Raw genomic sequence first — 576716 nt, 5'->3', positions numbered from 1 at the left:
GGTGAGGACAAAAGTCAGGAGAAACAGAGGGCCCTGCTAACCCTACATTTCCAAAACCCTACATTTATATAAACATATAGGCGCGCACACAAGATTTAGTATCCTTTTTCTATCATTTGTAGCAGGCTCATCGTTATACTGTAAATAACTTTGCTAGATAGTCTGGGACCAAATGGAGACAATGGGGTGGCTGCAGAATAAGGGCATGGAGCAGGTGGGAAGTGAGGTGGAAGTTAACTTCAGATGGGGAAGAGCAGCCAAGCATGAAGCATAACAGTTTTAAGGGAGCCTTGAAAGATTGGAGGTTAGGGGAAAATCAGGTCAAACAGGGTACAGAGCAGTGGGGGCAGCGTGGGCGAAGTCCTGTAGGCAGCACTGAGAGGTGATGATAAGAGTGGAGAAGAGGCGGATTGTGTAGGTCGGTATTTTTGACAAAGTGGGAGTTACAGAATGGGGAGGCATTGTGGAGGGCTTTGAAGGTGAGTAAGTAGTTTGAATTGTATTCTGAAGGTAATAGGCAGACAGATTAGATGTTAATTTATACCTCCAAATGGCAAGTGTAATAGGGGACTGAGATCTCCGGGTCAGCAGTATCCACCGATTGTGGAAATGGATGACCCACACAGATGATTTTGATAATGGAAAGTGGCAAATATACTAAATATATAATTTGTTTAGATGTTTCCATTACTGTTGATAAATGCATATTCATTCTAGTAGGGCTGTTTATGAATATTGATTTCTTTTTACTGTAAATATTAAATGTGAAATATATATATATATATATATATATATATATATATATATTACATGCTGCAGACATACCAGTTCATCAAACGAGGATATCTTGGCCCGCTAAGATAAAAAAGTTTGATTAATGCAGTATTTTGTGTGGGCTAATCGCAAGCAAGAAAAATTCACCTAATTTATCAAGAATTACATTGCTTCAAACTAAACGTAACAGTGTGGTGTTGAAAAGATTTATACTTTGCTGAGGTGAGGTGTTGAAAAAGCTTAAGTCAATAAGCTGGTTCTGTGTTCTGTGCACTTGAATTCAGATTTAAGGATCCCCTGCAGCGAGAAAATTTAGCTTGCCGGGTTTTGGCAGATATCTGGGCAAGACTCCTAAGAACACAGATCATTTTTGAGTGCTGTTTATTTTTCATTCATGCAGTGTCACTGTGCTCTATAACAACATGTGATGTGCGGTTTATAGATATTTTTAAGATGATACAAAGTGACAGAGGAGACAATTCTGTGATGCATAATCAATATGTGCTAATATTTCTATTTAATGGCTATCAACTGTGTTTACTGCAGCCAGTTCAGGTGTTCTTCAGTTCAGCACCCTTCCAGTTGTAGACAGGCTGACGTGATTACCTGTATATGTTGTCAGTTTTTTGTATATTTATTGCTACATTGAAAGAGAGAAAACAGTTGTGCCAGATCAAGACCACATTGGGCAGGAAACTGACCCATCACAGGAGTTACAAATGTATATAAAGAAAGAAACACATTCATGAATCAGAGTTTTAATTTAATCCCTACCTTTAAAGAGTATTGTATGTGCTCTTTGCTGGCACACAAACAAATTGTAAAACAGTCATGGACGCTGTAGTATTTTCACCTGTCAGATAAAAAAGCTTCTTAAATCCAACCCCATTAAAATTTTTGTAGAATGCTATAGTCTATAACACACAAGCTGAAGAGTAAAGAAGTGTAATTTTCCCGCCCACATACAATAATGTTCAGAAATGTTCTTGAATTCTACAATATTTGTGAGCTTTTGTAAGCAGCAAAAACATGCTCGTGTGACAGTAATGTTAGACTAGTTATACACAAGTGTTTTATCAACAAAGTAGAATTACTGATAGAAAATATTTATGCAAGAAAATACAATTTTGCAAATCAGTGCCCTAATATTTTGCATCAGAAATTATTTATCTTGTGTGGTGCAACTTTCTGCTTTATTTGCATGCATACAATTGAATGGCAAGAGAAAACATTCATTTTTCCCTAGTGATACCATGGCCTGGATTCCTGCTGCTACACTGTAAGGCTGGAGTTTCCAATACTAGATATTGGTAGTTGGGGCCAACTGTTATTCAGGGAGTAGGATTTTCAGTAACCACAATTTCACGCAATTACAAAGTTGATACATTTAGAGCATAGCACCTAACTGTCTTAATTTAGGTGTGACCGTGCTGCTTTTAGGGGACTGTCCTGCCTTCCCGACAGCCAGTCTTTTGTCCCGACTGAAGGACTGTCTGGAGGTATGAGTGGAGGCCTTGCACACTTAAATCTGGTGCATGGAACTGTAGGGGTACTTTTGGGGGGGTAAGCCCTCATGACGGATGTAGCAAGCCACCATGTGACATGGCCACTCCAACAGTATGACGAGTCCATACCTCTGTGTCATTGCTATGCGAAAACATTGTCAAGACTTCAACATTTTAAATGTTTGGAGCTATGCTTATAAGTTAATAGGCTCATTATGAAGAATTATTATCTCTCTGTTTTTATGCTTTGTCTACCAGTTTTCAAGTTTGTTCATGTATGATAGGGATCCATTAGATTCTGGTACAATCCTTATGAACACATACAGCTTATCAAGGAAAAGCACGACCACATTATCAAGGAAACCTAGTTCTACTATAAAGTTTGAATACAAATACAGTGGGATGCTCTGGGGCGTCTGGAAGTCATCCCTGGAGCACAAATAAGATTATATATTTTGTTTATTATTTACTTATTATTGTTTGCTACACAAAAGGTATGTGTATATTTTGCATATGGTCACCAATACATTCAACAGCAGTACATTTTTTGTGGATTAATTTCACATATTCAACAGTTTGCATAGCGTATCTTGCATGACTACGCATGGGAATGCAATTGCATGAAATTCATATCCGTATGTTTCTGACACTAACGGCCCCTTAACTCTACAAAGGCAGAACAGGGTAGGCAAGGGGCAACTAATCTAGGCCATGTGCAATAAGGGTTTGTTAACACAGATGCGTTCAATTTAAGTCCTGTGTTCATTGTAAGTATGCTTGTTTTCAGCTGTATCTTTTATCCCTGCTATAGTATAGGTGTAAATGCCAGATGATAGGGATGACCGATGCGGTACTGTCTGTGATTAAAGAATTACACATATGTGTCTCAGTGGCTATCACAGAACTACTGTATTCATTTAAGATTCATTTTCAAAAAGCATTGTATGCACTGTACGCATTGAAGAGTTAATTATTGAGTTAATGTAATATAATTAAAAAGCTAAAAAGAAATTATTTGGATTATATCTGAAATAAAAAAAATTACATATATATTGTTGCCTATTGTTATTTTAATTTATGATCAAACAAAAGTTATTTGCGTTGTGATATGAAATTATTGTAACTACGCATGTGTGTATATTTCATTCTGTATATGTGTCTACATACGGAAAGTATTATGTATAATTTCCACTCATATTCAAATAGTAACATATCTTAAGAAACGCTTCGATTTGAATACGGGGCGGAATTATGCAAAAGTTGCATGCTCTTTTTAGCATGTAAACTACAGCCAAGTTGTGTTCGGACTTGAATCAGGCCCACAGTGTATAAATATTATATTTCAAAATAAGGTTGAAGCCATATGCAATGGATCTCTAGACCAATGAAGGGATATACAGTATCTATACATATAAAATATATAAAATACATATACAATACATAATACCACAAATACCACTTTTTAAAAATATTTTATTTTTCTTATTTAAACTGTTTTTATTGAAAGTATATACCGTATATACTCGAGTATAAGTCGACCCGAATATAAGCCGAGGCACCTAATTTTACCAGAAAAAAATGGGAAAACTTATTGACTCGAGTATAAGCCTAGGGTGGGAAATGCAGCAGCTACTGGTAAATTTTTTTGCCTACTTTTCCTAGCTCACATAGATGCCAGAGGCAAGATGAGAGACAATGAGATCGGTTGGGCTTCACGAAGTGACATGAGCATACCGGGTTTATGCTTAACTCTTTTACTGCCCAGAGGCAGCCTCATCTATCAGCCTGACGAAATCACCTAGGAAAAAATCTTGATAAAATCAACTGTGCTTTTTTGTGAAACACACTCAGCACTGATAGGATTACAAAGCTTTAAATTAAGTACCAAATAATCACAACCTTATCACAGGGTGAATTTATAGTCACCAGTCCCGGATTGCTGTCTACTGATGCAGTCCTTGGGTCCTTCACTTCTCTGCCAGCGTTGGTATATCCCAGTTAAGTCACAATACATTACCATATGTCACCTAACAGCACTTGGGGCATAGCGATTATTACGTATTGTAAAACCATGATTTCACATATTTTGGATAATATTTAGAAATTACGGATCACTGATTCCTTACCTAACTACTGCTAGCAGTGATATGAAAAGATAAAAAGAGTACAATTTGCAATTCCGTTTTTAAGTATTTGCATTTCTCTCAGAACAAAATGGACAACCCCTATAGTTTAATACATTTTAGAGAAAAGCAAAACTGTTGCATCAATGTGTTGTAATAATATAAACATAGTCCCGGGAAAATATCTTTACAGAAGTTGACAGAAGTTCAGACGTTTTTGGAATAATAGACATGCCAACAGCATGATGCTACCTATCACAGATGATGCCAAAGAGAGCGCATCAAACGTACATAGGACAACATAGCATAATAAGTTAAACCTCTATGGTGTATATTTCTGCTGCCTTCTTGTACATGAGAGTTACTTACTTTACTTACCTTGTAGATGTGAGGATCTGCAATCGGCACACAAGGCACACAAACGTAGTAGATTCAGTTTTTTACTTACCCCCGCAGTGGAACGCATGCTGACAGGAAGTTCGGCTTTTGCATTCTAAATACACAACTTCCTGTCAGTGGAACGCACATGCGTTCCACTGCGGAAGTTAACAGCTCAGGAACAGGAGACCAGGTAACTTCACCCGTGTATAAGCCGAGAGGCCCTTTTCAGCATACAAAAATGTGCTGAAAAACTCGGCTTATACACGAGTATATACGGTATATTGAATATTGAAACAATTGTATTAATAATTCAATACTTTTCATTTTCTGATATAATTTATGACAAATTTTAGAAGGCTAGAGATGCTCACTGACCCCGTGTTTTGGTTTTGGATCTGGATTAAGTTTGTGTTTTGGTTTTGATTTTGGATTTGGCAAAACCGCCCTTCGGTGTTTTGTTTTTTTTTTAGAAAAATAGCTAAAATATGATGAAATCACATAATTTTGCTTTTTTTTTTTGTTCCGATATTTTATTAACCTCAATAACGCTAATTTCCAGTCAATTTTGACCACCTCACAGGTCACAATATTATTTTCATCCATTTTCGGACAAAGACTGGCTGGATGTTAAGCGACACAGCAACAACAAAAACACATGGCAGTTCATAGCACATCTAGGAAACATTTCCACAAAGCAGTGGCAGAAAAGAAAAGTGGTGTAAGATGGAATTGACCTTGCGAAGTAAGATGGTATTGTCCTTGGGCCCTCCCATCCACCCTTATGTAAGTTATTGAAAAGGACATGTACATTTTAACAAAGCAAGCACTCCAGTGACAAGGAGTGCCACCTTTGATGCTGAAGTCCTTGGTTTATTTGGGCCCCCCACAAAACAAGCTACCAATAACTTTTCTGCCTTAAGCCCAACAGTGCTGTCAGTGAACTCTACATATTAAACCATGTCTGCTCGCGCTGCATCTTTAATCTCCTTCTCCTCTGTGGATCCCTCCCTCTCATCCCTGAAGAACTGCCAAGCTTATGTAGACACAGGAATGGAAATTACAACTGGAGTGGCATTACATCTGCTTCGGGCAGACTGTGAAACGGAACTTGTGGGCAGCGTGAAATCCTCATCTTGGAATACGGTGCACTGAACAGAGATTTAAACCAATATATAGATGCAGTTAAGGAGACCGTACTTAAATTAAACTGTGACCCACCGGATGATCCCAGATTTAAGAGAGCTTGTGCACAAGAGATACACTGCACTTCAGAAGAATAATACAGAGGAGGCCCTGAGGCAGGATGATAAATATATCCAGTTTAAAGAACAGCTAAGAGACCTGAGAAAACAAATGAGTATGTCACTGGCCCCTGCATATGAAGAATTGGAAGATGAAGATGAGGAGAACACCGACACCCAGAGCACTCTTATAAAACAGATGGAGATTGTAAACTCAGTGAAAAAAAAGTATGTGGTCACATGTACAAGAGAGAAGCAATTGAAAGAATGATTGAAAACAAATTTCAGCACTTATAGCACATGTAGGTAACATTGGCACACAGCGGTAGCTGAAAGGAAAAGTGATGCAACATGGAATTGTCCTTGGGACTCACCCACCCTTATAATATATCTTAAAAGGACATGCACACTTTAACAAACTCAGCACTTTAGCGACAAGGAGTGACATTTTTGAGGCTGAAGTGCTAGGTTTGTTTGAGCCCCCCACATAACAAGGTAACAATGGGCTTAAGGCAGCTAAGGTAACAGTGCTGTCAATCAATTCTACAGTGGCAAGATGTTGTTGTTATCACTTTCAGCCTCATCCTTACCCTCATCAGTGTGTACATCATCCAAACACAATATTAATTCAACCCTTCAGGAAACCACCATTACAGAAGTATTTGTAACATGAATGTCAAAAACAAAAATGTTCATAAAATCTTGCACCTTTTTAAATAAAAAAAACCCACATCTTTAATAAAGGTGAAAGTTTACTGTAGAGAAACATAAAATTGACAAACATGTCTTTTTACCCAAATATTAACAAGCATTCCAGCATCAGCTAGCTTCCTTCTCTCAGCTAGATCCCAACACCTGCAGTCTACACTGTCATCATCCTCACCCTCATCAGTGTGTACATCATCATCACTCAATACTATTTAATCCCGGCTGGAATCCACCATTATAGAAGTCTCTGTACTTTGATCTAAATGCCAGTAAAAGCCTTCCTCATTGAATTTGTAGTTCATTTTATGACAGAGCTGTCACGATTTTTGGACAATTCTTTTAGATCGGACCAAATGTCAAAATGTTCTGTTGAATCATCTGCATCATCCTTGGGTCTCTTTGAAAAGCTTCATTTTTTTCCTAGCAGCAGTAGCTTGAGAAAATGAAGGAGGGGATTCTGTCGTGTCAGGTACTATTTCAACTTCAACTTGTTCACCAGAAACTCATTGCATCTCTTGTGATCTGGTATAGTGGGAAATAAAAAGAAGACATAGCTCTTAAACCTAGGATCAAGCATAGTCACCAATATGTAGTGATATAGTTTCCAGAAGTTGATAACTCTTTGATCCTGGCGAAGCAATTAAAGTATTTCATCTGCAAGTCCGACTAGCATAATTTTTTTGTTTCATCTCCTCCTTCAATTTTTCAAGGTGCTTTTCCAAAAGTCTAATTAAGGGAATCACTTTCCTCAAGCTATCAGTGTCTGAACTCAGCTCACAGGTGACTTCTTTGAATTGTTTCAGCACCTTGCACAACACAGTAAGTATTCTCCTCTGCGCTGGACTAAAATACATTCCCCTACTTTCCCAATATCATGGCTTGTGGAGTAAGCATGGATGGCTTTTCGGTGTTTCTCCATCCTCACAAGTATATAAAGTGTGAAATTCCACCTTGCTACCACCTCTTGCTTCAGTTGGTGGGAGGGCAAAATACATTGTTCTTGCAGCTGCTGCCATTTCCTACATGCTGTTGCAGAATGCCGAAAATGTCCCAAAGTTTTTGAGGCCACAGACAGCATCTCCTGCACGTCCCTGTCATTTTTCAAAAAGCTCTGTACCACCAGGTAGACTGTATAGGTTGTGTGAACAAAAGAGGGAATGTTATGAATTTCACCCAGCTGTAATGCTCTCACAATATTGGTGGCGTTATCATAAATCACATATCCACAGGAGAGTCAAAACGGGATCAGTCATCTTGCAATGACATCCTTTAGTTTTAGTTTTTCAAACAGGTTGTCTTTGGTATGGTGCTGATACACAGAGTAGCCTGCATCGGAATAATCTGGCGTTGTTGGGTACATGCTGCTGCTGTTCCTGCTGCTGAAGGCAATTCACCAACCCAGTGGGCTGTCACAGTCATATAATCTTTAGTTTGCCCAGTTTCATTTGTCCACATATCTGTGGGTAGAATGGCATTTTGAAGTCCAATAATTACATTTTATTTTTATGCAAGATTCTGGTAGAGGTGAGGAAATGCTTTTATAGTAAAATGGTGTTGTGATGGAATTTGGTAACGGTGTCACAGGACCCCAATTAACTGTCTAAAACCAGCTGCATTAATTATGGATATTGGATGCAGATCTAGCATAGTTCCCATGGCGTCTGTGTAACTGGGTGACAGCTTTCATACTTCCTCTTGCAATGGATTGTTCAACAGTCAATTGTTGTAAACTAGTAATAGTCTTCTTCTTGGTCTACTTCTGGGTTGAAGATCCACCCCCAGCATCAGCAGCTGGACTAACACACAAGAATTTTTCAGAGTAATCCTGGATAGGGGAGAAGTCATCTAGCCTTAGCAACTTGGATACAGGACTAACTCTGATCACTTGTGAGGATATTAATGAGGAAGATGTTGTCGGTGTGGCTTTATAAATGCTACAAATGTCTAGACAACTTTTGTCAGGATTGGGTAAAAATAATTGTACACATTAGAGATGGATTTTTTGGTCTTTTGCCCATGCATGACAATGGTCTTCTTCTTATCACTGGCAAGAACTGCTTCCACTGGTGCAGAACATACACAAACAACATCATCCTCATCATCATCCTCATCAACATCCTAATTAGCACCGTCGTCAGCTACACAAATATCCCCCTCATCCTGTTAAAAATACAAAGTGGCATCCTACATTTGTGTATCACTGGCTACACTAAGAGACATACCGCTGACAACCTATTTGAAAAACTAAGGGATGTCATTGCAACGTGGCTTATCCTGCTTGAACTCCCCTGGGGATATGTCATTTGCGATAACACCATCAATATTGTGAGAGCATAACAGTGGGGAGAATTCTATCACATTCCCTGTTTTGCTCACACAATCAACTTGGTGGTACCAAGCTTTTTAAAAAATGACAGTGACATGCAGGAGATGCTGTCTGTGTCCAGAAATAATTTGGATCATTTTTATCATTCCGCAACAGCATGTAGGAGTTTGCAACTGCTGCAAGAAGAATCGAATTTGAGGTGGAATGTACTTTAGTCCAGCGCAGTGGAGAATACTTTCCATGTTGTGCATGCTGCTCAACCCACTCTAAGTAGTCACCTGCGAAGTGAGTTCCAACACTGTTAGCTTGAGTCAAGTGATTCTCCTAATTAAACTTTTGGAAAAGCAGCTAGAGAGATTGAAGGAGGAGATGAAACTAAGCTACTCCGTTAACTATGTAGGACTTGTAGATCAAGTACTATATTCTCTTTGCCAGGGTCCAAGAGTTATCCAACACCTTAATATTAGATCACTATATTTGGGCAACTGTGCATGATCCTAGGTTTAAGAGCTATGTCTTCTCTTTCTTTCCAGCTGACCCAGATCTCAAGAGATGCAATGAGCTCTTGTACAGCAAGCTGACAGCTCAAGTGGTACATAACTCGATGACTCATCCTCCCTCAGTTTATTTGACAACTGCTGCTAGGAAAAAAACTTAGCATTCTTAAGACATCCAGTGGTGATGCAGATGAGTCAGCACAACATTTTGAAAGTTGGTCTGGTGTAAAAGAATTGGCCAAAAATTGTGACAGTTCTGTCGTAATATGAACTACAAATTCCAGGCGGAATGCCATTACCGGCAATTACATCAAAGTACAGAGACTTCTGTGATGGTGGATTCCAGCGGGGATAAATTAGTATTATGTGAGGATGATGTACACACTGATGAGGGTGAGGATGATGACAATGTAGACTGCAGGTACTGGGATCTAGCTGAGAGAAGGGAGCTACCTGACGCTGGTGTGCTTGTTAATATTTTGGGTAGAAAAGCATGTTGGCAATTTTATGTTTTTTTTCTACAGTAAACTTTCACCTTTATTAGAGTGGTGTTTTTTCTTTAAAAAAGTTTTTTTTTAATATTTTTGTTTTCCTGACTTAAAACCACTATGCACTTGAACATAGGCTTTAGCACATGACGTGGAGGGATTAGTATCATCATGACGGACTTGAGAGTGACAAGAACAATGTGACTGGAGACTGGAGAGTGACAAAGACACCACCACCCCTCCTGTTTCTGTATGAGCTATGGCACAGTAGAATGTAACTGGGGACTGGAGACTTTTAAAAACACTGCCAGCCCTAATATTTGAATTTCTGTTTCAGCAATAAACACCGCCACCTCTCCTATTTTTGGGAGAACTATGACACAGTAGAATGTGACTGAAGACTTAAAAAACACTGCCAGAGCTATTATTTGAATTTCTGTTTCAGCAATAAACACTGCCCCCTCTCCTATTTCTGGGTGAGATATAGCAGAGTACAATGTGACTGCAGATTTTGAAGAACACTGACAGTCCTATTATTTCAACAATGACAATTAGCAATGGAGCAATGGCACGTAGACTGTAGACTGGCAACAACACTGGGACCTCTCCTGTTTCTGTGTGAGCTATAATAACACAGTACAATGTGACTGCAAATTTCGAAGAACACTGGCTGCCCTATTATTTCTATTTCAGAAATGACAATTAGAAATGGAGCAATGTCACCTAGACTGTAGACTGGCAACAACACTGGGACCTCTCCTGTTTCTTTCTGTGTGAGCTATAATAACACAGTACAATGGGACTGCAGATTTTGAAAAACACTGGCTGCCCTATTATTTCTATTTCAGCAATGGCAATTAGCAATGGAGCAATGGACCTCTCCTGTTTCTGTATGAACTATAATTCACTTAAATGTCACTGTAGACTTTTAAGAAAACTGCCACCCCTCCTCTTTCTGTTTTAGATATGACGCTGCCCATCTGCACTAGAGACTGCCAAAAACCGTGGTACCCCTTTTGTGTTTCTCTGTGAAATGGCGCTGGAACGCCGTGAAGGGCGGTACTTATAAAATCCAGGACTCATGAGATCCGATGACGCAATTATGACATTTTCCCTCATTTTGACTACCATGGGCTGGCTCGACTTGGTACTCAGATAGGTGAAGATTGGGTGGGTTCGGTTCTCAAAGAACCAAGCTCGAGCATTTCTAGTTAATACATAAAAGGAGGTGATGGGGAAAGGGAAAGTGAAAAGTGCCAAAGAGGGAGGAAAGTTAGGGTAAAAGAGGGCCTCTTTTAATCATTAGAAAGCTAATTATCATGGAAATTAAACTCAGTTTACGTCTGTAGATAGGAAAATATAAACTATTGAGAAAGCATATAAATGTTTGATAGTTTTAATATTTATTTGTCTCTATCTGCTAAAAACATGTAGTCTTTGTAACAAAAAAAATATTTTATCTTATTAATAATAGGCCAAATTTCTAGAATAATATCCAATCACTGTATGGATAACATTTATGAATACAGTTTGTTTATAATAAAATAATAAAAATCCAACAGAAATAGAATAACAAAACAACAGGGTTTTTTTCAGTCCCTGTTTGTTGGTATTCAGAGTATCAGACCTTTCCTCTCCACCAATGCCACCAAAACTCTCATCCAGTATCTGACCATCTCCCATCTGGATTACTGTAACCTCCTCCATACTGGCCTCCTCCTGCTCCCGACTTCAGTCTATACTCAATGCTGTTGCCTGTCTAATCTTCCTCTCTCGCAGGTCTACATCTGCCTCCCCTCTCTGTAGATCTCTACACTGGCTCCACCTCCACTATAGAATCCTCTTTAAACTCCTCTTCCTCACCTACAAAGCCCTCTCTAACTCTACTCCTCCATTCATACTACCTCTCGCACTCTATAATCTGCAAACAACCACTGTCTCACCTCCCATCTGGTTACCACTTCTCATTACCGCATACAAGATTTCTCCCATGCTGCCCCCTTCTCTGGAACGATCTTACACATTCTATCAGGCTGTCCCCTAGTCAGCTAATCTTCAAATGTTACCTCCAGTCAAAACCCACCTGTTCAAGAAAGCATAACCTTCATATGTCTAACTCCTCTGTTCCCTCCTCATCCCACCTCTTGTAGATCCTCTTTCACTCATCTCTCTCTTTCCTCCTCTGCTTCTCTTACAACCCTCTTGCTCATCTCTGCTTCCTAAGTACTATCCTCTCACCTTGACACCCCTCTTTGTTTCCTGTCAGTCTGCCCCTTACCCTTAGATTGTAAGCTTCCACAAGCAGGGCCTTCTTGTCTCGTGTCCTCCTCCTGTTACCTCTGCCTTCGTCTCCCCAGCTTCATTTTAGCACCTCAACAATAAGTCATGCCCTTGTTTTTCCTCTTCTCCATTTCCTTTCCATCCCTGTTAGCCACGCCCTACCACTGGACTCAAATAAGCCTGTTTTGCTCCCCACCTCTCCTACTCCCCTTTCCTTGCTTCTATGCTTTCTGGTACCACTTTGTCTTAGCTGAGTTTTTTCATTTTTTTTTTTACACTCTGTTTTTGTAATGCCTTGTATGCCATGTGTTGTCCATGCTCTATGTATGGTGCCGCAGACCCTTTGTGATGCCATAAAGATAAAGGTTGATAATAATAATATCAATAAGATGTGTGTGAATTAATATTTATTAAAAATAGGACATGTGTAAGGATAAGCTTTACTTCCATATATTGTGAATGTTTGTGTGATTGGATCAGCACCTGAGATGCAGAATGGCACACTACTAATGCACTCACTGGTTCTCTGGGTTGGGTACGCTTGATCCATGAGGAAAAATCTGACATCGACAAGCCCTCCAACTAAAATCCGAATTTCTGGCAAACCGATGTGAAAAAAACCAGACTTAACTTGAAGCCAACGATGGAGATCTCCGATTGGATCACCATGCTAACAGCAAGTTATCCCAATTGGAGAAATGTTCGCCACTGCAGTTTGACGTCTTCACAACATCTGTCAATATAAATTTAAAGCAGCAATGTGGGGACCCCTAAGGTTAAGTGTTTAAACACTTAACCCGACATTACCGCTTTAAATTTCTATTGACAGACGTCGCAATGACATCAAGCTGCAGTGCTGAACACTTCTTCAATCGGAATAACTTGGTGTCAGCATAGTGATCCAATCGGAGATCTCCAGCATCGGCTTCAAGGTAAGTCTGTTTATTTTCACATCGGTTTGGCAGAAATTCTGATTTTAGATGGAGGGATTGTCGATGTCGGATTGGTGGTAATCGTTTTCACGATTACTACCAATCCGGGTTCTCTGATGTGTAAGGTCAAAAGAATTATACTCCATAGCAAGCAAATAGCGCTAACTTAAAAACATAATAAGTTAAAGGAATGTGCCACATTTCTTAACAGACATTTAGAAACATCCATTAAAGTAGCAGCCATGCAAACATGGTTATGCTTGGTGCTTATAATGCAGGAGAGCATGGTATTTCCACATTCAACATTGTGACATAATTGCCAGGTTCAGACAGAAGCAAAGAAGTCCTAAATCAGGCCTCTTCTGTCACACTCTGCTAAAAGATCCATGTGATCTGGATGTCATAGTAACTAGTTTGCAGGTACATTAGATCCAAATTACATTAAATCCAATAAATTATTCAGTTATAATACGTGCATAATACTTCCAGGAATTAATAGGAAAGTAAATTTACAATTATAATATATACTGTGTATGTGCATACCTCTAGCATTTATACATGCTAAATCAGGACAAAATAAGCTTCACCCCCAGTAAACCAAATCTGTCTAAAACTTTGCAGTTCCAAAAGACTCATCCTAAAATCAAGGGTTCTTATTGGTATAATTGTTCAAATTTGTAGGCACCTTTCAAATACAAATTTGATACAGTTCTCCATCATCTTTGGGGACAAACTACTTATTTTTGAATCACCTTTATATTTTGTTATCATTGTAGAGTTTGCAGTGAGCAGTATAATCCCATTTGTAACGACTGCCACATGTAAGACACACAGACAGTTAACAGTGGATGCTTAGATCTAATGGACAAAGTATCTGCATTTGCTAACAGATAATGAAAACAGAAAATTATTAATAGAACATCATTACCAAGTTAATAATATTCTTTTGCCCAGTTTAGGGGTTGATTTTCTGACTGATTTTGCAGGATTGACAACTTGATACTAGTTTGCAAAAATGCTGAAAGGGCCAAGTCAAGTTTTATAAGTACTTATTTAGGAAGAGCCAGATTACATTTCACATCAAAAAAACACTCTTGGTCGAGTCGTGTTGCAGAATAAGTGTGGGCACAGCTACAAAGGGTTAAAGTCACAAGGACAAGAAATTATTAAAATGGCTTCTAACTAAAGTATAGAAATTACACATGCAATGTCTTGTTTGCCGAAATAACTAATAAGCGCATTGTACATCACTATTTCGGAATGTATCAAAGGTGTGATTCATTAATAATTAAGCTGCGGAAATTAAAGGCCTTAGTACAATGACCTAGTATTCTTTGGAAGGCCTTCCTTTGTTATGCAGATGTGAGTGCTCTCAGAACAGGAGACAGCTCTCAGTTGCCTAAGCTTTGAAGTAGTAGTGCTCTTTAGTTAAGCATTCAGCTGGTTACCTTAGGATACCGTTAAACAGCAGCTCTCCATTTTCCTGATGCTCCCTTTATCAGGGAGTGAATCACATGTGATCAGTTTACTAGGTGTATTTCTATGACCAGAAAATACACTCATTTCAGACTCTACTGTAGAAGTTGGACTACATACTTGAGTTTGTGGATGTGCCTTCTCTGCTGACGTGGTTGGAACTACTTATGATTGATTATCCCAGCAAAATTTAGAAGCATTGCAGGTATTTTGGAAATTCCTATCCATTGTGTAAATGCTGCCTTTTTATAGTTTTACATGGAAGTTAATTTTGCTTGTTTGCTTGTTTTCTCTTTATTTTGTGTTCTATTTGACATTTTGGCAGTTTGTCAGCTACTGTAATCTATTTACATAAAATAATATATTTAGGAAGTCCATAATGTTCAGGTTAAAATGTTAACATCATAGAAATTCCACAATATATTACACTAACTCAGGCCTGTATATTTGCAGTTTCCTACATATTGTTTGAACATCAGTGAAAGCAAGTTAAAGTATGAAGTATTTGGACATTTTTGCATTCAGCTCATTACTGTGGAACAGAAAATCTGTTTAATTTATATGCAGAATTTGCCATTTTGGTGTTTGTATTTACCAACATTACAAGTAACATACTGTTTTTGTAGGTTACATTTGCTAAAACAACAAAACTTTATTTGATGTGTAGTAATGTATTAGATTTTCATGATTTTGACCAACTAAAAGGCAATAATATCTTATTTAGCAAGAAATTCAAATATCAGTTAAAACATGTACCATAATCAATATACAAAAACTATGACCATACTGTACATTTTGCTATCGGTATAAATTCAAATACAGCAAAGATTAGTGGATTATAACTAGGGATGAGCGCGCTCGGATTTCTGAAATCCGAGCCCACCCGAACGTTGCGGATCCGAGTCGGATCCGAGACAGATCCGGGTATTGGCGCCAAATTCAAAAGTGAAACTGAGGCTCTGACTCATAATCCCGTTGTCGGATCTCGCGATACTCGGATCCTATAAATTCCCCGCTAGTCGCCGCCATCTTCACTCGGGCATTGATCAGGGTAGAGGGAGGGTGTGTTAGGTGGTCCTCTGTGCTGTTTAGTTCTGTGCTGTTTAGTTCTGTGCTGTTTAGTTCTGTGCTGTTTAGTTCTGTGCTGTTTAGTGCTGTGCTGTGCTGTGCTGTGCTGTGCTGTGCTGTGCTGTGCTGTGCTGTGCTGTGTTCTGCAGTATCAGTCCAGTGGTGCTGTGTGCTGTGCTCTGTCCTTCTGAGGTCAGTGGTGCTGCTGGGTCCTGTGCTGTGTCCTGTTCAGTCCAGTGGTGCTGTGTCCTGTGCTCTGTGCTTCTAAGGGCATAGTTATTTCCCCAATATTCCCCTGTGTTTAAAAAAATAAAACAATTTTTTTTTTATAAAATACCAAAAACTACTTTAATATTTTTTAATTACCACAAAATTTTCACAACCAATCCTGCAGTATAAGCCCATTGGTACTGCAATATTACCAAGTTCACACATTCAGCAGTAAAAGTCCAGTGGTACTGCAATATTACAAAGTTTACACATTCTGCAGTATCAGTCCAGTGGTGCTGTGTCCTGTGCTCTGTCCTGCTGAGTTCCGTAGTGCTGCTGGGTCCTGTGCCGTGTCCTGTTCAGTCCAGTGGTGCTGTGTCCTGTGCTCTGTGCTTCTAAGGGCATAGTTATTTCCCCATTATTCCCAAGTTTGTAAAAAATAAAAAAAAAGTAAAAAAAAATAAAAAATTAAAAAAAAAAAAATATATATAATAATTATAACCAAATTTGCAAAACCAATCCAGCATTATAAGTCCATTGGTACTGCAATATTACCAAGTTCACACATTCTGCAGTATCTTGTGCTACATATAATGGAGAGCAAAAATTTGGAGGATAAAGTAGGGAAAGATCAAGACCCACTTCCTCCTAATGCTGAAGCTGCTGCCACTAGTCATGACATAGACGATGAAATGCCATCAACGTCGTCTGGCAAGCACGATGCCCAATCTCCTAGTACAGGGCATGTAAAATCCAAAAAGCCCAAGTTCTCAAAAAACAGCAAAAAAAGAAACTTAAAATCATCTGAGGAGAAACGTAAAGTTGGCAATATGCCAATTACGACAAGTAGTGGCAAGGAACGGCTTAGGCCCTGTCCCGTGTTCATGACTAGTGGTCCAACTTCACCCAAGGATCAAAGCCCTCCCCCCCCCCCCTACAAAAAATTTAAGAGAGTTATGCTGTCAGCAACAACAACAAAACAGCAAAGAACTCTGCCTTCTAAACAGATGACATCACAAATCCCCAAGGCGAGTCCAAGGGTGTTGTTGGTTGTGAACCCTGACCTTCCCATCACTGTACGGGAAGAGGTGACTCCATCCAGCATTTGCAGCACGCCCTCTGCATATGCTGGAAGGATCACCCACAGTCCAGTTACAGATTTGGCTAATGAAGGTGTGAATGTTGTGCACTGGGAGGAGGATATTGATGTAGCTGGCGCTGAGGAGGATGTTGATGATTATGATGCAGACAGATACCAAATTGCATTTCTCAATTTCTATTTATATTCTAGATTATATAACGGCTGAAAAGTTTTCTGTTTTACTCCTAGTGGAGAGGGGATCTGATGCAGACAGATACCAAACTGCCTTTGTCCATTTCTTTGTATATTTGAATTGCTAGTTCTACAGTCTATGCAGGCTGCTTTATTTATATTCAACTACAAGTGTAGGGCGGGGGGGGGGGGGCATAGATAGCCACCAAAGTAACGTGGTCCATTTAATTTCACTTTCTAGCTCCACAGTCTGTGCAGCCTGCTTTTTTTTATCTTCAAAGTATTTATATTTACAAGCCTTGCAATCTAAATTAACTAGAGGTAGTGACGTGGTAGAACTCCAAAAGGCAGTTTGGAAGCCCCTGTACAAACTGGCTCTATTTTTTAACTGAGTTGTCCCCCCTCCAGTGTGTACTCGGAAAGAGTTTTTAGTGCAGCGGGGAACCTGGTCAGTGAGCGGCGAAGGAGGTTGCTTCCTCACAACGTTGAAAAAATGATGTTTATAAAAATGAATAATCAATTCCTCAATGAAGTACAGCACTGCCCTCCAGATACTACAGAGGGACCTGTGGTTGTGGAGTCCAGCGGGGACGAATTGATAATGTGTGATGAGGAGGAAGTAGACACTGTAGGGGGAGAGGAATCAGAGGTTGAGGATGAGGACGACATCTTGCCTCAGTAGAGCCTGTTTAGTCTGTACAGGGAGAGATGAATAGCTTTTTTGGTGTGGGGGCCCAAACAAACCAATCATTTCAGTCAAAGTTGTTTGGTAGGCCCTGTCGCTGAAATGATTGGTTTGTTAAAGTGTGCATGTCCTATTTCAACAGCAGACCTCTCAACTGCAGCTCATCCCTCCTCTGCGGGGATAATGTCTCCTGTGCTCTGACACGTCACTCTGTGTACTCTCAGCCTCAGGATCTGACACTACAGCTACCATGCCTCTTGTAGCAGCCCTCACTCCAGGGCCTCTTCCATGTGCAGTGTCCCCCTCTCTCTTGGGTTCACTATAGTGGCATGGAGTTCTCCCCCTCATCCAGGGCACACATTCCTTGCCCTGGCTCAGTCACCACGCTCAGACTTCCAGGCAATGCTGGGGGAGCCTGGGAGCTTCCACCCCAGGTCCCCAGCTACAACTCTCCTCTCCTGTGTCTTCTCTCTCTTTCTGACACTTGAAAGATCGTGCCTTTAAATGAAAAAGTCAGTCTTGATTGCACGACTATGTGCAAGTGCAACAGGGACATTTTTTTGGGTTTACAAAGTCAAACAGTAACACTACGACCCTGTCTGTCTGGGGTCTGTCAATGACGAATTGTCTGGAGCATGTTTTGAGGAGGTATTGTGGCCCCGGTATCAAATTGGGTACCGGGGCCACCCCACTATGCAGTCCAGATACTTGTTTGGTGGAATTCCGACACGTGGAGGGTTTTTTAATTATATTGTGGCCTCGGTACCAAATTGTGTACCGGGGCCACCACACTACGCAGTCAAGATACTTGTTTGGTGGAATTCAGACCAGTTGAGGGTTTTATTATTATATTGTGTGGACCACTCTATCTATACGACACTACAACTCTATACCACTCTATTTCCTACTTTAATTCTATTTAATTCTATTTCCTACTTTAATTCTATTACTAATTAATTACCATAAAGAGGAACCAAAAAAACCAATTTTACCAAAAGTATAATATGACTTAGACTTACAAACACTACACTTGAAAGATCGTGCCTTTAAATGAAAAAGTCAGTCTTGATTGCACGACTATGTGCAAGTGCAACAGGGACATTTTTTTGGGTTTACAAAGTCAAACAATAACACTACGACCCTGTCTGTCTGGGGTCTGTCAATGACGAATTGTCTGGAGCATGTTTTGAGGAGGTATTGTGGCCCCGGTATCAAATTGGGTACCGGGGCCACCCCACTATGCAGTCCAGATACTTGTTTGGTGGAATTCCGACACGTGGAGGGTTTTTTAATTATATTGTGGCCTCGGTACCAAATTGTGTACCGGGGCCACCACACTACGCAGTCAAGATACTTGTTTGGTGGAATTCAGACCAGTTGAGGGTTTTATTATTATATTGTGTGGACCACTCTATCTATACGACACTACAACTCTATACCACTCTATTTCCTACTTTAATTCTATTTAATTCTATTTCCTACTTTAATTCTATTACTAATTAATTAACATAAAGAGGAACCAAAAAAACCAATTTTACCAAAAGTATAATATGACTTAGACTTACAAACACTACACTTGAAAGATCGTGCCTTTAAATGAAAAAGTAAGTCTTCATTGCACGACTATGTGCAACAGGGACAGTTTTTTTCTTTACAAAGTCAACTAATAACACTTGGACCCTGTCTGTCTTTAACATACTTAATGGGATCTCAATGACGAATTGTCTGTAGCATGTTTGGAGGAGGTATTGTGGCCCCGGTATCAAGTTGGGTACCGGGGCCACCCCACTACGCAGTCCAGATACTTGTTTGGTGGAATTCTGACACGTGGAGGGTGTATTTATTTTATTGTGGCCCCGGTATCAAGTTGGGTACCGGGGCCACCCCACTACGCAGTCCAGATACTTGTTTGGTGGAATTCTGACACGTGGAGGGTGTATTTATTTTATTGTGGCCCCGGTATCAAGTTGGGTACCGGGGCCACCCCACTACGCAGTCCAGATACTTGTTTGGTGGAATTCTGACACGTGGAGGGTGTATTTATTTTATTGTGGCCCCGGTATCAAGTTGGGTACCGGGGCCACCCCACTACGCAGTCCAGATACTTGTTTGGTGGAATTCTGACACGTGGAGGGTGTATTTATTTTATTGTGGCCCCGGTACCAAATTGTGTACCGGGGCCACCACACTACGCAGTCAAGATAGATAGATGCGTATCATAGATAAAGTACATTCAGTGGTGTGGGGCAAATTGAAAAATATTCAAAATGCACTGACATTATCAAAAACAAGAGGTTGTCACACGCTAAAACTCCAACATGTATATGATGGAGAGGATGGAGGAGCAGCCGTATGTGTAGTGTAATGCAGACCTGTTGAAGGTTTTTTATATATTTTATTATGGTGCCCAGTGCCCACTCCTCTACGCAGTCCAGGTACATTTATTGGTGCGAATCAAACAAGTTGATGGTTTTCTTATTATATATATTGTGGTGACCCACTCCTCTACGCAGTCCAGGTACATTTATTGGTGCGAATCAAACAAGTTGATGGTTTTCTTATTATATATATTGTGGTGACCCACTCCTCTACGCAGTCCAGGTACATTTATTGGTGCGATTCATAAAAGTTCAGGGTTTTTAAGATATTGTGGTGACCCACTCCTCTACGCAGTCCAGGTACATTTATTGGTGCGATTCATAAAAGTTCAGGGTTTTTAATATATTGTGGTGACCCACTCCTCTACGCAGTCCAGGTACATTTATTGGTGCGAATCAAACAAGTTGATGGTTTTCTTATTATATATATTGTGGTGACCCACTCATCTACGCAGTCCAGGTACATTTATTGGTGCGAATCAAACAAGTTGATGGTTTTCTTATTATATATATTGTGGTGACCCACTCCTCTACGCAGTCCAGGTACATTTATTGGTGCGATTCATAAAAGTTCAGGGTTTTTAAGATATTGTGGTGACCCACTCCTCTACGCAGTCCAGGTACATTTATTGGTGCGATTCATAAAAGTTCAGGGTTTTTAATATATTGTGGTGACCCACTCCTCTACGCAGTCCAGGTACATTTATTGGTGCGAATCAAACAAGTTGATGGTTTTCTTATTATATATATTGTGGTGACCCACTCCTCTACGCAGTCCAGGTACATTTATTGGTGCGATTCATAAAAGTTCAGGGTTTTTAATATATTGTGGTGACCCACTCCTCTACGCAGTCCAGGTACATTTATTGGTGCGAATCAAACAAGTTGATGGTTTTCTTATTATATATATTGTGGTGACCCACTCCTCTACGCAGTCCAGGTACATTTATTGGTGTGATTCATAAAAGTTCAGGGTTTTTAAGATATTGTGGTGACCCACTCCTCTACGCAGTCCAGGTACATTTATTGGTGCGAATCAAACAAGTTGATGGTTTTCTTATTATATATATTGTGGTGACCCACTCCTCTACGCAGTCCAGGTACATTTATTGGTGCGATTCATAAAAGTTCAGGGTTTTTAATATATTGTGGTGACCCACTCCTCTACGCAGTCCAGGTACATTTATTGGTGCGAATCAAACAAGTTGATGGTTTTCTTATTATATATATTGTGGTGACCCACTCCTCTACGCAGTCCAGGTACATTTATTGGTGCGATTCATAAAAGTTCAGGGTTTTTAATATATTGTGGTGACCCACTCCTCTACGCAGTCCAGGTACATTTATTGGTGCGAATCAAACCAGTTGATGGTTTTCTTATTATATATATTGTGGTGACCCACTCCTCTACGCAGTCCAGGTACATTTATTGGTGCGATTCATAAAAGTTCAGGGTTTTTAATATATTGTGGTGACCCACTCCTCTACGCAGTCCAGGTACAATTATTGGTGCGAATCATAAAAGTTCAGGGTTTTTAATATATATTGTGGTGACCCACTCCTCTACGCAGTCCAGAAAGGTACCTTGTTGCAACGTTTTGGACTAATAACTATATTGTGAGGTGTTCAGAATACACTGTAAATTAGTGGAAATGCTTGTTATTGAATGTTATTGAGGTTAATAATAGCCTAGGAGTGAAAATAAGCCCAAAAACTTGATTTTTAAACTTTTTATGTTTTTTTCAAAAAAAATCCGAATCCAATACCTTAAATCCGAACCGAGACCTTTCGTCAAGTGTTTTGCGAGACAAATCCGAACCTCAAAAATAACGAAAATCCGGATCCAAAACACAAAACACGAGACCTCAAAAGTCGCCGGTGCACATCCCTAATTATAACTAAATAGTAGAGATAAGCAAAATCACTGTAAAATTTAGCACAAGGTCGAGTTTTGCAGAGGTGTGAAATTTTGGCGATATAATGTTCAATTTCTTTTTGTTTCAACCTCTCAGGTTTATATGTAAAAATATCTGTATTTGTAAGATCACCTTTAGTAGAACTTATAGTCTATAAATAGAACAATAGTCAAGATAAGGGTTTAAAAAATGTAGCTACATTGAGCGTGACAAATTAGTTTTTGGATTTTGGCAAGATACAATTATTAAAATGACTTATGGTAGACTTGGGCAATATGTTACAATCCAGCTGTTGTGCAATTCTCCATAAGGATCGATGAGCCCAGCCTCTGTCAACTAGTCAAAAAGGGCAGCAGAATACAGATCAAAACTGCCCACATGCAGAAAACCCTATAATTTGTTTGTCAAGGATGCTTAACACTTGCAAGGACATCAGCAACGCTCTTACATGCAGGGCATTTATTCCTATAATGAAACAGGAAGCTCTGTGCTTAGGGCAGCAGCCAGCAGGTGGCAGCATGCAGGCATTTTTATATAATAATATTTTCCCTAGGTGTGGGGGTTTGAGAGTTGGTAATGCAGGTATGTATGGCATTAAAAGTATTCTGCAATTTTGCAGCGCCAATGAGCTGTACATCATTCAGAACATAAGCAAGTTCAGTCACCTATGGTGTATTCTTTTTAGTTCTGATGGATCCAATCTGCATACAATCAAAATATAAATGTTTGGTTAATAGAGGGATGAGGAGGAGAAGCAGTTCTATACAGTGTCACTGCTACTTACCTCACTTTTTTTTAAAAATGTGTTGTACAGTGACAGTTATTTCACGTTTATACCTTATACATGTTTACCATATTAGCCTTGCAAATTCTGACCCATATGAAATACACATCATCATTATCAGCTATTTATATAGCTCCACTAATTCCACACGCTGCACAAAGAACTCACTCACATCAGCCCCTGCCCCATTGGAGCTTACAGTCTAAATTCCCTAACGTACACACACACAGACCGAGAAAGACTAAGGTCAATTTAATAGCAGTCAATTAACCTACCAGTATGTTTTTGAAGTGTGGGAGGAAACCGGAGCACCTGCAGAAAACTCACGCAAACACGGGGAGAATATACAAACTCCACACAGATAAAGCCATGGTCGGGAATTGAACTCACGATTCCCCAGCGCTGTAAAATCGCTATCCACTAAGCTACTGTGCTGCCCACAAGCTGTTTGTTTGCATAGTATAGACTGAAGGTGGGCAACATGCATGTAAACTAGTGGCAGAGCAGTATGTGTATTTCATATATCTTTTTACATGGTTGATCTGGCCCTTTTATGTATTTCTCCCAGTTTGTACAGGAAATAATGCATTAGTTAGATGTGGGAATAGTGATGGTATGTCACAGAGACTGGAGTAGGTGACAGATCATAGTAGCCAATAAAACACTAGAGTAGAAGCAATAGTCTTTACACTTTCTAAATGAAACTGAACTTAGTTTTTGATTGGTTTCTTGGGTTAACATCATCTGTACAAAGTCTATTTTTAAGAAATGGTTGTGTGAGGTATGGCAGAAACAAATGAGCTATATTGATATTGTTTGTCACTGATCTACAGTACTAGAAGCTAATATCTTGTTATGATTGGTTTTAATGGGTGAATATTACTTATTTTATAGACACATGTTATTTTATACTTCACAATTAAGTTTTGATGAAAAAATGTTTTATAATTACTGCAATATCAAAGTAATTTGACATAACTGATGCAAAATATATATATATATATATATATATATATATACATAATGCTGTATAATTTTGTATCACACTATGTTTGCAAAACTGTGGTTTAAAATAAAAGATTGTAGTTACTAAATTGATTTTGTAGACACTTTTTAAAAATATTGTATCACATTTGTAGGAATTGTAAAAAGTGTTTCATATTCTTATTACATTCGTTGTTCTTAGTATATGTATGCATGTATGGACACACCTTGATCTGTATGCAAATTGCAGTGTTATTATTTTGATTATTATTATTATTATTATTATTATTAATAACATTTATTTATATAGAGACAGCATAGTCCATAGCACTTTACAATTGGGGACAAACACAGTAATAAAACATAGTAACATAGTAACATAGTTGATGAGGTTGAAAAAAGACACCAGTCCATCAAGTTCAACCTATTTTGGATCTCCTGCGATCCTGCACTTACATTTGAAATTAATCGAGAGTAGGCAACCGCCCATCTGTTTCAATTTTGAAAATCCCCCCAGACTCAATATTGCAATCCAATTTTTACCCTATATCCACTACTATCCTTTATTTTAAATTAACGGTCGTATCCCTGGATACACCTTTCCGCTAAAAATTTGTCTAACCCTTTCTTAAACATATCTATTGAATCTGCCATCACAACCTTCCCTGGCAATGAATTCCATATCTTGACTGCCCTTACTGTAAAGAACCCCTTCCTTTGCTGGTTGTGAAATTTCCTCTCCTCTAACCATAGGGGATGACCACGTGTCCTGTGTATGGTCCTTGGGGTAAAAAGTTCCCATGAAAGCTCTCTGTATTGACCCCTAATGTATTTGTACATAGTAATCATATCTCCCCTTAGACGCCTCTTTTCTAAAGTAAACATGCCTAAACTGGCTAACCTTTCCTCATAACCTAATGACTCCATACCCTTTATCAATTTTGTCACCCTTCTCTGAACCCTTTCTAGTTCCAAATTATCTTTTTTATAGAGTGGTGCCCAGAACTGTACTGCATATTCAAGATGAGGTCTTACCAACGATTTATACAGTGGCAAAATTACACTGTCTTCCCTTGCATCTATGCTCCTTTTTATGCATGCCAATACTTTGTTTGCCCTTGCAGCTGCTGCTTGACATTGAGCACTATTGCTAAGTCTACTGTCTACGAGCACTCCCAAATCCTTTTCCATTATAGATTCTCCCAAATTAATTCCATTTAATTTATAGATTGTGTTCTTGTTTTTGATCCCTGAATGCATAACCTTACATTTATCTGTGTTAAACCTCATATTCCATTTAGCCGCCCAATCCTCCAGTTTATTTAAGTCCCTCTGTAGAGAAGCTACATCTTGCTCTGATTTTATTACCTTACAGAGTTTAGTGTCATCTGCAAAAATAGAAACTTTACTCTCTAAACCATCACCAAGGTCATTAATAAATATATTAAAAAGGAGTGGTCCCAGCACGGAACCTTGAGGTACTCCACTTAAGACTTTTGACCAATTAGAAAATGTTCCATTTATCACAACTCTCTGTTCCCTATTCTCTAACCAGTTTTCGGTCCAAGTACAAATTTTGATTTCTAGACCCAGTTCCCTTATTTTGTAAACCAACCTCTTGTGTGGCACTGTATCAAAGGCCTTTGCAAAATCTAAGTAGACCCCATCTACTGTCCTGCCCTGGTCTAAGTTCCCACTAACTTCCTCGTAGAAACTAATTAGATTAGTTTGACATGACCTATCCCTAACAAATCCATGTTGATTCCCACTAATAATTTTATTGCGTACCAAGTAATCCTGAATACTGTCCCTTAAAATACCTTCCAGTAGTTTCCCCACTATTGATGTAATCCTTACAGGTCTATAATTCTCTGGTTGTGAACTCGTCCCCTTTTTAAACAACGGCACCACATCTGCTATTCGCCAATCCCTTGGTACTGAGCCTGATGAGATTGAATCTCTGAAAATTAAGAATAGCGGTCTAGCTATTTCCGAGTTTAACTCCATAAGGACCCTTGGGTGTATGCCATCTGGACCTGGAGCTTTATTTATCTTAATATTCTTCAGTCGCCTTTGGACTTCTTCCTCTGACAACCAAGTATTAATTAATGGCATGGTTTCATTTCCATTTTTATGTATTACTCCTGCCATTTGTTCCTCTCTGGTAAATACTGAAGAAAAGAACGTGTTTAATATCTCTGCTTTTTCCTTAGTATCATTTATCAATTCACCCATCTCACTTCTTAGGGGTCCTATATTATCTTTTTTAATTCTTTTGCCTTTTATATACTTAAAAAACTTTTTGGGGTTTGTCTTACTTTCTTTTGCAACGTGCCTTTCATTTTCTAATTTAGCCAATCTAATTTCCTTTTTGCATGTTTTATTACATTCCTTGTACCTATGGAAGGACTCCTCTGACCCTTCAGACTTAAACAATTTAAATGCACGCTTCTTCCTTTGCATTTCTTCCCTTACCTTTTTATTTAGATACATTGGTTTAGACTTAATTCTTTTACATTTATTTCCCATAGGAATGAACTTATACGTGTATGTTTCCAACAACATTTTAAAGACAGCCCACATTTCTTCCGTATTTTTTCCTTCAAAAGCTTTATCCCAGTCTCTGCTCTTTATAGACTCCTTTAGCATATTAAAATTTGCCTTTTTAAAGTTTAAAGTCCTAGTTGATCCCTTATACTGTTGTTTCTGGAAACTAATTTCAAATGAGACCATATTATGATCACTGTTTCCCAAGTGCTCCTTTACTTGAATATTTGATATTACGTCTACATTGTTTGTTATTACTAGGTCTAGTATAGTCCGGTTCCTAGTTGGTTCCTCAACTAATTGGGACATGTAATGGTCTTTTAGCGTGCTCAGAAACCTATTTCCCCTAGCTGTACCGCAGGTCTCAGTACTCCAATCAATGTCCGGATAATTAAAATCCCCCATAATTAAAATTTGACCTAGTTGTGTAGCCTTTTCAATTTGCTGTAGAAGTTGGGCTTCCTCAATCGTACTAATATCTGGCGGTTTATAGCATATCCCTATCAGAAACTTCTCTGAACTTTTTCCTCCACTGGATATTTCCACCCACAATGCCTCTATATTATCACCAATATTCTCGTATATAACTTCCTGAATACTTGGTTTTAATTCTGGCTTAATATAAAGACATACTCCTCCTCCCCTTTTATTTACCCTATCCCTCCTGAAGAGAGAATAGCCTTCCAAGTTGACTGCCCAGTCATGTGTATCATCCCACCAGGTCTCAGTAATACCTATAATATCATACTGCTCATTCATTGCTACTAGTTCTAACTCCCTCATTTTACCTGTCAGGCTTCTTGCATTTGCAAGCATACACATAAGTCTATTGCCTCCCTTAGGTATTTCTTTTTGCTTTAAAAAGGGCCGCTCCTTATCGGCTATGCTTCCCTTTCCCCCCTCTCCACCCCCTTTACTCTTGTTAAATTCCTCCTTACTACTCTCAATGTCTATCCCATAAATACTTGCTTGCCCCTCCCACCCGGAGCCTAGTTTAAAATCCCCTCCAACCTTCTAACCATCCTCTCCCCTAGCACTGCAGCCCCCTCCTCATTCAGGTGCAATCCATCACGACAATAAAGATGGCAACTGACCGAGAAATCAGCCCAGTGCTCTAAGAATCCAAAACCCTCCTTCTTACACCAATCTTTTAGCCATGCATTAACCTCCCTAATCTCCCGCTGCCTCCCTGGACAAGCGCGTGGCACAGGTAGTATTTCCGAAAATACTACATTGGATGTCCTTGCCTTAAGTTTGCGACCTATGTCCCTGAAATCATTCTTTAGGACACCCCTTCTTCCTCTAACTCGGTCATTGGTGCCAACATGCACCAAAACCGCTGGGTCATTCCCAGCCCCTCCCAACAATCTGTCCACCCGATCCGCAATATGCCGAGTCCGAGCACCCGGGAGACAACACACTGTTCGGCATGCTTGGTCCCGGTAACAGATTACCCTATCTACCTTCCTAATAATTGAATCCCCTACCACCACAATCTGCCTGGGTCCCTGAGTAACTTTGGTCCCCTCTGTGCTGGAGAGACCATTCCCCTGGTTGCTAGAGGAAGCAGTGTCATCTAACTCTACCAATTCTGAACTGCCTTCCACAGTATCTTCATCCAATCTGGCAAATCTGCTGGGATTGCCTAGCTCAGAACTGGCCTGCCTCTTCCTCCCTCTGCTACCCCAAATAACTGTTACCCAGCTGCCTACCTGTGCATCCTCCTCTGTCTCTGCTCCACCCTGCTCAGATAACGCATCAACGGTGAGCTGTAAACTCTGCTCCAGGTTGGCAATGTCTCTCAATGTTGCAATGGTCTGCTTTAGATCAGTTACCTGGGCTTCCAAAGAGACAAATTGCTCACATTTCTCACAGAGGTATAAACCTTGGAACACTTGCTCCAAGTGTGCATACATATGACAAGATATGCATTAAGTGAGATCATCAAGCCTGCTACTACTCATCTTATTATGGCTAACCTAACTTCTTATAGCCTACAGTGAACTTTAGTACTAGCCTTTCCTAGCCACTTACCAGATTAAACCCCTTCCTGGATTCAACTCCTTACTGGAACCAACTCCACACTTTAAACAAAAACAGCACTTGAAATCAAAAAAGCAGTGAAATCACAAGCTCAATAAAATCGCTTGCTACCTCCTGTTAAATAGAGCTTGCACTAACCACCTGTATCAACTATGCAATTAAACCACACCCACTAGCTCTAACAGAGAGAAGGAAAAAAAAAAAAGAGAAAAGAAAGGGAAAAAAAAAGAAAAAGGGACACTTAATAAACACACAGAAAAACGAATCCCGTTCTATAAACACACAGAATAATTCCCCAAACTATATCACTCTCTCAGCACAGCACAGCAATCCTTACTGGAACCAACTCTACACTTTAAACAAAAACAGCACTTGAAATCAAAAAAGCAGTGAAATCACAAGCTCAATGAAATTGCTTGCTACCTCCTGTTAAATAGAGCTTGCACTAACCAGCTGTATCAACAAGACAAGGTTTATTTATGTGTTGTCCACAGATATAAAGATATCAGGTAGGCGGCTTCTGTTGACTGGTGCAGGGCCATCTTTTCCATTGGGCATGATGGGCAGCTGCCCGGGGGCCCCATAGGCACAGTTCTTAATGAGAATGAATAATCCTGCAAAAGAAAAAAACCTGCAAAAAAAACCACAAAGGGTCACTGAGCAAGTACATCTATCTCTATATATCTATATCTATATCTGTACCTGTATACATCTATATATCTATATCTATATCTATATCTATATCTAGGGGCCCTGGTGCACTGCTTTGCCCGGGGGCCCATAATGTTGTTAAGATGGCCCTGGACTGGTGGGAACATTATTAACTGGGTTTTAGAAGGATTGAATTTGAGGTGGCGAGAGAACATCCAATGTATTAGTTTTCCAAAGAAGTGTATTAGTTTTTCAAAAGTAGTGGAATAGATAGAACATAGTAGATGGCCTAGTACCAAGCCTTGTCCTTCTCCAACTGATAGACAAAGAGAATCTGGATATACAGAAGTGAACATGGAAGGAGCAGTTTGATACGTAGGATGAGAACGAGGATAGGACAGTGTCTTTATGAGAGGAGTGGTCAACAGTGTCAAAAGCAGCAGAGAGTTCCAGGAAAGTTAGAAGCAAGTAATGGCCTTTAGATTTATCAGTGATCAAATCATTAACTACCATTGTCAATGCAGTTTCTGCTGAGTTTTGGGAATGAAGCCAGACTGAATAGGGTCCAATAGGTTGTGTGAGGAAAGGAAGCGTGTGAGGCAAGTATAGGCTAGCATCTTAAGATGGTTCCAGAGGCATAAGAGTCTCTCAGAATAGGTGTAATTACTGCATGCTTGAATAATGAGGGAAATATACAAGTAGAGGTAGAGAGAGAATTGGAGAGATTGCAGATGTTCGTTAGGGCTTGGATGAGCACAGGAGACAACAAACAACTTGATTTGTGAAAAAGGGGCAAGTGGACAGGTAGTAGAGTGGAGCAGAAGAAGAGAGTAGATATTTCTTCATTTGCAGGATGACTAGATGACTAAAAAGAGACATATGATTCAGGAAAGGAATTGAGCAGGTTGTTGCTCGGGGAAGTGGATACCATTTCATGATGAATCTTGTCAATCTTGTCCTTGTAGGGTGGTTGAGGAGAGATTTAAATGTATTTAAAAGGTGATCAAAGATTGGAAAATATTTTTACTTATCAGTATCCAGATCTTTCGTTAGAACTGGTAGACAGCAGTATATTTGAAGACCTCATGAGATCATCATCATCATCATCACCATTTATTTATGATGTAAGAGATTTAGAGCAGTGATGTCCAACTTTGTGGGAGTTTTTAAAGGCTGCACATTTCCTTAGTGTGCCATGGTTGGAATTGTGGTCGAAGAGTAGCTGGAGCCACTTCAGCAAGAGCAGTTTCTAGGGTTTAATTAAGATGTGGGACTGCCAGATCAGGACAGGAGATTGTAGAAATTGGGAAGAGATGTTGCAGAGAGTTGGAGAGTTGTTGAAAATTAATTGAGATGAGATTTCTGTGGGAATGTGGATGCTTGGTGCAGTTAGAGTGCAAAGATATTGAGGTGGTAGAGGACAGTTTGCAGGCGATAAGGTGATAGTCAGAGAGAGGGAAATGAGTTTTAAAGAGATCAGAGACAAAGTCTGGAGAAAACAAGATCAAGGCAGTGGCCATTACGATGAGTAGAAAAGTTAGTCCATTGATAGAGGCCAAGAGAGGAGTTTGGAGAGATTAGTTTGGTCGGTCAGTGAAATGTTCATGGAATTGTTAATGCTTTCTATGGGGACCAAAGATCACAGCAACCCGCAAGAGAAGGGGTTGAGATTCTGGCTAATATGTACTTAAAAAGTTGGGAAAATAAGTAATGGAACAGTTTGAAGCATTGTAAATGTGCTTTACGGGAAACAGAATATCTGGGGGTTTTTTTTTTGAAGATTAGTTTTTTAAATGTACAATTGTATAATAATCATGCTTAGGGTGTATACATATAAAAACACCCTGTCCAGCCTGTTCTTTGAAATGTAATTCAAATATTTAGCAAGGAAAATTCATACATTTAAAATGATAGTCTTTATTTGTGATACATTTTATTTGAAGTGTATGAAATATTTAGGCTGCAAGAGGTAGATTCAAATTTATAAAAATCTATTAACATATTTATTTATTCTTTTATATACCTATGCACAACTGTTATGTTACTTGCATTATACTTATTGTTGCATTTGTAGTAATTATCCTGTATTGTAATTATAGCATGCCCCACCATGTAGATAGTTCATCAATAATCATATTGCATTCTAATAGTTGTCTCTAAATGTATTTTAGATTTTATTGTACATACCAGATTGCAAGTACTTTCTTTCCTTTTTAGTGTTCTCAACATACAGAAATATAAGTACATGCCACTTAAGTCAAAAAATCTGCTAGATTGGTACTTACTATTACTTAAAAAAAAACTAATGATGATACATCAGATGGGATCTTTACAAACAGCATTCAGTGCCCTACTGCAGCAAAAAAAGATAGAACTGGCAAAATGACACTCACTGGTTTTCTTAAAGTAGACCCAGCAGCAACCATCAGTAATGTTGCATGATGTGCAGCAACTTTTCGAAGATCTAATCAAGCTCCTTTCTCAAGCCACATCATTGTACCATAATACACCACTTTATATACTCAATAAAAACTCACTCATATGATAGGTAAGCACCAATTAACAAAGAGCAATTAGGCAAAACACAACTGGTCCAGTACTAGACAATTGATAGCACATTGATACTAATAGACAACTCAAAGTATCATATCAAATATTTCACTGTAGGCAACTAATCGTATAGAAAATATTATCAATGGTACAAAAATCTTGATCGTTACCCTACACGTCTAATGGCTAAAGATACCTGACCCACATAAAGCCGAACCTGAAAAAAACATTAGAATTTACTATACAAAATTGAGGCAAAATATATCATAGAAAATGATAAAGACTTACAATGCAGTCCAAATCGTCAGAAGCATTCGAAATTTGCAAAGAAACAGCTCACTACAGTTCTTAGCCGAACAAAACCAGTCAAAGCAAAAAACTAACTGGTTGCATAGCAACCAAACCTTTCGTCCAATCCTATCCTAATTCCACCTGGTTGCATAGCAATCACACCTTGCATCACAATAAAAATAAAGATTCTAGAGTCGTTGCTTGCTAAATTTTCAATCTTAATCATAGATGGTAACAATTGTTTGTGAAGCAGCCACAGAATACGTCACCCATGTTTGAAAAAATAATCACCAATATTGTATGTGTATAACAATACTAAACATTAAAACATTTTAATATTGTTTCTGGCAGCCTTAGGCAAACACCAATGTAGGCTGAATCTGAGAAATGTGACATGTTCTGCTTCTCAGGTCTTAAACAAAGATATATACCTTGTAATGTCATAAAATCTCTGAGTGCTAAAGCTACCTTAAAAACCAATTTATAAATGACACATTTTTTTTTAAATAAAACCAACTAAAAAACACTTATGTGTAAAAAGAATAAGGGAGGTGCATATAGCATATAAAACACAGCAAAAATAGATATCCAGACTTACTGTTTTTCAATGTCACTTACTGAACACTTGGGGGTATATTTACTAAACTACCGGTTTGAAAAAGGGGAGATGTTGCCTATAGCAACCAATCAGATTCTACCTATCATTTTGTAGAATGTACTAAATAAATGATAACTAGAATCTGATTGGTTGCTATAGGCAACATTCCCACTTTTCGAATCCGCAGTTTAGTAAATATACCCCTTGGTGTATAATAACTAGCCAGAAACTGTATCTGGGAAAAGTATCGGAATAAGCCCATTCCAATATACACATTACTAAACAACTTGAGAACAGTTATATATTAGCCAGTCTAAAAATAATTGACACTTACAAGTGAAAAAGTGAATAAAACTAAATCACAAAAAACAATGCAGTAGCAACTGTTCATTGAGGCCCGCTGAGGCTAAACAGGTCATAGTATCGATCCATCTAGTTTCACAATGTAACAAACATTTTTATCTATCACCACCTATTGGATGTTGCGGAACATGGTCTATAATCATCATCATCATCATCAACATTTATTTATATAGCACCAGCAAATTCCGTAGCGCTTTACAATTGGAACAAACATTGATAAGACAATACTGGGTAATACATACAGACAGAGAGGTAAGAGAACCCTGCTTGCAAGCTTACAATCTATAGGAATGTATTTGATAGATTCAAAACAGTGTGTCCCATTTGCAAAGTAGCCAAATCCTTGAATACAAGTCTTTTTAATGGCCAATCGATTTAGTGTCATGAGTTCTCGAAAAAAAATCTTTCTGTCTTCCCAACATGAATTTTTTTATCAAGGGCTAATAATAATGAACAATATGAAGTTTGAAGTGCGTGAGATAAAATGATTGATACAATATTGGATGCAAGAAATTATCACCCATCTGCAGGTTGTACAATTAGTGCATTTATAGCAACACTTGTGAAATAATTTAAGGCCTTTCAATGTAAACATGCTCTCTGGGGCATCAAATAGGGGTTGAACAAACCAGTGTTTCAAATTTCTCCCTCTCCTATAGCACTACATAGACCTTGAGTGATTTTAAGCAAAGATCCATGGCTATCAAGGGCAATTGTTAATAGCTGCAGCCACCTTCTAGACCTTTTGGAATACACACTATAATAAGGAAAGTGCCCTGTTGTTCTTGGGAGTCAACAAGGAGGCTCTTGGAATTTTGTTTACCTTCTCTATCCATTTACAAATGAAATCAGAAGAATAGACCCTCGCTATAAAATTAGAGCCCCTCTCAAGTGCTTCATTGCATCTTACATAGTCATTTATTATCCTAAGTGCTCGGGTATCTTGTAATTTGGGTAACCCATTCTTTAAATGATTGGATGGAAGCCGGAAGCATGTACAAAGTTGTCAACGTCCTTATGTATAGAGTACAGATTGGTACTGATTTTACTATTGTCTGCTGAGAACAACATGTCTAAGAAACAGATTTGTTAGTCACTATAGTACATAGTCAATTTCACAGATGAAGATGAGAGGTTATTTTTATGCACAGAACATGAGTACATTTTCGTTTTCAAAAACAAAACAAATATGCCAATAAAAGCTATTTTTAAAATTGATTTCCTTTTATAGTTGTGTACTACAGTGTTTATGGTGGAACGGTATTTATTTGTAAACACTGTTTCTTTCTGAAGCATGTTCAAAAACATGTGGCAGTTTTCCCCAGACTTGTTCTTTTAAAGTTGTGAAATGTTTGTTTTACACGGACAATTTTCCATTGCTGCAATATCTAATTAAATAGTGTTTGATTGCATTACATGTACCACACCTTTTTGCCTGTGACTGTCACTTTGGAACAAAAACTAAATGAGCAATGCTGGTACTAGTGACAACATTACATGTAGTTGTAACTTGCAACAAACAACCTCTTTGGAACTTCAGATACATCTCTAGGGTACATATCTATATTCATGTTGACTCATGATATTGTTACTACTCACTACACAACACAGAATAGAGCCTCTACACACACTCTTATGTACCCACCTACAACTAGCAGAAGTATGTTTATTTAAAGATGTTACATTTCGCTGCAGGTTGTAACATGCAATTTAAGGGACCTGTAACAAAATTAGGCCAGCAAAATGTGTCCACCCGCTCTGGACGCACAGCTCTAATCTTCAGAACATGCCCACGAGCCGGCTTATGGGCACTGAATCCCCAGGATGAATGGACCAGTATCGCTGAGACCCCCCTACAGCTGGTCCCCATAGCGGTCAATGTTGTCTTGGCCGCTGCACTTTGCACAGATGCAGCTTCATTCCCCTTCAATAAATTCATGTCACCTCTTGGTCCAATTTGCTTTAATTAATGAACATTATGAGAGTTAAGAGCCAGAGTGGATGATGGTGAATTTGTTGCACTAATGCTACTAGTTAGTCATCAGTGATAAAAGCTGGGGTAGTTTACTAAATAGCAGTTCAAAGGTGATTTCCAGTGATGCAGAAATTTTAAGTGGCCTTGTTCAGGAATTACAAGCAGTGTTCAACAGTTAACAGTTATGTTCAGCAATAAGCGGCCATTGCTCTGGAAATAGTTCAGTAATGTCACACTTGCTAAGCTGCAATATATGTTGTCCAGCAGCTGAAGCTGGTTTAAAATAACAGTTTAACAAAAGGATAAAAAAAAGTTAACTAACCTCATGGCTCTAGTCAACTAGAGCTAAATGTAACTATAATGGTGAATCCAGCAACATGGTGTTCCCAGTTTATAGTGATAACCAGCTTCCAGACTGGTCAGTACATGGCTACATTACTCTGTCAGTGAGAGGGGGCCTAACAGAACATGCGCCTCCTAGAAGCAACGAGGCCTGAAAGGTAAAGATCACCCTAACTAAATAATGGAATGTTAAACTATCAATTTTGGTTCCTGTAAAATCAACAAGGTGAATGTACAGTATTATGTAATAAATTGCTACTTTACATTAACATAATAATAATAATAATAATAATAATAATAATAATAATAATAAAATGAATATAAATTATGATTATTTAAAGGGATGAGTATGCTGATCTTGTGAAAGTCAGTGATTGGTCCACTAGTGTGATTGTGTGACGCAGGGCATCACATGACAGAGACAGTGTCATGAAGTGGGGAATGGAAGCCACATACGTAGAAAGTAGAAAGAACAGAGACCCCAAACAAAATCAGTAGTCATGTGATGCACCTGTTAAAGTCATCCAGCTTGTTTTACTTTTTGTTTTTTCTGTTCCTCATGTGTAATTCCAGACACTTGTAATCTCCCTACAGAAGCCTACTGAATTTACACTGCTTGTTTCATATACTTACTTTCAATTTTTAAGATACCTGTTTGTCTAGGTAGCAATAAATAGCTTCTTGTGTCACACACCTGCCATGTGATCATACAAAAAACAATTGTTTTTTAATAGGAAAAATATTATCCATTCTGTGTTATAGACAAATGGTGGCAGTGTACACAGCAAATGCGCAAAATGTTGCCCCTAATAATAATAATTTTATTTATAGCTCTTTTCACCAAGTAGGGCTCAAAGTGCTTAACAGTTGTGGATTTAAAAAAAAGCATAATGCAAAATGAATATATAAAGTGATAAAAGACTACAGAAGTGAGGCATTAATGAAAAGCTTCAGTAAACAAGTAAGTCTTTAGTCTGTTTTTTGAAGATTTCTACAGTGGAGGCAGTGAGCTGCAGAGAGTAGGAGCTGCAAACCTAAAAGCTCTACCCCCAATTTAATTATTGGAGATTCTAGGAACTGTTAGTAGTCCATCATCTGTGGATTGAATTGAGCTAGTGGGAATGTAGGGAATCAGAAGCTCTTTCAAGGACCCAGGATCCAGGTTGTGTAGGGATTTGAATGTCAATAAGTGATTCTTGAAACATATTTGCCATCTAACAGGCAGTCAGTGTAGGGAGAACAGGTGATATGGTAAAATACAGAAAAATGTTCTGTAATTCCCCTTCCTAAAATATAGTTTCTTTCAGTTTATCTCTGACAGCTCATCTCACTTTCCTATCCTCACATCGTTGTTAAATTCCAACATTTTTTCCAAAATATTCAAAAACTTCTCTTCATTTGTCATGACTGAATTTCCCAGCTACCTGTCTGCTGTTTCTGACTACATTTCCTCTCTTATTTCTAAATACTCTCCAAACTGCCCAATTCTTGTTCCCAATGAACTCAGACTGCCCTACACTCCGGTAGTCTTGTCACAATCACACCAAGAAACACCTCACCTATGGATTTCACTACCTCAAATTATCAATAAATCTTTCAAACCTGTTCAGACAAGTATACTCTCAACAGTTTTATTCTTGTTCACATCCGACAATCCTCCAACTTTAACGTTAATGTTCCTTCTGGAGTGCTCCCTTTCTTGTGTCTCCTTAGCCTCATCTTTACTAAACCTTTATGGGCACCACTTAATATCTCTGCATGCTTATTTCGGTGTAATATTTAGCTCTTATGTACAGTGCTATGGACTATGATGGCACTTCATAAATAGGATATAATAATAATAATAATAATAATAATAATAATAATAATAATAATTATGAACCACATTCAAATTTGTGTATATCCCCAAAATGATACATATGAGTAGTCTGTTTGTGTTTCTAAAAAGCTATTTCTGCTGCCAATTGTACACTGTAACAGCAGCAGCTGTACCATTAAATGATTTAATGAATTATACAAGACTGCATAAGTGCACATTCATTTAAACACATGTAATTTCTTCCCAAAACAATAAAATTAGTAGGCTCTGCCAGAGCACCTGAAGCCACTTATTTGAGTCACATTGTCATTTTATGCTTATCTCATTTCATTTATACTGTAATTTCATAGATAAAACTAAATTGGCAAATGCTTGTTGTGATAATAATGCTTGGGTATTTGCTTAAATTATGCAAATAATATTAGCTAATCAGAAAGTGAACAGATATTGTCTTGTAATGTCATTTTTTTAAGTGTTTTGATATTCAGACTCAAATAGGAGTAAGACTGTAAGCTCAAATGAGCAGGGTCCTCTCTACCCTCTCTATCACATCTGCAACTTCTCCATCAACCTTGAATGCACTTGTCCTGTTTATATGTATGTTATGCTTTTGTGTATGATTTGTTACACTAAACATCTGGCATGATGGAGTTTTATGGCGCCTCACAAATAAAATATATTGATGATGCTAAAGCGCCTACCAGGAAATCACTGCATTGGTGGGAGCATTAATGTTATATACGCAGCCCTCTGGTAGATGAGCTCAGGTAACAATTTAGAACCAGAGTTTTCCCCATACAAAGTGCTACACGGGCGTGAGACCTAACTAAAAATGACAGTCCATTTTAGTTTCTGAGAACACACCCTAATGTAATCACAATCTAGCACATTGCCTCTTGCTATATTTGTGAAACCGGCAACAATTTCACATTTGATTTGCTTGCATTTGTATTTGAATTTGTTGTATAGTGTTCCCTACTAAAGCTGAGATTTACAGTTGGATATAAAACAATGTGACTTTTGCAAAAATGTGTGTTTTCTTACGTTTCTACAGTTGTATGCTAAGCAGTACTTATCTTAAAATAGTACTACTATAAATCTAGCCTAGAGATACACCTGACCTATGGGAAGTGTAAAAATCCACATTCTAAGAGGTGTATCTTAAGGATATGTGTAAGTCAAAATCAGATGCATCTCTAAGGTTGTGATTGACTTGCGTCTCCACGCTCTTACTGTACGTAACTTACACATATACATGCTTGCAATAAAATATGATACCTATTACCCTTGGCGCTGCAAATAATACTCAAATCATACACATTACGGTAATATGAGTCCCAAAAGAGTCCACATTAAAAAGTAAAATTGTCTTGCAAATGTCCTTTTTTCACTTTCCACGCAGATAGAAATATATCCAATATGTTAGTTCGCTATCATATAATATTCAAAGGCCAATGCCAAAAGAGAAAGAGAAAAAAATTCCATAGTGTATTACCATTCATAACAGGATTTCTTACACCAAATCAAAAAAGTAAAAACATAAATACATTATAATATAAAATCTGCAAACATTATAATAAAAAATCCTCCATTGAGAAGGTAATGGCCACCTACCAGAGAAAACTATTGTTCTGAGTGTGTCAAGGTGATGTGCTGTGGATTTCTCCAGATCACTGCAGGCTCCCAGCGTTAGTATCACACATCAAATCACAGTGGGGTGCAGCAAACCTACTGACGTGTTTCGACCCTCCTGGGGTCTTTATCGAGGCATATAGTAAGCATAACACTTATCCCTTTCTTATAGTGTTACTAATACACTTCCAGCCAATCAGCATATAGTTCTACATATATAGTTACCGTACATTTTGTCAAATTTAACATACACATCCGTGACCTGCCTCTCTAAGAACAAGATACACTCAATTCAAGTGCAACTGTGATGGAACTAAAAGCACAAACATGGTCCTATGGCTGTACTGGCCTCTGCATTCTCAGAAGAAGAGAGTGGTGGCCTCCATGGCTATGAGTAGATATGCTCCCCCCAAAACCAATTTTGCTATATGAACCAGTGACTGCTAATTTTTCCACTGGCCACAAAGGTCTCCCACTCTGAGGCTTCAGAGAGTATAGTTCTACACTTACCAATCCTATTGTTAAAATAAGTTTCTGCCTATTTTTGTATTCCATTCCTCTGAAATTACACTGCAAGCAATTCAACATAATATAGAACAATACATTTTTTTCTTTGTGACATAGCACAATACTTGCAAACCACTTCTGTTGTATTCTAACATTACCTAAATCACTATCATTTAAGACTGGAATGTGCAGAGGAGAATTATTGTTTGAATTGATCAGCAGACTACACTAAACCAAATCATGTTATAGTTGCCATTGCTGTGTTATGCACACTTTAAATCATTTGAAAGAGGCAGATTGAGCTTGAAACAGGCATTATGTGAGACAGCGGCATGATTTTTATGCATTGTTTAAAAAATCTATACATATTTTGCTAGAGATTGTTATACAAAAACAGCTCTCCTTTAAATGAACCTACAATTCATTTTTCACGGTTAATGTAGTATAACATGATGTAATATTGACCAGTTTTACAACAATATCAAGCTTAAATACGTGCCGGGGGCGTAGAGAAAATGAGAATTGCAAGCTAACATGCAGCAGTAGAATTATTAAGAGTGTATGTTAGATAGGAGTTGTAGTTCTGATGATTACCCATTAACTGCTGAATATTTTCCTTTTCACAATACTGAGACACACAGATTATCAAAGATCATTTATGATGCTAGGGAGAATATTATTTAGGACACTTTAATTATAATTTGTTTTTGTAAAAAGATGTTTAAATATATCAAACCAGTTAGAAAACCCTGAACATGTTTGCATTACAATCATCTATAAATCCTGATTCGATCTTCCAACTCGCATTCGCAGTTTGCCATTAGGTATCAAGATTCGTTATTTGGGGTTTGACATTCACGGTCGAAATTCACAGTTTGAGTTTTACATTCAAATTAAAATCTGTGTTTTTAAACATTTTTATTTTAAAACACTATTTAAATCATATTTTTAAATAATCAAAAAGTATTTCAACATTTTTATTTAAAGCAAACTGTGAATACTACTGTGTATCAATTTGACATGTATCAATTTAGCAGTTCCCATAGGCCTGTACCAGCTTGATTGTATGTGAACAGGCTTGATCATGCGTGAACTTACCTGAATATGGTCAAACATGGTTGAACAGGCTCGAGCATGGTTAAACCAATTTAATTCTAATCACACTCCCTTACAGTCACTGCTGGCGGGGCGACTTGGTATGCGGGCTCCTCCGCTCCTGATTCAGGCTGTTAAGATTTGGACAATCTGTAATAAAATAATGAAACAAACTGACATTGATCCATGTACTCCTATCTGGGGGCAAAGAAATTTGAGAAGTTGAATACAGTGAAGAGGGCCAGGGAGTGGTCTCGGTTGGGTGTGGTGTCGGTAGGTCAACTTTATGACACAAATGTACTTAAATCCTTCGAACAGTTGGTTGGGGAATTCTCTGTACCCAGAACAATGTTTTCTTCAGACCTTCAATTACGACACGCCCTAAACACACAATTTAAAGGGAAGACACTGGTGATTGGGGTGGCTCCACTGAGGAAACAACTACAGGCCTTGGTTTATAGAGGTCTGATCTCTCGAATGTATTCATGTCTTCTGTATGAATCCACTGCAGATGATTTGGATGGTTTGAGGAATAAGTGGGAAGTAGATATTGGTCCTTTATCAGACAAGGAGTGGGGAATGGTTACAGACAGTACTAAAGGTTATACTTCATCATTAAAATTTCAACAAATACAGGTGTTTATCTTACACAGGGCCTACTTTACCCCTATTAGATTGGCAAAATTTCGTCCGGATGTTACCCCTAACTGTCCGAAATGCAATTCGATCAATGCTAACTTTTGGCACCTTCTATGGGAGTGTTCATGTATACGAGTCTTCTGGCGAAGGATCAGGAGATGTATTCAGGCTACTGGAATAGAAGTGTCTCTTAGTTCACCGGCCACTTGTCTCTTTGGGCTCTGTTTGAAGGGGAAAGTTAATAAACTGACAAAAATGTACATTTCACAGTTATTGATGTTGGCTAAGGTCTGTATAGTGAGGCTGTGGTTGGCCCCGACGAGTCCCATGGTTAAAAATTGGAAGGCACTGGTTAATACCACCATAAGGCACGAGAGATTTGTCTATACTAGCAGACAGGCTCTGAAGGAATTTGAGAATATATGGTACAGATGGTTAGAGTCTCCATTCTATCCTGTGTCATCTAGTACAGATGCTCTATTTACTTAAATGTATGGCTCCCGCAGTTCTTATAATAAGTATCTGAGTCCATGTAATAAACCCTGCATGTGTAACATACTTATGTATGAGCATTTACGATGTATGATCCTGAGTGAATATAGCAAATTTATTATTATTATGCTTTATTGTAATCTTGTAAATTCCGTCATTTAATTCTGATATGTATGCGATTGTTTTTCTTTTCTTTTTGTTGTTTGGTATGTTTATATCTTAAAATTTTTTAATAAAAATACTGGATTTAAAAAAAAAAAAAACCTGTTCGACTTTCTCAAATTTTTTAATCGATCGAAAATTTGAGAAATTCTGCACAATTTTTTTAATCCATTTCTTGAACCTGTTTGGGTATTGATCTGTGGCCCGTTCAGATATCTCTACGGATGAAATATTTGAAAATTCCAGCAGCGGTCTGAAACAAGATTATAGGAACAGTGATAGGGTAAGATGTTTACTTCTTATCAGTGTTTATTGAGGCTAAATGCCTCTCAATGCCACTATCATCTTTTCCCAGCAAAGCTATAATCATTTACACAATATCAGTGTGATGAACGTGCTGGATGTTATATATACATTTTGGTTTTATTACTATCAGCTGCTTTTTATTGCACTTCTATTTGTTATTGTTGTTGTTGTTGTTGTTAAATTTAAAGCGCAATATGGCAAAGCTTGATCAAAATTTAAGTATGAATGGTTTCTTTACCTTCACATGGATGATCTGGGGCCTTCAGAAATCTAACACAACTGCTTCTCACACTTTATTTAACGTGGCATAATAGCCCTTTGTTCCCACATTAATACAAAATTCCATTTGAGGCCATCTCATGAACATCTATACATCTTAGTCGAAATTTTCAAGCATAAAACCAAGGTATCTTTACTGCCATTTACGACATTCAGTTCTGTAAAATGGAAATAGGGAAAACTTGGCATGGGGTCCAGATCATGATTACATTTTTATTCTAAGATCCAAGTTTTAAATTTTATTATCAAATGACACTTAGCCTAGAGAGAGATTGCACAGGAAAAACTAAGGTGTAACCTTGCAAATTGAATGAACATTATATAATGTTCTCACGACATGAAAATCATATGTCATACATTCACCAGTTTTCTGAGAATCCACAGCTGGTGTGATTGGTATAAAGCACTATGTAACCTTGGAGAACTATGTATAGAATCTTTGGTAGAGAAGGACAGGAGAAGAAAGAGATGACAAAAATTCCTCTGGTTATTTATGCATCTATTTTGTACATTCAGAGATATTCTTCTTACATTTTTCTTACAAGAAAATTCTAACAGTTGAGAAAGTATAACTTTGTTAATTCCAGGGGTGAGAGTTGATCACACTATTCTGCAATAAAAAAAACCCCCAAAAAATACAGATAAAACTTGAAATAAATGGGAAATAACCCTCAGAATATAGTTGTTGTTACTATATTTCTAGACCTGGAATATTAGCAGAGCAGATATTGAACCTTTTTTTGTATTATTTTATATATGTATGTTATGCTCTACACACACTCACTCTACTGGGCAAAAGATCGATTCATAACAGGAGCTAACACTTTGGGGGGGTTTGTAAAGAAGACTTGAATGGTAACAGTTTCCCCTTAACAGAAAGTGACTTGTGTTTGACCATGGGGAATTATGATGAGCTTCATTGACTACAGTCAACAGTATACTTCTTACTGCATTTCAAGCAGAAGACCTAGCTGGTAGTGTCAAAGCACAACTTAATAGTTTTAATAATGAGTTTTTACAATTTGTAATGCTTTTTTAATGTTTTCTTTTCAGGCACATATTTTAATATGTTTCTTTTTGAAACAGAATTAACCGTGCCCAGACAAAAGTTATGGAGCCAAAAATTGATGTTTCTATATCTACTTGAAGACACATGGACACTGCCAGATATCTAACATTGCTTATTTTTCCCACAAGGGTCTTAACTCAGAGAAATATTTATTGACCTTGATGAGTTACAAGATCTGCCTCATTTCTCAGCATCTCTCCAAGCTTGAAAGCATTACCTTACAGAGAAAGGGCTGAAGGGCCAAGAAGCCCACTTAACCTCCTCAGTTTGCTCAATTATAGTAAACATAATAAGATTAGAGCTTTATATTTCGGTTTATGGTTAAACTAAGCTATATTGCACCACTTTGTTCACAGATTTGCACATACCAGGAAGAAACATATTTCAGCTCTAATACCGTCACCAAAATCATGTCCTCACAGGTTAGATGCATGTTGGAAATGAGAGTTAAACCAGTAAAAAGCTACAAGTTGCTCAAGCATGTAATAGACAGTTAAATTGTATTTTTTATAACTGTGTTCTAAGGAATTTCTGAAATGAGGTGAAATGAGCACCTCACTTCATGTTGTAGAATTAATGTTATACTGGAGGAGGGGGGCTGTTTATTAACCCTTTAAAACCTATAATTTTATTTCACTTCTTGCGCATAGGTGACCTGCCCTTTAATTATGCATTGGGAGCATATCATTATCCCTTTCCTATCTTGCCTCTTACATCTATGTTTATCCATGCACTGTGTTAGAGTAGTTAGGAGTGTGACAGTGACAGCAGGAGGCTCTGCGGAGGAAGTAGAGCTTCATGAGTGGCAGTCCCTGATATAACATCCCCTATCTCCATTCATATCTTCCTTTGTCACTGTCACCATATGCCCAGGGCCAGTGGAAGGGTAATAGATACCCAAGGGCATCTTCCCTTCAGGACCCCCAACTCCTCAGAACTGCCTCATTTGTGGGTTATGCACACCTTCCCTACCACATCTTACCTTGTGCGGAGCAAGCAGGGGGAAGGCAGCCGGCAGAAGATGAAGATGTCAGTGGTACTGCTGGTTATTGCTTTCCCGTGTAAGTTATAGGCGGGCGTGTGATGCTGGGTTGTGACATCACAGAACGCCATCACAAACCCAGGTAATCAATGAAGACTATAAGTAAGAAGTATTCAGTGTATCTTCAATTTAATTTAAATTATTAAAAATGCCCCTCTATCCTATTATCAGCTAGCAGCTAATGAGGAAGGGGACGTGTTTAACTTAAGTTCATAGGGTGGCTGACACTCAGTGTGGGTTTGCCAGAATTAGCAAAAACACAAAGTGATGTCATTCATTCAAGGACTAATGCTAAGTTGGGCCCATTTGATTTGAGTAAAATATGCTAATTTGCACTGTGCATATCACACAATAGCATACACATACATCCGTATGAAGAATTGGTAGCATCTGACACTTACGATTCTTTGCAGCTAGTGAGAAGGACAGAGGAATGAAAGGCATGCAAACGTAGGAGTACAGTAAAGATTTGTTCTAGTAATTGCCAATGATGCTGACCTGCACAAACATCAGATAAACTGGTCAGTAGCCTTATCTTGATAATCATCCACAGCACAGACCTTTGTATTGTATTGTATAGAAAAAACCTCTGTATTGTATTAAAAAAATAAATACAAAAATTAAAAAAAATTACATGCTCCCCCTCACTCCAAAAATGTTTCCTGCACCAGTGATCATAGCCTGGGTTTGTAGTGGCAAAATCTTTGATCTGAATTGCAAGCAGGAAGAAAGAAGATCTGCCCCATGGCTCCATCCTTCAGAGCTTACCAGGCTTAACGTGTTCTGTTAGCCCTTGCTGTAAGCCATTCACTTCAAGGATCGACATGCTGTGAGCTCAGAGATGCTCGTCTGCATACCACTGTTGCAATGCATGGTTATTTAAGTTACTTTCGCCTTCCTGTTAGCTTGAACCAGTCTGTCCAGTCTTCTCTCACCTCTCTTATTAACAAGGCATTTTCACCGACAGAACTGCAGCTCACTGGATTTTTTTTTTTTTTAGCGCACCATTTTCTGTAAATTCCACAGGCTCTTGTGCATTTAAATCCCAGGGTACCAGCAGATTATGAGACACTCAAACCGTCAGTCCTTGTGAAACATCGTCATTTTGTCAAGTAAAACATTTTGTTAAGTAAAACTTGACAAAAAAATGTTAAACTGGTGTCGGTTTGAAATCACTAAAAATGTACCTGAATATACCTCTTCCACAAAGTTTTTATTTATTAATATTGCTAACTTTCTTAATGTTGCTGTCTAGGGTTTAAGTTGTGTTGCCCTTGGATATGTCATTAACTAGAATGAAAAAACAGCAAGAATGGCATTGTAACAAAACATCACTAGTAACACATGCCCTTGTGCATTACTTACTGTCCTGTTAATCTCACTGGTGCAACTGAGCTCTAAAGCAGTACTGGGACAGTCTGAAAGTGAATCAGATTGAATCAGATTGAAATTTACAGCCACTATGAGGCCCAGTACAATGAAGAGCACATACAGGGATACCTGGGACACGGGTACAGAAGGACAACATGTTGTTTACCAGTGTGCTATATGAATAAATACAAGTAATGACATAATGCAATGGTTTAACCACTCACTTATCTCATAAAGTTGCTTGCTTGGAATCAGAATATCTGCCAATAAACACTTACTTGTAACATTCAATGTTATAAGATTGAATGTCATAAACTCTTAACTGCCAAAGTTACTTTTGACTGTTGTCTTTGTGTCTGCTCAATACAAGCAATATTCAAATGCTGAATGAATGAGTGATTTAATCATTATTAGTGATACAAGACTATCTGTGCAATAACATATACCACTATATAGGTGTTGTATTTTAGGATGAATGTTGAGGTATAGCTCAATGCTGTTATACTTTAGGATGACAGGTCATTTATGATTTTTTTTATTTTTTCTTAAGGTAGTTTATATATGGTGTTAACACTTGTTCACAATTGAGAAGTGAAACCAGTTATGTTATACTCTTGTAAGAACATTACTATGTGCTGATACTTGGAGACACGTATTTGTGTTCACAGATGCAAATCGCAACCTTAATACCGCTACCTCTGGAAATAGAAAATCGGTGTCTCTTTATACATTTCATTACAGTATGGTACGTGTCCATCCAGATTTTCTTTTTGCAAGCTTCCTTCAAACCTACCCCACCGTAAGGAGAAGCAGCCAGGAAGCCACTATTCAATTCTCTTTTATACATTTTGCACATACTTCCCAAATGTCCTGATTTAGCGGGGCAGTCCAAATCTGAGGAGATTGCCCTGATGTCCCACGAACCAGGACCTTTGTCCAAATTTCAGTATAGTTGGTATGTCCCAATAATGGGTGTCCTTCAATGACGCACGAACTATGGTGTTTTTAGGGGAGGGGAAACAGCCTGGGAGGGAAGCACTGGACATGCTCCAAAGGGAACGTGGTAAGTCCTAACCTGACACAGCTATCACCCCATGAAGCACATGCACTCTCCCAAGTCCTATAATCAAATGGGAGACTTGTTTTGGGTGGTTTATATAAAAGTGTTTCACTTAGCAGCAAAGCATCTAGGGAAATAAGCTCTTAAAGATTTCCTGATGGCAGAAAATCCAGTAGCTAAGTAGCTTTTCAGTAGCTGTTTAATCCCTAGGGTGATTTCTAGCAAGAAATGATTTCCTTTAACTGATCTCCTACTGGCCCTAAATATTGGTTGTTGTTTTTCTCCTCAACTGTCAGAACAGTAAATCTGCTTGTGTGACACCCTCTAGGCAAAGCCAGTCATCTCAATAGGGCAACATATGTAAGAAAATGCTGTAAGAATAAGCACAAAAGCTATCAAGTAACACCACCCTGAATAGGGAGAACTATACCATATCATATCCTCTATTCACTGTTTATAGTTAACCATTTTTTTAAATTAGATGTTTCATGATCCAATATACTGGAATAGTCAAATGTAGACGATGTATAATGACAATGATTGTATTATCTTTATTGATAGAAATACCTATCATTATGGATTGCTAAACGTTCAAAAATTATCTAAAGTATTAAAATATGATTACAAGTGTTGCAGTACTCAGTTTTGACAGTAGTTGCCAATCCACAGGCTGTATTTTCTTTCCCTGCCTAAGCACATATATAGAGATAATAACTGTACCCTAATACTAATTAACTTAAATGCTCATATACTTAAGGGTAGTGCTACACCACCTTTATTACCATGCCATTATGTCTGATAGTCATAGATTTGTGACTGATAGATACAAACATAAGTTAACAAAGCTCTAGGCATCAAGTAGCCAAGCCCTAATATGCTATGCGATTTACCATTACCATTCCACCTTGTGTACACACTTTGAGCCTGATTCACTAGGCATGTATCTGCTGATTTTGAGCGTATAGCACACAGAATCAGAGGCGGAACTATTGAGTTGTGGGCCCTGGTGCAGAGAGGTAGGGAGAAAGGAACCAGGGCCCTTGATCCTCTGCATCTGCCATGTAGGGGGTCCCATTATCTCAATGAGCCCTGGAGCAATGCACCTGTCGCTCTAATGGTAGTTCTGCCACTGAACAGAATAACTTTGCACATGCCCGGAACAGATAGATTCGATTGAGAAACTGAGAGATACGGACGTGTATGCAAGCAATGTTTGTGCAATAGTGAGTGCATGGAGCACTTACTACAGCTTCCAACTTTGGGGAGTAAAGAAGGCGGGGAAGGGGTGTTTTGCCGTCGAAAGGGGTATGCCAAACTCGAGCACATGCAGCCACGGCCATATCAAGGTATACGGCCATGATTGTTACTTGATTTTCTGCTGTTTATGTTGCTCTGGAGCTAGTCTAAGTCCCGATCAGTAATGATGACAGTCTTGTATACATCCTGTAACATGATTTTGCAATCATGAGCAACTGTAAAATGTGTTTGCATGTTCAGTAGACATTAACAACCTTCTAATAAATGTATTCCATGGAAAAAAAAATACACTTTTATTCAAGGTGTTATCATTAATGCCTTTATTATTACCAGATGACATTATTATATAATTGTTTTAATATCCTGTTCTTTTGAGTGTCTTGTGTAGTAGAGCGCAACAGACCTACACCCGAATCCAACAGTGCATGTATCTGAGATACATTTCTTGATGAATTCAGGAGTCCGGAACTCTTGGATACCTGCGCAGAATAGGGAGCGAAAGTTTTGCTCAGAATGCATGCCCTAAGGCAGGCCTGTCCAACCTGTGGCCCTCCAGGTGTTGTGAAACTACAAGCCCCAGCATGCTTTGCCAGTAGACAACCTGTTGATAGCTGGAAGGGCATGCTGGGACTTGTAGTTTCACAACACCTGGAGGGCTGCAGGTTGGACATGCCTGCCCTAAGGCATCTGGCCCTTTGAATCAGAGAAGACTGAGCAGTGCTTTTTATTTCTCAAGTTTCCTACTGTACTTTAAGTAAAATAAAAATAAATAGTTTTCAAACATTTTAGATGACACAAAACACTGAATTCCCTAATAAGGAGCTTTTACTAAATCACTTGTGGACCGTGATTAATTTATCTTTCCACAATCACAGCTCAGAAAAATCAGAATTGAGTTTACCCCTAGCTAATTAAAAAGAAATTTCAATTAGTTAGGATGTAACAGTGAGTATAAGGGAAGAGAGCTCATTAGAATTCCTCTAAAAATAAATTGCTGACATATTGAAATTCTGCCAAAATAGTGCAGAGGATTTAAATATAATTTAGCATAAAATACAGCTGCTTGTCAAAACATTGGGGCTAAATGACAATACTTCAATACTACACTCAGTGGCAGAAAGTGAACAAATCATTATAGCAGGTAGATACTAATGAGGTCACCTATTCTGCCAAGTCACAAAATTGGGCCTCCTAAAATTCTGTGCCCTGGACTATTGCTCCAACTTTCCACCTTGCTACCTGTCACTGAGAAATCAGTTATTCTGAAATGTATACCTCCCAATAGTTCCAATTTTTAAGTTGCTAGACCACTGCTTTTACCCAATAAAACCTATTATCTCTTTAAAGCAGAACACATCACAATTAACAATGGACCAATATGGAAAGAATTGCTCCTCTCTCTCTCTTAAGATTGGACGTGTTTTTACTTGTAGCTTTGCAATCTGCCTCTCAATAGGGATCTGGTATAAATAATAATTTAGCCACTAAAATATATTGCCTAAAAACCTTTCTAAGATATCTATGGCATTTCCTTCTCAAGCTTGTGCTTCAGCTTTTCCTCCTCCAGCAGGGGCACTCCTGTCCAGCTCGTCCTGCCAACGCTTTGCTGATATTATTATCTTCTATTTTCCCCAAAAGTTACAAAGTTAGTTTTTAATGCACTGAACCGAGCACAACATTACATTTATATATATCATGTTAAGTACGTCTAGTTGCTATCCAATAATGATAGTCCACTTCCAGTGATGTGGTTCCAAACCACAATGCGATTTAATAGCCAAAAGTAGCAGAGTAACAAGTCAGAATAAAATAAGTACAGCCTTTACTATTAGCAGGCACCCTGGATCCAGTGTACAGTCATTCAGGTCTGAAGGCTGTGGTCAATGTGACTGACTACTGGTCCGAAAGCTCCTGCTTATATACAGTCAGTGATACAGTGAAAACAATACTGATGATTTGGCATGTTTCCATAGGTTCAGGCTTCAGGAAGGTCCATTGTAATGCAGTTCATTGGCCAGTTCAAACGATGCCATCCTGGGGTGGGGTCAGCTCTCCAGAAGAAGCATACTTAATCTTCCCATAAAAAACAAGTTCAAACTGGTCTATTAGCATTAGACAGGCAATATCATTCTAATAATTTATTCCCTATCATCCATAACTAGCATATGCAAGGTGCGATCCTTTCGGCGATTGAACCGGACGTCTGTGGATAAATAGGGGATTAGAATGATACCAGACATGATATGTTTCCTGTGGCCTGAACCTTAGATCTCACTAACGTGTATATAAAATTATAATATTTCACCGTAAACTCTGCTATATATCAGTACAAATAACTATGTGTTGCAACTATTTTTAATATGAGCTAATTACAAGTGTGTATGTTCGTGTAAATGTGTGTAGAAGTGAATGCCATGTGTTGCGATAGATTAAGCTCCACCACGCCATAGCATGCTATTCCCATAATTTCAGACAAAGACAATCAAGTTGTTAGATATTAATTGAAATTACCATATCCAATTATCTGACTTCGACAGCTCCACCCTTTGATAGTGTAAGAAACTATCACCTAATTATGTTCTCAATGTCAGGACATAGCAGTTCTTCACTGAGCATGTTACCTGTATCCCTCACCACCATTATAGTTTCATTTTCAGTGTTTACCTCATTAGAACGTTTTCCACACTTCAACACAGTAGGAACACAATGGGACACATTAGCCAATTACTAAGATGACACCAAGTATTAGGATAAGGAGCTTACCTATGCTAGCAGTTATCTGACTTCAACAATCACCTTTTAGGTGCTTGCTTAAGAATGTAAAAGAAGATATAACTGACTGTACCTCTTTTCATTTATCTATATTGAACATGGTGAACGATTAATGTTGTAAGCTAAATCAGAGGGGATCAGGACAAATGTTATTGTTTTATGTTTAAATCTTTTAATTCATAGTTCAAAGTGAGTCTAGAAATTGTATTTCTCACAGAAGTGCAATTGGGAAGTATAAAATCCACCCCATGCATAAGGCAAGACCCAATCTGGTGCCAGGAAACTAAAATAATTTTGCAGAGTGAAAATAATTTTCTTGGACAGTCTCTCTAAATGTACCCTCTCCCAGCGCCCGTGGTAGGGTTTATGGCGCCCTAGGCAAAATTTCGCTGGAAGGGGAGGGGGCGCAGACAGTGTTATACTTCACTGATGCGCCGCGGAAACTGAAAAACAGCGGCGGCACCCCGCCGCCGCTGCAACCCTCTCCTGAAAATCTAGTCAGCGGCGCCCTGCAGGTCCCGGCGCCCTAGGCAACTGCCTAAGGTTGCCTAACGGGAGTGCCGGGCCTGCCCTCTCCACCACCTTTTATTCTAATTCAATAATCTCTGCCTGTATAACAAGGTCTTAATTTTACTTGTTGATACAAAAGTAAACACAATGCTGTTAGCACACTCATCAAACAGCACCATGGATCCAACTGCAAACTTTTGCATGTCCGCAGATGCCGCTATTGCTCAAAAGTAGATGCATGATGTCACAAAAAGCTTCCATCTTTTGTGACACTGTGGTAAACTGCCCATAATGTAGGATGTGTCTGCCCATAATGTAGGATGTGTTATAGGAACACTGAGCACATACAAGGCAGGGTAAGTGTCAAATAAATGAGTAGTTAAGTCAAAGAGACACTTTGGATGCAGTGAAATCTGCTCTTATTAATTGCTGTTGAATGGTGGACGGCTGCCTTTGAATGGAAGCTGTGGGTGCTTACCCAACTTGTCCCAATTTAGGATTAATTTGCTGGGGCTTTTGTGCAACTGTCTCCAGTGATTGTGATACAATTTTACATGTTTTTCTGTTAAAGTGCTAAATCTGGGCATTATAATAAAGCTCCAGCAATGTACAGTATATTTTTTTTGAGCAGCGATATCACAGAACGTCAAACTGAAAATATAACTTACTATAATGACATTATTTGACACTTCAATACTTTACACCCGTGTAATATACAAAATAAATTTCTCAGTTTGTGACCTGTTTTTAATTACAGATACAAGGTTTATTTTAAAGCCAAAAGTTTTGGAAAATATGAACTAATCCAGAAATTGAGACAATGCTTTGATGATCCAAAGTGGATTCATTTTCAGGCTTTTGGATCATTACATAACACAAACATGTTTAATCTCAAGCAGCTCATCTGACAGATTGCTGGTGGCAGGTAGGCGTGGCGTCATAGACTGTATTGTCACCGGCAATTTTATGTATGTTTGATCTCTGTTGCTGCCTGGAAAAGGTTTTAAGGACAAGCCCCTGCAGTCTCAGTTTGCACAATCACTTCCTTTTATCACTTGCATCAATGGATACAGATGGGAATTTAGCATGTATGGTGCTACATTGCAGATTATCTCCTGCTGAACTTGGGAGAGAAGAGCAAGGAATGGCAAATTATAACACATAAAAGTGTAGAAGTTTCTTGCTCAATCCCCTAATGCTGAGAATCAATGTAAACCAGCCTTGACTTTCAATTTTCTTTATTCATAGACTGTCCTTGACATTTTTACTGACCCATATAAGTATAATTCTTCAAGATGCACCATTCCTAATGTTGATATGATTATTAATACTACTATTATTATTATTATTATTATTATTATTATTATTAATAATAAAAAAAACATATAATACATATAAAAAGAGCAATATAGACAAGAAGTATAACCTATATAAAATAATTTTCTATAAAAAAAATAAAATACTTCCAGCAGCTATTATACTATATGTGTTTTTTAAGGCAACTAGAATAATTTTTAAGTAGCAATTCTATATTTTTTACAGCAGTGGGGCAACAAAAATATATTGTTTAAATTATTATTATTTGTGTCACAGGTTGTGGTTTAGTTTGCCATTACAGATTATTTTTATCTTTCCTCATTACTTATTTACATAAGTGTCCATTCAAGCTTCATAGCATTTATTTTGCAAAAGTGTTTACTGGTGCAAAACATGCCATAACTAGAAATGCTAAAAATATTTCGATATAATGATTTATTACAAGGGATCTTAGAGATGTCCTTCCTCTTTGCCTTGGAATACTGTACCTACCAAACAGCAGTTTTTCTTGACGGAGGAAATTAATGCAATAGGGATTCAAGCCTCAGACAACAACAAATGACTTGCTCCGATCCTGCTGCTATTGCCTTCTATATGTCTGTGCACTTGTCATATTTTTAATTGTTAGAGCCAGCAATGCATATAAACATTTTCCAGAAATAATTCACAAGTAAGGGGGCACTAGAAATGCACACAAAGCATACAGTTACATAGATAAATCATATCGCAAGCCTCTTCCGACAGTTTAATATGAGTATAATCATTTCAAGAACATTTATTTCTCCGAGAGTCGTATAATAACTGGCTTCTAAGTCTTTTCCCTGCTCTACGACATACTCAATAGCTTTTATTGTATGGCATGATTTTAACAAAGGTTTCAAACTAAGAGCATGCATACCCTCTATTGTGCTTTTCCACTGAAAACCTGGGCAGCATCAATTTAAAAAATGAAATAGTTTTTGTGTATGTACCTGTAAGGCTTTCAATGCACTGGTGTTTTATTGCTTTAAAAGATGCTAGTAGAAATGTGATTGAAAAAGCATGTCAAGTGCAAAAGCACACGTGTCATGTGCCATGTCTTGGTAACTAGCATTTTTATAAGCATTGGGAGGTCACTGTGGGCACCCCCAATGCATTCACCGGTCACTATAAACTTACCTAGTTAGTTTGGAAATAGGCAGACAATCCTAACTTGGACTGTGAGATGTCATATCAGCAAACTCATTGACAGAAATTAACAATCTATATGCGTTATATATTACCCTGTATAATATACAGCTCACTCTCTGACTTTTCTATACCAAACAGTGACTTTTATACCAAAGTTGAGTGACATCACAAGCCTTTTTATGATGTAAATGAGTCACATGATTAGCCTAGTAAGCTGTTACATCTCAACCCAGGGGCTCACGGAGCATTTTTAAGGGGGGGTTTCCTCTCCACTAGAAAAAACAAAAACAAAAGCAAAACCGAGAGAGCTGCGGCTCAGTTTAGGCAGCACTGTACTATACAGCAGATGCAGCGCTGTCAAAGAAGCATCCTTGGCGGTGCTGTATACAATACAGCACCGCCGCGGACGCTTCTTTGACAGCACCGCAGCTGCTGTATAGTACAGTGCTGCCATATAGGGCACTTATTTAGCGGAGGGGAGGGGTTTCTGGAGACTGCGTGTGCCACTGCAACCTGCCTGCATTTCACTATTAAATGTACGGTTTCACAGGCTTTCTTAGATTGGAAAAAATAATTCTCAATAGACTCTAACCTTAGCTCCAATAAAGGTGTTTTGAATTTTTCATGTCGACTGTGACCTAAAACCACCCATGTGCAGTTCATGGACGTGGGTTAAACATTTTCAGACATACATATATCCACTCAATTATGCTGCAATGCCTGCTGTCACAAGAAAAATTTCAATAACAAACAATCCTTGGTAAGAATAAAGCACAGTTCTTTCACAACTGACATAGAACGTTTCTAGTAACTAGAAGTGTGTCTTTTAATAATATTAGTATCTTATTTGAGCCTGTAATTAAGTTGTTTATTCTTGGAGATGTGAAGATTTTAAGACTAGTGCAGTGACAGGCTTTCTCTGTACTTAGTTTTATGTGTCATTTCTCTTGAGTGCGGGAGCAGTTGTAAGACTCCTAAGTGTTCTTTCCTAGTTCGTAAACATACAATTGTGCTGGTCGTACTGTGAGAATGTCATGTATGTATTGATGCGTGGTCAGGGACATTTTTTCCTCTTTATTGATTTCCTTGATAATCATGGGTAATGAATAACTACTATTTGTATATGAGGTTTTTTCTTAGAAACATTTTTCATCAATAAGCATTCTAGTTTGCTAGGTTTTCTACTCTGTGTGCTCAAAGAGCTACGTGTTCTTCATACATTTCCAATGATTATTTTTTCCATTCTTACATCTCTAAAAATAACTATATTTGTTCCTTATTTATAGCAAGCAATAGTTTTATTTACCTCCCTTTTGCTGAATAAGTAAGCTAATATTGTGTTTGAATACACAGCATTATAGCTAGGTGGACCAAATAAATTATTTCACAGAATTGTTAAAGGGAAAATAGCTAATATACAATTATTCGCAAAGGTAGGTTTCTAAGTCAGCGCTACTAATATGTAAAAGTCCAAATTTTGTCTTTGAGAAATACAATGGAGGGCAATAATTAACATTTTCATCCTTTCATGGAGTAACATATCAGCCTCTGATATCTGAGCCCATCATTTTCTCACCTTGAACGTAATGTGCCTGAAAAAAACAAAAAAGACACACATGCCCATATTCAGCAACGAGCGGATGTGAAGATACATCTGGTGATGAATACAGATCTAGGTCCGCTCTTCTCTAATAGATAGGACATTACATCAAAGGTCCAATACATATGTTGAATATCATGAAGCAAATTAATAAAATTTCAATTAATGTCACCTGTTAATAATATAGTCATTAATGACAAAACATTAAAAAAAAACATTGCAATCTCAAAGGAGTGCCCCGTTTTAAAGAACTAAATGGGGGCTTGGACACTTCATATCTCTGGCAAGCTCTACACACCTCCTGAGTGATCTCCATCATACCTGGCATCAAATACTGTTTTTGTAGCCAATGAAGAGTCTTGACCACTCCCAGATGTGATCCCCGTTCTGAGGGTCTCTTGATTACTTTCCAGTGAGAGAAGGGCAGTTCAGCAAGAACCTCCTTCCAGGGCATTTAGCACTAGCTCCACCTTCATCGATCCTATCACCTGGAGAAGATGCTATGCAACCATTCGTGTTAGTCAGCCAACATGGGCTTCCTTCCATCAAACTTGGGCAGATGTGTCACTGCTGCTTCCACAGCTACTCTGGCAGGGCGGACGGCCAACAAGCTTATGGTGCTGCTGACGTTGTCCATGATCTCCTTAAGGTAACCTGTTGACTATGTCAAAAATGTAATTAGACTTACCTAATACCAATCTGATCACCCACCAGTCCTTCAGCAACAAACTCTCCCACACTGCTTCAGTCTAGGGGAGAGAACACAACAATTAATTAGGTGCAATAATGCAGAGTGAAAGTAAGGGGGTGGCTGTCCGATGTGATGATCAAAAGGTAGAGACACTCTCCATTCTACTCCGATTGCCAACACATCAATTTGGTCTGAGCCTGAAGATCGGGCTTCAGATATTGCCCCAAAGTTTACAGACATGGTGGGCCTAGGAGATGGTTGCCAGATGGCTTTACCTGCCTCCAGCTGTCTCCAACAGTTTCCCCGAAATCTTTAGTCTTGTTCTCCTGGCTGCCGCTGTTCACACGGGCCTGCTGCTGCATTTTCTTGTGGATTCGATGTCTTCCTGCTTGATCCCGACGCCTTCTTGCTTGACACATAAATGTTGTCTCCCAGGAGCTCCTTCCTGGTCTGTGTCTATCTGAATTCACTTTCAAGTGCTAAATATCAGCCTTCACCAGGGTGCTGGGTGATAACGCGGCATGCACTGATTTGCTCACCGTCCTAGGCAACGATTGGCTGACAGAGAGTCATTTCCAATGCGCTGTCATGCGTTGCTGAAAGGGGAGAAGGCTTGCCTGAATCCTAATTTCATCACGTAATTAAATCCTCCAGTATTACCGCAGCAGCAGTGGGACCAAGGTATCCCTCCTTGAACAACTAAATCAACAAACAAAGGTGTCCCAATTGCGCTCGCAGCAATATGGATATAATATATCAAATATGACAGAACAAAATGTACAAATTGTTGCTACTAATCCAAAAAATGATATTGCACCAGTGTGGAGGAAAAACCAGAAGATTAATCTAACTAAAAACTGCATATGTTATTGCTCTTAAGTAAGGGAATGCTGCATGGGGGCAGGTAGCACAAATACACTGTACACAACAAGTAAGTCAATATGACAAAAAGTTGATGTAACCAAAAAGCTGTTTTCTACATTTTGTATTATATCCATATTACTGCGAGCGCAATTGGGACACCTTTGTTTATAGATAATAAGTATGTGTCTGATATCGATATAACTAGAATGTATTATAAATTAATATATCCATAAATTCACCACATAGAGAATCCATTTGCACATTTGTCAGTATAAGACATATTGCAAACTTTTTATGCCACTGTAGTTTTGAGAGATCATTTAACTTGTATATTGAAATTGAAAATAAAACGAGTGTAAGGAAGTGTCTTTAATCATTACCACTGGGTTGCAACTCCAAAACCTCTGCATCCTACAGAAACATAGCATCATAGGATCTCATATAGAGTTGGATTAATGGCTGTTTAATTTGCATATAATATGCATTTCCGTGCTGCGTAAGCACACAAAAAATACTTACTCATGCCTCTGTATGCAGATATAATCTTATACACCTTAAGACTGGAAAGGCATAATGGCAGAGGGAAGAGACAGGTGAGTTTGGGCTGACTACAGTAAGGAAGTATTCACATAATTGCAACTGAAGTAGACTCCTATATATACCTGCCAGAACTCGTATCTGTTGTGGGTGCTGGTGGGCCTGTACAACAAGATGATGATGATGATGACCAGCAGCAATAACAGGATGCTGCTGATTGGATACTAAATAAAATTACAGATTCCACAGGCGCACTATTCAAAGATGCAGCTACTTCTCCTCAAAGCATTTATACCCATAAATGCTAAAATAACGCAATAACACAAGAAATAAAGAGGATAAGATATAACACTTTCTCTAAACATCAAGGTGTTGATGTTTAGAGGAAGCTCTATATCTTATCCTCTTTATTTCTTGTGCTGCTGATTAGATATTTGCTGATTCAGTTCCCCAGCTGATACTACTTAATTAATTGGTGTGACTACTATTATATATGTAGTCATACCCGTATATAAACATTACTTAATTGATACTTCTATTTGGACTGTAGTAAGAAAGGATTTTAAAGCGGAAAATTAACAGATGTTTATTTTTTATTTCTTTTCACTCAATTTATTTGGATTTAATTTGTGTTTGTGTTTAATTATATTTTTTATGGTAAATGTGACTTTTGCATTTATTATTAACATTGTTGTGACACTATTTTCCATTGGGTATATGACACTTTATTACTTTATTATATTGTGTACAAATAGGGTAATATGACTTGCACGTTTACTACTAGCCATGTGAAGCCACATATCTACTCTTTCTCTAGGCTACATTTGTTGCTCCTGACATAAACCTGCATCACATGATTTTTTTTTCATTTTTATGCATCCCAAGATTATCTATGTTAATTTTTTGGAGAGTACATATACAGTATACATTTCCATAATGTGCTTACGTACCAGAATTATTCCATAACTTGATTTAAATGTATCTTATACTATTGGCCCCTTATGCTTAGAAAGGCTGAATGGGGGGGTGGGCAAATGTAAGTTGAGTACAGAAAGGGCATGTACACGTAAGTGTTGCAGAGCCCCTGGAGATCTACCTAATGAGACACATGACAATCAACACCCTTCCCAGGCTGGCTATACACCCTATCTGTCAATCTAAGCATCCTACTCCCTGGCCAAACCAGTCATCCCGCTCCTCAGTCAGACTATGGTCCCTGGTCAACACTCCCTCGTGCACTAGTTAAAAGAAATGTATAAAATGAATGTGACATAAAGCTGTAAAAAAACAGAAGACATGGAGGGCTCACAATCTGCGAGTGGCTTACTGTATACTGCGCCTCGCAGACTGTTATGTGGAACATTATAGAACACCATACTTGCCTACGTGGAGGCGGGTGGGAGTTTGCAATGGAGCGGGGCATGTCAAGTTGCATCATTTTGACTCCACCCTGCGACAAAATCAGCATTTTGCTGCGGGGCGGGGACAAAATTACAGGATTTGATATGAATCGTGCCATTGAGGCCCATCGGAGACAGGATGCGGGAAACTTACCTGCTCTTCCGGGAGTCTAGGAGACATACCCGGAATTCGGGAGTCTTGCAGACATTCTGGGATAATAGGCAAGTATGTAGAAAACTTTAGCATGATCAACAAATTTAAAGATTGCAGTACAAAAATCCAATTTGAAGTTTACCTCAAGTTTATAATTGCCTGGTTCTGGGTACCTTTTTAAAGTCCACCAGCATAAGACACAGTGGTCTATTAAATTAAAAACTAAGTTCATTTAGCACATTCCTTGTATTTCTATAATGAATGTTCAGTCCTTTCTTGTTTTAACAATCTAAATGCTCCCTTGTAACCTCCATTTTTTTCTTATTTAACCACATCAGTTATTCCTAGAAATATTATTGCCATGTAGCATATACATCCAACAGTATTTATGTAAGGTATTTCTCATTTGATCGTTGTGTTTTTATTTAAGAGGACACTTTCCCAATCTGCAAGCTTTATGCTTCTCTGAGCTGATTAAAATGTTAAAATTTAGTTTTGTAGTTACCATACAATATATTTTATTGACATTTATGTCAAATATTACCATATTGTGGTACTTATTCTCTTAATGCCCCTAACCAGTACATTAGATATAATGGGACTTATGCAGAGTTGTATGCATTTACATTTGGAATGTAAGCAGGTAAATATGCATGCATGAAAAAGCGCATTTATGTGCATATACTCAGTAAAATGCATTTCAGGATGCATCTATCTAGTATATGCACCAGGTTTACACCAGAAACAACAAGCATGTATACTTAAGTACCACGATAGCAAAACGAAAGTGTAGAGAAAGGGTAGGGGTAGCATAGAGATAAGACATGTTGGTGTAAGTAGTAAGTGCAAAATCATTAAATAATGTGAATAGACTGCTGTGACTTCATATAGTATAGCAGCCATACTCATGAATTATGTACTATCAGTTTTCAGTGGGAGGGGTGATAGCGTAATGGGCTAATCACAACCGGGTAGCTAAACTGCTAATTGTCATGTTCAGCACATATGTTTGCATTGGCCCTCAAGCACACACAAGTGATACAACTCCTATGTGTTTCTTTATTCTGGTCTATCTTAGTTGCATTTCTGAAACCATGCACCTACTGTACTCAGTTAAAGCTTGCTTGCCCCTTCCTCCCCCCATTTCCTCTGCAAGTGTAGGGAGTCGTAAGCATTAGATGCAAATGAATCTGCATATGGACATATGCATAATCACTTTTGATGCATATAAGCAGTATGGAAATGCATATTTTATGCAAAAAAACCACCCCCAGATGTACGCCCAACTCTGCATGAGCCCCAATATTGAGTAATTTTAACTGGATTTTGGAGGATTTGGGAAGCCGTTGGAGGGAAGTGGTACAGTAGATGTGGAGTGGTGAGAGAGAAAGATCAGTCTTGCCCCAGCATTTAAGATAGAGTTAAATAGGTATAGATGTGCACGGGGAATGTCAGGTAGGAGGATGTTGCAGTATTTAAGGCAGAAGATAATGTGAGACTGGATAATAATTTTGGTGGCATCTTGGGTATGAAAAGGACATATTCTGCAAATATATTTAAGGTATATTAAAGATTAAAGTCCATAGGACTTGGAGAGAGACTGTATGTGAGGAATAAAGCATAGGGTGGAGTTAAGTGTAACCAATGTAGCAGCCTTTGTGGTGTTTGAGGGGAGCTGGGTGAGGGAGATTTGATGAGAGATGGTGACTAGGGGAGGAAGGAAGATGACAATCTCTCTTTAGGACATGTTGAGTTTTAGGTAGCATTGGGACATCCATGTGAAGATGGCAGAAAAACAGTTAGTTACATGAGATAGTACAGAAAGGGAAAGGTCTGGGGAGGACAGCAGGATTTAGGTGTCGTATGCATAGTGGTAATACTGGAGACCAAATATGTGAGTTAGTTCCCCAAGAAAAGATGGGTACAGTGAGAAAAGCAGAGAGCCAAGAACAAAGTTTTGTGGGACCCCATCAGATAGTCATAGTGGAGGGGAGTATATGCCAGAGGTAGAGACACTAAAGGAGCTGTTTAATAGGCATGAAGTAAGCCAGGAAAGAACTGTGTCATGAGGACCAATGGAGTGAAGGTTGTGCAGAAGAAGAGGGTGATCAACTGTGTTGAAAGCAACAGAGAGTTGCAAGAGGATAAATATGGAGAAATGACCCTTAGACTTTGCTGAAAGTAGATCATTGAACACTTTTGTGAATGCAGGCTCATTGGAGTGTTGGGGAAGAAGTCTGATTGCAGTGGGTAGATAATGGAGTGAGAGGAAACTGAGGTAGGCAGTTTTACACAAGTCGCTCTAGCAATTAGGAAGCAAAGGTGAGGACTGAAAAAGGGCAGTAGTTGGAGAAAGAGGCTGGGATGAGAGATGGTTTCTTTTGGATGGTTCATTTTGGATTGGTTAGATGAATGCGTGTTTAAATGTGGATGAAAATGTGCTACTGGAGAGAGACAGATTGAACCTAGAGATGGACTTACTGTCAGAGTTTGAGCAAAGAAGTTGGGAGGAAATAAGGAAGAGGGAGCTTGTTTTTGCGGCAGAAAACTAGAGGCTTTTAGGATAAGAAATAAGTGAGCCAGAGAGAAAGGTTGTCAAGGAATTGGGAAACTGGACCTTGAGGAGGTGATAATGACAGCAGCATGAAGGCAGAGAGGAGACAATAAACAGATAGCGTGGACGTCAAAGGATGAGAAAGAGAGGGAGGTTTCTGGGGTATGACTTGGAAGGTGTACTAAGAAGTCTGTAAAATGCCTACTCCACCACATTGTCTGTTTCTAGATCTGGGTGTGTAGCTGGGGGAAAATCCCCTGTTGGAGAGATCCACAGGGGATGTAGTGTCAGAGAAGTTAAGCCAGGTTTCTATAATGGAAAGGAAGTTGAATGATTTTGAAATGACTAGAATGTGAATGGATGTGAGATTTGTTCCAAAGTGACCAGGAAAAAGGAGAGACTGTATTTGAGATATGTGAATAAGCTTGAAGGGATTGTAAGTATGAGGTGGATGGAACACTTCAGGGTATAATGAGGAGTGTGAGCAGATAGTGGTAATTGCACGGTGCTCAGGTTTAGATGAGATGTCACCAACATATTGCCTTACACATGCCCACATCTGATTTTGGGAACTGCAACCAAAGAATAAATGTGTGTTTACTTTTACAGGATTGTAGACCGGACTGAAAAAGTATATACTGGAAAAAAGAAAAAACATCACTGCAAAGTCCAATCTTCCACAAGGGTGAGTAGGATTTGAGCTGGTTTGTGGGGGAAAACAAAATTACAAAACAAAATTACATTTTCGCATGTCAGCACATATCTAGGGGCATTTAATAGCTTCAGTCATGAATACACCTGGTTCTTCCTCTCAGAGAATGCAAAATGTTGCATCCCTTAGCTCTACCCCTATGTGTAGACATGTTTGAAGTAGGAGGGGCTCATCCAACATGTAGCCAATATGAGCATCTAAACATTAAAACAGCACAGACTAGTGATGTGAAACTTCTGTCAAACTAATGAAAGAAGAAGAGGCCTATATGCAAAACAATGTTCATACATTCAACTTGAAATGCTTATATGCAAATTAAAACAGCCTGTAGCAAAATGAATAACCCCATCAATCTATGTGCCGTAAGTAGAAATCATAAGTAATATCTATATTGTTGAATGCAGGATACAGTATAATAATACCAAGTAATAGGCTCATTCAAAAGATAATACATAGTTTAATAAGGGAGATAATAGCTTATTGTTAGTCAGCAATAAATTGTTAGGTCCATTATATCTAATTGTAGTTCTCCCATCAGTGGATCTGTATCTATTGTCTACTGTAATGTCTCCTCTGCATGAACGTGGAAACTGTATAACACCTGATGGCTCAATTCTCATGTAATAAGTAACAAATAACATTATTATAATGGAATATTTTTACATTAGTTAGTGCACATGACACATGATATTAAGAGCATAAAATAACAGTTTCATTGTAGTTTAATATCTGTGTTTTTGTTCTCTCTTAGTGTCTACTTTGATTTCAGTTAAATGTTATTTGATTTTGTTTAACTGAGATGTAAAGTTAAAAAATGCTACGGACTGCACTATGCATTGTGCTTGTTAGGAAAAATACTCACTTGCACAATGTTTGAGGGTTTACTAAAACTTTCTTTTACAAAATTTTCCCAGAATGCTTATGACATTTTTTTTTCCAGCCAAGATCAAATAGTTACAGCTGGCAGTGACTTAGCAAAGTCCAGGGACACTGTGCTGCTGCGGAGGTGAATCCAGTAAATGCAAATAAAATTTGGTGCTTACTGGAGGTATTTAGACATGAACAGTCCCCCACTCCCAAAGGGGCATCAACAGTGAATATATCCACAGTACAATTCTATGGGTAGAATGTTATGCAGCTGTAACATATTGTCATAAGTTGTAAATCATCTAAACGGATATACTCCTTATTTTAAACTCACAAAAAGCGTAGCTGTTTTTCCTCCCCATGATTTTTGAGTTTCTCCTGTATTTACTGTTCAGCGTCTTCAGTAAAATAAAATATTGCAAAAGAAACAGCAATGTTCCAAGAAAGGTTTGCAGAGCACCTACAAAGAAAAGCGATGGTGGTAATTATTGTTTATTTGTATACCACCACCATATTATGCAGTGCTGTCCAGAGAATATTGAATCATTCACATAAGTATTATCCCACATGGAGCTTGCAGTCTAAATTCTTTAACACATATTAGGAACCATGTTTTGTCAATAGCCATTTAACCCACCAATATGTTGTTGGACTACCCTCGCAAAATTGAGGAGAACATACAAACTCCACAAAGATAGGGATCAAAATTGAACCCATGGCTACAGTGATGTGAGGCAGGAGTGCTAACCACTGTGCCACCCAAAAGTGTGTGAAACAGCTATAACAGCAGAACAATGGTGACACAAGTGGGGAAATGTATCAATCAGCCATATTTTAAATAATTTTGACAAACCGGTTTTAAGCAAATGCTGATTGATACATTTACCCCATAGGGTTAATTGGTACTTGTTGAAGAGTTTGCATTAGAAATTTTTCATTAATACGCACTGAGGACCTCATTTAGAGTCGGACGCAAAGTCTGTTTAAGAAGTGAAGGAGTGGAAGTGTGCCGCAGCTTGATAGGGTTTTACGAGTGGTAAGCAACCCCAGTTGCATCCCACTCTTAATACCCTATCGAGCTGCCAGCAGTTCCTGCAGCTAGCTAACGCTTGTACCACCTAATTTCTGCCACACAGCTTTAGCCCTGTTTTGACGTGTGTTGCGTCTGCACCTCACTGCGACTAGGATGTATTTACATGGTCACGTCTTCACAATTCCGCTATACTCCCATTCTCTCGTAGTGAGTCGCAAGCTGTCGCAAGTGTTAATTGCGTCCAAGATACAGGCGGATTTGGTGCTTTCTGCACATGCGTGATAGTGTTTTTTTGTTGGATGCGCCTAAAACGGACTTTGCGTCTGACTCTAAACGAGGTCCTGAATGTTATGAGCATTTTAGAAACTTTTAATAAAATATTTAGGCTGCTGTTTATCTATTAGACTACTAATTATCAATTGGAGCAAATTGGGGCTACTCACCATGGACTCTATCCCTAAACCAACAGTCGGAAAGGTAAATCAGCTAATCATTGCAGATTTATTTATGTATTTAGTGATAGCAATATCCACTAATGTGCAAGTTTAACTTTCGCAATTTAAATCCTCTGTTAGAAACATCAAAATCAAATATTCATAGCTAATGCAAGCTCCCTCTCTCGCACAGTGATGGCCAGAGGAAATCTAACCAAAATTATATCAATGTCACAACTTTTATATGTGATTTATTATTCTCCGATATGGCTGCCAATAAAAGAATTTGTCACAGTGAATATGCTGTTTTGGCATTTGTGACATATTACTTGCAGATTTAGATCCTAATAGAGTTTGTAGAGGTGGGATACTTTGTACAGCAAAGGGTTATCAGAATATATTTCTACTTGTTTATAAAACGTTTTAGGTATATGGGATTTTTGGGTTTGTAAAATTTAGAATTTGAAAAAACGAAAGGTATCCTGAATTGCACAGTTTAGAGGGAAGGTATTTATGGGAGAGGTACAGGACATAAAGATGTGTCAGTTGTATAAATATTATGTTGTATGTAATGTTAAGTTGCTTTTTAAATTTTTGTAACCCTGTGAGTTCCCTTCCCCACCTAGCCCAAGAATGTCTGTTAGTGTATACGGCATTCTGGGGCTTCAAATCCCTTGCAGTGTCGGCTATCAGTTAGCTGGTAGCTCTCAGCTGACCACAGAGGGGAGTAGGAGTAGCATGGGTGGCAGCAATATGGAGCCTGGCAGTTGCCAGGCCTGCGGCATCCGCTACCCCCTGTAGTTATGCCAATGATAAAAACTTTACATATGAAGAAGGTTATTAATACTTTAAAGTAACATTAAAAAAGGCCTTTTTGAATACATTAGCTAAAATATATTATATACAAACATCACCTACTGCATTATGTGCCTGTGTAAAATGTAAAGCCATTCAGCATTCAATCATTTCATTAACATTGTGTGAAATTGGTTCATTTTACCCTGTAAAACACCTCATAAGTCTCTTAGCAGAGACCATTAATCATGCTAAATGGTACAGAGGTTTATGTGATGTCTGGGTGCGACCACCAGTCTTTGACTCTGGAGAAAATTATTTCCTCTGGGTGAAAAGCTGAATTTTCCTAATTAAGCCACTTAGTTATCAAACCACGCTTATTCAGTAGCAACTATTGATTTTCAAAAACTGTATATAGTGAGAAAGGACTGGCCGTTAATCCTTGGCAATAAATGAAAATCCATAAATAAATTACTAAGAGCAATTGGAATTCAGGGCTTACTCAATAATGGAAGGATATTTCCTATACATCATTGGAGTCTTTAGCAATGCATAATGCCTTCCATTCTATTATTTGTGCAGTATTGTTTTTATTAAGTTAGTTTCAGAAAAAAAGGATGGGTGTTAACGATTCATGCCAATCATGCAGTCCTTTCACGAACAGTTAAAAATCACACAAATAGAAATAGAAATGTTTAATAATTTTTTCCATAAAATATTTAAGCTTTAGTAATTACAATTTACTCAGTGTTTAATTTCGTCATTCAGATATTTCTTTATTATTATTTATTGTTATGAAAGAAGCATTATAGGCTTATTTTAAAGTGTAACTCTAGCTTAGACACAGTAAGACTGAAATTTTTCTAAACCCAATCAATATCCATGTGAAGGCTGTGGCAGATTCTGGAGGGGGGGGGGGGGCGATTGTCCGATTGATCCCCTCCTTTCCCCCCAGCAGCACAAGCATACCTTTAAATTGTCAATATGTCGATCAAAGGGGGCAGGTCCAATTGGGACCAGTCAATCAGAATGAAGGTGGGGCGTGACTATGCTAAATCGCCCCCCCTAAAATAAAGTCTAGGCCCGCCCCTATGTGAAAGCAGCTTATCAATTTACTAGATGACATATTTGATGCATAAAGCAACAGGTGGAGCACATTTCTTTCACACATGCGGTATGATCATGGCCGCCTAGAGGAATCTCAGACCCCGGTACAGCAACTTCTTTTGACCTCTTCATAGATACTTAGGGCAATCGCTGAAGGGGGTATAAACATATTGTGTTGAGGACTTGGCCACACCACCCACCACTTTGGGGCATGACTGTACCTCTTTAGGAGCAGTAGAGTGGCTTAGTGGTTAGAACTTCTGCCTCACAGCACTGAGGTTCCTGACCAGGGCCTTATCTGTGTAGAGTTTGTATTGTCTCACCGTGTTTGCATGGATTTCCTCCCACACTGCAAAAACACACTAGTAGGTTAATTGGCTGCTATTAAATCGACTTTAGTCTCTCTCTCAGTCTGTGTGTGTATGTTAGGAAAATTAAACTATAAGCTCCAATAGGGCAGGAAATGATGTGAGTGAGTTCTCCGTAAAGTGCTGCGGAATTAGTGGCGCTATATAAATATATAATGATGCCTAGTGCATAAGGGAAGCACTAGGCTACCCCCTATAGTCCTACAACAAATCCCTGCATTGCCACTCTTCACATAAAAATGTTAGTAATACACAGCAGGCCAGGGCATTTGTACTACCCTTCACCCCTCTAGTCACCCCTGGGTGTAATCAAGCAACTCACCAAGTTTTGTCAATTCAAATGCATTTGTTCCATTTGTATTGTTAACTGCTTGCCCTCTTTTATCTAACAAGAGTACGGGACCTTCAGACGACAAGGCCAGAGTATACTGTCACAGGTTTGTTTGAGCTGAAGGCTACTTTCTGGTATTGGTGCTGCTAAACTAAGATGCGCGGAGTATAACAAGCCTCTATTCTTCAACAGGGACCCCCGCAAGGAAGTTCTAGGTTCACTGCAAGAGACATGCAGGTCGCAGCCCCCCAAGTTAGCCACCAGGGAAGTAGTAGGTGAACGGACGTAGTTGTGCAATACAAAGTCAAACCGGACAGGCAAAAGAATTACCGAAGGAGCAGGCAAAAGTGGAGTCAGGAAGCCAGGGGTCAAACCAGGAGATATAGACAGACCAAAGAGGAATCCAAAAGCAGAGTCAGGTAAAGCCAGGTCAAAATACAGAAGAGCATATAGAATGCTGGAGACCAAACAGGAGTGCTGGAGCATAGGTACAATTAGATACTCTGGTACCATCTGCTTTAAAAAGTGTTTGCTAAATCCTGATTGGTGGCAGTGGGGTCAGTGATTAGGAACAGCTGACTGCCAACAAAGAGAGAAAATGAGCGTTCCATTGCCTAGCAACGGAAATGCGGAGGAACTGCACATATGCCTGCAATGCCGGGTCCAGAAGAGGGGAAGAAGAAGCGTCCTATTGCCTAGCAATGGGACGTGATAGCAGAGAAGGAAGGCAACCGTCCCTGGCACCTATCGTTCATATGGGGATGGTACCTGACAGTACCCCCACCCTTTCTTCCTGAAAAAGCGTCCTTCACGAAGTATCTCTTATGCAAACCAGCCACAATATGAGGAGCATGCACCCACGACCTTTCTTCGGAGCCAAAGCATTTCCAATAAAGAATTGAGAATGCCCACGTAGGTTGTGAACATCCAGCATGTGACTAATCTCGTATTCACTGCCAGTTGCAGTCTCAATGGGATGTGGATGGGAGTAAAATGTATTGAACATCAGAGGTTAGAGCAGGAAAATATGAAAAGTGTTGTGGATCTTGAGAGGGAGGAAGACGAAGCCTGTAATTTATGGGATTGATGATTTGAATCACTGGTCCAATAAAACGCGTGGCCAAATTTATAGAAGGCACCTGAAGCCTGAGATTCAGTGTGGAGAGCCACACCTTATCCCCAAGATGGAGGATGGGGACCAGCTTTCGACGACAGTCTGCAGAATGTTTATACTGCTGCGAAAATGTTTACATTTTTCTTGGTTAAAGCCCAAACATGAGCAAAATCACGTACCAGGGTGTGAGCAGAAACTGGAGGAGCTGGAGGAAGAGAGAATTCGGGTAGTATGGGGTGGGCACCATAGACTGTGAAGAAGGGAGAAAAAAACAGAGGAATCATGAATATGGTTGTTGTGGGCAAACTCAGCTCACGGGAGTAAATTGTTCCAATGACTTTGATTACCAGAAGAAAAACAACAGAGAAATAATTCAAGATCTTGGTTTACACGTTCTGTCTAGAGGAGAATTTCAGACCCACCCCGAAGTCTCTACAGAAATCTCTCCAAAACTGGTATATGAACTGTAACCCGCAATCAGATTTGATCTCCTGCGGACATGGAGAGGATAAATTTTGTTAATGAAGACTTATGCAACATCTTCGAAAATCTGCCCACAATTACCCAAATGGTGTAAAATCCACTGCTAGGAGGTAGATCTGTGATAAAAGCCATGGAAATCACTCTGACAGAATAGACATCCACCTCCAAAAAAAATGGTTTCCCTTTGTTGGGTTAAACAATAACTAGTGCCGATGTAAATGGTTCCTTAAGAGAGGCAAGTGGCGGGAAAGCCTCGTCGTTCAATTTTTAGAATTGGCCAACCTCCAGGTGAGAGCCGTGATGGGGCAATAAAAGTGGAGAATTGCTTGGTGAACTGCCTGTAATAATTAGCAAACCCAATAAAACGTTGCACAGCCTTCAGGCCCAGATGTTGAGGCCAATTAACGATTGCAGAAACATTTTCTATATCCATCTGCAGGCCAGAGCTGGAGACTAGGTATCCCAAGAATGGAATCTGAGGAACCTAAAATATGCATTTCTCAAGCTTACAGAAAAGTTGGTTCTGACGAAGTCGAGTAAGGACTTCCTTCACATGAGAACAGTGAGAGGTGAGATCAGAAGAGAAGATCAAAATATCATCCCAATATACCACCACCAAACTGCAAAGAAGATCCTGGTAGATTTAATTAATAAAACATTGGAATACTGCTGGAGTATAACAAAGCCCAAAGGGCATGACTAGGTACTCATAGTGTCCATCACGGGTGCTAATGGTGGTCTTCCATTCGTTTCCCTACCGGATATGGATTCGATTATAAGCTTCACTTAGGTCCAGATTGGAGAAAATTTTGGAAACACTAATCCGATCAAGCAGTTTGGTAATGAGAGGGAGAGAATACTTGCTCTTAATGGTAATGGCATTCAACTGTCGAAAATCAATGCAGGGGCGTAATATTCCATCTTTCTTTTTAGCAAGAAAGAAGTTAGTGCCAGCAGGAGGTGAGAACTCTTTGATGAAACCACGTTGGAAGTTCTCTGTGATGTACTGGGACATTGCCTGATTATCAGGGAGCGAAAGGGGATAAATCTTTCCCCTGGGGATGGGGTTGCCCGGTCTCAAGTCAATAGGACAATCCCATGGGTGATGCGGAGGAAGAATCATGGATGCTGCTTTGCAGAAGACATCCTGAAAGGAGGCATAAGGTGCTGTGAGCACAGGATGAGAAGAGAGAACATAGCAAGGAATGGTGGGTATACCAGGCTTCACAGTAGAGACATATTTCTTGAACACTGAGGGCCCCAAGAAGTAACTTGAGCAATAATCCAGTCAAACTGAGGTGCATGAATCCTGAGCCGTAGGAGACCCAGAATAACGGAATTTATGGATTGCCAGAAACTCGATCCATTCCTTATGAAGAACTCCTACCATCAGCCAAATGGAGCATGAGACCCTGGAGATGGAAACATTGGTGATATGATTCCAATCCACAACAGTGATGAACAGTGCCTGAGGCAAAATTCGGGTAGGTATATGGAGTTGCGAAGTCCACAAAGGCAGAAGTTATAAAGGGGCGACAGGAGTGTAGAGAAATAGACATCAAGAAATCTGGTTCAGCTGAGTTATAGGGAGTGGTAAATTTGCCTACTAGATCGGCCTTCCTATTACCGACTAGGAAAAGGCATTCCTTTGTCTTTTTGGGCAATATGGTAAGAGATTACTAGATTTCCTGCAGTACAAGCAGAGATTTTACTTGAAGAGTCTCTCCCTTCTTGCGGGGGAGAGACAAGATCGCCTAATCTGAAAGGGTTCATCAGGAGGAATTGGATTCTGAAAGCGTGGAGCCAGATGTGGAATGAAACGTCTAGCAGTGTTACAAGCCGCGGCGGCTCCGGGCACCGCCGTGACTTGCTTCCTGTCTCCAAGTCTCGGCCATCGTCATGACGACCGGGACGTCATTTCCTCCCGGCCGTTGCCTAGGCAACAGCCGGACGCCAGCAGTTGTCAGCGCCACGTCCCGGCATCTAAGACAGCCGGGCCCGTGCGCATGCACTAGATAATCATAGCCCAGCTGGGCTAAGTGTTCCCTGCTGTGCAGGGCACTGTTCATTGGCCCCTGCATGTTTTTAAGGCAGGAAGGGACAAGCCCTTCCTGCCGGTTATAGTTCCAGTGTACTGCTACTAGCCTGCTTTTGTTCTTGATCTTGCTACTATTGGATTTGACTTATTGCTGCCGACCTTTGCCTGTTCCCTGACTTCGTTTGATTGCCTGTGCCCCTAGACCCTTTTGCCTGAACTCCTACATTGCTGATTTGCCTGTGACCTCTGACCTCGGATCTGTTCTCTGGATATTCTGTCTGCTGCCGGCCCTCGACCCTTGCCTGGATTTCACTCTGCTATTTACTCCTTACGCTATCGCTGGGATCTCCCCAGTCAGTGCACAATTCACGACCCTCAGCTGTCTGCGGCCAAATCTGTCCCCACCACTAGTGGCTCCAGCGAAAACCAGACTTCTGAGTAGACTCCGGGTATTGTGTTGCTGGCTGTTGGGGTTCCTAACAAGCAGAGGATCTCTCTTGTGTTCTCTACCTAAAGTGCAGATCAATCCTATAGTATAGAGATGAATGCATCAAGGTCAGCAGGATGTTTTGGGACAGCATCTCTTCCTTAATACGGTTTTCAAAGCCTGCCAGAAGATTGCCATGAGTACCTCGTTATTCAACTTCAGCTCTGATGCTAAAGTACAAAAATGAACTGCGTATTGTTCTACAGTCCCAAAATCAGGAGGCTGGAAGCTGCTGATGAGACCCAGACAGACTTATCAAATATCTTATGAAAATGCTTCAATAAACGACGAGGCATTTTGCAGGAGGAGGTCGTTTCCTTACCAGAGGGGAGAAGCCCAGGCCAGAGCTTGCCTGGAGAGCAGATAAATGATAAATTCAAACTGAATTGAACATTGGTTCAAAGAACCCCGGCTCTTCTTAGGGTCTCCGTCACATTTTCCGGTGGAGGGGGATGTAACAAAGAATTTGAGACTAGGGGTCAAACCAGGAGATATAGACAGACCAAAGGTGAATCCAAAAGCAGAGTCAAGTAAAGCCGGGTCAGAATCCAGAAGGGCAGACAGGATGCTGGAAAGCAAACAGGAGCGCTGACCGCCAACAGAGGGAGGAAATGTTCATCCCGTTGCCTAGCAATGGAGACGAGGAGGAACTACGCATGGATCCACAATGCCGGGCCCAGAAGTGGGGAAGAAGAAATGCCCCATTGCCTAGCAATGGGACGCAATAGCAGAGAAGGAAGGTGACCATCCCTGGCACCTACCGTGAGTGCGGGGACAGCACCTGACAGGTACCATCGTGTGATTAAGTTTGAACTGCACTGCCTGGGTGATTAAAAGTGATAGATTCTCGAGAAATAACTGTGCTTCATCTGTACACAGTGATGTCACCAGTTCCTTTTGAATTGATAGTTTGCATTCAATGGTGTACTCATTTGGTGCATGGGGTGCATCTGCTATGGGGACCTCAACTGTAAGCCTGATATGCATGTGAGTTTTTCATCATTGAGCGGTACATGGGGGTCGTTACTAAATGTTTGCTATGGTGCCTACAAATGTTTAGTTATGCCCCTGGTGCATTCTCAAGAACAATGGCCTCTGCATCTTGCAAAGTAGGGGATGCTTTCAAATCCCTTAGATTGTAAGCTTGAGGGCAGGGCCTTCTTACCTTTTTGTCTGTATTACCCAGAGTTGTATATTATTATGTTTGTTCCCAATTGTAAAGTGCTATGAAATTTTCTGGCGCTATATAAATAAATGTTGATGATCTTGATGATTTGCTCCGGAAACACCCTTTGTCTATCTAATGCATAACAAAACTTGTCACATGATATAACAACAGGGAGTAAACTGCTTTTGCAGTTGCAACTGCATTGCTTAGTCCTAATTACATTTGAAGATATGGCAGTCTATTTGTCATTTAACGCCACATTTTGCCCGTTAAGTATCATTCTTATCGCCTCTTATCGCAGTATTAAGAATTTAATTTTGGACCTATTTATCTATATTTTATACAAGGGACAGAGACGTGTCCCCTCAGTGATGTATTTCACAGCTTCTTAATAAAAGGGGAGACTTCTTAATAAAAGGGAGACTTCACTTCCTGTAGATACTGAACATGCACAGCGAAAATTTCCTATGTGACCTAAGGTCACATATGCACAAAGCCACTTTGGCAACAGTAAGCAGAGGGTAGAGCAGAAAGGCTGCAGTGAGGGATCTCAAGATCCCTCTATCGCAATGCTCTCCCCATAGAGGAGAATGGCTAATGCCATCTCCAGATGGGTTAGCTACGCTTTTTAGAGCTTGTTAAATAGCCCCAGACAGCAGTCCCCATTGAAAATTATGAGGACTTTGGTGTAATGTGAAACTTAGCCTAATGCATAAGATATCTGAGATATCTCCTGCATTTGGCTTTTGTTAGCTAGCTAGGTTACTTAGAAATGCCTACACCATGCGGAAAAAGAAGTTTATACATGATTTATGGCTTAATAAATAGGCCCCTTTGTGAAGGCTTAGAGCTCCAAGTAGCACTTTCCTCTGAATGGTGGCCAGGCGGGGTGCACGGTAACCCAGCCATGGGTGAGCAAGTAGCTTTACCAGGTTCCCAGGCTTAACAGCAGTAAAGGTAGCAGGCAAGCAAGCAGATCCCTTCCCATGATTGATGGAAGATTCCCTGGCTTCTCCTGAGCCATGGAGGTAGCGGGGAGGAGGTTGGTAATGCCATGCTGAGATTGCGTTATCTTTTCAAGACAAGTAGCAAACAGTCACAGTTTTCATTACTTGATAAATTGACAAATCTATGGTGATGACAATAATTGGCGAAAACTGTATTAATGTCAGAGAAATTTGTGGTTTCACTGGTCTTAAACTTTTGATTAATTTGTCGACAGCTGTTCTACTGCAAAAACAGGTTATCTGAATGTCAGCCCTATCACAACATTATCTGCCCCTTATCCCTGGGATTTAATTCCAGGCACATTAGCAAACGTGTTGATATCAGTAATGAGGGTAGTCATGTATATGAAGTACATATATGTCCATCTCTAAAGAGAAAAAGTTCACCTTCTAAGTACTGTTAGAAAGGCAAACAATCATGAGAGTATAGGTTGTAGTGTTTGGTTGGTTATGATCAATTATAATCGTTTTTATTATATTTCCTTAAATAGCCCCTTTAGATAAGTACAAAAACAGCATGAATTTTAATAATCAATTTTCAGAACATTTGAGGGTGATATAAAAATGCCAATTTTTTTTCTCAAAAGAAATGAATATTCAAAGATGTGCTGACTACTCTGTGAAGGACGTTAACAGAATAATTATTAGGATTAATCGCTTTCAATTTTCCAGTTGTCCTCTTTGCTCTGTATGATTGTGCTGAGATGTACTGTACAGAATACATCACACACTGTCTAATTACACAATTGCTAAGATTAGCTGTCTTAATACCGCACAGTGAGGTGTTAGATGAAATGATTTCCCATCTTGCTGTTGAGGTTTATGCACTGAGGTTAGGTCAGCCTCTCACATATCTGTCTCTGTATTATATTAGATGTATGGTATATTACTAAACTATAATCGGTTATTCAAACAGGATTATAAGGACAGAGCCGTAACTGCTCAACACTTCAGTTTATGTACAAAATGTAATACACCTTTGTATTGAAAACTATACTGATAAATTGTGAATTAAAAAATAAAGTTTTAGTGCATAGAGAATAATTATACCACTCATACACAGGTGAACGACACCATTCCACTTTTTGGAGATATGTCCATACAGAAAATTTCCACAGCAATTTGCATAATCTTTGTCTGTGATAGAACTGCATATGGCAGCAAAGTATTATTGTTTTTGTTATTATTGTTATCCCAACATTGTGCTATTCTTGCATTTTGATTACTCTCTCAGTTTAGTGCAATATTATTTTTTTTCTATGAAATAGTGTTCTTTCAAGCCCCACTAGGTTATAAGACAAAAGAAACATCAGTGTTGTCTTTATTTCATGAGTCACATTTGAACACATGAATCTTAATTACATTGGCAATTACACATTACCATACAAGGCAATGAATCTGATGCCACAAAAGAAAAGTAATAGCGGGCGGACGATCTCTGAGGTAAGGTGAGGCTGAAGGAAAGGACGCTGTGGTTGGAGAGTGGGAGGGCTAAATTAGAGAAAGAGCAGTAGCGGGAGAAGACAAGGTCAAGGGAGTGTCACAGTGGGTGGGAGATGAGGTCCATTTGGAGAGACCAAAGGAGGAAGTAAGTGAAAGAAGTTTATTGGCAGAAACAGTGGGATTATCAATGTGAATGTTGAAATCTGCTGAGCCAGGCAACAAAGTTGTCAAGGAATTGGAAAACTGGACATGGGGGGTGATCAATGCCAGCAACACAATGGTGGAGAGGATAAAATAGACGGATAGTGTTGACTTCAAAGGAAGACAATAAGAGGCAGGGTTCAGAGGGTATGACTTGGAAGGTTCAACTTAGAGAAAGTAGAATGTTTACTCCACCACCATGTCTATTTTCGGGTAAGGGAGTATTGCTGAGGGAGAGTCCCCCATAGGAGAGGGCTGCAGGGGATGTGGTGTCAGAGGAGGTGAGACAAGTTTTTATAATGACAAGGAAGTTGAAGGATTTAGAAATTAATAGATAATGGATGGATGCAAATTTGTTATAAACAGATTTGGCATTCCACAGTGCAAAAGAGAATGGAAGAAAGGGTAGTGGAGGCATGGGGATAAGGTTGGTGGGATTGGAAGTATGGGATGGATGGAAAGTTTTGGAGTGGAGCAAGGACCGTAGGCAGATAATGAGGAGATTGTACGGGGCCGAGGCTTAGGTGAGACATCACCAGCAGCCACGAGAAGAAGCAGGGTAAGAAAGAGGACATGTGAGGAGGATTTGTGAGAGTTAGGTTTATTTCTGTTTATCTAGGCTACTGAATGTGGTGGTTGCTCCTGTATTAAGATAAGTGTCTCACTGGTTAATTGTATAGCAGATCCTTCAAATTTTCAAAGAACTCCAGTGTTTGTTGGTGCACAGACTTCACTGTTCATATGGTTACATGTATGTTAAGATGTGTGTGATTCAAAATACATACCTGGGAACAAAAGTGTGCTGATGTATATTTGTGCATTTGCAATCAATTATTTTTTACATTCTTCTCTAAGTCACCGTTTATGCGTGTATGAAAAGTATTACATCAGTGCTGGCATTACAATTATGCCTCATTCTTTGTGATTTTCCCACAAATGTCTCCGCTAGAGATTCTGGACCATGTTGACATGATAGCATCACGCAGTTACTGCAGCTAAACATTCTTGCTGCAAATTTCCTGTTACACCATATCCAAAGATGCTCTTTTGGATTGAGATCTGGTGACTGTGGAAGCCACTGAACTCCTTGTCATGTTCTTGGAACCAGATTGAAATGACGTGCTTTGTGACATGGAGCGTTATCCTGCTAGGAGTAGCCATTACAAGATGGATAGACTGTGGCCATAAAAGGATGCACATGGTCAGCAACAATATTGAGATTGGTTGTGGCATTTAAATGATGGTCAATGTGTATTAAGGGGCCTAATCTGTGCCAAGAAAATATTCCTCACACCATTAAAACACCAGTCTACACCACTGATACAAGGCAGGATGAATCCATGAATTCTTGTTGTTTACAAGAAATTCTCACCCTACCATCTGCATGTCACTGCAGAAATTGAGAATTTTCAGACACACAAAGTTTTTCCAATCTTCAAATATAAAGTTTGGGTCAGTCTGTGCCCATTGCAGCCTCAGTTTTATGTTTTTAGGTGACAAGAAAGGAACCTGGTGTGATTTTCTGTTGCTGTCGCCCATCCACTTCAAGGTTCAACGTGCTGTGCATTCAGAGATGCTCTTCTGCATACCAATAGCGTAACAAATGGTAAATTGAGTTACGGTTGCCTTCCTGTCAGCTTGAACCACTTTGACCATTCTCCTCTGACCTTTTCAATTAAGAAGGCATTGTTGTCGTTCAGTGGAAGTTTTTTCGTTTTGCGCACCATTGTCTGTAATCTCTAGAGACTGTTATGCTTGAAACCTAGGAGATCATCAGTTTCTGAAAATGTCAAACATCTGACACCAACAATTATTCCACATTCAAATTCACTTATATCACATTTCTTCCCCATTCTGGTGTTTGGTCTGAACAGGACTGAACCTCTTGACCATGTGTGCGTGCTTTTATGCATTGAGTTGCTGCCACATGATTGGCTGATTAGATACTTGCATTAGCGAGCTGGTGTTCAGGTGTACCTAATTATGTGGCCACTAAATATATGTTGGTTTACAAATGTGACTGTATATTGCAGGCCTAATTAATTTTTGGCCATAAGTCCCGTTGCGTGATTTTTCCTGCGTGAAATTGCTTTGTGCATGCTCAGAAATGGACTTTCCGGCAGTGAACACATTTGCATGCAATGCAAGTCCAAATGCATATGACACTTCCAACTGCCTACGATTTGAGGGGCGGAACAGTGGAGGGAAAGGGCAGATACACGTAGGCAAAGTATAGTAATGTGTGCCAAGGTCGAGCACATGCACATTCGTCCAATTCAAGCACTGGTCATCTCTTTGGTAGGTGTTTTATTTTTAAGAGTTGTCAATTTTTTTTGTCATGCTTTCTGATTGGACTTTATATTGTACATATGCATGTGCATATCCTGCAGTCTGTTCTGTCTGTCTGCATACAGCAAGCAATGTACTGCCAGAACGTACTGCTTATACCCATATTCAAATGGAAACATTACTTGAGATCCTCTTGTACTTGGATACGGGCATACATGCATACAGCTTTTATACGATTTTAAAGACGCAAATTGCGCTCATATTGTGTTCCAAGATGAATTAGGTCCTGTATATATATTGGTCATCAAAATGGATCTCTGTGATTTATATATATATTGGTCACCAGAACTGTACTTTGTGCATTATATATTGCTTACCAGAATGGAACTTGCGCTCATATTCTAACCAACAAAATGGTAATCTGTATATTACGTATTGCTTACCAGAATGGGATTTTGAATTGTGTACTACATATAGCTTTGAGCATAATGAGTCTAGTCTCCTGCCAGACTAGATGTCTCACATTCTGCACTGCATTTCCTGTGAAATAATGCAGACAAATTATGAGCTTGTAAATAACTGCTGCAATCCTGCATCGTGACCAGCTCAGAACGGTCACCAGGCAACAGACAGCCATCTGAAGGCAGAGCAAGCAGAGAAGCTGAAAGATGTCATGGGAAGAGAAACTTATCAGAAAGCAATGTTCGGTCTCCTGTGACAGTGAAAATAATTGATGTATTGCTTCCTATATAACCCCTGTACAGAGTGACCCTAAAGAAATTTTCTATAAAAAAAACAAAAAACTAACATTATGCAAAGCAACGAAATGTAGAAATTTCTATTAATAACAGTAATATTATATAAATGTAATGTGAAAAAGTTTCCCAGTTCAAGTGAATTGCATGTTGTGGTGAGATTTTGAATTCAGTGATGACAGGTCAGTGATACAGCAAGGGATGATATAGGGCAAGTCACAGCAATTAGAAAAGGGTAAATCTATTTGACTAATTCTGAATTAATTAGTGAATCTGTCCAAATTCGTCCAAAATATGCAGAACAATTTACACCCATTGGAAAATAAAGTCAAGTACAGTTTATGGCCCACAAAGAAGCAATGATTAACATATATCACATTACTATTGATATAGATATAAGGAGTTTTCAGATCCTCTGACAATTGTTCTTCTTGGACAATTCTAGCATTTTTAACTGTACTATAAGGTATATTTAGTAAACCGTGGGTTTGAAAAAGTGGAGATATTGTCTATAGTTGTCTATAGCAACCAATCAGATTCTAATTAGCATTTATTTACTATATTCTACAAAATGACAGCTAGAATCTGATTGGTTGCTATAGGCAACATCTCCACTTCTCCAAACCCGTAGTTTAGTAAATATACCTCTATAAGTCTATTCACCCTCTCTTATTAAAGCCACTTTATCTATGTTTACATTTCAGTTTAGACATCTTTTACATAGGCAATACATTGTGATATCAACTGGTGTTAAAAAATTAACTGACTGTCCCAAAACCCATTTTTCCTTTTTTTTTTACTGTATTTTTTTTATCAGTCTATCCAACCTCTCTTATTACAGCCACTTTACCTTATGAAGTCACAATATCCATTTTTCTTGTATAGACTGTCAGTTAAAGTGGTGTACGACAGGCGCTTTTAATGCTAGCACTTTACCGGCTGGTAAAGCACTGGTATTAATAGAGCTCAATTGCTCCCTTGCTGACATACTGAAGTGAAAAGGGAACACTCCTCCCCTGCCACAAGGGAGCGATTATGCTCTGAAGACACTGGGCCCCCCTTTAACTGCAATATATCAGAACAGAAGTGATTTGAGCTCTAATAACTCTAGCTAGCGTCAAAACCGTCCATCTGACACCACCATTACTCTCAATTTCTTAGTGCCTGCTGCTTCACACAATGATAAAATGATTGACAGGATCTCCTGGAATTAAAACTAAGCAGTGAGAATTATGAATCACTGATTCTCAGCCTTGAATTTGTGTGAATCACCGATTTGCTGGTAGAGTTTTAAAACACAAATTTTATTTTGATTTAGGTGCCGTATGTTGCGTAAAATCTCACTGCACATGCTCAGAGCGGCACCATATGCCAGTGAGGTCCCTTACTACAGTCTACATTGTGACTGGGCGTATGCACATAGTTAATGTACAGAAAGGGCATGTCAAGGTCGAGCTCACAGCTCACACAGCAACGTCTGAGATATGGGCATGTGAAAGGTATGTGTTTTTCTGATTCATCACTTGCACCAGCTACAGATCTGGTGTAAGTGCCGATTTGTAATGATGCCCTTCGTGTAAGCACGCTAGAACATGTGTTTGCAATCAAGAGCAACTGTAAAAATGCATTTTAAGTACAGTAGACATTTATAACATCCTAAATAAACTATTTTAGGGGGGGTTATAAAAAAAACCTTTGCTTTATTTTTTAATGTTTTGGCATTATTGATTATACTATTAACAGGTGACATTAATTTTTTTTTTCTCTGTGCATTCTTTAGGGAATTTATACTCTATATATGTATTAGACGTATTCCGCAGTCTATTGTCTATTAGAGCACAGCGGACCTAGACCCGTATTCATCAACTGATATATCATTACATCCGCTCCTTGTTGCTTACGGATGTGCGCATGCCAATTTATTAGAATTTTTTTTAAAAACGCGATTATTTTACATGCCTTAATGAATCAGGCTCTTTGCGACAAAATTCTTCTAAATCGGAGCAGGAGCAGCCATATGCAGGAGTAGCTATCTTCTCCAGGCAACAAACTGGGAGCTATCTCTAACCAGCAGGTGCAACAACACACGATAAAGCAGATAGGTGGTTTTCTATTATCAAAATAATATTTAAGCCATGGCAAGTTTATAAATAAAAATGTTAAAAATTGAGTTGTTTTTAAGAACCTATTTTACTATTCCCAAATGCCTTGTTGGAATAGGAGGGATTTGGGGACATCTCCTCTAAACAGCGCCTAATTATCCAATAGGCTGACAAATCCAGGGTTCAACTTTTTGGGGAGCCCAAGATTCTTGGGGGTTGCAAAATTGTAACAGGGAGAGACATAAGCTGAAATTAATTTGAAAATGCAAGAGAATAGTTGCCTCATTAAGATTCCTGGTACCAACATGCCCCATGACTGTGCCACCTGCACCTTAGCGACAGCTAGCCCCTTTCAGCCTGTAGAACAACAACCACCTGCAAGTAGGCGTCCCCTACTGTTGCCTAACTCCTGATCACCTGCTGAGAGAACAGCGAGAACTGAGGGCTGCCTCATTCAAGCTCCTTAAACTTAGTGCTGTTACTAACCCCGGTTCCTCTACAAGACCTAGCACCTCCTGTTGCCTGGTTCCATCAGTGTCAAAAGAAAACCAAACTAGCTACCAAGCACATCACTGTCACAGACACAGGAAAGGAAAACATTCCACTCAGCTCCTGAGCACTCTCAGTCATCATGGTGAGGGAGAACAGAGGGGTGCCAAAGTCCAAAATACATATTAAATTTAGACACAGCTGATTCAGAGTGAGACGTACACCCATTTCGTAGCGTATGTTTGTATTTTTCCACACTTTGCATGCTCAAAATCTGAATGTACAACAGCGACAATTCAGACCTTCGACTTTTTGGCAATTTCGACTCCTTAAGCCTAAAGAGGGGTGACAGGGTGTGGAAGGGGTGTTCTAACACAGACACTTATGGAGAATTTAGTAGTCGTTTGTCCATAGATTTTTTATTTGGCACTTGCAACTCCTTAAGACTGAAGAGATGTGACAGAGGAAGGAAGCGGTGTTCTAACAAACGTGTTCCTGCTGAATTAGCAAGGGTATTCAAGTTTAAGTGATGCTTCATAGCAATTACATTTGTTATGTGGGAACAGGGGCAGTTTTCCACACACTAGTAAATAAAAGACTAGTAGTTTCATGTTTTATTCATTATCTGCGGGCTAAGGATACAGACAGAGTTCAGTCTGTTCACTCTTTCACACACACACACACACACACACACACACACACACACACACAGCACAGGAACACAGGCGGAGCACCCGGGTGTAATCAATTAAGGAAACAGCTAGTGGAGTGGTTTGAAGGAAGCATAATTAACTGGGCTTGTGCTGTGGGTGGTGCGACTGATACCAGCAAGTGTCCAGTTGGGGCTGTGCTTACCTGGCCCCATCCCCTCCCCCCTCTTCCGTGCAGACACCGTTGAGGGGAATGGAGACTCTCCCGAGGACTACCCGAGACCAGTGTGGTGTGTAGGGTAAGAGTGAGTTCCTTTCCGTCCCAGGCCCCATTCATAACCCCACCTTACAGCATCAAAGCATATCTCAAGCAGTGATGTTTGATTAGCTCAAGTAGCCTGTATGAGGACAGTTACACACCAGTATGAGGTACAAGCAATCTTTCTAGACATTACAGATGGAATGATACATTACATGGGAAAACAGTGCTCTATTTATACAGATTCTGACACATGTTGGCAGGGGGTAGCCCAGCCCACTGATACTAGCTGACACCAAAACGTCTGAGATATTACTTCAGATAATTTAACATCAGGATGTGATCTAGGATTTCTCTAGAGTTGGAGTTAATGCAATTTTAAGCTTTAACAAAATTTACATCAATTTCCTAAATTAACTCTTGGTTGCATTATTTATGTAGCTCGTCTATCTTTTTAACAAGACAGGATGATAGGTAACGACCTCCTGCTGGGCATTTAGGCTAAAGCATGTGTCACTTTTGAGATGAAAAGACTTACTTTAACATATCCTGCCTTGAACAAAACAGATTTCGTCTAACCTGGTATAATAAATTAGAAATCAGTATATTCCTAATACAGATACATAACACAGTATCAATAAATGAGTACATTTGCAATTCTATAAATTGGCACCTGCGCCACCAATTGAAATACATTTCTACAATAAGTTATTTCTACGTGAACCAGCCACAGTACATGTTAGCAGTTGGACATAAGTGTCTGAGGGGTGTGTCTGCTGTCAAGTGGACACATATGCTACTCAATAAGACCTGAATGTATCTTCAATTCTGAATATGGTTTACATACACTTGTGTGGAACTTTTTCAATGACAAGTTACGCTTACACTTGCCTTCCACTCATTGATGAAGAAAGGGGGGGAGCAGGTACAAAAAATTGGGGCCCGGAAATTCTTGGGGGCCTGTCTGTGCAATGGGAGGAGCCACCAACATAGTGTGACCACGCCCTCTTCATCAGAGATGGAAGGGAACCAAGAAGTTGCTGTACTGGGGGCCTGAAATTTCTCTTGGTGGCCCTGAAGTTTTCCATTGATTTGTTGTTAAATAAAAACATAAACATTAGTGTGGGAGGGGTGAATTAAGGATAAAGCTAATTTTTGTCTACCAAACTTAGCCTGACATAAAAGATGAGAGGGGCGCTACGAGCATATTAGACAAGGGGTGGCAGGAACCCTTAATCAAGCCCTGCCTCTAAACTCTGAAAGTAACATGTCAAAATTCTAAACAATCAGTTTTAATATTCTACCAAGTTTTGCCATCACCCTCAAGAGTCGGGGTTACTATAATGTGATTTCACCAAACAGCAGGTTTTTAACCATTTGATGTTGGTTTGTAAGCCATGCTAAATGTACAAACAAAATGAGACTGTGGGCCAGATTTGCTTAGCTGCGGGTTTGAAAAAGTGGGGATGTTGCCTATAGCAACCAATCAGATTCTAGCTATCATTTTGTAGAAGGTACTAAATAAATGAAAGCTAGAATCTAATTGGTTGCTATAGGCAACATCCCCACTTTTTCAAACCCGCAACTTAGTAAATCTAGCCCTGTGTCTCTAATAGCATGAAACAAAAAAACTGCATTTGAAGTTTGACAAACTGCCACTGATTAGGTACAAAAAAATGTTGATGTTGAGAAAGAATTCCTGAAGCTGCATGCTGTTTGAGCTATCTCACCTGTCAGAAAAGGCTAATAAAAAGCAAAAAAAACCCACACAATAACTGCCGTAGCGTTATGTAACTTGTGCTGTTTGCCACTAAGTGGGCCAAACAATGAGGATACTACAGTGGAGAACAGCACTATATTACAAGGAGACAGCAAGCGTGTGTCTCCCAGTCATGACATTAAATAACTCAGTCTGTTCATTATCAAGCTCAGTCTACTAGAGGGACCCAATAACTCTCCTGGTAACACTAGTTGTTTGGCGCCATAGTAATCATATAAAAATAGAGTGATAAGCTATTGTAGCACTACAAGTGTCAGGATGCACTGCTGTCCATGACTATTATTGCATGCTGGGGCTTGTAGAGCTACAACTTTGCCACCTCAGTCGTCTCAGTATAATGGTAAGGGGTCCAAAAGACTGCACCTGTTAGTAATCCAACTCATTAATGCTGTTTTACATACCTCAAAAACTTTTACTTTTTACATACTGTTCCTTTCAAAGTGCACCTAGAAATACGCTTTTCCGCAAAGGTGCAACTGGAAGATGAAAAACGCATTCCTATTAAAAGTAAAGAGACTAGGTTGAATATTTCCACTTATGACCAGCCAGAGAATCCAAGTCTTTTTGTGGAGTAAAATGTGGAATGCCTCTGTAAATGCACTTTCCAAACCCCTATCAGCACAATTAAATCATGCTTGCCTACGTTTTATACCAAGATGCTATCAGGATTCCCAATATAAGATCACAGAGAGAGCGAAGTGAACAAAGTGGTTTTTCTTAAACACCGGATACCCAGGTTTCAGGATGCAGTATGGTAGGGTATGGCAGAAAAAGCAAGAGAACTCAGTAGGACTCTACCATGAAGTAGTGGAGATGACACACAAGGTGCCTGGTCTGCAAGATGTTACCACGAGGTAGTGGAGACTGCTGGTAACAATCTGCAACAGGTTAGTCCTCTGTAACACTGGAGAGCTAAAAGCAGATATTGTTGGTAATAATCTGTAGCAGGATAATACAGAAACACTGGAGAGCTGAAAGCAGGTATTGGTGGTAATACTCTGCAGCAGGATAAAGCAGAAACACTGGGGAGCAGAAAACAGGTGCAGAGTGACAGACTCGCCGAGTCAAGAATTACAGGCAGAGGTGCAAAAACAGAGGGACGAGCAGAGGTCAATACCAGGAAATAAATCAGGATCGGACACAGGAACAACAACACAGGTAATGGCAATAGAGGATCTTGCCAAGACTGCTCAGACAAGCAGGATTTTATAGGCCAGAGACAGGTGTTAAGCATCCCGGATTAACGAGGCAGCTCTGGCAGGTAAGAGAGCAGTCTGAGTACAACAGTGCCCCCTTTGGTGAAACAGTGGTACTACAGGCAGGATGCACACATATATATATATATATATATATATATATATATATATATATATATATATATATATTTTATATATATATATATATATATATATATATATATATATATATATATATATATACAGAGGTCCAACATAGTTCCTGGCAGACAGGAGCTGCAGTATGCAGATCATGACAGGTGCTAGTGCAGGGAACGTGGCAATACTATTTGTGTCATCATGGCCTGTCCCCGCTGAGCAATGCCGCAGCTTGGTTCATCGCTTAGCGGGGTCATGATTATGTTATTCCTAACCACTCCTCTATTTAATTACTATTTCCTCGGTGTAGCTCCCTCCCTTAAGAGTTACCTGAGAAGCCATCCTGGATCATGCTGATTTAGGGCAGGGAAAGAAATCAACTGTCAGCACTGGTAGCACAGAGAGAAATAATGAACGATAACCAGGATTTTATTAAACTCTGCTGCTTTATTTTTTCTATTAAGCTACACAGTCCATGTTATGGGATTAAATATGATGTCATTAGCCACTTAAGTAAAACAGTGCACTAAATTAAATTTCATGAGATTAATAAAAAAAGAGACTAATCGACTGAAATATAAAAAAAACACTTTCTGCAGCCATAAAGCAGGTGTAATTCATAAGTGTCTGGATTAACATGTCCAAAACAGTCCTAACATTAACAAATTCCTCAAATAATTTGCATAGAATAATTCAATACCTGTCATGATAAAATAATCTCTGCACCACAACGTGTAATGTTAATTGCTTTGATGCTTGCGTCTGTTCGGGAAATGTAAGACACTGACAAATTCTCTGGCAGTTACTCATAATAACAAATATGCAATTAGCTTTGATCAGTTTAATGAAACTTAGCTCACCCTCCAACATGTCCCCTTACACCCAGTACAAATCGCTTGCTCCAAACCTGCCACTTATTTTCATATACCAGGAACGTGGGCTGAATTATATACCTGGTGCAAAATGAATAAAGCTGCAATTTGCCTTTTTCATTGATTTTCTGTGGCAAGATTGAACCCACTAATGTATGAAAGTGCAAATTCATGGCAAATCGCCAGTAAAGTCATATAGCCAAAATCGCTGTTCCTACTTTTGGCCATTTTAAGAATACAAGTCGCCATATGTATGAAGCTGCGATTTTGCGAACTCACCTGAGATTGCTGTGAAAATTGCCAGAATCAACACATTCCTTTGGATAGACGAGATTAGCATTCACATCAGCTTTTCACTGCTGGCCAATGTTAACATAACAGAAGACACATTAATCGTGAATGATATTTGGCCCACTAAGTTATTCATAAAATAATTTGGGCCCCATAAGATAGTAATAATTTTTGCCCCTCTAAACAAGAAATTATGATTACTCTCATAATTAAAAAACATGTATAGTGCCTCCTGTTCAGTTAACATTGGGCAGATAGCCCTAACAGCATGCTTCTTTTTTTTCTGTTTAATCTCGGGCAAGTTTCTGTTGAGCTTCTGGCGAGTTTCTGTTGAATTTCCAAAGAGTTTGACACACATCGCCGGAGATTGGATTTTAGAATGTCAAAATTGTAGGTTAATACATATGGCGCCTTTGTGCATAAAATCGCCAGTGATCTTGAGCGTTTTGCAGCGATTAGAAATCGATGAAAAAAAACGCAGCTTGATACATTTACCCCCTGATGTTTAAAAACTCAGGATATTTAGAGGGGAACTCAATTAGCCGCAAAACGTCTTGCGGCCACTCTAGAGACTCTTTGTGGTGGAGATTTCGACAGGCGGTATTTTGTATGGAGATTAGGGGGTTGAGAACGTGCGGACGAGTATGAAATCGCAAACAGTGTGCTTACATCTTTCTATTGATCTGTGAGGTCACCCATAATCTGGCAGAAATATTCATATGAGTTCTGGGAAAAACTGCTTTAGTATGCTGTTTTCATGGCTCCCCTAAGGAGAACGCAGGGGCGCACGGAGGATTGTCGAGGGGGGGTGGGTTTCCCCCCCCGACCCAAAGAAGAAAAAAAAAAGACAACCCGAGAGAGAGCTGCTGCGCATGCGCGGGCAGCTCAGTTTAGTCAGATCTGTCCTATACAGCAGCCGCGGCGCTGTACAAGAAGCGTCCGCGGCGGTGCTGTATACACTACAGCACCGCCGCGGTCGCTTCTTTGACAGCGCCGCGGACGCTTCTTTGACAGCGCCGCGGACGCTTCTTTGACAGCGGCCACTTAGATAGCGCAGGGGGGGTTTCTAGAGACTCAGAAACCCCCCCTGCGTGCGCCACTGGAACGGATGTGTGCATCATCTAAAGTAAGCGCAGTGGAGGGTTTACAGAGCTCTAGCCACACCTTCTATGCCAATAAAGATGACTCTATCTGGGAGAATGGAGGGGCCCACAATTGATTTGGCTGATCTTGGTAATTGCAGCCACAGTTCACAGGTGGAAATGCATATATGCAAAATTATGAGAGAATCAGTCAGTATGGGTTAAAGGGTGTTATAACTTAATTTGACTAGTAACCTAATTTTTTTGCCTTATTCTCATTTTGGCAATAATTGAGCTTTTAATACAAAAAAAATCATACTTTCCATCATGAAAAGGATGAAAAGAATTTTGAAAGGAATGGTAAATGTAAATGTAAATAACAACAATATATTTAATTAATTTGAATGCACAAGAATAAGCCAGGGGAATCACACATAGTCAGCTTGATAATGAAATCATTTGCGAAAGCTTTGTAAAGAAATTTTATTTCATAATATTAAAAAATTTTGTTTATTAGGGAGTAGGGAAAATAAACATCATAATATTTCTCATGTTTGTGCCACAAAATGCCTGTCTCACGGCTAGGGTCTGCATTATCATGTTCTATAAGGATTTAATTAAAGTGAATATAAAATTTAAATTGAAAAATCTTATTTTAAGCTCCATAGACCTAAAATCTAAATGATAAACAAATCATTTGTACTAATTGACATCAGTTTTACAGTCTCAACTTTTGCTGACAGTTGAGTGCACTTGAGATGATCTCTAATCAGACATGTAGAAGTTGGCTTTACCAAGAGTAAAGAAAATGATAGGATGATAGAAAGTACTTCAACAATTATTTTTTGCAGTTTTAAAGTTTAATATGTAAACGGGAAGGTAAAGCAGCAACCCAATGAAAAATAAGGTGTATTTTAAACATAAATCACTGTGGGAGGCTATAAAAAAAAAAGCTTTCTAATTTCCTAGTTTGTTCCTTCAAGTAGATATTAATGATTAATCACACTGCAGTTTCCACAGTGTCCTGTGACTACCACAGCAACCACAGTCACATGGCACATAATGTAGTGAACAGAGAAGCTTTGGTACTGCCCTCTGAGCTCTGTCTCAACTGTTCACTGTAAAATCCTCCCCCTCTTTTTCATGACATGGTGAGAGCTGTGAGTCAGTTTGTGTGACTACCAGCAATAATGGTCTCCCTACAGAGAGATTTTTAAAAGGAGACAATGATTAGGAGGACAGCTAAGAAAAATGACAGATGCTTAAAAGGTACTTAGCTTGCTACTTTAATGAAAGATAACCTTCTATGTGGGACTGCTGTTGTAAAGGCAAGTTTGCTGTATTTCTCAAAAAAAGGGCCTTTATTAATTGATAGACTGATTAGTGACTTTGGTCTTTGCGTTGTGCACTCTCATTCGTGGTTAACAGAGAGCAGGCCCAAAATTGGGGGGTAGCCAGGACCAGCACCTCTGGGGTCCTGCCAGGCACAAGCTAGTCAGAAAATAATTGTTAATGTATTATTATTATTTATTATTTATTGTTTTGGGGATTTTTAAAACACATGTAAGAGTTTTTTAAAATGATAAATAATAAAACAATCTTATTTCAAAATGAATAAAGAAAACAAATTAACAGGAATAAGCTACATGCAGGTGCTGCTTGGTTGGTGCTGTCCCATCCTGAAATGATGTCACTGTATGTTGGAAAGTCCTCTAGACTGGGTCTATGTTTGTTTTCGACTGCCCTGGCAAAGCAATACCCCACTGCACTGTCATATCTACAGAGAAATTTGAACCTGTCCTAACATTTATTTTTATCTACAAAAGGATTTCACCTCTATTCACTAATTTGTAGATACAAAGTCAGGTAACCTTGCCTTCTTCTATCCTTCAGTGTACCTCCTATGACTAAATTATTGTTCTAACATGCACTCATATTACTTTGCAACTAGCCTGCACTCATTGCTTTACAACCACTGTGTGTCCTGTCATTCTTTATCCTTCACTGATAAGCATAGATAATATTTTTGTAAGGAGCAGGGGTTGATGTAGTGGCCTTAGCAATGCCAGGATCAGTGGTAGGATAGGTGGCAGGCAGAGTGGCAAAGAAAAGTGGTAGTGGAGGCGGTGGCAGGGAAGAATGGCAGGTGATGTGTGGGTGATGACTCACTTGTGTCTGCTGGACAAAGACAATATTAGTGAATGCATCACCAGGAAAAGATGTGGTCATGACCAATATTTGACTGGTCTGATTGGTAAAAAGAGAACTTCATGCCAATATCATAAATAGAGCAGAAACATAAAAGGTGGCAACATTGGTAAAAGTAACAATAAACCTTCACTGTTCTGCTGTAAGTTGCACAAGTAAATAAATAGATAAATACAGTGTATTTTAGATATATATGTAAATTCGCTGAATAAGTATTTTGTCCAGAATTGATTTTAAGTGGCATAATGTGCTTGTGACATCTCCACCCTTCTTGATCAAGACTTTTTATGGGGGATTAAATCTATCTTTCTTGCAGAAGGTGGGTATTACATTATATTTTTGTCCTTTTTCCCATGCTGCTCTGTTTTGGAGATTCAGGCTTGAGAAGATAAAACACCCTCAGATTTAAAGAGCTTTTCAGTTCTCACTGCTTTTTGTTTTGTTGTATTCTTATTCCAATTCTACTCTGACATCATTATCTAAAAGCTAAATGTGGACATGCTGCTCACTGTTACTTCATAACTGTGAACATGTGCAAGAATTCTGTTTAGGTATTTTTATTATTTAGCTGTCTATCAACAAAAGTTTCTGGTATGCATATAACTCCAACATATTGTTATAACAACATATCATTATTATTATTATTATTATTATTATTATTATTATTATTATTATTTTACTTTTTAGCATCATTATTATTATTATTATTATTATTATTATTATTATTATTATTAAGACCTTTGTCATTGATTTGGAAGGAGCTGCATAACTACACAGTAATTATTATAAATATTATTATTGTTGATTTTTAAGGGGCCACATTGCTCTACAGTGCCAGACATTAAGAAAATAGAGCATACATAAAAAGGTACATAGTAGGTAGACAAAATAAATGTAGATGTGAAAAGAAGGGCTACAAAGGGCACACTCATGTGAGAGCTCACAATCTAGTGGGTATGTAATAGGTGGGTGTAGAGTTAATTCTAGGAAAGAGGTCGGTTTTCAGATAGTGTCTAAAGATTTGAGGGCTGGGTGGAGAGTCTCGTCAGGCCTGGCAGGGAATTCCATAAATGAGTGTGGAGAAGTGATCCTGAGATTTTGCTGAGTGGAATGTTGAGGGCGGAAGCCAGTTTGCTGAGGGTTAAAAAGGTAGAGAGAGGAGCGAATGTGAGATGGGTGGTGGAACACAAACTACTCAAGTAATATAAATATACTACACATGCAAAAAAAAGGCCAAGAAATAAGCAGTATGCTCATTGTGTCCACCATACAATAACTTAACAGGTCCAGTGTGATAAGCATACAGCAAATATGTAATTACCCATGTGGCTGGGGTTTACCCAATGGCTGGAGGTTAACTATGTGGTTATCCTAGCAACAACATTTAGAAACCTGGTTGACAACTGTTGCTTATTTACCCAGGTTCATTAGACAATAGAATTAATTTGGCCGGTACTGTGTTATGTAGATTATGTCATATACTAATACATGATTACATCCTTTCCCAATTGTAGCACACCCTTACTTGAACCTGTGCCCCATTGCCCAGTGTCAACAGTAACAAAGATATCACATCTCTAAATATTATTTGAACTATAAGGTGATTCTAAAGACCTCATGATGCTCTTCAACCATGGATCTAAAACTTTAAGCTCAATCTCTGACCTTCTTCTTTATTCAAGTTGACCTATAAGTAAGTTGAAATACAAATCTAATTTTGAAATTTTACTTTACTAAAGTAACATGCTGTGACAGTAAATCAGTAAAACATTAAATGTGTGAACATATCTAGACAGATATAAATAGTTCACCGTGTATGCCCTTCACCTTCACCATACCTTAAATAAGATAACCAACTTATATAAAATAAAGGCACAGAGACCTGAGTAAAGTGGCAAACTAAAGTATTTTATTATAACCTAAATATCTTGGTGGCGGAGAAAGAGCATTGCGTTTCAGCTCCAGCGATACCCGTAACCAAGCGTGGACATGGTAATACCGCCTTAAGTCCACCCACTCCTCTCATGACCTTAACTGCTTGGCCCGCCCTAACCTGGCATCAGAGTAAACTGCACTCACCTCACTACTCACTCACCCTCCCTCACTGAGCCGGGGGAGGCCCCTCCCGACTGAAGGGACAAGAGTTACCGTTGCCTCGAAAGGGGACAGATACCTGTGACCAATCACGATAGAGCCGTATATATCAGTCGCTGATCGCAGTGCCTTCCTCCCCACTACCTGCATCTAAGTCCTATAATTGGTTTTAACCAACAAACCACTAGCCTTGATAACTTACTTAAATTGGCGTGGGTGGGCGGGATTTTGCCAGCAGAGTGACTTAGACCAGGAAGTGCAGCATACTATACAAAGGCACAAGACCCTCCCGTCCACATTATTGGTCGGGTCTACATCCCATGTAAACCCCTACAGGTAAGTGCAAGCTCGAGTGCTACACTGTCACTATTTAATTGCGTTCGTCCATAGGGGACTCTCTTGTAATAATCATCAGGTTCTAAATAAAAGTACAGGAATTATTATGATCAATCAACAGTAATTATATTGCAGGGTACATAGCTTAACTCCCAAGGGCAGAATTTTTAAGAAAGAATTATGTAGCTACGAAGTGATATGCCAGCTTACTCGGATAATGCCTAATAAATTAATTTATTAAAATAAATTGTACTGTCCCTTTTCAATAATGTGGAGTCCCCCAATAGTTCATTTAAGTGTTTTCCACTATTATTTTGTAAAGGATTACACAAACAGTGTACTACATATAGGGAGTAAGCAAAGTATTAACAAGAGTTTACAATCTGAAATGTGATCTGTGTTTCAGGTCATTTCAGTTTAGATTATCATTGTGTTTCTACTTTTCAAAAAAGGTGTCTTTACACTTTCCAGAAGTATTAGAGTAACACAAAAGATCATACAAATTTTGAAAAGGTCCAACTTAAAGATGCCATAGGTGGATGTTTGCCAGGGGCTGGCCAATCACAAGAGGATATGGGGGACGTTCTGGGACAGTAAAAGGTTGAATAAACTAAAGCCTATGTGGATTCTCTGTCTTGTCACTGGAAATTGTCCCGCCCACCCATTCTTTATTATTGTGTGTAGTCATTGAGTTGTTTTTTAAAATGCTTTTTTCGCACAGAAGGGTCTTGGCGTGGAGGGGAAGCATGCCAATCAGCAGCCATAGATGACGCATTGTGCTTCTTAGTTTTAAGGATATCTCTGTTTGTATAATTACTTAGTGCCTCAGATATTTTGATTCAACCACCTTTGCGCAAATTTGGATATCCTTAATACCTGGACAGGGCCTGAATATCCAATTGACTAGGCTGCAGCCTAGGGCACAAGGCTTTTTTTGGGGGTGGGGACAAAATTGTGACAGTGAGAGGTTTAAACTGAAATTAATTTTAAAATATATGAGAACAGTTGTTTTCCAAAGTAGACGGAGACAACATGAAAGAAGTACATAACAAGTTTTTAATCTTAACGTATTCCCTTGGTAAAGGCTGAAGACAATGAGTCCTCTGACAAGGACGGTGAAAGGTGCAGGTCCGACAAAACACCTCCTCCATCTTCACGTTTTTATCCTTGGTAGCGTTCGTTCATGCCTCCGTTCTGCTACACAGTTCTAATTTTAATGAAAATTAAATAAGTGACAATGATTGCTGTGACCATTTAAAAAGCCAAGTCGAGCTAAGTTTCGAAAGCACAAAAATGTAAACATTGGTGGGGTGGTGTGAAGAAAGCCAGATTTTTAAATGAACAAGTTTATTTTTACCTTTAGACTATCATGGAACGCAAAGGGATGCAACAAGCATATTAACCTAGGGCAGCCTGATCACTTAATCAGGCCCTGAATCTGGACCTTTGGGGCTTTGAAGATGCTTGAAAACTTGAGTTGGGAACCACTGCTCTGTTAGTTAACAGGCAACAGAAATGAGCAAACACGCAGCTATTCCATCTTAAAATAGAAAATGTTTCTGTGATTTAATTTAATAACCCAATATACTCAAATACATATTAACAAACTCTACAAACCAGCTAATTTATTATTGCATCCCAATAATTACGTTATTGTGCAGATTAATCTTTTTTAATCATTGTAACCCACACAGCAACCAACCATTCATTACTATGAAACACACAAAACGTCATTTACTTAATTCACTTAAAGTAAACCACAGAACACTCTGCAGTCACTGAGCTGTCTGTTTATTTGATTTTTATTTACGTTTATTTGATTTGATATATCGTTGGCAACTCCACTTAAATGTTTTTCTAAAACATTTCTACATCAAATTTTTTATTGTTGTAACTTGCTGCAGTGTATTGTGTCCAAAGGCAATCTGGTGGGTGGATTAGCTAAGTGTAACAAGGTCTTAAAGGAAAAACAAGCAACTTTGATGTACAGAATAGGACTCAATGCCAAATTTAATTTGGGGGCAGGGACAGCAAAGCCACATTGATGCGACTTAAGTGATTTGGAGACTTCTCAAAGCCAGAATTCATAGAGAGAACAGTGGTATTATGCATGCTTAGTTGCTTCACATGGTGCTAGGGGGTCACAAATTATGGAGACAGCGTGTGGCAATGCACACCCTGCACCCATGCAGCTATAGTAGATATACAAGTGAGTTAAGTAATGGTGTAGTTTATCACATTGCTTAACATGGAGATTACGCCCTAAACTTCATGATTACCTACCACCACATTTCTACTGAAGCAATTCCCTCTTCCCATCACACCCACAACCTCATGTCACCCACAACCTCATGTTCTGACCACATAAACTATCACACTTTAAGTTCCCCATCTTCTCCTCTTGTCCCAATACTGCTGTTGTTGCCTGTATGTTGTCGCCTTCCACCTGTTTCAGATTTCTTTAACTGTCCATGCTATATCATGTAGATTGTCCACCAACAACCACTGCTCTGTCTCCTGTCATATGCCCCCTGATATGGTAACAGTTTTCTATAGAAGATGGAGCCTCTGGACAGAAGAAGGGTGCTCAGTGCAGAGATGCTCAAACTGGACTCATACTGTCTTTCCAAGTGGTTCATGGAATCAGTACAAACATTTTAAAAAAATTCCACAGAATTTTGTGAACTATAGATCGATTAAAAGATTTGGCATAAATTTGAAAAAAGTTAACCAGACCAGGGTTGACCATGTTTGAGCTGGTTAGACCATGTTGAAGCCTGTTTGCACATGTTCAAGTCGGTTTGTGTGTGTTCAAGTGAATGCAAACATTATTGACCCATTTCATACATGTGCAAACTAGCTCAAACACTTTCTATTTTAAATTGAAGAATTTTCAAGTTCTTTTTAATTGTGAAGAGGTAAGCTTTGAGCACAAAAATGTACACAGTCTGAATAAAACATGTTAAAATACTTTTTATTGTTTAAAGATATTATTTAAATGGTGTTCCAATCAAAAAATGTAAAAGCACAAATTGTAACGTGAACCATGAACCTCAAAGGCTAACCTTACACATGAACTGTGAACGGCGAATTCTGCCACAAATTTCAAACCATAAATTCAGTTCAAGCTCTATTGCGATTGTACTGTACTTCTGCCTTACAGCACTGGGGTCATGAGTTCAATTCCCGACCATGGTCTTATCTGTGAGGAGTTTGTATGTTCTCCCCGTGTTTGCGTGGGTTTCCTCCGGGTGCTCCGGTTTCCTCCCACACTCCAAAAACATACTGGTAGGTTAATTGGCTGCTAACAAATTAATCCTAGTCTGTGTGTGTGTATGTTAGGGAATTTAAACTGTAAGCCCCAATGGGACAGGGACTGATGTGAGTGAGTTCTCTGTACAGCGCTGCGGAATTAGTGCCAATATATAAATAAATGGTGATGATGATGATTGTACTGTGAACATATCAGTGGCCATAGAATCAGTGAAATTTGAAGCACTCAGAGGAAACCCAGGCAAACACGGGGAGAACATAAAAACTCCACACAGATAAGGCCATAGTCGGAAATTGAACTCATGACTCCAGCACTGTGAGGTAGAAGTGTTAATGTCATGTAATATTATTATCATTTTTTTATATAGCATTAAAAACATTGCACAGCGTTGTACAGGGAAAATGTAATTATTCATATCAGTCCCTGCCAGTCCCTGCTTACAATCTAAATTCTAACACATTTTAAATTCAAACACATAGACTTGAGTTCATTTTTTTGGGGGAAAAGTCAAATTACCAACTAGTATGTTCTTTGGACTAGAAAACCAGGACTTGGGTTAGGTTGCAGCAATTCCTTGCCATCACAACTGAAAGCAATATATGTTCTGTGTCTTTTAACATTTAAAGTATATCAAAACTGTAAAAATAAAAAAAAATGATCATATTGTCCATTTACCCTAGATATAGACATATATTCAATGGTACCCCATGGGCCAGTCATACCCTGAGCACAGGCCTCACACTATGAAATCATCCTTTGGCTAGTGATCACATTTGGCATTTCAACGATTCATTAAATTAGTTAATTTACATAAACTTTATTACTAAGAATATAGCACATACAAATAATCCCTCAGTCAGTCAGCATTATAATGTAGAAAATAAAAGACTGTCTGAAATTGCCAATTATGTCTCAAAAAACGTGCCTTGTGCCATGCATTGCTGTAGGCAGCTTTTAAGCTCATCCCATTAGCCAATGTAAGACCGGTTTTAAACACTTAATAAATTAAAATTGTGACATTCACCTGTAATTTGTGTTTTCCACTAATACTTTCCTTTTATGAATGTCTGTAGCTTTGGGACTAATTTTCTCTTTGCATATGTTTGTACCTGCAACGTTAGCGTTATTTACATCCTTTTTATATCTTTAATATTTGTTAATGTCAGACTGGAAAAAAAACCTGATATATTGAAAAACATTGACAAGTAGGGGAAAAGAACAACCCCTGGTGATTTTGCTTGGAAGATTGCTTTCCATGGAAGAGCTGTCAGGGAGGCAACTTGTTTTTACAGGTGAGGGACAGCACAGAGAGGCAGATGGAGCTTCTATCAGTGCTGCACATATTTACAGGTGTTATCCACTTTTGCACAGTCCCTCAATATATCATGTCAACCTGTACAGCCATTTTCCTCCATAGGAACCCCACCTGTTACTTGAAGCCTGGAGCTGCGATCGAGCAGTGGACAGATTGAAAAGCAGTGGACAGATCTATTGAAAAGCAGTGGACAGATTGAATCCTCCTGGTCTATAAGCCACAGCAAGAGCCAGCTTCTGGCTTCAGGTAAAGGGGTTGCCAGGCTTATATGCTGTATGGGTGGATATGTTATGTTAAGGACTGTTTATCCTGGACAACCCTGTAACTCAGCATGCATGGATGCTATATATTATCTAGGTGAATGTAACTAAATATTGCTAGGCCATAAGGCCCATCATGTATCAGATTTACATCAATTCTTCAGGAAATAAACTATCATTACTATATAGCAGTTACAACGGAGGACTTACTTTAGCTTGCTCCTCTTCCACAGATTAAAAGTTGCTAGCCTTTCTTCCATTAAAATAGGCACAAAATAGTTGCTAAAATAGAATGTAGCTGTTTTGTGTCCTTATGTTTACAGAGTATTATTATTATTATTATTATTATTCTTTATTTATATGGCGCCACAAGGTTTCTGCAGCGCCGTACAAAATACAAAATATAACACAAACAGTAGACCATACAGGATAAACTGTACAGAACAAAAGGAGTAAAATCAAGACTACAAAAGCTCCAAGCAAAGCAAGTACAGTGACGTTGAGAAGAACACATGGTATTGAGACAGAAGGGAAGAGGGCCCTGTTCGTAAGAGCTTCCATACTAAAGGGAGGGGAAACAGACATCAGCGGAGGGGAACAAGCGCATGAGGAGCAAGAACATGGAAGTTGCAGGTATGGCGAACAAGGAAGATATAGGTCAGATGGATGGCTGATAGGCTTTAAGGAACAGATGGTTTTTGATAGCCCGTTTCAAGGTACACGGATTAGAGGACAGACAGATGTAGCGAGGCAGCACAAGAGAAATCTTGAATTCTAGCGTGGCATGAGGTGACCAGTGGGGAGGAGAGCGACAGTCAATGACCAAGCGCAGGGAAGGGGCGGGAGTGTGAAAGGAGAGGAGGTTAGAGATATACGGCACAGTGAAATGGGAGAGGGCCTTGTAGGTGACGGTGAGGAGTTTAAAGAGGATAGGTCTTTTTTGTTATATGGAAACTATAACACAGGGGAGATTATCACAGGGACACAACTTTGTTTAATACGGGACAAGTTAAACAAAAATCCAAATTAAATGTGGCACACTGATAGCTTTTAGGTCACAATTGACAAGAAAAATTAGATACACATTGATTGGAACCTAGTTTCAAATATAGGGAACATTTCAATGTTTCCCTGCAAAGAAGCATGGGAATCCTTATATTCAGTGGTGAAGTGTGGACAAGTTGAGATTTAGCAGCTGACTAGGCTGATCATGTGACTGACTTACATCATAGAAGCCTTTGTGATGTCACTCAGTTTTGATATAAAAGTCACTGCTTGGTATAGAACAGTCAGTCATCAGCTGAGTGTGAGCTGTATATTATACATATACACATGTACATAGTTTATTGCTGTGACTGTCTCCGCTGAACATCTAAGGTAAGTTTATTTTAACTTAAATGTAGGTTAACACATTCATCCTAAAGGGAAAGCTCCCAATGTTTAAGCTTAAATAGTTTCTTTTAATATTTAGAAATTTGTAACATCATTGATTGACCACTGTATACAGTGTATATATATATATATATATATATATATATATATATATATTGTGGCAAGAGCCCGCTACTGCAGAAGCACACGCGAACAATAACTTCCTTTTTATGGTGCTTTATTGTCAGGATGGTAAATGTTTGACACCGTATACTTGTACAGCAATCATGGAGACCCTAAACACTAGCTATACATAGTCCAGCTCTCTCTCAGGACCAGCCAGCTCACCCAGCATTGGTCTCTCTGAGCAAATGAAACAAACAAGCTTTTATACATAATTCTCCTCCCCCAGCCTTAGCTTGATGGACAGGTGACACACCCACCTTCTCTTTAAAAGAAAACACCCAACACTGCCTCTGTTTGCACAACCAGACACACCCTGTCTGTTCGCTGAGAGGAAGGATTTCAGATCATGTAAGTTTAACCAAATTTAAACTATTGCTTTTCATACATAAGTCTTCACTCTAGGTGCATTACTGCACAAATGTTTTACTCTACTTCCCTGCTTTCTCTGTATATTGCCAGCTAAATGCCTCCTTTTGTTACAATATATATATATATATACAGTGGTCGAAGTGGGGGTGTATACGGCTGTATACCATAGCACCACATCTCCTACTGCCTTCATTGTAACCGTATCCACCATACTCTATTTCCCCTCTTAAGCAGCAGTTTGCCACATTAAGAAGGAATGGGTTCCCTAACAGACACAGTTTGAGTGGCAGCTTATATAATTTTCTTATTCATGAACATTTATTTAGATAGCACCAGCATAATCTGCAGCACTTCATAATTGGGAACAAATACTGTAAAAAAAAAATGTATGTGCACTAGCAAACATACGAAGAGGTAAGAGGCCACTGCCCACAAGATTACAGTCGGTAAATTAAGAGTTTGATACAGGATAAGTGCCACATATTGTAAATTGTGCCAGCAAGATTAATTGAGAGGTGGTAATCAGGGCAGTTTATTATTTAATTTTTCGGAAATGCTCAATGGTTTGTTAAGGAAAAATCTTGCTGTTTGAGTGAGTGAAAAGTGGGTACCGCCTAAAAAAGTAGACAAGCAATGAGAGGAGCAGAACCATTCCTGCTATTGTGGACAAGTGCAATGTTAGAATACACCTCCAATTTTGGGACTCTACTCCGCAGTTTTCAGTCTGCCCTATAAAATTTTTATTGTTTACCATGGTCAAGAGGCATGTAACAGCCATACTTTACTCTGAACTTAATTCTGAATTTGCTCCTAATGGACTGCTCTCACTTAAATCTGGATGGAAGACAGACCTGAATCTGCTCCCTGATGAGGACTGGACTCAGGTGTTTAAGAGCCTCTGAGATGCCAATTCCTGCATTAGATTCCAACAAATACATTTATTTGTGTTTCACAGAGTGTATCTAACACCGGTCTCTCATTCAGAATGGGTGGTAGAATGTACACTAAATGCCTGAATTGTGTCTCTTCTGACAGTGGTTTTTGGCACATGTTATGGGACTGTCCGCAATTTAGCGATTTTGATTACAGGTAGGGGCATGTGTGTATGCAACTGTCCGTGGAGCTTCCCCTTTTACCACTATGCTCTGTCTTTTTGGAACTTCCTTAGAGGATGCCCTTACCAAAACAAAGGTAATACAAAGGTCACCACTGCTCTATTGTGGCTTGTCGCGGACCCACCTAACTTTCAAAAGTGGCAAGTTCTGGTGAACAATACCATGCACCATGAGCACTATATGTACACCAATAAATGTAGTAATAAATATCATCAGATATGGTCTCGCTGATATACTTCCAGATATAGAATACGTTCTAGTGCTGCAGAACATTACCAACTTCCTGACTAGTAGCTCCATCTAAATCTAGCTTTAGGTCCCTGTATGACCTGAGCCTGCACATCCAATTGTTACCATGTTAGCCAGAGCCAGGACATTTTGGATATGTGACATCTCTTCTGAATAGCAGTTATTAAGTAATGTTTTACTCAACTGAATGCTTATACATGTCTGCTTATTGCATAATTGTCCTGTTATATCACTACTTTATAGGAACTTGGATACCTAGGGTTTGCTTGGCAATGGTCATAGTAGTAGTTTGTTAACTCATTAGTTTTGTCTTGTGTTTGTTTTGTTTTATGTACTGTATAAAAAAATAAAATAAAAACAACTTTTCAAAAAAAATTACGTGAATTTAAAAAAAAAAAAAAAAGCAAGCAACGAGAGGATGAGAAGCGCGGATCCTGGACAAAGCTAAGGGGTTGATTTGGGAGTCTGAGACCAGTGTAGAGACATATGTTGGTGCAGTTTTGCTAATAGCTTTGTATCTTAGTAGAAGTATTTTATATTGCTACTGCATTCATGAGAGATTGTAGGGGTGAACGTTTGGTTAGGGCTTGGCAGCTACTTTTTTTTAAGTCAGAGATGCACTATGAGTACTGGTTAATTTATACACAGGGGCGGGGCTTGTGATGTCACAGCAAAATAAATGACTGAACTCTTAGCTTTTTTCCTGCATCATATTCCATCAGGTTCTGACCTAAATATATGGAAAAAGCTTCAGCTATCTCTAATGGGATTATATAAATGGGAGATAATATCTAACCAAATAGTTAACAGACCTGCAGTCTGGGGCTGGCTGCCAAATTTTAGCCCAGGGGATGAGACTCGGCTCAGCAGCCTATTTGGAACATTTAAAAGGAAAAATATGCAGGTAGCCCAGTAAACCAGGCAAGGTAGCCCATTATGGGACCATTCCGATGGGCAGATGCCCCCCTGCCCTGCTTGCCCCTGTCTGCAGTAGAATGTGAGATTAGCACTGAAAAATGTATTTTATCTTTATGGTTCACATTAGAAAACGTCAATGTTTTATAGTCCTTTAATAACAGAAACTTATAATTTCACTTAGTTTAACGCAGTCCTTTGCTCCCACAGTGTCATATATCAGAACTATAATATGTAGGGCACATTGCTGCCTCAAAGCGCTGAGGTCATTGGTTAAAGTCCAACCAGTGCAATATCCAAAAACATATTGACAATCAATAGTAAAAGCAGTGAGCTGTTGCAGCCACTATGTAATGTGAGTGGTAAATGTCCAATACAGAGAATAATTTTTCTAGAAATAAAAAAATGTCATTAGCAATATATTTAAACTACTGTACCCAGGGACGGATTGCAAGAACATTTTAGTGATTCATATAATACAGCTCTCTTGTGTGCTGTGGGTACAAAAGGAGCTGGTATAAAAGAACTGACATGGAGGCAGGAAACTACTATTAATGTCACATTTAGCTAATTCATTACAGCCAGTTAGTTTTAGAGAAGATTAAATTCCTTGACTTGATAATCTTTTCAATAATGATTATGTTTCTTCATGTTCCTCCCACTTCTTCTGACAAGAGAAGGTCACATTTTCAATCATATTAATTTGTACATAAATCAAATGTAATTAAAAATTATATTATTATTTGTAGTAATAGTAATTTTATAATTATTATATGATATATGGATAAAAAAAACTCCCACTAATTGGATTGAGAATCGGTTGTTGTTAACGGCTCATGACTGAGGTGTGATATTCTTTCCCATAGGCAAGTTGGAGTAGACCACGGGGTGTATTTATTAAACTACGGGTTTGAAAAAGTGTAGATGTTGCCTATAGCAACCAATCAGATTCTAGCTGTCATTTTTTAGAATGCACTGAATAAATGAAAGCTAGAAACCGATTGGTTGCTATAGGCAACATCTTCACTCTTTCAAACCCACAGTTTAGTAAATATACCCCAATACATTTTATAGTAGGACAACTACAACAATGGTTAGCTGTAGCTTCCATACTGTACACTCAGTAGTAAACACAAGTATCTGTCCCATATGAAAATGACAAGCCAAGAGACTTATAAGCTACTCATAGCCCCCCCCCCCCCCCTCCCCATGCAATGATTTTATTCCTAATATTATTTAAATTGGCATAGCAGGTCTCTTACATGACAGGATAATGCTTTATTAACATCTGTGTTTTAGGAAAAAAAACGCAGAGAAAAATATGTTACGCTTTAGACTCATTCATGAAATTGATCCGACTCTTTTAACTGTAACTGGACCAACTAATGATAAGCCATGGAAAGTGCCTCCCATAAAAAATTCAGCAGAACTGTCATATCCTTCTGCGATGCTCAATGTAGCTTCACATAAAATAATGTTTTAATTTTTAAAAAAAGATCAATGTATTTGTTTGTTTTATTATGTTTATGTGTGGGTTTGTCATAGGTCATTATTACATTTATTCACCATTCATGAATGCTTGTCTCTGTTTAATAATATTTGCTGCACTGACAAGGAGTGCAACCCTCATTCAAGGTCAATGTCAAGGTTAAGTTCATTCATAATTGACACAAAGCTGCAGGAGAACGATACTGTTAAACTTTTAGTTTGTCATTGCTTTAAATATAAGGTTATTACATAAAAGATTTGTCACAGCTTCGACAGCTGCTGGGGTGATGCTGAAAAGGGCAGGTTGAGCTGAGTTTAGTTTCCTCTTGCTCATCCGCACCATAGGGAAACTGCATTTATCACAGCAATGAAAGAAAATAGTATACAGAGCAGTAATGGTAGCACTATTACTAATAATTAGTGGAAAAATACATGAGGATGAAAGCTACAACAATGAGATGCTGTACACTGTTATGCTTGTTAACACTTTACCAGTCACACAATACAACAAGATGCATGGTATATATTTATTCTATATAAAATGACGGTGGGGATAATATTGTTTGACCATCTAAGCCAGAGATGCCCAAACTCAGTCCTCAAAAGCTACCAACAGGTCATGTTTCAGGATTTCTGTCTGTAGAAACAGGTGGGAAAGTTACTGACCCTGAAAAATAGAGGAACTGACCTGCGCATGATTAAAGAAATCCTGAAAACATGAACTGTTGGTAGCTCTTGAGGACTGAGTTTGGGCACCTCTATTCAAGCCAATTAAGATGGACATTGATGTAATGATTGCTATACACAGGGGGTCATTCATGAAGTCTCCCCAGAGCCCAACAGACCCAAAATGGCATTAAAACATCACAAAACAGCATTTATGGGCTGTGATATATATATAAATGGATATATATGTGATACACATAAATGGTGCATGGATTTGAGCATCAAAATGACATCAGTTACATAGTGTGAAATTATTTTGCTCACCTAGGCATGTGATACACCTTTCTTGCTGTCAAAAGCTAGGATCAAGATGTGCATTAAGATACTCAAGATCTGAAAAAATGGAGATATAATTCTCTGAAATAAGAAAATGAAATGAGCAGGAAATGGTAGGGACTGAGCAATTTCAAGGTGTGCCTAACTTTCCAAGATGCTGTAGAGCTTTTTGGGCCAGCAAGTGAGACTGTAACAGTTACTAAAAAGGTCATACAAGTCCTGAATTTGTCCAAAATAAAAATAAACAAGTCCCACCAAGGCAGAAATTGTATGAAATCTACAAGAAGTGGGTGCAAATTTCACAATCTTTAAATATATTGTGACATAAATAATAGAAGCCCCAATGTTTCTTTACTTTTATGAGTTACACTATTGTAAATGTAAAGTAACATGAGTATGTTAGGAGAAAAGTGGGGAAATTAAGGAAGATGGGAAAGTCCAATGTGACAGTAATCAGTATTATGTAATAACATTGGTGGATGATGCGTACAGAAATGTGCAAGAAAATAAAAAAAGAATCATTCTCACCAATAATAAACACAAAAGCAATATTCAAACAACAAAATAAAACCTTGACTGTCAAGTGATTGCACACTTAAGAAGTGTTATATATCATCCTGCATTCTGGCACTAAAATATTTTCATATCTTTACCATTTTTATATTCTGGTGGAATGTCCAGAATTGGCAAACTAAATTTTCAAAAAAACGATAGCTATATTTGTTTTCTCACCAAAGGAGATCTAGAGGAAACATAAAAGTTTGAGTACAGATCAAAATGAAGATGCAGCACCAATGATGTTTATTCTCCATTTGTGATGAAATGAGCCTATATTTGTGCATTGAGGCCGATATTATATGTATGCAAGTGGGTTAGAAAGTCGAGATGCCACTTCTTTCAGGGATGCAAAAATTTACTTTTTTTGATCTAAATACTGTAGCTGGGTGGATCCAGTCATTCCACACCAGAGGCAAAAATGCAGGATTTCTAGAGGGGAGTTTCCAAATGTTTGAATGTTGAGGGGGTTTGGTCTGCCCATCCTGCTCCATCCATGATTGCACCTGTTTTCTGCAATGGGCTCAGCCTTTTTACTATCCTGCTTTGCGGAGCAGCACAATGGGGGATATTCCACCAAACTATCCCTGCTGTCAGGACAAAGTCCTGCCTGCGCAGTACAGTGGCACAGAGTAAAATAATCTCCCCTTCCCCTGTAGTTCATTTCCTACCCTTCTTCTCTCTGGTAATTCACTTACCACTCGCCCTCACTCCCACTCACCTGTGGTTCAGCGCACCTCCCTATATAGGTGATATATAGCAGGCCAGGCAACAATAAACTAGCCCTTACATGTGGGTCTGTCCCTAGTGGCTGTTTAAAACAACAATTTACTATGTGTGTTTTGCTACATTTTGCAGCAGTTTAAGATTACAAATGGGAATGTGACATTTTTTTGAATCCGGGCATGTATCATTCATAATAAATTTTCAGCTCTCATTTCCTGCAATTAAATGGACCTTACAAATGTTTTTTATTTGCTTTGGTTTATTTGGTGCTGTGCAGTTGGAAAGGATTAAATAGTTTCTAATAATACAGACTGGATGTTTACAATACTATTAACATCATAGTTGCCTACTCTCCCGGAATGTCCGGGAGACTCCAGAATTTTTAGGAGTTCTCCCAGACTCCCGAGAAAGCAGACAAAAATCCCGGATCCAGATTTCGGCGTTGTTGAAGATGGCGGGGGGTGGGGCTAAATGTGCCATTGTGGCCTCGCCCCCTGCTGCGATTGGCTAAAATTGCCTGAGATTGACAGGGGCGGGGCCTAACAGTGCCCCGCACGTGGCCACACCCCCATGGACGGACCCCCTCCCGGAAAGCTGCCTGCAAAAGTAGGCAAGTATGATTAACATACCTCTGTACTGCTGAGCGATCTGAGCTGAGTTAGATCCATGACGACAGAAGACTGGAGGAAGGAGGAGCTGCTGCCATCACTACTGAGAATGTGCAGCAACTCACTTCTGACCATTATATTGTAGATTGCACTTCTTTCATACACTGTCCTTAGACATACACTGGGAAGTTCTTTTATGGAATAATTACTTTATATTAAACTGTGCAGTTATATCAGCATACAGACAGAACAAGTCCTGCATGTAGCTCCAACATGAGAAGAAACTAGAAGATTAGTACATTACAATAATACAGAGTGACAACAAAATACCACATTTAGGAACAGCTCCACCTGTAGTCCCTCAAGTGTAATCACTCATGCTACATTACATCTGAATTTGATGCAATATCTCACATTTTACACATTTTAAATATGCTATGTCTGCAGCTCCATACATGTTCATTACATGTTCATTGTCAAAGTATTACACAAGAAAGCTCTGGTGTGGGGTCTTCAGGTAACTGGAAATGCCCCTCAGTGTGTGTCTGCATACTAAATGCTAGCCATAGTATTGCAACTAGGTGTGCAGCTAATGCAATAAATTGCATACTGTTGATGCCTCTCTTCATGACACAAAGTATTCTACCTAACTTCACCTCTTATCAATAAATAAACACACCGACACAATGCTTTGGAGTAAGGTCAGAGTTTATTGATCTTATGAAGCTTATGGTTGTGGTGAAACAGGGGCGGATCAAGAAAATACTTCTACCCGGGGCGATGTAGGGGGGGGGCGATTTAGGCCCTGCCCCCTTTTTGACATCTGAGTCTGCCAGCGGCTGCATACTATGTGCAGGTCCGTTCAGCAGTGACAGGTAGGGACAGTGTGCTGCCCAGATGCTCTGATTGTGTTTAAAACACAATCAGAGCGGCCGGGCAGCACACTGGCCCTGCCTGTCACTGCTGAATGGACCTGCACATAATGTGCAGCCGCCGGCAGCAAGCCCCTGCTAGGGGGGGCGATCGCCCCGATCGCCCCCCCTGGATCCGCCACTGTGGTGAAAGCCTTTGCAGGTCAGCTATCAACTAATACCCGAACCAAAATCAGTGTATGGCCGCACGCACTCCACACTGTAACCAGAGCTCCTCCCTTACAATTTGGCCGGTGCTAAATCTGGTGTCAGCATGACTTCTCCCCATCTGGACTCACGATGACATACCCACACAAAGCATGTCAAAGGATCTCCCACACAAAAAGACCAAGAGTCACGTTGCTTCAAAAGGGGCAGTGACCTGCGGCCAATCAGTGATAACACTGTATGTATTAGTCGCTGACTGCAAAAGCTTTCTTGTCAAACTGTGCTTGTTCTGTAAAGGAAACAAAATTGTTAGTGACGCAGAAAAACATGGTGACATAGCTAAATATTACCAGCAAAGAAAGGGAGGGTGGGATATAATTTGTGAAGTTAAGAGAGAGAAGCAGCCACTGTGTTACACATTGCACCAGCTAAACCTGCAATATGGTCTATTCTCACCTGTTTCCCTCTTTCTGCATTCACTTGTTGGGCTGAACTGAGCATGCACACACCTGGGGGTAAATGTATCAATATGCGGGTTCTTCAACACCCGCGTGTTCAGCCTCTTCCGAGATTAAATTTCAAGCGGCTCTGCATTGTAAAGAGTTAACTTCCCTTTACAATGCAGCGCCGCTTGAAATTTAATCGCGGAAGAGGCTGAACACGCGGGTGTTGAAGAACCCGCATATTGATACATTTACCCCCTGGTCTGCTCAATACTTCCTGCATTCTCTTGATTGGCTAATAGCCTGTCAGCTCTGTATATTTAAAGCACTTGCTTCTCTACCAAGTTGCCAGATCTTCGGGTCTCTCCTCTTGGTTAGACGTGTCCCGGTGCTGGCTCCTGTATACCTGCTTATTTACTTGTGTTCCTGATTCAACAGTGCTACCCAGCTCCACAGGATTTCACCAGCAACAGCTGCTGCAGACCATATTATCTATTTGTGCTCCTGATTCTAGGTTGCTAACCCAGCTACACAGGATTTCATCAGCAACAGCCGCTGCAGATAATCTTATCTATCTGTATTCCTGATTCTAGGTGCTACCTAGCCTCAAGATTTCATCAGTAGTCTTTGCTTCTGCACTTCTCTTCCTGCTCCCCAGTTTCTCTGTTCTCCAGGCTCTCCCTCTGGTTTTGCCCATTACCTTCTGAGAGGACCGTGACCTCTGGTGATAACCTCCCTCTCCGTTAGACTCCGCACCTTAACAGGGGTAGTGTCAAACCAGGCGAACACTTCGGGCTTCCCAAGACCTTCGGATTGTGACAGGGGAGAATATATAGAGCAGCTACAACCTAGTAATTGTAGTTATCCAACCTAGTAACCCCCCTAGTAATCAGTGGCCTTAACCTCCGGTAGGTAAGTCCATGACTTGTCACTAACGAGGTGCATTTATCATTGTTGGCCTTATTTGTCAAAATGAGATTTCATTTAACAAGGCGAAATGTTGTAATGAACCTCAAAAGTTGGAGACTACACATTTATGGAGCAGTTCTCAGTCTGACATATGTATGCAGAGACTGTCTGGACGCTTAAAATTAACTGACTTCATCCTGGCAGGGGGCAGCACTTTGGCATAACAATTTTAAATGATCGGCATATAAGCAACAAGCATGAAGCAATATATATAGATAGATAGATAGATAGATAGATAGACACGTGTATATGTATATATATATATATATATATATATATATATATATATATATATATATGTATATATATATATATATGTATATATATATATATGTATATATATATATATATATATATATATATATATATATATATATAGTTAGATACGTGTATATGTATATATATATATATATATATATATATATATATATATATACAAATATATATAAATATATATAGTACATTGTGAATTACAGTACATTTTGTAGGACTCTGTGATAATGACATGCCGCAGACATCAGACACCAGCAGCTTCTTGCTTGAAATCAAACAGTTCGTTATTGTTCACATCACAATCACAGCATACGTTGTTGTCAGGATGACAACACAGTAGACAATACCCAGTTGCCTACACCTCTTGGTGACCCTAATACCAGCAGTGCATCTCTCTAGTCACTGGTCAACTTGTTCAGCATCATTCACCACATATGACTGAAGAGACAGGCTTAAATACACAAGTCTCTTCCCTTTGGTCTAATTGCCTCATTAGGCCACCTGTGTGTATGCAGGATAGGAGTTTGACTGTGTAAGGATTGAAGGATTAAACCCTCCTGCAGACTTCCCGGGACCTGATCTGTCCCTATACAGGAGAGGTGTGGCAAATAGGCCTCTCTGGCAAATATTTATTTATATATATATATATATATATATATATATATATATATATATATATATATATATATATATATCTATCCGTGTAGCATGAAACAAAAATTGGAAACTGACTAAAATTGTCTAACCTGCTTGAACACACTGCAGCATTTTTTAAAACCGAACAGGATCCATGTACTCTGTTTCAGAGCTTAAACGGTCTCTCAGCAGGAACAAAAACTAAACCGGCTGTAAGAAGTCTTTGGAGCTGAGAGATTAAGATGAATTCTGAAAAAGAAACTGCGGCAAAATCAAAGTGAATTGTTTTCATGCAGCTGATACTCAAGGGTCTCCCAAGCCATTTAATTGCACTTGGCAAAACTCAGATACAGAATAAAATGCAGGTGTTGAGCTTAATGCTTTAGTTTAGTTGTAATTTACTTTGCTGATCAAAACTGTACATGTCTCTCGAGAAGCAGTGGAAGTGTGGATTACATTGATCGTGATTGAGCTTCTATGAAGTATAATGTTTATCTATATTCAAACACTTTAGAGACCCTGCCCCTGACACAGTATCAGTTGGCTCCGATCTCCATGAAATAGGCCATTGTAAAAAGAGACACATCATTTTCCTTTATGTCCTTTACGGATGGTGACTGTGCATTATAAACTACTGATGTAACTTGTTCTACTGCGCACTAGAATAGTTGGAAAAAATAACAAAATATTTTGCAAGATTATTTTAATTGATATAGAAATTTTATTTTAAATATGATTTATTTATTTATTTATAAAATTTCCACAGAGTATAATGGACAATACATGTAACTTCTGTTTGTTTGTGATGGGAGGTGATAGTGTGTTAGGCTAGGTACACACTGAAGCGTTTTTGTCCAATAATCGGACAAATCAGCCAACATACGACCGATCAGTCGGAAGTCGGGTTAGTGTGTATAGTGACACAATGGTCGAAAGTCATTCCAAAGTGTCGATTGTCGCCTCATTTGGTAGGTCGTACGGTTTAAAGTTTTCCGCCTAATCATGAACCAATCATGTAGTGTGTATGCACGTATGCTGACGATCTCCATAGAGTTTGCAGAGTAGTGTTCTTTTCAGCAGATGCTAGCAATGAATGTCCTGGTGAATAAATGTAGAGTGCTGTAGAAGAAACAAATAATTTGTTCCTTCTGAGACAGAATGCTTCGTTTCAGAGTCACAGAAGCTAACGAAATTCGTTAGGACATGTGGGGTTTTAATCAATGTGACAATGTGACAATAATGAATGAATGAATATTGTGCTGTCATTCTCTGAAGACTAGAGGACTAGATGAAGGACCAGATGAAGAGCACATATCTGAAGGCAAATTGTGCCATTGTGTATGTATGAATCTTCAGACTGATCGGACTTTCAGTCATAGGTACAATCATTTGAAATAACACGTTGGTCGGAAAATTCTTCAATGTGTACCTAGCCTTAGCCTTAACTCCTACCTTGTGATTCTCCTGGGTAAACCATATGGATGCAGGTAAATTTCTCTCTCCTCCCCATGTTAGTCAAACATAAATAGGTGTAACCATATGGCCTGAGTCATTAAGGCACGCAAAACAAACGTAAATCGGGTATACGCACGCCAGCATTCAACAAGGAGCGGATGTAAAGATATGGATGTTGATGATTACGGGTCCAGGTCCACTCTGCTCTAACAGACAATACACTACAGGAAATGTCTAATACATATGTTGAATATAAGGTCCCAAAAGAATGAACAGAAAATAAAAAAAATATTCAATTAATGTCACCTGTTAATAATATAGTCATTAATGAAAAAACATTAAATATTGAAAATAAATTTGTTTCCATGTTTTTAATAAAATACATTTAATAGTTAACATGATGTTATTAATGTCTACTGTTGCTCCTGATTGCAAACACATGCTCTAGCTTGTATATGCCACTGTCATTACTAGTAATCAGCACTTACACCTGACCTGTAGCTGGTGCAAGTGTTACGACTGAAAAACATGTACCAGATGAGATGAGATGAGTACCAGATGAGATGCCCAAAGCTTCAATTGGACGCAGCTCAAAATTGGCGTGCCCTGACTGTACATTGATTCGTGCATACGCCCATTCCCCTCCCTGTTCCTCCCATGAAATCGTAGGCTGTAGTAAGGGTCCTTCGCACTCGATGATTAATTGGATGTTGCTGCATTCTTTGGCATATGATTTGTTTCTGTGTATACGCAGAGCGATTTTATGCAAAATACGACACGTATCAGTATTTACATCTGTTAATAAATCACGTCCATAGAGTTTTAGAAACAATGAACCAGATTCTGCAGGTATTGTTATCTGTGATTAAATGAATAGGCTCCAGACAATCTCATTTTAAATACAGTTATTAACAGTCATTTATATAAATCTTGCAACTTTACTTTCCAGCACATTTCAAATAGTTACACATAGCAGTAATATTACTTGAAATACCAGCTGAAAATTTCCTGTTTTGGCAATATCAATTTCTCCATCTCCGCACAGTATGCTCACACATGTCTCCAGATACCGTCTTCCTCTCATTTTAACTGGAATCATTCTGTACAAAACTCTCTCTTGAAACACCTGAATACCCTTTCTCCTTTCAGGTTTCGTGCTCTACTCTTTGTCCCTTTAAGGTGGTACACATATCACAAAAGTCATGATATTTATTCACTTGACATTTGGGACATTACATATGCAAAAAAGGGAAAATGAAAGACATGGTAAACAAAATTATTTAAATGTAGAAACAATAGGACTCCCCGAAATTCGGGACCCTCCCAGAAATTCCAAGAGAGTAGGCAAGTATGACATATGTCCATAATCTCTGCAGATTGAAGAAGTTGCAGAGGACCTCAGATATATGGTTATTGCAGCACTCAATGTTGTAATCAGATGTCCTGCTGGTCCCCTATTGTAAGCTATTTGTTACCTATGTGCCATAGATAATAGAGCTAAGGCAAGAATTTAAGGCAAGGAGTGTGCAGTTTACTGGTGGTAACTTAAAATACTTTTTTCCAAAAAGGTAAACTTTCTTGATGAATGGACCTCTGTGCTTTGAAAGCTAACAAATAAAAAAGTTTATTTTGGTTAGCCAATAAAGGTATCACTTCTATTATACTATTGTCTTTTTTTGACACGAAAGTATTCAACATTCCAAAAAGGTTGCTAGTTATGACTAGGGATGTGCACCGGCGACTTTTGGTGTCTCGTGTTTTATGTTTTGGATTCGGATTTGCTTGAGGTTTTGGGTTCGGATTTGTTTCGCAAAACACCTGCCGAAAGGTCTCGGTTCGGATTTAAGGTTTTGGATTCGGATTTTTTTTTAAAAAAGCATAAAAAGTTCAAAAATCAAGTTTTTGGGCTTATTTTCACTCCTACGCTATTATTAACCTCAATAACATTCAATAACAATCATTTCCACTAATTTACAGTGTATTCTGAACACCTAACAATATTGTTATTAGTCCAAAACATTGCAACGAGGTATCTTTCTGGACTGCGTAGTGGAGTGGTCCCTACAATATAATAAGAAAACCATCAACTGGTCTTAATTACACCAAAAATTGTACCTGGACTGCGTAGAGGAGTGGTCCCCACAATATAATAATAAAACCATCAACTGGTCTTAATTACACCAAAAATTGTACCTGGACTGCGCAGAGGAGTGGTCCCCACAATATAATAAGAAAACCGGCATCAACTGGTCTCAATTACACCACAAATTGTATCTGGACTGCGTAGAGGAGTGGTCCCCACAATATAATAAGAAAACCGGCATCAACTGGTCTTAATTACGCCAAAAATTGTACCTGGACTGTGTAGAGGAGTGGTCACCACAATATAATAAGAAAACCATCAACTGGTCTTAATTACACCAAGAATTGTACCTGGACTGCGTAGAGGAGTGGTCACCACAATATAATTTAAAAACCCTCAAATGATCTGAATCCCACCAAAAATTGTACCTGGACTGCGTAGAGGAGTGGTCCCTACAATATGATTTAAAAACCCTCCACGGGTCTGAATTCCAAAAAAAAAGTTTCCTGACTGCGTAGTGGGGTGGCCCCGGTACACAACTTTTTACCGGGGCCACAATATAATTAAAAAACCCTCCACGGGTCTGAATTCTACCAAAAAAGTTTATGGACTGCATAGTGTAGTGTTCCCCACAATATTATTTAAAAATTTTGCAGCAACAGTCAACGTTGTTTAATATCTGATACACCTCTATCTGGACTGCATAGTGGAGTGGCCCCGGTACTAAATTTGGTACCGGGGCCACAATACCTCCTCCAACTTCCAAGTGTAGTGTTTATAACATATAAACACTACAGTAGTTCTAGCACATCAATACCTCTTGTTTTAAATTATGACAGGGCATTTTACTTTTGGTTTAATTTTTTGAATTTGTTGATATTTTGTTTTACTTTTTGAACATGTCAAACAACTGTTGAATGGTCACATAATGCCAAAAAAAGAGTTGCAAGATGGAATTGTCCTTGGGCACTCCCACCCACCCTTATGTTGTTGAAATAGGACATGCACACTTTAACAAACCAATCATTTCAGCGACAGGGCCTACCAAACAACTGTGGCTGAAATGATTGGTTTGTTTGGGCCCCCACACCAAAAAAACAATTCATCTCTCCCTGTACAAACTGAACAGGCTCTACTGAGGAAAGATGTCGTCCTCATCCTCAACCTCTTATTCCTCTCCCCCTACAGTGTGTACTTCCTCCTCCTCACACATTATCAATTTGTCCCCGCTGGACTCCACAACCACAGGTCCCTCTGTACTATCTGGAGGGCAGTGCTGTACTTCATTGAGGAATTGATTATTCATTTTTATAAACATCATTTTTTCAACGTTGTGAGGAAGCAACCTCCTTCGCCGCTCACTGACCAGGTTCCCCGCTGCACTAAAAACTCTTTCCGAGTACACACTGGAGGGGGGACAACTCAGGTAAAATAGAGCCAGTTTGTACAGGGGCTTCCAAACTGCCTTTTTTTCCTGCCAGTAACAATATGGACTGACATGTCTATTTGGATGGTGTCAGCAAAATAATCCTCCACCATTTTTTCTATTGTGACAGCATCCAATGCAGCAACAGTAGACATGTCTGCAATGATTGGCAGGTCCTTCAGTCCGGACCAGATGTTATCAGCATCCCAGCCAGCGGGTCTTTTAGGAAAACTGAGCTTTTTCCTCGCAGCTTTATCCTCCAAATTTTTGTTTTCCATTATATGTAGCACAAGACAGCGTACCCCTAATCCACACACACTCCGCAAAGCCTTTAAAAATTATATGCGGCACAGGAGAGTACCACTGGACTTATACTGCAGAATCAGTGAACTTTGTAATATTGCAGTACCACTGGACTTATACTGCAGAATCAGTGAACTTTGTAATACTGCAGTACCACTGGTGGACTTATACTGCAGAATCAGTGAACTTTGTAATATTGCAGTACCAATGGACTTATACTGCAGGATTGTTTTTGGATATTTTTTTTTAATTTCTTTTTTTTATAATTATTTTTATTTTTATTTTTTTTTATAACTTTTTTTAAAAAATTTTATAACTTGGGAAAAATGGGGAAATAACAATGCCCTTAGAAGGACAGAGCACAGGTCACAGCACCACTGGACTGAACAGGACACAGAACAGGACCCAGCAGCACCACTGAACTCAGAAGGACAGAGCACAGGACACAGCACCACTGGACTGAACAGGACACAGAACAGGACCCAGCAGCACCACTGAACTCAGAAGGACAGAGCACAGGACACAGCACCACTGGACTGAGCACAGCACAGCACAGCACAGTACAAGATATAGCAGGGCAGAGGACCACCTAACACAACCTCCCTCTACCCTGATCAATGCCCGAGTAAAGATGGCGGCGGCCAGCGGGGAATTTATAGAATCCGAGTATCGCGAGATCCGACAACGGGATTATGACTCAGAGCCTCGCTTTCAATTTTGCAATTGGCGGGAATACCCGGATCTGTCTCGGATCCGGCTCGGATCGGCAAGGTTCGGTTGGGCTCGGATTTCAGATATCCGAGCCCGCTCATCCCTAGTTATGACATCCCTGCCAGACACTGTATATGTGCAATATTTCTCAACGATCAGTTATCAGGCCAGCAACAGATCAGACAACAGAAACAAATTACATAAGAACAATGTCTTATGTAAGGTAAAGGAGATTTTCATGCTACACATGTTTACTGCTTTCACAATTGCTTGCCGTAATTGTGATCCTCGCTCCTCACTAAATTTATTTAGACATAGTTGTAGGACCTCTTGATGGGGCCTATTTATCAACCAGTGTACTCATATTAAAGGACAGCTACCGTGATTCTGGCGCACTTTGGAGTTTCCTTAAAATTTATGATGGTTGCATCGCAGCAGATATCTGCTGCTTTGCATTCTGTATCGTTTTTCTAAGCAGTCACCATCAAATAGTATGGTGACTGCTCCCTACCGCAGTCTAACAAGTTTAGAAAAAGAGATTTTTTCAGAAACTTGTTATGTTAATATACGCCAGGGCGTACATAATCAGAAATGAAGTCTTGCGGAGGGATCATGTGATCCCTCCCTGTCACATGATATAATTTCTACTAGAGGATTCCTGTGCGCAGGCTCCAGATCTTCGTTCTGCACATGTGCACATGCATTGTGAAGAGGAACGAAGAAGACATGTAACATAGTAACATAGTAACATAGTTGATGAGGTTGAAAAAAGATACCAGTCCATCAAGTTCAACCTATTTTGGATCTCCTGCGATCCTGCACTTATATTTGAAATTGATCCAGAGTAAGCAACTGCCAATCTGGTTCAGTTGTGAAAATCCCCTCAGACTCAATATTGCAGTCCTATTTTTACCCTTTATCCACCTCTATCCTTCATTTTAATTAACAGTCGTATCCCTGGATACACTCTTCCGCTAAAAATTTGTCTAACCCTTTTTTTAAACATATCTATTGAATCTGCCATCACAACCTTCCCTGGCAATGAATTCCATATCTTGACTGCCCTTACTGTAAAGAACCCCTTCCTTTGCTGGTTGTGAAATTTCCTCTCCTCTAACCTTAGGGGGTGACCGCGTGTCCTGTGTATAGTCCTTGGGGTAAAAAGTTCCCATGAAAGTTCTCTGTATTGACCCCTAATGTATTTGTACATAGTAATCATATCTCCTCTTAGACGCCTCTTTTCTAAAGTAAACATGCCTAAACTGGCTAACCTTTCCCCGTAACTTAATGACTCCATACCCTTTATCAATTTTGTCGCCCTTCTCTGAACCCTTTCTAGTTCCAAATTATCTTTTTTATAGAGTGGTGCCCAGAACTGTACTGCACATTCAAGATGAGGTATTACCAACGATTTATACAGTGGCAAAATTACACTGTCTTCCCTTGCATCTATGCTCCTTTTTATGCATGTCAATACTTTATTTGCCCTTGCATCTGCTGCTTGACATTGAGCACTATTGCTAAGTCTACTGTCTACGAGCACTCCCAAATCCTTTTCCATTATAGATTCTCCTAAAATATGTGGAAATCCGTAGACGAGCGCATTACGAAGAAGGTGTGGCAAGTATTTTTTTTTTTTAGCACAGAAACAGTAGTTTATTGAAACTGTTGTTCCTGCGTTGGGTTTTTTAATAAATCTGAGAAACAGTTCAATTCTTATCAATGCGATAAGTATTTAAAATTATGTTTCATTTTTTGCAGATATTGATAAATGTGCCCCTTTATCACTATTAGATCTCATGATTTGATTTTTTTTATCTTCCTTTTTGTGATTACAATTGTTGGATGGCTCCACCAAGCTAAAAGAATGTTAATCCCCCATCCCCTCAGGTGCTGTACCCCCTCATCACCCTGCTTCTTACCTTTTCAGACAGGTGGTGGTAGGAAGAATCTTTTTCTTCTCAGACTGAAAGTGTGGAGTGTGAGCTGGCTTATGACATGATAGCCCAGAACCACACTCCCAGTTCATTACCAACATGGAGAAGCAGGAGATCGGAGCTTCACCGCTAAGAAGCTGCTGGTAGCTGCCCCTGCATATCAGCGGCCGACACTCTTTGTGGGAACGTCACAATTACAGTGAATGATGAAATTGTAGCACCGGTCCAGCTCCTCTTGTGTTTCACAAATTAGTTTGTGAAAACTGATTGGGTTAAAGTATTTAGATTCAGCGCCTAAACTCACTACAAAAGATGTTTCAAGGCCTCTGGAAATTATTTTGGTTGCTAGTCACCAAAAGCATTTGTGTCTCTTTTTTCTGATTTCAAGGGAGAACATTGTGGACTAATATGATGCACTTTAACATAAAGTACTTTTGCCAAGTGAATCAGGTGTTTTGAGAAAATAAATAGATTTTAAGGGGTCTCTGGTTTTCACATAAAATTAACATCCTATGCTGCATACAATTCAGTTGCATGTTAATCTTGGTTCTGATTTTAATGAAAACAAAACAAGTGACAAAGAAGTCAGTGACCCTTTTGAAGAACCAACTGGAGCTGAATTTCGAAAAACACAGGAACATAAACATTGGGATTTTATTTTAAGGGTGAGTGAGGTTTTACCTACTGCGTATTAGCCTGGCGTTGAAGACGCAAAGACGCTATGAGCGTATTAGCCAAGGTGGCCTGAACCCTGAATCATTCCCTGAATGCCTTGTTGCATGGTCAGTAGATCATGTCTGCAGCTTATTGTACTGATCTAGTGACAAAGCAGTAAAAGATACATTCCTTCTTTACACATAACAACAAGGTAATAAAATGTTCTATATATTTTTTCTATGTAGAATTTATACAGTTTTCGCACATCGACCAATTTTCATTGTCCACCTTGCACTAGGCAGAAAAGTGCTAATTGCTGATATTTGGTGCAACCTTTGCACCTGAATACAATGTTAGTAATTTAGTTCCAGTGTCTTCGTGTCTTATTAAGCTCATTGTTCATTTTTGGTGCCAGAGACACAAGGCTACAAAGGTATTATAACTTGAAGCATGGTCTCTAGCTTTTCTGCATCGTTGTTAGTCAGGGCATTTAACCACTGTGTTATAGTTTGATATATTTACAGTATATCTGGGTATGTTTTGCATTTAGTCAGTGGCAGAATTACTGCCATTGCATGGGGTGTGACTACTATAGATCTGGATGGGAAGGGGACTCAGCAATGCCAGCCCACCCTCCCAAGGCCCCCGCTCTGCTCTTCTCAGCATGTGCAGTAACGGGCTTCTTCAGGAAAGTGAACAGTGAACCCGCAAATGGTCTTTATACGCATGCGCCAGCTTCCTTCTCGAGTCAACAGCTTCCTTCTAGAGCATACTTGCCAACTTGCTGAAGTTGGCTTCCGGGAGCGGTGGGCGTGATGGGGGTGAGGCTCCAAAATTTGCGTCATTTTGGCCCTGACCCGTGACGTAATGATGCAAATGCGTCATTTGACCGCAGTGGGTGGGGCCAAACACTGCCATCACCGGTGACTCGTAGCGTTTAGGACCTAATTCTGCCCACTTCACTAGTAAGTGGGCAGAATTCTGCCAGATGCCGGAGATTGCCACACTCTCCCGGGAGTCTGTGAGACTCTCGTGATAGGCGGCAGTCTCCCGGACATTCCTGGAGAGGTGGCAAGTATGTTCTAGAGTCTGCAAAGACACACACAAAAAGTGGTAAACAGTCATATTTATAAGTGCCGGGATCTATGCTAAACAAGTAGGATATTTGCACTGGGTTCACAAATTCAGAGGGACATAGGGAACTGATATTTACCAAATGTAAGTTCTATTCTATTCAAATTGAGTCTTATTGTTAATGGAAATGTCCCAACGTCTGCACAAAGCAGTTTCTTTTACAGTATCTCTGATACGCTAGATGAAAATTGCAAGCATTGTTAATAGTAACAGCACTGTTGTGACATAGTCTACACTTATACTATTTCTTTATATATGTTCAGTCCTGGTCCTCCTTGAGGTGATATGTTTCTCTCAGGAAGCACTATGCTAGACGCGGCAGACAAAAGATTCTCATCTTGCCGTCTGGTCACAAACATATTGAGCAAAGCTGTGCCAAAATATTAAACAAATCAAACTTCAAGGCAGACTACTTGCAAAGTTCCGGCAATACAATATTTGAGTTTGAAGTATAATTGTGGCTTTGACTATTTTGCTTCAGTTGTTAGCAGTGTGTGGGTGTTTTGTGTTTTATGGGGATTTTTTGGGTTTGTTTTTTCCCATTTTGGCCTAGACAGATCAAGAAAGAAATTTAATTTCCATTCAGACTACAGTGGATCAACAAAGAAGAGAATAAAACTGTAATTTATATTTAATAATGTGGTTAACAAGGGTTTTGAGGTGTCATTTAGTAAAGTTAATTTGAAGAGTATATACTGTATGGGCCTGATTCACTAAGGAACTTAAGTTTATCTCAGGGCATATCTAAGGTATGTGTTTTTCCGTCAAATCATTTGCACCAGCTACAGGGCAGGTGTAAGTGCCGATTACTAGTGATGACAGCCGTGTATGCATGCCATGACATCTGTTTGTAGTTAGAAACAGTACACATTCAGAATATCCCGATAAATGTATTTGATGCAAAAAAAGAAAAACAAATGTTTTCCAATGTTATATTATTAACAGGTGACAATCATTGAATACTTTCCTTTTCTCTGCTGGAATTTTATATTTCATGTATGTATTGTTTGTATCCTGCAGTGTGTTGTGTATGTATCAATCCGGTAAGTGCCGTATATGCAGAGCGTACTAACATCCGTATTGAACAAGAGATGTTTCTGTCGCTTGTAGTTGTATACAGATGTGCGTATGACCGAATTATATGTGTTTTCTTAAAAGCATCATTTTTAATTATTTTGTTATGATAGACAGGGGTCTTAGGGTCCCCTATTCATTTTGCTGGGATCACTGTGGTAGCAAACTCGACACTCCAATCTTTTTAATTATCCTGGCCGACACAGCGCAGGAGGTCAGGAAGGGCTACAAAACATTTTCAGCCACTAGCTGGTATTAGAGATGAGTGAAATTGTGACAAAATTTCACATGCATTTACTTTACCATGGAACAGGCCATTTTACGGAGCTTCACAGTTTTGCTTTACTATTCCATGAGAACCCATTCTGTGCTACTCATTTTGTAAATTATTTATTTATATTGTGACATAGGGAATGGTGTCCCACAGGCTTCTAAGAGAAGAATCAGCTATACAGCTGAGGGTCTGCAGGTAAAGGCTGCAGACAGAATTACACACATAGCAGTGCACCTAGGTTCATAGGCATACAGGTGTAAGACATTTGTAAGAAAGAGGCATATTTGACCACACCTCCTGCATAGGGACAAGAGAGATCCCACGAGTCTGCAGGTACAGGCTGCAGATAGGGTTAATTCCCACACAGTCTTTCCCATAGTACACAAACACAGAGGTGCACCATATGGGTGTCTGTGATCGGTTGTCTGTGATTGGTTTGCAGTGTTTGAGTTGAGGATAAAAGACTATATTGTGCACTTATGCTTTGTGACCAATGCCAAACAGTGGCCGGATTCTAGACAGGTGGTTTATGTCTCGTCAGTGATAGGTGCCCTGGTGCCCTGACGGAGAGAATATGCTGTGTAATTGTGATGGAACAATAAAGCACTGTTTTCAGCAATAAGTTGTCCATGAGTGTGCCCGTGTCACAATGTATTTAAACATTTATTTATGTTGATGAGCACTGTGTAAGGGAAGTGTTTTGTCTCATAAAAGTATTGGGTGAGACCTGTTCTGGTGCATTTAAGTGCTTTTGTGAAAGCTGTGAATGGCAAGAGAAGCCCCTGAAATTGTGCCCACTGCAACTTTATCTCTGTGTGGAACACTTTCTTTCAGTAGACCAATCAAAGCTAAATGCAGAATGAGGCAAATATTCTGCAAGGCCATTCTGAAAACTTTGCTTATTTCTAGCAGGGACGGGAGAAGAATTGTTCCTCCATTCATGCCCTTACTACTCTTTCTCAAGCTCTGGCTAGCTGATGGGCATGGGTGTAAATGACCAGGCAGTCCCTGCACATGCAGGTGTTTCTTTGTAAGTAGTGGGACACAGATGATGTCACTTTGTGGTGCAGTGCAATAAAAGTCACAATAATTTGGAAGCCAGACCATCTCTATGACAAACTGAACTCTTAACTTACACTCCTCTTTCTCCAGCACGATAATAATAATGGTTGTTGTTAATACAGAAATATATACAACTCATTACTTCTCCACCACAGGTCTTAACAAGCAATATGAATATGGTTATAAGTATCTCTCCTTACTCCTCCTGCACAGTTCTTACACTGCTGGTGTTGCACAGTATATACCAGGTTCTCCTGGTCACAGTAGTTTCCCAGCTACTCACAGCACAGCCTCTGTCTGTTTCCAGTATACACATGCAGGATTCACAGTGTAGTGCTCAGCTTTGCAAGCATGGGTAATATCCCTTGGGCTATAACACTCTTCTCTAGTGTTCTCTCTGCTCCTCTCTTGGTTTCCCACATCTCCACAACTGCTTCTCTTTGCTACAACCCACTCTCCAGGGGTCTCTGCTCTGACTAGAGATGTTCACTGACCCCCGTGTTCTGGTTTTGGTTTTGGTTTTGGTTTTGGATCTGGATCTGGATTAACTTTATGTTTTGGTTTTGGTTTTGGCAAAACCGTCCTTGCATGTTTTGGTTTTGAATCCCGATTGTTTTCTAAAATCCCTTTTTTTTTTTTTATAAAATAACATATCTTTGCTTTTTTCCCCCCTATATTATTATTAACCTCAATAACACTAATTTCAAGTGATTTGCAGTCAATTTTGACCACCTCACAGGTCACAATATTATTTTCATACACTTTCAAACAAAGTCTGCAGATTTAGAAGACCAAGCCTGCCAGACCTATTATTTGTATTTCAGCAATGGAGCTCTTCTCTTTGTGTGTTACCCATATAACACAGTACAATTTGACTCCAAAAATCACGTGATCCGACGATGTAGCGATGACGTTTTGCCATGTTTTCAATTCCGAGGGCACGCTCGGCTCAGTACTCGGATCTGCTAAGTTCAGGTGTGTTCTGTTCTCGGGGAAACCAAGCCTGAGCATCTCTAGCTCTAACATCCCTTAGTGTATACAGAAGTGGAAGTTGTTCAATCAATGTATAGGCTTATAGCAGTTATTTGAAAAGGTGGGGTTATCCTAAAAGGAACAAACACAGAGAAAAATCCCCCAGCACATTGCTATAGCCAGCAAAGTAGCTGCCATTTCTACTTCTACAAGAAGAATGCAAAAGTCTCAGTTGCACACATTTGCAAATGTACATTTAAGTAACCCGAAACTCCACAATGCTTTTGCTAATAGGGTGATCCTAACTCTAAACAGTGAGAGTCCCATATATTTGGGCCATACATATATTTATTTTTAAATTGAGAGCTAATTTATCAAGAGGTACCCCAGAAGCCTCCAAATAGCAATACAGCGCCAGCACTCCCCCTCAGCTACTGACACCAACATGCCTCACACAACTACAGAGGTGGAAGTTGCTCAATCAATTTATAGGCTCATAGCAGGTGCTTGAAAGGGTAAAGTAATCCCTTTGTGTATGCATGCTGCCACTTGCAGCAATCCCCCTCTTCTCTCCAGGGTCTGTGCTCCGGGAACTCTCTCCCTATTCAGGGCGCACATTCCTTGACTTTGTGCAGTCACCACTCTCGTACTCCTAGGCTATGTTGGGGGAGCCTGAGAGGTCCCCAGCTTTTTACATTACCTCTGTTCTCTCTCTGCCTCCTATATATCTCTCCCCCCCCCTTTTTCAAGCCTCTTTTTCTTCTCAGTCACTAGCAGACTGGGCTGGGTTGTCACCATAGCAACTAGAATACCTAACTCGCCCACAAGGTAACCCTTCCTGTATTCACTGGGGCACATGGTTTACTAGAGTGCATTACACTAGTATACTTGCTTAACTGGCAATAATCTAACATGCTTTGGGCATTGCCATGTCAATTTTTATTTTAGATGGACTGCAGTAAGTGTTAAGTTTAGCCATGTCTGACCATGATGAACAATATACAAGAATGTTATTAAGATTTTAGGGGTTCTGGTCATTCCGTGTATGGGATGGAACTTCGTCATAGCCTTGTGTACTGTAATATACCTGTGTTAATGAGTTTGTTTATCAATGTGGCCTTGTTGTACGACATGATAAATATTGGGTGATGTTTTTTTCCATCTAAGTAACTACGGGGGAAGCTCTTACCGCCTATTGTAATGCACTTGAGTTACTTATATTGCAATAAACTTTAATGAAATTGTTCAATATGAATACATGAATAGTCTTAATTTAATTTACTATAGATTTGTTGTTGAGTTGGTTAAAGGTGTGGTTAGTTTTGGGTGCAGTTGGGGTACGGTATTGTTGAAGCTACCCATACATACATATTGATGTGGCAATGGGTAGGCCATGTTTATTCAGAATACCCTGCAAACGTATTCTGCAGATTATTTGGGTAAAGTAAAAATTTCCATAGCTTTCCCTTGCTCATTAGACAGCGTAACTGACAATTAAACGTATGCTCTCATCGATAACTTGGCTTTAATCTGCTATTTTTATTAGCAATTTTCAGAATATTGATCTACGTGTTCTTAAGCCTAATAAATATTTACTGCTTTCAATGAAACAAAAGTGAGCTTCTGAAAATAATAAACCAAAATTCGCACAAATATGTACATTATAGCAAAGCACCAGTTTTAAGTTAAGTGTAGTGTCTGTTAAGTGCATTGCAGTGCCTCCAGGTAAGAAGTGTTTTTGTACCAATACATCATAAGCTGTAGTGCATCAGTAAAGCATTTCTCAAACTCCCTCCTTTTGTGTTGCTATCGTGAATTCACCGTCGATGCTTTCAAATGATCTTGCAGATGTCCCATAGCAATAGATATGGTTGCTGTCTGTGTTGCTATGATCACAAAGAGCAGTTGTAGAAGCAGCTTGGCATTGGAAACATGGAGAGAGCTTAAGCCTGCACAATGCATAGCCGTACACTGTTACAGGGATTAGTTTCCTCCTACCATTCATTCTCTGTACAACTAATTACCTGGAAATGGCTGCAACAATATTGAAGAAGCATGACAGTGTGACATTAAGCTACCATCACTATTTTTCTTTTCTTGCTCTGTTGCAGTTAATGTTTTATCTTGAGTGAGCTGGCCAATTGTCTCAGCAGAGGTTGCCAGCACTACTCTCCGCTGCTAACAGGTTGCCTCTCTACTGAGATGCAGCAAGGTTTAGTATATTTTGATAACTGTTGATTTTTTTTTTCAGGCTGCACACAGCACAGCAGTCCTCAAAATTTGGGAACTAAGCTGTTTTTTTTTCTCTTGAATATTCACACAACACAGAAGCAAGGTAATTCTCTCTGGAGTGGAAGAAGCTGAAGCTAAACCGGTGTGACTTATTGAATGAAGTCTTTGAAGCATCACCTGCAGCCTCTACTCATCTCATACTGCCCAGTTTAAACTGGTAAGTACAAAAATTATATCTTGTCTAGTTACACAGAAATCATAGTATAATTACTTTGCTAAATAAAACTTTAATATTTTATATTTAATATATGTTTGCCGAAAAACAAAAGCCTTCACGTTTTTTTTAAAAAAAAGCAATGCCCAAGTTACAGATTTTTTTCTAAACAAAGTTGTTTATTAAGCAAATAAAATGTATTACTCTACAAATTAAAATTTTAAGAAATATTCTGAATATATTTCACATGATACATTATTGTAGTCTATATGCAACTGTAAACACTGGATCCTCATAAAACATCAGTTCAGCTTGAATTTTACACAGTGCAGAGTCTCTGCTCTTTTGGGCACTGAAGTGGTAAACCTGTTTAAATGAAGGCTATAGAGATCTTCTGTACACTCCTCCTGAAACACTGTTATACAAATAATGTATTTGCAGTATCACTTAGCAGATAGCATACTGTAATAATGCAATAATTAAGTCTACATTTTCCATGTAAAACAAATGAATGATGATTTGCAAACCACTGAAATGGAACTGGTTATAACAGCTGGAAGTAGTGGAGATCATATTGTGTGCATTGCCAGAAATACACACTGCAGATCACATTAGTACATACATTAATAATGAACCTATTAATTATTTACAAGATTTTTGCCTTTGTTTTATTTTCTTCTTTATGTGCGGTAGTTTACTGTACTCGTGTTGTTGACTATGCTTGTATATTGCATATATGTTTGTGGTTTTATTCGGAGGTTTGAAAAAGAGCTAAAATCTGCTTTTTTGATGTGAAGTGGCTGTATTTATCTTCTTGTTTTTATTGTTCTTGCATATTGAACTATTCAATAACATTAAGTGTATTTGCAGACTATCAATTGTTCATAGTGTAAATACAGTTTTTATTTAATTGTCAAATGGGATGAATATTGTTTTAGATTTTGCGCAAATCTGAAGACGACAGATCTCTCGTGATTGTCTTCCAGTTTTTGAATTTTTAAGCACAAATACCTACTTTACTGATTTTCTCATACTAGTCCCAGACAATATCAGATGTTTATTTCTTGCATTTCTCAGCATGATATAGATGTTGACATGGGACCAGCACACTTTGGGTAAAGGTCTGATATACATGTTTTCGATCACCATCAATGCTTGCACTAGAAAGGCATATTGTGGTCCAATGTGAACTTCTGAGTGAATCATCATGTACCCTGCATGTACCAGGGCAGCAGCAGCTTCCTACAAAGTGAAACATTTTGGTAGAATACACTAGCAACTTGGCTAACAATTGCGAGCCACCCATGAGGTTCGTCCTTAAACATTCTCTTCTTTGTCCTTAAAAGAACCTTCTGATGACAAAAAGTTATGGAAGGCCAGTGCAAACTACTGTTAATTTTAACAGAAATGTAGATTTACACAACAGCTCTCAGGGTTACTAATGCATAGGCACTTAGCCCTAACTAGCAGATTTATAAAGTGGCACACCCCTACACTCTAAAACTAGATAGTATGCACTAAAAGTAGGCAAGCAGAGGCCAATCCTGACTCTTGACCAGAGAATCCAGCAATAGGACAATTGTTCAAGTTGTCCACACATAGGTACACTTCTAGATCTGCTGCATTGTCTTAAGCTGGGTACACACTACGGGGTTTTCGTACAATAATTGGCTCAACCAACTGACATACGAGCGTTTGTTCGAAAGTCGGGTCAGTGTGTGTAGTGACACGATGGTCGAAAGTCTGCCCAAATGGAATTTTGTTGCCTCATTTGGTTGGTCGTACCGTTCAGTATTTTCGTTACAATCTCCTTTCCATTGTGTAGTGTGTAGAAATTTCCGAACGATCCACGACAATCCTCCGATACTTCCTCGACCTGGTGCTCTGTTGGGGGCATGTGTATCTAAATTTGTGATGCCTGTACCAGTCCCATGTGGTGTGCTATCCGCACATCACTGACTTGTGATTTGTTAAAATGTGTCACCTGACTGGTTGCAGACCATTACACTTGTGCAAAGCACGTGTGTTGTGTAACCCTTTGCATCTACATTGGGAACCTATTCATATTTACCATTTATAAACTTATACCTTTATAAACTAATAAACTTATAAAGTCATATTAACCTTTATTAACTAATATTTGTAAAATACTCAGAATAAACCACACAGTGTTAATGCAACAGTTTTATTCCAGGAAAAAGTACAACAAATTTTATTGCAGAATATGACAAGTGAAACAAATAGTATTACACTTTAAAGGTGCTAGTGGTTTGTGGCAGAACAGTTCCAAACAGCACACACATTTCAATAAATTTTTTCTCAAGGTTTTTAATTTTTTTCTTGATGTCACTTGGGTTTATATTCCCTTTGATTTCTTTACCTGCGAAACAATGAAATAAAAAATGTTTACCATTAAACTTCTATATCTGTAATCTATATCCAATACCAAAAATACTCTCATTTGCTCACCTTGCACACTGCTCGAGATCAGTTTATGTTGTGGTCCCTCTTGCACAATCGCAATAATAGCGGGCCAACCTCCATAAATTCTGGAAAACAGGCGCCATTTTGATTATTATAACGGTACAGGTATGTACCCAAAGCATTTAGTTGTCTACACATGTTCACTGAAATACCTTTGTGTATAACTTCTTTCATATCTTGGTATTCAACATCAATTTTTTCTTGTTTGATAACAAGTGTTACATTAGTGGTATCAGTAGTATCTAAACTGGCCTTCTCACCGTTAATTATTCGTTCTGACGAAAAAAAAATGATGTTACAAATCAGGTGTTTGCATTGCTTTGTGTGAAACTAGAATGAAATACATAAAGTCCTTCAAACAGGTACACTACACGTGCTACTCACTTTTTTAATGTCGTAGTTGTACTGGTCCAGTACTTTTACCATCATCTCCACCTCTCTTGGGCTCATTGGCTTTGCTCTTTGCTCTTCTTGAGCATCTCCATCCACCACATTAACTTTTTTAAAATTTTTTGGCCCTTCCAACTTTCCACCAAAAAGTTGGTGGAAAATTCTGTAGTGTGTACCCAGCTTTAGTATGTTCAGAAGATGCCTATACAAACAGCCAGGTAGTAGTCTTCTTCTGGCAGAATTTTCCGTAATGTCTGACTATGTTTGTATTTACTTAGAACGTTATCAAGCATCATGTTGTTTTGATGCCACACATGCTATAATATGGTACCCTCTAAATACAATAGCTATACTTGCTGTTCCATCTACTCCGCCACTCACTTGTGCTGTTTTTTGTTAGTTCTCCCTTTTTACTATTTAAAATGACCTTAACTTGGCAGAGGTGGCAGGAATCCCCTCAGTTCTTTCAGAAAAACAGAGAGCATTCTTAAGTAGGGCATATAAAGTCAACCGGGGTTGGCATAGGGCAGTGTTAAAAGTTGAATGTAAGAACCTTGTTTTATACAGAGGCATGTTTACTACATATGTACTTTCCATCAATTATAAAGATCCATTCATTTAATGGTATATAAACTGGTTAAACATGGTACAGTTAGTTGAATGCCTGCCATGGGGTAAAAACACTCCTCAGGTGGCAGAATTTAGGGGTTGGTAGAGTTAACTTCTTATTTTTAACTAGGTCAAGTTTATGTTACCCAGTCTTAAACCTACTCTACGGTGGTCTTCAGTACTTGTTATCGGCATTTCTCAATCTAATAGAAGGTGAGGTGCCTTGTGATTGGACAGTGAATGATGCCATCACCACGTGCCTCACCCTGTGTCAAGAACACAGATGCGGATGAAAGCAGTGGAAACAGAAAGGAACTGTCTCAACAGTACCTATATTACTGCCACCACCGCCACACTCTTCTTGTACTATTATAGTAGGATGTATACGGTGACCTCCTCATTCCTGAGCCGTCCAATCACAGGACACATTCTCCGATATCAGAGGTAGAAGTGACAGACACTGTAAGAGGACAGGCAAGTGCTGGTTAAAGACTGGATCAAAGAATAAAACTCAGTTTCTTTTTCATTTAAGTAATTGTTAATACTGCCCACAGCTGAGCCACGGTACGGTAGGGAATCAGATTACATGGACCGACTGTGAAAAAAAGCCCTGGGTACTTGCAGCTTCAAAAGGATTTTCTCTACAATTGGGCAGGGTAAATTGTTTAATTATTTAACATGGCATAGGGAGGGTATTTGAAAATGGGACTGTAAAGGCTCGACTACAAGTACCCCTTACAGAATATGTCCACAATTCTGTTTGCTGCTCTTTCAGACATTTTACAGTTGATTGCTAACTGACAGTTTTAGTACTCTAAATGCCTTTACGTGCCAATTTTGTGAACATTATAATTCTTTGGCTACAGGTTGCTCTGCCTCATCTATGTCAAGCTAGCTTACATTTGGACAAGTAATAGAAAAGAAAAATGAAAACAATGGGTGATCCCCATACAGAAATGTGTCTAAAAATGGATTGTTCAGTGTACTCACTCCTATGATGTCCCTAAAGTTAGTATATATAACATGTAGTTTCTTATTCAATTTACATTACATAATGTGCAGCTTCCAACCTAGAGATATATTTATTAGCAGAACCTAATTATTGCCAGTATTTAGGAATTACATATAATGTGTTGTAGGAGGATGCCAGGCTGTTTGTGTTTAATTGCGTTTTATTTGAAAATGCCACTTTCACATTTATTTATAACACTGTCAATACAGTCCTTTTGTGAATATGACACTTCATTACATTATATTGTGCATGGATAGGTTAAGGCGTCCTTTAAATTTATAATAAACACTGTCAAGCTGCATCTGTGCGCTATTATATATATATATATATATATATATATATATATATATATATATATATAATGTATTGTATAGACATTTGTATGCCCTACATATGACGTAGCAATATTGCTGTGTTTTGAGTTGAATGTAATTTTTGCAACAGTATTTTTAGTCGTATGTTAAGGTTGCAAAACAAATCAAACTCTAAATGACGCTCAAATTGTAAAATTGAAAACGTAATATTCATAGTATCTTCAGGTATTTTTTATAAAATTGGTGAAATGCATATTCAGAGTTTATAACCTTAATTCTAAGCAGTGGCCATTTGTTCGTGACAATATATGAAATGAGCATTATATGTGTACCACAGGGAATGACATTTAATACCCATGGGTATTAGAGGTTTGTTCAAAACCATTGTCTTTCTTTCATTCTTTCTTTCTTTCTGTGAGCTAATGTTATTGCAGTTTGTGAATCAGATGCTGAAGTGATATGCCATTCTCCAGAGACTGGAACAATTGCTGTCAGTGTCAGAGAGTTCCTAATAAAGTTGTAATTCTGCAGTCTATATGGCAGCATTTTACTGCAGAAGCCTCACAAACTACACTGCATGGTTTCTTGTTTGTGTCTAGAGAACATTGATGAACGAACCCCATAAATTCTTATACCAAGTACCTAGTGTATAGTAATGAGCGTTTCCACAATGCACCTCTGCAGTGAATTGCTTGTTATGAGAATGTACATAGATATAACAATAGGATTTTGAAAAGGGTATTTTAAAGTATAATATTTATGGCAATGGTAATTAATTAAATAATGTTGTACAAATAGGTGCTATACAATAATTATGCCATTAAACAAAACACGGAGGCAGAATAATCCAGCAATAGGGCTTATTTTCACTTTGCCCTATATATCGAAGTCATTCATTCATTCATTCATGCTTTTTACGTGGCACATAGGTTTATAGAACAAGCTATCCACAGTTTGCACATGCAGAAGGGGATGGTATGAAGGTGTTTCTAGTGAAGTACAGAGTAAGTGCACTGGTATACCTGGTTTTACAGAGCAGCACAGAACAAGATTTTGCTTTGTCGAGTGAGATTATTGGAATCAAATGAAGAGATGGATAAGGCACAGTTTTAGATATGCTGCTTGTTGTGCGGCTATTTTCACCCTGCAAAAGGACTTTATATTACACCAGCTCAGAGCTGATGCTGGGTCTCATCCTATACTTTTGGTGGGACCTTTTTTGAGTCTTACAGTGTGCACCAAATATGCTTTGCAAATTGTCCTCTCAGTCACCAATGCCACAGTGGGGCATTGACTATTTGCCTACTTAAAACTTGGTCTCTGTACTTAAGAACTTGGCAATGGAGTAAAAAAGTTTGCAGGGGCAGCACGGTGGCTAAGTGTGGCTAACTTCTGCCTTACAGAACTGGGGTCATGAGTTCAATTCCCGGCCATGGCCTTATCTGTGAGGAGTTTGTATGTTCTCCCCGTGTTTGCATGGGTTTCCTCCGGGTGCTCCGGTTTTCTCCCACACTCCAAAAACATACTGGTAGGTTAATTGGCTGCTAACAAATTGACCCTAGTCTGTGTGTCCTTCTGTATCTGTGTATGTTAGAGAATTTAGACTGTAAGCCCCAATGGAGCAGAGACTGATGTAAGTGAGTTCTCTGTACAGCGCTGCGGAATTAGTGGCGCTATATAAATAAATGGTGATGATGATGAAGATGATGATGCGGGTGGGTTATTTTTCCATTGTGCACTCATTAGCTGCGATTGGCAGTCCGACAAATCCCAGATAACGGTGCATTTTTTCCCAAATTCAGATGTAGCTTTCTGTGTTTGCAACTTTTATGTCTCTCATTTTTTAGCTTTTGAATGCTCATTGTGGCGTATCACAATTGTTCCTTAGTTATAGAGGTGTGGAATAGCTGTGTCACTGTCCAAAGCATTCACACTGATCATGTAATGTAAAAAATACATACAGACAACAACTATACACATTAACATTAACAAGCCCATCTCTGAACCTCAGGTAAGGCATACTGTGTGCTTTAACCCCTTACTACCCAGAGCTTCAGGAGAATGGATGTCTGAGAAATGATGCACTTCAGCATTCATTTCGATTCAGAAGGTCATACAGGTTAACCCCTAAGTACGCACAGTTTTACCACATTGGATGCCACCTCAGCAATGACTGCTGTTTTAATGCCCTTATTAAAAAGAGTGATATTGTAAAACGTAACTGTGCTAAGCTAAAGCACTATAATGTGACTTGCCTCTTTCCATTTAAATGCTATTTGGGTGCTAGATGAGGAATAAGTCTTTGTAGCAAAGAGAAAATATCTATATTTATGGCTGGAAAATTCAGTTATAGAAAGCAACAACACATAATTTAAATCCATTTAACCCTCTCATTGACTATCAGACTCGCTTTAATGTGATTGTTAGTACACCTACGCCCAGGAAAAATCACTACCATTATCTCAATAGGCTCCTATGCTGGGGCTACGCCTGTCTAGATTGTCTTTTATACTGCTGTCAAGATCTGCACCTTCTCTAATGGTTTCTTTCCTATGTCTTTCTGATTTCTGTGGTGTATGGTGTAGTGTTGCTAAGCAACACAATTTAATGAATGGTGCTATACCCTCAAAAGGCTACATTCAGAGATATGCAGTGTTTACTACCGTGTGTTCCTACAGCTACTATGTCACACATATTGAATTCTCATTATTGTCACAGTCTTATAATGTGGATTCACAGGGGGTATGGTCAGAAGCATTCAGGCAAGGTTAAAAATGTATACAATGGTGATCTATGTTTGCAAGTGAATTTGTGCACACTTGGTCTTTTATTAAAATGGAAGAATGGGAATAGAACAACCTGAATACAAACCCCAATTAATAATTTTATTTGCATGCAGAGATGAGTGACATTATGAGAAATTGCAGGCAAATCAGGATTTGGATTGGCACAGGCTCTTTTCAATGCAATCTTGGAGGTTTTTTTTTTGCACTGTATTTGGAAATTTGCATATAATTATAAAATATGTATCCAAGAATTTGCAATATATATTATACAAAACCAATTATGAAATTAATTAACCTATATGTGGTTTAGGGACCAGTTTTTGTACATTTCTACCTAACTCATAGTCAATATAAAAGTAGTAAATGACCAATTCTCGCATCATGGCCAATTCTCTTTGTACATTTCCACCACCTTGACAGTTTTGCAGTCCTAGGCTTTTAAGTAACTTAAAAAAATAATCTTACAAATAAACAATCACACCAGGACGTACTTTGCCAAGCAAAATATATTCTTACTAGACAGGGCTGCACAAGTCCTGGGGGTGTCCTAGGTGGTTACCCCCCATTAGTGGCAGCGCCCACACTTTCATGTTGCGCCCCCACTCCCGCTGCTTAACTCAGCAAGTGGGAGGTGGGGGCAGCATCCTCTCCTCCTGGGGCTGTGGCAATTGGATGAGACATCATAGCCAAGTGCAACATTTCCATCATAACAATGACATGGAAGCCAATACAGCCAGCAGCATCACATGTAAGGAGCTCTCTCATGTCAGTAGCTGGCGTTCTATGTTAGGGCACCAAAAAAGCTGGATGAGTGAAATTATGTCACTCATTCAATGTCTTAGATGCCCCCTAACCCTAGGCAATCATCTAGGTTTACCTAATGGTACTGCCAGCCCTGTTACTAGCCCAGCCCTTCTGCTGACATGAATATCAGGAGTATCAGCTAAGAATATCATCTGATTTTGGAATAATGCTTGATGCAAATAATTGAAAGGATAATTTCACCAAAAACAAAACAAAAAACTATTTAAAATAACTAAAATAAATAATTAATTAATATATTCTTTTCAAGTGATATCCCTGCACAAGAGCAGTAACCAGCACCAGTACTTATAGCCTAGGCTGGTTACCACTAATATGGGCAGATAAAGTGCATAGGGCGCCCTCAAAAAAGCAACAGGCTTGCTTCTGATTGGCTAGAAAGAAAGAAAACTGCTCTGGTTGGCTATGCATGTAGGTTATGAATGAACTTTATTCATACAATAAAGGTTATACTTAGACCTTTATGGATCTTATATGCCAATCAGAGCAGTTTTCTCACGTTCCAGAGTACTTAAAAACCAGCTTATCTGTAAATTCCAAGCTGTTCTCTTTCTTCCTGGGATGGACGCTTACAATTCAAAGCAGTATAGCAGATATGCAGTAGCACAAATCCCTCCAGGGTAGTCCAAATGCACCATATGTGCTTCGTTCTATTTCAGGACTTCATCTGGAAAAAATAGCTTTATAGACAGGGAGAGAGGATTTTTGTCATATTATGCAATATGTTCCCCTGATATAGGATGAAACCAGCATATGCTACAGGTATAGAACTGACCACAATTTGCGATGCATCCGACTCATTATATTGGGGTCAATTTTTATTGGAGACATTTTTGGATTGTAATACCCAACATTCGTCCAACTCAGCATTGGGCCCAAAGTTTTAAAGGCTGATATTTACTTAGCTGCAGGTTTATATGTGATTTCAGATGCTGTTTGAAAGCTCAAACTATAGTATGTATGAAACTGTGGCATGTGTGGCAGTTGAAAACAACCCAAACCACAGGTTGTTAATCCAAGCCCACATTCTAAAACTGTAGGTGAGTAAAACATCCGGTTTTATTGTGTTTGCAAATTGGCACCAACCTGCCTCTGATGTAAGGATCAGGACCAGTAACAAAAATCAGGCATCTAACAGACCCCACTGTGGCAGATTTACAGCTACTACGGGCAGAGAACATGCACTAAAAAGGGAGACAAGGAAACAACTCCCCAGGAACCAAGCCCCCTACAGCCAATTTGCTACAGTGTGTTTATGTGACCACACGTTAAACAACCCACTTGACCACTCTGAAGTGTCCACAGTAACCAAATGCCCAGCAATGGAAGATGCAGAGAGCTTTGTCTACTGCTCCTGGCATTGGGCCTGTGTATTAAAGTCAGTATAGGTCTAGGGTCCATATAATAATATCATTCATGCTAGGTCTGAGGTTTGATAGTAAGGCCACAACAAATTTGTGGTGGTCTGCATAATAAAGCTACCAGAGATTTGGGGGCTTGCTTTTTAGAGTGACCTCTGGAACAGGTTTAGCATTTAATTATAGTCACTTTTATGCATTATATATAATGGTCATGAGAATTCTCTCTGTTTTGTATAGAGGTCACTAGACTATTCACTGTATTGTATATTGCTTATTAAGCTGCTCTCTGTACTGTATATTGGCCAATATGTTGCTCACTGTATTGTATATCAGACACTAGGATACACTTGATATTGTATATCAGTCACTAGGATATCCTTGGTAATGTATATCCATCACTAGAATGTTCTCTGTATTGTATATCGGTCACTAGAATGCTCATTGGATTGTAAATCCATCACAAGAATACCAGCTCTGCTCCACTTAGAGCTTTCAGATTGCACTTAGCTCACTAGTGGGTTTTCTTTATACCTCAGTGAATCTACTGCTATGTGAGTTGGAGGAATTCTGTCCGGGAAGAAGCATAACACAATGAATAAAATGTTCTCTCATAGGCAGAGTCTCTTGAGCTTTTTTGCTAACTGCACAAGAAACATTGCAGTGCATAGTAACTGGTCCGCTTTCAAATAAAATAACAAGTACATTAGATTCGTTTGAACATGCTTTGGAAACATATTAGAAACAAATTGTTTTCCAACATAATAAATAAGTAAACCATACAATGTTCTTATTACTTTTAAAATCTGTCAATGATTAGACTATTAGGCACTGTGCTACCACAATAAATAACTTTCACCCGCTTTTTCATATTTTTATAGCAATTCTTTTATTTATTATATTGGAATATGAAGCAACCACAAAGAGGATGCTTCAAATTTTTGGAATTTTCTGCATTAGCTTCAGGAAAACAGCTCATCAACTTCCTTTCTGATGTAACAAGGAAGCTGACACGTCAATCTCCTCAATTATCCCCAGTCTCTGACCATGTGTTTGTAAGTTCAGCCTGTGCCTGTTTTCAGTGGATCATTACCCCTGGGGATTATTTGTAATAAAATACCCTTGTGTTTGGGACATGAGTATTACCCTTTTTATAAACAACTGCAGCAGATGGGAGACATGAGGAGACTTGCACAATCACTGTTTCTGTGACACTGGGCTTTAGAAGAATGCAAAACGGAAGCTTGTCCAGAGATTCATGTTGAAATAATTAGGTTGAAAAATGTTCAAAATGTTCTACATTTTAAGATCATTAACGAAAAGGACAGCTGAGTCCTGCCTTCTTATATCTCTGTCGAGGAATTTTGGCATTTTTCTCACTGATTGTTATCTCAGGTCCCCCAGGAAAATCATGTATTTTTAATTTTATAATACTGTTATTTTTAATATGCCTTTTTTTACATGTTCTTGAGAGATATAAGTTTGATGATTTTTCCTCTAGCTGAAAATTAATTTAGCGACATAGAATCTTGCAAGATATTTCTCAATACAATACTTTGTTATTTTTTTCTAATAATTTTATCTTGCAATTTTTAAAAATAGGACTAAAATCTCAAGAGACAAATATTGTGTGTGGTAGGGTGAGGATATAAGAATAGGGTGGTTGGGATGTAGGAGAAGAGCCTCCTGCTCACCTGCAGTAGGGTGTAATTGCACTCCCCTTGCTACCTATTTCTGGATCAGTTTCTCTCAGGCTGGCGCAGTACTCCTCATCTCAGGTGGGGTTAAAGAGAACAGGTGTGCCTGCAATTTATTTCTCATGCTTTGACCAATCAGAACGATGTTGTTCTATATTAGTTAGTACATGACAGGCCTTTTGCTTGTCAAATGCATTGCGGCTCAGCAAGGAGTAAGTCTCTATTGTCAATGTGTTGTTGTTTTTATTCCTATTGGATTATTAGCTTGATGAAAAAAGAGGATCTTCATGGATTTAGATTTTGAATAATACATTGAACAATACACAGTTAAATTTTCACATTGTTGGTGTTTTTCTTAACAGTCTTTCTCTGTGGCACTACAGGTCCCAGCAGGCCCTGAACACCAGGAAATGTTAGCGCTTGTAGTTCTAGAAGTGCCTGCATGCGCTGCCAGCCAGGGGTTTGCTGACTCTTGTTCTGCAACCAGCACAGGCTGTGAGTACTGATGCTTGGATCACTTTTTGGGAGGTGGAGCCCGCTGTTTTCAAATACTTATTTTAAACCTATTTTTAACAGAAAACGATAGTCATAGTCATCAAGATGATGACGATGAATAGTGTCTTGCATATGCTGCCGCATCATGATACGCTGAAAGCATATCTTGATATTCCTTAAACCCTCATGAGGAAGCATTTACATGTTTATTTTGAATTGCACAATGCATCCCACTCTCATTGAACCTATGTTTATAGTCTTGTTCAGTATAAAACCAATTTGACAGATTATATATATTATCTTTAAAATGCTTAACAGATGATGTTCTCACATAGTAATAAGTACCCTCTTGTTACTAATCTACTAATAAATAAAGGACACAAAATTAGGTCTTGGCAAGTAAAGAAGAGTATTCAAATACAAACATTGTTTGGTGGAAGAGAAAATGATCAGCAGTGGGAACGTGCCTGTACCGAAACCAAAGCCTGACTTTTTGAATGAAAGGGGTTCTACAATTACATAAATTAAGCTAAAGTGTACCCACCATGCATTGGCTGCTGACTGCTCAATGTTTGCTGGCCATGGTTTTCTTCCTCAAGAACTAAGGCCTGCCACCATTCCTACCAAATGCTCTAAACTCACATAAATCTGCCCAATGAACAAACCCATACCCTCCTCCGTCAAGTGAACTTCATCCATCCTATAAAGGCAAGCACAATGTAATTTAGTTAAAGGATGCTCAATCTGCAAACTACCAATGGAGTGCACAAACCAGGCTATCACAGAATTTAATTTCCTATGCATCAATTCAACAACACTCCCATTGGGGAAATTCCTCCCCTTCCCCCGGGAAATTATATTGGACCACCATAGTACCAAGTCAGACCACAAGGAATGTAACCAAGCCAGGTTATATTGTATATGCAAAATTAGATATATGGACTTATCATGGCCAACATCATTGCCTCCGAGATGGATTAACAAAATATTCAGCAGCCCCAACCTAACAATCTCTCTCAACAACCGTGTTCTAAAACCTGCTGACCGCAAACTCCTACTGACCATATCAGGAAACCACCACATGCCTTTGAAAGGCGAAAGTATCTGCCACTGCTCTCTGTGAAGCAGCCCAGTGAACAAAGGAGGGGCGAACTACCCAGATCCACATTGGCCTCCGATGAGCTGTAAATGACAAGAAAAACCCTAAAGTTAATCACAATGAAACGTACTGTTGTAGAAAACAAAACAGTCTGACAAAGGAGATAGCAAAAAAAAAAAAACATGGCAGCCAAACAAGTGTGGCAGAGTAGAAAAATAGAATATGGCATACAATGGCAAAGTTATAAGACCCCAAATAAAAGACGCAGAATAGGAGGAGTAGGAGTCAACAGCCAACTTTAAAGGAAAAATTGGGTAAAATCCCTTCATGCGCCTTTACTTCCAAAAGCAAAAAGCAATCAAAGCACTGTGTCGCCCAAAGGCAGAAAGTGAAAAAAACAGAACAGAAAATTCAGGAAGCAGAGAAGGCTGCACATACCTCTTAAAAGCATTCGCTTCCACTTTCCCAACTACTAGATGCATTGTATTGAAGCGGCAGCCCGTATCCCAAATTAATGTGTGCCAAACAACCTGCTCTCCAAACACACTCAGTCTAAAGTCAATGTGTGCATCTTGCTCATCACAGAAGAAGTAGCAGAAGTGATTTGGGGTCCAGTGGAAGGAGATGAAAAGCATATTGGATATCTACCTTCGCTAGTAAGGACCCCCCTTCCAAAACCTTTAACCATCTCCAAAGCAGACACAAATTATTGATAAGACACACTGCAGAACCACTCCGCGATAGTATTGTTAACCGACCCACCAGGCGGAAAAAACATGTACTGTATCAACCGGAACTTTCCCGTCACCAACTATAAAGTTCTAAAAGGGCAGATCCAGGAAAGGGCCACGCATATACCAAAATACCTCCCTGCTGAACCTTTTCTGCCCTCACCTCTGGAAAAGCAAATGCTGATTTAAAATTTTTAACTAACAAGGCTGAGCGGACCCCATAATCGTGAAGTGGAAACCGGAATCAAAACTGGAATGCAAAATTTCAGCTTCCACCTTATTCGGGTAGCAGCCTACCGATGCTCTCCAAGGGGGCATCACGATTGTACAGTGGTTAGCAATTCTGCCTCACAGCACTGGGGTCTCTCTGTGTGTGTGTGTATGTGGGAATTTAGACAGTAAGCGCCAATGGGGCAGGAACTGATGTGAGTGAGTTCTGTGTACAGCACTGCGGAATTAGTGACGCTATATAAATAGATGATGATGATGAAATAAATCCAGAAATCTGCCTTACTAAGCAACAACTAACAGAGGGCTTTTGGCACACGCACTCCGTGCGGCTTTATCACAGGTCTTGGTGGCATGAGCTCCACCACATTGCAGACTTGTGTGCAAGAACTTGCACGCCATACCTCTGAAGCAGCGGGTGTTGTTGAAGACATAGCATTTACTGCCATGTGGAAATGGCATGCCATGCCTCACATGCAGAGACAGTTTACAAGCAGGAACGCCCGTGGCCCCAACCCTACCCTCCTGAGAAACCCTTAACCAGATCTCAACATCTTTAAAACCAAGATGAAGACTTGGTTGCCCATCAGACTCCTCATCATAATCCAGCCCCGTCCTGAGCTTAGACGTTATGTGAATTTATTTAAACACATCCATGTATTCATGAGGACTGATTTTCATGTAGCAGGTCGCAAAAACTTCCACGAAACTCAACCAGCTATGATAAGTCTTTTAACTGTTTTGTGGACACTAGCTTTTTATGCTTCTCAGGCGAACATGTCAATGTAATGACCCTTATAGATCTTATCATCCACTGACAGGCATACCCTGCTAAAATGGCTGTACTTGCATAGCACACCATTTTGTGTCCAGTAATCCTGTGACCCCCATGACCGGCCAAGTCCCACCACCGCTCCCCCAAGCCATCCTTCACAAAAAAATGTTGGCGCAAAGTTTTGATGACCTTGTTGGAGCACACACCGGACCCCGATGAATCCTCGCTAGAACTGCAGCAATCAGAGAAGTCAGGCACAACTTCATCAACAGAAACCTAATCATCCTCACCCATCAGGATGAAGCCCTCTTTGGAGCCCTTGCCCACCAACAACGTCCAACGCCCACCTCCCTGTTAGTATATATATTAAATTGACTATAAATCATTGTCTGCTGCCTTGGGCACATTTCCATGAGCCAGTACATATTTGTTATAGTTCAGAATATTAATTGACAATGTTAAGTAACTAGAAATTGTAAGACATTAAATTAAAATTGTACAACATGCGTGTTTATCCTTCTTGACCTCTCTATGGCTTTTGACACTGTGAACTGTGGACCACCCTCTTCAACTGCGCTACATTCACTTGATCTTCGTGACACTGTCCTCTCTTGGCTCTCTTCTTATCTCTCCAGTCAATCCTTTTCTGTCTCTACCTCTATCTCCTATCCATCTCCCACTTCCCATGGGGGTCCCACAAGACTCCATCCCCGGTCCCTTGCCATTCTTACTCTATAACTCTTGTTGAGCTAATCAAATTCTTCAGTCTATAGTACCACCTCTATATTGATGATACCCAGATCTTTCTGACGTGTATTATGTTAACCTTTTTGTATTAATATTTGTATTTGTTACCCTCTCTTTTCAGTGCTTGCACCATGTAAATTCATATAAATTTTTAGGTGTTTATGTGACCTATGTCTACATTGTTACTATCACCCTGTACAGTGTGCACAATTTTGTGGCACCCTATAAGTAATCACTAATAATAATAACCATAGTTTATATATTGGGTTAGGGGTGTTTTATAAATTTAGTAGACATGTATGTAAGAAGTGTTTGTTGTCCCAACCACTCATATGTGACAAGGGAAGATTGGGGAAGGCATATGTGAAATACCAAGCCTTCTCCACAGGATTTTAACTACTGTGGAGTAGGGATCTGCTCTTCATGCTGCTCCATGTGGAAAGGAAATCTTTGTAGAGCATCAGTGACTCCCACTAAAGTCACTGGCACTCTGCACAGATAACCCACATAATTGAGATGCATTTTATAGTGCTGTACTGTGACCCTTTCTCCGCCAAACACAGCAGCAATATAAGACCTGGGAGAGCAGCATGAACCGTAACATTCCTCTTGACTGACCCTGCAGTCAGAACAAAGCCCTGACTGTGTGGGACAGTTCAGCAAAATTGTCCTGCCAGAATCAGAGCAGTTATCAGACTTTGCTGTTCTCTCTTTATCTGTTCTTACAGCACTGACAAACTACCCCACCTGGTGTCTTGAGCTCTATTGGGGCTTGGTCAGATCCTGGAATGTTGGGGTCTGTTTGGTAAAGTGAAAGATACTATTCCTCTTCTGGAAAGCCGAACAATAAGTGAGCACTTCCCATTAAATCATTAGTAGTATAGGTACCCCCACATTCAATAAAAATATCCCCCATATTAAATTAATAGCCCCACCTGCTGATATATTGCATACATAGCATTCACATTACATTAATAGCCCCCACCAGGCTTTACATTACATTAATAGCCCCCACCAGCAGCCATATTACATTAATACTCCCTCATTACATTAATTTCATTAATAAAATCCACCAATACATCAATACATTAATAACTCCCATTTTACATTGATAGTCACCGTATTGTGTTAAAACCCCTCTACATAACCATAATCCGCTCACACATACTTTACATTAATACCCTCACATACACATCTCACATTAATAGACCCACTACATAATCCTAATGCCCTCCCCAAAAATGTTAATACAATCCCCACACACACATTACATGAATACCCTCCCCACACACATTACATTAATACCCCACCACCACTAAACTTACATGATCTGCAGAGCTAGAATACTGTGTTTTATAAACTCCTTTGTTTGTCTCACTGATGTATATGCACACTGGGAAGCCAGCACCTGTTCCATGTGTAAAGGGGAGGAATGAAGGGGAAGATTAGTGGTGAGTTATCTTGGAGGAAAAGTAATCAGACCCTGCCCTGACTATGCATCCGGCTCTAGGCAGACAAATAGGAAGGATAAGGTTCTGAGCCGTGTCCACTGCACACCCTACAACTATGGTGGACACAGCACTGGATTGGCCTAGTCGCTTCAGATATCTGTTAGCAGACACAAATGTTTATTCTGGACCCTTCTTTCCCTTTTATTTACATATCACTTTGTTTTAGTGAAAGGGGTGCAATTTTGTTTACTACAAGCACATGGTCTATTTGGACCCAGTGAAGGTGCTTTAGGCTCAATGAAACTCACAAATGGAAAGCTGTTATTTTTGTCATATTTAGAAAAAGTAGTGATATAGCCACAATGGTCATGTAAGTTGTAATGACAATAAGGTTGCACTTTGCAAACAAGTTCCCCTAATAACTACTGAGGGCTTCACCAGTCAATCATGCTAAAGTAGGCCTGTAAAAATATGACAATATTGTGTTTGACAAAATATCAGAAACTTTACAACAGTATGCAGAATGTAACATATTGAACTTTGTTGCAAACATAAAACTAATGCAAACGATAATTGAAGAGGCTTTTTCGGGGACTTTGGATTCCATGGTTGCAGACAGCACCACTACTGTCCAAACTTGTCATTCTTTCTATTGCTGGGTGAGACAGCCCAAGTGTCACCCCATTCTCAGTGGGTTCAAACCAGTGCAAAAACCTGCATTCTGCCACTAATTTTCCTTTATCTTGGATTGGCTCTGTCCTGCTTCTGCTCCTGTGTGTCCCAGCCCTGCATGAACCATAATTCCCAGTCAGTACTGTCTCCAACAACTCCTTTTCTTCCCGTGACTAGAATTATTATACACTATCTTAGGCTGGTGCAAATAATATTGCTGTACTAGGTGTATATGCATCTGCGTCATATTGTAATTCAGTGAACACGCCTTTGCTATACTTGGCCAACATTATGACACCCATTCCCTCCCTCATTCAGCTTCTCCAGGCGTAGGCTAGCGTAAATACCAGAATAACACATGTCACAGACTCATAACTGTGCTCTCACTTTCTGGGTATATGCAAAGCGATTTCAGTCAAGATACACTACTTAAACTGTGAAAATAAATAGAAATATTAGAAATATTTCTGTAAAATAACTATACTCCTGGATTCTGTGGTCCCACACATGATATACTTGACAGTATATGTTTTCCTTTTCTAAGGAGCTCACTCTTCTCCTGCCATCTGGCTCAGGCAGACCTCAGTTTTGTTCGAGGAAGCAGGCTCAGTTAGATGATGTAGACCAGTGATGGGCAAACTACGGCCCGCAGGCCAGATCCGGCCCACTTAGAGGTTCTATCCGGCCCACCAATATTTTAAAAAATTTCATTAAAATATACATAAAATTATTAGGGCCTACCCTGTGTGTCAGAACCTTCATTTTTATGCCTTCCAAGCTATTTCCTCCATTACACTTCATCCTCCATCCTAAAAGGACACTTCGTATGTCAATCACTCAAACACCTGCCCACCCCCTAATGGCTGAAAGTCTTGTGAGAAGAGATGGGCTTGGCCATATGCTAAGGCGGATTTCGATTGGCTGCTGTGTTGTCAGTTACTGGCTCACCAGAAAGACGGATCTGCAACAACCTGCTGAAATAAGTGCTGTGTCTGTACGATCGCTGCACTTATAGAGGTAAAACTGCTATATAACACCCTCCTGTCCCATTCAAAAAATTTGTATTATATATTTCGATATTTTAGTTTTTTAATAAATTATATTGGCCCGCCTAAAGTTTTTCTTTTTTATTTGGCCCGCTCCTGAAAAAGTTTGCCCATCACTGATGTAGACAATGCTGCTGCTATGATGTCATGGAAGTCTAGTCACTGGGCATGCACTACCCTGGTCCACGGCCCTTTATGACTACCTTCTCCTTTCTATAGCACACCAGCATCATACTTAGTAAAGCCGCAAGCATGGAAGGTTTATCTGAAAGCTTGGTCGGTAACATTCTAAAGTACTGATTGGTTGTAGATTGGTCTAGTCCTGTGAGCATTCTAATGTACGGCTACAGAGCTCTAGTCCTGTCTATATCAAAGGTGCTTATACATGGAATTTGCTGAGTTAAAAGTGAGTGAAATAAATGCACATATCCCAAAAGCATACCTAAAAAGTAAAAGTTTAATATAAAGGTGAAAGGAAAAATATAACATATCTATTCACAATGTTTACAAGTTATCATTTCATTTTCTGCATGTCATTGAGAGTACAATTTGCATTTCATTTGTACTTTCATGTGAAGAATTTGTCATATCTGGCTTTTAGTGCAACATGAAAAACATAATAAAATAGATTATTATTATTATTAGTATTATTATTAATATACGGTGCAACTGCTCTTCACTGTGCACATAAATTGAGAATAATGGCTTTCTGCTCAAGTGTTCTACTTTAAGGACCACTAAACCCCAAAATGTAAATTTTCAAATAGGAACCATGAAAGCTTGATGCTGTCCATTGTTTTAACCTGATATTCCACTACAGCTCTGTACATGTATATTATTCAGCTCAGTAATACACAGCCTTTATATATATTATTAGTGGCTTTTCTTATTACCTTCTATTTTAAGTAGGGTTTGCAGACATCTGCCACATCAGCTTTAACAAAAACACTTATATAGACACAGGAATGGATATAACAACTGGAGTGGCATTACATCTGCTTCAGACAGACTGTGACACGGAAAATGTGGGCAGCATGGAATTCGTCATGTTGGAATACACTGCATCGAAAAAGAAAAAAACACATCTTTAATAAAGTTGGAACTTTACTGTAGAAAAACATAAAATTGCCAGTATGTAATTTTACCCAAGTATTAATAAGCATTCCAGCATCAGCTAGCTTCCATCTCTCAGCTAGATCCCAGCACCTGCAATTTACACTGTCATCATCCTCACCCTCATCAGTGTGTACATCATCATCACTCAAAACTAATTAGTCCCGTCTGGAATCCACCATTACAGAAAATCTCTGCACTTTGATCTAAATGCCAGTAAAGGCCTTCTTCGTGGAATTTGTAGTTCATTTTACGACAGAGCTGTCATGATTTTTGGGCAATTCTTTTAGACCAGACCAAATGTCAAAATGTTCTGCTGAATCATATGCATCATCCTTGGGTCTCTTAGAAAAGCTAGTTTTTTCCTAGCAGCAGTAGCCTGAGAAGCTGAAGAAGGGGACGCTATTGTGTCAGGTACCACTTGAGCTGTCAACTTGCTCACCAGGAGCTCATTGCATCTCTTGGGATCTGGGACAGTTGGAAATAAAGAGAAGACATAGCTCTTAAACCTAGGATCAAGCATAGTTGCCAAAATATAGTTATACGATTTCCAGAAGTTTATAACTCTTAGTTTCTGGCGTAGCGATTAAAGTACTTCGTCTACAAGTCCGACATACTTAGCGTAATTTTTTTGTTTCATCTCCTCCTTCAATTTTTTAAGGTGCTTTACCAAGAGTCTAATTAAGGGAATCACTTTGCTCAAGCTACCAGTGTCTGAACTCAGTTCACAGGTGACTACTTTGAATCGTTTCAGCACCTTGCAGAACACGGAAAGTATACCCATTGCACTGGATTAAAATACATTCCCCCTCCTTTCCCAACATTAGGGCATGTGGAGTAAGCGTGGATGGCTTTTCGCTTGTCTTCCATCTTTACAAGGACATAAATTGTGGAATTCCACCTTGTTACCACCTCTTGCATCAGTTGGTAGGGAAAAATAAATTATACTTGCAGCTGCTGCAATTTGCTACGTGCTGTTGCAGAATGGCGAAAACATCCCAAAATTATTCGGGCCACAGACAGCATCTCCTGTACGTTCCTGTCATTTTTCAAAAAGCTCTGCACCACCAAGTAGATTGTGTGAACAAAACAGGGAATGTGATGGATTTCCCCCAACTGAAATGCTCTCACAAAATTGGTAGCATTCTTATAAATGACATATCCTCAGGAGAGTCCAAACGGGATAAGCCATGTTGCAATGACATCCCTTCGTTTTTCAAACAGGTTGTCATCGGTATGACCCTTAGTGAAGCCGCTGATACCCAGAGTAGCCTCGGAATAATCTGGCATTGTTGGGTATATGTTGCTGCTGTTCTGCTGCTGAAGGCAATTCACCAACCCAGTGGGCTGTCACAGTCATATAATCTTTAGTTTGCCAAGTTCCGCTTGTCCACGTATCTGTGGCTAAGTGTACAGTGGGTTGAATGGCATTTTGTAGCCCAATAATTACATTTCATGGAACCTTCTGGTAGAGGTGAGGAATTGCTTTTCTAGTAAATGGTGTCATGATTGAATCTGGTAGCGGGAACACAGGACCTCAATTAACTGTCTATAACCAGCTGCATTAATTGTAGATATTGGGCACAGATCTAACAGTAGCATAGTCGCCATGGCGTCTGTGATCCACTTTGCAACTGGGTGAGAGCTTTCATACTTGCTTCCTCTTGCAAAGGATTGTTTGACAGTCAATTGTTGTAAACTACTAGTAGTCTTAATCTTGGTCTAGTTCTGGATTGAAGATCCACCCCCAGCAGCAGCAGCAGCAGTAGGACTAACATACAAGAAGTCTTCAGAGTAATTCTGGATAGGGAAGAAGTCATCTCGCCTTAGCAACTTGGATGCAGGACTAACTCCGATCACTAGAGAGGATATTGATGAGGAAGGTGTTGTCGATGTGGCTTTACAAACAGTACAAATGGCTAACAACTGTTGTCAGGATTTGGTGTAAATAATTGCACACATAAGAGGTGGATTTTTTGGTCTTATGCCCAGGTATGACAATGACCTTCTGTCACACGCCGGTCCCATAGCTAGGTGCTGGCGTTGTGACTTGCCCTTTAAGAACTATGTTGGTGCTTGCTCTTGCTTCAGAATCACTACCTTTCCATAGGTGTTCCTTGTTATGTTGATTGGGACCTCCTTCCGAAGCCTATTGGTCTCAGAGGACTATTTCAATCTCCCGTGATCAGGGACTCATTGCCTGATCTTCGTGTTACTCACACTGCTGTGGGTTCTGGCTGCATATCTGACTTTCTGTTTATCTCCTGGATACTATCGGTTGCCAAAGTTGACTGTCATCATTGCTCTCCATCGGCTCCGCTGTATGCCAGTTCGTGGTTCATCTACAAGCTGAAGTTACTTGTCGTTGTTCATCTGCACACAGAACTATTCGTGAGTTGTCTGCTATACCTGCGCTCATATTGATTGGCTCAAGTACTACTCTACTTGGCTGTCTATGTTGCGGTATTCTATATTGAACTACAATCAAGTTTTCTTCTCATCTGTGGTTCTATGTCTGGCACGGCTATTATTACTCTGCTGATTATTATTGCTGGACTGTTAATATGAATATATTGCCAAGCCGGGAGCCATTTCCTCAACTCAAGTTGTGTGAATTATCAGCTGTTGTCTATTGGTGATGAACTCACGCTTACCTGTTAACCGGATCATCTGTGACCTGTAGTTCCACGCTCAGTTTGGATTTCGTTTATCACGCTGCTACTTCTAGGCAACACCTTATTGCATGTTACCAGTTATATCCAAGTTCTTGGACAGCATATAACATTTTCTGTTCCGCTAATATGAACTGTTGTGATACCTATAACCACCTGCTAAAGTGAATCATATTATCTGTTTGGATCAGCCAAGTCTGCATACTACTCTCATTGGACTTTTAGCTGTATCAGTGGTTCACCTTCATTTGCTGTGTGTTTCGTGTAGGATCCAAGTGTTCTAATTACCATCTCAGCGTTGAACTGTTATATTGCTTTTTTTCTCATGCTGTTGCCATCGGTTACCAACTGAAGTAACTTCTGTGATTATTACTGTATTCTATGAACTGCCGTGTGCTCAGCTTTGCTGAGTTGTGCATACCTTTTATTACTACTGCTGTTGTACCATCTATTAATATACTAAGTTGCAACACTACCATCATCGTTTGTGTTATTGCTCCCTGTGATGCTCTCAAGTTAAGAACTTCAAATTCCATCGCATTCTGTCTCCACCACCATCTACTATCACCATCTAAGTATTCATAGCCGTGACACCTTCTTCTTATCACTGGCAAGAACTGCTTCCACTGGTGCATGACTTACACAAACAACATAATCCTCATCAACATCCTCATTAGCGCCATCGTCAGCTACACAAATATCCCCCTCATACTGTTTCAAATACAAAGTGGCTACACTAAGAGGCATACCGTTGACAACCTGTTTGAAAGACAAAGGGATGTCATGGCAACATGGCTTATCCTGCTTGGACTCTCCTGAGGATGTCATTTGTGATAACGTCACCAATATTGTAAGAGCATTACAGCGGGGACAATTCCATCACATTTCTTGTTTTGCTCACACAATCAACTTGGTGGTACCAAGCTTTTTAGAAAATGACAGTGACATACAGGAGATGCTGTCTGTGTCCAGAAATAATTCAGGTCATTTTCAGAATTCTGCAACAACATGTAGGAGATTGCAGCTGCTGCAAGAAGAATAGAATTTTAGGGGGAATTTACTTTAGTCCAGCGCAGTGGAGAATACTTTCCGTGTTGTGCACAGTGCTGAACCCACTCCCACCTGTGAAGTGAGTTCCGACACAGTTAGCTTGAGTCAAGTGATTCTCCAAATTAGACTTTTGGAAAAGCAGCTAGAGAAATTGAAGAAGGAGACGAAACTAAGCAATTCCGCTAACTATGGTGGACTAGTAGATCAAGTACTTTATTCGCTTCACCAGGATCCAAGAGTTAGCAACATCTTGAAATTGGATCAATACATTTTGGCAATTGTGCTTGATCCTAGGCTTAAGAGCTATGTCTTCTCCTTCTTTCCAGATCTCAAGGCTGACAGCTCAAGTGGTACATGACACGACGACTCATCCTCCCTCAGTTTCTTTGGCAACTGCTAGTAGAAAAAATTTAGCTTTCCCAAGACACCCAATGGTGATGCAGATGAGTCAGCACAACATTTTGACATTTGGTCTGGTGCAAAAGAATTGCCCAATAATCGCGACAGCTCTGTCGTAAAATGAACTACAAATTCCACAGGGAAGACCATTACCGGCAATTACATCTGTAATGGTGGATTCCAGTGGGGATGAATTAGTATTGTGTGAGGATGATGTACACACTGATGAGGGTGAGGATGATGACAGTGTAGATTGCAGGTGCTGTGATCTAGCTGAGAGAAGGGAGCTAGCTGATGTTGGTATTCTTGTTAATATTTTGGGTGGAATGGCATGTTGGCAATTTTATGTTTCTCTACAGTAAACTTTCACCTTTATTAAAGATGTGTTTTTTTTCTTTAAAAGGTACAAGTTTTTTTTTATATTTTTGTTTCTCTGACTTTAAACCACTATGCACTTGAACATAGGCTTTAGCACATGACATAGAGGAAATTATATCACCATGACTGAGACTAGAGAGTGACAAGAACAATGTGACTGAAGAGTGACAAGAACACTGCTATCCCTGTTTCTGTGTGACAAACAGCACTGAGACTGGAGAGTGACAAGAACAATGTTACTGAAGACTGGAGACTTTTAAAAACACTGCCAGCCCTATTTTGTGAATTTCTGTTTTAGCACTAAACACTGACATCTCTCCTATTTCTGGGTGAGCTATGGCACAGTAGAATGTGACTGCAGACTTTTAAAAATACTGCCAAACCTATTATTTCTATTTCAGCAATGACAATTAGCAATGGAGCAATGGCACGTAGACTGTAGACTGGCAATAACACTGGAACCTCTCCTGTTTCTGTGTGAGCTACAATAACACAGTACAATGCGACTGCATATGTTGAAGAACACTGACAGCCCTATTAATTATATTTCAGCAATGACAATTAGCAATGGAGCAATGGCACGTAGGCTGTAGACTGGCAACAACACTGGGACCTCTATTGTTTATGTGTGAGCTATAATAACACAGTACAATGTATCTGCAGATTCTTTAAAACACTGACAGCCCTATTATCTGAATTTCTGATTCAGCACTAAAGACTGACATGGCTCGATACTCGGATCGGCAAAGTTCGAGTGGGCTCGTTTCTCGGAGAACCGAGCCCGAGCATCTCTACAATTAACTGACCCTGTATGTATTTGCAGTGTGGGAGGAAACTGGAGTACTCAAAGGAAACCTACTCAAACACAGGGACAACATGCAAACTACACACTGATAGAGCCATTGTCATTAAATTGAACTCCTGACATCAGCACTGTGAGGCAGCAATGCTAATGATTGTCCCGCAAGAATTCTTCTGAATATAAAATATATATCCAGAAGAATTCTACATTGAAGTCCTCATCTATCTTGTGGTGGAACTGAATTAGAAATATGTTTAGTTTGCTAGTAGTTTTAATGGCCAGAACATTAAACCTAAAACCTGAACCATTTATTTGTTGTGGCATTTGCTGTCCTGGTACTTCCCACTGTTCACATTAACTAGCCTGGGCTCTGTTATTGAATTAATGTAAAATGATTGTTATGCATGAATTATTTCATTAAGTCCAGGTTAACTCAATGAAGAAGTAAGTGGGGAACAATAGTAATAACAACTGTGTCCCAGTTCAAAAATATGGCTTTATCCCTATTAGTAGAGTGTATAACTAGAGTGTTAAAGCTTACTGCTACTAACCAACATACAGAGAGAGAATTATGACTGTTTTTGCATATTTCTGAGAACCGTATGCTGTGGGTGTATCTGAAATAATGCTAGTCAGTCCAGTCCAGCTAGAGCAAGCGATATTTATTATCAGTGTAGAGGTTCAGTCTTCCCTCTATTAAACCATTGTTGGGGTCACCCTACAAAAAGGGGAATATTTTTTCATTACATAAGTAAAGAATATTCATAGTTGGTACTTGTCTGTTCTCTGTTTTCCTAGTCACATATATATACTGTTTTTAATGTAACTATCTTTTTTATTACCAATGGATTTAAACTTTTATGAATAATCTCCTAAAGGGCTTTTAAGTATTGCAATCAAATTTATAGTGTATATAAACTCATATTGTATTCAAGATGTTCTTTTTTTTTTAAAATGTTATGGATTTTTGGGGAACCCAGAATTATGTAATGTACAGCATACTGTATATGGGTTACAAAATTTAGTTTTTTTGTGTAGGAATTAATAAAGTAGACAGTTGTTCGTTGTTAAGACCTCATTGATTATATATGTTATTGTATGCTTTTTTTTAACATTAATAGTTTTTATTAACGGTTTTAAGGTATGAGGAAGGGGGATACAGGAAAAAAAGGGGGAAGAAGAAAGTGGGGGGCTATACATAGTGGGGATCAGACAGAACAGTAAGCACCAAGCTGTAAACATAATTTCTCAAATACAGAGCTGTGCAAACATACCAAGGGCGCCGGACTTGACCCGGGTGTGGAGCCATCAAGGAGGTGGTAAGGGTAAGATAGCCAGGGCAGGGTTCAGAGAGTTGATTTTCCCTGGAGCATGTAAGATCCCAGCCCCTTCTTCATCAGTTGTGAACTTGTACCAGGGCAACCATTTAACAATAAGGACAGATGGTGCCATGGAATATGGGGTGTCCAATGTCTCCATGTGAAGCTAAAATTAGTTTTGGCAACAATTACATGCATGGTAGGGGGAGATGGTTGTTTCCACAGTTATGCTATCGCTTCCCTAGTAGCCACCAGAATGTATCCCCAGATGTATCAATAGTGTTTGGGCAGTTGGTCTGGGTATAAGTGGAGAAGAGTTATAAGTGGGGTAAAGGAAATTGATGTAACTTTATGGGCGAAGTTATAGCAAAGTTTTTATTTAATTGGAAAAGTTATTTTTACTAAATCATGAACTATGTTTGACATAGTCTTTTCTGAGGCTGATACTTGCATTAATTTGGGAAATAAAAGTTAATTCCACCAAGACTTGTAAACATAACTTCAACGCCTTGGCTACCATTGTAGTATACAAGAGAGACCTTAGCCCCACCTAAACATTACACAGATTCACATCTTCAGATAGAAAGTAACACTTTGCTGTCCTACAGACAAAATAGTTGACAATGGAATTAGCCAAATCTTTAGTAACAATGTGGTACCTTTAGAATTATATAATACTTAGGAATACCTTTTAGGATACTAGTTTCAACATAAAAAGCAAGATAGATACAGATTAGGTATTAATTACATGAGACCTCAATTTGGAGGGAAAAATATAGTATTTTTCAGTTTGACATGAAGCCCAGATAATATCTATCATTCACTGGAAAACCCATATATATATATACACATAACTTTAGGAGGATGCCGATGAGTTTCCTCTCCACACAGCATGAGCAAAGTAACAGCCCTCCTTACAATAGTACCACTCTCTTTCTGTCTCAAAGTAGATGATAAGGCAGTATTATATTCTGAATATTGAGAGTAATCTCAGTTAGTACACTCACTAGGCAACACCACGAAAATCCTTCTGGCTTTTGTTTATGTAGCGCTGTCAATACTCTTCTTACCACATATGACATGAGGAAAGGACTTGATCTGGCAAATTGGAGTATATGAAACGTAAAAGGTAGATCAGAACTGAATAGGGGTAACTCAAACCACTGCTGTCAGATTTGGAAGGATCTTTGCATCTCTGAGCTTTGCTTAGTAAACACGTCTGTGACTATATGACCTTAATTTCATTAAAGCTGAAACAAGATTGTTAAGTTACATTAAAAGCTTCAAGATAAAAAAACAAATAACATTTTATTTTTCCAGGCAAAGATGACCCAACAGATGCAAAATCTACAGCTTACTCAGCCCAAAAAAATAAGTGCTCCTTCTTCACCAAATGCAGCCAAGCGCCTATATCGAAACCTCTCCGAAAAACTAAAGGGTAGCCACTCGTCGTTTGATGAAGCCTACTTTAGAGCAAGAGCTGACCGTTTTCGGAAACCCTCTGTTGTAAGTAATATTTCCTATTAGCTAATATAAAAAGCTAAAGTGAGTAACAAGCATGTTTTGTTTTTTTATACTATGAAATCATTATTTGTTAAATATCAGATTGACTTTATGATTATTATTATTATTATTATTATTATTATTATTATTATTGTTATTATTTTCTCTTTACAAGGCAACACAAAAGCCTGCAGTACTGTATAGTGGGGATAAGGAACAAATAATATATAACACAATAATATATAACACATGTACAGTGTAGATGAGGTGGGGACACTGGCAAAAGAACAGGGGGTGTGAGGGCCTATAATTCAGTGTACTTTTGTTCTAAACAATTATTATTATCATTCATTATTTATGGCACCACAAGGTTTCTACAGCGCCATAAAAAATACAAAGTACGGTTTGAACAGTGGACCATATAGGGTACAACAGTACAGAACAAGACAAGCTAAACCAATATTCCAATAGCTTCAATCATAGCAAGTACAGTGACGTTGGAGAAGAAGAAATGGAATTGAGACAGAGAAAGGAAGGGCTGGGTGCGTGTGATATTCCATCAATTATTCAAAAATCAATTATTCCAGAGGTGAAACTAGCGAGCTGTGGGCCCCGTTGCAGGGAGGGGGGAGGAGGGATCTGGGGCCCCCGACCCCTTTGCATATGCCATGCAGTGGGCCCCATTATCTCCACTGGCCCGGTGCACTGCACCTGCAGCACCTATGGTAGTTCCACCACTGAATTAATCTGTGTCCATGTGTTTGCATAGGTGGGTATACATCAAAGCTGTCTGTCATGATCTGATTTAGCACTGACTGTTCACTGAGCAGACAGCATTCACCACTCACTCAGAACCTCACCCTTTACTGAATCCTAGGAAGTTCTTCACAAATAATGAGCAAGCTCTCTTATTCCTAAGCTTGCTACACTAGCATGAATTATAGGAAGGTGAGCACATACTTGTGATTGGTGAAGGGATTCCTTTTGATGTAAGGGAGGGGGAGTTACTGTATCACCAGAGCATGGCTAAGGTCTCTCACACTGACCTCCCTCTAAGCACTACTATGGAGGTTCAGCTAATTAATAAATTTAAAGAGACTAAGCATTAAAAATGAAATAAACAACATATTAGTTAAGAACACAGGAGAATCATATTTACTGATACACATTATGGGGCTGTTTTAGAGTTTGGAACAAATGCAACTACAGGGTTGAAAATTTGCATAAACTATTTTGGGGCTTATTTAGAGATGGACGCTTTTGAACACTGAAAGTACATAACAAAAGATGCACAAAGAAAAATTTATTTCTGTTCATATGTTGAGTCTTCACCTCAAGATGTGTCCAGCTCAAAAACAGTTGTATTGGCGCCAGAGGTACATCAGACGTACAAGTGTATCTGCGTCTCACATAGTAGCACAGAGATGTGGCTTGACCGTGTTAGTAGTTAATACTAAAGCCATATTACCCTATTTGTACACAATATAATAATATAATAAAGTGTCATATACATCAGATAATTGTGTCTTGACAGTTATTAATAATTGTGAAAGTTTCTACATACAATTTTATATTTATTACATACAAACACCTTCACATCTATTCTTTTCATCTTTAAAAATCAAATGGCAAATTTCTTTCCTGGAGTAGTATTAATGGAAATGTCAATTAAGTAATGCAAATAGATGGCTGTGACTTGCTATAATAAAGCCGCAATGCTAATTATGTAAGTACTATCAGCTGCAGAGGTCAATATGCCAGCAGCCACAAAAACAGCATATCTTTCAATGCAGCCATGACTAATTAAGTCACAAATATGTGTACTTAGCCTACGCTTGTCCATCCTTGCCTTCCCCCATTCTGATTTCCCAGCCATAAGGCAATGCAAATTAATGACATGCAAAAATCTTAATATGGCTGAATACATACACATTAAATGAACATCTTTGTGCTACAAGAGAGAAAATGTAATATGTACAACCTTATCTATAGTTTTGAAGTGGTCTTCAACTTTAAAATGCAGTATGGAAATAGAGCTGTATGCAGTGCTGCATGGTTTGCTCTGCACTCGGCTCTTAATTATACTCTATGGGCCCAAGTCATTAAAGAGAACAAAGCATAAAAAAGGCGTAGCTTTGCACCTGGGTAAAACTATGTTGTATTGGAGGGGAAGGTCAATTTAAAATGTGTAGAGAAATTTATAGATGGGGTAGGGCATGTCCTAGATCAACTTTAATTTTCAGTGTAATAATAAAGCTATCAAGTATTTGTGTGCTAGATGAAAAAACAGACAGTAGTTAACTTGTGTGCAAAATAATAAACTAATTTGCATCCCTAGGACTGTAACATGTTTTGTCCAGGATAAAACGTACTCCTTTTTTTGCCTTACACTCCTTGATGACTCAGGCCCTATATGTAAAGACAATTACATGGTGTTGTAGGGACACAATGAAAATCAATTAATTGGCCAAAGATTACAATAAGGTATTTTCCTTTTTTTGTAATAGAACGTATTTAGCGTGTACTGGTCAAAATGTTAAACTAGTAATGCATACATTTGAATTACTTTGTGATTTCTTAAAAGAACTACCTCCAGTCCTATTCAGGGTCGGACTAGCCCACCAGTATACCGGTTTAATCCCTGCTGCCAGATATTCCCACACCCTTCACATCGTTGATTAGCAGACTGGTCCCGGAAGTGGGACCAGCCAGCTGGATTTTAGTATTGCAGTGACTATGATCAAAACCATTTTTTTGCTGATCAACATTACAGTTTAGTACTAAAAATGAGATTATTAGGACTAGGGGGACAGTATGTATCTAGGTAGATAACTGATTTGAGCATAGTGTGTACTTGTAGATGGTTTTAAACAAAATGGATACTTAAGCAGCAGATGGAGTTTAATGTAGATAAATGTAAGGTTTTGCACATTGACTTTGGTAACAGTTATGTTACATATACATTAAAGGGTTCAGAACTGGGTAACTTTATTAATTAAGGCAATGTATAGTTTATACTATAAAGAAAGATTAGATAAATTGGGCTTGTTTGCATTGAGAAAGGTGGGTTAGGAGATATCTTTTAAGTGTGTTTAACTATATCCAAGGTCAATAAAAAGATTTGACTAATGAGCTTTTCATACCTATTAACTCACTCATCATCATCATTTATCATCATCATTTATTTATATAGCGCCACTAATTCCGCAGCGCTGTACAGAAAATTCATTCACATCAGTCCCTGCCCCATTGGAGCTTACAGTCTAAATTCCCTAATTTAGACACACACTCACACACAGACACAGACAGACGGAGAGGGAGACTAGGGTCAATTTTGATAGCAGTCAATTAACCTACCTGTATGTTTTTGGAGTGTGGGAGGAAACCGGAGCACCCAGAGGAAACCCACGCAAACACAGGAAGAACATAGGGAGAACATACAAACTCCACACAAATAAGGCCATGGTCGGGAATCGAACTTATGACCCCAGTGCTGTGAGGCAGAAGTGCTAATCACTGAGCCACCGTGCTGCCCCTAATTAAAAATTTAATTAAAAATGGTATTGTTTGCAGGTCAAATGTACCAATTGTTGGGGAAGAAAGTAGAAATAGATAGAAATATCATAAGAAACTAGACTGACATAAAATATCATTAAAAAAAATTAGAATGTAAATAGGGTCCATGCGATTTGTTTTATTAGGCTGGGTACACACTGCAGGGTTTTCAGCCAATTATCGGACCAATCACACAATAAACGACCATTCGGCCCGACATAAAATTAGTTTGTACACTCCAACTGTGAACAATTCTCCTTCCAAAGCACATTGTATCATTTGATTTGAATTTTTAATCAAACTAAAATCTCATTCAAAGATGGAATGATGTTGGCCCAATTCTGCAGTGTGTATGCACTCAGGACCAGCAGTGTCCATAGATCTCTATGGAGTATGCAGAGTCTTTTCGCCCGATGGTTGTGACTGATGAAGAGCACAGATCTGAAGGTAAATCTTGTAATATGCGTTTAATGTGTTCACCTGAATTGACATGCTGATCAGGACTTTTTTTTTCAGTCGTGGGTAAAATTGTTAACTATATCGCATCGGGGGAAATTTTCTGTAGTATGTACTCAGCCCCAGCCTTAATTGCATACATTCATTTTTTATTCTGCTTATCTGTGCTCACTGTTATCTGTTTGTACTTGTATCATTTTGTTGTATGTTCTAACCCCTATATACAGTGCTGCGGAAGCCCTGTAGCATCTTATAAATAAAAGTTAATTATAATAAAATATCTTTATAAGTTTCCAGTAAATGATTAGCTGATTGTGAACATTTAAAAAAACAAACAATAAACATGTAATTATGTTAAATTTTACTATCACTTTTGATATTCGAGTGCTAACTCTGAGTATTAGGCTGGGTACACATTACAGAAATTTTCTCCCGATGTGTTATTGTTAACAATTTTACTAACGACTGATACAAAAAAGAGTCACGATCAGCATGCCGATTCATGTGTACACACTATACATGTTTTACAAGAATTACTTTAAGATCTTTGCTCTTCATCTATCGTAACCATCAGCTGATAAGTTTATGACTCTGTAAACTCTATGGAGATCCAGATCCTGGTGAGTGCATAAACACTGCAGAATTGGAACGACATGAGAATATTTCTTTTAGATTTTAACTTTAAAGTAGTTGGGAAGGTCATGAACTGTGAGAGAGAAAAAAAGAATTAGTGCAGGTTGGCACATAGGTGAGTTGAAGGTGGCAATGAGGTATCAGGTTAAAAGACTGGGTGGATAAAAGAAAAGTGATATTGTTTTGTATAGCAAATAAAAAAGCAATGTTATAAGATGAAAGGATGAATTCATAGAGGAGTAATTTGATATTGGAGCAAGATTTGTCACAGTGATGTTTGGCAGTGCAGGAGCATTATTGCAGATAGTGAGTTTGTTCAGTGTGCAATACTTGAGGCTTGGATCACCTAGGCGGTGTGCTGGTTGGAGCTGCATTGCCTAGGGCAGAAGGATGTCTGTTATTATAGAAAGAGGCAACCAGATCAGGGTAGGACGGATGATGAGAAATGGATCGAGAGTATTTAGGACATTGTATGAGAGTGGATTTAGCAGCAGGGATGAAACACGAGGTAAGGTGAAGTTAAAGGAAAGAAGGTTGTGGTCAGTGAATGGGAAGACTAGTCTGGAGAGAAGTGTGGTGAAAGTAAGTAAAGGAAAGGAGAAGGTAAATTGAGTAGGTGCATGGTGGAGTGATGTGAATGAATGTGTATTAGTTGCGGTAGGTATTGAGAGATTTGGAATGAGCAGCTGATCATTGTAGTGCAGGATAGTGGAGTAGTTGGATGCTCCTTAACCACCAGTGTCCTCAAAATGTAGATGATTTATGTCTGTGAGAATAAGATAATGTGGTGGTAGGGCATACAGCTGAACGAATGTGTAGCTATCGCTAACTGCCATTTGCATCTCACTAAGGCAAAACCAATAGAGAAAATTCTCTTACTTAGTGGTACTCCTGGGCTTGGTCAAATGTACTAATTTTTCCCTGTATCAGCTGTTATTCATCACACTTATGACAAAAAGTAATTGTCATGGAAAATGAAAGCACAGCCACTCAAAATGTTGAATGATCAGATATTACTTTATAAGAAACAAAGTATAGATGCATTCATCATTGAACAAAAGTGATCCAATGCTTATATAGGTGCTCTAGCCAATTATATCTTGCCAAGATTTTCTTACTCATACTTTACATGTAATGGAAAAAAAAGACAACATGCTTATTAGTACATCATAAAATTAGATAATACATAAATTTAGTTTCTTGACTATCAGAAGAAGCATAACTTTCATGTGCGTTTCCATTTTCAAATATCTTATTATTTCACCTTCATAAGAGAAAATAAATTCTAAGTTAAATTCAACTTTGTTCAATTGAACTCTAACCATGTAATTGACCCTCACAACACATAATGACTTCCATCTGTACAGCTTATAGGATAACTGTACAGTTATCCTTTAAGAATTCACTATTACTCAGGTACAGTATACTGAAATAACATTGATTTACAGCAAATATTTTAAAAAAAGCTGCAAGAACTAAGAATAATTGACATACTTATTTAATCTATATTTTATTTTGCTCTCAAAGTTGCTTCCCATTACATCCCTTTCTGCAATATAACTTTTTCTACATATCCTTCCTGTGAATTGCTGACCATTTAAAAAAACAAACTATAGTTTAGCTTGCTGTATAGTCTGAATATAGAATTGGGGATTGCTAATATGTTGACGTAGTGCTCTAGTAGTATACCCTATATAGAAAGTGACACAGGTACATGTAACTAGTGTACATCAGGAGTAGAACTATAATTAATGAAATTATGTATTTTAATACCTCATGTCAGGATTTCCCAGGTATGACCACGGAGAGAGCGTAAGTGGTTAAAGTGGCTTTATTAAGAATACAATTAACAATCCACCACGGATTGTGGCACAGATATACCAAAATGGAAAGACAGAGCAACAGTTCAATGGGATCAACAATATAGAAGACTTAACAGAACTTGGTAATGCAGACTGGAGATGACAACTTGGTAATGCAGACTGGAGAGGACAACTTGGTAATGCAGACTGTAGAGGACAACTTGGTAATGCAGACTGGAGAGGACAACTTGGTAATGCAGACTGGAACAAACAACTTGGTAATGCACTAGTAGATTTCAACAGGCAGCGTGGAACTATAAGTACCAGGTATAATGGTTGAAGATGCAGGAGTCCAGTAGCAGGTAACAGCAGTAGCGAATACAATGGAGAAACATGCAGGAGTCCAGATAGCAGATAACAGCAGTAGTGAATTCAATGAAGAAATATGCAGGAGTCCGGATAGCAGACAGAAGCTGAGCACATGGAATACTCCTAGGAATGACCTGATGATCTGGCCCAGACCGTATGAAGCAGGCAGGCTTATATAGGCCTCATGTAGGTGACACAACTCTCAGTAATGAAGGAAAATGATCAAAGTAGCACAATGGCCCCTTTGGTGGGCAGTGGTACTACAAGTAGAATACATAATGAATCCAATAAAGTCACTGCAGACAGCAGCTGCAGAGTGCAAGTCGTGACAGTACACCCTCCTTAAAGGGTGGATTCCAGACTCCCAAATACTAGGAATGGTTGGAAAAGTCAGAGTCATAATCCAGAATTTTGCATGTAGTTGAGAAGGCTTCATGCAAGGACGGGAAGGGTATAGAAACCACACCACAGGGGAGTTGAGATCCAGGAGAATCTTTCTTCTTCTTCTTCTTCTTTACTTTCTTTTTGTGGTTTTTAGAAGGTTGCTGGAAATGGAGCGAAGAAAACCATAATATCAAGGTTGGAGTAGCCGGAGATAGAACACGTGGCATAAATGAAGCACTGGGAGTGGGATTGGCAAGTGCTGGTGTAAATTCTTTGATCACGGCCTCAGTAATAAAGTTGTAAATCAGACAGGACGGGATCTTGGGTTTCAATTAAGGGTTCTGCCCATTCCAGAGCTTCCCCTGAAAAGTTGGCCAACATGTAAAACACTTGCTTTCGTTGAGTATCAAGGAGGTCAGATACAGAGGGAAAAGAGGATATACAAAATTTAATGAGAGCATGAAATTGCTGAATATCCCCATTGAAGGTAGGTGGTAGCTCAGACTTGGCAGCAGGCCTGGACTGGGCGGCAGGCTTGGCAGGGACAGCCCCCTCTGAAGAAGTCTGGAAGGCCAGCGCCCCCTCTGGAGCAGACTGGAAGGCCAGCGCCCCCTCTGGAGCAGACTGGAAGGCCAGCGCCCCCTCTGGAGCAGACTGGAAGGCCAGCGCCCCCTCTGGAGAGGACTGGAAGGCCAGCGCCCCCTCTGGAGAGGACTGGAAGGCCAGCGACCCCTCTGGAGAGGACTGGAAGGCCAGCGACCCCTCTGGAGAGGACTGGAAGGGCAGCGACCCCTCTGGAGAGGACTGGAAGGGCAGCGACCCCTCTGGAGAGGACTGGAAGGGCAGCGACCCCTCTGGAGAGGACTGGAAGGGCAGCGACCCCTCTGGAGAGGACTGTAACAAAGAAGACTGTAAGGGCAACGCCCCCTCCGAAGAAGACTGTAAGGGCAGCGCCCCCTCCGAAGAAGACTGTAAGGGCAGCGCCCCCTCCGAAGAAGACTGTAAGGGCAGCGCCCCCTCCAAAGAAGACTGTAAGGGCAGCGCCCCCTCCGGAGAGGACTGTAAGGGCAGCGCCCCCTCTGGAGAGGACTGTAAGGGCAGCGCCCCCTCTGGAGAGGACTGTAAGGGCAGCGCCCCCTCTGGAGAGGACTGTAAGGGCAGCGCCCCCTCTGGAGAGGGCTGTAGAACCCGGGTTCTCATGGGAGCAGATAACGTGTCTGGAATGGAGACAGAAGCTTGTAACTCAGAGCTGGAGATAGAGGTTGAAGATGGTCGGAGTCTACAGAGCGGGCAATCCTGTAAAAAATGTAAATCACTGGCACAGTAAAGACAGTTTGTAGGTCCTCCTGCGCCATCGCTCCTCTTCGGTCAGGTGGGGGCGTGGTACCTGAAAACCTGGAATTTGTTACAGGACTATTGGAAGGTGCTGCTTGCAGAAAGTGAAAGGCAGACAAAATTGATAATGAAATGTTAGCAGCACAGTTAGACTCCTTACTGCAGCATGTATCAGGGGTGGAAACTGGAAGTTGCTTGAGCACTTGATTCAACAAAGAAGATACTTGCACTATTTGAGTGCGAAGTTGCAGAATGTCCACTTGGAGCAATTGAAACAGGGAATTTTCGGAGGAAATAGTAGCCATGGTCTTAATGTTGAATACAGAGTAGGTCACTCCCCTGGAAATCCTTTTCTAAAAGGGATGAAAGCCGTGCAGCAGCAGGCTCGGTATTAGGGCCAGATCATACTGTTAGGATTTCCCAGGTATGACCACGGCGAGAGCGTAAGTGGTTAAAGTAGCTTTATTAAGAACACAATTAACAATCCACCACGGATTGTGGCACAGATATACCAAAATGGAAAGACAGAGCAACAGTTCAATGGGATCAACAATTTAACACAACTTGGTAATGCAGACTGGAGAGGACAACTTGGTAATGCAGACTGGAGAGGACAACTTGGTAATGCAGACTGGAGAGGACAACTTGGTAATGCAGACTGGAGAGGACAACTTGGTAATGCAGACTGGAACAGACAACTTGGTAATGCAGACTGGAACAGACAACTTGGTAATGCAGACTGGAACAGACAACTTGGTAATGCAGACTGGAACAGACAACTTGGTAATGCAGACTGGAACAGACAACTTGGTAATGCAGACTGGAACAGACAACTTGGTAATGCAGACTGGAACAGACAACTTGGTAATGCAGACTAGAACAGACAACTTGGTAATGCAGATTAGAACAGACAACTTGCTAATGCAGACTGGAACAGACAACTTGCTAATGCAGACTGGAACAGACAACTTGCTAATGCAGACTGGAACAAACAACTTGGTAATGCATTAGTAGATTTCAACAGCCAGCGTGGAACTATAAGTACCAGGTATAATGGTTGAAGATGCAGGAGTCCAGTAGCAGGTAACAGCAGTAGCGAATACAATGAAGTAATTTGCAGGAGTCCGGATAGCAGACAGAAGCTGAGCACAGGGAATGCTCCTAGGAATGACCTGATGATCTGGCCCAGACCGTATGAAGCAGGCAGGCTTATATAGGCCTCATGCAGATGACACAACTCTCAGTAATCAAGGAAAATGATCAAAGTAGCACAGTGGCCCCTTTGGTGGGCAGTGGTACTACAAGTAGAATACATAATGAATCCAATAAAGTCACTGCAGACAGCAGCTGCAGAGTGCAAGTCGTGACACCTCAACTGTAAGTGGATGATTTAAAAAGTTGTAGGTTATATATACTGTGACAGAAGCACTGGAAAACTAGTAAACAGCAGGTATATAAGTCCTGAATTTCTGTCATTTGTGTTTTAAAAACCCCAGGTAGATTGCGCGTGGGAAAAAGCTTCCCAAATAGTGTGACCGGCTATAGGAATAGCCGATGTAAGGGTCCCTACGGTATGAATGGAGTTAAAAGGACAGACTCTATTAATAAAGCCCATTTCGGGTTTTCCAATCAGCTAGCAAGTTGTGAGTAATCAGGAGTTGCACCTGATGAGGAGCAGTTAAAAGGCTGCTAGGCAGTTAATTCAGTCTCTTAATGCCTGAGGAGAAGATCAGATGGCTCCTGAGAGATGCATTTTGTGATCTGTAAGTTCTGTTATTTTGCATGTGTGTGGGACACTAGCTCCTTCACTTTAGAGAAGGAGCTCCCATGTATTGGTTAGAAGCCAAGCAGGCAAGGTTTATGAGGCTATTTAAACCAAACCATCTGCACTGGTGTGACATATTTGGCTGATTGCGTGTAAAGTGCAGCTGTCTACCCCAAGGGACAGTACCCATAACCTGATCTTATGAAAATATATACATTGTACATAATGTCCTTACATTTCAGAATTAATCAGTGAGTCATGTAAATTGCTTGCTCGACCATAAGGTATAGAAGAATCAATACTAACATATTGCTGTAAAGATGCTTCAAGATATAGTATATACCAGTTATTTTTAAATATTTAAAATATTTAGATATTGATGAATATAGCTTGATATATTTAACTTTTTAGCAAACCATTTGTTTGTTTGTTTTTAATAATCCATTATAATCTTGTGCATTAACCTCCCTACAATTTTTATTCAGCAGTTTACCAGATAACAATTAGCTATAAATCTTTTTAATAGTTCATCTAAACCCTTGGTACATGTTTGTAGATAACCTACATGTCAGTAAATGCCTTTATTTCACATAGCATTTAAACCTTGGATGTTTTCATGTGTTCTTTTTGGAACGACTTAAATGATGATGTATGACAACATATTGCAAGTATTTTTGCAGAACAGACCAGTAAATAAGCAACAGCATTTTTTCTTTTTATTAACATATCTAAAAAATATATTCTTGTTGTATCATATGTAAGAGTAAGGATTAGACCTTCAGAATTACTATACAAATATTGATGTTATTTAAGCTGTTCCAAAGATCCAGTCCTTAGCAAATAAATCTTCAACATACCAGAGCCACTGCAGTATGTGTCGGCTAAAAATTCCTCTCAGGAACCTATTATCAAACGCCCTGAAGTAGAGACTATTTACTGAAGTGGCCACAGGAGATTCCATTGATTTTTTTCTTTTTTATATAATAATTATGATGATCAAATTTGAAACAATTATTAAAAATAAAAATATAAGGTATTTTTTTCAAGGTCTATGAATCTGGATAGTAATTTCTATCATAGCATAGCAGCTAGCATAGCAGAAACCTGATCCCAATGAACATTTGTAAAGAATTACTCTATATCCTAAGATGCAAATTGTTTTGCCTTGCATTTGTAGCTTTAATCAGGTTAATATAATGAATGCCATAACATATTATCTCTTTGCCAATACTCTAGAGATAAGATGTTGGCCAATGTTTATAGCTAACAATTCTTTTACAGAACCTATTGCAGACACTGTATAGTGTGCTGTAGCTGAATATGATGAACAATATGTTATCCTTCTATATGTAAAAGTGAGATGTTTGGGGGTTAGGGTCTTTATAAAAAACATCCTAGGAATCTCTGGGAATCAGTGTCACTCGGCATTGTGTGCCAAGTGACACCGATGAAAGTACAAATAAACAAAAACACAGAAGATTAAATACAAATTCAATGAAAGATAAAAATGAAGATTTAAAAAAAATAATGAAAGGGAATGGAGTTTACTGACAATTTAAATGTCCTTGTAACACTGTCCTCTCCTGGTTTTCCTCTTACCTCACCAACTGCTTTTTTTTACTTTTCAGTCTCTAATCTTTACTCCACATCCCTCCTCTTCCCTTACCTGTTGGAGTCCCCCAAGGATACGTTCTTGGCCCCCTGCTCTTCTACCTCTTCCGCCCTTGGTGACCTTATCTGCTGCTATGGCCTCCATTCTGCATTCTAATGACACCCAAATCTTTCTTTCATCCCCTGACATCTCCCCTTCCTTTATGTCTTGTGTCTCCTGCTGACTCTCAACCATCCCATCTTGGATGTCCCAGCACTTTCTTAAAATCAATATTTCCAAGACTGAACTAATCGCCCCCCCTCCCATCCAGTGCTCTCTTATCTCAGCTTTCACCCCCTCTTCCCAACCAATACCATACTTTTTGTGCCTTCCCCTTTCCTTTGGGATGTAAGTGCTCAAACGCAGGGCCCTTTTTTTTTGTTGTCTTTTCCTTCTACTATTCCATCACCCTCTGTACCTCTTGGCCTGCTTCCCTAGCCTTGTTTTCTTGAGCTCAGGACTACTTCACGTTGGTTAATACCATCACTCTCATTCACTGTCCTGTAAATGATTTGATCTGCATTAACACATTATCCATATATTTGTTTATTCTGTATGTTTGGTTTTTGTATTTTGTTTTTCATGCATGATGTAATGTGTTGTGTTCTGTACATGTCATCTACGGCGCTGCAGAACTTTTGTGGCACCTTATATATAACAGATTAGAGTAATAATAATAATCATTCATGTTTACTGTCTACCTGATGCCTTTATGGAAGAAGTCAGATGTGGATATTTATGCTACTTTTTGACTTATACAAAGTTAGATCTAACATGATTAGAAAAGTGAGAGCTCCATGGTTCTTGGTAGGGGTACATTTCTAATGTAAATTATACCAAATAATGCCACTTACTTTACAAGAACGTACACTGATGTGGTTGTGTGTTAGGATCCCTTTAGTTCATTGACATATTACAACATGTGTTCAGACAGATAGTTACAGTGTGTGTTTGTCTCCATTTACAAGACTACAGTTTCTTCATGAAAAATATATTTATCACTCAATGTTCTTTTCTTCTTCTGCCCGGCTCCATGTTTTAAATGATAAATTGAATATATTTCAATATTTATTAGTTTCCTTAATATTTTCTTTTCTTAGTGGACCTGCTGCTGTTTTGGAATATATTTAACATATTTCTCCTGCTAATGTTTCAATATATCACCATTAAATGCTTTCCTAATGCAGCTGCAAGTCATAAGTAGTCAGTAGTTGGTAACAGAAATATGGAGGATTTATTTCCAAGCGCACCAATGATAACATCATTGAATCACTGAGTGTTGTACTTATTGATTGTGGCTAGGGCAGAGAAGTACTTGATTTAGCGTTTTGGATAATTAATTCTCCAACTCAACAGACCAATATTAATTACCAGATCCTCGCAGTGAAGTGAAGCTTCCTAATGTACAATGCACAAGAGATTACTGTCAGTATTAATGCACTTATTTTGAAACCAGTTCTACTTTGTCTAGTCTGCTTTGAATGTCAGTAATAGTTTTAGGGTTCCTCACATAATGGAATCAAACAGCAAAACTGAATTTCTCAGAAAAGTTCAGTCAGTCTTTTATAGGCTACATAAAATAATACTCTGCAAGTAACAAAGTTACGTTGGTTGAGATTTTAAGTCAAACAAAATAACTGTACCCTTCAATCTATTCAATTGATTTTGCATATTCCAGAAAATGTTAAATGCATCAAAACAGAAGATGACAAATTTCACTGTAACCTAAAATTGGATTTTTTTATATACAGGGCCACAATGTCATTGATAATGAGTTTATATAGAGCAAAGCTCAATATTGATCCCTGTGATTTCCACACTAACAACTTTAGCACTGTCTGAATATGTTCCATTTAAAACAATTCATCTATAACAATCAAGTTGTGCTGATTAGGTATATTGGCTGCATATAACTCAGTTGGACTGATTTGTTGGTGCAATAGAGATCACACCTGAGATCAGTAGGTGTTGAAGTGTTGGCTGTTTACTTTACAATTGATATTTGTCACTACTGAAGCTCACCTGGAGTGACGATTGGATTGAATACATTACATCATCCAAAAGTGTTGGCCTAATGTTAATATATGTCCATATACATGGCATATACAGCTGTCATGTAGGGCATATATGGAACTAAACCCCAAAAAAACAAAACAAAAACATTTTGCATTTAACCATTTTTTTTTATGTTTCCTGTAAAAGTAATCATCTCTAATAAATCATCAGTCATTTAAAACACACGCATATGTAGCCACTGGTAACCTTTGGTATTTGTGAATCTGGTAAACCTAGGATGTTTTTTGTTTGTAGGGGTTTTATTTGTTAAATTCCCTTTTGGGTACATTTGGGGTTCTTTGGATATTGTGGTTGCTAGCAATGAATGATTTAAATATATTGAAGATTTTTTCTCTTTAATTCCACAATTGTAAACCCTGTCTCTGTAGGCTCACACTCTACAGGGAAATAGGCCCATTAGGTTTACACAACTGATAGCAATTTTCTTATGTAGGCTTGTAATACCTTTTCCCTAACATTAATTCTGGGTGTAATGTGAATTAAAAACATCATGAAGACATGTTTCCCATTTCTGCACAAAAATCTAACAACTTCAGTACATGCATAAAGGATGTATCCCAGATCACATTGAGACTAATGGGTTTATTCATAAAGGCAAATAGAAGAAAGAGTGGCACATTCCTACATTTTCTCCATATTTTACATTTAGGAAGCCCTTTTTAAAGATTGTTACCACATCTGTGTGAGGATACCTGGGTGTTAGTGCAGGAGCCCAATTAGGTAACCTTGGTAACTAGGGGTTCTAGAACACACAGGCAAAGAGAGAGAGATGGTGCAATATCATCTTTATTACAGTAGGCAAACACACTGTAACCAATAGCAAAATAATAAGTATTGAAACAAAAACACCCAAAATTTCACCAAATTTCAATAACAACCCAATGCCATTCCAGAGTCAGTTTTAAAGGCAACCAGTATAGTTTCAAATTGGAATAAGTTCTGGTCAATTCAAATGGTAGTGAATAGTTCTCAGTCCAAGTTGCAGTGTCCAAGTGGTTGTGAGACATTTACCTTGACAATGCACACCAGGTGGACAGACCCACGGACTGTTCCCAATGAAACAGTTTCTTCCAGGTAACAGGTTTGCATTCTGGTCACCTTTTTATATCTGATTGAATACAGAACTCCAAACCCAGGCTCAGAAAAATCACCAACAACCACTGTCTCCATGCAGAGCCTTCTTAAACAGTGCATCTTTCCCATAATTGAAAGCCCACCCCACATGGTTAAATCAAGTTCATACAAAAAGTTATTGGCTCATACATCCTTAGAGGTTGGAAATGGGAGGGGGAAGATATCATCCCCATGTGGGTTTACCCCTGTTGGTCTGGTGCCTAGGAGTTTGACACAGCTGCCAATTGACTTAAACTCGGCCTCCCTGATTTAACTCTGTCCATGCTTTGTGATGTGGAAGGAGGTTTAGAATGTGCAGACTTCTGTTTGTAAGAGGGGAGTGGTGCCTTGGTTAGGAAACATTACATCCACCAAATTGTATTATTATTATTTTATTAGTATCATATATTTGTTAGGCGCCACAAGGTATCCGCAGCGCCGCACACAGTACTAACAGTAGACTATACAAGGTGAAACCATACAGAACAATGAACAAAAAGTACCAATACTTCAGAGACTCCGGCTAGTCATATGCAGTAAAGACGGAGCGGAAGAACAGGTATGGAGACAGGAGGGGCGGAGGCCCTGCTCATACGAGCTTACATCCTAAGGGAGGTTAAACAGACCAGGCACAAGAGGAGCCAGTTGAGGCAAGAGGAGAGAAGGTAGGACGAGCAAAGGGAGGAGATGGGGGTTAAGTAGATGGTAGTAGGCTTTGAGGAAGAGCTGAGTTTTGAGTGCACGTTTGAAGGAGCACAGAGTAGCAGAGAGACGGCTGGAACGAGGGAGGTCGTTCCAGAGAAGGGGGGCTGCACAGGAAAAGTCTTGGATTCTGGAGTGAGAAGAGGTGATAAGGGTGGAGGAGAGGCGGTGGTCGTTGGCCGAGCGCAGGGAGCGGGCAGGAGTGTGAATGGAGAGGAGGTTAGAGATATAAGGGGCAGTAGAGTTGGAGAGAGCCTTGTAAGTGGTGGTGAGGAGTTTGAAAAGGACTCTGTAGGGGAAGGGGAGCCAGTGTAATGGGAGGCAGAGAGGGGAGGCAGAGGAGGAGCGGCGTGAAAGGAAGATGAGTCTTGCGGCCGCATTGAGTATAGAGCGGAGGGGGGAGAGACGGGAGTGGGGGAGGCCAGTGAGGAGGAGGTTACAATAATCAAGGCGGGAGATAATGAGTGCGTGGATGATAGTTTTGGTGGCATCCTGATAGAGAAAAGGACGGATGCGGGCGATGTTGCGTAGTTGGAACCCAATATGATGTTCAGATGAATATGTGTAACCCACCTGGCTTTATTTAAGAATAACGTGGGTAAACTTAAGTCCATGTTGATAGCCAGTTTTTATCCAGTCAGTGGATAAATATTAGAAATAGTTATCTATGACATATTGGACTTAGTTCCTTTAGCCAATGGTGGAGTATACCCTCTGGGTCACATTTATCTGTCTTTATCTTGTGTAGGCTTAAGCTCATTATATTTCTAAATGCAAAATAGCTTAAAAAACTACATAAATTTTGACCCATTTTTAACGCCAAATTATTATTTCAAAGGTATTTGCTAAATAGCCCATAGAAATGAATGCATAGTCTATAACTGATGGTGGAAAACATATTCCTATACAACCGCATTTCACTCACTGACTCAAAAAAATCAATGCCTTTGCCCTGAAATAAAAGTCATATATACTGTTGTATAGGATTGATTTCAAACCTGAGCTATGGACTGCTGTCTCTTGGTAAAAAAGGACCACTTTGTTTTTCACTTGATCAATCTTTTTTTCTGGTATAGTACTGGGAAGACACATTTAGTGCAGGCTTTTAGCATCCATTTTTGGTTGAAACAAAAAATCCATTTATGTGCATTCCTCTTGGTGTCCGATTTCTTAGTTATTATTACATTGTGGGCCTGATTCATTAAACAAAAAAATGCGTAACTTTGAACCCTGACAAAACCATGCTGAATTGGAGGGGGAAGCAAATTTAAAAATGTGATGGCAGATTTATAATTGGGTCATGTTCTAAATCAACTTTAAATTTCAGAGTAAAAATAAAGCTATCAAGTATTTGTGTGCTACATGAAAAAACAGCCAGTAGTTATCTTATGTGCAAAATAATAAACTAATTTGCAACCCTTGCATTGTAACATCGTTTTGTCCAGGAGAAAACTTACTCATTTTTTTTGCCTTACTTTCCTTAATGAATCTATGTGTCTGTGAACAGCACAAATTAGACTTTAGTCGCCATTTTTAAAACAGTCTACTGGTGTGAACTCTGCAAAACTTATAAATCCTTATTATACATATAGTAATAACGTATATATTGTTAGCCCCCCCTCCCCCCAAGTACAAACATGTTACATTTTTGCAGCCTCCATAATAAATAAAAAAAAATATTTAATATTGTTTGGAATAAGCCTGGATCTAAAACTTTTGATATTGGTGTGAGTGTGTGTGTGTTGTTTTTGTTGTTTGGGGAAGGGTTAAACAAGGCAAATTTGAGCCCATTGGGTTCCTGTTATTCTTTCAAAACTTAATAGACTTCCACTTCCACTGGAAAATGTTGCAATGTTTCCATACATGTGGGGCAATATAAAATGACTTAATAAATAGTTCCATAGGTTAAAATGACAAATCAATAGAATAGTTTGTTCAGTTGCTTGTTTTTTTTGCCATCTGGCTTCTCAACATTGACTGAAACAAGAGAAAGTTTGTGCGGTCCTCTATATCAGATAAGGTTTCTCTTGTTGCTGTTTTAATGTTTTAACATGGAATAGTTAGGTTGCATATTTGCTCCCTAGTTGTTTTCCCCAAAACATCCACTCCCATTCGCTCCAGCATATAGCACATCTAATGTGCAGCTGGAAATGTGTTGCATGCACTTAAGATTAGGTACACATTGCCAGTGCACAAGTTAAAATTCCACTAGATTCATTCACACTTTTAATATGTTTGTGCATCTTCATAAGCAATGAAAACCCATCGACAGCTATGTCATGGAACCTATCATATAGCTGCCTGGGGCCTACTCTAATCTTAGGCAATGATAAATCATGGGAAACTTATAGTGGTTTCTTGTACCCTTTGAGAAGATGAATAAAGTATGTGTTGTAGCGTGTATACATCAGGTCCCTGATGACCAAAGAAACAGGGATCTCTAGGCTTGAGCAATCTACTTAATGCAAATACACAGTATTTCTTAAAATATTGGCTCTTTTGTCTGTTTGTATTATTTCTCCCTACCTTTGTTTCTCATCTCTTTACATTTGGTTTTCCTTCTATCCTTTTCTCTTTCTCTCTTTTGCTCTTCTTTTCTCTCTATTTTTCACTTTGTCCCTATATCTTTCTCTCTCTGTATCTCTCTCACTTTCTACTTTTTACTCTTTCACTCTCTTTTCTCTCCCGTTTTTCTTTCTTTGTTTTATATATTTCTTTCTGGCTTATTGCAGGAATAGAATGCATCCCATCACCATGATTTAACAAGAATATATTCATGTGGCAGCTGAGTTATACTGAAATGGCTAGATGGCAGCGGTAAGAGTAGATTTACCGCTTTGCCGGACCAGGTTTGGTGGATCTGCACATGCATGACCCGGCCACGCGTGAATGCTCCTGACCCATCTCTCCAAGCACAAGTCAACACAAGTTTACGATACAGTCAACTCAAAATAAGATCACAAATTGTGCTTAAGACGCATTTTACATGGTGTAAATGTAAATTAGGATTGTGGGGTTACTTTAGTTATTAGTACATAATCCAGGTTAAATATAAAAACAGATGTTTCTGACTAATGTTTTCACTAATCTGTTGTTTATAGTTATAAAAAATAATTATAATCCTTTTTGACTTATGTCCTTGGAGAGGATACACAAAAAGGTAATGTTATTGTTACAGTGTGACTGCTGTACAATAGCTGAAGGTAAAAAGTCAATGCAATAGAATAAAACATTTTTAATTGATTAAAAAAAAAGAAAAGGGTTCTAAACGGCAAAAGTGTTTTTATGTTATAAAGTACTCAAAAAAAAGCTAAATAAATAATGCTGTGGTAAATAATAGCGTTATCTTGTGTAATTAAAAGGCTTTTTTCTAAAGTCAGTGTATGAAAGGAAAGTAAGTGCACACTTATCTGTTACACTAAAGTCAAGATTTGTGCTGAGATTTAAAGACTTACTTAGTATGCATTTTTAGCAAGCAGAAATTGTTTTGACAAATGCTTTATTTAAGTTGCTTAGCTTGGGTGAAATATTTGTTTTTCATATCAGAACTTCCAGTGCAATGAAGCTATATTCGAGGCAGTTGAGCAGCAGGACCTGGATGCTGTTCAGATTCTTCTGTACCAGTACACAGCCGATGAACTTGACCTTAATACACCAAACAGCGAAGGATTGACGCCCTTGGATATTGCCATCATGACAAATAATGTGCCTATTGCCCGGACTCTTCTGAAAGCTGGTGCCAAGGAGAGCCCACACTGTAAGTAATTTGAATCTCTTTGTGCCCCAGTGGTACTGTCAATGAATTGTTCTGACCGATGGCCAATATTCTGCACCAATGTGATCTGGTGGAACTAAGATCATCATGTTGACAAATAGTTGTTAATAATTACATTACAATACAAGACAAGTCTTAGTAATAAATTAGATAAATGATATCATGCCCCACCTAGAATCATGCTGGCAGAATTAAAATAGTGTGCTCTTCCCTAGCATAAAGATAGACACAAGTCCCTTTTTGTGTCAAATATGTATTTTTGTACTTTGTATGCACACCAAAAATGTGTAGGCAAATGTCTGTATTATTATTATTATTATTATTATTATTATTATTATTATCCTAAATAGTAATTTAAATTTGCTCCTCCTTACTTTATTATTGTCCCAGTCCCACAACCCAACCCCCCATAATAATGAGCCAGGTGACCCAGCAAACAATAAGGAGCAAGCTAATGGTAATAATTCTATACCTCTAAATGTTTTAGATCAGGCCTGTCCAACCTGCGGCCCTCCAGATGTTGTGAAACTACACGCCCCAGCATGCTTTGCCAGTAGACAGCCTGTTGATAGCTGGTAGGGCATGCTGGGACTTGTAGTTTCACAACATCTGGAGGGCCGCAGGTTGGACAGGCCTGTTTTAGATCCTTTAATTATATTGCAGAAGACAGTCAATTCACAGATAGAACAGAAAAGTATTCCTGGCTGACCCCTGGTCCCCTCATCATCTTGCTAGAGGTCTACACTTATCAACCTCTTATCATGTTCCAGCAATTGTGGAACTAAAAGCCAAAACATATCAAGAATGCTTGGACCCCAACAACTGGAGGCAAACAGGTTTTATAATACTGGTCTGCTTAATTTGACTACACTAAATTGCTCCCCCATCAAGTGTAATAAAAAAATGTTCTACCAACCTCAACTCACTGGTAACTTTCTATGATGATTCTCCAGTGTTATGGTGAAATTGCAGTCAGATCCCAATGCTGATGCCTACTCAAGAGCTTGCTGTGAGGCACTTAGCCTTAGTCATGTGAAGCTGCACATCAGAAGATTGTAAGTGGAGCATGTGTTGAGTTCTGATTGGAGGAGCTCAGCACATAGTAACAGTAGTGCAGAGATGTAGAGATGGAATATGCGATATGTGTTGAACTGGTGGATTGAGATCACTCTGATTCCCCCAACACGAGCAGGCCTGTAACACTGTATATTACGAAAATCATAATAAAAAAGAATAACATAAAATAACAGGAAATATAAAAAATATAAAAACGGCCCTACTCAAATAAGCTTACGACATAAGATCATTAAATAATTAGTAATTGATAGCATTCACATTTAATAAATAGGCCTATATCCCCCCAACCTCCAACCATTGCTGTCTGTTTGGCCTGGATCTCTATGTGATGGTCATGCTGATTATGGGGAGTTTATTTCTGGAGTCATTCAATGCCATGAGAGGAGACTCTGATAGCTCTTGACAGCAAAACCTTCACATAATCAGAGATTTTCCTTCATGTGAAGTATCCAAGTGACACACAAATATCATTTGGACATTGTGCCCTCCTTCACTCCCTGCAAGCAACAGAGGAGGGAGGAGAAATTCCATATAATGTGGATATGACTAGGTCTCCAAACCTTTCATGGTAATTTTTATTGTGTTGATGGTAATGAATAGGGGTATACTAACCAGTAGAAATAAGGTTATTTTTGTAGTACAGTATCTTGACATTTTACACCCACACACAGTCACTCTGTGGAGACTTGTAGGGAAAAAAACTATGGATACTTTATCTACTCCTCTTTAAACGTTTAACGCATTGAATATCAACCAGCTATAGACATGTATATGTTAGATTTTCTGCAAAATGAATTAGCCTGGAAATATTTTTATATGAAAGATGCCCTTGAAAATGGTAAGTGGGCGAATGTAGTATTTTTTTCTTTAGAAAGTACGGGACATTCAGTATCTAATATTTCTTAGTCAATTGTAAACCTCATTACAGACAACTTATTTATGACTCTTGAAACATTCTTTTATGTTACATAAAATGACATTCAGAACAAAACCTTTGCCTAGTATTATATTGTACTCTTAACTGTGTGCTGTAATTTTCCTCCTTTCTACATTCTGTACAGAGTTCTCAGTAGCTGTGCTTTCTTTATTGACATCCTCAGCTGGAAAAGGAAAATCTAACTTATACGTTCTCTAAATAAGTGCAAAATTGCTATCGCATTCTGTGTTTAAAGGTACACTCATATTATTATTCACAAACAACATGTGATAAAACATAATAGGGTCAATTGCAAAATGCCAACCCACCACGCTTCTTCATGTGTATAAGTGCACCTGCTTGTCTCAGGATCAAGTTGCTGCCATTCCCCAGTACTTGGAACTGCACGGAATGATGAATCCGAGTGTAGCTTTGTGTGGTTGCTGATCCACCTGAAAATGTGCATGGTTGAAATAATAAGGTGTAGTTTCACAACCAACATCAAAACTACAAACACTTTTGGACTACAACTTCATTCATTTAAACTTCAATTTTTCTAAAATACTACTCAATTTAGCTTCATTTATGGCTTACATTATTAATAAGGGTGAAGGGACAAAAAAACACTTCTGCCCTCTTCTCTCTTTTTTTTTTTTTTTTTCTTCTGCTCTCTGCTTTTTATATTTTCTTTTCTGCTTCAATTAACACAATTACAAGAACCTAGGTAGGGGCTCTTGCGTCCATCCTACCCCAAGTTCTGTTTGATTGATATTACCAACTGGAAAGATTGGAATCGTTGACCAATAACACTTCAGGGCATAGTTGATATCAGGTCAGTATATCTCTAATTACTGACAGGGATGGGTAAGGAATATTTTCCTTCAGATGGCTTTTATGTTGTGGATCTTGTGGATGTCTTTGAATGGACATATGAGTACAGTTCTTTGTTCTTTGTGAAAATCATTGGACAGTGAGTGAGTTCATATCATAAGAAGACTGAACTGTGTGCGCAGAAGAACTCTGTTTTACCATTGTCTGGGTCACACAGGGGGAGACAACATATAGGAGGCAGAATTAGTGGCACTATATAAATAAGTAGATGATGATGATAGTGACAATTGTAATGAGTAAATCAGAGTTAGTAACAATGATATTTGTTGTCTAGCTCTGACCCTTCTCTTCATACCAGTTTTACAGAACCAATCACTGGGTGGTCTTGATGAGTATTACTGTAAAGCACACATAAAAAGAATGGAGACACACAAGGAATAGGAATTGTAGCCAATGGGCTTATCACAACTGAAGGGAAACCATACATCAGAGGCCATCAGTAAGTTTTCTGAGTGAGGTCCATGTTACTAGCCTATTCATCATCATCATCATTTATTTATATAGCGCCACTAATTCCGCAGCGCTGTACAGAGAACTCGCTCACATCAGTCCCTGCCCCATTGGGGCTTATAGTCTAAATTCCCTAACATGCACACACACACACAGACAGACAGAGATCGACTAGGATCAATTTTGTTAGCAGCCAATTAACCTACCAGTATGTTTTTTTTTGGAGTGGGGGAGGAAACCGGAGGAAACCCAGGCAAACACGGGGAGAACATACAAACTCCTCACAGATAAGGCCATGGTTGGGAATTGAACTCATGACCCCAGTGCTGTAAGGCATAAGTGCTAACCCCCACGCCACCGTGCTGCCTATTGCAATCCTTTTCTAAGTTCATGAAGAACTTGACTCACTGTCACTCAGCATATGTTAGTTTTACCTAATTCATTTGTCCTGTAACCCTTTTTAACTGCTTGTAATATCAAATCAATCTCTCATGGGCCTGGAATTGGCCCACAGCCACCCATTACAGTACTAGTTCAAAGCATGACCAGACCAGGAGCAGAATCCTAGCGGCACCTGGGTGTAGGAATGGCAGCCAATTTGTTGCAGCGCATATGTGTAAGAAAAAGTAATGATCCGTGTGCTGGAGAATGCCAGACATTTTCTTGTAGTACAGTTCCTTTTCCTTCTAGATAAATATCTTAATGAATCTAATTGTTTTCTGTATGCAGGACAATTTGAGAGTAAAGGTCTCTAGAGTAAACACGGGGGGGGATAACTCATCATTAAATGGCTTGTAATTAATTTCGAACAACATACTGTGTGCGCAACAAGTTTTGTGCACAATAAAGGGTCTATTTACTATTTTATATAATATATTAAAAGCTCCATCTGTGGCTTGTACATCCATGTATCACCTGTCTTACTGGGTCTTGCCAGCATTAACTTGCCCATACAAAGCATGGCATGTTTGCTGATCCACCTGAAAATGTGCATTTATCAAAGATCACAGTAGTATGTGTACCACTGCAATCCTTGTTCTGTTATTACCATAACTGAACAAAATCAATGAAAAAATGATTTATTTGTTGAATAAAGGATATATTCACTGGTCAGTATATTTTAAATGGTCAATATTTTGGACATTTTGTTTATTTTTTTATATATTTGTATCTATTTCTTTTCAATTTTCAAGCGAATCAGCGCATGCGTGAACAAGCTAGGCGGGTCACGCATGCACATATCCCCTCAGACTGGCTCACCGAAGCAGTAAGTTAATCATTACTGCTCCGGGCCAATATTGTTGTGGCAGCTGAATATTGCTTAGCTACCTTGGCAAGATTTTAATGGTAAATTGTGATGATAGATATTTTTAGCATTGATAGATAATTAGACTTAACCCCAAATATAATAACTAGGGGCCTGATTCAAATACTTGATAGCTCATTTGTACACTAAAGTTGATATTTGTGTGCTACATGAAAAAACAATCAGTATTTAACTTATGTGCAAAACAGAAAACTAGTTTGCACCCCTTGCATTGTAACATGGTTTTGTCCAGGAGACTGAAATACGATACCTCTTCATTTAAGATCCTTAATGAATCAGGCCCTAGAACCCTATGCTATTTAAATACTCCAGACTTCGTCAGAGTAGTTAATCCCATTATTACATATGGAGAATAGTACACAATATTACATCTCTTGTTTTATATTCTCTGTGTAATTCCCAGTATATTTCCATATGTGTATAGGCAGCTGCACATTTCTTGTTCTGTATACTCTATGTAGTTTTAAGGTTCAAGTCTTATTTTTATAGTATGAATAATGGCACAGTACACCTTCTCTTGACCAATAATACATATAATTATAAGGATGCATGTAATTATCAGTATCTCTTCTTACTTTGTATTTATTTGCAACGACACAGTACCGCATTCCTTGTTCTGTGTGTTGCATGTAATACTCTCTCACTGTTTGTTATTATTATGTATGCATTGTGAGCTTGTATAGCACCAATTCTGTCATTCTGGATTGAGGACTAGGATAGGCCTGATTCATGTCTGAGCACAACTTGCATGTAAGTTGTATTTTTTAAAAAGAACATGCAATTTGAGGATAGTTCCTGCAAAATTTAAAGCCAAGTGTATCAAGATATGTTTTAGATTTGAATCTGAGTGTAAGCATGCTCTGCCTAAGCAGTACCTCACGTCATTGTCAGATTGGGGCATTAAGGGCCCACCGGTGGAATACAGTGGTAGGGGCCCACCAGAGGGGGTGTGGTTAGCCACCATTCACTAGAAGGTGCGTTGTCAGACCACAAAAGCCATGTATATAAAGCAGTGCAGTATATGAAGAGTGCACAGTCTGGGACAATGTCCTGATTGACTGGAACAGTCACCCAATTTGGGGATTGCCCCACCATAATCAGGACACTTCGCAGACTCTCCTGCTCTCTGCTACCTGTCCTTAAAGCTTTCACAACCTGTAACTGTTGCTGATGTGTTAAGCTCAGTAGATTTGTCTGGATCCTGGAATGTTGGGACCCTAAATAAAAAGTTGCCCAAAGCTCCCCAATCTCGTCCTGTGATCAGTAATTAACCCAAAAACCACCCCAGCATTAAATTATCCAATACCCCACTTTAAATTATTAGGCACCATGAATAAATAGCCCCCATCATCACACCACAAACAAAATAATATCTTCCACACAATATTCAATTATTACCCCCCATCATCATTAATTTTATATCCCAAACCTCAACCTGCATTACATTAATACTCCTCTCCCCACACTTCTTTAGAATTATGTATAAATGGATTTGCCACATCTCTAAAATTGAGCCTTTGAAAGAGTTAATGCACATTAATACATAGTAATAATAAACAGTAACACAGGATTGTCTTGCAAAAAGTGTTCCTAGCTGACTTCTGTAAGTGAAACTGGAAGAAGCAAAGAACAGCAGGGCTGCGTGGGTAAGTGCAACTGAAGCGGGAAAGCAATTGCCACAATCTGGGCGCTGGCTTTTCTTGGCTCCTGTGTAGTTGCAGCATCGCAACATCATTGGTTGACATGCGTGAGGCTTAAAGGCAGAGGTTAAAGATGCCACTAAATATAATTATGCTGGATTACACAGTTTGAGCCCGTGTGGATGGTGATAATTGTGCAATCTGCATCCGGGTGGGTCCACTGGACTGCACAGACTGTGTGGGTCCCATGGATTTCAATTTCTGCCCCCTAGAATAGTAAATAGGACCCCCAGACAGTGGGGCCCAACAGGTATCCGATGGGCTAGTCCGACACTGCCTGCTCTGCGTAAATACACAGAACACATCACAGTATACGTACATGTGTAAGTACAAATTTCACATCAAAATGCAGAAACTTTTATTTTATCATATATATAAAGCAACTCTTAAAAGTATAATCATTTAAATATTTATATATATATTTACACACACAATTTCCATAAATAAAGATTATTTCAATGTGTACAGTACACAATTTTTATAGTATGTATTAGTTGCATACATTTTTCATACAGGTAGTAGCTAACATACATGTTATTTTTAATTCAAAGACTAAGACGTGTAAGTCATCGCTATCAGTTGTCATTTACACATGACCTGTAGTGGGTGCAAAAGATACGGATGAAAATAAGCATACTTATAACAATCACAGTACTTGAATCAGCTGCATCTGCATCAGAATGCAGCTGATTCACGTACTGTGTTTGTCATAAGTATGCCTTTTTTCATCCGTATCTACAGCTGAAGATTAATGACCAGCATGATGACATAGTTGTAATTTGTAGCCTCTATGGGCTGTACCTAAATTGCACAACACATGCCTCCCTTTGGTATTTCACCATCAGCCTTATCTTTTCTCAAGCAATGGTAATATGTAAATCAGTGAACTATAAATATGCCTCTCACCAAAGGGATAACTGAATTAATGAGATGACCAGAAAAGCTAAGAAAGGCTAAGGGGTTAATGGGTTCAGATTTACTCTTCCCGCTCTTTTAACATTGCAGTTTGAAGAGTGACTGTATGTCTTTCTCTCTTTTTCTCATATTGCTAATGATTGCAAACAGCACAAAGCTTCTTTAATAGAAAATAAGTGTGTAGCTTTGCCTTATGGGTAGAAATCAGGAAATGCTGTTAGTCAGTGGACAGGCTGGAGCCAGCTGTCAGAGGCTACAGAATCCTCAGTGGGCTGTGCCACTAACAGAGCCTGGGGCCTGAGTGTTACCCCCAAAGACTGCGAAAAACAAGAGCTCTGCTGAGATCATAACTAGCAGAGGCAGCGCAGGAGTCTGGAGCAGGGTGCAGTTGAGAAAACTCAGCCTACGACTTTCCTCTGCTGTCAGGGATCTGTCATGCTCCACAGCTCAATGTGCCACAGAAGCAATGCAGCCATTGGAGGAATCAGTCACCAACTTGATAATATAATCAGATGTAAATGGACGCACTGTTGTGCCGTTTTTGGGACATAGCAGAAGGCTCCAGGAAATATTTGCTATATGCACAGTGATTATGTTTGTTTTTCCTTTCTTTCAGACAAGTGTTAATAGATCTATTACGATGCAGTCTGTGCATATTTTTTTTTTATTGTATGTTTTGTTGATTTGTAATGTCTTTCACTAAGCAGTGTCATGGAGTTTTCTAAAACTGACTTTAAAAAAAAAGGGATTTTTGTGGGATTGCAAATTGTATTATCCTTTTTGAATCAGCAATACATGTTTATGAGCTTCACTGAAATAATTTCCAATGTTATGGCAAGAAAACAAAAACGTTTCAGATGCAAGAATTATTTATCACTAATTAGCTGCCTGAAAATGGGCTACAGTTAAATAAATAATTGTTTCATTATATTCATGTATCGGATAGTTGCACAACACCAGGGGCGGGCTGGGCCGGGGGACAGGGGGGCATCAGTCCTCCGGACCGCTCAATCTGTTTGGGCTGCCCCCCCCACCCCCACTATCCGCGGCCGCATCGCAAAACATGCGTCAGCGCACAGGCGGCCGCATCACATGACACGTGATGCGGCCGCGTCATCAATGACATGGCCGCATCGCGTGTCATGTGATGCGGCCGCCTGTGCGCCTCCCGGGCTGAGATTTGCCCGCACCTGCACAACACCATGTTTAAAAACAATTTTAAGTTTCTCTTTTATGCCAACATACATAAGTTTGTACATACAGGGCCTGATACATTAAGGAAAGTAAGGCAAAAAAAGAGAATGTTTTCTCCTGGACAAAACCATGTTACACACCAAGGGGTGCAAATTAGTTTATTATTTTCCACAAAGGTAAACTGGCTGTTTTTTTCATGTACCACACAAATACTTGATAGCTTTATACTTACATTGAAATTTAAAGTTGATCTAGGATATGCCCTATCCCAACTATAAATCTCTTTGAATACACTTCAGGTGACACAGCAAATAGTTAATTAAAGGCTATGAAGAAAGCCCCAACCGTTTGAAAATTTTAGAGTTAACGTTAGCTGCAAGACAATAGGACATCCATTGCCCTAGATGTACTAGCAATGTGTTCAGTATAAAGCAATTAGTACATGTCAGCATAGAAAAACTGCACGTATGTACATTTCTGATCTAATATCTGCATTTGGAGTGAAACTTTACTGTCTACCAGAGCAGGGGCTGGCTGGCAGACTTTAGCCCAGGGGCAAGCACATAGCACTGGTCCATAAGTAGCGACTCATCATTAAAGGGCGGTTTTCGGTACAATATATATTTATAAATATAGAAAATAGGCTATTTTTGTGTTGCTTAACTATTTTATTATAAATTATAAATTTTAAATAAGGAAAATAAATAAAGCAACAAAAAAAACAAACCTCACTTTATATTACATTTTATTTTTTATATCTACTCCTTACAGTGCCTTTTTTTTTCTACATACCTGGCTGATTATAATGGGATATATATATATATATATATATATATATATATATATATATATATATATATATATATATCACAACAATAAAAGCAACAAATAGCAGACATGTCTGTCCCATCATCACACTGTTCCCCCTTCCTCACACGGTTCCTCTCCTTCATCGCATTGTTTCTCCTAGATCACACTACTGCCCACATCTTCACACTGTCCACCCTCATTACTGTGCTCCTCATTACTGTGTATCTCTCTACATTGCCCCCTCATTCCTCTGTCGCTCTCTATTTTGTCATCCTCATTGATGTGCTCTCTACAGTGCCCCCTTCATTGCTGTGCTCCTCTCTACATTGTCCCCCTCATTGCTGTGCTCCTCTCTACATTGTCCCCCTCATTGCTGTGCTCCTCTCTACATTGTCCCCCTCATTGCTGTGTCCTCCTCTACATTGTCCCCCTCATTGCTGTGTCCCCCTCTGCATTGTCCTCCTCATTGCTGTGTCCCCCTCTGCATTGTCCTCCTCATTGCTGTGTCCCCCTCTGCATTGTCCCCCTCATTGCTGTGTCCCCCTCATTACACAGTTCTAATTTACTTACCTTCTTATGTTCTTTTCTACTTCTGCCATCTTCGCAGCAGTTCCTCCCAATGCAGCTCCTCACTGACAGCGTGTCCAGATGTGATGTTGACATCACACCCGGCAGTCAGTAAGGAGGAAGGTAATTTGCAGCGACAGGGCTCCCTTAGTCTAGGGGTGGAGCCCTGTAGCACTATCATTGAAGCAATGCAAGCAGTCTATGCACAGACAGCCGCATCACATACTGTTCAGTACGGCCGCATCATTCATTAATAGAATATTGTACTACAAGCTGTAGTACAAAATTTTTTGAATGAATGATGCAGCCGTACTGAATAGTATGTGATGCGGCCGTCTGTGCATAGACTGCCTGCACCGCATTCCCACTGGACCACCAGGCGCCCCAAAATGGACTTTGGGCGTCCGGCCCAGCCCGCCCCTGTACCAGAGGTTGTATTTTCAACTACCGACTTTGAATTATCTTTTTTTTTTAATCTCTTGGTTTCTTTTACCAAACATGAGTGAAGTACAGGAAAATAATGTTTCACATATGTTGGATAGAGAGGAAACAGTGAGACTGATTCATTAAGGCCATAGTTTCCTACTCTCCCAGAATGTCCTGGAGACTCCCAAATTTTTAGGAGCTCTCCCACCCTTCTAGGGAGAGCAGGGCAACCTTCGGAATCCTGCCCACTTAATTGGTGAAGTTGGTGGGGGCGGGGTTAATCGCAGAATCATGGCCCCACCCCCTGCTATAAAGGGAAGCAGTATAGCAGGGGCGGAGCCTAATGACGCAATTAGCGTGGTCATGTCCCCAAGACACGGCCAAGTTTGAAGCTCTCCTGGAGGGGTTATCTCCAAAGTTGGCAAATATGATTAAGGCACATAAATACCGATACATGCTGTATTTTGTGTAAAATTGATCTGTGTATTCTGAGAACCAGGAATATACGCCAGTGAACACAAGGACATCCAATTAATCCTTGAATGCAAAGAACCCTTACGGCAACTTACAATTTCAGGATTGGAACAGGGAGGGGACATACCACGCTCAAACGCACACAGCAGTGTCTGATTCAAGCTTCGCCACCTTTAAGGTATGTTTTTTTTACACCAGCTACAGGTCAGGTGCAAGTACTAACTGAGAATAATGATGGCCGCATATGCATGCAAGAACATGTATTTTTTTAATCAGTAGCAACTGTAAAAATACATTTTATGTAGAGTACACTTTAATAACATCCTAATAAATTTTATGTAAAAAAAAAAAATAGGGAAAAAAATCTTTTTTGTCTTATATTTTTCATTCATGACTATATTATTGACAGGTGACATTAATTGAATACCTTTTCTTTCTGTGCGTAATGCTGGAATTTTATATTCCACATATGTATTGGACCATATTCACCAGGAGACGTTTCTTCAGACCTGCTCCTTTATGAATATGGGCGCGCGTATGTCCGATTTTTGTAAAGAAATGCCATTTACGTTTGTTTTGTGTGCCTGGATGAATCCGTCCCAGTGTATTCACTGATTGAAGAAAACTGTAAACCTAACTATAAATTATATGGTGAACTCATATTCCCCATAAACAGCAGAGTGGGAGGTCTGATCTCCAAACCTTTTTGGACTTACAAACAAAAAAACTTGAAATATTCATCCATGTCGGAATATACTATAAGTGACAAAAATATTGCTTTTCATGTTTTGGCTAAATAAAAACAACAAGAACAAATTTAAATCATAGCACTGGTGCACTGATGGCTCCACTCTGGTCTCCTGAACATGCATGTGGGCCAGCAAGCTGAACTGAAAGCCAAAATGGAGCACCACTGTGAATGTGCCAAACTCCACACATACTCAGAAGAGCAGAGTGGCACTCGGCAATTGTGAGCTATACAGGTTTAAATAAAACACATTTGCACACTTGTATGTCTGGGGCTGGAAAACAGGAAAACATAATTAAAATCAGGGCTATCCCAGACACTCCCATTGCTGTAGAATAGTAGCTGTTGCTATTAATCATGAGACTGGATACAACAGGTTTCCACTGTATGCAATGAGCTCATAACTGATACAGGCAATGTTTGAGTTTCTCATTTAGAGATGAGTGTAGTTTTGAAATTTCACTAAAAAAGGAGTTTTGTGATAGAACAGTCTGTTTCACAGAGGTGCCAAGTGATACAATCTTTTGCTCAGTTCTAATCCCATTGTCTCCTAAACTGTCACAGTATTTCTCTGATGGCCCTGGGGAATGTGCGATACTTGCAGGCTGCCAGATTCGTTCAGTTGGGAATTACTAGGAACGGACGCGGCACTCAGTTACTGCAAGTTCATATGATCAATTGAAATCATTCTGCACTATGGAGAGTAGCAGATGAAGGACAGTTAAATTATTATTAAAACTATTATTAATGAATTCTGACAAAACATCCATTTAAACTAGAGATGAGCGCACTCGGATTTCTGAAATCCGAGCCCACCCGAACGTTGCCGATCCGAGTCGGATCCGAGACAGATCCGGGTATTGGCGCCAAATTCAAATCTGAAACTGAGGCTCTGACTCATAATCCCGTTGTCGGATCTCGCGATACTCGGATCCTATAAATTCCCCGCTAGTCGCCGCCATCTTCACTCGGGCATTGATCAGGGTAGAGGGAGGGTGTGTTAGGTGGTCCTCTGTCCTGGTAGATCTCGTGCTGTGCTGTTTAGTTCTGTGCTGTGCTGTTTAGTTCTGTCCTGTGCTGTGCTGTGCTGTGTTCTGCAGTATCAGTCCAGTGGTGCTGTGTGCTGTGCTCTGTCCTTCTGAGGTCAGTGGTGCTGCTGGGTCCTGTGCTGTGTCCTGTTCAGTCCAGTGGTGCTGTGTCCTGTGCTCTGTGCTTCTAAGGGCATAGTTATTTCCCCAATATTCCCCTGTGTTTAAAAAAATAAAAAAAAGTTATTTAAAAAAATACCAAAAACTAATTTAATTTTTTTTAATTACCACAAAATTTGCACAACCAATCCTGCAGTATAAGCCCATTGGTACTGCAATATTACCAAGTTCACACATTCAGCAGTAAAAGTCCAGTGGTACTGCAATATTACAAAGTTCACACATTCTGCAGTATCAGACCAGTGGTGCTGTGTCCTGTGCTCTGTCCTGCTGAGTTCCGTAGTGCTGCTGGGTCCTGTGCCGTGTCCTGTTCAGTCCAGTGGTGCTGTGTCCTGTGCTCTGTGCTCTGTGCTTCTAAGGGCATAGTTATTTCCCCATTATTCCCAAGTTTTTAAAAAAAAAAAAAAAGTAAAAAAAAAATTAAAAATTAAAAATTAAAAAAAAAATATATAATTATAACCAAATTTGCAAAACCAATCCAGCAGTATAAGTCCATTGGTACTGCAATATTACCAAGTTCACACATTCTGCAGTATCTTGTGCTACATATAATGGAGACCAAAAATTTGGAGGATAAAGTAGGGAAAGATCAAGACCCACTTCCTCCTAATGCTGAAGCTGCTGCCACTAGTCATGACATAGACGATGAAATGCCATCAACGTCGTCTTCCAAGCCCGATGCCCAATCTCGTAGTACCGGGCATGTAAAATCCAAAAAGCCCAAGTTAAGAAAAAGTAGCAAAAAGAGAAACTTAAAATCATCTGAGGAGAAACGTAAAGTTGCCAATATGCCATTTACGACACGGAGTGGCAAGGAACGGCTAAGGCCCTGGCCCGTGTTCATGACTAGTGGTTCAGCTTCACCCACGGATCTTAGCCCTCCTCCTCCTCCCCCCCCTACAAAAAATTGAAGAGAGTTATGCTGTCAGCAACAAAACAGCAAACAACTCTGCCTTCTAAAGAGAAATTATCACAAATCCACAAGGCGAGTCCAAGGATGTTGGTGGTTGTCAAGCCTGACCTTCCCATCACTGTACGGGAAGAGGTGGCTCGGGAGGTGGCTATTGATGATGTAGCTGGCGCTGTGGAGGAACTTGATGATGAGGATGGTGATGTGGTTATTGTAAATGAGGCACCAGGGGGGGAAACAGCTGATGTCCATGGGATGAAAAAGCCCATCGTCATGCCTGGTCAGAAGACCAAAAAATGCACCTCTTAGGTCTGGAGTTATTTTTATCCAAATCCAGACAACCAATGTATGGCCATATGTAGCTTATGTAAAGCTCAAATAAGCAGGGGTAAGGATCTTGCCCACCTAGGAACATCCTCCCTTATACGTCACCTGAATAACCTTCATAGTTCAGTGGTTAGTTCAGGAACTGGGGCTAGGACCCTCATCGGTACAGGGACACCTAAATCCCGTGGTCCAGTTGTATACACACCAGCAACACCCTCCTCGTCAACTTCCTCCACAATCTCCATCAGATTCAGTCCTGCAGCCCAAGTCAGCAGCCGGACTGAGTCCTCCTCAATACGGGATTCATCCGAGGAATCCTGCAGCGGTACGCCTTCTACTGCCACTGCTGCTGTTGCTGCTGTTAGTCGGTCATCTTCCCAGAGGGGAAGTCGTAAGACCGCTAAGTCTTTCACAAAACAATTGACCGTCCAACAGTCGTTTGCCATGACCACAAAATACGATAGTAGTCACCCTATTGCAAAGCGTATAACTGCGGCTGTAACTGCAATGTTGGTGTTAGACGTGCGCCCGGTGTCCGCCATCAGTGGAGTGGGATTTAGAGGGTTGATGGAGGTATTGTGTCCCCGGTACCAAATCCCCTCGAGATTCCACTTCACTAGGCAGGCGATACAAAAAATGTACAGAGAAGTACGATCAAGTGTCCTCAGTGCTCTAAAAAATGCGGTTGTACCCACTGTCCACTTAACCACGGACATGTGGACAAGTGGTTCTGGGCAAACGAAGGACTATATGACTGTGACAGCCCACTGGGTAGATGCATCCCCTTTCGCAGCAACAGCAACAGCTGCATCAGTAGCAGCAACTACAAAATGGCTGCTCGTGCAAAGGCAGGCAACATTGTGTATTACAGACTTTAATAAGAGGCACAACGCTGACAACATATTAGAGAAAATGAGGGAAATTATCTCCCAGTGGCTTACCCCACTTAGACTCTCATGGGGATTTGTGGTGTCAGACAATGCCAGTAACATTGTGCGGGCATTAAATATGGGCAATTTCCAGCACGTCCCATGTTTTGCCCACACCATTAATTTGGTGGTGCAGCATTACCTCAAGAGTGACAGGGGTGTGCAGGAGATGCTTGCGGTGGCGCGCAAAATTGCTGGACACTTTCGGCATTCAGCCAGTGCCTACCGCAGACTAGAGGCACATCAAAAAAGCATGAACCTGCCATCACCTCAAACAAGAGGTTGTGACGCGCTGGAACTCCACCCTCTATATGCTGCAGAGGATGGAGGAGCAGCAAAAGGCCATTCAGGCCTACACAGCCACCTACGACATAGGCAAAGGAGTGGGGATGCGCCTCAGTCAAGCGCAGTGGAGACTGATTTCCGTGTTGTGCAAGGTTCTGCAGCCATTTGAACTTGCCACACGAGAAGTCAGTTCCGACACTGCCAGCTTGAGTCAGGTCATTCCCCTGATCAGGCTGTTGCAGAAGCAGCTGGAGAAAGTGAGGGAGGAGCTGGTAAGCCATTGCGATTACACCAAGCATGTAGCTCTTGTGGATGTAGCCCTTCGTACGCTTTGCCAGGATCCGAGGGTGGTCACTCTTTTAAAGTCAGAGGAATACATTCTGGCCACCGTGCTCGATCCTCGGTTTAAAGCGTATGTTGTGTCTCTGTTTCCGGCGGACACAAGTCTACAGCGGTGCAAAGACCTGCTGGTCAGGAGATTGTCCTCTGAAGAGGACCATGACATGCCAACAGCTCCACCCTCATTTTCTTCCACATCTATGGCTGCGAGGAAAAAGCTCAGTTTTCCCAAAAGAGGCACTGGCGGGGATGCTGATAACATCTGGTCCGGACTGAAGGACCTGCCAACCATTGCAGACATGTCTACTCTCGCTGCATTGGATGCTGTCACAATAGAAAAAATTGTGGATGATTACTTTGCTGACACCATCCAAGTAGACATGTCAGACAGTCCATATTGTTACTGGCAGGAAAAAAAGGCAGTTTGGAAGCCCCTGTACAAACTGGCTCTATTTTACCTGAGTTGTCCCCCCTCCAGTGTGTACTCGGAAAGAGTTTTTAGTGCAGCGGGGAACCTGGTCAGTGAGCGGCGAAGGAGGTTGCTTCCTCATAACGTTGAAAAAATGATGTTTATAAAAATGAATAATCAATTCCTCAATGAAGTACAGCACTGCCCTCCAGATACTACAGAGGGACCTGTGGTTGTGGAGTCCAGCGGGGACGAATTGATAATGTGTGATGAGGAGGAAGTACACACTGTAGGGGGAGAGGAATCAGAGGTTGAGGATGAGGACGACATCTTGCCTCAGTAGAGCCTGTTTAGTCTGTACAGGGAGAGATGAATAGCTTTTTTGGTGTGGGGGCCCAAACAAACCAATCATTTCAGCCAAAGTTGTTTGGTAGGCCCTGTCGCTGAAATGATTGGTTTGTTAAAGTGTGCATGTCCTATTTCAACAACATAAGGGTGGGTGTGAGGGCCCAAGGACAATTCCATCTTGGAACTTTTTTTTTTTGCATTATATGACCAATCAACAGTCGTTTGCCATGTTCAAAAAGTAAAACCAAATTTAAACAAATTCAAGAAATTAAACCAAAAGTAAAATGCCCTGTCATAATTTAAAACAAGCGGTATTGACGTGCTCTAAAACTACTGTATTGTTGTTTATATTTTATAAACACTACACTTGAAAACTTGAGTCTTTCAATAAAAAAGTAACTGTCCATTGCACGAATATTTGCAACAGGGACAATTTTAGGGTTAAGAAAGTCAACTAATAACACTTCGACGCTGTCTGTCTTTATAAACACTACACTTGGAAGTTGGAGGAGGTATTGTGGCCCCGGCACCAAATTTACTACCGGGGCCACTCCACTGTGCAGTCCATATTTAGGTGTATCAGATATTAAACAACGGTGACAGTTGATGCCCAATTTTTTAATTATATTGTGGCCTCTGTACCAAATTGTGTACCGGGGCCACCCCACTACGCAGTCCATACCCTTTTTTGGTGGAATTCTGACCCGTGGAGGGTTTTTTAATTATATTGTGGCCTCGGTACCAAATTGTGTACCGGGGCCACCACACTACGCAGTCAAGATAGATAGATGCGTATCATAGATAAAGTACATTCAGTGGTGTGGAGCAAATTGAAAAATATTCAAAATGCACTGACATTATCAAAAACAAGAGGTTGTCACACGCTAAAACTCCAACATGTATATGATGGAGAGGATGGAGGAGCAGCCGTATGTGCAGTGTAATGCAGACCTGTTGAAGGTTTTTTATATATTTTATTGTGGTGCCCAGTGCCCACTCCTCTACGCAGTCCAGATACATTTATTGGTGCGAATCATAAAAGTTCAGGGTTTTTAATATATATTGTGGTGACCCACTCCTCTACGCAGTCCAGGTACATTTATTGGTGCGAATCATACAAGTTCAGGGTTTTTAATATATATTGTGGTGACCCACTCCTCTACGCAGTCCAGATACATTTATTGGTGCGAATCATAAAAGTTCAGGGTTTTTAATATATATTGTGGTGACCCACTCCTCTACGCAGTCCAGGTACATTTATTGGTGCGAATCATACAAGTTCAGGGTTTTTAATTTATATTGTGGTGACCCACTCCTCTACGCAGTCCAGGTACATTATTGGTGCGAATCATACAAGTTCAGGGTTTTTAATTTATATTGTGGTGACCCACTCCTCTACGCAGTCCAGGTACATTATTGGTGCGAATCATACAAGTTGATGGTTTTCTTATTATATATATTGTGGTGACCCACTCCTCTACGCAGTCCAGGTACATTATTGGTGCGAATCATACAAGTTCAGGGTTTTTAATTTATATTGTGGTGACCCACTCCTCTACGCAGTCCAGGTACATTATTGGTGCGAATCATACAAGTTAATGGTTTTCTTATTATATATATTGTGGTGACCCACTCCTCTACGCAGTCCAGAAAGATACCTCGTTGCAACGTTTTGGACTAATAACTATATTGTGAGGTGTTCAGAATACACTGTAAATTAGTGGAAATGCTTGTTATTGAATGTTATTGAGGTTACTAATAGCATAGGAGTGAAAATAAGCCCAAAAACTTGATTTTTAAACTTTTTATGTTTTTTCCAAAAAAAATCCGAATCCAAAACCTTAAATCCGAACCGAGACCTTTCGTCAAGTGTTTTGCGAGACAAATCCGAACCCCAAAAATAATGAAAATCCGGATCCAAAACACAAAACACGAGACCTCAAAAGTCGCCGGTGCACATCCCTAATTTAAACTAGAGAAGTTCACTGACCCCCGTGTTCTGGTTTTGGTTTTAGTTTTGAATCTGGATAAACTTCGTGTTTTGGTTTTGGCAAAACCGCCCTTGCGTGTTTTGTTTTTGTTTTTGGATCCCGTTCGTTTTTTTCTAAAATCCCTATTTTTTTCTTTTACTAAAATCACATATTTTTGCTTTTGTTTCCCCCCCTACATTATTCTTAACCTCAATAACACTAATTTCAAGTCATTTGCGTCAATTTTGACCAGCTCACAGGTCTCAATATTATTTTCATACACTTTCAAAGAAAAGATTGCAGCAACCTGGCTGGATGATAAGCGACAGAGCAATGACTCAAACACACGGCAGTTCCTAGCACATCTAGGACACATTTCCACACAGCAGTGTCAGTAAAGAAAAGTGGTACAATTAGCAATGGAGCAATGGAGCTCTCCTCTTTGTGTTTTACCTATATAACACAGTACAATGTGACTGCTAATTCAGAAAACCAAGCCTGCCAGCCCTAGTATTTGTATTTCAACAATGACAATTAGCAATGGAGGTCTCCTCTTTGTGTTTTACCTATATAACACAGTACAATGTGACTGCAGATTTGCACCAAGCCTGCTAGTCCTAGTATTTGGATTTCAGCAATGACAATTAGCAATGGAGAAATGGAGCTCTTCTGAATGTCACTGTAGACTTTGAAGAACACTTCTACTCCCTCCTCTTTCTATTCTACATATGACGCTGCCCAACTGCTCTACAGACTACCAGTGCTACTCCTTCTGTGTCCCTATGTGAAATGGCGCTGGATCGCCATGGAGGGCGGTACTTATAGAATCCAAAAAAGCGAAATCCAGCGACGTACTAATGATGTTTTGCCTCATTTTCAATTCCGAGGGCACGCAAAAGTATCGAATTGGCTCGGTACTCGGTTCTGCTAAGTTCTGGTGTGTTCGGTTCTCGGGGAACCGAGCCTGAGCATCTCTAATTAAAAACATTCCACCAACATGCCAAGGGGAAAAATGTGGTTATACCCCCAATCTGCTTTGTCATGCCCTCTATCTTTCCAGCCATTTCACATTTTTCCAAGACTACATTCCCCAAATCAGTAAGGGGCTATGATTTGTACAAATGTCATTCACAATTGATGGACTAATGACTGGGCAAAGAATCTAAAAATGTAATTGCATGGAGCCACAGAGAGAGCAAAATGGGTGATTACAATTACAAACAGACTGTATTTATCTGTATAACAAGTATACATACATGCAAAATATTTTGATTTCTGTCAGGGTGTGGGAAACTGATTTGTCTAATAATTCATATTAGTTTGTGAACGTTACAAGTTGCTCTTTCATTTTTGTAGCTCACCTTAATCTCACCTTATATATAGTGTTTCATTATAGTGTATATTAAAGATGAGCAATATTGTAGAATAATTTTGTGGAAATTGAATTCTGCAGAAGAAAATGCCACTTTAAAGAATTTCCGGCGGTACAACTTTTTCTTTGTCATTCCGCGGAATGCCATTCCACATTGTATATGTCAATTACACATTTTCACAATTTAAGGTCTTTCAATAGAGCAAGGACAACAGTGGCCATACATGGTCCTCTAATGTACGGTTGGGGTAGGAGTAAGGAATTACACGTGAAAAAACAAGGCTAAATTCCTTTGGAGAAATTTGCTAAATTCAAGCGTCTATATGCGGAAGGAAGTTAATATTCTTTCAAACAGTTTAAAACATTTCCCTTTTCCCTAGCGTAAATGTAGATCACTCTTAACTAATGTTACCATCCCTTAATCAAAATAAAACAATTGAGATTAATTTTTAAACTCCATAAAGTTTACGTGCACAAAAAACATTCATAATATTATTTTGTTTACATTTGATATTTGATTTTCACTAAACAAAAACTTTCTCCACAAAAGATTTACTGTGCTCCTTGATCCAGAAAACATAATAAAAATAAGGAAAACATATCATACATACTTGCCAACTCTCCCAGAATGTCCAGGAGACTCCCGAAATTTGGGTAGGGCTCCCGGGAGAGCAGGCAAATATCCCGCATATGGCATCTTGCTCCTCAAAATGATGCGATTCGCGGTAAATTGCGTAATTTTGGCCCCGCCTGACAGGGGCAAAGCCAAAATGATGCGAATTACGGCGTGCCGCCCCTCCCGCCCACCAACCACGTCCCCCTGCCTGGGAATTAACTTACTAAAGGTTGGTAAGTATGATATCATATTGAATAGTAAATGGAGAAGTATAGGGAGAGGTTCGCATCTAGTACACTGTTTTTAAATTAATTATGATTTTGGAGTATTTTAAGCAGAACAATTTGCGCTATAGCTGTGTTTTTACTAATGAGGATGTAGTTGGCAGGCTGTCAAATGTTGCACAAAACAACAGTAGTATAAATATAAAGAAAATAAATATAAAAGAAAACCTTCTGATTCAATGCAAGGATCAGTTTGTTGAATAGCTTGCCATAATGTTTTATGTATTTCGAAGAAATGCTGTTCCTATTGTTTATAAAATATATGGATATAGATTCTGAAGGTATACAATTATGCACACGATCAGAACTTGACATTGTGCCTTAGTTCACAAATTTTTAGTGATATTTTCATAAGAAGTCTGTTCCTGTACACAAAGCATATGCTGTTGAGTGTTACAGGAATGTTAGCCCTTTGTGCTGTTCTAAATGAAGACTACTTGAGGAGCTCATAGGCCCAGGTTTGTATTGATATTATATATAACTCCCAGCAGTAGCCTTATAAGCTAGAAATGTAGCCTTGGTACTTAACCACTGTAATAAACACACAAATAGGTTTGTACATAATTTTAACGTGGTGAGCAACATTTAAGGTATAAAACAAGAGTAAGAGATGACATAACTATTTTGGGAGTGATTAACCCCTAACTCAGGAAGGATTCTAGTCTGTCTGCTTCCATTTTACAAAACAGGCAATTTGTATGGTGCACCTGTGACTCCTTAGCACTCTGCATCTGCCACCACTCTTTACAATAGAATGCAATCAAATTTGGAATCAATATGACGTTTTAAGAATCTCTACTAGCAATGTCTGCTGAATGGTGTAGCTTGGTCCCTCTTAACTCTAAATTTCTTTTAGCACTCTGGATAGTGAAGAAGGGCTGGGGGCTTTCTGTTTTTGTGGGTGTTGAATGGCAGTAAACAATTGTGTGAATACATTTCTCTGTAGGCCAGTGCCTGACAGCCATTCTCACTGGAAAGGATTAGACCTGAATGAGAGTCTGGAACTGGAAGATGGCCCTGGTTCCTCTGGCTCACATCTCTGGAAGGAGGGAGCTCAAGATGCTACTGGAATAAGAGTATACAAAACAAAAACAAAAAGACAATTGTTGTCAGCGCTTATCCTTAACACTGCATATCTATGTGTATCTAGCAAAATGAAAACATGAGGTATTAGTTTAATAAAGCATATAGGTTAGTGTAGGACCTGCACACCAGGGAGTGACCTTGACGCTGGGATGCAGGCTTAAATGTTTTGATCAAAATATGAACTAATACCTCATGTTTTAATTTTGCATACAGATGTGCAGTGTTAAGGATAAGCCCTGACAACATTTGACTTCTTTTTTAGAGTCCGCCCCAAGACACAGCATAAGTCCCCACAAGACACAACATAAGTCCCCACAAGACACAAAATAAGACCCCCTGACACAGCATACTTACCTAAGCTGTGCTGTGTTAGAGATGGAGCTCCTCCTCCATGCTCTGCCGGCTGCTGGGACAGAGTGTGATGATGTCACACACTGTCCGAGGACTGACATCTGTCAGCTCGCTTGTTCATTATGCCTTAGTTCAGCACTACTTAGTCTGCTCTTAGTAAGCAGCTTCTATAGTTAACATGTACTGGACTTTAGTCTTTTGCTAAACTGTTCTGATCATTCTCACTATAATAGTATTACAAGCCACCCTCATAGTGAAATCACTGTCCTGTCGGTCTCTATGGAATCTTCCTGACCTGCTGTACCTGTAACATCTTTTCTTGTGAATGTCCATCCTGACATTCTATTCCCTGGCTTATTTATATTCCTCTTTTGCTACTTGATCATCTGCTGCCTCTACAATGGTGCCACATGAGACAAGGTTTTCACCTCACCTCATGGGTGAAATGACCAAGTATATTGGTCATTGGGATATTTGATTGAACAGTATGGAAGCAACAGATTGATTAAGCAACACTAAAATAGCCTCTTTTTATATAGATAAATATATATTGTACCAAAATCCACCCTTTAAGGATGGGCCGCTACTTATGGGCCAGTGCTGTGTGCTTGCCCCCCGGGCTAAAGTTTGCCAGTCCTCCACTGGGTCCAATGACAAATGGACAAGCTGTATCAGCCTTAGGCCTTATACAGATGGATGTTAGTTTATGCATTTATTGGGCTTTCCTAAAGCCTATTAAATTCACATTATTGCTGAAAATATAAACAAATTGACTACACGCATACTTTCTTTAAAGATTTTGAGGTATATTTACTAAGAATCGTGTTTGGTGGCAGTTTGAAATTGTCACACAACACCGATGGTTTGGTGCTCCAAACCGCTGCATTTACTATAGGGCGATTTGAGGCTACGATGTAAAATGCTTGCCAATGGGTGGCGAATTGCAAACATCTAAACCACCAGCGGTCTGGTTAAAAACCGCCATAAAAATACAGGTTTTTAATATCTGCTACTGATTGGCTTGACAGCTCGAACATGAAGTTTGAGCTATCTTGCCATTCAGATCATAAGAGGAAGCACCATTGACATATACATTTTTGGAGTAATCATTATTTATTGATTAAGGGGCAAAATGAATTTATATTTAAGTTAGGGGTGCAAATTTAAATTTTCATTATATTATGCTAACAAAATTATTGTATTATTGCATTACAGGGGCACTATGTAATGCCACATTGTGCATCATAAATAATTATATCCACCATTAACAATCAAATTGTCTTGCCCAGTTAATATAATTATATATTCATATTTCCCCCATAATATAATACAACAATATTATCCCCATAATAGAATAAAAAATACAATTTGCCAACATAAGTTAATTATAAATTAATGTTGCCCCTTAATCAATAAATACTGATTGCCCCCAAAATTTAAATGTCAATGGTGGTTCCTCTTATGTTTTTAATGGCAGGAAAGCTAAAACATCATGTAATTTGAGCAATCATGCCTATCACAAACACCTCTATTGTTTTGGCCGTTTGGATGGTGGTATTGCAATTCCCAGCTTTCCGGCTGTTTTTTATGTTCATTGCTGTTAAAATCGGGATGGCGATTTGTAAAGTGGTGGTTTTCAAAATGTCAATTCTGGACATTTTAATGGCGGTTTGGCCTGTTTAAAACCGCCAGAAAAATGGCCGAAAAGTGACGATTTCATCATACCACCCTTTCGTAAATCTAACCCTTTGTCTCTTAACTAGTGCTGCTTTTCAACAATCGTGTGTACTAGCCCTTAGGCTATGGGCAGTAAGTGTTCCTGGAATCTGAAATATGTGAGCATTAAAGGTGAAGATAAACAGTTTATTCACTCAAATTTTCCCCCAGGTGTCTGCTACTGCCCCAGCAAGGGTGAATATTCCAGAAACTAAGAGGATTCTAAGGGAAACTAATAGTTGATGACAGGAGAGGGAGGTCATGGAATGGGTGGACATCTTCTGTAATAGGTAGATATGAAATATCCCGAGGTTTACCCCATAAAATAGTTAACTTACTTGGGTTCTGGCTTTCACAAGGTTCAGGCAGGTCCCTCTGCTTTCCACAAACACCCACCACCAATCTCACGGATACAACTTGCTCCCTCACGGATAACTGCCTGCCTGAAAAAAGACTGTGTTGGAAGGAATGAGGGGAGTGCAGCAAACATTTTGTGACTATCCTTTCTCCTTTCATGCATGTCTTTTTTCAGACAGACATTGAGTTATGTGCCAACATCCCAATGCCTGCATGCAGGATACAAGTGAACGCCAGACCCCATGTAAGTAATACTGAAAGTATCCTGCACTAGGATGTCCTGCTAGTATTCAACTAGTTAACATAAATACATGAGAACATAGAAAAACACAGAACAGGACAGTGGGCAAGGCTAGAGGTGCACCCCCTTGCTTCTAATTTAAGGACTTAAAGTTATTATAATTAATGATCCATTTGCCTCTAATACTGCTTGCCAATAGTAACAATTTGTCTTACAAACATTATTGACTTTGGCTGATCCCATTGGAGGCGAACTTACTTGTAAAGATACATTTCTATAGTGCAAACTCAATTTATGTGTTTAGCAGCTAAAAACAAGTGTAACCTCTAGGCATTGGGTTAGATTTCCCCACCTGTTTTTAATTGTTAGACATCAATTAATATGTTTTAGGCTAAATAAATCATACCAATTTGTGAATCAATGTAAACATCATTGGCCTGATTCATTAGGGCACGCATTATGAGCGCAACGTGCGTTTCTTTAAAAATGCACATAAATCGGCTCTACGTTCTCTCGAATTCAACAAGGAACGGTTCTGAAGATGCACAGATGAAATCGGGAGTAGGTCTGCTGTGCTCTACTACACAGGATGTTGCAGGATAATACATATGTGGAATATAAATTTGCAAAAGGATGCACAGGAAAAAAAAACATTGAATGAATATTAGTTAATAATATAGGTATTAATGATAATACAGTTAATAAAAAAAAGGTGTTTTTTTTACATTTTCCTCCATGAAATACAATATGTTCTTAATGTCTACTGAATATTTTTATGGTTGCTCCTGTTTGCAAATTCATGTTATAGCCTGCATACGAGACTGTCTTCACTAATACTCAGGGCTTGCCCTGTAGCTGGAGCAAGAGATGTGGCAGAAAAACAAGTAATTTTGCAATGCCCAGTACTTGATTCGGATGTAGCAGTGTGCGCTTGATTTTGACACGTCCTTACTGTAAATTGACTATGGCCACATGCCCCTTCCCCGCCTCCCCCCGTTCACTCTGCGAAGTTGTGGAAAGGGACTTTTGCGTTTCAAAACAGAACGGATATGGCTGCATTTACTGGCGTATGGTCAAGTCTGGGTACACAAAGAGTGATTTTGCGTACGATACGCTCAAAATTGGCAGAACTTGTCTTGATAAATCAGACTCCATATCTTTACAATAAACATCAAAGTTTGAATGAAAATACCAGTATCTATGATACGTTATCTAATGACATTAACTATTTTCCATACAAAGGTCATAAGCATAAAAATGATAGTAGACTCAAGAGACCAGGATTACCAAAACAGAAGTATAATAGAGACGTGTGTGTCCCCGCAAGTGTGTATTTAATTAATTAAAATATAGAGATTATTATGTAGTGCACTTCACATAATGTTTTAGATACTATTAATTAATAAATAATGCAATAACCAAATAAAACAAATTTGTGATACACATTAAAATGATGCCTTAATAACACAGGTCTGCAAAATTTAAGGTATTGAAAGCTTTTTTAATAATGCTTTTATTTTCTTAATTATACTCCTGTGTACATCAAGAAATAGTATATAAAAAAAATACCACATCACATTTACCTATATGGGGGTTACATAAATTTTTAAGAAAAAACAAGAAGTTTAATTGTTCTTGACATATTTATTGTGAAATACAAAAAAGTGTAAATGATATCACTGTGTTTTTGTCTTAATTACATAATAAAATAACAATAAAATCAAACAATAATAGAAACGTTAAACTTCGTTTTGACGCTTTTTCGCTTATAAGATTTTTCTGTGTCGTCTCTGTGTATCATCCAGCAGTAGTCAGCCATCATGCGGACATCCCAACGGCCCTGGTATTTTCTTTCTACATCTTTAACGTCTTGATGGAACCATTCACCCTGTTCTTCACTGTAGTCTCCAAGATTATTCGGGAAAAGCTCAATATGGGAATTCAAAAAATGTACCTTTAAACTCATATTGCAGCAAATGTTTCTGTAACTATTAAGCATTTCCTTGACAGTTTTTTTGTAGTTTGGATCCTTGACATTGCCTAAAACTTTTGAAATCACTTGTTTGAACAAAGTCCACGCCGAAAGTTCCACCATATTCATTACACGCCCGAAATGTTCATCTTTTATAAACTTTCTAATGTCAGGGCCTGTAAAAATGCCTTCCTTCAGTTTAGCATCAGATATGTTAGGGAATATGGTGCAAAGATATTTTAAAGTTTCTCAATCTTTAGGCAGTGCTTTTACATATTGTCTCATCAGTCCTAATTTTATATGTAGAGGTGGAAGTAAAACTTTATTTGGAACTACTAAACTGAATTTGGTGACATTATTTTTTCCAATTTTAAACTTTTTTGAGCTGGCCAATTGCTTTTTTGCCAAAATAAATTTTTAGCTCTGCTATCCTATGCACAGAGAAAACATGGGAATTTGGTGTAACCTTGTTGCTGATTAAGTACCATGCATAAAATTTTAAGATCTCCACATATTAATAGAGATGTTCACTGAATCACGTGTTCTGATTTTGGTTTTGGCAAAACTGTCCTTGTGTGTTTTGGTTTTGTTTTTGGATCCCAATAAAAAAATTTTTCTAAAATCACGATTTTTTTTTTGCCAAAATCCCATATATTTGCTTTTCTTTTCTCCCTACATTAATATTAACCTCAAAAACACTACTTTCAAGTAATTTGCAGTCAATTTTGACCACCTCACAGCAGAGGTGTGACTAATTCTGGTCTTTTACAGTAGAAAAGACTAGTTGTCAAAATGTTGTGCTGAGTCATCTGCATCATCAATGGGTGTCTAAGATTTTTGCGAAGTACACAGTATATAGCACATGTAGGTAACATTGGCACACAGTGGTAGCTGAAAGGAAAAGTGGTACAAGATGGAATTGTCCTTGGGCCCTCCCACCCACCCTTATGTTGGATCTTAAAAAGGACATGCACACTTTAACAAGCCAAGCACTTCAGTGACAAGGACTGCTACTTTTGTGGCTGATGTGCTTGGTTTGTTTGGGCCCCCACAAAACAAGCTAACAATAGGCTTAAGACACCTAAAGTAACAGTGCTGTTAATGAACTGCACTGTGGGAAGATGTTGTTGTAATCATCCTCAGCCTCATCCTCACCCTCACCAGTTTGTACATCATCCTCACACATTATTAATTCATCACCGCTGGAATGCACCATTACAGAAGTCCCGGTATTTTGATGTAATTGGCGGGAATGGCCTTCCTCGTGGAAATTAAAGTTCATTTTCTTGAACATCATCTTTTCCACATATTGAGGAAGTAGCCTCTTACGCCGATCGCTGACAAGGCTCCTGGCTGTGCTGAAAACTCTCTCCGAGTACATACTGGAGGGTTGGCAGCTTAGGTAGTGCAAAGCGAGTTGGTACATGGGTCTCCAAATTGCATTTTTTCTTCCCGGTATGAAAAGGGACTGTGTGATGTGTCTATTTCTATGCTGTTGTTAAAATAATCCTCCATCATCCTTTGGATGTTGATAGTATGATCAGGTGGTATTATGGCAGAGGTGTCACGTTTTTTTGGTCAATTCTTTTAGACCAGACCAGATGTCAAAATGTTGTGCTGAGTCATCTACATCATCCCTGGGTCTCTTGGGAAAGCTAAGTTTTTTCTTAGCAGCAGTTGACTGAGAAACTGAAGGAGGAGATGCCGTCCTGTCACGTAACACTTCAGCTGTCATCTTGCTCAATAGCAGCTCCTTGCATCTCTTCAGATCTGGGTCAGTTGGAAACAAAGCTTTTAAATCTAGGATCAAGCACAATCGCCAAAATGTAGTGATCCGATTTCAAGATTTTGATTACTCTTGGATCCTGGTGAAGTGAATAAAGTACTTGATCTACAAGTCCTACATACTTAGAGCAATTGCTTTGTTTAATCTCCTTCAGTTTCTCAAGCTGTTTTTCCAAATGTCTAATTAAGGGAATCACTTGGCTGAAGCTAGCAGTGTCTGAACTTACTTCACAGATGACTACTTCAAATGGTTTCAGCACCTTGCACAACGTGGAAAGTGTTCTCCACTGCGCTTGAGTAAAATACATCCCCCTCCTTTCCCAATGGCATGGCTTGTGGAGTAAGCGTGGATGGCTTTTCTCTATTCCTCCATCCACAGAAGCGTATACAGGGTGGAATTCTATTGTGTCACCACCTCTTGCTTCAGTTTGTGGCAGGGCAAATTAAATTGCTCTTGCAGCTGCTGCAATCTCCTACATGCTTTTGCAGAATACCAGAAATGTCCAGATATTTTTCAGGCCACAGACAGCATCTCCTGAATATCCCTGTCATTTTTTTAAAAAGCTCTGCACCACCAAGTTTATTGTGTGAGTAAAACAGGGAATGTGATGGAATTCACCCAGCTGTAATGCTCTCACAATATTGGTGGCGTTATCAGAAATGACATATCCTGAGGAGAGTCCAGGCAGGATAAGCCATGTTGCAATGACATCCCTTAGTTTTTGTAACAGATTGTCAGCTGTATGCCTCTTAGTGAAGCTGGTGATACACAGAGTAGCCTGCATCTGACAAATGTGACGTACTTGGGTACATGCTGCTGCTGCTCCTGCTGGTGAAGGCGATCACCAAGTGTACAGTGGGTAGAATGGCATTTTGTAGCCCAATATTTACATTTTTACCAACCTTCTGGTAGAGGTGAGGGATAGCTTTTCTACTAAAATGTTTTTTTGATGAAATTTTATAATGGGGACACAAGACCTCACGTAATTGTCTAAAACCTGTTGCATTAATAGTGGATATTGGATGCAGATCTAATGCTACCATAGTCGCCATGGCGTCTGTGATGCTATTTACGACTGGGTAACAGCTTTCATACTTGCTTTCTCTTGTAAAAGATTGTTTACCAGTCAATTGTTTTAAACTGCTAGTAGTCTTCCTCTTGGTTTGCTTCTGGGATAAAGATTCACGCCTAGCAGTAGCAGCAGCAGCAGCAGTGGGATTAATGCTCAAGAATTCTTCTGAGGCATCCAGGATAGTGGAGGAGTCATCTAGCCTTAGCAACTTGGATGCAGGACTAACTCCGATCACTACTGAGGATGTTGATGAGGACGGTGTTGTGGGTGTAAATTGCAGGCGTCGGGATCTAGCTGAGAGAAGGGACCTGGATGATGATGGGCTCCTTGTTGGGTTTTTTTTAGCATAAGTTTCTGATTTTACCAACAGCTTGCCATGAACTCGCTTCAAATGGCGTAATATGGATGAGGTTCCTAGATGGTTCAGGTGCCTACCTCGACTGACTGTGGCATATGCTACAAATGGCTAGACAACTGTTGTCAGGATTTGGGTAAAATTAATTCCACACGTAAGAGGTGGAATTTTTGGTCCTATGCCCAGGCATGACAATGACCTTCTTCTTATAATGTGCAAGAATTGCTTCCACTGGTGCAGGACTTACACAAACAACATCATCCTCATCAACATCCCCATTAGCACCCTCGTCAGCTACACAAATATCCCCCTCATCCTGTTGCAATTGCAAAGTGGCATCCTCAATTGGTGTATCACCGGCTACACTTGGGCTCCTCATGCACACATCTGCAGAAATGCTGAAAGTGGCCTTCTTTATGGGTACACTATCAGACTTGTCAGGATTACACATAGCACTTGTGGATAGACTCTCCTCAGGGATTTGTGTCATTTCTGAATATGAAAATACATTTTCCTCTAATGCCTTACTGAATTCTTCCAGCTCGGCTTATACACGTAAAAATATTTGGACACCACTTTTGGAGTCCGAATTTCTATTTCAGCAATGGCAATTAGCAATGAAGCTCTCCTCTTTGTGTTTTACCTATATAACACAGTACAATGTAACTGCAGATTTAGAAGGCCAAGCCTGCCAGCCCTATTATTTCTATTTCAGCAATGGAGCAATGGAGCTCTCCTCTTTGTATGTTACCAAGATAAAAGGTGTTTTTTTTACATATTTGTTTCCCTGACTTAAAAACACTATGCACTTTAACATAGACTTTAGCAGATAACGTAGAGGGATTACTATCATCATGACTGTTGCCAGCAGCTACATGGTGCTCCTGGTCTTCTGTGTACTGCTGTGAATCCATTTTGATAACACAGTACAATGTGACTGCAGATTAAGAACAACACTGTCAGCCCTAATATTCCTATTTCAGCAATGACAATTAGCAATGGATCAATGGAGCTCTCCTCTTTGTGTTTTACCTATATAACACAGTACAATGTGACTGCAGATTTAGAAGACCAAGCCTGCCAGACCTATTATTTGTATTTCAGCAATGACAATTAGCAATGAAGCAATGGAGCTCTCCTGAATGTCAATGGAGACATTGAAGAACACTGCTAACGCTCCTCTTTCTTTTCTACCTATGACGCTGCCCAACTGCTCTAGAGACTGCCAAGAACTGTGCCACCCCTTCTGTGCCCCTCTGTGAAATGGCGCTGGATCACCGTGGAGGGCGGTACTTACAAAATCCAAAGCTAGCGAGATCCAAGATCCTATGACGTAACATTGACGTTTTGCCTCATTTTCAATTCCGAGGGCACGCGACAGTACTGAGCCGGCTCGGCTCGGTTCTTGGATCTGCTAAGTTCGGGTGTGTTCGGTTATTGGGGAACCAAGCCTGAGCATCTCTACATATTAACCAGTTGTGGAGGAAGATTTACCAAGCAGTGATTATTCTGTAGTTTTAAAGTTTTAAAGCCACCACACATGGCCAGTGGATTTCAGCACCACACTGCAGGATTTTCTATGAAGCAGTTTGAAGATTGAAAACCGAAACCGCCGTCATGTGTGGCGGTTTGAAATGTCCTACCCTGCATGTGGTTTAGTCAACCACCAGACAACCACCAGAGCAACCTGCAGAACATTTTTGACTAGTTTTTCTTTCATGTATCCATGTACCACTGTATCTCCTCATTCCAACCCTACCAGACCACCAATGGCCACACAGAAATGCCAATTGTCAATGGCTGCTTTAATATTAGTGGCTGATAATGCTTCTGTCTTACAGTAGCCACACATACCACCAGCTACAATTGTCATTCCACTAAATTATGTTTCACCGCTTAGATTGTAATCTCATTTGGGCAGGGCCATATTTATGATTATTTGTATCATGTATCACTAATGTAAAGCACTGCGTAATATGTTTGCACTTTATAAGTAAAGGATAATAATAATAATAATAATGTTGGAATTGGTAATGCTCCATTTCCCTATAAATGCCTATAAGTGTATGCCTAATGATCATTAGTGCTATTAAAAAGCAGCCATTGTTATTGTACTTTGGGCAGAAAATTTGACCATGCCCCCCACAACATTGCAAAAACTACCTTTAAAATATTGGAAATATATATCCACTTGCACGCTGTAATCCTCCAAAATTGTACGGGCGAACATTAAGAAAAAATACAGGGATTCTACTTTTTTTCAACTTCTGTTAAACAAGTAGAAAGTCTCCTGATATGTATACAGAAATAAATCTGCACTCAGTAAATAATTGCTATGAATTTAGCGACGCCAACATTCTTTCCTTAGACGCATAAACAGTCTTCTGTATTAGAGCATCCATCATCGACGCGGATGGCCCTGCATTACTAAGCTAATGTTAGAGACTATACCCTCTTATTTTTAACCCTTCAGCACCAAACTATCTGGTAACACGTTAACGTTTGTTTGTACAATCAGAGGAGATCTGTTATTGCTACATGGAACCTATTTATTGTGGTAAAGCTAGGCTACGATCTTTCATTCCACGCCACAAACAAAGGCTCAGACGAGCTGATATCATCATATTTGGAGGCATGAATACTAACACAGAGAGCAGAACATTTAGAGATGCTGATTAATCAGAAGTATTTATTTGAAGTAGTCTTGTGATCACACAGTTCTGAATGTGAGCTGATGTCTCCATTCGTGCTTGTCATCTCCTGCCTCATTTATACTAAATGCGGCTGTCAGACAGGCACACTCTGTGTGTTTTAAATAATGTTCAGCATGGAAATTTAATGACAAATAATATTTACTGAATGCAAGGCCAGTGGACACATATCCAGTACTTTTCTAATCTAAACTGGCCTTTATGTTCCTGTATCACCAAACTTATTGTAAGTGTTGTTTAATGGCTTTGTTTCCTTTTATCTCATACATCGAAAAGGTTATATAATGTATATTAACGTCCATCTTGGTTTTATTTCTCTTTACAACAATGACATAAATTCACAGTAAAACAATGTGTGTATGTATATATGTATATGTATATATGTATATGTATATATGTATATGTATATATGTGTGTGTATATATATATATATATATATATATATATATATATATATATATATATATATATATATATTGTGACACTGGAATGAGGCTAAATGGCAGTGGTATGTGCTTCCTGCATTGTGCACGTTAAAACACCAGGGAGAATGTGGGGGAAAAGCTTCCCACAGAGTGTTTCCACTTGAATACAAAGCATGGTAAGGGTCCCTGGTGTTATGTATGGAGAAAGAAAAAGGTGGGCTCCATACATAAGGCCCAGTCCGGGTCTTCTGATCTGTCAGTCTCTTAACAGACTGATCAAGAGATGCACCTGTGAGGTGCCTGTGAAAAAAACAGCTAGCATAAGCAATCATGGTCTCAGACCTGGCAAAGAGGTTAATTGCCTTCTGAGACACTCTGCTGTGGTGAGCAATAGTATATTGACTGTGTGTTTGGACACAAGGTCCAACATCAGAGAGAGAGGGTCTTGCTAAAATCTATTAGCTAGTAGCCAGAAGGCTAGGATATTATTTATGATTTGTTTTGTTTGCAAGCTGGTGAAAAAACTAGCTGTGGCTGTTATCCTGAAACCTCTGGACTTGTGTGGGTTTGCTGCTTCTGTTCATCGCATCTTTCCCTGGAGATAGTACCTATTCCCCTAATTATACTACAATATATATATAGACACACACAAACACACACACACACACTGATCTCTACTTGTGCCATACATGCCAACCTGACCAACTTAGTAGTTTATCCACAACATTATGAGTCCATTTTAAATTGAAGGATACTTGACAGAGTAATAAGAGGCAACAGGAAGGGGGGGGGGGCAAGTACAAAGTACCCTGGCCTTGGCCTCCCTAGGGAGCCTAGTGGTGGAAATTATGGTGGGGTGGATGAGACTCGGGCCCCATCTGCCCATCCATGGCCCAATTCTTATTGCCAGATTGTGGGTGGGGAAAATAACTGAAAGACCCAATTGATTACTCTTCATCTGTATAGTCACATTCCACGTAGGCTGCGTGCCTAGAGGGGTCCACTCCATCACTTACTCTAGGATAAGTGTCCAGCCTGAGGGGACCCAAGAAGTGGCCAAAGCAGGGCCCAAGATTACTTTCACTGGTCTCAAAGGGACCCTACTGTACTGAGCTTGCATATGAGCACACATGATATGTCTTTCAAAGCACAAGTGTTGCAACTGTCAGATACAAGCAGCTCACAATACTGGTGCAAGACGTGTACATGTGTACCGCAACCAAAAATGCACACACTGATATTTAAACAAAATGAAATAAAAACACCCCAACACAATCCTCATTCCCCTTTTTTATTTTATCACCTAATCTTAAGATTGGCATCTTCATCTGTAAACAATCCTGCACTTCAGAAAATAAAAAAAAACATAGATGCCGCTAGATTGTCTCCTTTAAAGGCTTCCGTTGAAAACTAGCTCTTTGTAAAATAAAGAGTTAATAGTCCTCAGGCATGGGACATGTTACTGCATAGCCCACCCACCACATCACGTGTGATAGCCCTAGTGCTATCAATATGGCCCTTGTTATTCTTGGGTGAGGGGGGCATATTTTGTTACAGCCCCTATCCCCCTGGGGAATCCAGCCCTGTGCTGATTGCTCTAAGGCTAGTTTAGTACTATGGCAGAGGGACCCCGTACTGCAAGTTTCCCAGCTATAGTGCAAGCAGTCCAGGCATGCATAACCTAGTGCTGGTGATGCCAGTTTTAGGGGGACCTCCTGCTATTCATCCCCCGACTTTGCAAATACCAGTCGGGCAGCAATAGGGCTGGTTTGTCTTTTTGTTCGGGGAGTGCTCAGCTTTATTTTTCTAATTATTAAGGCCCATACCATATGATATGTTTTAAGCTTATCATACACGTTTTGCGAAAGATACGCTTTAAACGTATCTTCCTTAAATGGAAGTAATGTGCATAGTATGCAAAGCTGCACGTATCTCTTTATAGCAAGTAAATGGATGCAATTTACTCTTGCTTCTGCAGTGTAAATTAAGACCAATTCTACATAAGGCCCTGAAAGAGCTTTACAGCCTGAGCCTATAGAGTAGCCAAATTACACAAAAGTCAGCCAACTTTAATTATGTTTATTTGTAAATTGCCATAATGTTCTGCAATACTGAGCAAGGATTGTATTACTCATTATTATTATTATTAGTAATACATGGCAAAATGACAACAAAACCGGAAATACGGAAATTGGTCTATTATGCAGTATTAACCAAAATGTAAAACAGAATTGATTGCAAAACATTTATATAGTTTGTTGCCATGTTTACAGCATCAATTGAACATTGAAAATCACTTCTGGGTAATCTTTGCTTCCCACAAAATGTGTCATGAGAATAGATGAAGTTGCTTCACCCAGTTGATTAGAAACAAAAACACACAATTTACTTACTTACAAGTACTAGGGATTTAATCTACACATGGAAAATGAAATCTGTGTTTATTCAATATGTTATCTTCGCTAAAATTGTCTATGAATTATGTTTTACCTTAAATAAATCTAAAAAAATGACAAAGCCAATCTAATATATGTACTTAATGCAACTACATGCACATACTAATTAATAAAGAGGGCAATTTATTTTTGTTAAGGGAAGTAAATCAGCAATCACTGAAAGAGACAAGGAACCCATGCTTCTTTACAAATGACCAGTAGAGAGTTGTTTTATTAATGCCTTATGTGAAAATGCTGCTCTCTCATAGTCAGATATTTGATACTATGTGATACTCTTTGCTTTTCATAGTTACTGCATCACACGCATAATGTTATTGTAGCACTCAGTTTACCGTAAATTATCATCACCTTTGACAGCCATGCAGACTACTTTCTGTTCCCAGTCAGGAAAAAGGAGACAGAGCCACAAGGTACGTTTTTTTTTCGAGAGCACTAATGGCATACATTCAACATTTTGTGGATGTTTTATATCCTGGGCCACTGCCGTTTGCGTATCACTGCAATGTCTAGGACAGGCCTGGACAACCTGTGGCTCTCCAGGTGTTTTGAAACTACAAGCCCCAGCATGCTTTACCAGCTGTTAGCAAGTTGATAGCTGGCAGGGTATGCTGGAACTTGTAGTTTCTCAACACCTGGAGAATCAGAGGTTGTCCCAGCCTGATCTATGATGTGAAAATTGCAGAATTTGACACTATCACACTGCAAAATTGTAAATACAATTTTTTTTTTCTTGATGTATAAAATTGGCCAGCTGAAGAAGCTGGCCTAGCAGACTCAGTGTGCTACTGGACAAAATGTGTTCAATTTTTATACAAAATCTCTTGAAAGCAAAAGTTGCTGGCCCACATATCAGGAACAACCTCACTTTCAAAACACTCAAGACCAGGGTCTTCTAATGCCAGTCCTCATGGCCCCATAACAGTGCAGGTTTTCCAGGTCACATAGTGTATTAATGACATGTGGAAAAAACAATCAATATAATCAATGCACATATAAAGGAACATCTTGTTCCATCCTATTCAATACAAGATGTCCCTGTGTAAGTGCATTGATTACTTGGGGTTGTTAATATGGATACCAGATTTGGAAACCAACCTTATCACCCTAAGTGTTCTTGAGAGAAAAGGTTTCAAAGTCAAATTTGCAGAAGGTAAATGTGTGGTGCAAAACCAGAGGTTCTGTACTTACAAAAGAAACCCGGTGCAACCAACTATATGTCCGGAGAGTGTTGTGTGATGGCGGCTTCAGATAACATCTAATCCATGGAACTGTGGCATAAGAGACTAGGTCATCTGGGATATAATAATATACAGAAACTAGCTGATGGGATGGTGACAGGGATCACTGTGAATAATGCTGAGAAACTAGCATGTGAGAGTTGTGTAAAGGGTAAGCAAACCCATTGTCCCTTTCCACAATCAGCAAATAGGGCTGAAGTACCACTAGCCCTAGTACATACAGATGTGTATGGTCCAATGGAAGTAAAATCTGTTAGTGGCTATAGGTATTTCATGAAATTTATCAATGATGCCATAAGGATGACATGTGTACTTCATTAAAGCTAAAAGTGAAGTTGCATATGAAATAGAGGAATATAAGAACCTAGTAGAGACTGAGATAGGTCTAAAATTAAAAGTCCAACAATGGCGGTGAATATGGCAACAAGACCTAACTGAATGCTTTAAAAAAACATTGCATACAACACTAATTAACAATTGCCTACACGTCAAAACAAAATGGTGTGTGTGAGTTTGAAAACCTCACGATTGTTGAAAAAGCACGGACTATGCTAAGTGATGCAGGCTTAGATAAAAGTTTTTGGGTAGAAGCAGTGTCCCCTGCAGTTTACTTAAAATAAATTGTTCACCCACAATAGCTGTAAAAGGCAAAATGCAAATAGAGGCGTGTTCGGGGAGAAAGCCAAGTATCAAACATCTCCGTGTCTACGGCTGTAAATTGTATGCACAAGTCAGTAGAATGTATAATGCTTTGATACAGTCAAAAGAGCAAAGGATATAGAATTTGGGACATTACAAACACAAGGCTCATAAAGTCAAGAGGTTTGTTTCATGAAAAGCTAGATGGTGGAAAATCAACAACCACGACAAAAATATGTAACACTGGATATACAGGCAACGGAAAGTGTGATTACAGGTACCCAATCAGTAAGCAGAGGTTCTGTGAGAAGTAACAGAGGTATTCCCCCTAGAAGATATTGAAATGAATTTGCCAACCTAGCCTTTTGTGAACCACAGAATATCCAGGAAGCAAAGTCAAGTAATGACTTGAAAGAGTGGAAATTGGCGATAAATACATAGCTGACAGCTCTAAATGACAACTATACATGGACAGTAGTTGACAGGCTGAGTGACTGTAGAACGATCAAAAACAAATGGGTCTTTTGCAAAAAGCTAAATGTGCTGTTATATGTGATAGGTGGGTAACCTCTTATTTGCAATATTACACTATGGGTGTTCTTTCTATATATCTTTATTTCTATTTATCATGGGTATGAAACACAAGGAGAGATTTTGTCGAACATACAAGACCATCTAGATGAGTAAAAGTCTGTGAAGAACTGTCAGTTGGGGATTTGGGGCTCACAGGGCTGGACATATTACAGACTACTTCCCACTGCTTTCCCCATTTATTTCTTCAGGACAATCATAGAATTTTTTGGAAAACATTGTACACCATTGATAATGAAATAGTGATTTTTAACCAATTGTTCTTAGATAGAATGATACTAACTAAACAATTTGGTTAAAGAGAGTATTCACTTTCCTATACTGCTAACATTGAACTTGCCACTTAGGTCCTAGACCAATATGTATCATTAAGTGATTTCACTGATGCTCACTGACCCCCGTGTTTTGGTTTTGGTTTTGGATCTGAATTACCTTAGTGTTTTGGTTTTGGTATTGGCAAAACTGCCCTTGTGTGTTTTGGTTTTGGTTTTGTTTGGTTTTGTTTTGCAATTTGTTTAAGAATTCAATTTTTTTGGGCTAAAATAACAAAATTTAATGCTCCACCTGTTTCTTGGATAAGTGAGGTAATTCTACAGCTAATAAATGTCATCGAGCACTGGCTTCCCTGGGATGTGTGCTTTTATCAGATAAACACCAATCCAGGGTGCCAGACAAGGCACTAAAAAGAGCTATTGAAATCCATAGCAAAAAAGGCAGTTGGGTGTCTATCTGTATATTACACCCTACACTTATAGTTAAATAGAAAAAAAAACCACCCTGCAAAGACTGTACGATAAATCAAAATGAAGCTTTTGTGTTTGGTAGTATATTATACCCAAACCTTATTACTGCAAATTAGGATAAATACAGTTTAATCCCTGCTAGGCCCTCCTTAATTCTACAGCTAATAAATGTCAATGAGCGCTGCCCCCGACCCCCCAGAATGTGTGCTGTTATCAGACACACACCAATCCAGCGTGCCAGACAACGCACTAAAAAAAAGAGTGATCGAAATTCATAGCAAAAAAGGCAGTTTGATGTCTATCTGTATATTACACCCTACACTTATAGTTAAATATTAAAAAAAAGCAGCCTGCAAAGACTGTATGATCAATAGAAATGCCCAAAGCAGTTTTTCTGTCTGGGTCTTATTCCAATACATTAAAATTGAAATAGAAAAAGAAGCAGCCTGCAAAGACTGTAATATAAATGGCCAAAGCAGATTTTGTGTTTGGGTCTAGATTATTCCCATATATTAAAATTTAAATAGAAAAAGTAGCAGCCTGCAAAGACTGTACGATCAATAGAAATGCCCAAAGCAGATTTTCTGTTTGGGTGTATATTATTCCCAAACCTTATTAGTGCAAATTAGGAAAAATACTGTTTAATCCCTGCTAGGCCCTCCTTAATTCTACAGCTACACACACCAATCCAGGGTGGCAGGCATCGGTCTAAAAAGAGCTATTGAAATTCACAGCAAAAAAGGCAGTTGGGTGTCTATCTGTATTTTACACCCTACACTTATAGTTAAATAGAAAAAGAAGCAGCCTGCAAAGACTGTACCATAAATAGAAATGCTCAAAGCAGCTTATCTGTTTGGGTCTAGATTACACCCTACACTTATAGTGAAATTGACAAAACAGCAGCCTGCAAAGACTGTATGTTAAATAGAAATGCCCCAAGTCCCTTTTCTCTTTGGAGGTAAATTAAACCCTACACTTATAGTGAAATTTTTAAAAAGATGTTGTCATCATCATCCTCGCCCTCATCAGTGTGTACATCATCATCACAGACTATTAATTCATCTCCGCTGGAATCCGCCATTAGAGAAGTGTCAGTACTTGGATGTATTTGCCAGTAAAGGCCTTCCTCGTAGAAGATGTAGTTCATTTTGATGAACATCATCTTTTCCACATTTTTCGGAAGTAACCTCCTACGTCAATCACTGACAAGGTTCCTGGCTGTGCTGAATACTCTTTCTGAGTACACACTGGAGGGTGGGCAGCTTAGGTATTGCAAAGAAAGTTTGTACATGGATTTCCAAATGGCTTGTTTTTCTTCCCAGTATGGAAAGGGACTGCGTGACATTTCCATATCAATTAATTCTTGAACATAATCCTCCACCATCCTTTGAATGTTAATAGTAGGATTGGATGGAGTTATGGACAAGGTCACAAACTTTTTGGTAAAATCTTTCAAACCAGCCCAGATGTCAAACTGTTGTGATCTGCTACCTGCATCATCCCTGCTTCTCTTTGGAAAGTGCAATTTTTTCCGAGCTGCAGCTGCCTGAGAAACTGAAGGAGGAGACGTTGTCAACCAAGGCCCAGTTCAGCGGACAACTTGCTGACCAATAGCTCCTTGCAAACGTTCACATCTCGGTCATTTTGAAGCAATGAATCAATGTAGGTCTTAAACCTAGGATCAAGCACAGTCGCCAAAATGTAGTGATCCGCGTTCAAGATTTTAATAACTCTTGGATCATTGTGAAGCGAATTAAGTACTTGATCTACAAGGCCAACATACTTTGCGGAATTGCTTTCTTTCATCTCCTCCTTCAGTTTGTCAAGCTGCTTTTCCAATAGTCGAGGGAATGACTTGGCTCAAGCTAGCAGAGTCTGAACTCACTTCACACGTCACAACTTCAAATGGTTTCAGCACCTTGCACAGCACAGAAAGGATTCCCCACTGTGCAAGAGTGAAATACATACCCCCTCCTTTCCAAATGTCATGGCTTGTGCAATAAGCTTGTATGGCTTTGCGTTGTTCCTCCATCCTCTGAAGCATGTACAGAGTGGAATTCCATCTAGTTAACACCTCTTGCTTAATTTGGGGGCAGGGCAAGTTAAATTATTCTTGGAGCTGCTGCAATCTCCTACATGCTGTGGCAGAATGTCGGAAGTGTCTCAAAATTTAACGGGCCACCGAAAGCATCTCCTGCACCTCATGGTTATTTTTCAAGAAGCTCTGCACCACCAAGTTTATTGTGTGAGCAAAACAGGGAATGTGATGGAATTCACCCAGCTGTAATGCTCGCACAATATTGTCGGGGTTATCAGAAATAACATATCCTGGGGAGAGTCCAAGTGATATAAGCCATGCATCAATGACATCCCTTAGTTTTTGTAACAAATTATCAGCTGTATGCCTGTTAGTGAAGCCGGTGATATAAAGAGTGGCCTGCCTGTGACAAATGTTACGTAGTGGTGTACATGCTGCTGCTGTTCCTGCTTGTGAAGGCGAATGACCAACCCAGTGGGCTGTCACAGTCATATAGTCTTTGGTTTGCCCACTTCCACTTGTCCACATATCTGTGGTTAAGTGTACAGTGGGTAGAATGGCATTTTTGAGCCCAATTAGTACATTTTTACGAACGTTTTGGTACCGTAGCGGAATAGCTTTACGTGAAAAATGGTGTTGTGATGGAATTTTGTAACAGGGACACAAAACATCAATTAACTGAGAATTCCAGATGCGTTTATTGTGGATATTGGATGCAGATCTAAAACTAGCATAGTCGCCATGGCGTCTGTGATCCACTTTGCAACTGGGTGAGAACTTTCATACTTGCTTCCTCTAGCAAAAGATTGTTTCACAGTTAATTGTTGTAAAGTAGTAGTGCTCTTCTTCATGGGCTTCTTATAGGAGGAATATTTACCCCCAGCAACAGCAGCAGCAGCAGCAACAGCAGCAGCAGTGGGACTAACGCTCAAACATTCCTCAGATGAATTAATTATAGTGCAGGAGTTATCCAGCCTTACTAAGTGGGATGCAGGGCTAACTCTGATCGCTACTGAGGATATTGATGAGGACGATGTTGTGGGCGTAGACTGCAGCCGTCGGGATTTAGATGAGAGAAGGGTTCTAGCAGATGGAGTGCTTGTTATTTTTTTGCTATAACTTTCAGCTTTTCCCAACACCGTGCTATGAACTCTTGTCAAATGGCGTAACATGGATGAGGTTTCAAAATGGTTAAGGTCCCTCCCTCGACTGACTATGGCTTGACATACACTACAAATGGCTATACAACTGTTGTCAGGATTTGGGTAAAAATCATTCCACACATAAGAAGTGGCTTTTTTGGTCTTATGCCCAGGCATGACAATGAGCTTCTTCTTGTCACGTGCCAGAACTGCTACCACTGGTGCAGGACTTACACAAATAATCTCATCCTCATCAACATCCTCATTAGCGCCCTCATCGGTTACACAAATCTCCCCCTCAACCTCTTCTAATTCCAAAGTGGCATCCTCAATTGGTGTATCACTGGCTACACTCAGGCTATTCAGGCACACATCAGCAGAAATGCAGAAGGGGTCTTCCTTATGGATACACTATCAGAATGGTAACAATTACACGTACCACTCGTGGATGGACTCTCCTCAGGGATTGTTGACATTTTTGATTCTGAGCATACATTTTCCTCTAATGCCTTACTATTTTCTTGCAGCTCAGCTTTCACATGTGACAGTAGTTGTGCACTACTTTTGGACTCCAAATTACTTGGTCTTGGATTTGGAAGAAGACTCAGTAACATTTTTAGATCTCGCACTAATGGAGAAAGGCGAAGGTCTCATTCATTCTTTGCCACTGCGTGTGTAGAATGGTATGTTAGCAATCAGAAATGTATAGTGCTGGTATATTAGAATTTCAGCACCAGAAAATAGCTTTTTTCAAAGAGGGGAATATCTGAAAACCCCAAACACTTGTAGTGTAAATGCCTCCTACTACTCCCTTCCTGCTCTATTGCTGCCACTTAAGCCTACTCTCTCCCTCTCTCAAATGGCGCCAGATCGCCGTGGAGGCGGATATTTATTCAGTCTAAAAATCGCGGGATCCAAGATCCGTGGGACGTCACGATAACTTTTTGCCTCATTTTAGAATCCGAATAGGCGGGAAAGTACCAAGCCAACTCAGCTCAGGACTCGGATTCCAGAAGTTCGGGCAGCTTCGGTTCTCGGGGAACCGCCCATTTCTAGTCATGACTGAACTTACAAGAAGATGCTTCAGTGACAGTTGCAGAACTAGCACTCATAGAGAAAGGCGTAGGCCTCCATCTTTCCTTGCCACTGTGTGTGTAAAATGGCATATTGGTAATTTAATTTTTTTCTGCAGATAACTTTGCCTGGATTACAGGTATTTTTTTCTTGACCAAGGTAAAAGGTGTTTTTTTTATTTTTGTTTCCCTGATTTAAAAACACTATCACTTTAACATAGGCTTTAGCAGATGACGTAGAGGGATTACTATCATCATGACTGGTGCCAGAAGCTCCTTACTGCTCCTGGTCTTCTGTGCACTGCTGTGAATCCATTTTGATAACACAGTACGATGTGACTGCAGACTAAGAACAACACTGTCAGCCCTATTATTTCTATTTCAGCAATGACAATTAGCAATGGAGCTTTCCTTTTTGCGTTTCACCTATATAATACAGTACAATGTGACTGCAGATTTAGAAGACCAAGCCTGCCAGCCCTATTATTTTTTATTACAGCAATGGCAATTAGCAATGGAGCAATGGAGCTCTCCTGAATGTCACTGGAGACTTTGAAAAACACTGCTACCCCTCCGCTTTCTTTCCTACCTATGACGCTGCCCAACTGCACTAGAGACTGCCAAGTGCTACCCCTTCTGTGTCCCTCTGTGAAATGGCGCTGGATCGCCGAGGAGGGCGGTACTTATAGAATGCAAAACTCACAAGATCCAAGATCCGGCGACATAACTATGATGTTTTGCCTCGTTTTCAATTCCGAGGGCTGGCTCTGCTCGGTACTCGGATCTGCTAAGTTTGGGAGTGTTCGGTTCTCGGGGATCCGAGCCTGGGCATCTCTAACATATTAAATGTGCGAAATAGGTGCTCTGCAAACTTTGACGCGTCACCGTACGGAAAGAAGTTGGCGTAGATCTTCTTAAACTTTTCTTTTCACAGAATGTTTTTTTTAACTTATTTTAAAGTATTATAGCGTTTACTGTCTTGCATCCACATCATTGCAGTGTGACCTTTATAATGGTCAAATCTTACCATGTGCTGGAAAGAGGTTCCCACTTTTATTGCAATGAGTGAGGATTCTGGTAGTGGTTCACTAGGTATAGAAAACATCTCAATAGAGCCGTATTTTGGAACTGAATACTGGATAGCACCAGTATTTTCTACTTTTGTCCCATATTCCTCTCATCTTCTTCCATAAATCTTGTGCCAATCCTATATAAAGTAATCTTCTAACACAGTTATTTTGGGGTATTTGCACTGGGTGGGCATAAACTCATTGCAGCTATTCTATTTACATTAGTGTGGGTAAGACGTGCGTAAGGTTGGAACGTAGCTATAGGCTGACAGTCACAAACCATTAAGTTGACATAAAATATTCTTTAGCACACCCACCTTTTTGTACTGGGCATAATTAAGCAATTACATTCTGCCACCCTTGTGGACTGGTGGTCTATGTAGACCTTCCATAAATGTGGCCCTTCAGTATTATTATTGTGTTTACACACACACAATCTAATTGGTAGTGGTGAGGCTGAGACAAGAGAGGTGGGGACAAATTAATAAATGAAGGTCGAAATGATAAATATTTAAAATATTGTTTGCATTGGTATACAAGTTTAGTCTTAATGTATATGCCATTGTAATTAATTATTTAGTCAGCATTTTATCTTATTAATTTATTTACTATTTAACACTGCTCCTTCTTCTGATCATTTCAGATATAAATTATAAGTATGACTATCAATTTAGTTAGTATAAATTAATATTCAGAGCTAGGACCAGTCACACAGTGACAGCCTAGTACAGACTTCTAGTAATTACAGGCAGTGGCTCACCTGTGGATGACAGCTTGATAGTGTAAGGAAATCTCAGTGTGGCTAACCTATTTCCACTGCTGCTGTGCCATAGGATTGTGGGCTTTGGTGGCAGCCCTGTTTTGGCTGATCCCAGTCTCCCTCCAACTTCACGTAACTGTGCGTGTATGTGCAGCTTTCGTAAAGAGCTGGAAGGGAGGAGGTGTGCTGCAATCTCTGTTTCATTAGCTTGAAATAAGGGATTAGGGGGTATATTTACTAAACTGCAGGTTTGAAAAAGTGAAGATGTTGCCGATAGCAACCAATCAGATTCTAGTTATGATTTATTTAGTACATTCTACAAAATGACAGCGAGAATTTAATTGGTTGCTATAGGCAACATCTCCACTTTTTCCACACCCGCAGTTTAGTAAATATGCCCCTGGGTGGCAAAATAGGTGATTGGAGAAAGTTGGAAATGTTCATGTTTTCCAAAAGTAAGAATATAGTTTCAAAAAATAGCTATATTTATGTCCCTGTTATATTACAGAATGTATATCATATGTCTCTCTGTTTAAGTGTGAATTTCTGAAGAACTACTAATAGTAAATGCACGGTTGGTCGACAGTTTTATTGACTTTTTTATTTTATCCTTTTATTTTTGCCTTTTTCAGCATGCAGTTTACACAGAAACACTCTAATTGGATCTTTGCAAAGAAAAATATGTGTATAATTTTATATGCCTATACACAGTACAATATAATCTTTTTATCTTTGTTATATACAATGCAGATAAAAGAGTTGCTCAATTAAAATACTTTAATATGGTACAGACTCCTCTGAGACTGAAACTTCATCCACACAATATTCTCATGATGAATTTACTTAGAACTTGCAAACACGAACTTGGCTCTGCCTGCCCAGTTCACTTTCAAAACTAATACATTAGCTCATCCCTTTGTTCTCAGCAGAAAGCTCACAGATTAGTTATTTTGGAATAAGAAAACACAGTCTTGCAGTGCATATTTTATACAACCTTTTGATGGCGTTGCAGCTCTTTCTGTAATGTCACAGCAACTAAAAGGTGATTATTCTGCAAACATTGGATTAGTTGTCTATGAAGAGGAAGAGGGTGATATCAAAGGGTATTTGCTATATTCCTATCTAATCCCAGAATACTATACGTGAGTAATCACTAACTTTTTGTCACTACTTTATATACATTGAGCTAATACTTTGTATTAAATCTATGCATTTTGATAGTAGATTTGAAAATTAAGATACTGGATAGAATAGCTTACTGACCTCTGCACACTTCTGGATGTGGATATAAGTAGGGATGTGCACCGGCGACTTTTGAGGTCTCGTGTTTTGTGTTTTGGATCCGGATTTTCGTTATTTTTGAGGTTCGGATTTGTCTCGCAAAACACTTGACGAAAGGTCTCGGTTCGGATTTAAGGTATTGGATTCGGATTTTTTTTGAAAAAAACATAAAAAGTTTAAAAATCAAGTTTTTGGGCTTATTTTCACTCCTAGGCTATTATTAACCTCAATAACATTCAATAACAAGCATTTCCACTAATTTACAGTGTATTCTGAACACCTCACAATATAGTTATTAGTCCAAAACGTTGCAACAAGGTATCTTTCTGGACTGCGTAGAGGAGTGGGTCACCACAATATATATTAAAAACCCTGAACTTTTATGATTCGCACCAATAATTGTACCTGGACTGCGTAGAGGAGTGGGTCACCACAATATATTAAAAACCCTGAACTTTTATGAATCGCACCAATAAATGTACCTGGACTGCGTAGAGGAGTGGGTCACCACAATATATATAATAAGAAAACCATCAACTGGTTTGATTCGCACCAATAAATGTACCTGGACTGCGTAGAGGAGTGGGTCACCACAATATATTAAAAACCCTGAACTTTTATGAATCGCACCAATAAATGTACCTGGACTGCGTAGAGGAGTGGGTCACCACAATATATATAATAAGAAAACCATCAACTTGTTTGATTCGCACCAATAAATGTACCTGGACTGCGTAGAGGAGTGGGTCACCACAATATCTTAAAAACCCTGAACTTTTATGAATCGCACCAATAAATGTACCTGGACTGCGTAGAGGAGTGGGTCACCACAATATATATAATAAGAAAACCATCAACTTGTTTGATTCGCACCAATAAATGTACCTGGACTGCGTAGAGGAGTGGGTCACCACAATATATTAAAAACCCTGAACTTTTATGAATCGCACCAATAAATGTACCTGGACTGCGTAGAGGAGTGGGTCACCACAATATATATAATAAGAAAACCATCAACTGGTTTGATTCGCACCAATAAATGTACCTGGACTGCGTAGAGGAGTGGGTCACCACAATATATTAAAAACCCTGAACTTTTATGAATCGCACCAATAAATGTACCTGGACTGCGTAGAGGAGTGGGTCACCACAATATATATAATAAGAAAACCATCAACTTGTTTGATTCGCACCAATAAATGTACCTGGACTGCGTAGAGGAGTGGGTCACCACAATATCTTAAAAACCCTGAACTTTTATGAATCGCACCAATAAATGTACCTGGACTGCGTAGAGGAGTGGGTCACCACAATATATATAATAAGAAAACCATCAACTTGTTTGATTCGCACCAATAAATGTACCTGGACTGCGTAGAGGAGTGGGTCACCACAATATATTAAAAACCCTGAACTTTTATGAATCGCACCAATAAATGTACCTGGACTGCGTAGAGGAGTGGGTCACCACAATATCTTAAAAACCCTGAACTTTTATGAATCGCACCAATAAATGTACCTGGACTGCGTAGAGGAGTGGGTCACCACAATATATATAATAAGAAAACCATCAACTTGTTTGATTCGCACCAATAAATGTACCTGGACTGCGTAGAGGAGTGGGTCACCACAATATATATAATAAGAAAACCATCAACTTGTTTGATTCGCACCAATAAATGTACCTGGACTGCGTAGAGGAGTGGGCACTGGGCACCACAATAAAATATATAAAAAACCTTCAACAGGTCTGCATTACACTACACATACGGCTGCTCCTCCATCCTCTCCATCATATACATGTTGGAGTTTTAGCATGTGACAACCTCTTGTTTTTGATAATGTCAGTGCATTTTGAATATTTTTCAATTTGCCCCACACCACTGAATGTACTTTATCTATGATACGCATCTATCTATCTTGACTGCGTAGTGTGGTGGCCCCGGTACACAATTTGGTACCGGGGCCACAATAAAATAAATACACCCTCCACGTGTCAGAATTCCACCAAACAAGTATCTGGACTGCGTAGTGGGGTGGCCCCGGTACCCAACTTGATACCGGGGCCACAATAAAATAAATACACCCTCCACGTGTCAGAATTCCACCAAACAAGTATCTGGACTGCATAGTGGGGTGGCCCCGGTACCCAATTTGATACCGGGGCCACAATACCTCCTCAAAACATGCTCCAGACAATTCGTCATTGACAGACCCCAGACAGACAGGGTCGTAGTGTTACTGTTTGACTTTGTAAACCCAAAAAAATGTCCCTGTTGCACTTGCACATAGTCGTGCAATCAAGACTGACTTTTTCATTTAAAGGCACGATCTTTCAAGTGTCAGAAAGAGAGAGAAGACACAGGAGAGGAGAGTTGTAGCTGGGGACCTGGGGTGGAAGCTCCCAGGCTCCCCCAGCATTGCCTGGAAGTCTGAGCGTGGTGACTGAGCCAGGGCAAGGAATGTGTGCCCTGGATGAGGGGGAGAACTCCATGCCACTATAGTGAACCCAAGAGAGAGGGGGACACTGCACATGGAAGAGGCCCTGGAGTGAGGGCTGCTACAAGAGGCATGGTAGCTGTAGTGTCAGATCCTGAGGCTGAGAGTACACAGAGTGACGTGTCAGAGCACAGGAGACATTATCCCCGCAGAGGAGGGATGAGCTGCAGTTGAGAGGTCTGCTGTTGAAATAGGACATGCACACTTTAACAAACCAATCATTTCAGCGACAGGGCCTACCAAACAACTTTGACTGAAATGATTGGTTTGTTTGGGCCCCCACACCAAAAAAGCTATTCATCTCTCCCTGTACAGACTAAACAGGCTCTACTGAGGCAAGATGTCGTCCTCATCCTCAACCTCTGATTCCTCTCCCCCTACAGTGTCTACTTCCTCCTCATCACACATTATCAATTCGTCCCCGCTGGACTCCACAACCACAGGTCCCTCTGTAGTATCTGGAGGGCAGTGCTGTACTTCATTGAGGAATTGATTATTCATTTTTATAAACATCATTTTTTCAACGTTGTGAGGAAGCAACCTCCTTCGCCGCTCACTGACCAGGTTCCCCGCTGCACTAAAAACTCTTTCCGAGTACACACTGGAGGGGGGACAACTCAGGTAAAATAGAGCCAGTTTGTACAGGGGCTTCCAAACTGCCTTTTTTTCCTGCCAGTAACAATATGGACTGTCTGACATGTCTACTTGGATGGTGTCAGCAAAGTAATCATCCACAATTTTTTCTATTGTGACAGCATCCAATGCAGCGAGAGTAGACATGTCTGCAATGGTTGGCAGGTCCTTCAGTCCGGACCAGATGTTATCAGCATCCCCGCCAGTGCCTCTTTTGGGAAAACTGAGCTTTTTCCTCGCAGCCATAGATGTGGAAGAAAATGAGGGTGGAGCTGTTGGCATGTCACGGTCCTCTTCAGAGGACAATCTCCTGACCAGCAGGTCTTTGCACCGCTGTAGATTTGTGTCCGCCGGAAACAGAGACACAACATACGCTTTAAACCGAGGATCGAGCACGGTGGCCAGAATGTATTCCTCTGACTTTAAAAGAGTGACCACCCTCGGATCCTGGCAAAGCGTACGAAGGGCTACATCCACAAGAGCTACATGCTTGGTGTAATCGCAATGGCTTACCAGCTCCTCCCTCACTTTCTCCAGCTGCTTCTGCAACAGCCTGATCAGGGGAATGACCTGACTCAAGCTGGCAGTGTCGGAACTGACTTCTCGTGTGGCAAGTTCAAATGGCTGCAGAACCTTGCACAACACGGAAATCAGTCTCCACTGCGCTTGACTCAGGCGCATCCCCACTCCTTTGCCTATGTCGTAGGTGGCTGTGTAGGCCTGAATGGCCTTTTGCTGCTCCTCCATCCTCTGCAGCATATAGAGGGTGGAGTTCCAGCGCGTCACAACCTCTTGTTTGAGGTGATGGCAGGGCAGGTTCAAGCTTTTCTGATGTGCCTCTAGTCTGCGGTAGGCACTGGCTGAATGCCGAAAGTGTCCAGCAATTTTGCGGGCCACCGCAAGCATCTCCTGCACACCCCTGTCACTCTTGAGGTAATGCTGCACCACCAAATTAATGGTGTGGGCAAAACATGGGACGTGCTGGAAATTGCCCATATTTAATGCCCGCACAATGTTACTGGCATTGTCTGACACCACAAATCCCCATGAGAGTCTAAGTGGGGTAAGCCACTGGGAGATAATTTCCCTCATTTTCTCTAATATGTTGGCAGCGTTGTGCCTCTTATTAAAGCCTGTAATGCACAATGTTGCCTGCCTTTGCATGAGCAGCCATTTTGTAGATGCTGCTACTGATGCAGCTGTTGCTGTTGCTGCGGAAGGGGATGCATCTACCCAGTGGGCTGTCACAGTCATATAGTCCTTCGTTTGCCCAGAACCACTTGTCCACATGTCCGTGGTTAAGTGGACAGTGGGTACAACCGCATTTTTAAGAGCACTGAGGACACTTGATCGTACTTCTCTGTACATTTTTGGTATCGCCTGCCTAGTGAAGTGGAATCTCGAGGGGATTTGGTACCGGGGACACAATACCTCCATCAACCCTCTAAATCCCACTCCACTGATGGCGGACACCGGGCGCACGTCTAACACCAACATTGCAGTTACAGCCGCAGTTATACGCTTTGCAATAGGGTGACTACTATCGTATTTGGTGGTCATGGCAAACGACTGTTGGACGGTCAATTGTTTGGTGAAAGACTTAGCGGTCTTACGACTTCCCCTCTGGGAAGATGACCGACTAACAGCAGCAACAGCAGCAGTGGCAGTAGTAGGCGTACCGCTGCAGGATTCCTCGGATGAATCCCGTATTGAGGAGGACTCAGTCTGGCTGGTGACTTGGGCTGCAGGACTGAATCTGATGGAGATTGTGGAGGAAGTTGACGAGGAGGGTGTTGCTGGTGTGTATCCAACTGGACCACGGGATTTAGGTGTCCCTGTACCGATGAGGGTCCTAGCCCCAGTTCCTGAACTAACCACTGAACTATGAAGGTTATTCAGGTGACGTATAAGGGAGGATGTTCCTAGGTGGGCAAGATCCTTACCCCTGCTTATTTGAGCTTTACATAAGCTACATATTGCCATACATTGGTTGTCTGGATTTGGATAAAAATAACTCCAGACCGAAGAGGTGCATTTTTTGGTCTTCTGACCAGGCATGACGATGGGCTTTTTCATCCCATGGACATCAGCTGTTTCCCCCCCTGGTGCCTCATTTACAATAACCACATCACCATCCTCATCATCAAGTTCCTCCACAGCGCCAGCTACATCATCAATAGCCTCCTCCCGAGCCACCTCTTCCCGTACAGTGATGGGAAGGTCAGGCTTGACAACCACCAACACGCTTGGACTCGCCTTGGGGATTTGTGATAATTTCTCTTTAGAAGGCAGAGTTGTTTGCTGTTTTGTTGCTGACAGCATAACTCTCTTCAATTTTTTGTAGGGGGGGGGAGGAGGAGGAGGGCTAAGATCCGTGGGTGAAGCTGAACCACTAGTCATGAACACGGGCCAGGGCCTAAGCCGTTCCTTGCCACTCCGTGTCGTAAATGGCATATTGGCAACTTTACGTTTCTCCTCAGATGATTTTAAGTTTCTCTTTTTGCTACTTTTTCTTAACTTGGGCTTTTTGGATTTTACATGCCCGGTACTACGAGATTGGGCATCGGGCTTGGAAGACGACGTTGATGGCATTTCATCGTCTATGTCATGACTAGTGGCAGCAGCTTCAGCATTAGGAGGAAGTGGGTCTTGATCTTTCCCTACTTTATCCTCCAAATTTTTGGTCTCCATTATATGTAGCACAAGATACTGCAGAATGTGTGAACTTGGTAATATTGCAGTACCAATGGACTTATAATGCTGGATTGGTTTTGCAAATTTGGTTATAATTATTATATATATTTTTTTTTTTTTAAATTTTTTATTTTTTTTTACTTTTTTTTTATTTTTTACAAACTTGGGAATAATGGGGAAATAACTATGCCCTTAGAAGCACAGAGCACAGGACACAGCACCACTGGACTGAACAGGACACGGCACAGGACCCAGCAGCACTACGGAACTCAGCAGGACAGAGCACAGGACACAGCACCACTGGACTGATACTGCAGAATGTGTAAACTTTGTAATATTGCAGTACCACTGGACTTTTACTGCTGAATGTGTGAACTTGGTAATATTGCAGTACCAATGGACTTATAATGCTGGATTGGTTTTGCAAATTTGGTTATAATTATTATATATATTTTTTTTTTTTTTAATTTTTTATTTTTTTTTACTTTTTTTTTATTTTTTACAAACTTGGGAATAATGGGGAAATAACTATGCCCTTAGAAGCACAGAGCACAGGACACAGCACCACTGGACTGAACAGGACACGGCACAGGACCCAGCAGCACTACGGAACTCAGCAGGACAGAGCACAGGACACAGCACCACTGGACTGATACTGCAGAATGTGTAAACTTTGTAATATTGCAGTACCACTGGACTTTTACTGCTGAATGTGTGAACTTGGTAATATTGCAGTACCAATGGGCTTATACTGCAGGATTGGTTGTGAAAATTTTGTGGTAATTAAAAAATATTAAAGTAGTTTTTGGTATTTTATAAAAAAAACTTTTTTTTATTTTTTTAAACACAGGGGAATATTGGGGAAATAACTATGCCCTTAGAAGCACAGAGCACAGGACACAGCACCACTGGACTGAACAGGACACAGCACAGGACCCAGCAGCACCACTGACCTCAGAAGGACAGAGCACAGCACACAGCACCACTGGACTGATACTGCAGAACACAGCACAGCACAGCACAGCACAGCACTAAACAGCACAGCACTAAACAGCACAGAACTAAACAGCACAGAACTAAACAGCACAGAGGACCACCTAACACACCCTCCCTCTACCCTGATCAATGCCCGAGTGAAGATGGCGGCGACTAGTGGGGAATTTATAGGATCCGAGTATCGCGAGATCCGACAACGGGATTATGAGTCAGAGCCTCAGTTTCACTTTTGAATTTGGCGCCAATACCCGGATCTGTCTCGGATCCGACTCGGATCCGCAACGTTCGGGTGGGCTCGGATTTCAGAAATCCGAGCGCGCTCATCCCTAGATATAAGTAGCTCTTGTTGGAATATGATTCCCTTTATAGAGCTGTTTTTCAAAGACAAGCAACATTTAATGCATTTGCCTAAACCAGAGGATCCCAAATTTTCTCAAATCAAAGCATCGTTAGGATCTCCATAATTTTTCAAAGGCATCCCTAAACCAAAAATAATTATCCTGTGAAATCGCCACGGCGCACAGTTTGGGAACCACTTGTCTAAATTATTTGTCTGTATGTTCATAATAATCAGGCCCTGCCATCTTGTAGTACAGCATGACATCACAAGTATTCTGTGATGCAATCTTTAATCTATTCAGTCATGGTATTCTTGCTTAGCTATAAGTAACACTTCAACTATACACTTTTTAATTTTACTATGCATGGCGATTGAACTAAATTTTGTAATTGCTTTAAAGTACGTTTGTATGTTAGACCAATCAACTTTCATAACCTGCATTATTAGGACAGAGCAGAGGGGTAAACATTTTCTGACCAATACGTTTGGTACATTATATTATTGCTAGATCATTTTTTGTCTTTAATATGTTTTTGAAGAGGATGAGCATGACTGTTGATCGTCTTTAGCTGTGTCTGTGTGGTGACAATAACATGTATTAGTTTTATTTTTCTGCTCACTGGCTGCAGCAGAACCACGTCACTAATGTGAATTGAATATATACTATGGGGTTTTAGTTCCTTTCCAGGTAGGTTCAGCAGATTTTAGCTGCATTAACAGCATACTTGCCAACTCTCCCGGAATGTCCGGGAGACTCCCGCATTTTGCGAGAGTCTCCCGGACTTCCGGGCGAGTGTGGCAATCTACCGAAATCTGCCCACTTCACTAGGAAGTGTCCCACTTCCTAGTGAAGTGGGCAGAATTAGATCCCAAACGCCACGATTCCCGGTGATGACGTCACAGGGGGCGGGGCCAAAATGACGCGATTTTGGTCGCCCAGTCCCCCTCACGCCCCCCTCTACTGGCTGGCTCCCGGAAGGGAGCTGAAGAAAGTTGGCAGGTATGATTAACAGGCAGATTATCCACAGGAAAAGGTTTAAACCCAGTCTGGCTGACTTTTATTGGCACCAAAACAAAGTTCACACTGCTTTTTGGTTTGTGAGCAGTCAAACAATAACAGTAAAGAAACCCTGCTCATCCGAGTTTATCGTGCGATTGATCGCAATCGCACAGTAAAACAATATTAATCAATATACTTTCTTTCATCCAATTATTCGACTTTGACAATGCATATGTGTAGTTTTTAATACAACGACAATGTCAGTCATCACTATCAGTCAGCACTTACACCTGCTCTGTCGTTTGTGCAAGTGATACAACTGAAACCAGGCATACATCTCCCCTCAGTTCTGAATCTCAAGTCGTACGCAGTGATGTCATTTGTGTGCAGACATGAATTGCATGCAACTGCGTTCACTGGCGTACGGTCCATTTCTGAGCATGCGTAGAGCTATTTCACACAAGATACAGCACTCAAATGGACTTATGTCCAAGCATGAATCGGGCCCATAATGCTGTCACTGATTTAGCAGTCAAACTAGCCAGTGTTTTACCCAACTTGTGCTTTCTGTATATTAGCCCTCCCACAAAAATAGGCAATTACATTTAGCACACAGCATATTACCAAGACTATTCAGCAATTATCCCCATGTCTCTCCTGTTGACCTTAAAATCTTTAATTTCAGTAACAGTAATGTTTAAACTGAACTTTACTACAACGCTATTTGTGTTTGCTCTCCTGATTAATCAGTGGGAGAGAGGAGCTCATGGCAGACGATCATTACAAAAAGATTATCATTGTAAATTACCAGATCACCATGAAATTCTATTTTTTAACAACCAGATATTTCACGATGACGGACAGGTGAACCTGGACTGTATTGTTGACTTGCTTAAGATTTTTAAACATGTTTGTAAGTCAGGCCATTCCATTCCTACAACCCGTGAGCTACATAGATTAAAAGCGATGGAGTGGTCCATTCAGTGTTGTATGAGCATGCATAGCACGCAGTTTCATAGCTAATTTAGAGCACGCCTATCCTTAATACCCCTGTCCCTCACCATATATCTGTTGTCTAGTACATTATCCAGTTTATGACCGTTTTGATCTGGTTGTCATTGTCATCAATAATTGTCATTTTTGCACCTACATTAGGGCTGATCACTATATGTCCTTGTATACAGCTGTTGCTCCTCTAATTTTGAATCAAAATAGTTCATTAAATGTTGTTCATCTAGATCTTCAGAATAAAGAAACATGATTTCATGTATGTATTTTATGCCGATCCACTAACAGTAATAACTAAACAAGAGTGGATTAATAGATAGCTATCTGCCTGTATTATTCTTGCAAATATTATTGACTGCTTGAACAAAGTCAAACTGCATTTCAACAGAACCCAGCAAGAAAAGCATTGCACAATGATAACGAATAAGTGCAAAACAGTACGTCCTGCATAGTCATCTGTAGGATTGTACACTACTCACTTAACTATCCCACTTAACTTCCTACCTTATCTTCTGCCTCCGTTCCCCTACTCTCCCTCTCTCCCCTGCGTCTCTCTGTCTGTCCACCCCTCCCCTTAGATTGTAAGCTCCTCTGAGCAGGGCCATCTCTCCTCCTGTTTCCACCACTTCTAACTCTGCTTTCCAGCTACTTAGCCCTCCTCCTCGAGGGTCCTCCACCTCACGTCCACTCTCGCTCCATCCTCCCCCTGGGGGGTCTCCCTGTCTTCCGCGCCCTCCTTCTTGGGCCACGTCATTTGCAGATCCTCCCTTCCCGCCCTCTCTAGTTGTGCATTCAGCCTATTGAGTTACTGTGTTTACTGTTTACTGTACTGTGCTGTCTCCCATTGTATTGTAATTTGTTTGTCCCTGTACGGCGCTACGGACACCTTGTGGCGCCTTATAAATAAAAATTAATAATAATAATAATAATACTCAAAGCTTTCTTTGATCCTAAATTCCCTGTTCTCTAATTTTGGATGGTTAGATCTGTATGGATAATTGACTTACAGAAGTGTCTATTGCTCAGCCACAAATTATAATGGTATACAGCAGTGTGCAGCAAGCTTTCCTTCATGATGATGTGTTTGTGTGCATGTATGAAAACACATGAAAGGGTTAATAATCACATCTGAGCTTTGCTTATGACCTTCGGTATGTGACTGATCAGCAGTATTTATTTTAGGAGGGTACATAAAAGTGAGCACCCCCTCAGAGATGACTAATTTGCAATTTAATTTCATCTCGTAATTGAATAATTTAGTTCTTGTAAGTGATGAGGCTTAAAATAATATTTTAGTCACTTAAACCATTACACCATTTTGTGTGCCTTACCTGTGGCTGAAGTAACACATACTAACAGGTCTGTCTTCATCTGATTTTTTTTTTTTACTGGTCTACATAAAATAAGACGATAATAAAACATTGTAACGGTCAGTGGAGGCCGCCTCTGGACACTATACCTTTAATTTAAGGTAATTAAATTAACAGCATTTAAAGCTAATGTCAATCTGGGAAACTGCAGGAAATTGCACCTTTAGGCTAATAATATATCCAGCCTTTCTAACTGAGATTGTTTTCTTAAACTCAAAAGCTTCAGTGTCAGTGTATCTACTGCAAAACTATGCTCCATTATCTTGTATTCTTCCTTAACTCCCCCTGGGGACTTTGGACGTATATGCAGTCCATGAAGGAGGGTTTTTTTCCCCCCTCCCCGTTTTAGTTTTCTATTTATTTGTTTATTTTTCTGTCACGGATCATGACTTATTTTTTCCTTGAGAAGTGTGACACTGTTTAGAATCTATGATTGACTGCTGAGGCAACATTCATTAACCATGACAAATGTGTTCTAAAAACACAGTCCTAAGTGTTCTAAACAGCAGCAAAACGAAAAACGAAACTTTTATTTTATTCATTGACCTCATCTGTAAATAAATATAGCCTGTAGGGGGGCTCGTAAGGTAATCATAAAATTAGGATTCGTGTTTACTACAGAAGATGCAGGCAGGATGAATTTGAACACCAATGTTTTTGTGACGGTTGTGAAGTTTTCCCAAAATGAAATTATTCATTGTGTTTGTAAAGAGTTTTGAATATATCAAGGCTCATTTACTGACATGGTATAAATGAAAGAAACACATGTAACCCCTAGCAACAAATCAGATATCAGGTTTGGTAGTTGCAATGTTAGTAAGGCTACTGAAAACACATGCCTGATTGGTTTCAACGCATTTGTGCTCTATGCAGGATGGAAATAAATTATTATTTGCACCATTGCTACCTTGAGGAAACTGCAAAACTGTACTCCTTGAGCAGTTACTGGGAATTGATATATCAGTTTAAGTAAAACTGTAGACACATGGGGGTCTATGTATTAAGCTCATTTGGCACTTAAAAGATGCGGAAACGTCTGTTTCCGCATCTTTTAAGTTTAGTTGCTATGTATCACATGCCTAATGCAGGTGATCTCACAGAAATATCCCCCGTTTAGGCAAATACTGTGTAGAATCGCAGTCCTCAGACTTATATGGGGACTGCGATGTTCTGCAGTGCATGAAGCTTTAATAAGCTTTGCATGCTCAAACAGGTAACATCATCTCAGGTTGGCGTTACAAGTCTTTATCGATGGTATTCTGCTGAAGCCTCTCTGGCTTTGCAAAATCTAATACAGCGCTCAGCTGCTGATATATAGGAAACACTAATCGCACCGCAGGGGTCACTTTGCCGGGGATCCTAGTGTAGCCTCGCCATGGTGCATTGAAGCGGTTCATAAATATGCATCACTGCGATTTGCAGTAATGCATATTTGCTGGTACCGCATATTATTAATGCATAGACCCCATGGTAGAAGTAGAAATATTTTCTTCCCCAGCAATGCATAAAAAGTTTCACCCAGGCACAGAAATCTGTCACTGTTTCAGTAACAGAACCAACAAAATAGTAGGGTGCGCCAAGAGGAAGAAGGAAAAATAAAAAGTTGATAGGATGGCAGATCTTGTTAGTATCATATATTTATTAAAACATTAAAATCAAATTGTATATGCAACAAAACAACTTCATCAAAACATGACATATCATAAATTTCTAAATGTTCAATATGATATGTCTCTTTATAGATTGTATAAAGTTCCTGGCCAGTACACTTAAAAATAACAATTTAAAAACCTAATAAAACACATGTTTTGTAAATAAAAAACTATTATCCGCTGTTGAACAAACTGGAGTATTGTATAAAGGAACAATCTCACCCACTAGATGTAGTCTTCTGAACAGTGAAGATGTATTCTATCATGAGAGATTTTTTCCAGTGTCCTATTGTTAGGATAAAGATGCTGTATATCACTTTCTTCGCAATATTCACAATATGGGATATTTCAAAAACAATCTCTTCTAGGATTTCTCTATGTGTACTTAGGACCAGTGGCGGATCCAGGGGGGGGGGGGGGGGGGCTTGCTGCCGACAGCTGCAGACAGCTGCAGACTGTGCAGGTCCGTCCAGCAGTAACAGTGTGCTGCCCGGCTGCTCTGATTGTGTTTTAAACACAATCAGAGCAGCGGGACAGCACACTGTCACTGCTGAACGGACCTGCACATACTGTGCAGCCGCCGGCAGCCTTAGAAGTCGCCCCCTCCTACATCGCCCGGGGTATAGTAATTTCCTAGATCCGCCCCTGCTTAGGACACGATATGTTCCATTCTCCACGATAGCCAAAAGAGGAGATGTTTACCCAAATGTGTGTATGGAATAAATTCCTATTGACAAAAGTGATCCAAGGGGTTAAATATCATCCGTCAATTCATTCACTGAGCTTGCAGAAGTAACACTCTTAGTTAACATCAGAGATATATCGTGATGAAAACGTCCACTTGCCAGATATAAAAGTGGAACATTAGAACACGGTTTCAGTAACCCCTTATACCTGAAAAATGCTAATGCTGATCACTGACAATAAAACTCTACACTACACAAAACATTAAGGAGCCAACGGTTGGGGAGGGAATTGTTATCCCCAGATCTCCCCATCTGGGCTCCAAGAAATTGGGACCTGTCATTTGAAAGATAATTGTCCACTCTTTAAAATGGTACCCCCGCAGCAGTTATAGCCTGATGATCTTCACCCTAAAGTACAGAAAGTGTTAAGAAGTCCCAGAGATAGGGGGTTACAATGCCCAGTTCTCCCCCATCCTGGCTTCAATAAACTCATTTGATGTGGTAGGTTGTCTATTTTTAAAAATTATTATTCCTAAACATTTTATGCATTTAATTCAAGAAGGTACAAACTGGTAATCTCAAAGCTCATAGTATTTCTTCATTGTGTTTAGAACAAAATATACACATTAGTTTTAGTTCACGTTCTTTCAATTTCAATAAAAACACTTTTTTGCCCATTTTGAGTAGGTTTTCTTTGGGGAGTCAGGAGGTATAAGCAAACTAATGGTAGTTTGTGATCATTTAAAATTTTCTGAAATAAAACAAGGTATAATTGGAGTGGGTACTGCATAAACAAATTACTAACCTTGGTGTTGGAATGTGACCAGCCGAAAAACATGCCGAAATAGGCTAGGCATATAGGTAAGAAAAGCCTCAGTGGCAAAAGAGTGAAAAAACTGAGTGAATTCCAGGCAGCAGGTGACATATATTTGGAACAGCAGAGTAATCGTACCTGTTCTTCACAATGGAGGGCAGTTAATGGGCGATAATATTAATGCCCACCAGCATCTCAATAACCACTATTCTCACAGTGCAGTATGTTGATAGTTTCTAGCCCAGGACATGTGTATAATTCCCTCCACTCAGGCCATGGACAGTGTTACTCTGTAGAGATGCTCAAGTGTTTTCCACTGGGGTCATGATTTCATTTCCCGACCATGGCCTTATCTGTGAGGAGTTTGTATGTTCTCCCCATGTTTGCGTGGGTTTCCTCCGGGTGCTCCGGTTTCCTCCCACACTCCAAAAACATACTAGTAGGTTAATTGGCTGCTATTAAAAAATTGACCCTAGTCTCTCTTTCTGTGTCTGTATGTTAGGGAATTTATACTGTAAGCTTCAATGGGGCAGGGACTGATGTGAATGACTTCTCTGTATAGCGCTGCCGAATCAGTGGCGCTATATAAATAAATGGTGATGATGATGATGATGATGATGGTGATGATTTTCCATATGAACCTATAGTTTCAATCTTGATTTTGAGCAATAATGTTCGCTATTCGAATTTAAAAACTATTACAAATACCAAAGGCAATATTTTATGACTAAACATTATTTAAGATCTTCGCACTGGAACAGTGTTTGCAAACAAGATCTAACTGACCAATTGTACATTGACCTATGAACAAATTATTCGAGCATCTCTACTGTTCTCTACTGCTTTGATGTCAATGCTGCATACAGTGACATATTGAGGGGGTTCTTTAAGCATATAAACCTTGACCTCCTAATATGCTCATTGCAGCATGATTTGCAGGTGCATTGGACAACTATATTTAAAGATGTTGTTCAACATATAGTAGTAGGATTATCATTTTCAGCTAAATAAAATCATATGCATTTGTATTATATAGATTTGATTCTAGTTAAGTTAAATATTTGTACATCTAGCATCGAGTACAAATGTATGTTTACTGTGGTGATCAATCAGATATGATGCTTAGTAATTCCACTGTTAGATTGCTGAAAGCAAATGCCTCTGCAGGCGTGTGTGCTGTTCATAGTATCATGAAATAGTTTTATTAGACCTAAGCATGAGATCTAGAGACCAGAAGAAAAGACTAGGAGAATTCCCCAGGTCAACATTTCAAATATTATAGAGTGGCTCAATGACCATTTGCCTTTCTCAGATGAGGACGATTAGTTGTAATTATTTAGTGATTTTATTTTTTGACTATCACATCATCAGGTACTATCGATATACTGTTTTTATAGACTGTACATTAAATTACAGTGTGAGGTATTCAAAGTAGAGACAGCATTTTAAGCGTGTAAAAGCAGCTGATATGGTTCTTATCTATCAATCTTATCTCGAGCGCACACATGTACCTTGTCCAAACTTTACCCTGTGTGAACAAGCTTGAGCCTCATCAATCGGGGTGCTGAGTGAGACATTCCACAGTGTGCAGGTAATAATCCTCTGTCTCACCTTCTGTGTTATTTATTTAATGTCTGGGTTTTCTTTATCTTCTCTGCTTGAAGCATGTGTCAGACTTACTTATATTTTACAAGGCGGATGTATAATTTTGTAAAATCTGTACACTGGACTGTCATCGTGATGACAGATATGTGCTGAATGTGGATATCTTCTCTCAATAGCTAAATTGTCAATTATCAGTGCACCACGGATTACATAATGGATTGCAAGGCACTAAACGACATTAACATTTGTGAAAAAAAACTTTTTTGACATTTGGTTTTCTTTGCAAATATTGAAATACACTGTCTTATGCAGCCTATACTCCAGGCCCTGGGATCTAAGACTTTTACGAACAATACTAGATTTTAATTTATTTGACAGATTTCTTGGCTGGACACCAGTATAGGGCCAGGCACCTTATCAGATCTCATATCTTGATATATCTGGCTTGTGAAGATAATGACTAGAACACGGTGTTTATGCCATATATGGCCATGACCATTATCAAAATCTGTGTTTTTCGGTTTACAGCAGTTTCTTAAACTGTGAGCTGCCATGCCATAATCCCTCACGTCCAAAACCTATTACTTACCATGTAAAAATTTTAATCATGTTAAAATACTATTATTTTGTACTTGCAATCCCAATCTAATTTGCATATAAGAAAAATTTTTATTTAAAAGAAATTAAGCTAAACCATGATCTGCAAAGACACACTCATACAACACACTAGCAATATTGATTTGGCTGATTGTTAAATTTTGGGAGGCAAAACAATCTGATCTTTCTAATCAAATTGATTACAGATTTCGGATTTTAATATTTTGGTTTAAGCAATCAGATCATTTTGTTTGTGTGATGTTTATCTGCTCAAACAGTACAGTTTTGGTATGTCAGTTTAACTAAATTGATTGGTTATTGTATTGCGTGGGTTCATCATTCCCAATGTAAATGTAATATGATTTGACAAGATTTGATTGGATTTAACAGAAAGCCTGGTCAAGTGGTGATAGTCGTGTTAGTGGGATAATTTTGCAATGGCGAAGGTTGTCCTTATTGCTATATTATTGTTACAATACCTATTAACCTGGCTATTGCAATTTTGTGGCGGTGGTGCCAAAGAACCTGGCTGGGGGGCAGGGTGCTTATGTCTTCCTGGAACGGTCTCATAGTAGGCTGTCTTCGGCTGGGTCACTGGTCTACATGCCTTAATTTTCTTTTAAAATGTTCCTAATAGACTGCTGCGCTTATTCCCGCCCCCCCAGGCTAAAATTTGCTAGCAAGGCCCTTATCAAGTACCCATATGAATTTAATGTCGTCTTTTATTTAAACAGAGAATATTTGGAGCCACAGAGTATCCACTTCTGGATACATCATGGTATTCAGAAATGAATGCTTTTGTGCACATGCCATAAGAATGACACATCACTGGTCTTAAATTAAAGTCATCAGGGCATGCTTACATATCTCCTCTAACCTATGCCATAGAGCCCTTCTGATCCCCACATTGGTCCATCCTGATAAAGTGGGCATTATCCTGGGCTACAAGGTCATGGATAACACGTGTCGGGTGATAGATTTTATTTCAACAGCTAACAAACATTCTACCTCTGCTCTGGTGGTGTCTCTAGATGCTGAAAAGGCCTTTGACAGGGTTTCCTGGTCAAAGATATTTGACATGTAGGTTTAATACAAAAAGAAAAACGAAAAATGCAGCCCAACTTTGTCTATCTACTTGTCTAAATTAACCATTCTATCAGCCACTGTTTCATAGTGATTGCAGCATGCTTTGCACATAAAACTTAATTATTCATCTTCCTCCTCCTCATCCTTCCAGCAGAGTAGTGCTAGCATACAATGTCAGGTCATTCACAAGCAAGCTACTCTTTTTATTGCAGGTTTCACAAAGAAACATACTGGTGTCAATCTGATGGAAAAACTCAGGAATGTCATAGCAAAATGACCGCTAAGACTCTCCTCAGGATTCCTCATTGCCGATAACAGAGCGAACATTGTGTATGCACTACGACTGGGTGAACTTCAACACGTATCATGCTGTGCATGTACAAAAAACTTGGTGGTGCAGAATTTCTTAAAAAAGTAGAAGTCGGTGCAGGAGATATTGTCTGTGGCCCATAAAATCTCTTGGTATTTTCATCATTCAGATACTGCATGTAGACTATTGCAGCAACTTCCAAAAACATTACCTGCCATGCCAACAACTGGAGCAAGAGGTGGTAATGAGGTGGGATTCCACACTTTATGCCATGCTAAGATTCATAGGGATTGTATCTTTTATTAAACTGTCATATATTTGTGCCATTGCTCCGTCACTAATTTTAGCCGGCCAGTTCACTGTAACCTTTGGACAAAATTGGTAAGAATTTTGTCAGTTGTGAAGAGCTCTTTAGAAAATACACTGATCAACCTCAACATAAAAACCACCTGTCTAATTTTGTGTAGCTCCCACTCGTGCCACCAAAACAACTCTGACCCTTTGAAGCATACACTCCACAAGACCTCTGAAGGTGTCCAGTGGTATCTGGCACCAAGCCGTTAGCAGCAGATCCTTTAAGTCCTTTAAATTGCGAGGTGAAGCTTCCATGGTTCGGACTTGTTTTTCCAGAACATCCCTAAAATGCAAAATCAGATTGAGATCTGGGGAATTTGGAGGCCAACACCTTAAACACTATGAGCCTGAGTCATTAAGGAGAGTAAAGCATAACAATGGAGTAACTTTGCACCTGAGCACAACCATGTTGCATTGGAGGGGGAGGTAAAATTAAAATGTGGGACAGATTTATAGTTGGGATACGACATGTCCTAGATCAACTTTAAATTTCATTGTAAGAATAAAGAAATTAAGTATTTGTGTGCTAGATGAAAAAATAGCCAGTATTTAACTTATGTGCAAAAAAATAAACTAATTTGCAGCTCTTGCATTGTAACATGGTTTGTCTCTGAGAACATTTACTCTTTTTTTTTGCTTTACTTTCCTTAATGACTCAGGCCCTATGGGTCTGAGTAATTAAGGAGAGCAAAGCATAAAAAAGGAGTAACTTTGCACCTGGGCAAAATCATCTTGCATTGGAGGGGGAGTTAATTTAAAATGTGGGGACAGATTTATAATTTGGGTAAGGCATGTCCTAGATCAACTTTAAATTTTAGTGTAAAAATAAAGCTAACAAGTATTTGTGTGCTACATGAAAAAACAGCCAGTATTTAGCTTTTGTGCAAAATAATAAACTAATTTGCACCCCTTGCATTGTCACATGATTTGTCCCGGAGAACACTTAGGGCTAGATTTACTAAGCTGCGGGTTTGAAAAAGTGGGGATGTTGCTTATAGCAACCAATCAGATTCTAGCTATCATTTTGTAGAAGGTACTAAATATATGAAAGCTAGAACCTGATTGGTTGCTATAGGCAACATCCCCACTTTTTTAAACCCGCAGCTTAGTAAATCTAGCCCTTAGTCCTTTTTTTGCCTTTCTTTCCTTACTGACTCAGACCCAGTAAATTTAATTACTAATTTATACATTGACAATAGTACTATCAGCCCACATCACACTTTGCTGACAACTTTGGCATTTGTATGATAGCTCTAGGACTGATTTTGAGATTTTACCACCCATGTATGATGATCTTTAAAGTCTGTAGACAATGAAATTCTTGTTCTGAATCGGTTCGGCTTCAAATCTTCCATTGGCTCACTTTCATAAACTTTATATAAAAGCTTTTGGCAGTCAATCTGAACAATTTCACAGCCATAAGTAATTCACAGCATCTTGTTTCAATATTATGCAGTCATGCATTGATCTTCACTTGACATTTAATGTGGTGTCAGTAATTTACTTACTTGCAGTTTCTTGATTATAATCAAAGTTTCAATTGGAAAACAAAAACACCTTTTTTCATTTTTTTACATGCTTATTTAAACGATTACAAACTGACTGAATGACATTAAGTACAAAGGAAACAGCTCTTATAATCAATTTTTATATAACAAGTAAAACCAGTAGTTTACATTAGTCAGTCAATGAGACTAATTTAACTACAAACAGCAAGGCATAACAGTTTGATAGGATCACTTAAAATAAAACCTAAACATAATACTATTAAAGAAAAACTACAAAATTAATGTAGCATATATACAGAAGTCTATACGGCATAACCCTGCATTAAACAATTGTTCTAAACAGAAACAATAATACATCATGTTCTTCCCCAAAACAAGTGGCAGTCTTAGAAATTTGGAGCTTATGACAAACTGAACCCACCAAAGTTTAAAATGTGGCTCATACAACTTTACTACTATATCACTGAATGATATGATGTAGTATTTCAGGAAAATGTACTTACCATATAAGCAATATTTTATTTTAGTACTTCTATATTTGATTTTTCTGTATTTTATCTAATTACAAACACAGTAATTATTAAATGTAAGCAACTATCCTATGTTGAGGTACAAGAGTCACATGTTGACAAATCCTGCATGGTAAGCTTTAAGCTCCCCTTTTGAGCTCAGTATGATAAGGTTCAACCCCCCTTTTGAGCTCAGTATGATAAGATTCAACCCCCCTTTTGAGCTCAGTATGATAAGGTTCCATACTTCCTTTTGGTTAAAAAAAAAAAAAGCCCCAGCCAATCTAAACTAATCTATAGCTAAACTAACCTAAAGTTAAATGAGTTAATATAAAAAAATAAAATTGTACTTTCTGTGGTTGTGTTGTTAATCAGGTCTGCAAATTTTATTTAGGCAAATAAATGAAATGTTTTTCAAAGCTAAGGCACTGCATGCTGAAGATGTAAACAAGTTTCAGGTATTTCAGGCGCAAACCACCAGCAGATTTGAAGGGAACAATTTCCCAAAATGGCTAGATTTGTACTTAACCCACTAATATAATATTTGTTACACTAATTTGTTCTTTTACGTTTAGAATTGTTTACCTAGTGTTCTTTCCATTTTTTAGTTTTCAGGGTACAACAGTAATTACACTTCTGCAGCATGAAGGTTGTGGGAGTTGTATGATGATGACTCAGGCCTTCATAAAGATCTCAATCTACCTTAATTATAAGTATGTAGTTCTTTTGTAATTCACAAATGGGTCAACTTAAAAATAAATACAGTCGGAGAAAAATCCACAGCACTAAGTTCTCTGCAATTTCATTTTTAATGTGATATGATATGGACTGGCTTCTAGTTCTAGAGCATTATTTGGTATCAGATTCAGCTAGTTTATAAACCCATATCAATATTATTATTTCTGTGGTTGTCTGTGCAGTTGTCAGCTTGGAAACCAGATCCATGCACCTGAGCACTCTGGTGGAAGAAGCCCAGCAAAGAATGAGCGAATTGTCTGCAAAGATACAGAATGAGGGACTGGGGGTAGACAGCTCCGATAAAGAGAAACAACTCAAGTCCTGGGAGTGGAGATATCGTTTGTACAAAAGGATGAAGACTGGTTATGATCATGCAAGTGAGTATTTTTCATAAATTCTAATGTGAAACTACCAGAATGTCATAAGGATAGTAAATTGCACCACCTCATTACATTATATATAGTATATTAAAGACTAGAAAGTATTGTGGTTTATGACAAATATTTAAATGGAAATAAATTAAATCTGGGGTGCAATAGGGGTGTGGTCAGATTGTGCAAACAAAAAGACATTGATCCTCTGCACTCACTAAAGACTTTATTATTGCTATTCTAGCTATTTCCAAAACAGGGAATTTTATTTTCACATATTGCAATACATGTTAAGATGATCAATCCTACAATAAGTAGTAACATGATTTAAAACTGATTTTAACATAATCATTGCTATACTTTTTAACTGAGTTTAGTCTTGCCTGCTGTGATCATACCAGGACATTAGGGTAGGCACCCAGAGGAAAGTCCTTGTATCTAAGGGTTTGGGATCACACAGGTAAACAAAAGGTGTGGATACAACTGTATCATTATTACAAATAATCGCAAACAATAGCTTATATATATGAATCAATGTTTTAAACAACACACTGTGCTCACTAGTCTTCAACCATAACCAAGTAACACCCCGGTGTTCAATAACCCAAAATCGTTTATAAAGAAAATGAGTTTTCTTTACCATTCCAAGTTGTAGCAAAATTTGAATGTCCTGGCCAAGCTGTAGATCTGTTTCCTAGGACATTCTGATCCCAGCGGCTTCGGCCAAAGCTCTCTAACCAGTTGGTAGGGACCTGGACGTCAGTCTCCTTTCTCCAGCAGGCTCACCAGGTGACCAGATCTGCGAGCAACTCCCGATGAAGCATAGATTCCTGGCAGTAAGTTGTATCAGCAAAGTTGGGCATCAGAAGCAGGAACTAGGTCAGGAACAATATTGGAGCTGGTAAGAGACAAGACTCTTAATACCAAGTTCAACAGAATCCACAAACAATCTCTAGTCTGCCTTATAGGCTCGATTAAAGTGTATATTTTTCCCACGGTGGTAATTCTACACTGCAGGGTAGTCCTAAATCAGCTTGGTTCAGGACTGGCCGGGATGGAAAAATGGGTTTATGATCGGCAGAGATGAGAATTCTCCCCACATGTAGCCCTCCCCTGCTGAGCTGGTGCCTCCAAGTCTGTCAGAGTCCAGTTGAGAATAACAGTGGGCAGAATTTGTTAACAACATTCCTAATCTCAGTTGATTAAGAGCAACTCCACATTTTAACCCCTTACAAGCATTTGTTATGCTGCAGGGGCCATGAAATTGGGTTTTCACCATTTGTAATCATTAAAATCAATGGGATGAATATCTGCAACCCACTTGGATTACTTAAGAATACTTTGGACATTCTTACATTAATCCTCACGCTGATTGTTCATATCCCAGGGTTACAAAGAAAAGACAATCAAGGAGGGAACATAAAAACAATCTTTTCAGCAAGCAGTATATATGCACGCACTGTACTATACAGGTTATTAAAATAATTCTATTGTTTTCAAATAAGCATTGCCCAAGCGGATGTATTGTGTTTACAAAGCACAAAGTAATTTATTTTAGCAGATGTAAATTTAGCAGTTCAATACATAATTATAATACAGTACAGCCAATACCAAAAGATAAATACATACCGCTGCGCTCACTTGCGCAAGCTGCGCTCCCACTGATATCTTCGGACAGTACTTCACTGCAGAATACTGTGGTCAGAGTAGACTGAGGCCGGTGCCAGTGAGAGCTGTTATTATATACACTCAGTGTTACCATGAGAACAATGCAGATGGTGTGGCTTGCTTCTATTGGTCCAGGTATCAGGAAGGTCCAGAGTGCTGCAGGTCATAGGCCAGTTCAAACCAAAATATCCAAAGGTGGGGGTCATCTCTCCGCGGGTTGTGCTCTGAGTTTTTCGCCAAGAATCCAGTTACAACTAGTCTATTAGCATTTTATAGTCAGTATTTCTTTAAACATTTATTCCCTAACGTCGCTAACTAGAGTATGCAATGTGCGATCTCTTCGGTGAAGGAACCGAACAACTGCTGATGAATGGGGGATTAAAATGATACCAGACATGACACGTTTTCCTGTAACCTAAACATTAAATAACACTAAAGTGTACATATAATCATAATATATATATACTGATAATCAACTAAATACTATCTGCTCACAAATCACTGTGGAATGGAATCAATATAAATATGAAATATATAAATAACTAAATGTTGTAGTGCGAGTGTGTCCGTGTGTATTTTACCGCGTGATCGCGCCATGCCACGTGAAGCGTGGCATACTGAGTGCAATCGCACGATAAAACAATATTAACCAATATACTTTCGTTCATCCAATTATACGACTTCGACAAGGTCCAAAATCACAAATCGGTAAGGTGATCCAAATCAGACCCATTTTGTCACACCTGCACACAACTTTCCCCAAGCAATTGCAGTTTTTAGACACCTATGGAATCACTTGCCACACACACACACACACTTGTTTTTATTACATCGTGAGGACCCATGTCTGGAACATGCCTCTTAGGGACAACCCTTTCCTAATGCCCTATAAATAGGACAGTCACATGGGTATGTTCAATAGCTGTTTGTCTCCACAGTTATCACTAAGACTAAAAGATTGACATTTCACTGCCTTGAGAGGACAGTTTCATGTATTCCAGCCATCTGAGGATATCCATACACATGCATACTATGCCATGGCTACTACAGGTTATAGTCATGGTCAACGACTGCGCACCGATTCAACTATTTTTATTTCTCTTTATAGCTGTTATGTGGTTCTCTGTGTAGAATTTCAGAGCTAACCAGTTTCGATCTCTCAGTCCAAATGGCTTGGTAATGATGCATTTGACGTAATTATGCTTTTCAAGGACACCCTGCATGTCTGAATAAATTATACAATGTGCTTCTCCACAGCTTTGACCTCCTCTCTGTCCAAAGTTTATTTCTGCAATACTTTATCACTTGAAAGGAAGCAGAATTGCCCATTACAGGTGAATCTGTGAAACACAGAAAAAAAAATATGCTTTGGGGAACAAAACAGTGAGCTACACCAAACTTTGGAAGCCTTGGCTGTCCTTTAGTCGTATGTTGCCGGGTCCTTACATTGCCTCCCTTCTGAAAAAAAAGTATTCACCGAATGCATACCCACGTGGGCAGGCTTTCTGTTCTCGTTCAGGGGATTGCTCATCCTCTGACTCGTCCTTCTCATCATCATCAGCTATTTATATAGCACAATTAATTTTGCAGCGCTCCATAGAGAATGCGTTCACATCAGTCCTTGCTACATTGGAGCTTACAATCTAAATTCCCTAACATACACACACAGACAGAGAGAGGCTAAGGTCAATTTAACAGCAGCCAATTAACCTACTAGTATGTTTTTGGAGTGTGGGAGGAAACTGGAGCACCCGGAGGAAATCCATGCAAACAAAGAGAGGACATACAAACTACTCACAGATAAGGTCATGGTCAGGAATTGAACTCATGACCCCAGTGCTGTGAGGCTGACGTGCTAACTACTAAGACACTGTGCTGCTCTGTTTCTGTATTGATTCTAAAGAAAATTGGATATAAAATGAACAATTTAAAAGGTAAAAAATGTAATCCTTATATCAGATTTGATCATAAAGGTGCATGCAATTGGTGCATCTAAAATGTGACAAAGCAGCTGGTCTTGCAAACATGTAGAAATTTTTAGTGGCCACTCCACATTCGTCACGTTTCACTGCAAAAATTTCCATTGCACTTTGCATTTTTGCTTTTAGCAGGATTGGATCTTTCCTACCTCATTCTCTTTGGATTTTAATGCTTGTAAAATTCCGGGAGAGCTAACTCTCAAGCTCGGAAAGTGCTAGAGCAACATCTTCACGTCTTCAATTGAATAAGATCACCATTGCCAGGCAGCTGATGATATCAGCTCATTCCATCTTGCCTCATATATCTTCCTGATTCTGCATGCATGTTCCACTATAGCAGTGTAGCCCTGAATCAGTGCTTGGCTATTCACAATGCTCAAAATCATTTGCAAGCCATGACCAATCTTCAGTGCCAGCAATGGCACCTTAAATGTACTGGTTTCATCATCGTAGCCAGCTACCAGCTTCACGGTATTTACTACATGCAGAAGGTTTGATGGAATGGAAATATATTTAAATTTATTCAAAGTGGTTGATGTTCTGGCATTTAACAGTAGCCTTCTCATTTCTTGATGTTTCTGATGGATATACTCATGTTTGCCAACATCTAATCCGACACGCTTGTAGCGATGCTGCCCCATCTGCATGATGCAACTGTTTTTTTAATTGTGAATAAAATGTCCTTTTGTGTCATGTCATTCAAAAAGCTTCCAGAAGCCACCAGGTGGAACAGGCTGAGCTAAGTCACACAGAGGCTGGATGTTTTTGCCTGCTTTGGAATTTTCACACCATTGGTATAGCCCTAATTTCTTCATGTGTCGCAACAGTTTTTTTTCTTGCAAGCAAGCCTTGGAAAACAGCGCAGTTTATAAAATCTTTGGGTACCATATCTTTTTCTGGTTGTTTGCATGGAATCAGAATACCTGATCCTATCCTTAGTACCTCAGAGTTCTGTGCAAATTTGCATCTATTGTGAAATTGCATGCGCCTTTTCTTCGAGTGTTTGGGAAAGTTAAGTGTACAGGCAACTTCAGTCTCATTACGGGGAACATGATTTATGTACCGGGCTATTTTTGAGAAAGGCTACTCACTGTACAAACAGTATATATATATATATATATATATATGTGTGTGTGTGTGTATATATATGTATGTATGTATGTATATATGTATGTATATATATATATATATATATGTATGTATGTATGTATGTCTGTGTGTGCATACAGTATGTGTATGTGGGAGGTGGGATAAGTGTTGACAGGGTGAATGAATGATTTAATGGGCGCTGGGAAGGTGAAATGAATGGGTAATTCAGTGCAGGGGGGGTTATTATGTGCTGAGTGAGGATGTTACTGGGTCAATTGGTTGGGGGGTGTTGTGTGTGGGAAGATCTTCAATTTTGGTAGCTGATAGAGTGGATGAAAATGTTATTTGGGTGAAATGATGATATAATGGAGAGGAATAGGTTAATGGGAATTGATGGATTTTTGAGGGAATGGTTTCATAATTAATTTGTGATCATGTATGTTAGTGTGTGTATGGGGGGGGGGGGCGTCCTACAATCTGGCGACAATGAGACCGCTGCTAGTGTTCTAAGCTATCACAATCATTTGCTCTCTCTATTCCATTGTTGTAAAACTTATAGAAACAGTCAATGGGAAGTGCAGCTTCCCTGTCTCGTGTGTCTGCTAATGCTTACTGCAAACTGTGTTAGCAAAATGAGTGGGATTTCTAGGAAAGAAAATAATATGTTTGCAAGATGAAAATGCATGCAGAAGAAACATGAAGATAACTTCATTTTTGGTAAACAGAAACGACCACAGTTGGCGAGTTCAAATAAAGCTACTATCGCTTCATCTCCATTTTCATTCCACCCATCCCCATTCACTTTTGTGTAGAAGTTTATTGGGGACATAACACAGTCTTTGCCCCCCAAACAGAAACTGCTACCTCTGCCTCCCCGGTTCCTACACCCCTGTCCCCATCCACAGGTGGTCACCCAATGGTTTAATAAGCATGACTTTGCTATCACTATGCATGGCCTTCGCAGTAACCATAGCTGAACCCAATTAAGCATTTGTGGCATATTCTGAAACAATTCTTCAGACAGCATTTTCCACCACCATCAACTAGGCATCAGTGAGTTTTTTGTGGTGCTGTATCCCTCCTGCAAAATTGCTAGACATAATGTCACAGGTCAGGCGATAGCTCAATGACCTATTAAGTAACTTTATATTGTTTCATTTAAGCTCAATTAATCAGGCACATAATTTTTAGTGAATATATAATTTATTGATCTGAGTACTTCTTGGAGCACAAATATTCTGAATAATTTGCCTTAGAACAACATCAATTTACATTATCTCTATCTTTCTTTTTAAACAAGTTAATTCTAAAAGCATGATCACATTTATCCATATCCTTTTAACATACACTGCCAGTATTTTGATGGTTGGCAGGACTGAAACATGCAGTACATGGAAATCCAATGCAATCATCCACTTTCTGATATATTTCAGGATTTTATGTATGCATTGCAAGTTCCATTTGTCCTGAATGCGAAGTGTCTCAGAGTCCACTAATTAGTGGTGGGTGAGAGAAGCTCATCAGAAAGCATGCTGTGTCCTGTCTCACTGGGTGGTCCTGCCTGGCAGTAGATAGATGCTGTCTCCAACTCCCCCCTAACAGGCTATTACATGGGAAGTTTAGGACGGAACAGGCTCCTCAGTGATTCAATTAAATAAGTGACTCGTCCATTTTCTATGCTGCTTAAACAAACTTTCTTTTCTCTCCTTCTCTTCCATTCATGACATGACTCCGATATTTTAAATTGGCACATCACGGTAGCACCATCCCTCTTCTCCTCTTAAGTGGGACAATGAAATCCTTCAGTCCCACTTCACACAGTAACAGTAGTTTATTTTATTGTTTTTTTTAAAGGTGACACACTTGTATTATACTGAATTCTTAGACTATATGAATTATTTTAGTTTTACAGTATCCTGTGTATATATTACAATATTAATACTCGACCTAATAATCTCCACGAGCCTTTATTCTTCACTCCGTTTGCTGATCTGTGTGTTGACTACCTATGTTTGAGTCTTGCCAAGTATAAGACAATTATTTTATGCAAAGGATTGTGGCAGAGTCACATAGAGAAACACACATACAAGAACATAAACTGTCAGCTGTCAGAGAATTCAAGAAGTTCAAAAAAATATTTATTTGCTTCGGGTCAGTTCATCTCCCAGAGAAGCTTCCATAGTCCATTTATTTACTCCCAAGAAAATAAGGATATGATGAAAGTACAAGCAGAGAATCTATGTCAAAGATTAAGTTCATTCAGGGATTTTTTTATCTACTAAAAATTTTTCCATGGCTCTCACTAGTTACATAATACTCATAGGATGAATGATTATGTACTTTGCACATGACAGCCTAACACCATTTGCAAGTAAGCATTTACCGCCAGCACCCATTAAGAAAGTTATGATGCTTTGCGGTTTATGGAGTCATTAAGGCGAGTAAAGCAAAAAAAGGAGCAAATGTTCTCTGGTACAAACCATGTTACAATGCAAGGGGTGGAAATTAGTTTATTATTTTGCACATAGGTTAAATACTGACTGTCTTTTCATCTAGCACACAAATACTTGATAGGTTTGTTTTTACACTGAAATTTAAATTTATTCTATAACATGCCTTATACCAACTATAAATCTTTCCCTACATTTTAAATTTACCTCCCCCTCCAATGCAACATGGTTTTGTCCAGTGGTAACATTACTCCTTTTTTATGCTTTGCTCTCCTTAATGACTCAGGCCTTATGTCTTAAAACTCTTACATGTAGATTTATTAATTACTGCTGTCCTAAACACTAAAAGCAGTCTGTAGCATACAGTTGGAAAGCCGCTCCATGAAACCACTGCTTTTTTTATAATGTTTATGTAACAACATTTCAGGTGATCAGAAACTGATATGTAAGTCAAATATCAACAGACAAACTTGATTCAATGATACAATTCATTCATACATACACCCATTGGTAGTTTTCTGAGCCCAAATTCAGATTTAGTATAACTTTTTATAGAAAACCACAAGACAATGCACTGAAGTTCATGATGTGGATATAGGGGGTTCATGAGTTGGATGCATTAGCTCCCTGACCATAAGCAGGAAAATACACCCGCATGAAATATTCATTTATGTGCATATGTTTAGTGGGATGCATCCAGCTATACATCACTTCAGGAGTAACAAGTGTGTATACTTATGTCCCACGACAGTGTAGAGAAAACATAGAGAAGGTGTAGAGATGTAGCTTCACAGTGTTAGTAGTAACTGCAAACTTTGCATTTCCATATCTGTGCACAATATTATAATGTAATGAAGTGTCATATACAAGATTTGATCACGTCATGACAGTTACCATATAGAATGTACTTACATACAAATTGAATTCAATTAAATACAAACCTTTGTTGTGTGTCCCATTAAAATCATATATGCCACAGTCCAAATAGAGATATTAATTAAGTAATGCCAATAGGTGACTGAAAGATGTAATACAGAAACCATATTAAGATTTAAGTACTATCAGCAAAAGAGGTCAATCCACAAACAGCCAATCAGAAGTGACTAGCTAGTGCTGCTGATCCTTGTTATCGTCATTGCGTCTCGTTGCTGCAGTCCTCCAACTGCCTCCTGACAGGTGTGTCTGTTACTGCATCCAGTTCTATTTCAGTTGTAATTACGTGAACATGCACTTAGTGTTGTCGGCCTGTGCTTGGCTACACCTTCGTGTCCCTGTTCCGCCTCTCCAAACAAGAAAAGTCGTAAGTATAAAAAGCATCGAAAGCTGCATGTAGATATGAAGTTAGAAAATTTGACTTTAATGCAAATAAAGCAGACAACTCTACATGAGCCCCATAATGTGCATGCATTTTGAAGCTTATTATTTGGCTTCCATATATATTCAAATAATATGGTATTAAAAGGGAAAGTGAGATATAGGTCCAGAATACAGCAGCAAATACAGGAATTTAATTTAGGAGACTCCCTTACAGCATTTTATAGAGTTTTTATAGAGCCTTTTATTCCTTGATGTGAAAGGATTTGGATTTTCCTTACTGACAGATGTGCCAAAAACCCAACTGAAAAAAATCAAAATGGTTTAAGTTAATGAAGGTCCTATAGTGGAAGAAGGGTGGGCTTTGATGTGGTGCTTATACTGTTTCCACCAAGCGCATTCTCCAGTATATCTGCAAACCCAAAAATGTAGACTCATTCCCCTTTCACTCAGATGTTTGTGAAGACCGGGAAGCAGAAGTGCACCTTGATATGTACTTGGCAAAACAATTAGTTTGGTATATTCTAATGAAATGTGTGTTTCTATTCCTTGAAATTTTTCTATTCATGTTTCATAATCAGATATCCTTAAAAAACTATTTATATTTATAAAATATATTGTTAATATGTCCAACTGCAAAGCCAATCCTTTCATTCACTGGAAGCAGTAGCATCTAACCCAAGACCTTGTGGTGTTGTTATTATAGGCCATTACACCTAATCTTTAAGCTAAAATAGTAAATATAATGCTTACATCAACAAGAATATATAAGTAGAAGTATCTACATTGTATACCAGCCTTTGACCCATCAAACTATACCAAGCCTTTTTGGAATTTAAAACAGGTGGAATTAAATGTGCTTTGAAGATGCTTTTACTGCTTTACAGTTGGAAAAACCTGCCTGGAATCCCAGGTCATGCTGTAATAATTTTCTGACTCGTAATGAGCTCCAGGCCACAACACTGTGGCATTGCTGGTTCATTTCAGTCTGCCACTAATCAAGGTCAAGGATCTACCTGTTTTGTTCATGTCTAAATTATTCTGATCCATAGCACTCACTTCTGCCGGTATTACTATGTTGCTTTGCCTTGTGTCTCAGATTCTAGTCTACTGTGCTGTATTCAGGATCTATTAAATATTGTCTTATAGTACAAGCCAACACGTTACCTCTATGCAGACAATGCATATGGAAGCTTTTATTACCACCGTTTTTCTGATTACATGCTAAGTATCCAGTTAGTTCCATTTCCAAACAGAAGTAACACTGTCAATTGTATCACTAAATTCAATAAATAAATGTTGAATGTCAGAATCTGTGAGGATGATGCAGATGTTTTATAACAAATGTCAAAGTTATTACTTAATTTCTTTTTTCCTCAAGTAATGTAAGAATAATGGTGGCATGTGATTTTCATGATGATTGTATAGTGACATAAGATACCATATAGACCAACATTTTCTATATCCTTCAAGGGTGGTGTTAGGTGGGTGCTTCTGAATACTAGCTGTCTTCCAGTTAGAAAAATGTTTTCATAACACGTTATCGCTCCTTTGCTAACACATCAAGTAAAGGGGAAATACTCTTCCTTTGCCACATGATATGAGCTTTTATGCTGTAAAGAAGCTGCATGCAATATTTTCTGACTGATCACTCCCTTCTGACCAAGAATGGTTGGCAACTTTTGGCCTGGGGAACAGGAAGTGACCTAGGCTCTTCAACTAGCATGCAGCAAAAGAAAATTGTGTGTGACAAAAAAGTCTGAGTGTGGTTTACCTAATGTGGGCAGGGCTGGGGTAACACAGGAAGCGCTGTAAGCTAGGTAGGTGGGCACCATGTTTCAGGGGTGCCTGTGCCAAAATATTTTTTTTATGGTGTGGGTGGATCGGCAAGGTGCTGGTCCAACCTTCTTTAAAGAATAGAGGGGGATTTGGTGGGTGCAAGAAACATGAAGCCCACTTTCGGTGCTTCACTGCACATGCACCAGCCTCTTCTGTGCATGCACAAAGCATGGGAAACTTTGAAGAGGGTTTCACCGCACATGTGCCACCCCAGAGCTAGGGGGTGCCCAAAATCCCACTACCTGCATTGAATGTGGTATGGTTTTATATAGCTAATAAAATATGTAAAAAAAAACACCTGACTATTATTCAGTACAGAAACTATTCCATTGACTCTCTCTGTAATGCAGAGATAATTCTACGCACCTCTATACAATACCCAGAACATCTTAATAAATAACATTACAAATACAATACAAAGAGCAATCTAACAACAGATATATAATACACAGAAAGGAAGTAAATAGCAATGGTTACTCACACCACCAAACAAATGAGTTGTGCACTGTGGATAATATCAAATACAATAATTTATTAAGATATAACAATAAAAACCTCACAAATACTGTGGATTCACAATTAATCAAAAAACTCACACTTATGGCTTAAATATGAAAAACCCAAAATATAACAATATATAGGTGCACCTATTCACTTCATTAATAGATATTCAAAGTTCAGGACGAATGTTCATATACAGTCAAGTCCATAAATATTGGGACATCGACACAATTCTCATATTTTGGGCTCTATACACCACCACAATGGATTTGAAATGAAGCAAACAAGATGTGCTTTAACTGCAGACTGTCAGCTTTAATCTGAGGGAATTTATATCCAAATCAGGTGAACAGTTTAGTAATTACAGCGGTTTCTATATGTGCCTCCCACTTTTTAATGGACCTTTTTTAATTTCATTTCAAATCCATTGTGGTGGTGGTGTATAAAGCCCAAAATATGAGAATTGTGTTGATGTCCCAATATTTATGGACTTGACTGTAGGTCATACTAGTGATATCATTTTCTTGAAAGAACTTTCTTCTGTTTTTGTTATATAATACACAGAGCATTCTAGTGAACTCTATACAATATAGAAAGCATTATAGTGACAACATACTATACAGAGAGCACCACAGCATAATACAGAAAGCATATTAATAAACAATATATAATAGAGCATTTTAGTGACCCATATACAGTAACAAGAGTAGTCTAGTGTTTTCTATACATCAGAGAGTTTTCTAGTGATCTCTAGACAATACAGATAATATTACTATGATCAGTGTTTGCCTTGGGTAGTAAGAGCCCACCCATGGAATGCAATGGTAGGGGATCAGAAAATAGTGTCTTATTTATGAAAACATATATTTGTAGAACTTGTTTTGAAGATATTATTTGTTGTTTGTCTTCCTTTTCCTGCATCCCACTCCACTTACATGTGATTTCTTTATCTTTTGTCGATCTCTGTGATGCATATATTATTCCTGGCTCCACTTTTTTTTTATACCCAATTATTTCCTTGTCTGTGCCCTTATCCTGCTTCTCTGTCCTCCATGTCTGCTGCCAATATTCAGTCCCCACAGGTACCTGCAGCTTGGAGCAGCAGTGTGACCTACTATGTCCTGGGTTAAAGCTCTGCCCCCAGCCCTCCTGTGCAGTTAATCTGAGTCAATTTAACCAACACATGCCAAATGTTTCTTATTTTGAGGAGAGTCCATGCGAATGGTGCAGTTTAGCCTTGCATCCTGCACAATTACGGATCCTCTCTGTGTCTGTAGGTGGGTTTGTCCAATATTGACAGTGACCTCTACACAATATACAGCACATTCTTGTGACCACTAGCTAAAACACAATGATTACAAGTGGCTACTCTTATCTGCTTACCTTGTTCTGGAGATCACTAAAACAAGTGGTCGTCAAAATCACTGGTGGCTTTATAACGCTGCCCACTCCAAATCTCTAATGACTTTACAATGCAGACCACCTCAAATCTCTGGTGGCTTTACTATACTGACCCTATAACTATGGTAGCTTTATCATAAGACCCTTATGGTGAGTGTCTTATACAGACTCCTATAATTGTTTTACTATTGAAATGATAAAATACAAACTCCAGATCTCTAGTGACAATCCAAATCTATTACTGACTCTTCCTCATGGCACTCTGAACAGGAAGTTTGATGGTGCCCGGTTCTCTGATTGGTGGATACTTCCATTCATTAGCCAATAAGTGTGTGAGGAACTGATTACTGGGTGAATAGAAGCCTGTTACACAGTAACTATATAGCTGCACAGTGCAATGCAGTACCCGGAGAAATAGGCAGAGGATGGGCCCCGGCTGTGACGATTATGTAGTATATCTAATGACTGATTGTTATTTTCTTTTGAATTCATGTATGACAATGTATATTACATGTAACCTTGTAATGTAATATCAACGTGTGCTTTGCTAACTGACATGAGTTTAAACCTATTCAAGTGTCAATAATCTGTTGAAATTAGCCAGACCAGGGAGAGATAGGTATCTCTGAGGAGTTTGAAACCCCAAAGCTGTGAACCATCTAGCCAAGTAGAAGGAGCAGAGTTGAGAACTCAAGGCCCTGTGAACATTCCCGATCTCAGGACATACCTAGCTCACTTCCTGTGACATTTGGGAGATCAATCTGTAATTATTGACAGCTAAACTCCAAAGGTGGGGGGTGAGAGCTATGTGAAAAAGGGTTTAAAACTTTCTGCTTTAGACATTACTGTGTGCATTTTCATGAGGGGGTCTATCAAGACTGAAATGTCCCATTTTCCTCAATTGTGGTCCCCCCCACACCAGGTCCTAACTAGTAAGTAGTGACTCTGATTTTTTTTCCTATTTTATTTTCTGAAACTTATTTGTGCAAATATATTGCATGGTTTGTTATTAATTTTTGCAACTAAGCCTTGGAACCATTTTTCAGATTAAATAAATTTAATCTAGTGTGTTCTCCGTCATCTTTGTGAATTTACGAAGCCCAGGGAGTGTCATGCTACATGTTTATGTGATTTAATTGTGAAACATTAATAAGTGGATTTGGTGAACGTAAGGACACTATAATAAATCCTTTGTAGTGGCAGAAAAAGTGTATTCATTACTAAGTGACTAAGGTAACGCAAGTTACGGCCAGCTGTTCAGATTGCTGTATCTGGGACAGGCTGGGCGTTCGTGGCACTGGAAATTCCGATTGTATGTAAAACACAATAGGAGTATCTGGGGCGCTTCCTATGCCTGTCTCTCTGCCACCAGCTGTGGCCCTGCTAATAATAGTGGTGTCAGCAGGAAAGTGATCGAAGCAGTAGTATTTAAGCCATGTATATGACACAATCCTAGGGCCCCTTACTCGCTGGAGTTAAAAATCATGCTTTCAATAGCATAAATTTACAGTAGTAAAAACATGTAAATGACAGTTGGTTCCAATCACCCCACACACCCACCCACTTGCACTAATGCCTGCAGTCTGATATGGCGCTGGTGCAAAAGCATCTTTTGGAGGTCACATGTTAAATTTACTCTTGTTTAGTGCAAGTTTGGGTCAATAGAGTTTCCTTTAAAATCAGTATATTTTATTTATTTAGTTACAAAGTTTTGTTATCTTTTTAAAAGGAAATATTGTCAGTTGTATTTTTGCAGTACCATATACAATGCACAATTTATTGGGCTTAGATCCTAGCAACTTTATAGTTTAGGGGGTTACTCTCTATGACATAGTTATTGTATATAGTATCTAGACAATGATTCCAGGCTGGCTAGGCCTTGTGTGAAATCTTGATTTCAATGACTCCTATTTACTGAGAGGTGTCCTATGACATAGAATCATCTTAGCTAATATAAGCTTTAAACCTTTATTTGCCAAGTATTAACGGCTCACCCTATCAATCACATGTTGCAACTTTGTTTGAGAGACTGAAAGGCGAAGAAGACGTGTGCCTGTTTTTCAACTCCTCCTGTTTAGTTAAGATTTACGGAGCTGAGTTCTGAAGTCTCCTGTCTTTTTTTTTTTTCCAGGAGTCCCCGAGGTGCCGACCAATGTCTGTCTCATGATAACAAGCAGCACATCACTCACTGTCACCTTCCAGGAGCCTCTGAGTGTTAACTCAGCTGTTGTGACCAAATACAAAGGTATGGTAAAAGTGTTCCCAGAGATTAGTATGCGTCTTTCCTTTGTATTTTATTTGCTCAGCGTGGGTATCTTTTTTGCCCCCTCAAAGACCATTTTTGAACCAGAGACAGGAATATATTTGCATTATATGAAATCTTCAGTTCAACCATGTGTTTGTTCCTTATAAGATCAAAAACAGGGATTTTTTGTATGTTTTTTACTTTTTGTGCAAATTAAGGGTAAAAGGTGATCATAAAAATGACGGAACTTCTGGTTTGTATTACACCTGTCACAGTGTGTTACATTTCAGCACACATGGTACTACCGCTCATTGACAATAAGTCACAAATTTTCTCTATCAGAGTACATAATTATTAAATACATCTGGCCCACTTTCTGTAAATATAGAGTGCGCCAAGGAGAAACTGACTTTTCTATTTGATTTAAACTGAAAACAGTTTTATGTATTAAAACCTATTGATTGAGGCATCTGTTCATACATTTGATAAATAAATGTAGCACCTTGTACAATAGGGAGGCATTGTGTAAGAGATTTCTAACAGGCTTGAGTTTTATAAAGTTAGTTCAGTCTATTCTACTCTTGTCTCAGGCTCTGTGGGGTTTAAGTGTAAAAAGGCCCTGCCGTTTAATAACCTGTTTTGGTGTGTGAGGGGAAACAGGTGTAGTAGCGCAGTAAATATACAGATGTGGAAAAGATGAGTGGCAGACAATCTCACATTGGATTCATACTATATTTACTTACTCCTCCAGCACATCACTTGGTTGTAGATGCAAGTATAAGTCCCACTGTCTATCATCCCAAACTTTTACTTTCTCGATCACCTGATCTCTCTCTGTAGGTGGTAATGCTATTTTTTTTATTGACCCTCTATTTGGGTATGCCATGTATGCGGTCTCACAGTCAAACCAGCAGTCTCCATCTTGGAGCATTATCTGTCTAAACATTCCTGCCATTAAACCTGTTGTCCACAAGTCTCTGCACAGGACTCACTGAAATTCTTCTTCTGAGATCTCAGCAGCTGCTTGCTGGGCTGGGGGGCAGGGGGGGATCTACTCCTTGGGCCGGTCCCATAGTGGGCTACCTTGGGCTGTGTAACTGAGCCACCTGCATTTTCTTCCGCTCAAAGGGAATGGTGCCATCTGCTTGTTAGGCCGCAATTTACGCTTATGTTAAGGCCTGCTAAACCTAAATTAGGCTTATAATATATTCAGTGAATGATGCATGTGTTTGATGGTTTCATAGTTCATCATCATCATCACCATTTTTTTATATAGTGCCACTGATTCCGCAGCGCTGTACAGAGAACTCATTCACATCAGTCCCTGCCCCATTGGAGCTTACAGTCTAAATTCCCTAACACACACACACACACACACACACACACACACACACACACACACACACACACAGGCAGAGAGAGAGACAGACTAGGGGCAATTTTGATAGCAGACAATTAACCTATTAGTATGTTTTTGAAGTGTGGGAGGAAACCAGAGCACCCGGAGGAAACCCACGCAAACATGGGGAGAATATACAAACTCCACACAGATAAGGCCATGGACGGGAATTGAACTCATGATCCCAGCGCTGTGAGGCAGAAGTGCTAACCACTTAGCCACCCTGTTGAAAAAAGTTTTTTTCAACACCATAAATTTCAATATTCCTTTCCTGAATTTAGTGCAGTTCATTCATTTTAGCAAGGTCCCTATCTACAACTATGGGGATCCCTGCTGGTTGGTTGAATAAAATAAATGGCTTGGTTCCGGGAGTAGGGTCTCTATCAAAGGACTAAAGTGGTCTAAGTGGTAGAATTTCAAAACATGTATGTTTCAGTGGTGCACTCAAGTACTGTGCCAGTTCACCATGTGCATTAAAACCATCCATAAGGCAAACATGTCTATATCATCATGTCTGTAGCCTAAGAGCAGCCTTTTACAGTCTTTTAATCATCATAGGTACAAGCAGCTGTTGTGATCTTGTTCCCTGCATGAAATGATTATCCCTTGGAGATAGATGCATTGCCTACTCCATGTTATGACTAATAGGAGTGTGAGAGAGACCCTGCCAATCCTGGCACATCTCATCTATATTCTCTGCCGCAGAGGACTAATATTAAGGGAAATCATCACTCTAGGGTTTTCTGTCATTGGAATTTATTCTATGCATAGTACAAGGGATGGAATAAATTCAATTTTTGTATTCAATTCAAGCAAAATAAAACTGAGAACGTAGCCTTTTAACTGTGTATCTTAAAATAATGCGACCAACATAACACATTCTCAGTGACAAAATGGGTGTTAGCTCAGTTAATGAAAATATAATGTAGCCAAAAGGTAATAAGAGGAGGGTGGATGAGTTATTTGACTCGCAAATTATTCAACATTTTGTTTTATTAACATATATTAAAAAACTGTGGTTTTGTCGAGTTCTCCTTTCCTGTGCACATATGCGATTATTTGCTAATAATAACCATAACTGGGAATCCTTATGCATTTCATAAGTATTTATATTTCTACTAGAAACTCCAGATATTTTTCTGTTATAGGCACATCTCATATTAAGTCTGCACATTCCTCTCTTTGTGAGATTGCGATCACTTATATGGATTAGCGTCAAGATGGAGATGTCTGCCGCAATGGTAGAGTTTTCTGATGGGAGGAATGATAATGGTGTACCTAGCTAGGTACATGCTAGGCACAGGAATGTCCATTGTGTTGCACTGACATGATTTTGTATTGATAAGATATTTAAATACATTTTGGGGTACAGAGTGAGCATGTTGGGACTAAAAAGAATAAATTAGGACTTTTGGGACTTTTAGAACTGGTGCTCTTCCTTGTACGTCTTGTGCAGTGGGTGCTGCGGTACTACTTGTCACTCAAAAATAGATTAGGTATTATTGTGGAACTACAAGTCCCAACAAGCCCTGGCAGTTTAGAACTACTAACGTCAATATGTCCATGGCTGCCAGAGTATACTGGAGCTTGCAGAATAACAAGGACCAGCATTTCAAACAGCCGGAGCCTACTGTAACATATAGTTCCACAACAGTACCTAATAGTAAAATAAAAAACACACACAGATTGTTAAAGTATTTAAACAAAATAACACCACCAAAAGCCCTGCTTTACCTCTTTAGTAATTTCATAAATACATAACAACTAACGTCACAAGTCGCTCTGATTAGCTGTATTGACATCTATATCAATTCAGCCTTGTGCTGATTTTGCTTTTACAGGGGACCCCACACTTGTTGTCTACTTGCTTTCATGGTAATCAGACCATGCTATAATAAAGGTGATGGGTGATGTGATATCCTGATAGGTGATATCCTAAAAGGATATGCAGTCAAGTCTAACTAGTAGTTCATACTCCTACTGTACTCAGCTTGCATTTGCCCACCCTTAATCATCCGCTCCAGCTGCTTGCAAGTGCAAGTTATGTTTAACTGAACATCCAGCTGTCATGTACTGGACATGTGCACTGCTGCAAAGCGTAATTTTGTGGCTTGTGGTTGGACTTGGACCAACTCGAAATTAGAACCTATGTATCTTGTGATGGTTCACAATATACTGTTCAAGATCTCCTTTTCCAACAAAAACACCCATACTGTTTTCTGTAATTCAGTCCACACAGAGCCCTCTTCAGTTACTAGCTCCTAGATTAATACACATCACATTCTCAACATGGTGATTTATCTGTAAAATATTATGAAAACATTATGTTGCTTGTATTTCTAAGTGTTGTTAGAGGTATGTACAGTATGAGTCCAAAGAAAGGATCTAATAAATATAAAAAGTGACTGTAAAACAGGTAGGTAATACATTCTATAAAATAACACATAAAACAATGAATAAAGCACTCACTATCCACTAATAACACTGTAATCTAGGCAGTCCTGATACTGCTCCCACAAACAAAGCGTTTTAATAATTGTAGTCGAGCAATCTAATTGGCAAATATATCACTGAGCAATTTGTACAGGGGGAACAAATGCAATATGATATTATATGTATGTTTGTAAAATAATTTTGTTTATTTGGATCTGAAAATTTTGAGCATTCACAGAAAATTGATCACTGGTGTAATAGTTTTCAATATATCTCCGCTTAATTATTCTTGTTCAGTCAGCCCATACACAAATAACTATTAAAGTGTTTTCAAGCAACAAACAATTAGATTGCATTGATTGCTTTTGTGCCACACATGTAATAATAGTTTTATTATTTCATAAAGTATGACATTTCATTAAACATGATCACATCACGAGTTAAGTGTTTTGCATTTGTGATCAAATTTTGGGTTTGGTGCTAAAAGAATGCACTATATAGTTATCATCTTCATTAGTGGTTTCCTGTTTTTTTCTGTAGGTAAATCATTTTATTAAAAACAGTGTATGAGGTATTCTTTAAAATTTACATATTTATACTTTTTATAAATACTGTGATTAATAATATGCTTTTTATACGTCCCAAGTGTGTAACTTTATTGTTGAATATACCAACTAATTTCATGTGTTGTTTAATTTGCATAATTGATCATTTTGCCTTATATTTTGCATGTTTCAACTTTTATCGGATGGCTTGATAATTCTAGTCAAACTGGTTGCCACCAATCTGTAACATTTAACTAGCTATAGTAAACTTTATCTTCAAAGTTATTTTTTTTACAAATATTTTGCCATGGAATCTTCCTTCCTATAATGAGATTCAACAGTTCAACCTGGAGAAAAATATTGTTTAACATTGTTAAAATGTCATACTGACTTTGTATTCAACTTTTCTACAGTTTGTCAGCAATTGAATAAACTGCAGAGTTGTTGCAAGGTGATATTGGCAGGATTAGTCTTGTTGAGGCATTGCATATAACAGATATGTTTAAAATATGACAATTAGGGGCATATTCAATTGTTTAGTTTCCCCGCGGCGTTAAAAGTATTACCGTTATTACAGTAATACGGAGCCGAAATCCAGCGTGAAAAGTACCGTAATGACTGTAATAGTGCGCGCGCCACGTTACTTTAGGCAGTAACGCCAACAATTGAATATGCCCCTTAATATATTTGAAATAAGACAAGTATATTTGAAACATTCTGACACTTAGGTGCTTATATAATAACAAGTTAACCCGTGCATGATACTCATGCATTCTAGTCAAATCAAGCTACTTAAGGTGTTAAAAAGGTTCTTGTCATGCATTTGGGCCTAGCCCAGGCCTCCTCGGGGGAAGAGCGTTACTTCCCGATGCAAGCGGCCTTTTTTAACGTGGTTTTGTCCACATGTCACCACCTCATCCATTTTCTCCATCACCTCATCCTTCATCTTTATCGCCACATCTATCCAGATGTCTATCCAGACACAGGGATCTCTCTCAGCGGTCCTGAGTATTACACTCCTCTCGCTCTGTCACCCCTGGCAACCACCAACCACTCCCAACTGTAACTTCTCCTTCAAGAAATATATATATATTTTTTTAAAATCTTTATAAACACTTTTAACAATTAACAAATTAAAAACATCTTAGTATACCAAATTTCAGCCCTTTCTGAGTTTTTTTCCCCACACACACTAAGAATTTAGTAGGTCAGTGTATAACTCCGCCCAGCAGGTGGAGCTGCAGCTTGGTTTTTTTTCCACACACACACAGACTAACACACGCCACTAGGCTTTTATATATTAGATTACCGGGTTTTTGCCCCTTAAATTATCATCTGTCATCATAATGATGACAGACGACCTTTCGGGGCAATTTACTAATACAGTCATGTCGGGACACTGCATCGGATAGGAGGCTGCCGTAGCGATGACTTTTTGCTACTGAAGATTTCGGGTTCTGACCTGAAAATTTTACTGCGCATGAGCAACCTTGGTGAGTTGCCATTTGCGGAAAACCATGCAGGGGAGAGCAACAGCGCTGCTGGAGAGGGATCCGAACATTCATCTCCTGCATTGTTCCCCCTCATATGATTCAATGGCTAACATGTTAGGCTTTTATTAAATTAACTAAATGCCTAAATCATGCATAAAAAGCAAGTTCCGCATGGTTTAGAGCAACTTAAATAGGCCCCATAATATGTTGCAAGCTTATATCTGTGCAGGATGCAGGTGGCATGCAAAAAGAGGAAAATAAGTGGTCACCTTAAAAAAAGCTGACTTTTAATAATCTCTGCAAGGAACACACAAAAAATATGAGCAGTTTGTGCAAGTTCTAGTGTTTGACTGTTCTGTCCTAGCCGCAATGACATCAGTGCTGTATACAGGTAGCAGTGTAGTGTTAAACCTTCAAAAAAACTCAACAGTCACTGCCTTATTATGGACACAGTCCTCGACTTCACGATACTAATTTAATTGGGGTATTTCCTGGAATAAAAAAGAGAAGTTGCTTCAGAATGGAAAAGTAGCAGTCAACTATAATCCATAACACTGAATAGTTTAAAACCTACTGTATTCACCATTGAAATTGAATCCGTTACAACTGCTTAAATAATGTAATCTACAAATCTACATAGGGGCTGTAATTCATTTAGTTTCAGTTTGTCACCATCAACCTCTGATGTATTAACTACCGAATTTCTGCAGTTAAATGTGGCAATAAGGCTTATTCCTTTCTAGATTTATATTTAAATATATCATAACACCTATCTGCCAAGTAAACGTTTGCAAACGTGTGATGATATCCATTCACCACTAAATACATCTTCATCAATATAGACTTGATTTCTGTGTATATATTACCGAAGGTGAATAGGGGAAGATGTCCCCGTAGCCCGTGAAGAGGGCAAAGAAGAGAAGCTCAGAAAACTTACCTGGTCCAGGATCCAGCATAGGTGAGTGTTTCAGAGGTTCTGCTCTGAGCTGGCGACAGCGAATAATTGCTGTTCGTAGGCCGGGAGGGTAATCAATCAGGGCTCACCTATGTTCGTTTGAATTTTTGCCGTCATTGTGCGCTCGGTGCCATTTGCAGTCCATGGGCTGAGCCAGAAAGCAAAGGACATCACCAGAGACCGGCAAGCAAGACGACCAGAGTTGTAAGCAGAAATCTGCGGAAGTCGGCAGAGCACCCCTTCTGTGAAGAACAGAAGAAGAGTCTGCTGCAGAACCTTGAGGATGGTGGCAGTTGCGAAGACAGCAGTGGGAACGCCGGAACCATCCCTGCCATTAAAGGCAAGTTTTGCCTTTAATCACATTGCCACTTTCAATTTAGCCAGCAACATCGCTTAATATTGGCGATTTGTGACAATCGTACTTTAATACATTTAACCTCCAGGTCTTTAACATAGTACCTTGTACACAATACAGTATCAAATATCAATTGCAAGTGGTGTCATTTGCATCATCTGCAAATAATTGTGCTATACTATCATTTTAATCATATCAATGGGGTGGGGTAATTGCTGTACTATCTGGTGTGCCAACAATACTTCAGTGGTCAACAGGACAAGCTTTTTGTCGCAGTAAATTGTGCTCCATGTTTAGAGTAATTCTTATTCCCTTATAATCTGTCACCTTGATTACTGTAACCTCCCTCTCTCTGGCCTTCCCAACTCCCGTCTTGCATCTCTCAAGTCTATCCTAAAAGCTTCTACCTGCCTTATTTTCTCTCCTTCCACTCCATCTTTGCTGTCCCTCTCTGCCAGTCATTACATTTGCTCCCTGTGGCTCCACAGAATTACATTTAAACTTCATACCATCAACTACTAAGCTCTCAACCAATCCCCTCCCTACATCTCCAAATTTATCTCTACCCTCACTGCTTGTCACCTCCTCTGCTCTGCTAATGACCACTGTTACACTGATTACCTCTTCCTACTCTTGCCTCCGGGACTTCTCCCCAGCTGTGGAATGATATACCATGCCCTATCAGGTTAGCCTATACTCTCCAAGGCTTCAAGGGTGCCCTTAAAACTCATTTGTTTATTGAAGCCTATCAAACCCTCCTCCTAATTCCTTTGACATGGTTATTACATTCACTCCCCCACTCGGTACCACCCTATTTGTTTCCTCCCCTTCATTTTAGAATATAAGCTCTCTCAAGCAGGGCCCTCTTTCCTCGTGTTCTCCTTCTACTATTCCATCACCCTCTTTATCATTAGGCCCGCATCCCAGCTCTGTTTTCTTGAACCCAGTCCTACAACACATTGGACACTAACATCACTGTCACTCACTGTCCCTTAAATAAATTGATATGTATTACCAAGGTATCTGTGTGCAATTAGTTTAATCAGTCGTTGTATTATTTTGTTTTTCATGTATTATGTATTATTCATGTATTATGTATCATTGCTGTCTGTTTATTGTATACTACTGTAAAAGTCATGTACAGTGCTGCGGACCTTTTGTTGCGCCATATAAATAAAAGATAATAATAATAATAATTATGGGCCTGATTCATTAAGGATCTTAAATGAAGAGGATTCTTATTTCAGTCTCCTGGACAAAACCATGTTACAATGCAAGGGGTGCAAATTAGTATTCTGTTTTGCACATAAGTTAAATACTGACTGTTTTTTCATGTAGCACACAATTACTTGATAGCTTATTTGTACACTGAAATTTAAAGTTGATATTTGTGTGCTACATGAAAAAACAGTCAGTATTTAACTTATGTGCAAAACAGAATACTAATTTGTACCCCTTGCATTGTAACATGGTTTTGTCCAGGAGACTGAAAGAAGATACCTCTTCATTTAAGATCCTTAATGAACCAGGCCCTATGTTATTAAATAGGGGAAAATGTCTTAAAAATTATAACACACGTATACATTCATTGCTACTTTCTTTTTCTATTTTTATAAGACAATGTACATATTTTCAAAATACTGTGCATTGGAGTCCTTGCTGTTTATCTTTGTTGGTTGCCTTGGTGGTTGATCTGTTTATGTTTTCCCTATCTGCTGTGAATTGATGTTTCCATCAATCAGTGCTCAAGCTTCTTGTTTGGTTTGAGAACAGTGATTTCACTGCTACAGACGCCCACATGCTGGTTGAGGATTTCTTTCATCACTCTTCTTGCAAAACTATCTCAACTATTTAAGAAAATTTATTGGGATTATCCAAAGTGTGGGTAGTACAATGTATAGTATGTTCACCGAAAGCTATTACAGAGCTCCTGCAAAGCCATGCAATATCACATAGCTGTTGTGTGATGCTGTGGGACAGACTTATCTACATTTTTTCATAGAAAATGGGCATAATGAACACATTGCAGTATTAGTGGGTTTCAAATTTGGGAATTACAATACTGTTTATAAGTAATTTTGAATATTTGAGCTTTATGGGCCCCATTTACAGTTAGGAGCAAAGCAAAAAAGCAGAGCAAATTTCCTCCTAGTCAAAGCATGTTACAATGCAATATGTGCAAATTTGCATGCAAGGAAAACACTGGCTGCTCATCCATGTAGCACACAAATACTGGTCAGATTTATTTTTATACTGCAAGTTATAGGTAAGCTAGGACCAGAGGTGTAACATGCAGCCACTGGATGCTGAGCAAGTGCATGCTACGGTACCATCCTAAGATAGGGTGTTGCCAGCATGTGGGGTGTAGGAATAGGGGTGTGGCCTTTACTTGGGGGTAAGATGAAGTGGAAAAAGAAACAGAATGGACAGTGATGGGCCTTCTGGGCGAACGCCTTTGTATGTGACAATGAAAGAGTGTTTGTCTATTATGTGTCTGGGTGGTTACTAGTGTAACCTACGGTACTCCAGAAATTTTGTAACTACCAGTCCCAGCTTACCCAATGACAAGTCTAAAATTTTAAAGCCTCTTACTTTACCAAAAAAAGACATGCCACGAGAACTGCATTTAAAAAAAATATTTATTGATTATTTCTGTTTTTAGTAAAGTTATTTAGTTTAGTTTTTTCAAAAGAATATTTCTGGCGCAGTTAAACGCTGCTGAGCTGCCCCAGTGAATGTATTAACTGTGGATTTGGGTTTTCATTTCCATCAAAGTGAAAAAATAAAATAAGAATAGATAATATTTAAAAACCTTTATTCATTAAAAAATGTTTTATTTAAGGAATAAAGCATTTTACATGATTAAATGATTTTAATAGGTTATCTAACTGACTATGAAACGGCTGTACAAAAACCTCCATGACACTAGTATAATTTACTGGCTAAACCCAGCAAATCAGCCAGCATGTCTTCATAGACTTCAGCAGAAGAGTAGGAGGAAGGTAAGGTGTGAAGAAGGGAGAGGTGGAAGAAGGGGGAGGTGAATGAATGTGTAGGGCAAGAGGAAATGTGGGTTGTGAGGGGCACAGTGGAAAAGTGAGTGGTGGGGCGAATGGTAGAAGAAGGTGGGGTATATATAAGGTAAGAGGGGTGATTGGAGATGGACAGACAACCACAATACAAAGGTAGAGACACACAGACACAGTGGGTGAATAACAAAGAGATACAGATAGTGGGACAGAGGTGCAGATAGAAAGTTACACAGACAGGCACACAAACAACGAGAAGAGACATGAACATAAACACAAAGGTGGTCAGAGACACATATGGGGCACACAGGTACACATACAGAAAGGCAAGCACAAAGGTAGAGACGGGGTGATAGAAAGATACACAATGGGGGGGAAGGGAGGAATACAGACAGCTGTGACAATGAGGACACCAGGGGATGGAGCAGAGGAGCTTAGGACACAAGCACGTAGTGGAGGAGGAGCAGAGATCAGGGGGCACATGTGGGTAAACAGAGAGGCTGTATGTAGCCTCTGTGTGTAAATATTCAGAAAGTAGCCAATAACGTAGGTGGTCTCGCTATCATCCCCAGCATGGTGATTATGCAAATGACATGACATCATCATTTCTGCAACATCCTTTTGGTCTACTAGAAATAATTTTGAAAAAAAAAATGGTATCCATAGTATAATGGTCCAATCCGCCCCTTCCGGCCCACCACCTGCCACTGACCCCCAGGAGCACCTGCTCCACCCACTCCATCCACGCAATGCCGCTGACTAGAACATGCCCCCCTCCCAACTCTACATCTATCCCCTGATCTTAAATTCCCCCCCCCCCTGCATTGTTACATGATTTGCCAAGGTGAAGATTTGCTCCTTTTTTGCTTTGCTACTACCTCTAATTGAGGTTTATAATCTCCACATTACAATTAAACAAGCACTATGCTGCATGTTCTCCACTCTTGTGGAATGTCTGCTTTGGTACATACTGTCCTTCATTTTATTTTTCTTTATCCTTATAGTAATTTGTCACAAGGGATGCTAAGATGAGGGTGGATACCAAGTATCTGGGGCTGCCTTGGGGGTTTACGGTGGTAGACTATAATGAGGAAGGATGGAGTGGTAGCCCAGGACACACCCATGGCTCTGGTCTCATCAAAACCACATTATGGATGGGGGAGGGAAAAGGTAATTGCATAGGCCAATAAGTCCCTATTAGTCAGCACAGTAACACCACCACTAGACTGCGCATGCAGCCTAAGGGGTAGGTTGCGAGTTTTCTCTTGGTGGCTTTATCTCCTACAGACAGAGAGGCAGCCACTTGGTGAGCTGAACTAATTTTCAGGAATGAATTGATCAACCACTTTCTCATAATGTAGTTTGGTTCAAATTACAAAATTACTGTCTCCATTTTGTGTACGTGACATGTACATTGTAAATGTATCAGATAAATTATATATATTTGTAACAGTAATAATTTAACTGAAAGATGGATTTTATGCTTATTTATTCTCACACCAGCATCTCCATTAGCCTTGAAATTGTCTATATTCTACTATAAAGAGGTTTTCCACCACCAGTTAAGCATACTGCATTGTACTAGAAAATAGAAAGGTGCGCCAAAATAAAACTAACAAAAATTGCATTCTGCATTGGTTTGTATGTGCCATCCTATAACTATTACTAAAAACATGTCTTCCTTCTACGCCCTCCCAACCTCCACACATTCTCTAAAGCCTTTATATCTATCATGCAGAGTTCTTTTTTATTACATTTCGGCATAATGACACATGCTTTAAATGCAATTGTGTACACAGAGCAATTTTGTGTCCTGTCAAAGGGTAACACAAATATGCAATTTAGCTTGATAATATTAATAATTTAGAGAAAAATGGAAAATAGGACAGAAATTTAACTAGGGTACACTATTCTCATCCATTACACAGTTCACACAAGACAACTCTCTGCCCACCTGAACAACATTGCTGTTTGACTGGATCAAATAGCGCACTAAACACTTATTACCTTTGCAATCTGTCTAGACCAATATGCAATATATAGCACTTAACCTCATGTGTTAAACTCCAATGTGCAATAGATTGTAAGCTTGCGAGCAGAACCCTCATACCTCTATACCTTTCTGTAATACCTAGTATTGTTTAATTTCTTTCAAAGGACCACAAGAAAAACTTGAGGTAGTCCCTAGGCGCCTGTTTGTTGTAATAATGAAAGGTATATGTTAGAGACCGTAAGTATTTAATTAGGTCCATACAAGAACACAAGGGTTAAATGGAGATGTATGCTCCATCTTCCAATATCATGGTACTGGTTAAAATATATGATAATACATGCAGCAGGTAAGCTGACATGAAAAGTTCTGATTCTGGAAACGAACACAATCCGCTCGCTTTATAGTGATGGTACAAAGTATAAAGTGATTTGCAGAAATCTTGCTGATATAAAAGGTTCTGTTTATGAACACAATTTACTCACTTAAACGTGATAGTCCAGGTTGATAGTACAAGTAATAAAGTTCAGCCCGATGGTGTACATCGTTTGAAGCAGGTCCCGAAGGATAATGATCAATTGCAGTATCACACGCTGTTAGTAATATTCCCCGAACTGATCGCACAATAAAAAGTCAATAAGATGGATGCAAGTCATTGAATATCAAAGGTGTACAAAGCTCCGGTGTATCACAAGAGGGTAAAGAAGGTGAACTTACCCCGCTCCTGGAGGACCCGCTCTGCAGATGCCTGTTCCAGGAGGCCGCTGTGTGGTTCTCCGTCCATGTTGCTCGGCATCCAGCTGTCAAGTGAAAGTACGTGATCCGCGCATGCGCATGCAGTAGTGTGTATCCGGTCTGTACAGACGTGCAGCTGATGTGGCAATACAAAAGTGTAGATGATAGTTGATGTTGGTAAATCCGTTTGGAATTCGTAACCTACGCGTTTCGCCCAATAATAGGCTTCCTCACTATAAAGCGAGCGGATTGTGTTCGTTTCCAGAATCAGAACTTTTAATGTCAGCTTACCTGCTGCATGTATTATCATATATTTTAACCAGTACCATGATATTGGAAGATGGAGCATACATCTCCATTTAACCCTTGTGTTCTTGTATGGACCTAATTAAATACTTATGGTCTCTAACATATACCTTTCATTATTACAACAAACAGGGGCGTAGGGACTACCTCAAGTCTTTTCTTGTGGTCCTTTGATATCTAACCAGGGGGAGGGGTCCCCCCTTTACACTGTCCCCGTTTTCGGCAGCCACCTCCTACTCAACTGGGTATTAGCGCAGATATAATCCTTTTGTCCACTGTTTAATTTCTTTGTTTGTTCCCAATTATAAAGCGGCACGGAGTATGCTGGTGCTATATAACTAAATGTTGATGAAGATAAGGCAATGCATTTGTATTTAGTAAAAACCTTTTCACGAGGGCATGTGAAAGCCTTTAAGTCAACCACTTTAACTTCCTCAGGGAACACAGGACCTGCATGGTAGATTTCTCATCTCCCTATCCTATATATTTGTATATGTGAGTGATATATGATAAGATATTTATCTCACTGCAAGATACTTTACATATCATGCTTGTGCTATAAATGCATTATCATATAGAGATTATTATTATTATCTTTTATTTATAAGGCACCGTTAGGGTTTTGCAGTACATAGGGGGTTAGAACATACAACAAAATTACAAAATAACCTAAGTATAAAAGTAACAAAATGAAATATATAAAACAAAAAAATTACATAATCACATTAAAGCCCTCAAAATTACATAAGGAAAAGAACTAGGAGAGAGGGCACTGCTTACGTTCTAGAAATTAGGTTCTTACGCCTAAAGATGTCACTTATTATGGGATTTCAGGACCTACTCCCCTAAATTTGAAAAATTGGCTGTCAGAGATATGTTTAAGGACAAATTAAATTTTGTAAAACATCCCTAAAATTATTTTTTACCGAGATGGCTTATTTTATAAAAGGGAGCACTATGATTTAGTTTGTGTGAAGATTTAATGAATTATGCATTTACCCATGAATCATTTTTTCACATATTGAGAGAGAAAGTTTTAGGCTATTATAAAACCAGCCAAAGGCCACTTTTACTACTATTCCCTGTTTGAATTAATAAGGATTTTTCATTTAAATACTAAAGTATCCAAAAACCCCTCCCTTCCCTATATTGGTACTTTGGTGCCTGGACTCTATTAAATATAACAAATGGTGGGAATCCTTTAGGAAGGACGGCAGTGGGAGTGGGTTTGGTTAATCTCATGTTTAAGTGGAAAACTCAATTAACTTGCTTAAAATAAGTTTTATTCTGACATTTGTATACATTTGTAATTTTCTTACCATTATCCCTTAAGTCTCTTTAAAATGGATCATATATCTTCTAATAACCTAATGACTGGTAAATTACTTAGGCTAACCAGACTTTCCCTACCTGGATCAACAAAATAATGGGGGCCTGTTCCCTTCAAACTCCTATCATGTTTTATTCCCCATTGGCTGGTCTTGGTCAGTCATTGGCTCTTTCCTTAGCAGGTGGGTTACGTGGCACCAATGCTTGAATATTTGGATCCCTCATGTCCCTGAGGGCACTGTGACCTCCTCTGTACATTCTATTTGTATCTGTTGCTAATCAGTCTCTTCTCTTACTTGTGGGTCAATCCAAGACTACCTGAGCTGTCCCTGACATGATACTGTGGAACCTTATCAGAGCTAATCTTATTTGTTATAGGCTTCTGTGGCATAAAGCCAGTTTAGTAAATCTAAGTACCACCAAGTGCATATAACATTTTAATTGGGTGGAACCCCCTGACATCACCCCCCAGTTAGTCATTAATCACAGCAGTTTTTCACAAGACAGATATTTCAAATGACTTGTCTGCGAAGACTGAGAAACGCTTAATATCTCCTGTTTCTTACAAGTCAATATTCATCTGCTGTTCTCTTACCATTGTTTAGATTTTCAAACATTTTGTATTATACGCAAGAATATTCAGTACCTTTATAATTTTATCACATAAGAGTAGACAGCCCAGTGCTAATATATTCCAGTGGGCCATTTACTTTGAAAGGGTTCAATTGTGAGGTCTCTGTGAGTCTCGATACTAGTTCACGCTATAAATGGTAATGTTCATAAAGAAAAAAAAATAGCCGTAGTGGAAAAAAATGCAAATGTCCTTGCTTATACTATAGCAGAGCTATACAGTGTACCTGTGTCTTGAGGCTGTCTAACAGCAAACAAGGTGTGCATTCAGAGCAACATTCAGAACTTATTTGACTTGTATCTGGAGAGCTCGCACAGGATACAATACCATTTTAAATAGAATATTAACCCATTAAATGTTTTTAAAGTGTGCTTGATCAGTGTGTCTAAGGACTTGTGTCTAGACTATATATATATATAGATATAGATATAGATATAGATATAGATATATATATATATATATATATATATATATATATATATATATATATATATATATATATACATACACATATATATATCTATATGGATCGTAGCATCCCAAAATATGTTGCTTTGTTTCTTTTCGACATAAACAGAGGAAACAAGGATGAATTGGGCTGATTCTCACAATTTTACTCAAATACATTTTCAGTAAGGGATAGAACTATTTTAGAAACCTACAAATTACTTTAAAATTTCAATTTATGTGTGTTATTAATTGCTTTATTATTAAGGCAGATGTGTTTTCTACATTGCTGGCTGAAATTTATAGGGTTTGTGGGAAATTAATGTAAATGTTTAAGATGGGTTCAGGGAATACTGTAGGATTTGTACACTTTTTTAAAAATGATGAGGTTTGTTCAGCTTTTTGAAACAAATACAATGTGTCCTATTTTATGTAGGTGATGGTAAGTATAACAAACAAAAACATTATGCAATAATGATTTCAGTTGAATAAGGCTTACTTTTCTCAAGACAATAATTTAACCATTTGTAGCAGGTAATTTGTTTGCAGACATTTGTAGTAGGGAAATGATACTATAACCGAATAAGGGGAGCATGCAGGGGGGATTTCTGGGTCTCTAGAAACCCCTCCCCTCCGCTACCGAAGTGCCCCACATAGCGGCACTGTACTATACAGCAGCCGCGGCGCTGTATACAGCACCGCCGCGGACGCTTCTTTGACAGCACCGCGGCTGCTGTATAGTACAGTGCTGCCGAAACAGAGTAGCTGGCACATGCGCAGCAGCTCTCTCGCTTTTTTTTTTTGGGGTGGGAGGAAACCCCCCTAAAAATCCTACGTGCAACCCTGCGATAAAGGGGGCCAATGAAGGTACACTTAAGGTTCAGCTGTGAAAACCTTCAAAGGCTGTTCTTTGACTTGTGGCAAAGGATCTAGGTGTACTTATAGAACACAGACTCTGCAGCACCAGGAACTAGCAATATATTATTTTGCATTGAAATGTGTATCAACTCTGAAAAGAAGGTATTAATTTCACTTGTCTAAAGTGACATCTTACACCAGGGGTAAATTTATCAAGCTGCGAGTTTGAAAAAGTGGAGATGTTGCATATAGCAACCAATCAGATTCTAGCTATCATTTATTGAGCACATTCTACAAAATGACAGCTAGAATCTGATTGGTTGCTATAGGCAACATCTCCACTTTTCAAGCCTTGATAAATTTACCACCAGAGCATTACTTCACTTTTGCTTACATTGTGCTCATGTAACTTTTCAAAGGTTGATAGATACAAATTTAGCAAAGTAAAAATGAAGCAGTATTCCTTGAAGATAAATTGGGATGCACCTATACTACAGCCAAATCTAAACCTTTTAGATTCCATTCGACAGGGCTAACCGAAAGTGCAGAAGGAATGCTCTATTGGTCTAGAGTGAAATATCTAGGTTACTCCAATGGACATGGTTTAATATTATCCATTGTTTTGTGCACTTCAGGGAGGTAGATTCAGCTTGTTGGAAAATACAATTCTGTTGTTGCTTTCGTTATTGTTGTGGTCGAATTCCACTTGCATTCCTGTTTTCTTAACTCATCGTGCTCTGACCACATGCAGTTACCAATGATAAACATATAGTGGAGGTTTCAATTGAGCTGTAAATGCTTGTAAGAACTACACGTTGAACGGATGTCAAAAGGCCTTTTCAGTCGCCTTTTTAAAAAAATAAAAATTGCTACCATGCTTGTGCAATCAGTTTCATATTTGTTTTTTTTTGTTCTGTAATTCTACAACCTGCTGTACTCAGTTGTACCAAATATACTATAACTCAGTTACTGAGTAACAGCTGCTGTGTTATCATTACAATGTATATTCAGCTCATGTATTAAAAAAAACATCTGAAGACCTACGGCCTCATTTAGAGTCGGACGCAAAGTCCATTTCAGCCGCATCCTGCACACTTCCACTGACGGGCATGCGCAGTAAGCAACAGTTCCGTCTGCTTTTCAGATGCAGTGTACACCGTGACAGCTTGCGTCTCAGTACGAGGGAAAGGGTGGAACACGGAGTTATGTAGGCTTGACCGTGAATAATTCAGATACTATGGGCGCCTACCCACAAAAACTACCCTAGTCGGAGACGCAAGCGAACACAGGTCAAAACAAGACTGAAAAGTGTGCCAGGAATTAGGTGGCACAAGTAGTTAGCTAACTGCAGGAACTGGTCACAGATTGGTAAGGTATTAAGAGTGGGACTGCATGCCACTTGTAATACCCTACCAAGCTGCGGCACACTCCTACTCTTTCATGTAAGTCTTAGACGCACATTGCGTCTGACTCTAAATGAGGCCTCTAGATTTTCTCTGCAAAAAAAATTTTTCATCTGAATTTTAAACTCAGTTTGGTATATAATAGTCTTGGATTACAAGCAATCCTCCCAATATTCAAAGAAAAACAAACGTAGCACTGGTAAAATGCCTATATAACTGAAAAGTACACAAAAAAACAGTTTCACACCAAATTATATATGGTTTTTTTTAACTTTGAACAGTTTCAAAACACAGCACCGGCAATTTACAAAGGGCAAAATGGCCACACCACAGCACAAATAGAGCTTCCCACCCACTGTGCATCTCGATTTGTGCAAATATACCTACTCTGTTGGGGCACCAGAAGGGGAAATGGTTACAAATTACAAAGACTTCCCTTTTGGGCTTAGTGGGGCTGATGATGAGGACAGAGGGGGCCAGAGTTCAGTCACATGCCATCTGAGCCACCTTGTGGGCGGGGGGAGAGTCACTGCTCAGTCTAATAGCTTCCTATGGATACACCCAGGTTATGCACATAGCACCACCTTTGCTGAAGTTGCACACACAAATTGGGGGGAGCTTTCAACAGCCCTGATAGGCTTACAGGTTTGTGGACCAAAACTGTCCATATTTGTGGAGGAGCAGTGTTAATATAGGCAGAGGGGAGGAGCTGGGTGGAGTGACGAGGTGCGTTGCTGCACCATGTTTACTGGAGCTGCGTAGAAATGAGATTTTGTTTCGCACAGTGAGATTGTTGTAATGAGTTAAAGGGGAGGAAAGGTGCATTTTCAGGGGCATTCTTTTCCATGCACAACCGTTCCCCCTCCATAAATTGATTTTAATCCTGCACTAGCTCCGATGTAATGTGTACTAAAATATAAAATAACTAAAACACAGAGTACCTCCTTCCCCCAATCCTTGACTAGCCGCAGACAGGGGGGGGGGGGGGGGGGTGGGGGTACCCCACGCAATCTCCATGTTACAGTGGAAACCAGCCCTGGCTGATAAGTGCTGGGGTCGGTTGAGGATTTGCAGAGGTATTTTCATTACTATTTTTCTTTTTCACACATGGCATTGTATATGGGGCCTGCTATATAACAGGGGGTGAGTGCACTTACAAATGGGCTTTTCCACCAGACGGGTCCCATTAAAGGTATAGATAGGCCTTTGGCAGTAAATAACATACCTATACATTTCTAACAACAGTCTCTATGACCCATCTGCACATCAAGGCTTTCAAATTTTCAAAACCTGCCTCCAAGTGCAGTTAGAGGGCAGTTTCATAGCACAAAATATTTTTCTGCAATTAATCCAAATATCCGGAGCTATTAGCAGTTAAACTATTATAGACCTTCTGGGCATAGAACAAATTATCCACTTCATTTTTTTTAACATGGTCTACAGTTCACTACAGTAAGCTGTGTCCCCAATATAAAACCACTTCTGTGACCAATTTCTAATATTCCAGTAATGTTGCCTATATCTAATCTTCCAGTAATGTTGCCTGTATTGTAATATTGATTTAGGCAAATAGAGTTTGTGTATCAACTCTCAGCAGACATAAAGTATAGGCTGACTTTCAGTGTTCTGAAACCAGAAGTATTTCATAGGAAAGGCAATTAGGACAGCCAACTGTGGTAATTGACTATTGCCAAAATCTTGCGCAATCCTGCAAAGCTTTAACGCTCCCTATAGGTCCCCTTTTCCTAAGACATGTTTGCAGGCCTCATTCTCACTAGGCCCAAAGGATTTTTCATTCCAGAACTGTAGCAAAGCCAATATCGCCACACTGAACAGATCTTTATTAGAAATCATAAAATTTGGGATAGTTTAGAAAAGCCATCCTCTGGCATTACATCTAACAGAAAATGTAGAAAAAAAAAACAAGTTTGGACGTTTAGATACTTTGGATATGACATTATCCCTTGTGTATTTTTGAAACATGCCTGAATTTAATAATTACTTTTCGCGAAGCAAAGACGCTGTAAACCAAATATTCCTGTTTATTGGCAGCATTTTAAAGGGAGACCCTACAGTAAACAATTCATCTATGCACCAAGAGAATGTCACTAGCAATTCTTATCAACAATGAAACATGCTGGACACATATGGAATTAACTATATGCAAGTGCTGGATATTCCTGATGTTAGCCCACAGGGAAGTGAAGTACAAAACAGTAATCAAGGCAAGCTTTAGTCATTGAAGACAATAATATATACTCAAATTGCAATTACATCTACATGAAAAGGATCTTGTCAATTCTGCCTTGTAGACTAATTGAGTTTCAGATTTTTGTAGACTCCAGCATACTTAAGACATTTTAAAAGGCTTGTTCTAATTATTTTAAAGCAGATTTCTGCAGGGGTTTTCTTTTTTCTCCCTTTCCTCCGTTTTGTGTGTATGAAAAAAGAATTCACAGAGTGACTGGACAAAAGTAACACTCTTCCACCACCAGGACAGTAAGTTATTTAAACACACTGGATTTCTACCTGTCTCATTTACAAAAGAAATAGCAATAGAGAGACAGAGAGAGAACAGCAATCCCCTATCATGTGTCATTAGATGCGTCTTCTGGTTGTGACTTTTCCACCACTCAGATCAGGAATTAAATCCCCCCCCCCCATAAACACGCCCTCATGGCTGTAGAGCCAAACATGGAGCCGTTTTTTTTGGAGAAACTCAGGTGAGGAGACACAGAGACTAATTTCTTACTAAGAGGGGTTTAGTAAAAAAAAAAAAGTTTTGAGTTTGCAGAGTCCTCTAACTGTGAGGGAAAACTCCTACACAGCTAATATTATAATAACATACACTATTTACACATTGTGGGTCTTTGTTCTCTCTGAACTAGCATGGTTGTCTCTTGAAGTGAATGATACTACACTGTATTAGTATAATAATTATAATTTATGAGAAAATTGTATTATAATAGAAATGTTCTGCTTTTAATATATACCTTTAGATAAAGAAGTAGAATGTTTTGATAAAGGAACCAAATAATTTGATATTTTATTAGCATTTGTTAAAATGTTATCATGCTTTAGAACACTTATTAATTTTGTTTAGTTATAAACTCAGTGACCACCTTATTAGGTACACCTCTCTAGTGCTGGGTGGGACCCTCATTCACCCCCCAGAAGAGCCTGAAGTCTTTCTATCAGGAATTCATCAAGGTGCCTGAAATATTGCATATAGATTCTGGTCCATGTTGACATGATAGCATCACGCAGTTGCTGCAGATTTCTCAGCTGCACATTCGTACTGCCAATCTCCCTTTTCACTACATCCCAAAGGTGCTCTATTGGATGGAGATCTGGTAACTGTGGAGGCCATTAGAGTAGACTAAACTCATTGTCATGTCAGAGGAACCAGCTTGAGATAACGTGTGCTCTGTGACTAATTACCTTATCCTGCTGGAAGTAGCCAAGATGGGTAAACTGTGGTCATAAAGGGATGCACATGGTCGACAACAATACTCAGGTATGCTGTGGCATCTAAATAATACTCAATTGGTATGAAGGGATTCAATATCTGCCAAGAAAAATTCCCCACACCATTACACCAGCACAAGCCTGCACCATTGACACAAGGCACGGTGGATCCATGGATTCATATTGTTTATGTCAAATTCTGACCCTACCATCTGCCATCACAGCAGAAACAGAGATTTGACAGACCAGAAGATGTTTTTCCAATCTTCAACTGTTAAGTTTTGGTGAAATTGTGCTGACTGTATCTTCAGTTTCCTGTTCTTAGCTGGGAGGAGTGGAACTCAATGTGGTCTTCTGTTGCTGCCCATCCACTTCAAGATGCAATGTGCTTCTCTCTTCTGCATACCACTGCTGTAACACATTGCTATTTGAGTTACTGTCGCCTTCCTGTCAGCTGATCCAATCAGACATTTCTCCTCTATCCTCTCTCATTAAACAAGGCATTTGTGCCCACAGAACTGACACTCACTGGATGTTTTTTTTATTTTGTGCACAATTCTGTGTAGACTCTAGAGATCGTTGTGCGCTAAAAGAGATCAGCAGTTTTTAAGATACTTAAATCACTCCGTCTGGCACAAACAATCTATGGTCAAAGTCATCTAGATCATATTTTTTCCACATTGTGATTTTTGGTCTGCGCCACAACTAAACTTTTTATATCTACATTCTTTGATGCATTGAGTTGCTGACGACTGACTGATTAGATATTTGCTATAATCTAGTCCTTCTGTATAGCGAGCTCTTTGTACAACAGACTACATTGCTATAACAAAGAGTGACAACACAGTAGCACATTTAAGAACAGCTTCATCTGTAGTCCCTGCAGTGTAATCACTCGAGCAGCATTAAGTCTGAGTCTGTTGTAGCATCTCAACAAAGGACAGGGTGAAATAAGTATGCAGGATCTTGGCAGCAATCCGGTCATTGAGGCAGCAGCCACTCCTGGGACTGACCCCAGGCTCTAGCACTCATACAGCTCATAGCGAATATATACCCAACACGTCGGCTTCCTCATGGCATTTCTACACCCCCCACATAACATTACTACACCTCCCACACCGACCCCTACATAGTGATACAGTTTAGAAACAAGAAATAAAATAATAAATACTTTAATTGCTGCTCTTTGGTTATATTATTATAAACAAAGATGTGATCGCCAATCATTTCTTCATAGAATCACTATGAGACATGCGGGTACACAATTTACAGGTTTACAATTTATTTCAGAGTTGGACAAACATCAATTTATTTTTTTGCTAATATACAGATTTACATACAGAGTGTTGCGCCAAAAATGCAAAGATATGCGCCAGTAGTTTTTTTTTTTTGCATATTGTTGACTTGCATCGCCTTTTGCTTGGAGACTTTAAATAGGATCGGACAGGAGTGCGCAAGTGTCGACTGAGTATGGTAAGGATGTGTTCACATAATGCACTGGAGGGCTGCTGCAACAATCTGCAATTGCTATGATGACATTCAGCAGCTCTGTCTAGTCAATTCTGATTGGCTGCTTGCATATTGACCCCTCCAGCTGATAATGTGTAAATCATTAGTGTTACGGCCATATTATATGAAGCTGCGGTCATCTATTTGAATTACTAATTAATATATCTATTGGACTACTGTAGGACAGAAGATTCCTAATTTGGTTTTAAAGAAGAAAACAAGAGGTGTTTAACATGCAGTTGTAGCTTTCACTTGAGGTTGGGTAGGCAATGGAGGACACTTGATTGGCCCCAATGCATTCACTTATGAACACAAGTAAATGGAGCGGACTGTGTTGGAAAAACTGCAAAGTCCAAATCCTAGTGGGTATAGTGTCAATGGAGCCTTAGTTTCCATTCCTTTATCTGGTTGCAAAATGGACATAGCGTGCAACTTTAATAATTATGGTGATGGAGAGGTTCCATTATGAAGAAAGACTAGACATATTGGACTTTGAAAAAAAGGCTTCTTAGGTTATTTAATTAGTATGTATAAATATACCTGAGGGCACTGTTCAAGTAATAAGTACATCCACTTAGACTGGAAAAAGACTGTTTCACCATCAGCACAGAAAGGGGCTCTTCATCATAAGGGAAGTCAGACTATGGAACCTAGTGAGGTGGTGATGTCACCATACAAATGGGATGGTTGTTTTTCATATAGAATGGTATCTGCAGCTATGATTATAAGAAGGTCTTATTGGGGATGTTGATCCAGAGAAATAGTCAGATTGCCATATACGATGTCAGTAAGCAATAGTGAGCATAAATTAGCAGCTGCTTTGCTTGGGTTGAGTTTGCCCTTTTCTGAATAAAAACAGCTAGTTCAAATTAAAATCGGTCGAAGTTAATGGGCTTTTGTCTTTTATTTACCTGAAAATATTTGAGCATATTAAAAAGAAAGCAAAACTTGATTTAAATATGTTTCACACAAAATCCCCCACTGTTTTAAGACAATACCAATATGATCCATACATTTTTCGTGACCCCCTCCTGCCATGTCTTGCAATATACACATTCGTGCTGATACACTGCTTTGGAAACAAAGTGATAACTAAATAAAATATCATTGATAATTTAAGCCCCCAAAATCCAAAAACATTGTATTTGTATTGCCACTTTATCACCGGAGCACCTGAAAGCCGGCATCTGTTAAAACATTTAAAGCAAAAAAAAAAAAATCTTTGGCAGAAATGAGGGTACATAATTTAAGCTTGCCTCTGTGCCAGCAACTTACACTGTTTTATATACTTATTTACACTGCTGTTTATTGAAAAATCAGTACTTACGCTGCCAACCGCAGCAACACATCGTCTGTTTGCTAACTTTTGAAACACAGAGTACCTTCATTAAAACATACCGTGACAACGCTAGCAAACATGGAAAATATCTTTAAACATCATGTAGAATGTGTTAGCTATACATATATTAACGGCTGGCTGCATAAATGGAGATGGTCTCCTGGGTAAAGCTTCCTGTCTAACCCAATGTCCTGTATAAGCAGAAATAATTATACCACACATACTTTCTAACTTACTTTTTGTTGTCCAGAGTATGTGTTATTGGTTGCATTTTAGGATAAAAAATGGAGAGTTGAGTGATTTCTAAGACTCTTTTTTTTTTTTTTTTTTCCAAGCTTAACGCATTTCTTGTCTATAGCAGCACCGTGTATGAGGGGGAGATGCACTATAGTAGAGTTTATTTAAGGTCTTTATATAGTATGTAAAGCTAGAGGCACTCTCTTTCTCTAAGAGGTATCCCACCAAGGAGGCAGTAAGTTAGACTCTCACCCTCCACTGTTACTGTACCTTAAAATTTCTTCTGGAACTGCTGCAAGTTTAGCATAATCCAGGCGCCTGGATAGCCAGAGCTGCTAAGAAATTTTTTAATGTGTCTAAATGAGTAGGTTTCTCATGATTGGGTGGTTGTCACCTCAGGCACACTCAGGTTTGAGAAACTCAAATAATTGAGTTTGATTTTTATTTGAATTTGGGCAGTTTCATCCCTTAAGCTTGGTCCTGATTATAATGATGAATTTGATTTGGCTTTACTTTGTGGTCCAAAGTTTCCATGATGTTCTTAAAGATGTTACAATAAATTCTCAAATTATGTCATTTTTAGCTTAAATGTTGCCTTTGTAACAATTTAATTAGAAAAAGTGAACATTATTATGCTCAAGTTAAAGGCTCGCAATTCATGTTCCAATTTCGATGTTCGCTATTTCCATAGAGCGCTGTTAAAATCTACTATATAAAAGCCTAGTGGCGTGTGTCTGTGTGTGGAAAAAAAAAACCAAGCTGCAGCGCCACCTGCTGGGCGAAGTTATACACTGACCTACTAAATTCTTAGTGTGTGTGGAAAAAAAACTCAGAAAGGGCTGAAATTTGGTATACTAAGATGTTTTTAATTTGTTAATTTAATTTGTTAATTGTTAAAAGTGTTTATAAAGATTTTAAAAAAATATATATATATTTCTTGAAGGAGAAGTGACAGTTGGGAGTGGTTGGTGGTTGCTGGGGGTAACAGTGGGGAGTGGTTGGTGGTTTTCCAGGGGGTGACAGAGCGAGAGGAGTGTGATACTCAGGACCGCTGAGAGAGATCCCTGTGTCTGGATAGACATCTGGATAGATGTGGCAATAAAGATGAAGGATGAGGTGATGGAGAAAAATAATGAGGTGGTGACATGTGGACAACACCATGTTAAAAAAGGGCGCTTGCATCGGGAAGTAACGCTCTTCCCCTGAGGAGGCCCGGCCTAGCCCCAAATACATGACAAGAACCTTTTTAACACCTTAACTAGCTTGATTTGACTAGAATGCATGAGTATCATGCACGGGTTAACTTGTACTATACTATATAGCCATAAAGCTTGAAAATATTCGAATTGGCCTTGCTCAAATTTTGGTAAAATCTTTCTGTTTAGCCAAAGTTTAAGACTTTTTGGTATATTTTTGAATTTTAGAGCTGTTTTGACAAACCAGTTTGAGAACTACATTTAAACAAGTTTGAGCACCTCGACTAAGATTATAAGCTTGCGAGCAGGGCCTTCATACCTCTCTGTCTGTATTGTTTTATTATTGTGTTTGTTCTCAATTGTAAAGCTCTCCGTAATTTGCCAGCGCTATAAAAATAATTAATGATGATGATGATGTCTAAGGCTCCACCTTCCTTTATAAACTTCACACACTTCTTGGAGATGCATTAGCGGTGACTTTAAAAACATAAATGAAGTTAAAAAACAGAATTGCCAACAACTGTTTTACCACCATCCTCTCCAGTCACTCCCTTCTCAATGTACTTATATCTGGCTTTCGCTCAATCCATTTCACCAAAACCTTCCTCAACAAGGTCACTACTGATCTTCTTCTTACTCATCCTTCTTGACCTCTTTGTGATATCTGACACAGTTAAGCAACCTCTCCTCCTGCAAAACCTCCACTCCACTCCATTGGTCTCCATAGCACTGTCCTATCCTGGCTTACCTCTTACCTTACCGACCTGCTCCTTCTCTGATACCCCTGTTTCCTCCTTTTCTCCTCCCCATCTCTTTCTTTACCTGTTGGTGTCACCCAATTAACTGTTCTAGGCCCCCTACTCGGCTTCCTATACAATTTCTCTCTTAAAGATCTTGTCAACACCTTTGACCTCCAATGCCACATCTACAATACCAAAATTTAAAAATTTACCTCTCCCCTTCCCTCCTCTCTTGTGTCTCCATGTGTCAACCTAACATCTATTCCTGGATATGCCAGCACTTTTAAACTTAACATGTTGGAGATGTAATGCATTGCACCCCCCCCCCCTTTTCAAGGTCTCTGCACTTCCTGTCCTGCCCTTCTCTGTTAACACAACACCCCCTCTCCTTAATTCCTCAAGTTCACTGCCTGGATGTCATCCTTGATTCCTTACTCTCCCTCACTCCCCACATTAAGTCCCTCTCCAATTCCTGTTGATTCCATCTTTGCAATATCTCAAGGATCAAGCCTTTTCTCACATTGCACGCAACAAACATTCTCATCCACTCTCTTGGTGCCTCACACCTCAACTTTTGTAACTTCCTCCACTCTGGCCTCTGTAGATCTACTGTTACAAGACATAAAAAGACAGCAATAACTGGAGTCAGACCAAGAATTGTTCAAAACACCCTGTTCAAGACAACCTATGCCACAGACAAGAACAATACGGGAGTCAAGACAAAAAGTTGATACCACAGACTGAGATGGTTGCAGGATCAACTGATGCCAAGAGATGGTACAGCAGACCATGAAGGCAGAACGGGTTGGAACCAGGGTGTGTTCTAGAAGAAACTAGCGAGAAGGTGCATCTTGAGTTTGTTAACAACCAGTACAATTCTCTATATAACTGTAATTATGTTAGTTAGCCCTGAGTTAATTCATATTTTCTGAGGTCACTGTTCATTATTTTCTATACTGGCATAAAACTAAAGAACTTACAATTAACAGCTTGCAGATGAGGAATTAAGCAATGAATTTGTAGCAAACACATTCTTTATATAAATTATTCTGAATTTTTTCATTTACAGACAGCACTACAGTGCTCAAATTTCACAGCCTCTGACTATAGAAATACTAGGTTTATTGTAGACTATGTAAAACTTGAAAGCTGCCGTAGCTTGTCGTTTCATTAAACTCTGGTTTCACATATCCACTGAGTGATGCTCCAATTGTCACTAGATAAACACAATGGAGACTTTAGCAGCAGTTAGATTAAAGTAGAAGAGGCGGATTACCATAGGGCAATATGTATATATAGAGAGTTTAAGGCTCCCATAGTTTTCAAATGAAACACGGAAAACTCATGTGACCTAAAGCTTGGCCATAATACTTCCTTTTGCTTTCCAAATAAGGTTACATAGTCATAGGAACCTAGTGTCCTGTTAATTTTGGTGCCCATGGAGTCTGAGTTATGGAAAAATTAGCATTGTGAGTTAAAAATTTGAGGTGAAAATAGAGGACTGTCTTGAGAAAACCAGTGCATATAAGGCCTGAATATGTAACACATTTAAATAATAAAATGTGCAACACATAGATCCTGCCCATATAGGACAGAAGAAAAGTAACAGACACCAGGGGGTAAATGTATCAAGCTGAGAGTTTTCCGGCGGGTTTGAAAAGTGGAGATGTTGCCTATAGCAACCAATCAGATTCTAGCTATCATTTTGTAGAATGTACTAAATAAATGATAGCTAGAATCTGATTGGTTTTTCAAACCCGCCGGAAAACTCTCAGCTTGATACATTTACCCCCAGAAGTCAACAATGTAGGAAAGTGTCATTATAGCACCGTGGTTAACATTGCTGCCTCTCAGCACTGGGGCCTTTGGTTTGCTGCCACCCAGGGTACTAACGGAGTGAAATTTCTCACTGTGTTGGCATGGGTTACTCTCATGGTGTGAAGATATATTTGCAAGTTAACTGGCTTCTGACTAACGCATTGGCGCTTGTGTATGTGTTGCCTCTGCCAGGGAATTTGATTGTAAGTTCCATTGGTGCAGGGTCTGATGTGCATGAATACAATTCTCTTACTATACTGAAGAAGATCTTGGCGCTAATAAAGATAATATTAATAAAGAGCTTTATATGTCATTGTGTTGAAGCAAGTTTTCTATATAATGGCTAATATTAACACATGTTATTGGAAGTATCTCTTGTGTTTTACATGATTTGCCTTTGCTCAGATAGTTTGTGTGCAGGGCAAAGTCCACATTAATTAACATTATTTATAGCAAAAACCGCCATCCAAGTTTTAATACATGTCTTTATCTCTTAATGACATTTCAGGCACATGTGATATTGTGACATGCAGAGTGATTTTCTAGTGATCAGACAATCAAAATAAACAGCAAGGTGCATTCCCTGATGCCTATGAATAAAAGTAACTGCTTACTTATGGGAAAGAAGTATAGTATCCTCTGTATCTTATCATGTGTCAGTGTAAGGATTTGCCATTCTTCTGTGGTATGTAGGCACATGAACACCAGTTTGGTCGCCAACTACCATCCTTAATGCTTCATGTGCCTGTGTCGGTGCACGCAACTATGAGCAAATAAAAGTGAATCACTACATTGTGCACTAAATAGTGCACAATGTTCAGGTGCAAATGCACCTGTCCATCTTATTAAGCCTGGCATTACATGATTGTCCATTGTCTTGTGGTTCCTGGTGCTTTTTTCTATTGGATTTTGATTATATGCACCTGTCTACTTCTGACTCTGATTGTTTGCTGCCTGTACTGAACCTTAGCTTATGGTACTTTCAGATCCTGACTTTGTATTTTGTTTGCCTGCCTAATTTTGACCTTTGTTTTGGACTGATCCATCATCTAGGTTTTAAAATTGGTACCTTATGTCTCAGTTGCAACTGACCTTTGCTCTAAATTTAATTAATATCTGTGTTTACGACATTAATAACAATAATAGCTTACATATTTGTACACTATATAGTCTGCAGACATTTACTTCTAAATAACATGGTAATTTATTGGTTACACAGAAAAAAACATGATTTTTTTTTCTGTGTAACTGGTTATATAAATGTGGTGGCACTTTTATATGTGCATTTTGAGGCAGCTCAATATTTTATGAGGCGCTCTTAAATGGATAATACATAGCATAACATGGTAATCTAATAGGTGTTTCAAATATATCCGTTCTTCATATGTTCTTATATATTATAGAATAAATATATTATTTTGCTCGTACAGACACAGGAGACTTATTAAAAACTGTACTAACATATTTTGAATTGTCTAAATGTACCTACATTTTTCAGTTAGTCAAGGTAATGTATTCAGCTCACTGCTAGGATTGTCACATGACCTACAGATTACCTCAGGTGATGTCACAATACCAATGCCTGCTCTCAGAACCCTGATCAGTATAAATGTACTGAGCATCACCTGCTCAGTATGTGGCAAACACTTCATGGATCAGCTTCCTGGCCCAGAGCTGGTGATGACCTGCAGTACAGTAAGTAAAAAATAAGGGTAACTGCTAAATTAACCAAAGTATTAGGAAAACAACCCATTGTTCAACAGGTGTCAGACACACATTTAAATTAGTTGATTATTCCACCCAATAATTTTGAATAATTGACTGTACTGAATGTAAGTAATCATTTTACAGCTAGGTATACCCAAAACATTACTGTCAACCCCACCAGATCCCCTTTGCTAAATAAGTACAGGCAGGGCAGGATAATAATAATAATGAAAAAATATAATATTTATTTGTAGCGTCTGCTTCTGCAATGAAAATTGGATTTTTGAGCATCCTCTCAAACATGTGGGACAGGAAGGCCATAGTTTCTGTTAACAATAATTCTGTTGTTGACATTATGTTCAACGATTGTAAGCCCTTTAGATCTCTCACTGAGGCTTCCAAACAATCTAATGTCTGCATATCTGCTCTTCATATTAATTTAAAAATGGTCTTTGATCTGTTTTTTTTCTGTTAAGTTTATTAGACCATTCATGGTACGATTAGAAGAATTGTTTTGCATAGCATAGACAATGAATATCATTTATGTCATGTCCTCAATCAAGTGTTGGAGGTTTGAAGAATATTTAGCAGATTATGTTGACTAATGTAGAAAAAAATATGTTTTTATTACTATTTAAGGAACAGTGGAACAATGACAAAATCAGCATAGTGAAGTCACTGCAAACAAGTCATGTTTTTCTTGAAATGTCTCTGCCTGTGTCACCTGTAGTGTCTTGCCTATGTCTTGCATAACATTGTATGCATAATTAAGAGCAGTGCATCAGTTCCTCATTGTGGGCCTGATTCATTAAGGCACACATTGTTTTTTTATTGCACATAAATCAGGCATACACACCTCTGTATTCAACAAGGAGCGGGTCTAAAGCTAGGTACACACTACACGGTTTTCGTCCAATAATCGGCTCAATCAGCCGACATACGACCGCTCGTTCAAAAGTCGGGTCAGTGTGTGTAGTGACACGATGGTCGAAAGTCTGCCCAAATGGACGATTGTCGCATCATTTAGTTGGTCGTACCATTAAATATTTTCGTTCCAATCTCATTTCTGTTGTCTAGTGTGTATAAACTTCCATCCGATCCACAACAATCATCCGATACTTCCTCGACCTGGGGGGTGTGTGTATGTAAATTTTTGATGTCTATCCCAGTCCCACGTGGTGCCGAATCCGCACAACACTGTGTTTTGTATCGATGTATATTACACCTGTCTGGCTGCAGACCATTACACTTGTATAAAGCACGTGTGTTATTACCCTTTGCATCTATGTTGGCAATGTATTCATATTTACCCTTTATAAACTTTAACCTTTATAAACTATTAAAGTTATAAAGTTATTAACTAATATTTGTGAAATACACAGAATAAACCACACAGTGTTCATGCAACATTTTTATTGCAGGAAAAAAAGTACAAAAATTTTTGCAATGCGACAAGTGAAAAAAATAGTATTTTTAAAGGTTCTACTGGTTTGTTGTAGAACAGGTCTTGATGTCGCTTGGGTTTCTATTCCCTTTGATTCCTTTACATACGAAACAAGGAAATAAAAAATGTTTACCATTTAACTTCTATATCTGTAATTTATATTCAACGACATAAATACTCTCATTTTCTCACCTTGCACACTGCTCGAGATCAGTTTATGTTTTTGTCCCTGTGGCGCAAATGCAATAATAGCGGGCTTAGCCTCCATACATTCTGGAAAACAGGTGCCATTTTGGTTATTATAACGGTACAGGTATGTGCCCAAAGCATTTAGCTGTCTACACATGTTCACTGAAATACCTTTGTGTCAAACTTCTTTTATATATTTTTCTTTTTCTATTTTTTCTTGCTTGATAACAGGTGTAACATTAGTGGTATCAGTGGTATCTAAACAGGCCTTTTTACCGTTAATTCTTCGTTCTGACATAAAAAAAATTATGCTACAAATTAGGCGTTTACATTGCTTTATGTGACACTAGAATGAAATAAAGTCCTTCAAGCAGGTACACTACATGTGCTACTGACCTTTTTTAATGTCGTTGTCGTCCTGGTCCAGTACTTTGACCATCATCTCCACCTCTTTTGGGCTCATTGGATTTGCTCTGTGCTCTTCTTGAGCATCTCCATCTCCCACCTTAACTTTTTCGTAATTTTTTGGCCCTTCCAGCACCATCTCTGACTGTTTCCGTCCCCATAGCTGCAACCCCTACTGACACCTTCTCCTCACCCGCAACCCCCACTGACACCTTCTCCTCACCCGCAACCCCCACTGACACCTTCTCCTCAACCTTAACACCCACTGACACTTTCTCACTCGCCATCTTCTCACACTCCTCAGCGCCAAACAGGTTCCTCTGTCATTTTATACACTCAGACATGGGCGTTCGTTTCTGCTGTGGACCAATCAGCGATGATGCCCGCAGAGAATGGAGCATTCCATTACATACGAAGGGATTTTATTATTAGGGAATATTCATTGCATTGCACTTTAGCAGTTAAATGTTTTTTTTAAATTTTATGTATGTTACTAAACTTCTATTTTATATGAATGAATGAAGAGACAGTGTTGCCTTCTCTTTTTATGTGGCTTTGGGTGTTAACTATAGTGAAAGCTCTGCCCCTTTATGCTAATATTTTTGGTATATCGTTACATCCCCCGCAAATGATGCTTCAGTGTGTACGATATTAAAATTATTGCTCACGACAAGATGGCTGTAAAAAGTCACTAAAGGGATGTCCGATCTTTCCTTTATCGTCCTAAACAAGGCTAGTGTGTATGCAGTCCATGGATCGAGCGATCGGACCATCGATCGCATGTAAAATTGCTCGGCATAAAAAGTTGGTGGAAAATTTTGTAGTGTGTACCCAGCTTAAGACATGTCTTTTGTTCAATATGGGTCTAGGTGTGCTCTGCTCTAACAGACAATACACTGCAGGATAAGTCCAATATATATGTGGAATGTGAAGTCACAAAACAACGCGCAGAAGAAAAACTAAAAAAACTATTAGTGTCTCAAGTTAGTATTATAGTCATTAATAACAAAACTATTTTTTTTAAAAAATCCATTTTTTTCTCCCATAAAATACATTTATGAGGTTGTTATGAATGTCCAGTGTACATAAAGTGTATTTTTACAATTGCTCCTGATTGCAAACACATGTTCTAGCATGCATATGAGACTGTCATCACTAGTAATCGGCACATACACCCAACCTGTAGCTGGTGCAAATGATACAACAGAAAAATACGTGCCAAAAGCTTGAATTGGACGCTGCTGTATATGCTCAAGCTTAGCACGTCCTTATTGTACACACATACGCCCAATTATGCCCCTGAATTCTTAGTCTGTAGTAAGGGTATTTTGTGCTCGAAGATGAATTGGTTGTTACTGCGTTCACTGGTGTATGGTCTGGTTCTGGGCATGCGGAAACTCCCGAATTTTTGAAAGTTCTTCTGGACTCCAGGGAGAGTAGGGCAACCTTCCGCATCCCGCCCTGTTCGTTGGTGAAGTGGGTGGGGGCAGAGCTAATAACAGTCATCCTGACTCCGCCCCTGATATAATTGATCAAAATTGGTATGTTTTACCAGAGGGGCGAGGCCTAAAGACACACTTTACATGGCCACACCCCCAGGATGCTGCATGGAGATCTCTCTTCCCGCATGGGAGATCTCCAAAGTAGGGAAGTATGACGTATCGGCATTTACATTGCTCGATGAATCAGGCACTGTGAGTGTGCAATAAACTATGATAGCATTAAGTTTTCACTTACTAAAATCCATGTAGGTATACATTTACTATAAATCATATCAACCAGCAATCAGCCTTATACTCAGTCTAGGCAAGTGTCAAAATTAAAGCAAATGTATAGTTGGTTGGTTTAATGCAAATGTTACCTACATGCAAATTTTAGTTATTAACCCTCATTGTATGCTTTGAAGTACTTTAAAGCACAGGTAGGGTGAAAACCCCCAGAACTCCCGTCACCAGAGCGCCAGAGGCCATGCTAATAAGATGCTGCACTGACTCACTGAGATTTATTCTCCCACTCATGCACCCCCTGCAGCCTAGAGGCTCTACCACTGAAAAGCTATTTTAGCACGCAACTCCTGAAGCTCAACTAAGAGGAAACACTCAGTCAGTGAAAACAGACAGATTAAGTAGGAATGCTGCAGTAAAAGTCATTATTTTAAAACATAAGATATATATGTTTTGTAGACTATCTGTGATATTTTTGTTCAGAGAGTTTTGCATGTTAATCCCATGGTTATACTATTTTGCATTATAATAGTGTGAGGTCTGCCATAAAATATCCAGCATTGTGTGAAGTCTCAGAATCTATCTATAGTCTACTATGCCAACAACCGGCGCCTCAACTCCCCACTGATAACCACATCACACTCCTGCCTCCAACAAAATATTAAATGTCGATGATGCAATTAAACTGTTTTAACTTTATTTAACATTATTACATTGTTTGTCCATGAGAATAAATGGATCAGATGCAGTCCAGGAGAAGCTCAACTGGTTGTACACAGCACAAGCGCTGTGTCAGAGTATGTGGCACCTGACTGGACAGGAGCTGTGGCCAATTAAATTGGGTGCTATATTGACATGTACATCCTGGCTATAGCTCAGTGAATTGATAATTATGTAGCTATTGCCACACAGGAAATTTACCTGTACAAGGTAGTCAACTCAATTACAATGTTGTTTAGTATGTTCTGGTCTAACAAATGCCAGCAATAAAGAGAACATGTATTCCTAAAAGATATTTCTAATAATATATAGGCACTTTCAGCGCCGGTGCTAGGGTCTTTGGCGCCCTAGGCACACTGTGAAAATTGGCGCCAACCCCCCCCCCCCCCGCCCCCTTTAAAAATCGCCCCCCCCTTTTAAAAATCGGCGCCCCCCCCCCCGGCGTGGGTACCCTGTTAAAGTTGGTGCTTCCCTCCCCTCCCCATGTCTTTCTTTAGCTTACCTGCTCCTCTCTGCTCTGTCTTCTCCCCTCCACTTACAGACACTGTCGGGCCGTTATGATGATGTCACGCCTGACAGTCAGTGAGCGGAGGGGAGGAGACTGAGCAGAGAGGAGCAGCTTAATGCAGGTAAAATTCATAGCCCCTTCCCCCCTCCCCTCCCCGTGGATTTCTCGGAAGCTGTGCGGCGGCTGCAGAGCCCTAGGCAATTGCCTAACCTTGCCTAATGGGAGCGCCGGGCCTGGGCACTTTTGTGATTGGTAAACATTTTTTGCATGCCTTCACTTTTTAGTGGAGAGGGGAGTTTCGGATTTTTTGTGTCTGTGTCAGTGACAAAACTAAATGCTATTGTTGAAGTTATTGTTGATTCAAATTCATTTGATCATTTCAAACATGTGAAATTGACCAAACGAATAATGTGTGGCAGATGTGACAGAGCGAGCTGGAAAAGTGGGTGGGAATACAACAGAACAAGTAAGCCTAAAAGAAAAAGAAATGAGAAAAAAACAAAAGTAATTACTGATTCAAAAAACTATTCAAGTCAAGAAAACTATTTGTTTCATAATTCTGTAGTCCCTCCTTTTCTTCCTTTTTGTGCATTTACTTGGTGTTGTGACAGTAAACACAAAAGAATATTGTTATTTCATGCTTTGTGCCTTGGCACTGCAGTGACCTAACCCTTCTCTGTCCCTCTCTCAAATAGTGGTAGATCGCCGTGGAAGCGGGTATTTATTGATTCCAAAACTCGTGAGATCCGAGATCCAATGATCACAATGACGTTTTGCCTCATTTTGGAATCCGAATAGGCGCGAGAGTACCAAGCCGACTCGGCTTGGCACTCGAAACCCCAAAGTTCGGGTGGGTTCGGTTTCAAGGGAACCGAGCCCGCCCATCTCTAGTCGTTCGAGAGTTCAGTTTACATTCTAATGTGGAATTTTCCGACCCCGAACATTCACAAGCAGCTATGGAGATAATAACATGTTACCCGGAAATATATCATGAGAGGTATTCAAAGTGAAGTTTTCAGGAATTGTATCTCTGATATCTTGTGCTAAATCGTTATCTATTAGAAGAAAGTCATCTACACACTAAATAGGGTGCTGTGGAATTGGTTTAATAATATCTAGTAGGATGAAGGCATCTGTGTCATCTGACCATAAAGGCATAATGCCTGCTTCTATAATTACTTATGTGAGGGGCGCAGATACAAATACCATTGATTCAAGAATAAGCATGGTGGCTTAGTGGTTAGCACTTCTGCCTCACAGCACTGGGGTCGTGAGTTTGATTCCTGACAATAGTCTTATCTGTGTGGAGTTTGTATGTTCTCCCAGTGTTTGCATGGATTTCCTTCGGGTGCTCTGGTTTTCTCCCAAACTCCAAAAACATGCTAGGAGGTTAATTGTCTGTTATTAAATTGACCTTAGTCTCTCTCAGTGTGTGTTTATGTTAGGGAATTTAGACTGGAAGCTCCAATGGGGCAGGGACTGATGTGAGTGAGTTGTCCGTACAGCACTGCAGAATTAGTGGAGCTATATAAATAGCTGATGATAAAGTGTCATGTAGACCTGAAAATGTGTGAAATCTTTAGTCAACAGGTTTTTAAATAGCTAAATGCCATATACATTAAACAATAGTAATTGGATAGTAAGGGCCTAGGAGCTTTTATAAAGGGATATTTGGAGCAAGGCCCAAGAGGAAGGACTTTATTTACAGTGAGTTCTAGTAACAGATTACAGTAGACTCCAATGATCTAATGACATTGCATAGTTCCACAATGTGACCGAAGGTTCTTGTAAAAAAAATATTTTTGCCCTAGTTAGTAGCATATAGCCAGACAAGAGTAAGAGTCTCTCTTTTTATAGAGCCTGTTACTATTATAAATTCTCCATCAGGGTTGGCAAAAGAGTGAATAAGTGTGAATGGTACTTTATTATGTTTGAGATTTGCTACACCCCTTAGCACTGGAGAAAGATTATATACAGCATGTTATCATTTTTAAAGATTATATGGGCAGTGAGACTTGACCTCAAATGTTATCGCCTTTTACTCTTTCTTCTTTCTTTATTGTCATGGTAATGAGAGACTTTTTATGGTGAACATAACTGTGTGCTTTGCATTGCAATAGAAGGAGCTTAAAAAAAGAGCAAGCATTGTAACAAGAATCTGAGAGTCTCAAGCAGAAAGCCTTGTTGTCACGCTGTTCTGAGTGTGCTTCGACATGCACTATAGACACATACCATATGTCATGACGTTGATGAAATAAATGGTATAAGCTTAAAAAGAGGGTATGCATATAAAATACACTTTTCCTGATCCAGTTGTTCATAGGGTTATATTCTATTTTCTAATTTCATCATTTCAAGTGTTTTTGTTTTTCATTTTTGCTTGTTTTTTTTCCCTTCTCAGCCATACATTTTCAAGTAAAAACAAAAGGGTGCACAGTTATTAATGTAGGCCATATCACATAGTGGTGATACCATTTAAATATCATAGCATACCATAGATTGTGTTGCTGGAGTTCTAGAAACTCTTCTTTATGTCAGTATTATTGTTCACTTCTATGTCAGTACTATAACTCACATCTAGCTAATATCTCCCTGTGAGGCAGAAAACATTTGACTAGTACATGTCCAAGTTGTGCTGATATATAACCTCTGGGAGCTGTTGCAACCAAACGCAATCCCTTCTTTTGATTTATCAGTTTATTTAAAGTTTGTTAACTGTGTTTTGATATCATGTGTTAGAAAAGTCAATTTTGTGCATGTGATTTTGCAGTAACGGACTTGCTGATGTTCCCTGATTGAAATCCCCTCTTCTTTATAGTGGAATGGAGCTCCTCATCAGACTTCTCTCCATTGGCCGGTGAAGTCATTGTGGACAATCTGCAGTCTTTGAAGTGCACGATCACAGGCCTCACTATGGTAAATGACAATCTGCTTTGATTAAAACTTTCTGCTTGCCAAAAGATTCCCATTGCATCCCCTCAATGGTAACCTTAAAACATCCTTTTCCTTGATACATGTGTTACTCGCTAAAACATTGATTGCAGGGACGTAGTGGGAACTATTTTGGAACTTTGAGCATAGACAAGCAGATCAAGGACAGACTGGTGTAAGAACTCACAGCTCCCGTTCAGAGGATAGCAGCACAATCTTCACAATCAGAATAAAATGTGTCAAAACCTCTGAAGAATATAGACGTGGCTGATGCATAGAATAACAGATGCACATTTATCTAAGGCTGGATACACACTACAGACAATTTCACCCGATGTGATATCGTTAACGATTTTACCAACGACTGAAAGTCCTGATCACCATGCTGATTCATGTGTACACACTATACACGTTTCACAAGATTAACCTTCAGATCTGAGCTCTTCATCTGTCATAGTTATCTGTTGAAACGATCATGGCTCTGTAAACTCTGTGGAGATCTGCCTACACTGCTGATCGTGTGTGCATACACACTGCAGAATTTGCACAACATCCCAATTGTAATAGAATTTGCTGACGCTATATAAATAAATTAAGATGATGATGATGATTGTTCCATCGTTTATAGAGATTTTTAGTCCGTTTATAAAATCAAATCAAATGATACAATGGGCCTGTTTCATTAAGGAAAGTAAAGCAAAAAAAAAAATAGTAACTTTTCACCTTGGCAAAACGATGTTGCATTGGAGGGGGAGGTAAATTTAAAATGTGGGGACAGATTTATAGTTAGAGTATGGCATGTCCTACATCAACTTAAATGTCAGTGTAAAAATAAAGCTATTTGTGTCCTATATGAAAAAAACAGCCAGTATATTCCTTATGAGCAAAATAATAATCTAATTTGCACCTCTTACACTGTAGCATGGTTTTACCAAGGTGCAAAGTTACTCATTTCTTTGCTTTACTTTCCTTAATGAATCAGGCCCAATGTGCTTTGGAACGATAACACATGATCGTTGGAGCGTACACACTAATGCGATAGCTAACCTAACGGTTGTTTATCATGTGATTGACCCGATAATTGGGTGATAGACCTGTAGTGTATAAGAGTCTCATAAATTCCCTGCTAGTTATGAAACGGATGTTGTTCCTGCTTGATAGGTTTTGAAGCGTAACTCCCACGCATGGGTCACTGTCATGCATTTCAATGGGTTTTTTTTTCATTGAAGTAGAAACCTCCCAATTACCTGGAAAAATATCCCATTGAAACTGTAAGTGGCGTCATTTTATGGGGCTACATGCATGTGCCCCTTTACCTCTTGGACTATGTTAATTATCTGGCCCCACAAAACAAAATGTTTTTAAACTTAGTGCATGCAAACCTTCTGTTCTCACACAGACACATTCATCTTGATGTGCAAAATCCATGTGCATTGCAAAAATGGCTATAAAATGCCTATTTTAAGGCACTGTAGATAAGGCAGAATATAGCATAACATCTTCCTGATATTGGGTTACTTTAGTTTAGTCTTCATAATGATTTAGATCCAAAATTTAGATTGTGACCATTGTTTCAAATCTAATAGTTTGCCTTCAACACCTTGTTACTGCTGAACACATTTTGAGAAAAGAATCTCAAATAAGGAGAGTGTAGTAGTTAGTTCAGGTCTTTAGCATCTGACAAATGACTGTCCCCATATAGTGCCCTGCGGCCTTAATATGTTGCATCATCAATGTTATTTAATTTTAAAGTCAGCCTTTAGGGTTATCAGCAGATTCCTAAAGGATATTTCCACTCCTACCCACTGCATGATGCCATACGTGAGTCTTCATTTCTTTTTAGAGATCAATGGACTGCACCATGTTCCAGAGACATTCTACCTACACGACTTTCTCCATTAAAGTTAATGTATTCTTGTATTTGTGCAAAGTCTGCTTTAGGGCTGATTTGCTTATATTAATGAGTGAATGTGGCATGACTAATGTTTAATCCGCACATAAGTCTATCTCTGCACTGTTTTTCCTTGCAGAAAGGAACATTGAGATTTAAGTGCCTTTCCCATTTAAACAAGTTAACCATTTGTAGTAGTTTGTACTTTTTTTGTTAAAAAGGAAAGCTTGCAGAAGCAATTTTATTAAAGGTGAATGTGATTTTTAACGGAAAATAAACAATTGTTTTCCAGGCATAAACTGCAATCTATGCCTTAGTGGTATGTAGCCTAGTTAACGCACTCACTATATTTGTTTTCCCATATAGTAGTTTAGCATGAGATTTGAGGAGAGCACGATTTTCCCATGGTGGATTTTCAGGATGAGATTAATGCATTCTTTGAATATTATTTTGGCCTACATCATTTCAACTAAAAACAAAAAGTAATAATAATAATAATAAAAAATAATTATATTAATAAAAAATGTAATTGCAATCTGGAATTCCTAAGGCTTGGTATAGAGAACTTTTAGTACAGATCAGAAAGTTGTTGGGCTGATTTTTTTCCAGTAAAGAATTATGGAAATCTGGAAAAATTCATAGAGAAGTTGGTTATTCAAAACCAAAAACCACTAGACATATTTCTTATTAGACAGCAAATGGACCAGGAAACCAATGATCAAATGTTTAGTAAAAAAGTATAACATTTATAATGGAAAGCTGATCTTTCAACTTTTTCATGTCCTCATAAGTCTCAGGGCTATAATTACTAAACTGCGGGTTAGAAAAAGTGGAGATGTTGCCGACAGCAACCAATAAGATTCTAGCTGTCATTTTGTAGAATATACTAAATAAATGATAACTAGAATCTGATTGGTTGCTATAGGCAACATCTCCACTTTTTCAAACCTGCAGTTCAGTAAATATACCCCTTAGTCTTGAATTAATGATAGTCTATTGGTATATTAGTATGGGTGTGTGCCTTCTTTTGAGTTACCATTATAAAAGAAAATGAGAATGGATACCAAAACTTATTTCAGGAAACCAGGTAACATGACTGGATGAAAAACTAAATTGGCAATTTAGGATTGCCTGTTATTAATTAGTGTTTAAATTCTTAATTATGCAGATCATAATGACTGATGACCTCCTTGATAATAAAAAAGCATTTAAGTTAAGCAGAAGGAGTTTTAAAAATCATATAAAATATTTAATGAAGGGAAACAAGAGCAATATTGCAGTGACGTCCAAAATAATAGAACCCAAAGCTTTAGTATGACAATAAGAGGTTGTAGAACTCCTGTATATATTTTTAGAGAGAGGATCAGTACCCAATTTCTTACTTCATACTTTTTCTCTAACTTGACTAGGTTCTTTTTTAGGTGTCTTTAAATTATTGTGAATAATAATTATCAATTACATTATTTATAACAATGTAATTATTAAGACAATGGTCAGTTGGGATCATGGTATATGATAAAGCGCTTTGTGTCAGATAAATTAACTATTTAATTTGGGAATGAGAAGGAAAAACATTTTCATAAACTTTCCATAAAATTGACTAAGCCAATAAATCCTAATTGTTGAAGAAGTGCCCCTAAGGCACTCGATAATGTTTTTTGTTTACAACACATGTTTTCTCTGGCATAGAACTGTATCTGAAGAACATCTGCATTATTTATTTCATCAGAGGGTAGAAAAACATAGAAAAAACAAGAGTGTCACCTAAATGCAAAACAACAAAGCAATTAAGAAGGGCCCAATTTAGAGTTGAAGGAAAGTATAACTCCGGCCCATAAAATCATCTAGTTGATGATGATGACTTCTGTAAACCGGCCTCATTCATATGCTCTCATTTGAATTGCACATGCATAAGTTCAACTGAATTTACACAAGTCGCCTACTCTAAATAAGACTCCTACAGCCTGATTCAAGTCTCAACGTAACTTGCAGAAAGAGCATGGAACTTGTGTATAGTTCCGACCATATTCAAATCCAAGCATATGCCAAGATACCTAAATAGTCCTTTCCGCATGTGGACACACACAACAGACTGCAATATAAGCACATGCGTATGTACAATAAAACGCAAAAAAGGAGAAAAATTTAAAACATGAAATAAAAGAACAACAGTATTCATTTCTAGAAATATTTGTGTTGAAATATTTTTTTTTACATTAAATACATAAAAGATGCTTTCAATGCAAACTGTACATGCAATGTATTTTTATAGTCTTTGTTGCATGCAGATGTTCTGTGCTTGCATATGTATACTATTTAAATCAAGACTATGGCGTGTCAATCATCACTATCAGTCAGCAATTACACTTGCCCTGTAGCGGGTGCAAATGATACAGGTAAAACCAAGCATACGTGCGAGAAACACAAGGCTTGAATCAGGTGTATATGCAACGTAATGCCCTTACCGTACAAGGTCTACATTAATCCGTCCCTTCTCTCCCCAGTACCAGCTATCAAGTCATAGACAGTCATAAGTGTCATTTACATTCAGACATGAATTGCATGCAATTGCTCTCATTGGCATAAGGTCTGTTTCTGGGCATGCGCAGAACTATTTTCAGGGCCTGATTAAGGGCTCTGGCCACCCTAGGCTAATACACCTGTAGCACCCCTTAGCATTAAAGGAAAATTCAGGAGTATTTTCCAGCATTCAAATTTAGTCAGATACTCTTACCTGTTCTTGCTCTTCTTTTTTGCATGTTCTTTCAGCTTTGTTGTAATTTTAGCAGTCTTCTGGAAAGTTGGGGTCTTGTTTTGAAAATGTGCAAAAATGTTATTATAATGCAAAATTTTAAACAACTCTGATTACGCTCTTTAGAGAGCATTGTCATGAGCACCACACTAAACAGAGATTATGACTCTCCACCAACCATTTCATCAACCACCAAAGGCCAATTCATGACCCCACAGCCATTTCATCACAGCCCAGTGGCCAATTCATGACTCCCCCATGGCAATTTCATCACCCACTCATAAGCCAATTCATCACCCTTCCCCCAGTCATTTCATCACCAACTTCACCAGCCAATTCATCCCCCATCCCCCAGTCATTTCATCACCCACTTCACCAGCCAATTCATCACCCATCCCCCAGTCATTTCATCACCCACTCCCCACAGGCCAATTCATCCCCTACCCTCACAGACAATTTATCACAACCCCTGAGACTATTGAGCATCCAGATGAACTCTGCCCACATACTTTCCTCTTAAAAAGATGTATGCATAAATGTCGCTTTACCCCCAGGGTCCAATTCAAGACCCCCCCCTGTTCTACCATCTCTCCAGTCATTTTATCACCTCACCCACCAAGAGCACATGTCACTTACCTTCCTCTCCAACAGCAATTTTCAGGCTTTGTTCCTCCCTTTTCTCCCCTAGGCTACTGCGCTGCAGAACTCATCTTCTGAGACAAGTAACCTGGCAGCAAATCCGACTGCTGTTAGCAAACAGTTCTTAATCCAGTCTCGTGAGATGTGATAAACTTGGACTAGGAACCGCGGGAATAATGACAGGCAGCTGACAGCATTAGGATTTGCTGTTGAACTGCCTGTCCGTGATAGTAACTGTCGGAGCTGCACCCTTTAGACCAGAAGCAGCCCCGACTGCTTCTGAGGAGCGCCTGGCAATTATATTAAAAAAATCTATATGTACGGGCGACGGCGACGCACCCTTACCCCTGGGACTTGGTTCCCCAGGCTGCAGCATGATCAGTCTGTTGGTTGAACAGGCCCTGGCTATTTCACACACGATACACTACACAAATGGACGTATGTCTGAATATGAATCAGGCCCTTAATGTATGAGTAAGTACTGAAAGTGGAAAGGGTGTTACAGAATAAAAATTCCATAACCAAATATATGAACCTTGCTTAAATGCACTCTATTAAATATGAAACAGTATATCAATCATATTACATTCCATCAAATGAACAAAATTACATTTCTAAATCTGTTACCTGTTCATAGCTGTTCTGTTATTGATACCACTGTAGTCACATTGCATCTGAAAACCAATGGGAAGAATAGCACTTCCCATACCTACCACACTCACAGAAGCTCATACGAAGGAAAACAGACCCAGTGAGGCTCAGAAAATATAAATATCAGAGGATAACACAAAGCCAAGGTAAATAGTCCATAAGTTAGGGTAATCAGGAAACATTTGTAATGCAATAAACAGATCCAATGGTAAAGAAGGTGGCAGGTGAAAGCAGGTACAGCGAGAGAAACTCCAGAGACATCATATTAGCTGAGACTTCCAAGCAAGAACCGGCTTTATTAATTTGGCAATGTGCTTACTCGGTCGTTTATCACCAATAGTAATGTGTTTGATTGGGCATGGGTTACATGTGGGTCTATCTCTTTTGTCACACCTGAACAGTAATAGGTGTGCCACATGCTTAGCCAGAAGTGTATCTATTTGATTACGCTTGGGCACAATAAGTTCTTCTATACTTATTTATGGTAATGTAACATGGTATGTACTGGTGTAAAGTGTGAGAGAACAGCAACATTTGGGTATTAAAGCTCATGTAGCACCTGGAATTTGGAATTAGATCTCATGTCAATAGGTAACTATGGGCCTGATTCATTAGTGATCTTATCTGCCGTTTTTTGCTTATCTTAAGCAAATCCACTCTGTGCATGCTCAGAAAAGGGAGATAAGAAGCGAAATCCACTGCGTAAGTGAAGAATTTCTTAAGTTAAGATGAAAATCCATCTTAACACTCTTATCTCCCCGTTTCTTCTTAAAAATAAGCATTTTAACTTTTGCACAAGATAAGATCACTAATGAATCAGGCCCTATGTCACTGCCACTGTTAAGAAAAGTTAGATTCCACAGTTTGATGTAGGTTTTGTTCTATTATTATATAGGTATTGTTATAGGTATAGGTATTCTTCTATTATTAGACTGCCAAGAACAATATTGTATACAAACTGGTATTTATGGACAGTTCATTTGATCACAACTATCATTCCCATTTTTTATATTACTTTACCTTTTTACAGTCTTTACTGCTCTACTTAATATAGACAATTAAAATATAACTTAGCCAACTAAAATAGCACTTACACTTATCAGTGTTATCCTATCTATCTAATCTACATCTTAGTTGACTCCATTTGTGATAAATAAATGGTATCCTTTTAATTACTTTACAGATCGATAAATGTTATTCTGCATAATGAACAAATGTGAGCATAGTGAATTTCAAGATCTCCAGATATTAAAATATGACATATAATGGGGATGGAAGTCACACTAATTGTTTAAGTTAGGATGGTGTTTGCATTTTTTAGAATGGATATGTTTTGAATTGATCTCTTGAAATGAGGTACAGATTTAGCAGCAGAAGTTTGCATGAAACTAATGAAGCTAAGATGTTATGTTGCAGCTTTAATCCCATTTCTTTGATTTGATTAACAGGGTAAAGAGTATTATGTTAGAGTTTCTGCGTGCAACATGAAGGGATGGGGGTCTGCTGAAATCTCCAGCCCAGAGTGTGCTGCTCCTTCCAGTAAGTTGATCACTTGTCATTCTATGGTCATTACAGGTGTTTGTATGTTGTTGCTTGTTTCATGTTGATAATTGTTAGCTTAAAAGTATACAGCTATGAGATAAAGTTATATATAAGGTGAGCAATCTGTAAAGGAAAGAGTTAATTGAATGAGTAATGAAGGGTTGAATTTCCAATTGCAGGATTACTGTCATTTCCATAGCACTCAGGATAGTGGGAATAGTAATATAGAATCTATCATCCGCAATACTTGGGAATTTTCCAGATAAGGGGTTTCCTGCAGTTTGAAGATCCATGCCTAAAATATTTTTAATTATTACATACTTCTTTCCCCACAGTGCCCCTAGCATTTCCTTCATTATTAGATAGTGTATCAGCGTTCCTTACTATTTTAATGCAAATACTCAATGATTATGCTAGTGTTTATGACATCATTATTAACTTTTTTGTTTTTATGGTTTTTAAACTCTGAATGGCTTTTGGCTAAGAGAACCCATACATGTACTGGAATATTCTTTAAATAGAGAAATTGCTCAACATGCAATACTGATGAAAAATATACAGAAAAAAATGACATGGGAAGATATTAAATTACTAGTACTTAATATGTAGCTAAAACCCAAAACCTAACTACAATGCATACTGAAAGAGAAGGACGAATCACTTGTTCAGGCTGTAATTGAAACTGAGCTCTCTTTACAACTCCATTAATCACAGCCACAGCAGGCAAAAATGCCCCCATCCCCTTCCGTGTCTCATAGGCGGTCATGGAAAATTCCCTAACTTAATACAAAAAACTGTATTGGATACTTTTCTAACAAGGAATCGAATCTGAAGGTATAGTTAGAGGACATTACGTGGCCAGAAACATTATCTGATTGCTGTTTTGGGGTTAGGAAGGGATGTATGTTGCCACCTGTGAGGCTAATTTAGTGACTGTCATTGGCCCTGATGCTTTTGATTAGCATTTCTCTGGACCAATACAATTACAGTTTATGAAAGGTTGAACTTCAAGTACCTGTATCTTTTTTTCAGTCTTATTACGTTTACATGTGACTATGTATATGGTCTTTTACAGCTATAAGTGTGAAAATACATCACAAGTAGACAACAACATACAAATTGAAAAACAGAATTGTGGACATGTAGAAAAAAAAAGATGTAAAAGGGTGGAAAAAATTTCATATTTTTAATGGTACATTCCAGTTAGGAGCCCTGTGTATATATTGACAAAATGTTTGAATTATTGCTTAATCCTTTACCACCATCGCTGAGAGGTGTACTCAGTAGAATGTGTGACAGGTAATCTGACAGCATGTCAATCCACATCCCAGAGAATATTTCCTAAGGCACTCACAGGACATCTAAATCCTTTTCTGCCAACTGATGTACGTAGCTGATACTTCTTTAGCAATTAATGTCTAGTTAACTGCATTCAATGCATTGTGCAAAATAACACATCCTCTTGTTATCCCTGTGTATCACAGAGAAGACCATGTATTCATTCTCCACATGACATGCCAATGACATGCAAACTACCTGTTAAATGCTTTGCAAGATCAGGACGCAAAAAGGATTAGTCTCACATTGATTTTTGTGCACTTATCTCAACAAATATCCAGTGTTCTCAATGACATCACCATAACGGCGCCAAGCAGACTCTCTAGCATGCATTCCTAACCTCTTGGAAAAGTTACTAATTAGTTTTCACTTGTAATAGACTCAAAACACTATGGGGTCTTAACTTTAATATCATATTACTGATTTCAAGTAGTTATATCTTCATCTAAAATCTAGAACACAAAATGTAAGCTTAATAGTTTTAAAATTTTCATATGACATGTAAAAGAAACAAATATTTTTTCTTTAAGTCCCAAATTATGGGACAAACCAGAACACTTCAACAACTGATTAATTGAAGGTCCCTGTATCTGTGTGAGTTTACTTTAATGTAAAATGCAGTTGTCTGCATATGGGATCACACATACAGACATTGGAAAAAAAAGGTTGTACTTTGTCCTCACTTTCAACTAAGTACTTTCCACTGTATTTTTACTTGGAGTTAACACTTTTAATGTTACAGGCAACATCAAAACTGGCACAAAGCGAAGTGTATGCTTATGAAAATGTGCTTGTGTACATGTCAGTGACTGTCAGTGACTGTGTTTTTTCCATCATTTCTTCTCCACTTATTTTTCGCTTATCAAATTATGTTCTCTTCTTATCTTATCTAGCATGACTTTGCATTCGTTTTGTGTATAGTAAATAGTAATAGTAATAATAATAATAATGGGCCTGATTCATTGCGGAGAGTAAAGCAAAAAAAATTGAGAAACTTTGAACCTTGGCAAAACCATGTTGGTTTGGAGGGAGAGGTAAATTAAAAATGTGAGGACAGATTTATATATGGGGTAGAGCATGTCCCAGATCAACTTTTAATGTCAGTGTTAAAATAAAGCTATGAAGTATTTGCAGCCTGCATGAAAAAACAGCCAGTATTTTCCTTATATGTAAAATAATAAACTAATTTGCACCCCTTGCATTATAACATAGTTTTTTTCCAGGAGAAAACTTACTCAATTTTTTAAACTTACTTGCTTTAATGAATAAGGCTCAATAATACTTAATTTGATCAATACTGCAGAATATGTTATAACTGTATAAATAAATATTAATAAGTTGCCAGTCCTTTTTTTTGCATATTGCTGGAAGCTGCTTATAATTTATCTAAACATTATGCAGTTTGAACTAACATAATATGCTCTGCACCATATATATATATATATATATATATATATATATATATATATATATATAAAGAAATAAAGTGTTGCTGGAAAACATTAAAGGGGATTGTGCTTCATACCTTTCTAAGTGCATTTTGTATACTCTTCTTCAGTTCCTGTTTGGGTGCCTCAACCTCGGGCAGCATCTTGGGTTTCCACCAATCGCCCTTCTGGCCAGAGTATCAGCCAATGCAGAATGTTAATAGTATCCAAATAGAATGGCTCATAGCCTTTGATGACGTTGACTTTCCACTCTCTATCTATCTCAGTCTAATGTAAAACTTATGATTTGTACATATAAAAAAAGAATTCAAATCCACGCCATCAACGTGTAATATCCTGACATATTTCTCCACCTAGTAAATCATAGTTTCAACAGAGGAATATACTGCATATTGTATCTCCCATGTATTTAAAGAACCAAATCAGAGAACGTTCTTAATTAAATTCCTAAATTCAACTAGATAAAAATCAAACTAATTGACAACAACAATTATGAAATCATATTGATATACAAACCAAGCACTATAAAGATGATTGAAATAATTATTAATATAAAATACAAGCAGTGTTCCAGACGGCACAGTTGTTATATAATATACCGATGAAAAGATTAAGCAGCTATTTTGTTGTCTCAGAAAAAATAAGGGGAGGAAGTCCTGAGTCAAGGAAAAAAACTGAAACAATTGCTAATGGAAATAGTGAAAGCATAATAAAAAGATAAACAATACTATATCATGTGACACGTATAAATGTGCTATAAAATAAAATAATAAAACAAATGAGAAAAAAACTACCATTCTAAATGTTGCAGCCACAGTGCAATATAGTGCTAAACATTAATATATTATACAATATCGCTAAAATATTGATAACAATATCCATATATACCTATATATATATTGGTGTAGTATATTTAAAACAGAATATGATGGTATGAACCCAATTTTAAAAAAAGTACTGGTCATAGATTAAGTTCCATCATTGGGAAAAAATTATTTATTTTTTTTAATTATTTTATTATTTATAGACACTTGGGACTGCCATGGGAACTACATTCACGCCAACTCATATGTAAGAATGTATTTAGAACCACCCATTTGGAGAAAATCTAGTACTTTATGGCAGATATTGATTTTTATTTTTATTTTTGGAAGGGAATGTTTCTTCTCTTATTTTTTTTTTTTGCATCACCTTCGTCACAATCATTTTAATTTGAAGTTTACCAGCACTTACAACAAGTCTCTAATTAACTTGCTTGATATTGCCCTCTCATTGTTACTGAAACATTCCACAAAGAAGTAGACTGTAATGGTATCTGAATTACAACAGAAATCATTTGAAATCCTGGAAAAACAATATACCTCGAGATCAGTTACTTAGACTCCACAGGAATTGTTTGACTGATCTAGATTTCAGAGACAAGTGTATAATTTACTTAACTCCTTTAGAGACGAGAGAGAAATAGAGAGACAGAGAGAGAGAGTAAGAGAGAGAGAGAGATTACCTGGAAAGTCCCTATTATTTCAGCTAATTTAGAGGATTCCCAAATTGATAGAAAAACTCATTTGAAGCTTAAGAATAAGTCTAGTAATAGTGTAAGCCAGTGGTTCCCAAACTTTTGCAGTTCGCGGCACTCTTAGAGTCTCCATAATTTATTCCAGGCACCCCTCTAAAATAATTACCAAGCAGTCCCATTTTATAACTAGTTGGGTCAAAAAAACGTAATAAGTATTTAGGTCAGGAGAGAAATACTTATTTAGTTGTATGCAAACATAATACACACAAATCCAAGGGAAAAGAATATTTTTATATATTTTTTTACAATTATATTTCTGTCAAAGAATAATTTACAGCTAACTCACACTGTGCCCTCCTTCATCTTCACACACTCTGCCCCCTCCTTCAACTCCACACACTCTGCTCCCCCCATGCATCTCCACACACTCTGCCCCCCATGCATCTCCACACACTCTGCCTCCCCTGCATCTCCACACACTCTGCCCCTCCTGCATCTCCACACACTCTGCCCCCTCTGCATCCCCCCACTCTGCATCCCGAGGGCCAGGAAGAGAAAAAAAATTACCAATTCTGCTGCGCCCGGGACCCAGCATCTTCCTCTCTCCTGTTGCTTGTCACTGAATGTCACGCCCGACATTCAGTGACAAGCGGCAGGAGAGAGGAGGGTGCTGGGTCCTGGGCGCCACTGGATTGGTAAGGTTTTTTTTATTTTTTCTCTTCCTGGCCGCGGCACCCTGTGACAGCTCCGCGGCACCCCTGGGAGCCACGGCGCACACTTTGGGAACCACTGGTGTAAAGTATCGGTCTATGTATGTTATTTCTAAATATAATTTGTGTTCATTTGTGTTCAAAAACATAATAAGAACTATTTTTTTGTAAAATAATATTATGTTCTTGAACCTTTTCTGACCAAGAAAGCTCCAATTATTGTCAAGAAATTACAAATACTTAAAATAAGCTTGGCTCGAGTTTCTTCAAGAATGAGAAAAGTGTGAAAATGGTTAATATTATTTATAGCTAATTGACTTTGGAATCAAAATGGTCTTTAGATACACTGATAGGCTGCTTTAGATGTGGAAAGTGTAGGTGTATTATCTGCCAATATATTAGACACAGAATTTTCAGGTTTTTGCACATGATAAATTTACTAACAATAACTTTAATAATTGTCATTCTTCTTAAGAAATATATCTTCTTAAATGTCATTGTGGATTAAAATATGTTGGTTGTACAATTCAGACACTCAGCACTAGGTTTTTGGAACATAGACACAATGGGTCTGATTCATTAAGGAAAGTTAAGCAAATAAATGAGTAAGTTTTCTTATTCAAGTTTTCTGGACAAAACCATGTTGCAATACAAGGGGTGCAAATTAATTTATTATTTTGCACATAAGGAAAAAAGTGTCTGTTTTTTCATGTAGCACACAAATACTTTATAGCTTATTTGTACATTGATATTTAAAGTTGATCTAGGACATGCCCTACCCCATATATAAATCTGCCATCACATTTTAAATTTACCTCCCCCTTCAATGCAACATGGTTTTGCCTTACTTACTTTTGCTTAACTTTCCTTAATGAATCAGGCTCAATATTCTTAAATGTTCTCAATTACACATTGTCTCTTTGCATTTTCTAATTCACCATAATGGCAATCTTTTGGTGTTATATGACTAAACATGTCATGGCCTCGCAGAAGTAGTTGACAAGTTCCTTCACCAGTGCAGAAAATAAGCTTTTTTTGATTCTTTATTTTAAAATCGCTTAATTCAATTATTGGACTTTTATTATTTTAATTTATTTTTGGATGATTCACTTATATTGAACTTCATAATTTCTATACAATATTGGTTAGCTAATTCAATCACATCTAATACATTTGTAGTTTAGGGATGTTCTTAAATCTGAGATATTATTCATTATATGCACAGAATATTTACATTGCACACATATCAATATTTTGGTGAATATGTATTGCTATAGAATATTTGCATCACTTTATGCACTATAGCTGCAATATTTAAGATTGTTGCTGTGTTGTACTATTATTATTTTTATTTTAGAGGATATATATATATATATATATATATATATATATATATATATATATATATATATATCACTTGGTATATTATACTTTATCATTGTACTATAGATTTTCATGTTTTGAGACAACATACGAGCAGTCTAATCTTTTGATTAGTTAACTATATGACAGATGTACTATCTGGAACACTGTTTGGATTTTATATTAATAGTGATATTAATTATCTTTATTTTTTGTTTTGTTTTTGTATGAACAATATCATTTCACAATAGTTTATTTTTATTAGTTTTATCTTGTTTAATTTTGATAATTAACTATGATCGTTCTCTAACTAGTGTTTGGCTGCTAACAGGCCTATTTATGAAGCAATGCAATGGTAAAAAAAATAACCCTTCCCTTGAATCCACCACTAATCTAAGTATCCATCAAATTTATGAGCGCTGCATCGCAGCAGATATCATAGATATCTGCTGCTTTGCATGTCATTTGTTTTTCTGTGCAGTTCCCATAAAAGAGTATGGGGACTGCTGCTTATCGCAATTCAACAAGTTCCGATAAAGAAAATGTTTCGGAATCTTCTTATGTTAATATACGCCAGCTGAAGCTGGCGGATATTAACGTGATTGAAAACTTTCCTAGCTGTCAGCTCTGCTCCAAAGTGCAGAGCTGGACAGCGCATTTGTGGAGGGATCATGTGATCCCTTCCTGTCACATGATTTTAGCTCGCCATTAAGTGCAGTTTGCTGTTCTCTGTGCGCATGCCCGGTAGCTTCGAACAGCGCATGCTCACAGAAAGTGAAAGGAGACACGAAGAGGACAGCCAGGATCGCATTCCGAAGACGCCGTTGTAAGTCTACTTTTCTTTTCACAGGAACAGCAGTTTATCGGAACTGTGTAGCTTTTTTGATGAATATGAAAAATAGTTCAACCCATATCAATGTGATATGGATTGAAAACTATTTTTCATGTTTTGCTGTCCTTTTTTAAATATGCCCCTAAATACTTGGGAGATTCAACATGCAGTGTATTTCTCTGATAAAACCACAATGTGTTAGTTATTAAATATTGATGGTGTGCATTCAAATAATGTATCTGCATGTATAACCTTCAGTTTTATAAAAGACTGAGAGAGATACAGAGTGGAAAGTCAGCGTATTATTTAGTAGCGGTGGGATTTATAACATCAAAGGCTATGAGACGTTCTACTTGGATACCATTACCACTCTGCATTGATTTCTAACCTGCAGGCGCAGGTTCTTATAAACAGCTTTCCTATTGCTGGGAATTCATCTATGGCCAATACTTACATCAAACATTGATTAGTATCATTATATGCTGTATTGAGTATTCTCCATAAAGTTCCAATAACGGTGGAATTTATATCATCAAAGCCTATTAGCCATGCGACTTGAATATTATTAACACTTTGCATTGATTTCTAACTCAGAGGTGCAGGATCTTTGAAACAGCTTTCCTCTTGCTGGAATCTACTCTGTGAGCTGTACTTGCATTAATATCATATTAGAATCAGCATGAACTATTTTTAATATCCTCTACACATAGAATGTCTGTGTTTTATTCCTGCTGACATCTTACGATTGTTTAGATCGGCGGTTCCCAAAGTGTGCGCTGTCACTGGGGTGCCGCGGGCCAGCCCTAGAAAAAAGAAAGAAAACAGAAACTTACCAATCCGCACGGCGCCGGGACCCAGCAGCCTCCTCTCTCCCGCAGCTGTCACTGAATATCGACGTCAGTGACAGCTGCGGGAGAGAGGAGGCTGCTGGGTCCTGGCTCCGCGCGGATTGGTAAGTTTCTGTTTTCTTTCTTTTTTCTATGGCTGGCGCGGGGCAGAGTGAGAGGGATCATAGCAGAGGAGGGGGACAGAGAGCAGAGGAGGGGGACAGAGAGCAGAGGAGGGGGACAGAGAGCAGAGGAGGGGGACAGAGAGCAGAGGAGGAGGACAGAGAGCAGAGGAGGAAAGCAGAGGAGGAAGGCAGAGAGCAAAGGAGGAGGGCAGAGGAGGGGGACAGAGGGCAGAGGAGGGGGACAGAGGGCAGAGGAGGGGGACAGAGGGCAGAGGAAGGGGACAGAGGGCAGAGGAGCAGGACAGAGAGCAAAGGAGGGAAACAGATGGCAGAGGAGGAGGGCAGTGACAGCTGCGGGAGAGAGGAGGCTGCTGGGTCCTGGCTCCGCGCGGATTGGTAAGTTTCTGTTTTCTTTCTTTTTTCTATGGCTGGCGCGGGGCAGAGTGAGAGGGATCATAGCAGAGGAGGGGGACAGAGAGCAGAGGAGGGGGACAGAGAGCAGAGGAGGGGGACAGAGAGCAGAGGAGGGGGACAGAGAGCAGAGGAGGAGGACAGAGAGCAGAGGAGGAAAGCAGAGGAGGAAGGCAGAGAGCAAAGGAGGAGGGCAGAGGAGGGGGACAGAGGGCAGAGGAGGGGGACAGAGGGCAGAGGAGGGGGACAGAGGGCAGAGGAAGGGGACAGAGGGCAGAGGAGCAGGACAGAGAGCAAAGGAGGGAAACAGATGGCAGAGGAGGAGGGCAGAGGAGGAGGACAGAGAGCAGAGGAGGGGAACAGAGAGCAGAGGAGGAGGACAGAGAGCAGAGAAGGGGGACAGAGGGCAGAGGAGGGGGACAGAGAGCAGAGGAGGAGGACAGAGAGCAGAGGAGGAGGACAGAGAGCAGAGGAGGAGGACAGAGAGCAGAGGAGGAGGACAGAGAGCAGAGGAGGGGGACAGAGGGCAGAGGAGGGGGACAGAGGGCAGAGGAGGGGGACAGAGGGCTAAGGAGGGGGACAGAGGGCTAAGGAGGGGGACAGAGAGCAGAGGAGGGGGACAGAGGGCAGAGGAGGAGGACAGAGGGCAAAGGAGGGCAAAGGAGGGGGACAGAGGGCAGAGGGGGGGACAGAGAGCAGAGGAGGGGGACAGAGAGCAGAGGAGGAGGACAGAGAGCAGAGCAGGGGGACAGAGAGCAGAGCAGGGGGACAGAGGGGGCAATGTGAGAGAGGGCAGTGTGCCTGGATGCAGAGGGGGCAGTGTGCCTGGTTGCAGAGGGGCAGTGTGCCTGGATGCAGAGGGGGCAGAGTGTCTGGATGCAGAGGGGAATTTTTGCATACAACTAAATAAGTATTTCTGTCGTGACCTAAATACATAGTACAATTTTTTGACCCAACTAAAACAGGACTGCTCAGTAATTACTTTGGAGGGGTGCCTTGAAAAAATTTGGAGACTCTAAGGGTGCCGCGAACTGCAAAAGTTTGGGAACCACTGGTTTAGATAGTGAAGGTTTCTCTAAGACAAGCAGCAAGTTTATTATAATCTTCCATTAGCTGGTATTGCTATGTTATTTGGGAGAGACTATTATTTCTCTTAGTACTGTTTGTTTCATAACTTCATGATCACTGTTTGGAACACCAGGATTTAAGGCTTTCATTTAAGAGGGACGGTTCAGTTCCCGATTATCATCTTTAAAATCATCATTTGGCTGAGGTGCTCCTTTAAAGTCCTTCCAGTTTCATGCTGCATGGATGTGACGTGTGAGCTCTTCATTGGGGTCCAAGTCCTGGGCTCCGAAATCTTGTGGAGTTGTTCCAGCTCTTTTTAGCTTCCCAGCATTTGCTCACCTCCTTTCCATTGAGAGTTAAGTGCCTGCTGGTGACTTCTCCCCGAGTTCAATCTGGTGCGTTCTTATGCTGGAGTCTGTGGCTCCAGCCTAGCCGCATGCTCTGAATCCAGCCCGGGTCTCCTCCATCAATCCAGCTCCAGTCTCCTTGGTCTTCAGTGATTTCCCGACTCTACTCACTCCTGACGACTCTTCACCTACTACCCGGCCAGCTACCTTCTACATCTGCTCGGTCTGTACTTGCGGCCTACTTCTGGTTTGAATCCCTGGACTCGAGTGCCACATCTCTCCATTGCTGCCATCTTTCCACTGTCCACTATACCGGACATACAATTCCCTGGACTCGGATGCTGCACCTCTCCACTGCCACACCTCTCCACCAGGCTACCATCTCCCTGTGTCTACAAGCAGTAGCCTTTAAGTAAGCTGAGGTTCCCTATGGTCTGCAGGCCTTAATTCTGCTCAACTGCACCATGCTCTACCAGCCTACGAGGGAGCCCTGGATTTCTTCCTTTTGGAACATTTACGTTTATATTGGATTTTTACATATGTTTATCACTTATTTAATTATTTTGCAGTTTGAGCTAACATTAAACTCTGTTTATATTTTATGTGCACCATATTTTTTTTCACGTTTTTCATGTTGGATTGAGGGTATTATTAATTCACTTATCATTTACAGTTTGGCTAAATAATCAATATACTTTTTATTTTTTTATATCATGTTTGAGATCATGTTAAATTATTTTTTATCTATCTGATGTTAATAGCGTGGGTGTGCACTCTATTGCTAATCTTTTCTTAGTTTCTCTTTATTGTGAGGTTTGCAGTGACAGTATCTTTGGCTATCTATTGCCTGTTTGACAGTGTTCCTGGAGTTGTGATGAATTCATACTCTATATGACATTCTTTGCTTGCTTGAAACTTTGGTAAGGTAGTGTCTCTTGTTGGAAAGCTTATATGTTGTAATAAGCTATGTAACACATGGCAGCAGTTCTGCAAAATTGTATTTTCATGGTTTTAAAAAGTGGTGATAAACTGAGCATGATTTAAAGTTGGATGTAAGTCGTTTAGTCCTGGAAAGTAGGTGAGTGCAAACATAAGTATAACTAAGTGGCCACATCTCCTGGTACACTGCATGCCAGGGTAGGTCCTGAAAGCCTTATGTAAAGATATGTGCTAATGTTGATTACAGTAACACTATAACAGGAAGACCCACAGCATATTGTCCCCCTTTCATAATGTGAAACTATCCTCAATTTATTTTTCACAAATACTGTTACCCTGGCACTTGCGGCACAGGGCTAAAATTGCTAGTGAAATAGCATTGGTAAATTTATAAATGGCATTGAGGTTCATCCTCGCACCCATAATAGTATTAGGTGAAAAAAAAAATCAAGTGGTTTTGTGGAACTACAAGTGGACTTAAAAGTCCCAAAAAGCCTCCACAGCTGGAACACATACTTGCACAATAGTGCCTAAGGGGTGAAAAATACAGTCACTGATTTTAAAAATATTTTAATGAACAGGAAAAACTCCCCATCCCCTCGTCTACCATTTCATTCAACTCATAAATCGATAGAGTTTTCTGTCTTCATTCAGCCAGTTACTCCCGATTAATTACTGCAAAGTATAATTACTCTAAAAATTAAGAAATAATTACTTTCTAGAATTATTACCTAACATAATTGCTCCCTAACAGTTTTCTGGTTGTTCTTCTGTTCTACCCACATTGGTCACACTACTATTTCACTACTACTTACCACCTCTCAATGCTGCTTAACTGTGACTTTTTGCTTCTTCTTACCTCTCTATTGGAGCTGCCTCCCACTTACCAATTTTCCTCTGCTTCATATGGGTGGCGTATGGGTTAACGGCTATGTAAAAGCCGACATAGTTTTATATGATGTGACAATAGCAATGGGTATACTCGCGGTAATAATAAAATGACTACTTACAATATAACAAATAAGAACCTTTTCTGAAGCTTGAAATGACCGCCCACGGTAATATCCCAATGGGCTAAACAGCTATCAAATTATGTCATTTACAACGGACAGAGTGAAAATGCCACTTTTAAAGCAGTAATATCCAGACCCCACACCATGTATAATGGAATACAGGCATGGAGTCCGAGTATTGCCGCTTTAAAAGTGGTATTTTCACTCGTCCATGCTGAATGATATAATATGGTAGTGTAGCTGTTAAACCCATTCGGATATTACAGTGGGCGGTCATTTCAAGCTTCAGAAAAAGTTCTTATCTGTTATATGGCAAGTAGTCGTTTTATTAATAGCACGATTCTACCCATCGTTATTGTCACATCGTTTAAAACTATGTCGGCTTTTACATAGCTGTGATATTGACTACCAACTCTCCATAGCTGCTCCCAACTTGCTGCTTTTCCTTTCATCTGCTTTAATACTGCTCTCCTTGTCTAATGTCCCCATGCTCTATCTATGTCACAATCCAAAGGTCTTGGGAAGCCCAAAGTGTTTGGCCAATTTGACACTATCCCTGTTAAGGTGCGGAGTCTAACAGAGAGGGAGATTTTCACAAAAGGTTCCGGCAAGGGAGCATGGACTTGGCGGCTCCCTAACCACAGGTCACGGTCCTCTAAGAGGGTAATGGGTGAAACCAGTGGGAGAGCCTGGGAAACAGAGAAACTGGGGAGCAGGAGGAGAAATCCAAGAGCAGACTACTGATGAAATCCTGAGGCTAGGTAGCACCTAGAATCAGAAATACAGATAGATAAGATGATCTGCAGCAGCTGTTGCTAATGAAATCCTGTGGAGCTAGGTAGCGACGTTGAATCAGGAACACAAATAGATAATATGGTCTGCAGCACCGGTTGCTGGTGGAGTTCGGTGGACCTGAATAGTGGCGTTGAATCAGGAATACAAATATAATATATGATCTGCAGCAGCTGTTGCTGGTGAAAACCTGTGGAGCTGGGCAGCGCCGTTGAATCAGGAACAGAAATAGATAATGTGGTCTGCAAAAGCTGTTGCTGGTGAAATCCTGTCGAGCTGGGTAGTGCCATTGAATCAGGAACACAAATAAATAATATGGTCTGCAGCAGCTGTTGCTGGTGAAATCATGTGGATCTGGGTAGTGCTATTGAACCAGGAACACAAATAAATAATATGGTCTTCAGCAGCTGTTGCTGGTGAAATCCTGTGGAGCTGGGTAGCGCCGTTGAATCAGGAACACAAGTAGATAAGCAGGTATACAGGAGCCAGTACTGGGGAATGCAGAAATAGGGAAACAGGTGAGAACAGACCATAATGCAGGTTTAGCTGATGCAATGTGTGACAATCTAGCTACATTTAATGTTAGACTGCAGGACAAGAGGTATGGTTTAGACTCACAACCGACTGCCTGAGCACTCTAGACAGTACCCACTGCCTCCTCTGGCACCCCCATCTAATCCAGTACAGTCCACCTTTGCTCCTTACCTGGGAGGAGAGGGGGGCAGCATTTTATGTGCTCCTCAAACTGTAAGTTTGACATCATAGCCCCGTGCCACAGTCCAAGCCCATTACGAACATGGAGAAGCATCAGTCAGCAGCTAGCGCTTGGTACGAGAGAACCATGGGGTAAATAAGAACACAGCAAAATAGACATTATGTCAATAATTCAGTGTATAAGGTGCCCCATAAAACCTTGAATCCTAGGTATCAAACTAGGTTTTTATAATAGTAGCACTGGCTCTGGTTATACAGCAGAGGATTAGAGTTAGGATTAGAGCATGGCAATGAGTTTCTACTTTTATATGCTCTATTGCATGATTGTGAACTTGAGAGCAAATGTCCATAATTTATGCCTGTCAATATGGGATGCAATTAAATCCAATCATTTTGCACTGCTCTGGTCTAAGAAATAAATGTAACCTTGCCTATGTGATGATTAAGTGGTGCTTTTGTTTCCACATTGGAAAATTTTAATTTTTAAAACAATAGTGCCCACTTTTTGCATATTTGCATTTACATGAATGGACTGCCATGTGTTTTGACTTGTTAGAGGTAAAACACTGACATGTTCTGAAACTGTAGTTCTTGGGAATAGTGTTCATTTCTTTTTTCAAAATAAATAGTTATGTTATCCTTTGTCAGTTTTATTTCTCCTGTTGCTATGTATGACATTTGGAGCTTTAACTACGTTGGAATTATTTTATACAATGCATTCACGCCCATGTGCATTACACTGCACTATTTCTATTTTACAAGATGATAAATGACTTGCCAGAAACCTTTAATTCATGGAAACCAGTTTTGGTGATTGGTAATTGTGCAGATGATGACATATCACAGAAATTCATCCAGTTTACAAATCCAAAACATATCTGTAATATATGAGTGCAAAACAAAGAATAGATGAAACAAAGCTAAGCAGAAATATGACTTGGCACCTAGACATGAAAGTCTGGCGCCCATTGTCAAGTGATGTCATTGTTTGGGGTTCTATACTTTTCTATGTTCTGTTAATTTGCTATGATTTGTCTTGTTCTATGATCCTGTTATAAATAGTGTATGAGAAGAATTTATATTCTGATCGTGATCCTTTATGATCTTTAGTAAGCATATATGCCAACTCCTGCATTTTGCCTACCAACCCCAAAATGGCATCTTAGATCTCATGGTTGAGTTTGACTGATGCAGAACTCACCTCTAACCATCCCTACAAACTTCACAGTAATGCTCAGTGACTGAGTTCAATGTAGATAGATGAAAGGTTATGCACCTACACAATTATGGTTACATTAAATTTGATACATTTTAAGAAACTTGAGATGGCAAAGAAGTGAGATGCTCAAAACTTTTGCTGTGGCCAAAAACATTTTCTTGGTACAACTGCCTTCAATTTGAATTTGTGGTTTGAAATTTGTGGCTTTTATTCATTATCATCATCATCTATTTGTTTATTTTTTTATAGAGTGTCAATAATTCTGCAGCGCTGTACAGAGAACTCACATCAGTCCCTGCCCCAATAAAGCCTACATTCTAAATTCTCTAACACACACACAGACAGACCAGGGTCAATTTGATAGCAGCCAATTAACCTACTAGTATGTTTTTGGATGACCAGTATAAGCAGTAGTTTGCTAATCAATAAAAAAATAATTTAACATTTTTGTAATAGCAAGTTCACAATTTGAAATTCACCATTCTTGTTTGAGCCGCAGGGTTTACTGTTTGCAATTAAAAACCCCTAAATATATCAATTTTAGCTTGAACATGCATGTACAATCTGGTTTGAATGTGTGCAAACTACCCCGAACATGGTCGAATAGGCTTAACCATCAGCTGTTTTGAAAATGCAGGGTTTCTTCAGTAGTTTAATTTAAGAAGCACATTTTTAATAAATCTAATTCGATCTCTAGTAAACAATTAAGAAATGTCAACTGACAAAAAGCTGAGTTTTAGACAAGACACCATTATCCCCGGGTTCTGCTAAGACTTTTCTTCAGAGATCCGGAACCCATTTGGGTCTCCTTGAACAGGGATTCTTCAGAATTCTCAGGGAGAAGGGAGCCCCCAGGCTACACTGCCTCCCCTAGACTAGGTAGAGGGGCGCATAATGGTCTGATCTGATATCTTGTTAAACAAAAGACATAAAAGTCATGTGCATAAATAAATATTGCCTTGTAAGGCATTTCCACATAGGCCAAGACCTTGGAGAAAGTAAAATAAAATACTTAGAACAAGAAGTGTTAATGTTGTTTGTGATTGGCTGGAGCATGGGAAAGGTGCCCTGATTGGCTGTTCACGTATGAACCCCTCACTGTCATTTAAGTTAATTGTGTGATGGTCAGGGGGTAAATTTATCAAACTTTGAGTTTCTGGTGGAGTTGAAAAGTGGAGATGTCTCCACTTTTCAAACTCCTCGGAAACTCACAGATTGATAAATTTACCCCCAGGAATAAATACACAAACAGTCAATCAGAACAGTTTTCCCATGGTCCATCCAACCACAGGAAAGCTGCTTTGATTGGCAGTCATGTACTAGCTCCTGATGCATTCACTCATATCACAGCTCCAGGGTTTATTGAGACTTTTAGTCCCACCAATGTTTATAACACTAGGAAAAGCTTCAAGTATGGGTCTGGTTTGCTGTAAAGGGAGAGGGGGGGGTTGCACATTTTCTGTGGGTTTGAGTTCCCTAGGGAGTTTCACTTGATGTTATCAGGGTACAGAGGACATGCTCAGGTATGCGTGTTATAGTTTGACAAGCCCACCCGGGCATAGACTGGTGCTAGTTTCCACTTCCCTTGCGTCGCTGCATGGTTTGTCCAGGTGCAAATTGAGACCCTTTAGCTGAATTTGTTCCAGATGAGGTTTTACATCTTGATGCAAGTCTAAGCTTAATGTAACAATGAAATATATTTTAAATTTGATTATGCTTAACAGTGTCAGTTAGGTTTACTGGAATTCCCCAAGGTGGTGTCTAAAATAAGAAAACATTGTCAGATAAGATAATGTCACAATGAATTTCAACTTTTTTTCACTGACTTTGGCCCATGATATGTCATGTTACGTATGCAGTCTTGTAAATCTTGATTCCACACTCATGGCCAGGAGGGAAATGTCATCTAGGGAAAGTTGCAGTATTACACATTGAGCAAAATTCGGTAGTAGTGCTCAACACTTTCATTACAGTTTGTCATTGCTGTAGGCAAATTTACTAAAGCTCAATAAAGTACTGAAATTGACTGACAAGTAGAGCTTGGCTTGGAGACCAGATAAAATGCCTACTATATGTATACTTGATAAAAGTCATGTATTCCAATGGATATTTTTTATATGGCTCTCAAAATTGTTATAAAAATATAACTAGGCATTTTTAATGAGCATTTGACTAGTCTCATACACACCTTAACCAGTGTTAATCCTTGTTTTAGTCAGTCTTCATGTTCTACTGATCCATGTTTCCCTAGTATTGAAGTGTGTTTGGATAAAATACCATGTAGCCAGTCGGATAATGCAAATGTTCAAAGAACCACAGGGCAGAACTGATCTTGAGGTAGGCAGTGACCTGTCCATTCATGGGATTACTTTAGTGAAGACAAGGCTGTATGTGATAGTGGAAGTGTCAAAATGCGAGCAGGGGAATGGAGGTAAGCATTAAGTCATAGACTTGCAAGGCCAGGAGGTCTGAACTGAGATAAAACTACTAGAACTGGACAAGCATGATGTTCACCTATAGAAATCTGTTTTCCTTTCGAGCTATACATGCTTGCCGGTACTCTGCTGTCCCCCAGGACTTAAGAATGTGGTAGTATACTCTTATTTATAGTAGAACCTGTGTGGCATGACAGAGCATAATAAATAGAGGCACTATATAACAGAAATATATAGAAAAGTGACTCCCAGTCACAAGAATCCAGAGAGATGCTGAATGGCAGACTATGGTTGACAATAGTAATAACAATGGTTATTTTTCAATTGTTGACAATATAGGTATTAAATATTCTAGAGGGTGCACAGCTTTGGTAGATCAAGGTTGTATGAGGCACTACAGAAAATACTTTTTCACCGGTATTCAAAGGAATTGTCTCTAATGTCAACTTCTCTATTTCTACTGTCATTAAAATAATCTTCCACCACTTGAGCGAGAGATAGAGAGGGAGTAATTGTAGAGGCAGAGTTTGTCAGTTTTATGTGGAACTGCAGCTGATAACTTGATGACAAGAAGATATTTGCATTTATTTACATAGCTGCCTTTTGAAAGACATTACATTGTTGCCAAAGGTAGTGATCAGATTTCAAGATAAAGATAACTTAACGGAATCTCTTGCTTTCATATATTCCTTCAACTTCTCTATCTGCGTTCCCACTACTTACATGAATGATATGATTGGACTGAAGTTTGTATTCTCTGAAATAACTTCTCCTGTTACTATTTCAAAAGATTTAAGTAGATGGCTTGCTGTGTAGAGCTTGATAGGTTCTTGTTGCTCCACAAGTCGTTGAAACATATAGAGGGTTGAAATACACCTCGCTTCCACCTCTTGTTTTAATTGATGACGTAACAGACTATATTAGTGTCAAAACCGTTGACACTAATAAAGTCTGTCATTCCAGACTATACAAGTATCATTAATTTTGCCAATAATTGTCAACAATTATACCATTGTCAACAATTTGAACTTGAATTTGAATAACCTGTAATGGTTGAATTGAAATGGGATAAGCTCATATTGGATTATTTTATTAACATCAGTGCTGACATTGATAAGGATGAGGATGATGATGAGTAATTGAGGAAGATGCCTGCTCTGCTTGATCTTTAATCAATAGTCTAACTTTCATGTTCCTTTTTGCTGCATGAGGGCCAGACAAACACACACACACGACAATACACTCTCCTGACGATTGGGTGTGGTTGGGGCAGTATTAAGCAGACTTAAACCCAGATTCCTCTGGCCAAATGAAGGATGACTCAAATATTTTGCAGAATAGTTTTGAAATTTTTGCCCATTTATATATCTTCCGTCATCAATTTGTGTTCAAATCCTTGCAGCGATTAGTTCTGCTACTAGGAATTTAGAAAACGTGTAACATCTTCCAGTTGTCACAGGGTTAGATTCCTGACTTTGCACAGCTGATATGGAAATTAGAACGAGGAAGAGGTGTAGTTTGGCTTTCATGTAAGTTAACTACACTGATTTATAGTGCAGACAATAATAGAAGCTTGGCTGGGGCTTCTATTAACAAAAATTACCATTAGTGTATTTTTATGTTTATCTTCTTAAAGACACAATGTCATATCCTGGCTTTGTAGATGTGATACCCTGGCTTTGTAGAAGCAGTGAGGCACTCTGCGTTGCATCGCATTATTAGGAACCATTAAGGCCATTATGCAAGATCTCACTGTTGGAGGCAGGGGTACACATGTTAGTGGCCTCATGGTGTCGAGGGGCCCATTTTACAAGAACCAACATTATGATCAAAAAAGTTGCTACAGTCTAACCCATTGACTGTTTGCTTTAGCAGCCTCAAATAAAATTATTGTTCTAAACTCTAGACAGTGAAATATAACATTTTAAACTCTACGTTCAAGGAGTGATGGGCATGTGATCAAATGTTGTCAGCGGGGCCATAATTCTTATTGGCTGTCCTGTGGCCAGGTCATGATAAATCCAGGGGAAGCTTACAACTTTGTGCCATGATATGCAGAATACAGAAAATATTTTCAGTTAAACAGTAAGCACCCAGTGTTCTCCCTCCACAAAATACAGGCCCTGGACACTGTTTTTTCTAAGAAAAGACCTAGATAAGGATTTCTCCTCACAATATATGCAATATATGTCTTCATCATATAATAACCCACCCTTCTAACTTTGTACAGAGCACTGTTAATGGCAATACTATATGGCTTTTACAAATATGTAGACTTGAACATGGAATTGATTATATAGCTTCCTAAAGAGTGTGTACGGCAATAGGAGGAGCTGGTATAAGATTCCCTGGGGTATAAATGGAGGGAGTAGGGTGGGCTACATTTATAAGGCCCATTCCGGGTTATCTAACCAGATAGCAAGTTGTTAGTAATCAGGAGATGAACCTGATAAGGTGCTGTTAAAAGGCGACTCAGCAGTTCTTTCAGTCTCTCAATACCTGGGGAGAAGGTTAGATGGCTCTTGAGAGATAGCGCATTTTTTGATCACCCAATGAGGGCTACTTAGAAAATGATTTTAATAGAACATGTCAGCAGCAGCTAAGCTTGACAGAACCTCTTGGTCTTGTGCAGAATATACTCTATATGCGTATCTGCACAATATAATATACTTTAATGTTCTAATAAATAATTGGTAATATTGTGAAAAAGTAAGTGCAAGTACTCTTGTTAGAATGTTATCTGTCATCATTTTCTCAGTAACCAACTTTGCATTTGCTTAACAGACTGGAAAGACTATGATGGACGAGATATCAGGCAGAAGGGTCAGATTGAGGCATTGGAGCGTCTATACCAGCAGGTCCGAGCTGTTCATCAACATTACAGCTGCCGAGGTATGAGTAACAAAATAAACTTTGCCAAACTTGACCTCTGAGTATCTAAAATTACCTGTCTGCTAATTCAGTGAGTTTCATTTCATGAAAAAAAATTGTGTGTCCCATGTCCTTAGTCGCATCAGGACAGCAGCCAAAGAAATAGTTCCTGTAGCAATATTAAATTTTAGTACTAAAAGAATGAAATGTGCAAAGTAGGTTTCCATAAAGGTCAAACATAGAATAAATGCATGCACGACTTGGATGTTAGGATTTAGGAAGATTCTTATTGCCACTTGTAGGATCTCTTTTTTTATAGTAGCAGATTTCTCTCTCTTCTCTGGTATTTTACAGTTAAAGACTATCTCCATTGTTCACTAGCAGTTAATATGGCATCCCCCTAATCTAACTTTTTTCAAAGTCACTTTACATTTTCTGGCTGGCTGTCAATGATCAGTGAATCAGCGACATTTGCCACTGCTGCATCATACATGATGTCATAGACAACCAGCGACACCTGCGACCAGAGGCAGGATTAGCGAGCTGTGGGCCCTGGTGCAGGGAAGCAGGGAGGAGGGAACAGGGACCCACAGCTCTCTAGTTCTTCATAATCTCCATAGGCCCGGTGCACCGCACCTTCTGCACCAATGGTAGTTCCGCCACTGCCGGTGACCACTGTATCTTACATGCTGTTATAGATAACCAAAGATTATAGCTCCATACAGGCACCAAACCTTAGTACACGTCGTCATATCATTATAGTGAGAAGAGTAAAACCACTGTCAGAATTAGCAAAATAATAGCTGTCTTTTTGAGCTAGTTTTTTTTACTTTGTGGAATATAGAACAAAACTGTGTGTCTTGTATACATATAGGGCATTTATATTGCCACGTAGCCAGTATCATTTATATATGTGATTAACCAAGCACTGCTTAATCTTTTCTGATTTGTTTTTAGTAATGTAGCCTGAAGTACATAAGTACATATTTTTAAATACAATAGAAAGTCTAGTTTATGAAATTATTTTGGCTTGGGAACACCATTATTGTTTTAGAAGTAATTTGTTTTACTGTTTTCAAAAGACTTTAGTGTAGCTCTAACAACCTTTGTGTAGAAGGTATTTTTGGACCAATATGTGAGGGCAAGGGGTGCATACACTATCAGATATTTTTTCATAATATCAAGTTTTATATTTTGTCCAATATTTCACAAAGTAAAGAAAAAAAAATTACACAACTAGCACAATTTCTATTTCCGAAAGAGAGCAGATATAGCTTTCTCTCACATAATTACAACACAACTACCCAGGATAAACACATTCACAGCACACAATCACACATAATCACAACACATCTACCCATGATGCACAGACTTGCACAACTACTCTGTACACTCACATTGACAACACAACTACCCTGGACACTCACATTCACCAGATAAGTACCCTGAACATTCACATTCACCAGACAACTACCCTGAACACTCACCAGACAACTACCCTAAACACTCACACTAACCAGATAACTACCCTGAACACTCACATTCACCAATTACCCTGAACACTCACACTCAGCAGACAACTACCCTAAACACTCACATTCACCAATTACCTTGAACACTCACATTCCCCAATTACCCTGAACACTCACATTGACAACACAACTACTCTGAACACTCACGTTCGCAGCACAACTACTCTGTACACTCACATTCACCAATTACCCTGACAACTACCAGACAACTACCCTGAACACTCACATTCACCAGACAACTACCCTGAACACTCACATTGACAGCACAACTACCCTGAACACTCACATTCACCAAACAATTACCCTGAACATTCACATTCACCAGACAACTACCCTAAACACTCACATTCACCAATCATCCTGAACACTCACATTCACCAATTATCCTGAACACTCACATTCACCAGACAACTACCCGGAACACTCACATTGACAGCACAACTACCCTGAACACTCATACTCACCAGACAACTACCCTGAACACTCACATTGAAAGCATAACTACCTTGGACACTGAAATTAACACCACACAGTAAACTAGTTTTACCAACCTGCTCTAGTTTATTGTACATATAATGAATATAGAATTATAAGGAAACATTTTTTTTTTCTCCTTATCTAGGATATATTAACTTGTCAGCTCAAATTAGGTGCAAGTAGAAAAAAATTACTGACTTCTAAACTTAGGGGATGACTTTGAGTTGGTCACAAGTGCGTTTGTACACCGTAATGTTGCCACCCATGATTACTATAGCTAGGATTAAATATTCAGTATTTGGTTCTGTGGGATGAAGCTGATTGTTAAAAGACTAGTTGGAAACATATGAATATTTTCTGTTTTACTAACGCTTTTACTATACTAGTGACCAAAGAGAAAGATATGTTTCCAGGAAAAATACTTAATAATTTTCAAACCAAACACTGCTTTTTTTTTCTCTAAATATTTTACACTTTCATTATACACCAACAAATTGAGGGATCAGGGATGAAAAGGCTTGTCTTAAATACTTGATGAAAGTGCTTTACAGCTCATGAAGTGCAAAACGTTGGATAGTACCCAGACGTGGTCAGAGAGCCTCAAAGGCAACAGGAAAATGTGGTTTGTTTTCATAGAAGTATTAACTTTCTTTCAAAGCCATTTGTCTCTTTCTGTATAAATGTGTAAATATTATTATTGAATTTTACTTGGATTTAAAGCAATATTTTTAAGTGGAGTACTTTAAACCAACCTGAAATTGAATGTGTGGCAACATAACGCTAGCCAGGATTATACTGAATTGTATGGGAATAATACCTTTTGTCCCTCCTAATAGAATGCTTATAATCATGATTCAGGGCCTCTTGTAGAATTGGATTTTATTTAAAAAACACAGACACAAATTGCGTAAAAAAGGACACAATTATGTCTGTATGTTGAGTTGTACGTATCTAATGTTGTATTTTTTCATACTGCACTACAGGTCCCAGCAGGCCCTGGAGGACAGGACATTCTAACACTTGTAGTTCTACAAATGACAGCATGCTCTGGCAGCTGTGGGTATGCTGGCACTTGTAGATTCTCAAGAACCAGCAAATACAAGCACTTTCAGGCTGCCAGGGCTTACTGTAATGTAGTGCCACAGAAAAAATACTGATTTTACTATATAAACAATATATTACCACCAACACCCACCAACATGGGGCTTTTTTCTTCCAGGGAAGGGGGCGCTTTTTTTTTGCTGGTCCAATTCCCTTAGGGAATTCAGCCTTATGCTGAGCAGGCTAGAGTTGAGTGACGAGTATCTGCTTGTGCTCCCCCTTCTGAATGTGCTGCAATTACATGAACATGCCCTTACTGCATATGACCTACGCTTGCACTCCCCATAAGTAGTTACAAGTGGACGGTGTGTCTGAATATGCATAGAGATGTATGCATACATTTTTTTTGTGCACATGTGCAGCACAAAAATGCATAATAAATGCACTTTTGTGCAACTCTACATACAGTCATGGCCAAAAGTTTTGAGAATGACACAAGTATTGGTTTTCACAAGGTTTGCTGCTTCAGTGTTTTTAGACCTTTTTGTCAGATGTTGCTATGGTATGCTGAAGTAAAATTACAAGCATTAAGTTTATGCAAAGAGTCAATATTTATAGTATTGACCCTTCTTTTTTAAGACCTCTGAAATTTGGCCTGGCATGCTGTCAATCAACTTTTGGGCCACATACTGACTGATGGCCTCCCATTCTTGCCTAATCTTGCTTGTAGTTTGTCAGAATTTGTGTTTTTATTGTTTGTCCATCTGCCTCTTGAGGATTGACCACAGGTTCTCAATGGGATTAAGGTCTGGGGAGTTTCCTGGCCATGGACCCAAAATTTCGATGTTTTGGCCTCCAAGCTACTTAGTTATCACTTTTGCCTTATGGCAAGGTGCTCCATCATGTTAGAAAAGGCATTGTTCATCACCAAACTTGTTCTTGGATGGTTGGAGAAGTTGCTCTTGGGGATTTCATCAGAGAAAATGACTGATCCCTGTACCTTTTGCAGAATATCAGTCTGTCCCTGATGTTTATCCTGGAGAGAAGTGGCTTCTTTACTGGCCTTCTTGACACCAGGCCATTCTCCAAAAGTCTTCACCTCACTGTGCGTGGAGATGCACTCACACCTGCCTGCTGCCATTTCTGAACAAGCTCTGCACTGGTGGTGTCCCAATCCTGCAGCTGAATTAACTTTAGGAGACAGTCCTGGTGCTTGCTGGAAATTCTTGGGCGCCCTGAAGCTTTCTTTACAACTAATGAACCTGTCTCCTTGAAGTTCTTGATGATCTGATAAATGGTTGCTATCTTACTAGCAGCAATATCCTTGCCTGTGAAGCCCTTTTTGTGCAAAACAATGATGTCTACATGTGTTTCCTTGTAGTTAACCATGGTTAACAGAGGAAGAACAATGATTTCAAGCACCACCCTCCTTTTAAAGCTTCCAGTCTGTTATTCTAACTCAATCAGCATGACAGAGTGATCTCCAGTCTTGTCCTTGTCAACACTCTCACCTGTGTTAACGAGAGAATCACTGATCTGATGTCAGGTGGTCCTTTTGTGGCAGGGTTAAAATGCAGTGGAAATGTTGTTTTGGGATAAAGCTCATTGTCATGGCAAAGAGGGACTTTGAAATTAATTGTAATTCATCTGATCACTCTTCATGACATTCTTGGGTATATGCTAATTGCCATCATAAAAACTGAGGCAGCAAACTTTGTGAAAAATAATGTTTCTGTCATTCTCAAAACTTTTGGCCATGACTGTAAATACCTCAGTGTTTAGGTCAACACAGTAATGTTGGGCCTGGTTCATTAGTGATCTTATCTTGTGCAAAAGTTAAGATGCTTATTTTTAAGAAGAAACGGGGAGATAAGAGTGAAGTTAAGATGGATTTTCATCTTAACATAAGAAATTCTTCACTTGCGCAGTGGATTTTGCTTCTTATCTCCCTTTTCTGAGCATGCACAGAGTGGATTTGCTTAAGATAAGCAAAAAACGGCAGATAAGATCACTAATGAATCAGGCCCGTTGTTTCTGCCAAAAATTATGTTTCTTAATTTTAAAAAACCTTATGGTTTATTAAACTTTAGAGATCCACCACTGGGCATATAAGCTGACCATCAAGATATTTTTGTCTTTACATTCTGAAGAGTGCTGGTTTGTTGCATAAATTAGTCCATAATTAAGCCTGCAACACCAGAACATAGAGGAACATTGTTGGAGAGGTGGTGATTTCTGCAACGGGGGCTATAAATCTCTTTATTGGCTTTTCTACATTTATACAAGTTCAGTTTATTGGTTAGTGTATAGCCTCCTGCTACATTAATTACATTGTCAGCAATGTCTTTATTTGAGCTTTTTATTTTCAGTTCCCTGGGATAGCACAAAAAGCTGCTCTCTAGATATAAATCCAACCAATGCAGAGGGTGCAAGACAATGGAAACAGTTCTGCCTAGTAATGTAAACCCATTGGCTGAAAACAGTTCTCGTGACAGTCAATCTCCACAGTGCCATTATTTTATTGTTCAAACTCTTAATGGTTGACCCACTACCAATCCCAATTTATTTATCCCAAAAGTAGCCAAAAGGCACTGTCACAATTTCCTAATAGCTCACTGAGGCCCCTATTTATTATTAGGCTGTCACATTATTATGTGACAAAGATTTTTCTAACTATATCAGTTACAATTTACTTAGAAAATATCACTGGAGCATCTAAGTAATACTCATGCTTGCAGGTTCTGGCTTCCTGCTTCACACATATGCAACGGAACTGGAAACACTTTTGAAACTTTTTTAAAGAAAATGAATTAATTGGTTAGATAACCGATTTGAAAAAGTGCTTTTAACATTTTTAATAAATATAAACCATTTTTGTCCTTTGTTATAGCCAGCGCACATGCACTAGGTCAGGTTTGCAGAGGTATGTCTCTCCTATAGACTCCCGTCTGAGTTTTGGTTGATGAGGAAAAATCATTTCACCATCTCTAGTGCATCTGACTGGTTGATGTCATCAGAGCTTGGAGAAAAGTCAATATAAGAGACTCTGTTTCTGAAATTCTCTGCATTGGGAGGATGCTGAACATGGGAATAATATAAATAAGATGGGAAAGGAAGAGGGGAAATGAAGACATCAAGAAAAAAAAGATTAAGTAATGAAATATAATTTTTTTTTTAAAACAAGCAGGGGATTTTATTTTGTGTGGCTGGATATATGGAACAGGGGCTTATGGGTCCCTGCCCCAATACAGAGGGAATCTAGAGAGGGGGCATAGTTGCCGCCTCTTGGGGGTCCCTTTTTTCCTTAGTCACCTGTGCACCAGGGACGCTTGGAAGAACCTCTGCATATTTTAGTGGTGGGGCTGTTTATAATTAATTACTAATATCAGCAATTACTCTTATCTGTCTAGTGTTGGTTAGACAATTAAAGTAAATGCCCGATTGGTTGCCAAGTTTAGTGCAGATTTATACTAATGAGGAGTGTTAGTAAATACAGCCACTTGCTAAAACTAAACTCTGCAAAAATAATCTCCACAGAGATGCAAAGGAGTTGTACTACCTGAAGTGGAATTAAAACATTTTTGGAAAACATTATCCCTCCTTCATTGTTGAAATTCCCTGACTTCCCCAGAATATGTGTCTTAACTAAATTTGAATTCATACTAATGGCAGTCATTGCTAAATATACATTTGGAACTGTCTGAAATTAAAGATGTCTGATCTTTACTACAACTATTAATAAATGCACAAGACTGCATGGACTGGTCCCTGAGCGGTATAGCCTCCTTGTAGCTCAATGTTCATGGTAGAAGGACTGGCATCCTACTCATTGCTTGTAAGGAATCCCATTTTCTTTCAAGCAATAAAATTATTCAAGTATATATATATATATATATATATATATATATATATATATATATAATATAAATGTCTAGTGGCGTGTGTTAATCTGTCTGTGTGTGTGTGGAAAAAATAAAACCAAGCTGCAGCGCCACCTGCTGGGCGGAGTTATACACTGACCTACTAAATTCTTAGTGTGTGTGGAAAAAAAAATTCAGAAAGGGCTGAAATTTGGTATACTATGTTTTTAATTTGTTAATTTAATTTGTTAATTGTTAAAAGTGTTTATAAAGATTTAAAAAAAAATATATATATATTTCTTGAAGGAGAAGTGACAGTTGGGAGTGGTTGGTGGTTGCCGGGGGTGACAGTGGGGAGTGGTTGGTGGTTGAGGCCTGGGCTATGGCCCAAATGCATGACAAGAACCTTTTTAACACCTTAAGTAGCTTGATTTGACTAGAATGCATGAGTATCATGCACGGGTTAACTTGTGTGTGTGTGTGTGTGTGTGTGTGTGTATATATGTGTGTGTATATATATATATATATATATATATATATATATATATATATAAATGTATTCCAGTCAAAGGTGGGTGGTTATAGGATACTTCAATGTATATTGGCTAAACATTATGTATACAACATAACATATTAATACTGAGAAAAAGCTTTGCTAAAAGCACCGTTAACATTCTGCTTACATCATTCATAAAATCACGAGAGCAGTTACATAATTATGTCACTGATGACATCCCATAAAACATCTCAGTCACTAATCACTGACATCACTTTCTGTGATACCAATGATCGCAGATTATGACAACACATTGCAAGATAAATAATGAAAGTACACAACCTGCAAGTTTAAATTAAAGGAAGGTGTTGTTGGAGATGCAGAACGTTAACAGTGCTTTTAACAAAGCTTTTTTCAGTATTAATATGTTATGTTGTATACATAATGTTAAAGCAATATACATTGAAGTATCCTATAACCACCTAGCTTTGACTGGAATATATTTTTTCAATACCTATTAAGTGGCTGCAGTATGGAAATGCAGTTTAGAAAAATTGTTTGTATTGCCCGGGATATGTACAATACAGAAAGTCTACTGAGTGTTATTCTTCTAATCTGGAGGGTGTTACACTCTTAAACCACTTCCGTCTGCTCTGAGTGAACCTACTTGTGGAGCATTATAGAATGATGCTGTCGTTAAACAGACGTACAACCTATATGAACTATGCAAGCAGGAAGCTAAAGGTTATTTTATAGAGGAAACTCCACATTTGTACTCAATAAAATGGTTTAACATCACTAATTGTCCACTTTCTTGACATTTCAAACTTGAGACTTATACCTATAGATGGAAACTAATACTTTGCTGGGTCCAGGGCTCGTTACTGACATCATTGACTTTCATTAATCCGTCAAGTTAAGCCAGTGAACACTCAAACAGGCTGTTAACATTTTAGTGCTCTTTAGCTAAGGAAAAAAGTAAAATTCAAAGTGTGTTCTTACTGGCTTTTCTTCACCATGAAGAGAATTTCAAGTGTTAACAGATGATCTGTCCTAATATGTTACAACGGTGTACTTTATTTTAATTATTTTTGAACATGCAGGAGACACACAAACACACACAGTAAGTGCACTTCAAAATACTTTTTATTCACCTATGCACCTATCTAGACTTCCCAGCCCAATTGAAGACATGCATCTAATTGCCAGCCTATCAGATATGCTTCTAGGCTTTTAGAGACACAAAAATCTGTAGATATGCACTATACAGAATTATAACCATCGCATGAAAGTTCAACCTTCTAATGCTTTAAATCCACCCCTTTATTAAATTAAACCTTTCATTTTCATTTCTGCTTAAAATACTGCTTAGTTATCTCATGATAATCATGAGAGTGAGAGGACATCTGGGTGTATATTTACTAAACTGTGGGTTTGCAAACGTTGAGATGTTGCCTATAGCAACCAATCAGATTCTAGTTATCACAATTATTTAGTATATTCTACAAAATGACAGTTAGAATCTGATTGGTTGCTATAGGCAACATCTCCACTTTTTCAATCCCACAGTTTAGTAAATATACCCCCTGGACTGTCTTTGCTAAATGTTGCTAGAGTTAAGTGAAGTTGTGACAAATTTTCGCACAAATACTGTTTCACAATGGAAAAGGCCATTTTCACAGATATGCAAAGTTTGGCAGCAAAATCTATTCACTTTTTGCTTCACTTTTACACAGAAAGGCCATTTTACATTGCATTTGTGCATCTGGTTTTGCAGATTTTACAGTCTATTAACAGAGCTGGGATGCTGATAGCCAATCAATTTTGCAGTGTGGTTTGGTTGTTGGGGTAGGGCTGGGAGCACTAAGGCTGGGTACACAATACAGAAAATGTCTCCCGATGCGATATCGTCAATGATTTTACCAACGTATGAAACTCTCGGTCAGCATGCCGATTCATGTGTACACATGATTCACGTTTTACAAGATTTACCTTCAGATCTGCTGTCCTCATCTATCATAACCATCGGCTGAGAAGATCGTGACTCTGTAACTCTATACAGATCTGCCTATATTGCTGGTCGTGAGTACATACACACTTTGCCCGAATTTGCCCGACATCGTTCCATTGTTTATAAAGATTTTTAGTCCAGTTATAAAATCAAACAATACGATGTGCTTTGGAACGACAAAACATGATCATGGGAGCCTACACACTAATGCGATATCAGATCTAATGGTTGTTTATCGTGTGATTGGCACGATAATTGGGTGAAAAACCTGTAGTGTGTACCCAGCCTTAAGGTAAAATTATGCCTGCAAAGTGTGCAAATGTTGCAGCTAAATGAAGAAAGAAGTAATTTTCCACAAAACAGTTTGGAAAATTTTGTTCCTCTCTACATATGTAATTTTTCTGTGTTTCAAGATTTTTTCTACATTCGAAGTACCCCAAAAATGCACATCCTAAATGTTTCAGGTGCGTTTCCTAAAGGGGGGACTTCAGTTAGCCGCAGGGTGCCTCCCTCCCTCCACAGGCACTGCAGTGTGATGTAACATCGCAGATTTCTCTTCACAATATTGAGGTACCGTAATACCTGGAAATGTGCACAGCGCGATGTTCATGTACTTTACTCAAGGTCTAAAGTAGTTACAGCTTAGAATACATTTCCTTTCGAAACTTTTTTTTGCATATACACATATCTCTATGGAGGGACAAAGTATGTCATTAGCATTTTGGATCATCTTCTATCAATACAATATATACGTTTTTAGTGTGAGTGCAGAAAATGCAGCAGAGTCCAGTAAAATATTGGGGTGCAGATTACCCCTTCCATCTGACTTATGGTGACATCACCAGACTTTCATCATCATCATCATCATCATTTATTTATATAGCGCCACTAATTCCGCAGCGCTGTACAGAGAACTCACTCACATCAGTCCCTGCCCCATTGGAGCTTACAGTCTAAATTACCTAGTATAGACACACACTCACACATAGACAGACCGACAGACAGACAAAGATTTTGCACCAGAATAGGACAACTGGGCACCCAAATAAGATTCCTCAGAGGGCCCATTTACTGTAATTGGTAGCATTCACCTTAAATCATATCCCCTATAGGCTCTGATATGCCTGGAGTTGCCCTACTTTAGAGTTTTCCTTACCACATACCTCCCAACATTGCTCTCTACAGCAGTATGACAGGAGCGTGGCCATGGCACGCGCTTGTGTGCCCACTCCCGATGTGGTCATGGGCAGACACCACGGGGGTGCCCTTAGCACTTTTAAAGTGCTGGGATGCCACGTTCTCTCCTCCTTTCCCGCAAAAAAACCCTTCATTTCCCTGTGCAACAGTGTGCACCGCATCCAATCAGCACTGCTCTGCCAAGCAGTGTAGCAATACCCCCAACCTTCCCACCGATCGAGACAAAGCTGTTCAGACCGTGGCGGCAGTTCTGAGCCCTCAAATCGGGACTGTCCAGTCTAAATCAGAACAGTTGGGAGATATGTTATCATGATCCCATGATGTCTGTTTATCTACCTTAGTATAATTTATTACCTTTGCTATAAGCCCTTTCAGGCTTAGAAAAGCACCCAATGGGCTGAATGATAACACGTCTGATATGCATAAAGAAAATGCCTGTCCATTTACAAAACATTAGTATAAATATTTTTCTTTTGAAACATACGTATGTACTTGTAAAAGTTATTGGTAAGCATTTATAACAAGCTGCATTTATGGGTTTTGTCAAATATGAGAATTTTTTTTTTTGCCTGCTTCATAAATTAGATGTTGTTATACCTCTCTGGTTGTTGTGTTTGTATAGCAATTTAAGGCCAATTTGCTTATGTGTAATTGTGGTCTGACCGCCTTTTAAATTATTTCCAAATTTGTTATCTAGGAGGCTTGTTTTAAGTGGTGCTAGTTAAACATGTCATTAAGGGAAAGGCTAAATAAAAAAAAAGTCATGCTTTAAGACAGAAAAAGGAAATGGTTTTATTTTGTGGTTAGAAGGAATAATTTGCTGCAAGTTGAAAGAATTTCAAATATTGCATTTTTTTTGCCAATTGTTTATAAATCACATTTTAAGTTAATTAAGATGAATCTGGGACTGGACGAGGTGGGAAAAATAATTAAGCACACAAAAAAAATTGTTCTTTGAAGCGGAATGTAGTTTATTTGTGTTTCCGACTAAATTACAGCTGAGGGAGAGAATTAGTTGAGACATAATTCTTGGATAAACTGTGTCTTATCCTAAATGCTCCATATTAGTTTTCAGGCAGCTGAAAGACATTCTTCAACTTTCAGCTGATACTTTGATGGCGAAAGAAAAAAGTTTGACTGTTAAAGCTCTTTGGAGCCAGTGTTATCATGAACAGACATCCGCCAAAAAAGGAGATTTAAAGGAGAATGAAACTGTGCTGTAGAGTTATGTGTGTGAAGATGCTTAATGAGGTACAAAAATTTACTCATCTTCTCATCTAAATTGAAGCCATATATAGTTGATCTGAAAAGTCTGAGTTTATAAAGCTATTCCTTAGCAGTTACTTTATTATTACTTTATTATTTACTCTTTTATTGTCTGTTTTCATGCTTTACTGAGACATTTTGCTACTTTTCAATAATTTACATTTGTAATAAAATGTCTGCCAGTCAAGTGAGAAGAGTTTGCGATCTGCCTTATTGAAATGATCACTATACCATTTAGACAACGCAAAGACTGCCAGAGATATAATGGAGGACATTTATTAAAAGGAATGCACAGGAAACTATAAAAAAAAAAAGTTTTCATTTATCAAGAGGAAGGCAAGGCAACCACAGCCTGTGTGACAGTTGTTGTAACCTAGTATATTTTCTAGTATAGTTTAGTAATAAAATATAATAAATTATAAAATAAAATATCTGTTAGGGATAGCCTGGTGGCTTAGTGGTTAGCACTTCTGCCCCCAAACTGGGGTCATGACTGAGTTCAAATCCCAACCATGACCTTATCTGTGTGAAGTTTGTATGTTCTCCCTGGGTTTGCATGGGTTTCCTCTGAGTGCTCCGGTTTCCTCCCACACTCCAAAAACATACTAGTCTGTTAATTGGCTGTGTGTGTTAGGGAATTCTGACTGTAAGCTCCAATGGGGCAGGGACTGATGTGAGTGAGTTCTCTATACAGCGCTGTGGAACTAGTGGTGCTATGTAAATAGCTCATCATGATGATGATGATCTGTTGGTTTCTATGGATCTGGAATGCACACAAATGGCTATCTATTTTGTTAATGCCCATATTACCCAATGTCATAGTTGTCAGCTGTACCTAATTTCTAGAAACAGTCCCATGTTTTTTAAGATTTGTCCCTAGTTTTATATTCCTCCTTGAAATGTCCCAATTTGTCAATACTAATTTCTCTTTATCTTTCATTCTGTCTAGTAAACATATTTATTATGATTTCTTATTTTCTGGAGTATAAAATGCAAAAAAAATCATTCTAACCAAATACTGTAAAATACATCATGATAGCGATAGTCCACCAAGGTATTTGAAAACAAAATTTACATTTAACACTGACACAATACACATATTAATGTCTGGGGGAAGAAGGAATAATTGAAATCTGAACCATTTGGGATAATGTCTGTGGTCTGATTGACTCTTCCATTTCCAAAATGGTTCACCAAAATTTCTTGCCACAGTCACTCATATTTAGTCAAGGAACTGCCCCAAGAAAATCAATATCTGCCTAATTTTGTAGGTTTGCTGATTCATCTGCAAATATGCACACGTAAAAAAGTGAAAAGTCACTTTCAAGTCCAGCTTACTGACACTTGCCACCACCTTCATTCATTACAACTTTTCTCTTTTTCTCCTAAAATACTATTCCGTATACCTTTACGTCTTATATGAATTATGCAATGAGGAAACATCAGGATTGTTTGTTTTTTGCACTTGTCACGTGGTCAAAGTTTGAGTAGATATGTACTGTTCTACAGATTGTAACTGGAAAGTGCAAGATGTGTCCCATTAAAAGAATGAGACCCAAATTCTGCCTCCTCAGAGGTGGTAGAAACATTAAGGACCTCATTTAGAGTCGGACGCAAAGTCCGTTTTAGGCACATTCAGCAAAAAAACACTACCACGCATGTGAAGATAGCACCAAATCCGCCTGCATCTTGGACGCAATTAACACTTGCGACAGCTTGTGACTCACTACAAGAGAATGGGAGGAACACGGATTTGTGAAGGCGTGACCATGTAAATACGTCCTAGTTGCAGTGAGGCGCAGACGCAACACACGTCAAAACAGGGCTAAAGCTGTGCGGCAGGAATTAGTTGACGCAAGCTTTAGCTAGCTGCAGGAACTGCTCACAGCTCCATAGGGTATTAAGAGTGGGACGCAACTGGGGTTACTTGCCACTCATAATACCCTACCAAGCTGCGGCACACTCCCACACCTACACTTCTTAAACGGACTTTGCGTCCGACTCTAAATGAGGTCCTAAGTCCTTTTCTGGGGAGAAAAATGTTGTTCACTCTCACTCAAAGCAGTGAATATCCCCCTAAATGTCTTTGCCACACTTTTTATTGACCTAATCCAGCAAAATTGTATCTCATTGTTGCATATAGAATTAAAATCAGATGCACCCATATGCTTTTTCTACAGTCATCAAGGAAGCACCTGATCTGCCCTGGGTGTATGTGCACATCAGTAGGCAGGTGAGAAGAGCATTTATGCTGTGAGTTTGCACTTTTGCACAAGTCTTAATAGGAGCTAAATTTACTTGGCGGATAATTCTAACACATGCTAAAAAAGACACAAATCATAGTTTTGTTAATAATTTGACAGGAAACAGCTCTGAGATGTTCCCCATATAGTTCCTAAAGCTCTCAGGCAAAATACGATTATGTTCTAGGCTGTAGAAAACATCTACATGTAAATAAATCTTTAGATAGATACAGATTCTAATTGCTTGAATGCATTTTTTATATATAAGTTAGTTTTGATTATATTTAAATGTACAACTGTTCAGAGCCTTCCTGTGGAGGGAATTTTTTTTATAAACTAGCAGTAATAAGCTTTTATTTGATTGTGAAGCAATTATCTAAAATACATTACTAGGAAATTTCAATTTTGTAGTTTATTGTATAAATTGTTACACTTAGGAAGAGGAACATAGACAAACTAATTTGGCAAGGTAATACATACCTACTAAATGTGAAAACTATTTAATTTTGCAAGAATCCTTCAAAACAATAATTTTTAATTCCACCCACTGTTTAATGAAAATTTTCATCTGTATTTCACATTGTTTGTATAATATAATGAGCTAGCAAGATGTATTCATAAAGGTTGTAAGTGTGTGAATACAAGCTCCTCTCATATATTCAATATACTGGTAAGAGTAACCACTTGTTACTGTTTAAAATGTCAGTTATGTAAGATCTTGCTAAATATGTGTAACTATGTATTATACATGTGATCATATAGAGAGATCATACATGATTAATGGCTATTAGTTGTGGATCTGAAATAGGATTTTCTTTACTACATACATACCAATAAATAGTCATTAGATAAAAAACGTTGATGCAGACCGATCGTAACTATGTGTGTGTACCTAGCATTAGGCCATGGCCCAGTCTTTGGGGACATTTGGGAGAAGACAAAACTAAAGAGCATTATTAATACATATTTTGTTGGTTAAGAATAAAAAGTGAATGGATTGGATGAAAGAACTTCGTTTATGTAAAGACACATTTTGGGTTTTTTTTACAAAATATTAGAAGCAACAGTGGTGCTTCATTAGCATGATCAGTATTATTAATGTTTTTGATATTTAAAACACTTAGCTAGTCTTAGCGAGCTGGCATAATTATTAAGAGATCTGCATTGTGAATAGAGATGCTGGAAATCATTTTTGCACCCGGTTTGTGAAATCGATACAAGAATTAGCTCAACCATGTTCAAGTCTGTTCACCCATGTTTGTGTTTGAGCATAAATGTTTTTAATGGTGAATGGTGTACCTTGAATGGCAAACATGAACATCAAAATTTGAACACTATAATGATGGCTGTTTGAGTTAAGCAAATATTTTTTATTATTTTAAAACTTTGTTTAAGTATTGCAAAAAAAAAAATATATTTGGAATGTAAATTTTAATGCAAATGTGAAGTGAACCTCGAACCTCAAGTGTGAACTGCAAATGGTGAATGTGTGTTTCAAATTTGCAACCTCATATTCAAATTGTGGTCCTTTGACGATTGGCCCACAAACATGTTTGTGACCTTTCAAACATCTCAAATTGTCTTCTTGACTAGACCTAGGGCTAATCAGTGTGTGACTAGTTGCTATTTTTAGGGGATGAGAGTGAGGGCAGAATAACATATAGCATCCTCGACATATAACACAGACAAAGTGCTGAATATACATGAGAGCTTGTCGTAGTAGGTAGTTATGGTAATTCATTTGAACACCTAGAGTGGGTCCATGTGTTAAGGCTAGCATTGCTTTTAAGAGACCCACAGTTAGGCTACCCCTAATTATGACCACCATACCCTGGTCTGAAAAGTATGTAGTTTACTGCAGTGGGGGCAAAAACAAGGAGCGCTACCATTACTGATCACAACCAGTACCAGGTTTGAGGGAATTGACTTAAAATGTAATTTCATACATGGGCAGTGGAACATATGGACATAGATAGTGTCAGAGGTTAATAAGGGTGAGTTACAAAAAGTGCAAATATATAGATGCGTAATGCCATCTTTGTTACATGCAGATGTGCCTATTCTATAGCAAGATAAACAGTAGAAAGTGTGAAGATATCATGTCAAAGTCCAGCCTACTATCACTTAAAGTCAACTCCCTTTATTAATTTTAACTTTTCAATTCAGTAATCCCTCTATAAATGTGCCTTCTCCACTCCTAATCTAATGGAAACAACTTGTTCTGCGAATAAAAAAACAAATGTTTTGTGTGTGGGTGCAATGTGAGGCACATCCATGCAGCCAGCCTGCATTTAGATGGTAATACACTGAGCTCCCATGTTCCCCCAACAGAAGATACATAATGTTGCCCCTCCATACACAAACTGGTATCTTAACATCTATGTCCATGCACTTCCTTGCACAGAAATAAGTGTGTGGTGTCACAAAGCCCATATATATTTGAGCCTGATGCAGAGTGGGTTGCAAACTGGGCATCATTTATGCTAAAACAAGCTGCACCAAAGTAAGTAAAGATAGCCTATTTCCGACCATATGTTGAGCCATACGCATCTTAAGATACATGCAGGTCTGCACCAGTAGCATATGTGCCAAACACACATCCCAGGCACTTTCTTCTCACTTGCACCCATGTTTTTATCCATTTATTTTATGTGCACAAAGCACATTCGCTATTAGGCATCAATAAAACTGTAAAATCCTCTCTAATACAGAATAGACAAGTCCCTGTTTCATGTACGAAAAATAAATGATTTGCCTAATCACACAAAAGCATAATATTGACACAGTTATAGACACCGTTGAGGGCACCAGCTAGAATTTACACAACCGAACAGGAAGGCACGGAGTCTAATGCACCCCCGGTCTTCACCAGGGACCCCTGAAAGGAGGTATGGTCTTGGCTGCGTGGGATGTGCAGGTTGCGGTTCTCCAAGTCTGTTACCAGCGCGGTGATGGTAGACAGGAATGGTCAGATGGTCCGGGTCAAGCCAAAACAGTAGCGCAGTACATGGGGAGAACCAGAAGAGGCATCAGCAACAAGCAGGAGGTCAAAGCCAGACAGTCTTTGCAGTACCAAATCATAGTCCAGGAGAAGAAGCCAAGGAACAAGCCAGGAGTCAGCAAACCACTATGGAGAATACAACTGGAAGTGCTGGAGCTGGTGTGAACCAATACTCTGGCACCCTAATGGTGATAAAGTGTTGTTTAAATAAACAGCAGGAAGGGCTGATTCGGCGGTCAGAATCAGCTGACCGCAGACAGGACGCCAGAGCAGTCCGTCCCGTTGTCTAACAACGGGACGCGTCCTCGCATGCGCGCATCGTGAAACCGGAAGTGCGTCCCGTTGCTAGAACGCATCGGGCACAGAGGACAGGAGGCCATCCCCTGCACCTAAGTGGAGAGCGAGGACAGCGCCTGACAAATATATGTTCGAGTAATGAAGAAAGCACCATCAGTGCAATGGCAAGCAGCTAATCACAAGTGGTTTGCTAGTGGTGGAGACCGTCATCATCATCATCCACTATTTGCACCTACCTCTGACCACCTGTAAATCTGCAAACGGTGCATATGCGTGTGCCCACTCTCTTGGCAAAGTAAATTCACACATCCAGAACATTGATATGTTAGGAGGACAGTGGAGGGCTGGAAAATTTTAGCTCGGGGGACAACACTTGACTCAGCAGCCTATTAGGAACATTTTAAAGGAAACAAATGCAAGTGGCCCAGTGACCCAGCCCTAGGCAGCCCACTATGGGACCGACTGGGGGGGGGGGGGTAGAAGCCCCCCTTTCCCCCAGCCCAGCCTGCCCCTGTGGGAGGATACCTGGAGGCTTCCTAAGCCACTGGAGGTGCTTCAGGCAGCAGGTGATTCCCTGCAGAAAGGAGAGACTCGGGGTCTTCTAAAAGTTGCTCTACCCCAGAGTCGATATTTATAGAGCATGTGTTAACATGCTATAAAGTATGTTTATAACATGTTAATAAATGCTATTGTTAAAGAAAAGAGTTCTATCAAAAATAGATAACAGGTATCTCCTGTAGTTAGCAAAAAAAATAGAACAATAAAATATGCAAAACAAATGTAGCTCTAAATAGTGAAAATTATCCCAGCTTCCCGAGTAAACACTTAATTGGCCCTGAAGAGGGTTAAAATTTAAACAAGACAAGTTTTTCATAGACATAACAGTAGGACAACATTTTAAAATCAAGTAGTGCACAGCAAAGTCCTTTCTTTATTGAATTTTGAGTATGTGACTGTTATACAATTCTATTTGTGAATATTGCAGAATTCTTACAACAACATATATCTGCAAAATATTTAGGAATTATAGTTATACTACTATTACCTTTCCACTTATTGTATGAGACATTAGAAAAGTCTGCTGAGGTCAGGTACCATAATGTCAACATTCTCTATTTCTGTAGCAGTTTTCTCTAGTGCGACTAAATTACTATTTAAAACCACAAATGAGAAGAAGATTGATGAACAAAAGCAAGAATATGGATGGTCTGATAGATTGTGCTGTCACACAAAATGAGGTCTCCATATATTAAAAAAGAGGTAAAAAGACTAATCATTACTTGGTTAATATATAAAAAAAATGTTATTTAATACTGGAGACTGGGAGCGAATGGCTGATATTTGAAGAAAGAAAACAAACTTCACAAAATAGCCGGGTACTAAAATAAAAATAATTGAAACCATGCTGCGTCTGTACGGGTTGTATCCATCACTGGTTCTTGGATGCAGCCTATTATGACTAAATCATCCAGGGACGATCTTGTTTTCATATGTCTAATCTTCTGGAAAAGTTCTTATGGAAATAAAGTCATTCATTTATCTTTATAATACCATAGAATCTTAGCATGACTAAACTATCGTGATTGCTTTGTTTGATAGCACATTGAATTGCATAATATATACATTTTTTTTTCTAATAATTTCTTAATATGGTCAAGTAACTTCTAGTACACATAAAAACAGGAAAACAAATATATAACCTACAGAGCCAAATGGAAACAATTTTAAGTTTAAGCAGCTTAGTACGTATTGGTAACTGCACACACATACAACGCAAGGGTGTTTTTATTGCAGCACTTTTCAATGAACGGCAAAGCTTACTAAGATTTGATGATGGATGTTGCGAGGGTACTGCAAACACTTTAGAGTTTAAATAAATTCCATGGGCGTGCATGTTCCATGATAATAGCTGGAAAAGGGAAAGTTAAAAAAAACACTTTTTTTTAAAGTAAAATAGACATCAGGGGGTATATTTACTAAACTGCGGGTTTGAAAAAGTGGAGATGTTGCCTTTAGCAACCAATCAGATACTAGTTATCATTTATTTAGTACATTCTACAAAATGACAGCTAGAATCTGATTGGTTGTTATAGGCAGCATCTCCATTTTTTCAAACCCGCAGTTTAGTAAATATCCCCCAGCCATGTATTAGCCATCCTGGACTGGCTAACTTAAATAGGTAAAAACACAAAGGAGGTAATTTATGAAGCACAAAACATTAACTGAACATTGCAAAGCCAAACGTTGGACTCTTGTGTGGTTCAAGTACATCTAAATTTCCATCAAGATGTGTGGGTTTGTAGATCATGATGGCAGTGGAGGAGCAGAGACAGAGGGGAGGAGATGTGTGGAATAGACATGCTGTCTTGTAGAGCAAAATGATTGAACTGAGATAAAGGGGTAGAGAGTGGGAATTTTTAGCAGTGTTACTTGCTGTGTGGAAGAGCACACTTTTTTATTCTTAATTTGCACAGAGCAGAGGTTATCATCCTACACCTTTAATGGGACTCATTGTAAGGCTCCATGTTGCACTTTCATGTGCCATGGCTGGCCCCAGGTCTAGAAGCTCCTTGTGCAAGAACCTTTGGTCCCCCCCCCCCACTCACACACATACACACACTCGCACACACACTAAGTTTAGAAATTAAGTTTAAAAATTAACTAAAAAAAAGCATTTTTCACATTAAAGAAATACCAGGGACTCACAAGGATGTAATTGAAATAATACAATGTTATGTTTTATTAATATAAATATATTAAACTGTTCCTCCCCATCATACTGCTCCACCTCCTTCATCATTGCACCGCTACATTATCACACTGCTCCCCTTCTTCATTATACTAATCCCCCTCCTTCATCAGTTCCCCTCCATCATCACACTGCTCTCCTCCTTCATCATTGCTCCCCTCCATCAACACACTGCTCCCCTCCTTCATCACACTGCTCCCCTCCTTTATGATTGTTCCACTCCATCATCACACTGCTCCCCTTCTTTAGCACACTGTTCTGCTCCTTCATCACACTTTTCCCCTCCTTCATCACTGCTCCCCTCCATGATCACACTGCTTGCCTCCATCATACAGTTCTCCTCTTTCATCATACTGTCCCCCTTCATCACACTATGACCCTTCATCACACTGTTTCCCCTTCATCACACTGTTTCCCCTTCATCACACTGTTTCCCCTTCATCACACTGTTTCCCCTTCATCACACTGTTTCCCCTTCATCACACTGTTTCCCCTTCATCACACTGTGTCCCTTCATCACACTGTGCCCCTTCATCCCACTGCACCCGCGGATGCAGTAGGGTGAGCAAGGCAATGTCTGACCGCCGGGTCAGACTGTACCTCAGGCTGCTACTGTGTGCCAATCCCTATCCTAGGTGCTGAATATCTGTGTGCTACATGGAGAACCCACTAGGTTTCTGCTCCCCGGGCAGCTGCTCTTGCCGATCATGCCTTGAACAGGCACTAACATGTGTGACATGTAATAAAGACAGTCCCTATATTCTCTCACTCTAATGATTAATGCAAGCTATAAATGAGCCTAAACAAGCAGAAGAACTAAAATGTTAATTTTTTTGAAAGGGGTGGTACTAAAGTGGTAGCAGTTTTGAGATTAATCTGACATTGGAGATATTTCTGCCTCACCTAGGTGCACCTCTACTTTTCAGAAGTGTCTCCTGGAAAGAGATATTACTTGTACAGGGTTTAGAAATCCAAGTGCACTGGTGCAAAGCCAAGTCATTTTTATCTGCTCTGATTTCATTGATCAGGCCAAATGTGACCATATGTGTGCAGCTTTAGTTTCAATAGTGATGCAAACGGTGGTAGTCAGCATATCCGCAAAATTTATTTTTCAAGCACATTAATTCAAAATTCACTTTATTTGTACATGTAAGTATGTGAACATTTAGATTTAGTATCTGGTGACATATCCATTAGCAGCAATGACTTCAACCAAACATTTCTTAAACCTTTGTTTTAAGCTCACACAAAATGGCTTGGATGTGTTTTTTTTATATACCTCCTTCATTGACATTTGAAAGTGTTTGGAATGAACTGCTCACCAAAGCTTTTGAGTCAGGATAAATTATAATCTGATTCCAGGTTTATTATGGTCCATGCGAGTCTTGCACATGCGCAATTGCAAAAGAGGAATAGCAGGTGCATGTGTGACAGAGCATATATAGGCCCTAACCTGCCATTGTTTATATGTCTATTATATGTTTTGCTTCCTGACTTAGGTGTTACTGTCTATTATTTTTTTTATTATTTCATAAATTACTCTTTGGTGGAGGTATGTAGGGAGTTTTATGCAAAACCTGTGTTACAGGAACCACTGAAATTAAATTGAGAGCATTGGGGTAGAACTAGCACAATATATATTTGCTTTACAGTGGTAATAGACATAGCTCTTTCAAGTCACAAATTATGTGATGATTATGTAGTATATCTAATGACTGATTGTTATTTTCTGTTGAGTACATGTATGACAATGTATATTGTATGTAACCTTGTAATGTAATCTCAAACGTGTGCTTTGCTAACTGACATGAGTCTGTACTGCAAATGTCAATAATCTGTTGACAATAGCCAGACCAGGGAGAGATAGGCATTTCTGAGGAGTTTGAAGCCCCAAAGTTGTAAACTATCTTGCCAAGCAGAACGAGCAGAGATGAGAACTCAAGGTCCTGTGAACATTCCTGATCTCAGGACATCCCTAGCTCACTTTGAAAGCCCTGTGACATTTGGGAGATCAATCTGTCCTTATTGACAGCTAAACTCCAAAGGTGGGGGGTGAAAGCTATGTGGAAAAAGGTTTAAAATCTTCTGTCTTAGACAATAACTTGTGCATTTTTATGAGGGAGTCTATCAAGACTGAAATGTCCCATATTTCTCAGTTGTGTTCCCTCACACAACAGGTTTTAACTAGTAAGTAGTGAGACTGATTTAATTTCCTATTTTATTTTCTGAAACTTATTTGTGCAACATATTGAATGTCTTGTTATTAATTTTTGCAACTAAGCCTTGTAACCATTTTTCAGATTAAATAAATTTAATATAGTGTGTTCTCTGTGATTCTTTGGGAACTTACGAAGCCCAGGAAGGCTCATGCTACATGTATATATGATTTAAGTGTGAAACATTAATAAGTGGTTCTGGTGAACGTAAGGACACCATAATAAATCCTTTGTGATGGCAGAAAAGGTGTATTCATTGCTAAGTGACTAAGGTGACGCCAGTCACAGCCAGCTGTTCAGATTGCAGTATCTGGGACAGGCTGGGTGTTCATGACAAATTACAAAACAGTTTCCACAAGAAGAAAAGTAACAGTCAGGCTTCCCCTATCTATGCACCTGACCATTCCAATTCGCATCAAGGAAGGTTTCAGCTTTGCCAAATCCATTGCCTTAGGATTGCCATAGACTTCTGCATCCAAACCTGAACTTCCTGTAGGGGCTCTTCCTACTTCCTCTTGGATAATACAAACACATATACATACACACACATCAATACATATATATGTCCATTAAATCCCTCTAATATACTGTATGTTCTAAAATCTTAGAGGGACTCACAACCTTGTACTATGAGTGAGTCAACTTGGTGACCTATACATTCATGGACACCTCCCTTGTAGCTCATCCTAGCAACAGTCCATGTCAAGGGAGGAAGGTCATAGAGCTTACAGTTCATTCAATGTGCCTCCCTCTAGGTACATGGTGGGCAGATAAGTCCCAAAAAGGCCCATCTGGTGGTTAAAAATGTTCATCAAGGGCCCTCAGTTATGTAACTTTTCAGGTGTGCCAGAGAAGTATTAGTGCCCACTTGCTTATAGCTGATTCAATCATATAATCTTTCATCAGTGCAAGATATTGAACAATGGCTTCTATGGTGTAGACAGGCCCGGCGCTCCCATTAGGCAAGGTTAGGCACTTGCCTAGGGCACCCTAGGCAACTGCTGACCATACCTGTCACGGCCGCCGCACAGCATTCAGGTGCACGGGGGAGGGGGGGAAGAGGCTATTGCTCACCACCGCCGCCTCTCTGCTCCGTCTCCTCCCCTCCACTCACTAGTGTCAGTGAGTGGAGGGGAGGAGATGGAGCAGAGAGGCGGCGGTGGTGAGGTAAGGAAAGACGGGGTGAGGGGGGAGGAGGGAGGAGGGCGCCGATTGTTGCGGGGGGGGGGCTGGGGCGCCGATTTTGTACAAATGCCTAGGGCGCCATGGAGGCTAGCACCGGCCCTAAGTGTAGACCAGTGGTTCCCAATCTGGCTTAGTAAATAGAACCCTAAGAAAGTTACAGAACTTACAATGGAACCCCTATCTGTTCATCTCCCATCCACCTCCAAAGCTGAGCTCCAAGTTTCTGATACCTTAACTAAAAACATATATTTGAGTAGTAGATAAAAAAAAAGCCAATAAAACATCATCATTAAATTGTATTTTATGTCCATTGTGAGTCATTTGCTTCTGTGGAAAGGGGCAGAAATTGAGGTTTAGCAAGGCATAGAACTTTATGCATGGTATTTGGTGATGAGTTCTCAGGAATCTTCTGGAGTGAAGCAGTGGTGGATTGTCCATGCACTATCAGTGGCAGAATGGTTGGTGTTGCATCTCGTCACACATATTGTAATTTGTACATACAAACTGAGGACTGACAATATTTATTTTTAGCTATTATGTATTTTCATCTTGCAGAATCCCAGACACAACTTGGTGGAACATTGAGACTTCGAGGAACCCAGTTTGAGAAACATTGATGTACAGTAGAGCATGTGTTGAACCCATATTAAGCAACCCTTAAATACTGGTCCAGAATCCATGCATTCATCCATAAAGGAGTTTGACATCACAAATCTGTATTTGCATTGTACATTTGCACTTTTGTAAATTACTCTATAATTCTATTTGTTTAGAGATCGATGGATAATGATGCAGCCAGACATAAACTAAATAAACCACCCCTTCTAGTTTTAACTTGGTTTATTCCCTGAGTTCTGGAGAAAATTACAGAACAACATTTTTCTCTAGCAATTAATGACATTTGAGAATAACATTATTGTTTGATGTGTTCAAAACATATATCAGCAATTAAGCTGCAATTCAAACAGATAATGACTTATTACTGTTTTTCCAGAATTTTTTCTTCCTCTATTTTCCATTTAGATCCATTTGACCACTTATTTTCTTTATTATGTACTGAGCAAAGTTACATCACATTGGTGTTCCAGTTTTTCTTTTTACAATTATGGGAGCCTAGTTTAGTCTTGTGGGTATGCATCTGTATAGAGAATTCCAAAGAAGAGTAATGCCGTCTGATCTTCCTAAGTCCTTGCTTTTTGCATTGGGGCACAGTCATGTTGAAATATAAAAGTGCCTTCCCCAACTGTTGCCACAAAGTTGGAAGCATAGCATTGGTCCAAAATGACTTGGTATGCTGAAGCATTAAGATTGCCCTTCACTGGAGATAAGGGGCCTAGCCCAAACCCTGAAAAACAGCCCAATACCATTATCCCTCCTCCACCAAACTTCACAGTTGGCATAGTGTAGTCAAGCAGGTAACATTCTCCTAACATCCACCAAACCCAGACACGCCTATCTGACTGTCAAACAGGAAAGCATGATTCGTCACTCCTCAGAATATGTTTCCACTGCTCTACAGTCCGGTGTCGGTGTGTTTTACGCCACTCTATCTGATACTTAGCATTGTTCCATTCCATTAAGCTCCTGCCACACAGTTTTTGTGCTTACTTTAATGCCAGTGGAAGATAGGAACTCTTCAACTATGGAATCAGCAGAGCATTGGCGACTTTTACGCACCATGCGCCTTAGCAGTCGTTGACCCCTCTCTGTGATTTTACATGGTTTTCCACTTTGTGGCTGAGTTGATGTTGTTCCTAAATTCTTCCACTTTCTAATAATATCACTTACAGTTGACTGTGGAATGTTCAGCAGAGATGAAATTTCACGAACCATCTTATTGCAAAGGTAACATCCTACCACACCACGCTTTAAGTCACTGAGCTCTTCAGAACGACCCATTTTGTATCACAAATGTTTGCAAATGGAGACTGCATGGCTACGTGCTTCATTTTATACATCTCTGGCAATGGGTCTGATTGAAATACTTCAATTCAATAATTAATAGATGCGGCCTATTACTTTTGTCCATATAGCATAAGTAGATCACACAGATCAGGTTGGATACAGAAAAGAGCAACAATAATATATGGAAGATATATGAAGATGACTTTTAAATAAATATGACTTGGATGGATGTTTACATGAACCATAGGTTCATGTTCCCTCATAGATGGATGATTAGGTTCAGTGTGATGCGTATAGTAGTATGGAACAAAACAAAATTAATGTTATTTTATTATCTTGCAAATGAATGGATAATGAACAGGAAAATGGATTATTGCAATGGATGGTTAGTTGATAAGATTGCAGGCAATGGACTGAAAATGAGAGAAAGATTAGAAATCAGAAGAGGCCAAAGAAAAGACAAGAGCAGCTAAATAATTATATTGTGTAAATAAGAACTCCATCCATTACCGATTTAACGGAATCACAGATTTCCTATGTATTATATACCAACAGGTCTGGAAAAACTAACCCCTGCTATCATTAATTTTTTCAGGCTTGGCAACCTGAATATCCTTTATCAAATACACTATTCAATGTAAATATATCAATAATGATGTCATTATCAATACATGTGCATGATTGTTATATTCACGGTAGTCGAAGTGGGGGTGTATACAGTGGTGTGTCATACCGTCACTTCTCCTACTGCCTTCATTGTAAAACTTTCAAATTCGATTCACTTATATTCCCATTACATTTTCCATACCACTGCTAATAAATTTACACTTCGACCTTTATGTATTCATGCAGGGTTTTGAGTCTTGGAGAAGTGAACACTATCTGCATAGGCAGGTTTGAGTTTCTAAGACACTGCGGTGGTTCAAGACATGGGAACAACTCCAAGGTTTTGCTTGTTGGTGTTGATGTCTAAAATAATAATTTGCTGAAAATTCTTGAAGGAACATATTCCAGTCACATTGCTCATCACTTGATTGGCCACAAAAGTAGAAATGTGTACCTAAAATAATATTTACTATTTAGACCCACTTGCCATCACTTTGGGCTGCTCTTTTTTTATTACTTACCTTGTAATCGATGACCAATTTCCAAGTAGAGACACAGGCTCACCTGACCAATCCTGTGGTTAATTCTCAGTGTGATTTGTAGCTAGCTACTCAACTTTGTTTAACATTGGAACTTATCAAATATTGTGTAAGAAAGTAGAAACATAAAGATACTAACACAGATAGTCTTACAGCTGCTGATACGCATTCAACTATATTCTGTACATGTGTTTATATAGCTGTACTCTAGATAAATAGACATATGCAGATAAGCTGAGATCAGTGGATGGAAGATATAGATGATACACATTGCAAATCTCTGTACTTTTATCTTGCTTTATTTTCTCATCACACTGCATTCCGTTGGCACATACAATAGCTGCCTTTTAATCTGCTAATTCTGTATCCTGTTACTGGTATGTTTGTAGCATTCACGTATTTGGCAACTCATTTCAACAGGCTCATTCCTGTGGCACACGAGCTGCCCTATGGCTTCACCTTTTATAGAAGTGCACCAAACAAATACTTGTAGTCGTCTGACCTCTGTCCTCCTCTCGCAATCCCTTCCATTCTGTGGGGTTTATTGGAATGAATGTATTAACAGGCCATTGACAGCTCCTTTCATACATTGCTAAAACAGTCCTGTTGTCAAAGGCTTTGCAAGTTACAGAGTGACCTTTATGTCCCAGGATTATCCGAATAATTCCTTAAAGTCTCTTTCTTTTTTTCACTTCTTCTGTTGTGGTTTCTGTTTGTGTACACTGCCTTCCAGGAAGAAAAACGGCTTAATATCACACATAAATGTGTTACTTATTACTTTAGAAGAATAACACATTTTTTGCTTTTATTAAACAGAAGATCAGCTTTCGTTTTATTGCACATCATTAAATATGTTTAGAAAATCTTTTTGGTATAGATTTGTTTTTTATTATGAATTTAACAATGTCTTTTGTCTTATTTGATGCACATAAAATATATACCAAACTCCAGTATGTTAGTGGACTGTGAAAAAGTTTTAAGCTCACAAATCCAGCATTAAATATGTTAAAGAGAAACATACAAACAGCAAATTTAGAGTCATTGTCAAATCACATATTTGCTAAAAATAACTTGCATAACTGGAACTCAAACCTCGATTTTAATAGATTTTTTTGCTTTGAATTATAAGTAAAGCAGCTCATACTATCTAAATTGTTCCTAAATTCACATAATATTAAAAATAGATCACACCTTTTATTGCCCAATCACCATACAATGTACTTTGAGTATTTAAGACAAAAAAAACACATTCATAATGTGCTCAGATTGCAATCTGTATTGCTGTCTCCATTGCGGAAAACCATACCTAACCTGCATAGTCATTAGCTTTATAGCATTTTGATAGTGAATTCCTTGGACTTGTATGGACACAGGATGTACATATTGTACAGTCACTTTAACAATGACATCACTAAATTACTGAACTTCACCAAGAAACACTAAATCTGGGAAAATTTTAATATACACAAGCAGAAATTTGGCCAAATTAGGTTTTATTTATTCGCTTTAAAAAGACAGTGTAAAGAAGAATTTATGTGCAAGGTGTCTGTTTATTAAAAGTGAAGAGTGTTAAGATGTCTTAAGATGCTAAAAATAGAATTTTTGTGAAAAGCAATTAGGATTGTTTTTTAAAAAAGTCACAATAGCCACTTCATTAACACTATGCCTTTAAAATGAATGCTAAATCAAAGTCATGTGGAAGATGAATATAGGTGATGAGGATATTTGATCAAATTTATGCCATTCCTAGCTCAGGTTGTTGCTAAATTTTGCTAGCTGCAGATAACAAAGCTGAACATGTACATGCAATTAGCTTTCCCGTTTCCTCATTAAATATGCATGAGAGAATTTGTATTCCTTAAAAACTATCAATATTTTGTTGATAACTTATCATCTAAGTATTTTGTTAAATAAATATAATATTTTACAGTACCTTTTTTTTAAAAAAATATCAGCACTGCAACTATACTTTCCTATTTAGACTGATTTGTTTTCAAGTCAGTACTATGAAATAACCAAATGTTGTTTCCTCTTAAAATACCAAATTGACCACCATATGCAATGTATACAAAGAATTAAATATTTTAGTAAGCATCTTTATCTGTTGAAAGCAAAACAAATGACATGCATTCGTCGCCAGTTTCTTAGACTAATCTACAGAAATTTCATCACCGTTGTTATATTTACTAATGCCATAATCCTAAAAGCAAAGTACAGTTTTGCTTTACTATCACCCTTTCTCCTTTTGGTACTGAAGTTAAGATCAACTAGCAGGCCTGGTTTTTAAGTATTGAGAACACAAGCATAGTCTTTCTGATATCAATATTCCTTTTTATGCAATTCCTTTAACCAGCATTATTTTTAAGGAGAGTTGTATTCTGTTTTTACCCGAAATGTCTCAAATTGCATCAAATTAATTAAAAGTCTATACTTTTAATGAGAGTGGAGAAGCATATTGGCAGGCATACTCACAACTTGTAATATAACAGTGCACAAGATAGGACCATACCGCTGTGCTGACCAACCCAGGGCCATATTTTCCATTGGGCACGATGGGCAGGTGCCCGGGAGCCCCACGGGCAAGGGGTCCCCATAGGCAGGGCACTTAATTAGAATAAATAATCCTGCAAAAGAAAAAACCTGCAAAAAAAACCTTCAAGGGTCACTCAGCAAGTACATCTATCTATCTCTATCTCTATATATCTATATCTGTATCTCTATACATCTATATCTATATATCTATATATATGTAGAGGCCACAGTGCACTGCTTTGCCCGGGGGCCCATAATGTTGTTAAGATGGCCCTGGACCAACCTGAGGCTGGTTCTCACTGTAGCATACACTCATGGGTCCCATGAACAGTGCACTGTATATGGAACTGTTTCTAATATTTACTTGTTTACCATATAGAAACAGTGCTGATCCGGAGAATCGTCATCAGTGTCTTTGTGTCACTGTACGATCAGTGCAATAAGACATAACACTATTGTGTTCCTCACCAATTCAAATTTTATGACCAATTTAATCTACTTTAAAAGATATATTTTTTTATCTCTTTTTATATTTTATAAAAAATCCATAAAAGTAGTAGAGGGTTTTGTGACAGTACTCCAACATGTTGATGTTGAAGAAGAATCTCAGGTTAGCCAATAACATAAACATTTCTAATTTCTGGGGGTAAATGTATCAAGATGAGAGTTGTCCAGCGGGTTTGAAAAACCAATTCTATTCTAGCTATCATTTATTTAGTACATTCTACAAAATGACAGCTAGAATCTGATTGGTTGCTATAGGCAACATCTCCACTTTTCAAACCCATCAGAAAACTCTCAGCTTGATACATTTACCTCCTGATTCCAACGATATTAACACAGTGGGCCTCATTCATCAAGGAAAGCAAAGGGAAAGTAATTTGTAGTTTTTAAAATTTTACGAAAATTGCTCGCGGGTATGCCCCTGTTTAGGCACAAGCAGACAGGAAGAAATGTTTCTAGTTGAATGCAGATCTACATATGCAATACGTTAATGGCACTTGCCATATGCAGACAGACACAACATACTGCAGGATATGCACAATGAATATGTGCAACATAAAGTCCCATCAGAACGCACAGATAAAAACAAATAATTAAATAAATTAACAAATATTAATAATATAGTCATTAATAAAAAAAATACATTAAAGAAAAAAGTTTTTTCCCTATAAAATACATAAATCAAGGAGTTATATATCGTAATGCCTAATGTACATAAAATGCATTTTTAAAGTTACTCTTAATTGCACGCATGTTCTGGCATGACTATGTGACTGTCATCAGTATCAATCAGCATTAACACCGGTCCTGTCACTGGTGCAAGTGATACGGCTAAAATTCACGTACCTGAGAAATGGCCAGAGCTTGAATCGGACACAATTTTGCAACCCCAAAAACCTTGCGCCCTGATGGTATTGCTGTAGATTGCTCATTTTGGCAGGTCAGACGATAATGATACATGTGAATTTCTATCACCCCTTTATCAATCTTGGTTTAGTTGGGCAGTTAGTTTGCATATTTTCAGGACAATATGTCATGTCCTAGCACTGATGAACAAAGTGCATTTGAAATTACAATTAAGTTCTAATTACTATTCTCAGCAGATTGAGGATGAGCATTTTACAGTAGTACTATAATGCATGGATAACATGCAATGGTCAAGTCCATAGTATGTGCACAAAGGGTTAGTCTAGATGGGAAAACAGATGATAGTTTCAAAAATATAATTGAACAAGTAAATGTACTTCTAGGGGTAAATGTATTAAGTGGCGATTTCTGCAAGTCGCCGGAAATTGGTGAGTGTGCAGTTAATATTTAAAGCTACAATGTCATTAAAGGCATTGTTTTGCCTTTAAAGACATTGCAGCTTTAAATTTTCACTGCAAGCACGCTGATTTCCGGCGACTTGCAGAAATCGCCACTTAATACATTTACCCCCTAGAGTTGTACATCTGGGGGTAAATGTAACAAGCTGAGAGTTTTCCGGCGCGTTTGAAAAGTGGAGATGTTGCCCATAGCAACCAATCAGATTCTTGCTGTCATTTTGTAGAATGTACTAAATAAATTATAGCTAGAATCTGATTGGTTTTTCAAACTTGCCGGAAAACTCTCAGCTTGATACATTTACTCCCTGATGTCAATTGGGAAGTACAAACTGTAAGTTTTCATTTATCATTGTTTAATATTTGTAATTATTTTATGTGAAAATTTCAAATCAGCCAGGGATGTTGCTGCTAACCATCACTGCTCAACGTTTTAGCGGAAGAGGGAAAAAAGTACAGTAGAGCAAATCATAGAGCACTCTACCTAAATGCATTCTTATCAAAAACGATAGCTTTAGAAATAAGGCCTTTCACGTTTGTTGAATCTGTGTCATTTTGAGAACCGTTTGCTTCTGCAAAACTGAGATGAGAAATGACAAGTTGGTATTATTTTTTTAACAAAGCTGTGCCTGCTATATGCTGAAACAATAAACTCTGCATTTTAAATCTTCAGCTTTCTACCAGCTTCTACTCACTATGTTCTGCCTGCTGCTCCCACATTCTAGATAGCTTATGTTGAAGGCAGCAGGTGGTTTGGTGCTGGGATCCCATGACTTTGCTGAAATTTGAGAAATTTGTCTGAAACAAGGGGAAGAGATTTTCTGAGGTTCGATACAAAGCTAGTAAAAGCATATAAATGTTGGTGAGCAGGTTTGTTTTGGTAATACATTAATTCATAGTAGAAAGAAAATATACCAAATGAATTAATTTGGTGAAAAAGACATTCTAACCTATATCTACATAGCAAATATAGTCAAGAGATTTAAGTTCACTATTAGGTTCACCATCGACTGTGGCTACATTTATACCCCTTATTTGAGCCTATTTGGTTAGCATATAATTTTAAAGTCGTCCCTAAGATTAAATACGCCATGTCTCGAGTCTTCCTAATTATTTGTCTTGTTTCCTATTAAAATACAGTAAATAGTGTCCATCTAAGAGTGACATCTTGTGGTATCAGTGCTGTACTGTAACCATCTGGACAATCAGACTGCAGATTAACTCTATTGCGTCACATATTGAAAAAGGCTAAATGAATACCAGATTATGTGCATTCATTTGCGCATCTCTTTTCTAAATAAGCAGCAAAGTCACCCCTGGCCCACAAATTTAATAGGAACTGTATATACCTTCGACAAACTAGGCAGCTGCCTAAGGCAACACATTTTAAGGCACGGCATACAAATTGTTTCATGTTCATTTTATTTGTTTATTTTATTTTTTTACAAACCACATATTTTCACTAACAAAAATAAAGGAAAGTTGGACAGCAGGTAACGGCATAATGATAAAGGCAGCACCAACTCTAAGCCATATCTAACAGTCCTGATTATTCTCAGGACAATTCAGATTTTTGGTGCCCAAGAGAGGCCTGGTAGATGTTGTGATCTCGCCCAAAATGTGTGTGGTTTGTCTGGAACATGGTATGTTCCTATTGTCTTAAATTTCCAGTCGATCATATTGGCAGCTGTGCTCTAAATGTAGCCCTTAAATTCATGCTATACACTCATTAAAGTGTTATCCCAAATAAAACAACATTGATATAGTTTGAAATAAAGTCTACTTGGATATGTTTGCTAAAAAGCATGCTCCTCCTTCCCATTGGTACTAGGTAGGAGTTGCCAGTGTAACAGAGGTGGAAATATCAAATAAAATTTTAAATGGCTGAAACACAATAAACATTTCTGGAACAAATAGACTGGTAGTTTATTAAGAAAATGGTAACTAATGGTGGCAGGTCTGCTTGAAGTAGTTTTGAGACCTATGGCTGGTGTTGTGAATTACATATGTAATGGGCCATTTAAAATGTGTCTGCCACTCACTGTAACATTTGAAGCAGAGCCCAGATTTTAATCAAAGCATTGACCTTGCATGTTTCCGATTCTCTAGAATACAACAAAGTGTGGTCTGTGTATGATTCACAGATATGAGACATGAGGAAATCATCTTACAGACTATAGTAATTGAGCAAATAATTTAAAGGAATTGCAATTATCAGTGAGGAATATTTTTAACTTCATCAGTTAGTCAGATCTGCATTAACCCATTTATCAATGCCGCCACCTCAATTTATCATATCTTGGCAGACTACATTTTCACAAATTTTTTTTAGGTCTTTGTTAATTTACTGACAGTTGGTCACTGTATCCTTAACAAGTAGAGATGGTCACTGACCCCCGTGTTTTGGTTTTGGATTCGGTTTTGGATCTGGATTACCGTCGTGTTTTGGTTTTGGTTTTGCAAAACCGCCATTGCGTGTTTTGGTTTTGGTTTTGGTTTTGTTTTGCTATTTTTTTGGAAAATCCATGTTTTTGGGCCTAAATTAACCCAATTTAGTGCTCCAACTGTTTTAGAGACAAGTAATCTAATTGTTGAGGTAATAAATCATCCAAAAAAAACAGTTTAATTCTTCGTTGGTAGGCCTATTCTACACACAAAACAGATTGTCTTCCTCTCCATCTATGCATATTGGCAATGCAGCCATCGTCTTTGAATGTATATTACACCCTACACTTATAGTTAAATATGAAAAGAAATGGAAAAAGCCAGTTTGGTTTCTGTCTCTCAAGGCCCCCCTCCACTTGTATAAAATACCAAAAAATTCAGCCATTATAGACTGTACAATATTAATTGACATGGAGAAAGCCAGTTTGGTTTCTGTCTCTCTAGGCCCCCCTCCACTTGTATAAAATACTAAAAAATTCAGCCATTATAGACTGTACAATATTAATTGACATGGAGAAAGACAGTTTGGGGTCACTCTGTCTCTCTAGGCCCCCCTCCACTTGTATAAAATACCAAAAAATTCAGCCATTATAGACTGTACAATATTAATTGACATGGAAAAAGCCAGTTTGGTTTCTGTCTCTCTAGGCCCCCCTCCACTTGTATAAAATACCCAAAAATTCAGCCATTATAGACTGTACAATATTATGAAAAATGGACAAAGCCAGTTTAGGGTCACTCTGTCTATGACACCCTACCCTTAATGATAAATTGCCCTAACAGCAGCCTTTCAAGATGGTATGTGATATGGAAATGCCACAAGTCCCTTTCCTCTTTGGGGGTAGATTGCACCCTACACTTACATAGAAAGTTTTAAAAAGATGTTATCGGCATCATCTTCAGCTTAATCCGCACCCTCATCAGTGTGTACGTCATCATCACAGACTATCAATTCATCGCCGCTTGAATCCGCCATTAGAGAACAGTCAGTGCTTGGATGTCTTGGATGATGAAGGCCTTCCTCGTGGAAGATGTAGTTCATTTTTATAAACATCATTTTCTCCACATTTTTGGGAAGTAACCTTCTACGGCGATCACTGACTAAGTTCCCTGCTGTGCTGAACACTCGTTCAGAGTACACACTGGAGGGTGGGCAGCTTAGGTATTGCAAAGCAAGTTTGTACGTGGGTTTCCAAATGGCCTGCTTTTCTTCCCAGTAAGGAAAGGGACTGTCTGACATTTCCATATCAACTACCTCTTGAAAGTAATCCTCCACCATCCTTTGAATGTTTATACTCATATTGGATGGAGTTATGGGCAAAGTGACACATTTTTTTGAAAAATCCTTCAAACCAGCCCAGATGTTAAATTGTTCTGGTCTGCCCCCTGTGTCTTCCCTGCTTCTTTTTTGGAAATTTAATTTTTTACGAGCAACAGCTTGAGAAAGTGAAGGAGGACACGTCGTCAAGCCGAGGCCCAGTTCAGCGGCCAACTTGCTGAGCAATAGCTCCTTGCAAAAGTTCACATCTCGCTCATTTACAAGTAAAGACTCAATGTAGGTTTTAAACCTTGGATCAAGCACAGTGGCCAAAACGTAGTGATCCGAGTTCAAGATCTTAATAACTCGAGGATCATTGTGAAGTGAATTAAGTACTTGATCGACAAGGCCAACATACTTTGCAGAATTGCTTGCTTTCAGCTCCTCCTTCATTTTCTCAAGCTGCTTTTCCAATAGTCTAATTAAAGGAATGACTTGGCTCAAACTAGCAGAGTCTGCACTGACCTCACATGTCACAACTTCAAATGGTTTCAGCACCTTGCACAGCACTGAAAGGATTCCCCACTGTGCAAGAGTGAAATACATCCCCCCTCCTTTCCCAATGTCATGACTTGTGCAATATGCTTGGATGGCTTTGCGCTGTTCCTCCATCCTCTGAAGCATGTACAGGGTGGAATTCCACCGAGTTACCACCTCTTGCTTAAGTTGGTGGCAGGGCAAGTTAAACTGCTCTTGGAGCTGCTGTAATCTCCTACATGCTGTGGCTGAATGCCTGAAATTGCCTGAAATTTTACGGGCCACCGAAAGCATCTCCTGCACCTCACGGTTATTTCGTAGGAAGCTCTGCACCACCAAGTTGATGGTGTGAGCAAAACAGGGAATATGTTGGAAATCACCCAGCTGTAATGCTCGCACTATATTGTTGGCGTTATCTGAAATGACATACCCTGGGGAGAGTCCGAGTGGTATAAGCCATGCATCAATCACATCTCTCAGTTTGCGTAACAAATTGTCAGCCGTATGCCTGTTAGTGAAGCCGGTGATACAAAGAGTGGCCTGCCTGTGACAAATGTTACGTAGTGGTGTACATGCTGCTGCTGTTCCTGCTGGTGAAGGTGAATGACCAACCCAGTGGGCTGTCACAGTCATATAGTCTTTGGTTTGGCCACTTCCACTTGTCCACATATCTGTGGTTAAGTGAACAGTGGGCAGAATGGCATTTTTCAGCGCAATCTCTAAATTTTTACACACTTTTTGGTATAGTTGTGGAATAGCTTTACGGGAGAAATGGTGTCGCGATGGAATTCTGTAACGCGGACACAAAACCTCAATTAACTGTGAAAAACCAGCTGCGTTTATTGTGGAGATTGGACGCAGATCTAACACTAACATTGCAGCCATGGCGTCTGTGATTCGCTTGGCGACTGGGTGACTGCTGTCATATTTGCTTCCCCTCGCAAATGATTGTTTCACAGTTAATTGCTGAAATGTAGGACTGCTCATTTTATTAACCTGCCTCTGGGATGACGATTCACCCCCAGCAGCAGCACCAACAGCAGCAGGACTAACGCTTTCTTCAGAGGAATCAATAATAGTGCCGGAGTCATCCAGCCTTAAGTGGGATGCCGGGCTAACTCCGAGCGCTACTGAGGATATTGATGAGGATGGTGTGGTGGGTGTATTTTGTAGCCGTCGGTATGTCGGTGAGCGGAGGGTCTTAGCTGATGAGGGAGTGCTTGTATTCTTTTGGGAAGAACTTTCAGCTTTTCCCAACACTTTGCCATGAACTCTCGTTAAATGGCGTAACATAGACGAGGTTCCAAGATGGTTAAGGTCCCTCCCTCGACTGACTGAGGCTTCACATACACTACAAATGGCTATACAATTGTTGTCTGGATTTGGGTAGAAATAATTCCACACATAAGAAGTGGATTTTTTTGTTTTATGCCCAGGCATGACAATGGCCTTTTTCTTGTCACGTGCCAGAACTGCTGCCACTGGTGCAGGACTTACACAAACAACCTCATCCTCATCAACATCCTCATTAGCGCCCTCGTCGCCTACACAAATCTCCCCCTCATCCTCTTCTAATTCCAAAGTGGCATCCTCAATTTGGGTATCACCGGCTACACTCGGGCTATTAAGGCACACATCAGCAGAATGCTCACGATTAGACATCCCACTGTTGGATGGACTCTCCACAGGGATTGTTGTCATTTGTGAATCAGAGCAAATATTCTCCTGTAATGCCTCACTGTTCTCTTGCAGCTCGGCTTTGACGCGTAACAGTAGTTGTGCACCAATTGTAGGCTGGGTAACTTCTTGGGATCTGCCACTAATAGCCAAAGGTGAAGGCCTCATTCTCTCTTTGCCACTGCGTGTGTAGAATGGCATGCTTGCAATTTTTTTTTTTATCGTCACTTAACTTTTGCTCAGTTAACTTCTTTTTCGCTTCAATACAGTAAAAAAAATTTTGTTTTTTGTTTTTTGCACTAATTTGAAAACATTCTGTTGTTTGACATCGCCTTGGCCAGATGACGTACTGGGAACACTAACATCAGGACTGGTGACAGAACATGGTTGCTCATTCAGATCATATGTGGACTGCTTTGAATCCATTCTGAGCGCAAACCACTGGGGAGTGCTAAAAATTATTTAGTAGATACTGCTGACAGTTATGACTTTTGACAGCCAGAAATATTAATGCACAATTAGGGAGGACACCCCAAAAGCACTGAGGAGTGCTAAAAATTATTTAGTAGATACTGCTGACAGATATGACTTTTGACAGCCAGAAATATTAATGCACAATCAGGGAGAACACCCCAAAAGCACTGAGGAGTGCTAAAAATTATTTAGTAGATACTGCTGACAGATATGACTTTTGACAGCCAGAAATATTAATGCACAATTAGGGAGGACACCCCAAAAGCACTGAGGAGTGCTAAAAATTATTTAGTAGATACTGCTGACAGATATGACTTTTGACAGCCAGAAATATTAATGCACAATTAGGGAGGACACCCCAAAAGCACTGAGGAGTGCTAAAAATTATTTAGTAGATACTGCTGACAGATATGACTTTTGAAAGCCAGAAATATTAATGCACAATTAGGGAGGACACCCCAAAAGCACTGAGGAGTGCTAAAAATTATTTAGTAGATACTGCTGACAGATATGACTTTTGACAGCCAGAAATATTAATGCACAATTAGGGAGGACACCCCAAAAGCACTGAGGAGTGCTAAAAATTATTTAGTAGATACTGCTGACAGATATGACTTTTGACAGCCAGAAATATTAATGCACAATTAGGGAGGACACCCCAAAAGCACTGAGGAGTGCTAAAAATTATTTAGTAGATACTGCTGACAGATATGACTTTTGACAGCCAGAAATATTAATGCACAATTAGGGAGGACACCCCAAAAGCACTGAGGAGTGCTAAAAATTATTTAGTAGATACTGCTGACAGATATGACTTTTGACAGCCAGAAATATTAATGCACAATTAGGGAGGACACCCCAAAAGCACTGAGGAGTGCTAAAAATTATTTAGTAGATACTGCTGACAGATATGACTTTTGACAGCCAGAAATATTAATGCATAATTAGGGAGGACACCCCAAAAGCACTGAGGAGTGCTAAAAATTATTTAGTAGATACTGCTGACAGATATGACTTTTGACAGCCAGAAATATTTATGCACAATTATGGGGGACACCCCAAAAGCGCTGGGGAGTGCCAAATATGAAGAAAAAATAATAAACCTCTATCCTCCTCTCTGCACTAGCGATTTTGGTTAGAGCAATTGCAAGAACAATATTGTATTCTCTGTCCCTGCTCTAATTAGCCTATGACTACACCCTGCTCTCTCCCTCTGTCAAATGGCGATGGATTGCTGTGGAGGCGTGTATTTATAAAGTTGAAGTATCGCGAGAACCGAGCCCCGAGATCCGACGACGTCACAATGACGTTCGGCCTCGATTTGGATTCGGAATGGGCGGGAGAGTACCGAGCTGCTCAGCTCGGTACTCGGATACCCAAAGTTCAGGTGGGTTCGGTTCTCGGAGAACCGGACCCGCCCATCTCTATTAACAAGTAAGTTGTAATCTCTTTAAATACTACATCATGTAAAATACACAAGGATACACACTTAATAGACAGTCGAATGAGAAATCTGTATATATCTACTTATGTCAGATTCTGTAATAAATGATTTATGCATTAGTACTCACAATATTAAAGGTTAAAGTGTAACCTTGTTTGTACATTAAAGTCTGCAATGAGTGTAATAGAGTTCAGTGTCCCTTAAAGACAGATCCTAAAAAGAGAATATCACTCAGGATAGTACAAAGGGCACCAGCGAGCTAGCTCATGGGTAACATGATGTTTTAGTTTTGGCTTATAGATGAGTGTGAAACACTCTAAACAGGATGTCATAGCATTTGCTGTTGGGTGAAAAATCATCATAGTGTTGGCATGTTGTATCAAACTTATGATGGCTTCACATTGGCTTGAGTACCTTTCAATATAAGTGTGATGGCATAATTTTGGCTCATTGGAGTTTGGAACAAGGCATGGGATGTCTGATGCCATGATACTGGCCATGCCACAAGAGAGGTGGTACAATAATAAGCACTTGAAATTAAAATGAATATAGTGTTTTTGACAATGAGTCAAATAAACAAACCAACACAAATAAATATATATATATATATATATATATATATATATATATAAATATATATATATATATATATATATATATATATATATATATATATATATATATATATATTCTGTTTTACATGATGCAAGACCACTTTCTATATATTTACATGTATCCCTTTGTATAGGAGCACTCAAGTGCACCTATCGCCTACACTCATTTTACAAGTCTCTGTGATGTTATTAGGGAATTTTCAGGAATATTGATTTAGCCTACAGAGCAGCTGCATCCACAGTGATTCACCGATCAGAGTGCCATAAGTTGTCTATTGGGGCGGCTTCACAACACAGCTTCAGCTTTATAAAGTAAATAGAGGGCAATGTTCAGTGGTGTAAAGTCTTAGCCGAAGTAAAAACAACATATTAGGTGGGCAGGGTTCTAAAAAATAGTGGGTGTATCTTTACTTGCTGTGTTTTCTTTTATCTTTTTTTTACATTGTTTTAATGGATGCATACATGTATCTGACTGTATAGTCAAACCTAACAATGACCACATTCTTTTGCACAACAAATGACCACCTTTCTCCTACATAGCAGGTGGCTGTCATTTTCCTACACAGAATATTTCCTCTATTATTCTACACAGCAAGTGAACATCATTTTCCTACACGAAAATAGTCTACCATTTTCCCACAAAGAAAAAGACCACAATTCTCATACATAGCATGTGACCAAAATCCTCTACTGAGAAATTACCCCATTTCTCCAACACAGCAAATGACCATTATTCTCTTACACAGCAAATGACCACCACAGAAAATAACACCGAAAATAACCAGCCTTTGTGACCGGTTGCAATACCAGCTACAGATGACAGGTGGCAGTGCTTGGTTAACACTGTCAATTGCACATTCCTTTTCACTTACTGCAATCAGCACTTTCCTAAAGTTCAAGTCAATTAGGACTGAGACCTCACCGGTATGCAGCCTTTACAAGGCAGTCACTCCTATCAATACTTTAATGAGCAAAGATGGAATTTAATTTCTCTGCTGGTGCTCCAAAGAGTCTTGTTTTCTTTACATGTGTATTAACTTTGTCTTTGACCCTTACGACTCTACATTCTCAAACTCATTATCTTCAGCTTTGTTTCTCATGACTTTACCTTCTCCAACAGCTTTGTCTCTCGCGACCCTTTCTCTTAGGACTAAGCATCTTGGCCGGACATGGTGGGTCTCTGATTGTGACCTTGGCTAAGTGGTTCTCTCCCGTGAGCCACCAGCACTGTTGCAGTCCTCTTTTACACAGCAAATTATCACATTCTCCTACTCAGCAAATGACTGCAATTCACTACACAGGAAGTAACTGTTATTATTTTATTCAACAAATGAGCACCATCCAGCTATATAGAAAATTTCCACCCTACACATAAAATAAATACCGTTCTCCTACGCAGGAAATGACCACCATTCTCCTAGACAGTAGAGACACTTGGCAGAACTTCATCCCTTCTTTTTATTGCAGTTCATACAGTTGCTCCTTGCATTTGGAGATCTGCTGCATTACTTGACACAGGGAAACCTGCTCTAGTGGTATGCTAGCATTGTTAGTATTAGGTTATTTGTTTAAGATTGCTTGTCCAAGTTGACATGCTGCTGATATGCAATATATAAAAGTAATATATATTAGCTAACTATGCTTTATTTCAAATCCCACACATCAATCATGCCTATATGAAAAACAATTCATCTTTGAGGACCTTATGTAGAGTTGAACGTAATTTATGAGGAAAATGTTAACACTAAATTGCATTGTTTTAAAAAATGTAATTTGCTTGATATTCACAGCCACAAGTATCTTAAAATATATTGCAAAATGTGTACATTTCAGTAAGATACGCTTAAAGCATACATTAAAAGCATATCAAACATTAAAAGCCTGCCATATCTTAAAAGTATAAATAAATATTGCAGAGTGGGACTCCCTCAAAAAAGGCAAACCAGCTCTAGTGCTGCTAGCCCAGGCTGGTATTGGCAAATTCAGGAGGACAAGAAATGTGGGGTTCCCATGAAGCTTCCAAAACCAGCATTAAACTAGAACTGATGGCACTATAGCAGGAAAACCCTCATCATGGGGTCTCCATGCTATATTATTATTATCAGCCATAGGCAGGTGGGCTGAAATCTTTAGGAGAATCAGGCCTGCAAAAAATATGCTCCCTTCCCCCCCAGGACAAACCAACCTCTGGTTAAGGGATTGTGCTCTAATTAAGTAAAAGAAAACGTTAATATTCCATTTTTTTCCATGGTGCCCTGCAGGTCCCAGCATGCCCAGTCCACATTTAAGCTTTTGGGCATACTGGAACTTGTAATACTACAAGTGACAGAATACCCATGAGTGCCAGGGCATGCTGCCACTTGAGGAACCACCGTATGCCTTTCACCTAGGGATGCTGAAGCCTGTAGTGCACCAGAGAAAAATGTAAATAAAAACATACACATTGATTTAAAAATAGATTTTATTGAAATAAATACACAGCCTGGTTGACCTTTTTGATTTTCTCAACTGATCAGACAGTTGGCACCAGAACCATTGTCATCTTTATGTAAACAATCCAGTCTTGGCAAAATTAAAAACCATAATAGACACCACAGAACTAGCTCTGTTAAGAGCTCTGCTGCACATTAACTCTTATTGGCTGTGCAACAATAATTATATCCGCAGAATTTCCCATACTCGTAGGCATGGCTACACACAGATTTTTCATGATTTTCAGGGCGGCTCCAAAGTATTTATCAGCAGTCTGCTGAATTTTTCATAACTAGCACTTTTGCCAACCAGAGTCATATGGCCTTCTTTGATTTTTTTTTTTCAGCAGTTTTAATTTTGTCGTATTGTAAGAAAATCTAGGCATCTACTTTAGTGAGGAGGATAAAATCAATTTATAGTGTAAAATAGTGTCATTGCACTGCATCAAACTGTAGTAAAAGAGCTATACTAAGAATGAACATAATTTTTCATTGTGGACTGTACTGCTTTAGGTCTTTTGAATAGCGGTACCCAAAAATGTTGGACCGTTTAGAAGGTCCTTAACATGTTTGCATTATAATCGTCAATATGTCGAGTTTAACAGTAGGTTCAAAATTTGCGGCTTGCATTCACCTTTTGCAGTTCATATTATCTGTTTGCAGTTCGTGTTAAAATTTGTATTTTAGCTCTTTCTTTCTTTTTTAACAATATTTTTGGTGAAGTTTTTCAGTTATGGGGGTACAGAAAGCAAAAATAGGAGAAGGAGGGAGGGGGAAAGAACAGACTGCAAAGGGAAGATAGGTACATAGTAAGGGAAAGCACAATAAGATGCATATTACATATACAATAAATTCTCCTATTTAAAACACCATAGAACCACTGGACATATAACACCATCAGTGAGGACCAAAGGAGAACTGACCAAAAGAGCTTAAATGTTGGGGTCTAAGGCAAGACGGGGCCCATGGCCCAGGGCAGAATCTAACTTTAACATAGACAAAGTCCTGTCAGCCAAACTATTTCATATGAGGGGACGATGCAGAGTAGGGCACCCCTCATGTCTCTATTTTGTAACTAAAATGAACTTTAGATATCATTTTCGGGAAGGGTGGGAGAGTAGCAGCCCTCCAGGCCTAGGCTATGGAGGTCCAAGTGACAATGACATTTTTGCCAATCACATATCTATCGCAAGAGGGGAGTTGAGGGGGAAGATGTTGGAGGATCGCCAATTCTGGGGACATAGTAAGTGTTTGTTGGGTGACCTCTCGAATAAGAGCAAACACAACAGACCCTAAAGATTGGGCCACTGGACAACTCCAGAAGATATGATAAGTGTTTCCAACATCACTGCAATTACAGCAACAATATTTGGAGATAGATGGCCACATCTTGTGCAGTTTAGCCAGCATCAAAAAAAGCCTGTGTAATAATTTAAACAACATCTCCGTATGGTTTAAAGAATAGGACATATGGTGAGCATATGCCAAAATGGTCTCTCATTGAGCTGTGGTAAGGATGAGGGGCAAGTCACGCTCCCAATGGATTTGGGAGGGGGAGTTAAAGGGCTCCTCAACATTCCAGATAATTCCATCACAAAATGTGATGTCTGCTTTATTGACTCCCGAAGTTAAGAGATCCAGTGTTTAATTTAGAGAAATTTATAAAAATCATGGGCCGGAAGGTGGTATTGGGTCTGAAGCTACATTAAAGACATAAGGGCCTTGGCTTTATAGAGATGGTTAAGCGTGGTGATATCCAAAGCATTCCAGAGGTCAACGTTAAATTTTGGTATGAGTTTGGCAATTGCGAGAAGGGATATGTTAGAGGTGGGGACAACTACTTCTGCATTAGACATAAAGGTTTTATCCCAAACCACCAAGGAGTCTCTAGTGAATCTAGGTAGATTAGAAGTGGGGGGGCTGCCAAATCCTAGGAACCCAAATCAAGTCAGCCATAGGGAGGAAGGGGTTAAGATGTGATTGAATGCTGGCTAGGAGTCCCGTGGGAAGATTGAGCGGGAGAGCTTCAGATTAGGAGTGTTTAATTTGTAGAAAGATGCTTTGCTATAGCTATCCAGTATTTCACGAAGGGACGGCAACGATGTCTCCAGGTTAGTGGTAAACAATAGCACATCATCCGCCAAGGGTTCAATGGCGAGGAGAAAAATGAAGGGAGTAGGGGGACATCCCTGCCTAGTGCCATTGGAGATCAGAAATTTGTCAGACATAAAGCCTTACGAATCACCCATGCTGAGGGGCCATTATATAAAGCTAAAATAGATTTCGTCCCCAACACCAAAACTGGTCAATATGTGACTTATGCATCCCCAATGGAGTATATCAAATGCCTTTTCGGCATCCAATGATAGTGCTAACAATTCCAACTGGTCCTTATTAGTTTAATCGATAATGTTGATCATGCATCTCGTATTGTTGGATTTTTGGTGCTCAAGGATAAAGCCGGTCTGGTCCGAGTAGATGAGCTTAGGGATAATGGGGTTGAGCCTATTCACGATAAGCTTGACATTAATCCTTAAGTCCGAGTTAAGCAGGGAAATAGGCCAGTAGTTCTGGCGCAGAGTCGGATCCTTTCTGGGCTTCGGTATGGTGACAATATGTGACGCTAAATCTCAGACGGAAAGCTCTCTCTCTCTGTACCCATGTTGTATAACCACTCGCGGATCGGAACTTATTCTGTTTGGAATGTAGTTTAGAAATTATTAGTATAACCGCCGGACACGGATGCTTTATCTTTCGGAATGTCATTTATGACAGCCAGAATCTCAGACCATGGGGCATTCAAAGCTGAACTAGAGGTAGAGTCCAGGGTCAGCAGGTCTAACTCGCTCAAGAAGCCCTCTATGTCACATATCCTGTGTTGAGAGGTTGATTGTCAATTTTTAAGATTATAAAGAGAGGAGTAATAGGCCGTAATCACATTTGCGATATCACGCGGATTAGGAACCCTCATACCCTTATCATCAAGAAGGTGTTTATTCCAAGCCTAGGCTCTTTGACCTCTCAGCTTCATTGCCAAAATCCTGCCTGTCCTCTTGCCAGACACATAAAATAGCTGGCAAAATCTGTTGAGAGCATGTTGAGTCTGTGTCATCAGCAACTATTTGGGACTTCAATTTGCCTATTTCAGATTTAAGGGTTAAATACAGGATGGTTTTATTAAGAGGTTCTAGAGAAAAGACTTTAGTCTCTAAATCCTTTTGGAGATGTTGTTTTGACAACTTAATCTGTGATCCAGTCTGAATGTCTGCACCATAAATAACGTTCTTTAGAGTTCACCAGTAGGTAAAAACCAAAGTGTCCTTCGGGCTATTAGTGAGAATAAATAGGTCAATAGCATCTTTAATAGCAGATTTAAGGCTAGATTTACTAAGCTGCGGGTTTGAAAAAGTGGGGATGTTGCCTATAGCAACCAATCAGATTCTAGCTTTCATTTATTTAGTACCTTCTACAAAATGACAGCTAGAATCTGATTGGTTGCTATAGGCAACATCTCCACTTTTTCAAACCCGTAGCTTAGTAAATCTAGCCCTTAGCCTCTAGTGATGCAAGCAGATGTGGTGACAGGCACTACGGACCAGGGGGAGTAGGCGGACGAGGGTGTTTCCAAAGCCATATTATTGGGGCATGATCCGACCATGACATAGGGAGGATATGAGCAGCATGCGTGTTTTGCTGCAACAACTTATCTGCAAGAATTAAGTCAATACAAGAGTTATGGACTGACGAATAGTATGTAATAACTTTCCTCCAGGGCCATAACCCTCTGTACATCATATAACCCAAATTCCACTAAGAGTTTCCGAGATTGTTTTGTGGAGGATCTATTCATCCTGAGATCTGAGATATTGAAATCACGCAAAATAATTAATTAACCTGCTTTATACTTCCCAATTTCGCCGAAAGTGTTTTGAAGGAAGGGAACATGTTCAGAGTTTAGAGTATAAATGGAAACTATGGTGACCTGAGTGTCCGCAAGCAGGCCTTCAAGGATCAAAAAAACTACCATTTTGTCTTCTATTTTAGTTTTCAGCTGATAAGAAATCTTGGAGTTAATTAGGATGGCTACTAGCTAGTGTGGAAATGGTTGTCACAGAAAAAAGGGGGGACAGCAGCTGAAAAATGAGTCACTTGCACCGCCACTACAACCACCCTATTCTGAGGAATGGAGGATAAGGCTAAATGGCACTTGCCAGGGGAATTAAGACCACTTACATTGATGGAGAGAAATGTAACCATATGGACTGTGGAATGAAAGTGAGGATGAGAAAATTAAAGGCATCAATGAGTAGGTTATATTGGTCATATAACCTATATTTTTCTCTAAGAAAAAAATGTGTTAGGGGGGGTGGCAATGAGCCATGGGAGGGGACGGGAGGAAGAGAAGGTAGAAAAAAAGGAAAAAAATGAAATAAACAACAATATGGGGTTAGATTGTTTGCTGGATTAAATGGTGACCAGCAACATTTTTCATCTGGGATGTGCAGCTTGAACTGTAGTAGTTGCCACCCATACCCGATAAGAAAACTAAAATTGAGAGGTAACGGCAGGAAATGTTGTCGGCCACAGCTGAACTATGCTAACCTAATAAACAGTAGAAAAGTAACATAAGAACACTAAGGGGTATATTTACTAAACTGAGGGTTTGAAAAAGTGGAGATGTTGCGTATAGCAACCAATCAAATTCTAGCTGTCATTTTGTAGAATGTTCTAAATAAATAATAATTAGAACCTGATTGGTTGCTATAGGCAACATCTCCACTTTTTCAAACCCGCAGTTTAGTAAACATACCCCTAAGAGTATTAGTCCTGCAGTAGAGCTTGTGTAGCTTACTACAGAAGAACACTCATACTGCTGCATTCGCTGGTCAGGAGGTTGTGGAAAAGCGTTCATGAGGGGTTTCCTCCGAAGGCACAGCTGAGGCACATTGGTAGGCAAATGCATAGGATCATAGCAATGGCTAAGGTCAGAAAGGAGGGGGGCAGCTGTAAAAAAGAGAAAGCACATACAGTTTGCCATAGGTCTCCAGATACTTTCTCCCCTTCAGTTGTAAGCTCGTATGAGCAGGGCCCCCTTTCCTTTCTGTCTCCATACCTGTTCTTCCACTCCTTCTCTACTGTATTTGCCTGCCTGGAGTTTCTGGAGTACTGGTACTTTGTGTTTATTGTTCTGTACTGTTTTACCCTGTATAATCTACTGTTCGTACTGTGTACGGCTCTGCGGAAACCTTGTGGCGCCTTACAAATAAATGATAATAATAATAATAATACTTTACCCTATTCTCTCCGAACTGGGGTCAAGGGGCTGAATCCAAAAAGGAAGTCTGGATATCCCATGACTTCTGAGTTGAACACCCTCCTGCACTGCAATGATGATGTTAGAGATAGTCCGCTGGATAATTAATTCAACTGGAAAGCCCCTTCAGTAGATGATCACCTAGTCTCGCAGGGCCTTCATGAAGGTTTGGTAGGATCTCTGTTTAGCTATAGTGGTGGCTGAAAAGTCTGGAAATAACTGGATATCAGAAAGGAAGTCGGCTGGCAATCTGCTTTCAGCATGCTTTACTTGATGTGAAACAAATGCAATCTCAGCAAAGTGTCTTGGGGGTACCCCCTCTAGGCCACACCTCGATTTAGGCAGCCTATGGATACGATCGATAAATAGCTCCTGGTTAGAGGCTGTAGGGAGTAATTTTTGGAACATCTCCGTAGCAAAGATTGATTGATGCCATGAGTCTTGACATCTTGTCTGCGATCTGGACATTCAAACAGAGGACCCACTGCTCTAGTTGGTCATGAGATATGCGCAAAGTGTTGTGCAAGGCAACAAGTTCTTCAATCTTGTCTTCAATGCGCGATGTCCTATCACCTAGAGCCATGACTCTGCTTTAATATCTCGAATGGAGGATCTCATTTCTAAGACAAGTTGAGATTTTAAAGAAGCAAGAATCAACAGCATGATCCTGATGGTGAGAAGACCATCGGGATCTGCTTAAGAGAGAAGATGGAGAGAGGAGAGGGTGTAGAAGATCGTTGGCAGTCACTATTTTAATCATTGTGAGAGTCCTTACTCTTAAAGAGTCCAGCAGAGGAAGATAAAGCTTGTGGTCTAAAGAACTGAACTGAAGATGCAGGTTTGGATGGTTTGAGCTTTTTCAGGGTGATAATGGACGCAGAAGGCGAAGTTGTAGTAATGTAGTGCACAATGGCTCAGTGAATGCAAAACATACACAAGATGTGTATAGCCGAAAGACGTGGCAAAGACAATTGCAGAGAAATTAAAAGTAGGCATGATTGGAAAACTCATTGGTAGATTGAACCAGAAGTCATCCTGTTGGATTGGCACAATATCTGTGATGAATTGCAGCATATGTATCGTGTAGAACTCCAATGAGATGGTATCAAGTAGCGGTAGAATACAAATATATGGGTTCATGTAAGACCACAAAATTTATAGTATGGTATGGCAAAATAGCACACATCTCAACTATCAATACGGGCAAATGGCAAGTAGTACCGTAGGTAGGCTTGGTGGTGACCCCAATGTAGGGAATGAGGTGTTATTATATGGAATATTACAGGCTCAAATCTGCCAGGCAGTGTAGCATTGAGTGCAGGGTCTTCAGCCCTGAGGTGTCCGCTAGGGTAGACAGGGACTTGAGCCATGGGCTGAAATGAGGCTGGTCATGGGGGACCCTGGGAGTTAGGCAGAGTGTTTTGATAGCCAGGAGGCTAAGGCTGCAGAGCACCTCCGCCAGGCAGAGGTGCAGATAGTAAAGGAGCCAGTGAATTCTATGGGAGCACTATAGACCTGGGATCCAGGCCAGAAGTAGGCCTTTCATCCATGTTTTTGGATGAGGGATGGACCCAGGACAGACCCCTTCTTCCTAATCAATATTGAATATGGTGTCCACAGCCAATATGGAGTCTGCGGTTCTAGATTGAGCATTCGGCCTTCTAGTGGTGGTTTCTCCCCAATGGTTAGCGGCAGGTATGTACATGTGCAGTGCGGAGTACTTTAGCAGGAGCGCGCATCCAGATGCCACTGAGTGTTGGGGGTAGCACACTAAGCAGGCCGTGGTATTCGTGTATGCTGGAGGAGTCCGACCATGACCCGACGAGAAGCTCAAAGGAGTCCCAAGAATGTAGAGGGGTTGTCAATGAGTTTGGCCCACGGCCAGACAGGGTGAGACACTACTAAACAGGTCTTAGGTGCCACGATGGACAGGGCTCCGTTTAGGTGCGACTACACAAGATGGTGTTCAGATCATGCCCATATATTTACCTCCTTAAAAATAAAACAGCTCTGTTAATAATATTGTTAATAGTAATAATATATATATATATATATATATATATATATATATACATATCAAGTACATTTTTTTCATTATCAAGTCAATTTTTGTCAAGTGACAAGAACACAGCTACCCCTCCTGTTTCTGTAGGAGCAATGGTACTGGAGACTGGAGAATGACAGGAACAGTGCTACCCCTGTTTCTGTGTGAGCAATGGAGCTGGAATTCCTGGGGAGGGAGGTACTTATGGAATCCAAGCTGCAGTATTTCTTGTTACTTTCTACATCATATTATATAATAATCAGAGGATTTTATGACTTCTGAATTCTACCATTTAATATGTTATTTGCTCAATTAGATATTCAAATAAGATAGTAGACATATTAAGTTGTTAGTTTGTTCCAACATGAAATCCAACTCACTATCCATACATTTAAATAGGGCAACATTATATCCCTTAAATAGGAATGAACACCAGACAAACTAATTATATCCAGCAAAGTGAAACAAATTGTTGAAAAAAGGGAACAACACAATGAGGGAATTACTGATAGAGTATGCCTGGTGTTAATCCCAGCTTTAACCTTCTTCAGGATTCTGGTTTGTGAGGTCAATGATTTTTAAAAGAAACCATGTATGTTTGATTGCTGCCTGTTACCTGGTGTTTTGCTTTGAATAACCTGTTAAAGGAGCTGATGTTGAAAAGTTCTTTCAACCCTGCTATTGTGATTGCTTCTCAGAGACTCTCTGAAACAGTGTTTCTGCACTGGTTAAGATTTTTATGGGTAGATTACACAACATCCTTGTTTTATGGTTCTGTTTTATTAAACAAATATAATAAAACAAAATGTGATGCCGACATTTAAAAATATATATTATTCCCTTGTGTGCTTCATTTTAGAAAGTGCGAAATTACAAAATCCTAGTCGAAAGCAGTCTGTGTCCAGAAGTTTGAAGCATCTTTTCCACTCATCAAACAAATTTGTCAAGACATTAAAGAGGTTGGTTACATCTGATTTGGCAAATACAATCTAAAATGTTTTTTTGTGAAACATTTTTTAATTATTATTTCTATATTTTTTTTCTGAACAAATGACTATTAATTAAAAAAATGTTTGTTATATGCATTCACACAAGAGTGAATTTGCTGCCTTTTGTCTATCTGGTAATATTTGTTTGCTTTAAAAAAAAAATAGAAAACCTTAAACATACCTCTACTACTACTACTACTACTACTACTACTACTACTACTACTACTACTATTACTACTGCTAATAATAGCAATAATAATAATAATAATAATAATAATAATAATAATAATATGGGTAAAAATTACATCTGCATGTGGCATAGTTTTCATGGCACTCACATGAGGGTCAGAACTTGGCTGTATTTTGCAAACATGTCCAAGAGATTATTTAAAGTCTTGTTCAATTGGTAACTATTTGTGAAGATACCCAGGGATGTTCCTTTCATAAAGCAAGGTGAGAATCTAGGGCCTGATTCATTAAGGATCTTAACTTAAGACACTTCTTATTTCAGTCTCCTAGACAAAACCATGTTACAATGCAAGGGGTGCAAATTAGTATTCTGTTTTGCATGTAAGTTAAATACTGACTGTTTTTTCATGTAGCACACAAATATCAACTTTAAATTTCAGTGTTATATGAAAAAACAGTCAGTAATTAATTTATGTGCAAAACAGAATACTAATTTGCACCCCTTGCATTGTACCATGGTTTTGTCCAGGAGACTGAAATAAGAAGTTTCTTAAGTTAAGATCCTTAATGAATCAGGCCCCTAGTCTCAGCCAGCGCCACCTAGGTGTGGCAGAAACAAGGTTCTCAACTCTCCTCCCAGTCTGTAACATGCCTCTCCGTACTTCCTCTGTCACCAGTCGCACCCTGCAGTAGCGAGCACGTTACTGACAGAGAGAAGTTGGGGTAGGAGAGAGAGGATGAACTCCTCCTCCTCCTCTTCTGGTACTCCTCCCATTATGTCAGACACTATGTGCTGTGACTGGGCTAAAGCAAGGAATGCAGTGTACAACTGCTACTTGGAACAACAGAATTTAATAGGCCGTTGAAGATACCCAGTCCCATGTCATATCAGAAATTCAACCTGAAGCGCATTTACATTTAATATTGTTTTGGAACAATAAAAGTAATTAAATAAAATATTATATGCTTGTTATTTCAATTTATTTTATGTTGGCGTATGTATGTGTGTCCACCAGGGATTAAAAGTGAAATAAAAGTGTGTATATTTAGCTTAAATTTGACAATATCTGCTATATATTTTTCCCTTCTGGTAATATCTTTGGCACAATAGGTCACTATTTAATAATATATGTGATAAAACTGTATGCTCTTGTGTCTTGAATTGTTATTGACATGTTTTGTCTTGTGACTGTCTGATGTTTCCCTTGCAGGGGTTTATACATAGCTGTGATATTTTATTATAAAGATAACATGTTAGTAACCAATGAAGATCATATTCCGATTGTAGAAATTGATGATTCTTGCACCAGCTCTATTACGCAAGATTTCCTCTGGTTTACAAAGGTAATTTTTATTCCCCTTACTTTATAGTCTCATTTTTACTCCATATATAACATGTATGTTGATTACATATCAAATAGCTTTAATCAGTATCATATGTATGCTTAAATAAAAATTGCATGTCGATTCCTAGTGATGGTGTGACCAGATGAATTTATGGTGTTAGCAATATCCATTGATTTATGTATCTATGTCTTTATGAGGAACAATCAAAAGAACAGGTTTTGGAAGGGTATGAATAACAGAATACACCTTTAAAGCATACTCGCCAACTTTTTACACCTCTCCTCTGGTATAGTGTGAGGACGGAAGTGGGATGGATGCGACAAATTGCATCATTTTGGCCCATCCTGCAAAGCAAAGGCGTTAAATTATCATTTTCGCACAGGGGATGGGGCGAAAATGACGCAATTCACAGTGGATTGCGTCATGAAGGCTCCCATCCGACCCACTTAACTAGGAAGTGGGCAGGGTGGACAGGATATGGGAGAATGGCCTGCTCACCCAAGACTCTGGGTGCCTACTCGGAATTCTGGAGTCCCCCGAAATACTGGTAGAGTAGACAAGTATGCTGTAAATAAAATATTTTACAAGCAAAATGTCAGTTGTTATTATGGTTATTTTACATGTTTGACAACTCAAATGTTTCTGTTGGCTCTATTGGAGGCTTATGCCCTCTACAACAGTACCCCATGCCACTTTGGAAAATTAATGACCATTTAACCATGGTTACTCAAACTTGGAAAACAGTACATGGATCTAGTAAATTATTCAGATTGTCAGGATTCTTTTCCATGCAAGGAATGGCAGATACGTGTGGTTTTTGCATTGCCTTCCTCTGGATCAACAATATAAGACAAAAAAATGTCCTCCAATCTGTAACCATGTAACTGTGAACAGCATTGACTGTTTCCATGAGTTTAGATGCTAAGGAGTGTCCGTTTATTTTACAATATATCTGCCAAATGGCAGCAACAGCCATGTCTTCATCTCAACTGCCAATGTAGTTATTTGACATTGTTAGCCCCAAGCTGGTGAATGTAGGGCTAGTTCTTCTATAGAGACCGTTGGTTGCTAAAACCTACTACAAAGCACTGGGACTCCTCCCAACCCATCTATCGTGTGGGAGCTGGGTTCATTAACAAGATTGAGATTTTTCCACCCCAATGGTCCTAGCACAAGGTACAAGGGTTCCTAAGACCTATGGAAATTGTACCAAAATAGTAAAGAATTTTTTTTTACTAAAAACACTCCCCAAACCATCATTATTCATTTTTATACATACAAAATAAAATATAATTTCCTTCTTTTATAGGCTGTTAAAATCCTCTTTAAACAAATACCTACCTACTTATGCCCTGCAGAGCAGTGACATTCAAGCAATCACAAGTGAATAGGGAAGCTGCGCATGTGCAGCACTTCCACTTCCGTGCATGCACAGTGAAGCAGCAAATATGCTTCATGACGCATGTGTCGATACTAGGCAGGGCGCCAGAGAACCCAGCACTTGCCCTTGATTGACGCAATATGGCTATGGCCAAGAGGAACTGAGACTCCTCACCGGACAGCCAATCACACACATTTTACCATGATTGACTCTTGTGATTAGCTCCCATTCACAATCCAGTCCATTACAAATATGCTTGTGGCTCCTGGATATAGTAAATTGCCTTGATGGCAGAGACCCCTGTCTATTATACTGTTATTAAAATGCTATTGCAAAGTTGTAAATATAATATTTTTTATGTTCTGATGGATGGTGCTTGGCTAACACATGCTCCTCATTTTGTGCCTTATTCATTAAGGCACTCAAAATTAACATATTGTGCATCATCATTAGCAGCAGCAGCAGCTATTTATATAGCGGCACTAATTCCGCAGCGCTGTACAGAGAACTCACTCACATCATTGTGTATCTCCTTTTATAATCACATATATATGACATACGAAACACATCTGGTTAGCAACACTCTTTATATGTAATTAATAACTGTTCTTCCAGATAGGCTAAAGGTTGCACTTTTTAAATGATTTGCTCACTTCTCCGAATGTCCCTTTATTCAGGACATTTTAATTACTTGTTCTTATAGAGTTTTGACTGCAGCTTTTCATGTATCTTTTTTACAGCTGTCAAGCATGTGGGATGACATCAGGTGGCTGCGGCAGAGTATGTCGATATCAATGTCCTCCTCCACCGTCCTACAGGCCAGGCAGAAGATGTTGGCAGCAGCTGCTCAGCTTCAGGTTGGGACTATTGCACAGTAAAGATGAATCTGTACCACCAAAGTGGTATTTATTGTTGTCCAGCTTGTAATTGGGTAAACAATGAGATATCCTCCCCTTAAATGGGTTTCACACATCCGTCTCTTACTTCTTGGAGTAATGTCAGAAGGGTTCTGTCAAGTGTGAACATTGTGCATTTCCAGCCAACAAAATGCAGAGTTCTGTAGTTATCAGTAGTTTCCATTCTGACAGATACCATTCAGTGGGAAATCATGTTGTACAAAAGTGCTTCACATCGCTATAGTGGAAGAATAATGTATTTTGGGAATTGAATCACTCTTGTTTGATAGGAAAAAAAGTGTTTCCCATTGAAGGCTACATATTAAATTTGGAGATTCTAACAGTTTTAGAACCCTGCAAAAATGAGACATTCAAATCCACTCATCTGACCCTTCCCTTTAAATTCTTTGTTTGCACCTGCTGCATAAACATTAATTTCTTAAAATAGGTTTAACAGAAACACATGTATCCTGCAAGTTTCTGTGCTTTGTGAAGGTTATGGTTATGTATATTCACTTTTTTGTATTCATTTGCATAGGCATGTGCGTGTTTGTACAGCTATGGCAAAACCAAATCTGCTTCCAGCCTCATAATATGTGACCTTCAAACTGAAAATTTAAGTTTGTGCAACATTCACCTATTTTCATGCACTTATGAGACCTAAATATTTTAAATGCGGCTTTCATCATGACAAAGGCACTTTGTTTTCTATGTGTATTAGGCATCCTGTCTACTCTACTGAATACACTGCAGACAGCTATCCAGTGCTTGGAATGGCTGTAGTAGGTTATGATATCTTGCAGTTGGAGATGAGCAAATCTGTGACAACATTTTGCGGTAATTACATTTGGTGAAAGGCCACTTAGCAGGAGTGTGAAGTTCCAGGGACACCAGTTTTCAATTCCGCAGAACGGCTGGCTATTCCTCACAGAGTTTCTACTCTATGAATAGAGCTGGGATGACGATGGACAATTTATTCTGCTGGTAAATTTGGGCAGAACAAAACTGATGGGGAAAATTTCACGCAGGAATCTCTTATCTCTTTTCAGAATAAGTAAAAGTGTACATTTATAAATGCTTCAAGATGGCATTTCATATTGAATCAACATGTATTTCAGGTTTAGTGGCTTAGCAAGCTGTTAACAGCCTTCTTATAACAGAAGGCATTCACCTGCATACATGTAGTTTATAACAACCAGCATTATACCATAGAACCAAAGGATAAAGGAGGTATTGTGGGCTAGAGACCTGCACATTGCTGCTGGCTTGTTCCTTCAGACTAACCTTGCATTCTAAATCAATGTTTTATTAGCATGAATATAGTCTGAGATGCAGTGCCTTAAATCTAACGTGCAGACAGCCTCTCTTGATCTTATTAGTGTAAAATATGGACTCTTTCGTTCAGCTGTATAGGGTGTGGAGAACATCTGAGCAGTGCTTCTGTTTAGGTTAAAGTGAGATGGGATAGGAAAAGCTTGAGAGTGCTCCAGTATACATTATGCTCTCATATGTATCCATGCTATCAGGACTGGATTACCTATTATGTGACCTAGCCCCCTCCCCCCCCCCCCCTGCCATCCTGATAACCTAACCCTTTCTTGTCCAGAGCACCAGGATTTAGGAAGGAGGCGAGCGTAGCCTCATGAGTCTACTGGCAGTGCTACAGCATCTATAGTTTAGTCCGTTGCTATATTTTTCAACAAAGTGCATATCACATAGGCCAGGAACAGGTATGTGCTGCTGCACCAGCCCATGCCTCTGTTTCTATGTGTGCTTAATTCTTCCTATCAGGACTCAACACACCTTCTTTTGACATTTGGTCAGCCTCACAGTAATCTGAGCTGACATCACTTGTGAAACCTCACACTTGCGGGGAGTTAAGTATTTTTAATAAAACTTACTTTTTTAATTTCTTAATAAAACTTGAATAAAATAACTGAATCAGACCAGTATTATGCCAACTGTTGCCCTCCAGCTGTTGTGGAACTGCAAGCCCCAGCGTGGTATGCTGGGCCAGGCTGTAACTCCAGCACAACTGGAGGGCAACAGGTTGCCTAATACTGGTCTGCTTCAGAAGAACTGGCATTTTGACAGGGTTAGTTGCAGGGGAAACCAATGTCTTGCCTGGGGCCCCATGGGATCTTAATCTGATTCTGCATACTATGAAACCAGTGGTTCTAGATACATGGCAGGGGAAGGTAAGGAACAATTTGTATGTCTCTAAGTTCTTAATTGTTATGTTCTGTCGGATAATGCTAGTTGTTATAAACCAGCTATGAGCATGTGCATTCCTTCTGTTATAAGAATGATCTCATTGCTCGGGTACTCTAATCACACAGCAGAAGTTATTGGTCATATTCTTTCAGTGATGAGAGATTGAAACAGGTTGTATGCAAAATGCATTTGAGACTCTGTAGCCTTGTATAAGTGCATGACATTAAACCCCAAATTCTGGCTGCTTTTCTTTATAAAAAGGACAGGTAAAGAGCAATTTGCATTTTTTTTTACAAATCACTCTTCTGATAATCTTTAAAAATTCATTTTTAGGTTTTGTGAAATAATGTAATTTTTATAAGTTACCTATCTAAGCCCAGAATGCCTTATTCTCTTAACGTCTTCCTAGGTCACCAAAATATTCCCTTTTATTTTGCTTATATACTCAATATAACAATATTTAAAAAATAAAATAAAATAAGAAAATAAGTTAATATTATATTAATGAGAATTAAAAGTAATCATATGATTTAAAACAATCAGAGTACTCATTACAGGGTTTTCAGTCGATTATTGGGCTAATCACACGATAACGACCTTTCAGCCCGATATCGCATTAGTGTGTACACTCTAACGATGAACGATTATCATTCAATAGTACATCGTATCATTTCATTTATTTTTAAACTGAACTAAAAATGTTGTTCAACCATGGAACGATGTTGGTGCACTCATGACCAGCAGTGTCCATAGATCTCTATGGCATGTGCAGAGTCATGATCTTTTCAGCCGATGGTTTTGACAGAGGAAGAGCACAGATCTGAAGGTAAATTGTGTAAAATGTGTTTAGTGTGTACACATGAATCGGCATGCTGATCGGGACTTTTTTTATTTTTTGTAATCGTTAATGTTTTCGAATCGGGAGAAATTTTCTGTAGCGTATACTGTAGCGTATAGTGTCAGTGTCCTCCAGATCTGCTTTTATTGTTCACCTATACAAACTGCATCTGAAGCAGTTAATATTTATCAATACAGAGAACACATGATTTAATTTGATACAGGCTTCTCTCTGTATTTATGTCTCTTATTTGTAATCCACAAAATTATATTTGTGATCTGACAAACTCAGAGCCGTATGTCAACAGGGCAATTCTGCTTGCAAGACCATCTTCATTTTATTCAATTGCTCAATTTAAACTCTTTATATAAAATGTATTAACATAACAGAAACTTACATAGCCCTTGCCCATTTGTAAAGCACCTACCCAGGGGCACAGGAGCTGCTGACGATCTTTTCGCCTCCACAGGTCTTACCGAAGCCAAATCACTGCAAGCAGTACAAGCACTAGTACCATGGTTATTTCTGCATGTAATATGACTGTAATTTTTTTTATTAGTAAGTAGCACACAATTTGTTTAAAAAATAAAGATCATAGCAAAGGAAGGAGGTTCTATTATCTCCACCTTCCCCAGTAACACATATCCCATAACACAGCCCCCTCTGCCCTCATCTCTGTAGTAACAGATTCCCCTATCACCTCTAAAGCAAATATTCTCCCTTTCCCATATGTATCAACATATTCACCACTCATCCTTTTGTAGCAACACATTCTCAACGTTTGCTTCTGTATCAAAGGTTCTTTCCTCTTTCCCTGTAGCAACGCATTCCCCTGCACAATTCCTACCTGTCCTCCTTAGTCTCCTGTGAGACTAACCTCTGCAGAAGTACAAGGACACTCTGGCAGCGAATCAAAAGGCAGCTCATTCATTCTAATTTACTGCCAGACTAACCTCACTGACCATCTGTCTCACTGTGGCTGTGGGGTGGTCCACCACTTCCATGGCGAGAGTGTGAGGTCTGGTACAATGCAGGGCTGGTACCGGTGGACCAGACACAATAGATAAGAAATAGTGCAGTATTTTGCACCCTAGCATCCAGGGTCTTCCTGTATCTGTTCTGCTAACCATTGGCTGCAAAAATGGCCTTGCAGGCCACATGTAACCAATGGACCGCATGTCATTCACCATTGGCATAAGCTAAGAAAACTTGATGTATTGTGTCTGTGATCTTGAATGAAATTCTCCTATTCAACCTTACTTACTTATAGCCTTAGTAATATCAACATTACTTGGTATTACTACTCTTTCGATATTTTAGCAAAGACTTCTTATTGTGTTTTATTAATAGTTCAAATTGTGAATTGAAATTTAAAAAATAAGATTGACCAAAGCAGCTCCCGCATGCGAGGAGAGATTCTCCACTGACCTGGTGAGTGGGAACACCCCTCTTATCAATTCCAGCCAGTAATGTATGGGAGCTGAGCTCACTCAGTGACATTTTCTTGTTAAATTGGGCAGTAGAATAATTTGTTATTTCTGCAAAAAACAGTGATAGAAAATATTCCGTATCGCCCGATATTAATAAATAGATCCTTATATATAACTGAAGACCTATAGGTAAACAAGCCAAGTGAACAGTGTGTTTTCTCACCAAATGTATTTCACTAAGAGACCAAATTGTTTTACTACAACTCCAGAATTCTAAACAAAAGCTTAATCTCCTAAATATAGTACCAGGTCTATTTATAGATGATGGTTGGTGAATCAATGCCTAACCTTGTCTGAGTATCTAAAATACTCAATATTTCTTCTGAGCTCTGTCTCCACTCTGATCTGCCAATCTGAATTAACTTGTCAACTCAACATGTTTACTTTTGATTGCCTAAAGTTTATTATTGCATTAGTGATTGTAACATTTTGAAACTCCTGATGCTGTTTTGCATCAACGGAGACTCTCAATGAGGCCAATTCATACCTTGTTTCTGCGACTGGACTGTTGCTTATTTATGTCCACTTAGGGGAGAAATTTAATTGGATTCTAGCTGAAAGATGAGGAATAATTAACTATTTATGTTTTATGCACAGTTACATTAGTTATCTACCAAATGTACCTCACTTGTATGTTTGTTTTTAGGATTTAGGGTAAATTAGCCTGATAAGAATGTACATTTCTGAGATTTAGATCATAGGTGTGTAGTTATGTCAATAGCCACTCTGTTTAGCCAAAGCTTGTATCCTAATCATTTGAACTTTCTGAGTCTTGACATTCCAGCAACTGTATAGTTGTAATCCATAGTGATATTGCAATTTAATCATAGATTGAAGACAATAATATATATGATATTAATATATTTTTACACAGCACTGTATATAGGATTTTTGGTGCACAATATTCTCTGTCCAACAATTGTTGGTGCCTACATAACTGTGAAACAAACTAATTTGTCCAAGGTCACCACAATGACATTCAAGCCAGGGTCTTCTGCATGACATCAGGTGCAGTGGTTTCACAGTCAGTCCTTCCTCATGTTTTTCGAGGCATCTTGCAGGAGTGGAAGTGAACGCGTAACTTGATGTGTGCTGGGTGGACCACATAGGAGCATGGGTTAGAAAACCAAGGCATTTCGAGTTGCTAATCAAGCACAGTTTGTGGATAACCACCAATTGATTTTCAGGTGCACAGATAATTAATTAATTACCCAATTTAACAAAAGCATGATTTAACTAATAAATCAATGTTAAAATTCAGTGTAGTTACAGTTACATTGTTATATAGTTTTCAAAAACACTTTTGAAGAATGTATATATACGCTGACAACCTGTATAGTTTCCTTCTAGCTTCTCCATAAAATGTAAGCAGATTTGTTTGAAATAATTGGTGTTACATTAATCCATGCTGATGTTTTCTGATGTGTTTCTAGAACTTATTCTTGACTGTGGTCCCTTAACAACCCCTCAAATTGATAAATGTTAAACTTACTTATCTATTGTAACACCAATAATTTCGTCAATACAGGTGCCACATTTGTTCTTTAGCAATCCATCAGTACCATACCAACCTGTATAGTGTCATTAAACATTAGAATCATTGATGGCAATATATAAGGTAGTGTACAACATATCACCACCAGCTTGTTCCTTTATATACACAGAGGAAACAAAATGTGTAATAATTCTGCCTTCTCATTGTCACTTTGTTATTACATCCCCATTATCATTTTTTAGTGAACCAACATGTTCAGTCTATTGATATATAGGACTTGTAATCTGAAAATCTTGAATTATTCAGAAAGGGTTGAAAAACATAAAACAAAAATTAAATTAATTGCTGCTTTTAAGTTATAATGTCCTACGCACAGACATCATGAGAGTTCAATTCTATAGTCACTTTAAGGAGCACTGCTAAACAATTTAATAAGGAAGGAAATACCAGGGGCAATGTGGAGAATGGATTCATTTTGTCTAATATAATTTATATATTATTAGTACTCCAAATTACATCCATTTTGTAATTTGGTATTTTAGTGTGTAAACAGATCTTTCGTTTGTATTAGTTCTTTAAAAAACTAAAAGACAGGTGAATAACACACGAGATTGATTGGTTTTTGTCTGGCGTGTAAGCCAGGGGGTGAAGGTGAACGCTTTTCCTGCATAGTACATATGTTTAAACTTTAAATAGAGGAATGACAAAAATCAACCAATGAGAATTTGAACCAAAGAGAGTTTCTATTATAATCTGCTCTGTGAGCCAAGCTTCAGAACGCTACATGTAATAAACATGGCTACTGGATGTGGTAGGTCTTAGGACTGTATGCGTGCATGCTCCAGTTATGTAAATCCAGGCCTGACTAATGCAAACTAATACTCCCAAGAATATTATATTGATGTTGATGTGTCCTACCATGCATGATATTTGCTGTGCATTTACTGGTGGATAGTGTTCAGTAGAGATGCTCAAATTTGTTTGTCAGTGGTTTTCGATGTGGTTCATTGAATCAACTCTAAAGTTCCAAAATTCTCAACAATTTGTCAAACTTTAGATATATAAAAGTAAAAATAATTGGAGCACAATTCCGTAAAGACAAACAGGATTGACCATGTTCAAGAGGGTGTGAACTTGTTCAAGCTACTTCGTACAGCTTCGTAGCAGTTTTCAATGCAAACCTCAAATTCAAAGTTAACCTGCAAACCCAAATTGAACCCAAAAAGCATTATTCTATTGTGATAAGTTTGTAACTCTATAACCAGTTTGAATAATTTCAGCATCTCTAGAGCTCAGCTAGTAAGTCCGTTGTCCTACCAATCTGTAGTTGCTGCGCTAAGTATAGACAGATATTTGTATACTGTACAAAGCTGTTATCACTTATAGTCAATCAGTACTGTCCTCACTAGTGTTGTCTTGAACTGAACAGAAGGATTGAGCACATATATCAAATGAATAAAGTCCAACAACTGTGTGTGACCTGTTTGATTATCTGCTGGCAGACAGGCCATTTGTAAAACATGCCCATAGCCCGCAGCATTGAGTAATCTTACATTAAACGTGAACTTACAATAAATGTGAGGATTTTGTAGCAATGATTATATATGCTTTCAAATAATAAAAGCCACACATACCCATTTGTTAAGGTTTCTCATATGGTATATCTAATAGAATTAGAAAGAAATATATTTATGTACACTTTTTTGCAGTGGTGGCTATAGACGGCTTACAAGTTTATTTCTTTGGATCATAATATTATGGCATGTCTTTGGTGGAACGTTGGCACTAAATAAAAGAAGACGTGCCATCAAGAGTGTACCATATACAGTGCTTTATCTTTGTGCTGAATCATGTCTGAGTTTGTGATAATTTTGTCTGTTTTATTTCAGAATTTGCTTGGCACTCACAATCTAGGTCGGGTATATTATGAGCCTATAAAGGACAGACATGGGAACGTGTTGATAGTCACAATTAGAGAAGTAGAGACATTGTATACTTTTTTCAACGGCAAATGGATGCAAATCTCTAAGTTACAAAGCCAAAGGAAGTCTCTGTCGACTCCTGAGGAACCCACTGCCCTGGACATCTTGCTTATAACCATCCAGGTAATGCAAAAATTTGGAGTAAGCAAATAATTCCAGCCTACACCACTTTGAAAGGCACCCTTGTTTGTCTAAGAATCTCAGAAATGAATTGCATTGTAAGACTAGACATGACATCCGCTTACATTAAACAAATGTCTTTCTCTTATGTTTTCAGTGAAACCCACACAAAAGCTTGTTTTAATATCTTTTATTTGGTCGCCTTTCAAAAAAGCTGATGTAATGTCGATTACTTTTAACTTAATTAACACACATATATTAGGCTGTAATGTTTGAGCATAGTAGCCTGGAGGTCTCGATGATGGAAGAGTCTCAGCTATGGAGTTTTATGTGCTGTATACAACTATCACACATAGCTTTAGCACTTTCCCTTCACACAAAACACTGCTTGCTCTGGATGGATCTAATATATTGGTGCTAGAGCATATATACTACTGTGATGGCTTATATCATACCAAACAAAATGGGAGAGATATTCAAAAATCACATTTTTATAGAGGAATGCCCAAACCAAGAATGTTTTTGTGTATATGTTTCAACTGTGATGGTCCTTTGTAACTGCTTACAGTAATTGTAATGATCATCAAATGTAATTGTTTCTTACTGTGTATTTGATTCGACATTTGGGACTAAAGAAAATTATGTTGGGTAACTCAGACGTTTTTTGATTAAGAGGGATATTTATTAAAGGTCAAAAGGCCCTATGGCTGCTTATCACTAAATAGGCCAATTAACTGGCCAGGCATGGTTCTGTGTGATGGGCAAGCTAACCACCAACCCATAGATAAATATCATTGGTATTGACCATGTTTCATTCTTATGTACTACAATAGTAAGGTCTTATGGGATCTCACAGATTAAAGTGTAGCTGTTTATACAGAAGATCTGAATAGGTACTATATCCTGAATAATTAGATCAATATCTAAATTAATTTTGGAGGGCTATGAGTATAGCAGAAAATACTCAAGTTAAAACATGGTACAAAACACAGGAGGTGGGGCCCAAAAATAGACTTGACTTGTTATTTCTTGTTAATTATGGTGCATGTATCTTTCAGTATTTGCTGTGTGTTGGAGAACAATATAATTGTATTACGATTATGTAAGCATATTATGTGGGCATCCAGGCACTTAGTGGTTAGCACTTTTGCCTCACAACACTGGGGTCATGAGTTTGATTCCCGATCATGGAGTTTGTATGTTCTCTCCGTATTTGCATGGGTTTCCTCTGGGTGCTTCGGTTTCCTCCCACAGTTGATAAATATACTAATAAGTTAACTGGCTGTGATTAAATTGACCTTAGTCTCTCTCTCTCTCTGTGTGTTAGGAAACTTAGACTGTAAGTTCCAATGGGGCAGAGACTGATGTGAGTGAGTTCTCTGTACAGCGCTACGGAATTAGTGGCGCTATATAAATAGATGATGTTGATATTATAGTGGGTGTAAGGGTTTGTAGGTCACAATGTCTTCATAGAGTGCACTACATATGCCATGCCTGATTGTATCTACCAAAATATGTTCAAGAACGGGTAAGTATGTTGTTGAGGGAGGTGCTATTAGGGTGCAGATGTACTACTAACACTCTGGTGTCTCAAGATAAAGGCAGAGCATATGACTAATGAATTAATCTTGACGCCTTATGGTTCATTCTCAAGCTTCATTATTTATGTGTAAAGAAAATTGCCATGGATATCACATCCACAGTTTTGCCAAAATTTCACCTTACCCTGTGTTTTTTCTTTACCAGGAGATACTGAATTTTCAAAGGCGGAGCCAGCAGCGCCTCTCGCCTGGACTGTACCTTGGCTACCTAAAACTGTGCAGCTCTGTAGATCAAATAAAAGTTCTTGTCTCTCAGAGACTCCCCAACATGTTGTGTCATGTCAAGATACGAGACAACAGCAATGTTTCCAAGTAAGTAAGTTTTGCTGCTTATTATTTATTTGCTCATCAAACATTTTGAGACGAAGAAGAGAGGGTGATTTTCATTTACATTTTTAAATTAACCCTTGTCTCTAATTGCTGACCAAATAGTCACACATGTCATATTCCCAAGATTTCTTGACTTCAAAGCACAAAGCTAACATTCCACTGTTGTTATCAAACTTCTAAATAAAGTAATTTTATTTTTCAGTTATACCCAACATCATCTTATTATATCATTTTATTATCAGGGCTGTACAAATACATAATATTAAAGAAACATGAAAAGGCTTAGTACCCTACTGAGACACAAACTATTTTATAGGAATGAACACATTTCTGCCTCCACTGTGCTGTAGGCGGCGGGTGTGTTTAAGTAGTTAACAGTTCTACAGATACAATCCTAGAAACTGTGCCATAGAGGTAAATATATATTTCTGCAATTTTGTGCACATTTTGCAGTAGAACAGGCCATTTCGCAGAGGTGACACAATAGTTGAAGGTTTTTTTTCATTGCTGTCCTGAAGAATGGCCGGTTCATGCAGTGTTTGTAAATTCCCGTTTTGTAGAACTAATCCTGCTTTATGGTGTGGTTGAAGTAGGGCTGAGAACTAGGGGGTATTCTGTGCGGAATATTCAAGGCCAAATTTTAATGGAGACGCATGAGACATTCTGCATCTAAAATGAGTTTAAGATGTGCAACAGTTTTGAAAACTTGTATGCCATCAAATAGAGAGTAAACATTTTTGGGTAATAAAATGGCAAACGTTGGACCTGCACAATGGTGAGGCATGAAATAGTGCCAGGCCCAATACATCCTTACTCTCATGATGCATTTAAGACATAAATGAGGATCTAGGGCCTTATTCATTAAGGATCTTAACTTAAGAAACTTCTTATTTCAGTCTCCTGGACAAAACCTTGTTACAATGCAAGGGGTGCAAATTAGTATTCTGTTTTGCACATAAGTTAAATACTGACTGTTTTGTCATGTAGCACACAAATACTTGATAGCTTATTTGTACACTGAAATTTAAAGTTGATATTTGTGTGCTACATGAAAAAACAGTCAGTATTTAACTTATGTGCAAAACAGAATACTAATTTGCACCCCTTGCATTGTAACATGGTTTTGTCCAGGAGACTGAAATAAGAAGTTTCTCAAGTTAAGATCCTTAATGAATCAGCCCCCTAGTATTTAAGCAGAACAATTGAACAGTTGTTATTAATTTAGAGGTGGCTCAAAAGTGATAGTAGACCGCACCACACAATGATCTTTATCTTTTGTTACCGTGCCCATTCTCATCTGGGAGCGCAGTCCAGAAAATAGTAACATAAAACCTTTTCAAAAAGACACTTTCCAAAAGTGGAACCTCAGCTCATACTTATTTATGTGCAAGGTAGTCAAATAGCTTTTGCAGAAAATTAAATGCGCATCTGCATATTTTTCTACTAAATAACCCTTTGACTGTGCAGTGTCAGATCCGCTCTGAAACATTCACCTGATGACATATTTTCAATGAACTAACACTTGCAAAGATGCAAATTGGCAGCAGCATTTATTAATTACATAATGGAGAAAAAGGCAACATTCAATCATCATCAAACTTCAACATTCATCTCTGAACACCCCCATATCACTCGGATCTTCATTTTTATTTCAGAATGTAAATACATATCTAAGACCTATTCTAATATCTATCTGCCTCACCCCAAGAGTGTGCAGGCGCCGGAGACATGAAATATCGGCCACCATGATCTGTCCTGCAGTCACCAAGGTTTTATGTTTGGGAGATCAGTCAGACCATAACCATCATTCCCTTGGGAACACACCTTGGATGAACAGTTTTGCATACTCATTCTGCCCTTCAGGGTACCATATTCCGTACTACCATGCTTCCTTACCTAGAAGGGGTGACCCACAACCTAGACCATTTGCTGTGACAGTTAGAACTCTGTATAACACTAATTAACCCTATGCCAGCCTATTCCCATGGTGAGAAGGTGGAAGGTCATTGGCACCCTGCAAACTGCCTTCTAGGATACCCTACCCTATCTCCTATATACACTGTAATTTGCTCCTATTCCCACTCATGCACTTCCAACTAATCCCTGTTATTTGTATTACTGATTGATATACCTCCACCTACCACTGTCACGGGCAAACTGAGGGGGGTTTCCTAGTTCCTGGAAACCCCCTTCCAAGCCTGGGGCACTGTATAATTGAGGTGGCTGGACCCTGCTTCAGCTTCACACGGCTCTGCTTGAAAATGGAGAGCTGCGTGCACCTAACAGTAGTGAATGCAGCATTGCCCATGTATATTATGGGAAAAGGAAGAGTTGGAGTGCAGCCAAGCACTGTCTAAAATTATAGCCATGCCCCCATGCATGCTGGTCATGCCCACTGGTGGCATGGTGTGGAAACCTCCCTCTACAAATCCTGCGTTTGCCCCTGACTGTTATCCCCACTCATTCATAACCCAGTCATGTTCCCCTACCACAAACCTTCGCTTATTCCAGGGATTTTTTTAGAGACCAACAATGTATTAGTTTAAAGTAGCACAGATAACTCTACAACATGTTTTCAAAATATAATTGTGATTCAAAAGAAAATCTTTTATTTTTAGTCATTATTATGCCGGATTTAATAAATGTGCGGTTTCCTATATTAGTGAAACATTTTCCTCATGAATCAGGAATGTTTTGGGACACATGTTCCTAAAACCAAGTCCTTAAACACTTTCATACAGCATGTGATGATTTTTAAACTGTTGCACAGGAGATGGACACTATGTCCCCAAAGCTATGTTTCTTAGTTGATGTTTTAATTTTTGATTTATGTTACAAATGAAAGTGCCAATACCACAGCTGTCTTCTCATGCAATTGCAGATGAATGGAAAGTCTGGAATAAACTGCCTGTTCTTTTTAGAACTAGTTCAAACTATATCTTAAACTATTTCCCTGAATAAGCGCTGTTTGAAAATTGTGGTAATACATCATGTCAATTGACTTGCACAGGATAACAGGCCATTTTGCAGAGGCGTGCAGTTTTGGTGATACACTCTTCCAGTTATGCTTTTGCCCCTCGGAATTTAGCAGAATACCATTCTGCATTGGATTTGTACATTCGAAATTTATAGTCTATGAAGAGAGCTGGAACGATTGTGGTCAATTTATTCTGCTTTGCCGTTGAAACAGAGTTGGGAATATTTACAACCAAAGGCCAATATGCAAATTTTTATGCCCCAAATGAGGAATAAGGCAAATATTCTGCAGAACAATTTAGAACATTTTGCTCATCTCTACTCGGACCTAATTATATTAATCATACAGCATACAGTATATATTTAAGTAATGTTTTGTTTTTGCATTGATGGCTACTTGCTCTTTTGTGCTCAGAGATGAATGGGAATGGATTCAAAACCTCACCATGTCAGAGTCTATGGATAGCATGGAGCTCTCTCTGGATGCACATACCGACTTGTTTCTGTGCGACCTCCAGGTAGCAGTGAAGGCTCTGCTCAAACAGATCAATCTACCTCTTCACCAGGTAACGCCAACCTCCACCTGAGAACCTTGAGAAAGACCATTTGTCCAAGTAAAATTATGGTGGTTGTAACAGATATGTGCAAATTATTATGCCCTGTACAATTACTGTATAAGGAAATATGAATTCTACTCATATTAATTAAAATCTGAGCTGTTTTGAGAAATCTATAAAAGTACTGGTGATTAATCGATTAAATGCATTGTTAAAAAAGTCAAGTTATTTTTACAAGTTTGGCTTGAACCATTGCCTGCAAAAATGTTGTGCTAGTAAGATCCTTTGTTCCAGATCCTCCTTAATAAGAGATGCTTCCTTGTAACAAATTAACTTCAGACTATAGAAATGCAAAAAATCTATAAATCATATCTGTGAGATGAAATATCATTTACGGTAAATTATAAAGACCTGACAAGTCACCAAATATTACTATACCCTTATAAAGGCAGGGGCACTCTAATGTTGCTCCTTATTATACACAATTTATAATATAAATATGCATTTATGCATATATGAATTTAATATATATATATATATTTATATATATATATATATATATATATCTATATATATCTTATAAACAGGTTAGTTACAGTAGTTAGTGGTATTTTCGGAACTGACTGCAAAATGATCTCTTTAGTGATTATAAAGGAGGTAGAGACAAGTACTACAAAACTAAATCACATAGATAATGAGAAGGGTAAAACAATGTTAAATAAAACTAAATACTGATCTTCAGCGTTCTTTAGGTATTGCAAATATTATATGTGCATTATATAAATATATATACACTTTACTGCTCTCAACAGCTGCTTGTTGATTTATTTTTAGAGAACTTAGAGTAATATATTTTGAAAGTCAGTTAAGTATGAAAAATAATAACTTTGGGGTGGTCTGCAATTTCTATGGTTAAGCTGAGACCCTAAAACCACTAGGATTCCTCTGTGCATTTCAATCCACCATCCATAAAACTGCTTTCATAAAAAGCAGCATAAAATACATAAGTAGGACACAAGCTGTGTCCCCAGAGCTAAATGCGGCTGCATTGTATACATAAAGGTGGCCATTAATCTGTGGACGTTTGAAAAGTGTCAGGAACGTCTCCTAGTAAAAACACAAGGCACCCACGTATAGGGACGTTTGCTTAAATAGGAGCACTGTGTGTGAAGATATTTATCAAAATGAAATATTTTTATTATGGCTCAGTAGGCAGTTTCTGCCGTTAGTTGTGATTCATGTTGCCCAAGGTCTTAGGCCAAGCAAATTATACTTGTACCCTGTTTTGTTAATACGTACAGCATTGCATAACAAATGACTATCCACCCTAATTCACCCTTTACTAAGAATAATGCATGGCTATTGCAAAAAAATGTACATTTTATTGATTTGCCACCCAAGAAAAAGGATTACTAGCACAACAACAAAAAAATTTTTTTCAGGCTATGAGGGTGATTTTAGAGTTGTATGCAGGCTAATACTCAGTTGTGCCCACAGAAATACACACAGATCTAGGTTAAATATGTTCTCCTGTATTCAGAGGCACATCACAACTCCAAATATGAACATAAGAGCAAGTTAGTACTTGCATAGCAAGTGTAGAACTGCATCTACTCTGTATAGTCACGTTTACATACAAAATATGTCTACAAAACACACAAGTCGGGCTTTAAACCTAGATAACTACGCAGTTTAGGGGGGCGAGCTTAACTTGTATCTCCATAGTGTAATTCTTAGAGTAGACAAACTCTTAGGGCTAGATTTACTAAGCTGCGGGTTTGAAAAAGAGGGGATGTTGCCTATAGCAACCAATCAGATTCTAGCTTTCATTTATTTAGTACCTTCTACAAAATGATAGCTAGAATCTGATTGGTTGCTATAGGCAACATCCCCACTTTTTCAAACCCGCAGCTTAGTAAATCTAGCCCTTAGTGTACTCCTCTAGCTCCTTAAAGCCTCTGATCCGCCTCTCAAAGTGAAAGCAGCTGTTGTAAATATGTCCAGCTCTATGCAGTGCAACATATTTTATACAAAATTACTATACACAATTGTACTTGCATCCAACTCTTAATCGACCCCTATAAAATGTTATAATCATCATCATCATCTATTTATATGGCACCATTAATTCCACAGCGCTGTACAGAGAACTTACTCACATCAGTACCTGCCCCATTGGAGTTTACAGTCTAAATTCCCTAACATACACCCAGACAGACTAAGATCAATTTGATAGTGGTCAGTTAACCTACTAGTATGTTTTGGAGTGTGGGAGGAAACCAGAGCACCTGGCTGAAAATCCATTCAAACACAGTAAGAACATACAAACTCCACACAGATAAGGCCATGGTCAGGAATTGAACTCATGACCCCAGTCTGTGAGGTAGGAGTGCTAACCACTAAGCCACCATGCTGCCCAATAAAGTTTGCGACCAATAATTGTTTTGTACTTTTCAAAAATTCTTGACATCTTGAAGGACAACAAACTTATCAGAACTGTAGAATTTTTATTATTGTTTTACAGTCAATATTTTTAACTACAGATCTAATGTTTATATGAATAGATTCATTTAGCCACAAGATGTTTCTGCTCAAAATACCACCAGTTATGGTAGATAAATCTTCTACCATTTTTGCACGCACCTCTATGACGTTAGAGCAAACACTGAGTTAAGATTTTAATAATAAACGTCCCACGGAGACACCTGTTGTGAGGTTTGCTAAGTTCACACCTAATTGCACCTGGACCATAATGTCTATTATTCAGATACCTAGGAAAAATTACAATTGCATAAGTATAGCGCCATGGATGAATCCACCACTTAATAATGTATTGAACAAAACTACAGCATATTTATTAGAATTGTTCAAATCCACTAAGAATGTTCTGTAAGTCAAGGTGTAACACAAGATTTTCTACTATCATTTCCCCAATGTGTGTCGCACAAGAAAGATCTTAATTGAAAATATCGTTCAGAAATGTGTTTCAATCCAAGTTTGAAAATGTTGATCACCCAGTACTTGAATGCAGTTGTATCCCAATGTGTGTGCACAAACAGATCTTAATTAACCAATCATTCTTCTGAGCACGCTGAGTATATGACGTTTATCATGCTCAGATTATTCTGTGTGTACAAGAGAATGTATATGAAATGATTGCGTGATTAAAATGAAATGGATTGTTGCTGGACCCTTATAGCTATAAATCATTCCACTGAGAGACTTCTACTATCTCATCAGCCTAAAGTGGAAGGCAGATCAATTATTTAAATATGCTCTTTTCATTACTTACCTTGTCAGTGCTTCAATTGATACACTTTTGTCCTGTGTTATTTTTACTTGTTGATTGTCGCCTGTCGCTGGTGTTTACATATTGTAACCCCTGTTCTCTCGCTCTGTGTCCCTCTGCAGGCCAAGCACTTCCGTCTGTACACACAGGAGGTGTTGGAACTGGGTCACAATATCTCCTTTCTTCTTCTGCTCCCTGCCTCAGACGATGTCTGCAGTGCCCCAGGACAGAGTAATCCTTACACCCTACACTCAGGATTCCTTAACCTCCCCCTTCAGATGTTTGAGCTAGGTACACAAACTTGTTTTCTTGCCTAGACGTATTAGTGCTAACCTGTACATTAAATAATCTATCTATCATAACATTCTTTCTTTCCCTTTGGTGGCTCAATAAATCACAGGATGGCCACAAATCTCTGGTGTGAGCCGTATGGGCTTCACATACAGAGTTACTTTGTGGGCATTGACACACAATCACTGTGCTACTGACTGGATATAGTGTCACTCGGGGAGAGAGAGGCTGTTTACCTTTTGTGAATTGTTGAAATATGTTTATACTAGGAAAGTGCACTCAGTAATGTAACATGTATGGCATCTGTAACATAAATACATTGTATTAGTTTGATTCAAGCAACTTAACACACACATACACCCTTCTCAATAATACAGCATTTATATCCGTGTTTTGCTATGTGTTTTGTTCATGTTTTATGTGCAGAAGATATATTGATTTACAGTATTTTTACCCAGGTAATCTGCAGCAGAGGAGAGTATTAACAGTTTAGGAATAGATGTCCTGAATACAGATTTTGTTATCCATTAACAACCATAGCACTATGCTATCGTATGAGCAATATAGTACTGAATAATGAGCAATATAGTACTGTATATATCATACTAGAGACTCTTTAAGACATCAGTAGGTACAGGACAGAGATTAGCAGGCCTCAATAGTGGTTTACAAAATGTGAGAACTAACTTGGAACAGTACACTCCAAATTATAGTGTAAAAAGAGAACATTAGAATGAAATGTAATTATCAGAGGTATAACCAGGGACTGGCAGTATGGGTATGATCTCTGGGTGCAGACAAATTGTAAGGGATGCAATATTACATTAGAAAAATAGATCATATGGAGGAAGAGACAGAATTAAACAAAAAGGGAAAAATAATCAAATATTGCAATCCCGTCTCCTTTTATTTTTGCAAATATTGCAATGTGTCTGCAATGTGGCTGACAATATGATTGTACATTGAGGGCCTGATTCATTAAGGCACGCAAAATTAACTTTAATTGTGTTTTTTTTTCTTTTTAAAAATGCACATAAAATAGTGTGGATCTGAAGAAACGTGTCTTGTTCAATATGGGTCTAGGGGGTATATTTACTAAAATGTAGTTTTGAAAAAGTGGCGATGTTGCCTATAGCAACCAACCAGATTCTAGCTGTCATTTTGTAGAATATACTAAATAAATGATAACTAGAATCTGATTGGATGCTATAGGTAACATCTCCACTCTTTCAAACCTACAGTTTAGAAAATATAGCGTTAGGTACGCTCTGTTCTGACAGACAAGTCACTACAGAATATGTCCAATACTTATGTTGAATATAAACTACCAGCAGAACGCACAGGGGAAAAAAACAATTAAATTAGGTTACCTGTTAATAATAGCGATTTGATGAAAAAAATTTAAATACATTTATTAGGATGGTTTTAATGTCTACTGTACATAAAATAATTTTTTACAGTTGCTGCTACATTGCAAACACATGTTCTAGCATGCATACATGACCATCATCACTATCACTCTGCACTTACACCTGTCCTGTAGCTGATGCAAGTGATATTACATAAAACCTTTGAGATGCCAAAAGCTTGAGTCAGATGCTGTTACGTGTGCGTGAGCTTGGCACGCCCTTACTGTACATTACCTATGTACATACGCACATTCCTCTCCCTGTTTTGCACCTGAAATTGGAGGCTTTCGGACGGGTCTTTTGCGTTCGAAGATTAATTGGATGTTGCTGCATTCACTGGCGTACAGTCTTGTTCTGGGTATGCGCATAGCAATTTTGTGCACAAAAAGGCACGTAACGCCATTTACGTTTCTTGATGAATCAGGCCCTGAAGGTGTAATTCTCAGAATACATTTTTTTTTTCTGTATATGTTGGCAACTGCATAGTGCCAATCCTGTAGTACTTTGTCAAGGATCATCATCTATTTATTTATATAGTGCCACTAATTCCGCAGCGCTGTACAGAGAACTCATTCACATCAGTCCCTACCCCACTGGAGCTTATAATCTAAATCCCCTAACATACACACACACACAGACAGATCTCCTAAGGGCAATTTAATAGCAGCCAATTCTCCTACTAGTATGTTTTTCGAGTGTGAGAGGAAACCGGAGCACCCGGAGGAAACCCACGCAAACACGGGGAGAACATACAAACTCCACACAGATAAGGCCATGGTCGGTAATCAAACTCATGGCCCCAGTGCTAACCACTAAGCCACCTTGCTGCCTATAATTGGAAGGACAGATGTAAGTGCAATATTCTGTACCCATGACACAAAAATTCCTATTTTACTTTTTATTTTTTATTTTGTAGCAGATGGAACTGATACTGGTTAGGAGTTTATTACAGAGCTCTATTTAGGACAGTTTTACTGAGCCTTGAGTTAGGGTGTGGATTGATGCTACCTGTAGAGTTAAACTTTGGGATAAATTCAAATTTATGATTTAGGGTAATGTTAAGACAATGCAAGCTAGCTTGAGGGGATTATTTCTTATGGTGTGGCGAATCACAGCTAAACATAATTAAGTACATAATATTTAGCATGCCATGGGAGCCCCCTTCTCCACAAAGATTTTGCTCAAAGGCATTTAAGAGTCTCTTTTCTACTAGGGGGATAAAATAGAATGTTTTGCTGCATGACACTTTAAGGTCAGATGTATCATGTCACATGACACTATAATGGTCACATATAATGAGCCACATGAAACTGCCCTATGACGTTGTAAGGGTCACATGTAGCATGCATCATCACACTGTAAGGGTCACATTTAGCATATGTCATGATACTGTAAAGGTCATGTGTAGCATGTCCCATTGCCCTGTAAAGGTCACATGTAGTATGCCCATGACCATCTAAGGGTCACATGTAGAATGTCCAATGACACTAAAGAGCCAAATGTAGCATGCCCTATGACACTGCAAAGAACATGTGCACCGTGTCTCATGACACTGCAAAGGTCATGTGTAGCGTACCACATGAACACTGTAAGGGTTGTGTAGCATGCTGCATGACGCTGTAAGGGTAATAATTAGTGTGTCCCATGACATGTCTCTGTAAGAGTCACATCAAGCGTGCTGCATGACACTGTAAGGTCACTACAGAGTGCCACATGTCACTGTAAGGGTCACGTGTAGCGTGCTGCATAACACATGTATCATGTCATGTCCTCCCTGGCAGTTTTCTCTTACATGAATAGGGCAAGGTGGTAACAAGCCTTATCGCCAGCGAAAACAGGAGCTCTTCATCCTGTCATATATAGACTTATATGTTTGTCTCTGCCTGTTTGATTGCTACTGTCCCACTAAAAGTAGGACCTCTAGCTGGTATACCCTTAATGCACCATCCTAGAGTTCTAATATGCTGGAACGGACACTGACTGTCCTGGGCCATCTGAGAATAATTTATTGAGAAAACAAAATGCATTCTCCCCCTTACAATGACAATAAAAGGCAATCTCCCCCACCCCTTTACAGCATCATAAAGGTTTATGATAAATTTGGTGCTAAAGTAGAGCGCAAAAGTTATTTTGTTTTTTTTTAAGTCTAATTACTGGTTTGACATGTAATAAAATTATATAGTACTTTTTAGATTTTATACCTTTACGAGACATGTACCATACTTGCACCAAAGACAGTCTATATAAAAACTTCCATAAAGTTAGGTAAATATTTTATTTTGCAAAAAACATTTTACCCAGGATTTTTACTAAATGCATAAATGAAAGCAGTAAATGGAAACATCTTTGTTTATGCTGTACAGTTGTGTATGTTACAAAAGACTATATTGTGTGCAAATTGTTACATTAAATTGCAGCATTTTCACTGCCTTAAAATGACAGCGTATTTGGGTATATAAGTGCAAAAACTCAGTTATGTTTTATTTTTTACAGTTTTCTAGGAATCATCTCTCTCTGTTTAGACCCAATTTAGGTCAGGGAATGTATATCATACATTTCTATATATCGTGTTTGACAGTAAGACTATGCCAGGTTTGGCTAGGTAGAAATATCAGTTCACAGGAGGGAGATAAGGTGACATGCCTGAGGGTGTATGGAGCCAGCCAGCATGGAACCAAGAATTGTAGCCCCCTTGTGATATGTCACACACTGGCTGTCCTGGCCTGCCCACAACTTATAATGTTGCTGCAATAACACTGACTGATATTAACCCTTGCTGAGCCAACTAGCTCAGTATTTTCTTCCCTACTGGCACAGGAATGTATTCTCTTTTGTGTACATTTTACAACTTGTATTAAGATACTTCGACAAAGCTTTATCACCTATCCAGCATATTAGACCTACTGAGCACAGGGTGAATTACTATATATTATTGACACAGTGACTTTCTTATAATATAGGAGCCACGATTGGATGGAATGCCAACATGACCATGGCCAAATTCATATTTGGGGGTATATTTACTAAACTGCAGGTTTGAAAAAGTGGAGATGTTGCCTATAGCAACCAATCAGATTCTAGCTGTCATTTTGTAGAGTGCACTAAATAAATGACAGCTAGAATCTGATTGGTTGCTATAGGCAACATCTCCACTTTTTCAAATCCGCAGTTTAGTAAATCTAGCCCTTGGTCTTCAATGATGTATACTTTTTGTAGGAAGGGGGGGCTATATTCATGTGTTACATGCTCAATCTATCTTCTTGCAATGTTTTTTATTGCGCACCAGCTGTGATAGCTGCATTCTGTCCAGTCCACGTCACGCTTGCTTAGATCTGAGCCTCCTTAAGTGTGACAGAAGGTGCAGAAACAATGCAGCAATACTGACACTGTGTGAGTAGGGAGAGAAAAATGTTCTTTATTATTTGAGTTTCGTTTTTTGGCTTTGTTATCACTGTTTCCAGTTAATTCATAGTGCGACTGGTCATTAACAATCTATAGTGTGAGTAATTCTGTGTATAGATGAATCCTATTCTTTTGTTCTGAGCATAAACCTGTGTTTCACTTTGATTATGGTCTCTAACGTCATGTCAGCTAGGGTTCTTTTTCATGACTTTCTATATAGGAATAGTTGAAACCATGGAGTATTTAGGGGTCTAGAAAATCTTCAGTCACTATAATTTATTAAAAAAAATCACTTGGGCAGCTGAACAATACTCAGCTCTCTGACGATACTGGATGGCAACAGTAAAAGGGTCTTACTGCTCGCCAGGCCAGTGCAGGGTTCCCATACGCATGCATGAGTTTACTTGCCTGATTGTGCATGCGCTCTGGAACAGAGAGTTTGTATTTGGGCTTCCAGTTCCAGTTTCAACAACAACATAAAAATAATAAAGTTATTTAAAAAAAAAAAAGGTAGAAAAGAAATGTAAACATAATTTTAAAAAGTGGGAAAAAAATGCTTCACCCAGTCCCCAGTGGTAGTCTCCTAGGATAGGTTCTAATCCAAGTAATAATCTTCTAACATAGTTCCTAGTTCCAGCAGTAATTCTCTTTCATAGTTACCGGGCCTCCATTGAAGACCATTAGCATAATTACCATTCACCTGTGGGATATTGGCGCTCTTGGGTTAGGTTCCTTCCTACCTTACAAACAGAAAAACCAGTGATAGCGCCAGATGTACCCATAACCTCTATATACTTGGCACCAGCGGTAGGCTGGACTGGTAGGCAGGGGGGCATCAGCCCCCGGGGACAGTTTTATAGTGGGCTACTTTAAGCTGTGTCACTGACCCACCTGCATGTTTTTTCCTTTAAAATGTTCCTAATAGGCTGCTGAGTCGAGTCTTGCCCCCGGACTAAAGTTTGCCAGCCCCCACTTGCTAGGAACAGTGAAGGGGACACAATCTCTAGCTGCCACCTGTTTATTTGTGCCCAGGGGAGGGCTGGCAAATGTTAGCCCTAGACTCAGTAAGACTCAACTCAGCAGTCTATTTGGAACATTTTAAAAGAAATAAAATGCAAGTGGCCCAATGACCCAGCCCAAGGTAGTCCAAGGTACCGGCCCTGAAGAGAGATGTCCCCCTGCCCCCCCAGCCCAGCCTGCCCCTGTTTGTGCCCCAATCAACTTCCTGCATCTCCTAGTGAGTTCAGTTTTTAGCTGAAGCTCATTTCCCTGCACTGCATAAGATGGATTCAGATCCTATTGGATTCTCAGGCCTGCAGGCCAGCTACAGCCATAATTACACTCTTGGATGTCTGCCAGAGGTAATACCCTGATCCTATTGCACACTTTATCATTGCACTACAAAAAGGGTCAATAAAGGATATGTCTCAGTCCTTTCTGCCTACAAGTAATGTTACAGCAGTCTCGCCGCAGTGGGTACAGAGAGCAGAAGAGATCATGGTAATAATGCAAACCAGTGAAATTATATTTCACAGCATGTTGTAGAGCAAATATTTAGCATGTATGCTGTGGAAAAATTAAATAAATATTTTCTCAACTATCAGCACTTTCAACAGAGTAAGTAACATATTAAAAAATAACCCCCTTCCCCTCTCCCTCTTTTACACTCCCTTACCTAAAAGGTACGTATTTAGAAAACTGGGCCCTATGCACCATAAAGATTTTTAATCCTAGAAAAGCCACTCAGCTTTATTTTGAATGCTAAGCACAGTAAAACCATAGTCATAGGACCCTAATCCTTCTATTTTGTTAATCTAAGTTCAGTTAATGTCTGGTTTCTAGGTAAATCAGTAGCATAAGCCAAATATAGTAGTGTGCCCAGGGCAAAAGTCTTATTAATAGGCCCTGTTACTCCCCTGCAAAAAGAAAAAAAAGGGAAAAAGGTAGTATTCTGTGTGATAGTATTCTGTGTGATAGTATTCTGTGTGATAGTATTCTGTGTGATACTATTCTGTGTGATAGTATTCTGTGTGAAGGTTCCTCTGGGGACACTTTTTCAGAATGTATTAGGATAGTTTTTAACCTTGACCTTGCTTTATACTAAGCATTTACAATTGCATTAGGACTACTGCACATGTTATGTCTCTGGATGAAGCTAAGGTTAGGTTAAAGTTTAGGCTAATATGTGGTCAGGGGTTAAATTTTGGTTTAGATTTAGGCTTTATATAAGACTTAAGTTTGAATTGTAATTTCAGCAGACGTGACTAAAGTACTTCCCCGATCCAGTATGTTGCCTTATGAGCTGCAACTGCCCAGTGCTACTTTCATTTCTGCTAATAAGGCGGGTCTGTTACAAATGTACAGAGGTGTGATTGATGCCCCTCCCCTGTGGATTTCCCGTTTACATAAATGGTAAGTTCACATGGAAATGCTTGTAGCAGAAATGAAAGCAGACACCATCAGCGTCTTTGGAGACCCTACTGGATTGGAGGAACATCATATCCCAGCTAAGTCAAAGTTTTTATTTTATTATAAATCAGTTAATTCAACCTAAAGTCTTTTTGGGGAGGTCAAAGTTAAGGCAAGTAAGTCACTTGAAATCGCTTCGAACAAGCTACCAACTGTCTAATACAAGAGATCCCTTCTCTTCCTGGCACACCAGCTGACCAAAATAGAAATTACTACGTTCAGGTTTCCCCCATTACTAAAGAGTCTAATGGTGGATGCCTTATCCTAGGGGGCCTAGGGCAAATACCCCTTTATTGTAATATGTCTGTTCTAAACTATAGATTACCTGGAAAATTTTAAGCACATAGGAACCCAGACAATAAGTGCTGATCACTCACACACTCTTAGAGTTGTCTCCTCTCAACAGTGATAACAACCATTACAGTTTTCACAGGTTAGCTCACTAACAGCACCAGAAGCCCTGATTACCACCCCCCCCCCCACACACCTCTTTGACTGTACATTTAGCAATATGTATGTATGTTAAAATCACCATCTAAAAGGAAGGTGAAGATCCTCTTTCAGTCATTAACTTCCTCTGTGCAGAGCAGAGCCAGGTGCTTGAACAATGAGCATAAATACAAATAGTCAAAACAACTGTCCCAGACTGCAAAATTGCACACAAAAATGTTTAATTACATTACCTCATATCCCTGCTTTTCCAACTTAATTGCTTTTAATTAAACTTTTAATTTAGTGGAACATGCTGTGTACAGTACCATGTGCTAATTGTCTGCAGCTATCACGGCAGTGCCAAGATGATGCAATGTATGGAGAGATTCACTTCTTGCCCTGACTGACCCCAAACGGCACCATCCTCTTTATTTAACCCTGTGTTTTCTTGCACTGTCTCCAGTAACATAGTTTCAGTAACTATAATCTGTAGACGGCTTCTAATCATCTGCGAAAACACCAAAACCTTAAAATATAAGACATGGGGGAAAAAAACTAAAATGAACACATTTATTTATGCAGTTTAGACTGTAGAAGCTCAGTTTAGACCTCGGTCCTGAAATCAATTTACACTCTTTCATATTCCCTTTATTCCTTAAAGTATTTTTGCATTTTATTTGCCCATATCCATGATTCTATATGAATTATTTTGAACAACAAAAATTACTCAGGTGCATTATTCTGTTCTGCTGTGTCATAGTGCTGTACAGAAGGTGTTTTTGTACATATAGCATATAATGGAGTAAACTATTAATTCAATAGAGTCAATTATAGCTTGTCTTATGTATTCCCCTTATCTTGCTTAAAGTTTACTTAAACACTTTTTTACAAATTATACTTCAGTTTTTCCCCGATCTCTTCATTAAAGTAAACTAGATTTTATTTCTTGACTCATGGAGAGTTTGCTGTGAGAGCAACTAGATGGATGTATGTACAGATGGAGTCTATTTCTTTAAACTAATCAGATCTTGCCTCAATAATCTTGTCCCCTCCATTCTCCTTTACTGGTAGTAAGGTGGGTTTAAGTGTGAATGGTGCGTTGAACAACCCATAAAGCAAGTGCAGCATTCAGCTAAAACAATCATGCTCCATCTGTATGTGTATGCAATCTGGGGGTAAATGTATCATACCCTGGTTTTTTCAACTCGCGGGAGATCGGTGTCTTCGCAGCTAAAATTTAAAGGGGCGATGGCTTGTAAAGGCAAACTTGCCTTTACAAGCCATCACCCCTTTAAATTTTAGCTGCAAAGACGCCGATCTCCCGCAAGTTGAAAAAAACAGGGTATGATACATTTACCCCCTGGACTTTGTATAGGCTAACAATGTATTTCCTCTCCTTTCACCAAAATGCCTTCTCTTGCAGTCAGTCACTTAGTGCTTTCTCATAGGCCACCTGTAGGAGGAACTGCTTTGTTACCACATTACACAAAGACAAAGCATTTCAGCCTACAAGAATGAGCCAACTTTCAGCAATGTTTTAAGGATAATGCATTGAGAAGGGAATATAAGGGTGATGGCTTAGTGGGCAAAGAGTTTCAACTTGCTCCCAGACATGTTCTCCTTCCTTTAGGAGGTAGTTGGAGGTAGGGGCTGTAGTATGCCCTCAAGTTGGGCAAATTCCGATTAATAAGCTATGTTTTTTACAATAAAAAAAAAAGCTAAACTCAAAAACAGAGGGTAGTTGGAAAGTGGAGAAGCATTAGCCACAGGAATAGACTTATGGGGTAGGATTGCCCCTGCCGACATAAAAAATAACCCCCTCATTAAAAAAATTGCACTAATTTGCAAACTATCTACTCTGAGACGTCTAGTATCAGTTAATATTCCATTGATTATCTCTCTCAGTAAAATAATAAACACTATAAAAATGGTATTCAGAATGAGCTCCACAGGTAATAATAATAATAAAAATAATAATAATAATAATAATTAATAATAATGAAAAATAATAATTATTTTATTATTATTTCTAAAGCCCAAAAATATTCTGCAAACATTGCAATTCTTTGTGGAATAAGAATAATAGCCCCATACATATAATGACAAATGCAATCCTGTGTGGACACTATAGATACCAAAGCGTTGAAAGGTAAAACGTATATTGTCCACGACATTGGGCCTCAGTTTTACTCGGTAAAACAAAGTGGAATTTTGACTCATGTCCCTACCCCCTCTATGCATGGAGAGGCAGACTGTGGGGTGTGCCATTCAAGCTGAAGTACAATGCGGGTGTGCCCCCTAGAAATATGCGCTTTTCTAAGTAGGCTCCAGGTATGCCTGTTTCTAAAAGTGAATCAAGCACCGTCACTCATAGACTTAACTAATTGCCGCTAATGTGGGGGAGAAGGGTGAACTACATGATGTGTCCCCCTTCCGCTAGGCACCATGCTGTGAAAAATCTGCGTAGAACTACTGCACCAACATGCCCTGGCATCCAAAGCCCACTGGGACCTGCCACATAGTAAGGAAAAACACCACATGCCTGTGACAAGATGGACCGCCTATGACACCCTGTCCCTGCTGCTGGGAACCGTCTGGGCTTGTCTTGCCACCGTCCACTTTCTGTATCCCAAATTGTGCCCCTCTAAATGCAGTAGGGGGGGGCTTGCTGCCACCACCAATAGGGTCCTTTGCCATCTCCTAGAATCAGTTCCTTCTGGGTAACTTTCGCTGCTAGTGTACCCCCTCGCTGGTCACCTAGGCTGGTACCCCTGACCTCTTCCTTTGGATCAGGGTTGCTCTGGATGGTTCCCCCTGGCCTATCACACTGGCCAGAGAAGCAAAGTAATGGGCAGAGGGTTGGTACTGGAATGCTGAGTCCCAACCTCAGAAGAGTTGGATAACGGAATTACCGCAGGTAAGTAGGCATCAAAACAGGACCTTGAAGCAGTGATGTTTATTAGCTGAAGTGTCTTAATAAGGTTAAGTGTCTTAATAAGGACAGTTACACTAGTTTGTGGTACTAGTGATCTTCAGAAGGTACAGATGGCATAATAATACTACATGGTCAAACAGTGTGCTTTTTATACAGATTTACACACATACCCTGGTAGCAGGTAATCCAGCCTTCTGCCCCTCTAACCAATCCAGACTGCTTTATGCAGCCTGCACATAAATCAGCCTGGAGGGGTTTAACACCTTTTTACCTTGCTAATACACCTGCTGCACCACTGCATCTGATGTTTTATATTGTATGTTTTCCATCAGGATATAACATTTTCCCTATTAAATAACCAGGTAAGATAGTAATGTCGCTCCTGTATTTTTAGTGTATGTTTGAGCTGCAAATTGTGCTCAACTCTAAATGACCCCCATTATATGTAAGCTTTTTATTGTTATCATTATTATTTTTATTCTTTTACATTATTATCTATATAGTGACAATCTGTGCCATCAACAAATCTGCGACCGCACTGTATAATTGATTATTTTGTGCAATATGCCGAAAGTCTTGAATCAAGATTGCACACTCTTTTATCTCATTTTAATAATAATAATAATTCACATGAGTGTGCAAAACTAGCTGCAGTCCAGACTTAAGAAGAAACATATGCATATGTCCATGCAGATTCTGTCATATCTTACACTTATGGCTCCTTATGACTTGAGGGGCAGAACAGGGAAAGGAAGAGTGGGCATGGGTAGCCAGAGTAGGGTAGGAGTGTGTTCACATAATTGCTACAGATGTAGACCTGGACATAGATGCGTCTACACATCTGTCAGTAGTTGTATCTCTTGCGGGTCCTGGACGGTTAGTGCATTGACAAGCAATGATAATGGTCAAAATCATTAGCACACTGCTTCTGATTGGTTGCTTGTGAGCTGAACCCTCTACCGCAATCATGAGTGTGGCTGTTATATTTCATCAAGTCTCAGCAGTCTCTGCACATTACTTCATTAATATTTCCATATGGACTGCAGCAGAAAAGAAGATTCCCATTGAATTTTTAAATGTATTCAATTAAATTTTAGATGTAAAATATGACTTTGGCATTTATTATTAACACTACCTTGACACTATTCTCTTTTCAAATTGTGTACAAACAGAGTAATGCGATTTTCACATTGCTACTACCGCTCCCAAGCCACATTACTATGCTATCCCTATGTTTTCTCTATTGTGGAGACGTAAGTATTGTCACGAGCCGCGGCGGTACTCACAGCCGCCGCGGCTCGCTTCTCATGCGCCCCAGCGTCCCGGCCGTCACCTTGACGACCAGGACGTCATTTCCTCTTCCTGTCCGGCCGTTACCAGGGCAACGGCCAGACGCTAGTACACTAGCGCTGCGTCCCGGCGGTGCTGGTAGCCGGGCGCATGCGCATAGCAGGCAGCCTGTGGGCTGATTAGGCTTATTAACAGGCATTAGCCTGCAACTGTGTAGGTCAGGGGCAAGCCCTGATTGGCCCTGCTGGATACTAGTAAATTAGCCTGCAGGAGTGTGTTCAACTGCTGATTGGTCTGTGTCTGTACTTAAGGCAATGAGGTCTGCTGCCTCATTGCCGGTTATAGCTTCTGTGCTCCAGTCTGCTGACCTGCTTGTTCCAGTTCCTGTATCCTGTATCTACGTTTGACTTCCCATGTATGACCCTTGGCTTCGTATTGGACTTCGCTTGTGTTTCCTGTGACCCTGATCCTTGGCTTGTTTACCCGTTCTGCTACTTTGCCTGTGACCTCTGACCTCAGCTTGTTCATCATTACTGTTACCTGCTGCCGGCCTTTGACCTCTGCGTGGACCTGACTCTTCTTGCCTGGGTTCTCCCCAGCCGGTACACACTTCACGACCCTCTGTCAGTCTGCAGCTCAGTCTGTCCCCACCATCAAGGGCTCCAGTGAACACCTGACTGGCAGAGTAGACTCCGGGTTGTGTTGTGCCGGCTGGAGGGGTTCCTAACATTATAACCGGCCCACTCACGGAGACAAGATTAGGATGGATGCAAGTGGATCCACACCGTCTCCGACACAAACCATAGCAGGCCATGTTGAGTCTTTGTATCAGATGATGCAGCGCGTATGTCTGTTCAAGAAGAAGCCACAAAAGCTTCACAACCTCCTCCAGGTCCCATCTGTGAGCCCAAAATTAATTTACCGGATCGGTTCTCCGGAGATAGAACCTTGTTTCGGAACTTCAGGGAGAGCTGCAAGCTCTATTTTCGGATGAGACCCCGCTCCTCCGGTTCAGAGCAGCAACGAGTTGGGATTATTATTTCCGTTCTACAGGGTGACCCCCAGTCCTGGGCGTTTTCTTTGCCACAGACCAGTCCGGCCATGCAGTCCGTAGACTCCTTCTTTGAGGCATTGGGTTTACTGTATGATGACCCGGATCGAGTGGCCTCCGCAGAAGCTCATCTACGGTCCTTGAAACAAGGCCGACGGTCAGCAGAAGAATACTGCGCGGAATTCCGTAGATGGTCACCTGACAGTGGATGGAACGACCCTGCCTTACGTAGTCAGTTCCGTGTCGGCCTATCTGAACAGATTAAAGATTCGCTGGTGCAATACCCGTCTCCTAGCTCTCTGGAGGATCTGATGCACCTCTCCATTAAAATTGACAGGAGATATACAGAGCGGAAAACTGAAAAGGAAACGTCATCACCTCCATCCGCCTTCGTTCCTATCTCCCAGGATGGTGAGGAACCAATGCAATTGGGAGCATACCGTCTTTCCTCTGAGGAAAGAGACAGGAGACGGTCACAAGGCTTATGTTTATATTGTGGCGCAAGAGGCCACTTCTCCCGTTCTTGCCCAAACAAGTCGGGAAACGAGCATGCCTAGGGAACGAGGGGAGAGTTCACTTAGGTCTACAAATTGTCTCCCAAAAAAATGCGGTATTGGTTCCTGCACAGCTCACGTTCAGTGCTTGTTCTGTGGGTCTGGCGGCCTTCATTGATAATGGAGCTGCAGGTAACTTCCTGGACTTCGAGTTTGCCCGCTCTGCTGGAATTCCGCGGGTTAAACTCAAATCCACCATCACGGTATGTGGCTTAGATGGTGCTCCATTGCCAGGCGGTAAGGTTACCTGGGAGACCCCGCTACTACAATTGAGGATTGGGGCTCTCCACTCCGAATCTATAGTCTTTCGTCTCATTGAATGCCCGTCAGTGCCTTTGATTCTAGGTCATCCTTAGCTATCCTGTCATAACCCTGTCATAGATTGGGCAAAAGGAGAGATTGTCCAGTGGAGCTCTCATTGTTCACAGTCCTGTTTGACAGTACCTCTACGTGTGGTTCGGTCCATTCCGGAGCAGCTTCCCTCTCAGTATCATGACTTCTGGGATGTCTTCTCTAAAAAGGCTGCTGATATTCTACCACCGCACCGGGAGTTCGACTGTGCCATCGAGTTAATTCCAGGTACTAAACTACCCAAGGGACGTTTGTATTCTCTCTCCGGTCCAGAGACCAAATCCATGCAGGAGTACATTGATGAAAATCTGGAGAAAGGCTTCATCAGGCCATCTAAGTCTCCAGTAGGGGCCGGGTGCTTCTTTGTGTCCAAGAAGGACGGTGGACTCAGACCATGTATCGATTATCGGGGACTAAATATGATTACGGTTAAAAACACCTATCCGCTTCCTCTCATCTCTGTACTCTTTGATCAATTAAGAGGAGCAACGGTCTTCACTAAAATCGACCTTCGTGGTGCTTATAACCTCATACGCATTAGAGCAGGTGATGAGTGGAAGACGGCGTTCAACACGCTATCGGGCCACTACGAATACTTGGTCATGCCGTTTGGCCTTAGTAACGCTCATGCTGTGTTCCAGGATTTGATTAATGAGGTGTTACGTGAGTTCCTGGGACACTTTGTTGTTGTCTACTTAGATGACATTCTCATATATTCCAATTCATTGCCGGCACATCGGAGTCATGTCAGACAAGTCCTACAGAAACTACGGGAACATCATCTCTACGCGAAACTCGAAAAATGTGAGTTTGAGGTTAAGAAGGTATCCTTTCTTGGCTATATAATCTCTTCAGAGGGTTTCTCCATGGACCCCACCAAGGTCCAGGCAATCCTGGATTGGGTACAACCCAATAACCTCAAGGCGGTCCAGAGATTCCTAGGATTCGCCAATTATTACAGGAGATTTATTGGCGGTTTTGCTGACATTGTGGCTCCTATCGTTTCCTTGACTCGCAAAGGGGGTGATCCGGCTGTTTGGTCACGGCAAGCAATAAATGCATTTAAAACCTTAAAGGAAGCTTTTGTGTCCGCTCAGGTCCTTAGACACCCGGACCCAAAGGTACCATTTATTCTCGAGGTAGATGCTTCTGACGTCGGTGCTGGAGCTATCTTGTCACAAAAGGATCCTCAGACTCACCGCTTGCATCCATGTGCCTTTTTTTCCCGCCAATTCTCCTCAGCAGAGACCAATTATGACGTGGGAAATCGAGAATTACTAGCAATTAAATGGGCCTTTGAGGAATGGCGACACTGGTTGGAAGGCGCTGCACACCAGATCTCCGTTATAACGGATCATAAGAATCTGCAGTATATTCAGTCAGCTAAACGCCTAAACCCCCGTCAGGCTCGGTGGTCACTGTTCTTCACCCGATTTAACTTTATTATCACTTATCGTCCTGGTTCTAAAAATATTCAAGCAGACGCTCTGTCTAGAAGTTTTCTGGCACATCATGCCCCAGTCACTAACCCAGAGCCTATTGTTCCTGTATCCATGGTCCATGCCAGATTAACTCAAGATCTGAGCTGTACCTTACAAAGGTTTCAGAAGTTGGCTCCTGACAACACTCCGGTAGGACGGTTGTTTGTCCCAGTTCATTTAAGGAAGACAGTTCTTGCTGAAGCACACAACAGTCGGACTGCTGGACATCCTGGCATCTACAAAACACTAGAGATACTTTCCCGTACCGTATGGTGGCCGTCTCTGTCTGCCGACGTCAAAAGTCACGTCCTGTCCTGTGAAGTTTGTGCCAGGAACAAGGTTCCCAGGACTCGCCCGGTAGGGCAGTTAGTTCCGTTAGCCGCTCCTGCTAAACCTTGGACACATCTATCCATGGACTTTATAGTTGTGTCCTGCAGAGGGTGGTAGATCAATACCATTTGGGTTGTGGTAGACCGGTTTAGCAAGATGGCGCATTTCATTCCACTAGCCAGGCTTCCTTCTGCTCGAGATTTGGCCGTCCTGTTCATTCAACACATTTTTCGCCTCCATGGACTCCCTACAGACATCGTCTCCGATCGGGGTTCTCAGTTCATTGCGCAGTTCTGGAGATCATTCTGTACCCTCCTGGGAATCAAGATTAGTTTGTCATCAGCGTACCACCCTCAATCAAATGGGCAGACGGAGAGGGTTAACCAGTCTTTGGAGAAGTTCTTGCGATGCTACACGTCGGAGTTCCATGACAACTGGTCCTCCTTGTTGCCCTGGGCGGAATTTGCCTGTAACAACTCCTGTCACTCCTCCACCAAAACCTCTCCGTTTTTTTGCAATTATGGTTTTCACCCCAGATCGAACTCTTTGTATTCTCTCCAGTCCGTTGGTATCCAGGAGATCCGTTCCACTGCCAGGGATCTCAGAGTTATCTGGAAGAAAGTGCACTCATCTCTAAGACAAGCCGCACTTGTTGCAAAAAAAAAAAAAAATTCGGACCGACACCGTACCATCTGCTCTCTTAAGGTTGGCCAGAAAGTCTGGCTGTCTACAAAAAATATCAGGCTGAAGCAACCTTGCAAGAAGTTGGGCCCTAAATTCATCGGGCCGTTTCCCATCATCAAGCAGGTGAACTCTGTTGCATTTAGGTTAAAAATTCCGGGCTCGTTAAGAATTCCAAACACATTTCATTGTTCTCTGTTAAAACCAGTTCTTTATCCAGCTCAAGCCCAGTCATCAGGCAAGCCACAGAGGTACAGTGTTCAGAAAATCTTGGATTCCAAAAAAGTGCAAGGACAGGTGCACTTTTTGGTACAGTGGAGTAACCGCGGGTTAGAAGAACGCTCTTGGGTTCCGCGGAGACAACTCCATGCTCCCGAACAATTGAAGGAATTCTTCAGGATATTTCCAAGAAAACCTGGGTGTCGGGGTCCCTCGACCCCTCCTCAAGGGGCGGGTACTGTCACGAGCCGCGGCGGTACTCACAGCCGCCGCGGCTCGCTTCTCATGCACCCCAGCGTCCCGGCCGTCACCTTGACGACCGGGACGTCATTTCCTCTTCCTGTCCGGCCGTTACCAGGGCAACGGCCAGACGCTAGTACACTAGCGCTGCATCCCGGCGGTGCTGGTAGCCGGGCGCATGCGCATAGCAGGCAGCCTGTGGGCTGATTAGGCTTATTAACAGGCATTAGCCTGCAACTGTGTAGGTCAGGGGCAAGCCCTGATTGGCCCTGCTGGATACTAGTAAATTAGCCTGCAGGAGTGTGTTCAACTGCTGATTGGTCTGTGTCTGTACTTAAGACAATGAGGTCTGCTGCCTCATTGCCGGTTATAGCTTCTGTGCTCCAGTCTGCTGACCTGCTTGTTCCAGTTCCTGTATCCTGTATCTACGTTTGACTTCCCGTGTATGACCCTTGGCTTCGTATTGGACTTCGCTTGTGTTTCCTGTGACCCTGATCCTTGGCTTGTTTACCCGTTCTGCTACTTTGCCTGTGACCTCTGACCTCAGCTTGTTCATCATTACTGTTACCTGCTGCCTTCCTTTGACCTCTGCGTGGACCTGACTCTTCTTGCCTGGGTTCTCCCCAGCCGGTACACACTTCACGACCCTCTGTCAGTCTGCAGCTCAGTCTGTCCCCACCATCAAGGGCTCCAGTGAACACCTGACTGGCAGAGTAGACTCCGGGTTGTGTTGTGCCGGCTGGAGGGGTTCCTAACAAGTATACACACTTGTTACTCATGACATAAGCCTGGCACGTATGCTAGTGATGCAGAGGTGGACACATCTTGAGATGCATCACGTAGAACATATGCACATAAATGGGGTGGGGTACGCAAGAATATACACAGACTTACCTGATCAGTGACTGTCCACATATCTGATTCTAGCAAAACACTGATTGGAGCCTCTTCCGAATGCACAGGTGTCCGTCAGTAGTGTCTGATGTCAGTGCGCCCTCAAAGAATTTTTATTTAAAGCGGCAACGTCGGGACCCCTCTCTTAGCAGTTAACCTGTGTGGTCCCGACATTGCCGCTTTAAATAAAATTTCAGGCCTCTGGAACCTCTGTATAAAAACATGCCGATTTAATAAAGGTACCTTTTTCATTTAGACATGTAGGACATAGATTAGAGTTGTGGAAGTCCATCATTCTACAATGGGTTGTCTTTATATACACCCTATGCAAATCTTAAATTACTATGTTAGTTTTTTATTTTTGCCATTTACCAAGGGCTTTATGAGGTTTTAAGTGACATTTTGGTATATCTTGAGTAAAGTGATCAGTGTGGATATTTAGGAAGATTCTTTAAAGTTGGCGATGATTGGAATATTATTTTAATATGCAAAACCTGTATAGAACAGTGGTTCCCATACTGTGCGCCGCGGCTTCCTGGGGTGCTGTGGCGATCTCACAGGGGTTACGCGGCCAGGACTGGTGGTAAGCAACGCGGGGGACTACTTGGTAGGTTTTTGGTTTGGGGGTGCCTTGAAAAAATTAAGAAGACCCTAAGAATGCCTCAAACTTAGAAAGCTTGGGATCCACTGGTTTGGGGATATGGTAATTAATTGTTCTTATCATTGTTATAATATGTTAATAGTATTACTGCTATTATTATTGTAGATCATATTTTGTTTATTATTCTCATATTTCACTGAAAGAAAGTAAATAGGTTAAAAAGGTTAAAAAAGTATCATGAATTGCATATTTAGCTAGCTCCATCTTTCCCATGTTGACCACTCGTGATTGCTTGCCAGTGAAAAGGAGTATCACAGACTGCCACCTTTAAACATTTTGCATTGACCACTGACATGGATGGTACTTTTTTTTATGGGGTTTTCACTTGGGATTTTTTGAGTTAATAAAGTGGTGCCAATCTTCTTACTGGGACCCCACCTGGTGAGTTTGCATCCCAGTGTTGTTGACTGTGCAAGTAACGTCAATGCAGAGTTGGGCAAATTAAGATCCCTGAGATCATTTGGACCCTAAGCAAGAGTTTAGATGGTAATCCATCACTACAATAATTATGCAAGGCCATTTTATTTATTTTTTAAAATGTTGCACAATTACTGTAAGTTCAGCTCTATTGCCATTGTCTTTGATATTGTGACCCACATATAAAAACTTAGACAATGATTTATTTATTTTTACAAGAGCCTTAGAATATTGACTCTGTTTCCCTACGTCATTTGTTTCTCAAGGAAAACTTTCTTTTTGTTGCGTTACAATTTACGTTTCAGTGCTACCAAATAGAAATAAAAAACTGCATAGATTTCTTGGTTGTAGATAAGGACCCTATTTCCAGAAAGCTCCAGCAGTCCATCCCTTTTTCAGTAGTTTAAGATTTTTTTTTATAAATATGTGTAAAGGGACCCCTGGTGGTGAAATAGTGATGAGAATTAGGTTTGCCCATTTAATGGAGTTCTGTGCCCTGTCTTTGAGCAAATACTTCCAAATAAAACACAGCATTGCTGCCGTTTGGACCCTCTAGTTCCCGGAAATGTCACATCATGGTCCTTCAAGGAACATGCTATATCCTCCACCTCCCTAGTACTGTCCTTGAAAGCCTGAATATCAGCTATCTTTCGTTTTACCTTACATTGAAATATATATATTATTTTAGAATTAGGTTACAGGATCATCCTGTTTCATACTGAAGGCAGGTGGTATAGTCCTAGTTAACATAACATTGTATATTTGGTACTATTACTGATGTATCCAGTCCCATTGGGGTCTTTTAAGACATTTTTACAACTGAGTATAAAAAGATTAAACAAATATCTGTGAGCCAGTGTCCTTATCTAAGTGCTAAAATATAGTTTAGTTAAGTCAATTGAAAAAATCTCAATCCTTACAAAATATATGTGGGGAGAAAGCATCTTCTGTCAACAGCAATAAATTAATGCGAGTTCTCTGACTGTCCACGTTTGTGATATAAACATTCTGGAACAGTGTTTTTTTATAAAAAAAATAAAATTAAATAAAAATGAGCTGCAATTCTAGAAAATAAGACTTGCTAATGTGTAGTACATTGAAAGACTAAGTTCACTTTGAAGGAAATGTTGTTGAGGGTGGTGGAGGGAGGGCGAGAATGGGCCGCCCCGTTAGAATTCAGTATAAGCAGCAAAAAATAGCTCATGCTTCCCACACGTTCTCCATAATTACGAGTTTTAGACTCAACAGCTAGCCTTTCAGGGCTGATATTGGCAAGTAATGGACAGGCATACACTGAGGTACTGTGCTTTTCTAACATGTATACAGGTATAGGCTAGCAGTGTATGTAAACTGAGCTGATCCTGCATAAGTCATCTCTGTCAGTCAAGAACAATATTCCTTTGGCTAATTGAAACTGTGCGTGCATATAGATTCTCTCCCAGTTTAGTCAGATACTAGCTCGCTATCCTCTCCAAGCACACAAACCTGGATGATGCAAATGATCCCTGTTTAAGTCATATGTCATAGAACACCAGATAATGAACTCTGGTAGATAAAGCAGAGTGATTGTAATGAGAATGCAACTGTTTTCCATGTAGGAAAATGACACAGCAGGGAAAATAATATTAGGCATTCCATCCCCATGATGAAAAGGGTATTTATTTCTTGTGTGCCAGCTGACAGCTTTCATAGATACAGGCTTATTCATTTTCCTCCTAATGACATATTCTTGATAATACAGGTATCTGTGTTTTCAAAATGAAATATGGCAAAAAAAAAACAGCAAACTTTTATGAAGTAATGAACAGGGTCACTTTAACCTGAATTACAGTGGTATACAAAACAGTATTAGCTCCAGTAATAGAAGTGCTAGAAGAGTGACTTTTTTTGGTCTTTGGACTTTTCTGTTGGATATCTTTCTCCAACATATCATCATCATCATCATCATCATTTATTTATATAGCGCCACTAATTCCGCAGCGCTGTACTCATTCACATCAGTCCCTGCCCCATTGGAGCTTACAGTCTAAATTCCCTAATATAGACACACACTCACACAGACACAGACAGACAAAGAGGGAGATAGACAGACAGGGAGACAGACAGAGACTAGGGTTATTTTTTTTTTATAGCAGCCAATTAACCTACCAGTATGTTTTTGGAGTGTGGGAGGAAACCGGAGCACCCGGAGGAAACCCACTCAAACACAGGCAGAACATACAAACTCCACACAGATAAGGCCATGGTCGGGATTTGAACTGATGACCCCAGTGCTGTGAGGCAGGAGTGCTTACCACTAGGCCACTGTGCTGCCCGTATCCTGTACAATCTTACACATTCTTGGTTGGGTGAGTTGTGGTGCCCAGAAACAATGTACTTTTACATTCTCATCACATTTTTGAAACCATTAAGCAAGTCTGGCATTGCGTTTACACTGCACTCATATTGGAAAGTCTGTTTACACTAAACTTTGCCTAAGATTTGAATTATTTAATTTATTACGTGGAAAATATTTAGTGCTTTTTAGATTGGTGAAATTAGGGAGAGTGAGTTACATGTGGTAACATAAAATAGAATTAATAGCTGAAACTCCAGATGTGATCATTCATATTGATAATAGGTGCTTATATTTAAGTTTGTAGCATGTACTTATACAGTATTCAAATATGTTACATAGGTCTTCAGTCAGTTTATATGGTATGTGCTTAACCTCCTACCAGAGTTATCCAAGGCAACCACGCAGGTCCCTTTCTCTCTTCTCTAGACTATTTTTTATGGGCCTGCCCAGGAAGATGGGCAGCACAGTGACCTAGTGGTTAGCACTTCTGCCTCACAGCACTGGGGTCATGAGTTTGATTCCTGACCATGGCCTTATCTGTTTGGAGTTTGTATGTTCTTCCTGTGTTTGCATGGGTTTCCTCCAGGTGCTCCGGTTTCCTCCCACACTCCAAAAACATACTGGTAGGTTAATTGGCTGCTATCAGAATTGACCCTAGTCTCTCCCTCTATGTCTGTCTGTGTCTGTGTCTGTCTGTGAGTGTGTGTCTATATTAGGGAATTTAGACTGTAAGCTCCAATGGGGCAGGGACTGATGTGAGTGAGTTCTCTGTACAGCGCTGCAGAATTAGTGGCGCTATATAAATAAATGATGATGATGAAGATTGGAACTTGTGCTTGCATGCTGGGACTAGCACCATCACCCTATGGCGCCATCACCCAATGGCCAGCTCCCATATGTGTGTCTGTCTATCATAATACCGGCTCTGCCTTCCCTGAGCTTCCTCCATGTTGTCATAGGTCAACTGCATCAATCATTTGAGTCTTTCCAGTAACTTTTCCACAGACTGCAAGACAGGAACCTCCGGTTCCTGAAAGGTCCCTTCCCGGCTCTGAGCCTAGCAGTCCCCTGACTATCTGCCCATAGAGTAACTCAATGGGAGACAAACCATTGGATTCTTGCGACACTTCACAGCACACGAACAACAGCTGCTGTTAGAACTTCTACCCGTCTCCCCCTCTGATTTACTGTACACCTACAGTTATTGCTCTTGAGAGTTCCATTGAACCACTCACAAAGCCCAATTGTCTGAGGATGGTATGGAGTAGTGTGAGTGGGAAGAACCCCAAACCTGTCTCACATAGTTTGGAGTATCTCCCCCTTAAACTGGTTCTCTTGATCGGGTACCACCACCTGTGGAAAGCCTACACAACTAGACATATCTGTCAGTACTTGGGCAACATGCTTGGCATCTATGGATGACAAAATCACAGTCTCCAGACACTTAGTCGCATCCAACACAGTTAGTATAAACTCCTTCCCAATCCTAATGGGTTTTATTCATTGGAATGGCTCACTGATAGTGGGCATAGGCTGAATGGGTATGCAACGAGGTGGAACCCCAAGGCATTGGCACACCTCAAAAAAGGCTAGGTAATGCCTAACATCCTGGTTGATTCCTGGCCAGAAGAAATTGTATAGTAGTCTCACTACTGCTAGCTGACCACAGACTGTCAGACAGTTAAATTGCTTTTTACAGTTATATTCCTGCTGACAGTTGTAATAATGCCAGGTCTCTGTCTTGTTGATGCTCGGGATCATGGCAAAAGTTGGACAAGTGTGGCAATTGGAGACATGACTGGTTCAAATCCTCTAGGTGCTGGATGGCTCTGACCTTGAGGGCCCCCTCCATCCTGCATGGTTAGCCAGGAATTCATTGGCTAAATCTGCAGATTGCTGTGGTGTCTTTGGACTCTTATCTGAGACCCATGCTTAATCTCGAGGCTCATATGAGCATAATGTCAGTTAATTTGGTCAAAGTATGCACTTGCTTTCCTACCAATCTCTAACTGCAATTTCTTCTCAGATTCCTTGCAAACTCTGTGTGTGTGTTGAGTTCCCTGCCCGTGTCATGTTTCTGAACCTTATAGGATTCGCGGGTGATGGCATAATGGGCTTTCAACACACTTTCTATTACCGCATACTGAACACTTTCTTCAGGGCTTAAAGTGTGAGAAGCTCCCAGTGCTTTTTCAGTTAAACTGGGATCTAAATATTTTGCCCATTCAAATTCTATAATTCTGTGTAACCTCATTATAGACTCAAATATATGTAGATGAGTGTCAATGTCATTGACAGTCTCATCAAATATGAGTCCATCTTTGTACCCTAATATGGATGCTGAATCACAGGTTTGCAGGTGCTGGTGAAAATACATGTACCCTCAGTACTGCATGCAACATTGCAGCTCTCTCTCATGTAGGGGTGCCCCCTCCCCCAGCTCTTAAAGAAACTCACGAAGTTGCACTGGACTTCCCATAAAAGCCCCACTAGTTTGAGCATTCTCAATAACTGACACTTGACTGGGTACTGTTTCCTCATCCTCAGACTCTGAATTGTCATCTTCCATCCAGGGATTCTCTAGCACCCAGTGGACCATCTTGCCGATCAGGACAGGTTGGGTCTTATCTTGCATCATCTTGATACCTTGAGTCTGACACACTTCACACAGATGAATTTTCTTCGCTGACTTGTATTCAGTGTCAGCCTGTTTCTTTAACTCTGTATATCTTAATATGGTTTCTCCTGTCAGGGAGAGATCCCACTACTCTTGCCAAATGTGAGTATATGGGTACTTTGATATCTTGACTGACAACAGGATTATGGTATAACACTATTTTATTTGAGGTCAACAGATCTGATCTATACAGCATGAGACCCCAGATCTTAGTTGACTAAAATAACTGACAAACATAACTTCACTATAACTCCCCAACTGTTTGGAACATTGATCTCGAGGAATATTAACCAACTGATTGCCAGTCTAACTCATGCTTCTAACCCTTATAAAAACAATAATCAAACTAACCAATATTTCACCTAAATAAATGCTAACATACTGATGTCTTATGCTAACTTCTAACTAACTTTTCTATCTATACTATACATGCTTAAATAAAATAAACTATCTATAGCCGTCTCAAGGTATTCCATAATAATCTGTATAGAGCTCTAGAGCACAAAACACAAATGATTTGTCATGAGGAATAGATAGATATTTCAGAAAATCTGGCTGAACAACAGTGATTAAGTATGAGCAAGGGGTTAAATTAATGTAAAGCCCCATAATACGCCCAATGCTAGCCAAGAAGTTATTTCCAAAAATAAAAAGATGTTGGAGTTAGGAATAATCGAAGAGTCACATATTGATAAGTCAAGCCACATTGCCTAATCCAGAAACTTCATGGGAGTTTATGCTTCTATAATTTTCGTAAACTTAATGTCATTATTAAAATTTGATTACTTCCCTATGCCTTCGTGAATTTACTAACTGAAAGGGCGACAGAAAAGATGCCTTCTTCATACCAGAAGGACTTTTTCAGTATAAGGTGTTATCTTTGCACTACTTGAGGCCCAACCTCTTTTCAGAGAATGATAGTGTGGCTGGATCACTTATAAATAACTTATGTGTGGCTAGGTCATGTAGAAATTACTTATTGTAGATATTTATTTTAATCATTGCATAAGTATTGACTTTTGAGAAAGTATGTCATGTTTTGTTTTTGCAACTGTCTGCAGACAGGTAATCTTATGTTAATTAGACCTTTTCATCGCTGAGTGACCAAATTATACTTACCAGTAGACAATTTATGCAAGTGATCACAGATTAATTTGAATTTTGCAAGTTAAATTGCGTTCAAAGCAAGATTAGAGAAATGTTAATGATGGCAAACATTCAATAGGAAACCTCTGTTAGGAATTACTTTGATATTTGCACCTCCGACCACTAGAGGTCTCGGCATTAGTAAACTTGCCCTCAGATTTGCCCTTATCCAAGATGGCCAGATTGGCATCAAGGAGAAACCATCTTGGATCCTGTTTCCTGTTTAGACCGATAATAGGCACTTCCTGGATCAGACATGTGCTTGAGTATTTTGCCTTCTCATCTCCTGCTACTTGCTGCACTTCCTTGCATTTGTGACTACCCTGATTGTGTACCGACCCGGCAAACATCTGACTACCCTGCTTGTGTACCGACCCGGCAAACATCTGACTACCCTGTTTGTGTACCGACCCATCAAACATCTGACTACCCTGCTTGTGTACCAACCCAGCAAACATCTGACTAGTCTCTTGTGTACTGACCCGGCAAACGTCTGACTACTCGCTGGATGTCTACTCGGCTATTGGGCTTTAGATAATCTCACCAGTATTGTTACAGGATACTCAAGTCTTCAAATGGATCCCGCCGAAGGTTTACCTGTTAAGTGGCACGTGGCAAGATTAACCACTGTGCTAATTAAATACCATGCAGAGCTGAAATTCCTGAAGGACAGTTATAGAGCTCTCGATTCACAGGTTAAACAAGAGATTCAAGTTACCTCACAAAAGGCTTGTGATGCTCATAGTGGCTTCCAGGAATTTCTAATTAGGCTGTCTGAACATGATACCGTATCACAGGGTTGGAGAACTAATCACCACAAGTCTCTGTAACATCGCCTTCCCCTTCTGCTCTCCCTCTCCCACCAGTTCGGTTTGGAGGGGACCCTCAAAAGTTTGGATTTATTAATCAATGTCAGATGCATTTCCAATTGTATGAGTCTCATTTTTAGTCTGACAAGTCAAAGGTCCTGTGTATGCTTTTACTACTTAAGGACACCACCCTCGCATAGGCTTCTCCCTATATCTAGGCTTCTAGTCCGATACTAGAGAAGTTTGATGACTTCCTCAAAGTGATGAAACAAACCTTTGATGATCCAAACCCAAAAAATACTGCTGAAAAGGCATTATTGAAATTACGTCAGGGGAGACGCTCAGTTATAGAATATACTGCAGATTTTCGAAGATTGGTCCTTGACACTACATGGAATTTTGAAGCGCAGTTGTCTGTCTATCGAAAGGATCTTTCTGAGGCCATTAAAGATGAATTAGCCAGAGCAGAGGCACACACTGAACTTGAACTTTTCATCAACCATTGCATTTGCATTGATGCCTGATTGAGAGATGACAAGAAAGAAGGGCCTTAACCTGGATGTACCCCAGTTATCGGGAACCCAGAACTTCATACTATTATGGGAATTCTGAGGTCAAATCCACTAAGGAATTTGAGTCTGAAACCATGCAAGTAGACACACTTCACAAACGTAGTTCTAATGAGAGAAGGGAGCAACTGATGTCAAGAGAACTTGTGTCTCTATTGGCAAACCAGGACATTATGTCTCAAATTGTCCTAGAAGACCTCAGAGAACTGTGGCCACCTTAGTAATTGCAGACTCTTCAGATCAGGAGTCTGTGATTTCTGATATTCTTCACTATTTGAATGCAGTTATTCCTTAGCATCAACTGAGAAAAATAAGGGTAATAATAGTTTGCATTTCTCAATTCCAATTCGAATCCTTATCGGTGCACACTGGATTTCTAGTACAGCAATGGTGGACTCTGGTGTAAACAGGAATTGTATGGACATTATGTTTGCTAAGAGAAACAAGATTGAGTTTAGAGAGAAACAGATACCTGTGTTAATGGAAATCGTGGATGATTGTCCTTTGAACTCTGGCCCAGTCACTCATGAAACTGAACCCCTGGACCTCATAATTGAGTCAAATCACCAAGAGACTATGACTTTCTTACTGATCTCTTCTCCCCAGTTTCCCATTATTCTGGGAACTCCTTGGTTGGCTGCAAATAATCCATCTATTAAGTGGGAATCAAAGACTATTTCATTTTCACAAGAGACCTATGCTCCAGAGACTAAACTTGAACCCTCTGCTGAAGAGGTGAGCGAGTTACATAATTATCCCCCTGTATTGGACCAGCTACCACCACAATATATAAAGATTTTTCTGATGTCTGTAGTAAGAAGAATGCTGACAAGTTACCACCTCACAGATCCTATGATTGACCTATGATTGCCCGATGGATTTGTTATCTGGGACTGCCATACCCTTTGGACACGCTTATCCGTTAGCCAAGCCTGAGTTAAAGGTCCTCAGGGATTATGTGGATGAAAGTTTAGAAAAGGATTTTATTTGTCCCTCCACCTCTCCAGCAGGTGCAACTATTTTCTTTTGTGAAGAAGAATGGTTGATTATAACCTTGCATTGATTATAGAGCATTAAATAAAGTTACAATCAACAATCGTTACCCACTCCCACTTATTTCAGAATTACTGGAGAAGCTTCACTCAGCAAGGATTTTCACCAAATTTGATCTACAAGGAGAATATAATTTAATTTGCATACGATCTGGCAATGAATAGAAGACTGCCTTTCAAGGTAAATATGGATATATTGAACATTTGGTGATGCCCTTTGGACTGTGCAATGCTCCTGCAACATTATAACATTTTATGAATGACATTTTTAAAGATTTAATTGACCAATTTGTTGTCATCTATCTTGATGACATACTAATTTTCTCAAATTCCCAAAAGGAGCATCAACAACAAGTTTGAACGGTACTGGAATGTCTTCGCAGACACCGTTTGTACATTAAGTTGGAAAAGTGTGAATTCCACCAAACACAGATTCAGTTCTTGGGTTATAGTGTTTCACCTCAAGGTTTGAGAGTGGACCCTAGCAAGGTTCAGGCTATAGTAGATTGGCCAGCTCCAAGAGATGTTAAAGAGGTACAAAGGTAGGGTTTGCCAACTTCTATAAATGTTTCATTAAAGGCTTCTCCAAAATTGTGACACTAATCGCTCAACTAAAGCTGGGTACACACTACACAGTTTTCATCCAATAATCGACTAAATCAGCCGACATACGACCGCTCGTTTGAAAGTCGGGTCAGTGTGTGCAGTGACCCGATGGTCGAAAGTCTGCCCAAATGGACGATTATCGCCTCATTTGGTTGGTCGTACCGTTTAATATTTTCGTTCCAATCTCGTTTCCGTTGTGTAGTGTGTATAAACTTCCGACCGATCCACAACAGTGAGTACGAAATTACAGTCATTGCTCACGACAACATGGCTGTAAAAAGTCGCTAAAGGGACGTCCGCTCTTCCCTTTATCGCCCTAAACAAGGCTAGTGTGTATGCAGTCCATGGACCGAGCGATCGGACCATTGATCGCATGTAAAATCGCTCGGCATAAAAAGTTGGTCGTAATTTCTGTAGTGTGTACCCAGGTTAACTAAGAAGGGATCATCTTTCCATTGGTCTCCAGAAGCTGAAAGTGCTTTGTCTCTGCATAAGACAAGGTTTACTACAGATCCCATATTAATATATCCCAACTCAGAACTTCCTTTTATCCTCGAGGCAGATGCTTCAGAATCAGCAGTAAGGGCAATATTATCACAGAGAATAGGAGAAAAGATGCTTTTGCATCCATGTGCTTTTTTCTCTCATCAAATGACTGCTTCAGAAAGGAATTATGATGTAGGAAGTAAATAACTATTAGCCATTGTGGCTGCATTTGCTGAATGGAGACATTTGCTTGAAGGTGCTGCACATCAATTAGCTGTGCTTACTGACCACTGGAATATAGAATTAGTTTGGTCTGCAAAAAGACTGTCTCCTCGACAAGCCAGATGGAGTTTATTCTTAAATCATTTTGACTTTGTTATCTCTTATAGACCTGAATCCAGAAATTAGAAAGCTGATGCTCTATCTAGAGCATATATGAAAGATATGAAAGACTCACATCAGGTTGAGCCAGAAGTGACAATCATCTCTAAGTCAAATTTCCTGGGAGCCAAGCCATTGGCACTGGTGAGCTGTTGTTTGACATCAAAGAGGGTTACAGAGCGAATCCAATCCTTTTAGACCCACCTAAAATTTACACTTAACCTATCGAGATAACATATAGAAGTATGAACATCGCTTGTTTGTACCAGCAGCAGCACGATTAAAAGTACTGCAATTTGTTCATGACTCTAGACTGGCAGGCGACAAGGGTGGTTGCAAAACTCATGATATATTATCTCGTTACTTCTTGTAGCTTAAATACAAGGAGGATGTTAAAAGATTTGCATCATCCTGAAGCACTTGTGGCCGATTTAAGACTCCCCGCAGTACTTTTAAAGCCTTTGCCGGTCCCTCCTCGTCCATGGGGTTCAACTTCCATGGATTTTATTGTGGATTTACCATCATCCAAAGGTATGACTACAATTCTCGTGGTTGTAGATTGACTCACAAAGATAGCTTACTTTGTGCCCTGTCGTGGACTTCCTTCTGCAAAAGAAACAGCAGAATTACTAATCAGGGAAGTTTTTCGTCTACATGGAGTTCCCCATGAGGTTTTTTCTGACCAAGGAGTGCAATTTACTTCACGTTTTGGAAGCAGTTTTGTAGTGCTCTTTATATTATCAACTGCCTTCCATCCCCAATACAATGGACAGACAGAACGCACCAACCAGACACTGGAACAATACCTACAGTGCTACATTTGCCATCTGCAAGATGACTGGATTAATGTTCTGCCTATGGCACAGTTTTCATACGATAACTCACAACAATCACCTCAATTTGGGATGCCATCCAAACCTACTACCCACTTTTCCATAGGATTCTTCCATTCCTGCTTTTACATCTATATTAGAGTCACTACAAAATAATTTTGAAGTATTAAGAGAGACATTGCAAAATGTTTAACACCATTATAAAAAAAATTGCAGATAGGCATGGTAAAACTGCACCAGTTTTAAACATTGGAGACGATGTTAGGCTTTCCACACAAAATCTAAAAGTAAGCGTGCCTACATCTAAACTAGGACCAAAATATGTAGGTCCCTTTGGCACAGGTCAGTTCATCTGCCTTTCAACTTCAACTCCCAGGATTTATGAAAGTTCATCCTGTCTTCCATGTTTCTTTACTGAAGCCAGTAATTCTAAATCTTTTTCCTGGTCGCACCTTGCCTCCTCCGGATCCTGTCCAAATTGATGAACATTAAGAATTTCTAGTAGAGAAAATACTAGATTCATGAATATTTAGAAATAAACTTCAATATTTGATACAATGGCAGGGATATGGTCCAGAAGACAATTCTTGGCAACCAGAACGGAATGTCCATGCACCTCAATTGTTGCGTGAATTTCATCAAAGATACCCAGAGAAACCAAGCAAAGCACTGTCCAGAGATCGTAACTAAAAGGACGGAATATTTTGATATTTGTACCTCCGACCACTAGAGGTCTCTGCATTCGTAAACTTGCCCTCACATTTGCCCTTATTCAAGATGGGCAGAAAGGCATTAAGGAGAAATCATCTTGGATCCTGTTTCCTGTTTCGGCCTTAAATAGGCACTTCCTGGGTCAGACATGTGCTTCAGTATTCTGCCTGTTTAGCTCCTGCTACTTGCCGCACTTCCTTGCATTTGTGAATACCCTGCTTGTTTACCAACCCGGCAAACGTCTGACTACCCTGCTTGTGTATCGACCTGGCAAATATCTGACTACCCTACTTGTGTACCGACCCTGCAAACATCTGACTACTCGCTGGATATCTACTCCGCTATTGGGCATCAGATAATACCACCAGTATCGTTACAAGCTCAGATGTAGTGGTGCCGCTAGCAACAAGGTAAAAAGGTGTTAAACCTCTCCAGGCTAATTTATGTGCAAGCTGCATAAAGCAGCCTCAATTGGTTAGAGGGGTAGGAGGCTGGCTTACCTCCTGCCAGGGTATGTGTGTAAATCTGTGTAAAAAGCGCAGTGTTTCACCATGTATTAGTATTATTCCATCTTTAACTGTTGAAAGATCGCTAGTACCACAAACTGGCATTTAACTGTCCTTATAAAACATCATTGCTTCAAGACCCTGCTTTGACATCTACTTACCTGCTGTAATTCCTGTGACTTACAGATTAGACCCAATCTAATCCATTACCCGGCTGTTCTGAAGTTGGGACCCAACATTCCAGCACCAATACTTTACAGCTCTGGCCAGTGTGATAGGCCAAGGGGAACCATCCACAGCAACCCTAATCTAAAGTTGGAGGTCAGTGGTACCAGCTTAGGTTCCCAACAAGGGGGTACACTAGCAGCGAAAGTTACCCAGAGGGAAGCGGTTCTAGGCGCTGGTGAAGGAGCCTAGTGGTGGGAGCAGCAAAAGCCCCTCCTACTGCGGTTTGAGGGCGCATATGGGAGAAAGAAAGAGAACGGTGGTAAGGCGAGCCCAGCTAGTCCCCAGCAACACAACAGACAGGGTGGCATAGGAGGTCCATCCTGTCACAGATGAATAACTTTTTAAGACCTCACAAAAATTATGCTGCTGACTACATTGATGATATAATCATCCATAGTCACAACTGGTCATCGTATTTAACCAAGAAACATAAATTTAAATACCGCCTTTAGCTTCCAAATGCAATGTTGTGCTTTGTGCTGTTCCTACATAGATTGTAGATGGCTCATAGAAAGTGGGCAGGGTGTATTTTAGTTGGGATTTGCAAATTGAAGTGAATATTGATTTGCTAGCAGAATTTGAGCCAAAATTGAGCCAACATTGAGCAATTTATTATTAAAATATTGGTACAAGTGGATTCTGATTTTGCAGCGGTATATATATATATATATATATATATATATATATATATAGGAGTGCAGCATCATACCTGCTTCTGATCATTATATATTTTCACTCCTTCTGTTGGGTGGTTTATTGCGCGTTAGTGATTTAAGTAGTTATTTGTTCATTCAGTGGGTCTTGCAGTACAGCCTCCCTGCATTTTTCTATATAGCCGAGTTTACGTACCTTTTAGACTTTTGATTTTGAGAGACTAGTTTTCTTTCAGTTCTTTAAATCAGACTTGAGCTACACATTTAAATTTTTTTCGCATGATAAGGTAAACTTCACAAGCTGAATTGATACCATGAATTGTCACTTTTACTGGAACAGTAGTAACTGCGTTTATGATTCTATGTAGAGAAAGTATTGGGACTAAATCTTAAGTGTATTGACAAATTGCAATGGAAAGCAATATATAATTAAGCCATGCATAGTAGTGCTGGATGATAAATTGTAGTTTAAAGTTTATGGAGAACATAGTCGTTGGGAGTCCCGAAAGACAGAGACAGCAGGAAGCAAGTACATATAGGCCTACAGGCAATACAATTTTTTTTTACTATGTGAAGAAACCCACAAACATCAAATTGCTTTTATATTACTTTTAATGTCATTTTTAAATCAAATGTTTCCTTAAATCATACACATTGGGCTTCCTCTAGTATTGGCAACATGCAGGATAATTTGCATAAAACAATACATTATATTATATAGTAGTAGTAAGTTGCTACAAAATGTCAATTACAGCGGTATTATAGCTATTTATATTTTCTTTAGTCAAGAGAAAATATTTGAATGAAGTCTAAACTTATATTCACAAAGTACGTATGACATGATGTTTATTGCTACATGCCAATGTTATCCAAACTAGAAACCTTTTGCATAGCTAACGGAACTGTGCCTTAGGACAAATTCGAAGTCAGGCTCACCCCTAAATTTTCCCTTCCAAATAATACCCTCTACAGCATTGATAGGAAGCCTAATACACTTTAAGAGCCACAAGTATGCGGCTAACCTTCACTGTGACCAGATATTACCCTTAATATCAGTAATAAGTTAAAATAATACACAACTAGACATAAAATACCCCATATGTTCTAATTTACTCCAAAACCCCCTTCAGAATTCCCCACATGCCACTCAGATCCCTTACTTGCGTCCACCATACCTCACTGTGAGTTCCAGTGACTACTTACTGATTAAGAACTAATGTCCTCTAATTAACAACTATTTCCCACTACTAAAACCCCTCTTGTCTAAAATGTGCACTTACCTTGTCTGTCAGGCAGAATTCAGAAATCACGATGTAGGTGAAGACTAATGGTGCCCAACAGCCTGCAGTCTGCCTGCTGCCCATCCATGCTCAATCCACAGACATTCCTAGTCTGCCTCCCTTTCTGGAGAATCTCTGGGCAGCCAAGTGGCCTAGTGGTTAGCACTTCTGCTCACAGCGCTTGGGTGTTCAAGTCCTGACCAGGGCCATAACTGTGAGGAGTGTTAGCGTGGGTTTTCTCCGGGTGTTCCGGTCTCCTCCCACACTCCAAAAACATACTAGTAGGTTAATTGGCTGCTATCAAATTGGTCTTAGTATGTTAGGGAATTTAGATTGTAAGCTCCAATGGGGCAGGGACTGATGTGAGTGAGTTCTCTGTACAACGCTGCGGCATTAGTGGCGCTATATAATCAGCTGATGATGATGTCTACAACCTTATGTATTGCTCATACCATTTTGCCTCTTGGTTGTCTTCCTCATGCCTATCCACCTTCATTCTTTGTTTGACTTTAATGCTCGTTTCACCTTGTCTCCTGTTACTTCTGTTCCTTTATGTCTTCTCTACTCCTTATGTCTGTCTTCCTGCCATTTGTTTGCTGACCCTCTTGTTTGTCCCACTTTTCTCTCATGTCTGTCTCCCCCCATCTACCCCTTGTCTTCTATGTCTAGTTCTGTTTACACTTGTTGGCCACTGTGAAAGCACCTGTTAAGATTATAGAGATAAGCCTCCTGGAAATGCTACCACAGTTGCAGGGAAAAACATTGCATATTATTAAATGTGATATCCTACTGGAAATATGTGAAGAAGAAGTAGGTGTGTTTTTCTATCAATAATCCTGTTGACCACGGTGGAACAGTTTGATATTATGCAAAATCGGGCTGCAAGTAAGTTCTAATATGGAGTAGAGTCCTGAACGGAGCACCACAGAACAGAATGTCTTCCGAAAATCGACTTGAATACCTCTTTATATGTGCACAGCTAATCTATTCATTGATCTGTCACAAGATAGAATAGACTTTCCACATAATACTTAACAATGGTGTACCAGTCACTGCAATGAACTCTAGCACATATGTATGTATTATACACTTACCACTTGACAGATCAGGTGAGCATAATAGCACCAGAAGTGATGGCATAGAAATTTAGAAGTGGCGGTATGGTAAATTCAAGTGAATGGAATAAAAAAGGAGTTTTATACAATGTATAGCAGTCCACTTTGAGCACTTGATAGATAGATACATAGATACATAGATAGACAGATAGATAGATAGATCGATCGATCCCAATTGTAAAGTGCTGCGGAATTTGCTGGCGCTATATAAATAAATGTTGATGTTGATGATGCCAATAGATAGATAAATATATAGATAGCTAGGGAAATACTTAGATAGAGAAGGGTTGTCTCATAAGCTCCGGTTTATTTCGGGGCACCATTCCAGCAGTTGGTGAACTACAACTCCAAGAATGATCTGCCAGTGACATGCTGTCTTCACTACACTTATTTAATATCTTCTCTAAATTTTCATATTGCACTTCTCATTGCGTACCTCCATTACATCTGTGTGTCAAGCAAGAAAAAAATGTATCATTCAGTTTAGTGACAGCTGTGTTAATACAGAACTAGTTCACTGTTATGCCAAGTTATAATTCCTAGGGCATAAACAAAGACTCGTCACAATATGGTCAAATCATGAGGTGTATAATTTACTTATGCTCCATCACCCGCAGAGACAGCGTGTCTAGACTCCTAAGTGTATTTATTTTTAAGTACGGCATGGCAAATTCCTCATGTTAGTATCTTCTTAAGGCTCATTTTAAAAATTATGCATGGCCCCGGTTTGTAGGAACTGATGCGTGACGTGACTGAAACATGACAGTGTTATTTGTAGAAAGTATTAAGATCTTTGGTGGAAGGCCAGGACTTGAATCACCTGTGTTACAAATAATCCCAGCGGGCAGGTTTGGTGATTTCAGGGTCATTATTCTGACAATAGCTTACTTTTAAATAATGGGGTCTATTTCTTAAATAGAGTAATTTCCTGCACAGTGACTTCATGGTACTTCACTCTAAAAGCACTTTCTGTCCTACGGATATTTATCAGGCAGAGATTTGTAAAACTGAAAAAGTTTAGAGCAAAATATTGAAGATGAAAATGTGTAATCATGTCAAATTAAGTATAATGGAAATTTATGTAATAAATGAGGACCTGACTGTTGTTGTATTAAGCAACAATGGGTTTCACTTATGTTTAAATTTTTTTAATACAAAGATCATTACAGATTCATTTTATGTTTCTAATAAATATCAAGCCAGCAAAAAAAAAAATTCAAATTTTTTTTAGACAGCATTTTTTTCTTAGAAATGTACCTTGAAGTTTGACTTTGAGATTATCATCATCATCATCACCATTTATTTATATAGCGCCACTAATTCCGCAACAGATATATATGAGAAATAAGCAATAAATTTGAATAATTCTTCTTACTGAACAGTGGTTCTCCTAAGTCAGAGCTATATAATTCAACTGTTTTTGGGAGGTAAATGCTTAACATGTTAGACATATGTTTATGTGACCACTAGGGGTGCTGTTCTATAATTGTAAATAAATTGTCATTTCGGGGCTGATTTACAGTTAGGAGCAAATACAGTTCCCTGGTGTAAAATTATACCTGGATAAACAATTTTGCAATTTTGTGCTGAGGGAGGTACAACATGATTTAGAGGTGTAAGATGGTGCAGTCAAGCTTAACCAAAAATTGCAGTGTAGAAGAAGAGCTGCCCAGCATGTCTGCCCTGCATGAAAATTGTCTCTGCATTTGCACCCCTTGTAGTGTAACATGTTGCTTGGCTGCAAATTCTGCTCTCCGGCTAACTTTGCACTTCTTCTCATCATTGACTGTACCACATATTCATACAGTTAAGCAAAAATAAGGTTCTATGCATAGAATAATTTATTTCCATAGATTTCAATTAGCATCACAGTTCATATTTTGGTTTTACAGAACAGATTGTATTCATCCCTCTTAGATTTTTATTATTATTTTTATTAACATCAATAACTTTTTATACGTGTACAGACTAAAAAAAAGGGTAGTGAGGACCCTGCTTATGAGAGGTTAGTCTGCAAAGAGAAAGTATACAAAAGAGACAACAATGTGGACAGAGTGAGGGACAAGCTGCTTTAAACTGACAGTTGGATGAAGCAGTGGGGACATAGCAACATGGGAAGTTAAGATAAGACAGTGTAAGCTTACTGAAAAAGCTCAAACTGGTCAAAAGTTTAATGGAGTGAGACAGAAAGGGTCATTTACAAACTTAAGGTGCAGCCAAAGAGTCGTGCCATTTTAATGTCACAAAGATGTATTTGCTGATTAAAAGCTTGTCTGTATAGAGAGGTGCATAGATGTGTGGAAAGGAATGTGAACTGAGAAAATACAGCACAATTTTTTTGTGCAAGGGTATGTATCCATTAAGGCAAGGTTTTGTTCTAAATTACAATAAACTAAAATAATCAGGTAGGTTAATTAGCTTCTGACTAAATTGACCCTATGCATGTATATCTATTTGCGTGCATGTGGTAGGGAAACTAGATTGGGACAGGGGCTGGTGTACCTGAAGTTCTCTGATTATACAATACTTCTGATTTTGTTGGCGTTATACTACTAAAAGGAACTAATAATACTTGTGCTAAACAGGTTGACCCCCTATATATCTATATCATGCAGAACCTTGTACTTCACCTACCTTCACATGAACAAGCAACTATACACTTTTTGTAAATTAGCTTTAGTATAGATTTGTTTGTTTTTACTGGTTACCTGTTTTGAGCACCTTTCTATAGTTTTATAAGATGGATAAAAAAAAAACTATTTCAAATACTGTTTGTGCAAAACCAGGTTATTTTTTCTGTACAAATATCTTAAACATTTTCATCTAATATGCCAAATTAAATAAAGTAACACAGGGCCTGATTCATTAAGAAACTTAGGCAAGAATTTGAGTAAGTTTTCTTACTTAAGTTTTCTGGACAAAACCATGTTGCAATGCAAGGGGTGTAAATTAGTTTATTATTTTGCACATACGTTAAATCTAGCTGTTTTTTCATGTAGCATACAAATATCGACTTTAAATTTCAGTGTACAAATAAGCTATCAAGTATTTGTGTGCTACATGAATAAACAGCCAGTTTTTAACCTATGTACAAAATAATAAACTAATTTACACCCCTTGCATTGCAACATGGATTTGTCCAGAAAACTTACTCAAATTCTTGCCTAACTTCCTTAATGAATCAGGCCAACAGTCACTATATAAACTAGTTTGAGAATAATTACAGCAAAATGTTGCATTGATTTATCTTTATGCATCTATTATGTGGGCATTTGGCCCTCATTAACACTTCTAAGAACATAATATTGCTCATACTTATTATGTGTCATCCCTGTCAACTTACAATGTGAGGTACAAGCAGGCTAGATGTGCCAAGATTATTTTATCTGGAGCGTAAGCGTAGTCTTCCGTGTTTCCTAGCACTAAAAGGGTATTAATGGCTGTGGTATGTTCAAGGGGTCAATCGGTGCTGTCACCAAAGTGTACTAATACCAGTGACATGTTTATAGGGTCACATCCTTTTAGGACCAAAGAATACTATTAGCAGTGACATGTCCAAGGGTCAATCCCTCCTATGACCATAGAGTACTAAGGCAATGACATGTTTAATTCATCACTTTGTAAACAACATGAGATGACCCCTTAGAAGAGTTTGATTTCTTCTGTCTCCTACTCATAATGCAGATAAGGTTCCCGCTCTCTATCACCCTTTTCCACTCTCAGATTAATTTAGGATTGTAGGACAAGGGACATACAGCAGATTTTCATATGTGCAGTAGCTAGACAGGAATGCAGTCATTTGACAGTGAGTAAAAATCATATAATTTTAAACAAATATACTACTTTAATGTGTGTCTGCTACTGTAAGTAGACGGTATTTCCTGTAATATATGTTACAGAAAAAGTTAGCTTAATAAGTAGCTGTATTTCATATAGTAATCGAGTCTATGCCCACCTGTTAGTTATTGGCAAAGCAGTAAAACACTGAAGATATTGTTAAAATATTTAAAAAGTATCCAAGTACTTTAGTTTTCACTAACTTGCTGTTTGTTTATATTGCTGACTATTAAACAGTGTTCTAATCATAATTGCTTACTCTCCTGTGATGTCTGAGAGATTCTGGGTACACTCCAGGGAGAGCAGGCCACTCTCATGCATTCTGCCCAATTCCTAGTGAAGTGGGTGAAATGGGGGCCTCCATGATGCGATTCAAATAATTTTGGCCCTGCAGCAAAATTACACAATTGTAGCCACACTTAACCCCCCCTTCCCCGCAATAAAAGGTTGACAGGCTCGGTTCTAATATTTGTCAAATATTTATTTCCTGGTGTCTTCCAATGACAGTATGCACCAAAGGATTATCCCTATATCCTCTGGAGTCATGACAGCATAGGGTTTCTGTTTTTTTGCCTTTCAATATCAGTTGGGATTTCTTATGCTATCCCAGCCAAGTGTTAGTTACTGATGTTCTATGGGGCATATTTAACAAATAATGATAGTGCACTATCGTGCACTTACCGTGAAATTCAGGTCCCTCTGTGTGTATTTGTATTCATATTTAAGAAGGGTGCATCGCAGCAGATATTGTGGATATCTGCTGCTTTGCATTCTGCTTCCTTTTTGGGAGCAGTCACCATTCTACAGTATGGTGACTGCTCCCTCTCGCAATCTAACAAGTTCCGAAAAATAGTTTTTTCGGAAACTTGTCATGATAATGTATGCCAGCTGAAGCTGGCGTACATTATCATAAATGAAAAATTTCAGTACTGTCAGCTCTGCTCTGAAAAGCAGAGCTGGACAGCGCATGTGTGGAGGGATCACATGATCCCTCCATGTCACTCACCGCTCTGTCTCTGCAACTACAGTTCTTCAAACTGCACATGCGCAATTGCTGCAAGAAGAGAAGTGAAGAGGACGAGGAGGAGATCCGGAGACAGCGCGTTCCAAAGAGGCGGGGTAAGTATGATTTTTTTTTATCACAGAAACAGCAGTTTATCGAAACTGCTGTTTCTGTGCTGGGTTGTACATAAATTTGAGAAATAGTTCAATCCTTATCATTGCGATAAGGATTGAAAACTATTTTCCACTTTATGTGATCATTGATAAATGTGCCCCTATGTGTCCTCTGTCATTAGTGATTGCTGTATGCACTACTTATTCGCAGTGTCTGAGAGTGAACTCTGTAAGACACAAACGTGACATAGCTATTGTTGGTCTACACATATGTGACATAGGCAATTAATTATGGAGCCAAATTCAAGTGAAGCTGCCAGTCTACAGATGGTAGCTCAAATCTTCCTCTGCTTTGGGTTCTGGTTAATCTTAAAGTCTGTAACTTTCTCTTGACAATGCTGTTGTAAATGTGGGAATTTAATTTAATTTCAATTTGTATCTTCTTGAATGTTGTGTGATATAAGTTTACTGTAGTGTTTGCTTTGAGCATTGCACTTCTGGACTGCCTCTTGGCTTTCATAATGAAAAGTTGCTTGTGTCCCTGGCAACAGGATAGCTGTGGAGCTAATTGGTGAAGAGAAAATGCATGTAGTTATTCAAAGTAAACGGTTATTATCCAGTGTTGACTCAGAACATTTGGACAATAGACAGGGCCATAAGTAATATAAAGGGCTAGGGGAGAAAAAATTTATGAACAAACTTTTGACAGGAAAATATTACTTGCTTAATTGCTTAGCTAATCTGAACAGATTCACAAATTAATTTGCCAATGACTAAATTTCATATTTGACTGTATTGATTTGCCCATCTATATTTACGGCAAGTTGTTGTACAGTTGTAAGTGCCACTTGTATCTGTGATTTAGTTTATTTTTAAGTTACTTTATTAAATATAGCTGTAATTTGGCAACTTTACAATGGCAGCTTTGTTGGCTTTTTGAATTGTGTATAAAGTTTCTTTCCAGAAGATGTGGGAATATTGAAGCATTTGCAAACAGTGATTCATAATTTGTTCAAGAAAGAACACGTTGGATTTAGGAACTTTATATAGAGGTGCGTTTGACACCACAATCTTCCTACATCAGCATGACCGGAGTCTCACATTACTAGTCTGTGCTGTTTGGGGAGACTGTTACTTCCACTATCTAACTCTCAGTCTGTGGCTTACTGCCATTCCCTCCTTACATGATACTGCCTCAGTCACATGCAGCCCTGTCCTCATTAATATAATTAGATGAGTACAGCTCCCTCATCTCCTGCGGCTGTACGTATTCTGATCATGTGATTGGCTGCATGTTGTCCTGCTCGCTTTGGGGTCTATGTATTAAATTGCGATCAGCCATTAAAACAGAGAAAACAGCAGTTGTCTCAGTAAATTGGCAATTGCCTAATTTATGAAGGGTTTTTGACAGGAGAAATCATCTCAGGATGGCGCTACCTGTCATTCTCTATGGGATCCAGCTGAAGTCTCTCCGGCTTCACTGAATTCTTCACCGTGAAAGTGCTACATGCATGTGCATAGCACTTCCTCCAGCGCTGCCGGTAAATAGGAAAAACTATTCGAACTAGAGGGAGAACTTCGCTGGGGCTCCCAGAGTAGCCGCGGCATGGTGCATTTCAGCGGTGTTTAAATATGCATCACTGCGATTTGCAGCAATGCATATTTATTGGTATTAATATTTACTGATATTAATACATACACCACTTAAAAACTAAAGGCAGCCTATATGAGACAGAATTGAAGACAGAATACAATAGGATGCTCAGACCCAAGTCAATATCAACTTTAAAATTTATATTAAAAAATAATCTTTCATTACATTCCATTTTTTGTCATTTTACATTTTCTGCATGTTTACTTTAAAGTATGAACCTAACAGTGTTTTCATAAACAAGAATATATATATAGAAGAGATCAATTAATGCTTATATTGAAGCAGTTTATAAAATCCAAAACAATTATCAATGAAAATAATTTCACTATATAGAGGGGTATAACGCTGCATAAGCAGGTACACATAGCAAAATATTGGGGGAGGGGTAGGTGATGATCCACCACCAAGGCCCTTGCTCCGGTGTTCTGAGCATACCTAGGGGAATATCCATGTACATAGAAGCAACATTTGGGCTTTCAGTTCTGGGGCTGAAAACACAAGCGTGACATTATTGCGCATTTACCGTCCCTGCGCACGTTCAGAAGAGCAGAGTAGATTGATGCCATTGCCAGGCCTACCTTACTTTCAGGTCTCATATTGGCTATATGGCCATTGCAATTGATTGTCTCAAATGATATAGCATTGTTAAGACGTGAAATTTCAATTTGTTATTATGTTTTTTTGCAGTTTGTCTGCCTCTTCCATTTTGGTCCTTTTTGGCCCTTACTTTAACTGTTCATTTGATTCACATATTTATACCTAAAGGACCTCATTTAGAGTCGGATGCAATGTGCGTCTAAGACATGGAGGAGTAGGATTGTGCCGCAGCTTGGTAGGGTATTACGAGTCCCACTAGTAATACCCTACCGAGCTGCGAGCAGTTCGTGCAGCTAGCTAACTACTTGCACCACTGCCGCACATTTTTAGCCCTTTTTTGACGTGTGTTGCGTTTGCGCCTTACTGCGTCCAGGATTTACTTACGGGGTCACACCCCCTGTGTCTATATTATGCAAGTTCATGCCTTGACAATTCAGCGCTCTGCCTTTTCCCTCGTAGTAAGCCGCAAACTGTCGCAAGCGTAAATTTCGTCCAAGATGCCGGCGGATATGGTGCTTGCTGCACATGCGTGATAGTGGTTTTGTGGTCGATGTGCCTAAAACGGACTTTGCGTCCGACTCTAAATGAGGCCCAAAAAGAATAGTCCCCACAATACGCAATTAGTGGCAATTAGGTCTTGGCCTAATTAACCAGCAAAATTGCACTGTGCACACTAATCCCCACATTTCGTTTATATATATATATATATATATATATATATATATATATATATATAATGGATGAGGGTTTTTTTTTAATAAACTCATTTATGATGAAATACTGTGCTTAATTTTACCATTTAGATGATATGTTCCATGTAAATTTACTTCTTCAGACATCATGAAAATGTTGTCTACTGAAATGAATTGTTCTTTCAGCAAGCTAACGTGGTACCGACTCTACAAGCCAAAATAAACATTATTATTATTACATGAAAAGAGAACAGCCTACCCTTTTTCATTAAATAATGTATTACTTACAGTTGCAGAATAAGCATGTCAGCCTGAGTTCTTCATCAAGACTAAAACAGCCTATAAAAACATTCATCAATGTATACCTTCTCCAAACATGGAAAAGTACACGTCTAATTAATCAGTCATATTACGCTCCATAAATCAAGTGTACAGCCAGCAAAATGAATTAATTCTGAAGCAACAATATTTACAGTGTTACACATACATTAACAATAAGGTGAATTGATTGAAGAGAAAAAAAAGTGTGAGCTTCAATGTATTGTATATGTTATGTTATAATAGAGACATTAACCTGCATCAAAATGAAGAAATGTGTGAGTAACTATTTAATAAATGTCCTGATAACCATCTATGACTTATTAGGTTCAGACGTAAGCGTAGGAGATAGGCTTGAGATTTGGGTTCTACTGACCTTTTTCTTCTTTTATAAGCTTGGATGAGACAACTTTAATAGTTTGTATACTTTTTTAAGCAGGGAAACCTCTGACAACAATTATCTTTATTATATAAAACAAATTATTATCACTATAAATAACTTTTTTAATCTGCAACATATAAGATTATTAAATAAAAAAAAACACCATATGTTTGGCAAGCTATAACATTAATAAGATACCTACATAGGTACTTTTACTTTAAGTTAAGCTGTTCTCAGGGGTGTTCCTATTATTAGGAAAACTGAGAGAGCCTTCTTTGGCATTGGGGTTTTGGTGATAAGTAAAATGTACCATTTAGAGAAGGATAAAAAAAGAAATATTTCCTTTCAGAGAAAGTCTGAATTATCATTGCATTACCATGTTGGTAGATCTAATAATGAGAGACACAATATTTATTATATTTTTGTGTATGCTACTTATATACAAATGTTTTTGGTAATTTGTATAAAGGATGAGAAGTTTGAACTTAATTAGTAGTTGTTTAAAATATATTAAATGTTTATTGTACCAGTGTGTTAGTGTGGCTGGTAAATGCAAGTGTATACTCTTTAATAATACATAATACCCTCATCTACGCCAATAACATAGGCAAACCGAGGAGGGTTTCCTAGTGCCTGGAAACCCCCCTCCAAGCCTGGGGCACTGTATAATCGAGGTGGCTGGACCCTGCTCCCGCTTCACATGGCTCCGCTTGAAAAGGGAGAGCTGCGTGCACCAAACAGTAGTGCATGCAGCATTGCCCATTTATATTATGGGGATAGGAAGAGTTGGAGAGCAGCCAAGCACTGTCTAAAATTATAGCCACGCCCCCATGCATGATGGTCACGCCCACTGGCGGCGTCGTGTGGAAACCCCCCTCTACAAATCCTGCGTTTGCCCCTGAATAAGCTTTATATATTAAAGTAATTTATCTTCTTATAGCCTGCAGGTAGCACTGTTCTCTTTTATGAAAATCTTCTATGTCAACAGCCAAACACAATTATAGCGTCAGGTAGGCAATACTGACATACTGCCGTACTTCCCAATCTTTTCACTGAAAACCGCACCTATGACCATGAACCTGTCCTGGCCAGTTACGCTCCAAATCACAAGAACAAACCTTTCAGACATGCACAATTAGGACCTTTGGGGGAATGTGCTAAGACTTCTAGTAACACAGTAGGAGGGCTATTTCTGCAGACTGTATTAAGGTATTTCATAACACAGTGATGGGCAACAGGTGACTGCTGATATATTATTACACATTCTTTGATTAAATGTATTGTTTTATCTTATTACTGAGATTAAGGATAATGCACACCCTGAAGTGCATCAGGTTGCCCATCACTGACATATAACAAACTAAAGGTTACATGGATAAATGGGAAACTGGACAGAATCCAACATCCTCCATCCCCCCAAAAATACAAAAAGAATACAAACTGAATGTATGAACTTCATTTTAAGAAGAGATACTTTACATACATGTATTGTGCACCTCTTTTGCACCTGGAGGTGTATAAGACAGTAGGGAGAAAGTAGAAATGAGAAGGTTAACGTGTGTCTCAGGCAGTGACTGCATTTTGGAAATGTTCCATTGTGCTTTCCTCTCCCACTGGCTGCAGTGTGCACCAAGAGGAGGTGCAGAATTTAGATAGGGACCTTCAGATCAGGGAAGAAATATTATAGCAGGTCAGTTGGTAAAGATGAAGCAAGAGAATAATAAAATAAAACATATTTCAAAGTATATTTTACACCAGATACACTTTTATAAATGTGCAAGGCAGACTTGGTGTTTTTACAGAATTCAAAAAGACTGCAATCATATCAATCAAATTACAAAAATATCTGAAAAAGCACACATATGTTTTTATTGCACTTAAAGCATTTTATAATGTCACTCATTTCATTAGAGACCTGCTGAAAGCTTCAAATCTATGCGATTGTTTTTTTGAAGCTTTGAGCACTGTTCATTAATTTGTATGGGGTCTTGCTTAATGCCTAATAAAGGGCTGTCATAGCATATGCACAGTTTGAAGGCGGGTACACTTGGACATCTTAAAGTGATCTAAAAATGATTGGAATAGACATTGACACCCTAGTGTAATATGCCTAAAAAAGTAAATTGCCATAAGACCATTTCTCTGCTGATCTTTAAAAGATTACCTATATCTGTGCCCCCTATACCTTAATGGTGTTGAATTTAAAGGAGAACCATTTTTTATCAAAGTCCCCCACCCATCAACTAGTAAAACCACCAAGGGTCCCCTTTTGTTCTGCTCTCCCAATCTGCTGTCAAAGTATGTCAGGGAAGCTTAGTGGACATAATGGGCCTGATTCATTAAAGCAAAAAAAATGAGTAACTTTGAACCTTGGCAAAACCATGTTTTTTGGAGGGGGGGGGGGTAAATTTAATATGTGAGGACAGATTTATAGTTGGAGTAGGGCATGTCCTAGATCAACCTTAAATTTCAGTGTACAAATAAGCTATGAAGTATTTGCATGTTACATGAAAAAACAGCCACTATTTAGCTATGTGCAAAATAATAAACTAATTTGCACCCCTTGCATTGCAGCATGGTTTTGTCCAGGAGAAAACTTAGTAATTATTTTGCCTTACTTTCCTTAATGAATCAGGCCCAGTGGGGCCCAGTGGGTCTGTTTCATTAAGGCACGCAAAACAAATGTAACATGAATCAGTCATAAACACGTTCGTATTCATCAAGGAGCGGGTGTAAAGATATTCATGTGGATGAATATGGGTCTAGGTCCGCTCTGCTCTGACAGACAATACACTGCAAGACACGTCCAATACACATGTGGAATATAAAGTCCCAAAAGAACGCACAGAACAAAAAACAATTAATGTCACCTGTTGATAAAATAATAATTATAATAATAATACTAAAAATATAGTCAGTAATGACAAAACAATAAAAATTAAAAAATATTTCCCCCCATTTTTTTCTTCCATAAAATTAATTTATTAAGATGTTATGAATGTCTACTGTATATAAAATGCATTAGATTGTAAGCTTGTGAGCAGGGTCTTCTTACCTCTCTGTCTGTAAGTATTACCCAGTATTGCTTTATTACTGTGTTTGTTCCCAACTGTAAAGCACTATGGAACTTGCTAAATAAATAAATTATGATGATAATGATTTTTAGAGTTGCTCCTGTAGCATACACATGTTCTTGCTTGCGTAAGAGACCGCCATCACTAGTAATTGGCACTTACAACAGACCTCTAGCTTTTGCAAGTAATGCGACAAAAATATACGTACCTTTGAGATGCATGCACATGGACTTCATTGTAAAGCGTACTTGTGCAGCAATAGTACCATCTATTTTCCTGGTGATTATCTATCATCTCTTTTGTGTCAAGGTATTGAGATAAAAAAAAGGATTTGCAGTAGTTCGGCAAATTAAAATGATGTATCTATGGTAAATAGCTGAGTCCCAGCTAGCCGCAGGCCTATTGTTTTACCAATAACTTGCTGATATTGTAGATGACAAAAGGAAAATTAAGTCTGTCTCTGTTGCAAAGATGCCACATGAGATAGAGTAGAGATGAAATGAATCTTAGCCTTGGAAGTGTTATCATAACATGAGAGCCCCAGACAACACTGAGACAGTTGGCTGAAAGTAGGAGAAGTCCTGAATGGAAATGGACAAGCTGATAACACAGTTTATATTGAGTATATCTCCTGGGGCAGTGGACCTTTGACACTTGTTCTTTCTCTCTAAGGAAATGGGAAGTTTTTCAACAACACAATTAGCTGATGGATATATCTGAAACAGTTCTTTAACCTACACACACTTGCAAATTTCACGGTGCACCTACTGTCATGGAAGAAATATTATGCACCAGTAAATGCTATCAAGCCCTCAATCACTTTGGAAATAAAATAAATAAACTAATACTTATTCCATGATTTATTTTTGCCTTGTAAGTAACAAAGTTAGCCAACGATCTTAATGTTATTTTTCTGTTGCTTGTCAAGTTTAGAAGTATTTAAGATTTTCATACAATTACTACTATTGCTGTTACTCTGTAGCTGCTTCTAAGTGAATTGAAACGTTTTCCTTAATGTTTCTACATTGTACGGATCACTTCTAGACCCTCTTGATGAAAAGTGGTGTAACTGATGTCACAGACAATGCAAATACATTTTGGGTACTTTAAATGGCATGTGCAATGGCTTCTTGTACTTTACATTCCTTTTGATGTCACGTATGTCTAATACGTCCATATATTTCCAGGCCAGCCCCATTTTGCCCCTGCAATATTGAAAACCTGGATCATCTGGATTACCTGAAATAATGGTGATAGGTGTATATGGTTTTTATAACATATTGTACCCAGATGAAAATGAGGGTGGTAATTACACACTGATTATACCTCTCTTTCCAGTCTGAGGGATTGATTTATCAAGACTTCTAAAAAGGAAAAGTGGAGATGTTGCCAATAGCAACCAATCATAATCTAGCTATCATTTTCTAGAATGTACTAGAGAAATGATAACTAGAATTTGGTTGCTATGGGCAACACCTCCAATTTTCCTTTTGAAAAGGTTTGATAAATCAATCCCTGAGTCATGCATGATATGTTGTTTTCCTACAAAACATGTCTCCTAAACCCAAGCTTTAAATGACAATTTAGAACCATGAAAAAAAGTACTTCATGAAGTATAGGAAATCTTTGGACCTGAATTTTACTTTTGATGATTTGTTCCTAAATGTGGGGACATGGTGCTTGCACTTTGATTGGCAAAGAAAAGTCAGTAGTTCTAAAACATCATACAATTTGAATAGATCCTTTAGGCATACAAAGGCATACAAATAATTTAGGATTATTTACATTGCCACTATCACTGTCCTGTCAAACATCAGTCTAAGGCTGGGTACACACAGTGCCGGATTAAGGGAATGGAGGCCCCTGGGCTAAGGGGCCTCCATTCCCCGTGAGGGCCCTCCCGTGATCCGAGCTGAATGCCCCCCCCCCCCCTGGAACTTACCTCCTTCCCCGGCACGCTGTAAGCTCTTTACTGAGGAGGTCTCGTGAGAGTGAGACTCACGAGATCTCCTCAGTAAGGAGACTACAGCTTGCCGGGGAAGGACCGCAGTGAAAGTGCTCAGCAGCACTCATCGCGCCGGGGGCGCCCCCGCCCCCGACTGATCAATACAGCTGCTGAGCACTTTCAAGGGCCCCCTGGATGCCATAGGCCCCTGGGCTGTAGCCCAGTTAGCCCTATGGTTAATCCGGCCCTGGGTACACATTACAGAAAAATTCTCCCAATGCAAACTAGTTAACAATTTTACCAACGACTGATAAAAGAAAAGTCCAATCAGCATGCTGAATCATGTGTACATACTAAACACATTTTACGAGATTTTCCTTGAGATCTGTCATAACCATTGGCTGAAAAGATCGTGACTCTGCACACTCCCTAGAGATCTATGGATATTGCTTGTCCTGAGCGCACACACAGTGCAGAATTGGAACAACATCCTTCCATCGTTGAACGAGATTTTTAGTTCAGTTTAAAAATCAAATGATACGATGTGCATTGGAAAGATAATCGTTCATCGTTGAAGCGTACACACTAATGTGACATTGGGCCGAACGGTCGTTTATTGTGTGATTGACCCGATAATCGGCTGAAAACCCTGTAGTGTGTAGTGTGTACACAACAGAATTATACAAAAGTAAAATCTGCATAAAGCCTACGGTATTGTGTTATATGAATACCTTAATGTTAAATTTTGTATTTATATTATAATAGACCTTTGGGCAGGTATATGAGCGGCTTTCTGTAGGTTGTGTGCTGATACTGTAGTTAGATAAAACAGGATTCATTAATCAGTGTCACTAAATGTGTGCTTTTTGGAAAGGTGTAAACATGTTCTAAACTCTCTGCATTCCTTTTTTAAAAAAAAAGAAAAAAAAGCTTTGGTTACCATTTACATTGTGTGGAAGACAGCTTTGTAGTGTGATAGCGCCACACTTAAAAAAATCTATAGTTTTCTGTTATCATGTTAACTATTTATGTATAATAATTTTACACATATATTATATGACAAAGTGGAATAATAGGCATTGCATTTTAAACAAAAAGTCAAACACTCTTTCTAATCAGCAACTCTAACAACTTTATAGAGATCCAAAGCTGGTAACTTTTTACAGCATGAACAATAATGAACTTTTCTGTGCATGATCGTGGGACCTATTTAAAAATGGCCGCATATACCCACCTGTTAATTATCATCCCTTATGGCAATGATAAGGGATGATATTTTGCAGCCATTTATTAAAAATCATGCCGGGACAGCGTATCCAATCATAGCCGGATTAAGGGGGGGGCACAGGGGGCACGTGCCCTGGGTCCCCCTCTCTCCGAGGGCCCCCCGCCGCCTGCATGACTTCACCTGCTGTCAGTTGCTGTCTGACAGCAAACGCTCCGTGACCCCTTTCTCTGCTCCCGCCCCCATCGCCAGCATTAGCTCTTCTGTTGTCCACCTGCTTGTCAGTTACTGTCTGACAGCAACCGCTCCGTGCCCCCCTCTCTCCGCGGGCCCCCCCCGTCGCCCGCATTACCTCTTCTGCTGTCAACATGCTGTGTCAGCTACTGTCTGTCAGCAATCACACCATGCCCCACTCTCTCCGCGAGCCCCCCGTCGCCCGCATTACCTCCTCTGCTGTCAGTTACTGTCTAACAGCAACTGACAGCAACCACTCCGTGCCCCCCACTTTCCCAGTGCCCCCACTCTCCGCGCGCCCCCCCCTGTCACCTGCATTACCTCCTCTGCTGTCAGTTACTGTCTGACAGCAACCGTGACATCTGACAGCGGCGGGGTCCCTACTGACGCATGCGCGATGCGCCCACTCTGTGTTAGCAGCACCGCGGCTGCTGTAATATCTAAAAAGGCCAAAATGGAGCTGCTGCGCATGTGCAGCTGTAGCAGCTCCTCCTCGACATGAAGACGGAAGAGAGTAGGTGAGTGGAACCAAAAATTATACATAAATAAATATATAGAGAAAACCCTTCATAGCATGTTTATTTCTTGATTATATATATATATATATATATCAAGCAAACAAGTAATAATCATGCTATGTGGGGTCTTCTTAAATATGTACATAGATATGATTATTAATTTTATCAGTAGTGTTTCAATAAGTATACATTAAACATTAATATTAGACTGGTAGAGCCAATGCCAGAGTGGCAGATTCTATTTTATTAATCATTAGTAAAGTAATTACTGAAGCCGTCCAGTTATATTAAAGTTTGAATAAAATTGTAGTACATTATATATAATTTATATTTATTTATTTATATACACATATTTATGTAATCTAATCAAAGCTTTAATATAAGTGGCAGGCTTTGATAATTACTTTAGTAATGATTAATAAAATAGAGGGTCCTGCATGAATATATATATATATATATATATATATATATATATATATATGTGTGTGTGTGTCGACACATATATATATATATATATATATATATATATATAATATATGTATGTGTGTGTGTCGACACATATATATGCACATATATACATAGCTACACACACATATAGAGATAGATAGAGATAGAGATATATATATATATATATATATATATATATATATAGTCAAAATTGGTGTTACGTTATCAAAGTTAGTTTAAATGTGCAGTATCATTGCTAGTTTTAATGTGTGGTGTCAATACCCATTTTAATGTGGGCTTTTGATGACTGTTTTAATGTACAGTATTTTAGTTTGTGTAAGCAATGATTTGTCTTATGCAGACAACCTTGGCGAGCCCTCCGGGAGAGCTGTAAGTGTCATACTGCGGGCTGTAGGTGATGTAATGCAGGATGTGTCAATGCTAATAGCCTTATACCCAATGGCGTTATTTTACATGTGTTTTATACAAAGGTGCGTGTACAATTTACAAGTACCTGTACTAATATTAATATATATATGATGCCCGACATTCAGTGAGCAGCGGCAGGAGAGAGGATGCTGGGACCCTGAATTGGTAAGAAGAAAGAAGGAAAAAACAGAAGAAATAGAAGAAAGAAGGTCCAGTATGGTAAGTAAAGGAGCGGAGGGGAATGGTGATAGGAAACAGCAATGGAGGGGCAAAAGAATGAGGGAGAGGGCAGAGTGAGGATGTAGAGGGGCACAGAGTGTGTAGATGCAGAGGGCACAGAGAGTGTGGTGGATGCAGAAGGGGCACAGAGAGTGTGGATGCAGAAGGGGCACAGAGAGTGTGGATGCAGAAGGGGCACAGAGAGTGTGGATGCAGAAGGGGCACAGAGAGTGTGGATGCAGAAGGGGCACAGAGAGTGTGGATGCAGAAGGGGCACAGAGTGTGTGGATGCAGAAGGGGCACTGAGTGTGTGGATGCAGAAGGGGCACTGAGTGTGTGGATGCAGAAGGGGCACTGAGTGTGTGGATGCAGAGGGGCACTGAGTGTGTGGATGCAGAGGGGCACTGAGTGTGTGGATGCAGAGGGGCACAGAGTGTGGATGCAGATGATGATGGGGCACAGAGTGAGTTAGCTGTAAATTATTCTTTGACAGAAATATAATTAAAAGAAATATCTAAAAATATTATTTTCCTTTGGATTTATGTGTATTATTTTTGCATACAACTAAATAAGTATTTCTGTCCTGACCTAAATACTTATTACGCTATTTTGACCCAATTACTTATAAAACGGGACTGCTCAGTAATTATTTTGGAGGGGTGACTTGAAAAAAATTATGGAGACTCTAAGGGCGCTGCAAACTGCAAAAGTTTGGGAACCACTGCCTTAATTTTAGATCTTAGGGGCCCCCCTGTCTTAAGTGCCCCGGGCCCCCCAAAGCCTTAATCCAGCTCTGTATCCAATAGGAGGCTGTCCCAGCGATAACTTTTGCTGAACCTGGAGTTTTTACTATGCATGCACGACTTTATGCAGCGCAAGCGCTGAGCCATTAGCGGTACTTAACGGAAGGGAGAGCAGGATGTCTGCCATAGAGGGATCCGAAGAATCCCCTCCTGCAGTGCTCTCCCCATAAGACAGAACAGCTAACGTCATCTTTAGATGGGGTTGGAAGCAAGCCCCTAAAAACTTGGCTTTTCTAGGATTTTTTCAGATTGTTATTTTGGCCCAGACTGCATTCCCCATTGAAAAATATGAGAACTGTGGTTTAATGCCGAAACATAGCCTAAAGCAGGAAATATCTATGATATCTCCTGCATTAGGTTTTTGTTACATAGATGTGTTATTTAAAAAGGCCTAATTCATGTGGGAAAAGCAGTTTATGCATGGTTTATGGCTTAATATATGTGTGTTGCCAAAAATGTATGACAATATGTATAGACCATGGACCAACATGCATTGTTTAAGTACTTCTATTAATTCACATTGATTTATTTTGCTGTTTTTATTGAATGTTATTGTATCTTTTACAGTTTTTAATGTTTACTGTACTTGTCATGTCATTAGATTCATATAACGTACTAGAACTCAGATCTGTAAATACATTATTATTGTGTAATTGAAGTCTTGTACTTGCCTTCTCTTTTTATTTGGCGAAGTTGAAAGTACTTTGCATTCACTGCTCACTCTCCTGGGTCTGATTCTCTGATGCTCCAGTTAACTTGAATTTTTAGCAAGTACTATATTACAATATGTAAGACAGTTACATAATTGTCATGTTAGAGAAGAAAAAGAAACAAGACTGTCAAGTTCAATGTTGTTTTGAATTGAAGTCTCAACTGGGTTCCTCACTCTGCTGTATTGAGGGGGAGATCTTCTTCTGAACATGTGAAGTCCGCACCCCTTGCCATCCCTCCCCCCCTATTCACTGGAGCACAGAATAGCTTTCACATTTTATATACTTTAAATGACATGTGTGATGGCTTCTTGTACTTTAAATTCCTTGTGAGATCATGTACATCTCATATGTCCAGATGTTTCCAGGGCAGCACCATTTTTGCCACTGCATCTTGAACACCTGGTCATCTGGATTACCAGAATGAATGGGGATAGTATGATATGGCTCTTATAACATATCATACCCACATGAAAATGAGTGGGGGGGGCAGTTACAGACTGATTACATTTGTTTTTCCTTGTGCCCAAGATGTAAATAATAACAAAGAACCATGAAATAAGTCCTTCAGTAGGTAGAGGACACCTTGGGAATTGAATTTTGTCCTCAATGTGGCTAAGGATGCTTAGCTCAGAAAGCCACACATCATGCACCGCCTATTGACTGGAGACCCTGGCTCCAGTTACTGTGATTCCAGGTATACTTCAGCAGTGGTGAAGTGTATTTAATTTTAATCATATCTATTCACTTAAGTGCTCCAAATATATCTTCAAGGGTATATTTACTAAACTGTGGGTTTGAAAAAGTGGAAATGTTGCCTATAGCGACCAATCAGATTCTAACTACCATTTATTTAGTACATTCTACAAAATGACAGCTAGAATCTTATTGGTTGCTATAGACAACATCTACACTTTTTCAAACCCACAGTTTATTCTATATACTCCCCAGTCTAAAAAGATGTCTGATTTTGTTAGTGCTAAAAGCACTACAGATAATAAACTGCAGATTGAGGATGTTTCACTTTCCCTGCTATAAACCCCAAATACCCCTTTAAAAGTTTTAAATACTTATCTAAAATAAAGACACAACACCAGAGTTTGTTGGCAAAATAATAGGTCACAGTTCATTTATGGTGAAGGAGAAGGCAAATTGCGAGGTGGCACAACTAATGGCAATACCCAGAGTGACTATGCCTCCTCTGGACTCACAATGACGTGCCCTCACAAGAGGACCAAGAGCCAAAGTACTTAGAAGAGGGTAGTGACCTAGGGCCAATCAGCGATAGCACCGTATGACCTGGTCGCCAACTCACAAATGTTTTTCTGCCAACTGTGCCTGCTCTGTATAGCCGGGAAAGAAATTGGTTAAACAACATGCATACATTATAAAATTTACGGGAGGGAGGGATTTCCAGCAAAGAAAGTGGATCCAGCATGTCCTGGGTGGAGCTATACTATCCTTATGAACACTCCCATGGGCTTCCTATTGGTTGGGATATGCAGTGGACTTAAACCCAAATGGGTAACCACTAGATGTTAACCCTATCACCTGAGTTTAAGGTCGTTTAGTTTATGGCTTTACTTGTCATAAACAATAAAATTGTGGATCTACCTTTGAGTGATTATTCTCTTTCTGTTGCTTACCTGTGGTATCCCACTCTGCATTACCATAAACTAATGATTTAATCAAATTCAACTACTATACCTTGCAGAAGTTCTATTTTTTGTTTGTTTGCTTGTTACTGCATGCATGTGTGACAACAGACACTTATATACAGAGAAATAATGTCAGGAATATACAAGACCTTTCGCAATAAATATTAATTAAACTCACTTCATTTATTTTTTTCTTTTAAATGCAGTTCACTTTTGCTGCTACAAAGAGAAGTTCATCAACCTTTATTGCCGCCTGTCTGCAATAATAGAGCTGGACTCCTTAATTTCCCAGCAGGCTCTGCGAGAAGCAATTACGGACGACGAAGTTGCAGCAGCAAAGCAGAGACACCAACAAGTATTAGACTATATACAGGTAGGGTGCTTTATCAAATTCCATAACCAGAAATGGAAATAAGAATTGTTTCTGTCAAGTATGTTTTCAGTTCAATTATGTCATTGAACAGTTTGTGCTTAGAACTTGAGTGAAGCTTGCCACCTAGGCTACAATGTGATAATTCAATCCAATTCATACAATCAAATGTGTTGTTTTTTTTCTGTTAAAAAAATTTCACCCAAAATGATCTTATTGAAGCTTCTTGCAGTATGTGCATTGTACTAATATTGTTAGGGGCATATTCAATTCTTGGTGTTATAGCCAAAAATCTTGCGGCGCGCACTCTATTACCGTTATTACGGTAATAGTGCGTGTAAATACCGTTATTACGGTAATAGTGCGTGTAAATACCGTTATTACGGTAGTTTTCTCGCTGGATTTCAGCTCGCAGCTCCCTGAGCCGCGAGCTGAAATCCAGCTTACTATTACCGTAATAGTTTTAACGCCGCGGGGAATTCAAAGAATTGAATATGCCCATTAGGGGGGTATTCAATTGTTAGCGTTAACGGAAAAAAACGAGCGCTCAAAAAATCTTAGCGTTAATACGGTAATTACTCGCGAAATTTCAGCTCGCCGCTCCCTGAGCGAGTAAACTACTGTGTTAATGCTTTTCACGCGCAATATTACCGTATAAACGGTAATATTTTTTGAGCGCTCGTTTTGTTCCCGTTAACGCTAACAATTGAATACCCCCCGTTTTCTGTTACCAATTGCAGCGTAATTTTTTGACCAAAAAATCGCATTAAAAAATATCAAATTGCAACATATGTGCCACAATTGTATGAAGATGTGTTTCCATGGAAGCTGTAGTGTGAATCAAGCTTAACTCTTGAAAAGATGAAAAGCGCATCTAAAAGATGCATAGCATACACTAGGTTACTCTAATCCTTCTGTAGTCCAGAAATAAAATCTATTCCATTGCCATTTCTAGCACACATTGGGCTTTATTTAGAGTAAATCTAGCTAAAGGGGAAAAATTGCACACGGACAAAATCATTTTGTGACAGTAAAGTGGTGAAAATACTTTTTTTTGTTTGCATGCAGAAAAAAATACAGCCTGATGTTGCATGTAGCACAGAATTTTTGGCCAGCTTATTTTTACACTGTGATTTAGAGTTGAGCTAGGACACATCATCCTTCCTACTTTGATATTGTAAGCACAATTTGACGCCTTTGCAGTGAAGCCCCAGGTGGATTTATTTCTCACTTTAAATGTCTGCTATGTATATTGTAAGTAGTATTAGTAGGCTACATACTGTCACAAAATATCAAAATATTGGAGACAGACAATTTTGGAATCCACCATATTAAAATCCTATGCTTGCCTCTGTATAAGCATATATTAAAATTTTTAGTTCATTGACCCTTTCAACATTTAAAATAGTTCAACTCTAACATGATTTAGACCTGTCTTAAAATTTGGTCATATTCATTATGGGTCCATCATGTCTTGTACTGATATTATTAAGGTTGATTTACAGTGTTCTATTTCTTGGTAATTGTGGAACTGTTTCAGAGTGGGGCGTGTAGGTAGTTTTGCGTAGCATATCTTGCCTGATATTGCTCTGCACATGCACAGAAAGTGTACACGTGCATATGTCCTGTTGCAGACTTGCATGTATCTGGCATTTACCTCTGTCTGCACCTAACGATGCAAGAAGTTGTAGGAAAGGGACGTTCTAAATTTGGCTGAGTACAGTAAAGTCATGTTTATACAAATGCAGCTCATACAGATCTGCCGAAACACACATGTCTGCATTGCTATAAGTTAAGTGCAAACACTCGCTGATGTTGTGCTGTTTACAGTACCTTAGTGCAGCACAAACATCAAACATAGCCCTATTAAATTACTAACAAATTCCCAAATCAAGTAGTTAAAGATTTGGTCTAACGTGCTGGTATAAACTAAAACTCCTTTTAGACATTTGATATGTTAACCAATATTAGCCCAATCAATCTAGAATTCAGATCTGTGCATCTCGAATTGTTTCTCTTTTTAGGAGCAGATTTAACCAGTCTTAGGATCCGCTTATTATTCAGGTGACTAAACTGAACACTTGCAGTCAACTCAGTTCACACCAAACTGTAACGTAATGTATGGTCACAGGCCAGCTTCATATTTCAAGATTTTCTCATAGACCACCAGTGACTCTGTTACACCTCGACTTTCTGCTGTCACCACCGCAGTTGTGGGCGGCCAATGCTTTCCCCACTCAGAGCTGTTCTTGCAGTCTGAGTGATTTTGAAGCTATATGAGTGCAGACATGGGATTACAGTGGAGCTTGCCAGGTTGTGATATACAGGAGTCTTTTCATCAGGCTTGTCTCTTAGAATATATTTATGGCTACCGAGTAGATGGAGTACTCTACCATACATCTACGCCAGCACCTATCCAGACAGATTTTTAGCAGCTCTGCCCTGAGTTCTCTGATTTCACTGGTGACTTGCCATCAACTGGCAGCAAACCAACTTGCATAAAATTTCCATGATACATCGCCAGTATCTCCATGCACCATAAATATAGGATTATTGTGATCGCTGTTTCTTGAGAAATAAGTTTCCACATAATAACAGTATACCTGATTTGTGCACAGGTGACTTAGTCTGCTTACTGAACCCGTAATCACTTGAGTTAAACAAAAATCAATACAACAGATACAAAACATTTTAGAATATAGCTGAACAGAAAGGCTGAGCCTTATTGTGTGTTCCTGAACTTTAAACAAAACACAAGTTATACAAAATTCCATGTGACTGCATGAAACTTCGTGTGCTCAGTGGATAAAGTAAAACGGGCCAAGAATTTGTCACCTTATTCTATCACCCTGATGGAAAGCACTTAATATCATTCATCCAGGGAAAAATATGATGCAGCCAAATGACTTTAAGGACCACAACACATAAAATATTGTACTGTATTTTTCTATTAAATTTTATATTTTCTTACTGCTGGTGCTGGTCTGTTCATCTGTTGAACAACTATGGATCCTTCCTTTTGAATTATGGACTATGCACAGCTTTAAGTTTTGATTTACTGATTGTGAATTCATTGCATCCTAATGTGTATGTATATATATATATATATATATATATATATATATATATATATATATACATCTACTATATAAATGCCTAGTGGCGTGTGTGGGAAAAAAACCAAGCTGCAGCGCCACCTGCTGGGCAGAGTTATACACTGACCTATATATTTCTTGAAGGAGAAGTGACAGTGGGGAGTGGTTGGTGGTTGCCAGGGGTGACAGTGGGGAGTTTTTAACACCTTAAGTAGCTTGATGAAGGATGTGGCGATAAAGATGAAGGATGAGGTGATGGAGAAAAATGATGAGGTGGTGACATGTGGACAAAACCACGTTAAAAAAAGCTGCTTGCGTCGGGAAGTAACGCTCTTCCCCTGAGGAGGCCTGGGCTAGGCCCAAATGCATGACAAGAACCTTTTTAACAGCTTAAATAGCTTGATTTGACTAGAATGCATGAGTATCATGCACGGGTTAACTTGTGTGTGTATATATATATATATATATATTTAGATTTAATTTTGCTGGCACTGAAGCCAATTTCAGACACGCAGCAGACTTACAATGAACTCATAGAAGGACACTGTAGTCCACACAAACGTGGGGAGGAGTGACTCACACAAACACGGGGAGAACATACAAACTCCACACAGATATGTTGAGTATTAGGAGATAATTTTACCATAGTTTCTTTTGTTGTTGCGAAATTTGATGTGATTTATATATAGTTTGTTAATTGCAGAGGTAACCATTTAGTAGATTCTCCCCTTTTCACCTCCAGAAGGCCTCCTTTCAACCTTAGTCATCTGTGGTTATACCCTCACAATCTCACAATACATTGGCTTGGGGGGTAAGGCCAAGTTGTACGATGGAAGATATGGTTGCACTGGGGTACCAATGCAGCCAAGAATGTCTGAAAATATTACTTAGTCAGCCAGGATAAAAGGTGAAGCAGTCATGAGTTCCTAATCTGATACATAGCCCATATAGTACATTGAATATGAGATCATGTGTATTAGGCAAAGTAAGTAAACAGCAAGAAAGACAACACTTAGGGGTATATTTACTAAACTGCAGGTTTGAAAAAGTGGAGATGTTGCCTATAGCAACCAATCAGATTCTAGTTATCATTTATTTAGTACATTTTACAAAATGACAGCTAGAAGCTGATTGGTTGTTATAGGCAACATCTCCACTTTTTCAAACCCACAATTTAGTAAATCTAACCCCTAGTGGAGTTTAACAGGCAGTGGCTCAAAGAACAAACAGCTGCGAGGGATCTGCAATCCCCCTAAAAACAATAAGCAATAGAAAACAAAAATTGCAGCAGTGAACACTGAACCACAAAAACAAAAATGTGTACTGCGGATATTCATATATCGATTAAGTTATTAAAATATTTAAATGCAACATAAAACATGATAAAAATACATTTCTCATGTAGCCATAAAGTAACAACCTGGATATATAATTGTCTGTTTTCTAAAGTAAGTAAACAGCTTTCTTTGAGATAAAATGCATTTAATGTGGCATAGTTTTCTTTGTCAAACCTTTTCCCAAGGTCAATTTAGAGTACATAAAATTGCCCTTTAGTCTCCTGAACCGGATTTGCCCTTGTATCCAGTCCAAATGTGAATTATTAGTGTATATTTATCATATTATTACAGAGCCATAACTAGGGCTGTGCTATAAGGGTGACCGCCCAGGGCGCAATGCCATACTTGCCTACATTTGTCAAGTCGTATCTGGGAGAGGGGTGTGTCTAGAGGGCGGGAGGGGGCGGGGCGCCGCCAATCGCCTCATTTTCGGCCTGCCCCTTGCATCAAATATGACGTTTTGTTGTGGGGCCAAAATGAAGCGATTTGCAGGGAATTGCATCATTTTAGACCTGCAGTTACAGGATGCTGCGAGTCCGTGAGACAAACCCAAATTTCGTGAGTCTCCCGGACATTCCGGGAGAGTTGGCAAGTATGTGCAACGCTGAAGAGGGGCGCAGTTTATGAATATTTTAGATTCATCTGTTTAAAATTGAGGGCTAGGCATGGCGGCATTTTTCTTTCTTGCCCCAGGTGCTAAAATTTTAAGTTGTGGCTCTATATTATTATATCAGTATTTTTAGAACTATTGATGCTACTTGTTTATCTGTTAGGAGTACATTTGTATTTTGTTCAGCAAGGAAAGGGCCACAATATATAGATATCTATAATATAAATGTCTAGTGGCGTGTGTTAGTCTGTCTGTGTGTGAAAAAAAAAAAAAAGCTGCAGCGCCACCTGCTGGGCAGAGTTATACACTGACCTATATATTTCTTGAAGGAGAAGTGACAGTTGGGAGTGGTTGGTGGTTGCCGGGGGTGACAGTGGGGAGTTTTTAACACCTTAAGTAGCTTGATTTGACTAGAATGCATGAGTATCATGCACGGGTTAACTGACCTACTAAATTCTTAGTGTGTGTGGAAAAAAAACCTCAAAAAGGGCTGAAATTTGGTATACTGACATTATTGACGAGTTGAGAGGTCAAACTCATTTTCGTGAGGTAATTTTACCTCATGAACACACGTGTACAGTGGCGGATCCAGGGGGGTGCGATTGGGCCCCCCCTAGCAGGGGTTTGCTGCCGACGGCTGCACAGTACGTGCAGGTCCATTTGGCAGTGACAGTGTGCTGCCCGGCTGCTCTGATTGTGTTTTAAACACACTGTCCCTGCCTGTCACTGCCGAGCGGACCTGCACATACTGTGCAGCCCCCGGCAGCCTCAGAATTTGGAAAGGGGGTGGGGCCTAAATCGCCCCGCCGTATCATCCCCCCGGGGAACAAACATTTTCTAGATCCGCCCCTGCATGTGTAGCAGCGTGTGTTAGTGTGTGTGTGTCTGTGGAAAAAACTATTTTCTCAGAAAGGGCTCATCCGAATGACCTGAAATTTGGTATACTGACATTATTTGACAAAAAAATGCATGAGTATCATGCACGGGTTAACTTGTGTGTATATATATATATATATATATATATATATATATATATATATATATATATATATATAGCATGTTTTCAATAGAAACATTTCAAGTAAGCATGATGTTGGAAAGTTTTCTTCCTGCTGTATCTACTCTTAGAGCCTTTGTGGGCACATTTTACTTACCAGAATTCTACTGAATATGAAATGATGATGCAAGCACCAGGAATACTAGCAGTTTGCTTACAAAAAAATAAATGTTTACTAATGACACTTTCCCTTTAAGCACTGACTGTGTATCATTTATTTATTAAAGCTTTATGGACGCTCTGGAAGAATGTGGGTTCTCACCTCCTCATATTATCACCTGAGCCCAGAGCGTTGATACACAGATCCCTATAATATTTCAGGTTTACAGCACGCCCTCCCCGCTGGCTCGCATTCATTCTCAGGTCCAAAATACATTACAAGGAACACACTCGACTGTGTTTTATTGGCACTTTTCAGCACGTCTCGGATGGTTGAAATCACTTGGCCTTTGACTCTGTGCTTCTCAGCCTACCCGAGGCATGGGTAAACAGCTTAATAAAAGGCATCCTGTCATGTCTTATTACTCAACAATAGCATCATTATCCATAATATATACGAAAGTCACCACATTTTAATTAAATAAATTTGTGAGTCTACAAGTGGGAGAACAGTATTTTTATGTATATATGTATTTGTCTATCTATTTTTACTTACACATAGAAAGGCAGAGCATAATTTAGTACTTTATATAGCTACAAAGCATGCAGAAAGCATCACACACGTTTGTCACGCACTAAATTGCTTTACAGACTTGTTCCAAAACTGGTGTACACTGCATAAAGAAAATAAACAGCACTTTTATTATTCCTTTATTTATATAGGGCTACATATATACAATCCTGTGCCATCAAAGAATGTTTAATTCTTTCACATTAGACTCTGACTTGTAGAGCTGAAATGAGCGAAATTGCAGCAACGTTTAGGACAAATCGCCTTTTGCATCAGAGCAGGTCGTTTCACGGGGGTATGATGTTTTGGCAATACAATTTTCAAGTCCTACTTAAACTTATTTATGGTCTATGAATAGTGCTTGAGACGACAATGGTCAATTCATTCTGCTGTGGTGTGGATGGGGTAGAACTGAGAACTCTCAAGGCCAAATTGAGCTGGCAAAATATGCAAAATTTTAAGAGCAGCGGGTAAATGTATGAAAGTCCGATTTCTGCAAGTCGCCGGAAATCGGCGACTTTGCAGTGAAAATTTAAAGGGGCGATGGCTTGTAAAGGCAAACTTGCCTTTACAAGCCATCGCCCCTTTAAATTTTCACTGCAAAGTCGCTGATTTCCGGCGACTTGCAGAAATCGGACTTTCATACATTTACACCCAAATGTGTAATGAGGTGAACATTTTGCTGAACAGTTTTGAACATTTTGCTCATCTCTACTGTAGAGCTTTACATTGCAATAGGATTTTCCTACCGCAGGCACATTTAGTAGCAATATTACCTTATAATTTAGTTGCACATAACTAGTAGCAGCAATGATAATGTAATCAATAAAGAAGAAAAGACACGAGTTAAGACAGTGGTTCCCAAACTGTGCGCCGTGGCTCCCTTGGGTGCCGTGGCGATCTCACAGGGGTGCTGCGGCCAGGTCCAGTGGTAAGCAAGGCGGGGGACTACTTGCTAATTAGTTTGACTTAGGAGTGCTTTGAAAAAATTATGGAGACCCTAAGGGTGCCTCGAACTGAGAAAGTTTGGGATCCACTGAGTTAAGACAAGATAAAAATAAGATTAAAAAGTGTATGCTGGAAAATATCAACATCATCAACATTTATTTATATAGCGCCATCATATTCTGTAGCGCTTTATAATTGGGAATATGGGGAATGTCTAAACAAATTGCAAACACATAAAAAGCTATTTTCCAGGGTGACTCTAAAAGTTTATGAACAGCAAACATGAAAACTACAGTGTAAAAGCTTTTCTCTGCCATATCTACTTAGGCGCCAAAGCATCTATTTTTATGGGTGAGCACATGAGTTTATGGGCCAAGATTGTGGCATGTGGAGGGTTAATGTATTAACATTTAATTATATAGGGCCTAGATATAAGGAGAGTACATTACAGAGAGTGTATATTACATTACAGAGAATATATATATATATATATATATATATATATATATATATATATATAGATATATATATATAGATATATATATATATCTATACATATATATATATATATATATATATATATATATATATCTCCATCTGATAGTACAGTAGGAGTTCAGCGGACATTCATTGCTAACTGCAGATTGGGTGCAATTGCAGACATGAGATTCCATTCAGTGATATTATTTAAAAATGCTCCATTAGCATTTTTTATTTTACTGATGTAGCCCTTTTACCCTGTGATAGATTTGTTTAGGTGGTTTCTCACAGACTCCTTACTCTGGCTTTGGATTTTCTCCATTTTGATCAGTTTTCCTCTCTCCCCCATTTCTCCTTGTCTCAGGTGCTGTGGGGTAGGGGTAAAGGGTCCTTTCACATGCAAACTTAAAAAACTGTTTTGATGCTAGAGGTGACAGCAGCACAGATACACAATAATTCACCAGACCATTTCATATTGAATTCACACTCCATTATTCAGTACTCCAGTACATTACTTGGTTGCAGGTCACAAATATTATTATTAACTTTTATTTATATAGTGCCAACATATTCTGTAGCTCTTTATAAATATAATAGACAGTGCTTTACAGCTGAGACTTACACTCACTCACTTCGAGAATTGTCCCTCTGTCTCTCGGCCTGCACTGTCTCTTCACTTAAGCTGGGTACACACTACAGGGTTTTTGTCCAATAATTGGCTCAACCAGCCAACATACGACTGGTCGTTCGAAAGTCGGGTCAGTGTGTGTAATGACACGATGGTCGAAAGTCTGCCCAAATGGACGATTGTCCCCTCATTTGGTTGGTCGTACCGTTCAATATTTTCATTCCAATATCCTTTCCGTTGTGTAGTGTGTATAAATTTCCGACCGATCCACGACAATCCTCCGATACTTCCTCGACCTGGGGGGCGAGTGTATGTAAATATGTGATGTCTGTACCAGTCCCACGTGGTGCGGTATCCGCACATCACTGACTTGTGTTTTGTGTACATGTGTATTGCACCTGTCTGGTTGCAGACCATTACACTTGTGTAAAGCACGTGTGTTATTACCCTTTGCATCTATATTGGGAACTTATTCATATTTACCGTTTATAAACTTATACCTTTATAAACTAAACTTTTTATTGCAGAATATGACAAGTGAAAAAAATAGTATTACACTTTAGGTGCTAGTGGTTTGTGGCAGAACAGTTCCAAACAGCACACACATTTCAACAAAATTTTTCTCAAGGTTTTTAATTTTTTTCTTGATGTCGCTTGAGTTTTTATTCCCTTTGATTTCCTTACCTACGAAACAAGGAAATAAAAAATGTTTACCACTTTAAACTTCTATATCTGTAATCTACATCCAAACACCATAAATGCTCTCATTTGCTCACCTTGCACACTGCTCGAGATCAGTTTATGTTGTAGTCCCTCTGGCACAATCGCAATAATAGTGGGCTTAACCTCCATATATTCTGGAAAACAGGTGCCATTTTGGTTATTATAACGGTACAGGTATGTGCCCAAAGCACTTAGTTGTCTACACATGTTCACTAAAATACCTTTGTGTAGAACTTCTTTCATAGCTTGGTATTCAACATCAATTTTTTCATGTTTGATAACAGGTGTTACATTAGTGGTATCTAAGCAGGCCTTTTCACCGCTAATTCTTGGATCTGACTAAAGAAAATCTATGTTACAAATCAGGCGTTTGCATTGCTTCGAAACTAGAATGAAATAAAGTCCTTCAAACAGGTTGTCACTCACCGGACCGTGAGTGCCTCTTCCCGGACATTTAGGAACCGTGGCCGTCCACCATCCTGAGGGTCTGCGCATGCGCAGCCCTTTTCTATACTTCAGTGTATATCCCTTTAACTTAATTGGCAGATCAGGCAACCTCCCTATATTAAGCACCTGTGGTCACTACCACGTTGCCTGATCTTGGAGTCTCATTCCTCATGAGTCTCTGAAGGTGTTCCTGTATTACTTGTGTATTCAGTGCTGCTGATTCCTGTGGTTTCCAAACCACTTCTACTACTGTGGTTCCATACCACTTCTACCATCAACTTTATCATCATGACTGTTTGCTGATTCCTATCCGCTGCCTCCGTGCACTACAGTCTTCTACACCACTTCAACGTTATTTTATATCAATGTGACTGTTTGCTCATTGCTATCCGTTGCCTCCGTGCACTCCAGCTTTTACCTCACTCACCTGCTTCTCATCAAGTCTGTTTGCTGATTTCTATCCGCTGCCTCTGTGCACTACAGTCTCCTGCTTGCAACTCGCCTGTGTTCAACATCGTGACTGCCAGCTGACTACTATCCGCTGCCTCTGTGCACTACAGTCTCCTGCTTGCAACTCGCCTGTGTTTAACATCGTGACTGCCAGCTGACTACTATCCGCTGCCTCTGTGCACTACAGTCTCCTGCTTGCAACTCGCCTGTGTTCAACATCGTGACTGCCAGCTGATTACTATCCGCTGCCTCCGTGCACTACACTCTCATCTCATCTTTGCTGTGACTTCCTCGAGACTGCCGCTTTTCATTACCATCTGCTACACTTCGTGATCTACAGCTCCGGCCCTGCGCTGCACTCCTGTTTCCCATCGCTGTTGGTTCCTGTGGTTGCTACTGGTTACCTCCGTGTGCCGCTGAGTCCTGCCGCTGTGGTCAGCGCTATCGTCCATCTCCTGCTGATCCACTCTCCACGCCTTCACGTGTTCCACTGGCCTCTACCCTCCTGTCAGCATTGGATTTGTATCTCTTCTACTACCCTCTGCTGGATCATCTCCATTCTCCTGGGTTTCCTATGAGTCCAGTTCCACGTGTTGCTGACTCCTGTGGATTCGTGTCCCTGTCGGTCTACTCACCTGTGCGCTGCACCTGCTAGACCGCTGCTTCTCCTATCCAGGGACTTCCTATCCAGTCGGCCTCCAGCCGCTCAGGTACCGCTGCAATCCCATCTGACTGCTACTGCTGAACCACGGTATGCATACTTCTCATTGACTGTGCTGTGTATTGCATATCTTGCTGGACTGTGTTTGGTTCTCTCTGGAGTCTGCTATCCGCTGAGTCTATTGCCATCATTGACTGTGTTATCATTGTGCTGGACTACTTCAAGAGACTTTCTAGATTGCAGACCTGATCAGTCATTTACATATATATATACCTATATTGTGCATATTACTGTGGATCGTGTATAAGGTGCCTGTGTATATCCTGTGTTGCAGTCTTCCCCCGTGCACCTCCTCACATATATATGCAGTGGTACAACTTGCTGATGTCAGACCACTGATCCCTGTTTCCGGTATCACCTGTTCCATTATCCTCTCACAGAGCAGTGGTACAACTTGCTACCGCAGACCACTGACTACCTGGATACCTCCACTTGGATTCCATTCCTTCACTCAGACAGCGGTACAACTTGCTACCCGCAGACCGCTGACTCTCATCACCTCCTTGTTTCTGTTGGACATTCCACCTCACTATAGCAGTGGTACAACTTGCTATCGCAGACCACTGACTACCTTCACGTGTCCTTGTCCATACAGTTCCTTGTGTATCATTACCTCATTATTACCAGTGTTGCTAGTCATAGACTTTCCTGAGCATCTCATCGGCCATCATTTCATGTTCCGTGATCACCCAGCTACCAGAGTACCCTATTACCATCTACATTGCTCTGGTAAGCCTACCATCTGGTGATCCCTGGGTAAAGACTCCTAGTGCCCGTGACAGTAAGATCAGGCCATGACAGACCCAGATGTGGAACCTACCGCCAAAGAGATGCTGCAACATCTGGTTAGCCGTGTGGAGCAACAGGATGCCCGCCAACAGCTGTTACTTCAGTGTTATCAGTCATTAACCTCCCAAGGTACATCTGGACAGACTGTGACAGCTACTACTGAAGCTCCTGTGCTTTCCTCCGTTTCCCCATTGCCATCCCAGGTGTCTATAGCTTCCACGCTTCACCTGCCTACTCCGTCAAAGTACGATGGAGACCCCAAAACTTGTAGGGGTTTCCTTAACCAATGTTCAGTCCATTTTGAGCTCCAACCTCAAAATTTTTCTACCCATCGTTCCAGAGTGGCCTATCTTATCTCTTTGTTTTCAGGACAAGCCCTGGCTTGGGCCTCCCCTCTGTGGGAGAGGAACGATCCAATATTACAAGATAGTGCCAAATTCATTTCTACATTCCGAAGTGTGTTCGATGAACCAGGTCGTGTGACCTCCGCTGCTTCCAGCATCCTCCGTCTGCGACAAGGATCTCATACTGTAGGCCAGTACGTCATTCAATTTAGGATCTTAGCCTCTGAACTTCAGTGGAACACTGAAGCCCTAGTTGCCGCCTTCTGGCAGGGGCTTTCCGATAAAATTAAAGATGCACTGACTACCCAAGAGCTTCCTTCGTCACTTGAAGATTTGATCTCTCTATGCCATCGTGTTGATATGAGATTTCGTGAAAGAGAGGCTGAGAAAACGACTTCTGCTAAAGCACCTTTTCGCTCTAACCCTCAATTTCGTCCAGTGTCACCCGCTGTGATTCCCATGGAGATTGGACGTTCCAAGTTATCTTCTGAGGAGAGGAAACGAAGAGTCAAGAATAGACTCTGTATCTATTGTGCTGATTCCACTCATGTCCTCAGCTCCTGCCCTAAGAGATCGGGAAATGCCAGGCCCTAACTAGTTCTGGAGAGGTGAAGTTAGGGTCCCTGGAGTCCTCTCCATCGTCTATGAAATCTAAAGTCTGCGCTTTTGATGTGACTATTTCCTTTGCTACCAAGACCTTTGAGTCACAGGCATTGATTGATTCCGGAGCAGCAGGAAATTTTATTTCCAAATCGTTAGTTAATCAATGGTCTCTACCAATGATTACCTTAAAAACTCCCATTACTGTGACGGCTATCGATGGATCACGTCTCATCAACGGTCTCATCACCCAGAGTACGTCTCCAGTAACCCTTCAGATTGGTGCTCTGCATCATGAAGAGATATCGTTTTTAATTCTTCCTGTTACGACAAGTCCGATTGTCCTAGGCCTTCCATGGCTTCAGTGTCATTCTCCCCAGATTGACTGGCGCACCCCTCAAGTCACGTCTTGGGGGCCTGAATGTCACCATCATTGCCTTTCCCAAGTCATTCCTCTCAAGGTACAGCAAGCTTCCATTTCAGCTATTTCACCGGGACTCCCTCCTCAATATGCTTCATTTACCGATGTTTTTGATAAAGCTCAGTCTGAACGTCTTCCTCCTCATCGTTCTTGGGATTGTCCGATTGATCTTCTTCCTGGCAAGACTCCTCCCAGAGGCCGGGTCTATCCACTCTCGTTACCTGAAACTCAAGCTACATCTGAATATATACGGGAGAACCTCCAGCGTGGGTTCATTCGACCTTCCACCTCGCCCGCTGGAGCTGGGTTCTTCTTTGTCAAAAAGAAGGATGGATCATTACGCCCTTGTATAGATTTTCGTGGACTCAATGCCATTACTATCAAGAACCGGTATCCCATTCCGTTGATCACTGAGCTATTTGACCGCATTAAGGGAGCCCGTATTTTTACTAAGTTGGATCTTCGTGGTGCTTACAATTTAATCAGAATCCGTTCCGGTGACGAATGGAAGACGGCGTTTAACACCAGAGACGGGCATTACGAATATCTGGTAATGCCTTTCGGGCTATGTAATGCCCCCGCTGTTTTTCAGGGCTTCATCAATGAGATTTTTCGGGACTTATTATATGTATGTGTCGTCGTCTACCTGGACGACATATTGATTTTTTCACAGGACCTGCCTTCTCACCACCAACATGTGGCAGAAGTCCTCTCCAGGCTACGGAAAAATTCATTGTTCTGTAAATTAGAAAAATGTTCATTCGAATTACCCCAGATTCCATTCTTGGGGTATATTGTTTCCGGAGTTGGTCTGAAGATGGATCCTGACAAAGTAAATGCTGTACTACATTGGCCCCAGCCAACTACTCTTCGTGCCATCCAGCGTTTTTTAGGTTTTGCCAATTACTATAGACGCTTCATTCAAGACTTTTCTTCCATTGCATCTCCTATTGTGGCCCTGACTCGTAAAGGGGCTAATCCTAAGCAATGGTCTACTGAGGCTATTCAAGCCTTTCAAACATTAAAAGAGTCCTTCTCTTCGGCTCCAATCCTTCGTCAGCCTGATGTGACACTCCCTTTTTTCCTAGAAGTAGATGCCTCTAATGTGGGCTTAGGAGCTATTCTCTCCCAACGCTCGGAACAGCAAAAATTCCACCCTTGTGCCTTCTATTCTCGGGGTCTCCTACCCGCAGAGAAGAATTATACCATCGGAGACAAGGAATTACTGGCTATCAAAGCCGCATTAGAGGAATGGAGATACTTGTTGGAGGGAGCTCGCCACCCGGTGACGATCTTCACGGATCATAAGAACTTGTCATATCTCCAGTCTGCCCAATGCTTGAACCCTCGTCAAGCAAGATGGTCTCTTTTCTTTTCCCGTTTTGAATTAATAATTACCTTCAAACCAGCTGCCAAGAACAAAAAAGCTGATGCCTTATCTAGAGCCTTTGCTACGTCCTCTGATATAGAAGAGGTTTCCAACCATACCATTCTAGACCCCAAATGTATCTCACTGGCTGCTTCATCCACCAAAACGCTACCATTTGGGAAGACCCTCGTGCCTCCTACTCTAAGGAGGAAAATCCTTTCGTGGTTCCATGCCTCTCGTTTTTCTGGACACGCCGGTGAACACAAGACTTTTGAGATCCTCTCTCGAAGTTACTGGTGGCCTTCAATGAGGAGAGACGTCAAAGAGTTCATTGCTTCCTGTGAATTATGTTCGCAATTCAAATCCTCCCGCAGAACCCCAGCAGGGTTGCTGCGACCACTACCCATTCCGTCCAAACCATGGACCCATATTAGTATGGATTTCGTTACTGACTTACCACCTAGTAAGAACCATAACACTATTTGGGTCGTAGTGGACAGATTTTCGAAGATGGCTCATTTCATCCCTCTGTCTGGTTTGCCTTCCTCGTCTATCCTGGCTGAACATTTCATTAAAGAGATCTTCCGTATCCATGGATGTCCATCTGAGATTGTGTCTGATAGAGGAGTACAATTCGTGTCCAGATTCTGGCGAGCCCTTTGTAAAACCTTGGGCATACGATTAGCACTCTCATCTTCTTACCATCCACAATCCAATGGACAAACCGAACGTGTCAATCAAGATCTTGAGACTTTTATAAGGATATTTTCATCAGCCAATCAAGACAACTGGGTAGAGTTACTCCCTTGGGCTGAGTTCGCCCATAACAACATGTACCATGAGTCATCATCCAAAACTCCATTCTTTGTGGTCTACGGTCACCATCCGTCTTTTCCGGAATTTCCTGCCCTCCCGCCCACCCAAGTTCCTGCGGTGGAGACTGTTTGTCAGACCTTTAAAAATATCTGGTCTCAGGTTAGAACCTGTTTGAAGAAGACATCTGTCAAATATAAATCTTTCGCTGATAAGAAGAGGCGGGCTATTCCACCACTAAAAATTGGAGATCGTGTCTGGTTATCCACAAAAAATATTCGTTTGAAGGTTCCATCCATGAAATTCGCCCCTCGTTTTATTGGTCCATATAGGATCATTCAAGTTATCAATCCAGTATGTGTGAAACTCCTTCTTCCTAAGAGTCTTCGGATTTCTAATGCCTTCCATGTATCTTTGCTCAAACCTCTTATTATCAACCGTTTTTCAACTCCTCCCTCAGCTCCGCAGCCAGTTCAAGTCCATCAGGAGGAGGATTTTGAGATTACCGAGGTACTAGATGCAAAAATTTTGCGAGGAGTCCTCCACTTCCTCGTTCATTGGAAGGGCTTTGGTCCTGAGGAGCGCTCTTGGATCAAAGCTGAAGATCTTAATGCTCCTGCCCTTTTGAAGAGGTTTTACTCCAAAAATCCGGACAAGCCCGGTTCCAGGCGTTCTGTGCCCACCTTTAAAAGGGGGGGTACTGTCACTCACCGGACCGTGAGTGCCTCTTCCCGGACATTTAGGAACCGTGGCCGTCCACCATCCTGAGGGTCTGCGCATGCGCAGCCCTTTTCTATACTTCAGTGTATATCCCTTTAACTTAATTGGCAGATCAGGCAACCTCCCTATATTAAGCACCTGTGGTCACTACCACGTTGCCTGATCTTGGAGTCTCATTCCTCATGAGTCTCTGAAGGTGTTCCTGTATTACTTGTGTATTCAGTGCTGCTGATTCCTGTGGTTTCCAAACCACTTCTACTACTGTGGTTCCATACCACTTCTACCATCAACTTTATCATCATGACTGTTTGCTGATTCCTATCCGCTGCCTCCGTGCACTACAGTCTTCTACACCACTTCAACGTTATTTTATATCAATGTGACTGTTTGCTCATTGCTATCCGTTGCCTCCGTGCACTCCAGCTTTTACCTCACTCACCTGCTTCTCATCAAGTCTGTTTGCTGATTTCTATCCGCTGCCTCTGTGCACTACAGTCTCCTGCTTGCAACTCGCCTGTGTTCAACATCGTGACTGCCAGCTGACTACTATCCGCTGCCTCTGTGCACTACAGTCTCCTGCTTGCAACTCGCCTGTGTTTAACATCGTGACTGCCAGCTGACTACTATCCGCTGCCTCTGTGCACTACAGTCTCCTGCTTGCAACTCGCCTGTGTTCAACATCGTGACTGCCAGCTGATTACTATCCGCTGCCTCCGTGCACTACACTCTCATCTCATCTTTGCTGTGACTTCCTCGAGACTGCCGCTTTTCATTACCATCTGCTACACTTCGTGATCTACAGCTCCGGCCCTGCGCTGCACTCCTGTTTCCCATCGCTGTTGGTTCCTGTGGTTGCTACTGGTTACCTCCGTGTGCCGCTGAGTCCTGCCGCTGTGGTCAGCGCTATCGTCCATCTCCTGCTGATCCACTCTCCACGCCTTCACGTGTTCCACTGGCCTCTACCCTCCTGTCAGCATTGGATTTGTATCTCTTCTACTACCCTCTGCTGGATCATCTCCATTCTCCTGGGTTTCCTATGAGTCCAGTTCCACGTGTTGCTGACTCCTGTGGATTCGTGTCCCTGTCGGTCTACTCACCTGTGCGCTGCACCTGCTAGACCGCTGCTTCTCCTATCCAGGGACTTCCTATCCAGTCGGCCTCCAGCCGCTCAGGTACCGCTGCAATCCCATCTGACTGCTACTGCTGAACCACGGTATGCATACTTCTCATTGACTGTGCTGTGTATTGCATATCTTGCTGGACTGTGTTTGGTTCTCTCTGGAGTCTGCTATCCGCTGAGTCTATTGCCATCATTGACTGTGTTATCATTGTGCTGGACTACTTCAAGAGACTTTCTAGATTGCAGACCTGATCAGTCATTTACATATATATATACCTATATTGTGCATATTACTGTGGATCGTGTATAAGGTGCCTGTGTATATCCTGTGTTGCAGTCTTCCCCCGTGCACCTCCTCACATATATATGCAGTGGTACAACTTGCTGATGTCAGACCACTGATCCCTGTTTCCGGTATCACCTGTTCCATTATCCTCTCACAGAGCAGTGGTACAACTTGCTACCGCAGACCACTGACTACCTGGATACCTCCACTTGGATTCCATTCCTTCACTCAGACAGCGGTACAACTTGCTACCCGCAGACCGCTGACTCTCATCACCTCCTTGTTTCTGTTGGACATTCCACCTCACTATAGCAGTGGTACAACTTGCTATCGCAGACCACTGACTACCTTCACGTGTCCTTGTCCATACAGTTCCTTGTGTATCATTACCTCATTATTACCAGTGTTGCTAGTCATAGACTTTCCTGAGCATCTCATCGGCCATCATTTCATGTTCCGTGATCACCCAGCTACCAGAGTACCCTATTACCATCTACATTGCTCTGGTAAGCCTACCATCTGGTGATCCCTGGGTAAAGACTCCTAGTGCCCGTGACACAGGTACACTACACGTGCTACTCACTTTTTTAATGTCGTAGTCGTACTGGTCCAGTACTTTTATCATCATCTCCACCTCTCTTGGGTTCATTGGATTTGCTCTTTGCTCTTCTTGAACATGAGAGGGGAGGGGATGGGAGAACTTTATTCACACTGTCTGTCAGTGATAGACAGTGTGATACCTCAGAGGCGCCGCCGGACAGACTATCACATGATCACCGACGTCATGTGTGATGTGCACCCCGCCGCCGCTGCTGTGCATCTCTCTCGAGCCGCTGAACCGCTGACTAGATTAGAAAATCTAGTCAGCGGCGCCCTGCAGGTCCCGGCGCCCTAGGCAACTGCCTAAGGTTGCCTAATGGGAGCGCTGGGCCTGTCTCCACCCCCCACATTAACTTTTTCAACTTTTTTTGGCCCTTCCACCACCATCTCTGACTCTGTCTCCGTCTCCATAGCCTCAACCCACATCTTCTCCTCACCTGCCATCTTCTCACGTTCCTCGGCGCCAGACAGGCTCCTGTCATTTTATACACTCAGACATGGGCGTTCGCTTCTGCTGTGGACCAATCAGCAATGATGCCCGCAGAGAATGGAGAATTGTGGGGGATGCCTATTCGTGTATAATAACCTCATGTATGGAGATTTTGGGCTTTTACTTTAACTCGTACAGGACCATTACATACGAAGGGATTTTATTATTAGGGAATAATTATTGCATTGCACTTTACAAGTTAAATGTTTTTTCTAAGTTTTATGTATGGTAATAAACTTCTATTTTATAGGAATGAATGAAGAGACAGTGTTGCCTTCTTATGCTAAAGTCTTTGGTATATCGTTACATGCCCCGCAAATGTTGCTTCAGTGTGTATGAAATTAAAATCATTGCTTACTACAACATGGCAGTAAAAAGTCGCTAACAGGACTGCCGCTCTTTCTTTTATTGTCTAAAGCAAGGCTAGTGTGTATGCAGTCCATGGACCTAGCGATCGGACCATCGATCGGATGTAAAATCGATCAGCATGGAAAATTCTACAGTGTGTACCCAGCTTTAGTACACTACACTTGCCAATCAAAACCTTGTGTGACAACTTGAATAGGAATCACCGAGTCCCGTTTAAAATTGATACCAAGAGAAGGGTCATATTTAAAGGTTTCTCTCTACTAGGTATTGCGAGTGAATACTGCCCTAACTTGGTAATTGTGCAATGTCCATGTAGATGTGCTGCTACTAAACAACACCTCTTCCATTATTTTACTGGAAACAAATAGCTAAAAAAAATGTCAATGGCAACATGGTAATACATGCTGAATGTTATTATAGTCCTGGTGCAGAGAGTTGATGCCTGGCTATTTTTAACCAAATTTGAAGTGCAACTAAATTTCTAGTTTGCGTTGAACAGGAATTGAGAACTTTTAATAATTGGTACAGAAAATAGAAAGTGATATTTGAGAGTGAAATATATTCCAAAAATAAAATTAAAAGGTCTGTTGATTAGGGGAGATTAGGCAGTAGATTTACCAGAAAGGAAAAGTGGAGTTGTTCAGATTCTAGTGATTATTTTCTAGTGTGTACTAGATCAGTGATGGGGAACTTGACTTAGCTGGAGGGCGCATGTGCGGATCTCCATCCTTCAAAAGGGCAGGCCCGGTGCTCCCATTAGGCAAGGTTAGGCAGTTGCCTAGGGCGCCAGGCTCTGCAGGGCGCCTCAGAATTAAAAAGCTGTAGTTTAAAACTATGCGTCGACCACTGAGCATACCTTAAACGGCTGCCGCACAGCTTGAGATCGATCCACGGGGAAGGGGAGGGGGAGGGGCTATGGATTACCACCGCCGCCCTCCCCTCCAACAGCTGAGGGGGCGCTCTGTCTCCTCCCCTCCACTCACTGACTGTCGGGCGTGACATCATCACCACGGCCCGACAGTGTCAGTGAGGGACGGGACCCGGCAGAGAGGAGAGGACCACCTTTATAGAGCCAAGGTAAGGAAAGACGGGGGGGGGAGTTTTTTACATTGTGCCGGGGGTTGGGGGGGGTGTTTACATTGTGCCGGGGGGGGGGGGGGAGGGCGGATTTTGTTACATTTTTACATTGTACCTAGGGCGCCGAGGACCCTAGCACCGGCCCTGCAAAAGGGCCATACAGAGGAAGGAGAGACAGCTCAATGCACCCTCTCCTAATCCTCCATGCATGCAGGGTGACCTCTCTACACTGTGTGGAGGAGGTCACATGGTTTTGCTCCTGTCCTGCTTCATTCCCTGCTTTTTAAGCAGACAATAAGATCAGAGCAGCCTGCTGGAGGGCCAGAAGTAAAGTCTCGCCTGTTGCCCAGGGGCGCGCATCTATACTTTTCTTTTGGGGGGGGGGGGGCGGTTTATTGATTAATCCTGATGACTCCTCTTTCCAGTCCCAACTCCTCCTGTCTCCAGTCCCAACTCTTCCCCCTCCCCGAATCTACAACACTGTTTGTCTTAAAAGTGTATGTATTTTAGGATACAAGATGGTCAGGTTTGTTCTTTTTTTATGTTAAATAAAACACTATATAGCTATAAAATAATCACAACAATAAGGGCAACAAATAACAGATATGTCTTTTCCACCATCACACTGTTCCACCTTCATCACACTGTGCTCCAAGTCCTTCATAACACTGTTCGACTTCCATCACATTGTTCCCTTTCATCCCACTGTGCCCCTTCATTACACTGGTGCCCCTTCATCGCACTTGGCCTCTTTCATCACACTGTGCCCTATTATCACATTGTCCCATTTATCACAATGTTCACCCTTCATCACACTGTTCCCCTTTCATCACACTGATCCTGCGTTCTCACACTAGGCTCCCTTCAACATACTGGGCCCCATTATTACACTTTTTCCCCTTCATCACATTCTGCCCCTTTTCACAGTGTGGCCATTATTACACTGCTCCCCTTTTATCACACAGTGTGAAAAGTCACACTGTGCTCCTTTTCACACTGTGCTCCTTTTCACTGCTGCCCCTCCTCACAATGCTGCACTTTATCACACTATGCCCCTTATCATACTGTACCTTTTCACACTGCTGCCCCTTATCAGAGTGTGGCCCCTTATCACACTGTACCTTTTCACACTGCTGCCCCTTATCACACTGTGGCCCCTTATCACACTGTGGCCCCATTTCACACAGTGCCCCCTTATCACACTGTGCCCCTTATCACACTATGCCGTCTTATCATACTGTTCCCCTTCATCACACCATTCTTTTCTTACCTTCCTATGGTCTTCTTCTCTTCTACTCCTCTCAATGTAGCTCCTCACTTACAGCGTCAGGACAGAATGATAATATCACACCCAACAATCAGTGAGGAGGGTGTAGGGAGTGAGAGTGAGGCTCTGTCCCTTTGCACTGAATTTGGCAGTGTGCTGGAGGTGATTGTCCAATTGAGAACCCCCCCCCCCAGACTCACCCTTGCTACTGCCCACCACTGTACTAGAGACATGACTACAACCAAAATCTGATTGGTTGCTATGGGAAACAACATCACTTTTCCTTTTTAACGGGTTTGATCTACCCGTAGATGTTAGCAAAAAAACTTTTCTTTGATTCATGACCTGCTAAATCGCCCCAAAACAGTGCTCTTACACCCCCACGCACTTCAGGTTTGCCACCACCTATTGAATATGGGCAATAGGACCCCGATATACTATCCCACACTGGCACACAAGACTTCTGGTTACCCACATGTTAGCAAAGCCCACACCAGCATTCAAAGGGTTAACTCGTCACATCTCCAGACTGTTACAGAAATGTAAGTGCAAGCACCCACTAGGTTTGTTAGTCAAATGTATTAACAAGTCACACACCGGTATTCAAAGGGTTAACTTGGTCGAGCTATATTCTTCATAACAGGCTAATGGATTTGTTAGAGTATCAAAGACACCACTTATTAAATTTATAGATTTAATATACAAAGGTGCAGGGCATTCAGATATTAAAAAAAACAATTTAAAAAAACAATTGACATAACATACACAAGCAACAGTTTAAAATAAAAGGGATCGAATTCAGTGTACAGCTTACATGAGTTGTAGAATCTGTGCCAAGGGAAATTGGCTTGGAAGATGGACATCTTATTAATGTGGATTGATTTTCCCAAAAGACTGCCAATTTGCCCCTTCCCAACTCAGTTTTCTTAAGCAAAATAAAAATGGGATGGTCTTCACAGGGGCAGTGTTAATGCTAATAGAGGTGCAGGGATGTCCCCTGGGTTTCACTATAGTTTGCTCACAAATATTCCAAAAGTTTTGACCTTTGGTAATTCTTCACAGATATATCCCAGAGACATAACTCCCCCTTCAATAAACTGGTCATAATCTCCTGCACATTTAAATACCCAACATGATGGAAATATGACAATGTGACATAACTTTCCCAAAGACATGTAATTACAGCTGTTCCCAGATACCTCCAGTACCTGTCATTCACAATCCTGGTGTGAATTCTGCCCCAAAGTATGGAGTTGCACACAGATTTCCCAAAATATGAACTAAGAAAACATTTTCGTTGAGGTTCATATTTCTAAATACCTGTATTGGCAGTCTTCAAATGCTGCCTTTGTCTGCAAGGATGTCAAGCTGTGAACGGCCCCACAAAATCTTTTCAGGTGTCCAAAAAAATAACTTGTGTCAGGATGTTGCTCACCGCAGAGCCCTTTGAAGCTGCTACAGGTGACACTTCTATCTTCTAACACTGGGATTTGCAAAGCCACCAAATACACACAACAGACTCTCTGGCTTCACGTTTTACACTTTAGTAGCTCAACTTATCAATGGATTCATGTGATATACCATATTTACATTGCAATTATGATTTAGGCCTTATTCCCCACAATTATGTGATGGGTTAACCCTTATAAATAACTGTAAGTTCTCTATGTTCACAACACTTACTGTTTCTGTAGAAGCACAGACTAGAACTCGTACTGCTGTTCTTTGCAGCTACCCAGACATTTATTTTGTTGGCCCCAGGCATTTGCAGTGCAACGGGAGATTGGGAGTTTCACATTCTATATTATTGTGAGATCGCTGTGTGATGTTCACAGCAATCCCACATTATTCTAATGTGAAACCCCCTTATCTCCAGCCGATGAACAAAGCGTTCATTATAAATGCAGTGTGCACTAAATAACTACTGATTGATTGGTTCCTGACACTGACACTGAATTTTAGGACTGTCAATCACAGTGAGAGAAAATCCAATGATGGCAGGGGTCCTGTAGGGATTTACCATCTTTGTAAAAGTTACACCACCATTCCCAACTCTCTCTCGAAAATGAGCACTTGTATGCCTATATTAAAGTGCAATTAAAGTAGAGTTCCTTTCTCACTTACTGATCAGAAAAGAATACACTACCTGCCAAGATAGGTATGTTTGAGGGCATGTCAAAATAAACAGTCAACTGCACCACAATGAAATACATATAGCTGTTGTAAACATTAAAAGATTGGAAAAATACGGTGGCGTTTAGTACAAGATGTGTACGTTTTTGCACCTTTTTGATGAGTGGAATTGGCAGGACATGGAAGCCTTTGTGTGTTACATGCAACATAAGGGATTGTTTCAGTATACAATATACCTGATTCTGATCATAGATAACACTGTTTATGTATAAAGTTTGTTTCATATAGAGGTGATTTTGACACCAAATTTTACTCAAGTCACTGTTGTATACTGTTGGTAATATTTGTGTAATTGAATTGGCTACAGGTTGGCCTGCACCACTTACTTTAAACTAGATTACACATAGATACTGTTATAGGATACTGTGTGTTCCGTCATAATAATGATACACTGCCTTTAATATTCTCTATTATAATATTATTATAATATTTTATATCTCAGATGTACTTAAGAAGCATTATTTTACACAATATTTTTTTAAACATTTTCCTTCTACCACACAAACTGTAGACAGGGAATCCCAGTTGCGATACTAATGCTTCCCAACTAAAAATCCAGAAGAGCGAATTATGCCATTCCCTTGTATGTCCGGGTTCTATACCACCCAAATATTAAACATCTATTTATTGCCACATCAAATAGCCCATATAATGTGTTAATCACTAAATAAATATTAATCTATCATCCACTTTACTATTCTGCATTATCAATGTAAACTAACAATTAATTTATCCTTTATTTCAGTTATCTAAACATACAAACAGACACAAGGTACAAAATCTTTTACTTTACAAAGATAACTTCAAGATCATGTATACAGTATATAAAATGCTTGCATATATTACAGATAACACATTATAGTTTAAAATGACATGATGTTATTGTATATTTTATTAAGCCACTTCAGAAGTGAGTTTCCCGTTCAAATCTTATAAGTTACCCTTTTCTTTTGTTAAATTAACTTTGTATTGCATTAATCCTCCTTTGCGTATTTAAATTTCAGGGATTCTTTTGTGTGTATGTGCATATATGTATGTATGTGTGTGTATGATGGAAAATAGAAATAATGTATATGTATGTATTATCAGTCCTTGATCGTTGTGTACATGTGTTTATGTATATGTATTGAGAGAGAAAGAGAGTGTGCACGTGGATAAAGAGAAAGAGTGTGAAAGTTACACAAAGAGAGCAAGAAAATATGAGAAAGAGAGCAAGTATTTGCAAGGATGAAGTAGAGAGATAGATAAATAGGAGAAAGAGAGAGAGAGAAAAAAGGAGAGAGATAGAAAGGGAGTTAAAAACCATAGAAAGAGCGCACACAGTATTACAGTGTAAGGATAATAAGTTATCCATTGTAGGGATTTGCAGTAATATTGTAGAGTGTCCAGGAAATCGTACTGGAAATTTCTTGAGGATTCCAGGTATGTGTGCTGCAGAGATTACAGATAATGATTGAAGCTGGGATTGAATACATATCCCTTAACTCTAATTCCCAGCATTCCTTGTTCCAGGTGAGGGTCAGTGATCTTCACCCCCCTTCCCCCCCCAACAGCTGCATGCAGCGATTGGTTACTCCTGGCTTTGTGCCAATGTGGCCTTTTTCTTTTGTTTGATTTGAGCTGGCTTCCAATCGGAAAGCACTTATACAGTTCATTAGCAGCATTAGCAGCATTGTGCACATGTGCCCGACGTGTGCAAGCTGCAGTGGGTTGCAATCGCCCATTATGGGAATCCCTACTGGTCGTGGCGCCACCGGATATTGGACCTCTGTGGACAAAGCTCCTTAATGGATACACAGGAGTTGACTGAGATCTTGCACTTAAGAGATTACATTGACTTACATAAGATCTAGTGGCAGGGGCCAGACAGTGCATAATTGGGCCCCATAGCAAAATTTGTGCAGAGGCCTGATCAGGCCATACTCTTGTCCCAGGTCCTGCTTTGCTCCCAATACAGCAGAATAAGGGTCTCTTTTGAGCATATGGGGGCCTATGGTAAAGTGGAGGCCTCTAATGACAGAGGGAGGGTGAGCCAGCATTGCTGTGTGCCCCACACCTCTGGCCCCTATAGCCACTTCAACCCCTGCACCTCAGATTGTTGCACCCCTGGTCAGTGGTTGGTGTGATACTCCAACTAGCCCTAGATCTCCTATACTAAGGGAGTCTGCAGTAAGGTATGCTGTCAGAGGTTGTGTCTTCTCACAAGAGATTAAGGGGTATATTTACTAAACTGCGGGTTTGATGAAGTGGAAATGTTGCCTATAGCAACCAATCCAATTCTAGTTATCATTTATTAAAAGCATTCTACAAGATGGTGGCAAAGGAGGGGGACAGAATGATGGCAAAGGAGGGGGACAGAATGATGGCAGAGGAGGGGGACAGATGGCAGAGGAGGGGGACAGATGGCAGAGGAGGGGGAGAGAATGATGGCAGAGGAGGGGGACAGAATGATGGCAGAGGAGGGGGACAGAGGGCAGAGGAGGGGGACAGAGGGCAGAGGAGGGGGGCAGAGGAGGGGGACAGCGTGAGAGAGGGCAGAGGAGGGGGACAGAATGATGGCAGATGAGGGGGACAGGGAGCAGAGGAGGGGGACAGAGGGCAGAGGAAGGGGACAGCATGAGAGAGGGCAGAGGAGGGGGACAGCGTGAGAGAGGAAAGAGGAGGGGGACAGAATGATGGCAGAGGAAGGGGACAGAGGGCAGAGGAGGGGGACAGAATGATGGCAAAGGAGGGGGACAGATGGCAGAGGAGGGGGAGAGAATGATGGCAGAGGAGGGGGACAGAATGATGGCAGAGGAGGGGGACAGAGGGCAAAGGAGGGGAACAGATGACAGAGGAGGGGGACAGAATGATGGCAGAGGAGGGGGACAGAATGATGGCAGAGGAGGGGGACAGAATGATGGCAGAGGAGGGGGACAGAATGATGGCAAAGGAGGGGGACAGAATGATGGCAGAGGAGGGGGACAGAATGATGGCAGAGGAGGGGGACAGAATGATGGCAGAGGAGGGGGACAGAATGATGGCAGAGGAGGGGGACAGAATGATGGCAGAGGAGGGGGGCAGAATGATGGCAGAGGAGGGGGGCAGAATGATGGCAGAGGAGGGGGAGATAATGATGGCAGAGGAGGGGGAGATAATGATGGCAGAGGAGGGGGACAGAATGATGGCAGAGGAGGGGGACAGAGGGCAGAGGAGGGGGACAGATGACAGAGGAGGGGGACAGAGGGCAGAGGAGGGGGACAGATGACAGAGGAGGGGGACAGAGGGCAGAGGAGGGGGACAGCGTGAGAGAGGGCAGAGGAGGGGGACAGCGTGAGAGAGGGCAGAGGAGGGGGACAGAATGATGGCAGATGAGGGGGACAGAGAGCAGAGGAGGGGGACAGAATGATGGCAGAGGAGGGGGACAGAATGATGGCAGAGGAGGGGGACAGATGGCAAAGGAGGGGGACAGAATGATGGCAGAGGAGGGGGACAGAATGATGGCAGAGGAGGGGGACAGAATGATGGCAGAGAAGGGGGACAGATGGTGGCAAAGGAGGGGGACAGAATGATGGCAAAGGAGGGAGACAAAATGATGGCAGAGGAGGGGGACAGAATGATGGCAGAGGAGAGGGACAGATGGTGGCAAAGGAGGGGGACAGAATGATGGCAAAGGAGGGGGACAGAATGATGGCAAAGGAGGGGGACAGATGGCAGAGGAGGGGGACAGAATGATGGCAGAGGAGGGGGACAGAATGATGGCAGAGGAGGGGGACAGAATGATGGCAAAGGAGGGAGACAGAATGATGGCAGAGGAGGGGGACAGAATGATGGCAAAGGAGGGGGACAGAATGATGGCAGAGGAGGGGGACAGAATGATGGCAGAGGAGAGGGGCAGAATGATGGCAGAGGAGGGGGACAGATGGCAGAGGAGGGGGAGAGAATGATGGCAGAGGAGGGGGACAGAATGATGGCAGAGGAGGGGGACAGAGGGCAGAGGAGGGGGACAGATGACAGAGGAGGGGGACAGAGGGCAGAGGAGGGGGACAGCGTGAGAGAGGGCAGAGGAGGGGGACAGAATGATGGCAGATGAGGGGGACAGGGAGCAGAGGAGGGAGACAGAGGGCAGAGGAAGGGGACAGCATGAGAGAGGGCAGAGGAGGGGGACAGCGTGAGAGAGGGCAGAGGAGGGGGACAGAATGATGGCAGAGGAAGGGGACAGAGGGCAGAGGAGGGGGACAGAATGATGGCAAAGGAGGGGGACAGATGGCAGAGGAGGGGGAGAGAATGATGGCAGAGGAGGGGGACAGAATGATGGCAGAGGAGGGGGACAGAGGGCAGAGGAGGGGGACAGATGACAGAGGAGGGGGACAGATGGCAGAGGAGGGGGACAGAATGATGGCAGAGGAAGGGGACAGAATGATGGCAGAGGAGGGGGACAGAATGATGGCAGAGGAGGGGGACAGAATGATGGCAGAGGAGGGGGATAGAATGATGGCAAAGGAGGGGGACAGAATGATGGCAGAGGAGGGGGACAGAATGATGGCAGAGGAGGGGGACAGAATGATGGCAAAGGAGGGGGACAGAATGATGGCAGAGGAGGGGGGCAGAATGATGGCAGAGGAGGGGGGCAGAATGATGGCAGAGGAGGGGGACAGAATGATGGCAGAGGAGGGGGACAGAGGGCAGAGGAGGGGGACAGATGACAGAGGAGGGGGACAAAGGGCAGAGCAAGGGGACAGCATGAGAGAGGGCAGAGGAGGGGGACAGCGTGAGAGAGGGCAGAGGAGGGGGACAGAATGATGGCAGAGGAAGGGGACAGAGGGCAGAGGAGGGGGACAGAATGATGGCAAAGGAGGGGGACAGATGGCAGAGGAGGGGGAGAGAATGATGGCAGAGGAGGGGGACAGAATGATGGCAGAGGAGGGGGACAGAGGGCAAAGGAGGGGAACAGATGACAGAGGAGGGGGACAGAATGATGGCAGAGGAGGGGGACAGAATGATGGCAGAGGAGGGGGACAGAATGATGGCAGAGGAGGGGGGCAGAATGATGGCAGAGGAGGGGGGCAGAATGATGGCAGAGGAGGGGGACAGATGGCAGAGGAGGGGGAGATAATGATGGCAGAGGAGGGGGACAGAATGATGGCAGAGGAGGGGGACAGAGGGCAGAGGAGGGGGACAGATGACAGAGGAGGGGAACAGAGGGCAGAGGAGGGGGACAGAGGGCAGAGGAGGGGGACAGATGACAGAGGAGGGGGACAGAGGGCAGAGGAGGGGGACAGCGTGAGAGAGGGCAGAGGAGGGGGACAGCGTGAGAGAGGGCAGAGGAGGGGGACAGAATGATGGCAGATGAGGGGGACAGAGAGCAGAGGAGGGGGACAGAATGATGGCAGAGGAGGGGGACAGAATGATGGCAGAGGAGGGGGACAGATGGCAAAGGAGGGGGACAGAATGATGGCAGAGGAGGGGGACAGAATGATGGCAGAGGAGGGGGACAGAATGATGGCAGAGAAGGGGGACAGATGGTGGCAAAGGAGGGGGACAGAATGATGGCAAAGGAGGGAGACAAAATGATGGCAGAGGAGGGGGACAGAATGATGGCAGAGGAGAGGGACAGATGGTGGCAAAGGAGGGGGACAGAATGATGGCAAAGGAGGGGGACAGAATGATGGCAGAGGAGGGGGACAGAATGATGGCAGAGGAGGGGGACAGAATGATGGCAAAGGAGGGAGACAGAATGATGGCAGAGGAGGGGGACAGAATGATGGCAAAGGAGGGGGACAGAATGATGGCAGAGGAGGGGGACAGAATGATGGCAGAGGAGAGGGGCAGAATGATGGCAGAGGAGGGGGACAGATGGCAGAGGAGGGGGAGAGAATGATGGCAGAGGAGGGGGACAGAATGATGGCAGAGGAGGGGGACAGAGGGCAGAGGAGGGGGACAGATGACAGAGGAGGGGGACAGAGGGCAGAGGAGGGGGACAGCGTGAGAGAGGGCAGAGGAGGGGGACAGAATGATGGCAGATGAGGGGGACAGGGAGCAGAGGAGGGAGACAGAGGGCAGAGGAAGGGGACAGCATGAGAGAGGGCAGAGGAGGGGGACAGCGTGAGAGAGGGCAGAGGAGGGGGACAGAATGATGGCAGAGGAAGGGGACAGAGGGCAGAGGAGGGGGACAGAATGATGGCAAAGGAGGGGGACAGATGGCAGAGGAGGGGGAGAGAATGATGGCAGAGGAGGGGGACAGAATGATGGCAGAGGAGGGGGACAGAGGGCAGAGGAGGGGGACAGATGACAGAGGAGGGGGACAGATGGCAGAGGAGGGGGACAGAATGATGGCAGAGGAAGGGGACAGAATGATGGCAGAGGAGGGGGACAGAATGATGGCAGAGGAGGGGGACAGAATGATGGCAGAGGAGGGGGATAGAATGATGGCAAAGGAGGGGGACAGAATGATGGCAGAGGAGGGGGACAGAATGATGGCAGAGGAGGGGGACAGAATGATGGCAAAGGAGGGGGACAGAATGATGGCAGAGGAGGGGGGCAGAATGATGGCAGAAGAGGGGGGCAGAATGATGGCAGAGGAGGGGGACAGAATGATGGCAGAGGAGGGGGACAGAGGGCAGAGGAGGGGGACAGATGACAGAGGAGGGGGACAGAGGGCAGAGCAAGGGGACAGCATGAGAGAGGGCAGAGGAGGGGGACAGCGTGAGAGAGGGCAGAGGAGGGGGACAGAATGATGGCAGAGGAAGGGGACAGAGGGCAGAGGAGGGGGACAGAATGATGGCAAAGGAGGGGGACAGATGGCAGAGGAGGGGGAGAGAATGATGGCAGAGGAGGGGGACAGAATGATGGCAGAGGAGGGGGACAGAGGGCAAAGGAGGGGAACAGATGACAGAGGAGGGGGACAGAATGATGGCAGAGGAGGGGGACAGAATGATGGCAGAGGAGGGGGACAGAATGATGGCAGAGGAGGGGGGCAGAATGATGGCAGAGGAGGGGGGCAGAATGATGGCAGAGGAGGGGGACAGATGGCAGAGGAGGGGGAGATAATGATGGCAGAGGAGGGGGACAGAATGATGGCAGAGGAGGGGGACAGAGGGCAGAGGAGGGGGACAGATGACAGAGGAGGGGAACAGAGGGCAGAGGAGGGGGACAGAGGGCAGAGGAGGGGGACAGATGACAGAGGAGGGGGACAGAGGGCAGAGGAGGGGGACAGCGTGAGAGAGGGCAGAGGAGGGGGACAGCGTGAGAGAGGGCAGAGGAGGGGGACAGCGTGAGAGAGGGCAGAGGAGGGGGACAGAATGATGGCAGATGAGGGGGACAGAGAGCAGAGGAGGGGGACAGAATGATGGCAGAGGAGGGGGACAGAATGATGGCAGAGGAGGGGGACAGATGGCAAAGGAGGGGGACAGAATGATGGCAGAGGAGGGGGACAGAATGATGGCAGAGGAGGGGGACAGAATGATGGCAGAGAAGGGGGACAGATGGTGGCAAAGGAGGGGGACAGAATGATGGCAAAGGAGGGAGACAAAATGATGGCAGAGGAGGGGGACAGAATGATGGCAGAGGAGAGGGACAGATGGTGGCAAAGGAGGGGGACAGAATGATGGCAAAGGAGGGGGACAGAATGATGGCAGAGGAGGGGGACAGAATGATGGCAGAGGAGGGGGACAGAATGATGGCAGAGGAGGGGGACAGAATGATGGCAAAGGAGGGGGACAGAATGATGGCAGAGGAGGGGGGCAGAATGATGGCAGAGGAGGGGGGCAGAATGATGGCAGAGGAGGGGGACAGAATGATGGCAGAGGAGGGGGACAGAGGGCAGAGGAGGGGGACAGATGACAGAGGAGGGGGACAGAGGGCAGAGCAAGGGGACAGCATGAGAGAGGGCAGAGGAGGGGGACAGCGTGAGAGAGGGCAGAGGAGGGGGACAGAATGATGGCAGAGGAAGGGGACAGAGGGCAGAGGAGGGGGACAGAATGATGGCAAAGGAGGGGGACAGATGGCAGAGGAGGGGGAGAGAATGATGGCAGAGGAGGGGGACAGAATGATGGCAGAGGAGGGGGACAGAGGGCAAAGGAGGGGAACAGATGACAGAGGAGGGGGACAGAATGATGGCAGAGGAGGGGGACAGAATGATGGCAGAGGAGGGGGACAGAATGATGGCAGAGGAGGGGGGCAGAATGATGGCAGAGGAGGGGGGCAGAATGATGGCAGAGGAGGGGGACAGATGGCAGAGGAGGGGGAGATAATGATGGCAGAGGAGGGGGACAGAATGATGGCAGAGGAGGGGGACAGAGGGCAGAGGAGGGGGACAGATGACAGAGGAGGGGAACAGAGGGCAGAGGAGGGGGACAGAGGGCAGAGGAGGGGGACAGATGACAGAGGAGGGGGACAGAGGGCAGAGGAGGGGGACAGCGTGAGAGAGGGCAGAGGAGGGGGACAGCGTGAGAGAGGGCAGAGGAGGGGGACAGAATGATGGCAGATGAGGGGGACAGAGAGCAGAGGAGGGGGACAGAATGATGGCAGAGGAGGGGGACAGAATGATGGCAGAGGAGGGGGACAGATGGCAAAGGAGGGGGACAGAATGATGGCAGAGGAGGGGGACAGAATGATGGCAGAGGAGGGGGACAGAATGATGGCAGAGAAGGGGGACAGATGGTGGCAAAGGAGGGGGACAGAATGATGGCAAAGGAGGGAGACAAAATGATGGCAGAGGAGGGGGACAGAATGATGGCAGAGGAGAGGGACAGATGGTGGCAAAGGAGGGGGACAGAATGATGGCAAAGGAGGGGGACAGAATGATGGCAGAGGAGGGGGACAGAATGATGGCAGAGGAGGGGGACAGAATGATGGCAAAGGAGGGAGACAGAATGATGGCAGAGGAGGGGGACAGAATGATGGCAAAGGAGGGGGACAGAATGATGGCAGAGGAGGGGGACAGAATGATGGCAGAGGAGAGGGGCAGAATGATGGCAGAGGAGGGGGACAGATGGCAGAGGAGGGGGAGAGAATGATGGCAGAGGAGGGGGACAGAATGATGGCAGAGGAGGGGGACAGAGGGCAGAGGAGGGGGACAGATGACAGAGGAGGGGGACAGAGGGCAGAGGAGGGGGACAGCGTGAGAGAGGGCAGAGGAGGGGGACAGAATGATGGCAGATGAGGGGGACAGGGAGCAGAGGAGGGAGACAGAGGGCAGAGGAAGGGGACAGCATGAGAGAGGGCAGAGGAGGGGGACAGCGTGAGAGAGGGCAGAGGAGGGGGACAGAATGATGGCAGAGGAAGGGGACAGAGGGCAGAGGAGGGGGACAGAATGATGGCAAAGGAGGGGGACAGATGGCAGAGGAGGGGGAGAGAATGATGGCAGAGGAGGGGGACAGAATGATGGCAGAGGAGGGGGACAGAGGGCAGAGGAGGGGGACAGATGACAGAGGAGGGGGACAGATGGCAGAGGAGGGGGACAGAATGATGGCAGAGGAAGGGGACAGAATGATGGCAGAGGAGGGGGACAGAATGATGGCAGAGGAGGGGGACAGAATGATGGCAGAGGAGGGGGATAGAATGATGGCAAAGGAGGGGGACAGAATGATGGCAGAGGAGGGGGACAGAATGATGGCAGAGGAGGGGGACAGAATGATGGCAAAGGAGGGGGACAGAATGATGGCAGAGGAGGGGGGCAGAATGATGGCAGAAGAGGGGGGCAGAATGATGGCAGAGGAGGGGGACAGAATGATGGCAGAGGAGGGGGACAGAGGGCAGAGGAGGGGGACAGATGACAGAGGAGGGGGACAGAGGGCAGAGCAAGGGGACAGCATGAGAGAGGGCAGAGGAGGGGGACAGCGTGAGAGAGGGCAGAGGAGGGGGACAGAATGATGGCAGAGGAAGGGGACAGAGGGCAGAGGAGGGGGACAGAATGATGGCAAAGGAGGGGGACAGATGGCAGAGGAGGGGGAGAGAATGATGGCAGAGGAGGGGGACAGAATGATGGCAGAGGAGGGGGACAGAGGGCAAAGGAGGGGAACAGATGACAGAGGAGGGGGACAGAATGATGGCAGAGGAGGGGGACAGAATGATGGCAGAGGAGGGGGACAGAATGATGGCAGAGGAGGGGGGCAGAATGATGGCAGAGGAGGGGGGCAGAATGATGGCAGAGGAGGGGGACAGATGGCAGAGGAGGGGGAGATAATGATGGCAGAGGAGGGGGACAGAATGATGGCAGAGGAGGGGGACAGAGGGCAGAGGAGGGGGACAGATGACAGAGGAGGGGAACAGAGGGCAGAGGAGGGGGACAGAGGGCAGAGGAGGGGGACAGATGACAGAGGAGGGGGACAGAGGGCAGAGGAGGGGGACAGCGTGAGAGAGGGCAGAGGAGGGGGACAGCGTGAGAGAGGGCAGAGGAGGGGGACAGAATGATGGCAGATGAGGGGGACAGAGAGCAGAGGAGGGGGACAGAATGATGGCAGAGGAGGGGGACAGAATGATGGCAGAGGAGGGGGACAGATGGCAAAGGAGGGGGACAGAATGATGGCAGAGGAGGGGGACAGAATGATGGCAGAGGAGGGGGACAGAATGATGGCAGAGAAGGGGGACAGATGGTGGCAAAGGAGGGGGACAGAATGATGGCAAAGGAGGGAGACAAAATGATGGCAGAGGAGGGGGACAGAATGATGGCAGAGGAGAGGGACAGATGGTGGCAAAGGAGGGGGACAGAATGATGGCAAAGGAGGGGGACAGAATGATGGCAAAGGAGGGGGACAGATGGCAGAGGAGGGGGACAGAATGATGGCAGAGGAGGGGGACAGAATGATGGCAGAGGAGGGGGACAGAATGATGGCAAAGGAGGGAGACAGAATGATGGCAGAGGAGGGGGACAGAATGATGGCAGAGGAGGGGGACAGAATGATGGCAAAGGAGGGGGACAGAATGATGGCAGAGGAGGGGGACAGAATGATGGCAGAGGAGAGGGGCAGAATGATGGCAGAGGAGGGGGACAGATGGCAGAGGAGGGGGAGAGAATGATGGCAGAGGAGGGGGACAGAATGATGGCAGAGGAGGGGGACAGAGGGCAGAGGAGGGGGACAGATGACAGAGGAGGGGGACAGAGGGCAGAGGAGGGGGACAGCGTGAGAGAGGGCAGAGGAGGGGGACAGAATGATGGCAGATGAGGGGGACAGGGAGCAGAGGAGGGAGACAGAGGGCAGAGGAAGGGGACAGCATGAGAGAGGGCAGAGGAGGGGGACAGCGTGAGAGAGGGCAGAGGAGGGGGACAGAATGATGGCAGAGGAAGGGGACAGAGGGCAGAGGAGGGGGACAGAATGATGGCAAAGGAGGGGGACAGATGGCAGAGGAGGGGGAGAGAATGATGGCAGAGGAGGGGGACAGAATGATGGCAGAGGAGGGGGACAGAGGGCAGAGGAGGGGGACAGATGACAGAGGAGGGGGACAGATGGCAGAGGAGGGGGACAGAATGATGGCAGAGGAAGGGGACAGAATGATGGCAGAGGAGGGGGACAGAATGATGGCAGAGGAGGGGAACAGAATGATGGCAGAGGAGGGGGATAGAATGATGGCAAAGGAGGGGGACAGAATGATGGCAGAGGAGGGGGACAGAATGATGGCAGAGGAGGGGGACAGAATGATGGCAAAGGAGGGGGACAGAATGATGGCAGAGGAGGGGGGCAGAATGATGGCAGAGGAGGGGGGCAGAATGATGGCAGAGGAGGGGGACAGAATGATGGCAGAGGAGGGGGACAGAGGGCAGAGGAGGGGGACAGATGACAGAGGAGGGGGACAGAGGGCAGAGCAAGGGGACAGCATGAGAGAGGGCAGAGGAGGGGGACAGCGTGAGAGAGGGCAGAGGAGGGGGACAGAATGATGGCAGAGGAAGGGGACAGAGGGCAGAGGAGGGGGACAGAATGATGGCAAAGGAGGGGGACAGATGGCAGAGGAGGGGGAGAGAATGATGGCAGAGGAGGGGGACAGAATGATGGCAGAGGAGGGGGACAGAGGGCAAAGGAGGGGGACAGATGACAGAGGAGGGGGACAGAATGATGGCAGAGGAGGGGGACAGAATGATGGCAGAGGAGGGGGACAGAGGGCAGAGGAGGGGGACAGATGACAGAGGAGGGGGACAGATGGCAGAGGAGGGGGACAGAATGATGGCAGAGGAAGGGGACAGAATGATGGCAGAGGAGGGGGACAGAATGATGGCAGAGGAGGGGGACAGAATGATGGCAGAGGAGGGGGATAGAATGATGGCAAAGGAGGGGGACAGAATGATGGCAGAGGAGGGGGACAGAATGATGGCAGAGGAGGGGGACAGAATGATGGCAAATGAGGGGGACAGAATGATGGCAGAGGAGGGGGGCAGAATGATGGCAGAGGAGGGGGGCAGAATGATGGCAGAGGAGGGGGACAGAATGATGGCAGAGGAGGGGGACAGAGGGCAGAGGAGGGGGACAGGGAGCAGAGGAGGGGGACAGAGGGCAGAGGAAGGGGACAGCATGAGAGAGGGCAGAGGAGGGGGACAGCGTGAGAGAGGGCAGAGGAGGGGGACAGAATGATGGCAGAGGAAGGGGACAGAGGGCAGAGGAGGGGGACAGAATGATGGCAAAGGAGGGGGACAGATGGCAGAGGAGGGGGAGAGAATGATGGCAGAGGAGGGGGACAGAATGATGGCAGAGGAGGGGGACAGAGGGCAAAGGAGGGGGACAGATGACAGAGGAGGGGGACAGAATGATGGCAGAGGAGGGGGACAGAATGATGGCAGAGGAGGGGGGCAGAATGATGGCAGAGGAGGGGGGCAGAATGATGGCAGAGGAGGGGGACAGAATGATGGCAGAGGAGGGGGACAGAGGGCAGAGGAGGGGGACAGATGACAGAGGAGGAGGGCAGAGGAGGGGGACAGCGTGAGAGAGGGCAGAGGAGGGGGACAGCGTGAGAGAGGGCAGAGGAGGGGGACAGAATGATGGCAGATGAGGGGGACAGAGAGCAGAGGAGGGGGACAGAGGGCAGAGGAAGGGGACAGCATGAGAGAGGGCAGAGGAGGGGGACAGCGTGAGAGAGGGCAGAGGAGGGGGACAGAATGATGGCAGAGGAGGGGGACAGAGGGCAAAGGAGGGGGACAGCGTGAGAGAGGGCAGAGGAGGGGGACAGCGTGAGAGATGGCAGAGGAGGGGGACAGAATGATGGCAGAGGAGGGGGACAGAGGGCAGAGGACGGGGACAGCGTGAGAGAGGGCAGAGGGGGCAACGTGAGAGAGGGCAGTGTGCCTGGATGCAGAGGGGGCAGTGTGCCTGGATGCAGAGGGCAGTGTGCCTGGATGCAGAGGGGGCAGTGTGCCTGGATGCAGAGTGAGCAGAGTTTCTGGATGCAGAGGGGCATTTTTGCATACAACTAAATAAGTATTTCTGTCGTGACCTAAATACTTATTACAATTTTTTGACCCAACTACTTCTAAAACAGGACTGCTCAGTAATTATTTTGGAGGCGTGCCTTGAAAAAATTTGGAGACTCTAAGGGTGCCCCGAACTGAAAAAGTTTGGGAACCACTGGCCTACTGTGTTGGGCTTTTTTGTTGTTTAAAGGAAAAAATGCAATAAAATTTTACCTGATTTAAAAAAAAAAAAAATACATTTTATGATGATTAATTACACCTAATTTGATTTATACTTATTTGGGGAAGAAAGTTAGTAAACTTGACAGTTTAACAGTGCAGTCCTGATCTGTTTTTAACAATTTTAAAATAAACATTAATTGAATAAGAGATTTCCTAAAACCTTGTTCACCATATTATAAAATAAAAAAGGAAATTCTTATTTGATTTTTCGGAGTCCAAATGCAAAGCAAACTATTTCTATCTTTCTTTCTTGATCCATCATTATCCAGATGGAACATGAAAAACCCTGAAAATTCCCCACATAAAAAACACCCCACTCATACACTATGGCAGCCCAACACAAAATGACAATAGCCAGGAATTCCCAAGACTCTCCTTCACCACCCATCCAATCACAAACATTGTTCCATACTAGTCACTTGTGATTAGCTGGATGGAGAAAGAAACACAAATGTAACACATATCATACAATATAGATATATGAAATATGTATATCCGCTATTACTATCAATCTCATGATATACTGAAGACATAAAAAAAAATATCAGCATTTTAGCAGAAGGTCTGAAAAGTTTTATGTAAGGAAAGGGGTAGAAAGTTGGACTTCAGTGTGCTGGTATACACTTTCTAAAGATTTTTATGCCTTAATGTGAGTTAGACAGACCATTATTGCGCACCAGTGTATAACCAGGGTATTTTGCGGTGTGGCTCGGGTGCAATTTGTAAATTATATCAATTGTTAGTTTTGACCTATGTACTAAAAAATTACGGCTTGAATCTGATTGGTTGCTATGGACAACATCTCCACTTTTTCAAACCTGCAGTTTAGTAAATATACCCATATAACTAGCTGGCTAGACTTACATAGATGTAGTTGCCAGCATCTTTTCATGGACAGAGCACATAGAGACTTTAAAATAGGCCACATTGATTGCTATGGTATACAGACTGCCTATAAACAATAATACAGGAAATAATGGTAACTCTACCCAAAATAGCAGTGTATCCCTTAGAAATGTTGGCAATTAAGGGTCCTATTCTAGCTTTAAAATATACAGTTGCAGCACATTTACTTTTGCACAATTTATCTATTGACCCGCTTTGTGCATAGGTACATACCCTCTTTCTATCTTTTGGAATTGCACTTTGTGCACACATTTGTGGGACTACAGGGCCAGAGGATGTGTAAAGGTCATTTTGAGGGAGGAAACGGGATCTGCACCCACTCCAAAAACTGGGTATGCCACTCCTTGAAGGTCATTTAAATATTTCTCCCACAACCTTAATCTTGTTTGTGCGTGTGTGTATGTAATATGAGGTTTATCACCAACATTTTGCAAGCCATCTTGATGCATTTACCTTTATAAACAGATACAAAATGGCATTTATGCTGTGGACCTACATCTTTGTAAATTACCTGTATTGTATATCAGGAACCCATCATCCTAGCATCTGTCTTATATTGACCTTGTTAACTATATTAGATCTATCTATCTAATATTATTATTATTATATTTTATTTGGTGCCACAAGCTGTCCGCAACACCGCACAGATAGTTCTTATAGGACATACATGAGACCAGTAAACACAAACATGGGTACAGTTAAGCAGAATAATAAGTGGAGGGATGCACCTAACAGAACACATCATATGGCATGCAGAAGCAATTCGGCAAAAGACAAGACAAGACATGCATAAGACATGACAAAGACAAACGAGGGAGATGGAAGCACTAATGGTGCAGAGGTTTGTAAGATGCTAAGGTCTGGATGGTGCAGAGGCCTAGATGATACAGAGACCTTGAAGGCCAAAATGATGCAAGGGCTTAGATAGTGCAGGGGCCTGGAGGGATGTGAAGAGAATACGTGAGGTAAGTAGGCCACAAGGAGGTCAGCACTGGGCCTGATTATTCAGCAGTAAGCAGGTCCTATGGGCTGGCAAGCAGCAGCCATTAACACAGATCAGGAGTGGATAGAAGAGATTCCAGGCACAGAATGAGTCAGAAGAGCAAACCAAGTAGCCCTGGAGCCAAGTTAGCTAAGCTGCAGGCTGTATATTCGGGTCACAAGCAACTAGGCAATAGTCCACTCAGGCGCAGTGGTGTTCATATGGCAGGTAATCACACCAGAAATAATTCCTGTTGAGATGTGTCAGGGAAGGTGAGCCAGATGCGCAGGTAAGCAGCCCAGTAGGTAGGAGTTCCAGGCCAGGTCCCAAGACAAGGCCACAAGAAGCAATGTGGAAAACTCTGGTCTAGGTGCAGTGAGGAAGATGATCCTGGGCCCGGACTAAAGCCCAATGCACTGCTTGGTGTAGCCATGGCAAAAAGAGCAGTGATGGGGGACAGGGGAGCCTGATATATAAGCAAACTTGGTGGAGGTAGCTGGCAGAAGCACATCCAGTCAGGAAGCCATCTTACCAAATCTACTTCTCCATCTATATCAGATACATTGGGCAGATTTAGCAAACCTATTAAACAGGAAAAGTGGAGGTGTGCAGCTAATTGGATTCTAGCTATCGTTCATATAGTACATTCTAGAAAATGATAGCTAGAATCTAGTTGCTATGGGCAACATTTCCACTTTTCCTTTTTAGAAGGTTTGATAAATCTACCCCAATATCTATCTTTTTTTATTGTTTATATAGTGCCACCATTCTTTTGAACAGCTGTACAGAGAATATCTAACCATTCACCTCAGTCCCCTGCCCCATTGGAGCTAACAGTATACATTCTTTACACACACAGTAGGATTCATTTGTGTCAGCAGCCCATTGACCTACCAGTATTTTTTGGTCTTCGGGGGGAAACCCACACACGCAGAGGGAGAATATACGACTAAACACAGATAATGTTCTGTTTGAAATTGAATCCATGGCCTCACCACTGCAAGGCAGCAATACTAGCCACAGTGCAACCAAGATGCTCCTATGAGTCTGAAGCTTTTTGTCCTCCATGAAATATATTTATTAATATCTACTGTACATAAAATACATTTTTACAGTTGTTACTGATTGAAAACACCTGTTATAGCATACACATATACGCAGTCATTATCATTAGTAAGCGGCACTTAGACTATGTTGCTGGAGTAAGTGGTAAAAGAGAGAAAAATAAGTACTTTTGAGATGTCTACAGCTTGGATCGGACACTGCAGCATGTGCTCGCAATAAGCATGACCTTACTGTACATTGGTTACAGCCAAAATCCCCCTTCCCCGGCCCATTCCCTCCCTGAAATCGTAGGCTGTAGTAAGTGTCCCTGACACTGAATGATGAATTGAATGTGTCTGTGTTCTGTGGCGTATGAGCCTGTTTTGGGCATGCGCAGACTGAGTTTGTGGATTGTACGCACAAAATCGCTATTTACATTCCTTGATGAATTAGGCCCATTGTATTCATTATATATGTTTATAAACATTTACTTACAAAAACTGGATCCTATTTTTTTATTACTTTGTTTATTTTATATTTGTCAAGTCGTCAAATTGAATGTATCAATTGTAACTGGTAATTAAAACAAAAAAGTAATCTTGGTTAAGAGCTTGCCTACAGGACTGCACGATAGTTGTACCAAGCACAGACAGATATCATCACTTCAATATTCATTTTTTGACACCATCTGAACTCTATGAACAATCTTTCTAAATTCATACAATTTCATTATCAGAAGTAAATAGCATTTCTACCCGCTCATTGTCTGCTAATATGTGCCATATATCTCCTGGTTGAGTATGAGGCTGCCCCAGGTTCTAGGCTAATAAAAAGCAGCTGTACCATACCTTGTAAGGAATAAATCATCTGTGCAGACCACAGTGATCTTCAGCACTGACCACAAACCACAGGAACATGTGTGTGATCATACATTTAAACTGTACAACAGTCGTTCCACAAACCACACATTACAGAGAGCAGGGAAAGGCTATGTAAATATGGTATAGTTATGAAAATAAAGGAGCAAAAACACCAAAGGGCAGATTTGTCAACATTGTTATATCCAAAATTTGTAGCGAACATATTTAGAAAATGTTTTCACCTTTGTTATTTCTCCAACTTTTTTAGTTTTATAGCTGTGTTACCTTTGTAATTACTTTGTAACAATTTATGTTATGAAACAAGTAAGTCAACCAATCTATAACATGAGTTATTACATTTTTTAGCAAAAAAAAAATGTTTACAAAATAATGTTTATTTTGAATATTAAATCTTAAGGGGCATATTCAATTGTTCCAAAGTTCGAGTGCGGAAAAAATATTACCGTTAATACGGTAATCTCTCGATGGATTTCAGCTCGCAACTCCCTGAGCTGCGAGCTGAAATCCAGCGAGTAATTTACCGTATTAACGTTTTTTCCGCGCAGGATTACCGTAATAACAGTAATCCTGCGCGGACCGCGGTATTTTCGGCAATCCCGCGGACAATTGAATATGCCCCTAAGAGTGAGAGATTGATGTACTTCATCACTGATATTTAAACATTTAAATCACAGACATTAAATAACATGTATGATGTAATGTAAAAAAAAAAGGCCCCAGAGCTGTAGCATGTATGTTATGCAGATATCAATATTGGAACATTCATCTCTTCTTCTCTCAAGTCAGCTATCAATGAATAAAATATTGCTGCTACAATAGTGAGCAGAATACAAGTCATCTAGTCAGCCGGATGCATTGCTGTCCCATTAACGGTCATTCTTTCCCCAGGACATTAAGGGCTAGATTTACTAAGCTGAGAGTTTGAAAAAGTGGGGATGTTGCCTATAGCAACCAATCAGATTCTAGCTATAATTTTGTAGAAGGTACTAAATAAATCAAAAAGCTAGAATCTGATTGGTTGCTATAGGCAACATCCCCACTTTTTCAAACCCACAGCTTAGTAAATCTAGCCCCAAGGTTCATTTACAAATTGCAAAACATTAGTTTTTACACTGCATTTTGTTTTGTGCAAATGTGCCTAATTCCCACCTCGTTCAAATAAAGGAGTATATCTATCTTCTGGACTTAGAAACTTCCCACAGAAACAAAATCAGCTGTGTGATCTTTTGTGGGATTGAACACATTTCAGCACAAACAGATTCTAGCTTAAATGACTATATTTTAACTGTTTTTAATTGTGAACCTCAAGTAGTGTTTGCAGATCAAATAAAAATATGTTAAAATAGCCATTTATAATTTTTACATGTTATTTAAATGGTGTTTAAAATAAAAGTATTTAAAATGTCTCATTTTAAAGGGAACAGCATACTTTGACAGCGAAAGGCGATCCTCAAACTGCGAACAATGGATGCGAACCACAAATTTAAATCAGGGTCAATTGGCGATTGTACAGTGAACATGTTTGTGACCACTGAACCAATGAAATTAATTAATTTTGAACCGATTGAACATTTCTGTTCTTGTCTACTTATGACAACAATACTATTGTATGGAACATTTAAGAGCAAGTAAAGGCACTATTTGACATTAATATATAGAAAGGCTGTGTTACTGATCTAAATAATTTACCTAAAATTAAACCGTAGACAGTAACTGACTGCTTGGCAAGAATACACTTTGTGGATAGGTTAATTCACACACAGGGATATGAACAGTGATATCACAGAATCTTAAATAATTGCAGTTTCAGCTTTTTACCTGTATCAGATCCTATTTGGACACTATTCAAACGCATGAGAGGAGCCCCAGCTGTCTGTAATGCAGTGTGTACTTTATTTTTATTTTTAACTAGAGATGAGCTAAATTTTAACAGTTCTGCTAAATATTTGTCTCATTATATTATATTTTGCTTGCAGAATTTGTCCGCAAGTGTTCCCAGTCCCATTGCAATCACACCCCACAGCAGGACTCACCGTTCTACAAATTGGCAATAAATACCGGGAAATGCAAATTTATAAGAGATAGCAAAAGAGGAAGTATTTAATTGTATTACCGGAAGTGCACCTCAGCAAAACAGCCTGGATCAAATAGATACCTCATATACGGGTTTTAGGGGTATATTTATTACACTGCAGGTTTGAAAAAGTGGAGATGTTGCCTATAGCAAACAATCATATTCTAGCTGTCATTTTGCAGAATGTACTAAATAAATGATAACTAGAATCTGATTGGTTGCTATAGGCAACATCTTCACTTTTTCAAACGCGCAGTTTAGTAAATATACCCTTAGGTGGGAATTCAATTGACGGCGGGATCGCCGCAAAGCCCTCGCTCAAAAAATATTACCGTTAATGCTGTAATATCTCGCTGGATTTCAGCTCGCAGCTCCCTGAGCTGCGAGCTGAAATCCAGCGAGTAATTTACCGTATTAACGGTAATATTTTTCGAGCGCGGGCTTTGCGGCGATCCCGCCGTCAATTGAATACCCCCCATAGTGTTTGTTTGGGTAAAGTTACAATTTAACTCTCTTTTTTAGCATTCTATTTTTAATCTATGAACATTGTGAGTTATACTGCTTATAACATTACACTGTTTACCAGCAAGCAGGGCAAGCACTAGCAGATTGCTTAAGCTCTCCAATAGTTAGAGGAGGTCTAAAACATTGAATGAGCGACATAATGTTACTCATCCAGGGCCTGATTCATTAAGGATCTTAACTTGAGAAACTTCTTATTTCCGTCTCCTGGACAAAACCATGTTACAATGCAAGGGGTGAAAATTAGTATTCTGTTTTTCACATAAGTTAAATACTGTCTGTTTTTCATGTAGCACACAAATATCAACTTTAAATATCAGTGTACAAATAAGCTATCAAGTATTTGTGTGCTACATGAAAAAACAGTTAGTATTTAACTTATGTGCAAAACAGAATACTAATTTGCACCCCTTGCATTATTTTTATTAATATTATTAATTTTTATTTATAGGGCGCTACTAAGTGTCCGTAGCGCCGTACAGGGACAAACGAAATTACAATACGAGGAGAGACAGCACAGTACAGTAAAACAATAAGCACAATAACTCAGAGAGCTCAAAGCACAGCTAGGAGTGGGGGAGGGGAGAGGGGAAGGTCCGCATACGACGGAGCCCAAGAAGGAAGGCACGGATGACAGGGAGACCCCCAGGGGGGAGAGGAGGAAGTGAGAGGGCACGGGGGGGGGGGGGGGGGAGAGGGTCCAAGAGCAGGAGGGCAAGGTAGCTGGAGAGCAGAGTTAAAAGTGGTGAAGACAGGAGGAGAGGGTGACCCTGCTCAAAGGAGCGTACAATCTAAGGGGTGGGGTAGACAAACAGAGAGACACGGCGGAGAGAAGGAGGAACGGAGGATTAGGATAAGGGAAGGGGAATGAAGGGGAAAAGGCATAAGAAAGGTAGGTAATTAAGTAGGAGACTGGAAGGCTTTAAGAAAAAGGTGGGTTTTTAAAGCCTGTTTGAAACTGGACAGATTAGGGGAAGTTCTGCTGGAGGGAGGGAGCTTGTTCCAGTGGAGGGGGGCAGTGCGGCGAAGTCTTGGATATGCACATGGGAGGAGGTGATCAGGGGGGAAGAGAGGCGATGGTCATTGGCAGATCGGAGATGGCGGGATGGAGCATGAATAGAGAGGAGGGTGGAGATTGAGGGTGCAGTGGTTTTCAGTCTCCTGGACAAAACCATTGTAACATGGTTTTGTCCAGGAGACTGAAATAAGAAGTTTCTCAAGTTAAGATCCTTAATGAATCAGGCCCCCGGTGTTTTAATGCCCCTGTGGCACCCCCACAAGCAGTTTCTTACATGTGAAGCTGCTGACTACTGCTCCTTTTTGTCAGTGTTATTCTGGGAGTGTGGTGACTGGCTATGATGTCACAACCAAACGCAACACTCTCAGTCCCAGGAGGAGTGGATGCCACCGTCACTTTCCCCCAGCCATGGTAAGCAGAGGTGGTGCAATGTGTGTTTGTGGAGGGGGTCCTTCTTACAGGTGGTGGAATGCTGCCTAGGGTGCTCCCAGGGCTTGTGCCAACTCTGCCTGCAACTGATGTGCTAGTGTGCTTGCATGACCCTATTTACACCTGTTGGGCTTCCCTGTACATAAAGCTTTCCGCTACATAGTGCAAGTGTGTCTAGAATTCCCTCATACAGTATAGGTTTGCAGAGCAAAGTTGCAACCTCTGCAGAAAAGTAGAAGTTTGCATCGTCTGAGAGGAGTAATTGGCCAAAGTGACTGCATTCATAGCAACATATAGATTGGGCACACTAGTGCACCTAGTATTGTACAACAACAAAAATGACAGTTCCTTTTGAGGAAGACATAAGATGAAGGGTTGGAGAGGTCACATTTTGGCGTTACTTGCTGTGCGGACAGGTGCCCCCTCTGCAAAATAACAAGAATTTTGTTCCAGAGCCGGGTGATCTTCAGGTCTTGCCCTATACTTTTAATGGGATTCATTGTGCATCTTTGATAGAAAAGTTTCTATGTGCACTCAAAACACAAGATTGTGTGTGTGTTTATATATATATATATATATATATATATATATATATATATATATATATACATTTCCTGATATACCCTCACTCTCATTATTATTTTAAGCTATTTATTAAGAAGTATTTTAACAACTACAAAGGTAACTGTAATGAAAGTGGGGGTGCTGAAGTGAAAATTTACACTTTGCATAGTACGCCTTTGGAAGTGACCTTGAGCGGAGAGTAAACATGCACTTTGATGTGCATGGGACATGTGGGAAGACCATCCACAAATGAAAAACCAATGAAAAATCAAGCCATTATGCTGTGAGCATTGAGTGTGCTTCATAAATGAAGCCCATTGCCTCTTAAATACTGCTCTCCAGCCTTCAGTGACCATTAATTGAACAAACCGGTTCTGATCAGCTACAAATCCTTATGCCTTTGTCTTTTAAAAAGTATATGAGGACACTATTTTTTGAAATCATTATCATTTATAATAGTTACAATATGTCCTAATCTGTAACGTTATCTAGAAAATAGCAATAAAAGAGGAGACCTTATTTAGAGTTGCACAATATTTTACCCCCTTGTACAACCAAAAGAAATCTATATTTAAATGTAATGTACTTTATGAACCTATATAACATTTCACTTTCTGTGTATTCCCAGCAAACAGATGAAATTTGGCGTGAAGTGAGGTGGATAATGGACGCCCTCCAGTATGCAAGATATAAGCAGCCTGTCGCTGGATTACCAATAACGAGATTTGTAGACCTCTCGGAAGAACAAAATCAGAAGAAAAATAATTCCACGTCCTCTCACTTAGATTGTCTGCCGTCCCCTTCACCATCACCAGAAATGCATCGGAGAAAAGCTGCAAGCGGTAAGATTCCAATAGTAGAGCGTAATGTTAAACCATATTCAGGTGTAAAGGTCTCTAATAATTTGTGCTAGACCACTCTTTTTTGAAGCTCATGATGACTGCAGTTCTTATGAGAACAGAACACACTCTTATTTTCAGTGAAGTGCCAAGAATGTCTACCATAAATTTTATATTCGGACCCGGGCAGTAAGTATTAAATCAATGTGTCTTATATTGTAGAACTGTTTAGCGAGCGTGGACCTTAATCCTCCGCTTTCCCCAAATACCACATCTCATACAGTAATGCTCTAATGAAGAATAACAGTGGGTAGCTGCAGTGTATACAGTAGACGTTACAGGCTTGGCCACTTCAAAGGAGCACAATTTACCACTAAGTCACTTTAACCAGAAAACCACTTAATGAAAACCCTCCCAGCCAACCAACTACAGACAGGTGGGGATAAAAGTTTGAGCGTAATCAACTCATTGTGGATGTTTGTGATTCGGAGGCTGGCATGTTAGCAGCTAAGATAATGCCCCAGGGATCTGCTTCAGAGGAGAACTCCTAAGTGACTAATCTTCTAAATGCAAGATTTAGCAGTAAAAATAGGATTTGGGTGATAGGTGTTTGCTTATTTGTACTTCAGCAAAAGTTGGTGTTGTTTGTACATAGTTTGTAAATGGTTCTATGCACCTCAAGTTGTTTGCTCTAATGTTCCTTGATGTGGTTTACATATGTTACTTATTTCAGCAACCGATTCTAAAGATACATTTTGCTTTTTTTGCTCTCTTTTCCTTTATTTAAATATAAGGATTTGTCTTTTCCTCTTTTGTAATTTAATAATGGTGGAAATGATAGGCAAGCACTGACACACAGACACAAGAAATGACAGAGTTTGGATTGGAGTGTTAACAAGGGATGGGCAAGAGAGAAACTATCCCCTATGTATTTAGTATTTTTAAAGTTAAAGGCCAGCTAAGGGAACGATTTGTAGGATAACACAACAGCTTCAATTATAAAAAATATACACTCTTACTGTAGCATTTACAAAAACATTAAAATCATAATAGCTTCACATGTTCTACTCGTGTATTGAATTACCCAATCCCTTTTTCAAGCCATGTACCTATAATTGGCACATAAAGGGCTGCCAAGAGGAATTCAGGGCCCTGGTACAACAACTTCATGCGAGCATGTGAAACAAATTTGCGCCACCGCATCGCAAAATTGAGAGTGGCTGTGGTCATACAATTGTGGGTGTGGCTATGCATCATTGGGGCGTGGCTGGCAGGGAAAAGTGCTAGGCCCTGAATTCGCCGGAGCGTGACATATATCCAAGCACTCCTGACTTTCAGGACATCTAGCACCACAGTGTAGTATAGAAAGAATGCAGTGTGTACAGAAAGAGTTCACAGTCTTGGCCTGCACCTTACAGTGGGCAGAACACTCACCAAAAATTGGCATTGTCCCACTAGAATGACAACATTTCACACACACTCCCCTGCTCTCTCCTACCTGTTCTTCTCATTTTCACCACATGTGGCTGCAGGTTTCTTTAGTTGCGGCTTGTCTGGGTCCTAGGATGTTAGGGGTCCTATTTTGCAAACCAATAGGTACATTTAGAAAATTACAACCAGCCCCGGCAGTAAATCAATAGCTCCCACGATTAATAATTAGGCTTGCCTCCAGCCCCAAAATTAAAATAATAGTATTCCCATTTAATAAATAAACCTATTTCCCTCCCTACATACAGCCCCAGCAATAAATTAATAGTATTTACATTTCATAAATATACCTATTTCCCGCAAACCATCACTGACATTAAATAATTCATAGTCACATTTAATGAAGAGACCTCATTCTCCTCCTCAAAGTCACCCCAACATTCAGTAGCCCCCAAACCAACCCACCTTAAATTAATAGTCCCCACTATTACATTTCCCCACCAATACCCCGCAAGCTAAATAGCACCTATTAATTAGCCAGCATCTACCTCACACACACTACAATGCCAAAAGCTCCCTGTGCCTCCTTATGATCACTGTGCCCCTTCATCACAACCACATTATGCCCCCTTATGATCGCACTGCGCCCTCCATATTGCTTTTCCCCCTTCATCACACTATGCCATGCTGCTTTTGCCCCTCTTTACACTCCGTCATGCTGCCCCCCCTTCATCACCTTGTGCCATTTTGCTTTCCCCCCTTTCTTCATCCCCCTGTGCCTTTAATCTCTTTCCCCCTTTCTTCAGAGTCCCCCCCTTGGCATGCATGGGCCCGGGTAATTAGTACCTACCCCCCCTGCCCCCCCCCCCCCCTCCCGGCGGCGCTGGGCACATAAACCTGTATGCACACCAAATAAATTTAGCACAGTGGACAGAAAAAAAGACAGGGCTCATTTCAGTGGTGCAGGTTAGTGAAATCAGCAGCGCACACTAATTGCACTTATGTGACTCTTCTATTGTTCTTAATAGGCCAAACTAAAGGACACACTGCAGATTTCCTCAAGGCTTCAATAGAGAAAAATTGTGATCATCCTGTAAGAGGAATAGCTGCTTTATGAGTTGCTACCTTTTCATTCCTAATAATAATAATAATAATAATAATAATTATAATAATAATAATAATAATATGGTATTATAGACTAGCGGTTGTGCTGTACAACCCTACTCCAACAGCTAAAATCCGTCTCTTGCTGTTTGGTAATCACTGTGACCATACTATATGTCTTCCGGCTATGTGGCAAGTGGTTTCGTGGGGAAATGTATCATGATCTCTTTTTACATTTTTGAAAATAGACTGCAACAGCAACATTGCCACTAATCTGGGCATTGACAATAGTTAAGATAAGATATAGTGCAGCCCACAAAACTACTGTCAAGGATGGACATGGAATTTTAGCTGTATTACACACAACTAAATAAGTAATTGTCACAAAAGAGCAAAAACGCTTTATTAATGCAAAATGTAGTAACGAGCATTTAATATCAATTAAAACACACACACACATCCTCTCCAAAATAGCCAGTTGGACAAGGCAGAAAAAAAAAATAGCAACTCAACTAGACAGAAAGCCAGGGACCAAATTATATGAAGAAAATATAACTTTGCTTTTGTAACAATAACATACTTGCAAACTTTGGCAACTTTGCCTTTGGGAGATGTAGGAGGCTGGTGGGCGTGTGGGGGCTGGGCTTGGCGAATCGTGTCATTTGGCTCTGCACCCTAAAACACATCATCAGTTATAGCCTGTTATGGCAGGGGACAGGCCCACAATGACGCATGATTTGCATCATAAGTCCCACCACTGCCATTTACATAATTAAGTGTGTCCAGGACCCAGGAAGTTGCTCTGCTCTGAGGACGCCTAGAAATTCAGGAGTCACCTGGACATGGACAAGGAGAGTAGGTAACTTTGAACAATAATGGTTAATTTAGTGATCTGACATATTTGAAAACACCTTATCTGTAATTTTAAGAAAAAGGCCTACAATATAAATTATTTAAACATACTACCTTGTGTAGTGATGTTTCAATATGTGTTGGGTGTTTTGGCTGTGATTATTGTAAAAAAAAATATGAGCATGCCTCAGCTTTGGGTAACTAATCTATTCCTATTAGCAAATGTAAATAAACCTGTTTAACACACAGCAGCATTAAAGTTGCTTGTATCCGTAGATATATCATACTTGTCCACTCTCCTGGAATGTCCGGGAGACTCTCGAATTCTGGATACGTTTCCCGGACACCTGGGAGACCAGACATTTTTTTCATTGGCTGAATTAGAGCCTCAATGATGCCATTTGCTGGGCCAAAATGATGCGATTTGCCCTCTGTCCATCTCCCCCTGCTCCATTACTTTCCTAAATGGGTGGTTGGTGAAAAAAACAAACTATAAGTCAGAAAAATGAAATCAACATAAAACAACTTTCTGTAGTCTCTTGAAATGTGTTGCCCTAGGCAAATGGTTATTTTGCCTACATGGTAAGACCAGCTCTCAATGTTACTCAATGTCTCATTTGCCCTGACATTCGTAAGTCCTAGCTAACTCCAATTCTTAGCCCATGGAACAAGACAAAGAGACATATTCCCTTTAAGGATGTCTTATTTTTAAGTGCCAAACACTAGTATATTGTTCAGATAACGCATAATTGTGTACATACATATGAATACATACAGCTATGTTATCTTCAATTTGTCAGCATTATACTAAATAAACTCACACATCGGGAAAATAGTCACTAATGTAGTTTTCTAAAATATATATATATATTGTTTTCATTTCTCTATAGTCACTTCCTTTTGCCCATAATTTTACTTTATATACGTTGTGAGGGAGAGAACATTTGACTGATAACGGGTGTCACTTTTCCAGTCGTTGTACATGCAAAAAAGAGTTGTGAAACTCAATTTAACATGTTATTACAGGCTTGAGAGTGCAATATTTTTCCCATTGACACACTACACAGCAACAATATAATCATGATACTTAATCCTTTATACCTATAGCTGTCTGAAAGGCTCCACAGCCCATTAACTCATTTCAGCGTGGGTTTTCTCGACAGAAAAAAAAAAATACTACAGCGTGAAGACAAATAGAAGTTTGCTCGCTGCTGAAAAGAGTTTCTGTTTTGCAGACAGATCCCCATTAAGCAGGAGCACACTTGGGCAGGGAAATAAAATCACTCTACAGACAGATGAAGATCTGGGGGAAAAGGTTCAGTTAGTAAAAGCTGCTTGCAGTGCATATATATATATATATATATATATATATATATATATATATATATGTATATATATATGTATATATATATATATGTATGTATGTATGTATTTATTTATGTACAAAATCTATGATCATGCTCAGATTGTCAATCTTTTTATGTTTTTATGTTTACAGCTGGACAAGATATGCTTTAACATGCTATACTTTGTAACTTCTGTTATCAGCTTCTTAAGGCTTGAAAAAGGTCCATAGATTATACTTCATTTATCTACCCCCTACAAGCATTGAGGTCTGTTTGACACCCCAATATTCCCTCTTCACTATAATATAAGTCTCACATCACTACTCTGTGCTGTTGGGAGACCCTGCTCTTTCCACTATATAACCCTCATTGTGTGGCTTTCCTGCCATCACCGATCATAGCAATGTCCTTCTTACATGCAGCCATACCTGCCTACATTTCTGATTGCTTAATCAAGATGGTTTAGCTCCAAACTATTCCTGTTTCAGGTGAGACCCCCACCTGTATTTTGGAGTATTCTGCAGAAATCAGTATTGTGTGCAGTCAAACATTACCCTGTCCTCATTTATATCACACACTAGGACATGTCAGCACACTAATTTTCTGAAATACTCGGCACATTCAGATAAATTAAGATGAGCTGATTAGCTGTTCTACCTCTGCCCACTTCACAATCCAGGACACAAGGATATGCAGGAGGTAAGGAATGAGAACAAAAAACAGCAGTGCAACTTGTCAAGCATATTTTAAACAGCATTAAGAGACATTTGGACATTCACAAATACTTGCTAAAATATTAAAACAATAAAATATTATAATATAGAATTTGTTGGTATCAAAATCACCCAAATTAATGCGGAAACTGGTGCAATTATCATACCTGCCACAAGTTATCCTCGTATCACTAGCCTTCAACATATAAATATAATATCTGTGTGAAGTTTGTAAGTTCCCCCAGTCTTTGTGGGGGTATCCTCCATGTGCTCCAGTATCCACCCCCACTCCAAAGACATAATGGTAGGTCAATTTGCCTCTGACAAAGTTTACCCTAGTGTTTGTTTGGTAGGGATTATCATCATCATCACCATTTATTTATATAGTGCCACTAATTCGACAGCGCTGTACAGAGAACTCACTCACATCAGTCCCTGCCCCATTGGGGCTTACAGTCTAAATCCCCTAACACATACACACACACACTAGGGTTAATTTGTTAGCAGCCATTAACCTACCAGTATGCCTCACAGATAAGGCCATGGTTGGGAATTGAACTCATGACTCCAATGCTGTAAGGCAGAAGTGCTAACCACTAAGCCACTGTGCTGCCCTAAATATAGATTGTAAGCTCCACTGGAACTGCAGAATATGTAGGTACTATATAAATAACTGTTAATAAATAAATATAGCAGGCCAAATATAAAGCATAATAGTAGCAATGTTCTTATTATAAGCTTCTTATATAGGTATGAACTTCATCAGGGCTTGTAACAGATATTTCCTTAAACTTATACAGTGTATAAATTATCTTTATTACATCACACCTCATTAGTAGTAAATACAGTAGCAATCTACCTACTAGTACTACTACTTATATTAGATTGTATCTGAGTGATTTATAAATACTACAAACTGTGCCTAAGTAAATAGATAAATGTATATCTCATGGTGTCCTTATATTAGTGTAAAGGTTCAACTCACTTAAATGTCGATATGTGCACTATAAAGCATCCACTTGAATTTAAATAAAAGTAATAAATTATTTACAATTTGCAGTAGCCACAAAGGGTCAGCATGTAATGAAAAAAGATTTGTCACAATAACCCTGTCCACCCTCCCTCCATGATCTTCAGTAAGATGCCCTGCTATAGTAACATTGTTACCTCCACAACACTTGGTAAGCCCAACCCTGTCCAAGTATTAATGATTAATGGCAGTGAATATAAATTGAAGAGCTGTGGAGTATTCTGGTGCTATAAAAATAAGTAATAACAATACATAAAGTTTATTTATTGACCTGAAATGGTTAATCTGCAACTAGCCAATCAGAGCAGTTTTCTCATACTCCAATCAAAACGGCTTGCTCTGATTGGATAATTTTTTGGTACTGACTCCTCCGTAATTCAATTCGCATCTCTGCTTGTGGCAAGTACTCGATCAGGCTTTTTTTTTTGTTTTTTTTGTTAAATTTCCTTTTTGATTACTTCAAGGCATATAGAGTCAAAATATTTCATATGGAACTAGTAGAGTAATAAAGTGGCAACGAGTGGATTTACAATACATGCAGTGTCTGGGGTTTTTATGCTATTAAGTACCTTTTTGAAACAGCATTTTGCAGTAAGCCTTGGCTGCCAGGGCATGCTGGTGCTTTTAGTTCCACAAACATACTTAATGATTTTAACACTTTAAACTATTGATCTGGCACCCACTGCCCAGAAGTGTTGGATAAAGTCCCAAACCTATTCAGCATGGGGATAGTTGCAGGTCCGATTCGCATAGAGAATTCCGCCCTGTACTGATGGCACTGGGGCTGGTATGACATGACAGGGAGCTCCACATTGGTCTGTCTTCACTCATTAATGGTAAGCAGCCCAGGCTATGGTACCATGGTGAATAGGGACATAGCTCCCAGCTTCCAGGGTGGCATTAGAAATGCTACGACTGTTGGGATGACGGGATAGCCCTCTCAAATTGGGACCATGCCCCTACATCAGTAAAGTTGGGAGATATAATCATCATCATTTATTCATATAGCGCCAACATATTCCATAGCACTTTACAATTGGGGACAAACACAGTAAACTAATAAACAAACTGGGCAAAACAGACAAAGAGGTGAGAAGATATGCATTTAATGAAATAATTCCTCTTTATTTTGCTGTGCAAGCGGTAAGATAAGACAACATAAAGTGAACCCACAAACAATAAATGAATAAAGTAGGAAATAACTCTGAAAAAAAAGAAATAAGGTGGGAGTTGTGACCCCCTGGGGATATATTTACTAAACTGTGGGTTTGAAGAAGTGGAGATGTTGCCTATAGCAACCAATCAGATTCTAGCTGTCATTTTGTAGAATGTACTAAATAAATGATAAGTGGAATCTGACTTTTTCAAACCCGCAGTTTAGTAAATAAAGCCCCTTGTGTTTTACGTAAAAATAAAATATTTGCTATATTGTTCATTCCTTCAGCGTTTGTGGACTTTATCTTATTGGAGATTTGCATTTTGCCTCGTTGTACTATTTATATATTGACAATTTTAAGGGTTCTATTTAGTTGTATTTTTATTCATTGTAAGTAAACTCTAATTTTTCTAGCTGTGCTAATTTGACTGTAGTGTCATTCCAATTTGATTGCGCAATCTACTTTTGTAATCTAATTTTATTTACTTTCTGTTCCATGTATTGTATTGTATTATCAATCTGTATCATGATCCTGCTATCAATAAAGGAATACATATATATATATATATATATATACATATATATATAATGTGTCTATGTACGCATACCTGCACACTGTTAAACACTGGAGACACAGATGTAATTTGAAAGTTTGAAAGATTTATGCTCCTGCTGCTCTAAGTCATGGACCCTGTAAAACTGAGCTGCTCGGTTTTGTGACTATGCAGGAGGGCCCTGTAGTCGCTTAAGTCCTGTGCGATCAGTGCACATAGAGACATCATTCAGCCACACACTAAAAATACAGTGATGCCTTAGGGATGTAGTCTAGGTAGAACAGTGAGTTCCTTCAGGTTTGGTAATGTCCTCCTCGCAACTGCTTCAGGGTTTATTGGACTTCTAGTTACTCAATCCCATCATTGTGGAATTCTAGCAGGATACAGCATATACATATATTTGTGTGTAAGTCCATTTTTTTTTTACTAGATGCCTGCTTGAAATCTCTGCGTATTTGTGGTTAAGATGCTTTTGCTGGTGGCGTGAGTCATCATTCTAGTTATAAATAGTCGCAAAGGCGTATTTTCCACAGTTTTCAAATGATTCAGCTTTCAAAGCCATGGGGGTCACAACACAGCATCTAATAGGAAAATTAAGCAGATTAACACATTTATGAAATCTCAGTTTATATCGCAAATATTATCACATATGTCAATATTATTTGCAAATACTATAAAAGAAACAAAAAACATGCTAGGTATTTCAGCAAACTTTGATTACTATTATCGCATACTTCCCAACATTTATCTAGGCAAAATAAAGACACAATAGTCCCATCCATCATACGTGCAAGTCACTCCCCCAATTCACAGAATCCTTGCCCCCAATCTGACAGACAGCGCCCACTTTCTGACCAACTATTCCCACTCTCTGGCAAATACTTCATAAATCCTGCTCTTTCAAAGGTCTGCAATCTGTTCTGTCCTGCTGTGTAGGGAGGGTTGCAAGGTTAGAAGACTGTTTTAGGCCCTTCCGATGTTCTCATCAAAATCACAAAAATGTATTCATGAAGAATTGGTATTGCAGCACGGTGGCGTAGTGGTTAGCACTTCTGCCTTACAGCACTTGGGTCTTGAGTTCAATTCCCAACCATGGCCATATCTGTGAGGAGTTTGCGTGGGTTTCCTTCAGGTGCTCCGGTTTCCTCCCACACTCCAAAAACATACTGGTAGGTTAATTGGCTGCTAACAAATTGACCCTTGTCTGTGTGTCTGTCTATCTGTCTGTGTGTGTGTGTGTGTGTGTGTGTGTGTGTTTGTCTATCCGTGTCTGTGTGTCCGTGTCTGTGTGTTAGGGTTAGACTGTAAGCTCCAATGGGGAAGGGACTGATGTGAGTGAGTTCTCTGTACAGCGCTGCGGAATTAGTGGCGCTATATAAATAAATGGTGACGATGATTGCACAGAATGTAAAGATAGAAATTACATATGGTTAACAGTGGCTTTTAGCTTACACTTTGAAACATACACTATTTTTTGATATTTGTATTTCCACTCAATCAACTGTATTTAAAATCATGTGTCACATCTTTAAATTTGTTAATTTATTGAAGAGCAGACACTAAATTCCCTTCATTTTGCCAGCAATATACTTTGTCCCTCCATTCCTGAGGATGCGCTTTGTAATAGCTGAGGTTGTTACGCTGAATTATTTACCATACTATGGGGTTTATGTATTAAAGTGCGATGAGCCATTAAAACCAGAGAAAACAGCAGTTTTCTTCTAATAATGGCAATCGTAACATGTATGAAGGGCTTATGGCAGGTGAAATCAAACATTTCTTCTGCCATAACCCGTTTAACGTTTCTTATCACAGTCCCCATAAATTAATATGGGGATTGCGAAATACTACAATGTATAAAGCTTTGAAAAACGTAGCATTCCGCTGCAGAGTAAGGCCATCTCAGGATGGCATTACCTGTCTTCGCAGAATCCCTTACCTTCTATCCCCGGCAGCGCTAGGCTGTAGGTAACTAGTAAAAACAGTTCACATTAGACGGGGGAATTCGCCGGGTTTCCCAGGGCAGCCTGGCATGGTACATTTAAGGGCTACTTAAATATGCATTGCTGCAAGTTGTAGCGATGCATATTTATTGACACTGCATATTTAGGGGGAGTGAGAGTTTGTTTTTTAGATAACATGTCCACAATCTTGTGAAACGAACACTTATATGTGTTGTGATTCTATGTTGTTGCTTTGAGTGTTGTGATATCATTGTATAATGCTTGAACTCTCCATTAAGCTGCAATGCAATGTAACACAGCACAGAAAGATGAACAGACATAGTGATAAACAAAAAGAGAAGTGATAGCCAAAAATTAATGCAAAGTCTTGGTCTTACCACCCCATAAAACCAATATTTATTGGAAGCATTCTTAAAATAGAGCTAATTTAAACATGCATTGAGAATTCCATTAGTTATGGTAACCCAAGCTTCTGTAATATAGGACTTCCCACCTTGAAAACATGCTCAGTCATACAGCCTTTGGCTTTCTGAATTATATTGAATCAGAACACTGCAGTCCTTTTCATACTACTGTACTTATTATACACTACCCATGCTCTGCCCAAATGTCGTCTCATGTCTCCCCTTTCTCACTATGGGGTCTTTGCATCATAAGATGTGGCACATTTATGCACTGCTAAGATGCACTATGCCGGGACTACTCTGGGAGCCCCGGCGAAGTGGCCCCTCTCCTGCGATCCTATCGCTGCCGGTGATAGGAGGAATTGCTGTTCGTATGCGCACACCATTTTCACTATATCGGATTCTGCAAAGCCAGAGAGGCTTCAGCAAAATCCCATAGAAAATGACAGAAACGCCATCCTGAGATGGCGTTACCTGTCTGCGCAAAGTAAAGCTTCTCAAAGCTTTAAGCATTGCAGAACATCGCAGTCCTCATATTAATCTATGGGGACTGCGATGCTGCACGGTATTAGCCTAAGTGGAGGAGATGTATGTGAAATCTCCTCTGTTAGGCAGTTAATGCATAATAAACATACTTAAAAGATACGGAAACGGCTGTTTTCGCATCTTTTAAGTGGAAAATTAGCTTGATGCATAGACCCCTACATGTTACAAATTTAGGATATCAAAATTGACGTCTCTATCAGAACAGAACCTGACATATCTAAAATGAAATATCTCTCACTATCAGGAAATGCATGCTGTCTTTCTCAACCTGGGTCAGAAGTGGAATATATCAATCATCACGCTGCAGCCCTTGCCGGAAGCTGCTCCTGCTGTCTTTTGTGTCATCTTCTATGTCACTGATCATATCCTGCATATTGAACAAATGACAGTCCACAGCTAGAGAAACCAAATATTCCCCAATGTGATTATATGGGTATTTATGTTACGTATTGCCACTATTTGGTGCTCTTTAACATTCTCCTGGCTCCGTATCGTCTAGTATATAAATAAAATATGCCTAATGGATTTTCTTGTTGCCTGTAACCAGGGAACAATGGGAACATTTTCTAAAATATGTAGTGCGTGGGCTCATAGTAAACATTTCCATCATATACGTTCACTCTTATCTGACAATCCTGATCTACTACACTTTTTACGTGTTCTTACATTGCTGTTGCTATGTTTTTGTTTTTGTATCTACATTATATGCTTCATCTGAAAACCTAAATACATCTGTTAGTTAGCAACAGTATTATCTACAGACTGTGTTAGTGTTCTTGTACACATGTGAAGCTCTTAAAACATTTTAAAAGATTCTTAAGGACTCGATCTGTACATGGGTTCTAGACCACTTGAAATGAAGATCTGTCTACTTAATACATTTGCCTCTGTTAATAAACAAGTCAAACACTTAAGTAGCTTAAACATGGGGTTTGAATACACAAGCTCTTGACTTAAACAGACCTTTCACCTATCAATACTATAGTCATACGTTACAAACTATTTGTCCGATCAGGAATTCTGGGCCTGATTGATTAAGGATCTTAACTGAAAAAACTTCTTATTTCAGTCTCCTGGACTTAACTGAAGAAACTTCTTATTTCAGTCTCCTGGACAAAACCATGTTACAATGCAAGGGGTGCAAGGGGTGCAAATTAGCATTCTGTTTTGCACATAAGTTAAATACTGACTGTTTTTTCATGTGGCACATAAATATCAACTTTAAATTTCAGTGCACAAATAAGCTACCAAGTATTTGTGTGCTACATGAAAAAACAGTCAGTATTTAACTTATGTGCAAAATAGAATGCTAATTTGCACCCCTTGCATTGTAACATGGTTTTGTCCAGGAGACTGAAATAAGAAGTTTCTTCAGTTAAGATCCTTAATGAATCAGGCCCTCTGTCTTTCCCTGCCATCATGGCATACTCTTGAAATGAAGGGTTTAAATAAGCTCATAGTGAAATCTAAAAAGGCATATTTGGGATCTTCTTTTCTTGAACCAATGTAATCCATGTGGATAAAAAAAAACCCTCATAGCTGATGAATGGCTCGATAAGCTTCAGATGCAATTAATGTCCGAATAGCACGCCTACTTAATAGATGGGCAGCCAATCAGGAGCAGTCTATTTTGTTTGTCCATATATGGCACATTAGACATAGTGCTGATGGAATTAAGTTTATTTGCCTTGCGGATCTTTCCACTTCCTTAGTCACCTCAGTATAGAGTCCTCACTTGCTCTTGTCTCCTACTACTCATCCTGTCTGCATCCTTAGGGCCATGCCACACAGACATTGTAGGATGCCATGGTTTACTGTACTTGACCTGCATTGTCAATTCCCTTTCCTCTCTCATACCACCTTTCCTGGTGCAGGCGAGTGGAAGTTCCATAATCACACAAGTTGCATAAGCGGATATGCTTGTGCCCAGTGCGTAGAGTGATTTAACTTAAGATATACAAAATAGGGCATGGCCAAAACATTGAACATAACACACCGTGACAGGACTTGGGTCCAGGAGGTCCAAAAACAGAAGCCTCAAAATCTGGGCCAGATTCATTTCAACAAGTTGACATCATCTTATGAAGTAGAATGCTGTAAAATATTTTTTTGTAGAAGATTCAGTGCTATTTAACTGATGCTTCAGCTATGCACACTGCCATAAAAAAACAAAAGGTTTATTGCAGTTCTGGGAACTATACAGTTCCTGGGATGAAAAATAAAATTAAAATTGAAGCACAACAACAAACCAATGGGCTACACCATGGGCATGGATAATCATAATTACAATTATAATGTAATACATGTGCATCCAGTGCCCTTTATAAATAACCTCCATTGACTTCTTTATCTTAAATATATGTTAATAAAGACAGATGAAGACAGTGGGGCTCATTCATCAAGGTACACATCTTGAGTTTGATTCCCAACCATGGCCTTATCTGTGTGGAATTTGTATGTTCTTTCCGTATTTGCATGGGTTTTCTCCGGGTGCTCCGGTTTCCTCCCACTTTCCAAAAACATACTAGTTGGTTAATTAGCTGCTATTAAATTGACCTTAGTCTGCCTGTGTGTGTATGTTAGGGAATTTAGACTGTAAGCTCCAATGGGGCAGGGACTGATGTGAGGGAGTTCTCTGTACAGCGCTGTGGAATTAGTGGTGCTATATAAATAGGCGATGATGATACGCACAATGCATATGTGCAAGTCCCATCAGAACGCATGGAAAAAAATAAAATACATTAATACATCTTAATACTATAATCATTAATAAAAATATATATATTTTTTTTAATAATTTTAATTAACATGAAACACCTATATCAGGATATTCTTAATGCCTACTGTACATAAAATGCATTTTTGCAAATTGCCTTAATTGCAAACACATTTTCTAGCATGCATACACATCCGTCATCACTATCAATCGGCACTTACACCTGCCCTGTAGCTAGTGCAAGTGATATGGCTAATGTCAAAGATCTCAAAGAAGCCCAGAGCTTGAATCGGACGAATGTGCATGCACTCGTACTTGGCACGCTCAACTGTACATTGCCTTCGTGCATGCGCCCCTTCCCTCCCCCATTTCTCCCTTAAAATCGCAGGCAGTAGGAAGTGTCATGTGTGTTTGAACTTGAATTCCATGCACTTGTGTTCACTGACGTAAAGTCACTTTCTGAGCATGCACAGGGCAATTTGAGCAATTTCATGCAAAACACGGCACGCAACAGGACTTACGTCCGAAGGTGAATCAGGCCCAATGTGAGTAATATGCGCTGGATCACACCTAACTGGATTGAGAGCTGACATATATGAATGCAGTGTGGCTTATTGGCCGCTAAACCTTCAACTTCCGGTGTGACAGGTGCTAGATCACATTATTTTTATCAAAAGTTTAGAGGCTAAAATTGAAGGGTGGAGTTAAAATTGGCACCCATAAAAGAGAAGCAAACTATAAACTTTGTGATATTTCTAATAACATATATGGCTATATCAGCAGTTCACAAAAAACGTTGTTTTATTTTGCTTTTTTGTTATATGTTATCGCTATACTTTTGTGGACTTTTGATGACCATAAAAATGATATCAGTCATGTGCAGAAAAATGTACAATTTTAACTCTGATGTTTTGTCCCTTTTCTATAAAAGTTGACCTCTTTTAGCAGGGGTGTTCTAAGTCAGATAAGGTAATGGTTCGTTGTGAGTATGTAGCAAATACCTTTATTCACTGTTATACAAAAATATAATCTTTACAAAAAATATTATTTACCTTTCTTTGGTCTGAAGAATTACAGTGCATATGATCCTGACCCTTAAATGCCAATAGACACGTGGCTCCAAGCACCTTCTCTATTTAAAGTCAGTGGCATAATCCTGAATACCGTTCTCTCTTCATCATAACCCTGGCATGAAAAGATTAGCTTCATCAAACAAAGCCGAATCCTTCACAGACATAACTAAGACTAGACAGGAGACAGAGGTAGGAAACTATAATATACTGGCTATGTGCAAATAACACCAGTGTGGCAGATTGTCCGTGACATAAACACCCTTATAAAAAAAACTGAGCATCACAGTCTCCTCCAGCACTGAAGGGGTGAAAATCTCTTTCAAAAGGCAGCGAGAGAGGACAAAACAAGGGAACTATGCCTGATTACTGAGTTACAGATTTGTGGTGTTGGCAATTAAATGTAAGTTTAAAACGAACGTCTCCCCAGGGTTGGTCTTGCTGAGTGCTACTGATGAAACCAATACTGCCCCCTCTGTTATACAGATACTACAGGGAGGCTCGCAAAGTACAAACACAGGAAGTAAATGAGGCCAAAAAAATAAATAAGGGCTCTTCCTGATTTAGGATGTCTTAATAGGAACGTTCTCAATGGATCACTTAGCAAGAGGCTACAATTTGAAACACGCTATATAGGAATGTGTGCTGCAAGCTATTGCAATTCTATGCTGCCAGTTTTTCAGAATCATCCCCTAAATTTGTTGCTGGTAGTTATGCAGATTGAAGTATTCAGTTTTATTGATCAGTTTATCAGAATTATTGAGAATATTTGTGAAACACGATTATCTGCTTTTTTAAGACACACATTCTCCATAAAGCTTATACTTTATATTTATGGGAATGCTTCTACATTAGAATGGTGAAAGAAAGCACTTGTGAATTCTGACACTTGTCTACTAAGCCTCTTGTTAATATGTCAGTGAGATGCTTTCTCACAATCGTGCCCCAGATTTGAGTGAAATGCCCAAAGGGATATGCAGGTAGAGATTCAATGCAAATGTTAATTGTGAAAATGACTAAAATGCACATAGGGGAAGCTCTCTTCGTTTATACCAGTGGAAACTTAAAATAATAATAATAACAACCAATAAAGACACGGACAACAAATTAACGTTGGAATAAAATATTATTTATTAAACCCTAATAAAGGAAGCTAAAGGACTGAAAGGCGGTCGAGAGCAGGGCAGTCAGCAACAACAAAACCAATAACGGTGGAAAGGTCAGACCATAGTACCACCAACCCAGGATCATACCTTATCTATTGGCCGGTGCTAAATATCTGTCCAACGGCAAGACTACACCCACCCTTATAACCACCAGTATAACCTTTAACATACTGGCCAAGGGTCCTCCTCACAGTCGGACCAAACATGTGATGACACCACGAACCAAAAGGGGGAGTAGTGACCTATGACAAGATAACCCGAGCACCATATGCAAACTTACCGACTGCACTGCTCTCCTACCTATCACAATAACCTACAACAATAATTACCCCTAAACTGCAGGGTGGGTGGCAGGAATCTGGAAGCAGAGAGACAGTTCCTGTGACAAAATGCCCTATATATGAGAACCTAAGCCTACACCCCCTCCCATGTCTTATTGGCTAACAGACTATAAAAAAGAATATAACTGGATATAACTACAATCCCTCACCCTAGTGATTTTAAATGCGTTACTGTCTGAAGGACACACTTCCCGTAACTTGCATGATAAACTCATTTTTCAAGTTACACTGAGGCAATACATTGCCTTTTAGCAATGCAATCAGTGGACTTGTATGACATTACCTTATATTTTCTTTGAATCTGTACTTTAAGTATTTTTTGTATAATTTATTCACTTGGCTATGTTACATCAAAGAAATAATCTTCCAATTTTTCTTTCTCCAATCATGCCAAGAAGTAATTTTGCCAGAACTGCACATAATAAGAATTACTCTTAGCTATATTTACTGAAAGTAGATGTTACTGTACAAAATAATTGTGATTTCATCTCTGAAGATATAGTGGTTTCTCTGTCAACTTATCCCAGTGTACGACATGACTGAGGTACACACGGATACCTGATTTTTAATGTTTATGAGTTAAGTTTGTAACAAATTGAACTTTAAATATGCGCAAAGTGTGTGGAGTTACCGCCCACAGTTGACTGGTGCAGTGATTTTGCCTGCCTCAGTAGTCACAGATAATTAACATATCACCAACTTGGCAGACAAACAAAATATTTGTCAGTAACAAAAATCATAATCAACGTATAACATTTGATTCACATGAATCTAATGGTGTTATCAGTGCAACCATAAAAATGAAGAGATTCAGCATAGTTTGAGTTTCTTTGGTATCTATATTTTATGGCTGGCAAAAGTCTTTAATTTATGTCAAAAATAAATTACAAAACCAGTTTGTAGCCACCAATCGATTTGGTTCTCAGTCGTAATCCCTTAAAATACAACTTCGCCTTGTGTTACTTCCCAAGCTTTGACAGCAAATATGGATTTCTCTGGTTAACGGGTGTATCTCAGTTCCAGACAAAATATGGTGGATTTCTTGTGCCAGCCAAACTTAGCACAGACAGAATAGAGTTTCCCCAGATCTTCACCAGTGACCCCTGGAAGGGGGTTTGGACTTTGATGTTAAGAGTATGCAAGTCTCACACAAGTGTCCTGCCCTACAATGGTAGTGAAGCACCAGAACTATATGGAGCAGAAGGTTCAGGCAAGAAGAGGCACAGGAATTGTAGGTGTAGTGTCAAATCTTAATTGAAAGGAAGATCGGGATAACCTGACCTGGCACATTTGGGGCCTCAATGATAGGGTCAAGAGGTTCCTGATAATGTAACAATTAAAGAAGTATAAGGCGGATGTTATCTGTCTCACTGAGACCCATTTGGTTGGGGGTGGACTACTGGTACTTAAGAAACCAGGGATTGGATAGGTCTGCCATGCTGCCCATACCTGTAATTCCATGGCGGTTTCCTTTCTTATCCGTAAAAGGGTCAATTTTGTGCTGGATATTGTTCCCAGAGATCCGCTTGGCAGATATATATTCCTGAGAAGCACATTTATTTCAACACCGCTGATTCTTTTTGGGATCTGTATCCCACCCCTCTATAATAGCTAGATCCTAATAAAGTACAGTGACTTTATTTCCCTGTTTTCTGAGACCCCTGTGCTTTGTTTGGGGGAATGTAATGCAGTACTAGATGCCAAAGTGAGCAGGTAGCGGGAGTCATGGGGCTCCCTACACTTCGGGAAGATGAAATGTACCTGTTTAGTAGCTTAAAAATTGGCTGGAGGACGTGTGGCGGTTAAGACACTCAGGTGAGGTGCGGTTCTCATGCTTCTCTGCCTCTCACCATTGATTTGGAGCTTCTCTCTAGGAAGCTGGTGCTTGCTGTTACTGATGTTACTTACCAGTCTTGGGGGATCTCTGACCATTCCTCTTTAGCGCTCACTGTAGGCGTATGTGCTCCTAGAGGCCAGGTATTTTGGAAATTTAACCCCTTCTGGTTAAACCTGTTGAGGGATGGTTCCAATTTAGTTTCCCAGTGGGAGGGGTATTTTGACGCCAATATGGCCACGGTAGCCCACCCTATCCTCTAGGATGCCTTTAAGGCTTTTTTCAAAGGATCCCTCATTTCTAATGTTAGCTCCTTGAAAAGGGAGTCCAGATTGAAGGGGGACAAATTAGAGAGGGAGGCCTCGTGTCTGTAAGAGATATATCTTTCCTGTTATTTGGCAGAAGATAGACAAATCTCATTGGTGGTTCAGAGGGAGTGATCAAACTATCTTTTGGACAAATCCCAGCATAAATTATTGTTTGTTAAACATGCTCAATACTTTGAGGCTGACAAGTGTGGCAGGTTTTTGGCGTACTTGGCCAGGTCTAAGAGGATAGCAGCTGTGATTGCAGGGGTTACAGATACACTGGGTAGCATAAGAACTTTGGCTGCAGATATTGCTAAAGTGTTTTATGATTACTTCAAGGATGCGTATAACTCTGAGGCCCACTATCCTAGGTCTGACATATCTTGTAGCTATCTCCATGCCCAGTGGCAGTGAGTTTTTGGATTCACCACTCACGGGTGAGGAGATGTTCGATGCCATTCCTCTTTTCCTAATGGGCGGGCTCCGGGCATAGATGGGATCCCCATTGAGTTGTATAACAAACATCTGGAGTTTTTCGTTCGCCGTCTGTTGGAAACATTTTAGAGACTGTATGATTCGTGCTTGGTGTCTCTGTCTATGTCTGAAGCCCTCATAGTCATGTTACCAAAGCCAGGGAAAGATCCGTTGTTGCCTAACTCCTACAGACCCATCTCTCTATTGACTATGGACGTGAAAATTTAGCGAAGACTTTAGCCATACATCTGAATTGGGTTATTGGTGAAACTGTTCACCCTGATCAAACTGGCTTCATGCCAGGTAAATCTACACCCATTAATCTGCGTAGACTTTTTTGTCACCTGCAGTTATGACACCCGGCAGGTGACAAATCGGTGGTAGTGTTGTTAGATGCAGCCAGGGCCTTAGATTCTGTGAAGTGAAGGTACCTGTGGGCGGTGTTGTCTAAATTCAGGTTTGGGTCAGTCTTTGTTTAGTGGGTGAGACTATTTTCGTAATGGGTTTGTTTCTCTTGGATTTGCTTTAAGTAAGTTGGGTGCCAGGGTGGACACCAGTGCTTTTATGCTGATGAAATGCTGCTGCTTTTTTCAGACCCTTGCTATTCTCTCCCTGTACTCCTGCAGGTAGTCAATATTTTTGGGACATACATGGGGCTTTTGGTCCATTGGGAAAAGTTTTGTATATCTCCAGTCAGGGGACCCTGCCCGACTGCCTCAGCCGTTCAGTTCCCCCTACAGTGGACTCCCAAGGTAAAGTACCTGTCTATATGGATCTCCAGTGACATGGGCCATTACAGTGAATATAATTCTCAACCACAGATTATTTGAAAATTTGAATGTATACCTGGAAGCAGTTGTGGCTAAGGGTCACGGGTCTTGTGAAATTGATCCTTCAGCCGAAGTTCTTATATATTTTATAGCAGGCACCTATCTATATCCCACAATCTATCTTTCGTATAATTGACCGTTTCATCTCTTCCTTGTGAAGGCGGATAAGAGGTTCTGTATTAGGTTCAGTACACTATGCAGGTCTTGGAAGATGGGGGGACTTGCCCTGTCGAACCTACGCCTTTACTACTTTGCGTCTCATCTCAGTTGGTGCATATTAGAACATGGCTGTTGTACCGGGACACTGATCTGCATGATTTGCTAGTATCTGAGAAGGGTTCAGAGTATACCATGACCCAGTTTCTTGTGGCTTGAAGTCTTACAGTGCTATATGTGATCCTCCTCTGGTGTCCCAGGCTGTCAAAATTTGACAATTGACAGTTAATATCATTGATGGCTTGCGGTAACCTCCGTCTGGTGTATTTCAGATTTTTGTGAGTTGGTAAAGAAGAGTGGGAATGGGCCTGGCGCAAGTATGGCATCCAACACAATGGGCAATTGTATGCGGAAGGGGTTCTACGTTCCTTTGAGCAGCTTCAGGTGTTGCATGGACTCTCTCGGAGTCATTTCTATAAATACATACAAATTAGACATGGTTTTGATTCACATTTTTGGGGGGCCAGCCCAAGACTCCTTACAGACCCTTTAAGGGTACAATTGGGTGCTCAGCACCAAATTTTGTCCATTTACTTCTGAGTGTGGGCAGCAACTCGCTTGTGTAGGCTTCATCATCATCATCAACTTTTATTTATATGGCGCCAGCAGATTCCGTAGTGCTTTACAATTGGGAACAAACAGTAATAAAAAATGTGGGGTAATACATACATACAGAGACGTAAGAGGGCCCTGCTCACAAGTTTACAATCTAAGGGACAATGGTTTGATACATTAGGGTAAGTGTTATACCATATTGAATATTTGTCCAGCTAGAATGCAAAGATTACAAAGTATTTAGTGGCTGTATGCTCAGTCACACAACTATGTTGGTCAGAGGGTTGTTGTCTAGTGTTAGCTGTGTAGTGGATGGTAATAGAGTAACCTAGGGAGATTAAGAGGATGGTATAGGAATATTATAAGCTTGTCTGAAGAGCTGGGTTTTCAGAGAACGCTTGAAGGTTTGAAGACTAGAGGAAAGTCTTGTGAGAGGTAGTGAATTCCATAAAGTGGGTGCAGCCCCCCCCCCAAAAGTGTTGTACCCGAGAATGGGAGGAGGTGATGAAAGTGGAAGAGAGATGCAGATCTTGTGCAGAACAGAGGTGTCGAGTTGGGAAATATTTTGAGACAAGTGAGGAGATGTATGTCGGTGCAATTTTGTTGATGGCCATGTATATTAGTAGAAGAATTTTATATTGGATTAGTTGAAAAACAGGCAACCAATGTAGTAGAGTGACTCAGCAGATGAGAAAAGATTTGCAAGGAAAATCTCTGTGGTGCTGTCTTCACATGGTTCACCTCCTATCTCGCCAACCCCTCCTTCTCGGTCTCCACCCCTGACCGTTCCTCACCACCATCCGCCCTCCTCATTGGAGTCTCTCAGGGCTCTGTTTTCAGCCCTCTTCTCTTCTTACTATACACTACCTTCCTGGGTGATCTCATGTCTGATGACATTCAACTTTACATCTTTTCTCTGGACCTTTCCTTCCCCCCGCCTCTCTCGCGTTTCTGACTGCCTTTCTGCCATCTCCTCCTGGATGTCTTCACATTTTCTCAAACTCAACATTGCTAAAACTGAACTTATTGTTTTCACTCCTTCTAAATCGTCACCCCTCCATGATCTTTCCATCACTGTTAATAACACCATCATCTCTCCTGTTCTCCAACTCCGTTGCCTAGGTGTCACCCTCGACTCCTCCCTCTCTTTTGCCCCCCTCATTCAATCCCTTGCCAAATCCTGTCGCTTCCAACTACAAAATATTGCCCGCATCCAACCTTTCCGCCAAATTCATTATCTATGCACTCATTATTTCCCATCTTGATTATTGTAACCTGCTCTTTACCGGCGTCCCCCACTCTCATCTCGCCCCCCTTCCATCTATTCTAAATGTGGCTGCGAGACTTATCTTTCTTACACGCCGCTCCTCCTCTGCCTCCCCTCTCTGCCTTTCCCTTACAGAATCCTCTTTAAACTCCTCATCCTCACCTACAGGGCTCTCTCCCACTCCACTCCCCTTTATATCTCTGACCTCCTCTCCATTCACACTCCCGCTTGTTTCCTGCGTTCAGCCAATGACTGTCACCTCTCCTCTGCCTGATCACGTCATTCCACGCCAGAATTCAAGATTTCTCCCACGCTACCCCCCGCCATTGGAACGACCTCTCTCGCTCCATCCGTCTGTCCCCTAAACTGAGCTCCTTCAAATGGGCACTCAAAACCCATCTGTTCCTCAAAGCCTACCAGCCAGCCACCTAACCTTCTCCATCCTTCTTCTCCTTCTCCCTCTATCCTTTCATGCTTCTCTTGTGCTTCATACCCTCTACTGACTCCTCTCGTGCCTGCTGTCTGTCTCCCCTCCCTTTAGGGACCTCTTTCCTTCTGTTTTAACTCCATTCCTCTTCTCCTAAGCCACTGTGCTTGCTGTGCTTGGAGCTATTGGAGTTTTAGTTTTACTTGTCTCATTCTGTTTTGTTGTACCCTGTATGATCCACTGTTTTTATTGTACTTTGTATTTGTACGGCGCTGCAGAAACCTTGTGGGACCATATAAATAAATAATAATAATAATAATAATAATAATAATAATAAGAGAGTAGAAAGTTCCTCTTCATTTGTGGGATGGGTGTCAGAGGATGCTGGGAAGGAGTTGAGCTGATTGCTAGTCGAGGGAGATGATACCGTTTCAAGTCTGATCTTATCAAACTTGTCCTTGAAAAAGGAAGCAAGATCCTGGGCACTGATGGTAGTCGGAGGGTTTGGGGTGGGAGGATTGAGAAGCGATTTAAAGCGTGTTAAAAAAGCATTTGGGCTTTGAAGCCTTAGCATAGATAAGAGATTGGAAGTATGCTTGTTTAACAGTGACCAGAGCATTTTGATAGGAGTGATAGATAGCAGTAGATGCGCTGAAATCATTAGAAGTACAAGATTTACGCCAATGACGTTCAGCTTTATGTCAGAAGATAAGAAGTGAGGGAACCATGCAGAGGAATGTTCAAGAAACTGTTGGTGGGATCCAGGGGAACGAGAGATCACAGGGATACGCATAGAGAATGAGTTAAAAATCCTAACGGTATGTACTTCAAAAGATGTGAGCGTGAGTAATGGGACATTTGGTAGAGCTGTGAATGTGCACTGTGGGGAGATAAGTAGTCTAACACCACCTCCTTGTCTGCCTCCAGGTCTGGAGGTGTGGGTGAAATGGAGGCCACCATGTGAAAGGGCTGCAGGTGAGGCAGTGTCTGATTGCGTGAGCCACGTTTCTGTTATTGCCATAAGGTTGAGGTTGTTTCAGAGGAAGAGGTCGTGTATGATGGGTAGTTTGTTACAAACAAAGCGTGCATTCCAAAGGGCACATTTAAAGGACTTTGGAGGAGAGGATAGACAGGTGATGCATTTGAGGTTTGCTGGATTTCGGTAGTGTTCAGAACCTTTTGGCTGAGACTGTCAAAATCAATAATAAATTGATAGGCTACGATATCCCAGCATCTTTTTATGAGCTAATTATTTATTGTAATAAAATAGATGTCAGCTTTAGAGAGCAAAGGTTATACGAAGTGGTAAGAGTTCTCATTTATGGTGGTGATTCAAAACTTTTAATTTACAAAACAAGGTTCTACAAAATGAACACATTTGCATATATGTTCTTTTTAAATCTTTAAAACCGTTAATGCTGAGTTTGCCTCAACACCACCTGTCATTCATTGACTGAAAATTCTGTTATATCCTTTATTGGTGTTCTGCATATTTTGATACTGGTATCACCACTCCAAGACGTTTCATGTATATCATTTCCATAACAGAAGCACAAGACAATTCGCAATGCAGCAAGCAGAATTTTGTAGGATATATAACCACAAATCCACTTTTGGAGTTGGGTTCTTCTTTGCAGAAAAATGTCACGTTTTCTAAACCTGGTCTATGGGGTGCATATAGTCTCATTCATATTAAAGAAGGAGATGAGTGGAAGACACTTTCAACACTTGCACTGGCCATTATGAGAATTTATTTATGCCTTTTTAGATGTGCAATTCCTTTAAACATTTTTTAGTTACATTTTCAGGACTCTCTTTATCAGTTAGTTATTATTTATTAAGCAGACATTATTTTTCTTATTTAAACTATTTTACTTAGAACACGATAATAAAACACAATAATAGGGAAAGCATTTACAAGAAAAACATCTGTATCATTGTCCCTTATTTTACAACATTCCAGTTATAATCGGAGAACCGAAGGGAAAGAAGGTGGGAAAAAGTACATGGTTAGTATAACAATACAAACAAATTATGTATATCATCATACAGAACATTAGAATAATAAGATTAGTGTTTATAAGAATCAGAATTAAGTCTAGCTCATCTTAGTTGTGGGTCGAATACCGAGTCTCAAGATCGGATTCTGAGATCATGCTATGGAAGTATATTGTGATATGTTCATTCTCTAGTAAATCCCCTCACAACATGGTACAGTTATTAAGGTTACTTAGGGGAGTTCATGCAATTGGGGACTAAGATTGATTACATCCCTCTCAAAACAACCATGGAGTCCAGACTTCATGAAACTTAAGTTCCTTATCATGTAGATAGTAAGTTATTTTTTTCATGCATGTGATGTTGCAGACAATATTTTTAGAACTGAAACTGAGGGAGGGGGGGCAGGTTGTTTCCAGTTTTTAGCAATTAGGCATTTTACAGCTACTAAAATATGGGAGACCAAGTCCTATAGTCCTTAGATACCACCACTGAATTAATAGGGGTATGTACTTTGTCCCAAAAAGGAAAGTGTGTGGGTAAGAACACCAAATAAAGTTTCTCTGTCTTAGATAGATGGTCTAGAGTTTAATACCATCTTTAATAGAGTTTATACACAGTGGGCCTGAGTCATTAAGGCGTGTATCTGCCAATTTAAAGTGTATCGTATTAAAATCACTCTGCGCATACCCAGAACCAGGAGATACGGCTGTGAACGTAGCACTGTCCGCTGCGTATGTGTATGCAATGGACACTTACTGCAGCCTACGTGTCTGGGGAGCGAACAGAGCAAAGAAGGAGCATTTGGCTGTAGTCAATTAACAGTGAGTGCATGCCAAGCATGAGTGCACGCTGCTACGTCCAAATCAAGCTCTGGGTGTCTCAAAGCTACTTGTTTTTCTGCCGTATCTCTTGCACAGGTCAGCTTTAGGGCTTGTCTAAAGTCTAGCGGCTTACGCATGCTATAACCTGTGTCTGCAATCAGGAGTAAATGTAAAAATGTCTGTTATGTACAGTAGACATTAAGGACAGCCTAATAAATGGTTTTCCAATGTAAAATATATATATATATATATATATATATATATATATATATATAAAATCATAAATGACTATGTTATTGACAGGTAACATTAATTGCTTAATATTTTTTTCTGTGTGTTCTTTTGAGATTTTATATTCCACATACGTATTGTACGTACCCTGCAGTGTCTGATCTAGTAGAGCAGAGTAAATCTACACCTGTAGTCAACACCACACGTATCTTTAGATCCGTTCCTTGTTGACTTCGGGAATATGCAGAGCCGATTTACATGCAGTTTACAACAAGCGCACAATGCAATCAGTATGCATGCTTTAATAACTCAGGACCAGTTTTGTTAATTAAGGTGGATATAGAACTATGAGCAACCCCTTCTCTTATTTCCACTCATATTCATCTAGCAGGAGACCCACATCTTGTGAAATTTGTTTTGCAACCCCTTTTTGAAAATGGATTGTATTTCAAGATGAAAAAAATGTGTTTTTGAAAAGCGGCAGATTGAATTCCATTGATCCCATTTCACTGCTGTCAATTGTTATGTTTGGCAGAAGCATTGTATAGTGAATTTGAACACATTACAATGTGTATAACTGAATTTTGTAAACAGCAACCTGATTTTGCTCATCTTCTAACCACTAAAGGAGCAACATTTTTGTAACCTCACAGTCGTCACCATCTCAACACGTGAGTCAAGGTGCTAACCCTGACAAATGGATATAAATGCTCAGTAAAAGACTCATAAGGGAATGTTTACTAAACTGCTTTTTGAAAAAGTAGAGATGTTGCCTATAGCAACCAATCATATTCTAGATGTCATTTATTTAGTACAGATAGAATTTGATTGGTTGCTATAGACAACATCTCTACTTGTTCAAACCCGCAGTTTAGTAAATATACCCTATGTCATCACAATAATGCATAGCGGCATTCAAATATTTGTCCCTTACTGACTAACAGAAAATCTGTCTTTTAGGACAAAATAAGATAATGATGTTCCATCATTTATAGAGATTTTTAGTCCGTTTATATAATAAACTCAAATAAGACGATGTGCTTTGGAACGATAAAACACTAATGCGATATTGTGCCGAACGGTCTTTTATCGTGTGATTGGGCGATAAGCCTATAGTGTGTACCCAGTCTAACATAGTGAGCTAATATTGTTTCCAACGTTGCAACACACAGATAGTTTGTTTAGCTATTAACTTAATCTAATACCACTATGTTAACAAAAAATTAAAAGATTTCCTAGTGACAGCTGTGCTTTCCTATTTTGAGAACTATCAGTGTGGCTGAATCTGCACAGCTGCAAAACTATCTCCTTTTTATTTGTATTCCCTAAAAATAGTCATGCTTTCTTGATAATCCTCAAACAAAATGAATAAATAAAAACATTTTAGCATTATTATTAAAATGTATTTATATCCATTTATATACAGGGTCAGCATACTCCACAGTACTTTCAATTTGGGAAGTTAAATAAATTGATATAACCTGAAACTGTTTTCCTTCCATGATTCATTAAAAAAAAATATCTACTGATATTGGGAGACAATAGTTTGATCTGAGCTCTGTGTGATTCTAGAGCTGATCTATCACAATATATGTACTAGACTCCAGAATGCTCCCTTTCACCTGAGTTCTATTATTTTCTTCTCTGAACTGGCCTACTAATTATACTCATCATTCTTGATCATAATAATGGTCCCCTGTTAACCATTAAGGAATACTTAAGCACTATATTTTGACTGTTACTTTTTCTAAGCACAGGCAGCTGGGACCACTCTCACAATTAACTAAGGAGTTTTTAATAGTAATTAAATGATGTAAAGACAAACACTGTATATACTGGTTCTAGTTTCTGCTAAGAATATTAATTCCATTGATCTGTTGGTTATATTGGTACTCTACTGTAAATAAACAGCTCTTTACAAAAGTTTTAAATTAGGATTTCTTAAATCATAGAGTGAAAAATAGTACTTAGAAAAACTTTAAGAATAACTATCTCAAAATTGGAAAACTAATAGCAGCTTAATTATGGCAAAAAAAAATTTTTTTACTCCACTGCGGTCACTGTTTGGGACTACATTGAAGAAAGTTGGTTTTTTTTTTTTACAATTTTGCCATAGTTTCTTTCAAACATTTCCACACACTTATTCTACTGGATTTGCTACAAGTATTGCAGCTCTGTAATAGTTTACATAGTTAGTAATTTGGAAAAAAGATACTGGTGGCTCAAGTTCGATCTTCACCATTCTAATTGTGTTCATCTGCGGCAAGGCTGGGATCACATTACAGTGTTTTCAGCTGATTATTGGGCCAATCAAATGATAAATGACATCTCGGCCCGATATCGCATTAGTGTGTATACTGCAGTGATTATCATCATAATGATCATCATCATTTATTTATATAGCGCCAGCAAATTCCGTAGCGCTTTACAATTGGGAACAAACATTGATAAGACAATACTGGGTAATACATACAGACAGAGAGGTAAGAGAACCCTGCTCACAAGCTTACAATCTATAGGACAATGGGAGTTAGAAACACAAGGGCATGTGCTACATCATATTGCACAGTGGACCAGCTAGAACGCAAAGGTAAAAGTATTGAGTGGGTTGTTTGTGTTGCAATGTTGGTCAGAGGGTTGTTGTCTTGCGTTAGCAGTGTAGAGGATGGTAATAGGGTAATCTAGGGAAATTAAGATGGTGGTTGAGGAATATCATAACCTTGTCTGAAGAGGTGGGTTTTCAGTGAACGCTTGAAGGTTTGAAGACTAGAGGAAAGTCTTATTGTGCGTGGGAGGGAATTCCACAAAGTGGGTGCAGCCCAGAAAAAAATCCTGTAATCGAGAATGGGAGGATGTGATGAGAGTGGAGGAGAGACGTAGATCTTGTGCAGAACGGAGGTGTTGAGTAGGGAGATATTTCGAGACAAGTGAGGAAATGTATGTCGGTGCAATTTTGTTGATGGCCTTGTATGTTAGTAGAAGAATTTTATATTAGATTCATTGATATACAGGCAGCCAATGTAGAGACTGACAGAGTGGTGAATGATTATCGTTCCAAAGCACATCAAATCATTTGATTTGATTTTAAAACCGGACTAAAAATGTCGTTCAACGATTGAACAATGCCGCTCAAATTCATCAGTGTGTATGCACTCATTCTGGCAGTGTCCATAGATCTCTATGGTGTGTGCAGAGACACAAACTTTTCAGCCAATGGTTATAACAGATGAAGAGCACAGATCTGAAGGTAAATTGTGTATAGTGTGTGCACAGGAATCAATATGCTGATCAGGAAATTTTTTTCTGTCTGTAAAATTGTTAAAGATGTTGCATAGGGACAAATTTTCTGTAGTGTGTACCCAGCCTAAGGCAAAACAAAACACCAAGTGTGACCGTAATAACGGTAATAGTGCGCAGAGCGTGAGATTTTCTGCGTTTCCCCCGACAATTAAATATGCCTCTAAGTATGCTAACCAAGGTCAAGATACATCTATTTCACCTCTACCTCAGTTGGAGCATGGATTACGATACTTAAGACCTATAAAAATTTGGCATTATGGAAGAGTAAAATATTATTGATTCACTATTGATATCTACCATATTATTATACCATAAATTATATGCTATCTTTTAATGTACAAGATTACTATTCAGTGGTTCATCACAAATAACAAAATAATTACAATCTATTTTTCTTACTATTGACAGATTCCCAACCATGCTCTGATGAAGAAGGCTGCTCTGAAGTGTTCCTTCCTACAGACAGTGATTATGATTCCAGTGATGCCCTGAGCCCCCGTGAGCTAGACTTGGTTTATTCATCTTCTCATGACCTTTCTCAACAAGCTGTGTCTGGGCTAAGTGGAAGTGCTCCAGATGTTCTCCAGGTTCATGATATGAAGCCTTGCCTGAGCTTGAAGGAAGAATGCAGCGCCTTAGATCCCAATACTGAGTTCTGCACTAGGTATATGGACAACCTTTCAGTAATAGCTTTCCCTTCAAAAAGTGTGGAAAAAACATCCAACTCAAAGCAGCATTTAAGCCTTTTAGGCAAGAAGAGGTCTGGAAAACATCAACATTGCAACTATTTTAGTCGGCACAACCGCTGGCTCCGTGTGCATAGTGAATCCCAGTCTTTGTCTTTGTCTGAAGGCATTTACACGCAGCACATGTCGCGAGCTGTAGATTTTAATGAAGAGCCTACCTCTGGTCATGAAATAACGATACCGGTGGATAGCCCTCGAAGCACTTTCTTACCTCATGCTTCAAGCTTGCCAGAAGATGGCAAATCAAAGTATAATGAGTCAAAAACAAATGTACGCAGAATTTATGTAGAGCCTTACAAACAAAGCCTACCGGAAGATGAGGGGAAAACATGGACCTTGAATGTAGATGAATCTCTTTCCCCAGCAAAGGAAACCACCTTGAAGGTTATCACTGCACCAGATTTAGACTCTGATGAGAAGACCAACTTGCAGTTATCGGAAGTGTTTAGCAGCACACTATAGTGAAAGGGGACACAATGAAGCACAACTTAGAACATTTATTTCAATTCTAAGATCCTCTCTACATTTTACAGGTTCATCTCTCACCTTGCTGCTCTTCAAATGCACCTTCGGATGTTGGTATTATTGTGTTCTGTGTTTGTAATTTGATGTATATAAAGGATTGCCTTGATAGTTTGCTGCACAGCGAGGGATGTGTGTGGAACAACGGTTAAATGTAGCATATAATTATTTATCAAAATAGTTGTTCTAATTAGAAATTAAAGTTGAGAAATAAAGAGATATGTACATTCCATTAAGTGAGTGTAACTCCTCCCCTACTAACTTACAAACTGCATCACAGTTGTAACAAAACATGCTCTGTTATTTAAGCCCAACATCTGTGGACTATGTGGCTCATTCAGCAAATATCTATATATTTTTGCAGTCAATCATGCTTAATGCAATCTTATTGTATGCCTCATTCACTTACATACAATAGATACTGAATTGCAATCAACATATGGAACAAGGCACAAAGCATTGTGCAGTTGTCCGATCAAACAGATACATATTGTGCACTGATACCAAACATTGCATCAAACACAAGGGAAGTGTCACTATGTAATTGACTGTACATGTAGCTTTAAACTGTGCATTAAACTCAAAACACTGAACATTTAAAAACTATAATAATGTCATGGTCCTCAAATAAAAACACATCGTAGAATGGGATAAACTTTTCTTCAACATACATACCCTTGTACAACACCATCACTTGGCCTTTACACAATTCCCTCTTAAACAACTCCCAATACATATTAGTTTATATGTTTTGCTGTCTTCTAAAACACTTGGATACAATCAATGTTTCAATCTTACACTGCCCAACTTCTTCAGTCCACAACACTAGTTAAAGATCTCTCAATGCCTCCCTCTGTTTCCATGTTCTATGGTTATGTGGTGGGAGTGGTTAAGAGAAGGAGCTGAGTATGAACACTGACCTGTGAGCTCTTTATTATTGAGTTTAATTCATCCATGTACGCAGCAATGTCTGTCTATAGCATGGAAATGGTAAGAGCTTGACACTTAAACATCAGGGTTCAGCCATTATCAAATCTTCATTATTTCTTCTGAGGAACATAGTCAGAATCAAGCATTTGATTACCTCAGAACATCTTCCTACACTCACATCTACAGTCGTGTCCTCATGCTTGGACTGCACTCTACCACATTCTCCCAGGAAAAGCACTGCACCACTTTCAGTTGGTACAAAATGCAGTAGCCAGGCTGTTAACTAACCAGCTCTGTTATTGCCTTATAACATCTGTTCTCCATTTCCCTTTACTGGCTGCCTGTTTCAATATTGGCATGTTGACATTGAAAGCCCTACATAACCAGGGTCCTAGGCACTTGAAACAGCTTCTGATTTCCAATAATCCAATTTGCTTACTTCAATCTGCTGATGAAGTACTACCAACAATACCTAGAATCCCCTGTACTTCAGTTGGGGCTCAAACTTTTAGCTTGGAAGCTCCTATTCTCTGGAACTTGCTGCCTCACACAGTCGGAGAGGCCCCACTCTAGACATCTTCAAAAACAAACTCAAGCATTTCATTAATTACCCTTTATTTTCTAAAAACCCCACACGCTTAGCTCTTTTCTTTACTCTGTTAATCCTTTATATGTTTATTTAGCACCATGTGTTTTTAATATGCAAATGTTAAAGCGCTTTGAGTCCTACTTTAGCAAAAGCGCTATATAAATACAATCATTATTATTATTATGAGTAAATTGATAGACTAGTGATTGGACTTTTCACTCGCATCTCAGCTCCTTATAATAGACGGGAGTTGTTACACACATGGATGAATTAGACCCAGTAATGATGAGTTGATGTCTGTGATTGTTGCCTTATTCTGGTTGCCAGCATAGCTATCCCTCACTGCAACTAAATCACCAGCTGAACCTGCCCTTTAAATAACTTTTTATGCCACTTTCTTGCTACTCTCTTGCATTTGGGCTGAGGTCGGGGGCCACAATTACAGTTGCCGGTAGGCAGTATGGAAACATTGTTTGTATTTAGCAACTTGCATTACAGAGTAAAATTATTTGTAGAACTGATATGTTTTGTCTGAATAATTACATTTAGTGTTCAATAGAGATAGGTAAATAGATTTTACTTATACAAGGGCAAGGGGATCATTTTGCTTTTTATACATTATAAAATTGAGCAATTTACACATTGATTTGTGACTTTGTCATAAAAGTGGCGAACATAATTTCTGGGGGTTACACAACCCTAATATAAAAGATTTTGTGTCAATGTAACATTAGCCAGTTTCAAAACATCTGCACATAAAATAGAAACAACTTGAACCATATTTGAGGAAATACTGGTGTAATTTCCTGATACCTAGGAGTTTATTTGGCCATTTCTTCAGAAAGCTAATTATCTGCAGTCATTCATTTTATGTTTCTCTCTAACAAAAGATGACTCAGATGGACAGTAGAAAATCCAATCATTTGCCCCATTGTTTAATCACATCTATTTTACTGTGAATGCGTACATTGTTCAGGATCTTCACATACTGTATTAATGCACTAAATAGGCACATATAGTTTATGCAAACCGGTTTCTATTTTGTTCCTTTCTTTTGGCCATTTTCATGTTTTATTGAAACATGTGAAAACCACATGAGTGTTATGTGGATCCCTAATCCTGAAGCATTTTGTCTTGATTGTGCTATATGTGTAAGGCACCACAACTAACTTTTTCAAAAAAGCGGCTTGTGTGTATGGACCCTTCAAAAAAACCTGAACTAAATAAATATTAACATAATTTTGAAAACTTAGTTCAAATCTACCAACTAGACAGTGACCACTTTGACAATAGGATCACCCACATCACAGACACATAAGTCCTACCTTTAAACAAAAGATACTTGCACCTACTTTACCATTTATATAACACAATTTGGGACTATTGCTAGCCATCCATTCAAATAAAACTACTTTTCTATTATTTATATGGCGCCACAAAGGGTCCGAAAGCCATATAGAGAGCATACAATAAGACAGCAATTAGTATTACAAGACAATAAAATAGGCAGAACAGTACAATACACAGCAAAATGATCAAGCCAGCATTGATGAGGAAAAGCATTTAAAAAATTAGAGGACAGAGGCATGTGAAGTGGGGGGCAAATCAGCGTAAGCTGCACATGCAGAGCCGCCATCAGGGGGGTACGGGGGGTACTGTTGTACCGGGCCCGGGCTCACCAGGGGGCCCGGTACAACAGCTCAGCACAGACTTACCTGGGGGCCCGCCGCTGGTCTCCACTATTCTGTCTTCAGCCTGGCTGTCACCCTGACAGCCAGGCACCAGGATCCAATCGCAGGGGTGGAGGATTCATTCCCCCTGCGATCATGTGCTCTGCCTGTGACAGATCACATGATCGCAGGGGGAACGAATCCTCCACCCCTGCGATCAGATCCTGGTGCCTGGCTGTCACGGTGACAGCCAGGCTGAAGACAGAATAGCGGAGACCAGTGGCGGGCCCCCAGGTAAGTATGAAAATATGTGTTGCTCATGGGGGGGGCGCTCATGAGGGGGACGACGACGGGTGGCACGGGGGCCCGTACTGGGCCCGATTTTTTCTGAAGGCGGCCCTGTGCACATGTAACCCAGTAGGATGGGTGCAGAAAACAGGAGCAGAGCCACTGACTGAGGAACGTACAGAAGACATACTTTGAGAAGTTACAAGAAAATGTAAGCATATTCTGAATGGAAAACAAGTAACATGCCTTTAATATAGTTAATGTAATTAATACTTATTTCCCTTACATAACATAACCTGAGCTGCAAAATAACCCCAGATAAACTTTCATCTCTCTCCCTTCCACTGTGAGATTTGTATACACCACTTTAAACCACTAATTAGAGTACAAGACAAGTCATTTATTACTGGTATGTGTTTGGCTCATGTGCACGGTCTTTATTTATACTTAGGGTTATATAGGCAGAGTTTATGTGATATAGACTTCTAAATATAACCACCATCCACTTATTTATTTGAATCAATTAAACATCTCTATAATACAGACTGTTCGGTTTCGTTTCAGAAAGCTATTTCAAAACATGCATGTTTCTAATCTTAGTTTGGCGTCTCGGCACCTCTAGGATAAACTAAATTAAGTTGTCCACATAATATAACAAACTTGTTTAAATAGAGGGAGATACTGGCGGCGATATATTACGTGCTATTGCAGAATTTTGTTCACTTATTTCAAAACGTTAAACACATGGTTTATTTGCATACTAGTTTTATAATAGTTTTAGCCTATTTAAGTCAAAGATATAAAATGCGTCACTATAATACTAAAACATTAACCACAAAGGAAACATTAAATATATTACATATACTGTGTAAAACTTAATAGAACTTAAGTATCCAACTTGTTTTTGATCATACAGTACTAAGTAACATTGTCATAAACATAACAATGACACACTACCAAGTAAAATGAAGAGGCGCGTCATAGGACTATGAATACGCAACTTATTAAAAATGATATTTTGCCAAGAACTACTTATTTTTACATAAGCACAAATTGACTGTTGTCTGTGGAGTTAAATTACAAAGCGCGCTGGCTGAGCAATGCTAACTGCCTTGGTTTTACATTGGTGCGCCCAGATATTTTGCCCTCAGTGCTTTCAAGTGGCACATGTGCTCTCTCCTCTTAAGAGATTCTTCAGCAAGCTTTAAGTGTGCCAATCGTTGCAAGACGATGCACTGTGCTAACTGTAAATGCCACGTCAAAGTCCAACCTCCTGTAACTATTGTACCACTCCTCTCCTAGTTTTTCTCCTAAAATACTGCTTGGTTTAACCTCATTTATGGCTTAAATTAATCATGGATGAAGCAGTGGCGCACGCAGGGGGGTTTCTGAGTCTCCAGAAACCCCTCCCCTCCGCTAAAGAAGTGCCCCTGTACTATCCAGCAGCCGCGGCGCTGTCAAAGAAGCGTCCGCGCGGTGCCGCGGATGCCGCGGATGCTTCTTTGACAGCGCCACGGCTGCTGGATAGTACAGAGCTGCCGAAACGGAGCTGCTGTGCATGCACAGCAGCTTTTCGCTTTTTTGCTTTTTTGGGGGGGGGGGGGGAACCCCCCTTAAAAATCCTGCGTGCGCCCCTGTGAAAGAACATTGGTATGAGACCCAAGTGAACTCCTCCAGCTTAGAGCTAAAATAAAATTCACCTATATTTGTGGAGCGAAATAGACTGTGCACCATTCCTTACAGTAGGGAGCAACCATGAAACGCCATCCACTCCGCCATTTTTTCTTCATTCAATAATCTTTTCCCTGTAAAATAAAATCTAATTTTTGTACTGCTTTGCCCACTAAACACACTGATGTTCCTACTCCATACTTAGCCCCACCCAATTTATCCTATTGGCTGATTTTTGCTCCTCCTTAACCATGGCCGCCTTTCTCTACACACCCATTTTCTTTGGAGGAAATTAGTGCCACCAAAGAGGATCTTACACTGTAACTTCAGAAATGAGATCTTGTGCCTCTGGTTTATAAAGCATAACCTGATATGTTTTTTAAAATTAATTTTCACTAGGAGTGGGAAGAGAATAGAGTTAGAAAACTGTGCACTAACATGAAAACAGCTAAATTACAGAAAAAAATTAAATAAATAATATCTTCACAGTATCCCACTGGAAAAGGGTTGTCCAAAAATGCCTGTGTGTTAATAGGCCCGAAGCTTAATGACTTGATGTAGTCAATGACTTTTAATATTATTATTACGTCATTCTTTAGAACAATGCGGGCCGCGCATTATTACCGCTTCTACGGTAATTTCTATGCTGATTTTTCTTGCAGCTCTGTGAGTCGTGAGAAAATATCTGTGTTAAAATTACCGCTGTAACGGTAATAATGCGCGGTCTGCATTGTTCTAAAGAGCAACACAGGGAATTGAATCTTCCCCATAATGTACAGTTGATTATTTAAAAACTGTGGTATTTAACCAAATGGTTTTTAAATTGCTACTAGTAAAATATTAGCTTCTCAGTATGTTTACAGTAGTAACATATATTTAACTATATGTGTATAATATACAGTATATATATATATATATATATATATATATATATATATATATATATATATATATATAAATAGTATTATGTGTGGTGAACTTTATCAATGTCCACCAAACTCTACTGAGCTGACGGTACTATTCCCAAATAGCATTTTTAAACTCAACAACATTTGTAACCTTCATGCTTCTGGAGCACATTCACAGACCCATTTCCACGGCCTGGGCAGGGAGCACTGTCATTTGCAAACTTTTGACAAGGTTTTATTTATCCAATCTACTCATCATAGTGATTCCTTTTGAAGTGTCCTACTCCAGCCACAGTGGAGACAGCATCTGTTTGTTTTCTTAACCCTGGAAGCAAATTTTCTCTTATCCTCAGTGAAACACTAGAGACATACAAGCATGACTCCATCTAAATTTCACATACACCACCATTGTAAAGACAATATTTATAAACCCCAACACTTCTGCTTCTTCTTAGTATATATAAGCAGCAAACTGACACGATCCTTCAAGAAGTGCTTAGTTCTTGCTACAAGCAGATTGATGCAAATATTTACGGTTTAACCTTTCACTTTTTCCTTAACAAAATAATGGCTTATATTTAACTGTTCCTACATAGATTTAACCATGTAAATGTAGGTATAAAAATATAATCTACTATGCAGGGAAACCAGAACCTGATTAAGACCCCATGGGACCCCTTCCTTTGTAAAAGACAAACCCCACATAAATATTGGTTAGGGTAATCTAGGCCCCTCATTGCACACTGGGCCCAGATTACTACAATACATCTATATCTATCTATCTATCTATCTATCTATCTATCTATCTATCCTATCATCATAAATATTTAATTGAATCAACAAAATTGCCTTAATCAAGGGAAGAACTCCAGCTACTGCAACCACCTCTCTGCGCTACAATACATGTGTATGTTACTCTGTAATAGCCCTAGTATTTAGAGCAAATAACATTAATCCCTTATAATATAAAATGTATAATCATCACATACATGCTGCAAAAACACTAATGCATAACCCCCAATTCCACACCCTTATCGCACTGACTCTCCTTAGGTCCAACCACTGGTCTGTAACCATTCCATTCTGTTACTGGTATCCAGAACTCTACAAACAGTTTTAAATGTAAACAACGTTTAACCAATGCAGAAGTACAGGAGCGCTTCCACATTGTGAAGGCAATTCCTGGTGATGTTGCAATGTGAAATGACCAAAGACTTGCTTCTAATAGGCAGATCCAGGAACTTATATGAATCCTGAATCATATATTGCTTGCAAGCAGGGGCATAACTACCCCCCACAGCAACTGCTTTTAATACATTTCCAAAGGAAAACCACATTAGTTGCAAAAATAAACAATACATATGTGCATTTACGACTAAGAAATTAAAGAGTTGTTCGCATTCAAAAACTGAAATTAGGCTGGCGAGAGTGGATGAACCACTTCTAGTATTCATGGGGCTATGAAAGTAGGTAGGAATGATATTGGTATACGATTCTGTGTTTCTCTTCACAGTTGTGTGCCCTAGCATGAAAAGTAGCTCCGTATTGTCTTCCCCAAAATATATTTGCCATTTGTTTTTTTAGAGTTTCTTCCCTACCTTTTTACAGTCTATTAAATACCTCTCTTTTACACTGTCACTCTCAAAATGGAAATAAGATAGGAACTTAAACACAGTAACTTGAAATATAAATTTTACCTATTCCCTATTTATGAGGGGTATTGAATGTAACAATTGTGGGTTAGTAAAATCCTGTCATTCCTTCTTGTTACACATTTACCTAATGTTTCGTTAGCAGCCCAACTGTGCACCAAAAATGTCATTCGTAAGGCAAAGTATGTTCTTTGGACAAGTTTGTGAGTATTTATAAGTCTTGCATTCTAAGTATTTATTGGTATTGATTACTGTAGCTATGGCGCTTGAAGGCTGCACCTGTATATTTGCCGTGCAAGTACAAATCCCACGTACATGCAGTTGCAGGTCAACCGCACATCATGTATTAATAAGTACATGTATAGGAGAATAGATACATTTAAGGCATTGGACTGTTAAATATCTCAATGCAATTTTAGCCTGTGGGTAAACAAGCTCCTTTGTACCATTTTAAAGATGCCTATTCACCCCATAGTGAATGAAGTGCTGACTGATAATTAAACCCCATACTAAATGCATCTACAGTGTACACAATCATTGTTAGGGGATAGATCAGGGTTTCCCAAGCCCAGTCCTCAGGGCTCCCTAACAGTGCAGGTTTTCCATATCTCCTTGCTGGAGCACAGGTGTATTCATTACTGACTGACACATTGTAACAGATCCATAGGTGGTCCTAATTATGTCACATGTGATCCGGAAAACCTGCACTGTTAGGGAGCCCTGAGGACTGGGTTTGAGAAACCCTGGGATAGATAATGATTAGGAATGTTTACAATTTGTGCATGTGCCTACATGGTCCATAATCCATTCCCCATAATGGTCGTGTAGACTATGCTCATGTACACTGACATTGCAGTTAGCATAGGGTTTATAAAACCTTATTGCTAGATCTGTTAGCCTTCTGTTCACCACGGGGTGTACTGACCATGCTTAAAAAAAGTAGGAGGTGTACCTAAGGCTTTTCACATACTGTATTAGTTGTGTTTCTAGTACTCACCTTGTACCTACACAAAGATTAGCAAAAATTTGTAAAACTGCTCCACAAAATAATTACCCTTTCCGCATTTCACCTTGATGATTTGCACTTTTCATCAACGGAATTTGGCCGTACATGTTCCCTAACATGGCTAAATTGCCACAAGACTGCTCCTCTGTGAAACATCTTGTTCCACCACAAGACTAAATATACACAAAATGACATTGTGATTTTGCTCATCTCTGATGTAGATGGAAGGAGCACTTATCTTTTAGATGCATGTTGTAATTTACCACCAGAAGCATGGCATGTTGATCATGCAGTTTGTTCTTATCCTTTCCTACCATTGACATAGAGTAAGGAGCAGGTGGGATTATTGAGGCACAAGCCATAACACTCACAATGTTTTGGGGGTCTCTGGATCATACCATTAATCTAAAAGAAATGTGCTCCATCTATAGTGTATATTCTTGTTTCTCGTTTGGTTTATTCAGGCTTGGTTTTTTAAATGGTTCTAGGCATCAAGGGTTTCATTCGGGCAAGCAAGGTACATTGAAGGGAGCATTTCATTTTTAGCCAGAACTATTCGGCCAACTTTCTATAAAAAAAATCTAATTATACTGCAACATTTGTTATGCAGATTAGACAAATAGTCCCTCTGGCCCAGTGGTCAAAACTGTGTTCCTACATAGCACTGACATACAAATGCAAGTCTCTAGAGCACTCATGCATAGTTGTAATTACCTAATGTGTTAAATGTTGAACTAGCTTCTGTTTAACATATTCAGCATGAAATTCTTTGTTTATTCATGTCGGAACTGGGCTGTAGGAAGCTGTGACTTGCACTGTCATTTTTTTGCAGCAATATGTTGATTATTTTTTCAGCAATGTAAAGTGACTGGACCCAAACAGCACTAAATAAGTATTAGTGTCATGAATGAAGTTGGTTACTTACATATATGAAGTAGTTAAAGCAAATTTAAAATAAAAAATGACTGTACCTATACTTCCAGGTACCTATCAATAGTTTCAAATGACATATTAATAGAGTATAATATATTTTATTACTTGTACAAACACGGGTTTTCCTAGCTGATGGCTTGAATGGTCTCTAAAGCTGAGTAAGCCGGATAAATAACACTTAATACAGAACCGTTTTCATGATTGAATGTAAATGGTAAATGGTTGAGTATTGGCTGAAAAACAAAAATAAAGTTCAGTTCATTATTTGGTTATTTTAAAATAACGAACTTACTTTGCCCCAATATAAACAGAACCTTACAAAAATAAAATTCTGGCAAAATGATATTTCTTAGTAATTATATGCTGTAAATTCAAACCACTTGTGTTCTCTTTGTTATAAGCTGAAAATGTTCTTTATGAAAATGCTTAACTTTGGCCCATGTGTGACCTAGCCAGTTATTATTACATGCTAAAATGTATTGTCGTAAGTTAATGGTCTTGTAGTATAAATGCGACTGTGTTCCAAGTACAATGTGTAGCATCAAAGTATGGGGAGCAATATAATAATGTGATTTTGACCAACAGAGGGAACCCTTTGCTTCCCATAATGACATTAGCATGTTTTAAACAATTGTTTTGCTTTTACATATGTGCAGTCATTTGGAAAATACTTGTTATACATACATGTTATAATTAATTGTAATAATGTAAATGAGGTATCAATAGCTTTGTTACTTCTATTCCAGCTCCTATGAAAACTGTAGTTTGTGTCATGTTATTTCCTAGCAATAACATGCAGTGCTGTAGCACATATCTACACTACATATTGTAATGTAGATGGAAGCCAAACTTCATGTGCTTTCCTCATTTCAGGGTAGGTTTTACCAATATCTGATGCCAAGACTGTTTCAACTGGGAATAGTTTATATAATAATAATAATAATAATAATAATAATAATCTCCCATTTAGTCTTTCAACCTGTAGCGTTAAATGTTGATTGATGATTTTGTCAGTGTTTGGCCGGGCGAGCGTCGAAGAGGTGAAAGTGTTATCAATCAGATGCCACTCTCATAGTTGCTGAGTGCTCTCTTCCTCTTCAAAGCAGCAGTTGGCATTTAACACCATTTACGTTTAAAAGAAGCCACATATACAAGAGACATGCATCCAACTGTTGTATGTCTGATTTGAAATATACCGTATTTCCCCATGTATAAGGTGCACCTTAATTTTGGCCCCTGAATTTGAAAAAAAAATATATTACGGTAGGTAGCTGTCAAAAATGCAATCGCACCCCTGGCTTGCACTGTGCCTGGCCTGCTCCTCCGTGATCCCCGCTTGCACTGTACCTGGCCCGCTCCTGGATCCCCGCTTGCACTGTGCCTAGCCCCCTCCTCCATGATCCCCGCTGCCACTGTAACGCTGGCCCACTCCCCCTCGATCCCCCCGCTGTTACTGTAACGCTGTCCCCCTTCCCCCCTGCATCCCCGCTACCCCTGTATAAGACGCACCCAAGTTTTTAGACCCAAAATTTTGGGGGAAAAGGTGCGTCTTATACATGTGGAAACACGGTACATTGTTTTGGCTATAGTTACTTTTTTAAGTTATTAATATCAAGTTGTGATGTTGATTGCATGAGTGAGTGAAATTTATCATAATGCGATCACAAATAGTATGAAACTGTTTAGAGTACACAGTTTAACATTCATCGTGATTGACATTCTACAAGAACCAAAAACAGATTGGTCCAATGTTTTCAATAATTGATTCCAGTAATCCCGCGTTACATATTAGTTACTGATGGTGTCATTTTTGTATAACATGTGTAGGAAGATGTAACATGAACAATACTTGTCTACTTTAATGTTAATAGTAGTATGTTTTGTGAGTTAGTGCCTGCAGATTACTGTTTACAGGAGTTGTATATATGTTTGTGAGATCTGAGTTAATCCATGTTGCTCTAACAAAATAATTTTAAGTGTCAATATGGATGAAGTCAGAAGATATTAATACAATGCCTTTATATCTCACCTGGATGCAAATGCACAACAAATACAATAATGTGTTTTGTTGTTTTTTTTTGGGTCGCTTAAAAAGAAGTCTTAGGTATTCTTTCAATTCTTGCCTTTACTGTATATATTAGACAAGAGGTGTTTTATTATTTGTTCTTTGTGAGCCTGGGTGATAAATATGCAATGGACTGTATGTTTAACTCTGTATTATATTGTCTGCTTTTGCACAAAGATTATAAGCAGCCTATGGAGTGTTAACAGTGAATCAATTTTGGACATGTATTTGTGAAAGGTATCAGACTTTATACAGTTTCAAGAAACCTGTTTTTTATTTTTCTCTATTGCAAAACCACTTGTTCTGAAATTATTTTATATGTCATGAAAACACAGGGACTAGCAAACTATATATATATATATATATATATATATATATATATATATATATATATATTGCAGTATTATTCTCTTACAGAAATCAGAAATTCCACAAATCAAATGAAGAATGTATGTGACAAAATAAAGGTTACTCTCTTGAACATCTTAAGCATTAGTTTATGATTACATAGATCATTGTAATAAGGTTTTCACTGCTTAACTAATTTTTGATAAATAGGGGCCTGATTCATTAAGGATCTTAACTTGAGAAACTTCTTATTTCAGTATCCTGGACAAAACCATGTTACAATGCAAGGGGTGCAAATTAGCATTCTGTTTTGCACATAAGTTAAATACCGACTGTTTTTTCATGTAGCACACAAATACTTGATAGCTTATTTGTACACTTAAATTTAAAGTTGATATTTGTGTGCTACATGAAAAAACAGGCAGTATTTAACTTGTGTGCAAAACAGAATACTAATTTGCACCCCTTGCATTGTACCATGGTTTTGTCCAGGAGACTGAAATAAGAAGTTTCTCAATTTAAGATCCTTAATGAATCAGGCCCTAGATTACTGGACTGCACTTTGTGCCATGATGTAATGCCACAAAGTGCACAGCATTGTGGAAATCAGAATAGAAGCATACGGCAATGAACAGCTTGCTCTCACTTACTACTATTGTATTTCTTGATTAGCATGGCATGACCACTCCACAACTGAAATGATTTTAAAAAAAATCTGAAGCATATAAAGTGTGAAAGTCTACCTCGTTATTACCTCTTGCTGGGTGGGATATATATGTTCGACTGATACATGATCAACGTTTATATGGTCGACACCATAATATAGACAGGGTTGGAAAGTCAGCAGTAAGGACTTTGACAATATTATTAGGTTGACAATTGAAATGTAGACAGTATTATTAGGTCGACAATTCGAATGTCAATTAGTGAAGACGAGGGACAGTCCAATAACATAGTTCACTATAGGTCAGTTCTTCAGTTCTTTGTTCTTGAGGCTTCGGTCTTTTTCCATGGTAACTGTGTATGTACGCACGCACGTATCCAAGACTTCTCCCGCGCCGCTTCCCTCCATTGGAACAAGCTCCCCCGCTCCATCAGAACTTCCCCTAATCTGTCCTCTTTCAAACGAACATTAAAAACCCACCTTTACCTTAAAGCCTTCCAGTCTCATGCCTAAACTCCCACTGGTTGGCTACCTCTCTTTCTCATCCCTTCTTCCCTTCTCTCCCTTCCTCGACTCCGTCTCCGTTTCTCCAGTCTCTCCGTCTCATCCATGTGTCTGTCTGTCTTCCCCTCCCTTTAGATTGTTCGCTCCTTTGAGCAGGGCTCTCCTACCTTCTGTTTCCATCACTTTTAACTGCGCTCTCCAGCTACTCAGCTCACCTCCTCTCAGTCCCTCTGCCCTCTGTCTCCTCTCGCTTCTCTCCGCTCCCCTCAGTGACTCTCAACCTGTCATCCGTGTCCACCCTCTTGGGCCATAGTTACCTGCCTATACTCACTTTTCCCCTCCCTCCCTCTCTTTCATGCTGTGCCTGAGCCCCCAGAGTTATAGTGCTTACTGTTACTTGTACTGTGCTGTTTCACCTTGTACTGTGCCATTGTTTGTCCTTGTACGGCACTACGGATACTTTGTGGTGCCCTATAAATAAAAAGTAATAATAATAATAATAATAATATGTAACCAATTGCTCATCCCCCCAGCCACATACTGGTTAAACAAGTATTTTCCCTCAGGCTCCCGTCATTAAAGCGTTACATTAGTGTACTTAGTATAATGTTATATAAAGTCTCATTTTATACACAATGAAACAATAATATTAATAATGATGTCAACAGTGTACGATATGATAGCAACTAACCTTAGATTTGTGCATTTAATTTCAATTGTATAGTACACGTCATAAATATTCATTGATTCAGACTGATGTTTCATACAATTTTAATAATTTGACTCTAACAAAATATTTAGGGAAAAGATACTAATGCATGTGGTGATTTGTGTAAAAGATTGAAAATAGCTAACATTCCATACATTATATGCAGTGGAAAGAAAAGGATCAGACCATGCCCACTTTTTGCTGGTAGTGTTCTTGTTACTTGTACCAGAATGCCCATTGAGAAATAGTCCGTCCAACATGATCATGCATCTAATGGAACTTCCCATGTCCCATCTTCATCCTCTGGCTGTAGGTCTGTTACCTCTAAAACAGCCACACCAGTGCATGAAGAGAACATTGAGCTGAAGAACGTAATCACAGAATCCTGAGTCTAAAAGTGTGCATGAGTGCTATATGTGAGTCTGACATCTCAGATTCTGACACTGTAATTACAGGGCAGCCTCCAAATTTTCTTAACCTTTTGAAAAAGTGAGGATGAGAAGAAATGATGGTGATTTAGATATAGAAATTGAGGATGCTACTTTGAAACTTGTGTAACAGGATGAGGGGGGTTAATTGTGGATCTGAAAATGATGAAGGAATTGTACTTGAACAAGATAGTGAGGAGGATGATGATGATGATGATGATGATTGTGTCCAAGTAAGGCAGTCACCAGTGGTACCATCTCATGTACATGATATGCACATTATAATGCCTGGGCAATGAAACAAAAAAATCCACATCTTGCATATGGAAATATTTTTATCACAACATTTGTCAAGGCATCTGTAGCCTTTGTGATGCCACAATAATTAGATATCCCCAAGAGGCATACTTGCACACTACAGCTGCTGCTGCTGGGGGTGATACATCTAAACAGAAGGGGAGCAGAAGAGTAAGCACAGTTTGAAACAATAATTGTTTGTGAAACAAGCGTTTGCAAGAAGAACCAATTATGACATCCAGCATTCGGTTGCACAGCAAATCACTAAAGTCATGACAGCTATCTTAGCATTGGATGTTTGTCCAATTTCTGCCATCAATACATCAGGTTTTAGCAGTTTAGTTGAGGTTATGTGTGCATGCTACCAAATTCCATCTCAATTGCATTTCTCTTGAACTGCATTGCCTCAGCTGTATTGGAAGATTAAACAAAAATTAATTCAGTCCCTAGAAAATGCTACTGTGCCAACGATCCACTTAACTACATATATATCACCATCATCAACATTTATTTATATAGCGCCAGCAAATTCTGTAGCGCTTTACAATTGGCAGCAAACATTAATAAAACAATATTGGGTAATGCAGACAGACCGAGAGGTAAGAGGGCTCTGCTCAAAAGCTTACAATCTATGGGAAAATCAGAGTTTGAAACACAAGGGCATGTGCTACATCATACTGCACATTGGACCAGCTACAATGCAAAGGTAAAAAGTATTGAGTGGGCTGTGTGATCAGTCACACAGCAATGTTGGCCAGAGGGTTGTTGTCTTGTGTTAGCTGTGTAGAGGGTGATAATACTGTAACCTAGGGAGATTAAGATGCTGGTTGTGGAATATCATAAGGTTGTCTGATGAGGTGGATTTTCAGTGAATACTTGAAGGTTTGAAGACTAGAGGAAAGTCTAATTGTGCGAGGGAGGGAATTCCACAAAGTGGGTGCAGCCCAAAAAAAGTCCTGTAACTGGAAATGGGAGGATGTTATGAGGGTGGAAAAGAGATGCAGATCTTGTGCAGAATGGAGGAGTTGATTTTGGAGATATTTTGAGAAAGGTGAGGAGATGTATGTTGGTACAGTTTTGTTGACCGCCTTTTATGTTCGTAGAAGAATTTTATATTGGATTTGTTGGAAAACAGGCAACCAATGTAGAGACTGACAGAATGGCTCAGCAGAGGAAGAACAGTTTGCAAGGAAAATCAATCTAGCCGCTGCGTACAAAATAGATTGTAGGGGTTCAAGTCTGATTTTGGGAAGACCAGTAAGGAGGGATTTGCAATAGTCGATGCAGGAGATGATGAGTGCATTAATTAAGGTTTTTGCAGTGTCTTATGTGAGATATGTGAGTATTCTGGAAATGTCCTTTAGATGTATGTAACATTATTTAGATATAGAGTTGATGTGGGGAACAAAGGATAGTTGTGAGTCAAGGATTACACCTAGACAGCGAGCTTGCGGGGTGGGATTTATGGTCATGTTATCAACAGAAATAGAAATGGCAGGCAGGAAGCTTCTGCTTTTGGGTGGGAATAATATTAATTCTGTTTTTGAAAGACTGAGTTTGAGTTGGAGAGAAGACATCGAAGATGAAATGGCAGAAAGACAGTCAGTAATGTGAGACAACACAGATGGTGAGAGATCAAGAGAAGATAGATAGATTTGTGTATCATCCGCATAGAGATGATACTGAAATCCAAAAGAGCTTATTAGTTTTTCAAGAGAAGTGGTGTAGATAGAGAATAGCAGAGGACCTAGGACTGACCTTGTGGTACTCCAACCGATAGAGGAATTGGAGCATAGGTGGATCCAGATAAATTAACACTGAAAGAGTGTTTAGATAGGTAGGATGAGAACCAGGATAGGACAGTGCCTTCAAGACCTAGGGATTGTAGCGTTTGTATGAGGAGAGATTGATCAACAGTGTCAAATGCAGCAAAGAGATCCAGGAGAATTAAAAAAGAGTAATGGCGTTCAGTTTTTGCTGTGATCAAAAAATTGACAACCTTGGTCAACACAGTCTCTGTGGAGTGTTGAGAGCAAAAACCTGACTGAAGAGAATCCAGTAGGTTGTTTGCTGTAAGAAAGTGTGTGAGGCGAGTGAAGGCTATTCTCTCTAGAAGCTTGGAGGGGCATGAGAGCTGAGAGGTGGGGCGGTAATTTGAGAGAGAGTTTGGGTCAAAATTTTGTTTTTTTTCCAAAATAGGAGTAATCTCTGCATGCTTGAATAGTGATGGAAATATACCAGTAGAGAGAGAGATTACAGATTTTAGTTAGAGGTGGAATGAGCACAGGAAACAGGGACCTACCAATTTGTGAGGTATGGGATCAAGAGGACAGGAGGTAGAGTAGGAAGATGAGAATAAAGTAGAAACTTCCTCTTCATTTGTGGGATCAATTAAAGAGAGAGTGTCAGATGGTGCTACAAAGGAATTGAGCTGACTGCTTGGTGAGGGAGATGATACCATTTCAAGTCTGATTTTATTGTATAAGTGTACAAGCGTCACTGGTCAAATAAAAAACTACATGACATTGACAGAGCCAGCAAATTCCATAGCGCTTTACAATTGATAATACACACAGTAATAAAACAATATAGGGTAATACAGACAGATAAAGAGGTAGGAGGGTCTGCAAGCTATCGCCATCAGCAGCAGCAGCAGCTCCAATAGCTTCATCATCATTCTACTCATCCTTTTTGCATAGTAGTGCTAGCACACAATGCCAGGTCAATCACAGGCAAGCTACTCTCTGTATTCCTGGTTTCAGTAAGAAACATACTGGTTTCAATCTGTTGGAAAAACTCAGGAATGTCATAGCAAAATGGCTGACCCTGCTAAGACTCCTCACAGGATTTCTCATTGCCGATAATGGAGTGAACATATGTGTTCATTACGACTGGGTAAATTTCGACACGTACCATGCTTTGGACACACAATAAACATGGTGGGGCAGAATTTCTTAAAATATGAGAGGTCAGTGTCGGAGATGCTTTTTGTGGCTCGTAAAATTTCTGTTCATTTTCGACATCAGTGACCGCATGTAGAACATTGCAGTGACTGCAAAATAAATAGCATCTGCAATGCCAAGAACTGAAGCAAGAGGTAGTAAGAAGGTGGAACTTCACATTTTATATGCTTCAGTAACCAGAGGAACAGCAATAAACCATTAAGATCTACACATCAAACCATAAGATAGGGAGAGGGGACATGTTACCTTACTTCAGCGCACTGGAGAATCCTTATTGTTTTATGCAAGTTTCTGAAACCACTTGAAATTGTAACAAATTGCGAGAGTTCAGACAGTGCCAGGCCTTGTAGATCAAGTTCTTTATTTACTTCCACAGGACCCAATGGTTTACAGCACCTTGAAATTGGATCACTACATTTTGACAAACATGCTTGATCCTACGTTTAAGTCATATATAATGTCTTTCTGACATAACCCTTCTCAGATACAAATAAGCTCCTTGTGAGCAAGCTGTCGGCTCAAGTCACACATGATATGTCCCCAGCTTCATCTTCTCCTAAAATATTGTATACATTTGAATGATATTGTGGAGCAGTGTATTAAGAATTGTGAGGTAACAGTCCCTCCTTTCCCTATCTCATTGGGTGTTCACCTGGTGTTGTATTGACTACAAGTAGGTCCAACTTCAAGTAGCTTTACTACGCTTATCTATCATGTCTACAGATCAGGAACATACTAGTACTAGTATTGAAAATAGGAGTCATTTTTCAACCTCTACTAGCAAACAAAGATCATTTGGGAAGAAAGTGTAAAAGAATTCCAAAACAGCCATATCATTGCATGTAAAGAACACTGAGGCTGAAGAACAAATTGGGTGTTCACAGAATCCTGAGTGTAATGGTGTCCATAAGTGCTCTATGTGAGTCTGACATTTGAGATTCAGATTCAGATTATAGGGCAGATTCCATCCAAAATTTCACAACCATTTGGAAAAGGTGTGATACATATGTTCAACAGTTACATGATCATCATTTAAATGGTCGACACCATAATATAGACAGGGTTGTAAAGTCGAAAATAATGACATCAAGAATATTATTATGTCGACAACTGAAATGTAGACATTAGGTCGACAATTTGAATGTAGACACTATTATTAGGTTGACAATTTGAATGTAGACAGTATTATTATGTTGACAGTTCAAATGTAGACCATATTATTAGGTCAACAAGAATATCCCTAGCACTATTCTAAACCCAATCCCTAACCCTATCCCTAACCATATAATTCTGTCTACATTTGAACTGCAGACCTAATAATACTGTCAACATTTGAATTGTCGATGTAATGTTGACTAAATGATTGTCTACATACCTTTTGGAAATGTTAGGATGAGTAGTAATGATGATGATTTAGACATAGAAATGGTGCTAATGTGTAACAAGATGAGGGGATAATTGTGGATCTGAAAATTTTACGTTGCGTTGTACTTGAAAATGATAATGAGGAGAATGATGTATGTGTCCAAGTAAGTCAGTCACCAGTGGTACCACCTCATGCCCATAATAAATTAATTATAATGCCTGGGCAAAAGACCAAAAAAAACTCACCTCTTGCATGTGCAAATTTATTTATCCCAACCCAGGCAAAATTTGTCAAGGCATCTGTGATGCCACAATACGTAAAGATAGGCACCTCCTATTTCCTATTTCCATCATCATAATCATTTATTTATATAGCACAAGCAAATTCCGTAGTGCTTTACAATTGGGAACATACACAGAAATAAAATAATACTGGGTAATACAGACAGACAGAGAGGTAAGGAAGCCCTGTGTGCAAGCTTTCAATATCCGTGTTACGTTATTTGCAGCGAGTTCATTCAAGAAGACTAAGTATAGTTTTAAACAACAATTATCTGTGAAACAAGCATTTGCAAGTATGAAGCCAACATATTGTTGCAGAGCCATTGCCAAATGCCATTGTACCAACTATCCATTTAACTATTGATTTGTGGACAAGCAGTATTGGTCAACAAAAGACTGCATTGCCATGCCAGCCCACTGGGTAGGTGTATCGCCTCCAGCAGCAGCAGTGCTGTTGTTGGAGGTGATACACCCCCATGTGTTTCAGATTGTATTTCAGATTGAAACACATGGGGGGGAATTTAAGGCAGAGTGCCTCCAGAACAGTCGTGAAGGCACTCTGTGCTGATGTAACATCCACGATGTTCGGCAGCACATTGCAAACAATTAAATACCCTCCTTGGGATTTTAACAGCACCCTGATATTTGTCCACTAAATAGTTGAGATGTCACTGATACTGCGCCTCACACAATTACTTTCAGGTTTGAACATTTGGGATTTTAAAAGCAAGAAATATATTTGTCTTTTTTGGCTATGCTGCTCACAGTCATACAGCATCCTGCTTTTTCTCCACTAAATAGTTAGATGTCTCTACTAAATATATTATAATATACTGTTACAACAACCAGTTGCCACTTCTTGTCTACTTTTCACTCTCTCACACCCAATTGATCAGTAAAACATTTTAGCAGGCTGATTGCTAAATAAACTGCAATAAAATCACAGCTACTGCAATATGCGTTGTCTCTTTCACCCTGTACAACCCTCTACAAGCGATTTTCTGAACACGGAATTGCAGCAAACTTCCTACCTAGATGCTATCACTTCTAAAATGGCAGCTGAGAATGGGGGGGGGGGGGGGCTATATATAGAAAATATTGAAATTCAGATCTGTATGATTTCTCCAAATTCGACCAGCTCATCTCTAGTTTTAATATAAACGCAAGGGTGAAATAGTGTCATATAAGGACATTAATTAAAATAAGTTAGCGTTCTCCTATAATTGTATTGAACATTACAACGCAATTAGAAATATCCTGCAGTGGCAATGCCCTTGCTTATGAAGTGTAAAAGACACACCTCTTCATCATCATTTCATCATCATCATCATCATCATCATCATCATCTTATTTATATAGCACCAGTAATTTTGCAGGAGTCTGCAGAGAACTCACTCACATCAGTGCCTGTCCCATTGAAGCTTACAGACTAAATTCCCTAACACACACACAGACACACACAGACAGACTAAGGTCAATTTAATAGCAACCAATTAGCCTACTAGTATGTTTTTGGAGTGTGGGAGGAAACCGGAGCACCCGGAGGGAACCCACACAAACACAGGGAGAACATACAAACTCCACACAGATAATGCCTTGTTCAGGAATTGAACCCATGACCCCAGCGCTGAAGATATTAATTAAATTTGTATTTGAACATAAAAAAATCTGTCAAGATATCTATTATGTTCTTTGCATTGTCTGCTTTTTGGTTAAAAAGACTTAACAAAATTGACCATCAAAGTAACTTTTTATGGCTATTAAACCTAAGCAAATATGTAATTTAGTTTTATTTTCACAGAATGTGTTTATCTATGCACTTCATTGTTTTATTTTTAAGGTTCTGATAGCAGTGCTGCATTAAGTATAAGTAACCAAGTATATTGGCTTGAAAAGCAAAAACAAAATTAAAAATGTAACATGTTTTTAATGCAAATAGCACAGAATCAGCTAAAAAATAGTAAATTAACAGGTAAAAATTTACATTTCCTCCTTTTGGACGCCAAAAAAAATCCTATTGACAATGCTTGATAGGCGAGTTCCTTAATGTTTTTATGCAAACCCCTTTGGTTCCAAATAAATCATATTAGCTAATAGTTTGCTGAGATATATTTAGAATGGTTTCCAGGTGGGAACAGTATTTCAATGGAAGATTTATTCTCCAAAGGTAATTTTCTTTTTGAAAGAACTTCAGTACATAGGAGCTTCTATTTGAATTATAGACTGTTTAACTGAAAGAACAATGCAACTCTTGAACAAATATTATATGTGCATGTCTACATGTATCTGGGTGCTGTTCTTGCATGTTTCACGCATTTTTGCTGTGCGTTTTTTTTAAACTGGCTGATGGTTCTGTTGTTTAAACCTTTTTGTGTTTGAAGGATTGTAGAGTGATTATTAAAATTCCAAGTGACTATATTGTGCTTATAAAGATCAACGCTTCCTTCTTCTCTTTCCCTTTCACTAACTTTCCTTTTTAAGTTTGAACACGCTTCTGCCTATGTTGTACACAGTTTTAATAAAACTTCTTTGTAATCTAAAGAACTAATATTATGTATTGGCACGTTTGTGACTTCAGTTCTCATTTGGGAGTGGGCGTTTTTTTTCTTCTTTTGACCCATGGATGTGTGCTGTTGTCTTTTCGAAATGTAATGTTTTTTTTCAATGCAAATTGTCAACTTTATAAGCAGACTTGCATTATTTTCTAAAGTCTATATTTCAATAAAATGTTTTCCAATGCACAGTGAGCACTGTATTTTTTATTGTCTTATCTTACAAAGCAAGGTTAAATATACACCAGACTATGGTATATATTTACTAAACTGCGGGTTTGAAAAGTGGAAATGTTGCCTATAGCAACCAATCAGATTCTAGCTGTCATTTTGTAGAATGTACTAAATAAATGAAAACTAAAATCTGATTGGTTGCTATAGGCAACATCTCCACTTTTTCAAACTCGCAGTTTAGTAAATATACCCCTATGTGTGCAGTATGGTGTTTAAGTTAATGCACTAAAATGTATGAAAGAATACATGAAAAAATATAATCCTATGACGTGTTTTTTATGTGTTAACTAGGGCTATATCCATTACAATGAAGAGTAAAATTCAATGCAAAGCGCTTTATTATTGGTACACTATTGGTAGTATAATTTCCTAATTAAGATTATTTCCTTATTTAAGGCATTTTTCTTAACACAATCCATATGCAGTTTGTGAAATCTTGATGGTGCTTTTTTTTACATTCAATTTAAACAATATTTACATCCATTGTTACACCACATATATGGTATTTGCACACATTGCCATAAAATAAACATTATGGCCCAATTTGCCACAACACCTTGGTGATGATTTACATTATACAACAAATGAGAACAATTGTAACATTATTGTGACTAATATCATCATCATCACCATTTATTTATATAGCGCCACTGATTCCGCAGCGCTGTACAGAGAACTCATTCACATCAGTCTCTGCCCCATTGGAATGGGAAGACTTGGGGGTAAATTTACTAAACTGCGGGTTTGACAAAGTGGGGATCTTGCCTATAGCAACCAATCAGATTCTAGCTGTCAGTTTGTAGAATGTACTAAACAAATGCTAACTAGAATCTGATTGGATGCTTTAGGTAACATCTCCACTTTTTCAAACCCGCAGTTTAGTAAATATACCCCTTGGTGTGACATCATTGAAGGAATGCACTTACCAGAAAATATTCATGATAAACTTCCAAACCAACTCTTAAACAAATATCCAACAATGCCTCAGAAGTCACAGTGGTTATCTAATGCTTTCTGTTTGCTGAAATATTTCTTTGAATGTTTAAAATTAGGTCATTAAAAGGGGCTAGGAGTGTGTCTTCAGTTGATTGCATGTACAAAACAAATATTAAACAAATTGCAAGTTCTGCTCTGCAAATGACAAACACAACCTTTATACTATATCCGGTCAATAAAAGATAAAAACACATTTCTGCAGACTTCAAAGGAATACCTCAATACCTTAGCAACTTTTTACTAGTATAAACACCACTACCATTGATTCTGTTTTAGGACTATTACAATAGAGATTAATTATACATATTATAATCTTCCAATTCCTGTTGCTGCACCATACCGTGGAATGCTATTCCATACTACATTTCAAAATAACACATTTTATTTTATTTTATTTTTAATTTATAAATAATGCTGGGACAAAGGTGTCAGTTACTTCTGTTCTTTGGTGTGGTTTGGCGGGATTCTATGTGGAACTCTAAAGGGCAAAATATGCCTGAGAAACGTACAGTATTCTGCACCCAAAAGAGGCAAATATTCCACTGTACACTTTTAAAAATTTCTGTGAACGTGCGCAGTGTTTATCCTTTTTCTTGGATGGATATGCAGTGTGTGCATCTATCTCTGTCCTGGGTGGATATACAGTGTGTGCATTTATCTCTGTCCTGGGTGGATATGCAGTGTGTGCATCTATCTCTGTCCTGAGTGCATATGTAGTGTGTGCATCTCTGCCCTGGGTGGATATGCAGTGTGTGCATCTCTGTCCTGGGTGAATATGCAGTGTGTGCATCTCTGTCCTGGGTGGATATGCAGTGTGTGCATATTTGTCCTGGTTGGATATGCAGTGTGTGTGCAACTATCTCTGTCCTGGGTGGATATGCAGTGTGTGCATCTCTGCCCTGGGTGGGTATGCAGTGTGTGCATCTCTGCCCTGGGTGGATATGCAGTGTGTGCATCTATGCCCTGGGTGGATATGCAGTGTGTGCATCTCTGCCCTGGGTGGATATGCAGTGTGTGCATCTCTGCCCTGGGTGGATATGCAATATGTGCATCTCTGCCCTGGGTGGATATGCAGTGTGAGCATCTCTGTCCTGGGTGGATATGCAGTGTGTGCATCTCTGCCCTAGGTGGATATGCAGTGTGTGCATCTCTGCCCTGGGTGGATATGCAATATGTGCATCTCTGCCCTGGGTGGATATGCAGTGTGAGCATCTCTGTCCTGGGTGGATATGCAGTGTGTGCATCTCTGTCCTGGGTCGATATGCAATGTGTGCATCTCTGTCCTGGGTGGATATGCAGTTTGTGCATCTCTGTCCTGGGTGGATATGCTGTGTGGGCATCTCTGTCCTGGGTGGATATGCTGTGTGTGCATCTCTGTCCTGGGTGGATATGCAATGTGTGCATCTCTGCCCTGGGTGGATATTCAATGTGTGCATCTCTGTCCTGGGTGGATATGCAGTGTGTGCATCTCTGTCCTGGGTGGATATGCAGTGTGTGCATCTCTGTCCTGGGTGGATATGCAGTGTGTGCATCTCTGCCCTGGGTGGATATGCAGTGTGTGCATCTCTGCCCTGGGTGGATATGCAGTGTGTACATCTATGCCCTGGGTGGATATGCAGTGTGTGCATCTCTGCCCTGGGTGGATATGCAGTGTGTGCATCTCTGCCCTGGGTGGATATGCAATATGTGCATCTCTGCCCTGGGTGGATATGCAGTGTGAGCATCTCTGTCCTGGGTGGATATGCAGTGTGTGCATCTCTGTCCTGGGTGGATATGCAGTGTGTGCATCTCTGCCCTGGGTGGATATGCAGTGTGTGCATCTCTGCCCTGGGTGGATATGCAGTGTGTACATCTATGCCCTGGGTGGATATGCAGTGTGTGCATCTCTGCCCTGGGTGGATATGCAGTGTGTGCATCTCTGCCCTGGGTGGATATGCAATATGTGCATCTCTGCCCTGGGTGGATATGCAGTGTGAGCATCTCTGTCCTGGGTGGATATGCAGTGTGTGCATCTCTGTCCTGGGTGGATATGCAGTGTGTGCATCTATGCCCTGGGTGGATATGCAGTGTGTGCATCGCTGTCCTGGGTGGATATGCAGTGTGTGCATCTCTGCCCTGGGTGGATATGCAGTGTGTGCATCTTTGCCCTGGGTGGATATGCAGTGTGTGCATCTCTGTCCTGGGTGGATATGCAGTGTGTGCATCTATGCCCTGGGTGGATATGCAGTGTGTGCATCTATGCCCTTGGTGGATATGCAGTGTGTGCATCTCTGTCCTGGGTGGATATGCTGTGTGTGCATCTCTGTCCTGGGTGGATATGCAATGTGTGCATCTCTGCTGTGGGTGGATATGCAGTGTGTGCATCTCTGTCCTGGGTGGATATGCAGTGTGTGCATCTCTGTCCTGGGTGGATATGCAATGTGTGCATCTCTGTCCTGGGTGGATATGCAGTGTGTGCATCTCTGTCCTGGGTGGGTATGCAGTGTGAGCATCTCTGTCCTGGGTGGATATGCTGTGTGTGCATCTCTGTCCTGGGTGGATATGCAATGTGTGCATCTCTGCCCTGGGTGGATATGCAATGTGTGCATCTCTGTCCTGGGTGGATATGCAGTGTGTGCATCTCTGTCCTGGGTGGATATGCAGTGTGTGCATCTCTGTCCTGGGTGGATATGCAGTGTGTGCATCTCTGCCCTGGGTGGATATGCAGTGTGTGCATCTCTGTCCTGGGTGGATATGCAATGTGTGCATCTCTGTCCTGGGTGGATATGCAGTGTGTGCATCTCTGTCCTGGGTGGATATGCTGTGTGTGCATCTCTGTCCTGGGTGGATATGCTGTGTGTGCATCTCTGTCCTGGGTGGATATGCAATGTGTGCATCTCTGCCCTGGGTGGATATGCAATGTGTGCATCTCTGTCCTGGGTGGATATGCAGTGTTTGCATCTCTGTCCTGGGTGGATATGCAGTGTGTGCATCTCTGCCCTTGGTGTATATACAGTGTGTGCATCTTTGTCTTGGATGGATGTGTAGTATTTGTCTCTGTTCTGGATGGATCTGCTGTGTGTGAGATCCATCTAACTTGTTGTCTTTCTAGTTCAGTATTTGGCACACTTTGACTACATGCTTTCTTAGTTTAGTTGAAGCCTTAGACAGTCAGACCCTCTTGTTGTTCCCAGCCTTGCAAGAACATAACGGTTGTCTTTGGTACATCACAGGAACCATCATAGCTCTTTTACTTCTGATTTGTAGAAAGAGAATCCTCAGTGCTAGTGGGGGAGTGCCTATAACTGTATATGAGTAAGAGAAGAGATGTGTGTGTGGCAATGCAGGTGCCTTCTTTACTATCAAATATAGACACACAAAATATAGCAATTCTGTCTAAAATAAAATAATACACTGTAGTGCACAAAAGGATGAGAGAGGCCATCAAGCCAAAGGAGTTTAAAAACATGTGTTGTGAGCTGATAATGTTACTTACCACTAGGGTGGTTAAGTCTGTGATGAAATCAGCCAACTGGGATGAGGTGGGAGTGGTCGTGGAAAGAATGTATCCAGCAGTGGAGGAAGAGAGAGCTTCCTGTTTCCTGGATCCGGATTCCGAGCAGCAGCAGGCTGAGTATCTCTCTACTTGTTTAGATTTATCCGTGTGACCTTGTTTATATTCATCTGTGTTATCTTGCTTAGATTTATCTGTGTGGTTAGATTTATCTGTGTGATCTTGCTTAGTTTTATTCTGTGTGTTAGATTCATCTGTGGTATCTTGCTTTCCCTTTCTATGCTTTTTCCTACTTTGCCTGCTCCTGCTTCTTCTGTTTCTGGTCTTTCCTGTGCTTTCCCTTCCTGTGCCTGGACCCGGGGAACAGCAGCGTTAGGCGCAGTATCTCCCTCCTTCGTGGTATTTTCTGTGTGGTTTTCTTTCGCCTTCTCTCCCTTGTTTCCTGCTTTTCCTTCTCCTTCTCTCTCTTCCTGTACCCTCCTTCTTCTCTTCCCCTGCCATGTCCTCCTCTCGTCCCCGCTGCTCCAGGTCTATCCCTGCCAGGTTTTCCCCCACCCCCCCCCCCCGTGGTTTATCCGTGGCCTGCTCCCCTCTCCCCCATCATGTTCCAGCTTCAGTTTCGGGTCCGTCTGGCGGGTCCAGGCGGGGGGCGGAGCGTTATGCACGTGACTCGGCCGCCGCAAGGGGATCTCGCGGGGCTGGGTCGGGTCATGTGAGAGGAACCAGGGCTCCGGAGCGGGCGGCCAGGCCACTCGTGTCCGGAGCTGTTAGCAGGCACAGGAGGGCAGTCCCAGCTTGGGGAAGGGGATCTCCTTTCCCTGTTCCCACGGCTGCAGGGCTGCTCCGATGCACAGGGGACAGCCGTCCTCCCCCGGGTTTAACTGTGCAGGGCGGGCAGAGGCTACCCTTTTACAGCGGGGGGGGCGGCGGGTGAACTCCCCACAGTGGGCAGGTCCTGGATGTCCTGCTCCCCATACAGGGGCTTGGGCCCTGTGGTTGTGGATACCCCTCCATTAGGGTTTCAGCACATTGGTGGGGGAAGGGGTAGGTAGCAGCTCCCCCTCACTCCCTTCCAGGCAGAGCCCGTTAGATCTCTCCAGTTCCCGGCCTGTTTACATGGGGCGTCAGGGTTTAGTATCCCCCTCTCCTTCCCTTCTAGTTAGGTCCCCCAAACCCCTCCCCTCCCTTCCTTTGCCCCAGTACCCTCCCCCCGCCCCGGGGTCTCCCCCCTTCTCTTCTCGGGGGATTCCGGTAAGCAGGCCATGTCAGGCACGGCATCCAACCAGGCCCCTGGGTTGCTGGGCCCAGTCCCAGCTAGTTTCCCCCCCGGGATCAGGGGGGCACACCAGCAGCAGTCCCCTGCCCCTGTTCCTCAGTTCAGCCGGGCCCTGGGCTCGTTAGCCATGGCGGGCAGCTGTCCTCACCGTCCACCCCTTCCCAATCAGCCCGGGGGAGGCATCCCGGCCAACAATGGGTCCCTGCCATACCCCCACAGGGAATATGGGTCCTCGCCAGAAGAGGATGGTATTTGGTTGGCCCGCTACCCTTCCTTGTCAGGCCGGTATATACATGTCCATCCCAGGCCTTCCGTATATAATGCGGCTGGTGGGGGTTCCCACCCCCCACCCCCCTTGGTAGAGAAGACCCTGTACGATCTGCCTCCCGCAAGCGCTAATGTGTTTTCTCATCCAGTTCCGCAGATACAGTTGCTTTTAACGACAGTGGCAGCAGACAAAGGTGGCCCAGCGCTTCTCGAGCAGCGGGGAGAGGAGTTAGAGCACGCAGGGACGCAGCAAGGTGCTCAACAGATCGGAGCGGGCAATGAGGGAGGAGCGGAAGCGGTTTGAATGGAGGCACATGGGGCAGCTGGTGAGTATGAGGCTTACACTGTATGTAATTCCCCTTTGTCGAGTACAACCATTGAAACTACAAGTGATGAGTCCACTTCATCTTCCCCTAGACAGGGTCAGCGCAAGCTAGTGAAAATACTTAACGATCATTTTGGGGGTAGTAAGAGGAAACACAGAGATCGGTTAGGGGCTTCTTCCCCAGTGCCGTCCGGAGGCCCACTGGTTAAGTGTGAGAACACAGCGCTGATGATAGGAATTAGGCGCAGCGTTAGGGACAAGATTAAAAGGGGCTACTATGTGGATATATTCGAATTAACAAAGGACACAGAGAGAGAATTAGCGGCTGCATGTGCTCGGGGGGGAGTTGGTGAGGACGTGTATAGAAATTTTTCCAACTGGTTAACGGGATATTGTGTTTTTTCGGCCTGTTATTTGGAAACGAGACCAGACGCAATTATAGACGTCTGGAAGTATCTACATTTGATTAACGAGATGCATAGTTGTGAGCGTCCAGGGACCTGGAAGTTGTATGATAAGCTTTTTCGTGAGATGATGCATGGCCAGCATTATATGCCCCTAGCCTTTAAAGATGTGGAAATCTGGATGAGATTGAATAGAGCCCAAATGGGGGTGCAAACAGGATACGGCCCTCCGCAGTTGACTAGGTTTCAGTCCAGGGGGAGACGAGGTGCTCCCCAGTCCTCAAGGAATCACTGCTTTGCATTTAACAATGCCTCCTGCGGGAGGGGTGCAGATACAAACATGTTTGCTCCAACTGTAGGGGAAGTCATCCCCTCAAGGATTGCCCTATGGGCACCATTGGCATCGGTAGGGGGAGGGGAGGGCCGGGGGGTGCTGTCTAAGGCCGATTCCCCCATTAACTTCCCAATCCTCTGTAAATGGCTGGCGCTTTACCCGGATGCGGCTCAGGCCTCTTTCCTTAGGGAGGGTTTTCGCCACGGTTTTCGCCTCCCCACTGATAGTGGGGTGGCGGGTTCCGCCACCAGGAACCTTCGCTCCGCATATGTATACCCTGACATTCAGGCGGAGAAAGTTGGAAAGGAGATAGGCCTGGGTCGCATGGTGGGTCCTTTTTCATCCCCCCCATTCAAGATTTAGTCATTTCCCCGGTCTGAATAGTGCCAAAAAAGACCCTGGGTAGATTTAGATTAATTCAGCATTTATCTCACCCAGATGGCAAGTCAGTTAACGACGCGATCGACCCTAAAATCAGCTCAGTGGTATAGCAGTCCTTTGACGATGCCTTAAACATAGTGAGGGAGTTTGGCAAGGGAGCAAGAATGGCTAAATTGGACATAGAATCCGCATTTCGGCTCCTACCTTTGCACCCCGAGTCCTTTAAATTTATGGGGTTTAAAATCCGGGACGAGAACTATGTGGATAGATGCCTGCCAATGGGTTGTTCAGTTTCATGCTCATACTTTGAGGCGTTTAGTTCCTTCCTTCACTGATGTGGGGGGACGGGGACGGGGCACCACAGCATAGCACATTATCTGGTCGACTTCATGTTTATAGGCCCAGCTGACTCCCCTTGTTGTGAGGACACGCTGTATGCTGCGCAGGCGCTATTTCGGGTGATGGGTATACCAGTAGCTGCAGATAAAACAGAGGGTCCGGCCACATGCTTAGCGTTTTTAGGCATAGAAATTGACACGATGGAAGGTTGTTGTCGTTTACCCCTCGATAAAATTGTTAAGTTACAATCCCTGATTGAAGAAGTGATAGCGTCACCGTCCTGCTCCTTGCGGAAAGTTCAGTCTTTGTTAGGCTTGTTTAATTTTGCTTGCCGAGTGATACCCATGGGGCGGGTATTTTGTAGAAAGTTGCAACTGGTGACGGCAGGTTTTCGCAGTCCCTATTCACAGGTTCGGCTGTCTACAGAAATTAGGGAGGATTTGGGTATATGGAGCCGGTTTCTAGAGTTTTTCAACGGTATACGAGTATGGCCAGCTCCCTCAGTATCCAGTACATCGCTGGACTTACATACAGACGCATCATGCGCAAAGGGTTTTGGTGCGTTTTTTCAAGGGGAGTGGTGCGCCGCACCTTGGCCGCAGTCATGGGAAGCTGAGGGTTTGGTTCGGAACTTGTTAGCGTTAGAGTTGTTCCCCATAGTCGTGGCTTTGGAGTTGTGGTCTGGCCGGTTGCGCGGCAGGAGCGTGGTTTTTTGGTGTGACAACCTAGGTGTGGTGCAGGCCATCAATAAGCAGATCGTCACGCCCGGCAATCAACTTGTTGCGGGTCTTGGTGTTGAAATGTCTAGAGTTTGACATTAGTTTTCGTGCACGACACGTTCCTGGCGTAGATAACCAGATAGCGGACGCTCTTTCTCGGCTTGAATGGCAACGTTTTAGATCTCTGGCCCCACAGGCCTGTTTAACTGGCTTACAGTGTCCCCCTTGTGTTTGGCAGATGATCCGGTAGGGATGAGGTGGCTAGCAGAAGCGTCCTTGGCTCCGGCAACGAGAAAGTGTTATCAAGGGGCATGGGAACGGTGGTTGTGCTACCAGGCTTACATCAACGGCGGCACTTCAGGTCAGATTACCTCTATTACGGGCTTTATGTGGAAGCTTTATAACGAGGGGGTTTCTAAAGCTAGGATGGGGTCCCTGTTAGCCGATATTTCATTTATGACTAGACTAAATAGTACGCAGGATCCCACAAAGTCATTTATTATAGCTAAGGCTTTGAAGGGTTGGTCCAGAATACAGCCTTTAAAGAATGACACTCTCTGCCCTATTGACGGCCAAATGTTAGCTAGGTTGGTTGAGGTCTTACGTAATTTAACTATGGATGAGTATGAGGCTTTGCTTTTTGGTATAGCTTTCTCAGTAGCGTATCACGGTGCTTTTTGAATTAGCGAGCTAGTAGCCAGATCTAAGAACGACATAGGTGGAGCTTTGCTGTCTAGAAATGTGGTTTTGCAGCCTAAGGTGATTCGCTGTAAGATAGTTAGGTCAAAAACGGATCAGTTAGGCAGAGGCCATTGGTTAGCAATTACGGAGCAACAAGGAACATCTATATGCCCGGTCATGTTGGCCAATAAATTTGCTAGTCTCCGGCCCCCAGGGGAGGGTTCGTGGTTAATTCATATGGATAATGCCCCATTAACCAAATTTCAGTTTAACGCCTTGTTGAAACGGGCCCTAGGGGAGATAGGTCTGAACCCAGGGGACTATGGCACACATTCCTTCAGGATAGGGGCCGCCACGGCCGCTGCCGTTAGAGGGGCATCCATCACAGAGATTCAAGCACTGGGGAGATGGAAGTCGCAGTCCTATAGGAAATACATACGGCCTGACAAATGAGCCGTTGAAGGGGGCTCTTATACACAGTATGGCATCTCCTCATGTCTTTCAGTATTATTCTATCGCTTTCATCTTATCTTTTCTCTTCTATCACTTGGTGACCCAAGGCCATGCTGCTCGCTGTGTTGAACGGGGGCATGAAGGGATTTTCTCCTCTTGTTTCCTTGGCAAGGCCTGATTAGTGTGTGTGCCTCCCGGGGTTATAAGGGGTCTTTACCTTCATGTGGGTTACCAATTTTCCTTTTCCAGGTTGTTTAAGAGTTAAAATGAAATAAAATAAAATAACATAAAATTAAAAGGAAATAAATAAAAATTGTGAACAAATAGCCCACGTAGAGGGGTGAATGTAAGCTAATGAAGGAAGTATTTTGAACTGGGGTGGCCCCTCTAGTAGGGAGGGGCTCTTCCATAAAGTTAATAACAGAGTGGGGTTAGTTTTTCTTTAGGTTAGTTTTTCTTTAGGTGGCGGGCCGTGCGGTCCATAGAACACACAGCGGTGGTGGGAGAGCATGGCAGTCAGATGGTTGTTAAACATACGGTACTAAAGTGTTGGTTCCCTCGTCGTTAGCAGACTCGTTGATACTCTAGTAAGGAGTATCAGGTTTTGCCTTGAAAGGGCTTAACCAGTTTGAGTCCAGAGGGTATTGAGTTAAATTATAGTCAAAAAGTACCGGCCAATAGATAAGGTTGTAACATGGTTTGGTGGAAAGGAGACGATCTTCCACCTGATTGGTTTATGTTGTTTTTAGCTGGCTGCCCTGCTCTGCGCCACCTATATAAAGAAAAAGGTCCAGATTGTTGATAGAAACCTTTTGATAGTTTTTGATAGAAACAAAATAAAATAAAATAAAATAGAAAATTAAATAAAATAAATTAAAGAAAAATAATAATAATAACATAAATAAAAGGACCTTTTCAATCCAAACTTAAGTTGGTGTCCGTGTCTTTATTTTATGGTTCGTAAGCATTATTACCAGTAAGGGGAAAGCTACATGAGAAGGGAAATCGACACTATGCTTTTTATGGTGCACGGTCTATCACAAACAGCCTCAGCTGCTGATAAACAATTGTGACAATCAATCAACCTAGCTTTCTGGCTCCTTGTAGCATCCTTGTATCATCATACTTGAATATCTGTACAAACCTTTTTTCACTGCCATGTGGAACATTCACCTCAATCACCTCACTGGCTGCAAAATTTGAAACCCTACAGAATGATTTGCCCATTGTAGTCCCATCTCTATTAATTACCTGAAGACTGTATTGCCACAATTTCACATTTCTACGAAACAGCCAGTTCTGTCATCATATTTCGCTCATCTCTTATTTATGAATATATATATATATATATATATATATATATATATATATTTGGGGCATTGTGATGTCTTTTATTGTTATGTATTAAAGTCTATTTGGACTTTTACTGGCAGTTTCTGTTACGTAAACTACAATTCCTTGGGTACGCATATTATCATAGGGAATTTCATTATTGCTTTCTTAAAAATGTATTACACTATATTATCTCTATTTTTGTTGAGTTTCATTATTTACTCCCCATGTGGAATCACCTATCTCACATGGATTTGTAAACTTGAAGAAGATATCTGCATTTTGAAGTTCTAACTTGCAACAGATAAGCGTTCCTTTATTATATATTTGGTATGCGGCTATTCACTACACTATATATGGATTTTTTGTGCTTTACTACTACACTATTTTTATCGTTTTTGTTTGTTTTGTGTTTTATTCTAGATAATTGCATTTGCAAACAGGTGAAAAGAAGCAGCCGATTCATTGCGTTGGGTTATTACCTAGCGCCATGAGCTCATATCCTCTATCTATCTATCTATCTATCTATCTACTTTGTAACAATCTATTATTTGCTAGTAATAAATTCGGATAGTCCGTTTCCATTATAAACAAGATTAAAATCCACAACCAAAATCTGAATCTTTATCAAGGGCAAGTGTGATGCTGTCAGGATATAGGCAATATAAATACTGAAAGTGAAGGATAAACTAGCTGTTAATCAATGGTGTGAGGAAAAGAAAGAAATCATTAGTCTCCTGGGGCACGTGCAAATAGGGCAATCATTTCACCTACACTAATTCCCTATGTTCTCTGCTTGTGCATAACACCTCTCTCAACAAGCATACAGTTTACACCAATAGATAGATATCCTCCTAATACATTAGATACGTTTTCACTTGGGTAGATCGTTTCTGATATGGTCCAGGTATAAATGCAAAATTTAACAAGATCCCTGCTGTAGTTGCTAATTTGTACCATGTTTACAGTAGAGTTTAGCATATGCAAATGACTTGATGGGGAAATGTTGATTAAGAGCAATAAAACAGTTTTTGTTCCCTAAATTATTTTCACACATAAAAGTGTTAAAAGATTAGGGAAGAGAGCAAAGAATTGAATCCGCTTTATCAACTCTGCCAAACCCTTAAACCTTGCCTGTGAAATTGTCTGTGTACTTTGATGAGAAGACATCAGGAAACTAAAGGAGTCATTAGTAACAGTTTACTCTCCAAATTTTCATCAAGGAGGAAACCACTTAAAATGCAATTGTGTTGTGTAAGCTGTAGCCTGCAGACACTGAGAACCTCTCAAGACATGCAAAAGGAGAGCTTGGATTGGTAAACAGTCTGAATGGTCAGTAATCAAACGCATCCTTTTCGTGTAGTGCTTGCATTTTATAGCTGTATTTTGGTCATCCTCGTCCAACAACTTGCATTTAGCAAATCCCTTTTTGACTTAAACCCAATGTGAGACGTTGAAAAATTTCCATTGTTTCAAGCACTTAGTAGCCCTCCAGTAAAATATATATTTCTGTGTAAGGAGTTACAGAAAGTTGACTCATAGAAAGGTTATGTTGCTAGCTGAACTACATTGTCAGATTAAGCAAAACATTTAACAAAAAAATCAATAAACACTGAAGAATAGGTTCAACATAAAGATCTCAAAAAAGCCAAAACCTTTAAAACAAATCCAACCAACTTAAACACCATGAACTCCAGTCAAATGTGTTTGAATATAGTTCATCTTAAACACAGTGTTAGGATTTCACAAACTTTCAAATAATTTCTGTTAAAATATCTGTTTTTTTATTTCATTCTATCTCAGTCCTGCTGTAGTTGGGCAAAAAGGTCAAAAGACTGTGGACAACTTTAAGGGCATTTATCGAATGGAATAACATGAAGCTAAGCTCATCAAAGGGAGCAAAGTAGTATTATCCTGCAGCCTTTATTTCAGGTCATTTAAAATATGATCCATTTGTTTAACAATTTAAAATAAAAAATGCCACCTTTTATAGGGAAAATGTCATTATCTAGGAAAAGCATGTGATCATCTAATAGAATAAGTATGTTAAGTTAACAAAGTATGTTAAGTAAACTGTCTCAGTGTCAAATTTGGGTCTGTTATACCTACTAATACATATAACAGGTGTATACCAGGCATGCATATTGAAGCCCCGCAAGTCTGTCTGTGCTGAAAGAAAATTATCAGATTCCTTGATAAGATGCCCTGGAATATGCTGGAACTATAAATAAATTGTTTGGCTGATGTCATATTAGACCCTCCAAATATTATTGCAATATGCCAATATTCCAATATATTTATTTTCCGGACATGCAGGATTTACTACTCTTCTATTATACTGACTGTACAGTGGAATATAAGAAAGTGCCTTCCTGAACAGAGCAATAGTCAGAACAACAGTCTGAGGCACCTTTAAACAGGGGCAGGCTGGGCTGGAGGCAGGGGGGCGTATGCCCCCCAGTCCGGTCACATAGTGTTCTACTTTGGGCAGGGTCACTGGGCCAACTGCATTTTTTTCCTTTAAAATTTTCCTAATGTGCTCATGAGTTTAGTCTTGCCCATGCCCCCCCTGGCTAAAATTTGCCAGCCCCTCCTTCCCTCCTCCCTTTAAAGAATATAAGTTTGCCATTTTTCTCAAAAATGTTCAACTTAGTGTCCCACCTCGAGAGAAAGAAAATCCACTTAATATGCAGATATGGACATATCTTCACATACAGACTTTGTTCAGTATGTTTCTGATAACATTGTCATTGATATCCACATTCTTCCAATATTATTATCAACTGTCTGATACTTTCCTAAAATAAATGAAAGTGTAAACATGTAATCTCATAAAATCAATCCAGCATTTTAAAGGCAATTTGTTGTTAGAACATAGGCTGCTGCCATGTGCAACGATAGCTATAAAAATCCAAGTGACCAGAAGCAATAGCAAGCAGACCATGCAACTCTAAGGGGGAAAATGGCCCTTAAACATATATGGCTCTAAGGCTTAATGGTACCACTTGCACCAGGAAAAAGTGATTAATAAATTACAAGTAAGTTACCCAATGAATTAATTAATAAAAATGTTATACTTATGACAGTGCTCAACACTGTATTTGGGCTGAACATGACAGCAATTTGGGCTGATCATGACTTAGATGTTTCCAGTGATAATGCATCCATTAGAAGTCCCAGTCTGGTGAGTGCCTGTTTGTTTTGTATATTCGGTGCCTCAAAGTTTCCTCGGCATTGAGTGTGCACCTCAGTTTCTGCAACTGATTAATAGGGACAAGATATTGGAGCCCCCAATCATTAAGAATCCAGTGGCAAATAAATACGTGAGCACCTTTTTTTTTACATATAAATAGAAATATGCATATTTCGTTACACTTGAATTCCACCTGAAGAGAAATACACCATATTGCTATTTTATTAGTAATTAGTCCTGAGATATATTTTTAAAGGGGAAATTAAAGAAGACATTTAAAGCCGTGGCTAGCCATGGGACATCCTAGTGGCAGCCATGTAACTCGCTATAGAGTACCTTGTTACTGTAAATACTAAAAAACTAGTCTCACAGTTCTGACAAATATTATGGAGATGGGAGAAGACCTGGAGGGCAGAAATCACTAGTTGAGGAGAAGAATAGGGTGAGAGACTGGTGTAACAGAGATCACAGACTTGTATAAGGTATATCGTAGCAAAAGCAATATTCTCCCTATCAATTCCCTATTATTCACTATGATTTGTTGGGTTGGATATGTCCATCTCAATGCTTCCTTTAGAAGTGGTGGTGCTCCAAATCTGTCTCATTTACCTAAATCCTACAGCAACAGCAAACAAATGCAAATAACTAGGCAGCACACTGTGAGGCAGGAGGGCACTTATGAAGTTCATCACAACACTTGTGTGATTACAGAGTGCAGAAAGTTTCGGGAGGTCTCCTCCCCCCTTCTCCTTATTGATTACTGACAACTGAACATGGGGGAGAGCATTCTGGATTCTATAACCCCACCTATCATGTGGAAAAAATAAGCTTGTAAGAACCCTTCTGAAACTTGGACTGTCTAAATTTATGTCAAATAAACTAGAATCATTTATATATATTTGTGTGTATATGCTGGGAATGGGCTGTATTCTGATGGACAGTTGCATCCAATATGCACAATATTTACTTTTTTACTCTACTCTACATACTAAATATTTATTTTTCCCCTGTATAATGCACAGTAAATATATTTTTCCCAACATAGCATGCACGCAATACTCCCCAATACCTCCCATTGTCACAGGTGTGCTCCTCAATACTGATGCAAAGGAGACACATAGAAAGAGGGCAGTGCTGGTATTATGGGTTGGGTACTATACAACAATGCTGAAAATTCCAACACTACTTACCCCAAGCTCTTAAGGTACTAATTTAAGGAGGCACCGCCTGTACAATGTAAATAGCTTAGTAAAGAAACTTATACAGGAGGTGCCTCCTTAAATTATTACCTTAAGAGCTCAGATGACAGTGTGTCTCTTCTATGTGATGTCATCGGACTCTGCTGGGCTCTTCAGCTGCAGCAATTTAATGAGGTCTCCCTTTCAAGCTGCCTGTGTTTCCAGTGAGTCAGCGATGTGGTCTTCGCTGTAATCCTGCATGGGTAAGTAGTGTCGGGATTTTCAGCATTGTAAAAGTGAGTACCATCGGGTATCACCTTATTAATGGCTGGGTCTCATGCATGCAACCTTGCTAAGAAGTTAAATAAGTTTTATATGTTTTAACAAATATAGCCTATAGTGGTGCCTCCCCTACATTTTGCTACCAGGGTAAAAAAAAATGAGTATGCAAAAAAATATTCCTACTCCTTCTTTCCTTCTTCATATGTATATGCATGTGTGACTCAAACTAATTTTTCTGGTGATATATTGTGATTGCCCCTAATCTTTTAACACTTTTTTGTTGGCTGATATCATTTTGCCGCATTTTTACATAATTTTGGGCATTTTTGACATTCTTTAAATTATGTGACATTCACATGTTTCATGTTTTTTAAAATGTATTATATTTATCTTACATTTTTGAGCTTGTGTATGGGTTGGGTATGATATGTCTACAATGAAAATGTTGTCATTTGTAATTTTCACACCATACTGTCTAGAATCAGAATGTCAACACAGTTAAAAGGTCGTCATTCAGAATGGCAATATGTTCATTATGTCGCCACAGTTAAAATGTCGACCTAGTGACTGTCAACAGGTTGTAATCATTAAATTTAAAGCTACAATATCGGCACTACCGTCAACAATACATAAGAAAAAATAAACAAACACTCCCACCCTAAACGGCACTACTAAGGTCAAAGGAGAGGAAGTTTCACAACCAGCAAAGGAAGGAGTTTTTTACAGTAAGGGCAGTCAAGATATGGAATTCACTGTCAGGGGAGGTTGTGATGGCAGATTCAATTGTTTAAGAAAGGGTTAGACACATTTTTAGCAGAAAAGGGTATCCAGGGTTATGACCGTTAATTAAAATGAAGGATAGTAGTAGATCCAGGGAAAAATAGGACTGCAATATTGTGTCAGGAGGGGATTTTTCCGGACTGAAACAGATTGGCGGTTGCTTCATCTGGATCAATTTCCAACAAATAGAGCGGGATCACAGGAGATGCAAAAGAGGTTGAACTTGATGGCCTGGTATCTTTTTTCAACCTCATCAACTGTGTTACTCTGTTACTATGTAACAAGCACCCCCCTGCCAGCACTACCGCCAGCACTAAATACATTTTAACTGTGGCAACATATCGCCATTCTGAATGTCAACCTTTTAACTGTGTTGACATTCTGATTGTCGACAGTATGCTGTCAACATTTTGAATGGCGTCATATTCATTGTTGCCATTGCGACTACATCCGTGGTGTATTGTAAGAATTCAATTTCATAAAAAATCAGCTACACATGTAGAATTAGACGAATTTGTGCTCTGACAATAAGCACAAAAAGACGCACTCATGAAAAGTGCATGTGTTCAGTTGGATGTATCTCAAAGCTGTACATAACTAGCATATACACCAGCTTTACACCAGCTTTACATTACTGGCACCAAATGTGTATATTTATACCCCACAATAGCATAGAGAAAGTGTAAATATAGTGTATAGATGTGGTTTGACAGTGCTAGTAGTAAATGCTAAAGTAGCATTACCATATTTATACACAATATAATAATGTATTGAAGTGTCGTATACACAAGAACGAATATTGCCAGTTATTAATAAGGTGCATTTGCCATATAAAATATAATTAAATGCAATTACATATACACAAAATAAATACTAAGTAAAGTAAATGAAATTAAACACCAACAACTGACAGTGCTACTTATCACCATCATTATAATTGCATGTTGTTGTACCAGCCCTGCAGCACCATATGACTCCTAACATGTGTATATGAGTCTGCATCCAGTTCTACCCCAGGTGCAATATGTTTTTTATAGATAAAAAATCATACTATATTCTTTGCACACAAGATGCCATATGGGCAGCACAGTGATAACATGGTTAGCGGTGCCGCTGGATCATGGCCGCTGGACAATGGGCTTTAATATGACCATGTGCTATGCTGAGTTTGTGTGTTCTTGTGTTCGTGTTGATTTTCTAACTACAGTTCCATATCAGTATTCCCTGCTTGATCCTAACAGGAACAGGGTCCAATTTGGCCACACACAAGGAAGCAGTTTACCAACAGGCCAGATAATGAACCGATCCAATTTCCCAGCATGTCTATTCAGCATAGATAATTAACAGTTTGCAAATAACAAACATTTATTGCATAATAGACCTTGGACAGGGGAATGGATTTAATGCATTCCATGGACAAAACAAATGCCCATATTGCATGCTTTATTGAACATTATTTGAATGTACAATACAAGTAAATGGGATACAAATTCCTTTTACAAACACCTGATTAACAGGACATCTTAAAAAAAAAGTGTGTTGTATTCTGTAAAACATGATTTTGTATCATATTTCTATCTAGGACTAAGGATTTCTTTCAGTATTTTAATGTCTCAATGAATTTTGTTCTATCCTGCAACCTTATTGACCTGCTACCATTAAATAATTATTTCTAGTACGTCCATCATTAGAACTCAGATTGATCGTTCATCTTTATTTTGCTTTTCCTAAGTAGATGTTTAAAGATGTCAATCTATTGTTATTTTGCCCCATCAGCTCTGAAGTGGCCAACTGATAAAGCACTTAGAAACTCAAGAGTCCTGGAGACGAATGAAACAAGGGTCTGAGCATCTAGTTCCTCCTCCCTCAATGGCTGCAACAAGCTGGAAAGAAACCTTTTATTTCAAGTGCTGTGGATTATACATTACAAGGCACTCTTATTACCACAAAGTAGTCTGTTCCCTGAAAGTGGGCTTATCATTTCAAGAGGCAATCAGGTAACATGCTATTTCAGGATACATGGTCCTTAGAGCGCTACTATGGTAGTAAAATATTCCATTGTTTATTATGGCAGTACAATTTCTCTCAGACATATGAAATCATTTTATACATTCTCTCATTATGACTAGAGATGCTCAGGCTCAGTTCCCAGTGAACCGAACATACCCGAACTTAGCAGATCCGAGTACCGAACCGAGGCGGCTCGGTACTTTCACGCACCCTCAGAATCGAAAACGAGGCAAAACGTAATTGTTACATAGTCGGATCTTGGATCTTGCGAGTTTTGTATTCTATAAGTACCGCCCTCCACGGTGATCCAGCGACATTTCACAGAGGGACAGAGAAAGAGTAGCACAGTTCTTGGCAGCCTCTAGTGCAGTTGGGCAGCATCATAGGTAGAAAAGAAAGAGGACGGGTAGCAGTGTTCTTCAAAGTCTCCAGTGACATTCAGGAGAGCTCCATTGCTAATTGTCATTTGCTGAAATACAAATAGGTCTGGCAGGCTTGGTCTTCTAAATCTGTAGTCGCATTGTACTGTGTTATATGAGTAACATACAAAGAGGAGAGCTCCATTGCTCCAATGCTAATTGTCATTGCTGAAATAGTAAAATAATAATACTTTGCTGCTGTTTCATCAGTATTGCACAAAGTGTTTGTAATCTGCAGTTTACGTCAAAGGTACCTAACTATATTGTAATTTTCTGTGAATTGGGGCTGAATCGAATTTTAATTATGAACTTGCTTTTTGCTGTGAAGTACAATGGCTCTTTTTAGTGCATTGTCTGTCACCCTAGATTGGTCTGGTTCTGATAAAAGCACGCATCCCAGGGTGGGGGGGGAGGCTAGCGCTCGTCGCCATGTACTAGCTGTAGAATTACCACCGTAAATGAACCATAACTGATTTCACGATCCAAGGACAATTCCATCTTGCACCACTTCTCTTTACTGACACTGTTGTGTGGCAATATTTCCTAGATGTGCTAAGAACTGCCGTGTGTTTGAGTCATTGATCTGTCGCTTATCATCCAGCCAGGTTGCTGCAGTCTTTGTTTGAAAGTGTATGAAAATAATATTGTGACCTGTGATGTGGTCAATATTGACTGTAAATGACTTGAAATTAGTGTTATTGAGGTTAAGAATAAGGTAGGGGGAAAAAAAGCAAAAATATGTGATTTTAGCAAACAAAATAGGGATTTTAGAAAAAAATCGGGATCCAAAACCAAAACCTAAACACGTAAGGACAGTTTTGCCAAACCAAAAACAAAACACAAAGTTAATCCAGATCCAAAACCAAAACCAAAACCAGAACACGTGGGTAAGTGAACATCTCTAATTATGACCTTAGCCATCAACCATTACTTTAAAATTAATTAACTAATCAAATTAATTTCATTGTTAGAAAAAATATAGATTTTTTTTGCACTTAATGGGCCTGAGTCATTAAGGAGAGCAAAGCATAAAAAAAGAGTAACATTTGCACCTGGGCAAAACCATGTTGCATTGGAGGGGGAGGTAAATTTAAAATGTGGGGACAGATTTATAGTTGGAGTAGGGCATGTCCTAGGATCAACTTTAAATTTCAGTGTAGTAATAAAGCTATTAAGTATTTGTGTGCTAGATGAAAAAACAGCCAGTATTTAACTGCAAAATAATAAGCTAATTTGCACCCCTTGCATTGTAACATGGTTTGTCCCAGAGAACATTTACTCCTTTTTTGCCTTAATGACTCAGGCCCAATTAGTGTTACAAAACAATATATTGTAGATTCTTTTTCTAAAACTGACCTTTATCATTTCTATAACTGAGTTGGAAGGTGACTGCAATACTTGTGTGCTCCATCGTCTTCAGACTGCACTCACAAGCTAAGCACAAGAAAGCCAACAACTACTTAGATAAAGACATTAATATAATAATAATACGCTGGTAGATACAGCCGTCTTTATGCTTGCTTGCTCCATGCTAACAGGTATGGTGAAGCCAGAAGTTATCTGTCTGTCCGCTCAGCCCAAGAGCCAAAAAGACAGAACTTTCCAATTTAGCCACCCAGCGGCAAAGATTGGGCCGTGTGTCAAAAGCTTCCGTATGACATAGACCATTCACAGTATGAAAATAAGACTGACCGACTAAACAAAATAAAACTAACTAACTTCATATTAGCATGTGAACTCCTTTGAAACTCTGATATTTAATTTGCAATCTGATCCTTGCTATCAGTCGTTGTACTGTGGAGAGGCCAACAGAGAAAGAAGATGATTTTATAATACAATTCAATGTGCACAGTCTATTCTGTCCAGTCTTATGAGATGTTAAATTTTGCAAAAGAAATACAACTTAGACAATGTTGGGGTCTGTGACATGTTAACCCAATTTCACATCCTTCATGCCTCCAGAACAGTCCCAGATGTTAGGATTAGTCACCATTTTTGGTTGTTAAAAGAGGTGAGGCTTACCAATTGGGCAGTGTGTTCTAAGTAAATAGAAATATGGCTAGATAAGAAGATGGCAGAGTAATGTGGAAACATATACTTTGTGTCACAATGTTTACACTTTTGTATTTTGTTTTTTACTAGTGACAGTTAATCCTGGACCGGCAGGGATTGTTATTCCATCAGGGAGAGATGCAGGTGTAGTGTGGTGAATGCAGGACAAAAAATTCTTTAAAATGGTTTAGCAGCCATGTATCTGGGTCTATTAATGACAGCGTGTGGAAGCTCAGATTAAAGCCCTGGCCAGTGTGTGGACATTATCAGGCTAAGTAACTCTTTTTACAACTCTCTCCTATCTCTTACTTTGTCCATACTTATACATAGCCAAAAGATTTGAGAATGACACAAGTATTGGTTTTCACAAAGTTTGCTGCTTCAGTGATTTTAGACCTTTTTGTCAGATGTTGCTATGGTATACTGAAGTAAAATTACAAGCATTTCATAAGTGTCAAAGGGTTTTATTGACAATTACATTTATGCAGAGAGTCAATATTTGCAGTGTTGACCCTTCTTTTTGAAGACCTCAGCAGTTCGCCCTGACATGCTGTCAATCAACTTCTGGGCCACATACTGAATGATGGCTGCCCATTCTTGCCTAATCAATGCTTGGAGTTTGTCAGAATTTGTGGGTTTTTGTTTGTTCACCCACCTGTTGAGGATTGACCACAAGTTCTCAATGGGATTAAGGTCTGGGGACTTTCCTGGCCATGGATCCAAAATTTAGATGTTTTGATCCCCAAGACACTTAGTTATCACTTTTGCCTTATGGCAAGGTGCTTCATCATGCTGGAAAAGACATTGTTCATCACCCAGCTGTTCTTGTATGGTTGGGAGAAGTTGCTCTTTTAGGATATTTTGGTACCATTCTTTATTCATGGCTGTGTTCTTAGGCAAAATTGTGTGTGAGCCTCCTCCCTTGGCTGAGAAGCAACGCCACACATGAATGGTCTCAGGATGCTTTACTGTTGGCACAGGACTGATGGTAGCGCGCACCTTTCCCTCTCTGATCAAGTGTTTTTCCAGATGCCCCAAACAATCTGAAAGGGGATTCATCAGAGAAAATGACTTTGCCCCAGTCCCCAGCAGTCCAAACCCTGTACCTTTTTCAGAATATCAGTCTGCCCCTGATGTTTTTCCTGGAGAGAAGTGGCTTCTTTGCTGGCCTTCTTGACACCAGGCCATCCTCCAAAAGTCTTTGTCTCACTGTGCGTGCAGATGCACTCACACCTGCCTGCTGCCATTCCTGAGCAAGTTCTGCACTTGTGGTGCCCCGATCCCGCAGCTGAATCAACTTTAGGAGATGGTCATGGCATTGGCTGTACATTCTTGGGCGCACTGAAGCCTTCTTCACATCTATTGAACCTCTCTCATTGAAGTTCTTGATTGGTTGATTTAGGTGCAATCTTACTAGCAGCAATATCCTTGCCTGTGAAGCCCTTTTTGTGCAAAACAATGATGACTGCATGTGTTTCCTTGCAGGTAACCATGGTTAAAAGAGGAAGAACAATGATTTCAAGCACCACCCTCCTTTTAAAGATTCCTGTCAGTTATTCTAACTCAATCAGCATGACAGAGTGATTTCCAGCCTTGTCCTCATCAACACTCTCACCAGTGTTAATGAGAGAATCACTGACCTGATGTCATCTGGTCTTTTTGTGGCAGGGCTTAAATGCAGTGGAAATGTTGTTTTGGGATTAAGTACATTGTCATGGCAAAGAGGGAGTTTGAAATTAATTGCAATTCATCTGATTACACTTTATGACATTCCGTAGTATATGCAAATTGCCATCATAAAAACTGAGGCAACAGACTTTGTGAAAAATAATATTTGCACCATTGTCAAAATTTTTGGTTATGCCTGTACATTTCCCCAAATCCCTTCCTGCACTGAGTAAAGAAAAAGTTTGTTACCTGTTCTTGAAAACTGCGCAAGTTGTTTTCAAGATCCAGTGAATAAAGTGACACAAAACGCTGCTGTGTAAATATTTATTTCCATTAAGCAACATACAAAAAATATTTGTATCCAGTATAGCGAAATTCAAAGGTCAGAAGTGCAAAAATGCAAAGAAAGAATCAGGTTTTTACGTGAAACTAAGTTGTTTATTTTTTTTTTCAGTGTTCCATTAGGAATGTAGTAGTACCACCATTACTTACCTTGTTCCCAGGGAATGAAATTTGCAAATATACCTGATGCAGTGTCTCCATTACAATGCGAGCAGTCTTTTCTTTCACAGTACTAGCCCGACCTTCCAGCAACCTTGAGCTGTACAATCACGTAACATACAGGGGAACTTTTATCAAAACAGGTTACTGTGCAAATTAAAGGTACTTTCATTGCCACACTTATAAATACAAAAAGTACTTTTCTATCATCATTAGCCACAGCAGAAGTGTGAATTTTGTCTTTGAGGCATTTTAGTCCAGATATCTTTATGCTATTGTTTAATTAATCAGATCCAACAATACAACCAGGTACTTAAAATAAACAGCATACAATTTTAAATGATTGTAATTGAAAAATAAAACACCTTTATTCTAACCACAAATAAGAATAAAAGTAAATTACTGGGTTGTTTTTCCTTATTTTTATTTTAAATAACATTTCAGAGCAAATAAATGTAAATTAGTGTGTTGATTGTCTTTTTTATTATTTTAAATAACTTTCCATAGCATATGTAAATATAAACATATTGATTAATGGAATGTGGTTTCATTCAGCTGCCATGAAAGAGATTTGGTCTCCATAGTTACAGAGATGCCATCATGTAATTGGTCAGAGCCTCTCCAATTCCCCTTTGTAAATAACTGTAATACTTGGACAAATAAATTAAAAATGTTAAACAAAACTAAACATAGAAAACTCTCAAGGATAGACAAAAATAAACATTCTGCAAAGGGTAAGTGACTTAACTGAGTTATGATTACTAACACACTGCATTTTTATAATTGGCTTTAGTGTTTAAGAAGGTAAATATATTTAATTTACAAATTAGGGAATGCAATAAAAGCTAAAAAAATTGTAGCCTCTTTTTCCTGCTGTGTGTTGTAGGTGGTCTCCAAACTTGTACCTATGTCTTGGTCAGGTTTGCTCCCGGCTAAATTAGTCTACTATATCCCTGGGGTGTGTGTGTGATAGTAGGTGAAAAGGGGCCCTTGCACATCCAAGTTTGAAACACATGTAAGCTGTCAGTGACATAGGCGTAAGATGTTGTTCACATCAGAATTGTTGTAATAACAGGCATCAAACCATCTCTCAAGTTCACTCATATATTGAACTCCTCGGCACATTCAGTAGCAGCATATAAATAATCGACAGGTATCAAAGAAGAGTTTCCACTCTAAACTGATGAAAATCACTCTACTCTCAACCTCAGATAATCTTCCACTAGGATTTCTGGCGAGCATAATACTTGACTGTAATTCTCATTGTTCAGCATATCAACTATCGACTAGTGGGCAAGGTAAAGACTCTATTGATAAGCTTGAACTTGGTCTTGACGTTGACACTAGTCATACTCAAAACAGACTTCCCAAAACCAGGGTGAAAGTAGGAGTCTCTTATCTATGATTGGCCTGAGAATTGTAAGAGACAGCTTCTGATTAGATAGTATGTAGACAGATTCACCAGAAATTAGCTTATGTTGTGGTAGGGCTCCTCATAAGTGGTCCATTCCATCCATAGGCAGGAGGATTTATGTCCCATATGTATTATCCATCATTGGATTATCCATCATTCAATTTTGGATTATGTCAGAAAAAGAAAATAATCAGATTTTAGGTAAGTATTTATTAGGTAGACAACATTAAGTTGACCAGAAAATTTTATTAATTTGTAATTGAAGCCACAATAGTAATTATTTTATATAAGGGGGCACTACTATTTATTTTACTAAGTTATGGGAGCACTAAAATTCATTTTATCAACTTATGAGGAGACTACTATTTACTGTAAAAACTTTTGGTTGCATTACTATTTATTCTAACCACTTATGGGGGGACTACTAGTTATTTACATTTAAAAAAAAAAAAAAAAACAGTGGTTTGCCATGGGATTTGCAAAACCACTGCTTAATACATGGAACATTTTGTATACCATCCATGTTTGAAATAATGCAGTTTGAATGGTTCGGCCTTTAGTAAATAACATGGTTTCAAAATCACACTTCCAAGCACCTGAAAACCCTTTAGTTTGGTCAAAGTGCAGGTTAGTAAATCTCCCCCTATAGACTGCTCTATTCTTTCCTTTACAACTCTTTTTTGCACAACTGTTCAATTGTTTTCTCAACAATATCAGAATAAAGGATGTTTTGCTTTTTATGAAAGAAAATTTGTGATAGCCTTCCTAATATATATATATATATATATATTAGATATATATATATATATATATATATATATATATATATATATATATATATATATCTATATATAGTGTTTTTGGAGGAATGTCATTGCGTTTATAAAAGCATTCCAGATAAGTAAAATAAACTTGAAAACTTCATTTCCTCTGTGCTGTATATCCTGCCTGCTTTGTGTTCCCTCAGTCAACAGTTGTCCATGAACACAAAGCCTACCTGCTTGAAAAATGGTCGGGATGACATATAAGAATTTGCAAGATGTAGCAAAAAATGTAGAACCTTGAGCCAACGGGCCAATTTCTTTTAATTTATATATTTTTTTACTATTTTTACAGACCTAGAAATACAATTCTTTGGAAATGGATTAATATAGGTTATAAAAAATGTAAGCAATACAATATTTTGCAAACGCCTTACTTTATATGATTATCTAATTGCAGCGTCACATACTTTTAAGGAGAAAATATACACTATTCAGATCCATAATTTGTTTCCTGTGATGGTCAATAAAACATATGGTCATTTTTTATGTGTGCATATAATACATTTCTATAGCCATAGGTTTGAGCTGCCATTGACTATGGGAAAACAAAATTATGTATTTAATTGTGATTTTCTTTATAATAGGGGTGCATATTCAACATATCGTTTGTTAGTTAAGTTAAAGTAGTATTGTGAGATGACTGTACCCTTGAAAATAAAAAAAATTGTAAAAATGCTTTTCCAAGTGTGATGGCGTAAAATTGGTTTGTGAACATTCTAGCTGTACCACACCATCAGCAGCTGCACATCCAATGGCTACTTTAATATTGGTGGCTAGTAATGGATTTTCCTTACAGTATCCAAATACACTTTCACTACCACTGCCACCTTCTACAATTGCTATAACGATTATGTATCAATTGTTCCCCACAACACTTAGATTGTAAGCTCATATGGTCAGGGCCATTTTTACCTTCTGTTTCATGTCATTGTATGTTATTTTTTATTTTATTATCCCCTCAATGCACAGTACTGCATAAAATGAAACAAATAATAGGATAATTAGAAACAAATAATGATAATAATAATAATAATAATAATAATAATAATAATAATAATAATAATAATTGCCAGTATTGCTCTCTCTTTAAAGGTGTCTGAAAAAGTGAGTTAAAATTGAAACAAATTAAAGCTAAAGTTAAAAAAAAACAGCCACATGCAAGTTTGTCCGGCAAATTCCTGTAAATATAAGACATTGAGGGTAGGTGTTTACATTGCTGTAATCTCTCAAAACTAGTGAGAACTTTATGAATACAACTCACAGGAGAGGAGCCACATTTGACATCTCCCACAAAGGATTTCCTCCTCGTTTAATCTTCAAAGACTTTGCAGGAGAAAAGAAAACAGTTTCCGCGAATCTTCATCCAGGTAGGTCTGAGTTGCACACAATGGCCAGTCTTTGGTTGTTGATTCAATACTGGATTTGAAATCCTTGTTAAAGGTTTTGTTGGATTGTCCTGAACCAGAAAGATTATTTTTTTTATTAAGCATGTTTAAAAAATGAAGTGGAAGCGCTATGCTAGTTTGCAATTTATTTTTAATTTAAATACTCAAGATTGTTTCCAATCCGTTTGTTGTTTGAATACACTCTATGAAACAATAGAAATGCACTGGCTTTATAAGAGATGCTCAATTTGTTTCTTCATGGACTATCTTGAGCCAGGACAAACTGAATAACTAGTCAGCAATGAGATTGCTCGTCTCTTGTCCAGCTCTGATCACTATCCCTCTTAATGTTGAAGTGTAAGACTAAAGGTCCTAGACTTAATCCACTGAATGTACTTTAATTGCCTTATTTATAATGTATCTTTAAAGATATGAGCCCAAAAGATTAATGCATTATTGGTCATATACCTGAATGTTTATTGTTTCCTGGATCTACATATAAATATATATATATATATATATATATATATATATATATATAAATATATATATATATATATATATATATATATATATATATGTACATATCTATCTATCTATATATATATATATATATATATATATATATATATATATATATATATATCTCACATGAGAATTGAATTCGTATATTAATATTTTGAAATGTTATGTGTGATGACAGTTGAAATTTTCAATATTATGTACTTTTATTATGTACTTTTATTTTATGTATTATATTGTATTGAAAAAAAATGTATTGTATATATATAAAAAAAAGTACAGCAAATTGTCACGTGTATTGCAATGTTTGTATTATCTTGGTAAATGTAAGGTAGGAGTTAATGTAGTGACTATTTAGAGATCAGGACAAAAAAGGGAGGCAAAGATATGGAAACAGTTTCTGAATTTAGCTTTGTACCAGATCCCCATGCATCCTTGGGAATGAGAAATAGAATTAATGTACATTTGTAATAAGAAATTCAACTTTAGTATATACAATTAGTAAGGTTTTTTGTTTTTTTAAAAAAAATGGGTGCATCATATTTAATCATGGAACTTCAAATTACTGGATTTCATAGCAATTTTTTAGGGATCCATTATGCCAACAATAATTTTAAATTGCCAAAGTCATAAATATCTACATTTGACCAGAAAAAAATCCATTAGACTACACAGTACTTAATCCATTATATCAAGCAACTATAACTATGTCTAAATCTAGACTGTACTTATCCTATTCAACTACTAAATTTATATAAATAAACAGCAATACGAGCATTTTCCTAGTATGCATGCCATGAAGAGTAGGGTATAAACTAGATGCAGACAATGGTAAAGCAGCAAGCACAAGTTTATAGAAACACCAGGAACAGGATACCAGGATTACCAGGTTTATTTGAGAAGCAGGAGTTACTGGTGACCAAGCACAATAGAATAGATGGAAGTACAGGATCCTGGTTTCTCCAGGGTCAGCTGAGCAGCTGCAGTTACTGGACACCACGGAAGAGTCAAAGAGGAGGAAGGTCAGGCAAGCCATGGTCAAAAGCCAGTAGATCCACAACAGTACCAGGGAATAAACAGGAGTGAAGTCAAATTAAGCCGAAGTCAGGGTCACTGGAAAAAGTGTAAAATGATGAGATAAACAGGAGTCAGATACCAGGAGACAAATCAGGACCAGCTCACAGGAGTTTCTCAGAGAGACCAAGAGCAACAAACAATGTCATGAGAAAGCCCCTTAGACTATAAATAGAGCTTGCAGCTCTGTCATTCTCCTTAGCGGCAGGTTGCTTGTGTTATTCACAAGCAAAGTAACGCTGTGCATTTGGGTTATTTTTTTCATTCAAGCATGTTCTGGACGGATTACAAAATGGGGTCCTTGTCAGCAAAAGATAAGAAGACATTTTCAAGCCATGTGGATTTACAAAATGGGGTCATTGTTGCAAGAAGATCTGAAGACATTTTCAAGTATGAACTATTTGGAAATACAATTTATTTTGGGACATCTTTATGGACCTTATTTGGAATTATAATTTATTTGGACATGGGTTGCAAGACAATTTGGATTGTAAGTTGCTGGGAACAGATGAAGATGTCACATTAGTGAGTATTTGGCATTTTTTATTTTTTAATAAAGTAATGTGGTAATAAAGAGGGTTTTGCTTTTAATCTTTAGGGTTTTATTATTATTATTAAAGCTGTGTGGTTTGAATGAGGGTGTGGTGGTTTCTTTAACATTATTTTTTGTGAAACTATAGGTCACAGCAAGCCATGGGTGTCAGGGCATGTTGACATTTGATGCTCTCCAAGTGCCAGCATGCTCTGGCTGCAATCGGCATGCTGACTGAGACTTGTAGTTCCAGAAATAAAAATGGTGTTGTCTTTATTTTTTTTACTTTTCATTACTGTTATTACATTACACCCACCGTCCCAGGGGTGTATGAAGAGCCCTAGTGCTTTCAGCACAGGGCTGTGTGTTCCTAGAGGGAGGGGGCGAATATTTTTTTTGTGGACCTCACTCTCTAGTGAATCCAACCCAGTGCTGAACAGCCTGGGGTTGGTTGTCATTATGGCAGGGGGACCCCCTGCCGCATACTCCCCTGCTATAGTGCCCACCCACCCAGCTGGTTTGTCTAGTGCTGGTTGCATGGAAATCAAGGGAACCTCACGCATATTATTTCCTGCTTTTCACACAACCAACAGTAATCTGGCAGCGGTAGGGTAATAGTCTTTAGACAAGGGACCACACACATTTTTTATTACTAATATAATGTTAGTAAGGCTAAAATCGCCAGATTTTTGCATGTAAAACTGGCAACCAATTAGAAATGAGTACTGGTTTTAAAATGGCAATTTCCAGCTAAACACAGATTGCTAAACATGGGAGAGTTTGAAATCGCGAGAGATGAACATTGATTTTGCAGATCAGACTAAAAATCACTACTTAATACATATGGTGATTTTGCAAACTTCAAATCACCGGTTATCTCTCACGATTTGCGACAATTTAAAATCGCTAAAAAATTGGAGCTTGATACATTTACCCCTAGGAAATGATGAAATTTACCTAAATCAATAATTTGTTTCACCAGGACAATATTCCCAGGGCCACTGGTTGAAACACACAGAGCCGTAACTTAGAATTCTAGCGCCCTGGGTGAGAAAGACAAATGCGGCCCCCTTAGCCCTCAATTTTAACCAAATTAACCTAAAATATTCCTAAATTGCGCCCCCCTTCAGCGTTGCGCCCTGGGCGGTCGCCCCTGTCGCACAGCCCTAGTTACAGCCCTGGAAACACAACACCAATGTATAATAGACTCCACCCCCCATTCTTACCATATTAACTTATTGACAAAGTCTTTTCTTCTTCAAATGTTTCAACTGTTCTCAAAATATATATCTTATGGTTTGTTCCGAAATGTATCTGACTTATCTAAGAACTGTATTTTCTTGCTTCAGAGATTGACTTTGCGATGAGGACACAGTGAAGGTTTCCCTCTTGCAACTGATGACATGAAACATACATTATGCCATGCATATGTGTCAAATTTACACAGGTTAAACAAATGTATATACACAAGGGGTCCTTAGCATAAACAAACACACTTTAGTGGGCACTTAACCCTGATTTAGAAGTTACACTACATAGGAATAAACTATTAAATAGTCCATTCATAAAATGGTTGTGCCATTGACTTCTTGTCTTAATGCAAACTCACATCAAGAGACCATCCCAGTACCATGTGAAGTTTACATGTACAGTCATTGTAAGCTGAGTGCCTCCATGCACCAGAAGACTCTTTTCAACTGGACAAGAGAGTATCTTTGGCACACAACATGCTGTCATGTGGCCCCAAAAGACTCTGGGGAGCTGGATTTAGAGGCATCTTTGTAAGAGAGTGAGATACAAGATGAATGCAGAGATGGAGCATAGGGCAATGGTCAAGATAACTGAATTGAGAAAAAGTGGCAGAGAAGTCACATTTCTAGGGTAGTTGATTTCTGTTCAGAGTGTTCCACAATCATTTCCACCCTGTGAAAGAACTTGAACTTTTACACAAACTCAGACCTGGAACAGGAGAAAGCAAAGCTGGGGTGAAATTTTAGGATCCCAGGTGTAAAGTTCCTAGGAAGTCACAAACAGGTGTAAACAGTGACCATACTCACAGCAGAGTATTCAATGCCAACCCACAATTTAATCCCAGAGGGAGAATGCATTTGGATGCATTGCGATATGCCCGCCCTCTGAGAAGATGAACTAAAGCACAACCAAGAGAAACATTTTTTGGAGACCTTAACTGGAAAAGTCTGAAACAAATATAGTAGCTAAAATAGGACATTCATTTTGAGTGCCACACCCGGACATGTCCAAGAAATAAAACTCTTGTTCAATTTGTCTAAATATTTCATGAAATTATCATAAATCGGATGGAAGTTGGAGTTAGAGCTGATCAAACCATTTAGTTAGATTGACACCTATTTCATTTTAGAAAATTGTCATTTAAAGTATAAATTAATCTAAAGTAAACTTTTAGTGGGGGAGATATATCATACTGTCCCTCCTTTCAGGATGGTCTAGTTTACTGTGACTAAAGTGCAACATGTGCTTTGAAAGCATTTAGTAAAAATTATTTGCAGAGGGCTTGCAGAGGAGTAGTCCAACCATTTAGATGGACTCTCTTTTATATGTTTCATGCGATTTTCCAGACACTCTAAATTATACTATATCCAGTCCATTTCATACTTCAGAGTAGTCACTTGTTGATTGACCATGTCTTGAAAATAACATATCTCCTGGGGGTAAGTTTATCAAGCTACTGGTTTAAAAAAGTGGACATGTTGCCTATAGCAACCAATCTGATTATAGTTATTATTTGTTTAGAACATTATACAAAATGACAGCTAGAATCTGATTGGTTGCTATAGGCAACATCTTAACTTTTTCAAACCTGCAGCTTGATAAATTTACCCCTTGGTTTCTAATGTATCCATACACTGTTAAGATCAAGAAAGAGAAGGGAGAAAAAAGCATAGATAGCCAAATAGGAAGAAGTTTCTGGTATGTCCTAGAGTAAACAACTAGTCTACATGTGATGGGTTATATGACCTATGCCAAGAAAGAAATCTGTGACTAGAAACACAAGGATACTAGTTAGTGCTAAACAAGTTGTGTATATACAAAGTGGAATCATACGCTAGGTACAAGCCGGTTAACAAATGGTCCCTATTCAACAGTTTTCCTAGGGGGGGCTAATGTTGGGAAAAGATGTCCATGCTGAGAAGGCTAACTCTTAATGTATATATCAACTGTCAACAGAAGTTATATAGGATTCATGCAAAAGTACTTGCAGACACACATGCAACATATAATGTTGTTGTAACATGAACATGTCACAATAGTGACATAATGTCACTAGCATTGAGGCAGTCTACAGGTGGTCCAAAGGTAGGTGGGCAGTTGACCTGGGATTGTTGAAATGACGACCGCATTGGGGGTCTATGGAATGCAAAGATAAGGATGCAGGAGGACTAAGTGTAGTCCTTGTTGGATATAGAACTGTGTCTCAGTCGCTGAACAGGTAAAAGATGGACAGATTACTGTGATCTTGGCTGCAGGGTTGGATTAATGCTGGCAGGACTGCTGATGGCTGGTGTATTTGAGTTCCAGATGGTACATGCTGTTAGGAAATTGGACTGGCTTTCCCATTAGTGAGTATGGATCACAGACTTAGGGCTAGATTTACTAAGCTGCGGGTTTGAAAAAGTGGGGATGTTGCCTATCAGATTCTAGCTGTCATTTTGTAGAAAGCACTAAATAAATGAAAGCTAGAATCTGATCGGTTGCTGTAGGCAACATCCCCACTTTTTCAAACCCGCAGCTTAGTAAATCTAGCCCTTAGTCTATGCCTATGGAAGGTGTTAGTGTTGTTTTTGTTTTACTTAAACTCTGTGGTCTTGCTATATATGAAGAGAAGGGGGAATGTGTTCAGTGTGGATCCCCACATCTTTCTTTACTATGAGTAGCTGCTATGTTGGTAATTTGGAATGGAAGCCTATAGCGGTCACTTGATCTGGTGTTTATTTTATGGGACCTGGTTCTGGTACCCTGGAGAGCGTAACTGGGGATATGGGCCTATAGAGGCCCTCACATATGCTGTGAATCAGGATTCTTATGTATTTGATGTGTTTTAACTAGATTTTAGAGGCATAGATAATTAGATTTTTAGGATTCCTAGCTCTCTATAGTGTAGGCAGGTTTTAGGTATGTGAGTAGCACTGTAGTTACTGCTTATCATGTGTAGCTACTGCATATCATGCAGAAGGCTGTGGTGGTCTAGGACAAGGTCTCCGATCTTATTGGTGCTTATAGAGCTGTTAGCTTTATATGTCATATACAACAGAAGCAATGATTTTTTTTTTAAGTTGCACAACTGTAGTAACTCAACATGTATACAAATATAATACAGTAGAAATGACTAAGTAATAGAGGCGCAACCAATGTCAAAACCGAAAGGCAGCTTGTAGCAAAATGAATAGGTAACACCCACCCTATCAATATAAAATCACACAGAGAAATTGCTGACATGCGCCAAACGTGGGATACAATATAGAGCCAGAAAAAATATATATGAATATAAATATAATAGAGAAGAATAACCAATAAAATACTAAAAAGTCAATGACTCAAAAAGTCCTGCATTCCAAAAGGAGAAATGATGAATCTTCTGAAATAGTCCCAATATCTTCATACTCCAGCGTGGATCAATATAGAAGAAAAGAGAAAACAAAACCAAAACATAGTGCAATCTGTGGGTAAATCTCGATGGTCAGAGGTAACCCTTAGAAACCCGTGCACTAATCCAGGAATAACACAAACACCACGTGTTGTCAAAGGGTTAAACTTAACCCCTCAGGGGTACGCACTCCCCAAATAACAAAAGGTGATCAAACATGTAATGCAGATATCGCTCCTTCTGTAGGATCAAAACTTCTACCACACTCGATAATGAAGGAGTTCAAATAGAAAAAATAAAATACGTCCTCCAGATGGTATTATAAATACTAAATAATATAGTATCAAACTGTGATGTTGCAGTCCTACTATCCTACTATCATCAAACAAGTTTCATGAACAATTTGTTTATTCAGTGTATTCAGTGTCAGATCAAAAAGCTGAAATTCTCTAATATTCTTAATGTCTGATTAGCTACATAATGTTCTAACCCCTGCTCGCTTCATTTCCTGCTTAGCCATGTTTTGAAGAATTATTGCAAAAAATCATGTTAGTCAAATGTACCTAATAAAGTGACTGTAAACTGAACATGTTCTAACAATCCTTCAATTGTATGCCAATGAGCCAGTCCCCCATCTCCTCCAATGGGGACAATACTTCCTGCTGGTGATGTTGGCTTGGTCATCTCAGAGACTGTTTTATATGTAATTATGGCTTTGCTTTTAGCAATTGTTTTATTAAGCAATGATTTTATTAAATTTTTTTTATTCATTCAAGCAATAAAAAGACTGTCCAAATAACTATGGCTTTCTCAATACTCTATGACTCATCAAATTAACTAAATAATCTGTGGCAAAAAAAAGTATAATGGCCTATTTTACTATTATTGAATCCATATATGTGATTAGTAGAGTATGCAAAGGGGTTGGTTATTTTTTAATATTTGATGCCTGAGTAGTATCTGATAACTAATGAGCCAAACTCTACAGTGTTATGATTGTATGTTTTGCTTTAGTGAATTTCCAGACAGTGATAGCTTTTATTGAATGAAAATACAAATGATCCACAGATGTTGTAAATAGGGTCTCAAAGATCTCTCTTTAGAAGCTGCCTCTTATGCTGTTATACAACATCAAGATTTAAATGGCCTGGAAAGCAGATTTATTGCCATGTCAGTGTATATTTTTATTTCAGTCTAATAAAAGTAGTGGAGAGCTCTCACTGATTTGGATGTA

At 39.8% G+C, this 576716-nt stretch overlaps 1 protein-coding gene across 1 annotated transcript; it reads left to right on the top strand.

Moving 5' to 3' along the window:
* Nucleotides 1–123814: 123814 nt before the first annotated feature.
* Nucleotides 123815–520583, top strand: ANKFN1 (ankyrin repeat and fibronectin type III domain containing 1). The gene is made up of 18 exons (XM_075216743.1): nucleotides 123815–124187; nucleotides 151954–152139; nucleotides 171524–171734; nucleotides 237929–238123; nucleotides 252490–252603; nucleotides 290334–290431; nucleotides 297828–297918; nucleotides 317802–317909; nucleotides 368005–368104; nucleotides 369535–369667; nucleotides 371792–371908; nucleotides 379874–380089; nucleotides 381833–381999; nucleotides 385409–385559; nucleotides 388962–389130; nucleotides 443401–443567; nucleotides 489834–490047; nucleotides 519107–520583. The coding sequence occupies exons 2-18, from the start codon at nucleotides 151960–151962 to the stop codon at nucleotides 519904–519906; spliced, it is 3231 nt and encodes a 1076-aa protein (XP_075072844.1). The 5' UTR covers nucleotides 123815–124187; nucleotides 151954–151959; the 3' UTR covers nucleotides 519907–520583.
* The last annotated feature ends 56133 nt before the right edge of the window (nucleotides 520584–576716 follow it).

Source organism: Mixophyes fleayi, chromosome 6 (genome assembly GCF_038048845.1).
Source record: "Mixophyes fleayi isolate aMixFle1 chromosome 6, aMixFle1.hap1, whole genome shotgun sequence".
Taxonomy (NCBI): Eukaryota; Metazoa; Chordata; class Amphibia; order Anura; family Limnodynastidae; genus Mixophyes; species Mixophyes fleayi.
This window is presented reverse-complemented; position numbering and strand designations above follow the sequence as displayed.

Excerpts from the sequence above, each read along its gene's own strand:
- ANKFN1 (XM_075216743.1), top strand. The coding sequence starts at position 151,960 with ATGACCCAACAGATGCAAAATCTACAGCTTACTCAGCCCAAAAAAATA. Across the intron at positions 380,090-381,832 it reads TCTTGCTTATAACCATCCAG|GAGATACTGAATTTTCAAAG; the intron begins GTAATGCAAAAA and ends TTTCTTTACCAG. Across the intron at positions 385,560-388,961 it reads TCAATCTACCTCTTCACCAG|GCCAAGCACTTCCGTCTGTA; the intron begins GTAACGCCAACC and ends GTCCCTCTGCAG.